The sequence below is a fragment of the Furipterus horrens genome, unplaced genomic scaffold (genome assembly GCF_987537825.1).
Source record: "Furipterus horrens unplaced genomic scaffold, mFurHor1.1.pri manual_scaffold_13, whole genome shotgun sequence".
Lineage (NCBI taxonomy): Eukaryota > Metazoa > Chordata > Mammalia > Chiroptera > Furipteridae > Furipterus > Furipterus horrens.
This window is the reverse complement of record NW_028327183.1, coordinates 20,843,199-21,419,914: the sequence shown is the minus strand read 5'-3', so window position 1 is coordinate 21,419,914 and position 576,716 is coordinate 20,843,199. Positions and strand designations below refer to the sequence as shown.

The 576,716-nt window shown below is 38.1% G+C and overlaps 2 protein-coding genes and 1 pseudogene across 2 annotated transcripts; 2 read left to right on the top strand and 1 right to left on the bottom strand.

The window, feature by feature from the left end:
• Positions 1–117,704: 117,704 nt before the first annotated feature.
• On the bottom strand, positions 117,705–353,993 carry CNTNAP4 (contactin associated protein family member 4). The gene is made up of 24 exons (XM_090261235.1): positions 353,727–353,993; positions 314,274–314,384; positions 280,132–280,325; positions 229,993–230,140; positions 214,664–214,867; positions 213,961–214,145; positions 213,045–213,188; positions 210,070–210,331; positions 201,629–201,778; positions 195,500–195,671; positions 189,714–189,820; positions 186,991–187,110; positions 178,580–178,777; positions 174,562–174,718; positions 170,153–170,280; positions 152,229–152,399; positions 151,299–151,517; positions 139,456–139,695; positions 137,380–137,604; positions 135,817–135,950; positions 134,959–135,046; positions 124,662–124,880; positions 124,250–124,321; positions 117,705–119,376 (listed from the first exon to the last, which is right to left on the bottom strand). Exons 1-24 carry the CDS (start codon positions 353,809–353,811, stop codon positions 119,183–119,185), a joined length of 3,927 nt encoding a protein of 1,308 aa, XP_090117361.1. The 5' UTR covers positions 353,812–353,993; the 3' UTR covers positions 117,705–119,182.
• Positions 353,994–494,276: 140,283 nt separating this feature from the next.
• On the top strand, positions 494,277–494,763 carry LOC149994246 (large ribosomal subunit protein uL6 pseudogene; annotated as a pseudogene).
• A 48,674-nt stretch (positions 494,764–543,437) lies between these two features.
• LOC149994245 (ubiquitin-like) lies at positions 543,438–543,687 on the top strand. The gene has a single exon (XM_090260153.1). The coding sequence runs from the start codon at positions 543,454–543,456 to the stop codon at positions 543,685–543,687; it is 234 nt and encodes a 77-aa protein (XP_090116279.1). The 5' UTR covers positions 543,438–543,453.
• Positions 543,688–576,716: the final 33,029 nt, after the last annotated feature.

Sequence of the window (576,716 nt, the reverse complement as noted above, 5' to 3'; positions counted from 1 at the left end):
GAAATGCACTGATACATTTTACATAAGTAAACACATCCATCTAAAGTATAGATTTTCATGAATTTTTAAAAATGTATACACTAATATAAGAGCCACATCTCAAGATATAGAACATTTCATCCGCTCAAGAAGTCCCTTTGTGACCCTTGCCAATCAAACCCATACCAAGCCTTGGGCAACCGCTGATCTGCTCTCTGTCAGGATAGATTAGATTTTTATTGTCTAGTGTTAAAAAGAGTCATATGTTTACATTTTAATTCACTCTTATTTGAGTTACACTCTATACATTTGCTAATCTCACTTGTTTTTTTAATAGCTTTTTATGTAGCATCCTTAGGAATTTTACATACACAATCATGCCATTTGTAATTAAAGAGAGATTTATCATTTCATTTCTGACAACATGCATTTTATTTCCTCATCTAGTCATATTTTTTGTGTTGTTAGACACTCCAGGACATCCAATAGAATTATAAGGGTGAATATCTTGTGCTGTTTCTGAAATTAGAGGAAAACGTCCCATCTTTCATCCTGAAGCCAGAGGTTACCTGTAGGTTATCTGACTATCACAGGGATTAGACCCTATGTAATCATGGAAGCTGGTTAGATGGTCTCTTTATGGCTGTTGTTTTTGTGTCTGATGATGTTGGCATTTGAAGCCAACAGGAACAGGGAAGATAGAAAATGGGGCGACCACAGACCGGGTGGAACCCATGTACATGAGCTGGGACCTGTGAGGATGGAGTGGAACCTGTGTAAGTTTGCATTGCCCTCAACCCTGATGATATGGGTGTCTTACAAGACTAGCTGGAGCCCTCTGACAGAGCTGAACTGGCATCTGGTCTAAGAGTCACAGAGACTGAAGGAGGATCCAGTGGAAGAGGAGCAATGGCAGGTGTGGCCTTGGTCCCATGAACAGACAAACCCAAATTCCCTCAAACACTGCTTGCACTGTGTCCTACAAATGTGGGTAAGTGGTGTTTTTATTGAGTTCAACATATTTTTTAATTTCTCTCGTGATTTCTTCTTTGGCCCATATGTTGTTGAGAAGTATCTTTCTATTATTAATTTCTAATTTAATTCCATTGTGGTCAGAGAGCACACATTGTATGGTTTCTTTCAAATTTGTTAAAGTGTGTTATGGGCCATCAAGTGGTCTATCTTGGCAAATGGGCCCTGTGAGCATTAGAAGAATGGGTAATCTGCTGCTGTTGGATGAACTAGTCTACAGACGACATTATATCCATTTGATCGATGGTGTGTTGAGTTCAACTATGTCCTTACTAATTTCCTGCCTGCTGGCTCTGTTTATTTCTGTTACAGGGGTATTGAAGTCTCCTCCTCTAACAGTAGATTAATCTATTTCTCCTTGCACTTCTATTAGTTCTTGCCTCATGGAGTTTGATGCTCTGTTGTAGGCACATACATATTAAGGATCGTTATGTCTTCTTGGAGAAGTGACTCCTTTATCACATCATGCCACCCTTCAGACCTGCTAACTCTCCTTGCTTTGAAGTCTGCTCTGCCTGAAATTAATAGAGCTACTCTTGCTTTCTTTTGGTTAGTGTTAGCATGATACATCTTTCTCCGTCCATTTACTTTAAATCTACATGTAATCTAACTTATATTTAATAGGTTTAAAGTGTGTTTCTTATAGAAAACATACAGCTTGGTCTTGTCTTTTGGTACACTTTGACAATCTCTGTCTTTTAATTAATGTGTTAGGACCCTTGACATTTGAAGAGATTATTGATATAGTTGCATAACTTCTATCATATTTTTTAGTGTTTTCTACTTGTTTTCCTTTTCTCTCTTCCTATTTTTAGCTACCACTCTTCTTTTTGTGATGTCAACTGAACATTTTATATAATTCCATTTTCTCAGCTCTACTTCATTTTTACTTTTTTAAAGGTTGACCTAGAGTTTCCAATATACACTTACCTAAATATAATTCCACTTTCAAGTAATACTATTGCACTTTACAAGTAGTGTGAGTACCTTATAATGCCAAAATAATCCTAATTCTTTCTCCCTGTCCTTTGTATTATTCTGTCACTTATTTCATTTATATATAATTTTACATAAGCAAATATATAAGCATGGGTAATACATTGTTATTGTTATAATTTTGAACAAATTATGTTAGACCAATTTGGAATAAGAAAATTTGCAGGCTAAAGGGACTAGCAAGAAGTATTCAAAGTGATGAAGAGCAAGGGCCTACCATCTAGATTACTCTATCCAGCAAAGCTATCATTTAGAATAGAAGGGCAGATAAAGTGCTTCCCACACAAGGTAAAGCTAAAGGAGTTCATTACCACTAAGCCATTATTATAGGAAATGTTAAAGGGGCTTAAGAAAAACAAGATAAAAACATGAACAATAAAATGGCAAAAATAAATATCTCTCAACAATTGAAATCTAAAAGAACAAACTAGGCAAATAACCAGAACAAGAACAGAATCATAGGTATGGGGATTATTTGGAGGGTTATCAGCTGGGAGGGGTAAGGTGCAGGGATTAAGAAGCATAACTGATAGGTACAAAATAGACAGGGAGAAGTTAAGAACAGTATAGGAAATAGAGAAGCCAAAGAACTTCTATGTGGGACACATGGACACGAACTAGAAGGGGCAAAGGGGAAAAATTGGGACAACTGTAATAGCATAATCAATAAAATATATTTTAAAAAAAGAAAATTTAAAGTTTTTACTTTGCCTTTACGTACCCCTTCTCTGGTGCCCCTCTGTTTATGCAGATCTGAGTTTCTGAACTAAATATATCATTTTAGTTCTTTCTGAAGCACTTTTTAACATTTCTTGCTGAGCAGGTCTACTGGCAAAAAAAAAAAAAAATATTGCTCCATATTTGTTTGTCTGAGGAAGTATTTCTCCTTCACCTCAGAGTATAGAACACTAGGCTGGTGAGTTTCTTCTCTCAACACTTTAAATTATTTCACTCCCCTCTCCTCTTACTTGCATGGTTTCTGAGGAAAGTTGGATATAATTCTTACCTTTGATCCTCTCTCGGTAAGATGCTTTTATCCTCTGGGTTTTAAAAGGAATTTTCTTTGTCTTTGATTTTCTGAAATTTGGATATGATGTGCCCTGGAATAGGGTTTTTTGAAAACATTTATTCTTGGTGTTCCCTGCACTTCCTTAGCATAGAACTTAACATTTCTTTAAAATTCCTGGTCTGATAGTTCCGGCATCCCTGACATAGCTGAGTTTGGCGCTGGTGCTCTCTTCCAACAGTGGTTCTTTTGTTTGTTTGTTTTTGTATTCATTTTTTGCCTTTCAGTAGTCCCTGAAATTTTGGCTTCTTATCTGGAGATGATGTACTGGGTAAACGGAACCCAGCACTGGTTCCAGTATCACTTTCTGCTCTTGTAAGTTGTGATTCTCTAGATTTACCTGCCCATGTCTCCAAGAATGGCACAGCAGTTTGCCCTGTGACCTCACATATCTTGACAGATCCAAGATGAGCTGTTGCCTTTTTGGTCTGTTCATTTTATTTTTTAATTTATTGTTAGAATGTAGTAATGATGTGTAAGCTTCTTTGAGGTAGGTATAGAATCAAAACTCTTTATTACAGACATTAAAAAATAATTCAGAACCCATAAATACAGAACAAAAGTACAGAGCCCATACTATAACAAGGAAATATGTTTTCAAAGTCTTTGGGATTAAAAAGAAAAACAAAAGTTTTTTCCTGTAAAATGCCATTTTATATTAATTTTGGAGAGCAATTTAGTTCTACATTTTCTTCAGATCTCCCATTCAAGACAAACTGCAGGGGTTTTTTTTTCCATCATAAAATAAAGGTCCATTATGATGTTGACCCCCACAAGGCCATAAAGTTCTGTTAAGATGGATATTGATATTAAGGTGAATATTGATGTTGGTCTGAGGGAATGGATACATGTAGCCTTTTAAAATAAATGTTTCTTTCTACTATGACCATCATAATGGCCCTAACTATAAATATCTTCAAAATATAACTAGTGAATCTGGGTTGTTGGGATTAATATTGACAAAAAGTTCACAATGGCCCTAACTACAAATATTCTCAAAACATAATTAATAAATCTGAGCTGTTGGGATAAATATTGAATTTGTTTACACCTATTAGGATATTTAAGATTTTATTTATTTATTTAAGAGAGAGGGGAAAGAGAGGGAGAGAAACATCAATCTGTGGTTGCCTCTTACACAACCCCCAACTGAGAATGTGACCCGTAACCCAGGCACGTGCTCTGACCAGGAATCAAACTGGCAGCTTTTTAGTCCCCAGGCCAGCGTTCAATCCACTGAACCACACCAACCAGGGCAACAAGAATATTTCTTGACTTGTTAAACTTTTCAACTGAAAAACGATTGCATCTAGAAATTAAAATACTGAAATTTAAATTACTCTTAAAGACTATGCAATGAAATATATGACCATTATTTCCATGAGAGTATATTAGAATGCCTTTTTTTCTTAGCTATTGATAACAAAATAAAAACAATTCTCAAAATATTATTTTAGTCAATAGGGCAACCATCAAGAATATAAGAGAGCTCACTTCAAGCACAGTCGGGAAACTAGGAGATTAGTTAGTCAAGAAATAAATGTCTAAATAAGATTGCTAAATTATGTATAAGACTGGCTGTCTAAAGGCCAATAAATTAAGTTATCAATACTTTCTGGTTAACCTCTGACTTTATTGAGCTGTAAACTACTTGCACATTTATCACTTGTGGATTATTAGTCAAATATGCTGTGACCACAATGTTACACCTCCCAGAGCATCAGGTAAGAGTCCAGCAGAATATTTTATAAAAGGCTCTAATATAATAGCACCAGCAATCTTTCCTTTGTCTCTTTCTAGCTGCAGCTCCACAGGACACCTTGTTCTCTATACCAGGATGCCTTTCGGGTTCCAGAGGAATGGAGTGGTAACTCCCATCCCTGCACATCCTCAGAGGAGGCTTATTTACAATATACCACCCAGACACACCGGGCCCAGCATACTAACAGGGTTCCTTAGGTAAGAAATCAGTATACAGCAGCCCCCAAAGACCCTCATTTATCTTCCAGCTAGTAAACTCCATCAGAATGCTTAGAGGAGGATAGGACTGCCTGCACTGTCCCCGAGGGGGTGCAACCATTGCAGACCCACAGTTAACCCTTTCTTACCCACATGTACCACAAATAGTGCTTCCATCAATTGTCTAGCATTTGGTGGTGGCGGTGGTAAATCCTACTTTTTTAAATGGGAAAAATCATAACTTTCATACAAATATAAAAAGAATGCATGCTGTAGATTTTATGTAATTAATTAATTGGCAAGCCAGCAAAAGGCCCCATTGGTTCAGGAGAATTCAAAGAGGCCATCAGGACTGCTGAAATACATTTACAAGCAAATGCTAAACTGGTCAACATTTACAGGACAATAAACAGTTGCTTCCACAAGATTAGATTTGCTAGCATTTCTATGGAAAAATAATTTACAGTATTCTATGTTTCCTGCCACCATAAAGTAGACAAAGACCATAAATTGGAAAACCTGGCTGGGTGAACCAGACAAAAACCCAGTAATCTTTTGTGTGGATGAATGTCCACTTCAGAATGTTTCATAATTTTTCCTGACAGTGGACACTTTTATCAGGTAAATATTTAAAAGTAGATTTGCTGGATATGGGGTATTTCTATGTTCAGGTTTAATGGCTATTGACAGACATTTGTTTATCAAGTGATTGTGCCAATTTACACAGTCATCGGCCGTGTAGAATGTTTTTTATGCTCTTGAAAATTACGAAGTTCTGAACCTCAGTTCAGATCTGTAAACAGTCTCGTTTGTAGTTCTCATGAACCCTAAACTTTCAGAGCTATAGTTTATGGTACAGTGAGGAATATGTCTGTTCTCTGTCTCCGGTTCCAGGCACAGAACTTCAAAACCATTAGAACTTCTTGAGTGACCAGAGTGTCTTTCTTATGCTAATGAGATAAGTCAGGGCAGGCCCCTGGATAGCTTCAGGATGAGCACCGGTCCCCAAGAAGATCAACCATGTGATTAGATGGTTGGAACTTTGGGTCAGCCTGACCTTTGGGGAGAGGAGGGCGCCTGGAGATTTAGTTCAGTCACATGTCCTGTGATTTCATAAGTCATGCCTACAAAGTGAAGCCCCAGTAAAAACTTTGGACATAGAATCAGTAAAGTTTCTGGTTTGCGAACACACTGACCCACTGAGGCTGGTGTTTGTAGTTGCTATATACCAAGTATGTGTAACTTATTTGTTGAACCAATGAAATGCACTGATTTCACCCAAGTCTGAATCTAGCTCTCAAGTAAATCATTTTAGAAGTATAAATTCTATAAGCATGGGCCAGTCATGTGGGCCTTCATGCTTCTGTCCATGTGGACAAATTCTAGGAAGTCAAGACTGAACGATGGGAACATTATTGTGTGTAGAAAGACTATATATCATCATAGGAAATGACATTTCTCCAGAACAATAATTTTCAGTTCAAAGTAAGTCAAGACAAATGGACCATCTAACTTGTGGTCCAGACAGTGTATACTGGCCTCCCTAATAGGATTCAGAGGAGAGTGAGCGAACAGCACCTTAAAATGTGATTTGTACTGATATTTCATGATCTCCAACATGAGGAGAGTTCCAGTCTATAATTCACAAATGCTTAATTTGTGAGGCTTCAATTCAACAGAAAAAATATTTAAATATTCATCTCTAGGGCATTAGATTAGGCCAAGAGGAAGACAAAATGTTTTTTTTAATTGATATTAGGCATCCACCAATAAACATTCACAAACAACACAGTGTCTTTCAATATCAGAAAAATACTTTAGGCTTCGTTTCCCAGAATTATATAATTTTGAAAAAAAAAAGAATTAAGATTATGTTGGACTGTGGCTACCTGGCTAAGGTATTTTGGTTTTACTCTTTGTTCACATTGGGGAGTTGAGAAGTTTTGATCAAAGGAGTGAGGAGAAGAAAGTGGTGCCACACAGAAATGGCTCCCCACTAACCAGGTGACACGAGGAGGCTGAGCACAAAGAGACACAAGTGACAGTCCCTATGTGGTTATCAGACTTTCTCTAGGTTCATCACTTTGCTGACAACTTTGTGTTTTATTTATATTTTTTATTTATTTTATTGGGGTGGGGTTTTTTTTTAACTTCTAAGATATTTACTTCTTCCATGCAGAGACTGCTTTTAATTTTTCCTCTTTAAAAATGAACTCTTGCTCATTTTCAGGCAGGTACACAATTTCTGAATGACTCAATAGATCTGAACATATCATGAACACCTTATTATTTGAGAATTCTGGACAATTATTAGTAAGTTCAATATCAAATTTAGGAAAGAGGACCCTCTTCATATTGTCAAAGCCAAAAACACACCAAAGTTGAACAGACTCTTGCCATAGAGGGAAGAGACCACAACTCACCCAGTCTGAGCCCAGGTCCCTTGAGGCAAAGGGCAGGTAAGTTTTTAAGTGCTGGAGTGAGAGGGAGAACAGGCTGTCTGTGTTTGGTAACTGAGGTTACCCAACGCAGAAGGAAACTTTCTCCTGTCTTTGTGACAGGAGGTGCTTTGCAACAAAGAGCAAAGCACACGTCAAAATTAGGCTCTTTTTCACAGAAGCCTGGGAGTGGAGGGAGGCTGTCTTCCTTGGTGCTTACACCCAAAGTGATGGGATATAAAACTGGCAAGAGGCTTAGTGATGGGATATAAAACTGGCAAGAGGCTTTTTAAAAGATTTGTATCTCAAAGGAGCACAAAAGAAATGTACAATTACAAGTTTTCTAATATAAACGTTCTGTCTAGATAAGGGAGGTCAGATGCCTAGAGCCAGGAAGAATCCTGTGCAAAGCTTGTAAAGATGAGAGGAATATTAAAGCCATCTGAGTAAATGTATTTAAGCTTCTTAAAAATACCAAAGCAATTATATAAAGGGGTAGTATATTAGAGTTGTAAAGAAAGACAAAACCAGTAGGATGTATGTGTATCCCAGAATATATATGTGCATATATATGTGTGTGTATATGAAAAATATACATACATATGTGTGCATGTATACCTGTATATAAGGGAGGGAGGAGTTTGTTGCTGCTTGAATTGAAGGCAGAATCCACTTTTGCTTGGGAACCACATTGCAGAGTGGGTAATGGAGGATAATCTGTTTTCCTCAAATTCCACTGATTTAAATGTTAATCTTGCCTTAAAAATACCTTCATGTAGCAGCAGCTAGACTGATGTTTAACTAAATGTATGTACCATGGCCTAGCCATGTTGACACATAAAGTTAATCCTCACAGGCAGTGGGCCCGGCCCACAGAAACTCTTTGAAGGGATGTATGGGATTCTGACAATGCCTCTCTGAAGAGTAAGTGTCTCTGAGAAATGTCCTTACTACTTTTATTGAATAAAGCAGTTACCTAATGGCAAAAAAATTCAGCTAACTTGACATAGACTAGGTTCTTGTGAATTTTTATGGTTTTGGAGAAGCAGAAACAATCATAATTTTTCTTTTCTGGATAATGAAGCTTGCTTTGAAATATATGAATATCAGAAAAGTGCCCTGAGGCAAAGAAGATGCAGCTTCTTAAGGAAAGGATCCAATTTGGGAAGCAGGAACTGTGCTCTGCACGGCAGTACAGGTAAGACGCCTCTGACCTTCTGATGATAAGACTACATTATTTCTGTGACTGCAGGGGACCCAGCGTGCAATCTGAGAAAGAAAGAGATCTGCAATTTACATTTTGACTGTGATGTGGCAAAAAAAAAAAACAGGAGATGTGGAAATATAGCTTTCCTTAGAGTTAGGCTAACACACCTACCACCCATGATAAGAATTAGATGTCGTTCGCCTTAGAAATGATAACTTCCGACACTGTGGTGCTCGGTGCTTTGGGAGAGTAGGAGGGAGAGTAAAATGGAAGGATGCACTCAAGCACTAAATAGAGATGTTAAGAAAAGCTTGCAGCAGATGAAGTTATTATTCACCAGATGTGTTACTTGCTATCTCTCAGATCACTGGATACACCTTAAAATGCAAATTGCTCCCTTCTAGATATTGGCAGTTTTTCTCTATTCAGAGGACTGAAGATAATTTTGGCTCTCTCTCCACCCAGGGCCCTGTTTTTCAACTTCCAAAGTCCTGTAGAGGTAAAATTCTTTTAATCTGTCCCTTCGGGTTCCCCCTCCTCTTCGAGTCTTGTTTATCCCATACCGTTCAGCTCTAAAGAGTCTCCTAATGAAAGACAGCGCCTAACACTAAGGAAATGAAAGCCATCTGAGGCACAGATTTGTGGCAACATGTTTGCTAGCTCTTTAATTGCTTCTCAAAAATCTGCAATCTGGGTAACACTGAATCACTACACTAGTTTTCAGAGTCCATGCGCACTGATGGTCCTTTTTATGACTCCACCCCTTTCTTATTTGTTACTGAAGGGTAGCAGAATATGCCCCCTGAAATACCTCACTTTGGCAAAAGGATTATTTTTGAGCTGGAGGCAATGGAGAAGAAGCCCATCCCATACAAGGCTAGCCCTCTGCCTTCCACCTATTTGCCTAAAAGCAGGACGTAAACTAGAAACGTGTCCCCTCTCCTTTCTGTACCAGAAAGGATAAGAGGTTAATCACCTGAGACCACTCTATAAATTCAGATCCCAGTCGGCCCAGGGAAATCTATGTAACAAGCGTCACTCATGACCCCCGATCTCCCATTAGTTTCCCCATATGTTAACCTTCCCACGGTTTGCTGCCCTAGCGACCCCCAGTTGTTTCCTGTTTCCTTTGCCTCGTCACTTTCCTAGAAAGTCACTGTTCCTTCATTGAGACGCTATCAAAGCCCACGTTCTAAACACCCCTTTACTTATCACTGAGTTCTCCCTGTGTAAGAGGGATGCACATGTTAACAAAATTGTTTTTCTCTTGGTGCTCTGGCATTGCAGGGCCCCAGCTGGAGAACCTAAGTGGGTAGAAGGGAAAAATGGTTTTTTCCTCCTCTACAGTACTCGAGCTTGCTTTCATAAACATTGCGTTCTTACTTCCCCCCAACCCACTTAGAATGCTATTTTAGGTTCTTTTACTTTTAAAAAATGCCTAGATTATCATATTTCTGGATTCTAAAATCCTAATGGTATTATACTCTATAAATTTAATAACATTCCCAGAAAATATGCTAAAAATAAATTGTAGGGTCAAACCTGATCTTAGGGTCCTAAAACTGAAAGTAATTTATACATCTATGCATAAGATCAAACTATAAAGTAAAGCAAGTTAATGATTTTTTAGAAGGGGGGGCCTGGTGGGGAAGGTAGACTTCAAAGGAGCCAGTGCTGAATGATTTCTTGAACTGGGTCTGAGGCACCTGGGTTTTCTTTTTATTAATCTTATACTTTGCAGTCATGCTAACAATATTTATATAGCCATATGACATGTATTTTGTAACTGTATACATATATGTGTATATATGATATGCCCCCCATATATATATATATATTGTGTACAGATATCAATTTGCAATGGCTGATTTCAGATTTCCTTCAATCAGGGGTTATTCCTCTCCCTTCAAATTACTCTCTTTAGTCACCGATAGCTATTGAACTGCTGTTGAAATACACTTTCTCCAATGGAATTTAGTTGGGCATAAACACTTTTGACAATATCATGTAATGTTACTTCTCCAAGATCAACCTACTTAGAAACCTTTCTTTTAATTCTAACGGTGTAAAAGGAAGAATGCTCCCTGACAGCAGCACTTGCCTAGGAGACAGGAAAATGAAAACTGTTTCACTGAAATAAGGCTAACCAGCTAGCACCATTAAAGAATCATCAACTTTGACTGGCTCAAGCTATGCTAGAAAGACTGGCATGGGACCTCTTTAAAGACTCTTTCTTGACCAAGGAGCAATATGGTTGGTTTTATCTAATAGCGAACAGACCTGTGGATGGCTCCCCCTTTCCCAGAGGAGTAGCTAACAGTCCTTAATCGAAATGCCCACCATGAAATTCCCTTCCCAATATTCGAAACCCATGACTTTCCTCTCATATAAACTCAATGAAACTCTCCACTGGTTTGTTCTTGAAGCTGGCAAATAAATAAAACCAGCTTTAAAAATTGCCTTGTTTCGTCTTGTACTGCCTCAGGTTGATTTTGTACTATTTTTGATACCAATATTCAGGATGTTGATTTAACTTACAATTTATTTAGATTAGAAAGTACACTTAGGAGAATGAAACTGAAGTTATCTTTAGTCAATATTTTATCTAATATTAACTTCTGATTATGAAATTATTATCAATATGTTTTTTCATAATTTCTTAGGGCCCTTGTTCTATGTCTGAGATTTTATGTAAATACAAATTAGAAGCTAAATTTGCTTCCTTTTTTCTGCTTTTCTTTTTTGTTCTCTGACTATGACACCAGTGGTTTGAAGATGAGGTTTGTTTTTGTTTTGTTTGCTGTTGTAGTTCGAGCTTTATAGAACATTTTTGCCAAAACTTTTGTTTCATCCTCCACTGCTTAAGAGTACAAATCATGAATGTATCCAACTGAGCTCAATTATAGCAAACAGAGCTTGGGGAGTGCTTTTCCATCTACCTCCCTCCCCAAGAAAGGAAATAAATTGGAAGAGTGTCTCATAGATTTACAGTGGGCTTTGTGTGGGCCGGGGAGAATGTGGTAAGGCAAGAATTTAAGTTATATTTTCTTAGCAAACTGGTAATCCGTTCTCAACTGAATTGGTTAAACACTACAACCATCATTGTTTCCATTTCATTTAATGCCCATAAAAATGAAATTCACTTGAATTCAATGGCTGTAAGCTCAGAACATTTACAGTGTATTTGTGCTAGACTATAAGACTGATCTTTTCCCTTTTTTAATTCGCCTTTTGTTAAAGAAAGTAAAAAAGATGGTACAGATTCCATCACAAATTATTTTCAAATTTCTTTCCACTACAAGCTCACATACTAACTTTATACAGCTATCATTGATTCTATATATGGTTCTATTAACAAGCATTTTTTTCCATTACCATGTATTTTATAATGATATTTAACAGATTCATAGTACTACATCAAGTCAACTAAGCAGAATTTCTTCAACCATTCTTTCTTTCTCTGTAGTAGATGTTTAAGCTGTTCCTACTTAAATTATTAAAATTAACCTGTAGTTTCAAAGTGACACAATAGGATTTTTCTCCATTGTTACTTGTTTTAGAAAAAATAAATCTGATATGGTGGCAGTTGTGGGTCAAATGCTATATACTTTTTTAATGGCTTATTATGAATGTGTTCTTGTTACATGAGTAAGTGTAATTTGAAGACATCTCATCTTTTTCCACAAATAATTTCAGGGACTGTTTCCTAAGATATTATGCAATCACACAGTATTTCTATCAAAATCAGCATACTCAGTACTGATACAATACTATTAGGTATGCCACAGTTCATATTCAGATTTTACCAACTGTCCCAATATCACCCTTTATAACAATTTGTTTTGGTCTGAGACCAACCCAGAATCACATTTGATTGTTATGCACTTTTATTCTCCTTTAATATGAAACAATTTTTAGCCTTTTTTTGTCATTCATCACATTAGATTCTTGATGAAAAAAGGCCAATTATTTTGTAGAATATTCTTCAACTTATATTTGCCTGATGTTTTCTCATGATTATACCCAAGTTATGCATTTTGAGCGGGAGCACCATGGACTAGATGCTGCATTCTTCCCACCGTGTCATTACAAAAGACACAAGTGGCACTCTGTCCATCATTAGTGATGCTAAGTTGCTCACTTCATTAGGTGGTGTATACCAGGTTTCTTCCCTATAGAGTTAGTTTTTTTTCCCTTTTACTTTATTTTTCCTTTTGTGATTAATAAGTAATTTAAGGGAGATACTTTGAGATTATGTAAATACTCCTTTCTTCATTAAAATTTTATCCACTATATTTAGCATCTGTTAATGATACTTGCCAGAATCACTGATTACCATGATGGTTGCAGAAAAGTGATTTTATAATAATCCATTTCTATATTTATCAATCTGCTGTATACACAGAGTTGACCCCCCCCCCACTCACTTATTTATATCAGTACAGGCTCATATTTGTTTATCTAATTCTGTGAATTTTTTGTTACTATCATCATTTTGATGCTCAAATTGTTCCAGGTTTTCCCAGTGGGAGCCCCCTTCAAACTGGTTCTTGACATACCCCCATAATATTTTAAACACTGATTTATTTTTTGGCACAACAAATGTTCCAGGCTTATCTCGTCCTTTCCCTATTCCAACCCTGAAATCGACCATTTCTACAAGAATCCCTGATTCCTAGTGGGAGGTGGTATATAGAAACTGAGGTCTGGGTGCTCTGTGAGAACATGGCTGGGCCCTTGATAAGAAGAGTGAAAATCTGTGTTACTTGAGCACAACCCACTTCCTCCCACATTCCCCCAGTAAGCAGAAGCACTACTCTGGATGGCACAGCTGAAAATACAAGGTTCCCTGTCCCCGCACCCCCAGTTCACAGGCTGAGATTACAGCTTGTTGCAAAAAGGTAAGACTCTTGACATTTCTGTTTTCCTTCAGCTCCTGGCTACAGTAGCTCTTCTCCTGGAAGGTGTGGCTGAGAGGACCAGGCTCCCTCCCTCAACATAGGATGCATGCTGGATTCCACATATAGCAGGCCAACAGAGCTGGGCCCTGTCTTTGCCCCAGCTTGCCCTTAAGTTGGGAGTAGCATTCTAGAGAGAGAAGCCGAGTTGATTAGGTTATATTAGCCACCCAGCACCTGCTTTTAGAGCAAGGTGTCACACAGGGACACGGGACCACTGTCCTGACCCCCAGCTTGTATACAGCATCACAGAAGCTCTGCCAGGACAGAAAGGAAGACTCTACAGATGACACACTCTGCTGTTCTGCCCGAGATGGACTTTATTTGGAAAAGAATGAGGAGAGATCCCTACTTAAAGAGATTGAAGAAACCACCGAGATTTTAGTAAAGAGTATTTAAGAGGGAGCACAGAGCTCCATGACAATGGTAGCAGAAAGCAAAATGACACAGCACTTGAGGTTGACCAACAGAATCAAGGAAAGACATGGCCAATAAGAGACATCAGTCAGCACCCGGTTCCAGAAGGCTGTGCTCAAGTGTAGATGGTACCCTTGCAGGAGAGGCTAGAACACACTGTGACACAGACATAAACACAGTCCCCCAGCCACACAGGATCCATCAGCAAAGAACAGAAGCCTCACCATCATGTGGAGATGAAGCACAAACACTGACCAAACCCTGGCTGAACCATGAGCCACTCTGAGCTGGAGGCATCCCTTAGGAAGCTGGGCTTGAAAATAAAATCACAAGCATCCCTGAGTGTTTGGAATACCGTGTGCATGCCTGAGACTGTGCCCTTCTGGGAGTGACTGGAGAGGGACTGAGGGCTACTGATGCATGACGGAACATGGGCAACAACCTGAACTCTAAGCCGTCCACACAGAAAATGCTAAAGGCTGAAGTCTACAGGGTCAAGAGAACTTAGGCATAAGCTTTGAGCCAAAGGTGGCTCCTGCTGACATAGGGGTAATGCCTAGGCAAAACCCAACACTTCTCAGACTAAAATATCAACATTAAAAAGAAAACCTCAGCATAAATAGACATTAGACATATAGGTCATTTTTAGATGTCATAAATATGTTGAAACAAAATCATAGTTAAAGAACTAAGGGGAGATAGAATGAGGTCTCATTAAATAGAAAACAACCATGAGAACATAGTTACTAAAAAGAAGGAAATGGAAACTCTGGCATCGCAGAGAGTAATAACTGGCAAACCGACTAGAGGAAAGACAGGGCCGAGGGAATGAGGAGATGAGCCTCAGACAGGAAGAAAATAGGGGCAAAAGACACACCCGATGAAGAACTGTGGTCTGAAATATACAAAGAACTCTTAAAACTCAACCATTAGAAAATAAAACAATCTGATTCCAAAATAAGCCAATGACATTGACAGACATCTCACTGAGAAAGACATACAGATGGCAAATAGCATATGAAAAGATTTCCTGTATCCTGTGTCATCCGGAAATGCAGAGGAACCTATTATAAGGCCCCAAACCCAGAACACTGGCCACAGCAGTTGCTGGTGAGCATGTGGAGCAAGGAACTCGCCTCCACCGCGGATGAGAATGCAAAGTGGTCTAGACAATTTGGGAGTCAGTGTGGCAGCTTCTTACAAAACCAAACAGACTCTTACAATATGACCCAGCAATCACACTCCTTGATATTTATCCAAAAGAGTTGGAAACCTATCTCCACACAAAAAGCTGCACATGGATGTTTATAGCAGCTTTATCTATAATTGCCAAAACTTGAAAGCAACCGAGATGTTCTTCCATAGGCAACAGATAAATAAATGGTACATTCAGACAACTGAATATTATCCAATGCTAAAATAATGCTAAAAATAAAGCTGTGAAAAAGACATGAAAGCACCTTAGAGGCATATTACTAAGTGAAAGAAGCCAATCTGAAAAGGCTGCATGCCGTATGATTCCCAACTACATGGCATTCTAGAAAAGGCAAAAAGCTATAGAGACAGTGAAAAGATTAGTGGTTTCCTGGCATTTGGGGAGGAAGGAGTGAATAGGCAGAGCCGGAGGATTTTTATCTGTATGTTAGAATGTTGGATACATGTCATTACACAGTTATCCAAATTCATGGAACGAACAACACCAAGAGTGAAACCCTATTGAAAACTATGGACTTTGCGTGATTATGATGTGTCATTACAGGTTCATCAATTGCAACAAACACACCACTCTGGTGGAGGGTGTTGATAATGGGGAAAGCTATGCATATTTTGGGGCATGGGCTTTAGGAAAGTCTCTACATCATCTTCTCAATTTTGATGTGACCTAAAAATGCTCTTGAAAGACATTTAACACTGTATTAGAGGATCTAGCCTGCCAAGACAATTAGGCGAGAAAAACAAATAAAATTTATACAGAGTGAAAAAAAGATAGGTCCATTCAAAGATGGCATGATTGTTTATATACAAAAATCTAAAGAATAACTAAAAATGCTATTGAACATATAAACTACAAGAAGGTAGCAGGATGCTAGAATAATACTTTAAAAATCAATTGTACTTCTATACACTAGCAACAAACAATCCAAAATGAATTAAAAACAAAAACAAAAATACGTTCACCCAGGCTACTACAGGAAATTGCAATATCCAATATGAATAGCCCCTAGGCTTGGATGTAGCAAAATACTTGTTTAAATATGGATTTTGTTGTTAAGATGATGCAAATGTCTGAAAAAGCAGTGTCTTCTATGTGAGAAATTCTGGGTAACAGCTGAAGGAAATCGATTTGTTGCCAGAAGGAATCACACAAGTTTGAAGGAAAATTAACAAAGGAAATATTTACAACAAAGACAACTTGTTTTGGAGTAAGAAAACCCAATAAATTATGCATGTAGAAAATTGTTTGAAGTTTCTTTGGAATCTATAATCAAAGAAATGTTTTAAAAGGAATATGCTGCATATGTGGCCAAATCGGTTTGGGATTTACAAGAAATATCTAAAAAGCACAGCTTTTTTTTTTTTAACTTGTCAAAAGATAACATTTGATTGTACTAACACATGGACGCACACACACACACTCAACCTAGAACATTCATAAGGTGTCTGTTTGATCCGTTTAGATGTTTTAACGATGAGGAAAAAGCTATGCCCTCGATTTGATCCTTGCTGCATACACTCAGCTGTCCTTTATTGAACAAAGACCTTCAGAATTTTTATCTTTCACCAGTTGGTAATAAAAAGCGGTGGCCTCTTCCAACTCAACTTGTCCTGAAAGGTCTCCATGCTCTTTGGCCTCCCAATTTATTTTGGACCACAGTTTTACCAAAATGTTCATCATAGAATTAGATGAATAGCCCCTATTAGAGCCTTCAAAATCAGTTTACTTCTAGTATGCCTCTTAACTATGATGTTAATGCTACATATATTAGTTTTCACTAAGGCAAGTCCTTTCTTCTAGATATCATTATTTATAACTGTCAAGATGGGTCAGGCCTGGTAATAAATAACCCTGAATCTCCATGGCTTTACTTTTTTCACATCATAGGTGGCTCAGCACATCTCAGTCACAGGGATACAGGCTGATGGGATGGCCATCTTTCTAAATATTACCAAAGGGAGGAAGCTCCGGCGGGTATCAGAGCAAAATTAAATTCTCTGATCCAGGGACAGAAGTCACTTCTGGTTACAGGTCATCACGAGTCACGTGTCCTCAGTCAACCATAAGGGTTTCAGGAAATGTGCTCTGAAGGCAAAGAGCCAGTATTAAGGGGTGATTTATTAAGTTATGGGGGATTTATGCCCATCAAAAGTCATCAGGATTTCATAAAGTGGTTAAATTGGAAAAGCAATTTTTAAATCAAAGAGTATCAGGCAAAATGCATGCCGATATACACAGAATGAGAATAATGCTGGACTGAATGTGTAAAAACTAGTGTGAAACAAGTGATGTAATACAGGGCAAAATACATTTCAATTTCAATTTAAATGTACTATTTCTCCTAGTCCCTCTTCTGGAGCAATCACAGTATGATAATGCCCTCATGACATTTAGCAAAACTCTTTCACCTCTCAAGATTTATCATACCATTTTCCTTTCATTTAACTGAAATACTTGCTATTTCAAGTTTGCAATGTCTACCACACATAGAATTAGCCAATAGTATAGTTAAAAAGGGATGTTAAAATCATATAGTAGCATAATCCTAAACATTATTGCTTTTATTAACTTAGCCTCAGACTGCAGAAAACAAAAATCAGCAGAATTACAAGCCACTCAGCTACCAAATGGTAGTGCTGGGGTTAAATATCAGGCACATACAATACAGTACACAGAAGATGTGTTGTAGAATTGTACACCTGAAACATATATAATTTGTTAGCCAATGGCACTTTAATAAATTCGATAAAAATTTTTTTAAAAAATTCATGCAGTCCTGTATCAGCATCAATGATTTTAGTTATATTTGCCATTTCTTTTGATGCAGTAAAAGTCAAGAGCAATGATAAATTAATCATTAATCAAAGTCTAATTAAAAAAACATTTTTGGAAAAGATGTCCATTCACTATACCAAATAAAAATCAAATTGGAAATGAAGTTTTAAAATATTATCTTTTAAAAGAGCATGGTATTAATAAGAGAGCTAGCCAAAGGAAGGAAATAAGAATGCTGGGCTCGAATGGAGACCTGGTTTATGTAAGGGGTGGCGGTACAGATCACTGGGAACTGGTGGGTTTTCATTAAATGCTAATGGAAAAATAGAATTCCATAGGGAAAATAAACCTCCCTTGCTCATATCACATGCAAAGTCAAGCCCAAATATTCAAAATATTTCAATGAGTAAAGCTAATCTAAAATATGTAGGAAATGTATAGCTAATCATCTTCAGAGTAAAGACTTTCTTAAAGCACAAGAATAAAGGAAACACTGCTGTATCTGTGCAGTAAATCATAAACAGATTCAAAACACAAGACACAGACAAGGAGTGTCTTTATAGTGTATTCAAGGAGCCAGTACAAAGAAATCCTAAAAATCAATAATGCACAAAATATGTCTGAGCAATTCACCTGAAAAGCAATAAACACATGCAAAGAAAATGTTCAACCTCACTGGTAATAAGGAAAAATGCAAATTGAAGCCAATATTTCAGTCTTACATAGAATAAACTGTAGTATATTTTGAGGAAATTGACATAAGAGAGAATCAACAGATTGTATTATTAATGGCTACTGTGACAAGGAGAAAGAAATACATATTCTGTTTTGATATTTATTTGTAGGCTCTTTTGGGGGGGCTTCCTTCACTACATCAGTTTTTACTATAAATAGCTCAGGGACAGACAGCGAAGGGGATATAATCAAAGCATGCCAGAAAATAATGTGTGCAGCCACCTAAAAGGAATTTAGAGGCTTGTAGCATCATTGAGCTGACAACCTGCAGAAAACACACACCTACACAGACATGGAGCCTGAAGGAAAGACACTCTTGGCATATAATTTAACAGGGTGCTAATTAGATGAACACCAACAAGAAACATGCCAAGATGATACATCTGCCAAATTTTAAAATGCTGAATGGATATAAAAAAGGCTAAATATTCTCATTTGAAGTCAAGATGTTTGGTTTTATGTTTCTGTATAACCCCACCACCCTCAAACACTGGGGCAGGACACAATCATTTATTGTCATAATTATGTGGGTTGAATGGGCTCAGCTAGACAGTTCACACTTGGGGTCTCATATCTAGTTGCCATCAGAGGGTGGCTGGAACTGGTGTCTCTAATGTCAGGCACCTCAGTGAAGGTGGCTGGGACATCTGAGGAATGACCAGGAGTCCTTACATGGCCTGGTTTTCCCCAGATCAACACTAATATGCAACCTTCTAGCTTCCTGTGACTAGCCTTCAAAATCCCAGCACACCAATTCCATTGCATTCTATTGGTCAAGCAGGTCACTAAGGACAGCCTGAATTCAAGAGGACTGGGGATATGGGTGGATTGGGCACCATATCTTGATGTGAGAAGCAGCATGTGGGCACAGGGAGGGAGAAATGGCAAGTGGCTTATCTTTGGAGACTATTCATCACACAAAATACCCAACATTCTTTCACTTCCCAGAGCGTATTACTAACATGATCCTGATGGGTCCATTATTCAGGTGTCAGCACTACCTGGGAATGTACCAGGTCTTCAAGCTTTTACCCTGAGGCATGTGTGGGCACCGCCCAGCACCAACGGAAATCTCAGTCATGAATGCCACCATGATAACAGGGCCATGTTATTCTTCTGTTCCTAAAATAACTCCTTCTATGGCATATTTAGTCACCTGGCCTTTTCAGATTGTTTGCAAAACTGAATGGCAATCAAGTCAAGTCTAAGAAACTTGCTGTCAAAATGGCAGAGGAGGTAAATGCTGTGCTCATCTCCTTGGATGATCAAATCCAAATGACAACTAAATTACAGAACAACCATCGTTGAGATACACCTGAAGACTAGCTGAACAGAAGTCCTAAAACTAAGAAGGAGGAGGGGCAGAGAGGTGGAACGGGCAGGCCCCATACCTACAGTATGGCAATTAAAAATTGGGAGCAATATCTTCACTGCAGAGATCCCAGCTCCATACCAGACTCCCCAGCCTGGGGCACCAGTGCTGGGAAGAGGAGTCCCCATAACATCTGGCTGTGAAAACAAATAGGGATTGCATCAGAATAAGACAGAGGGTTATTGCTGCCCCAGGCCTTCCTCTAGAGGGGACTGAGCATAGACTTGATTGCTCATAAACTCACTCACTCTCGCCTCCAATGCAGGGGCAGCAGATCAACAAGTGCCAGGGAAACACAGAAGGACTGCTCTTGACTAGCTGGAGGGGCAGGGGTCAGGGCAGGGCTCCCCAGGGACAGAAGTGCAAGCAGGCACCATTGCTCCTTGCCCTTTGTCCACCCAGCTGGCAGATGCAGGCAGGGGCCACATCTGTGCTCTCCATTAATTTGACTAACAACGTTCCCCCAGCTAACTTGACGTCCAGCCCCAGCTGCTTCCAGAAGCTTTTCTGTACAAGCAACCTGCCTCGACTTGTGCTGAGGACTTTCCTAAATCCTTTCAAAGGTCCACAAGCTCCAAACAAGCAATAACTGCTTTGTACCACTTACTAAGAGGCCCAAGCCTAATACAAGTGGCCAGTTTCAACCCGCATTATAACTCCCATCAGATGGCCCCAAGCTTGGCATAAGCTACAGCCAGTGTTGGCTTGGAATGTAGCTTTAAGGAAGTGGCCACAAACCCAGCACAAGTGGCACTGGCCTCAGCTCACATCATGGTGCCCACCAAAGGGTGCCAAGCCTGGCACCATTGGAAGCTGACTTCAGCTCACAACATAGCCTCTAAGTGGCAACCAACCACAGATCACTTTGCAGCTCCCACCAGCCCCAAGCTGGACACAAATGGCAGCTGGCCTTAGTCTACACCAAGTCCCCTCCCGAGAGGCTTAACAACCAACATACCCAGCGGCCAGCTTCAGACCACACCAGAGCATTGCCCAACCAGCTCCACAAATGACACACCAAAGGGCAGACTCAGCTAGCCCCAGTCCCTGATAAAGTGATGCCCACTCTGTGGTATAAGCCCCTGCACAACAGCTTCTCCGCTGTAATTGTGGCCAGCCATCTAAGCCAGCCAGCCTGAGGGTTTATCACACCCACTGATGTGCCCACAGCTACCAAGGCTCAACTACAACAGGAGGGCACACAACCCACAAAAGACACTCCTGGAGCACCCAGCCCTGGTGAACAGGGAGAATGAGCCATGGGGCTTCACAGAGCACCTACCACAAAAGAACACTCTGCCAAGACTGATAGCAGATCTACCTAACACATAGAAACACAGGGAGGCTGCCAAATGCGAAGACGAAGAAACATGTCCCAAATGAAAGAACAGGACAAAACTCCAGAAAAAGGACTAAATAAAATGAAGCCAAACAAGCTACTAGATATAGTGTTGAAAACACTGGCTACAAAAATACTGAGTGAACTTAGGGGAAGGGTAGATGAACTCAGTGAGAACTTCCACAAAGATATAGAAAACATAAGAAAAGAACCAGCCAGAAATGAAGAATAAAATATCTGAAATAAAGAATATATTATAGGGTATAAACATCAAACTGGATAAAGCAGAGGGCTGAATTGGAGTTCTGGAAGACAAGTTGGTGGAAAATATCCAAGTAGCAAAGCAAAAAGAGAAAACAATTTTTAAAAATGAGGACAGTTTTAGGGACCTCTGGGACAACCTCAAGCATAATAGCATTCACATCATAGTAGTACCAGAAGGAGAACAGAGAGAGCAAGAAATTGAAAACCTATCTGAAGAAATGATGACTGAATATATACACCTAAAAATATACAGAAAATATTGGTGGACATAAAGGGAAGATCTACAGTAATACAGTCACAGTAGGGAATTTAACACCCCATTAACATCAATGGACATATTGTCCCATCAGAAAATCAACAAGAAAACAGTGGCCTTAAAAGACACATTAGACCAGAATGACTTAATTGATATTTATAGGATATGTTCAAATAAAGCAGAAATATATACATTCTTCTCAAGTGCACATGGAACATTTTTCATGATAGACCGCATGTTAGACCACAAAAGTCTCAATAAATTTAAGAAGATTGAAATCATATCAAGCACCTTCTCTGATCACAATGGTTTGAAATTAGAAATCAGTTACAAGAAAAAAACTGAAAAACACAAATGTGGAAGCTAAATAACATGCTACTAAACAAGGACTGGGTTAAAAAGATCAAGGAAGAACTCAAAAGATACCTTGAGAGAAATTTAAAAAAAACAGACACACACACATACACCACAATTGATGGGACACACCAAAGTAGGAAAATTTTTAGAAATTTAGGGTAGCCTCAAGAAGAAAAAAATCAAGTAAACAATATAAATTTACACCTATAGGAACTAGGGGGGGAAAGGAACAAAGTCCAAAGTGAGTAGGAGGAAGTAAACAATAAAGAACAGAGCAGAAATAACAGAATAGAAACTAAAAGAAAAGATGGATAGAACCCAGAGCCAGTTCTTTAAAAGCTAAAAAAAGATTGATAAACCTTTAACCAGATACATCAAGAAAAGGAGAACACAAATAAATAAAATTAGAAAAAAAAGAGAAACAACAATGGACCGCAGAAATACAAAGGATTATAAGAAAATGCTATGAACAGTTATATGCCAACAAATTGAACAACCAGAAGAAATGAATAGATTCCTAGAAATACACAATTCTCCAGAACTGAATCAGAAAGAAACAGAAAATCTCAACAGACCAATAACTACTACCAAATCAGTAATGAAAAACTCCCAACTAACAAAAGCCCTGAACCAGATAGCTTCACAGGTGAATTTTATGAGATACTCAAAGGGAAATTAACACCTATCTTTCTCAAACCATTAAAAAAAAAGTTGAAGAGAGGAAAGGCTCCCATGCTGACTTTACAAGGCCAGCATTTCCCTGATACCAGAATCAGAAAAAGACACTACAAAAAATATGATGGGCCAGTATAGTTAATGAACATTGATGCAAAAATCCTTAAGAAAATATTAGCAAACCAAATAAGCAATACATTAAAATATCATACACAATTGTCAAGTGGGATTTATTCCCAGGATGCAAGGTTATTTCAACATCTGTAAATTAATTAATGCAATATACCACATAGAAAAAATGAAGGATAAAAATCATATGATGCAGAAAAATCAATAGACGCAGAAAAAGCGTTTTACATAATCCAATACCCATTTATGATAAAATCTCTCAGCAGACTAGGGATAAGGGAAACATACCTCAACATAAGAAAGGCCATATATGGAAAACCCACAGCTAACATCACATTCAAGGGTGAAAAGCTGAAAGCTTTTTTTTTTTTTTTTTAAATCAGGAACATGACAAAGATGTGTCCGTTTTCCATCTTTATCCAACATAGCATTGGAAGTCCTAGCCACAGCAATCACAGAAGAAAAAGAAAAGGCATCTGATTGGAAAGAAATGAGTAAAACATTCATTATTTGCAGATGACATGAATTCAGTAAAGTAAAACACAAGATTAATATTCCAAAATTAGTTGTATTTTATACATCATTAATAAATTATCAGAAAGAGAAATTTAGAAAACATTCTGACTAGCAATTGCATCAAAAAGAATAAAATGCCTGAGAGTAAATTTAACCAAGGAGGTAAAAGACCTATACTTGGAAAACTAAGACATTGTAGAAAGAAACTGGAGAAGATACGAGTAAATGAAAGAACATACCAAGTTCACTGATAGGAAGAATTAACTTTATTAAAATATCCATGCTACTTAAAGCAATATACAGATTCAAGGCAACCCTTATCAAAATACCAATGGCATTTTTCACAAAACTAGAACAAAGAGTCCTGAAATTAGATGGAACCACAAAATACCTCAAATAGCTTGAGCAATCTTGAGAAAGAAGAATAGCTGGAGGTATCATGCTTCCTAATATGAAACTATACTACAAGGCCATAGTATTCAACAATAGCATGATAATGGCATAAAAACAGACACATAGATCAATGGAACAGAATAGAAAGTCCAGAAATAAACCCATGCCTATATGGTCGATTAACCTATAACAAAGGAGGTGAGACTATACAATGGAGTAAGACAGTCCCTTCAATAAATGGTGCTGGGAAAACTGTACAGATACATGCAAAAGAATGAAACTGGATCGCTTTCTTACACCATATACAAGAGTAAACAAACTCAAAATGGATTAAATGGATTAAAGACTTAAATACAAGATCCCAAACCATAAAACTCCTAGAAGAAAACATAAGCAGTAAACTTTTTAAGTGGCTCTCAGTAATATACTTTTTTTGTTATGTTTCTTCAGGCAAGTGAAACAAAAAATAAAATGGGACTTCATCAAACTAAAAAGTTTTTGCACAGCAAAGGAAACCATCAACAAAATGAAAAGACAGCCTACTGAATGGAAGAAAATATTTGCCAATGATACATCTAATAAGGGGCTAATATCCAAAATACATAACACCAAAAAAACCCAATCTAAATAACAAATAGAGGATTGGAATAGACATTTCTGCAAAGAAGACATACAGATGGCCATTGGACACATGAAAAATGCAAATTAGAACCACAATGAGTTATCACCTCACACCTGTCAGAATGGCTGCCATCAATAAATCAACCAACAAGTGTTGGTGAGAATGTGGAGAAAAGGGAATTCTTGTGCATGACTGGTGGGATTGTAAACTGGCATAATCACTACAGAAAACAGTAAAGAAGTTCCTCAAAAAATTAAAAATAGATCTACCACGTGATCCAGCAATTCTACTTATGGGTGTTTATTTGAAGAAATTTGCAATAATTTGTAAATACATATGCACCCCTATGATCACTGTGGCATTATTTACAACAGCTAAACTATGGAAGCAATGTAAGTGTCTATCAAGAACAGTGAATATAGGACTTCCAGCCAAGATGGAGACGTAGACAGACATGCTGCATCTCCCTCCACAACTAAGAAGGAATACAACTACCTCGAAACTAGAAACAACCAGAAGTTCCAGAAAAATCAAACTGCATGGAAGTCCAGCAAACAAAGATATAAAGAAGAAATACTCATCCAGACAGGTGTGTGTGGGGGGGGGTGGAGCCAGGGCAGAGAGGACTCAGTGTGGTGGCAGCAGCAGGCTGGCAGAAAGCACAGTCACATGTTTTAAAAAGTCAGGAGGGACACCTGGGGAGCGTTCCCAGCTCTTCACCGGACCTCGTAGCTCACGGTCCCAGCACCAGGAAAAACCAAGCCTCATTGCTTCTGACTGTGCAGACCAGTGGGGATTGGGATGAAGGCAAAAATTGCCAGTCTCTCAGCAGAGTCCACTTGTTTAAAGGGTGCCCATGATCCTAGAATATCCACAGATCCACCCACTCTGGGACACAAGGATCAGGGCAGCAGCTAGAGGGGTGCCAGTCCAGTGCAGAAGTGGGAGAGGTGCCTGGGAAAGGGGTGAGTGCTGAGCAGGTGGCGTTGTTCCCTCTCGGACCCCTCCCCCACATACAGCACCACAACTTCATGAAACAGATCACCCTGTACTGATGAATTCCTAAGGCTCCGCCCCTTACAACATAACAGGAGCGACAGCTCTACCTGGGACTCGGAGTCAAACAAACACAGGAGCCTGTCAGAATGAGGAGACAGAGAAGTATGGCCCAAAAGGGGGGATGGATCAAGGTTCCAATGGGAGAACTAAGTGACGAGGAGATAGCCAACCTAACAGACACAGAATTCAAAACACTGGTGATAAAGATGCTCACAGGTTTGACAGATATGCTTGAGTATGGCAAATGCATAAGAGAAGAAGTGAAGGCTATACTAAGTGAAATGAAGGAAAATCCACACAAAACCAATGGTGAAAAGAAGAAAACTGGTCTTCAAATCAATGATTTGGAACATAAGGAAGAGAAAAACAGTCATCCAGTGCAGAATGAGAAAGCAAGAATTTTAAAAAATGAGAAAAGCTTCCCAAATTTTGTGAAGGAGATGGACATACAGGTCCAGGAAGCACGGAGGGTCCCAGGCGAGCTGGACCCAGAGAGGATCACACCAGGACACATCATGATTGAGATGCCAAAGGTGAAAGATAAAGACAGAGTCCTGGGGGCAGCAAGAGAGAGGCAGAGAGTTGCCTTCAGGGGGGTGCCTATAGGACTATCAGCTGATTTCTCAGAGGACACTTTGCAGGCAGGAAGGGACTGGCAAGCAGTATTCAATGTGATGAAAGGCAACCTGCAACCAGGACTAGTCTATCCAGCAAGGCTATCATTTAGAATGGAAGGGCAGACGAAGTGCTTCCCAGACAAGGTGAAGTTAAAGGAGTTCATCATCACCAAGCCATTATTATATGAAATGTCAAAGGGACTTAAGAAAAATAAGATCAAAACTATGAACACTAACATGACAACAAACTCACAACTATCAACAACTGAATCTAAAAAATACAAACAAAATCCAACTAAGCAAACCAGAATAGGAACAGAATCATAGGTATGGGGATCATTTGGAGGATTATCAGCTGGGAGTGGGGAGAGGGAGAAATGGGGAAATGGTGCCAGGATTAAGAAGTGTAATTGGTAGGTACAAAATAGACAGGGGGAAGTTAAGAATAATATAGGAAAGGGTGAAACCAAAGAACTTATATGCACGATCCATGAACATGAACTAAGGGGGTGGGATTGCTGGAGGGAAAGGGGGTACTGGGCAGAGGGGAACAAAGGGGGAAAAAATTGAAACTACTGTAACAACATAATAAAATATACTTAAAAAAAACCTTAAAAAAATAAAAAGAACAGTGACTATAGAGGAAGCAGTGCAACAACATGGATGGACCTTTAGGGTATTATGCTAAGTGAAATAAGTCAGACAGAAAAACATAAATACCATATGATTTCACATACAAGTGGAAACTAAAAAACAAAATAAGTGAACAAACAAAACAAACTAATAGATACAGAGGACAAATTGTTGCCAGCTGAGAAGGAGGGTTGAAGGAATGGGTGAAAAAGGCACAAAATACCAGTTCTAAAAACAGCCATGGGGATGTAAAGTACAGCATAGGGAACATAGTAAATAATACAGGAGTGGGCAAATTTAGGTTTCTGGTTGTAAATAATAATACAAGTACAAATATGAGTTTTATGTATTCACAACGGTAAACCTTTTGCCCACCCCGTATTGTAAAAACTATGTATGGTGTCACATGGCTACTAGACTTATTGTGGTGATCACTTTGTAAGTAGTATAATGTCTAATCACTATGCTGTACTCCTGAAACAAATATAAGTCAATTGTATTTAAAAAATTAACATAAAAGGGAAAAGAGGAAATAAAGTCTAAGAAATCAACTCAATTCTGTGGAATCAAATTGTATAAATTGTCTTGTAAAAATAGTAGATGTTTGAAGAAATTTTATTTTGGGTATTATTCCACTTGTGTATCCTGAGCTTTCCTTAAAAGTAAAGTAAAATATTGGTTTATTTCACTGAAAAGCAATTAATGGGTCAGCGCATATGTGTTTTCTTCTTTAAAATTTTTCTTCTTCTTTACATTGCTTTCCAAGTGAATAGCTAACTATATGCCCAGTAAAATAGTATGTGTTATTAGCTCTCATTATCAATAATCACTTTTTAATTGACTTTTGGATTTATTATACTACGTAAATTTTCACTTAAAATACTCAAAGCAAGTTCTTCCTCAAAATCTCTCTCAGAATTTTTCTTTGTTTGAATAAAAACTATTTTATACTTTACTAGTCACTAGATATAGTCATATGTTATTTATTTTTATATTTTTGGTTAAAGTAAGACTTCTTAACATGAGATCTACTCTATCAAATTTTTAAGTGCACAATAGTATAGTGTTAACTCTAGGCATAATGTGGTACAGCAGATGTTTTATTCACCTTGTATGACTGAAACTTTATACTCATTGAACAGTAGCTCCCCATTTCTCTCTCCTTCCAGACCCTGACAACCCCGTTCTACTGTTTCTATGAGTTTGACTATTTTAGATGCCTCATGTAAGTGCCATGCAAAATCCCAACAGTGCATATGTCTGTTGGCCATTTGTATGTCTACTTTGGAGAAATGTCTATTTCAGTTTCTTTGTACATTTTTAATTGGGTTAAGATAATATATTGATTTATTTTGCTGTTGAGCTGTAGAAGGTCGTTATATGTTTTGGAGATGAATGTCTATCAGATATATGGTTTGCAAATATTTTCTCCAATTCTGTAGGTTGCTTTTTCATGGTTGATTGTTTCCTTTGCTGTGCAGAGGATATTTGGTTTGATGTAGTCCCATTTGTCTATCTTTGGTTTTGCTGCTTGTGGTTTTGGGGTCATGTCGAAGTAACCATTACCTAGGTCAATGTCACAAAGCTCTTCCCCTATGATTTCACCTAGGAGTTTTAGTTTCATGTCCTTTGTTTTAATCTTTAATCCATTTAAGTTGATTTTCCCATAAAGTATAAAGTAAGAGTTGAATATCTTCTTTTGTGTATGAATATCCAGTTTTCCCAACATCATCTGTTGAAGATACCTCAGAAAGGCAGACATTTTCATTTTTATAAATCACAATTTCAATATTTTTGCAGATACATTCTTTTTCTCATGAAATTTAGCTTTTACACCTCTATCTTCCAGTTCTGACTTCTGATACTGGAAAATTCTGAGCTCAAAATACTTTATTTTAACATTAATTTCTTTTTGCTGTCAATCAAGGATCTCTTTCCACATTATAAAAGACTATTCTTTACTGAGTGGTTAAAATCTAGCTCTGTTCTCTAATCCTTCCCTCTTTTATCTAAAGCTTTGTATCCCAAAGGCTAAAACAATATCCAAAGTGTCAAAGTGAGATACTTTGCTGTAACCCTGGCATAAAAGACAATCCAAATGATCACATTAGTATGTTCATGTATTTATATAATCAAAACTCTTTCACCAAATATGTTAATGAATTAAAAATAATAAAATAAATCTTATTTCTCAAGCTTTCAGCTGTATTCTGTCACGTGTAACCTGAACACTTTTTCCCTGGCCTCAGTGGTGAATGCTTTTCCCCAATGATTGCAAGAACGAAACACTCCCGTGCACAGTGGACAGGAGCTCCTGCTGCTCTACAGTCTTACACTTCTTCTGCCCAAATTTTAAGCATGTTATTCTAGTATATATAATAAATGGAAATTCTCAGCTTTAATGTGGGTGAATGTATTAATTATTTCCTTATGACCTGCAATTGTATATTGGAAAAATGTCTATTTTTTAAAAATACAGGGAAAATTCATATTGAGAGTATCAAGAATTTTACACTGTTGATTTTTCAAGTGTCTTTAATTTTTATGCCACTTTAAAGAAATGCATTTTATATATAATAGATATATATTATATTAATATATTTTGTTACTTATAACACTATACAAAGTCTATTATCTACAGATCTTGTCAAATAACAGAGCATTTGATCTCTCCATGCCCTCCATTTCAGAAAATCATAGAACAATTTATATGTGAACTATCTTGAAAAGTGCAAAGATAATTCTGCAACATCATGGTAAAAAAAATAATTTCCCTTTCCATTACAATAGTTGCAAGTGTTTGGTTTCTTTTATTTTATTTTACTTTTTAAATAAGAAAGTGCGGCAATTTTCCTTTTAAAAATTTGCATTTAGGGAATGTCTTGTTCTGAAGGGTGATGGCAGTCGCCATAGAAACAACTATAATTACAAGAGATAAATGTATCAGGGAGGAAAATGTTTATCTTAAAATCTGATCTACTTTTTCCTTGTTGTTGTGGGAAGGAGTCATTTCTTAGCAGCGAGTTTTCTATCTCATGAGTACACAGAGGCTTATTGACCTTCTTCTGGGTTTTTTACTCCCAAGAGGCATTTCTTTCAGGCATCTTGAGGCTTAATTTAAGTCAGCATCCTGCATCCTAAACTTGTTGCTGGATACTGTGATGTCTTCTCACAATCGATTGATTTTAGAAATTATGTGCTGGAACAGAACAGTCTATTGTTTGTGTTTGAGGGGGAAAAACACCCATATTTCCCAAGGCAAGTAATTATCTTCAATAATATTTATCCTTGGTGTATTCAAAGTTAACAGAAAAGCACATGAGTGGAAGCAGAGAGACGTGTAAATACTTATTTTCCTCTGTCTGAAATTTTACTTATTCTTCTGACAAAATGATGTTTCTTTCTTGGTTTATTTCATTTAAAATATAAACATCTTCATGTTCCTAACTTTTTATAACTCTATATCCATGACCCTTCATAAATATCTCAACAGTTGTGTGCAATGCTTAAAAATATATATACCTTATAAATGTATATTATTTTAAATGTTTATATTTACTTATATATAATTTATTAATGTATTACATGTTTACTTATAAAATTAAATCTACATTTACATTCTAAATGTACATATCTTTTAAAGTTAACAATTTATCCTAGTGTCTTCCAAAAATAAATTTATGGCAATGTTCAAAATATATGGAGTAGGATGAAATTAAAATCAGGTAAAGTAAACGCGATTACACCGAACCCAGGATAAAATCTGCTTTGCATAAGGCTGTTAAACTGACTCCGTTTTCTGCGTCAGTCAGTGCGAGAGGGAGGCACACTCACCCTCCTGCTTTCGGGCGGGCCCCGAAGAGTCTACCAGAGTCGTGCTCAGAGGAAACACGCTGTACCCACTTGTACTGAAAAGAACTTCCCCACGAGCATCACAAACACTCTGCACAAAGCACTTAACCTTTTCAGCAACATTTTATACTAAATCACATAGGTTTCACATTGTATATCATGTCATCCCTCAACATTGCAATGACAAGGATGGAAAATTATGTTTTAGGAGAAGCGTTCCATGATGGTCTCTGAGGGCTGGGTTCTTGGTTCGATCCTACTCTGGAACAATATAAGGACGAAATTTAGAGCGCCCAGGGAGACAGACAGATTAAAACGCTTCGAGTCTAAATGTGTCATTTCACTCAACCATAAGCTTTGATAATTTTCAATGAATCAAGTTATGCTCGCTGACAATTATCGGAGTGTAGGTGTTCTGTTACCCTTTTTAAGTACACTCTAGCAGCCGGCCACAAGTAGAATTTCATTCTTTGTTAGATGTTGAAAAAGCCACAGGATATTTATAAATTAGCCTTCTACCTGCCCACAGGCACAGCCTACGAGTGTTTCAAGTGAGCACACACACACGCTGAAGACTGAAGCCTCAGGACTCCATGGTATAAAGCATAGCCTTGCAGAAGGTTAGAGCAAATATACAAAGGCCATAAATCTCTGAATAAGGATCCAAACAGTAGCAAAGTTTGGAAATAAATATCCTACTATATCCAAGATGAACTGTAAGGCAAATATATCCTGAGGCTGTAGCTCTTGGACTTCTGGATTTCAAAAATCATTTAAAAATACACAATATGTGCACACACACATTACATGCTTTCTCACATGCATATAAACACAGTAGTCAAATACTCACTAGTTTTTATTGCAAATTAAAACCAGAGGTGGTGAGTGAGCATGCGAACATACATGTATGTTCACACACACACACACACACACACACACACACACACACACACACACAAATCTTATACTGGCTCCCGCTGTCATTTAAAAATATGAAGGTAATTTTAACAAATCAGAAAGCCAAATAAATTTATTACCGGAGAATAATTCTGTCTCTAACAAGAACTCTGCTTTGTGAAATTATCTTTTTTATTCTAAGATTGATTTAACTGATTTGTCACAGACTAACACAAGGGTTTGGACCCACATGAAGGAAACTATCTTAGGTAACTGAATGAGTGAGTTTGCTGGATGGGGTTCAGTCATTTTCAGGCTCTAGAGATGAAACAGATTTCATGTTAGTCGCTAACTTTGGTCTGATAAACAACAAATAAATCTTATTTCTTTTGAGGGGTAGACATTAAACAGATAATCCCACAAATGACATCAAAACTTCACTTTCATCAAGTTATGAATGAAGAGCTCCAGGTGTAATGAGAATTTGTAACAATAATCTCTCATCAGCTCGGCCACCTCCTGCAGCCTCACAGACCAGCAGCATAGTGGCAGGAAGGAGCTCCGCTATGATTCTGCCATAGCTACTTGATGCTGATCTGATATGCATTCAACAATTCAACGTATTTTTTGAAGACCTAGTATGTTCCTGGGGCTTTCTTAGGTTCCAAATGATTTTGATATTTAATGACAAACAGATTATCAAATGGCATAGTTATTATTTGGTTCAGTCTTTCCTAACCTCCAGGCTATGAATCTTTTTTTCCTCATTAAATGTCTTAGAGAACACATTCCAATTATATCCAACAGAAATGGCATGACATGGCTTCATCAAAATGAGAGAGTTGCTAGGAAACCTTTAAATTCTAAGCTCAAAATGATCCTGTTTCTTTTCTAGCAGAAAGGCCTCAAATTACGCTCTTTCACTTCCTATTAGCTTTGATGTATATTTACCTCTATTTTTATCATACTCTGAACTTATTTTGGTTATGTCCATCAAGACATGGGAAGTTTTAAAAAGAAGGGAGGTTAGATTCTCATATTAATTTGTCATCCCAAAAAGAAATTCTGCAAAAAAATAAACAAAAATATTCAAATTTAAAAATTATATGTAATGCCAGATTTTAATACCTTAAAATTTAAAGAGGCGGGTCCAAGATAAGTAGATGCTGAGCTGGCCCCCTCACAAGAACTCATGCAATGGATACTTATATTTAGAGAAAAACCTCAGAGATAACTATGAGGCAATTGAATAGCTTCTGCACAATAAAGAAGAGAGAAGGACCACATAGAGAATCTGGTCAGGAAACCACCATAGCCCTGCCAGAGCTGAGGGAACAATCCAGACAGAAGGAACTGGGAAGCACCATTGTTGACATAACTTCCTCTGAATGTGGACAGTGGGCAGGATCCCCACCCAGGTTCTCTGGCAGACTTCCAGGGTGCTGTAGCATTCCCAACCACCTGTCCTAGAGCTAGACCCAGGAGAAAGAGGAGGGCACCATAGCATACACGCAAAGGGCCTTGGCCCCTGAAGATCATTCCCATAGGGGCAGCAGGTTCACAGGGCTGCATACAAAATGACCCCCCAACGTAGAGTGTGCAGAGCTAGCAAAATGCTGTGGCATCTGCCTGTAGAACAACCTTATGCAGAGAAAGTGTAGAGACAGGGAGACACTACTGTGCGCTTACATGGGGCTTCCACAACTGCAGAATGTGGAGCTAGCAAAACAATGTAATACGACAGGCAGGACAGCCCTATCCAGAGAAAGTGTGGAGACAGTGGGGCACTGCTGCTTACACATGGGGATGTCTCACCCAAAGAAAGTGCAAAGCTAGCAAAACGTTGTGGTACCCACACGCAGGGATAGTGAAGTACTGCTGTGCACACGCATGCGCACAGTGCTGCCCCACCTGGTAAATATCTACACACCCAAGTATATAAAGCCAATGTTAATGGACACAGAGGCAAAAATTAATGGCAATACTATAATAGTTGAGGACTTTAGTACTCAACTCAATGGCTAGATCATCCAGACAGAAAGTTAATAAGGAAATAATGGCTTTAAATGCCACATTGGACCAGTTTAACTTAATAGACATTTTTAGAGCATTTCACACAAAAACTGCAGGTGACACTTATTTTTTCAAGGGCACATAGAACATCTTTCAAGACAGATCACATACTAGGCAACAAAACAAGTCTCAATAAATTCAAGAAGACTGAAATTATTAACACACCAGGCATATTCTTCTGAGTACAATGGCATGAAACCAGACATTTAGAGGAAAAAAACAAATAAACACAAATATGTGGAGATTAAACAAATATGCTTCTAAACAACCAATGTATCCAACAGAAAACCAAAAATTACCCAGAGACAAATGAAAATGAAAACATAACCTTACAAAATTTATGGGATGCAGCAAATGCAGTTGTAAGGGGAAAGTTTATAGCTCTATAGGCCTGCCTCAAGAAGCAGGAAAAACCCCAAATAAACAATCTAAATTTATACCTAAATTAACTAGAGAAAAAGGAACAAATAAAATACAAAGTAAGTACAAGGAAAAAAATAATAGATTAGAATGGAATTTTTTTAAGAGTAGAAAAGATTAATGAAACTAAGAGCTGGTTCTTTGAAAGGATAAATGAAATTAATAAGCCTCTAGCAAGACTCATCAAGCAGAAAAGAGAGAACACAAATAAATAAAATCAGAAATGACAGAGGAGAGATTACAATCAACACCACAGAAATACAATACAAAGATTCATTAAAGAATACTATGAACAATTCGTCGGCAGCCGTCCGTCTCGAGAGACAATGGTGTAGCTTCTTAAGAGTCTGTCTGCACCGCCGAGAATGGCTGTGCAGTCCGACTCGGGAGTGACACGGTATCTGTCTCCTCCCATGTTGAATCGACATCTTGCGATGACGCTGGAGTGTCCTCTCCAGTGAAGCTGAAGCTACAGAGCCTGGGCAGGGTGATATGGAGGGTCTGCTGTTGCCCATGCAGCAGACCCCCCCTCTCTTCGCAGCTGAAGGGTCCAAGGGAAAGACGGAGTCAATACAGCTTGGCTTCAGGTGCGCCGCAGGAGTTGCCGGTGTTGACTACAACGTCAAACCGCCTTAGGGACTCCGGCTCCGGATTTTCTGTCGGGGTTTACTCCCTTAGCCTTTCCCCTGAAGAGGTATGCCACAAGGCAGCGGAGGTTTTTTGGAGTCAGAGTTTTCCTTCTCTGATGTGCCCTGACTGGAAGATCGAACCAGCGACACTTAGCTCGCAGGCCGACGCTCAATCCACTGAGCCAAACCAGCCAGGGGGTATGAACAATTATATGCCAACAAGTCAACAATCTAGGAAAAAATTCTAGAAATATACAACTTTTTAAGACTAAACCAGGAGGAAATGGAAAGTCTGAAAAAATGAATTACTAGCAATGATATTGAAGCAATAATCAAAAATACTCCCAACAAACAAAAAGCCCAGGGCCAGATAACTTCAGAGATGAACTCTACCAAACATTTAAAGAAGACTTAGTACCTATCCTCCCAAACTATTCCAAAAAATTGAAGAGGAAGGAATACTTCCAAACTTATTCTATGAGGCCAGCATTACGCTGTTACCAAAACCAGACAAAAACACTACAAATAAAGAGAATTAACAGGACAATATCCCTAATGAACACAGATATCAAAATTCTCAACAACATGCTAGCAAGTTGAATTCAACAGCATATTAAAGGATTATACACCACAGGCACACAAGGGTAGTTCAACATCTGCAAAACAGTTCATGTGATTCATTACATCAACAAACTTAAAGATAAAGTTTATGTGATTTTTTTTATCAATAGATGCAAAAAAAGCATTTGACAAAATTCAACATCCATTTATGATAAAAACTCTCAACAAAGGACACAGAGAGGGAACTTACCTCAAATTGCTAATGGCTATAAGTGACAAACCCACAGCTAACATCATCCTCAGTGGTGAAAAACTGAAAGCTTTTCCTTTAAGATCAGGAACAAGATAAAGATGCTCACTTTGACTATTCTTATTCAATATAATATACCAATTCCTAGCCACAGCAACCAGAGAAGAGAAAGAAATAAAAGTCATCAAAATTGAAAGGGAGAAGTAAAACTCACTATTTTCAGATGGCATGATACTACATGCAGAAAACGTTAAGGAATCTACTATAAAACAAGAGAATAAAATAATTCGGTAAAATACAAGATACAAAATTTATATATAGAAATCTATTGCATTTTTATACACTAATAACAAATAATCAGAAGGGAAAATTATGGAAACAATTCCATTTAAAATTGCATCAAAAAAGATAAAATACCTAGTAATAAATTGAACCAAGGTGGTAAATACTTTTACTCAGGAAACTAAGACATTGAGGAAAGAAACTGGAGAAGACACAAATAAATGGAAGTCTATACAATGCTCAAGGATTAGAAGGATTAATATTGTTAAAATGTCCGTACTATCTGAAGTAATCTATAGATTCAATGCAATTCCTGTCGAAATCTCAATGACGTTCTTCTCAGAACTAGAACAAATAATCCTAAAATTTATGTAGAGCCATAAAAGACCACAAATAGCCAAAGCAACCTTGAGATAGAAGAACAAAGTTGGAGGTTTTCAAATTATACTATAAAACTACAATGGAACTGGCACAAAAACAGACACACAGCTCAATGGATCAGAACAGAGTACCCAGAAATTAACACTCCCTATAAGGTCAACTAATCTGTGACAAGGAAGTAAGAATATACAATGGAGTAACAACTGTCTCTTCAACAAGTATTACTGGGGAAAATGGACAGATATATGCAAAAAAAAAAAAGGGGGGGGGAGGAAGGAAGGAAAGAAGGAAGGAAGGAAGGAACTGGACCACTATTTTATACCATATATTAAAAATAAATTCAAAATGGGTTAAGACTTAAATTTAAGACCTGAAACTATAAAACTTCTCAAAGAAAACATAGGTAGTCAGCTATTTGCCATCAGCTCAAGTAACTTCTTTTTTTATATGTTCCCCTTTCCCCTCAGTCAAGGGAAACAAAAGGAAAAATGAACAAATGGGGCTTCATCAAACTAAAAATCTTCTGCATAGCAAAGGAAACCATCAACAAAATAAAAAGGACCCACTGAATCGGAGAATATATTCACAAATGATATATCTGATAGAGTTGATATACAAAATATATAAGAAACAAATACAATTCCGTAATAAATAATCTGATCAAAAAATGGACAGAGGACATGAAAAGACATTTCTCCAAAGAAGACATTCAGATGGCCAACAGAGCAAAAAGATGCTTAACATCATTATTCATTAGGAAAATGCAAGTTACAATCACAATGAGATACAACCTCTCATCAGTCAGAATGGCTATTATCAGTAAGTCAACAAATACCATATGTTAATGAGGACACGGAGAAAAGAGAAGGCCTGTGCTCTGTTGGCGGGATGGCAAATTATGCAGCCACTGTGGAAAAGCATATGAAGATTCCTCAAAAAACTAAAACTAGATATACAACCCAGCAATTCCACTTCTGGGTATTTATCCAGTGAAAACAAAAACCCAATTCAAAAAGATATATGCAACTTTATGTCCATTACAGTATTATTTAAAACAGCCAAGACATGGAAGCAACCTAGGTGCCCATTAATAGATAAATGGATAAAGATGATTTTATACACACACACACACACAGGTGTATATATATATATATATATATATATATATATATATATATATAATATATATATATACACATCATATGCTAGGAATATTATGCAGCAATAAAGAATGAAGTCTTGCCATTTGTGACAACATAGATGGACTTAGAGAGTGTTATGTGAAGTGAAATAAGTCAGGCAGAGAAAGACAAATACCATGTGGTTTCACTTATATGTGGAATCTAAAAAAGAAAGAAAGAAAAAATAAATGAACAAGCAAAACAAAACAAAACAAAAGACTCATAAAAACAGAACTCAAAGAGATGATTACCAGGGGGTGGGGTAGGGGCAAAAAGTGAATGAAAATATGACCAATAATATTTTAACAAGTTTGCACAGTGACAGGTAATCACTAGAATTAGTGGAGTAATTACATTTTAAGGTATAAAATGTCAAATAACTATATTGTACACATGAAATTAATATAATATTGTGTATCAACTGTACTTAAATTTTAATAAATTAAAAGTAAAGAGAACTTCATGAAAGTTTAAATATAGAAATAATATATTGGAAGGTAAATTTAATGGTCTATTTCTCTATCTCTCACTTTATATGAGATATACTTTAATAAAGAGGATGTTACATTGTGTTTGAGGGATTTGTTCTTTCGTTTTTGAGGAGACTGCTATTGTTGAGTTATTCCATATAGAACTGATGAATAATAAAATGTAGAAGTATCCAGTATGTCAAAATATGGTTGTGTTTTTTTCCAGATATTCTTGTCACTTGGATGTTTCTTTGCTTACTTCCTGGAACAAATGGATATTTTAGGCTTAAATTGATTGCCACCTGCTCACAATGCAACATGTTGTATTTTTCAATAGCTAAGCCTATGGTAGCTATGCTTTTATAAATATAAATTTTATTTGTTGAGTAAATTGTGCTTGTTGATAGTTGGAAATTGGCACAGAGAAGTGATTCAGGAAAAGATTACAGTTCTATTTCATAAAGAGAAATAGCATGTAAGATTGAATAAAAGCTTTCCTTCTTCATGTTTTATCTCTGGTGCTTTCACCCCTCTGGAAATGGGGCACACAGCAAATGGAAGATCTTGTTCCTATAACTAAATATTATTTGAAGATAAAAAATACTACCAGCAACATGGAACTTTCCTGAAGTGTACCTGAAACTTGATACATTTTTGTGATAACATAGTGGGCTACAAAAATTGTCAAACCGTGCTTATGAAATAGAACTCATTGTGTAATTATAAACTTCAAGTCCTTTCAATGAACATAAGTTCCCATTAGGATTCAGCTGAAATTGTTCTTAAACCCTAGCTACCCTTTCTTCCCAATTATCCCTACATACTTTTCACCATTGTGAAATTTTCTTCCCCATTTTTAGTCTCAGTCTGTGCTTTCTCCCAAGCTCCCAGCCCAAAGCCATCCCTTAGAAGAGCCTAATATACTTTGGTCACTACAGATCTGGAAGGTTTAATTTAATGATCATATCCAGGTCATCTTCAATGGCCTAAGCATTTGAGGCCAACTTCAGTAATAACCTAGACGCTTTGTGTTCTTATGCCATCTCCCTTCTTTTTAACTTCTTCTTGACCTAGAAAGCAGTGCTGTTTTCTTATTGACCTAGAAAGCTCTTTGCTATTTATGTCAAGCCATCATCTGCCAAGTGAATGAGTTCATCTTCAAAGTTGAATGAAAAATAACTATCAAAATAAGCAGAGGGGAAATAAGCAGGTGGGGAAAGTCAGAATGCCTATTCTTTGCCCTGATACTTTTACTGAGTCTCTGTGTTAGTTATTTACTGCTACAGAACAACCTACCACAAATGTAATGCACAGGCCAACACATATTCATTATTTTACAGTTTTTTGTGCATCAGGAATCTGGACACATTTCAACTGGACCCTTTGCTTTAGGGTTTCTCTCAAACCTGGCAATCAAGTGGCCAGACAGGGCTCTGGTCTCATCTGAACTCTTGACTGGGACAGAATCATCTCCTGAGCTCATTTACGTGGATGCTAACAGGATTCTGTTCCCTTTGGGGTATTGGATTAGGGGCCTCAGTTTCTAGGTGGCTATGAGCTAGAAGTTGTCCTTGTCTCCCCAACATGGTAACTTGCTTTATCAAAGCCAGCAACAGAAAGCATCTGCTACTAAGATGGGAGTGAATTATCATATAACCCATTCATAGATGCGATAACCCATCACCTTTGCCATATTCTATTGGTTAGGAACAAAATTCTAGGCAAGCTCACACTCACAGGGGGAGGACTACACAATGACTTGTGTCTAAAGGCAGGGAGCCCTGCGGGGGTCATCTTTGAAGCTGCACCTACTGTAGCATCAACATAGGAAAAAAAGTTAAAGACTTCCATGTTCACTAGCAGCTTATGGAAGCTTTGTCCATGGGCAAGGGGCTGTTTTCACACAGAATAACATCTGTTTCTGTAGCGAGAGCAAGGACAGTCTGGACCTTACTCAACACTACAGGTGTTTATCTGTTTGGACAGCATTAGAGAGCTGGCTGCTGGCAGCCCCGTCTTCCCAAATTGGCCTGGCGGAGGCAAAAATTAGATTTCAGGGAGAATCTTTCCACAGAATGGCCTTTTAGCTATTATGTGAAAGGGTAACTATGCACCTGTAATTTATTCCTCCTTCCTCGGGGATCCCTGAAGAAGTTTGACCCTGACCAGAATTCTTTGCAATATCAACTGATTGAATAGACCAGTGGAAAGATAAATGAGGGTCCTGAAAGGGTCTGCCAAGCACTGATTACTGATTCAGAAATGACTTTAGCCTTGTATCCTGGCCCATCTAGATTGTTTATATTAAATTATCCAAAAATCACGGGCTGAAGTTGTGCTATGAGTCTGGAATTCCAGAGCTCAGCAGCTTCCCTCCGTCACTTGTCACATGTGCACTCTAACCTCCAAAGCCAAACAAGCCCCCCAGTGTGGGAAAGAACCCTCAGGAAGCTGTACATGCAGGTCTGGAGCCTCCTAAATGATACGAATGTTGTCGCTCCTGTCTCACATCCACTGATAATTATGCATTAATCCTGGTACTGGGCGAGTCCAAACCATCCTTCTGAAGCTGTAGGAATGATCAAAGTGAAGGTAACTCCAAATGACCCTTGGAGCAGTGTGTCTACTTGTATGTTAAACAGTTTCATTGAGACATAATAGGCATACAAAAACTGTGCATATTTAAAGTCCTGGCAATTTAAGTATATGCCCCAGAAACCATCACTACAATCAAGATAATGGATACACCTAATGTGACACTGTTGACCCAAACCATAATAGATGCTATGATGTAGGATGCCCCCAAATTTGGAATCCTTATGTTATGTTGCTACCTAGGGGTTAAGAAAATACTCAAGAGACAATAAGCTCAGTTATTATGCAGAACATTAAATGGTGGCAGAAATGTTTATATTATCCAAAAGAAAACTGAGACTAGGGAGGGAAAATATAAAGGAAGAAAGAAAGAAGTATCAATTGACTTAGTATACTGGAACTGTTTCATTGCTATTGAAAAATGGGATGGAAAGGGAAGAAAGGATAGGATCATTAGTAGGGTGTTATGGTATAATCTCACGACTTCCGAATCATAAAACCAACTTCATCTCTGGTCAAGACACTCACAAACCTTAAGAAGCCCCTTCAAATTCCCTGCACATCACCTAACATCAATGACACAAATCCAGTTACTGTAACAATCATGATCTGGAATGAAAGATATATAAAGAGTGGCTGAATTCGTTCCTTCAAGTTAAAACCAAAACTTTATATTTTTTTTTAATTAATTAAGGGCTTATGATCTGCTCACCCAAACCTCAGAAGGGGACTCCAAGGAGCTAGAAAATAGTGCTGGTGGTGTCGCCTCTGGGCAATAACTAAGCCATGTGGAATGATTAGCTCTAGGTGCCCAGTGTACCATAATCTCCAGCAGGGTGGGGGGTGGGTGGAGGTGGTAAAGGGGGTACCTTAGAAGGCTTAGGGCTGAAACCTGGAAGGTATCAAGACACTGTGATAGATCGTCGGCAGCCGTCCGTCTCGAGAGAAGATGGTGTAGCTTCTTAAGAGTCTATCTGCACCGCCGAGAATGGCTGTGCAGTCCGACTCGGGAGTGACACGGTATCTGTCTCCTCCCGTGTTGAATCGACATCTTGCGATGACGCTGGAGTGTCCTCTCCAGTGAAGCTGAAGCTACAGAGCCTGGGCAGGGTGATATGGAGGGTCTGCTGTTGCCCATGCAGCAGACCCCCCCTCTCTTCGCAGCTGAAGGGTCCAAGGGAAAGACGGAGTCAATACAGCTTGGCTTCAGGTGCGCCGCAGGAGTTGCCGGTGTTGACTACAACGTCAAACCGCCTTAGGGACTCCGGCTCCGGATTTTCTGTCGGGGTTTACTCCCTTAGCCTTTCCCCTGAAGAGGTATGCCGCAAGGCAGCGGAGGTTTTTTGGAGTCAGAGTTTTCCTTCTCTGATGTGCCGTGACTGGAAGATCGAACCAGCGACACTTAGCTCGCAGGCCGACGCTCAATCCACTGAGCCAAACCAGCCAGGGTAGCTGTGATAGATAATGCCTATATAAAGGTTAAAGCCTAATTTAGAAAACATGAGGAGAGAAAGTGTTCTCTGGGTGTGTCCCCTTTACTGAAATGCACAATCGGGATGGATGCCACGTGCGGACAGAGGACGATTTCTCTGCGTTCTTAAACTGCCCGCGTTCCACGTCCACCCTCCACTTGGTTTCAATTGGAGTGCTAAGTGAGAATCTCTGCAATTCCCAAGCCCTGCTCTGTAGAAAATATTAAACCATATAGAATTCTAGGAGTACAAGAGGAGATTAATACTTTAATTAGCATTAATGGTTGAAGTAGGGCTATTGATCTCTATTAATTCTCTTTTAGAGCAGCCCTTTCAAGCCAAAAGGCAGAGCAGATGATTTACAGATGCTGACAGTGGACTACTGGGAATTGAGCGAGGTAGACCTACCACTAGCCTCAGGTGTGCTATAGCTATGGTTTAAAAAAAAACCCAAAACCTTCACAAGGGCAATGGCCAAAGGAGAATAGTATGCAGTACTATTTAGCTCATGCCTTCTATTCCTATTCCTATTTCAGAAGCCAGTCAAGGAGAACTTCTGTTCACGTGGAAGTATCTCCCGATTATATTAACAGAGCTCACACAACGGCATGTAAAGTCATCAGTACACTGTCACAATCCAGTGTGACTGCACTTGGTCTTCATAACCACTAAGAGTAAGTTGGTATCATCGATGACACAGAATTGCCTCCTCAGAGGAAGGAGCCCGTGGAATTTAGAGACTGTGACTGTCCATCTGCCAATGGAGTGCCGCAGATAAACCCCATTACAATTCAAGACCTGCCCCAGTCACTGAAACTTGGGGAAATCATGTCAGATAGAACCACAAGAGGCTGTCCTCAGAGTACTGAAATAATTTATGATCTGATCTTGACCCCGCCACTAACCAGCCCAGAGACTGGAGAAACGGTTTGAGTTATGGCAAAATCACATCTCCCGTTTGGGGATATTGTTAGTCCCAGTCACAAAGTTGCCAGAAAGAAATCAGAGACCAAATCGTACCCTGACAGAAATAAGCAAATGAAAGATTTATAAAGGGCTGTCAATCAGGCAGTGCCTCTTGGGCCTCATGACCCCAGTGAACAAATGACTGTGAAGTGTCAGCAACAGGAACACACCGACTAGAGCCTTTGGCAGAAATCAATACAGCTGCTCAGTGGAGACGGCAGGGATTTTGGACTTGAAAGTGGTCTGATGCAGCCCTTTAGAAATATAACTGTAGGCTTGTTTTGGGGTGTGCGTAGAAATTGCTCCTACCATAGGAAAACCTCAGACCATCCCGAAACCAGCAAACGCATTGTGACCTGGTATGATCGTTGGTCAGAGAAACATGGCAATGGAGGATGCATCGCAAAGGAGCTCACTGGTAAAATGGAAATGGTGTATACTCGAGAGGACTCGTTAGCTGAGGGTTCAAAAGAAGTTCAAAGCATTTATGTACAGATTTCTTCCTTGAATTCGAAGCCAATCATAAAACCCCCCAGGTCCTCTCCACCATGACGGCTGAGTTGTCTGAATCCAAAGTATCCCTTCACTTTGCAAAATGGCTGCTAAGTTTACTGATCACATTTCCTAAACTGAAAGTCACGAAGCTGTTTGGCAACCGGTTCTTGTGTGTTCTACATACGATAAATACTGGCTGGGAGGAGGAAAAATGCTGAAGTGGCATCTTGAGCATCTTTACGTTTATGCTGAAAAAGATTTGCTAAGCCAAGTGGAAACACTAGAGGGAGCTATCTTTCAGGAGACTGCAATAGCTGGCAATCAATTTAGAGAGGTGGTAAAGCTATCTGAGAATAGACAGGCTGTATTATTAAACTCATCAAACATCAATCTTGGCAGCAACTCTGGGAAAGAGCATCTGCCTTTACTCAAGGGACATTTTAATAATAATGAAATCAGATGTATTTTAAGAGACCATGGTGCTAGTGGCAAAATGTCACTAAGGCTGTGCAGTTCAATAAGGTACAGCAAGCCACATATGACTATGGAGCACTTGAAATGTGGCTAGTCCTGGACTCCTGGTCAGGATGGAGGCATAGGTAGACACGCTTGCCTCCTAATGCAAATATAGAAAGAATTACACCTAGATTTCAAAAACAAATAACCAGAACCATCAGAAAACTGAGCTATATGGGAGTCCGACAACCAACAATTTAAAGAAGCCACATTCATCCAGACGGGTAGGAGGGGCAGAGTCGCAGAGATGGAACAGAGAGGCGGTGTGGCACAGAGAGGCAGCAGTGGCAGCAGCACGAGGACAGTCCCACATTTACATGTGGTGAATAAACATTGGGAGGGATATGCTGAGAGTGAGTGATTCCAGCCCCAGGCCGGACCACACAGCCCAGGGTTCCAGCAATAGGAAGATAAACCCCCATTACCTGTGGCTGGAAAACCCAGTGGGGGTTAGGGCGGTGGAAGAAACTGCTGGATTTTCACCACTTAAAGGGCCCACATGGTCTTAGAATGTATGTATAACCCAAGGAAACAATGAGAAGGGCACAAATTATATATGGGAAGTGGGTGAAGTGACTGGAAATGGGGCAAGCGCTGGGCAAATTGTCAGGAAGCCATACAGCAACATTGTCCCCTCTTCAAGTCCCCACCACACACAGAGCCACAAAGTAGTAAAGCTTGTGGCCCCACCCGGGCAATTACCTAAGCCTCTGCCCCACACAATTTACAGATTTTTTTCCTACATGGGGCATGCTACTAAGACAAGGAGTCAAAGCAGCTCTACCTAATACACAGAAAGAAACACAGGGAGGGAGAGGCAACCAAATTGAGGAGGCAAAGAAATATGCCCCAAATGAAAGAACAGGTCAAAACCACAGAAAAAAAATAAATGAAATGGAGATAGCCCACCTATCAGATGCAGAGTTCAAAACACTGGTGATCAGGACATTCAAAGAACTTCTTGAGTATGGTAAAAAAAATAAAGAAATGAAGGTTACACAAAGTGAAATGAAGAAAAATATGCAGAAAACCAATGGTGAAGGAAAGGAACCCAGGATTCAAATCAAAGATTTGGAACAAAAGGAAGAAACAAACATTCAACCAGACAAAAAGAAGAAACAAGAATGCAAAAAAAAAAAAAAAAAAAAAAAAAAAAAAAACACGAGGAGAGGCTTAGGAACCTCTGGGACAACTTTAAATGTGTCAACATCTGAATCATAGGTGTGCCAAAAGGAGAAGAGGAAGAGCAACAAATTGAAAACTTATTTGACAAAATAACAAAAGAAAACTTTCCTAATTTGGTGAATAAAATCCAGGAAGCACTGAGTCTCAAACAAGTTAGACCCAAAGAGGACCACACCAAGACACATCATAATTAAAAAGCCAAAGGTTTAAACTAAAGAGAGAATCTTAAAAGAAGCAAGAGAAAAGTTGAGTTACCTACAAAGGAGTTCCCATAAGACTATCAGCTGAGTTCTCAAAAGAAACTTTGCAGGCAAGAAGGGGCTGGCAAGAAGTATTCAAAGCAATGAAAAGCAAGGACCTACAACCTAGATTACTCTGTCCAGCAAATCTATCATTTACAATGGAAGGGCAAATAAAGTGCTTCCTAGACAAGGTAAAACTAAAGGAGTTCCTTGTTACCAAACCATTATTACATGAAATGTTAAAGGGACTTATTTAAGAAGAAGAAGATCAAAACTATAAACATTCAAATGACAACAAACTCAGAACTATCAACAACTGAATCTAAAACACAAAAACAAAAGCAAACTAAGCAAACACCAGGACAGGAACAGAATCACAGGTATGGAAATCATTTGGAGGGTTATCAGCTGGGATGGAGAAGGGGGAGCATGGGGGAAAAGGTGCAGGGATTAAGAGGCACAATTGGTAGGTACAAAAGAGACAGGGATGATAGAATAATATAGGAAAGGTAGAAGCCAAAATACTTACAGGCACAACTCAGGGACATGAACTAAGGGAGGGATTGCTGGAGGGAAAAGGGGTATTGGGCAGAGGGGAGCAAAGGTGGAAAAATTGGGACAACTATAACAACATAATCAATAAAATATACTTATAAAAAGAAATGTGGCTAGTCCAAATAAGGTGTGTCAGACATGTAAAATATGTGTGGGATTTCAAAGACAGCATTTATGAAGAATGTAAAATACTTCATTAATAATGCTATATTGATTATACAGTGAATCAATATTTTGGATATATTTGGCTAAATACAGTATATTGTTAAATTTCACTACAACTGTTTTTTACTTTTTTAGTGTACCTCTAGAAAATTTTAAATTATATATGTGGTGTGCTTTTTACTTTTCCTGAACCGTACTCTTCCAGACTGCTATTGTAAATAACTTTTTGATTTATGGAGTTCAGCTGGGCTGAGTAATTATAGGCGCACATGTACATAGAATAGAATTCCAGGAAGACAAAAACATATAAACTGATAAACCCCCAGACTTGGCTACTTCTCTGTGCTAACTTGTTCTACACATGCCCAGCTCTTATCACTAAAAAACCACAAATATTTTGTAATCTGTAAAAGGGGACTTGGAGAGGTCTGTCAGGTGCAGGGCCTCCTAGATAGGGATGTGGAGTATGCATTGTAGTGTGCTTGCCTGTGTCTTTTGTTAATTATGAATAAATCTTCACACTAGGGAAGACATGTTTCCAGTGAATCAAGCTGACAATTTGGGCTTTGTGGTTTCACAAGGGTTGCAACAATATTTGTTGTTTTTACCATGTTTTTTCAATAAGATCTGCAAGACATTGTTAATGTCAGGCCTTTGAAGACAGCCTTATTAAGCCACCTGAAATCATGCCTCTTCTGCAATATTTGAACTATCTACAGCACCATGAAATAGGACCCTGGAAAGATCAACTTTTAATTCACATTTTTTGTCTGCAGTCACCCTTCAGCACATGACCAAAAAATCCCTGATGACCTTTGATCATAACTCCTGCATTTAGAAGCCTAATTCTCCACATAAGGGAACCATTTCCCTTTTTTAAAAAGGGGGTCAATTTTTTATCAAACAAATTTCAGTAAATCAACAAACAACAAGTGTTTGGGGGGATGTGGTAAAAAAGGGAATACTTGTGAACTGTTGGTAGGATTGTAAATTGGTGCAGCCACTATGGAAAAGAACGTGGAGGTTCCTCAAAAAATTAAAAATAAAACTACCATATGATCCAGCAATTCTACTTATGGGTATTTATATGAAGAAATTCAAAACACTTATTTTAAAAGATGTATGCACCCCTATGTTCATTACAGCATTATTTACAATAGTCAAGATATGAAAAAAAATTGTCCACTGATAGGTGAATGGAGAAAGAAGTGGTACAATGGAATATTACTCAGTCATAAAAAATAAAATTTTGCCATTTGCAACAAAATGGATGGATCCAGAGGGACCCCCCACCCAAAGAAAATGGAATTATCTTCTGGAGGGTGGGCCTCTTGTAGCAAAGGCTTCTCCCACTAGGTGAGTATTCTAGGAACCCATCTGAATCAGTGTGCCAGCTGGTGTTGTTGTGAGAACTTGCACTCGGCTTCAGTGAATTTTTTCAACACATTTGCCCATTTCATGATGAGTCATTTATAAGTACACTTGCCCACACCACACTGATTTAGACCAAAAATAGCATGACCTCCATCCCTACCCTCCCTATTTACCCAATCTTGCCCCAAGTGACTTTTTGGTTTCCCCAGATGAAAAGATTTCTCAAAGGGAAACATTTTGCCAATGTGGAAGAGGTGAAACAGAAAACAGCAGAAGCACTAAAAGGTATCAAAATCAATGAGTTCAAAAACTGTTTTGAACAGTGGAAAAAATGTCTCAATAGGTGTATTGCATCAAGTGGAAGGTACTTTGAAGGTGACTAAAGTTTAAACATGTAAGAATAAATGCACAATTTTTATAAATAAATTTGGGGGGGCACCCTTGTATTTCAGACAGAGAAAGACAAATACCATACAGTTTCACTTACATATGGAATCTAAAAACAAACAAACAAACTCATAGATACAGAGAACAAACTGATGGTTGCCAGATGAAAGCAGGGTTGGAGAGCTGGCTGAAAAGGTGATAGGGATTAAGAAGTACAAATAGGCAGTTACAAAAACAGTCATGGGAGTGTAAAGTACAACATAAGGAATACAGTCAATAATATAGTAATAAATACATGTGGTGTCAGATGGGTACTAGACTTCTATGTATGGGATGATCACTTCATAAGTAACAAATGTCTGATCAGTATGCTGTTCTCCTGAAACTAACATAATACTATATGTCAGCTGTAACTGAAAAAGAAAAACAAAAAAATTAAGAAAAAAGATTTCAGTTCTCTGTAAAATGATCTTTATGTTAAATGCCATCCCAACAAAGACCCAATAGGCTTTTTAATAGAAATTGATGAGCTAATTCTAAAATTTATATGGATATTCAAAACTCCTCAAAAGCTAAAAGCACTTGAAAAGTAAGAACATGGTGGGAGGACTCTCATTACCTAATTTCAAAACTACACTAATTAAGAAGGTATGGTATTGGTATGCAGATAGAAAAGATCAATGAAAGAAAGTGGTAAGTATGAACCAGTTTATTCATTAAAGGTAAGATCTCTTTTCCTCTGTTATTCCAGGATGGGGAAGGAGTTGTTTTCTCTATCCAACCCCTTGCCATACTTCCTGCTTCCCTTTCTATCCTTATTTTCAACAAAGTTTGCAAGATAAATCAATAGGGGAAAGAGTTTATTTTCAACAATGTTAGCATAAATAGATATCCATACTTGAAAAAAAAAAAAAAAAACTTTGTCCCTTACTGGATATACACAAAAGTAAATCAAGATGGATATAATGGAATACCTAAAAGGTAAAAATATAAACTTCTACAATAAAACAGAATATCCTCATAATATTCATGAACATGGTGAATTCTCAAATAGAACAACAAGCACATGTCATTAAAATATGTTTGAAAGAGATGAATAAACAAATGAATCATAAAAAATTAAATTTCATCAGAATTTTAAATCTTCAATAGGACAATAAGAAAGTATACAATTGGGCTTGTCTCAAGAATGGATAAATAATCCCAACAACCCAATAATAAAGCAAACAATCTAACTTTAGAATGTGCAAAATATTTGAAATCATTTCAAAGAAAGACTTATAAATGATTAATAAACACATGAAAATATCTATATTATTAGTTGTCAAAAAATGCATATTACAAAAATCTAGCATAGCTGAGATTTAGAAGGTTGGCAATAGTGTTTGCAGGCATGTGGAATAATTGGAAATCTTGTACATTTCTTCTGGGGGTATAAAATTGGTAACAACTTTGGAAAACAGTTTAGCAGTTCCTTATATATGTGCTTACTATGTGCCTCAGCAGTTTTACCTCTGTGAATTCACCCAAGAAAAAACTTATACCCACACAAAGACTTCTACATAAGTATTTACAACAATTGTATTGATAATAGATCAAAACTGGAAATACTCTAAATGTCCTTCAACTGGTAAATGGATAAACAAATACTACTATATCCATGCAATAGAATACTATTTGGCAGCAATTTTCAACCTTTTTCAACTCATGGCACTCAAACTAACTGCTAAAACGTTGCAGCACACGAAAAAATATACTTTTTGCCAATCTGACAAAAAGATGCAATTTTGATTCATTCACACCGGACAGCTATTGTTGTGTTGGTCATTGTCATTTTTTTTTTTAAATTTGACAGTCTAAGAGAAAATAGGTCAGTGCGCCCGATTAAATGGTCAGGAATTGCATGTCTTAAAAATTCTTATAGCACATGGGTTGAAAATCGCTGCCATTTGGCAACAAAAGGAAAGTACTACTTATACTCACCATAATGTGACTCACTCTCACAAGTGTTATACTGGATAATAGAAAGCACACACACCAAAAAAAAAATCATGTTTTATGATTCTGTTTATATAAAACATAGAACAAGATAAACTAACCCACAGTAACAGCGGGAAGGGAACCAGGAGGTGAGGGTGACTTTTACTGGGCACAAAAGAAGACTTTGGAGTGACAGAAATGTCCTATATTTTTATTAGGATGATGAGTATATGAGTATACTTGTTTGTCCAAACTCATCTGTATGTTTAAAATTAGTGCACTTCATTTTGTGTAAATTATACATCAAATAACTTAGTTTAAAAATGTGGATGAAAAGGGTACAGCCCCTACATCAAAGGCCTGGACAGAGAAAACAACTCCTTCCATCCTGGAGACACCAAGAGAAAACAAATCTTAACCTTTGGCGCATAAACTGGTTCATACCTACCAATTGTTGGTAATCGTCAAGAAGAATCTGAGGAAAAGCTGCATTTCTGATAATCAAGCAAGTTTATTTGTGTGCTTAGAGATTTGAAAACTTGCTAAAGACTAATGTATCAGAAGGAACAGCTTCTAAGATGTCCTATATTGAGAATTTTTAATGTCACAGACTTTTTCTTTTCTCTCATTTATTAAGTAGTATGTTTACACATAGGAAACATTTGCAAACTGGGGAGAAATATTGTTACTACTGCATTTCCATTTGTACCTGGTATTGCCCAGGTCCAGTTAATTGGCATTCTGAGGTGAGGCTTCCTGTCCTTTTCCCCTAATTATGCCAAGTTATTTCATGCCTCAGTTCTTTCCACTCATGTTGCTTTCCGGGCCTGAGATTTTGTTCCCTCATCTCTGCTTGGCTGGTTCCTACTCATTCTTCCAGACCCAATTTAAAAATTGCTTCTACAGAATCACCATTCTGTTTCAATGAGGTGTTCTTTATTAAAGTTACTCATTGCACCACATTCTACTCCTTAAAAACATTTTAAACATTTGGATCCCATGTATTTACAAAAAATAATTTTTGCCCACTATCTGTTCTCTTTATATGCTAAGTCCTATGACCCCATTTCTATTTTAGCGCATACCAATGCTGTGGATTATTGCAATTGTTCATTGCTTTTGGATCCCAGACATGAGGAGAGTCAAAGTTTTCATACAAAAAGAATATACCATTTTGTATACGCTTTTCCTAAATTTCTTTATAATGTGGCTTAATCTAGAAGTAAACTGGGAAGATTTTGAAGGGACTCTAATATTGTCCAACTTTATATCTCTTGTTCTTAAAGAGTGCTGAGAAAAACAATAGCACCAACAGACCATCAAACAAACAAAAACAAAACACCAAAAAACTAATCTTTTATCTTTGGAGGATAATAAAATAAGTCATTTTTCAAATGGTAAATAAAGGGAAAGAATCAAGCATTTGTGCTGCCTTATCTATATGAACTATACTGTTAGTTTGGATACCAAGTTAGTTATTAATAAAAGAAGAGAGCAAATGGAATCAGAAATTAAACATAATAAACTGGAGAACTGAATCAGAATTTAAGCCTGATCTACTAGGAAGCAGCAGGCAGCTGTAGCATTCACAGGCTCCCAAGGGACAGACACATCCTCTGCCAAGGGACTCAATCCCAAGTAGACAGGAAAAATCGGCTTTCCAATCTCCCCAGGGCACAACTAGGCTGGTAGCAGGATTACGAGGGGAGGGATAAAAAGCAGGGGAAATTCCTTTGCTTGGGAAGTGCGTAGTAGAAACCGGGATGGCGCAGGGTGAGGGAAGCACATGCTCAGTGGAAACTCTATGACAAGGCAAAACTCTGAGGCATGCACAGCTGGAGCCAAACTGGTGACACAAAGGGGAAGAGCCCAGCCTGTGAAAATCTCGGAGAAGAATCAAATCAGATAAGGGCACAAACCCCCCAGAAGATCCAGAAAAGGGACTTGCTGGGAGGAGGGCTCAGTAAAAGCTCAGGAAAAGCCAGGAATTTGGTTGGATAGTTTGAAACAAAGATTGCTTGTTCCCCAAAACCAAGAAAATACATGAAGGATTGATTATCAAGGATCTTGGAATAGTTGGTGTCAGAGCCTGCCTGCCTTCTATATCCCCGAGGACGTATTATTTCCTTTCACACCAGGAAATCTTGCCACTACACTTCAACTTCTCCCACATGTGTGCCTTTTGAAATCCTTTTCATGTGACACCTCGAGGACTCATTTTCATCAGCAACAATACCACTGGGTAGTCTAGGAGTAGATCATGGAAAATGTCTCTTTATAAAAAATATCCTAGTAAATCACTTAAAAAGAAGTTCTGACCATTAAAATACAGCCATTTTATAGAAAATTAATTAAAAATTAAAAATGAATCTAATTGTTGAGCACCAATGGCTCCTCACATAACCGAAAGAGAGACAACTAAGCATCGTGTTCCTTCTAAATAAAGAATATACATAACAACCACTTAGTCTTTCCAAAGGTATGAAACATGGGTCTGCTGAAGCCTTAGATCCTGTAGCAAAATTTCCAAGGAATACAGAGGAACATGTTGAGCCACATCATGAGAACATAAAAAATAAGGTCCATATTTTGGAAAATTTTGCAGGACAAGTGTCCTGGAATCTTCAACAGATGAGTTTATTTTAAATGGACAAGAATAAGTTATAAGACATGGGCAAATCCTCTCTACCAGAAATACTAAAAGGAGTCCTTCAGGCTGAAATGAAAGGAGGCTAGAGAGTGATTTAAATTCAAGTGAAGAAATAAAGAATCCAAGCCCTGGCTGCTGTGGCTCAGTGGATTGAGCGTCGGCCTGTGAGCCAAATGTCACTGGTTCGATTTCCAGTCAGGGCACATGACTAGGTTGCACATCGGGTCCCCAGTTGGGGGCACAAGTGAGAGGCAACCACACAGTGATATTTCTCTCCCTCTCTTTCTCCTTTCCCCTCTCTCTAAAAATAAATAAATAAACAAAGCAACAAACAAATAAATACTTTAAAAAAAAAAAAAGAAATAAAGAATCCAGGAAATGGTATCCTAAGGCCTCAACCCTTCTCATGATTAAGAAAAAAACAAACTATCAGCAAACTTGCAATGGAAAGGAACATGATAAAGGGCAGCTACAAAAAGCTCAAAGCTAAAATTATTCTTAATAATAAATGCTGAAAGCTTTATCCCTAATATCAGAAGCAAGACAAGGATGTCTACTATCACTACTTCTATTCCACACTATGCTATAGGATTAGCTATGCTGTTTAGACATGAAAAAAGAGGTGATCAGATTTGAAAGTAAGAATTAAATTGTATTTAAAGATGACATGATCTTTTGTGTAGAAATTCCTAAGAATTCCATTAAAAACAAAAAAGAGTGGAGCTAATAAATGAGTTCAGTATTCTTGAAGGATATAAAATCACTATATAAAAGTTGTACAGGATAGGACAAAAGTAGATTTATAGTTGTGAGTACACAAAATACAGAGTATATTCTTGTTTTTTGTTTATTAATTATCAAATTATTTTCCACACAAACAACTGTAAACCTACTTTTGCCTCACTCTGTATTTCTATAGTGTGGCAATAAACAATATAAACATGAATTTAAGAAATAAGTTCCATTTTCAATAGCATACACAGAGAAACATGTGAATTCATTTAACCAAAAGTACAAGATGTATCGTCGTCGGCAGCCGTCCGTCTCGAGAGACGATGGCGTAGCTTCTCGAGAGTCTATCTGCACCACCGAGAATGGCTGTGCAGTCCGATTCGGGAGTGACAATCCCTGCCGCACTTGGTACAGGTGAAGGCAGATGGCCGTTGTTGCTGCTGCTGACGCTGCTTCCGCCTCGATCTTTTCTGGACCGCCTCCTCGTTGCGCACAGCCTCTGCGCGTGACGTACCTTGCCTGACCGCGAGCCTCCAGGCTAGGCGGTCGTCTGCTTGAACTTCCCATGTGTTGAGATTGATGGAGCATTGTGTCATGTCCTTTTTGCAGATGTCTTTGAACCACAGTTTTGGGCACCCTGTCATCCTCTTGCCTTCTGCTAGCTCGCCGTAGAGGAGGTCTTTGGGGATACGGCCTGCATCCATTCTTTTGACATGGCCGAGCCACCTGAGGCTAAGAACTGCATGCAAACTGCTCATATTGGCTCGCTTCAGCACCTCGGTGTTGGGGACCTTATCCTGCCAGGCGACATGCAGGACGCGTCGCAGGCACCTCATGTGGAAGCTGTTGAGTTTCCTTTCGTGCCTTGCGTAGGTGGTCCACGTCTCGCTGCCATAGAGGAGAGTGCTGAGTACGCAGGCTTGGTAGATGCGCAGTCTGGTTTTCTCAGTGAGGCTGGAATTGTTCCACGCTCGCCGGTTCAGTCTGGCCATAACTGTGGCTGCCCTGGCGATTCTCCGGTTGACCTCCAAGTCGACTGACAGAGAGCTCGAGATGGTGGACCCGAGGTAAGTGAAGTCGTTGACAACCTCCAGGGTGTATCCGTCGATGGTGATGCATGGGGGAGTCCCCGTGCCTTGAGCCATAACATTCGTCTTCGTCAGGCTGATGGCTAGTCCGAACTCCTTGCATGCGTGGGAAAGGCAAGTGACTAGCTGCTGGAGTCCCTCTTCGGAGTGTGATGTCAAAGCTGCGTCGTCGGCGAAGAGCATCTCACGGATGAGCACCTCTTTGACTTTGTCTTGGCTCGTAGACGGGCCAGGTTGTAGAGCTTGCCATCGGATCTGGTGTGAATGAAGACACCCTCGCTGCAGTCCTTAAAGGCGTATTGGAGGAGCATGGAGAAGAAGATTCCGAACAGCGTAGGCGCGAGGACGCAGCCCTGCTTTACTCCGCTGCTGACTGGGAAGGCCTCAGAGGTTGCGCCGTTGTAGGACACCGTGCTGTGCATGTTGTCGTGAAAGGACATGACCACAGCAAGCAGATGTGGTGGACAGCCAATCTTCCGTAGCAAGCTGAAGAGTCCGCTTCGACTGACCAGATCAAACGCCTTCGTGAGGTCAATAAAGGCGAGGTAGAGTGGTTTATGCTGCTCGTGACACTTCTCCTGCAGCTGGCGTAGGGAGAAGATGTATATACTACAAAGTATAAAACATTGTTGAAAGAAATTTAAAAATACATATATAAATGTGAAGACATCCCATGTTTCTGGATTAGAATATTGTTAAAATGACAATAGCCCCCCAAATAATCTATATTTTCAATACAACCACTATCAAAATTTCAGCTTTTTGTGTAAAATAAGGTAATCCTAAAATTTAAATGGCAATGCGAGAGACTCAGAATCACCAAAATAATCTTGAAACTGAAGAAAGAAGTTGAAAGAATCACAGTTCCCAATTCAAATCTTACTACAAAGCTACAGTAATCAAGACTCTGGGTGCAGACATAAGATAGACACTTAGATCAATGGAATAGGATTGAAGAGTCCCTAAAATACAGTCACATATTATAGTCAATTGTTTTGAACAAAGATACCAAGAAACTTCAACTGGGAAAGAGTAATTCTTCCAACAAATGGTAGTAGAGAAACTAGATATCAATACAAAAAAGTGATTTGTAGTCTCTACCTCATACATATGTAAAAAATAACTCACAATGGCTAAATAACCTAACTAAGTGCAAAACTATACACCTCTTTGGAGAAAACATAGTTGTAAATTTTGGTCACCTTGGTTTAGGTAGTGATTCCCTAGATGTGACAGCAAATCCACAGCAATCAAAGAAGAAATAGACCAATTGACATCCTCGACATCAAAAACACTGTGTTTTAAAGGATACGATCAAGGAAGTGAAAAGGAAACCCATGAAATAGGATAATAAAAAAATAGACAAAGGGTTTCAATAGAATTATTTACATATTGTCAATGAACCTGTGGAAAGATCCTCAAAATCATTAGTCACTAGTGAAATACAAATTCAAACCTCAATGACTTACCACTTTACTATGGCTATAATTTAAAAAATGACAGAAAATAAAAAATATTGGCAAGAATATAGAGAAACTGAAATTTGTCTATGTTGCTAGTAAGAATCTAAAATGTGGCATTTCTGCTTTGGAAAACAGTTTGGTAATTTTTAGCAAGTCAAACAGAGTTGCCATATGACTCAGCAATTCTCCTTGCAGGTATATACCCAAGAGAATTGAAAATATAGGAAAACAAATTTCATAGCAGCATTGTTTATAACAGCCAAAAGCAAGTGGAAAAATCTGATGAATGGATACATAAAACTTGGTATATCCATAAAATAAAATATTAGCCAAAAAAAGGAGTAAAGTATCAATTCATGAGACAGCATGGATGAACCTTGAAAACATGCTGAGTGAAAGAAGCCAGATTCAAAGGCCACAAATTGCATGATTCCATTTATATGAAATGCCCAAAATGTATAAATCCATTAAGACAAAAAGTAGATTACTGGTTGCCAGTATCTGGGGGGCAGAGAACAGGAGTGACCATTGATAGGTATGGCATTTCCTTTGGGGGTGATGAAAATGTTCCAGAATTAGTAGTGATGGTTGACAGATTTATAAGTGTACTTAAAAACCACTGAATTGTGTAAAGGGTGACTTCTATGGTGTGTGAATTATATGTGTCAATAAAAAAAAAACAATCATAATAAAATCACCTTAATATTTGTAACTTAAAACTCATAAATATGCATTTATTCCTAATGTTTAGAAAGAGAAATAAGTTCTTTCTGTGAATATAGTCCAATGACTATTCTTCTGTGTAATTCTCTCATAATTCACACCCATAATGCATCTTTTCTGAGTCCTAGTTTTAGGTTATTTTAAACTGAGTGAGAAATTTAAAGACATTTGGGGGATCATTCTGAGGGCAGAATCAGTCTAAATATTTTCCCAGCCTTTTACAGTTACCTCATCAACACCCAATCTGGCAGCTCTTTGAAAGCTACTCTTCTTTACTGAGACTTTCTAAAGACTTTATTTAAATTGGACCACCAACTTTCTCTCCTTTTCCCTTACATTTCAGCAGATATTTTGGTATGTAGCTAAAACATGTAATAAAAGTAACAAGTACAAGTGGCAAAGGCAGTTCTGAAAGAAGTATAACATTCTTGACAGGCTTGTAAGTCAGCTGGTCCACGTGGAAGGGTGAGGATAGATGCAAGGAAGAGGGCCTCAGGCACAAAATCTATGGCACACGCAGTTTGTTCCAAGACATTGGAAGTTAGCTAAAGTAATTTCTACTCTACTTAATCCTGGTACTCCCAGATATATGGGAAGGTCATCACACACACCTAGAATAGCAAGAGCAATACAGCAGAGCTTTGGTGACATAAATGAAGAAACATGACAGTGTTTATATACCTATGCATAAATCTGTGCCCTTGAGAGCATTCTTTAAAAAAAAATATCCTCACCCAAGGATATGTTCATTGACCTAAGAGAGAAGAAGGGAGGGAGGAAGGGGGGAGAAAGAGAGAGAGAGAGCTAGAGAGAAAGAAAGATTGATGTGAGAGAAACATCAATCAGTTGCCTCCCACAGCGCCCCAACCAGGGGTTGAACCCACAAACTTTTGGTGTATGGAACAATGCTCCAAATAACTGAGCAACCCAGCCAGGGTGAGGGTGTTCTTCAGTCCAGTTTCTAGTACTTTTACTGCAAAGAGATAGTGATCAATGAAATTTGGTGACTGTAAGCATCTGCTCCTACTAGTGCCACCTCTGTACTCAGTATGAATTTCTAACTACTGACTTGGGGCAGTTTCCATACCTAGGGTTCAAATCCTGTCATTTCTACTTTTGAGTGCATGTGAAGTGGTTTTGCTCATCTTTAAAATGGCTATAATGACAGATGTGTTAGGCAGAGAACTGAAAGATGTCTACACCTAATCTCCTTATGAACGAGTTACCTCACCTTGCAAAAGGGACTTTGTAGATGAAAGTACAGTTAAGAACTCTGAGACTGGAAGATTATCCTGGATTTTTTTTTTAATAGGCCCAATCTAATTACCTGGTTCCTAAAAGCAGAACAACAGGCAGATGAATGTGTGAAAGAGACACAACATGAGAAGCACCTAACCAACTCTAGCTGGTACGAAAGAAGGAGGAAGGGTCCATGAGCCAAGAATGTAGGCAGCTTCCAGGAAATGAGATCAACCCCGGCCAATAGCCAGCAAGGAAATGGGGACCTCAGTCCTCCAGAGGTGAACACAGCCCTGCCAAAACTTTGATGGTAGCCCGGTAAAACCTGTACTGGACCTCTGATCTACAGAGCTGTCAAATGATAAGTTGATATTGTTTCAAGCCACTAACTTTTTGCTAAATTTGTTGTGGTGGCAATAGAAAACTAATACAATGGACTCACCCTCATAGAATTGTGATCAATTGAAAGTTAGATAACCTATGTAAAAGCTGGTTTCTACAGGGCCTGTCGCTATGTTGTTAATAGTTTACCATTGCTGGCGTTGTTCCCCTATCATCACAGCACCTACAAAACTCAATGAATTTTTAGGTATCTATATTTACAAATGGACTGTGTCCCCCTTGGTGGCAACAGTCATCTTAATTTACCCTGGAATACTCACTGCTAGCAAGATGCCTCCCAACTGGTAGGTGCTTAAATTCTTGTACGTGTGTGTGATTCTTTTTTTTTTTTTTTTTTAAGAATAAAAGTGCAAGACTACCTTTTCGGCCTCTTTGGATTCTGAGCTCAAGAGGTATCAGAACACCTGACAGTACAGCCACCTCTACCTCACTAAAGTCAAACTGAGGGAAAAGGAGGAATACAAAATGAAAGTAAACTATCAGTTGTACCTGGGCCTCAGGCAGCTGAGCACGCGGCCCGTAGTGACAGGAATAGAGGGCAGACACCAGACTCAGGTACCCTGCAACACTCGCTAGCCGGATTATGACATGACTGTTTTGTTAGACGTGAATTTTATGAGTGACAAAACATGTGTGGAACCAAAATATATATCTGCATTCACTGCTGATGCAGTTATGGCATTAGAAATATTAGGAGTTATTATTCCCCTCATCCAGCTCAAAAACGCTTAATAGAAAAGATGAACAGCCAACACTAAGAACAGTTCCGTGATCTCCTCCATAAATTTCTTGCCAGTCAGTATTCAAATCATTCTAAATTGATGCCTGTTTGTGTTAGTGCGTACACAGAATACTCATCAGGGATTATACAAAAACTATCGGAATAGAAAGAGGCTTCAAGAAGTTGAATTACTAGAAACCCTTTTACTAACACATTTTTCCCTCTAAGCTTCTCATTTCTTTGCTCACAATGACACAATCTGCGCTGCTTTGGAAAGTGATATATTTTCTATGAGTTGACTAGGTTTGGGTAATTACTTAGTTGACGTTTACAAACAAAATTTGATATTTTGAAAAGAAACACTGAAGATGGGCGACGACAAGAAAGATGTGCTTGCAAGATAGCATCGCTTCACGTTAGGTGTTGCTTTACCTGTAAGTGCTTGAGAGTAGTCGGCAAAACAATCTAGGAGCTCATGGCAACTGTGTTCATCTCGGGTGGCCCCCAAGGCCCCCACCTTCTGTACTCGTGCTTTTGCTCTTATATAATCTCCACCCCTTGAGGACAGGCCGGACGTGTGACTTCCTTTTAACCTGTAGAATACACCGAGGTGCCAGGCTATGTGTGATTATATGACTTAAGATGATAAGAGTGATCTTGCGTGGAGACATTTTCTCCTTTGCCACCTTTAAAGAAGCCAGCTGCCATGCTGTGAGCTGGCCTATGGAGGAGACCACACAACACGCACCTGAGGGTGGCCTCTGTCCACCAGCCAGCAAAAGACTGAAACCCTCAATCTGGATTCTTCCAGCAATCACATGAGCTGAAATGGGCGCCTTCCTGATATGAGCCTCAGTGAGACGGACATCCTGGCTGACAGATCAGGGCCACTTTGTCAGCCACTGAACTGGAGGCCAACCAAGCCTTTGCTGGACTCATACAGAAGAATGTGAGATAATATACGGATGTTGTTTTAAGTGATAGCTAATATGTGAGTTTTTAAAACCGACCTTTTAACTGGGAAGGCCGGGAAAAGTTTCCTAATATAAAAGGTAGTCTCATATCTTCATTCAATACTCACTTGTAAGCAATGGCATCTGCTAACTCATCATGACCCCTGCACACATGGACTCCTGGCTGACACATGGAAGCTTCCTCTCCAGGAGGCTTCAAGACTGCATCTGAACGGTCAGTTTTGTACTCAACTAAAGTGTCCACATTATTTAACATCCTCTAAAGAGTTCTCTTCCTTTCTTTTTTCTGATCTCAGCTGTATCTAATCACCAAACCAGACAAGTCCACCTTGCAAATACTTCTCAAACTCTTCTAGTTCCCTTCATCCCTATTCCCAAGCCCTGGTTCAGGCATCAGCGCCCCCCACATCCCCATTACCTCTTGACTGAATCGACTTCCTTCTGGCCTCACCACCACCTCACTGGGCTGCTCCCCTCCCCTCATCCTCATGTCTACCTGAGCTTGAGTGGTATTTCCTATACAAACACATGATTATGTCAGCTAGATCCTTTAAATCCTTTCCAAAGGCTTTGAACAAAGGCTTAACTCTTCAGTATAACTCATGCCCCACTTTTTGTCACATGCCTAGCTGATCAAGCACATTTTGCTTTTCTAAGAGAGGGAGTGTGTGAGTCTTATGTTATTCTCAGCATCCTGCATGTTTGATTCAAGCTTGAAACAAATTTTGAGTTAGTAGTAGTTGAAATAATACATGAAGCAATAAATAGTATTTTTGTAAGAGTTTAGATTTCATAGTACATATTCTCATAACACAGAGAGAAACAGAGGGCACATGCATATAACCAAACTCTTCAAAATGTATTTGTTAAAAAATGCAATTTTTATATATTAAGTATACCTCAATAAAAATTAACAAATTTAAAAAGATCTTAAATTTTTTAAATAGAATGTGCTTCTCTAAAAAATATCTCATATACATTTTGTGCATTTATTCCCTGAAATGGATAACTCTTCTTATTAAACCTGTTTTGCAACATCTAATAGGCACCTGTGTTTACACATGCTCATAACCAGGTGTTTACACAGATGCATGTATTTCTCCTTACATCGATCACTGGGAAGGAAACAGCACACATAGTGCCAGGGCAGTAACTACCAAAGAGTCAGAGAATGATGGTAAGTGACTGTCCTCTGTAGTACTGTGTACTATGCAGTTTGGACTAAGATTTAGCTTTCCAGTGGTCATAGACAATTCACAAAGCACCTGTTTTAGAAATACATAACCGAGTAAATGCATATCTCCAAGCATTAGCTACATAGCTGCCATTTTAACAGAAAGCCTTTGGCCAACACAACAGAAATAAACTGGTGAGTGAACTTGCTCACTGGGTTTCTTTCCAGCTATAATTTCTAATCCCCACAGTCTACACTCTCTTTGGAGCTTTGGCCCCAGGTAATACATTTGTAGACACTGCACGAAGATATGAACACAAACGGCTTTTTGGCCATTTCCATACATTGAACGATTGAATTGTATCAATGAATTATATCCTAACATTTTGCTCAGACTTTTCCCCACCTTTTCACCACTCTGAATGCCACACAAAGAAATGAAATGAAACAAACAAACAAAAGTTACTGGTTTGCACAAGGGTAATAAGAGTTTCCAGTTAATTTAAAATGAGGCTCATTCACAGGCTGGCAGAGGAGAGAATCCACATTCCTATCAGCTGTGGGTGTTCATTTACAATACCAGGCTCTGCAGCAACTTTGCACTTTTAGTCCGAGGAGCCTTGAAAGGCCATTGAGTGATTCTCTCCTTTAGCCAATCATCAGTCCCTTAAAGCATGAAAATTAAGAGTGAAAGAAAGTGGGTTGTTATTGCCATTGGTGGCTCTAGAGCTGCTATCCATTATGGTGTCCTGGCTGCGTATGGCATCTGAGGACACAAAATGTGGCTGATCCTTGTTAAGATGAGCTATAAATGCAAAATGCACGCTGAATTTTCAACACTTAATATGACTTTAAAAGAAAATCAAGTATCCCATTAATAAATTTTATTTGATTATTACATATTGAAATAACATTTTTTATATCTTGGATTCTACAATAAAGTCAGTCTCACTTGTTTCTTTTTCCTTTAAGTGTGGTTACCAGAAACTTTAAAATTATATATGTGGCTCACATTACACTTCCATTGGTCAGAGGTGCTCTATGTAGTAGTATTTTTCAGTAGCAAAAAGGGAGGATTTTAGTGCCTGTCTCCACCCTTTCTTACTTTCCTCACATGGGCAGAGAATCCATCTCCTCTCTACTTCATAACCCCTCATATACCAGCCATGGCTACTGAAGGGATGGTGAACCTTTAAATGTTTCCTAGTTCTCTTTAAATATGATTTTTAGCTCTTGCTTTTGCTCTGACTCCCCTGTTATTTATCCTACAAAATATACATTGTAGCTAATAATTGTTAAGGTCCATTTCCTGATAGTTAATTTGCAGGTGCATAAGTTCATTTCACTATAGTATTTCATCATTACATTATTCTTACCAGTAAAGCTTCTTAGTTGCAAGTGACAAAAAAAACTGGATTATTTAAGTAATTGGAAGGACAGCTGACAGCTGTGCATGGAAGGCTGGAGAATAAGGCTTAGTCAACTAGAAGAAACAGACAGAAAGGACAGGCAGTGAGGAACGCAATCAAGGCCACTCCTCAGACTCTGACACCTCCTCCAGTGAATGATTAATGATGGCGATGTTTCCACTGTCCCTGTAACTTATGTCCCTCCTTCAAATCCCATGTGGGAGCATTTGATTGATGGAGCCCAGCAATCCATGCGCATGCCCTTCCCACTGCAAGAGGCTTAAGCTGACCTCTTGCGTGTTGGAAGGCAGGTGGCTGCCCACCACCAGGACTCAAGGATGGAGCTCACCACAAATTGCAGAAGGGTGTTCAGATCCTAGGTGATATTTTTAATGACATATATCCTTACAAATGCCTCCAGAAATATCACTTTACAGTATAAAACAGCAGATAGTGATTTTTAACATGAGGGTTAACTCAGAAATTTGAAATTTTATATTAGTAGTGAAAATGGATGCTAGTATATTAAACATAGCATGGTTTTAAAATACATCAGCTTACAAAAACAAACTTTGTGATTTAAATTTAACAGAAATGTCCTGTGCTTTCCAAAATTAAACTGGCCCTCTCAATGTGCCTCTAATGAGGATTAAATCTTAATTTCAGAACCTTTCGATCTTTCCAATCTACAGACATTTATTGACCTATTAGCCTGCATTCAGTCTCTAAGAATGAAAGACAAAAGAATAGCTGATAATTGCATATAGACATTTCCATTAGAGGGGACCATGTAGGTCTTTTTCCAGTTGTTAATGGTCTGTTGATACTCTGAGAGTATCAACTCATTATATTCCTGACTTCATACAGAGCTATGCCTATAATTAGTTATTCATAGCTTAGGGTACTCATTTAATTGAAATTATCAATTTTTTAAAAATCCCTTTCCTTTACTTAAAAATATATACCTAAAAAAGCAATCCATGCATATGTTAAAAAATAAATCGTGCCCAAGGGCTTATCAGGAAAAGCAAAACTCTTCGAACTTGTAATTTGTTACCCTCCATGCCACCCATTTTAACCATCTTTTGGGTTCAGTCATCCTGGAGTTTATCCTGTAACTTTAAATAAATTATTCATTCTGCAACTTCAAAAATCTATTATCTAGACCCAAGGCACTGAATGACAACAGTCCCACTTTGTGTTTCACAGCCTATTGATTCCGTATCGTCACAAACAACTGTAATTGGTAGAGACAAAGTAAAAGTAATTAGATGAATCGCTAGGGAAGATTAAAAAGCACTGAATCAGAGGTTTTCTCATGATTATTTTCTAGTGTGATTTGGCCTTACTCTCTTATGCAAGGGAAAAATTCGGGCTGAATTGTTTGGACGCCTGAGCACTCACGATCGGAGCCTTCTGAGAGACGGGGCAGCCCCACCCTCCCTTGCAGGCAGAGAGGAGGCCTGAGCGCAGGCGTGGCGGGGGCCCTTGGCCACCCACCCCTGCGCAACCGGTGGAGCAAGAGCTCCTGCCACCTTGCCTTAGGTCTGTTGACAGCTCAGCAGGCAGAACACAGATGGTATTTGCAGCTCGGTTGTTTTCCCCCAGAAAACTTGAGCCAAGAGAATCATACTAAGGAAGCAGAATAGTTATTTCTGGCATTCATTCATCTATCTGAGGCTTTCATGCCGTAAACTGGAACAATCTGAATGGCAGGACATTCCAAGTATCACGGAGTGGATGGCAGAAGTGAAACCAGGGGAGGAGTCGCCGATTATGTGGTTAGTGGAACTGCTCTAACTCCCGCCGCTGTGTGTTGGTGTGCGTGTGCGCCTGTGTATTTTATTGGCACACGCACAGATGCTGTTGATAAGTCAATATCAACAGTCTCCTAAAGTTCAGTGGCTTTTTGTGACGGTATTTTGAAAAACACCTAGATCCATAAGACTTCCACATTTTAGACTAGCTATTTAGTAATTTAGGTGGTAAAGTTCAGATAATGATAAAAATTCTGCCTTCCAACACAAAACCCGATTTCTCACAGCATGTCCTATCTTAATAAATGGTAACGGCATCCTTTCGGTGGCTTTGGTCAAAAACGTGGAACTACCCCAGCACGAGTTTGCACGGCAAGTTTGTGCTCGCGCGCCCCTGCTCTGGGAAGCTGTGAAATCACCAGTAAGTCCCCAGCCGCGGGAGCCGAGGTCTGTCCTGTGCCCGCCCTGTTTTACGGAACAAAGAAGAGTTTTTGATTTCCAGTCTGCCGTTAGGATGAAGTGACACTTCCGAGCTCCTTACATGCGAAACCGAACATCCGAAGTCCCCTTAGACCAGGATAAATTTCACACAACGTCTTTCCGTTGGACTTAAGTCCCAAAGCACGTGTGGCACTACACCTTGTTGTCAGTCCTGTGCCCCGTGACATTATTTGGCCACTCGAGCCAGAAGAGCTCCTCCCGTACGATTCTTCATTCATCCATTCATTTGATGAAAGCATTGTGCTTCTCCTAAAGGCCAAATGCTATTCTAAATTCTGGGTAGAAAACATGAATGAAACATGATTTCTGTTTCCTAACCACACACAAGTTGAGGTAGAGTTCAGGGAAAACGTTTCACAATGTAACCGACACCACCATCCCAGGGACCGTCCTCTGACACGGTACAGTGGGGTGGCAGGGGCATGCTGCATAGTTTTACTTAAAAAGGGAAAAGCTGATGGTGGTGAATACAGTGCACCTCCAATATATTCACGGGTGTTGTTTATAAAGTAAATGTGGTACCTCCAGACATCTATCTTTGGGTTTATCACACAGCGTGACACACTAACGCCAGAGAGTAGAGAGTAGACTTTCTGGGTGCTCACTGTGATTATTTTGTGACCATCTTCAGTGCTGTCTATTCACACTACAGTAAATAAGTTCTTGATCAATTTTGGTTGGATCTTTGGCTAAAGCCAGAGTTCCTAAATTCTAGTACATGTTTGACAGAAGCCTTAGCTGGTCATTTTTTTCTTTTTAAATGGATATTACAACATTGAAAAATTTATATAATTATTCTGATGTGCTGCTTATGTTGGCATATCATGTAGGCTTGAGGAAAATTAGTTTGTGGCATAAAACAATGCTTTTAAAAGTCTGAAACCTTTCTTAATAAATAAAAATGATTTTAAATATTCATAAAATCCCACTACAAATTCAAAATTTTATAAAAGGTGTAATTTTTTTAGTAAATAAACATATAATAAACATTGTTTACAACAGATCAGTATCAAAGTCCAAGTTAAGAAAGAATGTATCCCAGACATAATTACCACCAAACACAACTCAGATTATTCCTTCCACTGGACTTTACTCATGCCTGCCTGCTTTCATTCATTCCTTTAATCATTCAACAAACTCTCTGGTAGCAACCTCTGTGGGTCAGCCATTACAAAGTGCCCTAAGCCCTTAAAGATCTGTTTAATCAATATTTGTTGAATCAACATTGGATAAGTGGAAAAACAAAACGCAGTAAGTACCTTCACTCTGGCTCCTCGGGTGCAGAGGAGAACACACACAAGGGCCATGTTTTTCACACAGACCTCACTGAGGGCCACAAGGTGTCGGGAGAGGCTGTAGTTTAGGCAGTCACAGAAAAGTATTGTAATAAACTGTCTCCCAGATGAGACATGAAGGATGCATATTGAGACAAAGTTCATTACTGGTCTGGTTTCTGATGGATAACTGGGACACTAGGCATTTACTCTTCCCTGAATTAATGGGAGATGTGAGGTAAGAGGGGCTGTAGGAGTGGCCGTTAATTACTTTCCTAGTGCTGTGATTGAAAACACTTAGCCCGTGGGTGGGCTGTCCCTGTGTCACCCACTGTCTGGGGTGACATTAGGGAGCATAAGTGATTAGGAGATTACTCAGGGAGACTTTAAGCCACATCTTGGGTTAATTCAACCCTGTAGCTCTATCCAGACACTTGGAAGTTGGTTCTGAAGCTCTTCAAGATGATGGAGGCTGGAGAGTAAGTTCTCTTGGGTTTGGGTCACCTGTCTGTCTGTTCAGTGTCTGGTATCTCTTTCAACTTAATCATTCCTATTAGCATTCCAATGGATTTAATCTTTTCTAACTTAAAAAGAAATCCTTTAACCCCACACACCACCAGTTACCATCCTATCCTCCACCTCCCTTTACTGGTAATTTCTTAAGAGTAATTAACATACAGTAGCCTCCATTTCCCCAGTGTTCATATCTGACTCCAATCTGGCTGCCAAATTCAGACACCCATTTTGAAAGACCCGATGGGCATTTTTAAGTCCTTATTCTATTTACCAGACCTCTCACCAGTATCTGACCAGTTACTTGCATCCTTCAACTCTTCTCATCTCTTGGCATTGTTTTTGTTTTTTTAATCCTCACTTGAGGATATGCTTATTGATTTGAGAGAGAGAGAGGCATGAATGTGAGAGAAACATTAATCAGTTGTGTACCATATGCACCCTGACCAGTGATCAAAGCTGCAACCTAGGTATGTACCCTTCCTGGGAATTAGACTTGCAACCTTTTGGTGCACAGGATGATGCTCCAACCAACTGAGTCACCTGACCAGGGCTCTCTTGGCTTTTATGACAACACCCTAAATATTGTTCTCCTATAACTCTGAACTACTTCTCTCTCTTTCAAGTCTCCCTTGAATTTCTTTCAAGAATCTAAGATCTTTTCTTTTCACTCTCTATTTCATTCCTAGATGATCATGACCATTTCCATGGTTTTCAATACTACCCATGTATCAGTAATTTACAATGGGCATTTCCAGTCCTGATGAACTCTCCAAGGTCATTTGGCCAAATGCCTATCTCATATGGGTATCTCACAGATGGTCACTGTAACATTCCCAGGACTTACACCTTGATAGTCTTCATATTCTAATATTGATTTCAAAAATAGAAAAAATTCCCACTCACCTATTTGCACAGGTTTTTAAAAAACAGGTTTGAGTTCCATTTTTTATTTTTGTTTTTTGAGCAATGTGTTGGTAATAGTTTCACAAATATATAACTATCTCCAAACTCATCAAGTTTGATACATTAAATATGTACAGCAGGATTAAGCAAAGAAAACAACTCACAGATGTAGACAACAGTATGACAATTACAAAAAGGAAAGGGTGGGGGGTAGAAGGTAAAGGCAGATAAATGGTGACGGAAGGGGACTTGAGTTGGGGTGGTGAGCGCTCACTACAATATACAGATGGTGTTATAGAATTGGATACCTGGAACCTATTTACTTTTATTTACTAATGTCACCCCAATAAATTCAATAAAATAAAAAAACAGGTACAGCTTTTTGTATGTCAGCCATTCCTCAATAGAGTCATTTAAAAACGAGAGGGGAAAAAAAATAAAAAAAACAGAGTCAATCTTCACAATTCCCTCACTCGCCTCAACTCCCGCACCCAGCTAATCAGAAAAACCTCGTCATTGCCATCAACAGTGCTTTTTACTCACTGGATTCCCTCCTCTCTAATGCCATGTTCTTAATCCTGGCTGTCTTCATCTGTCACCGCTGCTCTGACCAGTGACACTGTGCCTCCTTCCAGTTCATTTCCCATACACCGCATAGATCCAGGTTTAATATGTGAATCAGGTAGACCGTTCAGCTGCTTAAAAACCCCATTAGGGACATCCTATTCCATCAGTGATAGAATGACGGTATCTTTCATGTATATTCATATGATGCGGTACCACAGAGCCACAAGAGAAAATCATTTCACATCATATATAACAACATGGATAGATCTCAGAAACATAATGTGGGGTGAAACAAACTGAAAACAAAAGAGCCCTCACTTTCTGATTCCATTCATACAATGTTAATGAAAGAAGTAAAACTGATCAATGGTGGTAGAAGTCAGAACAGAGGTTACACGTGGACGAGTAATCACGGTGAAGAATTAGACTGGTAATGCTCTATGGCAGCTACCTGCATGTCTCCACTTTGTGGAAATTCATTGAATTGTAGAGTAATGAGTCGTGCATTTTTCTTCATGTATATTATGCCTCAACGTAAAGCTTACGAGTGTTTCAATTTTTTTTTTTTTTTTTTTTTTTGAGTTACTAACCACTCTGAGTATGATAAAAACCAAGAAATTTTCTGCTGGGTAATTATTGTGTATTTAGAAAAATCCCTAATTATACATTCATCTGACATACCAGATTGATTTCAGAAAGCCTCGGCTAATACAAAAAGTATGCATTCTGAATAAATACTATCTTCTTGTTAAAAAAGTAAGCATCAGGCCTATGATTAAATAATGTTAATACAACTGTAATTAAGGAAAGAAATTCAAAAACATAAACAAAGTCTAGAAATATAACATTACGGGAACAGAAACCCTTGTGTTTGAATGAGAAAAGCGGGCAGATGAGCTGTAAGAATCGGTGCTTCACAAATCAGGTTTAAAAATCAATCCCCGCCCCCCTTAAATGTGAGGTGACTTTGCAAGTGGGAGGGGTATTTTTATCTCCTGTAGTTAAGATCTAAAAGAGTTATCACACTGAGTTCAGCTTTAGAACTCTAGAGTTAGTTATACACATACTTTTTCTTTTCTTTTTTTTTTTTTTTAGTTTTGTGGGGCATTTTTTGTTTGTTTTTGTTTTTTTGAGAAATACAATAACATGCATTCACAAGTAAAAATTATCAAAGCCAGTAAATAGGACATAGTCTCTTTGTAATAACACACAATAAATTGATTTTGAATTTACAAGACAAAAACTTTCAGAACAAATGCCATTGCTTGAAGCCTCTCAATCACAAAATATAAGGTGAAATAGAAAAGAGAAATAACAAGTGAACAAGTAATGTAAATCATAGCATTAATTATGTTCTTCCAATATGAGTTATGTTTACCTGGGCAAGACTGGAACACTGAAGACTAGACATTTGAATGTGAGGTGAATATTATTATTATGATTAGGCAGTTCATTTAAAGTTTATGGATCATTCACTACCGTTGAAAAGTCAGTTTTCCTAAATCATTAAAAGTCTCATATATTAAATTTAGGGGTAATATTATAACTCTATATACTATAGATGTTTTCTTCTGTGTTATTATTGGAATAAAAGATGCTAAATTTCTATATTAATGTAGCTTCCCTCTTGTCCTTTTATCACTTTTCATAAATATTTATGACAAGTTTAGCAGAAAATCTGAATTTTTACTAATTCTTTATACAGATTTCTCTACAGGGATGCAAACATATTTACACGCAGTTTTTAATAGGCAATATTTTATAATATTTCAATGTTCTCAGTGGGGGAAAAATTCTTGAAAACAAATAAAAGTTTCATTACCAGTCTAAAAACAACTCCATTTTTCTGTTCTCAAATGATTAACTCCATTTCACAGCATCTGATCAACATCAGGCTGGATGACATTGTCTGTGTGAGGAACGGGGCTGGACAGGGAGTCAAGCAGATGGATGCTGAAGTAAGTCATGACTGCAGAGCACGACCCCTTCAGATTTCAATTCATGACTCACTTCATGTGCAGAGCTGAATTTACATGAAAATTAAATTCATAAACTCAGCCACAGCTTTGATCAGGAATTTTGTGGTTGCTATTGTTCTTTCTGAATTGTTGTAAAAGTCATGGCAGATGGTAATGTTTCTTGAAATGCCTGTTGATATTCACGTCCTTTTTTCTCCCACCATAGCACAGTACTAGAAAATCTTTAGTCCCTTCATAGGATTGAGCTGTCTAAAGAGCTTGAGTGGTCCTTAGACTTAAGTTCCTCATTTCATGTATGAAAAAAGTACACCTACAATCTAAAATGAGCCTCTGTCCTCCAACTCCCAGTCCCGTGACCTTTCCCCCAGAAAGTGAGTGCCAGAGTCTGGGGAACATTGATGGTACTTATAATGAATAGCCAAAAGAGCATATTGATTGAGAGATGGAGTTTGGAAACCAATGAACATACATATATGATTGTTAAGTGGATTGCATAAGTGAATTATAAATATCACAATGCCTGATGCATGCCAGTTAAGATACATTTTTCAAATTTCAAATAAATGTTCTATGCATGTCAGTGAAATATCCCATACGTGCACCAGGAGATGGACATAAGCATCAAACTCACCTTACCATGGGCGGTTGCTTAATTACAGGTGAGGGCACAAGCCTGAGGGTACAATGCCCCGCTCAGCATCTCCTGAGACTAGTGCGGCTCTTATCCACATGCACGGAAATGTAATTTCAATTTAAGCTACACAAAAAGTTCTAATCCAAGGATTGCAAGTGTGTTCAGTTCAATAACCCAGTCTCTAAAACTACCCTGATTCTTACAATTTCCATTTTCCTGAAGCATTAAAAGACATTTTTTTAAATGCGACATTATACTTTCTACTTGGAAGCCTTTTGCCCATATCTGAACAGTATCATCATGAAATTATACAAATATTCTTACCTTTAGGTCTGCTTTTTCCTGATCTAAGATGTAACCTGTAGATAGATTTAAAAATAACAATCACCACAAGAAAGAGAAAACAGATACCTGTTATTTGGAACTTTAACCATACACCATGTTGTGATCTGATATCTCAATAACCATTAATAAATTTCTAGGCTAGGACCCAAGATTCTATTTAGCAATATAATTTTAAAAGTATCTCTTTTGCATTCAACACGTAGGCAACATGCCAAGAAAATAAACAAAAATTATCTTGATTTGTTTGCCAGCTGGTGCTTTGGACTGAATGGCCAACTACCAAAGAACCGCCATCCTTCAGTCACATGGGAAAATAGAATTAATTTCTTCCTCAGCAAACATATTTCTGTTAAAAAATTATCCTAAGGGGAAAAAGAAATTGTCATGGTAAAACTCAAATGTTGTCTCACCCAGCATCCATCTGCAAACTCTGAGAGAGACAAATATAAAACTGCTGGCAGCAGGGATTTGGGTTTAATATAGCTATTGACATATGACTGTTAATCACCTTTCCTTGTTGAAATTGTTTCAGTAGACTTAGCATCCAGTTCTCAGTGTAAATAATTTGCTTTTATTTGCTAACCCTATTTTTTAAATTGGAAAATCTTCTTTATGTAGTAGTTGTGTTATATATATGCATATAACATACAGCTATTTTATGACTGATATGTAATGTTATAGACATCTAAACTATATATTGTAAAATAACTTGAAAACCCACAGTGAATAGTTTCCTTTATGCAATTTTAATGAATAATTTGTGGTGACTTTATTACATTATTTATTAGTGTCAAAGATATTTAGAAACACACGAGACTTGTTTTTGAAAATGAGATCTGAAACTAGATTGATGCAGGTGACATACTAAATTTTAGTTATATCCACACGCAAAAAAAAAAATTAAAGTGTTGAGCAAATTCTCTGGCTACCCTTAGCTACCCAATCATCATTTCAAGTATTTAGCTCAAGTTTTTTTCTGGAAGATGTGCCAATTTGGAACTTCTCGTCCCTTCCTAAGCTCCACAGCTCAATCTGAAGTTTGGAAAGGAGCAGACACATAGCAACTTCCACACCAGCAGCTACTTTAGGTTAAAATCTCGTGGGATGGCTTGAATAATTTTCAAACACACTAGAAACTACACCAGTGTATAGTGTCTGCAACATCCTTACATGGACCCCTTGTGATTTGTTTAGAACGTCCACCTAACTCTTAATTACTTGCAGCTCCAAAAGTCCCACTTCATAATAATAATTCTGGGGGAAAAAAATCTGGGTGAATATTTAGTTTATAAGGGAAAAAGTGATCAGATTTTGGAATGTCTAATGAGAAAAGAGAAAGCTTGTGTATATAGGCTAATTTCATATTTAGGTTTCTTTCATAGTTGGTTATTACTTAATCATCTTTACATTGTAGGAACCTGGCTGAAAGCAGCTATCAGTCAGTGCTTTATTAAACTTTTATTTTACCCATGTAACTGGATAGTTTGGATGAACATAATGTAAGTGGATATGTTATTAACACTGATTATAATGGAATCTGACAAGTTATGCTGACCTATGGAAATAAAATCATAAAACTTCCATTTGATACAAAAGAAAGTGAAACCCTAATTTGAAGAAATGCTCCATTTGCATGTACAGGCAGCTCTATGATTTATGACAGGGAGAGTGCTCATCTAAAATAGAAAGTTGACTCTCCAGGAGTTATTATATAGTGGAAATGAAATTTCCTAACCTATTTAGATGAACCAGGCTGTGCATTATCTTTCATTCTGATATCTCACTGCCTTCATTTCAATAACTACTGCTGCTATTCTCTGCTTACTGAGGGGAGAAGGAGATAAAAATATGTTATTCCACGAGAATGGGAAAATATCTCACATTTATTATATCCAGATAAAAATCTGCTTGCAGAAAAGTAATTTAAAAATACGTTTAATGATTCTATTTCTGAATAATTTTATATTTGGTTGCAATAGATAGTGGTAACACAATGCTTTGACTCTTTTCCTTTTTATTGGTGATATTTGCATACATGGTAATGGAGGGAAAATAAAGAAAAAGGGGATTTTGAAAGTTAGGTGATGAGAATCAAATGTCATGAAGGTTTATGAAGTTTCATGTAACTTCTTTCTCTATTAATCAGTTTCTCTAAATTGCTGAATAATTTACTATGACTTTTTGGAATTCTCATGATGGCCAACTACTTCACATACAAATATCTCATAATTTTCTTGTTTTTTTCTAAATCGTCATTTTTAGAAATTTCATTTACCTATTGTAAATAAGTATTTCATTTTGCCAAATAAGAAAACTTCGAAAATGGTATCTTCAGTTATTCTTTCTAATAAAAATCGAACCAAGTTTTGATTAATGTTTAAATTTTGATTTCCAAGTTCCTGTGGAGATTGGAAAATGAAAAATCACTTACACGGTATAACTTTCCATCTTAGCCAAAAAGTCTCCCTAATATAAATCATAGAGCTGCATGTACATGCAGATGGAGCATTTCTTCAAATTAGGGTTTCAATTCTTTTCACATTATAGCACGAGTCCATGCATGACATGCAGAGAGAGTTTTATTTTTATCAAGAACTTCCAAATGTGACAGGCAGCGGAACACCAAGGAGATGCCGGGTGTGAATGGTGTGTGTTACAGGAATGTGTCAGTCAGCTGAGTGCACATGGCTGTCAGGTTTCAAGGTTGGAAGGGAATGTGAACCTCACGTAGTGCGACCATATGGCCTGACGCTTGAAGCATCTGCAGAGAGGGGCTGACTCTGCAGCTCGGCCCAGGGCTCTTAATCCTGGCACCGCCCTTTGCTGGCTGCCAGCATGGGGCCAGTTGCTTAACCTGTTAGTACCTCATGTTCCTCACATATGGAATGGGAGTGATAGTTAATAGAACCTCTCTCTAGCATCCTTATAAGGACTAGGTGAGGGACTCCCCATTAAACACGTGAATTGTGCTGGTACCCATCCACCCTGCCTCATTTCCATCTGCGTAACCTCAAAGGAGCCTGCTACTTGGGACCAGTATAGATTGTTGATGCTTTTCTTCTGTGGAGCTCAAATGCATCTCTTTATAGAGATAATTCTCACTGTCCTAACCTTATTCCCTGGCAATTATGTAACATAAGGCTTAATACCAACTTCTTGTGGATTATCTTTAAGTATGTGAATTCAGCATGGGCTCTGAATTCAGACAGATTGGGTAAGAACTCATGAATGTACAGGAGTTAATAACTTTAACTCTCTAAATTCTCTAACACTGTTTTCTCATGGCTAAAAAAAAGACAGATAGGTATGGTAAAAGTGCCAACTTCTTGGAGATGTTGTAGAGTCAAATGGACATAAGGGTTTAGAGTTTAATTAATGGTGATAATGTTGATAATGATGATGACAGTGACTGCACGAGAGAAGACATTAATCCCCATACTAGGTTAGCTACAAGGTTCAAATGGACAAACTTTGTTTGGAGCTTCTTTGTATATCACTGAAGGCCATGGTTCTTACATGTCTGTGATTATCCTTGTGCTGATGGTCCCCAAATGGTTTCTGCAGTGGATATATTTTTTGTTGTTGTTGTTTTTGTTTTAGTTCTGACAATGAAAACATCTTGGTGATGTGCTTCACCTATTTCATTGGTGAAAATATGTCTTTGAGAGGTTGTACATCTTATCAATATCTGAAATGTTTCCTGATGTAGAAATACTATAGCTGATTCATCTAGAATTCTGAGCAGAGACCTTTATTTTCTTTAGTTGCAATTGCTTATTAGCTCTCATGTTATATCCCTCTCTTTTATTTACTTTTCATGTTGAAAAAAAGACATCCTTTGGTATAAACTCCTTCCAACAGAAGAGCACTTCTCTCCATTTTAAGCAGGGTTTTTTTTCATGTTATAGTTAACCAATTTTCCCCAAAATACTTATATCATGTGTTTTCTCAGCAATACTAAGGATGTTGATAAAATAAAGCATCACATTATCTCTCACTGAGAGAATTCTGATAGCCTTATAACTACATTTGTGTTTCCACCACTTATCTCTTAAAATCTGCAAACAACAGTCAGTCATCTATCTGCAACGGAAATGTTTTCTTCATGAATTAAAATCTACAGCCTAACAGCATCTGCAGAATGAGCTGTCTCTTCAAGGCATCCAGCCCTCTACTACCTAAGCATTCATTTTCTCACCAAATTCATTTTTTTTAGTTAAATTGCTTTCATCTTACACGTCATCTATCCAGTTCGGGGACTTTACCCACTTATTCCATGCTTCTGTGTGGCTCCCTCTGATCAAACCGGATGCTCTGGCTACACGGACATGCTGCCACCCCCGACTCCGCGTCTCACTCCACTTCCTTAGACACACACACACAGCTGTGATCTTGAAAACTCTTCCTTGTCCTTTGATTCACAGCTCAAACATTGTCTCCTCTTTGAAGTACTTTTCAGTTCTCTCTTATTTCTCCTGCACGGACTCCATCACTGTGCTCTCTGTATAGCACAGTGGGCGGGGATGACTGGAGTACCTCCCCTTAAAATGGAACTTGGAACAACTTTCCAAATCCAATGCATCAGTATATGACTCAAAGAATTGTTTGGGGGAATAAATTACAATGCTTAGAATAGTATTTGGCATTTGGTAAATATTCAATTAGTGTCAGTTATTAAATATTTTTAAAATTATGGGTCAGTATTCATAGATAGAAATAAAAATTAAAACTAAATATTAAACCAGTTAAGATTCTAAGCATTTAACTTCTTGTTCAAAAATTAAAAACAGAGATAAAGTCATTTTATTCCAATCTTATTCTCATTTTCTTTCTTTTTTTAATAAAGATTTTATTTATTTGTTTTCAGAGAAAGGGGAAGGGAGGGGGGAGAGAGAGGGAGAGAAACACTGATGTATGAGAAAATAAGTCAGTTGGTTGCCTCTCACACGCGTCCAACCAAGGACCTGGCCCACAACCCAGGAATGTGCCCTGACTGGGAATCAAACTGGTGACCTTCTGGTTCACAGGCCAGTGCTCCATTCACTGAGCCACACCAGCCAGAGCTCTTATTTTCAATGATAAAAGGACAAATGACAAGTTGTGCATTATTAGAACAATATTAAACATTTAATAAGCATTCAGTTAGTAACAATTATTAAATATTTTTAAATAATGGGATAGATAGCCATCTACTTATTAAAATAAAAGAGAATCTGGCAAGAAGTACTCAAAGTGATAAAAAGCAAGGGCCTACAATCAAGAGTACTCTATCCAGCAAAGCTATCATATAGAATGGAAGGGCAGAGAAAGTGCTTCCCAGACAAGATAAAGCTAAAAGGATTCATTATCACCAAGCTTTTATTATATGAAATGATAAAGGGACTTACAAGAAAAAGATCAAAACTATGAACACTAAAATGACAACAAACTCACAACTATCAACAACTGAATCTAAAAAACAAAAACAAGCTAAGCAAAAAACTAGAAAGAGAACAGAACCATAGGTATGGCAATCATTTGGGGGATTATCAGCTGGGAGGCGGAAGGAAGGGAATGGAGAAAAATATGCAGGGATTAAGAAGCATAATTGCTAGGAACAAAATAGACAAGGGAACATTAAGAATAGTAGAGTAAAATGGAGAAACCAAAAAACTTATATACAGGACCCATGGACATGAACTAAGGGGTGGGGGGGGGGAGTTGCTGGAGGGAAGGGGGAGTACCAAGTGGAGCTAGGTGGGCAAAGTAGACAAAATTGGGACTTCAATAGCATAATCAAGTGATAAAATATACTTTAAAAAATGAGAGAATGTTCAGGAGTTAAAGAATCAATTTTAAAAATTTTCAGAGGAAAAGTACAAGTGATGATACCTGGATTCTGCTCTTTTTATCCTAACCCTCAGAGTGCTTAACATTTGGGTCTTTAGTTATAATGTAGTGTGGTTTTTAAATGAATGAAATTATGTTTTTTAAAAAATTTTTAATCCTCACCCGAGTATATGTTTATTGATTTTTGAGAGAAGGAGAGAGAGGAACACTAATCTGTTTCCTCCCGCAACTGGGAGTATTGAACCCCCCCACATTTTGACATATAGGACAACGCTCCAACCAACTGAGCTGCCTGGCCAGGACTATTTTTCTTAACTTTAGACTGTTTATTTTTAAAGCAATATTGCACTTAATTTGTTTAAACATTTGTTCATAACTGAAAATTTCTTAGTTTCACTTATTTTCCACCTAAAGTAAAAATAAATGTAAAGCTTTGTACTAACTATATTGTACATATAAATATTTCATTTAAAAATTCACTGAGCATAAGTAACATTTGCCTTATTATTCCTAGGGCATAACAAAGGTCTGTGTTGGGAGAAAAACTTTTTGGTGGTAGGATAGACCTGTTTGTACAGTTTACATTTCCTATCACTTGTATACATCAGTGTTCGATAAGATAATTTCACTCAAAAATATAGGATGTAATTTATTTTTAGATGTGCTTTTCTTATGTACCTATCACCTATCTGCCCTTCTATTTGTATACATGATTTTAAAAGTGACCAGAATGAGTGTTGCCAAATGTAAGCAGTGATTATTTTTGGACAGCGAGATTTAGGGAAACACTTGTTTTTTATTTGTGTACAGTGCCCCCCCCCCCATGTACGGGGCACCCATGCTAAGACCTCCAGTGGATGCCTGAAACTGCCAATAGTACTGCCCCTATAATATTGCTTCTTCTATACAGACATCCTTCTCGTGGAAAGGAAGCCCTTTACAGCTTCTCCTTGGCACATCTGACTTGCCAGCATCACTACTCTTGCACTTTGGGACCATTATTAAGTAAAATAAGGGTGACTTGAACATAGTACTGCGATACTGTGCAGTAGATTTGATAACTGAGGCAAATACCAAGTGACTAATGGGCAGGGGGCATAGATAGCCTGAGACACCGGACAAAGGGGTGATTCACGTTGCAGGCAGACCAAGGGGACAGTGGGAGATTCTATTACACTACTCAAAATGGCGTGCGGTTTACACTTATGAATTTGTTAGTTCTGGGATTTTCCACCTAATGTTTTCAGACTGTGGCTGACTGCTGGTAACTAAAACCACAGAAAGGGAAACCACAGATGGGTGGGACCACTGTATTTTTTTGTTGTTGCTTGAATTGTATTCATTTATCCATCAAAAATAATAGTAAACAATATTCTTTAAGTGCAATATAAAACTTTTAAGGTTTTTCCAAACGTTTGTTGGAAAATAAGTATCTAAAAACTACCAATAAGGTGAAATAGTAAAGATCTTCTAATTATTCATCAAATATTTCTGAAGACCATAGATTGAAGTTAGCAACTTTATACAATATTTAGAATCCATATATCTATTTGGCAGATATTATTAAAAACCCAGATGGCCTTAGAAAAAAGAATGTTCCATATTTTTAATGCTCTTATACTCTCCCTAACATAAAATTGAATCAAGAAATAAATATATTCATTATACATTGAAAGCATTTTTGTAATAGATAATTGTAAAGATCTTATGGAAATAGCTGTGTAGTCAAATGTAAAAGGAACTGCTGTGTTTGCATGTCTAAAAAATAACTGTACCACCAAGCTCAGGCCTTCTTTATACTTTGCCATAGGCAAAAACAATTATGGTAACTCTTTTTATAGGTGCTTACAGTAGAAAATACATTGTAAAGAATGAAGTAAATTAGCTAAACACTCCAAAGGCAAAGAATGTTTGGGTGATGCTGAGTGGCTCTGCTCTGGCTGTCACTTCAAAAACAGGGAAGAGATACCATTATTTTAGTTTTTAATAGCAGGTTAACATTTGGCTCATGTGAGCTTGCAGACAGAAAAATATCAGCTTCATCTCATCTAAGTGCATCTGACTTTAGGCAAGGACAAGAGGATCGATTCTCCTTATGACGGTGGAATGCTAAATCAGCTCCTCTAAACTGGCTTGCTGAGATAGAAAACCGTAACTATCCCCTTGCTGGCAGGTGAGCGTCCACTCCAGGCACCCTTGCTACGGGTTCCTGCCCTTCCTGCATGTCTTCCTTGGAGGCTGGATGACAGCTGGTCTCCTCACACATCACAGGATGCAAAACCTGGGCTTCCCCTTCTCATTCAACAAGTAATCAACCCACCAAAATAACATAAGCAAAGATGAAAACAAAAAAACGACGATAATAATTTCAAATATTCAACAACCTATAGAAAACTGTAGGATTTGATTTCCCCAGATAATAATTCTTTCCTCTTTTTACTTTATCCTAAATGTGTAAATCCCAGTCTAGAATTATTTGATTCAACACAGTTGGCAGATTTTTAAAAAAGTAAAACAGAGAAATCTAATATATTTTAAATGCTCCAAGTAATCCACTTGGTAGTTTCCTTAAGTGTTTAGTATATATGCAAATATATGTATGTAAGCATATATATATATATATATATACATATATGTATATAATGTGTGCATGTGTGTATTCAGTACCAGAAGTAGTAAAACATCATACTCTCAGGTTTCTCAAATAAGTGAGGTCAAGTCACATTCTACCTGTAAATCCCTGGGCACAATACATATCCCCCCTAAAACTGAGTTTTTCTGCCTTCATTAGAACATAATAAATAACCATAATAAATAATAAAAATACCAGTCGCACTATGCTTATGAGGCCTGAACAGGATAATAATGCATGTTGGTTTCTAAACAAAGCCCCTGGAAATATGCATGTGAGAGAAGTGGTCATATGAGCTGAATTTCTGCAATACATTTTAGACACCAAAACGCCCAGGGGTTTCTAAGTTTAAAGTTTTTTGTCTAAGCTTAAGAAAGAACACGATAAAAGAAAGGGAGGTCAACATATTCCATGTCTCCTTTGGATGCTAAAGATCAAATGAGAGCTGGTGCTCTTTACAAGAAGACAGTACCACGGAGATTCTCCTTCACGACATCTGGGCACCCGCGAGCTTCCTCCTGGGGGCCATCTGCACCACAGAGGCAGCTTGTGGGGACCGCGTCCTCAGCACCAGCTCCCGCAAGCGCCCCAAACCGGCCCGGCTGCAACAGCTCTGAGTGCCTCTTGTGCCCAAAGTCTCTGGGGCCCCCACATTTTCCCCCAAAGTGTATGGCTTTTTGGAGAATCGGCAGCTCCCTACTGGCCTGTCCATAGCACTTCCCAGGGGCAGTGAACCACAACCAGCGTCTCTCCTGAGCGGAGGCAGAACTTCTAGGCTAGGGTTTGTTCAAGAAATGCCCGGAGGCAAGCCTGGCCATGCTCCTTAGAGTCCCTTTAGGAAACCTACCTGGTGCATTGCAGTGAAACACCTTGCTGTCCCTGCCCCCGTTCTTCAGTGCCTTATGGTAGGGTGCAGGCTCACTGTCAAGCTATACAGGCCCACCCCCATTTCACCGCCGTTTACACCGTTACCTTCACGGCAGATGAAAGGGACAATTTGCATTTACCTGATCATAGCTAGGTCAGCATCCAATTGCAGAACCACCTCTTACCCTCCAACTGGCTCCCACGTTCACACAGACCCTTTGGTTCCCCAAAGATACATTTAGAGTAGAAATTGAGATTTATAAAAATGAAAAAGAGACCTGTAACCACCTAACTCAAGCAAATACCTATAAATGTCAAGGTCTTGGTTTTCTAACACCCAAAGCAGTAGCAAAGCAGGAAAAGAAATCTCTTTAAAGAGATTAAGCGGAAAAATGTTAGATTTAGGAGGAGTAGCAGTAACATTCATAGATTGATCAGATAGATGCTTTGTAGGAGCTGAATTAGACCTCTACTCTTGCATTCTTTTAAGATTTGCTTAATGCTAATATAAATAAGAACAGTTCATAGTTACAGGCTATGTTTTACTATTTCTAGTAAAATTTTTAGAATGAAGGAGCCATTATTACTTGCCTAATGTGTCAATCTATTCTCTTCATTTCCCCACACACAAAAGTAGCCTTTGCCAAATTATTAGTGATGTTTATGGTCACAATTAACTGTAATTTTGGCCATGGAACTCAGAGGAAAATGAGCAGTCCCTAAAAGGCAGCCTCAAAGACCATAAAGAGACATAACACAATATGTATTGAGTGTATTCAGACTCCTAGTGTGCATTTTAAGGTTCATATTGTGGTCACCATTAAAGTACAATTCTAGAGGCATTCACTTTTAAATAAAGTTTAAAAGCAGAAGGTGTGCCGGAGCCAGCTTGTACCAGCTCATAAGAAAGTCAGTTCTGTAGATTTCTATTCAAGTCTTCATTCAGAGACATCAAATTGGGCACTTGAAATGGACCGTGATGGGAGTATTTACACCATGGAAATTGGCAAAAGCTACAGGTCAACACCGGATTTTTTCCTGTTTTCTTCTATTTTCTTCTCTCTCTCTCTCTCTCTCTCTCTCTCTCTCTCTCTCTCTCTCCATATATATAAATAACACATATATGTATACAAGGGTAGACCAAAAAAAATGGAATTTATAAAAACTGTATTTATTCTTACATGTTTAAACTTTAGTCACCTTCAAAGTACTCTGAATTTGGTGTAATACACATATCGAGACCTTTTCTTCCACAGAAAAACATTTCTCTTTGAGGACTTTTCAGCCAGGGAAACAAAAAATTTGCTTGGGGTGAGATCTGGTGAATAGGGAGGGTAGGGCATGGGGGTCATGCTGTTTTTAGTCAAAAACTGCTGAACACTCAGCGTGCAGTGGGCAGGTGCACTTGTAAATCACCCATCATGAAATGGGCAAACACAGTGAGTCTTCAAAAAATTCACTAAAGCAAACACAGCTTTCACAACAATGCCTGCTGGTGCACTGATGCAGATGGACTTCTAAGACGCTCACCTAGTGGAGGAAGCCTGTACTCCTAGGGGCCCACTCTCGGGAAGATAATTCTGTTTTGTTTTGTTTTTTGTCCCCCCTCCCACTCTGTATATATGTGCACTTTTTTTTTAAATCTGTTTACCAAAACAGCAAATTTAAGTAAATTTTAAATGTACTTAAAGCAGCATTATTCCCAGAAAGATATTTTTGGATAAAAAAATTCACTAAATAAATGGAAGTGTTACTTGAATAAAACAATGCTCATTCCTTCATTTCTTTCACACTTTATTCACTATCTTATCACCTATGACCTACACTCCCTGAAAATTGTATTTTCTTTCAATGTCACCTCTAAAATTTCCTCTTGTTTACCATATTTTATCCTTTTATAATTTTTCTAAAATATTCATTTTTTTCTTACAGTATTTACTTCTTGCTTTTATTAACAACTACCCATAATCGATATGTACTTTAGATATAAGATTCCCATAGGAGTTGGAAACCAGCTTTCCCATTAAAAGCCTAAGCGTAGAAATTTAGCACATTGTGAATAAGAAAACTGCTGGTGCTGGTAAGAGTGAGAAAGGGGAAGAACTGAGGAATAACAACCACAGCAATAACAATATGCTGCGCTACCTACCCTATGCCAGATGTTGATCCCAAAACTTGTCATTAACCTTTTAAATCAATCCTGTTAGCATAACTTTATATGATTGGAATTATTCATTTAAAATAGGCTTGTAACGTCTGACAATGTCACAGTGAATGTGTGGCCAAGGAGGTGAACCCAATTTACTTATGCTTCATCCGTTATTCAGATCATTTCTGACCTGACTGAGATGTGTTAATGCTCAAACTGAGGAGGTTCAAGGGCATCTCAGCACACTGCAACAGGTAAGAAGGAAGGATACGTAAATAGCGAAAGGGTGGTAGACTGCTTTTAATTTAAAATATGACAAAGTATATCCTAAACTAACTGGAGAACAGAAATGAAACAGGTGCAGGCATTTATATAAAAAGAAACACTCTCTGATCTGAATCCTGGATGCTATTTCACAGTTCACCATGCCTTTGTTAAACTTTCCAACAAAAATGACTCAATTGTCAATCTAATTAAAAATTGGGTTTAGTACTGAGCTTGGGAGCAGGATATAGATACCCCTCAGGAGAGGCAGTCAACGGCCAATTAGAAATTTGGACCCCTGTGATAATTCATTTATTTGGAATTTTATTTTACATACCAGTGTCCGTGGTTCAGTAACTGTTGGTCAGACCCAAGAAAATGATCAACCCACACAGCTGTTAGAACTGATGGGGATGGAAAAGCTCTAAGCCAGGACCTAGACCAGGCTACATTCCCTTTCCATCTTAAATTAAGATCATATCCTCCACATGGCAACTTCCCAAGGCTGGGTTATATATTCCAGGATGTCTGGACTTCCTGAGTCCTAGTATTTATCACACTATTGCTTGTCTCTCTTAAGTTCTAAGACCCAGAAAGGTAAAAGATATCTGTCTTGCATAATATATACCTAGTACTGTGTCCCACAGAGAAGGAAAACTCTGACTCCAAAAAACCTCCGCTGCCTTGCGGCATACCTCTTCAGGGGAAAGGCTAAGGGAGTAAACCCCGACAGAAAATCCGGAGCCGGAGTCCCTAAGGCGGTTTGACGTTGTAGTCAACACCGGCAACTCCTGCGGCGCACCTGAAGCCAAGCTGTATTGACTCCGTCTTTCCCTTGGACCCTTCAGCTGCGAAGAGAGGGGGGGTCTGCTGCATGGGCAACAGCAGACCCTCCATATCACCCTGCCCAGGCTCTGTAGCTTCAGCTTCACTGGAGAGGACACTCCAGCGTCATCGCAAGATGTCGATTCAACACGGGAGGAGACAGATACCGTGTCACTCCCGAGTCGGACTGCACAGCCATTCTCGGCGGTGCAGATAGACTCTTAAGAAGCTACACCATCGTCTCTCGAGACGGACGGCTGCCGACGACTGTGTCCCAGTGAACCAGTTTTGAATAAGTGGGTGAATATTCAAATGGACGAGGATCCTGGTGGTCACAAAGGTACTATCTATCCTGTGCAAAACCCAGTCTGGTCAGTCACCTAAGCCTCTTTATACTTTGAATTTCAATACCACCCACTAACCACAAAATTTTGTTTGCGGTTGGTTTAAATAACAAATAGATTATTTCAAAAATAAGTTAATTTTAGCCTTGCCATTTATAAATTGATAGATTCTCGATACAGTTTCAGCAAGATCGCAGAGATCAAATGTTAGAACAGAATTAGAGGTTTTAGAAAAAGCACTTTCCTTAATTCCATTCTATTCTTTCTGACCCAACTAACTTTATTATAATTGCCTGGCTTCTAACAAGAGATGCCTCAGGCAGCATTGTTGGCTCACAAAAATGCTGCAGTATTACTTCCACAGAAAGGCAGTACCATTATTAGGGTATAAAAATAATCACTGATATTGGCCTTTTTGATTATATGAGTCAAGCAAAAAACAATAAATAAATGTAATTGCTAGTATGTAAAAAATCCTGCTAATGTAACAACATCTTACTGCAGACTTGTACTTAACTTAAATCATCAATTTGATGATGAAAACGATGGAGCAGTTGGTTAGGTGGTGTATAGAAGTAAAGAGTTCTACGTTAGGTGGTGTATAGAAGTAAAGAGTTCTACGTTAGGAGAAATTATATAACTGAAAAATTTGGCACCAGATAATTTGAGTTGGATTATATAACCCTCAAAGAAAACTCACGAGGCCAGTAATTATAATCAGTAAACTTGACATAGATAAAAATTCTCTGCTGTGAATCAAATTTGTTGTCTGTCTACACAGGAAAGGTCTTAATGAAAATAGTTTCTGTAAGATACAATTAAAAAGAAAAAAAACTAATTTCACACCACAAATTCCATCACATTGATTGAATAAATTCAATCATATTGATTACCAATCAATAAAATAAATTATATTAATGAAGGTAGATCTAGAAAACATTTATTTTGAAAAATTCTGTCAATAAGGGTATAAATTTAATTATGATTATATTTATAAATATAGATGCAAAATTCTGGAAGTGATTATTTCCTGCAGAGATGAATAATTGTATTCCTGTTCTTAGGAATTCCTGTTCATGTTTCATTTTAGCTGATGATGGCAATTATTCTTATCTATTCTGATCTGCATCTATTCTGATCTGTAGCAATGTAAAGTAGGCATATATACTTGCCCAATACGTTCTGGGCTATCTGAAGCTATTAGTGAATACTGGTATCCCAACATATTACATAATTTATGGGGTAATTGTTTAAATTCAAAGCCAATTATTTTATTGAAAGATTTTTTAGTAACATATGGTTTTTCCACTTTAATGGAAGTAATAGTTTTTGATAGCATCTTTCTTTAGTAGATTAATGATAGCATGAAAGATAAGTTGTCCTTGAGGAATAACTCAGATTTGTTGATATAAGCACTCAATGACTCAATCCATATGTCTAATATTTCAAAACATCTTCAAAGTTGATTTTGTAAATTTGCTTAGAGAACCACGTGTTCTTAGCTCTCTTTGGGGACTCTTAGAAGCCATTTGGCTCTGCAATGTGCTCCTTAAAACCTGACTTACTATAGACTGTCAGTGATATTTTCAACTGCACAAATCACTTTGGTGTGAATTATAAATCCTGAGTGTAATGCTATATAACTTCTATCAAAAAAGTGTTTTGAAATAGCTAAATTCTAACTCATTTTACAATTGAGTATAGAAATTTGCCTCAGATTACTTAAATTTTTAATGACTGAATCAATACTGGAATTAAACTATAGTGATCTTAGACATGAACTCATTTCAAGAAAAATAATTACTTATTCTAATTTTGTAACTTGTCTTTCAATTTTTAATACACATGCCAGTAATTGCTAACTGATTTCTAGGTTAGTCTTGGTAATCCCAGTCTTCTGTCAATCATAGCCCACCTGCAGCCCATGGCACTGCAGAATTCAGAATTGAGGTCAACCTTGCAAGTGCAAAATGTATTTCCAGAAAGAGAGAGAAATCATTGAGTATTTAATGCACCCACCATACCATTACTATTTGCATCTTGAAAAAAATTGGTGGATCCTCTTTTTCTTGTTTCCTTTTCTCAAAGCATCCAAAGAAAGAATTTTATCTGTATCAAAGCTTCTCAGAATGAGGCAGGCCAACTACATCAGGCTGTAGATTCAGACAGTACATCGTAAATAATTTTAATACACCTGCCTTCCCAAGTCTTCCAATTTGTTCTTCACTATGTATTTTCACTTCACTTACTTGGAGACTTTTGATCTAGGTTCCACGGTGCCATCAGAGGAAACTGTTAGGATCAGCTACAAGTGTCTTAACTAAAATGTTGACTTGAATTATATGAGAAAGTGTTCACATCAATGAACTCTTGTCACGTGCAGTTATATTGCACATACACGTGTGCACCTACACACAATCAGTCTGAAACCCTTAAAAATTATTCTTGTCCATGCGCCCCTGGCTCTGGTTGACACGTTATCAGCAATGTCCCAAATCTGCTTTGCTGTGTTGGCTCCCCTCTCCCACTCCTGGCCACGAGTAGGGCTTCTATCTCATCATTCAGGAGACATTGACAACTGACACTAGTCATTGACTTGGAGGCAATGAGGGGCATTGAGGGCAGAAAAAGTTTTATCCTGAAAGGCACCTGCTTTCAGTAAGACCTTCACCTGGTCTCTAGGCAACAGAAAGCTCATCTCTTTAGCAAGGAGGAACTCAGGGAACTCTGAAGATAAAAATGTCTTGTGTTCATTCTCCCACATATCCCCAGACAAGTCTGAGGGACTAATTTTTTTTCCCCCTATCAGGGCCCTGATTTTGACATAGGAAATCTACTGGGTTGCACATTTAGCTTTGTTTGTAGCTTTGCTAACTTATGATTGGAGTCTAAGCCTGATTTTCAGCACAGTTGTACTTTGAGGCTATAGAAAGCTGCATTTGAGGCCGCCTGGCTTTCAGAACATGGCAGTTGACTGCCCTGATATCACCACATCCCTCTGTAAGTTTTGTCAGAAGCTGTTCTCCTCCATTCCCCTGTTGTATAGCAAGACTTCCTCAGTCTCCCAGGACATTGCTGGGAGCTAGTACCCCCCTTCCAAGTAAACCCAGCACTGCATGCTAGGGTTACTACCACCCCACTTAACAACCCCAGCATGGTTGCTGCTACTTTCAGATGAGCAATGAAAATCTTAAACCCCATCTTGAGGATCTGCATTTTATAAACATTTCTAGTACAAATTGTCTTTGCCTAGGCACTTTAGAAAACAGAGTCTGAGGACAGGATTTGGGTGGCACATGCCCAGAGAAGGGTGGCAGGGGCAGGGAATACCGTGAATCAAAAAAAGATGGTCTGCAACCAGTTCGTCCTGATGCACAGAGCAACACAGCAGCTCCCGGGAGTGGTCCCTTGGCACTTGGGAACTCACCCAAAGTGTTAGGAGGAGGATTCTCATTTTAGGGAAGAGAAGAGGGGAGAATTTATCTTTTTGGCTGCCCCCTGTCCCATTTCCTGTTGATTAAGCTTTCCCTTTTGGAGACCTAATGCCCTGCAGACCCCTTGACAGCCCTACGGAAACCCACGTCTCACACCCTCAAGTGTGATGATTCACCCAATTTCAAAAGTCCAACACAGGTGAGCGGACAACCAAGAAAGACAAAGGTGGCATTGGTGGGAATTTGAGAGGCAGATAAAAAGGTTTTGTTCCAAACCAGTTTGCATTCACTCACTAATCCATCCACGCCTCCCGTAACAGATCCCACCATGCAATGTGGGACCTCCAATTTGTCCATGAGAAAAATATGAATAGAGATATGATTCATGGCCATAGGACTGTGGAATTTGGTTGGAGAGAAAGCATAAGGGGTTAAAAGAATTTAAAAGGCTTGCAGTTCGAGAGCCAAGATGGTAGAGGTGTAAGTTGAAACTACACTAACCTCCCCCCCAGGACCAATCTGGAAGTACAATTTAATTATGGAGAAATCACCTGGAATAACCAACTGACCACTAGTTGGAGAGAAGCCTAATAACCATGAACAGACAGAAAAGGCCGCTTCATGACACCATGACTGGTAGCAAGTGTGGAGACACAAGAGGGCTGGCTGGGCTCCCATGGGTGGCAGCTGAAGGGACAGAGAAACATCTCAGCAGCTGGGGGTTCCCCCTGAGAAGGGTGGGGTCTAAATCCCCAACTGGGCTTCCCAGCCTGCAACAACAGAGCCAAGAGTAAAACAGCATCCAGCTCTGAAAAACAAAAAGCTAAGGGTTTTTTGCCAGTACAACAGCTGGAGACAGAGAGAGATACTTAAAGGGGCCATGCACAAAAATACATTGGCACTCACTTACCCTGGGCTCCAGAAGAAGGAGGGAAGAGGGGACTAGAGATGCATAAGAGGAGTTTGGGGGAAGTGGCTTTGAGGAGAGAGCTGAGGGAGCAGTTTATAGGGTCCTGGTACTGACTTATGCCCATACTGCAGGGACCACTCCCCTGCAAGTGGTCTGAGCCTGAGGGGAAGCAATAGCCACACCTGCAGGAATTAATCTGTCCTGTCCTGCAGTGCTTAAGCTTGACAGCTGATAAAGATTGAATAGATCAACAACTGAAAGAGACAAAGACAGCGGATCCCTGGTAGTATCGAACAGGCTGCCTAGGCCCAGACTGAGACACGATCTGATGTCACCAGGGGCAGATCAAGAAAGTAGAGAGAGTATACCTCAACAATAGTATACAAGACATGGTGGGAGGAGTGACTCTCAGTCAGCTAGCCAAAGGGAAAGACCCACCAAAGAGCAACCCCCCAACAACCCAAACCCAAGTACAACCAGAAAGCCCATATAAATGACAAAAGGGACATCCCAAGAGCATCAAGTTCAGGAGATCAAGGAGACTGCAACCCTGAATCCTACAGAAGATCATACCACAAAGACAGGGAGTCAAAGCAGATCAATCCAAGAAGCAGAAACAAACAAGAAGAGTCGCCTAAAATGGGTAGACACGGAAACCTCACATCTAAAAGAAAGGAGAAATTCCTTAAGGGTCCTAAATTAAATAGAGGCAAGCAAACTATCAGACATTGTATTCAAAACAGTGGTTATAAGGAAGCCTATTAGCTCAGTGAGCTCAAAGATGACAAAGAACTCCAGCGGAACTACAAAGAACTCTAGGAAAGTGACAAGGAACTTACTGAGAACTACACCAGCATTAGAAAGGACATAGAAACTATCAATAAGAGCCAGGGGGAAATGAAGAATAGAATTTATGAGTTGAAGAACACAGTAGAAGGAAATAAAAGCAGGCTAGATGAAGCAGAGAACCAGATCAGCGAGCTGGAGGACAATGCAGAAAAAAATTCCCAGACAATGCAAAAAAACAAAAAAAGACAGAAAAAGAATGAAGAGGTTTTAAGAGAGCTTCAAGACAAGAAATATAATAATATCCGTATCATAGGGATGTCAGGAGGAGGAGGAGAAGGGGAGCATGGGATAGAAAAGCTGTTTCAAAAAGTAATGACAGAAAACTTCCCTAACTTGATAAGAGAAAAAGTCACTCAAGTCCAGGAAGCAGAGAAGGTCCCAATGAAGATGAATCCAAACAGGCCCACTCCAAGACACATCATAATTAAAACAACAAAATTCAAAGACAAAGAGAATCCTCAAAGCAGCAAGAGAGAAATAGCTAATAACATACAAGGGAGCCCCAATAAAGCTGTCAGCTGATTTCTCAACAGAAACACTACAAACCAAGAGGAAATGGCAAAAAATATTTCAAGCAATGAAAAACAAGGACCTACAACCAAGACTACTCTATCCAGCAAGGCTCTCATTTAAATGAAGGTGAAATAAGGAGTTTCCCAGACAAAAGAATGCTAAAAGAATACATCTCCATCAAACCAGCATTGCAAGAGAGGCTAAAGGGACTGCTTTAAGAAGATGAAGAAAGAGAAAGGGAAAGAGAGAGGAACACAGGTAAAAAGGGGGAAACTTGGAATGAATAAGTACCTATCAATAATAATCTTAAATATAAATAGATTAAATGCACCAATCAAAAGACAGTAGCTGAATGGATTAGGAAGCATGACCCATATATATGCTGTCTACAAGAGACCCACCTCAGAACAAAAGATCTACACAGAAAGTGAAGAAATGGAAAAAAAAAAAAAATTCGAGCAAATGGACATGAAAAAAAAAAAAAAAAGCTAGGGTAGCAATACTTATATCAGACAAAACAGATTTCACAGAAAAGGCCATAAAAAGAGACAAAGAAGGAAATTTCATAATACTTAAGGGAAAAATCCATCAAGAAGATATAACCCTTGTAAACATATATGCACCCAACATAGGAGCACCCAAATATATAAGGAAAATCTTGGAGGACTGCAAGAAGAATATTGACAGCAAAACATTCATAGTAGGGTACTTTAGTGCCCCATTGTCTACAATGGATAGATCTTCCAAGCAAAGATTCAACAAAGATAATCTGGCACTGAACAACACTCTAGATCAATGGACTTAATTGATATATAACAGAACCTTTCACCCCAAAGAAACAAAATATACATTCTTTTCAAATGCACAAGGAACACTTTCAAAGATAGACCACATGGTAGGACACAAAACAAGCCTCAACAAATTCAAGAAATTTTAAATGATGTGAAGCATCTTCTCAGATCAGAATGGCTTGAAACTGGAAGCCAAACTCAAGGAAAAAACTCAAAAACATTCAAACTTGTGGAGAGTGAATAACATACTATTAAATAATGAATCAGTTAACAATGACATCAAGGAAGAAATCAAAAAGATTCTGGAAATAAATGATTAACAGAACAGCCCAAAACCTATGGGACACAGCAAAGGCATCCTGAGAGGGAAGTTCATAGCAGTATAGGCCTACTTAAAAAGGACAGAAGAATCTCAAACAACCTAACCCTACAGCTACAGGAACTAGAGTAACAACAACAAACAAAGCCCAGAGCAAGTACAAGGAAAGAAATAATCAAGATCAGAGCAGAATTAAATGACAGAGACTAAACAAACAATTCAAAGGATCAATAAAACCAGGAGCTGGTTCTTTGAAAAGATAAACAAAAGTGACAAGCTTTTAACCAGACTCACCAAGAAAGAAAAAAAATAAATAACCCAAATCAATAAAATCAAAAATGAAAGAAATCACAACTGATACCACAGAAATACAAAGGATTGTAAGAAATTACTATGAACAACTACATGACAAGAAATTTGACAACCTGAGTGAAATTGACAAATTTCTGGAAACATATAAGCTTCCAAAACTAAATCAAGAAGAAGAAGAAAGCCTAACTAGACCAATAACAGCTAGTGAAATTGAAGCAGTCATCAAAAAACTCCCAGCAAATTAAAGCCCTGGACTGGATGGCTTTACAGGTGAATTTTACCAAACATTCAGGAAAGAATTAACTCCTATCCTTCTCAAACTGTTCCAAAAAATCCAAGAAGAGGGAAGACTCCTAAACTCTTTCTATGAAGTCAGAATTCCCCTAATTCCAAAACCAGGTCAAGACACAACAAAGAAAGAACATAGATGCTAAAATCCTTAACAAAATATTGGCAAACCGGATCCAGCAACACATTAAAAAGATCATACACCGCGATCAAGTGGGATTCATCCCAGGGATGCAAGAATGGTTTAATATTTGCAAATCAATAAATGTAATACACCACATAAACAAAATGAAAGATAAAAATTACATGATCATATCCATAGATGCTGGAAAAGCATTTGATAAAGTACAACACCCGTTTATGATGAAAACATTCAGCAAAGTGGGAATAGAGGGAGCACATCTCAACATAATAAAGGCCATATGCGAGAAACCTGAAGCCAACATCATACTCAATGGGCAAAAACTAAAAGCCTTTCCCCTTAAGATCAGCAACAAGACAAGGATGTTCACTCTCTCCACTTCTAGTCAACATAGCTTTAGAAGTTCTAAACACAGCAATCAGACAAGAAATAAAATGCATCCAAATTAGAAAAGAGGAAGTAAAACTGCCCTTATTTGCAGATGACATGATAGTGTACATAGAAAACCCTATAGACACAACCAAAAAACTACTCAACCTAGTATGTAAATTTGGCACAATAGCAGGGTACAAGTCAATATTCAGAAGTCAAAGGCATTTATGTACACCAACAATAAAATATCAGAGACATCAATTAAAAAATAAATCCCATTTACTATAGCAACAAGAAAAATAAGTTACTAGGAATAAAATTAACCAAGAAGGTAAAAGACCTGTATTCAGAAAACTACAAAACACTGAAGAAAGAAATTAAGGAAGATACAAATAAATGGAAGCATATACCATGCTCATGGATGGGAAGAATCAACAACATTAAAATGTCTATGTTACTTAAAGCAATTTATAGATTGAATGCAATCCCTATTAAAGTACCAATGACACAGTTCACAGACCTAGAACAAATACTTCAAAAATTTATATGGAACCAAAAAGACCCTGAATAGCCACAACAATCTTGAGAAAGAAGAACAAAGCGGGAAAAATCACAATACCTGATATCAAACTATAATACAAGGCCACTGTAATAAGAACACTCTGGCACTGGCATAAGAATAAACATATAGATCAATGGAACAGAACAGAGAGCCCAGAAATAAACCCAGGTCTCTATGGTCAATTAATATTTGACAAAGGGGGAAGGAACATAGAGTGGAGTGAAAAGAGCCTCTTCTACAAATGGTGTTGGGAGAACTGGACAGGGACATGCAAAAAACTGAAACTAGACCGCCAACTTACACCACACACCAAAATAAACTCAAGATGGATAAAAGATGTAAGTGTAACCTGTGACACCATAAAAGGCCTAGAGGAAAACATAGGCAGGAAAATTTCAGATATCCCACCTAGCAATAATTTTGCCAATATATCTCGTAGGGCAATGGAAATAAAGGAAAGAATAAACACGTAGAACTACATCAAACTAAAAAGTTTCTGCTCAGCAAAAGAAAACATCAGTAAGATGAAAAGGAAACCAGCCATATGATACCTCAGACAAGGGTTTGATCTCCAAAATACATAAAGAACTTTTACAACTCAACACCAAGAAGACAGACAATCCAATTAAAAAATAGGCAAAGGACCTGAAAAGACACTTCTCCAAGGAGGCCATACAGAAGGCCCATAGGCATATGAATGAATGCTCAACATCACTAGCCATCAGAGAGATGCAAATTAAAACCACAATAAGATACCACCTCACACTGGTCAGAATGGCATCATCAACAAATTAACAAACAAGTGCTGGCAATGATGTGGAGAAAAGGGAACCCTACTGCACTGTTGGTGAGAATGCGGACTGGTGAAGCCACTATGGAAAACAGTATGAATTTCCTCAAAAAAATAATAATGGAACTGCCTTTTGATCCAGTGATTCCATTGCTAGGATTATTCCCAAAGAATCCTGAAACACCAATTCAAAAGAACCTAGGCACCCCTATGTTTATAGAAGTGCTATTTACAATAGCCAAGTATTGGAAACAGCCTAAGTGCCTATCAGTGGGTGAATGGATTAAAAAACTGTGGTACTTTACACAATAGAGTACTATGCAGCAGAAAGATGGAAGGAACTCCTATCTTTTGCAATAGCATGGATGGAACTGGATTGTTTTAGGCTTAGTGAAATAAGCCAGGTGGTGTAAAACAAATAGCACATGATCTGACCTAATACAGAAACCTAACGAACAACACAAACAAATGAGCAAAATAGAACCAGAGGCATGGAAACAGGGAACAGACTGATAATGACCAAGGGGAGGGGGAATGGGGGAAAGGGAGGAAAGAAGAGGAAGGGTCTAGTCAAGGAACTAGTATAAATGACCCATGGACATGGACAACTGGGTGGGGACTGACTGCGAGAGAGGGGGGAGGTGGGGGGCAGGGGAGAGCAATGCAGGGAAAATGGGACAGCTGTAATAGGAAAACAATTTACAAGTTAATTTAATAAAAAAGGCTTACAATTCTAAGTGACTCATAAGAGTACAGAGATAGAGTAAAGGAGTGATAAAAAGGAATTCATTTATTAGGAAAAACTTTCCAGAAAACTTAACATGTTTCAGTCTACATTTTTTTTAAAGAAACACTTACAAATATGGCTTCTTGTATGTCTTGGTCCCTTCCATCATGTTATGTATATGGCTCAGTTACCTCTCATATTGCATTGGCACGACCAGTCATAGTCTAGCCAGTTAATTCAGCAGAGTCCAGATATCCCAGCATGACTACACATCTACAAGAGGGTTGACATAACTGGACAAATCTAACTCATTTATTGATACCTTAAATAACATGGCTGTCACTCACTAATCTAAGAGTCTTAAGGATAGTCAAAGGTATCAATGAATGTTGTTATTAATAAATTTTTAATAAGAATAAAGGGGGAAAGGTGGGTAATGTGTAGAAATAATCAGGCCAAAGGAAACATTATCCTCACAATTTATATAACTGAAATTTTCAATTCCCATTTAAATCACACTTTTATAAAAAGATTTTATTTATTATTTCTCAGAGAGAGGAGAAGGGAGGGAGAAAGAGAGGAAGAGAAACATCAATGTATGGCTGCCTCTCACATGCCCCCAGCTGGGGCCCTGACTGGAGACCAGGCACGTGCCCTGACTGGGATAGAACCAGGTACCCTTTGGTTGGCAGGCCAGTGCTCAGTCCACTGAGCCACACCAGCCAGGGTTCAAATTACACTTCTAACCCAGTAGCAACTGACATTAAACACAATTTATAGAAATTTAATTAAAATACCATAATGCTATTAATCAACAAATTGCTTTCCAAGTATTAAGTGCATGAAGATGATTCCTTTCCTAAAGCAGATGCATCATGGATGATGCAAAGATGCTATCTTACATTGCTTCTTTTAAATGTTCTCAACAAAATGGGCTTTATTAATGTTCTGAATGTACAATATGTGAAACCTACAGGTCATACTCAGATAAAGATCACACACTAATGAAAGATACTTATTACGAATACAATAAAACAATTTAAAATCATTTTGAGTAGCAAATATATTGTGCTTCAATTTTTTATGTCTACTCTACACAGATACACATATTTTACCTCCCTGTAAATATGTTACAAGTGAGGAATCTTGGCTGTGTTTAATAATGATAACTTGATCATGGGATAGGTTTTCTGGGGTCCTTTAATTTCCTTTCTTTTTGAAAAGCTAATTAAAGTCAATAGAAAAAAATCATATATCAATTTAACACTATATGAGTTAAATAATATGGCCTCAAAGATTATGTCTGTGTTTTCTGCATAGGAGCTCATGCCAGTTAGGCTAAAACGTAATAAACATGATACATGGTATTGTTTAAGATTCCACCGACATTTAAGCTCTTTTTTCTCTCAACTGATTTTCAAACTGTTCTTGGTCTGACATTTGCCACTCTGTGCAATGATAATTTAAGGACTAATTAGGGACAATTTAGTTAATGGAAATAGCTAGGTCTTCTCTAAGGTAGATGATTTTTAGCTTTACTTATACTTATTATAAATCTTCATTGGCGAGTTATGTGTACAGGACATTTATTTCTATCTCCACTCATTTTCTGCAAATTTTTCAATTTTGATAAGTAACCCTCCCACATAGTTTTGATAAATTTAATTTCAACATTTTAATCAAGGTCTTTGTTGTTGAAAAACACCGAATCAATGACAAAACCCTTCAGCAAATTCATCTAGGGTGTGGGTTCTTGACCGTGCTGGCTCTACGCATCCTCTTAACAGTCTGGAGAAGTTTGTGAACTCTACCTCAGAATAAAATTGATCTACCATATGTATATGATAGATCATTATATGTATATTACATTATATATATATATATATATAATGTAAAATGTGTGTTTGTTACATTAAATAACTAGCTTTCATGGTAGGCTAATAACTGTAAGCATAGACTGTGTTTTGATATTTCCATAACTGTTAATGTGACATGAAAATATCTGATTTCTATTGGTGCAAATCAAATACTACTGTGCTTAGTTGCCCACAATCACAACTAGAGGAAAGGCTAGATGATTTTAATTAACTCAGCTAATCCAATTTGATTGTCTTCATGACAATCCATAAGTATATTTTGAGATTTTAGTAAAATGTCTCCTGATATTAAGTGTCTGGTAGTGTTGATTTGATTTCTAATATTCCACAGGAATTTCTAAAGAACAAAAGACATTCAATTTCATCTATTTTCATGTGCCTGCATCCTGTGGAGGAGTTGCTACCTTTCAAAACACTCCAATTTTTTAGCGGTAAAGTCCTTAGGAAGAACGTGTGAGATAAAATCACTTCTGCTTTGTGCACACTGAAGGAAGCATGGTACTCAGAGAACTGGATAAACACTTCATAAAACACACAGATACAATGCTTCTATGACAAAATGAATATATACTTCCACATTAACTTAAGTGTAACCACAAAATTATAGGCGTAGCTAATATCATTGTGTACATTTTAATAAATACAAGTCAAACTGATAGTGCTATTTGTCTTTAAAATAAACATTATCTTTATAGTCTCAGTTTCTTAAGTTTTCTCAGCATTGGCCCCAAAGTACTTAATCATAAAAATTATTTAATTTACATTAAAAAAATCACCATCCAACCAGCTAGTATATCAGTGTTATCCAGCCTTTAAATCATTGAGACATATTTCATTTGAACATTCATCCATCAAATTAGCTTCATATGTCAACTCAAAGAGCATTAATTTAAACTTTCACATGGACAGCACATTCTATAAAACCCTCGCTACCACGGTGGTTTCAAAGCTCTTATTTTTACATAAAACTGAAAAGCTAATTTAAATGGATACTGGAGAAGCTTAGTTTTATTGACTATGTGGGATATTTAATGCATACTACTTTAGCCTAATCTAAAACGAATAAAAGCAAAGAAAATGCTCTAGTTGTCATGTAAGCCACATTGCTCATAACACTTTTAATTTCCTGACATACATAGTTTTAGATTGAATAATCCAATTTATGAAAACAAGAAGCATACTAAATCTTCAAGTGCATGTGTATGTTTGCATGAGTGTACAGGTTTGTGTTCATATGTGCGCACGAGTGCCCACATTGTCTAGACATGTATGTTGAAAAATATGTGAATTCAAATGTGTGTGTTTATTAGTGAATGTATGCATGAAAGTGAGTGCGTACAGATGTTCTGGGGTGGGAACGTGTGCTGTCTGGGGGATGGGGCATGTGTGAGGAAGGCATTAGCAGGGGACACGTGAGTGCCAGAGGGGCATCGGGGTGTTGACAAGGGGACTTGGGTGGGCAATGTGTGTGGGGATTGGGGCGCATGAGGACTGGGTTTGGATGGGTGGGTGTTGTACACACGGGGCTTGCCGCGGCCTCAGCAGTGACTGTTCTAGCTGAGAAAAACATGGGATAAAGGCACAGGAGAGAGACTGGGATGCAGGGTGGGCACCAAAGACAGTTTCGACTGTTTCAAAGTATCACCTGAGCCTGGTCCTTCCACTACTCCTCAATTAATTTACATACTCTCATTTAGCTCCAGCACTAACAAGCCTTCCTCTGCTTAAAATCACGAAACCTTAAAGGTTCAAGTGATTCTTAAGGTAATTTACTACGAATCCTGACTTGGCACTAGAACGTTGTTCAGGAAAGTTTTACTTATTACTCAGACACAGTCGATGCTGGTATTGTTACCACGTGGTCTTGGTCTGCTACCACTGATGACTGCATTTGTGGGAACAAAAATAACTGGATCTCAGAAAACAAAAAACAAACAAACAAAAACGAACTCTGGCAGCTAATCTGCCACAGGAGCAAGCACAAGAAACAGGAGAATAACCTTCATATCTGAGACGGTCCTACTGGGCAGGAGACTAGGCAAAGACTGCCCGTAATTAGGGCCCTGTGGGTTTTTCAAGGGACAGAATCAAATCAACCCCAACAGCTCCTTTCACTTCAGTTCCTTGCTTTTCTCCGCTGACTTCCTTATGTTTTGAACTCTCGAATCTTGACTCTAACTTGCCAGTCCGGTTAATATTTGGACCTCTGGTCTCTGGGTGGTGAGCCAAACCCCAATTAATCACAATACAATCGCTCTAAAGGCAAGTTCAGGAATCTTTTCACCATGCTCCATTTTTTGAGTATTTTTTGTTTCTAAACACTTTTTATATACAAGTGACTCATTACCACAAGACAGTTTTATGGCTCAGCAACGTATGTCCTTAAAAGAAACAAGAGAGAGCGGTCCCGCACTCAAAGCTCCGAACTCTTCTTTTTCATTGATCCGCCTTCCTAGGTGATCCGAGCTAGGATCATGACTTCAAATATCACCCCCTGATTCATGACACCAAATATCGCATCCAGTTCCAGACTCTTTGAACTCCAGCCGCACATACCCTCAAACTCACTCTCTAATATCTCCAATGGGAACATCAAACTCAGGCTCTCCCTGTCTAAAGGGAAACAAAAGAAGCTTGAATACGCACTCACCTGCCTCTCACCCTTTTATGGTCACTCCAGCAACAGCATGTTTTATTTTTTTATCCTCCTAGGAATATTTTATGCATGCACCAGGACACAGAGACACACATACACAGACACACATGTACACACACACAGTGTGGCAGCCAGCCTCTAAGATGGCCCAGTGATCACATCTTCTGTATTCAAAGCCTTTTGTGATCCCTACCCTCAACCATCTTGCTGCTAAGAAACGGAAGATACCACGTCTGTGATTACATCACACAAGATTATAACCTGGGTTTTGCTAGCAGCCCCTCTTGCTTGGAGGAAAGGTAATAACATGGCAAAAGCCATATCCATGGGCCATGCTTTTCCCACTTTGCCCAGGAGTCCTCTGGGAACCTTGTCAAAATGTAAATCCTGACTCAACAGGTATTATGGGGCTAAACTGTGACCCCTCAAACTTCATATGTTGAAGTCCTAAGCCCGAATGTGATTGTATTTGCAGACAGGGTCTTGAAAGGGGTGATTAAGGCGAAATGAGGTCATTGAGTGGGGCCCTAATGCAGTGTGACCAGTTTCCTTACAGGAAGGGGGCACAGACAGACACAGGGAAAGGATGGCTTTCGAAGAAACAAACCTCCCTGACACCTCGATCTTGGACTTTGAGCCTCCAGAACTGGGAGCCAACAAATTTCTGTTGCTTACGAGAAAGAAAAGCAACATGTCACATCTGCAGGGCTGGCAGCCTGCAGCCCACATTTCCTGGCAGCATCCAACCCAGGGCAAAGCCTAGCTTTCCTGAAACCTCAGAATCATCCAACAGAACACGAGTTCTAAAAGCCCTCTCTACCTCATCGTTAGTGAGACACCCCGTTTCCCCCCAGCATGCGTTTCCCTTTGCTGAGATGAGCGATACCTCCAGCTGTGTTTCACTGAAGGACAGGTCTTTGGTTGGACGGCACTGGCAATAAGAGAGCTGCTTATTTATTATGGTGCCTTGTAAGATCTGAGAAGGCAAGAACTTCTTGGCGGCATGTGCTCACTGTCATAGCCCCCCTACCTAAAACAGAGCCTGGCATGGGCTTCGTGTTCAATACATTTTCGTGGAGTCATTGAAAGTTCTCCTCCTCCAATACCATGGCTTGTGTAATAATCAGGAACAAGCAGAGCCTGGAGGTCCTCCGTAAAGGCCCTACCATCTCTTATAAGTTCCCTTCCTGACTTCAGATTATTCAACTCAGAAGTGGAGAACCCAGGGTGGGTTATCTTCTCAGGTATAAATCTACCGCAGGGCCACAGAAATCAGGTAAAATAAATCAGACAGAGAAAGACAAATACTGTATGATTTTACCTATATGTGGACTCTAAAAATTAAACACAACAAAGAAACAAACTAATAAATACAGAGAACTGATGGTTGCCAGAGGGGTTGAGGGTGGGGGATGGGAGGAAAAGGTGAAGGAGAATAAGAGGTACAAACCTCAAGTTATAAAATACATAAGTCGTGGGCATGTAATGTGCAGCACTGGGAATATAGTCATAATATTGTAATAACTTTGCACAGTGACAGATGGTGACTAGATTTATTATGGTGATCACATTGTAAGGTATATAAATGTAGAATCACTACACTGTACATCTGAGACTAATATAATATCGTATGTCAACTATAACGAAAAATTTATCATTAATAGACATTTGAAACAAAAATATAAATGGAAGGCAATGGTATTTTTAGAAACAAATAATTGGACCTATGGGCAAAACAGGTACAATTAACTTCCTAGTAAAGCAAATACAGTTGTGGAGTCCACCATCAATCATGGCCTCCTTTCAGGGAGGAACTACAAGGCTGTAATTATTTTGGGGCTACAAGTTTCAAACAGTTTCTACTGCCAATATTGGCAACTGGGGTAATAGATGACTTCATGATTTTCAAGGACTTGGAAGCATCAATATTGCTTCTTCCTTAGTCTACTCTATTTATGATGAAGTCCCAAGCTTTCCTCCTCAAGATCTTAATTTAGGCATCAACCCTACTATCTTTAGAGAGCTTCATTAATTTCATTATTGCAAGGCATTTATTTACATCCCGTCAAGGTCTGTATAATTCTAGCTGACGTTCCTTAAGCTTATCTGTTTGTTTTGTTTTTAAGCTAAGTCACTCTATAGGAAATAGAAATAAGTCACTTTTGGCAAGTCACAGTAATGTCTTCAAAATAAAAGTCAGACTAGCAAAGGAGAGATCTCGTTAAGAAAAACAGCAGGCCGAAGGGGGGTTACATGGGCGCAAGAAGCGACTTTGCTTTGGACGGTGAGCGCACGATGCAGTGAGCAGATGATGTTTTGTTGAGCTGTACACTTAAAACCTGTATTGTTTTGTGAACCAATGTCACCCCCATAAATTCAAATAAAAAAAGGAGAAAATAAAAACAGCGGTGACAATGGCGAGGTAATGGCACACCCAAGGGCCCAATTTAAGTAACACTGCTCTAGCTCCTTTCCACTTAGTCGGTCCTCCGGATCCCACTGCCATTACTACACCACACTGTCCTTTATTTTTGTACACGGCACCGCGAGTGTCAGAAAACAGTGGTACAACTAATTACAGCCACCAAGGGCACTTCTAACTTATTTGCATTTTTCTGGATACTGAAACCCAACTAGCTGACCAAAAGACTTGAAAAGCTACTGAATGGCATTTCCTAGAAGCCCATTTATTTCCCATCTCAGTTGGGGCCTCAGTGGACCACTGATACTCTTCCGGAGAAATCATTTTTAAAAAACTGTGTTGCCTCCTTGTATTTTTGCACATTGAGCCTGAAAGGCGGCGTGTACGCACCCCCATCTGAAACATCCGCCCGCCTGGATGTGGATGGAACTTCTGGGTTATCTTATGGGGTTTTATCTCTCGCTTGCACGGCAGTAACTGCGCGCACGCGGACGTCCTGGCCCCGCACTGCAGGCTGTAAGTGGGAGCTGCCAGGCTGGAGAGCTTTTAGCTCCGCCATTGTTGTCTTGGCTCACACCACAAAGCCAGACCATCTGTCAAGGAAGTGCTGCCAAGAGGGGCTATTTATCTGCCTCCTCTGTCAATTACAGAGGACTTAGCAAGTTGGCCCCCTGCCAGCAGCTCCAGAAGCAACCTTTAGAGAGATGACTGCTGAGCAAATGACTGAAATAATACAGTTTCAATCTCCCTTCTCATTTATCCAATTTCTCCACATCTGCACATAATGAAAAGGGGAACTGACTCAACACCCCGCTCCCCCCCTCCCCGCGCAATCCCCACCTTCGTTCGTGTCTCTCTTTCCCTTTCCATCACTTTCTTCCCATCAAAATCCCAGCCACCCTTCAGAGACCAGCTGAAATTACAGCCACAAGGGGACCCACAATGCCACTGCCACCTTGTGTGCCCTCCGTTGCCTTTGGCCTAACACATTAAGCATTTATCACATGTTATGTCATTATTGCCACACCTGAAAGGTTATGCATAGCAACATACCAGGAATGCAAAATAAGTCTGTAATGCACTATTTTTCTAGCAAGTGTCTAGTATGATATCCACTCAGAAGCAAGAAACTAGAATAAAGAAGCAAATCTCTGAAAACCTTAAGGTTAGCAGGAAGTCTTGTGGGCAGCATTTAGAAATTTTCCCACCAGCCGAGCATCAGAGACAAAGTGGGACGTGGGAGTTGAAGTCTAACAGCTCAAACAGCCCCATTTCAGTGCAGTAGGGACATTTCCAATGAGCAATAGGGGATGGCGCGGCCATGCTTCCGAAGAAATGATTTCAACTAAAATGCATACACGCGGGTGGGCAAAAGTAGGTTTACAGTTGTGAGTACGTGACCCAGTTTATTCTTGTATCATCCGTTATCTGTATTACAACTGTAAACCTCCTTTTGCCAACCCCTGTATGTAAAAAAAACTGAATTGTCCATTTTCTTACAAACAAAAACGGGGAAAAAAATAAAATTTAAATAAAAAGCCTCACAAAGTGGTCCTGTTTTAATGTACGCTAGTAGACACAGAGTGAGTTACATTTTATGTTTTTCTCTGGGATGTGAACTGTTCCCTTTGGTTGCAAAATTTGGCCATACATTTGGTAGAATGTTTTTGGCGAAAGGAAAAATTTTGAAGAAAAATGGAGAATCAGAGACATCAGATTGGTTTTACTATCTTAGAAGAACAGCTTTCCAAATGTCCCCTACGCGTAATTATTGACTGACAATTTGTAGCATCTCCCTGGAGTGAGGTGAATGACTTTTAAAAAGCATCTGAGAGGACGCGAATCAACCTGTAGAGGTCAAGGTTGTCAGAAACTGTCATGGCCACCACGGAGTCAAACTGGCCCATAGCCTGGGTGCTCTGAATGGTGGCCATGCAACAAAGCTGATGTCGTCAGCCCTGCCCATGGTCAAGGGCTTCCACAAAGGATAGTGTATGTGGTCACTGAGAACAGGGATGTCTGGGCACGCGCACAGGCGTGAGTCCCTTAAAACATTGGATCTCAGATTTGGCTGCATGTTGGCTTATTTCAAGGAGGGTTTTTTGTTTGTATGTTTGTTTTAATGCATGAGTTCCACCTCAGGGATTCTGATCTGACTGGTCAAGTTTTAAGAGATCCCCCAAAGTTTGAGAACCACCACCATAGAAAAGTATTCAAAGCATAGCATTAGAGGCAGTTTGAACAAAAAGATCCTGAAAGCTGATACAGAATATAGCATAAATCAGGAACCCCAGGATATCAAAGTTGTGTGGAAAATCGAGGTAAAAGATATAGAGTTGGCAAAGGCGTTTCACTATGGAAGTCAGATTATTAAAAGAGGGGGTTAAAATACCATCCAGAGGGATGGTCAAGCATGGAGAAAATGCAGAAAGTGTCCAAGACCTGTGGCCAGGAGCTAAGGACCAGAATGGTAGTCATCCAGGATTGTGCAGAGATACAAGAAAGGACAACTGTGAGGCAGACCAGCACCAGTTCCACGTTGGTGAGGACAAAGGGTCATGGGTTTATCGGACTTTACAAGCATAAATTGTAGTGCCTAAGTTTATCAGCAGATACACCAATAGCATCACTAATGTCATTTGGTATTTCTTAGCTAATTACTTGTTAGCTTATAAAGTCCTAAGTTAAATAATTCTTTTAGATATGTTAAGCCAGATATATATATATATATATATCTTATATATGGCCAACCTTTGGGAAGTCAAAAAAAATATTCATTTAAGAACTTCTGCACTGCTTATGCCCATATGGGAAACATTTCACAAACAGCAGGAAACTTTGCTGCAGTTTCAGACCACAGGGACAAAAGTCACTTCCCATTAAGGACTGTTTTATGCGTTTCACTCTAGGGAAACTTTAAAATCTGCATTTTTACCTATGAATTTTTCATGCTTCACATTTTTCACACAAGAGAATGAACATTTGTAAAGATGTTCCGTATTGCTCAACATAAACTTCTAACTACAACTGAGGGAACTCTATAATCGAGACTTGGGCTTAGTTCTGGCAGGAGAGAATTTAAACACCATTTATCAAAGAAAAAGAAGTTTAAGCATCGATAATAACCAAGGCTTTCGCCCAACTTGACCATAACATGCACTTTGCTGAGGAAGCTCACCGAATTGTCTCTGAAACGCAGAGATGTATGGCAGGAGCAAACGAGGCTCCAGCAGGAAGTCCACACCCACTCCCAAATTTATCCCAGCCAGGACTTCCCAAGATCTAAGGATTTTTAGCCCTTCAAATAGTTCAGCACATTCAGTTTAAATCACCTCCCCCTCCCCCACCCCAGACTGTACCTGAGCAACTCGACAGCCACACACCTGCTCCTCCTCTGAGCTTGTCAGCTGGGACCAGAGTTTCAAGGCCCCCATGTCCCTCAAGGAGAAACAATCTGAAGTCTCACAAAAGACTTATTCCAATAAAACTCTCTATCTTTGAGTGTTGGCATAAATTTGATATTTTTGCGTTACTGTGATCATTCTGATACTGCTTTGTGTTATTGTGATAATTATTTGATATTCTTCCCCACTGGTTGTTCAAAAGACAGCCACTCGTGGGTGTGCACACACTCAGTTTAAAACCTCACTATTCCAAGTGTGGCCCGTGGTCCAGCAACACTGCCATCCCCGGGAGCCTGTGAGAAAGGCAGACACTCAGGGCAAAGCCCAGACGTGAGTCAGAACGGGCTTTAACAAGCTCCCTGGCGATTTGTGTGCAGGTTCAAATTGACAGTCACAAACGGCTCTAGGTAGCTTGCCCTTCAGATGTCTCTGAATCCGCAGCCATTTGCATTTCAAATATTTAAAGTTTTTGTGTTCTTTCTTATCTTAACATCACAAATAGTGATCTGCGGGAAAACACTCACTACAGGCAAAGCCAATAAACAAATTAATGAATGATTTTCAGCTGTTCTATTCCTTCTTAGCTGTTTTTCTCACACTCTCCTAGAGCTTAAACCATGATTCTTAGGCAAATTTTCTCCCTTCTTACATCTCCACTCTTACTCTCAATAACCAGCTTTACACTTAAAACAAGCTTACTGGAAACTTTCATCATGACAGACCTATATCATTTTAAACCAAATGGTCTAAAATTTAATTACTTTCTGCCTTCAAGATGCTTTGGTTTTAGTATAATTACAAGAGGTTTCTGTGTGATTCTAATGATAGACCACCTTGATAAATTCTGATTATATTCAATATTGCTTCCCTCCTTTTAAATTAGGCCTCTAACTTTTTGAAATGAGCCTCCACGTGCATTTACTTTTCATCTCAGAGTATTTCTTTGCAATGGTATTTGAAATGCTAAGGTTGGGGGAAGTTTTTTGGGGGGGAGGGGGTCCCTTGTGTAGGCAATAAAATAAGTATTTTGCTACTACGTCACTGAGAGCATGTTCATATCCCCAGGTAAAAAGTATTTTTTTACATTCGCAGTATTGTTACTTGTATTTAATTCCCAGAAATTTGTATTTTCCCAGGGAAATCTGATACAGTCATAGCTCAGAAGATACTCAACTGAACATTAGACCACTCAGCACTAAGGCATTGGCTCATAAACTTCAAAGGAGTTACATTATGCTTGAAGTGAAAGCTGATTGCAACATTATCTTTTACTCAAGTTTGAAAATAGATGGAAACAAGAGTGAAAAAATGGTGCACCAAAAAATTTATTATTTCAATCCTAGGTAAATCATATGAACCCATGGTTTCTGTCCACACCACAAGTCAGGAAGGAATATAACCAGTTATTTTTTAGAAAAGTTAAGTTGAAAATTGCCATGGATTAAAAAACAATATTGACAGTCATGTTTTAGCTTTTTCTTAGGTGATGTCGCTGCTGTAAGATGGGTACTTATTTTGAAAACACACATTCAAAGTTAATTCCTCTTCCTGAAATCAATACTGAGATGACTTGCTTGTCAATAAATGCAACACGGAATCGGAGAGTTCAAATGCAAAGGTTTCTGGCTTGCTGAGAAAGAGAACTCACACTTACCACACTTCCCCGCAGTGATTCTGCTTCTCCGCCTTCCTGGAAGCTGCTCACCTAGAGTCTGCCGCCTCCACTGGCTGCGGCTTCTTATAAACACGCCCACTTCCACGGCCAGCAACCCGTCCCTCGTGCCTCCTCTAGACAACAAGCAAAACCTGACAACTGCTCTCCAGTCACCAACTCGAGATGTTAATTAAAAGTGGAAATTCCTGTTGCTCACGCTTACTCAGAATCACTTGACTTGGAGGTCTGGGAATACGCAGCCGAGATTACTTATTCCACTAAATTTTGAGAACTGCATCAAATATACACAGAGAATGTTGATCGAAGTCACAGAAACCCCAAGCATTTGCCCGTGTTCCTATCGCATCGTGGGAAGAAATTTGGAAACAACTTTGGAGATGCTTCAAATTTATGCTTTAATTGTAGCAAAACAACAAATGTTCTCCCATTTATGTTAAATAATGCATAGAAATTATTATTACTGATGAGTCAGTTGTTTGGATTAAGGTAAAATGCATAATAAAAGACATTAACACGTACACAGCACTAAGTGTATGCCAAACTTAGACATCCTGCCTGCACTTAGACAAATAACACTGAAAGTGACTTGTTAGGATTTATAAGATGTATCTTCCAGAGGCTGTGATGAGAAGATTTGGAGTCTGTGTTGTTAAATAGAGCTAATTTGAAGGAAAGAGGCACTCTGAAAACTTAGCAAGCCAAATGAGTCTACAAAGCTATTTACAATGTTTCCTTTTGCCATCTCACTTGGAAAATCATCTGCCTTTAGAATTTCCAGCAAAATAGACTTTAAAAATGTCTTTTACAATTCAGACAAGTGCTGTCAAGGGAAACATACACAGAGTACCTAAAACACACATAAGCACACACTCAACACACAGAGTACACAGGCACATATGCATGTGTGTATACATATACTTAAGAGATGTATATATGTTGTATACATACATAGATTTGGTGTTTGACATAAATATGATTAAAATATCTGAAGGAAAATTTTTGGTCCCTTAAAATATTGAGTTCACAAAAAACATTGCCCCCTGGGAAGCTCTCTAGGACCACAGCCGCCTGCAGTAACTGCGGCCGGGAAAGCAGACCGACTGAAGAGTCCCTGCTGTGCTGGACACAGGCCCACAGCCCACAGCCAGACTCCATGAGGAGATAGAAACCTTTGTGTCAAAAAAAGGATGTTCTTAAAAGGTGATCCAAAAGCTTCAGAGCTTTAGTGTCTGCAGAAGGAAATCGGGATGATATCTGTGTGTCATTTAGAGCAAAACAATTAGCATCAACAAAAGGACAAAGTGCTGGAAGAGAGTGACAAAGACTCCCCTTATCCCAACTTGAGCAGTTTCCTCGATCCCTCTTCTCCACGAGGACTCGACCTTGTCCTGTGAAAAGCTGAACTCACCCCCCCTCTGAGTGCCTGCCTGAAAAACCTGGGGGCCAAAATCAGCTGCTGTTTGCTCCAGCCAATGCCCGAGGCTACAAGGACAGTGCCTAACTTCGATAATTACCAGCAAGCGGATGGAGCTGAACCAATGGCATTTATAATTTATAACAAACCACTTGTCATTTTTCACCTCCCTGACACTGCTGAGCCCCCCCCCCCCGGCTCATCTCCTTCCCTGCTCCCTCATTCTCCCTTTAAAATGCCCAGTCACCTCTGGACAAGTCCAAGTTGAGTCTAATTCATGCTGGACTGTGCCTTATTGCAATAGTTATTACTAATTAAAATCTGTCCTTTCCATCTTAACGAGTGACTGGCTTTTTATTTTTGGCAATAGCGATATGGACTATTTAAAACAGCCAAGTCGAAAGAGAAGTCACAGGTTTCCTCCTAAAATAGAGGCGAGGGAAAGGGAAGTCAGACTTAAATTGAACTGAGCCGTGCTTAAAACTGTTGAGGTCTAGAAACATGTTTTACATGGAAAAATATGGTTACTTATGCTTGCTCCATTAGGTATTTTTCTCCTAGAAATATAAAATTAAGTCTTTGTGGTTAGTTAAATATCAACACTTTAATTTCTTTAACAAAAACTCAACTGACTTGATCATATGACACTGCGCCCGTCCATAAACCTCACCTGGGGACCATCACCAAGGACGTCAAATATGAAACAATTTAAGCAACAAAGCAAATAGAGTAGTGGATGATGGACTAAAAGAAATATGGATGTGTCCATACTTACATAAATAAATAACTAAACAAATGCTTCAATAGTGGAGAAGGGCAGCCCTTCCTTACAGACAAATTCAAATGAGTAAGTGTGGAAGGAATGAGGGAGCACAGACACACCTGTTGGCACACACCACAGGAATCGCTGTCGGCGGCATGCTCCACTAACGAATGCTGAAATCAGTGGGTGACAATTTAAGGAGAAATGGGATTTCGGCCAAGGCTAAAAGTGACTTTACAAAGGGCAGTGACAAACGTGACATTAACCAAGAATTCAAGGTCCATATCACAAGCAATAAGACACAGTGACATCATGTACCCAATGACATCACGCACCGAGAACGACACGATGTCATTTCTGTGGTATTCTTGCCCCCAACTGCGTAAGCTCCATTTAATCATGAGAAACCATCAGGCAAACCCAAATTGAGTGCCATGCTACAAAATGGTCAGTTATTTTAAAATACCGGAAGTGTCAAGGTCATGAAAAACAAGGAGACTAAGGTATTGTTACAGATGGAAGGACATTAAAGAGACCAGCAACTAAATACAGTCAGAAATCCTGGGCTGGATTCTGGAACAACACAGGATATTAGGGGGAAATGAGGAATTTACATAAAATCTGCAGGTTAGTGTCCAATGTCAATTTCCTGCTTTTCATAGTGAAATATAATTACATAAGCTGTTAACACAAGGGAGGCTGAGCGAAGGACAGACATGGATTCTTTGTACCAGTTTTACCATTTTTCTGTAAGTCTTATAATTATTTCAAATTAAAAAAATTTAAGTAGAGGCACAGCATTTTCATGTGGCCCCCTCCTTTTTTGTGCTATTTGCAAATTAAACCTAAAACACCAGCGTGGTTCTTTATTTCTTTCCTGGAATGCATTTGAGTTTATTCTTCTGAAACTTTCTACTAGTGTTTGAGTGGACACATCCTCCCATATAAACAGCCCGGTCTGGTGATGAGTTAAAGTCCAGCTTGAGTTCTAGTAAAATTCATTTACTATAAATGTAGTCACACCCTTGAAACATTACGATAAGTAAAAGGCAATTACTGATATATATAGCATACAAAATGAAATGTTAATTGCCTGTAATTGTTATTGCTGGTGAATTGATATTGAACAAGGGTGACATTTTTAGCACTTATGTATATAATATGACTCATTTAAAACACATTTCAGTACCTCAAAAATAAAATTTAGGGAATTGAGTAATTGGCTTTCATTAAGGTTTTCTTTAATTGGATACTTTCTAAATAGGTTTATTAGTGCTCTCAAAGTGGATCTATAGAGCAACGTATAAAAAATGTAGCATTTACCATGTAATGGACATTGTATTCACGGTTATTACTATCCAGAGAAGTTGGGCATGTGATAGATAAGCTGCATTTTGCTTAATGTTTGCTTTGAGATATTTTATTGTTCTAAATAGGTAGTATATGTCCATTTAAAAAGAAAAACAATAGTCAGTGGACTGCATAAGAAACGACTGGAGGAGTGTCTATGTTTCTACATAGTTTTAATCAAGTAAGTGAAAGCAATCACGCTCGATCATCCCGCATGCCAAAGCCACTTCATGTGGAGCCGCGCTGACTCCCGCTCAGCACCAGCAGGCTGCTGCCTTCCGGTCAGGAGCCCAGGCACAGGAGAACTGAAGCATTGGGCCACTAAACGCCAGTCTGTCTCCCTCTCTCTGTCTCTCTGTCTCTCTCTCTCTCTGTCTCTTCCCTGTCCCTCTTTCTGGCCCTCTCTCTCTCTACCTAATCCACATGGATCTCAAGTGAAAGAACTTTCAAACCAAACAGAACTGTATTAGAACACATAATCCGCCCAACCAACCCAACAAATTATGCAAGGTTATTGCAATATTGAAAATCCCCATTTTTCCCAAGTCAAACACACTATCTAATCTATTATGCTCAAACTGAACCCCTTTTCTTTTAAAAGAATTTAAATATGCATCACAGTGAGCACGTATTTTATCATTGTGAGCACATATGAGATGCATCTTACATAAACGCAACATAAGAAAGTTTTACATCAGACAACTGTTGAGAAACTACCTCTTTAAAAAATCTTTATTGTGTTGTTTCCCATTACCATTTGGTCCCCTTACACCCCCTCCCCCCAGCAGTCACCACACTGCTGTCCGTGTCCATGAGTCCTTTTTCCTTTTTGCTCAATCCCTGCACCCCCCCCCCACTTTAGCTGTCATCCTGCTCTAGAGAACAAACTGAACTAACAAGGAAATGGGGACAGACTCATAGACGGAGAGCAGGAGAAACTCGCTTTCAGTTGTGTACAATGGCCTGAAGGACCCTGAACAGACAGAAGTAAATGACTGATGGTGGCAGCACTTTGTTTTATAAAACACAGAAAAGCGGAGTGGAGGCTAATGTGTTTTATTAGGAGCAAATAAGAGATTCAAGGATTAGATCATGTAAAGAACTGTGGCTGGAGAACAAGGTTTTCGGCGCACACATTTGCCTTTTATTTTGTTTGCTTGCTTATTTATAAGACAGTGTATGGACCCCGAGTCTAGTAATGGCGCAGCGTTACACAAGGTGCTGATGAAAGAGGTTTGATTAAGCAGTACAGTGGCGTGGGGGAAGCTTATTCTCTTCTGCTAATAACCGAAGTGGCATTTAGACATTCCTAGTGGTCCTAGTTCTGGGGAGAAAGATCATTATTTAGCTTTGCTGCAGTCTTCCTGTCTTGAGGCTGGGTTTAGGATATATTTAAGGGATGAGCACACATATACTCGTGATGAATCAAATAGGGAGTGTGATGAAAGGGGACTCCTGGTTTGAGTTCAACTTTTGGCAACTCTGTGGACAGTGCAGCTATTCCACAAAATAGGAAACACTGGAAAGGCGGGCAGCGCCAGTTAGATCGACACATTGTTGGAACGAGGCTTGGAGCGTGAAAGATGAGGTTAATCTTCCTATTAACCCAGTGGTGAGTCCATAGAATGTACCAGAGAGAGGATATCAAAATCTGCCACCTAGTACCCTGCAAGGACTCCAGGAAATTTCACTGTCAAGCCCTGGACTCGTGCTGGCAAGGACTTGGGAGCTAGAGCCTATTCTGTCTCTGCGGTTAAGGCGCCCACTGAGGAATATCTACGCTGTCATTCACCTTGGGGCAGAAAAACCCAGCAGGGAGCTGAGCTTCCGCTTGCACTGTGCTCTTTATGTTTTGTGTGTGTGGGAAGGCAACTGTACCACCTTGGGCGAGAGGACAGTAGGGAAGATGAAGCAGAATAACTCAGGGCACGAGCGTGATTGGTGGACTGTAGGAACTGTGAGAATTGATACTCAATTCAATTCAGTTTTTCGGATTTGTAATTCTTTCACATTATTGCCAACGTGTCTATAATTTTTTTTCTTAAACCTTACAGGCCAGGCTTCCCTGTGTTTGGTGAATCAAGAGAAAAATTCGAGTTGCACCCAGAAGCAGCTGGTCACGAAATACAGAGTTAACCTCCTTAGCTGAAACCAGCCCCTAGCTGGGTCACTAGAGTCATGGTCTGATGTGGGCAGCTGGCTGCAGTAACCTGTGAGGACCAGCACGGGCTTGCGGCATAGACGCTGTTCCCTCAGGGCCTCCAGAAGGTCTTGGCAGGGAGGAGGAGTATACACTTCAGGGATTCAACTTCCTGCAGTCCTGAGGCAGGAGCTGAAACCACTCTCACTCGGGCATTAAAGGACAGGATGGGGTGTGCAGGCTGAAGGAATGGGGGCGAGGCCTGCATTGGTTTCTGGGAGCCAGTGGGAGTTTCGCACCTTCCCCTCCCCACTCCTTCAACGGAAAAGCATTCACATGGCAAAAAGTAGCTGCCTATGCACTTAATATTAGGGTTCTCAGTTGAAATGTTTGGTCAATATTTTAGTTTCTGCATATTTTTTAATATGATAAAATGTGGTGCTTTTGTTATATTTGACTTATTTCCTTTCATATAACTACAATCCGATTTCAGAAGATGCCATCCTACAATGACTTATTTGATGCTATAAAGTTCTGCTAAGAAAACTTGACCAAATAGCTTAAACAAATGAAAAAATTATTGCAGAGTCTCAATCACATAGTCACTTGTGACCACCTTCTTTTAACATGTATTTTGGAAGAATAGGTCATTTCACTGCTCAATTAAAAAAATTAATTGGTTTGTTTTGAAAATAGAGTAACATGAATCATCATTAACAGCTTATTTTCAAAGAAAACATGAATTCATTTGGAGAACATAATTTATGAGAAAATTTCTCATATGAACAGCTTGGAAGCAGATGCATTAGTTCAATGGGCATAGAGTCATGTCTAGTACCAGCACATGGAATGAAGAAATTATTTTATTAAGAGCAGACCCAAATTAGTCTGGCACGATGCAAAGAATTATAAGAACTGCTCTTGCTACTTTATAGCTTGATAAAATTAGTATTAATAATTTAACAACTTTTCAAAAAATAATGGTTAGAGCTCCTAATTGTCAGAAGGGCAATTTGAAGTCACTTGAGCAAGTCAACTTATGGGAATTTCCAATCCTTCCTCTCAGGCGGAGGGTTAGCAAGAAGCCCCGGCCATGGGAGAAGCCCAGGCTCCGCTCTGGATAGATTCACTGACCATTTGCATTTCCTCCAAATAAGAAAAGTGAGACCAATTTTATGTAAAGAAATGAACCAGATATTATATTCCTAACACAGAAAATATGAGAACAGGCCTTTAGTTCACAAGCATTTCACACACAGAAGCTTAAAGAGGCACCTTAACACAGGTTTCTCTACAGAAAAGTTCAAACAAAAAGGATCTAGAGTGAAGGATATCAGGCCAGCTGGATGAAGAAAATAACAGTAAATGGGGTGTGATAGGCAGACTAACGCCCCCCTCAAAGCTGTCCACTCCCTAGTTCCTGCACCCTGTGAATATATTCCCTTACACAGCAAAGAGGAATTAGTTTGCAGAAACCTGAATTCAGTTGCTGAGCCAGATGTTGGTACTTTTGCTAGAGGAACACATTCTCAGGTGTATACTATGTGGATGTTGATCTGAAAACTGTGTCCTTTTCCAAACCTATCAGAGAGGATATTTAGAAACAATTTGTAGTAACTTGGAATGGACAACAACCTCGCCCCAAGGCTATGTTAACACCCCCCCTCTCTAAAATGGTATAGTCTGAAGAGACCTGGATCATCACAACACCACACTCGTCCACTATACTGGCCGCCCAATCGGACAATTATTAGGGGTCTAGTGCTTTAGGGCTGAGGTCAGAAAACAGTGGCCTATGTATGAATCAACCCGGCCTGCTACCTATTTTGTACATCGTTCTGTTGGAATGCAGTCCCAATCAGGGCAGCACAGAATGACAGCGGTGAGCAGAAACCTTCCTCTTAATGAGCAGCACTTCTGGATGGTGCCACTGCTCATTCACTTTGTGTACAATAAATGGCCCAAGGTTCTAACGCATACAGACTTAGAGGCAGTGATCTGGCCAATGTGCCAGGACCTGGAAGGAGATTTGGAAGCCTGAGGGAGAAGCATGTGGATGGGGGCATGAATTGTGAAGATCTTTGCCCACCGGGAAGCATATGCTGCCATGGAATCATCAGTCAACAACCAAGCAGACAGAATGACTTAGCCCATTGGTATCACCTAGTCTCAATCCCTGGCGACTCAAGAGCCGGTACAGTGGGTGTGTGAACAGAGTGGCCTTGGAGGCGGGAATGGAAACAGTGCATCACTGAGCAGCATGAGCTGCCCCTCATCAAGGCTGAGGGAGCTACTGCCACTCCTGAGTGTTCAAATGGTCCGCAGCGGAGACCGGTGCTCCTTCTCCAAAATGGTTCCCCTCTACGAGGACACCAAATTTGTGGCTAGTTGACTGCATCAGATCTTTTTAACCCTGAAAGGGACAGGGACTACTTTTGATTAGAACCACTACTTATTTCAGGTAAGGGTTGACTTTACTGCCCGCAAGGTGCCCACCCACACCAACTTATGAGGGTCCACAGAGGCCCTGTGGCTGTACGGTATGGAAGGACCAGCATGTCTCCCAGTATACACGCCTCCCACACACCCTTTGCTGAAATGTGACCCTGTGGCTGATGCAGTGTTGGGCGGGGAGCCATGCCAGGGGTAATTTTCTCTCATAGGTAATAATAGAGCTGTTGTTATACCATGGAGACACGAAGACTATGTTGAGCATATATTTACTCTTTTCTCCAGTTTTAATGGTAAATGCAAATGTATAGTAGCTATAGCCTGCGGTCATGGTAGACAAGCGTTCAAACTCCTTGCAGAGCTGTCAGCTGGAGCTGTGCGAGCCTGTATGGGCTGTGGAGGAGGGAGGATGAGTCCCAATGGCAGCCAAGAGACCACCTGCAGGGGCAGAGTCTCTGGCTCATTCCATCCTCTTTCCTTGTGCAAGTCTCCCCTTGGAAATGAGGCCTAGCAGATTCCTGAAGGAGCTTCTCCCAGAGCCTCTATGAAGCAGGTGGATCTGAGCAGCACAGGCCTGGATCCTCGGGGAGGCTGCACTGTGCCACCCAGACCACTGTTTCAGGACCCAATGATTTCTTTTCCCCACATGCAGAGGAGGTTTGTCCGCCCTCTTCAGGAACTGCCTAAACTGAAGAGAGCTCTCTGTCCAAGTTCATGCCCATTTCTTCAGGCAAGCAATGTTCATTGTCTGGTTGACACAGAGTATAAATGCGCAGCCTTGTCATGTCAACTCAGGACACCTTTGCAAGGGGCCCTATCAACAGGGTTTGCTGAGCCTGGTGACAGCAGCGCAGCCTACCTTCTCCAGCTGCCCACCCTGCATCGCCGCTTCCCCCACAGACACTGGCCTCTACAGCACTCCTGAGTGAATTTCTTCCGTGATAATCTCTGCCACAGGGTTTGCTTCCAGGGAACCCAGCCTGCAGGGGATGTAATTAAGAAACAAGGAGATAGCTAAAAAGATACAGCTAAGAGAGCTCAACATGATGGGTAGCAGGGTGGGGCGGAGATGGTGATGGAGAGCTGTTTTTCCTTGGAAGATGTCTCCTACTATTTAAATTTTAAAATGCATTGCATTTTAATACAAATTTAAATAAATGTTATAAATAGAAGGACAAAAAAATGATTGCATTGGAGAAACCATTATAATCATGGGTCAGATTGTTTCCATCCCACTTTATTTTCATTTGCAAGCCTTCAAAGCCAGGCTCCAGGGAAGCTATTGATTCACCAAAAGTCCAACTTTCTTACCACATTACATGCAAACTGTTTCACATTCCCTTTCGCCTCATTTCGTATTCTTTCTTCCAGGCATGCATGTTCTCACTCACATGCAACTCCCACACACAGCTGGCTTCTGAACATTTTCTTCCCTGTGACTGCTCCCCACCTTCCAAACTTCGGGAAAACAGAGGACAATCAGCACATATTGAACACAGCTGGCAGATTCACATTTACTTGGGACATGAGGGGAGAGTCAAACAATTACCCGGCCACATTTTGATACGAAATGTGTCCTTTTTCTTTTCTTATAAGAAACATATTTGATGACTCAATTAGTCAGATCTAACTCATATGGCATATTTCACAGACTATATAAAAGTGCTCCAGTGAAAAGTCTTTCCCCTAGAAACAAGGACAGTAAACGTAATATTTTTTAAAGAAAATCATAATGTCAATGACCCATCAAATAAAAGTTTGTGTTCATTTTCAGAGGATATGGAAAAGATCTAGAACTATAGGTCATTCTGCATAAAGAGGATATCAAGAGCCTTCAAATTTTCTGCACTACTAAATAGTTGTCAAAGCTCCAGGTCTTGGGGACACTAAGATCAGCAAAATGTGGAGGGAAAAGTACAGTGTAGCCACAGCTTCACCACTTACATGCTGCCTCATGTCCCCCTGGGGCATCGCCTCATATATCTGCATCTTGGCCATTTCATCTGCAAAACTGGCTGTCCACTCTAAATAATACATCAGTGCTCTCCAGTTGCATGACGGACTTTGTTCCAAGTTTGTTATAGATGAAGGACAATGCCATCTAATGGAAGATAACTTTAAATAATTGATTTCTGTTTGGTTGGTTGTCTGCTGGTGCTTTTTCTTGTCTTTAATTTACCATCTAAAAAATTGATTAAATGTGCTTTAAAGAGCACCACTTGGGAAAGGATTGAAAAAAGATAGAGCAATGTCCTAGAGTGGACAAAGGCTATTTCAGCAGCATTGTTTCTACAAAATTAAGATGTCATTTCCCATGGATGACCCCCATTTCACATGCCACACCAACTCCACTCTGTTTGCATATTGCACATTTGAATTTAATAAAGACTTGGAAAATTCAGTCTTCTCAAAAAGAGAATATTAATTATGTGCCATTTTCATTTGAAATCACAAATAAAGAATTTTTTAAACTTCTTTATTACAGAAAGTTGCACGAGACAGGATTAGGCTCAAGTAGGTTTACAGTTTTTCAAATGGAAAATAAGAGAATCATTAATAAATAAGAATACAGGAATAAACTCTGTGTTTCGCATACTCACCTCTGTGAACCTACTTTTGCCCCACCCTGGATTTTTTCCACATAATCTTGTGCATATATGTAGCACTCAGGGGCCAAAACCTCTGCAGAAGTAAAAGGACACCCCCCCAATTTAAATACATAATAACCTTTCAGTGAAGGAACAATTGCTAACAGTCAAATCATCGTTCTCTAGAAAAACTTAAACGTCTAGTTTAATTTCCTTTACTTGTTACAATCAGTAAACATTTTTCTATTTTTTTTTCATTTCTGAATCCATTTAAAGGAAAAAATACATCATAAATACTGCTTTTAACAATCCATAATAATCACAGGATGTACCAATAGGTTTCAAAAAACACACATATCAGTAAAGAAGGCATACCTCTACACATCTCCTTACTGCTTTGAGAAAAACAAAACAAAACCCAGTATGATACCCTCATTTTAAACTTTCATACAGTGTTTCTTAAAATATATTGTGCATTTTAATTCAAAACAGCATTTTATTAAAAAAAAAGAAGAAACAAAGATTACAAATCAGGAAACAAGAGTCATGGCATGTGATATATCGGTGCACTTGGATGCCATAATGTTGCAGCTTCTAGCAGCGCAGAGCAGAGTAAGTAGCATGAGGCTTCACCATCTAAAACCCTATCTACATTCCAGCTCCCAACCGGGTTAATGCTGCTACTAAATAAGATAAACATCTATAAAAGATTCAGGCTCTTAGGATGTTTGTTTTCTGCTTTGCGTCAAATAAAATCTACCCTTTCTGTGTTCAGTCCTTCACTAGTCACCACCACATCTTTCAATTAAAAAAGCGAAAGTCTGCCATTTGTTAACACTGGTCCTTCATGAACGTCTATGTTAATTCATACTCTCAAGATTTAGTGAGGCATTTACAGAAACATCAAAATGGACACAGTGCCATGAGGAAAGACAGGCAGATTTTGTTGGAGAGTTAAGAAGGAAAAAATTATCCTTAACTTTCATATTTCCAAGTTATTTGGGTATGGAAAAACTAAGGAATCCATTTTTTCTTTTCTTTTTTTTTTTTTTTAGCAAGCATCTAGAAAGTTTGGTTATAAATAGCAAAGTGTCTTTATTATTTAATTGACTTGTGGAATTCAAAGATAGTTACATGCAAGTATTTTGTTTACATGGCCTCAAAATTAATTATCATACCAGTTTCATAAGGTTATTGAAATTTGTTAATCTGGTATGTATATATCCCCGAATCAGACGTTTGGTACTTTTTGATAAATGTACCCCATCATCATAAATGAGAAGTAGCTAGAGAGGCACACTCTGTATATATTATATAATATGTCGTCAACCTTGAAGAATGAGCAGCCTTTAATCACTCCACAGGTTTGTAGAAAGTGGACATAGTTTCAGTTTATATTTCAAAAAGTATGCCCTGGAGGTCAGTGCAGAGCAAACGTAGTTGTGAAGGGGTACAGGCTTTAGAATGGGGACTGGAGCTCTACACTTTAAAATGTCTCTTTTTTTTAATACATAAGGCCATGCTCCATGGAATAAAGTGAGCAGAGAGCAAAGAAAAGTCAGGGATAAACTTCAGAAAAATGGTATCAACCTATAAAGGAAATAACATTTGGGGAAAATATTCTTGGAAGTATATTTCATTTGTGATATCACAGTTGTAAATAAAAGAAATATTTTGCAGTGTTAAGAATTGTGTTTTTATATCAACAAATTTAGTTGCAAACATTTCACAATCCTTGGGAAATGGACAATGTCCAAGGTCTTAACTGCCGCCACTACCAAACAATAGCAAATTAAACAGAAAAAAATGCTAAAGGCCAGACATCACACAATGATGACCAAAGCACTTTCTGAGTGTTTTTACATATTAATTCTAGGTTCAGAGCTGAATTCTGACACTCAAAACCCAATGTATTCAAAATCATTAAGAACAGTCAAATAGAAAAAGAGCAATACAAACAAGCCAATGACAACAAAACGTCTTTCAAGACTATTGATAAATTGTATTGAATGTAATACAGAGAAAGGCAAAGGGGTTTGTTGATGTGCTTTGGGCCACTAAGATGCAAACACCAGCCAAACAGGATCTTAGAAGCATTTCCAGGTCTATGAATAACACCAGGGGAACACTAAAGCAAACACAGCATATTGTTTTCAAATAAAGCAAGGCCATTATAGTCCAGTTTTGTTATTTAACTCTAACAAAGCTTATGGATGACCTGGTTGAGCGACCAGGGCTACAGTTTTAAAAACCGTAGTCATCAAAGTCAGTTAAACTTCTGTTTTCCATCATATCAGAACAGCTGGAAATCGACAGCAATATCTAATTCTCTGTTACACAGAATGACTGCTCTAGGGAACGTGTCACCGGATGGGGCCTCCTGGAGCCACCTCGAGTCTGGAAATGGCAAGATGGCAGTGCTGCAAATCCGCTGCCTGTACTTCCAATGCAAGAATATTTCTTTTTTGTCCATTTAGAGCCCCTGGCTATTAAAACGCACCGTCGTTAATTGTAAGTTAGATCATAGGTGCCAATCAGAAGAAGAACTCTTTCTGATTTTCATTGACCGCATTTTGTCTATTAAGCTCGCTTTTCAAAACAGCCTCAGCACTGTCTACATTCTCTGACCTTTTTGCCTCATTTCTTTTGTATAACCTTTTCTGCTGGTAAATGCGAATCGCTATGGCAGTGATACACAGCAAGATAAAGATCACAACGGCTATCAAACCTAGTGAGAGAGGAGAAAAGAAACACAGAGTCAGAATTTTTGTCTGAATAGAAACTGGGCTGATTTCATTGTTAATAAGTCATAGCAAAATTGTTTTCTACTGAAATTAAGCATCCAATTTCATAAACTGGGAACATAAAAATTTTAGGCATTTCAAGGTCAAGTGGTATTGTAATATTTTGAGTTTACTTCTGAGTTCCATTAACCTTTAAGGGTCACCTCCAGTTATTCTGAATGCATATTATCCTGGATTTATTTAGTGCATTTATATTTAACACAAATGGTCTCTAAGACCATGTGGTCACTTCACACTAATACACAGACAAGTTTTAATTATTTTGAAATTATAAATAGTAACAGTGCAAAACAATTAAATGTGTTTTTATACTTAAATATGTAAACATTTTGATGATGTTGACTTTCAATAATTTGTCATCTGCTTGATAGCAGGAACAGGTTATACATATGAATAATTCCTGGCTAATGAAATATATTGATGTCCATATATGGGCATATTTAGATTATTTCTATATGAGGAATATTGATTTTTTGAAACATATAATCGTAATTAAAAATGCATATACCACAATTGTTAACTATGCCAATGGTTATCATCCTTGGCATTACATTAGGTCAGTGGTCTTCCAAGTGCGATCTGTGAATGTATGGTGCTCCCTGGGACACTTTGAGGGGTCCATAGGGTCAAACTATTTTTATGATCCTTCTAAGATGGCTTTTTCATTGTACTGACATATTCCCTGGTAATGCAAAATGAGATTGGGAAAAATTCCTGTTTCTTTAGCATGAATTCAGACAAGCCTACCAAAGGTGAGTGGTCACTGAATTCATAGAAGCTTTGCACTGCTAGGCAATCACGGGGGGAAAGAGCCAGATCCATTGAAGAGTGTCTCTGATGAAGCACTAAAAATTACTTACTTTATTAAATCTTGACCTTCAGCTATAAGTCTTTTTAACATCTGGGGTGATGAAATAAAAATTTTTCATAAAGTAAAAATTACTCATTTTATTAAATCTTGACCTTTGGCTATAAGTCTTTTTAACATTTGGGGTGACAAAATGAAAATTTTTCATAAAGCACTTCTGGTGCATCCCCAAGTATGATGGTTGTCTCTAGGAAAAGTGTGGTGTGAACATGTGAGTTGTGAGCCAAATTAGTTGTGTTTTGCTTCACAGAACACTATTTTTATTGAAACAATGACTGACAAACAAACTATGGTTGTTTTGACTTGGACACCTGGCAGATATTTTCTCCAAAATGAGTGAAATTTCACTGTAGAATGAAGTCTGTCCCTTGAAGAACAACTGACAATATAGAGGGATGGGCGAAAGTGGGTTTAGAGTTGTGAGTACATGGAACATAGTTTATTCTTGTATTATTATTTATTATTTTGTATTTTTGCATATGAATAACTGTAACCCTACTTTTGCCTGTAGGCGGCACTACAGTAGTGGCTGGTTTGGCTCAGTGGATTGAGCGTCGGCCTGCGAGCTAAGTGTCGCTGGTTCGATCTTCCAGTCAGGGCACATCAGAGAAGGAAAACTCTGACTCCAAAAAACCTCCGCTGCCTTGCGGCATACCTCTTCAGGGGAAAGGCTAAGGGAGTAAACCCCGACAGAAAATCCGGAGCCGGAGTCCCTAAGGCGGTTTGACGTTGTAGTCAACACCGGCAACTCCTGCGGCGCACCTGAAGCCAAGCTGTATTGACTCCGTCTTTCCCTTGGACCCTTCAGCTGCGAAGAGAGGGGGGGTCTGCTGCATGGGCAACAGCAGACCCTCCATATCACCCTGCCCAGGCTCTGTAGCTTCAGCATCATCGCAAGATGTCGATTCAACACGGGAGGAGACAGATACCGTGTCACTCCCGAGTCGGACTGCACAGCCATTCTCGGCGGTGCAGATAGACTCTTAAGAAGCTACACCATCGTCTCTCGAGACGGACGGCTGCCGACGATGACGACTTTTGCCTGTAAATCTTGCCAATGAAAAGGCAGGCTTTCACATTAAAGATAGAAATTGGGGAACTGTTGTCTGTCACCATGAGTTTGAGAGTTTCCTAATACTTAGAATTTTCTGATGAAGTCACTAGAGTTCTTGACTATGTTTTTTTCTTTTTTTCAGACAAAAATAGATACAATAAAAACAGCAATGTGGATCAACTCTCCTGTTGTAAAATTAGGAGTCTTCATTTTAATTTAAATTACTGCAAGTGTTTACGACTCTAATGGAGTCCAACCAAGTCAAACCTATAAAGTGTCTCACCACTCACAGAGGATTCTTGAGAGCACATGGTTTGAATGGCAGATTCACTATAGCTAATCATATTGCCAATGGCTAAGTCAACTGTTGCCTAAGTCAGTCTTATCTGAGAAGGATAGCAACATCGATAAATCTAATATAAATGCAGTAACCAAATTCTGCACGTCAAATCTGAAGAATTTACTAATGGATATGGTTATCTTTGTTATTGTTAGCCATACTGATAAATAATATTTCTGATCAGAATATCCATTTGTTGTTTTATTTTGACTCTAATTTTAGAAAAGCAATAGCTGAGTTGCTATAGATATCTCTATTGTCTGGGTATAGGCCTCTTGTTTAAGAAAAATATTCTGAATAATGTCAATGTGAAAAACTGATGAAGATGTTATAGAGAGTAGGCTACTGTAATTATAAAATAAACATGAACATCAATTGGCCCAGAGAGGACATCCAGACAGTCAAAATCATGGATGGACTCAGGAACTAGTTTGCTGCATGTGTTGTGATTTTTATCCTTTAATTTGGGGAAGATGTTGTGTCAGAATTTGTTGTGTCCAAGAAAACCCTTGATTTAATCTTTTATACAAATAAAACAAAAGACATTCTAAATAAAACACAGCCAACCACTGCTATGGCTTTGCCATCTGAAACTCTGTATGAATGTGTTTTTATGAGGAAATCATGGAGCTTCCTCTTGTCTAAATCTGACCATCCATATTTGTGTAGTGTGGCCAGAAATGGGTATCTGGGTCACCAGTTTTTAAATGTCTTATTAGACCAATTTTTCATCTTATATTATTCAGTGTTTGTAATTGAAGAGAAGATCATCTGAAATATAGAACACTAGGGAATTAACCAATTTGGAAAATTCTTAAATGGATTAATTATTGTTACACCGTGGGTGCAATTTATGAATAACTAGACAGCGGGTGAAGAATCTAGCACAGGCTCCCAGATGGAGAAATGCCCTAGAGGATGATATTTTGCAATTTAGCAGGTAAATTGCATATGCGCCCAGACAAGGCCTTCCGAGCTTAGAGGACCATGACCAGCTGCTCTGCTTCTGAAGCTGAGTCCCTGCAATGGTCAAGAGCAGACACCAGATCCAGACCCATAGACCCTGGCCAGTCCCTGAGCTGCAAGCTTCCCATATGGTCCTTCTCTGCACCATGCATTTGAATCAAATAAGAATTTCACAGGCAACCTGTAATTCTTTTCATTCTAAAATAACACAGAATGACTTATCAACACACCTCTTCTTAACTCTAAATCTTGCCAATGATTTAGGCCCAAAGCTACAATATTCTAAAGAGTATTTTGTTCTAACATTGGCTTGACTACACAATCACTCTCTTTATCTCTTCCTGTGTCTATATCTCCCTATATCTGTAGTCATTAAATTATGAGACTGAGGCAATTTGTTTGACTTGGAAACCTGTTTTAAAATGTTGAGATTGGAATGCTATAGCTTTAAATGAATTTTTTTACCATACAATGTATTACTAATATATTAACGTATTTCTTTTAGACATGCAGTTTTTAACAACTCTTCTAACAGGGTGTTTGTTTTTTGCTTCTGACATGATTAACTGGGGATCCTAGTTCAGGCATCTAATTTATACACCATGGATTTGATAAAAAGAAAAGCAACAGAAATAGCGATGGGATGTTAATATTCTCACAAAGTTCTGACCAATACTGTAATGTCTAAATAAAATCTAACTACCTGAAGAAGTTGCTGTCTAGATGAGGAAGGGTATAAAAAAAATAAAACCATACAAAGTCTACATAAGTTCCCCAAGTAAATGAGTAATCACGTTATCTGGTAATGTAATAAAATAACTGTTTACTTTTTATATCCATATTATGCACAGAGCATTGAGAAAAGATGAGTTACTGAGCATTTCAATAATCTGATTAATAACATTCTTAAAGTCACTAATGTGGAAGAGAAATGTTTATTTTGGGGATTAATATTGAATAAGTTATGTCTTAGAGAATATACTATTTCATTGCCAGAAGTATATACTTAAAGATTTTTGTTAATTCTGCAATTTAGAATAACTATGAACCATTTTCATTCCACTTATTTTATACAAATGCACCTAAACAATCATATTTTTTGATGGTAGCATCTAAACCATGGTAATGTCTGTTTTCTAATCATTAAAGCAACAGACATGCTTCTAATGTTACTCTCAGGTTTTCCCAACTTTTTACACAAACCCTTATAGAAGCAGTGATATCTCCAAGAAGCCATCAGAAATGATACTTCTTCAAATATATTCAGAATTACCTAGGGAATGCACGTGGTCATTTTTAAGCCCAATTATATTCATTAATACACAGTTTAGCAACTATTGTGGTACTTCACTAACATTATCAATTATTTTATATTGAAAATCTCCAAGGAGGCTAGGAGTTTAGGAATACTTTGTAAGACAATCCAGTACAAGTAATAAACACCCCACGGACCTCGGATTCAGTGCCTAGCACTTGGGGTTCTTCATAAATAGTTTCTCTAATGCTGACAATTCACCATTACTAATAATGATACTAAGAACCAAAGAGCTCGTTCATGCTTCCCATTACCTCCAATTACTGCAGAGTCACTTCTGGTAGCATTAGCTAGGGGTTCTTTGTCATCTCTTGTTCCAGAATGATCTGCAGTTAAAGAATTAAAAAAAAAAAAAAAAAGGAAGACGTGATATAGGCAAGTACAAATAAGACATTTTTAAAAATTCATAAACATTTTAAACCAGAACAGAATGTAGGTCAATGTGGGATCTCTGTTATTTTAAATTTAAGAAATGTCAGCTGTAATGTCCCACATGCACAGGAAAGTGAGAATCTAGATGAGAAATGGCAACAAGAACTGAAAGTTAAAACAACACCAATTTTAAGAAACCATCCTGGGGCGGTAGCATAACAGTGACATTGCAGGATTTAAAATCCAATGGACAAGCTGTGTTTGTGACCCAGTAAAGGAAGACCCATATGCCACCTGCAAATGAGTGTGTCCTTTCCCTTGAGGTGGCATCGGTGCCAGCCTGGGCCACACAGCTGGACTCTGTCACATGTCCCGAGACAGTGATGAGGGCTGGGTGGCTGGGGTTCAGAGCGGCCTTCAGAGGGGCCACGTGGCTAAGCTGGACAGCGGAGAGACAGCCCAGGAAGCCCTGTGCACCAGCCAGCGCCGTCTCCTGGTCAACATCACTGTGCTCTGCAAATACAAAGAAACAGCAGAATTAGCAGTGCAAGTGCAAACAGGAAGGACACAATGGGGTGTCTGTGTCTAGTAATGCAATAGCTGTGTGTGTGTGTACACACACAGTGACTAAATTCCTTTCCCCTTTGTCTTCCTTTTAAAAGACAGATCCATTTAGTCTTTCCATAATAATTGGTGAGACTTTCCAGGTTAATAAAGGCAATAATTTAAATACAGCTAATTAAATGTAATATGCAGACACTGACCATCTTTGCATTTTGGTTTCTCTTTTTAAAAAATAATAGAATAGAAATTAAGTATTTATTGAGTGTTTATGTGCTAGGCACTAAGGGATTTGCACGCTTGTGCATAAACCTTACAGTCGCCACAAGTATCTGATTCCAGTCATATAAGATGCAACACTTAGGTTCAGAATTTCAGTGATTTGCCTGAGATTATACCGTCGGCATTATGACTAGACTCCAAGCCTGTTGGACTTCCACCCACAAGCTTCTTTTATTTATGAACCACTTTCTGATTGACAGATTCTTTCCTTTGCTCTGCTCATATCTTATGCAGTGCCTTTTATTTCTTTTATTATTATTAATTTTTGGCTTGAGAGCAGCTATTATTGAAGTCACTCGGGGCAGTTCAGCCCTAATTGAACCTGTCTTGTCATATCAAGGTTTCTGAAGGACACTTCCTTTTTTCTCCATTTCCATTCACATTTTATACCTAATAATAAAAATACTGATGAAATGCTTAGTATCATGAGTATTGGTCAGTATAAAAAGAAATCGGGAAGTTAGAGAGATGACATCAGTTTCCTGCCGTGGCGGGTGAGTTGGCACTCAGCCCCAGTCACTGGGCCTCTGGGGGCCACGTTCTCACCAGCAGGCCACCAGCCTTGCACAACTGAGAGATGGTCAGTCTGCTGCTCACAGCAGGCTAGACCGCAAGCTCCCTGAACACGTAGGGGGCCCTAACCCCCAGCACCAAATGTCACACAGGAGACATTTCCCCAGTGTGGATAAACTAAAGGACTTAGTCCCACCACACAGCACTCACTCATTTGAACAGATATACATTCAAACATATATATTTTTAGAAAGACAACATTCTTGCCTGGGAGTGTTTTTGTTTTTACTTTACCAAGAAATGAGAAGAAAATATTTTAATAACAACATAACCAGAAGAGTGTTTTGTTTTTCTCATTTCTTCTACAAGGTTAAAATCTTAAATAAAATTTCTATAGACTTAAAAAAAAAAAACTTACCTTATGAGCCAAAAAAATGTAAATAGATAAGATTCATTTCTCTGCTAAAAATCTGATCTGAGGTGACTTTTCAACACTATGCCTTCAAATTGAAAACACTTGACCAATTATAAATTATTGTATAAAAATTTTAAACTATAAAAGTTAAAATGGACAGTTAGTTAGTGAATATTTATTGTTTGAGAGCTAAAGACACAGGGAAAAAATTCTCTGCAATTCGAGCATCTTGCATTCCAGTAGAGGAGACAGAAAATAAACATAGGAAAAAGGAACTAATGAAAATCTTGAAGCGTGATAATGCTATCAAGAAATAAATTAGAAAATGTGATGGGATGTATCTGAAACAGAACTTTATCTTGATAAATGAGGTAATTTTGTGTGTGCGTACTTTAAGGATGAGTCTTCCCACATTCCTACTCTCTTAGTAGTCTGTAGCTATTATCCAGCAGCCTCTGGGTCTTCTGCTTTTTTTCCTCAAAATTTGCAAGATTCTCTGTGGTTCAGAAATTTTTATCAGATTGTTGCTCGGTGTGTATTTTCCCTCACCTATTCTGTGTAGGTCTCGGTGGGCCCTTTTAACCTGCAGACACGAGTTTTTTCTTTAGCCTGGAAAATTTCATAGATCGTGTGCACAACTATTGTTTCACCTCAGCCCTTTTATCTGTCTGGACTGAGGATTATTCATACTGGGGCTTTTCTGCATATTCTCTAAGTGTTTTTACTTTGCCTCCTGATTTCTATCTTTTAGGATTTATTTTTATATGGGTCAAGAGTTTCATTCACTTTATGTTCCAGGTGATAAAGTCAAGCATCAACAAAGATCATTCTTCCCTGTTGAGTTCTTGAGTCTGGAAAATCAAAAAATTAAACTTTTTAGTTCCTCAAGGTCTTTTTGTTGCTTTACTAGATTTTCCTTCAAGCTCTTACTAAGTTTCATTCAGAATGCCATCTGTCTCCTTGAGTAACTTCATGTTGATAGGGAAGGATTCTGGTTGCTTTGCTTTTTCTCCCATTTTTTAACTGAATCTTCTTCAGTATGGGTTGTTTTTCTATATGCTAGCTGAACCTCAGTCACTGACTTCCTTAGGTGGCTGACCTAAGGTAGACAAGGTACCTGTCCATGTCAGTGGAACTGCAGGATGAAGTACCCACCCAGCTGCGGAAGAGAGAGGAATTGGCCTAGATTTCAAGTCATCCTCAGTAGGGTTCAGGAAGTCCTCAAATTTCAGGTCATTCCCTTTTTGGCAAAGAGGGAAGATGGATACACTGATGTTTTCAATGCTGACTTTTCCCCAATGGGAGCCAGACATCTATGCAAGCCAAGCATTTCCAGTGGGAGGTGGGAATCCACACAATTCAGGGTCTCTCCTGACCCCAAGACTTGTGGGCCAAGCCCCAGACTGTCTCCCAGCCAGAGCGCAGTCAGCCCCATTACACCTTCTCACTGGCAACCTCTAGGTTCCCCACTGCCTGCTGGGCTGAACCAGCAACTCCTTGTTTTGGAAGAGTCGGTGGGATAGAATTGGGAGTGAAGGGAAACTACAGAACTATGCAGCCATCTCCCAGGAATTAAGTTCAAACAAAATTAACAGCTATATTAAATGGCTCATAGCAAAGTTGGCCTGACAGATACACAGCATCAGATATATGCACTGACAATCATGCTAATAAAGCCAATGAGCAAAAATATACATCTTTCCTGTTATCTGACACCTGAAATGCCAACATCATGTAAGGGTTAGACAGGGGAGGTGGAGGAGCTGAAGATAAATGTCTCCTGCTTTACACAAATCCTGATATGACAACCATGTTTTGGACGTTTCTGGTTATAAAAATACTTATCTGACTTAGGCTTCTGGGTAGTCTTGCCTATTAAAAAATTAGCCTCAATTGTATTTTCCAACAAAGGGATTAACTTCTGCTTTATTAAAGAAGAAATCTTTTAACAAAAGATCTACCGAAAAAAAAAAAAAATAGAATACCAAATAATTAAAATTTGAACGAAGTACTTTTTTATTACAGTTTCTGGAAAGGATATGAAATTAAGGGGAAGAACAATTACAAGGAATGATTCATGAAATTTCTTGTGGTTCTCATACCCCCCCCCAAAAAAACCCAAAAGCCAACAACAAAAACAAACCAAAAAGACAAAATAAAACAAAAATAAATAAAACTCAGAAAACAAATCTTAAGCAGTTTGATCGTATCTCTAAAAAGGAGCCATCTTTTTAAAGGATCTCAACATCTCTCATCCGTAAAGATGAAGATAAACGGTGAAAGGACTCAGCGGAGAGGCAGGGCTAAAGCCCGCAGGGCACGTTCACCATTACATGCAATTACAACGAGGACGCCGCAGCGGCCAAAAACAGCGGTAAAGGAAAGCGGCGAAGCAGGCAGCCAGTTCAATGTGGATAAAGCAGCAGCGTTTCCTAAAAGGTGTTCGCTTGCCCACCAAACCGGCCACCCTGAGATCTAACCTTGAAAGCCTGCTTAATACAAAAGCAATCTGTGTAGATGATTTAGGCACTGAGAGATCTCAGGTAACCTGTACTTCTCCTGTGCTGTCAGAGTAACCTGTCTCATCCTGTCACGTGACATGACCTTTACAAAATCAGTGCCCTGTAGTAATCTAGTCCAACTCTCCTTTGGCTTCCTTTGGCTTTGAAGCAGGTGTTTCATGAAGTATGTTTGAGACTGAAGTTTGTTCTGAAAGCTCTTCTGAGAAGATTAAGTAGGCATCCTCTGTCCCCTGACCACACACTTTATTTACATCTGGCCTAAGTCTCCACTGCAGAAACCTGAGTTGCTTCCTGACTCCGCGGCCTCAGATGGGATAAATGACCCTTATGGGTCATTACCTCTCAATAGACCAACAGTGCTGCTCAGAATGAGTAAAAACCATCCAGGCTTTTAGAAATCTCTTCTAACCTAAAACACAATCCACGAACAGAACTCATAAGTTCATTTTACAATGAATTTCGGATATAAAGAGGGAATGTAACGCAGCCTATAAATATGGAAGAACATGAACCAAGTTGATTGGACACAGCCTGGTTCTTCCCACCATCACCATGATGTATCAACAGATTTTTGTTGGCGGTGTTCTTGCACCATTACCTACCTGTAATAAAGAGTCACTGTAAACTCCAGTCCGCCTTCGAACAGTGAGTTTTCAGTCATTTTACAATAGGTTAAATTATGTCATTATTCAAAATATGGGCACATTCTCCACGAGAAATTTTATGCAATTTCAAGATTATGTAATGATCTTAATTGAGATTTTTTTTTCCATGTGGCGGAACTGCAATCCAATAAAAGCTTAAAGATTAGCAACACAACTTCATACCTTCAAATTTCCTTTGATTAATTACCTTTTAGAGAGAGCTCTTTTTATGTAATTTTCAAGTAAATAGTTCTCTTAAAGGAGCTCATTGAGGAACCATTAACTTTGGCACTGGTGCTTAATACATTCTGCATAATGCACTTAACAAGGAAATGACATCAGGATGCCTGCCTTTTCAGAAGGAGACCCACAAAGAAAGGAACTGCTTTTCCTTTGTCCTCCAATACTCATTTTTAAAATGAGGATGGACTGTAGGAACAATTTTTCACTCCAATCATCCGCAATGAGCATAACTAGCAGATATCAAGCAAGGAGAGTAATTTTTATGTAACTATCAAATTGTGCTATGATGACATGGAAACCATCTTTAACCCTTTGTTACAATTAAAAGACAACACAAGCAGAATCCAATTTCACTGTTCGTATTCTGACAAGTCCTACAGGTCATTAGACTGGCCTGTCCAGTATCTCTTCACCATGGCTCTGCCTCTTCCCACCCCTAAGGTCCTGAACCCACACTCCTGCCAATTTCTCTCTCTCTCTCTCTCTCTCTCTCTCTCCCACCCATCAATGGCTGTTCTTCAATAAATTTACTCACACACAAGCGTGAGCCCCTGATCAGGGCTTTATTTTTCACTTAATCCTGGTCGGCAGCCGTCAGTCTCGAGAGACGATGGTGTAGCTTCTTAAGAGTCTATCTGCACCGCCGAGAATGGCTGTGCAGTCCGACTCAGGAGTGACACGGTATCTGTCTCCTCCCGTGTTGAATCGACATCTTGCGATGACGCTGGACTGTCCTCTCCGGTGGAGCTGAAGCTACAGAGCCTGGGCAGGGTGATATGGAGAGTCTGCTGTTGCCCATGCAGCAGACCCCCCCTCTCTTCGCAGCTGAAGGGTCCAAGGGAAAGACGGAGTCAATACAGCTTGGCTTCGGGTGCGCCGCAGGAGTTGCCGGTGTTGACTACAACGTCAAACCGCCTTAGGGACTCCGGCACCGGATTTTCTGTCGGGGTTTACTCCCTTAGCCTTTCCCCTGAAGGGGTATGCCGCAAGGTAGCGGAGGTTTTTTGGAGTCAGAGTTTTCCTTCTCTGATGTGCCCTGACTGGAAGATCGAACCAGCGACACTTAGCTCGCAGGCCGACGCTCAATCCACTGAGCCAAACCAGCCAGGGGTACAGGTACATTTTAAAACATGTTAGTAATTTTAAAAAAATAAACAATCACTTTCTCCTACTTATTTTCAAGATCATTCTAGTTTTAGCATTGTATAAGGGTTTCTAGATTTGGCAGCTGATAAATACATAGTCTGGGATTTGTGACTTTGCTTTTATCATTCGGTGTTTTTTGAAGCGTAAGTAGAGCTCTATGTCTTATGATGTCTGACTGTGACGGGGGTGAAGTCATTGTCAAAGGAGCACACTAGTCCTTCCCACCTTGTGATGATGAGACTGACATAATCCCAATGTCTGCCTTATCATTCACTCTATAATTAAAATCAGATAGCATGATTCAGCATCATGAATGGTCTTTGGCTTTGAGACATTACACTTCTGACCTATGCTCATGTATTATGATGAGGATAAACAGTGTTTGTAAGCTTCTAGGTTGAGCTGGTTCAGAATAATACAGCTAACTCTCTGCAAATGTCTGAAGTCACACCATCCACTGAAGAAGTCTATGACATTTTAATTGTTAAAATATTCAAAAATCAACTTGATGAACATACATGGTTTTAAGTAGTTTCTTGCAAGAATGAAGTCACACTATATATTGAAGACATTCTATGACATTTTAAATCTTAAAATACTAAAAAATCAACCTGGTGAATGAAAAAATAAAGATTTTCAATAGTTTTCTTACTTTTCTTGCTCTAAACTCTACTTCCCTTCTAAACCTTGCTTTTAAAATAACCAGTCCATTATCTTACAAGGCATTTCACAATACATTTACAAAGTCACAGTGCCCTGCGGTTATCAAAGTCACCTTTTGTCCTCACCTCTCAGCTCTGAAGCAATTTTTACATAAAGGGTTTCTGACACACTGGAGATTGTTCTTAAAGCTCTTCAGTGCAGGCTGAGTAGATGTGCTTTCCCTGCTGACTCGTCGTCGGCAGCCGTCCTTCTCGAGAGACGATGGTGTAGCTTCTTAAGAGTCTATCTGCACCGCCGAGAATGGCTGTGCAGTCCGACTCGGGAGTGACACGGTATCTGTCTCCTCCTGTGTTGAATCGACATCTTGCGATGACGCTGGAGTGTCCTCTCCAGTGAAGCTGAAGCTACAGAGCCTGGGCAGGGTGATATGGAGGGTCTGCTGTTGCCCATGCAGCAGACCCCCCCTCTCTTCGCAGCTGAAGGGTCCAAGGGAAAGACGGAGTCAATACAGCTTGGCTTCAGGTGCGCCGCAGGAGTTGCCGGTGTTGACTACAACGTCAAACCGCCTTAGGGACTCCGGCTCCGGATTTTCTGTCGGGGTTTACTCCCTTAGCCTTTCCCCTGAAGAGGTATGCCGCAAGGCAGCGGAGGTTTTTTGGAGTCAGAGTTTTCCTTCTCTGATGTGCCCTGACTGGAAGATCGAACCAGCGACACTTAGCTCGCAGGCCGACGCTCAATCCACTGAGCTGACTACACACTTTATTTACTTCTGGCCCGAATCTCTACCATGGCGTCTGAGTACTTCCTGGCTCTGTGGCCTCAGAAGAGAGCAACGATCACCATCGGTCATCACCTTTGATACAGGAACGCTACTAATTGGAATGAGAAATAAATGACCTCTAGCTTTTACTTAAAATAAATCATAAAACTATTCTAACATATAGAATTTTCTGGACACAAAATTCAGAGCTTAATTTTACAGTGAATTATGAATATGAAAAAGAAAATTTAATATACTCTACTCATGGCAGGAAGATCTGGTTGACTAAACCCTTGATTTTTTTCCATGATGGCTCCCAACTTAATACAGCATTATTGCCAAAGTTAGTGAGTCCTTAAGTACTTTAAGTGTAATAGAGATTTATAGATGGTTTCCATGTCTTCATAGTAGAGTTTGATATTGTTTCTTGAAATTTACCCTCCTTTCTCAGTATCTGCTACTAATGTTAACATTGACAGTAACCCAAAATCCCATAGTTCTTCTTAGATTTAAGAAATGAGTACCAGAGAAAGTGAGAGTGGGAAGGGTTTTCCTTTGTTTCTGGGTTTCCATCTGAAATGGCAGTGGATGGTCATATCCTGGATTCTCTGGTTGAAACTGGAGGCAAATTACAACTCCAAAATAAGCAAATGGTTAATGTTTACATTCTGCTCCTTTAAAAGAAATATTCAGAAATTATAAAATGATACGAGTATTTGAATTTATTTTAATTAGGAGAGTGATCTGGGACTACTTTATCTGAAGCAACACAGGATACATTATACTCAATTAGGCACAGAGCAACGTTTTGTCTGAGTATTGTCTGTATGCCCACTAACCATAAGCTCTGTGAGGGAAGGGGCAACGTCAACCTTGCTGAGGGACATTCTCTGCATTACACAATGGGTGATCGCAAACTCTGTGTTAAATGAATCAATGAGCCAAATAGGCTTACAAAAATGAAAACCATATTTGATAAGCAGCAGTCAATAAGAATGTGCCTTGCAGACCTCCAACTAGAGGAGAGAGCTGACCAAGGGCCCCAGCTGCCAGGCTCTGAAATGCATCATCATACCTGAGCCAAGGCCATGTTCCCCAAGGGCTGCTCCCGGCCAGTGGCCGGCCACAGTGGAGATTCTAAGGCAGGCCATTCTTGGAAAACCTGGGACTCTTCTGATGGCTGGCTGACTCAACGGATCCCCAAAGGGTGTGCAACTTCTCTAAGACTGCACAGAAGTCCAGGACATTGCTCTCTAGCTCTCTAGCTTTCCCTCTCCCTCCTTCATTTAGAGGCAGAATTGCAAGACCATCTGACGGCAAGGCGGTCTTCGCCAGTTCCCTCCCTATTTTCTTTCTCACAAGCACTCCCTTAATGAAATCGTCACGTAGTTAATTTTGTCCTGCCCGTTGCTTCTTGGAGGACCTGGACTAACATAATAAGAAACTTCAAAATTAACAGTTCCATTTTAGCATCTATTTTACTATAAATTAATATACTACATTAAAATATAGTAATGTACTACATAGCATTTTATTGTAATGTCATATACCACACTAAATGTGACCATAAATTGTTACTCTTCTTTGAATTACAAATGATTTGAACTCAGCATTAGTCTCCGGTCAAGTTCCACACCTTAGCCACATGTCAAGTAAGTTCTTTCTTACACTTTTAGGAGAATGAGTAGCAGTTCATTGCTGAATCTGGACTTTAATCTTATTTTTCAGGATGAGCAATATGCATTTGAATAACATGCTATTCTTGAATAAAAGCATTAACATCTTTAATTCCATACTAATCTCCTCTATTTACTTACAAAAAAGGGAAATACATATTCATACAATGGATGTTATTATTATCCTTCTTGTTTAAGACAATCCTTCTCATAGAATGTAGATCAGTTTCCCAATTGTTTTATAACATATTTAACATATTTCTACTCGCAAAAAATATTTTCATCAGTAATGCTGGCATGAAATTTAAAGACATTATTTCTTCAAAAATATGATTTTATCAACATTATGCACAATTGTTAGAATTTTCTATCTTGTATTTTACATTTTTACATAATGCTTCATCTCAGACCTTGCTACACTGAGAATTTATATTTATTTGATTTTTTATTATTGTAGTTGAATTTATATAATTTACACTATGAAACACACTTGGAATATTTCAGTTAAGCTTCCAAATACCTCAATAGTACTCTGCAAATATTTTTTAGATCCACTATGGCACACTGGAAGAATATTGTGATTCACGACATTTCCCTCGTTTGGAGAATAAGAGCATACAATTCTACTGCTCATTGTAGAAAGTCTATAAATATTTATAAACTTAACTATTAACCTTCTCAAGGGCCAATATTTTGATCATTCACCCATGGGTTTAATCGAACATTCTCAAGATTGTAAGATTACGTACCAGGAATGTAAGGAATGACTGATTAATCAAGGTGCAAATCATGGAAAAGGTAAAAAATTACATCAGTTTACTATCTTGGACAAAATAGTCAGGTGACCTGTTATTTCTACCTGTATTATTTGATATTTTTGAAGTGTGAGAACAGTATCATGTTTCATTATGCAAGAGTGGCATTATAAAGGAGAGTGCCTGCTCACCCTGCAGGAAGTCCCTACTCATGATGACATACACCTCTGAGAAAGGACAGTTGCTGCCGTATCACTCACTTCATAACTAAAATAAGGCCAGAGATTTCTTTTGGCATGAGGAATTTGCAGGTGGTGTCTGTGCGTGTGCATGTGTGTGTGTTTGGAATATGACTCTTCTGATCCATGTGTAAGCATCGTTATCAGAGGAGAGCTTGTTTCTCTTACTTACCTAAAATCCTGCCCAGTACAAGAGACTTGACTGCACTGAATTCTGTACCTGATGACAGGTGGACTTGTCTCCTTGCATTCTCATCAATCTATGAAATTGTTTCATGAGATGCAAAAATCCAGATGGATGCCATTTTATTGAGGACAGGAAGCAAAGGAAGACAAAACAATATATAAAATAGGCAACTGTTAGTATAACCCCAAAGATTTAGGGAAAAAACATATAAAGAGCCATTTATAAAGTTGAATATTATTTTCTAAACTATTTCCATACTACCCTCAGACAGCACTGCACCCCACTTTCTATACCCTTAATCACTTAGTTTTTCTCCACTGTAAAAGAAAGACAAAATTGGTGAAGCCAACATTTTTTCACTTTAGTTATTCAGCTAAGAAATGTTCCTTTAGCAGAGGGCTGAAACATTAGTGCTTTTCTTCAAAACTGGTAGAGTGAATAATTCCACTTTCTCTGCTGTAACTCACATTTTTTATATACTATTCTGATATTGCAATAACTAATTCCTGTGCTAGAATTATGGCTGTGTTTAGAGCCATCTGAAGTAAAGTGGTTTCATTAGAGCAGTAGTACACTTGGCAACTAGATAGCACTTTCCTCCTGAGCAATAAAGCACATGGGGAAAATCTGTATATTTAGGTATCAAATATTAATAATATCTTGGACAGAGTCTTATCCCTTATTAAACTCTGATCACAGGTGACGGTCTGTGTATGATCTGCTCACAAGTAGCACTGAAAGGATGTCTTTGTTTATTCCATTCATCATCACATTTCTGCAGCAGGCCCTTCATATGGGGAGTCCTAATTGAAACCATTTCTCCTCTTGGATTTACTATGTTACCTCTACAAAGACCACTCCTTCTTCTCTGTTAATCTTGATGTGGTGAAGTTGCCCATCAGCCATGTTTTTGAAATCAAAGGAAACAACATCAGGTTCTTGGTATCTATTTAGCTTGTACCTGATCTGCAAACTTCCTAAAGTAGGCGGGGGAGGGGAGGAAGTTATATTTTCAGTTAAACTTGTATTTTAATAATTACTTATAAAAATTAAGAGTACCTTTTTTGTTACTGAGTAATTTCTGGGGAAAATGTGCAATAGTTTATTTGGATGTATCCTTTCATCATAATTCTTAGATGCTAGTTTCTATGAGAAATTGCACTATTTTCAAAATCAAGACCAAGTATGTTGCTAATAAGTAGTCTTTTTCATGCAAATATTTAATTTTTCCCCAAAAAAATCAATATGCAATTAAGAAAACACAAATATCTGTACTATCTCCTAACTTAAAAAAATAAATAAGACTTGGTATATTATAAAATGCCAAACTATTGTGGAATGTTGTAATAGCATTCAATTTCTATAATCTCATCTGCTTAAAAAAATATATCTACCACTCCTGAGATGTAATTAATTAATAAAATTATTATAAGTAAATGTACTTTACTGAGGATAAGAAATATTTGGTCTAGTGGTAATGATCATAAACTTCAGGATAAAATTATGGTAAAATGAATGGTTTTAAGCCAAACTTACTATTAGAATTAATAGTACTCAATTGCCTGTAAATATGTCAGTTAATTTACTTCACAGAACAACGCCTAATATAACAAAGGAAATGTCCTAACATATAAACTTTAAGCTCAAAACGTATACAGTGAGGGTAAATATACTATTGAACAAGATTATCCTTCTTCTGGCATTCAGTGTCCTTGGTCTGTATTTGATTTGGTTGAAATGATAGGTTCACACATTTGTAAGTGTTTATTTTCTTCATGCAGAGAAGATATTTATAAAATTGTTATCTTTAATCAGGACAGAGTGGAGAGAAAAAAAGCAGGCAATAGTCTTCCATGACAAGGTTTCTAGAGCACACACACGTCCTAATCCACACACCATTACCCTGCATCGATGTACCGGTGTTTCCCATTACTATTTTATCGCCTTCAATTAGAGTCAACAGATTACTTTGTAGACATTTTCTTATACAGAATACTAGTTTGTTAACATTCCTTCAAAATTTTGTACTTTGATTTGAAGAAAATATTTGTTATGTACATAGCAGCACCTTATTTCTTGAACCACAAAACTGATACTGATATTCATGTGGGATGCTGAAGAGCATCTAACAATAATAAAATATAACAATATTTTATATAAATAAAAATTCACATGAGATATGTATAATTATCAAAATTGCCGAGAGGTGAAGACACCTTAATTAGTTTAATCCCTTTAGATTAAACTTGTAGGATAGTACTGAAAAACACAATCGAATATAGCAAAGCAGGCACGTTTTTTTCTTCCTGAGTGTAGTCTGAGAAGCAAGAACACGAGAATGATCCATATTATTACTGATGTAATGCCCTAACTCAATTTTCTCTCTCTCATCTAAAAAGCACTCACCATTTTTGGCAATGATAACTGAAAGATATTCTTGATAAAAGGAGCTCACATAAAGCAGTAAGCTTGGTGCCCGTGTCGTTCGGAAGCTAAATGTGATCATTTCTCGGCTCAGCTTCATATCACCATGAAATGAAGCAGCGTGGGAGCTGGAATTTTTACTTAAGGAATAATTTTCTTGAAAATGGTAAGTCACAGATGAGCCAGACCCAAAATATGCAGCAATCTCTGAAATGATATACACATTTTATGTTAAAAAATTAAGTTTCAAGAATCTTGTTTCAGTTATTAACTGATACTTTTAATTAAAAATAACAAATGATATAAATATTACAAATATCCTCAAACCAGAATTAAATACACTATAAATTAATAGAGCTTCCACCATGGTCACTGAAATGGCTTTATTTTTGAATTATATGTAATTAATTTGCTAATTAATCTTATAATTGAAACCTTACTGCTCTCTTGAGTTTAAACATAAACCAGCTTCTTGACTTTCATCGCCCTTACCATCCATTTTCTTATTTAAATTTTAAGTCTCATCTATCTTTTTGTACCTAGCATACACTAGTCTTCCAGTATTAGGAAGAAAGGAAGTTTGAGGAATCCTATTACTTTCCAGCATCTAAAGACTTTCTCATATTTATTGTGCACTACAAAAAAATGTACCATTAATAGAAGAGAGGAGAAATGGGCATTTGTGTAGCAGTGATCAGCATAAGGAACTATCCAGCCTCTTTTAAATCATTTTACAAAAGCAGAGTATTCTACTTATATGAGATTAATATCCCAAATTCACACACACACACACACGTGTGCACACACACCCCTCAAATATAGTTGTATAAAATGAAAAGGACAGTGGGAAGGATAGTCAGTTTTGGATCCAGAAGCCTGAGTCTTTCCATTCCTATGCAGGGCCAGGTGTTGAATACGAGTTGCAGATGATGCTTACAGGTAATGTAGCAATGTTTCCACTCCCTTGGCACTTCAGGAGGTTTTCATTTTATGCTTTTTATTATTATATACTTTCTAGATTCAATATAATATGTGGATACAGAATAACATTCCTGGTTGCACTTAACAAGATAAGCCAGAAATTATTTGAATTCAGAAAACGAAGACATGTTCTTGTGACCACAGAGTCTTAATTCTAACTTTAAATGTGAAAAGTCTCCTAAGATAGTAGCAGCAGTGTGTGATTTATGACTACAGGTTGACTTGAAATTATAACTTATTCCTGGTAAAGAGTAGGTGACTTGCAGAGTGCATTTTGACAACTTTTCATTAAAGAATCCCAAATGCTCTCTTTGCAAATTGGAGGTGGCTTCAATTTGGAGCCAATTTTTGTTAGCCTCCTTTCAGAAAAGGTTCACTAACCCAGAAACACTTAAATAAAGCAATTGAATTAAATTGGATGAGAGTGTTCTATGAGAAACTATGAAAGTATAACAAATGTTTGTATATTCAGAGACGTCTGTCCAAAACACTTAATACAACACTCAATTCTCTTTTCTTCTGTGATGTAGACCAGTGAACAAGAACAGCTGAAAAATATTCCACTGTTTTACTTCATAACCAGATATTTGACATATAGAGCAAAATGCCCATATTTTGTTACACATCAATAATTTAAAAGGTGTTTATATTCCTGGAAAAATATGTCTGGATAAAGCAAACAAACAAATAATACTTCCTAGATTTTCCTGCATTGTTGACTATCTTCATCAAAAATAACAATAATTCCTTTAATGATTTTAAAACAGAGAATTGCCCCAAGGAGCAGGTTGTTGACAACCATATTAAGAGCATCAATATTAGATAGAAAAAATCAGTTTGACTAGCTAACACTTTACAACATCTACAGGCAACTACTAGAGGATTTATCCTCAATAGAGACTTTTTAACAACTGGGCAATCCTAAGTAAGGAAGCGTGATTACACAAAAAAAGTAATTTGCAAAAAAAAAAAAAAAGAGAGAGAGAGAAATGGAGATATTTTTGTTTCAAACAGCAACACAGACAACAACTACTAGAGGCTTATTTGTGGCAGACTGGTTTTCCATGACGTCCTTACCATTGGAGCAGAATGGCCCCGTGTATGCAGATAAGGTGCAGTCACACGAGAACCCACTGGGCTTTTCTCTGCATCTCCCTCCGTTGCGACACAATTTCCCGTAGCTGCTGCAATGCCCCCTACAACCTGGCTCCACTCCAGGAGTCACCTTGGCTCTTTCTTCCAGGTCCAGGGCCAGTCCATTCAACTGCAGAGACCGGATACATCCCAGAAAGCCTCTCTGTCTGGTGGCCGTCCCACCTAGAAGGGAAATACTGCAAATGCAAACATGTTCCTAGGTTTTTAATTCAGGATTTAAAGACCAAACAAAACTGAGGCCTCACAGAGAAGAGCAAAAACTGTGGCCTTTCAGAAAATGGCAAAAATTTGGAGAGCAAAAATAATATTTGGGAAGCACAATTTGTGATCAAACACTGAAAGACTTGAAAAAGATAAAACACTAGTTCACTTTTTTTCTAAAAGATGATTTGTTACATATTCATTTTCTTTAAAAAATAAATATATATTTATTTATTAAACTTGATTGGGGAGGGTTTTTTTAATTAGTTGCTTTATTTCAAAGAACAAAATAAAGGCTATTTTGATTCAAAATATCAGTGAGATGTATTAATGTTCTTATGCAGAAAGAATTTTTTTTTGCAATTTTAAATAAGAATAGATTTGTGGGTAAGTGTGGCTTATCTTTCATATTGAAAAATGATCCTGGTGCTGGTACAGTTTTAATTCAGTGGGAATTATAACGAAATCCTTGATTTCTTCAAACTTGGCTGTGCCTTGACATGGTCTTTTGGCTGGGTTGGGTTTTTCGGGGTCTTTTTGGTTAAATTTTTCTACATGTTGGTCTGGCATTCATTGTTTTAAGCTTGGAAAGATTCTCAACAAAATTGGGAAGAGGGCTGATGAAGAAACACAGTGGTATAGCATTTATTGAATACATAGCAATATGTACTTACCAAGTCACCCTTGGATAGGCTTAAAATGTTTGGATAGGCTCAGACCCCGTTATCCTAAGGCAGAAGCTCTCAAACTGTATATAATATGAGCATTCATGGAAGGACTTCATAAATACACAGATTCAGGAAGTCCCTCCAAGCAATGCTTATTTCGTGGGCCAGGAATAGAGCTGTGAATCTAAATTCTCAACAGTCCTCAGAGGTAAATCCTATTCAGACAATCACTGGACCACCACACTTAAAGCACTATCTGAATAGGAAGGTAAGCTGTAGGTGGACTTTCACATCAATTTGTGTCCAGAAATACCATAAACTAATGCTCAGAGTTTGAAGTGGCAAAAGAGCACCCTAAACTAAATTAATTTGGGCAATTCTACCCAGAGGCACTACACGGCCATGGGACCTTTAAAAACGAGCTTGTCATTGAGCAGAGACTACTGCCTCATCACCGGGACCGCTTCCCTGCCCTGCTTGGGTTCCACACATGCTCATGCCCTCCTGTCCCGGCTCATCCAGCTAGCTCTTAACCTAGCCTTCATTACTTAAAATGACCTGAGCCTCAGAGATTAAACAGGTTCTTTTAATTTCATAAACAAATCTTAGCCAGGAAGACTCTATATAAATACTTGTCACCACCTACCAGGCTTTCCATCTTACCAACTCATTTTGTCTGCTTCATTGTCCCTCCGTTGGAGAGCACGTTCAGTCAGGGCTGCTTTCACCGCCCAGCCCCAGCACACAGAACAGTGCCTGACCCATAACAGGTGGGCGATAACTATTTATAACTAATTAATTAGCAATTGACATTAATAATAACTCATTGTTAGCACTCAATTTATTACTAAGAATTAATTAGTGCAGTTGTTAATTAAACTAGATTATACCTTAGTACTGGGAGATGCGGGTTTGGTGCTTCAAGGTTTGAAGAGAGAAACACCTTCAGCCGCAGAGGGATGTTTGGGTCCCTGAGACTGCGAATAGGGATAAAACTCAATGAATGTATCACATAATAAAGCAATTCTTCATTTTTGGATAAGGAAATACCATGAAGAGCAAAGTAAAAGAACTTCTGAGAATTCTGGACTCATGGCACTAAATGCTCATTAAAATTCAGATTCATAGACATAATGGTCTCTATTCAAACGACTATTTAAATTTCTGTATTCTAATGGTTTCAATTGACATAATTTGTGCCTCCCCATTGAAGAATATAGAAGTTTTTTATTTCTAAATCCAGATGCAGTATGGTGTGCGGCTGGATGTATTCCAATTCCAGTGAAGGTGGGCGTGGCTGGGAAAAAGAGCTGATTTCATCCCAGTGTCTCCGAATAGCTGGCAATTTTCCTGTTTCATTTCGCCTACACTGACTCGATCTCCTGCCATCCTTGTAGTCTGTCTTTGGCCTTATTCTCAGGACTCTTATTTTTCACTCCCATATCAAAGCTGTTACCGACCTTAGCTTCAGACCTCCCTCTTCTCCCATTGGCTAACTCAACTCAATAAGAATGCCTAGGGCTCAGAGTTGATCCTTTGACAGATATTTCTGGCCTCCTTGCTGGAGTTTTCTTTCCTGAGGAAGGCAGCCTGCAGAGTTGGCTCTAGTTTTAGCCCAGGAACTCTTTGGAGGAGGACCAGATCCTGTGAAGTCTGGATTAGAGGTATACTCCTGGTATATTTCCGTTACTTCATGTTATAGTACTTTCAATCATGGTATGTAGTTTATAGTATATAGTAATGTGAAGTCACGGTCTGTTAGCCATTTGTTACTCTGAATCATCCAGTCTCTCTGATTTAAGTGTTTATCTAAATAACTCAGAGTCCAACAACTAAATACAATCTATTTTCAACTGTTCCAACTTGTTTATTCTTGGTTGTTTAATTTTGTTTTGGTTCACATGATGCAACACTAAAGGCACAGAGAAATCCAAGGTTGAACCCATGGGCATAGCTGAGTGATTTTAGAACACATTTAGTTAAAGGCAAAGGTAGGACCAGAAGCTACAGGTGGCCTTTTCTTACAAGCAAGCCTCTGTTCTCGCCACACAAAATATGGTCAAAGGAGATCTTCTTCCACCCCTCAGGTCATTTTCAATTTGAATGGCATTTCAGTTATGCAAGTTTTATTTAGAAGCTCTACCAGGCACTGTGTCAGACACCAGAGTTACAGAGTTGTATGCAAATGATCTTGCTCTCAAAGAGCTCCCAGTCTGGTTTAGATTTAGACAAGTGAACAAATAATTACCCCACGATGCTACAGGAAATAGATACCAGGTGGAGAAAAAAGTCAGAGGACAGGGATATTAACAGGAAAAAGCATATGTTTATATGTGTGAAATACATGCTTAAATAGTATTTGTAAGAGAAGAAAATCAACACTCAGCGCTGTAAACAGGACTTCTTAATTCTGTACTATTAAAGAATTAATGTTTACCCAAACAGCTTTAAACTACCTTTTTAAATGATAAAAAAAAGTAATGTCTAATGAAATACATGTATGTGTCATACAGGTATTGGGGATTTTTGCTTTACTGTTAAGTTTCAAGTTAATAACATTTGATTTTGAGATGTAACTATTCTGGGAAACATGGGTATTACAAATAGGATTTGGTTTAAAAGCTTAATTAAAGATTCCAATGTCTTTTCAGGGTTAGCGTTTGTCCAATTAAAATGAGCTGCAGTTTGATTAATTGATTCTGGATATTTCTGCTGAGCTGTTATGTTTGGAACTGTCTTCCAATTAATTTTCTATCAATTTACCTGCCAAACTGTAGCAGATATAATGAATTCCACAACTTCCCAAACACTGAGTATTTCGTGAGACAAATGCCTAACCTTTCTATGTGAACGAATACAACTGAGTTTGTTCCCATACAAAACAGTGCTGGGGTGCTGCACCTAAGAAAGTGTGCTAGGTGCTGAGCAGAGACGGAGCAAGCTCAGTCCTTTTATCATGTTCATTACTTGCAGGAAGTTACTCTAAGTGACAGATGCTATTGTCACAGACAACAAGCTGGCGCCTTCCTATGCCAATTTTCCACGACTTTTTTTCCATGGCTTCTTGTGACAGGGAGACCTTTAATTTTTAATGGCAAATTATTTATGTGCTGTGCTTGGCTATATTGAGGATTAGTTGGAAACAGCTGCATAATCCGCTCAGGAGCCCTAGAGAAAGGAAGGAAGAAGTCAAGACCTCCACAGTTCTCTTTAAAATTCAACGTTACGAAAGCTTGCCCGGCAGGGGCTCCATGACAGGTGCTCTCCCTGAGCATGGCTCTACGGCAGAGAAAGCAGTTGAAGACCCTGAGCACTGGTCAGCTTGGGCAGCAAAGTGACAGGGCTTGCAGGCTGGATCCAGGACCGAGTCAGGGGGCTGAAGGAGAACAGTGTCTTCTGTGTAGCGTGCATTGGGTCATTAGTCCTGTCCTGCCCAGCCATCCCGGGGCAAGACAGCCTCGCAGAGATGACGGTGTTAGTTGGTGCAGAGGGCTGGGAGACTGGAAGCCCAGCATAACTGCTATGGAAGAGTCTGCACTGAGCAGAGCCCTGGGAGGGCCGGGAAGAGGAAAACTTCTCGTGTTCAGGGAACCATTATGGTTGAAAGAGGCAGCTGGTACAAGCCACACTGTCATAGGAGAATCCTCAGTCACTTTTTCCTGAGTCAAAGTCAGTGGTAAGAACATGTCCTGGTGGTAGCAGCAGCAGGAAAAAGTGGGTCTATTTAGACTTCTCACACATCAGAGCTACAGCGACTTTTTTTTGAACATACTAAGCAAGGCCTATTTTAAAGAAATGAACTATTGGTGGCATTAGTCATATTCTCTGATCTCAGAAGATCCCATCTGAATCTTATTTTAGTCAACAATCACTCCGCTTTGCTCAGCAGACAGGAAAAAGTACATTGAGAGCTTCTGAAGCTAAACATGAAAAAGACATCTGACGGAAGGGAGAAGATAATTGAAATAAATGATGTCATTACATTAAAGAGGAATGTGACTTTAATGCACTGCACTTTGGTACTAGGGCACCATATTCACTACAAAAGAAAATTAGTCTGAAATAAAAATCATTCAAACATAAAGTTATTTGGCATTCTTTTCCTGTAACCATATTAGCCTATCAAAGAAAAAAAAAACTGAACATAAAAAGAAAAATCTAGGATATATATTGTAATTAAGAACTTCTGTTCATCAAAGACAGCATTAATAATATGAAAATACAATCCACAGAGATAAAGAAAAGATATTTGTAATACATTTATCTGAAAAGGAATTATCCAAAATATATAAAGAACTTTTTAAGACAACCCTGTAGAAAATGGATAACAGATCTGAACAGCCACTTTATAGTGAGGGTATCCAAGTAGTTGACAGAGATTCATCAGTATCTCCTAATGCTTAACGTACCCATATCCTATGACCCAGAATTCCATTCATAGGTATCCATCCAATAGAAATACCAGCATATGTTCACTGAAAGACCAGTACAAGGACAAATTGATAACATCCAACTTTGAAAGTGTACAAACGCCCATCACAATAAATAAATATTATCTTTGTACTGCTACTGCCAGTTTCCCAAAAGATCCCCAGGTGATACTTACGTGTAATTAAGATTGAGAACCAACCTTCAAAGAGTTCAACATTAACCTTTGTGAATGGCATTTAGAAATTGGCTTGCTCTAGGTACTCAATAAATATTTGTAAATTTGATGCAATCCAAGCGCAGTACAAATGACTTGTGAGTCTATGTCAGGAGCACTTCTCCCTCAGGTCCTAGACACAGTATTGCAGTGGAGTTTGCCCCATTTAAGAACCTGTCAGTAAAACAATTTAGATGGCAAACAAAAATTGCAGAGCTGGTTGAATGAAAATCAATTCAAGGCTAATTTAAGAAGCTTCTAAGAAAAATGCTGAGTTTACAAACCAAAATAGAAAATGACCACTGTCACATTTCAGCTTTAAAAATGATTGATTCTTTTCTCTCCATCATTTCTGTGGCTGGAGAATGTTTGTGGGCGTATGATAACTGAAGCAGCAACTCTGGACATTGAGTCCTCACTGTCAACAAGGTCAAGGGCATATGTATAATACACCAATTAGCATCAGGTCATTTAACTTAGTTTTTAAGGTAATGAATAGCACCTCTGAATAGGACTATTGAATATGTGTCATAAACCACACACCTACAAAGTGAAAGAATGTGAAAAGGCTGGAACAGACCCACTGTCATAACTAAGAGCAAGGACGGATAAAGAAGGCCTGCAAATACAAGGAGGACCAGCGTTTTCATTATGAAAAGCAACGGATGGGGGAGATTATTTGGGGAAGAGGAGGAGATGTTCATTTCATTGGTACTCTTTGTTTCTAATCTATCACATGACATTAATGGTAACTCTTCTCATTTTTTAGGCAAGATTTTTTGTTCATTATTTTATTACTCCTTCACTTTGCCTGACATCCTGCAATAGAGATTAGTGCAAGTCAGTTGTTCTAATATATGGAAACACAAGGACTGTTAAAAACTCTTCTGTTTTATAATTTCTTGCCATAGGCTAACACTAGTTGGATCTTTGAATGTATTTGTAATTTCTTCATTCCTAGTTGAATCACCATATATAATTGTTGCCCAGCTGAATTACATTTTCAATCATGCTTTCTATTTATATTTAATGATTTTACTCAGAAGCTAAAGCATTGGTCTTGCCAATGTTCACTCTGAGAGGTGAACACATTTTAAAACTGATCTTTAGGGGAGGGAGTGGGGCAATCAGTGGAGAAAGTGCACTAGATTCCTTCATGTTATCCCATTGCAGTAGTCACTTCTGAGAGACTGTGAAGTTTTCATCTAAAAAAAAAAGTAATGTCAATAAACATCATCGACACAGGCCTGGCCATGGTAGAGCAGTGAGATGGAGAATAGAATTTAAACCAAAATTAACATATATTCAAGGAGCCAGTGCTTTATATGTACGTAAATAGTGTTGATGATGGTATCTCAAACAAACGTTTCTACATTATCAAAATTTCTAGTATTTCCTATTTTATTTGGTATTTGAAATATTTCATAATAGTTTTTATCTTTTACACTAAATTTGTTTACAAACAAGAAGAAGCATTTTGGTAATAGGTACTAAATATGAGAATGATAAAAATTTACCTTAGACTTACTAACATTAAATTCATCTTTCAATTTTGTCCTGAATTTATAAAGATTGTGTTTCCATGTAATTTAAAACATTATTACTATTATCATTATCCTCATCATCAGCATCTAGAATTAAGACATATTTCTTAGGAGAAAAAAAAGTTATACTGAAAACTGTAGACTTACTCTTTGCAATTACATTTACTCACTCATTTGTCCCAAAACCCAAATACAAATGATAGCTGTTATGCAAATACTGACTAGCTGTAATTATTTTTAAGATGGATGGGTGAACAACAAATTAAACTCTTGAAATTATAAATAACACACATGATATTACCCTTAAAATTATAACCATAAAACAAATTACATTGGAATAAAGCAGAGGTTCCCAGTCACACAACAAGTCATTGGCTCTGAGAGCAAACTTAAGGCTCATATATTTGAAGTTATTAATATGTGGGGAAACAGTTTTCAAGATAAGTTCCCTTCTATATCTGACATGCTAGTACAGAACATATGAACAAAGGAGCCCTGATTTCCTAGTGAGAGTGTGATTATGGGATGGGAAAAAAAAGGAGGGAGGATACATTTTCTGGGCTGTGAAGATCTTTCACAGCCTGACAGAAGTGTGGTTTGTAGTATACGGGGTCAGTCCTGCAAAAGTCCAGCCATTGTTAATATAACAAGAATGACTTGCATGACATCAATGTAACCTGGCAGCCAAGGAGAGTGGACTAGAAGATAAATGCATGAACAGTGATGACTTCACTGTACTAGTCAGTGGGGGAGGGGGTAGATGCCATTGAGTGAACATGTGTATTGTGCGGCCATCACATTCAAAATGAGCAAGTAGAGCAATGAATCTGCATTAAATTTTGCGTTAAGCTTGAACATTCCTCCATGGAAACTATTCAGATATTCAGAAGACCACAGCTATGGGCAACTGGTGATTGGCAGCGTCATCATGACAATACACCAGCTCATGCATCACACCTCATGCAGAATTTTTTGGCAAAACATCAAATCACCCAGATGACTCAGCCCGCTACAGCCTAGATTTGGCACCCTGTGACTTCTGGCTTTTCCCAAAACTAAAATCACCTTTGAAAGGGAAGAGATTTCAGACCATTGGTGAAATTCAGAAAAATACAACGGGGCAGCTGATGGCAATTAGGAGAACTGTGTGACGTCCCAAGGTGCCTGCTTTGAAAGGAGCTGAAGCATCACTGTTCTACGTACAATATTTCTTGTATCTTCTTCAAAAAAAGTCTCTATTTTTCATAGGACCTGTCTGTATACTTCCTGGACAGACCTCATATAATCTAGGTTGTGGGGCCAGGGACAGTTTTAATAATGCCACACATAAGGATAAAGGAAGAAACAAAGAAAAGCTAACTTCAAGTGAATGAAAAACTCAGAAATGATGTAAGAAATCCAGAGACCTACCAAGCAGCGTCTTGTCCCCACGTTGATTTGCTGGGGTAAGTTGTGAACAATAACAGCAATAATCACGTCATCAGCAAGCTATGTGCAGTGACACTGAAAATGTCCCAACTCTCTGTGCCCATCTCCACTTCAGCCTCTGCACCATTGTCCCTCAGAATCTGCTCCTGCCCTATTCCTCCCACACATATTCCTCACATCAGCAAGAGAGAATGTGGAAAGTGTAAATTAGATCATGTCACTCCTCTGATCCCTTAGAATAAAATCCAAATTCCTCACCAATGCTCACTATTAACTCTGCCACGTTGGGACTACTCTTCCCTTCATGCTGACTCTCTCCTCCAGCCACACTGATTTTCTCCTTGCTCCTTGACCACCTAAAGCTCATTCCCACCGCTTCGAGCATGCTCTCTCCCCCTGGAATTCTCTTCCTTCAGATATTCACAGGGTTCCTTTTTCTGCTGTATCTGGCGTCTGTTCAAATGTGAGATCCTCAGAGAGAACTCTCCTTACATTCTGCTCTGCTCCTTATAGTATTTCTCATTATCTGAAACTGCATATACACATAGCAACATACATATATATGTGTGTGTGTGTTCATATATAGTTTCAGTTTGTCTTATATTTTACTCTTTCATTGGCTATCTCTTGTCTCCTGCACTGAAATACACTCTCAAGAAGGCAGAGAACTACCTTTTGGTCTTAGTGAGACAGTAAATTAGCTATAATTATTACTGACTTGTTTTTTACTAGTTTTCATCCACTTTGCACTAATTTGGAGTAACCTTTTAAGTTATAATTTAAATTCCATTGAATCTTCCTGCAAATAAAGTTTTTCATCTAGGAAGTTTTTAAAATTCTAATTTGTTTGACAGTAATTTTGTAAATTAATCTTTTGTCTAATAATTATTATTTTATTAACTTGGTTGAGGCCCTTTCTAAGAAAATAGTCCACTGTTGTGGAGGAGGGAGGTATAAACAAGACCCTCATGTGACCTCTTGACAGCCAATGATCTGCCTCTACTTATGGCTGCTAGCCTTTTTTTTTTTTTTTAACAATCCTTGTTTTTCTTAATAGCATCACATTCACCATTTCAATTTACTCAATTACTTGTAAGAAGAGAAAAGGGAATTGTATAAATAGATTTTTATTAATAGTAGATGTATAACATCTGAGCTTTCTCTTTCTGCCTTTTTAAAAAATTTTTTTCAGTGACTTAGACTTAAACAAAGATTTCAGTTTTTAAAACTTTCAAGTAACACAGTCATCCTGGGATTTAACATATATGGGAATGTCAAAAGCCTACCAAATGCCTCCATAAAGATAAAATCTCTGAGATCCTTATTAAAATTATAATACATGACTGATGGCAAAAGGCTCAACTCTGTTCTACCCAGCTTTCTGATATCATAATAGTCCTTCTATCCATTACACCTACCTGAAATCAAATTAAGGCCAGGATTCCTATCAGATACAATATATAGTGACTCCATTTCTATGAAGTTAAAATTCATACCAAGGATAAAAGTTCATGTGCAGGCAAACTGCAGCAGATTTCACTGAAAGATTCAAGGACTGTTTTAGCCTTTTCAATTTCTAAGAATAGTAAGGCTATTTCCTAGATCCTGACAGATTTTAAATTGCCATACCTTTGGCTGTGGCCATCTCTCATTTTTTGTAATTCAAGAAATATCTATGTCAACTTCTTGGCTGAGCTTCTAGCATGTTATTAAAAGAAAACTCATGTATTTCTTCTCCTGTATTCTTTATTATTTCCATACCCCTGACTACATCAGTCATGTGGTCACCAGATCATGATCAGATTGTCCATTACAGGGCCTTACTCACAGAAGCTGTTCATTAAATATTTAGTAAGTGAAAGAAAGAATAAGTGATACAGATCATGGGTACATATATCTGACTCAAAAATATCACAGCATTGTCCAGGTGGCTCAGTTGGCTGGAGCATCATTGCGCATAACAAAATTTTATGGTTTCAATTCCCAGTCAGGGCACATATCTAGGTTGTGGGTTCCATCCCTGGTTGGGGTGCATGCAAGAGGAAGCTGATGTTTCTTTCTCACATAGATGTTTCTCTCCCTGCCCCACCATTCCTCTCTCTCTAAAATTAATAAATTTATCTTCAGGTGAGAATTATATATATTTGAAGACTCTCTACACACACACACACACACACACACACACACACACATATATATGTATCACAAATAAGCTTCATCCTTTGCATTGCATTGAAAGAGTTAATAAATCAAGATTGTTAACCAATAGATGATATAATGGGGATCTCATCAATTATGTTCAAAAGCATAATTCTTAAAAATGCTTGAAATATAATTTCTGATCATTTATAATTTACCCTGATTTATGGTGTTACTGTGTCCTTACATATATCAAGATACAGAAAAACCGATCAAGTAAGAGAAAATCTCTTGAACTTTATAGTCAGTAAGTTCTGTAAAGTAATTAGCAAAGATGCAAAATAAAGCCAATACAACCAGAAGGATTCCACTAGCAGGTCTATAAAGACCCAGCAAATGTATTCAGGAAATACAGGAACAACATTTGACTATAAATACGAAGAAAGTGATCAGGAGAGAGCCAAACAAATGGACAAAATCAGCAGCAGAACCGGTGCAACTGGCCAAGCATGGATTTTACACCCTTTGCCCCTGCTTTTCTTTTTTCCATTTCTAGCCTGTTTTTTGACTAAAAGTCAGTAGCTGGCAGTGCCTGGAATTACAAGGAGGATTCTTTGACTCCCCTGGAAACAGAGGTAACCATCACCAATATCATATGAAAAGCACTAAGGTTAAAACCAGTCATGGAGCCCTGCCAGGGTAGCTCAGTTGGTTGGAGTGTCGTCCTGATACCACCAGAGTTGTGGGTTCGATCCCCAGTGTGGGCACACACAGGGATCAGTTGAAAAAGAAAACAAGTACCAAGTCCTAGAACAAATCACAAGATCTGCAATATTAAGAATTCGGGTTTAGGAATTAAACACAAATTTGAGTATTATTTACTAGGTGGATTTCTGAAGGCAAGTCACTTAACCCCCCCTTAAGGTCAGTTATCTCACTTATAAAGTCCAGATAATACCCATTTCACAGGTTGGTTACAAGGAAGAGATCAAGCACCCGGGACACAGTCTGGAACACAGGTTCTCAGTAAACAGCGGTTTGCTGCTGTCATAACCATTATTTTCACAGCTGGTATTATTTTACTTTGGCTCATCTCTGCCCTCACAGTTAATTGACAAACTGCCCAGAAACCGCACTTACCCACAAAGAGCTGACTGTTCAGCTGCAAAAGGACATGCCCATCAGCGGGAGCAGGTTGTGTCTTTGGGGAGAGCTGATCCACTTGAACGGAAGCCTCTTTCATGTTCCTTTCAACCCTAACATGGTGCCACCGGTTGTCGTTGAAGTGAGTGGGTGACTGCACCGAGATTTCAGAAGGCCCGTTCCCCACATCGAACGAAAAAGTCACGACTGCCGGAGCTGGAAATATGGGATGTGACGATTAGTGAGGTCAGTCCCTGTGGTGGAGAGCTGAGTCTTCAGCTCCCTTAGGAACAGCACCCAGAGCACAGCAAGTGCTAAGTATAATGATTTGAATATCATGGGAGGACCCAAGGATATTGGTAAAGAGTCGCTGTGGACTAAGGCAGTAAAATACATTTGTACTTTTGGGAAAAAAACAAATTTTAAGAAATTCATCCTTAAACTTAATTTTTTATATGGATCAAAAGTAAAGCTATTTAGCCAGGGCAAGAAAACTAAGTAGCATTTTGTTTTTAAAAAACTAACTTTATGGTGATTCGAAGTTTATATAAATTTTAAAGCATTCAATATATATTTGATATTAAGATACTTGTAAAAGTCTAAAGAGTATATCAAAATAACATGGCTGGTCAATTTAATTAAGTAATTTTGTAATTAATTGAGAATTTAGTTTAAAAACAATTAATTATTTGAATTTAGAATGAATCTTAAATTGGTTCTAGAGAATACAACAATTTCCCCAATTATCATAGGGTAAATATTAAATTATGTTCTTACAGAAAGACTAACTTAATTTCATGGAATTTTTTCAAAGGGACACAATGAAAAGATTCAGCTGAGAAAGTATAAACATAGTACTTTCAAAATTAGTCAAAGAACTTGCTACTAAATAGAATCCCATAGACTTCTCTGGAAAAGGAGACTTACCACGTAGCTCTATCCGTATGAAGTCGCTAATCCCCAGGTTCTCCAAAAACACCCCTGATGAAGCCGTGGTCTTAAAAAAGAAAGACACATCTGCACTGAGTTCTCCATGGAAAGTAGGAAAATGAAGATACGAAGCCTCTGTATTGAAGGAAGCTGAATTCCAAAATGGCCCTGGTTAAAAAAACAAAGGAATATATCAAAAAGCAAGAAAAATTCATAACATAAAATGAATGACATATTTTCCATTTTTAGCATTTTAACTATTAAAAATGCTATTAATTCACACAAACCTACTTTTCTTTTTTCTTAATTATGTAGCATACAAGGTGTGAGCACATTTGAGATTTTATGAGGATGGATATCTTGGATTCCTTCCAACACAGGAGCAGAACGATCACTACAGAAATGGTCTGAATATTATGTTTGATACAAGAAAAACATCCTTGGCATAAGTACTATCCTCTGCCAAAGTGATACAGAACAAACCTGCCAAACACTAATTAGTAGACTTAATTTTTTTTATAACTTGAAATTTTAAACACCTATATTACTCTGAATGACAAAAACACTAAAGAAGCTTCAAGTGGTTTTTGTTCTGACACTTCTAACATACACACTTCAGGGTTACACTTTCAACTAACTTTTCATTAGTGGGCCTTGTAATTTTCTAAACCGAGACTAGCATTCAAAATATCCTCGTTTAATTAAAAATCAAGACATTACTTACTTTATGCTATACTGATATTCTCATGAAAATGTTCTTTTAATTCAAAATTATCTTTTACTAGAGAAACAAGATGGCGGAGGAGTAAGTGGAAGCTACACTAACTTCCTCCTAGAACTAGTCTGGATTTACAATGTAATTTTGGAGAAATCATCTGGAATAACGAACCGAACACCAGCTGGAGAGAAGTCTTATAACCACGGAGAGACAGAAAAGGCCGCTACATCACAACGTGACCGGTAGGGAGTGCGGAGACGTGGAAGGGCTGGCTGGGCTCCCACGGGTGGCAGCTGAAGGGGCTGAGAAACAGCTCAGCAGCCAGGGATTCCCCCTGAGAAGGGCAGGGTCTAAACCCCCAGCTGGGCTTCCTAGCCTACAGCGACAGAGTGGAAAGTAAAATAGTATCAGCTGTGAAAAGCGAAAAGCCACAGGCTTTCTTGCTAGCCGGAGAGAAACAGCAGGAGAAAAAGAGCTCTTAAGTGGATCACATACGAAAATATTTTGGCCACCACTTACCCTGGGCTCAAGCAGAGGGAAGGCAGAGAGGACTGGAGACACTTGGGGAGAATTTGGCACGGTGGCTTTGAGGGGAGAACTGGAGGAGCAGCTGACTGGGTCCCAGTGCTGACTCATCCCCAGTACTGCGGGTAGACCATTACCCTCCAAGTGGCGTCAGCCTGAGGGGAAGCAAAAGCCCTGCCTACAGGAATTAAGCTGCCACACCCACAGTCCTTAAGCCTGACAGCTAATCACAGATTGAATAGATTAACAATCAAAGAAGACAGACAACAGCAGTAGATCCCTGGAAGTCTCCAACAGGCTGCCTAGGGCCAGACTGGTACATGATCTGACGCCACCAGAGGCAGATCCAGGAAGTGCAGATCATTCCAAGAAGCACCAACAAACAATAGGAGTCAAAAAAATGGGGAGACAGAGAAACAACCTCCCATCAAAAGGAAAGGTAGAATCCCCAGAAAGAGTGCTAAATGAAATAGAGGGGAGCGAACTATCAGATATGGAATTCAAAACATGGATTATGGAGAAGCTGAATGAGCTCAGCGGAAACTTCAAAGAACTCCAGAAAAACTACAAGGAACTCACAGAAAATTACGTGAGCATGAAAAAGGACATAGAAGCTATCAATAAGAGCCAGGAGGAAATGAAAAATACGATCTCTGAATTGAAGAACACAGTAGAAGGAATTAAAAGCAGGCTAGAGGAAGCAGAAGATCGGATCAGCGAGCTGGAGGACAACCTACACAAAAACTCCCAGACAATGCAACAAAATGAAAAAAGACTGAACAAGACTGAAGAGGTTCTAAGACAGCTGCAGGACAACATGAAACGTAATAATATCCGTATCATAGGAATTCCAGAAGGAGAAGAAGAAGAGCAAGGGATAGAAAACCTCTTTGAAAAACTAATGACAGAAAACTTTCCTAACATGACGAGAGAAAGAGTCACGCAAGTCCAGGAAGCACAGAGGGTCCCAATGAAGATGAACCCCAACAGGCCCACTTCAAGACACATCATAATTAAAATGCCAACATTCAAAGACAAAGAGAGAATCCTAAAAGCAGCAAGAGAGAAACAACTAATAACATACAAGGGAGCTCCAATAAGGCTATCATCAGATTTCTCAGCAGAAACACTACAAGCCAGAAGGGAATGGCAAAAAATATTCCAAGCAATGAAAAACAAAGGCCTACAACCAAGAATACTCTACCCAGCAAGGCTTTCATTCAAAATGGAAGGTGAAATAAGGAGTTTCCAAGACAAAAGAAGGCTAAAAGAATACATCTCCACCAAACCAGCATTGCAAGAGATGCTAAAGGGTCTGCTTTAAGAAGATGAAGAAACAGAGAGACAGAGAGGAACACGAGTACAAAGGGGGAAAATGACAATGAATAAGTACTGAAAGAGAGAAGGAACTTCTACCATTTGCAACAACATGATTGGAACTAGAGAGAATTATGCTTAGCGAAATAAGCCAGGCAACAAAAGAAAATTACCTTATGCTGTCACCTGTTACAGGAAACTAATGAACAACACAAACAAATGAGCAAAATTGAACCAGAGGTATGTAAACAAGGAATAAACTAACAGTAACAAAGGGGGAGATGGGAGGGAGAGAAGGGGTAAGAAGGGGAAGGGTCTAGTCAAAGAACATGTATGAATGACCCATGGACATGGACAACTGGGTGGGGACTGACTGTGGGGGGGGGCAGGGTGCAGGGAAGCAAGAGGGGGAAAAAAAGTGAGACAACTGTAGTGGAAAAACAAACAAACAGAAAATTTTTTAGTGGGGGGGGAATAAAAATATAAAGAATAGAAATGCAAGTTCAGTGAATATTAGAAGGACAAGGATTTTCCTTCCGATAAGACAGTCCTACAGATTTAGAGACTTGTATGTGGGTTATGTTACATAAATTAACATGTGTTTTCTGTTTTCAAAGGGCATAAGCCTACGATCTCACTACCTGAGTGATTGTCTGTACGCATAGGCCTCACTTAATCCTGTCTGCATTGCTGCCTCCTGAGACTCAATGGTTTGGCTGAACTAAGTGGCTGGGTTGGTGAAGAACGGGGTGGTCTGTGGGCTTCACTTTAAAACTGGTTTCTCTTTTCTATCCTAATGGCTTGGACAGAAAAAGCCCAGAGGCCTGAGATGGGGGAAACCTAAAATATTTCCCTCAGTCCAAAATAAGTATAATGGGCAAAAGGGTTTTGGACAGGTGAGATGTACCTGGCACACCTTCCTCCAAAGAAGCCCTTCTTTTCCCTAATGTGGGACATTGAAAAATTAATACCTGTCTTTTGTCATCTAGTGGTTACGGATTAAATGATGTCCTTTAACCCTGTTGCCCCCAGAATACAACAAGGATGCCAGCCTGTCAAACCAAGCATGCCGTTGTCCAGAGACAGCCAACCAACCTGGAGTCTGCACGATCCTTCCCCTTGTGGGAAGGCCACCCTCCCCTCCACATCCCCACTCTTATTAGGGATTTCTTGACCCACGGGTAGGTAGGACGACGACCATGTCCAGCTTGAAGCAGCTAGAGGAGCTCGAGACCTTCATCCATTGTCCTTTATAAGATTGTAAAGGGTCTTAAGTCTGAGAGGGAGGAATTGTTATTTTTTATTGTTAAAATATTTAACTAATTAATTAATTAATTTTAAAAAAAGAAGAAGAAGAATATATGAAAGGGTGAGGTGGGAGAGCTTGTATGTACGACCCATGGGCATGGACTTGGAGAGGGGATTGTTGGGGAAGGGGGGTGCTGGGCGGAGGGGAGCAAAGGGGAAAAAAAAATTGGAACTATTGTAACAATATAATCAATAAAATATACTTAAAAAAAAAATTATCTTTTACTTTGTTTCTCATAGTGAATTAGATAAAAAGTACAAAAGCGTTCTCAAAAAGTTTTAAAATGTTCAAAATAAAAAGAACGTGTAAAAGGTTGGGGTATAAATTAAGAGAGCTGAAATAAAAATGTGGACTATGTATGTCTTATCTTAACTTTCCAAATCATTTTTTGTTATATCTACAACTTTCCTTTTGAACAAATATTGTGGGTCTGTGTGGAAAGCATGGAAATATATATATATATTTATACATAAATGCAGCAGCGTAAAGTGACAGGAATGAAATCCACCTGGATGTGGGTGGCTTATGAGACTCATTACCAGAGAAACGAACTATGCACTGCTGCTTATGCCAGCAAACTCCTGACGCTCCAAGTATAAATATCCATCTTGAGTTTTAGGCAGCTGCCTCCTCTACGTGCCCACAATACTGGATAAATTTCTATCTAAATCAGCTTCCTGGAAGAAGGACTACAGCAGTCTGACTTACCTACAGTTTCAGTTACCCATGATCAATGGTGGCCCGAAAATATTATATGGAAAATTCCGTAACTAAACAATTCTGAAGTTTTAAACTGTGCCATTTTGCGTAGTGTGATAAAATCCCGCACCATCCCGCTCTGCCCCCCCCGATGTGACTTGTTCCTTTGTCCAGCACAGCCACTCTGTGTGTGCCAGCCATCCCTAGTCGCTCAGCTGTATCAGTTATCAGAGAGAGAAAAATAGACTACATTCCAAAGACTGTTATTACAGTGTATCATTATAATTATTCTGTTAATATTGTTGTTAATCTATTATTGTGCCGAATTTATAAATTAAGCTTTATCATAGGTATGTGTGTATAGGAAAATACATAGTATATATACGGTTTGGTACTGTTGTGGTTTCTGGCACCCACTGGGGGGTCTTTGAACATATCTCCCAAATGTAAGTGGGGGGACCACCATATCGATCCTCTCAAGTTAGAAAAAAGTAACTGCAGGAAAACATAGTTATTATGTTTGCAAAGAACAGATACCTAACTAGAGTTAAAAATCACAAATTTGACTCAGCTTCTATTTGTTCCTTCAATTTTATTTTCTGTAAGTTCTGAACTGAATAGCAGTGCCCATATCCAGTCATGCATTGCTTAATGATGGGGGTACAATCCGGGAAAGGCATCGGTAGGCAGTTCTGTCCTTGTGGAAACATCACTTAAACCAATCTAGGTGCTGCGGCCTATGGTACAGGCTATTGCTCTTAGGCTACACACCTGTACAGCATGTTACTGTAGTAAATACTGCAAGCAACTGTAACATATGGTAAGCACTTGTGTATCTAAACATATATAAACATAGTAAAAGAACAGTAAAAATCAGCGTAAAAGATAAAAGTGGCACACCCGCCTAGGGCACTTCCATAAATGGGACTTGCAGGACTGGAAGTTGCCCTGGGTGAGTCAGCGAGTGAGCGGGGAGGGAACGTGAAGGCCGAGGATGTGACTGTGCACTGCTGGGGGCTTTATAAACACTGTCCCACAAGCCCTCCCCCTGCTTCCACTGGACACAGTCAGAACATCGGGGCTGCCCCTGCTGCCATGAACAGGACTGGAACCTGGCTGGGTCAGGCCCAGGTCACCGTCACACAGACTGTGAGGAGGGAGTGAAAGGTGGCCTGAGGGTGAGTAGGAATAAGAAATCAAGATGGAGAGATAAAGGACCAAAGGAGATTGTCATGGCAACACGGTTTTGGCTACTGCACGTTGGATGAGGAACAGTGTCTACCAGGGGAAAGGGGGGTGGATGGGGGCAGTAAAGGATAGAGGGGGTCAAATATATGGTGACAGAAGATTTCACTCTGGGTGGTGGGAACACAATGCAACACACAGCTGATGTGTCACAGAGGATGAATAGTACACTTGAACTTATATAATCTTATTAACCATTGTCACCCCAACAAATTTAATTAAAAAGAAAAAAAAGAGGGCCATTTAATGTGGAGAGAGTACAGAACTGAGGACTCACTATTTTGAGGTTGGAAATTTGTTTTGGGCTCCACTGACCCTGTCAGGCACAAAGGGCTTTCTCTGGCATTGAATTGATGGAAGAAATAGAACTTGCTACGCTTTACATCATTACAACCTGAGGACATTTCCGAAGCACAGAAACAGGCAGGCTCCACACCACCACAGAAAGCTCTCACTCAGGTGGCAGTGGCACTTAATTCTTGTCAGGGCAGCTCCTGTGGACCTGTGTCCTTGTACAGGGTCTTGGGTCCTCAACAAAGAGTTTACAGCCATGCACTCTGAAGACCTTCACGCCAGACCTGGGAGGGCTGTAGCGCCCTGTGAACAGGTAGCGCTAGGGGACAGGCTCCTCTGTGCTGAAACGGGTCAGGGGCTGACAGGGTGGATGTAATCTGCGCACTCAGAACTGAGGTGCAGTGAGAGAGAGGGAATCTGCTATCAAGTCCCACCGATGATGCTCCTGTCAGAGAAAAAATTCCTCCTGAACCACATATCGTTCCGTTTCTTACAGGAAATTCAGCTCCATTATAATTTTATGGGACCACTGTCATATATGTGATCTATCATTGACATTATGTGGTTTGTGACTGAATTTTTTATGTGGTTTTTTAAATTATTTATTTATTTGTTTGTTTGTTTGTTTTCTTTTTAGAGAGAGGGGAAAGGAGAAATAGAGGGAGAGAAACATCACTGTGTGGTTGCCTCTCACTCGCGCCCCCAACTGGGGACCTGACGTGCAACCTAGTCATGTGCCCTGCCTGGGAATCAAACCAGTGACACTTGGCATGCAGGCCGACACTCAATCCATTGAGTTTATTTTTGTTTTTCTTGTGGACTTGATTCAAAAGTCAATTCTCAGATCACATGTGGACAATTTTAGAGTTGAATTTATTCAACTGATAATATACTTTGAGGGCTTTTTTCCCCCTATAGCCAAATGAAACTGCATATTATTTGAATATGTTGAGCCTAGTCCTTATTTTCATTTTACAGCTATTTCTAATCTTAAAGATTTTGATCTTCAGGAAAAGCTGCAAGAAAATGCAAAATATCATGTGAAAGACAACAACAATTTTGTGTTCTTAGAAGTTCTTACCTGATGTTTTTAGAAATTAAATGCCTTTCTGTTTTACAATGTTATATTATGAAAATTAAAATAAAGCTGTAACTTTAAATTATGTAATATTACTAAGTCTTACTTATTTGGTCTGATTAGAAAGAGAAACACTCAAAATTTCTTAACGGACTAAATTAAATAATACCAGCATAAGACATAATGTTTCATTTCTTTCATTTGTTTCATTTTTATATCACAGCTAACCTAATAAAGCACCCTATAGGAGGCTTCAGGGAGCTGGTGGGAAGAGAGGAACAATTCTTTGAATTGCTGTGATCTTTACAATGAAAACTTTTATAGTAATGAAAACAATTTATTACCTTTGGTAGCTTAAACACTCACACACATAATAGTACCTATTTTATCTAGTTAACAAACCTTATTTTACAGATTCATAATAGGTAAAAAAAGGAGTAAGAATATTTTATTGGAAGAAGAAATTGCTGCTAACTCAAAATAATTATAAAGAAAGCAAAGGCCAATATTTCTAAGATCAAATAATGCTCTGACATCTCAGCTCTTTACAGACTGGTCTAAGAAGCACCCAGAGGATCTTGTCTGCCTCAGAGAAAGGAGTAGCAAGGGGGAGGCAAAGCGGAGTCCAGCAGGCAGGCCCAGCAGGAAGCTGCAGGTTTTTGAAGAGAGGATTTCTTAGCTAAGGTGATTTTAAAATAAAATCCCTAAACTGTACCAGTAAGCAGGTTTGAAAGCAATCATTTACTGTATGAATGCTTGTCAGGAGAGTAAGAACCCTGTGTACTATCCCAACAAAAACAAATCATCATGTATTATTCTAAGAAATTAATGACTAATAATTAATAAAATAATTAATATGTTTTAAATTAAATTCAATATAGGGTACTAGATATTTGAAAAGATGCCTTCATAAATACCATCCTTTATCTTTCCAGAATTAAAAAACAATTGTAATGGATAGCAGGCTCCATACAGTCATTTACCTAGAAGAGGAAGATGTACTAAGTATTTAATTACATACATAAAGTAAAAACAGTTCATTTAGGAAAACTGACAGAGCAGACTGTTAAGATTACAAGTAATCTTTAAAATATTTGTTTCACTAAAGTTTTAGTCATAGTATTAATAGATTATCCTTTTACAAATAACTTATAAAAACGGAAAGGTTAGTGGTTCCCTCTCTGGGAGAGGGGCTACGGATGGCAGGGCAAAGGAGTGCGGATCTTTGGGGGGTAAGGAAATGTTCTAAAATGGATTCTAACAGTTGTACAGTGATGTGAATACACTGAAAGCCATTGAGTAGTTCACTTTAGATGGCTGAATTGTATTGTATGTGAGTTACATCTCAATAAGGCTGTTTGAAATAAAAGAATAATATTTGAAAAATATACTGTTTTTTAAGAAAACGTTTTACTTTTCAGATCAAAATGTATATGCTCACCCTAACTTTCTTTTCTTTTTTAAAGCACAAAAAAATGTCAAATAAAAATGTGTACATATTTAATGACTACAACTCAATCAGTTTGGTACCACTAACTTTCTTAAAAGTGAATAAAATAAAATAAAATACAGAAATGGCAAGTCAAGGGATAACTTACTAGTCAAACGAGTCTTTCTGAATGCTGAAGAATCATTTTAAAAGCTGGAATACAGATTTCTTTAACGAAAATTTTAATTTTGAGGTGATTGCACCTTTTCATGCAGTTATAAGAATTAACAAAGGAAGATCCTGTGCTCCCTTCGCTAGTTTTCCCCAACAGCAGTGTCTTGTAAAAAAACTCCAGTACAGAATTGCAACCAGATGCTGGTGCTGATCCAGGGAAGAGGAAGGACACTTGAATCCCCTCAAGTGCCCCTCAGGCTTGCCTTTCACAGCCACACCTCTTCCCTCTGCTCCTTCCCCCTCTTTAACTGGACAACCCCTCAGTTCTCCTCCTCACTCAAGAATGTGCTACAAATAAAAACATACAATAGGTAGCCTTTTGAGACTGCCTTTTATTCTTCCCACTCAAAATTACTCTCCGAAGATTCACCCCGGTAGCTCATTCTTTTCCATGCTGAGTGGATTTCCAGGGCGAGGAGGAACCGTTCACCTAACCACGCTCCTGCTGAAAGACATAGGGGTTGTTTTCAGTCTTCAGCTGTTACACGAAAGCTGCTATGAACATTACGAACATCCAGATCCAGGTTTCTGTGTGAATAGAAGTTTTCAGTTCTCTGGAATAAATGCAGAGAAGCACACTCGTTGGGCCACACGAGAGTGGCATGTTTGTTTGTTTGTTTGCTTGATTTTGTTTATTTACAGAACTGCCCCACTCTTCCAGAGTGGCAGCATCATTTTACATTCCCACCAGCAATGTATGAGGGGTCCAGCTTCTCTACAGCCTGGCCAGAATTCTGTGCTGTCATTGTTTCCATTCTATCTTAAATTTTAGCCCTCTTTACATTTTTAATATGCCCAGTGGTTAATGATTTAGAGTATCTTTTTATATGCTTAACTGCCATCTGTATTCCCTATTTGATAAAATCTCTCTTGATGTCTTTTGCCCACTGTATGCCTGGCTTGCAGATGGCCACCTTCTCACTGTGTCTCCACATGGCCTGTCCCATGTACACAGTGGGGGAGAGGGGAGAGAGAGGGAGAGAGAGTAAGTGCTAGCTCTCTAGTGTCTGTCCCAGTTCTTATAAGAACACAAATCTATTCTAATCAGAATCTAAGTGAGGTCATAAGGGGTTCCCTTATTTAATTTAAATTACTTCCTTGAAGATCCTACAACCTAATAGAGTCACATCGAGGGGTTAGAGCTCTAACATGAATTTGGGGTGGGGGAATGAAGAAACAATTCATAGTCATGTAAAAATATTCATATTTTAATTGAATTGCTTCCCTTTCGCTGTTGACTTTTGAGGGTCCTCTGTCAATTCTCAGCTCTCATTCTACTTTTTTTATAAACAACAATTAACATGGTCAGTTGCTCTCCCCTCCTTGAAATACTTTCTTCACATTCTCAGTTTTCTTTCTTCCTCTTCACCTACTTCATCCTATCAATGCTTGAGTGGTCCAAGGTCCTGTCATTATACTTGTCCATCCACAAGAACTCCCACTGGAACATCTCATGGTTTAAATACGCTGATGACTTAAAATATATATATCTGAAGCCTAGAACTATCAAGCTAATAATTCCACCTCTCTATCTGAATGTCCAATGGTACCCCCACTTTATTATGTTCAAAAATGGCCTCTTTTTATTTCTCTGCAACTCCTTGACCCCAGCAGCCATCTTCTAACTCTCAAAGAATCCCAGTTCTACTAAGGACCTCTGTGCCATTCTTGACTCTTCCTTTTCAAATCCACATCAATCCATCAGCAAATTTTATTGCTTCTTCTGAACTATACTCATATGATCATGGTGGCCCATGGCCCAAGCCATCATAACCTACCAGCTGGGTTGGTGATATGGCCTCATAAACAGTCCCCTTGCTGCAGCCACATCCTGCTCAATCTCATTAAAGCCTAAGTTAGATCGCATCACCCTTCTTCTCAAACTCTCTAATGTTTCCCAATCTCATTCACATTGAAAAGTAAAGAATTTTCAGAAAAGTCCTCCATGATCTGACTACCAGTTTCCATTCTGATGTCTACAATTTTCTTTGCTTGCTCTGCTCCAGACATATTGGCCGTATTGCTGTCCCATGAGCACACCAGTTACAGTCCCATTTCTGTGTGGTTTCCCTCTGTCTAAGGGTACCCTTTTACAGACATATATGTCTTGCTCCCTTATTTCCTTTAGACTTTTACTCATATGCCACCTTCTTAGTGAGCAGTTAATAACCATTCCATTTAAAATTTCCAATCCAACCCCATTCCTGCCTCAACTATGTTGTCCTCACAACACTTACTTGCATGTATCATACCACATATTTTACTCACTTGTTTTTTGTTTATCCTTCAAGAAAACTCAAGCTCCAAGACTGCAGATATTTTTGTCTAGTTTACTTGCTTCCCCCCGTCTCTCTCTCTCTCTCTCACTGTCTCTCCTTGTGAAGAAGGAACACTACAATGTATGGGCTTCATAAATATTTGTTAAATGAAATTATAAGATTTCCTTTGTCAAAGTAGCAATCAGAAAGCTTAGAGTAATTGCTTCCAGTTTGGTAGCATCACATGCATCTCAGTAAATACACACAAATCATTTGGTAAATGAGTAGGAAGAGGAGAGATAGAAAAGAGAGGAACAGAATATGAGGAGGATAGAATTAAAAAGTGGAGAAACTTTAGGAAAATTAAGAAAGCCCAAGGAAAGAAAACAAATTATTTTGAAAAGTGAAAAAATATTCCAGACATCTAGTCAAGATGGAGGTGTAGGTAGACATGCTTTGCCTCCTCACTTAACCATAAAAAGATTAAACCAGATCTCAAAAACAAATAACTAGAACTGTCAGAAAATCAAGCTATATGGAAGTATGACAAGCAAGGATATAAAGAGGCCACATTCGTCCAGACAGGTAGGAGGGGTGGAGTGGCAGAGACAGGGTGGAGAGGCCATGTGGCTCAGACAGGTGGCAGTGGTGGCATGGATGTTCCCACATTCATGTGTGGTGGATAAATATTGAGAGGGATACCCTGGGAGCAAGTGTTCCCAGCCACAGGCCCATCAAACCCAGGAGAGCTTGCAAAATTATATTATATGACTATTCAATAAAATGGAATTGATCTTTACTCTATTTCATGGCATATGTGTAGTCTGCCAAATGGAACAGAACTGTCAAACAGAAGAGAAATTAAACAAATCACTAGTCAGTATCTTTTTTCCTGTCTAAGAGAATAACTTCTGCAAAGTTATTTATTGCCTACATGCACCTTTGATTATTTAATGCATTCTGGGAAGCTGTGATTTCTCAAACAGCTGAATGAGTCAATGCAGACAAAACGAAGAAAATAATTTCAACAAGAATTTCTTAAAACAATCAACGAACAATCTTCTCTAATTATGTAGGTTTAGGGGATGCCCTGATCAGATATAAAATTTCAACACAATAAATTAACTGAGAAGAAATACAGTTAATAAAATAGGTTGAAAAATTCAAATGCCAAAGAAATAAAATATAGTACCTTGAGATTAATGAGCTAAGAGCGGAAATGTAGATCATGCCTGCAACAACTCTTTCCAACAGCTTATAAAATGTATGTATATATTTTAGCACATCATGTCCTATTTCAGGATGAATTAATACCAATGCACAACACTCATATGCATCCTTGTTAAGTTACTGACCTTTAAGTTTAATTATTACTAAAGTTATTCAGTGAAAAAGAGCAAGTAACCCACAAGGTGGAAAAATCAGTTCAGCCCAGAACTTTCCACAGCAACATTCTATACAAGAAGATAAAATGCACTGTCCACAGATTTCTGAGAGGAAGAAAATGAATCCAGCCTCACTTTTTTTAAGTGTTAAAACAATAGGCAGACATTCTCAAATGTGAAAGAACTCTGAGAGTAAAGCACACACAAGCCCTTTTGGTGAAAAATAAAGCCTCCTTCATAATGAAACGCAGTCAACCAAAGGATATCTAGAAAAGCAGTGGAAGACAAGATGACTACATCTCGCAGTGCAGAGAGAAGAGACAGTATGTACAGACTGGTGGAAGTCACAAAGCGTGACCCAAAACTGTTACACCAGTTTCTAAAGTGACTAAACGGAGTATTGCCTCCTAATGCAGAAATTCCACCCCTAGATACATATGCGAGAGAAGTAAAGACACATGTTCACAAACAAACTTACACACAGATGTTGAAAATATCAACTACCTGACAATGCAAACCAAGAAGAAATAAATGAAAATAAAAATAATTCAAGAATAGAGAGGGTCTGGTGAAAAGACTAGTGGTTAGTGTTAAAAAGTTAACAACTATACAAATAATAGCAAAACTAGCAAGAATTGGAATGTGGGGAACAAAAAGAAGAGGAGAGGGCAAATGAGTGCTAATTTTCCCAGTTTACAGAATAGATCAACACTGTCTAAAATTTAAAAATTAGTTTACTATCAAACTTGGTGACTTTATAACCTTTTAAATATTTCATAATTTTTAAAGGTTTGAGGGATCATTCAAGTTGAATATATATTTATCAGATATATAAATATATAAAGCAATTCTTTTAGCTTTATGTAAGTTTCTTCTTTCTTCCTCAATTTCAATACAGTTTTATAAATTTATTTTAAATCTCTTTTTTTTTTCTCTCTAGGGCAGTGGTTCTGAACCTGGAGCAATTCTGCACCCCCAGAGTCATCTGGAAATTGGAGAAGACATACTTGCTTGTCACAATGAGCAGAATGGTGCTATCGGCATCAAGCGGGTAGAGGCCAGGACTATTGATAAATGCCCTCTAATGTACAGGACAACCCCCAACCCCAACAAGGAATTATCCAGCCCTGATGTCAAGGCAGGGACACCCTGCGCTAGAGCTATCTACCAATGTCTGCAATAATTCTCATTGGTATTAAGCAGTGTTCCTGAGTTGTATGACTCGGTGATTATCATGCTCTTTTCTTTCAGATTCTGTATGTCTTAAATTTTTATAATATTTATAATATCAATTAAATCATTAATGTTTAACATTTAAAACAATGAATAAAGCACATGTATATAAAATTGTCAGGAAAGAATATTATTGTAGTCCTGAAAATTATTAGGATCTTAGTCTCGAAATAAGAGACATTTTTTGAAAGTGTTAGAAAGAACTCCTTTGTCCCCTCACATTTGTTAAATTTCTTAAATGTAAGTGATTACTAATTCAAGTCTTTTCTAAATAACAAAGCAAAATAGGCCACAAAACATATTTTTCTCCAAGAAAAAAAGTATTTCTGATTTATAAAGGCGCTATATTATTTTAAAAAAGCAAAAAGTACTAACTTTAACTAAAATTCTGTGCTTATTTGAAAGCACTTTCACCCCCACAAGTTCAAGGGTACTGATGAGAAATGGCTCAGCTAGAACTAGCTGCTGTTTGTATGTGATTTTTTAATCAGAGTAAGTCTTGCGATATAACCAATTCTTTCATTGAAAGTATATGTTTGCATATCATTTAATTGCTTATACAATCAAAATCTTATTTCTGTCTCTCACAAATAATTCACAAACTATAGATTTCTTGAGCTGTATGTGATAGATCATTCTCCTTCTTTAATAAACTGCTATTTATTGATTAACCTTCATGTAACAGGTAATGTACTAGGTACCAGAAACTCAAAATAAATGAACAATGGACTTGCTCTTGAGAGGCTCGAAAATAATGAAAAGCCAGTATGAGAAATATGGTCAACCTTCTTTGAAAGTGTGGGATTGAGTGTTGTAGAGACCCCTAGAGGGCTTCATGGAAGAAGGGTTGCAATCTGAGTGGCCGTCTTCAGCAGGAGGACTGGGGGGCTTTCGCAGATGAAGGAAAGCAAGTGAAGAGAAATTAAGCCAAATGCTACCAGTGGTCCATGAGTTTGCTCTGCACTGTGGGACCTGCTGAGGCATGGGACAATCCCTGTAGATGTCTTCCTGATGGATGTTCAAAAACACTTAACCCTTCTTAGCATTTGGGGAGAGTACTGAAGATACTCCAACTACAGCTGGCATTCTGTCCAGGTCGTTTTTAGGCATGCTGAAACTGAGGAATAGCTGGGTACCTCAAAAATGAAGATGTCCCCACTGCTCCTGGGAAAGTGAGTAAAAAGTACAGAAGCCCTCCTAGTTATAACCTATAATTTATACATTAAATTATTTATAAGTTATTTCCATATTCATAAGCAGATTAATTCATTAAGGACAATATGTACTAAGTTTTATGTCAGCAGCATGACTTTAAAGGCAGCTTTATCGTTCACATCTGTTGTACTTTAGGCAAAACACTGAATGATATTAACAATGACTTCTGACAGCAAACAATAATGGCAGCAGTAACATGGAAATTCAGAACCACCTACATTTTTCTTTTAATGAGAGGACTTGGAAAAGAACAATATTGATCAATTAGGGTAAGCTCATGTTCTGGTACTAATAAGTCTCATACTCATTTTTGTTTGCTTGTCCTGCCTTCTCAAAGCTTCTGTCTTATTTCCTAGAAGAAGAGGCTTGATACAAAATTTTCAACATCTCTAGTTGGTGTGATAAAACCAAAACAGCATTCTTTTCCAATCTAAAATTTCCTCATTTCAATGACATGTCCTAGCATTCCCCTTGTCCTGGAGAAGAGCACTAGCAGCTTTACTGAATCAGAAAGCGGGAGACTATCCGCAGACCCTTTCCGCCTCAGCTTCCCTCCAAACCACGGGTGTATCTCTCTCATTTAGCCCCCTTTAAGCCCCAAGCCAACCATTGCTTAGTTCAAGCCCTCATCATATTTCGTTGTCTTACATCAAAGGTTATTTTGCCCTGTCCAGTGTGGCTCAGTTGGTTGGGCATCATCTCATAAACCGAAAGCTGCAGGTTCAATTCCCAGTCAGGCCACATGCCTAGGTTGTGGGTTCTGTCCCCAGTAGGGCAGCCGACTAGAGGCAACCAATCACTGTTTTTCTCCCTCTCTTTCTCCCTCACTTCCTCCTCTCTAAAATCAATAAGTGTGTCCTTGGGTGAGGATTTAAAAAAAAAAAGGTTATTTTGTTGATCTTTAGGTTGATAACTGGCCTTCATGCTTTCATTTGGATCATGAAAATTAAGCTATTTCTCCCCCTTAAATTATTCAATGATGGGGGAGAGAAATGGGGCAAAAATGGGACAACTGTAATTGAAAAACCAAAAAATAAAAATAAATAAATAAATAATTCGATGTTCCGGTCCTAATGTCTTGTGAGTAACGTCCACAGACCCTCCTCTGCTTATGAGGCGCACAGTGCACAGTCCCAGCTCTAGCAGCCCCAAAGATCTACAGTCTGCCTTCTTGGGAAGAAAAACAAATGCACCTAGAGCATTTCATCTTCAGGGGGGATACTTCCCATACAGAATAAAGGGGGCATCTGTTTTTCCGCAGCCATTGCTCTTCTTACTGAGAAAAGTAGAGCCCTTTATAAAGAAACAGTCCTATGACCTCATGTGAGGATGAGTCTCAACGCTAAAACAGATGTAGGAGACAAGAAGGCCAAGGAAAGCTCTCAACTACTGTTTTATTAATGTCAGAGGCTAATGAGCAGGTCTCCAAATACTGCAACTATTTGTAAATTCTTATTCCTAATGTTGTTATCCTCGCGCTGTATCTCCATAGTCACAAACACTTAATGCTCTAGTTTCCCAAGCTCAGCACTACTGACATTCTGGACGAGATAATTTTGTTGCCGAGGGCTTCCCTGTGCCCTCTGAGATATTTAGCAGCATTTCTGGCCTCTTCCTCCAGATGTCATAGTATTCAACCCCCCCTACAACGACAACAGCCCAAAATGTCTCCAGATATCGCCAGTGTCCACTGAGGGGGGTAATCACCTTGGATGGAGAATCACCACGTGCTTAAGTTCATGGCAGGAAGTTTTCTAGAAAGAACCCCTAAGGGATTGAGTTGGTGTCAACCTCAGTCAAAGCAGACCAATTCCCCAGGGACTGTGGCCAATGAAAATAAGGAGGATGGAGGAATCCGGCCTGGGCTCCCAAAGGGTTAAGATCAGAGCCAGTGATAAAAAGTGCATGTGACATATAAAACAATTTCTCTAGAGTCACACGAAGTTCTTGCTCTGCTCTGGATGCACCTGAGTTTACAGCCTCATCTCTTGGCACATATTTTTCCTCTCTATGAAATATTCTATGTCATCTTCATGTGATTATGTAAGGCCTACCAGCAGAATAGGAAGCTTAGATGATAAAGATTAGGGATGGTAGGTACAAAGGCAGACAGTTTTCTTTTTTTTTTTTACAACGTATGTATAAATGTTTATAGCTCAGTATCATCTTTGCTTTTTAACTAAGCAACTTTGGCTATGTATCCCCATAAATCCACTGAATTTTCAGAGCATCTCTTCCTCTGTTGAGCCCCAGAATTAAATTTTATTGTAGTGTATGCTTTTAAAGTAAATAAATGTTTCTCCTATTTCCATTTAAGTGTTGTAAAAACTAAAAATATAAATAATTAGTGCATCAGTCTCTATACACCTGATTTCAGAGAGCTTATGAATGGATACATATGCTCATTTCATTTCCTGCTAAAAATATAGATTTTCTGTGCAACTGCATCTGAATTTTAAAACTCTGGTTTAAAGTGTTAATACATTGAATATGCACAATAGCATGTCCCACTGTGTTAGAATAAGCACACACACACACACGTGCGCGCACAGAGAAAAAAATGAGATTAAAAGTTGAAATGTGTTTGATTATACTGACATTTGATTCTATGTCTAATTGCACCCCAACCCCCACCAACAGGAAACTAACCTACATTGTTAACCATTCTGTATAGCACTGAGGCTTTCCTGTATAGATAATAGTACACAGAAATTTAGGAATGCTGGAGTATGTCTATGAACCGATCATCAAGATGCTTAGTGGTTTCTTTCTCTTGGATCTTAAGGTTTGCCATCCCAACATTTATTACAGGGCTTTCTGCTTTATAGAGGTATTTTATTTGTTGACTGACAAGACTATATCAGACATTACTTACGAGTTTTTGCAATAAAGGTCTGATCGTTTTATGAGTGAAACATGATTCTTAAGTGACATCACTTTCCTCAGATATGCTAACAATACGTTGCTGCCGCTGCCACTTACTGTCTCCTCGGCAGAGTAGAGGCCCCAGTTTATACGCTGCTTCTGAATGCGGCCGGCCTGTGTCTGTGATCACTATCTTGGTTACTGGCAGATGTTCTTTATAAGAAAGGAATCCAGTGTCATTGGTCCTAAAAAACATTAACAACAAAGTTCTTCAAATTATTCTGATTAACATAATTATCAAATAAACAATAGGTCTTATTGCATTTCAAAGCCAAAATGTTCTGAGCTAAATTTGCACACACAAGAGTAAGAATCAAATTGCTCATCTGAGCATATAAAAATATGGCAACATTTTAATTTCTCCTGCAGACAGAATATAGTTGGTGATTTTTAAATTCAGCTGGTCATTTTCTACCTTAAAATGAAATGGTTAACCTATTAACACTTAATATAATGATTGCTACTTTGTTTTTAGATCTACCATTTTGATATGTCTTTCTTACTTTTTTTCCCCACATGATTTCTTATGTTTATGTCTCCCCTTTCTTGTCTCCTCTTGGTATACACCATATTTTTGTATTTTATTTTATTTTTTTAATACTTTTTAGCTATATGTTTCACTGTATTTTAATATTGGCTTTATTGATTACAAAATGCATTCTTAATTTATCACAGTCTATGTAGATTTTATGTTGTATTATTTAATATAAAACATCATCAGCTAAATACAGGATAATTTCTTTAACACTCCCCCCCATACACACGTATACCTGTTCTTTGTGCTATTGTTGCAATATATTTAAAACCAGATGTTATAAACTTTATAATTCAACGGTGGGTTATAATTTATTTTTTATTAAGAGAACAAGTTGTATTTACTGACATATTCACAATTTCCAGTTTCTTTATTCCTTCCTAAATTTCTGAGTTTTTATCTGGGGTTATTTCTCTTAGTCTGAAGAATATCTGTTAACGTTTTTTATGGTGCAGCTCTGTTTGCAACAAATTCTTTCAGCACTTGTTTAATATGAAAATAACTTCATTTTACCTTCATTTTGAAATATATTTTGTTTAAAATCGAATTCTAGGTTGTCTCTGAATCTTCTTTCAGCACATTAAAGAGCATTCCGTGGCCTTCTGTGAGAGGTCAGCCCTCACTGGTATCTTTGCCACCCCTTCCATAAGGAAGGTGTTCCACCAGATCCGGCCAACCTGGCTTCTTTCCAAACATTTATCTTTATCATTAGTTTTTTTTTTTTTTTTAAGCCATTTGAACAATAAGCCAAGGTGTACTTTTCTCTGTTTTTATTCTACTTGCTATCCTCAGAATATCTGGAATCTGTATACTGAAGTTGTATTAGTTATCTATTATAACAAATTACCCCCAAATCCTAGTGACTTAAAAAAAAGCACCATTTATGATCTATTGGCACATCCCAGTCAGGACTCCAGGCACAGCTTAAAGGGCCCCTTTGGCTCAGGGTCTCTCCCAAGGCTACAGTCACAGCTCTGGTGAGGATCAAAGTCCTCTCAGTGCTTGCCTGGGGAGGGAGCAGCTGGCTGCCAAGCGCTCTCAAGTGGTTGTTGGCAGTACTCTTTGTCAGCTGCTGAACTGCTATTCAATGGCCCTTGGCTGAAGTCCACTCTTGATTCTCCGCCACATGTGCCTCTCCCCAGGACAGATCACAACATGACAGTTTGCTTTACCAGAACAAGAAAGCTAGATGAGCCAAAGAAAAAGGTGCATGCAAGTCAGAAGTCACAGTCCTTTGTAATCTAATTTGGGAAGCGATGTCTCACCACCGTTACTGTATTCCATTCATTAGAAGCAAGTCACAAGGTCCAGGCAACCCTCAAGGAGAGTAAATTACACATGACATGAATGACAGGCAGTGTGGAGCACCATCGGGAGCTACCTTGGAGGCCGGCTACCACAGATGTTTATTAAACAAAATTTTTAAAATTTTAGCCACTGTTTCATCAAATATATTTTTGCCTGATTTTATTTCCAATACTTTTGGGACTCCAATTTCTTGCCCATTAACTTACTGATATTCTTCCAAACATCACAAAGGTGCTAATTTTTGTTCTTCAGATTTAATAACTTCTATTGATCTGCCTGAGGTTCATTGAAGATTTCTTCTGCAGTCTCCTGAGTTGAAGTCCATCCAGTGAATTTTTCACTTCAGATGTACTTTCTTATTCTAAAATTTGTATTTGCTCCTTTGATATAGTTTTCATTTGTCTGCTTAGCTTACCCTCTGTTCACTTGCAATTATTTTTATTCTAAGATTTTGGTCATGTTTATCATAGTTGCTTTGAAGTTTTTGCCTGGTAATCAAATGTGTCCCAGGGTCTGTTTCTAATAACTGCCTTTAGTTTCTATACTTTTGATCAAAGTTTTTGTTTTTAATATACAGTAATGGTTACCTTATTCTGGACATGATGGGTGATACTATAGAGACTCTGGATTCTATTACCATTATGAAGGCTTTTTGTTTTCACAGGCAGTTAAATCCCAAACTTATTATAACAAATTGTGGACACTTGGTTTTAACACTTCTTTAGGGTGGGTCTATGTCAGTTTTGCTCTTAATTTTAAATCATAGTCTTTGCTGCAAAGACACAGACCTTCTGTTATTTCTATGGAAAGCTGAGGGATTCACAAAGCTCACCTCAATTAGAGAGATTTAAACTCCAGATGCTGTGTCTCCTCTGGTGATAGCTACTGAAATTTCTGAGTAGCTTGTTCAGTTTTTCTAGCTGTATTTCTCTGCTTGGTTCCAAGAAATCTCTGTGCATGTGCAGCAGTTCGGGGATCAGCCGAGGACTTGAGGGGAGTTCATATGACAGACTCCCTCAGGAGGTTTTCTCCTTCCTGAGATTTCCATTCTCCCTTCAATATCCAGCCATTCTAGCAGCCCCAAATTCTGCTCTATCTCTAGTGCCACCCCCAATCTAGTCTTCTCTTTGAGTTTCAGCCACCATACATCATGTGGTCTGATTAGTTCCCCCCAAGAAAAGGCATATAAACATATATCCCACCCAGCTGGGTTTCCATCTTCCAATGGTCAAAGGTTCCCAACCCTAGCAGTTTCTACTTATATTTAGTTATTCTCTACTTATTTTAAGTAGTTGTTTTTAAAAATGTGTTTTCCAGGATTATAAATGTTCTCATGGGAATGTTATTTATTTCTATGCAAGCAATGAGCAGAAGTTAATATAAAAAGTTTCAAAATCGTATATTTGAAAATTAGTTTTCATTAATAATAATAGGTTACGGAAGTATTAAAGAGTTACTGGTAATTGGGTTAGTTTTTTCTTCTCTTAAGCATTTCTATGAATATTTTATTCACATTTTAATATACAATATTACTGTGTAGGTGTTTTTTGTAAAGGCAGTGAGAGGAAAAGAGAGTATAAATTTTTAAAAACCAGGGTTTGAATAAATAAAGACAATATTCCTCATATCAAACATGACATAATAAAAGTACAATCATGACACCATATAGATGCTTTCTTCTCTGGTATTCCAAAAGAATCTGTTTTTTGATATTATATAATCTTGATGTTTGCCAAATAAATCAATGAAATATCATATAATTCAAAATGTGAGCTTAATTAACAATGAACTGATACCTGGAATTCATGTACATTCTGTAACCAAATCAATCATATTTATAGCCCAATTGACTATTAAAAATTTTTAAATAATTCTTATATGCAGATCCAGGTGCATAGTAATATAACATGCATATATGGTATGTTAAAATGTGAAATGAAAATTTAAAAATATTTTTACTTTGCAAATAAAATCAATGCATTACTCCAACTCTAGCAAAAATTATAATAAATGTATTTTTAAGTTTTCAAAGGAAAACACATACTTAAGACTTTTCCTCTATTTAGAGAATACTTGAAGCTCAATTTTCAAATCCCTAAAATGTTACAGATTCCCTCTTTCAAAATATGATACCTAACAGAGCATTAGTTCTTTGTGGCATGGTCCATCTTTAAATAAAAAAGCTACATGTTCATATAATTATGGGAAATTCTAAGGTTACATTTTTAAAGGCTTTAGAGGCAGCTTATTAAGAAAATGTGCTTTAGCAATTACTTGCTGTAAATATATTTGAGAATAATAGAATGCTTAATTACACTTCATTGCAAAGAGAATAATAATTGGCTTACAATGAAGAGGAAACATGGAACAAATGCCTCTTTCACAATATTACAAAAATAAAATGTACATGACTAAACAGTCCATTAAAAAAATGAAATAAAAAGACATTGATCTTAACATTTGGGATATAGACTGATTGTAACACATTTCATCAAAACACACCTTCATTTAATTTTCTTCACTGTACTAACTTGTTCAGTATCTACCTAGCTCTGCATATGTTGGGTGATTTGTTAAAAAAATGACAACTTTATTTTGCAAAAGGAAATCATATGAAAATCACCATTCGTTCCGGTCAGCATCGCAGTTGCAGTAATATTGAGAATCAACACAGTTCCCCTCTAGTCCACAAGCACATTTTTGAGGATCAGGCAAAGAACCTCCCCAATACGTCTGTGTTTCATTGGTTCTTCCAACCCACCAGCTCAGAGGGGTTCCATCTAAAAGACAAACACGAGAAATGTGAGGTGCTTTATACCCCGCTGCCTTCCATCCCAGTATAAGTCCTTTCCTTTCCACATCATTAAAAAGACTAAAAGGAGAAAGAGAAAGGACGATGCGGTGCAGTGACAGTCAAAACATTGTAATTGATGGCATTTTCTTAAGAAAGCTTTTTAAAAAAATATTTTATTATGTAAACTTAAATGCTTGGTATATTTTTCTTTAAGTAGAAAAAGACACCAGCAATTCCTATTTAATTCAGGCATGATAGTAAAAATGTACTGAGAGCAGTTCACATATGCAATTTCTTTGAAAATAATTTTTCAAACAAGTTAACATAAAAATATAAACCAAAGTAATTAACATATCACATATAATATTGATTTGAGATCATAAAATACCAATTGAAACATAGAATGTTATATAAAGTCAGTGACTTATCTCAATGTATGTATTGGCTAAAATACAGTAGCTGTCTATTAAACATTAGACTATGGCACTTCTTTGTCATGATTTAAGATTTATTTGGAAATAGGTATTTTTTCTTTTATTTAGTGGCTTGGCTATTTATTTGGAGACTACAGAATAACACTGAAAGATCTTGATGCCTGAAGCAAATACTACAATCAGAAACAGAGTTTCCCTTAACCAAACACATTGCTTTCTGTGATGAATGTTCAGCTACCAGCTCCTTCTCAAAGCTAAAACTAAACATGCTGTGAAGGAACTAGAGAAAATAAGAGACAGAAGAGTTAGGCAGGATTTTCAGAAAAGAAAGTAAGGCATGAGGGCAGTCTGTCTTTGAGAGAGAGAGAGAGACTGTAGTCATTGGAGACTCAGGGCATAAAAATGTGAGGTCAAATCAGTCAGCTATTCAAAGGTGCTTCATCATTTTTCTGTTGACTTTCAAATCTTTTAAGTTATTAGCCACACTAAAAATCTGGGACTTTTACTAAATTCTGCCTTACTTACAAATACCAATGCTCATTATAACTCACTGTTACATAGGCCCTCTACTAATGCTGGCACCTTCTCTCCCGGCATTACTATGCGTATGAGATCAGCCATGCCAAAAACAAAAACAAAAGAAAAAGAAGGTGCTATCAAAGACCTGTGTTATGTATAAAGACATTAATATTAAGAATCTTCATTTTTAAAACTGTATAATTAAGTCATCAATAGAAGGTGAAACCTATTTGAAATGTTTACCAGACATACTTAAATATACTGCTCAAACATCGTCTTCGTAAGGAGAAAATGAATCATCATTCCTAAAGCGTGAATAATATTTTTACCTCTAATTGTCCTATCTTCCCTATAAAGTAGAAATCACTGAACCAAATACCTTTGGTTCCATCCAAGACCTTTTAAAAATGGCCTAAAAATTTTAATTATAAAAAAGAATTAAGAAAATAATAAGAAATTTTAAAAGTTAAAAATTAAAACTATAAAATACCATCATCATGGTAGAACATTCCACTTTCCAGAGTTAAAATCCCAAGTGACCTGTGGCTTCACACTGATCGTCCTTTTAATGAGCCAAGTCAGCAGAGCCACGGTTTGCTGAAAACACATTTCCCACACAGTCCACTTCCTTCATCCACAACGATGGCATCATTATTACTTAACTCTGCCACAGCGTCCAGATCTGCAATTGTGCGTTTGACCTGCTTGACACCATCTTCCTGCTCTTCCAGGCCCATTTCTTAATTTGACCTCAAAATCCAAAGTATTCTCTCTTGCTTTAGTTTTTCCACCTCAAATCGATTCAACGTGAATTCTAGGATTGTGGACCTGGGAAAATCTATGTATTTGAACGTATCAGCCTCCCCTGTTCCAGTGTTCTAGGGTTCACTACTTTTTTTGCTGGAGGTTCTCAGGCCTGGCTGAAACCCTGGCCATGAAGGTGGGTGTTCCTTCAACTCTATGTCCTCCCCTTGACTTTGGGTGGTAGTTGCTCCCTAACCCGTTGGGGATTTTGTTTTCTGGTTCTTTTAGAGTTTGACTCATTTGTGACTTTAATGATTGTCTTTCCTGTAGTCTTTCTTTTTTAGTTAAGTCACTTAACTCATTTTGTTCCACAACAGTCATTTACCTCTCTACAAGTGCGGTTCTCATTCTCTTAGAATATACTTCCATATTTGCTTATCTATATTTTAGATACCGAGATCAATATTTAGCAATAAGGAAGAATAAGTTACACATTAAACCGGTATGTTCACTGTAACTATGATGTACTGGAGAGCTGGGGACAGGAGGAAGTCACTTCATGCACTTGGTACGTGTTATGCACCCAATCATCACCACACCCCTGTGAGGTTGGTACCACATGACCCCATTTCAGAGAAGAGAAAACAAACATTGAGAAAGGTTCCTCTACCCAAGATCTATACCTAATCGATGAGAGACCTGAAACTTGAGCTTAGCTCTCTCCCCACCTCTGGACCCTGTGTTCTTGGCACTGCAGCTATCTGATGGCAAGTCCCAGATGGCACTGAGGTTTCAGGGGGATAAGATTTCAGCAGAGACTAGCAAGATGGAGTAAAAGACTGAATAACGTTTCTTAAAAAGAGGAAGAGGAGGGAAGAAAAGGAGGAGGAAGAGGTGGAAATCAGGCATGGGGGGAAAATACCTACTTCTACTAAGTGGGTGGAGAGTAGATAAGAGAGGTGCTTAACTGGAAACAAAAGGTTCAATGTCATACCAAGAGTTCAAAATTTTTCAGCATGATCCGTATGACACATGATAATCACACACGAAACACATTTAATCTATAGTTCTTGTCATTCTATCTGGAACTCCAACCTCTCTTATGACAATTGGAGTTAACATCAACCGAGCAGCTTCATTGTGCTGGTGTCTTAGAATTGTCTCTAACTTCTAAAGAATAATACACCTGCTAGACTATTTCTGCTAGAAAACAGCATTGGTAAGTGGCATGGAGGCTGCATAAGCAGGTCGGTCTGGAATATGCAGCCCTGGTGTCCAGACAGAAGAGTCTGCATTGGACAGACAGGAGACGGGAAGGCATTGAAGCTTTCTCAATAGAAAAGTGTTATGGTGGCAGCAGTGTTCCTTAAAAGTTAATTTTTTTCATTCAGATTAGGATTTTGGATTATACACCGGATGATTAGAAGGCATGGGAAGGTGCAAGCTGGGGGGCCAGTTGAAATCTCTTGCAGTAACTTTAAGAATTAGGTCAAGGAGAACTAGAATAAGGCAGAACTGGTAGGGCCTGCGATATTCTCACATAATGAGAGGTTCTAAAGGGAACAAACACAAAGCCAAAAACAGAATTTAGGAACAGACTGGTTATTAAAAGTAGAGTACAATAAAGGGTTAAGATGGTTTTCTGATTCCCGCCTGAGCTACTAAACAAACTGGGTTTCTAGCAGCCTATTTTAATTTTCAATTATAGCCAGAGGCTCACTGTCAACAACCCATGAAAAAGAGTCACACAGAATAGTCATTTTCAGAAAAACTAAGTCACATTTTTATTAGCTCTTTTCCGCGATAAAACAAACTGTTTGTGTCGCTTGCCCTTTATAACGGTAAACACCGTGAATTCACCGAGTATCAGAACGAAGCCCTTTTCTGAACAGTCATCAGATTAAGGCCAGGAAGGGACTCCGAATGCAATCAAGGCTTTGAACAAAGCTCAGTGTAAACTGACCTTGTTCTTTTCTTCAGGCAACAACACCTCTGTGATTTCCAGTCTGTGACACATTTACTGAATATACAGGGAGATACACCCTCCGCGGTCATATGCCACCGCCCTGGCAGAATCCAAGTCGTCAGGAGCTAGCTAAGTAAAGCCACCGTGCAATGTGTGCAGCAGACGGAGGACGCGGTTACCTTACCTTGCTTATTTACAAGCCGTGACTTCTTGCAATAGTAGGTCAGCTCCTGTTCACAGTGCTCCGCACGGTGTATTGTGGCCTGGAGTTGCTCCAGGCTGGCCACATACTCGAAAAACCCAGCGTAGGGGTTCTCCGGATTAGTATTTCTCACTCTTGTTAACTCAGAGCCATTGTGCTGTATGATGGTCCATGCAGTTTCTTGGATGCAGAAATGGGGGAAGAAAGAGAGGAGACCATCACTAGTCTGCAAAAGTTAAAATAAATAAAGAAAATCAAAATCACCTTTCATCTGAGTCAAACTTTTCTAGTCATAAACCTCACTGAGAGGTAGAATCAACATAAATGGACTCTTATATTTGATAAAAAATACATGTATAAATGTTTTTTGAATTAAAGTGATTCTATTCCCTGAAATTTATATGACTGCCATGCATTTGCTATGATTTTATTTTACTTTTTCATATAATTAGCCAGACAATATTTATGGTGAAAAATATTAAGAAAACTGATTAAATTTTTGTGGTATATTTCATTTAATCAAAACTCATGTTCTACTTTTTAAAGATATACCATCATACATCATTATTTTATTTTCCTTCAGGAAAAGAAATACTACCTATTATAATTATAAAACATGGTGGAGTGTTTGTATGAAACACCCTAAATTCAGAGATGTTACAATGCAAAAAAACAAAAAAGGGCATCTCAGAATTTGTAAAATATTTTGAATTATAGATTGTAAGCAATGACTTTTGTAGTCTAAGAAGTCATTCATGTTACCTATAAAATAAAAGGCAAAATTGTATGGATGGTCTATATCTCTTTTCAGACAACATTCAATTATGTGTCTTTTCCTTTTAAATCAAATTTGATTTACTCATTTTGGTATCATGTGATCTGCGTCATTATGCCATGCAACAGGAAGTTACTCTTTAGAACTGAACCCATCTTATTCAGCACCAACTCAGCTAACACAAAAAATACTAGAGTTATCACTATTAACACTTGAAAATGTCTGCAATCATTTCTCTCATGTAGATTACCAGAAGTATTTAGATGAAATAAAAATCCTGCATTGTTTATAACAGAAGATAGGCATAATGTTTCTATCCTTCAACTTTTCCAGCAAGACTTCATATTATATGTACTGTGATATATGCAGGCACAAGAACAGATTAATCAGAAGTTCTGACTTAATAGGTAAGAAACCGATTGGAAGCTGTCAAAACCCGAGTATATATGTGTTGTTATGTCACATAACTCTCTGTACTTCAGAGAAATATTCCAAATTAGAGAAAAACAGTAGGTAGAATTCACCACCACCACCCTTCTTTGCTAATATATTCACATGGTTCAACACTCAAACCAAGATACGGGAAGTTTCACTCCCAGCCCTCTCCGCATCAGCAGAAGTTTGAACAGCATGCCGGCCAAATAAATGAGATCAGAAACAAATGTGGCAGCCTTACGGCCTCTATGGGTGGATCGTTATTTCATCTGAAACAATCATTTTTATTTCTGCCTTGCATTTCAGCTCACTATAGGGCTTTATCAGTAAAATATTTTCCTTGTGAAGGACATGATATAATATATTAGCTAATAAAGTTAATGATGTGTGGCCAGCCAGCAATACAATGCCTTCAGGAGATCTGAGTGGCAGATCTGGCATAGATCTGTGGCCTTAAGAAAGTCAGGGGAAATCTGAGCTTCCATTTCCAAATTTGGAAAATTCGGTCATAGACTATAATAAGCAATAGAGTAGGTCTAATGTTCTGCAATTTGACAAAACTCAACGTTGACTGTTAGAAGTTTAAGATCGTTAACAAGGCAAATCTGTTCACCTAGTCTCTGTTGGACTCTGCTTTTACTATTCAGCAAAATGATGCATCTTGTCTTGTGGTAAATCAAAGGCATGCATGAAGAAGCTCAACTTGGCCTTGGCGGCTGCCAAGAGAGCAGGACAATAAACCTGCCAGAAACCTTGGTCTCTGTGCCCTTTGGCTCACACTAAGAAGGACTTCACTATAGTTTAGTATCCACTGGATCACAATGAACACATGATTCAACAGGTCTTTTAAGTTGCTGCAAGAAATTCCAGGCCACAGTGCATGAAAGCCGTTAAAGGGCAGCTCGTATCAATATTTCCTTTTGAAATTCTAAAATTCCAACATTATGATCGTTCCTGCAAGAGATTTCATTTTCTAATAGAAAGTGCTACAAAGTAGGAAGTGAACCAGATGCCAAGCTTATCAGACAATCTAGGTTTCAGGGGCAAGGCCGAGACGATGGAATCACCGCCATGGATTCCAAGCGATGGAAATGGGAGCCCAGTAGCCATGTTCCACATCTTACTTGCTTGACTAACAGGGGAATCTCTCACCACTGCTAATTTACAGTCTCTTTGCTGTTCTTTGAGAAACGAGGGTGCTAACTGCTGTTTCTACAAACCCCCATTTAGAGATGACAACTGTAAAAGACATAGACTTCATCGCAATTTGCAATTCAGTCTTTTGTGACTTATTTTGCTGGTCTTCCCCACGCAGCTCTAAACTCTAAGAGAAGAGTGACAGTTTCCGATTTGCTCAGCACAGTGCCTCCAGCACATAGCATGGGGGCTGGCACAACGTGCAGAAGAGGACGTTAAGGAAAGAAGGAAATAAACAAATGATGAATAAAAACAATGCATTGTCCAGACTAGAACACAACCTTCTAGATGATCTGATGCTGATTCTACGGTGGCTCTGAGACTTCCATTGCCTTTTAGCAGTTTCATAACTCTAAACTGCAGATAACTGAGAATCGCAAAATAATGTTAAATCTGAAGTTGGGAAGGGTATGAGATGTTATTATCCTACTTGCAAGCTATCTGGCCCTGCGTACAGACTATATGTATATTTACATATCTATATACGTGGACCTAGACCTTGGCAATAAAGACACAGATATATGCTAACAGAAGCAGGAGACCTCTGGGTGAGGGACAGTTCGCTCCTGGACTCTTAGCAGCAACCACTCCCGACACCCCAGTTTTCCACAGGCCCATACAATGAGTGCCAGATGCCCCTGCATGTGCTGGGGTTGCACCACAAGAGAGGAACCCCAAAATTATGAGATGTGGAGCTTGTAGAGATGGCTGGCACCTCTTCTCCCCTCTGTAAAATGAGAAAGGAGACCGGGCACAAGCCCTTAATTTCACGCTTAGAATGTAAGCGAATGCTGCTTGGGAAGATAAGCCTTTAAATCTCTCCTGAGAAATTCACTACCTCTTACTTCCAAGACATGCTAACATTTAATTATCCTTTAACGCACATTTCTTAGGAAGCAAGTTTCCTTGCAACACGTAATTCTTGTCTATAGACAAGGAAATTCTACCTGGCAGAGGATCAATTGACTCCCCTCCTCGCTTTGGAAGGAGCCAGCTTTGTCTCCCTTTGCACCTTCATCTCGCCATTCCTCATACGTGTGTGTGTCTGTTTGAGTCCCCTTTGAACAGGTTGTAACATCTTACCAGCCTCCTCATTGGTAATGTGTTAAACAAAATCTTCAAAATGTGTTCTTGCGCTTTTATTTTTGTGTCTGTGTAAGAGCCATCATTTTACTTTTCAGAAAATTATCTTTTACCTAATGCAAAGAGAATTGTTGTGGTAAGGAGACACAGGGGAATGAGTAAGAAGAGACAGCTGAAATAGGCAGAAAATCTATTATCTTTAATAAATACACTGAGAAAAAACTGAAAGGCAGTTTGGGTCTACTGGTGTCTCTCCCTGAGGCTATTTCCAATAATATAAATTGTATGTAGAGCAACTGAATAATTAAGAACTTGATATATCTTAGACTGACGGCTATTTTTAGCGTGATAACAGTGTAGAGGGGAAAACATGCTGCTTAAGCAACACAGCTGAAGAGCCCATGCACTTGCATGCTTAATGGCTGAGGGCGAGAGATGCGACCCGGCCTGTAAAAGCAGGTAGGAAGCGCCGCGACAAGGAAAGCCAGCGAGATGAAAGAAAAGCCTTCCGGAGCAAAACGCTGTAAGAAGGCTGCATTGGAATAATGGTAGTTCATTATTAACTCTCATAGCTATTAAGAAGGCCTTTATGATTGAAATCCTTGAAGTAAAAATAATTTTATTTTAAGTCTTCGACCCTCCAGCCTTCTCACTGAATGGGCTCAGAAGCCCGTATCTCTGAATCACTCAGGGAGCTTGTTAATGGAGTAGAGCCCCAGACCTTGGTCTCTAAACTTACTGACTCAGTGAAATGAAAACCAGAAGTCTTGGTAGCAGTGCAGAGGGTAAGAGTGACTTTAAGCCACCAAATCATCATTTTCACAAAAGTTTGAAAGCCACTGCTCCAGCTCTCATCGTTCTTCCCCTCTGAAACAACCATCTTTATGCAATGTTTGATAGTGAGAAACTTCTTGAATATAAAACTATGTCATTATAGAAAAAGCAGTGGATTTAGTGGAGCAAATGATGACATTTCAATGATGACAGACACTTGCATTCATATTATCCTAATTATTTTAAAATTACAATTAGAATGCTTTGTTTGGAAAGAATTTTCTATTTTTAACCTAATTTAGGAGAATGTCAATCCAAAAGAGATTTTCTTTGTTTTTTAGGTTGTAATGGTTCAAGGTATTTAAAATCATATGAGGTCACAAGAAGAAGTGAGTGACCAGAGGAGGACCCTCACCCAACTATTCCATCACCATGATCTTGGACTCTCCAGTCTCCCAAACTGTGAGAAATAAATTTACATTGTTTACAAGCTACGCAGTCTGGTGCTTTGTTATGGCGACCAGAATGGGCCAAGAAAGGCAGCGTCCTCCATGGCCATTAAGTGAACCCACCTGTGTTACACGAAAAAATCTCCAGACACGTTCCATAGTAATTTCTCCCCAAATCTGTTTTCCCAGGTTTTACCTCCATCTGAAGTTTTTAGTTTATTTTGTATTGTATTTTTCCCATTACCTTTTGTCCGCCTTATGCCCTCTTCCACCCCCCCCTCCCCCCAGCAATCACCACACTGCTGTCCGTGTCCAGGAGTCCTTTTTCTTTTTGGCTTGATCTTTCCACACACACCCCACCGCTGTCATCTGCTCTCTGTCTATGAGTCCGTCTCTATTTTGTTTGTTAGTTCAGTTTGTTCATTAGGCTCCACATATGGGTGAAATCATATGGCATTTGTCTTTCTCTGACTGGCTTATTTCACTCAGCGTGATGTTCTCTGGGTCCATCCGTGCTGTCACAAAGGGTAAAATGTTCTTTTTTATGGCCTAGTAGTGTTCCATTGTATAAATGATAGATGTTTTATCCGCTCATCTACTGATGGACACTTGGGCTGCTTCCAAATTTTGCCTGCTTTACATAATGCTGCAATGAACATAGGCATGTATATATTCTTTCAAAATAGTATTTCAGGTCTCTTCAGATAAATTCCCAGAAGTAAAATCGCTGGATCCTAAGGCAGTTCCATTTTTAGTTTTTTGAGAAAACTCCATGCTGTTTTCCTCAGTGGCTGCACCAGTCTGCATTCCCACCAACAGTGCAGAAGAGTTCCCCTTTCTGCATATCCTCACCAGCACTTGTTGTTTGTTGATATATTGATGATGGCCATTCTGATGGGTATGAGGTGGTATCTCACTGTGGTTTTAATCTGCATTTCTCTGATGATTAGTGATGTTGAGCATCTTTTCATATGTCTATTGGCCATCTGTGTGCCCTTTTTGGAGAAGTGTCTATTCAGGTCCTTGGCCCATTTTTTTAATTGGATTGTTTGTGTGTGTGTGTGAGTGTGTTGAGTTAGTATTATACATTAACACAAAGGAATTGTGGCTCCCATATTCAACTGCCTTCTCAGTAGCTCATCTAAATGTGTAACAGACATTTCAAATGCAAAACATGTAAAACTGATCTTCCCCTTAAACCTTTCTGATCACATCTCAAATAATAGTAACTCCACCATTTGTCTAGTTGGCCAAGACAAAAACGTGGTGTTATTTTTGGTTCCTTTTGTTTTCTCAGACTTCCCATGTATTCGAAGAGAAAATCACACCTCCTTCCTCATCTGCATTGCTATTACCCGGCACAAGCCACCATCATCTGCTCTCACCTTGATTCCTGCATTTAACTAATCTCCAAACAGGTTCCCTAACCCTTTTAACTGATTGATTGGTTGACTGATAGGTTTTGACCTACACAGATAAAAACAGATATATAAGGATGGGCAAAAGTAGGTTTATAGTTTCTTGTATGAAAAATAATGTGATAATTAATAAATAATAATATAAAAAGGAACTGTTTCATGTACTCATGACTGTAAACCTACTTTTGCCTATCCCTGTATAGATTTTATACTCTGTGTGTGTACCCATGGTATATATATATATATATATATATATGGTTTCCTAGCTTCCTTCTACCCCTTCCCCTGAATACTGAATAGGCATTTCCCAACACAGGAGTAATCATGATCCTATTAAAGGAAATCAGATTGCATCCACCATTGTTTAAAACTCTCCAATGTCTTCTCATTTCATTCAGACATCTCATTCAAAGTAAAACCGAAGACCTTTCAACATTGTCTTTTTGACCCCACGATGCTTCCCCTGCTGCCCCAACCCTACTTGATTCTCCTACTAACTCCTCAGCTACTCGCCACACGCCAGCCACGCTGAACCTGCTGCTGGTTTCTGAACACACCCGGTAAGACCACCCCTCCCAGGGCTTAGCAGTTCTCTTTCCTCTGCCTGGGAGGCCTTTCCCCAGATAGTCACTGCCTGATTTTAAGTAGTAAATTCACCTTTCCAACACCCTCAATTTAATATTTCCTTTTTCTGATTTCCACACAGAGTACAACCAATGGAAACTTTCTGAAGTGATGGAACAGGTGGCTATAGAGCAGTTAAAATGTGGCCAGTGAGACTAAGGAACTGACATTTAGTGTAATCTTATTATAATGAATGTAAATTTCAAAAATTTATTTCAATTCATTCAGTTTTATTAATTTTAATTAACCTTGAATCTAAATAGGCACTTGTTTACTAATGGCTACCATATTGGACAGTACACTTTATCTAGATTCCATTTCTTTGCATTTGATCATGAAGGAATCAAGATCCCTTTCTACTTTTATATACAACTTTTCTCAGTGCCACTGGCTGTAAAAGAATCTTGATTCCTCCTATTTTGATTCATTGACCTGTTTATCCTTGTGCCAATCACACACTGCTTTACTTAGCCTGTCTGGCAGAGTTGAGTCCTTCAACTTCAGTCTTGAAGATAAATTTGATTCTTGTTTCTGCAAATCTGCTTATAAATTTTAGAAGCTGCTTGCTTGTTTTTACCTAAACAATTACACCAACCAGCAAACACCCTGCTGGAATTTTAATTTAGGTTTGCACTGAATCAATGACTACTTGGGAAAAATTGATATTTATACCATATTGAGTTTTCTAATCCATGAAATTTTTATATATGTCTCCATTTATTTTGGATTTCAGTTTTATCTCAAGATCATTTTATACTTATCTATATAGAAGCCTTGCACATCTTTCATTAGATTTATTACCATATATTTAAGATTTTTGATGCTCTTAAAAATAAAATCTAAAATTTCATTTCTAATTGCTTATTGCCGATGTACAGAAATCAATTTTTATGTTAATTGATATCCAGTAATCATCCTAAATTTTAGTAGTTCATCTGTAGATTGTTTAGAATATTCTCAATACATAACCTGGTCATCTGCAAATAATGACAATCTTAGTTCTTTTTTTCCAGTCCTTATATCTTTCATTCATTTCTCTTGCTCTATTTTACTTATTAGGACGACCACTCCAACAGGGAACAGCATCATAATGGCAGGCATCCTTGTGTTAACGCTGGTAAGAGAATAAAACTTTCAATATTTTACCATACATTGCATTATATGCTGTAGAGTTTTTGGTGGCTCCTCTTTAACAGATTAAGGAAATTTTCTTCTACTTATAATTTACTGATTTTTTTTTAAGTTTTCATTTTTATCACAGATGTTGAATGTAATCAAATATACTTTCCATGACTATTAATTCCTATTTCACTATATGTAAATCAAGAAGAAGCTTCATGTTTACAAAGACTTTTACATGCATCAATCTCAAAGAATAAAGTCTCCTTTTTGTTTTGAGACTTAATGAGATACACTTATTATTAGATGTTCTACACACACAACACATACATATAAAATAATGACAACATTTTAAATCATTATCATTAAACTATTTTTAAGGATTTATGTTAGTTCTACTGAACAACATATAATTTAATCAAATTGCAAACTAGGTCAACTTTCTACTTGTTCCATTTTAATTTTATGTTTAAAGCATTCTTGCAAATATTACCATTAAATGAAAGTTGATTAACTCACCAGTCATATTGCAATATAGGAGAAACGGTTCTAGGGGACCACTTCCATCTGAATCGATGTAGTAAAACCCTGAAGTATTTTCTCTGTGCTTATAGGCTTCACATGACTGCTCATAGATAGCTGTAAAAAAATGGATCATAATAAATGGAATAGTATAAAATGAATTTTTTAAGTTTTAGTTTGGACACAAAATACTCCATGTTTTAAAATTTAATATGTATATTACTGACAAGAAGGTAAAACATACTTTAAAACAAAACTCTATTCTTTTTTAAAAAATTTGATATGTGCCCTGGCTCAATGGATTGAGCATCAGCCTGCGAGCCAAGTGTTGCTGGTTCGATTCCCAGTCAGGGCACATGACTAGGTTGCACGTCACGTCCCCAGTTGGGGGCGCATGAGAGGCAACCATACAGTGATGTTTCTCTCCCTCTCTTTCTCCTGTCCCCTCTCTCTAAAATAAATAAATAAACAACAAATAAATAAATTATTTTTTAAAAATGATGAGGCTTTAAAAAAGAATTAATATGGATGAAAGCAGGTTAGATAGAAAAAAGAAAGAATGAGGCTGTATTTTATGCTATTATATTTTTATTACTAAAGGAATATGAGAATATGCAGCCAAAATGAAACTTCAGTTTATTTTTACATTAGGTAGAACAACAAAAGAGAAGGTAGTTGTTTTAAATGTTAAGAGGCTTATAAATAAAATTTTGGGCATCCATCCTAAAGGACCTTTCAGCATCCATACTAACCTAACATCTGAAGCACAACAGTATAATCTCCTTCAATAATCTGCTGATAGCAAATAATTACACAATAGAAAAGTTTTAAATAATGTTGTAAGTATTCTCCTTTCTCACATAAGATTATCTATAAATAAAATCCTTTTTTGTAAAAGAAATATGATTTATAAAGCTCCTCATCAATAATTTAAAAGGTAATTTACAAAGGAAACTTTCTATAATGGCCTGTAATGAGAATTCAGGATAATTAAAATTCAAAACAGAAGAAATATTTATATGAAATATGCTCCCAGGAGGGCTCAATGTGTTTTGATCCATAATTGGATATTTTTCATTATACGGTTATATATTTTCCATGCATAAGTTTTTATATTAACACCTATACATGATGCACAATCTCCCTGAATACTTGGACAAATGTACTGATAATTTCCATCAAGCTTCTTAATTCTGTGAAATGAGAAGTAAATCATCCCTGAATGTCCTTTCCTCGTTTATTCTAAATTTTTGAAAATTATGTTAATGAGTTTTAGACAATATGAAATAATGTAACTGATTTGCTCTATGTTATAAAATTTCAGATTATGCAAAATTACTTCTCCATTCCTCCACAGTCTGATGGTTTTATTTTTTCCTATTATATATTACACAGGTGAAAATATAAGCATGGGTTGCTTTCCAGTCACTTCTGTACTTTGTGCAGTGAAGAGGGGATGTAAAAATGGTTAATTTATATTCATCTATATGCACATACTTATGTTCACAAATTCCTTGAAAGATGCTGGCAGTATCTACACGTAACTTTGGAGTGAAGGTGAGTATTAGAAAGGTCACAGAATTGGAGAAGGGTCATTGAGAGTACACTTTTGCTTCATGTGTGTTGCTTGACATTTTATAACATGCCTTTAACATATTTTTTTAAATAAGATCTTTTCAAAAGACCCTGTCCATGCCCCTCCCTTTACTCATGCTAAAGGTGGTGATAGCTTCACAATAACTAGTAAATAACTTGTCATCCTGGCCCCATTTTTCAGAATGGTTATTGGCAAAAACCCTTCAGCTTCATTTAGACTACCTGCTCCAGAATCTAATAAATTAACTCAATGATTAGGTCAAATTGTGGGCCACAGATGACAATATCTTATTTGTTCATTACCTATTTTTTTCAGTTATTGATAACAATTAAAGACAAACAGTCAATCAAAATACATTCAATTAGCTTTCTGTTTTGAGTTAGTTACTATCATAAGATGATGACAATTCAAATATACTGTCCCTCCACTCACTGGGTGACCTGGGTCAAGTATCTTGGTCATTGGTTACAGTGAGATGTGCTTCAAAAACAGCAAATATTCTTCATGATCTTAGGAGGCAATACATTATGTTGATACCTCAGGAACAACTCAGGCTGCAGCCCTGACCAAGACCCCTGAGAGTCCCCTTGTGGAGCCCCGATGGCTGGAAGCCCAGGGTTCCAATCTCAAGTCTGGCCAGAGTACAAAGTAGCGCACAGTGAGACCAGGAGGGGTGGAGCTGATGACTATAAATAGCACTTTGGGGGATCTTATCATATGTACCGAACAACTGGACAACTGAACGGCATGAGTCTTACAACACACACCAACACTGCATCAGAACAAACGTGTGCTTTATAATACAGGACGGGAGCCCTGGCTGCGGTCCTAGGCTCTGGAGCATAATTGCAGGTGTTCACGTCCTCGCTGTGACTCATCTATTGAATAAGCCTCAGGCAAGGGCATTAATTTCTCTGATTAGGGATAAAAATCGTACCCACCTACTGGGGTGGTGATCAGAATTAGGTGGACAACTAGAAATGAACCGGATGCTAAAATTCAGGAGTGGACATTCTAACACATGGTTGGACATGCACGGCCATGTGCTCACACAGCACTGACAAGGAACAGGGAACAAGGAAATGAGAAGAGAGGCAGGAAGCAGCAGGGGTGCTCAGCTTACAGTTGTGGCAGGTGGCTCCCCTGTACCCCGTGCTGGCACAGTTGCAGCGAAAGGTGTTCCAGGACTGGGAGCAGTCCCCACCGTGCTCACAATAGTTGGGCAAACACCTGAAAGAAGGCGCAGACACCATTACCATGTTTCACTTTGAGATGTAAAATATTGATCAGCTGTCCACAGGCATGGAAAAACAGAACGTCAACCACAACATAAAGAGTAAATTTAACATGACTAATGGTTATTCAGTCTGTCATTAAAGCACTTTAATCACAGAACTAAACCTTAGATCAATAAATTCATCAGATTTCAACCAATTCTCGGGTAGTTGTGGCTGCTTAAATTTCAACGTGTCTTACTCTTTCAGGGCCCTTCCTTTGCCCCAAGTAATACAACACTAATTCAATATGTTGCCAGAAATATAAATAGCTTACACAAAATAACAACATACAATCATATCGATTTACTACACTGAATATGTAAAGGAAGAAAAAGTAAAGAAAGAACGAGAGAAGGAGTGGGAAAAAGGGACCTCGTTATTCACTTGGTGTATACATGCAGGACCGTGTAAGGTGCATGATACACACACGGTCTCCAGGCACAGTGTGGGGGCGCCCCAGCATACTAAGCTGAGCTCACAGGGGCTCCCAGAATATTTAAATTTTCAAGAGGAACACAGGCATGTTTAACATCTGTCAAACACTGTGTGACTTTCTAGCTCATATTAGCTCAATTTCAACACTAGATACTAATACAGTCCTTTTAATGATGCTCTATCTTTAAGAAGCTGAACTTCTAGTAGTCGATAAAAAACAAGAACCACATGAAATTGTTGTTGATCAGAAAACGAGAGTGGCAGTGTCTGAGCTAATACCAAGCTTTGAAAAGCGGTACAGTACCCGACAGTAAATATGTGCAATTATTATACTAAGTAACTGATTTTTTGTTTTTCTTTTTTAAATAAACCAGTCTTTGATATTTAGCTACATGTTTACTGTTTTTAATTTTTTTTTTAAGATTTTTATTTATTGATTTTTAGAGAGCGGGGAAGGGAGGGAGAAAGAGAGGGAGAGAAATCTCAGTGTGTGGTTGCCTCTCATGCACCCCCAACTGGGGACCCAGCCCACAACCAGGCCTGTGTCCTGACTGGGAATCAAACCTGTGACCCTTTGGTTCACAGGCCAGTGCTCAATCCACTGAGCCACACCAGCCAGGGCCTAAGTAACTGTTTTTAATTAAAAATAAAAATATTAAAATATATATATAACATTTTCAGAGAGTTACTAAATTGTTAGGACATAAATACATATGATGTTGTTTGGACCTAAACCACTTTTTAAGTGAAAGTAGTAGGTATACCTTTGGCTTGGGACACAGTGAAAAAATTTACTGAATGACAAGCCATGTCTTCAGTATTATAGAGGACAGAATAACATCATGATCTTCCGATCATTTGTCAGTAGGGAAATAACCACTCTGTGGGCATAAGGGACTAGGAATGAGAGCAGGTTTAAGGAGCTCCTCAGAAAATGGAGAGGGAGTCGGGGGACTGGAGGGCGACAGGGGCCAGGCCGGAGGGAAGGTGGCACAAGCCGGGGCCCGGGTCAGAGGAGTGGGCTGGGGGAGCAGCATGATGCAGGGCTGAAGGCCGCGAGCTGGGGAAGCCGGAGGCCGGTGCTGGGCCTGCTGAGGTTGCCAGGGTGGGTGCCGTGACCCGCAGCCTCACACTTGTCAGGAGCCTCTGTGGCTCAGGTGTCATGGACACCAGGGACATACCACACCCTCTGCCTTACCGCAGTCAAGAGAGGGAAGGAGATGACAGGGCTGAGATGGTGACCCTCCTCAATCAGCAGATATTCTTAAGAGGTTGATGTCAAAAGACAGACCTAATCCTTTTGTTTAATAAGTACTTTAGTGAAGCAACTTAGTATTTATGCCCTAACAACTGTCGCCCCTGCCCCAGCCCCACTTGGGTTCCTGCCAAGCCGTGGGGACATGGACATGGGGACACAGACGGCAGTTTCCCTTTGCAGTCCTCACTCACGCCTGAGACACCCGCACCCGGATTCCCTGGGCTTAGGGCCCCTTCCCCTGCATTTCCAGAGAACAAGGGGGCGGCTTGCAAATGTGTGTGTGTGTGTAAATGAGTGTGACTGTGAATAAGGAAGATGTGTGTGTGTGACAAGTGTGAAAATGACCTTATGAGTCTGTGAATGTGTAGAGATGGTATGTTGAGTGTACTTGCCTACGGTGTGTGAGTATATGTGTTAATGTGTGAGAGGTACGTGAATGTGTGTACAAGGTGTGTGCGTGCATAAGGACTGGTAGAAAGCTTTTGGATATGTGTCTGGTGAGCACATGAGTATGCACTTGTGTTGAGAGACTATATATGTGTGAGTGTGAGCATGTGTGTAAATGTATGTACACCATTATGTGCAGGTTTAATCTAACTTACTTAGTTAGAGTAAAAAAGAACCACATTGTTTTAGTGCCTGTCAAATTTAAAAATATATGTTAATGTTCCTGTTTGTTCTTCATTGCGATTTATTAAACCATTAAATTTTGTGTTTATTATACAGTGGTTAAATATTAACCACAATAAATGTTCCTGCGCACCAAGGGGACTTTCCTGAAACCAGAGGGCTGGCAGCAGACGCTGGGCTCTGCCTCGTAGCTGGGCCGCCTAGCCAGCCTCTCTGTGCACGCTCCCATGTTTCTAACAAATAACTACAACTAAGAACAGGTTCTAAGGCTTTTTGTGAGGATGAACTTAAATACATATTAATTAATTAAAAGTTAAAGAACCTAGTCACTGCACAGTCACACTCATAAAGTCACTCACATATCCAAAGTCTCCTTACACCCCTGCACAAATACCACACAACCATGCAGTGCTCACACGTTAGCCCCCACACAGGCACACACACTCACACACAGCCACACCATGCTTACACACTCACACACCTGTAAGGCCGTTCCTTGTACACGTGCATCTTCTTTACACACAGACATTCCCACACACAAGCTTAAGTACTAATTCAGGGAGAGTGTAAAGTTATTTTAAACATACAAATTAATAAAATCATTAAGATTGACTTGTGAATTGAATAAAATTCCCACAGACATATAATGCTCTTTCAAGTGATTGTAGATGCTTTTGTGATAAATGAATATATATAATATAAACTATTTCTGGAATAGAAATCGCTTTTTTATCCTGAATTTTGTTTTTTATTTGTTGTGTGTGAGTATGTATGTGAAGGTAACTGTAAAATGTTTGTATAACAATGAATGACTTATGAGGAGGATATGGGAGATTTTATTGACTTCTTTACACTTCCTTGTATTTTGCAATTCTAAAAAATTCATGTCTTACATTTCATTATTTCCAAACATGAACAAGTGCTCTTTTAAAATATGTGCATTTATTCTTATTTATCATCTCAACTGCTCCTCAGAGATACTAGTAGACTTAGAATCTAGCTAACTGCTTGAAAGATATTGGAAAATATTTTTGACACTCTGCCAAACCACTTCTGTTTTTCTCCCATATTCCTTTCCAGTTTCTCCTTTTCCTATCTCAATAAAACTTCTAAAATAAAAAAATAAAATGAAAAACAATAAATAAATACTAATTCATGTTAGGTGCTTAGCACAGAGCTAGCACACAGATTTATTTTTAAAAGGCTCTATTTAATAATGCTTTGGAAGCTGTGTCAATAGGTATAGCTTATAAGACCAAAATAAATGAATAGTCGGTCCTTTGTATCCACTGGTCCTGCATCCACGGATTCAACAACCGGGGATGGAAAAAATCGAGGGGGGAGAAGAAGTTACCTCGTTGCTGGTGTGTACTACGCAATTAGGCCTATGACAGTTGCAGCTATAGGGAGCACGCACAGATTTTTTCTTGCCGTTATTTCCAAAATTATACAGTATAACAACTATTTACATAGCATTTACATTGTATTAGCTATTTACATAATCCAGAGATGACTTAAAGCATAGGGGAGGGTGTGCGTGGGTCATGTACAAACACTACGCCATTCTATAAGCACCCACGGATTCCGGTTCTCTGCAGAGTATTGGACCTAATCCTCCCAAAGATACCAAAGGATGAGTACATATATTTTTTCTTATGAGTATAAGAGAGTGATACCTTTGGAAATTTAAAAGGCATACAAATGTAAAACTTGCTCTCTTTCTAAGATTGCTTGGGTCACTGTGAGACATTTTTTCTTTAAAAAACAATGTGTAGTCAAGACTCCTGCATAATTTGCTCACTATTTCTGAAGTCTTTTTAAGGTGTGATATTGAAACCACAAATTCTCCAGCTGTGCTGCACTTACTCTATCTTACAAGTGTGTACCTCTGGAAAGCAGGCACCAGGGATTCGAGCGTCGATAGCAGCGCCGAAGCAACCACATAGGAGAAGTGCGGATCTGCTTGTACCCAAAGACTTTTCTGCCATCTGAGCCGGTCAACATGACTATGTTCATGGGTGGATGACCGAATGTCCCCACTGGTCCCTGATGGCTGTTACCCATCAGAGGTAGGGGCTCCCGGCCTTTGTGAGTGAGCCCCACGTTAGGAAGCAGATCCATGGAGCCTTGCTATATGCCCTCCTCAAAACGGGGATTAAGGTTCCAGAGCTGGTATAGTTGTAACTATGGAAAAACTCACTGTAATTCAATGCCCAAATCAAGCCATTGAGGTTTATTATCTAAATTCTCCCTTTACACACCCTCACTCATTATAGAAAGAATTGTTTTATCTGCAAGTGGGGTTAAATAAATAAATGTGTATTCATAGAAAAGATGTCCTTCTAAGTCATTGTTAACTAAGATTATAATTATTTTATTGACATAACAATGCCTATTAGTGTTTAAAATAGACCAACAAACATTGACAGAGTAAAAGGTCTATCAGAGAGAAATAGATGAGTGTTTGTGTTGATAAAATGTTTCATACAAATAAAAAGTTATCTTTAAAACCCAGAATTTATGAATTTATTCAAAATACACAGCACTATTACAGGGCAGGGGCTAAGTTTGTCACAGGGTATAGTTCTTTAAAATCTGACTGAAAAATTATTTGGATAAAGCTCACCATGCCTAAAAATACTTCTAAATTACTATCAATTATCGTTCTAAAAGTTGCTTGTCCTCTGCAATTAACTCCTAAACCTTGCACTAGCATGTCCTGTACTAGAGTTCCTACCTAAACTATGGGAGCAGCCTTAACCTTGATCAACACCACAGCTCCAAACTTTTCCTCAGGACAGGTTCCTTTCATATTCCCTGCAGAGAAGATAGTAATGGGTTCTTAAAGGTACACAGTCGGAGCATGGCGACCAGTTAAATTTCTGTGCCTCTGATAACATTATTCAGGTGTCAGGGAGCAAAGACAGTTTGATAACTGACCAAATAGGTCTCTGATTTCTTGGAACCTGATGGTCAATGTTAGGGTATCCTAAGCTATTGAGTTTAGTGATATACTTTTGATCCATTGATATCCACCTAAGATTATAGCCGCATCAATGTTATCTTTTATGAACTGGTAGCATGTGTCCACATAAACAGCATGGTAACATGTTTGCTACCTAAATTTTATCACTGCAAATATGAAATATAAAAGTAAAGGTATATTTTTCTTATTTCTAATGTGAATATAATAATTCATTTCCCATGCAAATGATGATGGTAGGAAGCAGGAGAGAAAATGTGTTTGTTTTATATGTAAATTTTGATCTGCCACCAAACATATGACAACAGTCAGGAGATGGTCCTTACCTGTCTGTGATTCCACAGGAGTCTATCTGAAGGTCACTGAAGTTCCCCAAGGTCCCCTGCTGAACGGAAATCAGATCTACTGCTTTGTTACTAATAGAAATGTGTCTCATACATCCCTGAAATCCACCAAGGGGATTTGTACATTTGGAGCCAAAGCTGTTGTCAGGACAACCTGATAAAACAAAGCAGAGTAAAACCAGGATATATCATAATGAGTAAGAATTCAGTATCATAACATACTTCATTTAAAATAATAAAATAGGGATTTGATTATTTTATTAAATTAATAGAGGGAGAAAAAAGCCCATTGCAATTATAATTAGTTCGCTCTAAATTACAAATTTCAATTTATACAAAGTATTTCTTCTCCTTACAGGATTCATAGGAAATTTCTGCTGTTATAATAACTATGTGCAAGGATACTGACTTGATTTAAATTTTAAAATTATGCATATATTAGCCCAGAACCCTAAACATGTTAGTTAGTCAGCAGTATTTAAATTACATACAATGTAAATACAGGAAGTTAAGTCTTTTGGGACACAAAAAGAATAGAAAGGATGAAAATGTGCACTACAGATAAGAAAAGATAAATAAATCAATAAAGGTGAAATACTTTTGTATTTAAAGCTACCTATTTGGAAAAGAAGTTATATTGACTTGAAATAAAATTACCAATTATAATATTTTATTTAATTAAATGCATCACTTTAATATACATGAGCCATATATATATATATATATATGCATTTTAATGAATCATAATGACTTAATGTGAAAACATTCCATTGTTTAATTTTGTTTATATTTTGCCTCATAAAAGAATGTTCTTTTATATTGATTTTTTCTAACATGTATCTAAGACCTGGTACTAATTATTTAAATAATAAAGAACTATAATATTGACCATTATTGTCTGGGATTTAATGATGTTCTAAGTGTTTCTCTATCCAAGTGAAATAAATAATTTTATGGAGTATGAACAAATATATTATACTTATGCATTTTTCATTAATCTTTCTTTGCTGTAATGATTGTCAACCACTATTACAATTTCAAAAAATTAGACATGAACTAGCAACTTCCTAATTCTGTACAATTCATGCTAGTTTCTACCTGGGAATCTGCAGTATAATTAAATATTTTGACTGAGGATATTTACTTTTATTGCTTTGTTTTCCTAACAAAATGCATTTACATGGCAATTCAAGGCCAAATTCATATTCAACACTGTTATCAGACACTTGAAATGTCAAATTTTAACCAATGGAGACAGTGGAGTTTCAAATTTAATTTATCAAGCAAAGGTAATAAAAGCTCTTTGAGTATCAATTTATAAAACACAGCACTATACACATCCTCAGTGTTTAAATTACTTCTGTGGTATAGAATATGGTGACCATATCTCTATGTGTTTTCTAGATGACTTATTAACCAATTAAGAATGTTAAAATAAAAATAGAAAGGATAATAGTTTAATAATATACGGGGCAACTACAATATACCAGGAATATAAACAGCTCTGCTAATCTCCTTTACTCCAGATGGTGTTTCCTGACACATTTCAAAGCATTTCAAAATAAAATGAATTGTGCAACATGCCTGTCAGAAACAAAACCAAGAAAACTTGTAGTCATAAGTAAAGATCATGGGACTTTACAGAAAGCAACACCCTCCTGCCGCGAGGCATTTCATATTCCTAGCCCCATACTTAATAGCAAAGAGACGCTAAGAACAAAGCGGGGTCCAAGGCAGGTTAGTCTCATTAGTCCGTGATAACAGGCATCCACAAGTTAATATAATGCATTCACAGAGAGAATTTCAGCACTGAACCCATTTGAAAGGGAAGTTCTAAAATATGAAGATTTCTGGGAAATACTGAGTGCTGAATTAATGGATGGATCCATTACTAGAGGCAGTCAGCATGTTAAACACCTACAAGGATGACAGGTAAATTACCACTGTGTGTCACTGGGCCGGAGTGAGATGTCGGTTAGACTTCAGGGTGATGCAGCCAGTCCAGTGGACGGACAAAGCTTGACCTGCACAAGCAGGAGTGTGTGAATTTTACACAGTCTGGTAACTAGCTCGTGCCATGGGGCGTGTTAGAGAAGAGCACCGAGACTGCACAGGGGAATCTGCAGCAGGTAATCCGGAGGACCAAGATTTAAAATTTGTAATTTATAAATGCTTACAAGCTGACCACGATGCAGTCTGGCTTTGCGAAAAGCATAAATTTGAGGGGAGGCTAAAAAGAGGTAAAAAATGATGGACAAACAGTAGAATTTGGCGTGGTATACGCCGAGCACTGCCGGCTCAGGAGCAGCCCACTCTCCCAACATGACTGCCGCTCCCAAGGCTGACGCAGAACGGAGACGCACCCCAGGGGGTTGGAACACACCACTCCTTCACAGCGGGGCAGCGCGGCCAGGTTAGACTGACCATTTGCTGGTAACTGGAAACTTGCTGTAGAATGCAAGGAGAAGCGAGGGAGAACTGATGGGAAGTGTCTCAGAACATGGGGTAGTTATTTACTTGATGATAACCTGGCTGAAGAATAAACAACCCGAGAAAAGCCTTCCACCAAGGTAAAGCAACCTGATAATAAAGGGGACTCTCATGTAAGACCAGAAGGTTTTCTAGGGTGACCATCTGTCACAGTTGCTCTGAGGGAGGGGTGTTCCCAGGATTCTGAGCTTTCAGTGCTGGAACTGGAGAGAGTTGGCCACCCCACACCCCATTGCCAGTCCCACGCAGGCCATCAGGGCCCCTGTGGCAGTCCTGCACTTTAGGGAACCTTAGTCTAGCCTCATCCAGCCTTGCTTTTGCTCATGGCCCCAAGAGGCCTCACAAAGTAAGGTGATGTGCCCATTCAGACTCTTCTCCCCACTATCCAGTCCACTCCCAGAATCCAGAATTCCCAGCCCACCCGCCCTAAGCGGGTGTCCAGGGCAATGGATCACCTCTACCAGGTCCTGAAGGCACCGTCTGGGAGGAGGAGGCAGGGCAGCAAAAGGCCTCCTGCTTTCTTCTGGACCCTTGCTCCCAGCCCTGGAAAGATGAGGGAGCGCTGGCACTTGCAGGCCACATATTTAGTGACATACCCTGGTACTGAAGGGCACCGACTGGGAAGATGATTGAATAAACAGAGATACCTAAGTAAACTGAAGACTGGTTTTCTTTTTTAAAGTGCTGAAGTTGGAAATTTACTACAGAAGCTTCCACAATACACTGTTCAAAAACTTAGAGACACCTTAATAAATGTCAAATCATACAGAGGGAAAAATAAATAAATCCAAAATTCAAGACAGTGTTCACCTGGGGAGATGAAGGGATATGACCCTGAAAGGACAAATGGGTGTTGGTGATACTATCTTTCTTAAGATATGAAAGGAATGTGTAGATGTGTACTTTCAAAAAAATAAGTAGAATTCTTTAAATTGTATATATCATGTTAGATGTGAACAATGGAGGAAACTGGGTGTGGGCATATGAAAAGTCTCTATATGTCTTTGCAATGTTTTGGTAAATCTAAAACTATTCACAAATTCAAAATTTATTTAAATATAATGGTGTGTATCATATGAATCATAATAAGAGCAATCAATATTACAGAGTACATGTGATCTATTTCACTATAAAATGTGTATGAATAAAAGCAATCAAAATTTCTACAAAAAAAAATAGGTAGGCATCGTTAAATCTGAACAAGAACATAAAATACTTGAAGAATCATGATTCTTTTTTCATGATTTACACTTTTTTACAGCCTTTTTTTGTGTGTGTCACTTGACAATATGCTTGTTCTTTCCCCTTATCTCTGTTAGTGCTTCTAAATCTTTTCCTTTGAAGTAAAAGCTCTTGGTTAAGTTGGTCTATATATCTTACATCTCTTAAAGGAATGTGTTCCTATGAATTACCGTACAGTCAATCATACATTCCATCAGGTTTTATAAACAACTTGGTTCATAAATGGTCGAATCTGCCATGGCCAGGTAGCTCCGTTAGTTAAGAGTGTCATCTCAATATGCCAAGGTTGCGGGTTTGATCCCCAGTCAGGGGATCAAATGAATGCATAAATAAGTGGAACAACAAATCAATATTTTTCTCTCCCTTTCCCCCTTTCTTCCTCCCTCTCTCTCTAAAATCAGTAAGTAAAAAAATTTAAAAGAAAGGTAGAAACCTTACTCAAGGAAGAAATTCCATTTTGTTTTATTTATTTATTTATTTATTTATTTATTTATTTATTTTTAATTAATTTATTTTTAGAGCGAGGATAAAGAAGAAAGAGAGGGAGAGAAACATCACTGTGTGGTTGCCTCTCACTCGCGCCCCCAACTGAGGACCAGACGTGCAACCTAGCCATGTGCCCTGACTGGGAATCGAACCAGCGACACTTGGCTCGCAGGCTGATGCTCAATCCACTGAGCCACAGCAGCCAGGGGCAGAAATTCCCTTTTTTAAGAGTTTTGGCACTAGGCTGTCTTTCACAGTAATAGTTTATGTAGCGGTTTTGTTTGTTTGGTTGTTCTTAATATCAGATGAATAATTCACAATCTGTGTGCTGTAAACTCTTAGAAAGGAATTTGTATTACTTTCTCCCTTTTATTGACTGTATTAAAGTAATACTGGTTAACAAAATTATATGGGTTTCAGGTGCACGGTTTCTACAACACATCATCTGTACACTGTGTTATGTGTTCACCATCACCATTTATGAGGGGAGTGGAAGGGTTGAGCAAAAAAAAAAAAAGAGAGAGAGAGATAAAAACTCACAGACATGAACAATAGTGTGGTGATTGCTGGCGGGTGGGGGGGGTGGCGGGAAAGGGAGGTGGAGAAGGGTTTAGGGGGTATAACTGAATAATAAAAATTGGGCTTTCCACCAAAGTCAAAAGTGACTCTAGGTAGAAGTAACTATTAAAATTTAACATAACAATACACCCTGACTGGTATGGCTCAGTTAGTTGAGTGTCCTCCCATAAAGCAAAAGGTCACCAGTTCAATTCCCAGTCAGGGCACATGCCTGAGTAATGGGTGCAGTTCACTGTCAAGGCATGTATGAAAGGCAACCCATAGAAGTTTCTCTTTATCTCTTTCTCCCTCCCTCTCCCTCTCTAAAAATAATTAAATAAAATCTTTAAAAATAAAATTAAATAGCCCTAGGTGGTGTGGCTCAGTGGACTGAGTGCCAGCCTGTGAACCAAAGGGTCACCAGTTTGATTCCCGGTCAGGGCACATGCCCGGGTTGCGGGCCGGGTCCCAAGTTGGGGGCTAGCATGAGGCAACCACACATTGATGTTTCTCTCCCTCCCTTTCTCCCTCTCCTCCCCTCTCTCTAAAAATAAGTACATAAGATATTTTTTAAAAATAAAATGAAATAACAATAAGAAATGCCTCAAGTCATGTTTAGAAATAAGTCTTACTACTAGTAGTTTTACAATTTCACTTTTCTAATGGCAAATAACATTTTATTTTAATTTTCAGTGCTAAAGATTCTTTCCCATTTCTAAGGTTTCCTTTCCAAGCCTTCAGTTCAATCAAACATACACTGGACAAGTAAATGCTTCATTTGTTTTTGTTCTCTAAGAGAAATGGCCTGGCATTGATGGTTGATGCCCAAATTTTATCAAACGTAACAGTTATTACATTATTACTTAGCAATGAGAAGCGGTTTCTATGGCTAATTAAGTTCAATTATTTTGTCCATCGGCATCATACTGCCTTCTATACTGGGCAGCTGGAAAGCAATAAAGATGCTCTAGAAATGCCAAGAGGTGAAATCAGGAAAATACTGTGATAAAACCAGCCCATTAAATCAGAAAAAAAAGACATATAAGGACCATTTAACATTAGGAAAATATAACAAAGTTTGAAAGTAAGAAATGAAGAGGTTGGCCTAATTTCAATTAATCTTATTGTAGAAACTGTAAATATAAGTTCACGTCAAAGAAATGCATTTTAGGTTATAATTTGTCATCTTGCTCCATTCAACATTTCCATGTTCAGAGAAAGAGAGATATTATTCCATAGTACTGATGTAGGTAACACATGATGACATCCCCAGGACACAGGGGATGGACCACAAATACGGTTCAACTGCCCAGATGGCCTCACCTATTCTCTTACCTCCAAAATAATAGGTGCCACCTGAATAAATCTGCTCGGGCCCCAGGGAGGTAGCAGCAGAGGCCGCCTGGCCATCCACCACCACACGCAGGTGGTTCCTTCTGGCAGACAAGGAGGCGGAATGCCACTGTCCATCATTTAATCCGACACCTGGGGGAGATAAAATCAGTCAAAGGAGTTATGTTTCAACAGTGAACAGTAGAAACACTTGGTGAGACAGCAACACGCACACCACTCATTCAAGTCCAACACATCTATCAATAAAGAGAAACAGAAAGGAAGAAAGGAAAGGGAGGTGAGTGGGAAATCAGCATCCTCTGTGGGGAACATGTGCATTCCTAGTTCCTTTTCTTAGGGCTTCAGTAAAGAGAACAAAATTTCCAAATTTAGACAATCCGAAATGGTTAAAATCTTTCCATTATTTGGCATGGACCAATTTTCAGCTTCCATCATGTCTCATAATTTAGCTTTTAAAGGGAAGGGTTTGGGAAGAGCACAGATAAAATGCTTTATCTGCTTTTGAACACTTTTATGTAATCATCTTTTATAATATTATAGAATATTGAGCAAAGTATATCAAGTCAATCATTACAAGATATTTGAAGAGACTGTAACGAATATTGGAAGTTCACTAGCATAATGAAAAGTTAAAAAAAAATAAAGCAGTGTGCAAAACCATATTTACACAGTTAATCCTCATAATTTGCAGATTCCATCTTTGCAAATTCACCTACTTGCTATAATTTATATAAAATCCCCAAATCAACACCTGGAGCACTTTCAGAGTCATTCACAGACAAGCACAGAGCAGGGACTGATACACAGATTTACAGCCGAGGTCAAACAAGGCGATGCTTCAAGTTTCAGCTCTCCTACGTAAACATGTTCTCTCACATTTTTGTGTTTTTGTTGGTGATTTTAAAAGGCTCCCCAGCAAAGTGATGAAATGCTGTCCAGTGTTCCTAAGTATACAAAGGCTATAACGTGCCTTCACGTCACATGTGTGTTAAACCAGCTTCATTCAGGCATAAGTTATGGCTGTCAGCTGTGTCCTCAGTGTTAATCCATCAACTATATATATATAACAAGGTGTATTTAAACAAGATCACCCATAAAACAGATTATGTATGATTGGTTGACAAAAATTTTATGACCAGAGGCCCTAGGAGCAATGGTTCAGTATTTGTTAATCTGGTGTTCACGTCAACTTTATAGTACATAACTATTGCAAATAATAAGAATCGACTCTCTATAAACCATGCTAATTATACTCCTAATTTTTGTATGAATAAAGGAAACGGCTGAAAAAAATATACTACCAAAATAGAAAGTAATTTTTGCATGAAGTTGAATTGTGGTTGTTCTTATTCATTTTTTTTCTGTATTTTCCAAGTTTATATAAATCATAAATTGTTTTAACTAAAAATCAAGGTTTTCTTATCGCCTCTAAAAAGCAATCTCTGGTCTCTCATAAAGCAGTGCCCATGTCATGAATCTATGAGATGGTGTAGACTTTCCCTCTTAGAAGGAAGTAAGTCTACGCGGGCTCTGTGGGTGAAGATGCAGAGGTGGGTGGAATTCAGGGCCCTTCTGCTGTGGATTGACCAGTAAGCTTCACGTCCACTAAATATTCAACTCTGTATGAGTCTGCAGGTCAAATTAGTAAGCAGAAATATGAGTACTCTATTAAACCCAAAGGTCATGGGTCACTCTTCTGATATTATGTGCAATTTCTTTATTTCCCCAGCTATATTCGACCATAAGCTTTCAGAGAGAAAATGCATAGAAGCTCCCTCGGTGATTAAGCTCTTTGGCCTGGACTCATTTACTATATATAACACAAATCCCATTCTGGGCATCAAAGCTCATTTTTACATTACATCCATTAAGCAAAAAGAGTTCCAAAGACCCAGCTTGGGTTTCGTTTGTAAAAGATAAGGGAAAAGACCTGAAAACTGAAAAACGAAGAATGCAAGTTAGATACTTTTAGACATATTTTCTAAGAGTAGACTCTGAAATGGACGGCTAAATAGAATTACATAATCCCTGATGGTATGAGACTGGACTAAAATAAATCAAATGGCCCAGATTTGCCATCCAGTGCTTCCTCTACGAGGACACATTTAGAATGAAAATCCCTGGGCTGAGTTCTGCGTCACAGGCACGCTACCCTGTCCCTGCCCCACCGCCTGTCTACTATCATCTTTTCTCAAAGCATCAATGTTCCCGTACACCCGCCTTTACTCCTGTTCCTTCACTTGAGGCGTTCCATTGGTCCAGGGCGGCGCTTCTCAGACTACCTGTGCTGATGAACGTCTTCTTTTCCAGTCTACTGCAGATAGATAGTTTTACGAAATTCACTCAAAGAGAACTAACTAAAAATTAAACAAAGAAGACATAATAAAAGGCAGGTCCACTGACTATGTGTTTAGATGGCGCAGCAATACCTTACTGCTACAGCGGTTTCTAAGAGCTCCGTCCTGGTAACAAGTATGCGCTGAAGCAGTTTACTCCAGGGACCGCACTCTGGGTAGCAGCGCTCCCAGGCGACTGCTGGGTTAGGCACACAGCAGGGTTAAGTCCGAAGCTGGGGAACTTCTTTTGTCCACATGGAAGCCAATTTAATTTAAGAACAAAAAATTGCTAGGATAGCCTACTCTGTTATTTGACACAGTTAAATGTACTCGGCTAGCAGGTTAAAAAGTCATGCTGGGTTTGCAGGGAATCCGTCAGAAAGCTGTTCTCAAGCCTCCCTGGTGAAAGACGTCACTCACTTATTACCTGCCAATGGATGTATTACTGAAATTAAATAAGGGGATTGTTTAATTCATTTCGCCTAACTCTACATAATGGAAAGGATCGCTTTTAAATCAGATTCTATTTTTTTAAATATATGCTCCTTCTGATTTTTAGGTGGGATGAGAAGTGAACCCTTTTCAAAAGCTCACAAAAGAAGGAAAGGAGAAGAAGGAATTACAGAATCTACATCTTTTTTCTTGTTAGGTAACTAAATGTTAATTCTAGTACACTGTTCTTGCCCCTGATAGTTTTTGAGTTTGCAGGAGGGAGAATGTTGTTGGTATTAATAATACAATAATAATAATGACAGTTTTATTTTTATTGAACTATTATTCATAACAGGTACTGTGTGCTTTATATGCATTGTGTCATCTAGACTTCAACCCTGCTATTATTTTCTCATTTAAATATGGAGAAAATGAGACTCCAGGAAGATAAACAAGTCACCCAATACCCCTGTTCCTCTGCCTGCAGGACCAGTGGTCTCTTTAGCTTTTTGCTCACGTTAAACAATTAACTGAGAAAGAGAAAGGCACCTGCCAACAGCTAGGAACTGGCTGCCACCCTCAGTGAGGCCTTGGCGGTGTGAGCAGGTGACCGGGAACCCAGAGCTGGGCCTCGGTTCCTCCTGTTGGACATAACCTCAGAATGTCAATATCAGACAAAGTCACTGTATGACTACAATAAAATGGGACCCCCAAAAATCTACTTTGTAATCTTGTCTAAGCACAGACAAAAGCAAGGTTACTGTGAAAGCCACAAAAATACCAAACTTCCTCTCCCGGATAATATGAATGACCACTGATTGAATTTTGTAGACATTTCATTCCTCTATCCTTGTAGATAAATTTTACAAAGATACCTACTCATGCAATCACCCTCACCTCCTGGCAACTTTTAACCTAGAGCAATTCTCTACTTCCTTGAACCCCCTCCCAAATCAGCTAGCACAATCCCAAACCCAATGGTTTCCCAGGGTATGTGTTCCTACTGCCATAAGCAATAAACCCAACTTGTCTGATTATAGGTGTGATACTGTGGTCTTTGGGTGAAAAGCACTGACAACTCCAAATGGAGTAACTGAAGAATGGAATAATAAATTGAAGTGAGTATTTTAGGTAGTCAGAGAATAGGATTACTTACTGGAAATCTCTCCCTCTTTCTCTCTCTCTCTTCCTTTCTCTCCTCCCCTCTTTTCCTCCTCTTCTCCTTTCCCTTCCCCTCTGCCTTCTTCTTTTCTTTCTTACCTCCTTCATATCACCTCCCTGCCCTCTCTCTCTCCCCCAACACCTCTCTCTCTTCCTCACCTTTTCAGGCCAAAACCATGTATGTGAATGCACAAAATACAGTGGGAAGCAAAAGATTTATAGCTGTTCTTCGTACATAATCTTCTGGTAGCACTCCTAAATTGCTATAGAAATATCGACAGCTTGGCCACCATCACTCTCTCAAAAGGCTATAATAGACACCCAGGGAGTATGGTGTATAAGGAAAAAGAAGCCTACTGTATAGGGTAGGTTCTTTGCAAAGGTGCGAAAGGCAATTACACCCAGGCCATTACTCAAGGAACAACTGACGTGTTTTGCCTGTTTCCAAATGTCTTCCAGTGCTGTGCAACAGCGCCAGCCATTCCTGTATCCAAAGGAAAAGGTCAACAGCAATACAGTCATTGGAGGGGATTTTAACTTCCCACTGTTGCCAACAGATAGATTTTTCAGACAAAAAATCAACAAGAAAACAACTACCTGAAACAACACACTAGATTAAATGGATTTAATTGACATTTATAGAACATTTCATGCCAAAGCAACAGAATATACATTCCTCTCAAGTAAACAGGGATCATTCTCAAAGATAGCCCACATGGTAGGACACAAACTAAGTCATAACAAATTCAAGAAAACTGAAATCATATTAAGCATTTTCTTGGATCACAATGGCCTGAAACTAGAAATCAACCTGAAGACAAAAACTCAAAAACATTCTAATACATGGAGGCTAAATCACGTGATATTAAATAATGACTGGGTTAACAGTAAGATCAAGAAAGAAATCAAAACATACCTGGAAACAGATGAAAACATACAACAACCCAAAACCTATGGGACACAGCAAAAGCAGTCCTGAAAGGGAAGTTCATGGCATTACAGGCCTAGCTAAAAAGGATAAAAGAATCTCAAATAAACAGCCTAACCCTACACCTGAAAGAACTAGAAAAACAAACAAAGCCCAGGGTGAGTAGAAGGAAGGAAATAATCAAGACTAGAGCAGAAATAAATGACGTAGAAACTAAAAAAGCAATTCAAAAGATTTATGAATCCAGGAGATGGTTCTTTCAAAAGAAAATTGATGAACCTTTAACCAGACTCATCAAGAAAAAAGAGAGAGGACTCAAATAAAGAAAATCAGGAATGAAAGAGGAGAAATAACAACTGATAGCACAGAAATACAAAGGATTATAAGAAATTACCATGAACAACTTATGCAAAAAATTAGACAACCTGGGTGAAATGAATGAATTTCTAGAAACATAAAATCTTCTAAAAATGAATCAGGAAGAAGCAGAAAACCTGAATAGGCTGATAACAACTAGTGAAATTGAAATAGTAAACAAAAAACTCCCAGCAAACAAAAGTCATGGACCAGATGGCTTCATAGGTGAATTTTACCAATCATTCAAGGAAGAAGTAATACCTACTCTTCTCAAACTATTCCAAAAAACTCAAGAAGAGGGAAGACTTCAAAACTCTTTTTACAAGGCCCCTACCATCCTAATTCCAAAACCAGGTAAAGACACAACAGAAAAAGAAAATTATAGACCAATATCCGTGATGAACATACATGCTGAAATCCTCAACCAAATATTAACAAGCCAGATCCAGAAATATATTAAAAGACTCTACACCATGATCAAGTGGGATTTATTCCAGGGATGCAAGGTTGGTACAATATTCTCAAATCAATGAATGTGATACATCACATAAACAAAATGAAAGACAAAAGTCACATGGTCTTATCAATAGATGTAGAAAAAGCATCTGATAAAATCCAGCACCCATTTATGATAAAAGCACTCAACAAAGTGGGAATAGAGGGAGCATACCTCAACAGAATAAAGGCCATATACAAAAAAAGTACTGCCAACATCATACTCAAGGGTCAAAAACTTAAAATGTTTTCCTTAAGACCAGGAACAAGACAAGGGTGTCTACTTTCACCATGCTTATTCAACATAGTACTGGAAGTCCTAGTTACAGTGATCAAACAAGAAGAAATGAAAGACATCCAAATTGGAAAGGAAGAAGTAACACTGTCATTATTCACAGACAACATGATATTCTACTTAGAAAACCCTATAGGCTCCACCTAAAAACTACTTGACCTAATAAATGAATTTAGCAAAGTAGCAAGATACAAAGTCAATATTCAGAAACTGATATCTATAAATGTGACAAAGACTGAAAATATTTTGTGTCATGGGAGACTTTTTAGTATTGTTGATGTGTTTTATGATTTGGACTAATATTATAGCTTTCATATTTCAAAAGTGATGTAGGCTGACAGCCTATTTTCAAAGAATTCCAAATGACAATTTGCAAAACTGTACATCAATTAAAAATGTAGTCTGAAAATTCAAACACTTGCACAATTCACTTATTACTGAACACAATTTAATTTTTATTCCAATGTATAAGATAAAACTTCTGAGTTTTTGAAGCATAAAAAAATTAGTAATTTATGTCTCCAGTAGCTGAGAAAAATCAAGTCATCCTTTTATAATGGAAAAATTTAGTGTGATGTGATTCTAACCCACCAAAAGTAACTGATTCTCTTTAAAGACTCATTATAATACATCCTGACAACTAATTTAATTATTGAAAATTGTACATGTGAAACATAGGTGGAAAGTCCTTCCATGCGAGAGAGAACAAACTAACCACTCACCCGACTGCCATTTAAATAGTCTACTTTCAAACACAACACTTAAACTAGCAAATTTATATTATACATTTTTATAATTTATAAAGATTAATATTTTTAAAGAAACTGGAAAAATAGAGGAGGGAGAGTTGGAAAGCAAAGGCCTAACTTGTGTTATCTGAAGTATAATAATTTTTATATTGGCCATCATATTCAGTCTCGGCTCATTATTAGCTCCGGAAACAATCTTAATGAGTCATATGATGTAACAGATTATACTATACATGGATTTAAACATCAATTTAGAGATTTTTAAGTCATTCGGAGTATTCTTTATAGACTTACACCTGCTAATTTATTAAATATACATGCCTGTAAAGTGTTTAGAAATGAACTAGCTTCATGGGGCTTACTACAGTAATATTGCTCTGACGCAGTCTTTAAAATGCTGAAAATTAGTCTATGAATAGAATCACTTCTGAACATGTCAAATAAATCACAATAAACTACATATTAATGACAGGCTTACATTTTTAGACCCTCATTTCAGGGACCCAACTAATTATTAATATAACAGTTATTTATTTCCTTTGTCGAGCCTGCAAATCTACCACATTTTGAGCATTACATTAAAAAGTCACAGCGTAGTACCTCTCAAAAATTATAATTAATATTGAACTTGCAGCTCCCACATTTAAACTGCAGTGATAGATGAACAACAAAATATAAATATAAAGATTACACATTTTTGTATCAGTTTGCATACTTGTCTTTCTCATATTTAGTTTCTGGCTATATTTTAATGTTTTCTCCTCTCCCAGTCATAGCCTATTAATTTTGGACATAGTTAATATAGAGGAGTAGTACAATGGCATCTTTAAATTGTTTTTAAAGATCATGTATTAAATTGATGTAGCAATTTACCCCAATGTGACCTCCAGTTGCTTGGCTTAAATGTTATTCCATATATATGAAAATGTGATGGAGATCCCTTGTCAAAAACCATATAATTTTAATGAAGAGACAAAAATATCCTTCACCCAAAGCACTGACCTAAATTAGACATTAATTTTTCAGACACTCATATAGTCTCCTTAATTATATTACTTCGAATCATTAAAATGATACTGTATTGCCTAGAAGTAGAGAGAATTCCTTTTGGTGCTCAAATGAGGAACTTTGCACAAATCTTTTCATCCTCTCTGTACAGAATACATCAGCAAGTGAAGTTACTTTGACTTAGTATTTGGGTTTTACAACATTAATGCAGAGACATACATATAGATCCAGGAAAGACTGTCCTATTTCTCTCACAGACCAGGGAAGACTACCAGCTGTGTTAGACACAGCCTAGTTTTCCACTGAAGACACCCAGTCAACTTCTGGGTCCATTTTAATGTCTTTCACTTTTTTCGCCCAAACACATTTCCTCAGCATATGTTGATTTATCTGGAATGGGCAACAGGGTCACAGAAGGAAACTTCCATCCCCTCATACATATCATTTGGGTTAATAAGAACTGCTAGTGTGGAGCCATATTTAAAAGGAAATTAAAATCAAGTTCCTCTGAGGAAGAGTACTGATAATCTTATTAACTCAAGTATTCATTTATTAAACAAATATTAATTTTGGGCTCTGCATAAAATTTTATGGAGAAGGGACGGAGGGATAATGAAATCTTTCAAAAGTATGTGCCTTCCCCACGGGAATGCACTTATTACCTGCAGTGATGTCACTGGATAATTTTCCTGGATGGTAGAGATTCAGCTTAAGTTTTCCATCACTGAGAAAAAGAAGGAGACCCTCTGAAACCAGTGGAAGTTCACGGAATAGCAGAAGCCCTGCAGTATTCCAGGTTCGAAACTGAAAAGCAGCAGAAACCTCTTCCTCGCCGGAAGGGCCTGGCAGCGCTAAGTAACTCCTGGGGCTGAGAAAAGTCACAGGCACAGACTGTGGTTGTGAACAAGAAAACGACACATTTCCCTGAGAATAAAGTCAAAAGAAAAAAGCTTTAAGAATGAGTCACATCACATTAGCAATAGAAATTGAAATATTCACAAAGAGTATTGATCAATCTCAAATTATCTTTGATTTAAAACAACAAATGACTATCACCATGAAAACTCAACCTCTTTCCATACAGCTTTAAAGGTTATTCAAATCCAGTGATTATGATCAGGCAACTCTTTCTCTTCCCATCTCCAGACTTCCACAAAGACATCTAACTCAATGTAACTGAATCCAATAGAAGTTCATTTAAGCCAACTTCTTGATTTCTGTCTTTTGCTTGGCTTTCCCTTTTCATTCATTTCATCTCTATACTGCCTTTGGCTTCTAATCTATCCCATAAGGTAAGCAATATTAATGAGCTATTGTTCTTCCTTCCATATTTTATCATATTTTTCTCGTTCCCATTAAAACATATGTATATAGTTTTAATTATATGCTCAATTATCTGTACATGCACACACTTAAATGTATGCCGATGAATACATATACCTACACACTGGACATTATTTGGTTTACAAAAATAGGAGCCATCTACTGTACCACGACTTTGTCACTAGACTATACCTTGCGGAAATCCTTTTGAGTTCTCTGACATAAGGCTAATTCCTTCTTTTTACTGATTGCATAAAATTCAATCATGTGAATGTTCCAAGTTTTACTGAATTGTTTTCCTGTAAATGTGCATGCGCTTCGTCTCCAGGCTTTGCCTCGCCCAACAATGCTGTCAGAAATAACCGTGAAGAAGGTTCGAAATACGGAACTACAGGTACCTATGTTTTAATAAGTACCTCCAGCTTCTTTTTCTAAAAGAAAAAGTTAAAAGCTCCACACTTCACCAGTAATAAGTGAAGATATCCTTTTCCCCACATTCATGGCAGGAACAGATATTGCAGACCTTCGGAATTTGTACAAATCCAATGACAACAGTGCCAAAGTAACGTATCATTCTTGTTTCCCTTTCATTTACCTAAGAGCGGATCTGAGCGTTTTTCATGAACTCGCTGACCTTTCAGACTTGCTCTCCTCAGAATGGTAGGAGATCCCCTGCCTATTTTGCTTTTTTCTTTACTTCTGTAGATTTTATATTGGACACTACAATGTACAATGTACTACTTACATTCCCTTTTTAACTGTTTTTGTCTTTTTCTTATTATTATGCCTCTGTCATTGGATTCATATGTATTATTTTCCATTTAATGGTTTTAAAATAGATCTTCAAGATACATTAGATTATATAAATTTTTATTAAAAGTCTATGAAAAATTATTTTGCTATTAGAGTAAAAAATATACATATTTAAGGATTTTTAACGACTTTATTTAGAAAGATTGGAGCATATTCCTTAACATGCTTCAGAAATGATGATAAATATTTTTATTTTTCCTGAAAATAATCTTTAATAAACTTCCCAAATACAGATTTGAAAAGTCAATAAAATCAACTTTATTTAGAAGGCTCCACATTGGAATTAAACCATCCGGTCTTGGTTAAACAAAGTTTTTGGTTATATTCTGATGCTGTTTAAGAGTGAATTTGCTTTCATTGTGGGTATCTGGTCCCAGTGAATGAAATAATGAAAGGTGAAAAGGACACTACACTAACTTGTAATGCAAAGGCAATTATAAAATGAACAGACCTAGAAAACACGAAAACATTTACCAGCTGCAGCTCGGTCTCGTGCTTCATTTTGACAGCTGTCCGCTACCCTGCAAGCAGCCAACTCTCTTGCCAATGAAAAATGGGCGTTAGCTGGATGAGCAGTTTCTAAAAACTCATGTTGCCAGAGACACACACACACACACACACACATACACACCTACCTATAATATTTTATTTTCCTTTTAAATCACTTTCTGAATTAAAAAAATAACTTTTAAAGTTTTGTTGGATGTTATACTCATGTAAGTACTATCAATTCACACAGAGAATTAGGAATAAAGTATTTTGTAAACAATAAATATTCCTATGATGTGCTTTGGGATTTGCACATACAACATGAGCTTAATTTTACATTATTAAATTTTAAACAATTAAAGAAACATATTCGAATGGATACGTGTGTACACTTCTTGACTACCAAGCTGGTTAAATTGAAAACCACATTATCAGACTCCCCTTGCCTGGCTCTGGTTAAAAGTCAGCCAAAAGGGGAGCTCATGTGATATTTGAGTTAGAAGTGAAACGCTGGCCATTCTCCTCCCAGCTCTTGTGTGAGTGACCGGGCACAGTGAAGGGTGACCCCAGCGGCTGGTGCCAGCTCACCCCAGCTCTCCGTCACGACCCTGCTTCCTGACATCTGGCCTCCACCTTCCAGCTCCTCTGACAGTTAAGCTCCAGTCCTAAAACAGATCCCTTGTTCATAACACTCGTAGTGGCGCTGCTTTCCCAACTGAATCCTGATCGATAAATAGTTACCTTTAAATTCTGCTGCATTTCCACAGAATTAAACTAGAATGCCGCCTGATCACCACTGCTATCGGGACAGATTGGCAGATGCAGTGTCGTTAACAGCCTATTAGTTTCTTTCATTTGTTACGAATGACCACGGCAAAATACAAGTTTCCATGGATGTTATCTGATTTCAAGAACGTGGGATGCTCACTTGGAGAGTTTGTCAGGGAATATCCTAATAAGGAAATTACAGAGGGAAAGAAAACAGTCTTCCTTCAAATGAAGACTCTCTTACCATAGCGATGACCTGTGGCTTTTGTCGCTTGGCCAAATCAATGATATCCACTCCATTATAATAGAGATTTTCTAAACACCCATTAAAATTCTTATGCGGGAATGACAGTGATTTCCCAGGTGCTGAAATCCCTCCAAAGCTGATCTTAGAAAGAAAAATGGCATCAATAATATTGTTTAGTGATTTTCTGATAATCTGCTTAAATAATTATGATTAGCAACTATAGCTGTAATCATCACATAGATCAGTTTTCACCCTACACTGCCATACTGTTAATTTCAAATGGAGATATTCTTAAAAATTAAGATACAGATTTTAAAACAAATTCATACAAATTTATATGCATTTGGTTTTCATTTCCATTAGAGTTTAATAAGTCTTACAAGTTGCTAATCACACCTAGATTTGATATTTATTGGTTGATGAATAAAAACATTTTTTCTTTTCATGGTAAACTTTGATATGTTTAATAATGTAACATCACAATTGTATTTTATACATTTCTAGCACACACTGATATTTATTCGTTTGCATTGATTGTTAATGAATTAATCTATTCTTTGCTATATCCTCTCAATAAATCTGCACCGTTAAAGGGTGCCCTATAACAAAAACATCATGCAACACAATTTATATTCACTTGTGGTAATGAGATCTCTTCTTGGAGATTTTTTACATGTGACGCTCTGTGTTTACATATTTCAGGTAAAAAAATAAATTAACATTGTAAGAAAAATTAAGCCTCAGGAGAATATGCCCAAATCTGCTACTGTGAGTCACGTCATGCAGGAGAAACACTTCACCAGGACTGTAATTCACTCTGAAAGTGAGGTCCTCGATAATGTTATTATCTTTTGCTGGGGGAAACCCCATATACATCACAAAACCTGAATCAGCGGAAACATAACCATCACACCTCATAATCGAGCTCCAGGTAACTGAATGCTCCCTGGGCGTGGAAGCGATGCCTGTGCTCATCCACGGTGAAGTTGACTTGTCTGCCCGAGAGCTGGATGAGCACCGAGTGCCAGTGCTCATCATCCAGCAGGCTGCCCAGGGTGAGATTGATCAGGGTGTGAGGAGAGGGAAGTTTGGTGTCACCTTAGAAGAGAAAAAAGAATAGCACCATTATTCCCAGTCTAACAAAAAGTTTTCCTTTTGTGAGCCAGTATCTTTCATAATCATTACAATCACCTTCCATGCATTCTATTCCAAACACTAGTATAGATTTACCTGGTTTGAATATAATATCCTCTCAACCTCGCTGTAATTTCTTCCACTGTTAATTTTTTATTAATATTACTCATCACATGCTCATTTTCAATATAAATTTTATCTTTGCTACAACCTCATTATTTTTATTACCTTCATATTTTTCAATGACCCATCTCCTTCATTACCTTACGAACCAGCTATGGAGGTCTACTGGCACTATGTAAAAACAACAATTTGCAAAATATGAACCATTTTAAATGAAAGTACAACATCGGTGTGCATATATTATATATATGCCCTGAATCTGAAAATGAAGCACTTTGTGTATAAGGTATAAGTGCATAAAGTTACTGAAGTGATTTCTAAATGACCATATTTTCAAGCATTTCACCAAATAGTTTTACCTGAATCAATAAGTAAAAACAGTTTTCCTCTTTTTAATTCCAGTGTGATGTGATCTCCATTTTGCCCTTCCCTGTGGAGTAGAATCCCATCACTCTGCATGGTTTTAAATTTCAAAGAAATAATATCCTTTATTGGGTTCAGGGATTTTTGATCAAATCTGTAGAGGAGATAACTTCTTCCATCAAGATCAATTACCTCTGATCCTAGAGGCAAAAATATTAAAAGTTGTTCTAGAATAAATATGCTTTTCATTTAGCATTTGAATATCTAGATATAAAGAAAGCATCATACATACATACATATGTATATAGTTTAGCTCTGAGCCGGTCATAATAAAGGAAAATAAGAACACCACATGTCTAATTCCCTCATGATACCTGGTATTAATTCCATTTTAGTCTTTACTAACCTTTTAACAAAATTCATTTAAAAATGTAGTTCTAATTTTCTCTTATATTATTAAAGGTTGTTCTTTTTCATGCCATAAAAAAAAGAAATCCAGAAAAATTGTTATAATCAATATCCATAAAATCACTTTAAATACTCTACAATCACTATTTTTAATGGTGTTCTTCAAATGTTGAAGTTAAATAATTTTTTTAGCTCTTGAAAAAGTGGTTTCAATATCTCAAGATTCTTTCATACATGCCATATATAAAGGAGTTCCACATACAAACACACATACATCAGACTCATCAAATGCCACTTCAAATAAATATGAAACTGACCTTTGTGCTTTGTTTTATTATTTTTTGTGGTTAAGTAATAGTATTTAAGAGCAATGCTATTGTCTTCCCAAGGGCATCGTTGAAAAGACATTCACTTAATGATATTATAAGGGCTGTTCTATTGCATTTGTGTCATAACTGTGACATTGACATGTTTTTTCAGCTTTCTGACAATGTCTTATCTACTCATTGTCAAGATCACTTTTATTCAGCTCATCTGAAAAAAGATGTCATGTTATACCAGTAGCATAACAGTTCATCTGTCAAAATCAGCTGCACCCTGAACAAGAAACACAAAAAAGAATTGATAATAAAAAGCCTAGCAGCGTTTTCTACATTTCACAAAGATTTTTTTAAAGACAATTACCCTTGAGAACACATTTATGCAATAAATGAAGAGGTTAAAAAAAAACAATTAAATATAAAGCTATTTTTCAACTTGTTAGTTGACTTCTCCCAGTCAAAGAAATGATATTACAGTTTACTTGTCTTGTTTCCTTTGGAAAAAAATACTAGAATTACTTATATATACAAATATACATTTCATTCAGATTATCCATAATATTTAATGTGAATCATTTGTATTCCTCACCCCCAAATTTTTCAACTACTTTATACACCTATCTTTTGAAATTTCAGAGGCTTGATTTTTCCACATCTTGCTAATGTGCTTATAAAGAATTCACCAAGTGCACATGAATAAACATTGCGTTCTGTGGAAAGAATAATGTTAACCAAATAGTTACTCCTTGTTATAAAGCTGAATAAATGTGCATGGTAAAAACATAATGCTATGTCAAATACAAATAATGTGTCCTATGATTATTAGATTATAATAAATTAAGAAGGATTCAAGTAAGACAGACTTTAAATGTAGACACATTTGGAGCAATGCAGTTATCTCTGAGTCAATGTATTGCTTAAAAGCAACCATCATAATAATGATTTTATTTTAGATAAAGTCTATTTTTTGAATTAGCTACCAAGAGAATTTTTTTTCCAGGAAAGGTTTAGTCTGTGTTGGTTTAGCCTATTGTTTCTTTTCTTTTTATTTTTTTTATCCTCTTCGCTATTGTTACTATTACACTATGGTGATCTGTACCAACCTTTCATGGCACCTAAAGCTTTTGTGAATATTCCCATCAGTAAAATGGAATAATAAAAACCATATCAGACAATTGATGTCTAAAGCAGTGGTTTATTGTTTCGTGTCTTAAACTGAAGCCACTTGCCATTTTCTCTCACTCTTACCTATTTTCTTCTTTCTTCACAGGTATAACACTAAGCTGATGTATTCATTCAACAAATATCTATTTAGTTCATCATATTTGAGGCACTCTGATGGATGCTTAGATAAAAAGAGGGATCAACACAAACATGGCCCATCCCTTATGGGACCTATGTTCAGTGAAGATGGACAATAATTACCAAATAAACAAATGAGGTCATAAATGATTACAGACTAGAACAGGCATTCTGACCAAGGTTAAAAGAAGACTGGGCTCACTTTAATCAAGGCAGTTGGGGAAACTCAGTTATCAGGTCTAGAAACCTAGCACTAAAGCAGGTCATAATCAATAATTTCCTGTTCTCCATGGTTTTTATGTCCAATTCTTATCCTCATAAATGAGAATTATTTTTAGAACATTTCTTTCTAAGAGGCCTGGACATTCTCCCAACACATTCTCTCCCTCACTGTTGTGAAAGGAAGCTCTGAGGATTGCTGGGAACTACAGGGACACTCAGTACTTTAGCTCTCAGAAGGAGGAAGTAGGGTGAGGGGGGGTGGCCTTGAAAAAATGGGCCTGAAAGCCAAGAAGTAGCGAAATAGGGGTATCAACAAACTGGCTTCAATAACATCACAGATTCACATGCACATGAACAACACCACCCTTCAGGGGAAAAAAAAGGTAAACATAACTCAGAAATTGAGTACCTTGTCCATACAGGATTACATACATGCAACACATCAAGGCTGGTCCGGAAAAAGTCCAGCCATTGTTAATATAATGACAATAGTTTGCACAACATCGATGTAACCTGGCAGCTAAGGAGAGTGGACTGGAATGCACATGCGTGAACAATGATGACTTCACTGTACTAGTCAGTGGGGGCGGTAGACACAATTGAGTGAGCATGTGTACTGTGTGGCCATTGCATTCAAAATGACTGAGCGAGCAGAGCAATGAATGTGCATCAAATTTTGTGTTAAGCTTGAACAGTCCTCCATGGAAACTATTTGGATGATTTAGAAGGTGGCAGCTATAAGCAACCAGAGATTGGCAGTTTCATCACAACAATGCACCCATTCATGCATCACATGTTGTGTAGAGCATTTTGGCAAAACATCAAATCACCCAGGTAACTCAGCCCCCCTACAGCCCAGATTGGACGCCCTGTGACTTCTGGCTTTTCCCAAAACTAAAATCACCTTTGAAAGAGAAGAGATTTCAGAGCATTGATGAGATTCAGGAAAATATGATGGAGCATCTGATTGTGATTGGGAGAACTGTGTGAGGTCCCAAGGTGCCTACTTTGAAGGGGACTGAGGTGTCATTGTCCTATGTATAATGTTTCTTGTATCTTGTTTTTTCTTCAATCAATGTCTCTATTTTTCATAGTACATGGCTGGATACCTTCTGGACAGACCTCGTGTGTGTCCACACACAAGGATTCTTATAAAAGAAAAATATCCAGATGATTCTTAACAGTACTACTTTTGATAAAATGGCTCTAATATAAGTCACTGTTATGTCAAAGGCATACAACTTCAGACAATAATCATAAAACACTAAGTTATGACACATAAATTCAAGGATATACAAATCTGAAACTATCTGAAAGAAAATCTTTTGAGAGAGAGAATTTGAAATCAGTGTATCATCATCAGCATCTAACACTCCAAGGATGTTGGTGGGAGAGGCAGATATAGAGTCTCTCTTGAAAGTGTTCTTACCACTGTTAAGAAAAATTAAAGAAACTGGAAAATAAATCAAAGGCAGAACGTCACATCCTTAAATGTCATAATGAACATTTTCTAAGAGGGCCCTGCCTAAATATTATTTAATTCTAAAATTAATAAATGTCTGATTTTACTGTTTATTACTGATTAGGAGCACAATCTGTTAAGTAACATGTTAATTTACTACAGATATTTTTCCCAGTAGAGATTCAAATGACTTCTGTCTCATAGAAAATACATCCCAAAAGGTTTTGGTTTTTTATTGCCTTGATGAACATTAACCATTTGTGTGCCTAACCTAGTACCAGTAACCCACCATTCTTTCTGGGATTACTCCATGCACTAGTCTTGTGAATTTTCTTTGGGCCAGCTTTATCATCCTTCTGATTCCTTCATTAATGAATCAAATACACCTTTGATAAGTATTTATTCTATACTTGCATGAGAGTCATGTTTTTACACTTTTGATAATGTTACTTTTAATGCTACTAACTTAAAAAGTACACTTGACGTCCCCATCATTGGGGAAGAAACATTTCAAGTCTTAGCCATCACTGGTAACAGTGAATTTATTTTCACTATTCCGCTAAGATTTTGAGGTTTTGAACTCTTAATAGAGCACTGACCATGTAAAATATTCTCGCAAAAGAAAAAGCTCTGATGAGTTTTAACAATATTTCTTTACATTAAATCTAACCTATAGGACATCTGAGTATATACCATTAATAAAGTTAATTCAACTCAATAATTATTTACTTAGATAGAAACACTATATTAAGTATCCAAAATAATCTTATATTTAAATTAATAGTCAATAATACAAAAGTGTTTGTCAAACACTTTTGGGAAAAGAATCTTTTGTACATAGTTTAATTGTATAAATAGGTAAAGTAGAAGTATTAGAAAACTGACTTGTAGGAAAATATGGAAATCAGACGTGAACAAAATTTGTATAACAGTAAAAGACCTATAGTCCAAAGATGTAGGAGGAGACATGTTACCTAATTAAAAGAAAAATTATTTTTCTAATGGCAAATTTGCTCATTAGTATGCTTAATAACTGAGGTTGTATTTTTAATGGCTGGATTATGGTCCATATTAATAACACAGCCCTGTCACACCCGGGCTCACCATGTGGAGGGCATGACCTCTAATTTTCCAGTAACAAGCTGCAAATTATTCTGCCACAGTCACATCTCTTTTTCAGACTCTGATCCTTTCACCTCTCTCATAGGACCTCTGTGATGGCACTGGGTCCACATGGATCATCCAGGATCATCTCCCCATATCAAAATCCTTACTTTAATCACATCTGCAATGTGCCCGTGACATATAATGTAACATATCCACAGGTGATAGGGCATTATTTTCTCACCTCTTTGCCCGTTTTCTCATCTGTAACATGGAAATGGCCATAGTATACTCTTCATAGGATTGCTGAATGAATGTAGAGCAGCATAAATTTTGGAAGAGTTGCTGGCACATAATTAGAATTCAATGAATGTTAGCTACCACTAATGATAATGCTATTATTTATTATTAGAATATGGGGCAAGGAAAGAGGTACTGAAAAGAATAGTTTAATAAACACATTGGGTGTACTTACTTTTTAAAAGTGACCTCTTTAAAAAATAATGAGTTTCTGAAGTGCACAAGTAATGCTCAATTATCAATGTCACTGCCAGGTTGTACAGCAAGAATGATTTTGAACCATCTGCAGGTTCTGTGGCTTTTTCTCTGCCTGTCAGCGAATGCCTGAGCTGACTCACCATGGCAATTGTCGGTGACCTGAATCCTCCTCAGTGAATACCTCCATCTCAAATCTTCTCATTTATAGCAGGAATCAAGGAAAGAAGAAACTCACAAAGATCATGGGGCCCCACTCTCATATCAAATTCTCCCTGTGACCCAAGGAAAAAGGCACAGTCTGCTTTACTTGCCTGATTCAGAAATACAATCATGTGTGGAATGCAGGGTTTTCCAATAGAAAATAGTCAAATTTCAGGGAGTTGTGTCAGAAGGGGTATTGCTGATGTGCATTCTGTGCTTCTGCCTGCAGCACGTATGTATAGAGAGGTCTCTGTGAACCCAGGGGAAAATATAGCAATGCATAAAAACAAAGCACTTGTTCTTCCCATGAGGAGCTGTGCTTCTGCAGCAGCAGTGGGTCCCAAGTGATTCCTAACACGTACAGGAGGAGCTGATCACTCAGCCTCAGAGAAGAACGTCATCTAAATTGCAGAAAGGCTTTACCTCCATGAGCAGCACGTTTCCCAACTCTGCATATTTCACATCTTCCGCTCCTCACCCCGGCATCCTACCTCTGCTCCAGAAGTTTGAAGCTTCTCAAATGATGAGTTTATCATTTGAAAAAACAATGCTTTCCCCACCCTCCAAGTGAATTACTAAGAAAGTCATATCGAAGAGCATGGTTTCTTAAATTGAGGTCCATGGTCCCACGGTGTTAGAATCAACCGAGGAGAATCTCTTTGGGGGGTCTCCAAAAACATTCAACATCCTGGGCTCTGCCTGAGCCATACCCAGGCATACAGGTTCCTGGGTGACCCTGGGGCAGATGACAGCATGACCGTTATCTGACAAGAAGAACAAGAGGGTGACAGAAACCTATTCTCTGAAAATGAACAAGCTCGTTGCATACTGAACTGTACCATGGAAAAGAAATATGTTTTCTTTACTATACTGTAAGCAATACTTGCAGAAAATTGTGGAGGTGGTAGTGACTTGTCCCTGAAAGATGCTTCAGAGAGAAATTGATTCTGTGAATTAAACTATGAATCATCACATTACTGATGAGGTCAGTTGACTAACACACTTAAAAGGAAAAAAAGGAATAGAAAATGAGTAATCCAGAAAACAAATTCTTGAATAATAGACAATTGACTTTATTAGAAGGTCATGAAAGACAGAAAAAAACACGAGGGTCTTCTATTAATTCTTCAGAAATCACCTCAAAAACAGAAATGGAAAAAGAGTGCTACCGTTGCAGAGAGCTATGAACCAAACTCTTCTTGCTTAAAGATGAAATCAGCCTTAAACACTGACCATACCATTTATTTGAAAATTACTACCTATGAGTTACTGAACAGAGGTCCAATTTTGACTTCTAAGAAACATAAATCAGACTAAGTCACCGTTAAACTATTATACAGTGAAATAATAAAGCAACAGCATGATGTATAGGCACTTGAGATCTGCATTACTGAACCGGGTTTTAAAGAGATGGAGGAAAGAAACCAAGCACTGGAGAAATCGACAGGAAATAGGTTGTACTATTTTTGCATAGTAGCATTAAAAAACACAGAATGATTTAAGGGACTCTTAAGTTTAAGACAACTAAAATTAATTCAATAAAAAGGAAGAAGACACAGGACCAAATGCTGCATATAACCACAGGGAAAAGGTGACTTTACTATCGTGGCTGTAAATAGCCCAAGTTCAGGTCAGTGACAACACTCCAGGAGGTCACAGGTACAAACATGATCACTGCCCCTTAAACATCAGTCGAAATTAGCCTTTTAAATAGATTTGACATTGGTAACGTCTACTGTGCCAAGGACAATAGAGTGTGTCACTGGAGGATGCAAGTTGTATTTCTGTTTCTTATAATTTTTATAATAAATATTACAGAAGTTGCGTGCTTAGTCTCAATTTCCTTATGGAATATGCGGAGAATAATTCCAACCTCTCATACCACACACACATACATATACATACACACACACACACACACACACACACACAGCTGTGGGTATCATAAGGAAGTATCAAAAGGCCTTAACAATTATTAAGATTTGTATTATCATTTAACAATAACAAGCATTTGAAATCTCATATGTTCACCTCAGAGGTATTTCTCCTTTAATCAATTGCTACTGTATAATAAATTTGTGATTTTTATATATTTATTAATTTTATGGCTTATGTTGTGGCTAATCAGATGTTCTTAACTCATCCATTTAACAAATAGTACTATACCATGTCCTACAGTAGGAGCTGGTGTTGCAAGAGCGCACGCATTCTATCTTCATGGATCCTCCAGTCTGAAGGGAAAGAACACCAGGCAGTTCATCCCCTGCACGTAGATATATAATTACAAGTTTTAAGTGGAGCATGAAGGAAAAGGACAGGGTTGTACGAGAGGTTTGAACAGAGAGATCTAAATTAGGTTGCTGATTAGGGATGACATCTGAGGAAGTGCTATTTAAGCTGAGTAGATGACCGCCTGGGCAAATGTCTAGGGTCAGGAAAGGAGGGCAGGTGGGAAGAGGGAGAAGGTGTGGAGAGCCGACAGGGTGGGAGAGACTGGGGAGGGGGGGCTAGTTCTGGCAGGCAGAGAATGGAAGGGGCCCTCAGGGAGTTAAATTGTTGGCATATCACCCTGACCTAGTGAAAAGGTGGCTCCAAGCTTTGCTGGGAGAGGCCTTTTTTGGTTCATCCTTTGCCCTAGGGCACAACACCTGGCCTTCAAGTGTGGTCTTTACTCCTAAGGCAATGCTTTTCTGGTTTTTTTCAGTTAAAGGCCCAAGGAATTTAACAAGTTCCTCTACAGTGGCAGCAGTTAAGTTCCAGAAGTGGTCTTTCCAGCACTACAAAGATGCTGAGATCTTTAGGACTTTAATCCCCCACTTCCTGCTCTCCTTGGGTTCTTGGGGTCTCATCTGGGGCATATGCAATTCAGGAACCGGCCAAGGATTTAAGGGAACTTTGTATGCAGTTGAGTCTCTCCCGCTCTGACTCCCTCCTTTTTGTATTCCAGTCTCAATTTCTAGGCACTCTGGCAACCTTGAATTCTGACCTCTGTCTCCTCAGCCTAGTAAAAGCATTATGATGTCCTGCAAACTGGAATGTGTTTTTAGGACAAAGTCAGTTAAATGTGTATCTCCTGGAGTTTGCTTTCCTTATTTCAAAAATCAAGTCTTCTCAAGTTTTTGCTGGTTTTAAGTAGAATTTCAAAGCCCCAAAGCAGTTTTTAAAATATGTATTTTATTCAGGAATTATAATCACTATTGGCAGCAAGATAGTCCAATAACAGCTACTCTGCTACGACTGGTACTAAAAAGCAAATTGTCCTTTTATGAACTTTTCTAATCATTGACTTGGTCTATTAATATTTAAGCTTATAAAGTGGGCTTATACTAATTCTATTATCCATTCTTTATTTATTACCTGGAATATATCTTAACAGAGAAATTCCCTCTAGTCTCCTACGTGGTTACATTGATGTATAGATTAGATGGGAAAAGCAGAATAAATGTTGATGTTTTCCTTTCATTTATTAGTTTTCAAAATAATGAGCTGGCTCCTTAATATCTCTCAGAAGTGACCAATGAGATCTTCTTAGTATTATGATGAACCCACTCACTTAAATATTTTGAATATGTTTCAGAACTGCAGGTACTATCCTTATTAATGCTAAAATATTTCCATCTTTGGTCAGTGGGAGCCTCCTCAGTTGGCTCTTTTGACATAATTCTGATGGGTTTTTTATAGCTTCCTTATTTCCTGGTATTATAATAGTTAACCTTATTTTAATTTTAACATAACTTCACTCATCATTAAATTAAAATCTTCAGTCTATAAACTTTGCAAAAATGAGAATTTACCCTCTTGATTTTAGGCTGACCAGAATCTATCTTTGTCGTAAATTTTGACATAAAATGGAATTGCTCAGCTACAGTATTAGCTGATAAACAGTCTGAGAGCAAGGACTATATTTAATTCACGTGGGTCAAGATTTTGGCAATTAACTTGTGGAAGTAGCTTAAAGAACAGGTATTGAATTCAATTATAACTGTTCATTACAGTGAATCTAACAAATTCATTCTTTTCATTTTTTCCCCAAACCAAATATGTGGTATGAGAGATTAGCATCCTGAAAAGACAAGACAGTTACCTAGCCCTACCAGGGTTTTTCTCAGGAGAATATTTGTACCTCTCATGTCAGTTTCTCATATTTCTTATTAACATGCTGTCTAAACTGAAATCTAACTGATGTAAGTAGTCCCAACTTTCAATATTTTCACATTTTTAAATGCATATTTTTACTTTAAAAAGGTGAATACAAGTTTTGCAATTACTGACTTGTGCCATTTATTAAATAGGACCCATGATTTTTCTCTTAAAATCTGCATTGAAGCAATATACACAATTTAACACCTCTATCCATTTCTTCTCTTCCAATCTTCTCACTCAGTTCTCCCTGTGTTCTGCGCCTGAGCTTGACCAGGCTGAATACACCACTCAGGTGATGGGAAAACCCTTCCTGAGGCTCCCCTTGCCCCCTCCTTTCAGTCCTCCATTAGCACAGAAGACTAACAACAAAAAAGGACCATCCAACTACCCTAGAGTGTAAGGTGAGCGCGATGGGACTGGGAGCAGGCCGGCTGATCCATGAGCGGTGGAAACGCCCTCTGACCTGCTTGGGTACCACCGAGAAGCTGTCAGAAACAGTGAATCCTATGCTGAGAAAAGGTGATGAGTGGAAGGATTATCTAGGTGGAAGAAGGAAAGCTGGATGCATGGCAATTGCCTGAACCATAGTCCAAACATCCTAAGTCTACAAAAATCATAAAGTCTTGGCATGTGAGAGAAATGAAAGTTAGTTCACTATGGCTGGACAGCTGGATGTTCTTATTCTGCAGAGGATGAGGAGGGGAAGACCATGGATTGCAAAAATAAGGATGTTTACATAAGAACTAGAGAAAAGAAACTTAAAATGTCCTCAGGGCAGTTGTCTCAGCAATTAATCCCTGATTAAGAAACATTATCTCCTGTGGCTTAATTGCCACTTCGGAAGGACACCTCAGACTCACTGTCGCCCAGTTATTTTCCTTTCCCTGCCTTTGCTTACTTTCCTTTGGGACATTTAGTAGGGCAGTGTTTCTTTATCATCAAACATTTTCTTTCTTCCACACGTTATTTCCTCACCGCCGTCTCTTGTCTAGGTCTGTAAACATGTTCAGAACTGCTGTGGCGAAGACATCTGAAATGTACGTTTTCCCTTTGAACCCAGAAAATTTAGCTCCTACTTCTCTCATTACTCAGGAAATAACTTCACGTTGACTGACATAAAAGTAAAACATCCTCTTTGATATGGATTTTCCATTCACTTGATGCTCCTTAATAAGAAGTTACTACTTTAACTCATTGGGATAGAGGGTAATAAAAGTACCTGTGGTTCTCACAATAGCCACTTTCCCTGCGATGTTCACAGGCCCAGCTTCTCCCTTAACTTCGGCAAACACATGTATTAAGCACATGGTATAAAAATGCACACTACTTGAGAAAGTGTATAAAGAACCTGTTTTAATTATGATAGAAAAGCATTTCTGATTTTCAAAGACATGAGTCGTTGTTCAAACCCAGAACTTCATACTTTTATTATTAACAGTAACACAAAAAGTAGAAATGTTGTGACTTAATAACAAAAAATGACATTTAAATAGATTGCAATTATACATCTTCAATCCAGAGGGCTTAGAGTTCCAACCGTCCAATTTCACAGGCACTTGAATTCAACTGCATCAACAAAGGAATTAATTCTCTATCCTGTGCCCATTCGGAACTCGTTTTTCTCCTGTGCCCCCTCCCAGTAAATAGCAGCACCTTCCAGATAGTTCTTAAAATCTGAAAAGTCAGTGCCCCTCAATACAATCACTAAGCTCTCCTGATTTGATACCCTCCGCATATTTTGAGTCTTATGCAAGTCAAGAGAACCTTCTCTCCTGAATCCTGGCCTTCTCTTTTGTCCCTTCACAAGTGAGTTCAGAAGTCTCCTAACTGAACTGCTGCCTCCAGTCTGCACCCCTCATTTCAGCCTGCATGACCATTCTCACACACAGATGATCCCCCAAGCAATCCTTGTTCCTATGCTTGACTGGGAGACACTCCTCCGCCTATTTGGACTATCCTCCCAGCCTCCCATGTGAAATGTCTACATCTTAGTTTCAAAATCTACTGCTATAATTTTTCCTACATTAATCTCAATTTATCAATCACTTATTCCTAGCACACCCTCTACACTCATGCTACAATAATTTGCATTGAGTTTGTATAATTTTTATAACAGTGCCCCTTCTGACCTAAGGGTCAAACACGCCATATTAGTTACCGTAAATGGTTCTGCTTCTACACAGATTCACGCACACACACCTACATTCCACCTGTCTCTCTCTCTCTCCTCTTTCTCTCAATCGGTGAGCAAGGTGACAGCCAGCCCCGCAGGGCCATCACAGGCCCACTGTGGCAACTATTCTTCATGGTGGTCTTATGGGTTATCTTGCCATGCATACATCACTTTTTTGGCTTTTATGGTACAGTCAGTACTATAAACTTTATGTTTTGAGTTTTATAACTCTGTAACAGCTTAGATAACATTGTGTTTGTACTTGGCATGTAGAGTAAAAGGGTTGTGTTAATAAACCTAGCGTTAGAAAGCAAAAAAATAGTACATAAAATAATTCCTATCCCAATACCTAGTGGAATTCTCTTTCAACGAGTGTCAAAAAATACTTAAAAGGTGAATGCATGTATGATTTATCTAGTTGTGAAGAGCACTGGCTTTGGAAAGTGATGGATCTGATTTTAAATCCTAGATCTAACACAGGCTGTGCAATCCTGGACAAGCTTCTTTATTTCTCTAAGGTTCACTTTCCCACGCGTCTAGAGTCAAGACACACAGGCGGCGCACTGCATGCAGCCCTCCAGGACTTCCTCATGCTCCTAAGAGGTCCACTTAATTGCCAGCATGGACCCACCAGACCCAGGAGAGTGATGCTGCCCACCTCCCAACCCCACTTTCCTTTTTATAGGGATCGCAGGAGAATGGCCTTGTACCTCCTGGGAGAATCCAGGCTGGCCCGAGATTGGGCTGTGTCAGACAAAACCTTGCGGCTGTGCCCCCGTGCTGAGAGCGCCTGCAGCTCCTCCTTGAGGAAAGAGGAAGCCAGCGGTTCCACTATGTCTGCCCCAAGTGACCCCGAGCAAGGCACAGGCCTCCCTCCACCGACAGTTCCGCTTGTCCGCTCTTCTCCTGCATAAAATGGTGACGCTCATGCTCCAGTTCACTATGTTGTTAGGAGTAAATCAGAAAATGCCCAGAAAGGATAGTATCTGCCACATAATAAGTGTTTAATAAAGGATGTTTATATGGTACCATGTTTCAGTACATTGATACTCCATAAGGCTGATGCTATCAAGGGTGACTAGGTTGTAATAGAGGAATTAAAGTCAATTTGATCAAATACAATCCCATAAAGCACTCTCATCCAACCCATTCTGTGGGCATTTTAGGTAATCTATGAGAGTATTTTCCCATTAAGTTTATTACTTTTTTTCTCCTTTACCCAAAATTATACAGCAATCATTTTACATTGAATCCTATCCAATCATTTTACCATATGTGTTTATGTTTGCATTCAGGTCATGTTGGCTCCCAGTATTGCTACTGCAACTGTGGGTCAATGAAAAAAGAAGGCTAACTAAAGACTGGGGCATTGTGCTCACCCCAGGAAACAACAAATGAAGTCCGAGTGAAAAGAATGTTCCCCAGGGGTTCACATCAATAAAAGTAGGGGGAGATTTGAGTTCCCATTAGGCTCATGGCAACAGAGAACTCAAAGGAACCTGACCCTCAGCAGTTACTTCCACAGAAACAGTATGAGTGGCTGGAGAAAAACAGCATCGATAATGACAAATTTACATCCTAGATTGAATATGTACTAAGTGTGTACTACTGTGAAAATTCCTTAGCATTTCTAAGACTATTCGATGGGTGATTTGGGTGGATTAAATTAGAATGTCTCTAAAAACTGTATCTGACGTGAGTAAGCACTCCATCACCATTAGCTATTATTATACATGATAAATAAATATTCTGCAAGGTGGACGCTCTGAATAAGGAGAGAAAGTAACTATAAATATGAAGCATTTTGAAGTTTGTTGTGCAAATTGTCCATCATGCTCAACACTGTGATCCAAAGACAAGTAAGACAAACTGGAGTCTGTGCTCCAAAACTGAAATTCGGGGTGGGATTATTTTTAGGGGTGATTTTATTTAAGTGTGATAATTGTGAAGAGAGGAACTAACACGTAACAGGAGGGGCAAAGCTGAATTGTTGCAGCCAAGAAAACCAGCGGGCAGTTGGGCAGATGGTGGGAAGCAAGCTGCCCATGTCTCATCACTGTGACTCAGCAGCTGGAGGGACATGAGCATGACCTTGGGTTCTGGTCTGGCAGGCTCAGCTGCACACCAGCTCTGCCCTTCCTATCTGTGTAGCCTGAGCAGGCCATCCTCTCTAGGCATGCATCTCCCTATTTGCAAAGTGGGGGGATGGAGTAGCTATCTTATGATACTTATCTGGACTCTTTTGTATAATAATTAACTGCTTAATATAGCGAAGATACATAATAAGCACTCAAGAAAAATTTGCTATTTTTAGAATGATAAAAATTAATATTATTCATATTAGTACTATTGTTATTTATATTATTACTCTTGATATCAATACTGTGATTACTATCCTATAGGCCCTGGCAGAGAGAGAATGCTTGCTGGAGGCAGTGACACCAGAAATGTCACTGAAAATGCAGGGACCCATGAAATCTGTACAACAGGGTTCTCTGTCTGACACAGTTTAGCTGCAACAAGTTGTTTGCCATCTGTATGACATGCCTTCCTTGCACGTATTTAAATAAAGTGATCCAGAACCTAACTTAACTAACATCACAACGTGACAAAATATGTGTGAAGAAAGCTTTAGTGGCTAAAATAAGATAGGTTTACTGGAGGAATAACAGTGCAGGGGAACTGAACCACCCCGGACTCTTCTCCGATGCTTCCGTGTACTAGTCATGAAATACTGGGCAGATTACTGACTCTCTCCAAACCTCAGACTGTTCATCTGGTGATTGTAGATCATACTTACAAACTCACTGTTCTAGGAGAAAAGAGCATCTAACAGGACAGTGAGGCTTGAAGTGGACTATCAATAACACTTAGGTCCCTGCCCCACAGAAAGATACAATAAAAGTGCTTCATTAAGAGGAGACTAAGTGAAATCTGTGATTTCTACTTTTGCATGTGAAAGTATTTCAAACACAAATTAGATTTTGTCAGAGGTCTTTACCTTTTCTATGAATTTACGTCGAGAGCACAGCATAAGGGAGTTGCATGGTACATTATTTTTAGGCTAGAGGAGAAAAAAAACATCCTTTGGCCTCCTAAAGATCACTGGTTATACTAAACAGAACACTGTCTCTTTTAGGAAATACAGGGTACCCAAATGAAACAGCCAATATATTCCAGTGGGAGAGAAGCTCTAATATTTGAAAGTGAGGATCTAGTCACTAATATTAAGTTTGGATAAATAAATTCACATACATCTACAAACATGTCTTCTGTACTTACCTATCTCTATATGGATTTATCTATCCACAAAATGCTTCCATTTCTGATTTAAAACATAAAAGCTGTCTTGGCACACAAAAAGCTTTCCACAAAAACCATTCCATTTTATCTCTCTTTACATATCTGTAAAGTCAATTTCTGCATGGAGTGTGGCTTTTAAATCATCTCTTTTGATATCTATTTCAATGTGTTAGATAAACAATCACTTACTATATGAACATCCAAACACCTCAATCCGCATCCCAATTCTGCCCTTGGGGTTCCACTCTAAAGGGATGAAGCGCAGAAATCTGGCTTTGATGGATGGCTGGAGTCGGTAGTACACAACACTGTCTGCATTGGTATTTCCTGAAAAACCCTAGAAGAAAGGGAAAGAAGGAAATCACTGTACCCAAAGCATATTCATTTCACCTCGTCACCTTGAATGTCAGTGAGCGATGTCTGATTTGCTTTCTTACTATAGCGACGGGTAACTTCTTCGAGAGAATCGGATTAACAGTGTGCTGCCATGTCTCCCTATCCCCATGTCTCCCTGTTCACAGCACGTGCTCTTGCCTACCCTTTTCTTTACACTCAGGGTAGTTTAAACTCCACCATCCCCATTAAGCCAGCTTTTCACTATGAAACCTTCAATACAGTTTCTTTCTATAAAGTGCAGATTAAAGTTAAAACATTGTAAATAGCACAAAAACTTCAAAAAACCTTCCAGAATTCAAAAACCATGATCAGCAAAGCTGCTCACATCATTGATGAATGAGTAAGGTTATGACACGTCTCTGTTGGTTCACTTTCTCATCTTACTCATCATTAATATAAACAAATGTATCACCCAGCATTCAAGTCAGAACTACACTCTAATATCAGGTTGTTAAACTTCACTACACTGCTGCATAAGCACATTAAAAATTGTTAAGGGAAACTGGAAGCAATAATAATTTGGAACGACCTGTAATTAGACTTACAGACTCTAGAATTTGAAAACTAGGAAGACCTTGAGAATGATGCTAAATTAGCATAGTCAACTTGCAGTGGGGAAATTAAAGGTCAGACAGGTAGGGAAATAAACAAACAAGCAACTCTGGCATTTGGTAAAACTATTACATAGTAATATTAGGAGCTCTGTTCTCTCCACAATATAAGGATGCACCTACCTAACACACAGCTCACCTGCAACACCCACATACTGCAGCACCTAACATCTAAGCAAGTGTTGTTTTCTCCTATGGGATACACTGTAAAGATTCATATAGGAAAAAGTGAGGATGAAGAGAACTTGTTCTCAAAAATTTATATATTTGTTTCACTTCCTCCTCCTGCTCCTTCTTTTATTTAACTTTAACAATCAGCATATGTAGAAACAAAATAAGGAATGATGGCACTACCTTTTTCAGGCTCAATTGTATCCTCTTACCAAAACTGGATCAACAAATAAGGTCACCTCACGTTGATTACATGGGCAAGGGCAAATGCATTAGAAATACCAATACCCAGGGAGTTTCTTCATTTGCCTACTTTTCTTTCTACTTCACTAGAAAGTACCCCTTTATCAGCATTTACAAAAATATTTTCTAATACCTAAAAAAACAACAGGTTGGGTGTTTCACAGTCAAATTAATTTGATTGATTTGATCCCCCTCATCAATCAATTCTCTACATCCTACCCTCCCACCAATACCCCCATATACCCAATTCTCAGGCTCACACACCACAGACAGTTCTGTGATCGTACCCCCAAAGCATATCAAAAATGGGGACATCTTATTTTAGCTATGACCACATGCATTATCTCACCAGAACAATGTCAATGGCCTCTTCCTCACCTTTTTATTCTTCTGTTCCCTCTCCCCATCCCTGTCCCCATCCCAAATCTCTTCTACTCTGAGCAGTCAGTAAGATTTTTTTTATCCTTACCCAAGGACATGCTTATTGATTTTAGAGCGAGGGGAAGAGGGAAAGAGGGAAAGAAACATCTATGTGAGAAACATCAATAGGCTGTCTTTCATGTGCACCCCAACTGGGGATCGAACCCACAACCCAGGCATGTGCCCTGACTGGGAACAGACCCTGAGACCTTCCAGTCCATAGGATGACACTCCGACCAAGGGAGTCACACCAGCCAGGGCTCAGTAGGATTTTTAAAGGTAAATTAAATCATGCCGCACACCCCCACTGCTTCTGTTACCACTTGGAACAAAATCCAAACTCCTTATCAAGCCTACACAGTCTTAGGCAAAATCCTCCCTTCTGTTTGAGCTACATTGACCTCTTTGAAGAAGCCAAGCTCGGTCCACCTTAGAGCTGTTCATTCCTCTCTGAAGATTCTTCCCTCAAGATCTTTGCATGGCCAGTTGTCCCTGTCAGTTCAGGCCTTGGTCAAAATATTACCACCCAGGGTAGGCCCTTTCTGATTCCAGCTTCTAGAGTAGTGTATCTAATAGGCCTGCATCTGAGCTTGCTGTTTTATTTTCTTTATATTCTCATTACTTGGGCTCTTCTTTTGTTTGATTATTATTTATTGTTTATTTTATCACACTAGAAGTCAAAACTCCATTAAAGCAGGGACCCTGACAGGCTTCCATCCACAGCACCTAGGACACAGCTTGGCTCAAGATGATTCTCAATAAGGTATTTGTTGTGTGTGTACATTTGAAAAAGGCTGGGGTTAAAAACAAAAGAAAGTTCAGCAGATTTCTCAATTACAGGACCTCTGAGGGCACATCAAATGCAAATGTGCACTTTATCTCCCATAACGAGGATCGTTATCCAAGGTGTTTCAAACATAGCAGGTCCACGTTTGTAGTTATTACTTCTCATTACACAAATAGGAGGGTTTTGCTCAATCCCACCAACATTTGGACTCTGATAACCAGACCCTTCTAGAAAGTTCCATTCTATCTCACTTGATAAATTTCATATCCTGGACAGTGGTGTGTGTGTGTGTGTGTGTGTGTGTGTGTGTGTGTGTGTGTGTGTGTGTGTGTATTTACTGGCTCTCTAAATCAGGATAATGTGCATTTAGGGTTGAGAAAATGGTCTATAGACATTCAATCCTAATCAGACCCTCTTATGCTCTGATTCTATTTTCCTGGGTGCCACTCGCAGGCTAATACTACCCCTAATTATGATTTCTTTCAATGAACAGCTGGATGATGAATTAGCTCCAAAAGAGCTCACATTTTTTCAAAATTAATGTAACTTCCTAGATTTAGATAGATGCCACTATGATGATAACAGCATCTTATGGGATTAGGAGAAAAGACGCATAGTGACAGCGGCAATAGAATGGGAGGTCTACAAATAACAGCCTTTCACATTTCCCTGATAGATTTTGAGTTATTTGAATATAGAGAACATAAAGAAGAAATATAAGATACTTAGTTTGTATATGTAATAAAAATATCTTGGCACATTCAAAATTTTAAGAGTTTTTACTTACAAAGGTTGAAGGAAATTGTGAGGCGGGGGCTATGGGGTTTTTAGTTAGCATGTTTCAGTCGTATGTAAATTTTTATTTAGTTGTTTGCTTATTTACTTATTTTTTACAGAGAGGGGAAGGAAGGGAGACAGAGAGGAAAGGAAACATCAATGTGCAAGAGAGACATCAATAGGTTGCCTCTCGCATGCTCTCAACTGGGGGCCTGGCCTGCAACCCAGGCATGTGCCCTGACCAGGAATCCAACCAGTGACTTTGTGGCTCACAGGCCAGCGTTCAACACACTCAGCTACAGCAGCCAGGGCCATATCTACATTGTTTAATGAGCATGTATTACTTTCTAATACTTAGTAAGACATAGACATAGAAAGTATATACAGTGACAGAGCAGATAGAAACATTATTTAGTAGTGCTCTGGGTACCTTAAATAAACTTTCTAAGATAAATGTCATTGGGAAACTGTGCGCCGTTACTATTAATTAGATACAGGGGTTGGCAAAAGTAGGTTTATAGTTATAACAGAAATAAATAATACAATAATTAATAAGTAATACAAGAATAAACTCTGTTTTGTGTACTCACAACTGTAAACCTACTTTCACCCACCCGTGTATATTTAACTGAACATTATTTGTATTGTTCTGCTCCATGTGTTGAAGTTTTCTCAATAAATTATATAAGATAACAAAAATTCTGCTGTGGAATCAAATATTGAATGGGCATTTTTTCAGAATGTCTGTGAACGAGGCATGGGATTTATGTTCTGTTACCCTATGAATGGAAAGTCCTGTGCATATTATCAGGTTTCAAATGTGTGTCCTTTGCTTAGGAGACGTTCCTCAAAGCTATAAAGATTTTTCATGCCCTCACAATTCATAAAGGAAACCATGGGTTTAAATATCTGTGAAAAAAATTATTATGTGAATGCTCATGTCTTACCTTGTATGTCAGAATTACCTGAGGTGCTGTTCAGAAATGCAGACTTCCAGATCCCCCACCTCCTGCACTCAAGTTGCACTTTTGAAAATTCTTCTGATTTGTGGGTAAACCAAGCTGTCTTTCCCTCCCTGTATTACCTTAAAACTTTTTTGGAGAGGGAAAAGATTTTAGAAGAAGAGTTCACTAGGGCTAACTTGGAAAGAGAGAAATAAGTAGTAACTCTTTTGTGCCACTGATCTAAATGTCTTCAAAGCAAAGTTTGTGTCTCAGCATCAGACAGCAGAAATGTATTTTTTAGCTTTTATATTTTTATATTTGCTTCAACCCTACGAAGTAGTCATTTTCTACCTACTTTGAAACTGAGGGTAATGGAAATTACAGAGGTTAAGTGCCGAAAGCCACACAGCTAGAACATGGCAGAGTAAGGATTTAATTCCAGGCTTTTTTTCTTCTTCCAAAGTCCATAATTTAGCTAAGCCATCAAAAGGTCTCATTCTAACAGAATATGAAAGCGAACAACTCACCCTAGAGGAAATTTGATATTTTATTTGAGACTTTCTCATTTTTCTCATAATTTATATTTAAAATATTTGACACACTTGAGAGTAATGCAACTTAAGTTACTGCTGAACTGGAACACAGCTCTACCAGTTGACTTTTATAGACAAAAGGATTTGTTCTATTAAACTTTACATTTTCTCAAAATTATTGGAGTAAAATGAAAATGAAAGGCAAATGTTCAATAATCAATAGGACTTTGCATATAAATGATAACCTCCTAAGAGATACAGAATGTAAAGGAATATGCCATTACATCATCAAATATATGAAATATCTACAAGTAAAATTAAGGCAATATGTCTTATGTGATAAAAATCTAAAAGCCTTAATTGCATTTTTCTTTTCTTTCAGAACTGATGATTTTCACACTCAATGAGGTGTTCATAGATGATCTGGAAATGTATTGATAATTTATGGAGTTAATGAATTAAAGTTTTTCACAGGATCTTAAGTATTCCCATAATGATTCTAAAGTTTATGAAGAGGTGTGATAGCATTAATTTCTTTTTCAAATATTAATTGAGCAACTCATCAAGGAAAACCAAGACACACAAAGAGAAATGCCCACAGGGCAGCTCACAGGGGATCCGAAGTACTGCTGTAATAGACCAGAAACATGGGGCCCGTTATGTGTGGTTATGTAGCAGACACTGTACTTACGTAAAACTTGGTTCAGCTCCCACCAAGACAAATAGCAACACTAGTAGCAATTCTACACAACAAACAAGCAAGCATGAAAATGCCCTGGCCGCTCTTATTATGAGAATTACTTAAATATTTGACTTACACATGACCTATTTCCAATTACAACTCACTTTGACACTGTCAGCTGACAGGAGACACTAAATATACCATAACAACATGCTGTCTAATGGAAATCAGATCTTTGTGATGTTAGTTATTAATATTAACCAAGTATGCTTCCCAAGAGACTGTTTGGTCTAAAAAAGTGCAAAGGAAAAGCAAAGAAAAATAAGAACTACTGAAAAGTGGAAAACTTTCTGACATACACACAGATAAGAATAACTTCTAAACATATGTTGAACAAGACATTGGAACTATATCTACAAAAGTTGATTCTATCTTTTGAGTGTGAATATAATTCACTTACTGTAATAGAGAAATAGCAATGAGAGTCTGGAAATCAAGTTAGAAAGTTGTTTTGTTCTGTGTATATAATAAATCTCAATTTTCAAAATGAGTATAGAATTTTATTAATATAAAATAAGTTTCTACCATCCTGCAGAAAATATTCAATATCTTTAAAATATTTATTTGAAGGGATACATTATTAACAATATTTCAGTGAGGTCCCACATGTCAGCCATTATGTTATATCTGTGGAGACAACAGGGTTGTAAAATAAACCGTTTAGGCTCTTTCACCATAGAAGGGTTTGAACTCTCAAGACAGAAAGATCAAATGGCAAGAGAGAAAAAGCACATGTAAAATACAGCCTGCCCTCTAGTCCATAACTATTGTTGAGCCCCAGCAATAAATTGTTTTATGGGAGATATATGAACAGGCCATTAAGCTTAAATTTATACTAGGATAATATATGTACAATTCCGGGGAAGACTAAAATTTTATTGAGATGGAAAGTAACTTTTAACTAAAAAATTCATCATGTTATGGTAGTGGCAGACTACTAAATTCTGAACAACCCTCCTGCTAGACAGGTTGTACAAAATGAAAAATAGGAAATAAAGCACTAAGAGACAATAAAACACTAAATGTCCAGGGTCTGGGAGACAAAAACCCGAAGAGGGGAGTCTACCTTTGAGGCCCTTTTATCTTCACAGGTGACTCAAGGATTCCTGAAAGGGAAAGAATGAGACACGGAGACCCTCAGCAGACCTTCTGACAACTTCCCAGAGTCAGGGGCAAAACTTCAGTCTTAAATCCATGAAGGAGAGAATACCCTGTAAGCTCCCCCAGGTTTTGCGTCAGAACTTTGAGGGCCTACAGGTTAGGATGAATGCTAAGTCAGAGAGAGATGGCTCCTCACAGGCATGCAGAAGTTCAGCCTCCAGTCTTCAGGGAGGTCTAGTGCTCCTTGCTGTCTAAAGGAGCAAATGTAGTTACACTCTGTAGAAAGAAAACTGTCTAGATTCCAAATTATCTGTACAGTTTTTTCATATATAATATCCTTTACCCAATAGAAAATAATAAAACGGCAGCAAAAGCTGTCCTTAAAGGAACTTTATAGTCTTTAATACACACACACACACACACACACACACACACACACACACACACCTGAATATGGTGACACAAGACTATCCGAAGCATCAGAGTGGAGATCTGTGCACCTACAGCAGAAGCCACTGGCATCATAAGCTGACAGGAACACTTACATGGTCATTTTGAAGAATTCATGGAGGCTGAGTGTGGACGAGCATGAGAAGGAGAAACTCCCAAGGACCAGAGTCTTACAGGGCCCTGCGCTTCTGTGGGCCTTACCTCCAGGCACCCTTTCATGTTCTCTGTGGAGATCAGGACGAATGTCCTCCTGGCTCTGGCAGGAAGGGGGCAAGTAATCATTGTGAAATATGCCAACATGTCATAACAAAGGCCTCTTGTCCAAGGACAAAGTATTTGCCAGAGCCTTATTCCAATTAAAGAAGGACATTCCTCCTACTCTAGCTTCCCTAGTCTCCCTGTCATACGTAAAGGAAAAAGTATATCAGCAGGAGTCAGGTCAACAGGATATAAATTGGAAACTCAGAAGTTAGGAAAAGAAGTAAGGGGCCAGGGGAAACAGGGAACTACACCATCAGAGAAAAACTAGTGAAGGTCAGTTTCAAGACAAAGCCTCACTACAGACACTGACATTTAATTGAAATATAATAGAATGCTCTCATTCCCTCAAATCATACCACCACACCAACAAGACTCCTATAGAACAACTGAAAGAATTGCAAAACCCAGACGGTCTGTGAAGAGGTTCTAAAGTCAAAAGGAAAGGCTAAAGCAAGGGTATTATATGAATTGGAAGCTTGTAGCACCTACAGCATCCATAGAAAACAACAAATACAACACAATTCCTACTATATCAACATAAATCCTTACATGAAAGACATATTTACCTCACTTCCCATTACTAAATACATGTCCAGATTTCAACAACAAAATTGTAAGGTATGCCAAAAGGCAAGAGAAAACACAGTCTGCAGAGACAAAACAATCACTAGAACCAGACTCCCATATGTCACAGATGTAAGGATGATCAGAGTTATGAATTTAAAACAACTGTGATTAATATGCTAAGGGCTCTAATGGGAAAAGTGGACAACATGCAGGAACAGATGGGCAATACAAACAGAGAGATGAAGAATCTAAGAAAGAACCATGGGGACTACCAGAAATCAAACACACTGTGGCAGAAGTAAAGAATGTCTTTGATGGGTAAATCAATTGATTCAATACAGCAAGAAAAGAATCAGTGACGTTGAAAATAAGAAAAGACAAACTTTCCAAAGTATAATGCAAAGAGAAAAAAAGCAGAAGGGAGTACCCAAGAACGGGGGATAATGGCAAACATTGCAACATGTGCATAAGTAGAATACCAGAGAGTAAAGAAAGAGAGATGGGGACAAAAGAAATATTTGAGTTAATAATGGTCAATGACTCCCCCAAATTAATGACAGACACCAAACTAGGTCAAAGAATAACAAGCAGGCAAGAAAGCAAAATGAAAACTATACTGAATAACAACATTTTTCAAACTTCAGAAAAACCAGAGATAAAGAGAACATTTTGATAGAAGCCAGAGAAAAATAACTAACCTACAGAGAAACAAAGGTAAAAATTACATTGGACATCTCAACAGAAAACATGTAAGTAAGAAGTGAGAGGAGTGAAATAGTTTAAATGTTGAAAAAAGTAAAAATAAACTAGAATTCTATAGCCAGAGAAGTTATCCTTTAAAAGTGAAGAAGAAATAAAAACCTTTTCAGACAAAAACCGACAAAATTTATTGCTAGAAAGCCACTCTGCAAGGAATATTTTCAAGACCTTCTGGCATAATGAAAAATGATAGAGGTCAGATACTTGGTTCTGACCAAGAAAGGAAGAGTGTTTGAGAAAAAAAATAAAAGAAGGTAAGATAAAATAAGAGAAGATAAGATAAAAATAACTTATTTTTCTTATTCTAAGTTATAAGATAAATGCTTGAAGAAAAAATAGTAAGCATATATTGGGCAATTTTAATATATTAATAAATTAACAATAGCAATGTCTCAAATATACTTTAAATATAAAACTAAGATAAATTAAAAGGTAAAGAGATAGATATACCATGCTAAAATCCAGACACAGTAAAATTAAAACCACCAGATCAAGAAAATAGTAATTCATAAGAGTTTATTGTGAATAGAACAGTTCAAGAACTGGGAGCTTTCAACCCAAAATTGATATAAAGCCCAAAAAGCATGATGTTACAGAGTGGCTTATAAAGTGAAAACGAGGAAGCTGTTTAACCTTCAAGATGATTGGTTATTACAACAGGGTTTATCAGATGATAGGGGATTGGTTGAAAGCAATTATGTTATACCATTTTTAGAAGGAGACTTAAGTTTCTTTTGTGATTATCAAGGCATTTATAAAAAAACAAATCAAGTTTCTCTTATGTTTGTGAAATAAGCTAGATTTAATTTTGCTTATGTGGCTTAAATGGTTTTGTCTGCTCAGAGAATTTTCAAGCTTGGTTTTCATTTTGTATTTTACTTTAACATTAACTTTGCTCTAAAGAAAGCTGGAGCAATTATATTAATCACAGACAAAGAAGACTGCAAAACAAAGAACATCATCAGAGATAAACAGCCACCACTACATGACAAAGCAATCCATTTTCCAAGATGGTATAGCAATCCTCCATGTAGGGGTTCCTAATAACAGAGTCAAAATAGACAAGGCAAATACTAATAGAACTACAAGGAGAAACAGACAAATCATTATTATAGTTGGAGTAACTGATATACCAAGGAAATATAAAAACAGTAAGAACATAGGAGACTTGTAGATCTCTATTAACCAACTGGGTCTAACTGACATTTTAGACCATTCCATCTGAGAACAGCTCCATACAAGCTCATAGGAAACACTCACCAAGACAGAATGCATTATGAACTCTAAAATGTACTCTAAGAAACTTAAAAGAATATAAATCATACAAAGTATTCTCTTAAATCAAAATTAAGCCAGAAACCAGTAACAGAAAGATAGCTAGAAAGTCCTCAAATATTTGGAAATGACCCAAGAGTTAAAACAGAAGTCTCAAGTGAAAATCTTAAAATTTGATCTAAATAAAAATAAAAAATACAATTTGTCAAAATTCATGGAATACATCAGCATTTCTAGCATTAAATGCATATATTAGAAAAACAAAATCTAAATAAATAATCTGTGACCATGTTAAACTAGAGAATGTAGAGCAAGTCCAAAATAAGCAGAAGAAAAGAAATAATAAATATTAAAGCACGAATTAGTAAAATTAAAAACAGAAAAATTTAGAAAAAAAGAAAAGACCAAAAGCTGGTTCTTTGAAAAGTCTGCTAAATTGATAAATTTCTAGTCATGTATCCAAGGAAAAATAAGAAAGAGAAAACCCAAACTGTCAATATCACAAGTGGAAGAGAAGTCACTGCTATTGAGCACAGGGACATCAAAAGAAAAAAAGGCAGATTAATGAGCTAAGGATGGATGGTAAGACATTATGGGAAAGAGTACAGTAAATTAAAACCAGGAATGAAACAGGAAGTAAATGATAAAAATAAGGCTTTGAAAGTACAGTAAAATTAATGATACCTAAGCTAGGCTGACTAAAGAGAAAATAAAAAGAAGACACAAATAACTGCTATTAGGAATGCAAAAAAAAGGACCTTATTATGATACTACACACATTAGAATAATAATAAGATATTCTGAGTAATTTTATGCCAATAATACTGAAAATTAAGTCAACAAATTCCTAACAGCAACTTTCCAAAAGAGATGAGAAATGAGAAAATCTGAGTTGCCTGTATCTGTTGGTGAAATTAAATCCATAATTAAAATAACATTCCCATGCAGAAAATTCCAGACCCTGGTGTCTTCCCTATTGAATTCTTCTAAATATTTATGGACAAAATACAATCTTATAAATAAGCACCTTCAAAACGTAGCAAAACAGAATGCTCCCCAACTTGTTTTTTGAGGCCAGTAAACTTTGAAATCAATATCTGATAAAAAACTTCCAACAAGAAAAATAAAAACTAATCTTATTTGTAAACATAGCACCAACAATCCTTTGAAAAAGGTGCAAAATTATTCTAGAATACAGAAATATAAAATCAATCATAGCTGAATCATGTTTATTACAGAAGTAGTATATATAGATGACTTAATATTTAAAAATAATTTAATGTAATTAACTGAAAAAATATGGTTTTCTAAACAGATGCAGAAAGAGCATTTGATTTTATTTAACATCTAAACATGATTAAAACTTTTAGCCAAGAAGGAAAAATTCTAAATCTGTAAAGAATATCTACATAAATCTTATAATAAGCATCATAAGAGGAGATGCTGAGACCCCTTCATTCAACATGTAATGAATAACCTCATTAGTGCAATAAGAAAAATATTTAGCAGGTAATAAAGATTGGAAAGGAAGAAATAAAATTATTATTCATAAGTTGCATAATTCCATATAGAGAAAAATTTGTACTCTATACAGTGAGTTTAGCAAATTTGCTAGATAAAAATTTATATATAAATATTAGAAGAGCCAAAATCCAAAACACTACCAACACTAAATACTGATGAGGATGTGGAGCAACAAGAACTCTCATACACTGTTAGTAGAAATATAAAGGGACAAGAATCACCAACATACTCTTAAAGAAAAACAGAGTTGGAGGAGTTTATTTGCTGGTTATCAAGTCTTATAATATTATAAGAAAAAAGAAAATGTCATATTGGCAGACAGTTACTCAAACAGACAACCAGAGCATAACAGAGAATCCAGAAACAGATTCAACATATATGAAGAGTGAATTTTTGACAACATTTGCAATACAGAGCAGGGGGAAAAACCCTCTTTTAAATGCATGGTGAATGGACTGGAAAATAAACAAAATAGAAGGTTAATCACTACCTTAAATCATATGCAGAAACAAATCCCAGTAAGATTGCAAAGTTAAAGATATATTTATTTTACGGGCCAGCAATTCCATTGTGAGAATGTACTCGACAAGAAAGCAGGCACTGTGTTCCACAAGGCAGATATATGATTGTTTTGAACTATTATTTAGAATAGTCCCAAAATACAACTCACATGTCCATTTGTAGTATGGATAAATGCATTCAGACATATTTATATGATGAAATGTTGTAAAGCAATGAAAATGAGTCAATTATACCTACACACAACGACATGAATGTGTTTTACAATCATAATGTTAACCAAGGAGGCCAGGTGTAAAAAGTATATATTGCATTGATTTCTTTAGTATGTAATTCCAAACAGGCAATAGAAATGATGATAGTGATTACTTTCGAAGAGGGAGGCAGTAATGACCAGGAAGAGGGCGTGAAAGGAGCTGTTTGAGATACTGTAATATTATTGGCCTAAGCAAAATTTATGTAGGCGAATTTACATTTTGATAATTCAATGAGTTGTGTAGAAATATGCCTTTCATATTTTTCTGGATGTGTGTACTTCAACATAAAAAGTTAAATGAAAATAATCATACTAAATATGGAAAAGAAATAAGTCCTTAACACTTTTGAAAACAGGGCAGTGAAGATAAGATTTAAATTTGCAAGTATTTATCCAAAAGCAAAAAGAGAAGATTTTGAAGAATACCTCATTAAAATTATATTTTTCACTTTTGTGCTTTTTAATAGATCATTAAGAACACCATAGAAATACCTTTCAACTTTGGATTTTAGATATCATATAATTTATCACTCATTATGCCATAAAGAGCTCCATTAACATCTTTCCTTTTCATCATTAAGATTACAAAGAATAATGGCATTCTTATGACCATTACCATTAAAATAACTATTGTTCAATGATGAAAGAAAACTGAGTTCTCTATTAGAGATATTATAAAATTTAAAGTAAATTATTTGTCTCTTACCTCTACATTCTATTAATGTTTTTATAGTTTTTCTAATGTACTGATTAGCCTTCAGAGTGCTTCAAAATGCTGTTTATTTATTAAATGAATTGCTAATCATTTTCCCAAGTAGAAACTTAAATGTGTTTTAAAAAGAGACTAAAAAAATATCAACCAACCTCTCTAGCAGAATAAAATCAAATATCAACTTTATTATACTTCATCTGAAAAACTGAAATGTTTAAAAAGTGTGGATAGAGTTCAGTCAGCCCTTACTGTTTCTCATGGTTTTAGAGTTAATGACTCTCATTTAGGGATCTGCCATTTGTTATTTAACATACATTAAATACACTATGCTATTAATGAATATTGTATGTACATTAATGTATATTGTAATGTACATTGTATAGAACATTAAATACTATATACCTTACTTAACTGGTGAGCACTGTGTCTTCATTTAGATCATAACCTAAACTTTCATAGCTCGCCACTCAGAGAAGCTACGTGACTTCTGAGATGTGCCTAAATGTGATCCCGGTCTCAGCAGACAGAAGATTAATGGCCTCTGAAGTATCCTACTTAAAATTGGTGCCAATTTAAAATTTTACCAAGTATTTTTAGAATGCATAGACAAAAATACAATGCGGTATTATTTTGGGCTGTTTGACCTTCATATTCTTTATAATTTGGTCACACAATTAAAGTTTTATTACACAGAAAGTCAAAAGAGGTACTACTTTATTTAGCGATAATGTAATCAGGGAGCAAAACATGTGCAGACTTTCTTACCCTATTCTTCACCAAAGAGACTGACTCATCTGTCCTCTGGGAGCAGAGAGTGAATAAAAATGCATGCAGCAGACACTGGGTTAGAGCGACTGGCGCAAAAGTGTTTTTATTTTAATCAATAATAACACCTGTCTACTTGCACTGCCTTTTGAAATACTGCCAGATGCAAAAAAACAACAACAAAAGTAACCAGTGAATGGCTCACATACCCATGGGTATCTTGATGTAGATGATGAAGCAAAGAGTAGAGAAAACATAAATGCTTTAATGCATGTGCTCCATTTTTAATGCTAGAATGCCTGAGATTTGGGAAATACTTCCTCTCCTCAATACACAAAACACAAACTCATTTATTCCATGTTCAAAGATCTCTTTTATCTTTGTAGACAAATTTTTCAAGCCCCAATAATCATTATTTTAACAACAAGGAAAAGATTAATAATGCCTTAATCCTCTCTTAATAAAGAGAAATTAAGAATGTATACCCAAACTTTGACCTGGGGACTTAGGTTCACCCTGAAAAAGAAGTCTTACCATGGTTCTTAATAGGGATAGGGATCTATCACTTAATAGCTGGAGAAACTTCAATGAGATATTTTCCCAAACCTCACTTTCTTCATCTATGAATCGAGGCTAGAAATAATTATTTCTGAAGTTTGGAGTATGAATTAAGTACAATAAAGACATGAACACTTCCCTGGCTCATGATAGATAAGCCTCAACAAGTGTGCTGTGCTTGCTGTAAGGTATAGTTAGTGAGGGTGTCCTGTGTCACTGACAGCTAATTAGTCTGACTCAATCGCATATCAGAGTCTCCCGGCTAAACAGTTGAAAGAGAAACAGTAACTCCTCTAAATGTCCTTCTATCAAAGTGACAATCCTATTTAGGAGGTAAAGCCAAATACTTATTGGTTGATGATATTTTTAATCTCCAGACAGAGAATATCAAGAAAATACCAGAAAAGTTACATAAGCAATATTTTTTAATTTCTTGAATGCAGAGCTTTATTTCTTTTTTAACTAGTTTGTGTTTGAATATAAATTTTGGAAATTATACTTCAGTAATGTAATTATGGCACCATGCAGCAATAAGAAATTCCTAAATACCCATATTATTTCTGTTTCAATGCAACTGAGAATAGTTAATGAACATTTGAAAAATATTTCAAAACTCTAAACACAGATAATGTTTATAGATATCTGTACAAATCCTTGAAGTCAGTTTCTAAAGCACTGCATGATTTTAATTATACTGTATAGGTATTCACATTCTGCTTACTTGAATTTTAATAAACTACAAGATTTGTAATTTAGAGAGTAACCATAAGCATTTCCTTAAGGAACCAGACAGATTAATGCCTCGTAGCTCTCTATAAATAATGAAACTAAAATGAATGACTTTGAGGGCAATCGTTACTAGAATTCCAGCAACGCACTATTGGAACTTATGATTTCCCACTTAAATAATATTTACCTTCTGTCAATTTTCAATGTAGAGTCCATTGTTCTATTCATTCAAAATTTCTCCTGAGTTCTTCCAGAATAAACTGCACCACCAGTTCTTAAACCACAAATGTAACAATGATGAATAAAAGAACGACAGGCACGGCGACCTGTTGTGGCTCTGTTCTCTCAGGTAGGAAAAGCGTGACTCTAGAAATAAGAATGGGGGCACCTGCTGTGAACATGTATGCCCGCCAGCAGTTCTCCAGGGACTCGGGTCCCGACTGGGGAAGAGAGAGCAGACGAGGCAATACTGGACAGAGCACGTGTGCAGGAACAGCACCGGCGTCACAAAAACTGTCCTCAGTACAAATCTTTACTTCTTATTAGACTGAGGGCTTTGAAAAGTTATCTCTTTATTTGTACACTGAGAATAATCAAATGGATTTTCCAGTTCACCGTTGGAAATTTGATGATGTAAATAAGTAATTGTTAAATTTTTTTGGTTCCATTTTAAGAAAGGCTTTTCTGCTTCAGAGATTTACACTAAAATAGTTAAGGATAAGAGAGCAGGATGTTTGTGATTTGCCTCAAAATACTACAGTAGGAGAGAGTATATGGGGCGGGTGGACAGGCAGGACTGGCTGGGGTGATGGCTGGGGGACACGGACGAGGGCCTTCCTTTGCTCTTTTCCTTGCTTATGTGAGCGGGGTAAGTGCAGGCGGCGATTGCCGCGATGGGTAAATGAATGAGTGCGTGTGGGAGCCTTTCTTTTATAGCATTTGTCTACTTACATGGTTAGAAAATTTCCTGTGGGAAGGCCCGAAACTTGCTATAGTGTATCTAGTCAACTTAAAATCCCTCGGTGCACCACAAAACCCTGTTTTCTGTAGTAATAAAAATTATGTTTGATAAAATTTTCAGTTTTATAAATTATATTGCTTAGCTATGTAAGAAAAAAAGTGTAATCTGGGGACCAGTTACGAGCTATCCATTATGTTTCCAAAAAAAATTTGTTTAGAAATTAATGATATTGAAAGTTCCAGTTCTCCATTTTATTTCGCTCAGCAATTATACTGGTCAGAACTAAGGGACCCCAGGGAAAGAGCAAACACAATACTCCTGTGGCTTCACAGGGGTTTCCAGAATAATGTAATCTAACATTACCTTTGACAGTGAGGACTGAGTGCTCATAGAGAATGCTTTTATCATTCATCATAAATTCTTTACCATAATGTCATGATCATTATCTCTCAACTACTCAAAATGCAAGTGTTTATATAAAGTACTCTGCAATTCTTGCATGAAATCTTAAATTTTTAATATGCCTATTCACTGTGCTAAGCAATTCCACATATTCATTTAATGCTCACGGAAATCTTGACAGAGCCTTATATAAAGATACCACATTTTGAGCTTCTTAAGAATGATTAATCAAGCTTTTCAAACACCCACCTGCACTGAAAGATTTTCATTCAGCCCCTAAGTTAAACTTACTTTGAGCTGTTTCACTTAAGAAGTAATGAATGATGTATTAAGGAAATGTACTGCAGGTGGGACCCCTGAACAGGTTCTTCCAAAGGTCAGATCTAAGGCATATTCTTAAACACACGGCCTTGCTGGGCTCCTCCATCCCTCACACAGTAATAATAGCCAGCCTGGCCAGATCACAGTGCAGTTTGATGATAACGCTACTAGAAGTGTTTACTCTCTATAGGGCTGTACAAATAATGTATTATTAAGAACCTTGGCTTACCATAAGATATGTGAGCACATCTAAATCCATTTGATTAAAATAATTTGTAATTTATGCTATACATTTTTAAAGATACTGAATTATTTTCAAGTTCAGAGCACTAAAATGTAATTACCTTGGCACATGGCACTTGATGGAATATTATGAATCAATTAAAATGGTGATTTTTGCAGAGTATGGAAAAATTAGCATGCTCCCTTCATCACTTAGGTGTGATACAGGATTGTATGATCAGCATACTTGTAAGTTAACTCAAAGTTAAGCATAATAAGAAAACAATAAGCACAATACATCCATGTTTTAATAGCTTTTTTAAAGTGATAAACTTATGAATTTCTTTTTATAACTTCTTCTATGTTGCAATTTTTAATGATGTGATTATATGGAAAAGCAAAATATATTATTCTTCTCCCATCTACCGTTAGCCTCTTCCCTTTACCAAAATTCCCCTGTCTGGACATGACCGATGCGTGGCTTTCCTGGATTGCCCCTCACCGTGCCTCTGGTGACCTCAGGAGAACATCCCCAGACTGAATTCTGATTATTGGCAACTGTCTAATAACCCAATGCCCTAGATGCGTTCTAAATTTGTCTTTTGATAAATTTTATTTTTAATCAAATCCAAGAATAACAACCAACACAGATAACTCCTCCGGAGAGCTTACTACTTTGAGGACCTAGTGTGAATAACGTCCCATGCATTAACTCATTTCATGACCTGTCTGTGAGAGAGATATTCATTTTCCCCTCATTTTGCAGATGAGAGAACTGAAACTTAGAGAGGAAAAGTGACATCCAAGGTGACATACTTAGCAAGTTAAGAGAGGGAAAAAAAACAGATATATGAATAGATGCTCAACATTATTATTTTAAAAAATAAATACCACTTTGTGCTTTAAAGGCTGGCAAAAGTCAGCTGGATAACTAACACCACGTGTGGGCAGGGATGTGGGGATACAGGAACCAGCATGTTTGCTGGTGGGAGCGTAGGCTGGTATAGCTGTTCTTGAGAGCACCCTTGCACTGTGCAGTGCAATCTCTGGTCAATCATCAATACCCAAATACCCTATTACCTAGTGATTCTGTTTGTAGTGATATATCCAAAAATGGCTCTCACGTGAGATGCACAAGGGGCATGTACGCCATGCTCTTTGCAGCATGGTGGCTGCGAGCTGAAAGCAATCTGAGCGGCTGAGAGCGCGAGAAGGAAGGCGAGGCAGGAGCACAGCGCACGGTGTTACCCAGTCTGTGCCACATAAGTCTCAGGTTTTTCTCCAGCATAAAATCTCCGCCCGCCACGTGCTCTCTCTCCCCACACCTCTCTCCCCTCCCGCTCTTCCTCACTCTCTCTCCTTCTCCCATCATATATTCATGTGTTCATTTATTCATTTATGTATTTATAATGCTTGTGATTACAACCATGAAATTGTATTCATGAAATGACAGGATTTATGAACTGACCGTAACACTAGTATTTTGTAATGCAGGCCTTATTATTTTTGGTTATTTACTGCAACTCTTGAGTATGTAGCAGTTATTACATATTCTATCCTAAGAGATGCACCATAATTAAAGCAAACCTGTGCCCTCCACATCTGCTGTGCGCTCTGTGCACATTCCAAAGCTCCTTTCCCCTTTATCGCATGCCCAGCCCTACTCTCCTTGGAAAGGAGGTCCAGTAGTCACTGCCTCTGCCTGCTCCATTTCCATTGGTATTTAAATCTCCTTCCCCACAATTCTCCCGAGAGTAGTAGCTCAGTGATCACCAGCATTCTGCTGTCACATGTAACAACTTTTCTCAGATCTCACTGTTCGTTTATTAGTTTCCCACCATCCCTGTCCTCAACATCATCCATGGCGTCTCTGCCTGGAAGCTGCTCCCCACCCTGGTCTCCCAGCTTCAATGCCATCTACTGCCTTCCCTCATGCCCACGCAGGGCTTTGCTGTTCCTTCTCCTGTAGCCCCTGCACCTCCACCACACGTTTACTAAAACAGAAGCTGGATTGTAAAGTCCTATTTCCATGTGTCATTGTGATATCCTCTGAAAAAGGGAAAGTCTCTTATCCATGATTGATTCTCCTGGATGTATCTCATTGCCTGAGGCACAACACTAAATAAGTATTTGCTGAATGAATGAATGAATGATTATTTGGTGCTAAAGCTCAGTAAAAGCTCATGCTTACTACATACATCACTCCCAGCTTGGGATAATCTTCCCGGGTCAAAAACATTCCATGATAAATTCAGCGTGCCCTTCTGAAGCCTGCTGTGCAGCCCAGCCAGCCGTCTACCCCTGACCTTCACATGCTCCCCGCCTGTGCTGTGTCTCCAGCTCTGCCGCTCCTTGTACTCTCCTTCTCCCTGCCTCTGCTCACCGCGGACCTGGAACGGCTCCCAGATCCACCTACCCAGGACACCTCCTTCTGAAAGTCTCACAGCTTACACCCCAAATGCCCACCAGCCTTCCCAGTTTCCCTCAGCCACTTGTGTCTCTGCTTTCCTGGAAACTTCTCATTGTTCCCTGTGTGTTTACTTCTTGACCTAGTTCTATTTTTATAATATATAGCTTCGCTTGTTCACTGTGTGTCCAAACTACCAGGCTTGTGGGAGATGTGGAGGTTTTATGTGTAAATGAGGACGGATGATAACTCCTATCCTTGCAAGGGAGTTTTGAAGAAGAGTGAGTGACTTGTGTGCAGACCAGTAGTGCTGACTGATGCAACAGCAGGCATGAGGGGAAGGACAGAGAGCGATGAAAGCAGCCCTGGTTGCTGTTAGCTGTGAGCCAGGCTGGTGTCTGACTCTTCACCAGAAACAATGTCACAGGACACCGACATCCCACAAGGTCAGTCTGTGACTGTGATAGAGAGAGACAAACATCAGACCCCTGTGTTACCCTGTCTGAATGCACATCAAAATGAAGATAATGTCTAAACCACAAAAGTGACAGTATGTCCACTGCTCCTTCTTTAGCAACTACAGCTTTAGCTCTGTCCCATCCCTCTACCTGCTCTATAAAAAGGGGGACACTCAAATACCATGCACTTTTCCCCTGCTATAACGCGTAGTAAGCACAACGTTGTCTGACTGTAGTTCCGTTGCTGGTGGTGTTCGGCTGGTGGACAGCAATGGCAGCTATTCTTAAAGTCAGTCTGTTGGCTATTATCTGTTGAATTGAACAGCTAGCTACCAACTGAGTTTCAAAAGATGTGAAGTCATCATCCATTTTGCTCTTTCAGATATATAAATGCCTAAGAAGTTGGCAATCAAAGTATAAAGAAGCAAAATTGGTAAATGAATTCCACATCACAAAGTCATTTAAAATATGTCTTATTTTAAGATCATTCCTTATTTATGAATCAGATCATTTCACCTTAACTATGTTCAGATTGATGAAAAACCCAGAGATCTTTTCAGGCGGCCACAGTGTTGTTAGTGCTCGTTACTAATTCGTGACGAAAAAAGAACTGCCAAAAGGTTCTCCTTGTACATTTATTATTACTGAAGTTACATTCAAAACATAACTTCTCTTCAGATGAAATAATTTATCACACTGCATTTTGATAGCCTTTAGCCTGAAATAGGAATAGGAGCAGTTAAAAAATATTAATAATGTCAAGTTTCTTGGTCCCCTCCAAGAACCTGACTTGAGCAATTCCAGAAGGTCATGCTCTCCCTAAAGCCTGACTCTAGTGCTTTCCAACAGCCCCCCATTAATGATCATTCCTCCAGGAGAGCCTTGTGTTGCCATCAGAAGAAAACCCTTCAAATATACAACGTCTGTCAAAGAGGGATGTTTGGGGGCTCTGGTCACTGATTTCCCTAGTTGTTCTACTGATTAGCATAAGTTTATTCATCATGTTATCTAGCCATCACTTTGGGGAAAGGTAGCTGTGGCCCTCAGTAAAGAGGCCGACAGCCTGCTAGTACTAATTGGAAGAGAAGGCATAAAAGGATGAGTTCAACTTTGGGAACTTTCCAGGGTGGGAAGATATAAATGAGGCATCACTCCTCACAGCAGTTGAATCCCTTATACACACCTTCTAGGTTTTACACATTCCTTCACTGACATTGCCTAGGGCTTCTTTGATAATGATAATGTTTTAATTGAACTAAATAAATATTTAAGTAGATTCTAAGAGTGTCTAAATTTAATTTCAATAAAACCATTTTATTTCTAAGTATAATTTAAACTTAAAATAGTGAAAACTTTTATTATAAAATTAGTTTAAATATGTTGTGACAGAATTGGGCAAAAAGGAGAGGGGAAGAAAAAAAGACTCCCACAATCTGGTCACCCTAAAAACAAGCAGAAAGTTGGGTCATTTCCTCTTGCCATGTGTTTATAGTCCTATCTTTTAAATCATGTTATAACTGTAACTGAACACCAGTAAATATAACATTGTTCATGCTTATTATAGCTACTTAGCATTTGGAAGGCATATTTGCTCTATTTGCACTTTTCAAACACTCTAAGGTGCATATGTGTGTGGATACTTACAACCTTTTCTGATTTCAATGACAGTACAGGACATGGCATCTGTGATTTACACAATAAACTCCATTTAAATAGACACTATTTAAATAACTTGCTCAAGGTCAACTTGCAAAATAAGTAAACATTCCTGACCAATTCTATTCTACCACTAAGATCAGAGCCTCTCATGATGAATGTCAAGTAATAAGATGAATTTTAAAAGGTACATATTTTCTCATGAGCTTTCAGATGTTGCAGAAGCCAGAGCTGGCCGTAATAAACAGACATAACTTTTCTCCCTGCTCCATTAGATTCTTTTCTTTGGCATGTCTGCCCATCCCCATTAAAAAGTATACCCAGAGGAAAAACAATCAAGGGAAATATTAGACACACTAAAGTGCTCACAGCCTCATCCAGTTTGTTTTTGATAGGGAAAAATGAAATAAGTCATTTGTATTGACTATATTTTTCTCTGACCTCATTTAAGCCCCTAATGCTTATGTTATTTTATAGCTACATGGTAGAGCCAAGAGTTCCCTGAAGAGGCATCAAGGAGTGCTAGATTTTAGCTGGATCTCACACCACAAAAGGCTATAATCTCTTCTTAGGGAGGCTGACTAGGGACACAGCTCAACATGAAGATGGTCTGTCTGCAACATCCCACCTGGCTCTCCCCATGTGCCCTCCACTCCCCTGGGGAGCCTCTCACTGTTGCCCAAACGCACCATTCTCTGTCCCATTCCCACTGCCATAACTTGCATGTGCTTCTCCTCTGCCAAGAAAGCCCCAGTCCCGAGGTTGGGAGGAACTGTAAGCACAACTAATGGACATAATCTAAAAGGGGGGGACACTGGAGGGAGGGGGCCACCGGGTGGAGGGGAGCAGAGGGAAGGGAAAGTGGCACAAATGTAATATTTTAATCAATAAAACACATTAAATCTAAAAAAAAAAAAAGAAAGCCCCAGTCCCCTTATTCTCGCCTGACCCTCCTGAGACCCTCACTGAAGCCTTGCCTGACACCGCCCCTACCCCAAGGCAGCCAGGGCACTCTCTGTGCTGCATCACAATGCTCCCGGTTGTTCTCAGACCTCTCAGCCCACTAGGTTGTGATCACTTTGTGGTCCAAACTCTGTCTCGTTCAACAGTACCCATCTAGCAGCATATAACAGGTGCCCAGTTACATGCCGACTGAATGGATATACGAGGTCTGTCCAGAAGGTAACCAGCCATGATATGAAAAACAGACATTTATTGAAGAAGAAACAGGAAACATTGTAGATAGGACAAGGACACCTCAGTCCCCTTCAAAGTAGGCACCTTGGGATGGCACACAGTTCTCTCAGTCGCCATCAGATGCCCTGCTGTATTTTCCTGAGTCTCATCAATGGGCTGAAACCTCTCCCTTTTAAAGGTGATTTTAATTTTGGGAAAAGCCAGAAGATGCAGGGCGCCCAATCTGGGCTGTAGGGGTACTGAGTCACCTTGGTGATTTGATGTTTCACCAAAAAACTCTGCACAAGATGTGATGCATGAGCAGGCACATTGTCCTGGTAAAGCTGCCAATCACAGCTGCCCATAGCTGCGGCCTTCTGAGTCACTGGAATAGGTCCCCCAGAGGAATGTTCAAGCTTAATATAAAATATGATGCAGATTTGTTGCTGTGCTTGCTCAGTCATTTTGAATGCGACAGCCACACAATACACATGCTCATTCAATGGCATCTACCGCCCCCACTAACTCATACAGTGAAGTCATCATTGTTCACACTTGCACATTCCAGTCCACTCTCCTCGGCTGTCAAGTTACATCAAAGTCACACAAACCATTCTCGAGTTATATTAACAATGGCTGGACTTTTTTCAAACAAACCTTGTATGATCATGTATGATAGCCTACAATGGGGCTTACTATCATTGTCACTGGGACAAATAGGTGTGTGAAATAAGGAATATAGTATAATGTGGGGTTGGTTTGGTGATACCCCCACCCCACGTTGTGTGATATGATTAATACCTCTGAGCTTTATTGATCAATTCATCACATTTCCTATTTGGGCTTACTCTGGAGTTTCGCTGGGGATATTAAAATTGATTAATTGTTGAGACTAACCATAGCAATAGTAAAGTGCCAGTTTATAGGTTCTTTTTCATCCCTAATGGGAAATATTGTGAGGTAGTTGGTGAAGAGAGTGACTTTGGTCCGGAACCTTTGAGTGTCAGGAACACAAGAATAAAGAAGAGCTTATTCTCAGAATGAGACGATCATGGTTGTTAAAGTCACTTCACAGACTTAGCGAGATTAATATCTCTGTGATAAAACTGATAAGGCTATTATGCTAAGATGCCATTTCCCAGGCTTGGCAAGAAGTGGAGGTGGTCAGACGCAGCCGGGTAGGACGCCTACGCTGGGCTGGGTGCTTCCGCGTCCCTCCGCGAGCACCGCAGCTGCAGCGACCTGCCCCGCTGCTCCCGCACACAGTCCTCGCCGCGCTGCGGTGCTCAGGAGCGTCCGTGCAAAAGGAATGAATCTGTGCCCCGGTACCCATACACCTGTGCAAGCTTTAAAAATTCAAATTCCATGTCCATTTGTTATTTCAAATAAGAGTACTCCCCTAAGGATTCCACACTCAGGAAAAAAAAATTAGTTTCTCTTTGTGTTTGACTGAGGCACATTTCCCGAATGACAATATGTGACAGAGCAGAGCTGGCAGTATTCGCTAGAAAATAAATCTCTGCTCTATGTACTCACCAAGAGAAGATATTTTTTCCCCATTTCCTCGAGGATGTGTTCCTATTATTTTGAGGAGTCTTATAGAGCCTTATTTTTTAAAAAAAGAATGTGCAATGTGACTTTCTCTACCCTTCTTTCTCTAGTATCTATCTTTTATTAGGATTCATTATAGTAGCTATCTTTTTGGGTTTTTGACTTTTTAATTATATTTTATTGATTATGCATTACAGTTGTCCCTATTTTTCCCCTTAGCCCCTCCACTCAGCAACCCCCCACTCCCATGTGTGGGTTCTTTAAGAAGAACTGCTTGGGGCTCCAGCAGTTTCTTCCACTGACTCAATCCCCACTGGTTTTTTGCAGCCAGAAGTTGTGGGGGCTTATCTGCCTGGCACTGGAACCCTGGGTTGGGGGGCTTCGTGTGGGGCTGGACTCCTCACTCCTGGTATAGCCCTTCTGAATTTTTTCCCACCATACGTGGATGTGAAACCAACCTGTTCCTCATCTCCACTCTAGATGGAAGTGGTTTATTTAATCCTGTAGTTGTTGGACTTCCATTTAGCTTGATTTCTGATGGTTCTGAGTGATGGTTGTTCTATAATTTAGTTGTAATTCTGATGCAAGGAGGCAAGTCGTGTTTACCTATGCCGCCATCTTGACCAGAAGTCCATAGGTACTTAATCTCCTGGTTTGGGAACTTTGATTTCAGAGGTATATTGGTTTGCCCTTTGGATGAGTTATGTTTAGGAACATTTCCTTAAAACAACTCTCCATTTAAAATATATTAGGATCTGTTTCTAATGCCAATTGTATTGAATAACTCGACACACCTTGTTATTGACTGACATGGGAAACACAAGCTAAGTTCTGTGGCACAGTGCTATTCAAACTTTAATGTGCACATGAATTTCCCGGTGCTCCTGTTAGATGTGGACTCTGACTCGGTAGGCCTGGAGTGGTGCCTGAGAGTCTGCATTTCTAATGAGCTCCCCTCTGGACGGGCCTGATGCTGCTGCTCCGGGAACCACACTTTGAGGAGAGCTGTGCTTCTCAAGCTTGGTGGGCAGGACACATAGTGGGCTTATTACAACACAATTCTAGGACCACATTCCCAGAGGCTCTGATTGGGTAAGTCAGGTGAGAGTTCACATTCTGTAATTCTAACAAGCTCCAAAGTGTTGCTGATGCTACTCATTAGGAAGTCAGACTTTGAATATCATACAAGGTAATCTAGTTGAGTTATAGAATGCCAGCCTGACCTTTAATAGGCCAAGCACACAGTCTCGGAATAACAGGACATTTTAGACAAATAAGAATTAATGTGCTAACTCTGGCTGGTGTGGCACAGTGGATTGAGCATCAGCCTGTGAACCAAGTGTCGCTGGTTCGATTCCCAGTCAGGGCACATGACTAGGTTGCACGTCAGGTCCCCAGTTGGGGACAAGTGAGAGGTAACCACACAGTGATGTTTCTCTCCCTCTCTTTCTCCTTTCCCCTCTCTCTAAAAATAAAATAAATAAACAAACAAACAAATTTTTTTTTAATTCTAAAAAGAAAAAAAAAGAATTAATGTGCTTTAGAAGTCCATATCAGGAGACAAGAGCAGTTAACAGGAACTAAAAGAAATACCAGACTCTATGCTTTCCAAACTTCAGGAAGTTTCAACCCAGAAGTGGTCGAAAGAGTTCACTTTAGCTAAGCAAGCCAAGGAAGAACAAGGACGAAATAAAAGTTGAGAAGAGGCAGACTTGTGGTCAATTATGCACATGAGATAACTTTCAGTATCTTAAGTTTTCTCTTTTATTTTGTGTTCATTTTACCTTGTGGAAATTGACTGATATGTTTATGAAAACCCTAGAACGAGATTAATGTCGCCTTCATTTGTTTTAATATATAGCCCACTTAGTCAATAGTCGACTAGATGTACATTTCTAAACGCTGCAGAACCACTTCATCACTGACCCAAATTAGAAGGAACAGTGTTCTGCTGTGTACAGGGAAGTATTTATTTCCGTTTTAATTTTTATAGCAATGTTTGAAAAACGCTGACTTTCTAGGAGAGTGAATTCTTGGCAGCACCCAATGCTCCTGCTTTTCTAAGGATGGATGGAATGAACAGCAATGCTCTAATGAACTCTCCGGGTAAATGTCTCATTACATTCCTGACGCCACAAGCTGCTGACGGAGCTAAACCCACAGGGTGGGCACTGCTGAAGCAACTGCTGCCCGCCCCCACCTGAGGGTGACTTTCACGTATCCCCTCACTACAGTGACCGAGAACAAAACTCAAGACCGTTCCCTTTGGGCCACAACAGACTGGTGAGCACCTTTTAACGGCTAATATTTACATGGTTGGAGTTTCACAAAAATTAATGTTTTTTAAATGAAACCTTTCCACTAGCCTAGAACAGAAGGAAGGAGGAGGCTAAGTTTCCATTATAGCCACAATGGCATCCTCAACAGTAACAGCAGCTTCTCACTCACTGAGCGCACTCCTGAGGCTCCACATTAGGCAGCAGAAATCAGTGCTCTTTGTCATCCTATTTCATTCTCGTGACAACAAAATCTTCTTTATCTAAACCTCTATTAAATTATATTGGCTGACAATATTCAATCAAGATTTTGTCCATGTTCAATGGTTTTTAAAACAACATTAATTTTCATTACTTCTTTGCTAGGTTATTTCATGATCATTGATTCTGAAGTTTCAGAGGGCAATTTCTTTTCTTTTTTCTTTTCTTTTTTTTCTTGAGTACTATGAAGTTGATCTTACCATATTTTATCACAAAGCCTAATTATAAAAATTTTAGAAGTAAAGAGGTATTAGAGCATGGTTTATAAATATATAAAGAAGTGATTTATCTCACAATCAAAAATGACAAAATAGTGAGATAAAATTAATTATTTTAACTCTAAAGGAAGATACACTATTGGTTCCAAAAGGCTTACAAAACCAATCAATCAATTTTATGAATGACAGCTAAGTTATATAGTGAGATTTGAAAACTAGGAATGAGCTTCTCTCAAAATATCAGTTCCAGTCCTCAGCAGGATGCCTGACATTGATACCCAAATATCCACTGTTGTGTGTCTCGATGGCTTTTCAAATTTGTGATATCACATTAGACTATAAGTACTATTTGATGAGTATGTTAATTTTCCATGGCACAGTTCTATACCAAATTACCAAAAATTTAGTGGCTTAAAATAACACAAATGTATTATCTTACAGTTTTGTAGGGCAAAAATCTGACACAGGTCTCAGTGGGCTAAAATCAAGATGTCAGCAGGGTGCATTTGTTTTTGGAGGCTATAGGGGACAATCTATGTGCCTGCCTTTTCCAGCTTCTATAAGCTGCCTTCATCCCAGGTTGATGGCCTCTGGCTCCATCTGCAAAGCCAGCAGGGTGAGTCCTTTTCCCAGTGTGAAAATATACCCTCCCTCCACAGCCACCTCTCCCTCTGAATTCCCCCTTCTGCTTCGTTCCCTTTCTTTTAAGGACCCTTATAATTACATTGGGCTGACCTGTATAACCCTAGGTAATCTTTCTGTCCTAAAATCAGCTGATTAGCAACCTTAATTCCACCTGCAATCTTATATCTCCTTTGTCACATAAGGTAGCAAGCCGTCACAGGTTCTGAGATTAAGGACATGAATATCTTTGGAAGGCTATTCTGCTTACCATAGTAGAATGCATATGTCTAATGACACATATTCATTTCTTTTGTTAAAATATTTCCTGAGCACCTATTATGTTTCCAGCACCAAGTAAGGCTCTGGAAAACTAATATAAACAGTGCACACTTGATCTTTACCTTTGAAAGCTTACATTTTAGATTTTAGTTTTATTAACTCCTAAGAGCAGACATAGATTGAATTGTTATTGTTTTTTTCAAATGTGCACCATTGAAAAGGTCAAAGACAGTTCCAGAGAATAAAAAAGGTACTCATTTCAAGATTTTGCCTGAGGCTAGTTCTGTAAACAGTTTATAAAAGTTGGAGCAAGAATATACCAGAGTTAGTGACCCATATCATACTTTTTAGGCAAATAGAAAACTAGTCAAGTCTCCTTATTTGCAGATTCTGTATTTGTAAATTTGTCTACTTATTAAAATGTATTTGTAACCCCCAAATCAATAATTATGGTGCTGTGTGGCTACTTGGACAGGAACAGAGCGATGAGAAATTGGAGTGGCCTTTGGTGTGTGTTTCCAAGGGCACTGAAACAGGCAATGATCTGCTTTCTGTGAGCAACGGACCTGTCCATGTTCTATTAGTGTCACATCATCACATTTTTGTACTTTTGTTGGTGATCTTAATATTTAAAAAGGACTCCTACACATCAGTGCTGAAGGCTGTCTAGTAGTCTTAATAAGTGTGAGAAGGCTGTGAAGAGTCTTATGAAGAAAATATGTTAGATTCTAAGTTTCATTCAGGGATGAGTTATACTGCTGTTGGCCATGAGTTTAATATTAACGAATCAACAATATATTAAATAAGGTGTCTTTAAACAGAAGTATACATAAAACAGGTTATATATTGACTAGTTGATGAAAATGTGACCAGAGGTTTGCAGTGCTTCAGTACTCGCTAACTCAGTATTCACAGATACTTCATAAACCATAACTATCATGAATAAAAAGAATTAACTATATTTATTGTATAACTCTTACTGTTTTAAGTAAACTGAAAAAGTCCAAAGAAAGCATCAAGGCAAATCAGCAAAATGTATACATCATAAAAAATGACCTTTAAAGAGTTGAATGGATAAAAAAGCTGTGGTACATTTACACAATGGAATACTACCCAGCCGTGAAAAAAAGAAGAAAATCTCACTCTTTGCCACTGCATGGCTGAACCTGGAGGGTATTATGCTAAGTGAAATAAGCCAGTCAGAGAAAGACAAGTACCATATGACTTCCCTTAAATATAGACTCTAATGAACAAAATAAACTAAAACAAAAAAAAATAGGAATAGGCTCATAGATATAGAGAACAGACTGACAGGTGTCAGAGGTGAGGGGCTTGGGTAAAAAAGGTGAAAGGATTCAGGAAAAAAAAAAAAAAACCCTCACAGACACAGACGACAGCATGGTGATTACCTGACAGGAAGGCGGAGGCGAGGGCAGGTAGAAGAAGGTAAAGGGGGGAGATAAATGGTGATGGAAGGAGACTTGACTGGGGGTGGTGAACACACAATACAACATACAGATGATGTACTATAGAATTGTACACCGAAAACCTATAAAATTTTATCAACCAATGCCATCTCAATAAATTAAATTTAAAAATTAAAGTATTTATAATTATGCTCCTAACATATAAGCTGTTTCATACTTGAGAATTTGTACATGTCAAGTGTCAGAATAACTTACATGTATATGTTCACTATATTTGTGCCTTAGACTATTTTTCTTTAAAAATATTGTAGCTCATTGAAGAGTGACTACAAATGAAATCGATTAAAAAAATTTTAATACACTTTAAATGTAGCTCATGTATTGAAATACATGTTTCCCTGTGGTTCCCATTTCCAATTCTACCTTGTATTAGTTATATTAGGGCGATTAAAAACAACAGAACTATAAATATAGGTGCCTAATAATTATAAGAGGACATCTTGTAGGAAATGTCAGGCATTCATGTGCGCTTCTGAAATTAATTTTAAATCATACATGAATATAGACTAGATGATTTCAGGTCATTATAAAGCTTTGCTAACATGACCACTTCTAATCACCTCCCATGAGCGTTCCTGTGAAAGGAGTGAAGGCATCTACCCCATTGTCAAGATCCATACAAGAGGTTTATCTCCTCACCAGCTCCTCTCGGCCTCACACTCTCCAAGTGTTGCGAAAGTACAAAGCAAGTCGGTGGCAGTCAAAGCTATGTGGCGCATGGGCTCAGGCATCGCTTACATTGAGGTGGGGAGGTGAAGAAGGAAGAAAAGATATGGCCACCCCCCTCTTACTTCCCTTCTTTTCTTATCTCTTTTTCTTCTGTGTAAGAGCTTTCTTTCCTTTTCTCTATTTCTTGATAGCAGCAAGCTTCATCCCCTCCCACCCCCCTCCCTGCCTGAATACACTCCTTTATCAGAACTGGCCTCACTTGGGTCTGGACCTCCTCCTTTCATCCCTGATGGATGCAACCAAACTCACATTAATCTCAATATTTTATTCAACTTAGTCCTAATGGTGTTCATAATTGTGAGCCTTATTGCAAGTAAAATTATATTGTATAAGACAGGAAATTTTAGCTACTAAAAATTTAAAGAGGAGAAAGCGATTATCTGGTATTAAAAATTTTATTATGGGCATTTTCAAAAATGTACCCAAGTAGGAAAAATAGGACAATAAAAGTCACACATATTCAACTTCAAAGACTGCTCACCTATGTGGCCAATCTTATTTCATCTATACCTATGTCCCTTCCCAGTTCATCACCTTTCATACTAGGTTATTTTAAATTGTTTCAGATGTCATTATTTCATGCATAAATATCTCAAAACAGACCCTTAAGGGATAAGAATTCCTTTTGAAACAAAAACACAATTAATTTGAACACCTGAAATGTTGACAATAGCTCTGTGATTTCATCAACATCCTGTGATGATTGCTGATGATTGCGTATCTATTGAAAGTGTACGTGCCTGTGTGCGTGGACATACATGCAATATTGTTCCAATCAGGATACCAAAAATTTCAGAGCATTACATTTGGTTATTTCTCTTACATCTCTTTTTACCAATGGATCACTTTCTTTTTCTTTTCTCTCAATTTGTTTGTTGGAAAAGGCTGGCCATTTATCATAGTCTCCCATAGTTTTGCTGACTGCTTCTCTATCATGTCATGTAACATGTCCTTCTGTTCTCATAGTGCTTATAAATTTGTAGTTAGAGTTTGAGGCTTGATTTGACTTAGTTTTGACTTTTTAGCAACACCGATGTTCTCTAAGTACATTATTTCACTGGAGGTTATAAAATGGCAATATTCTAATTCCATCATCCCCTCCTCAATATATATTTTTTTAATTTAGAATACTTCTGTAAAGAGAAACTTCCTCTCATCAAATATTTGGTTAGTCTGAGATGCAGTTTAACAGAAAAAGTAGAAAAATACTTGATTTTTACCTCTAGGAACCAGTGTGCAAAATGAATTAATTCCCTAGCATCTTTCAATAATGGCGATAAGGATCTTTTTGCATTATTATAAATTCATGAACGTTTAACTCATTTGGTGTTTTAATCCCTTTCTGGCATTATGCTTATCAATGTCCCAACTGGTGCACTTTGGCCAGTGAAATCCTTCTTCAGTTGGCTCCTGAGTCTTTTTGGCAAGATTCTAGTAGTCTTTGATAAAATCCCATTTTGCTGGCATACAATATTCCAGAGTTGTACATTTCATGACCCAGGTTTGGATTCAGTCATTTCCCACAAGGAATCCTAGTTCCTTTTAGAGTAAAATGGTATTTGGGGTCCACAATCTAGGTGCTGAGGTAGATCGTTGTTTTAGACTGGTCACAGGCACAACTAGGGAACCTTCCTTAAGAGAAGATATAGCTGAAGTTCATACTGATAAATCCAATTCAAATTGATTGCAGGATATTTACTTAACCTCTTCACATTTTAGATTTCTCTTTTCTCTTATACTGAAATTATAGTTTCTAATAATATTAATACAGCCACTTAACTGTTTTACCAGAACAACTTTTAGAGTCCTGCAGTAAAATTTGGAGCCTTTTCTAGCCTAATTTCTCAGGTATCACTGGCTGCCTGCGTTCTCCGACCACTAGCATGACACCAGAATTACTACTATGGCTTCTCATGAGAGAACTGTACATCTCTCAGAGTCTCTGCTGGGAAAAGAGCTCAAGGGGGAGGGATGGGGAGCCTACTCTGTCTGGATGCTACTGGGTTTTGGAGAATGACAACTTAGAATAAAAGATTCCTTTCATTAAAATGGTGAGATTTTAAAAGTCAGCCCATCTAATAAAATGCATTTTAGGGAAGACAGTGAGCAAGTATTGAGAACTTGCTGAGGAAGTTTTAGGAAAAAGTATCTATGGGTAAAAGATAATAGGCAACAAAGAAAAGAGATTGCAAGGGGTGGGGAAGACCTTGGGAAAGTTGCAGCACACTTTTACCAAGGAGAATAACAGAAGACAAGGTCTGAGGCGGTCAGTAATTAATAATAATATAATAATTACTATCACAGCAAACATCTAACTTAAAAGAAAGTAACCAAGTTCATGATGAGTCATCATTTTTTCTCAGCATTTCTAAAGGTGCACATATTGATGCCTGTGGTGTGAAAGAAGCATCCTGTGTATGTATGACTTCCTGAGCACACACTGGCTCCGTCCTTGGGAGCTGCTGCATCATCAGAAACTTTAAATATTTATGGGTGGTTCAAGTGTGTGTTGTTCTGTTCCAAGCATTGTCTAGTGGTAAGAATACAGCTCTTCAGTTTTATAGAAGTAGTATCTTAAATAAGCAATTGATGTGTGTTTTCAAGAAAAATACAACCCCCTACTCACATTCAGTTTCAAATTCATCTCTTAGTCATCTTGTTACTCTGTGCTTGAGTCTATTCACATTGCTGTAAACATTTTAAAAATGGAGAAATATTACAAAATAGAGAATGCACCTGTCATTTCCCTTTAAAATGGAGCAACACTGATTTCAAAGTAATCTTACAATCTGGAGAAAAGCATGAAACTTGAATTTTAATGTTCTTTTCATCAGTGAAACCCAGACCAATTATGCGATACACAGAGGTCTGGAACTGACCAGCATATGCAAATCCTAGGCCTGTATACTCATGCCAGAAAGAGTAGGATCCCCTCAGCAATCAGGTACCTGTCACATCTAAACCCCACCTGGTTTCCATATTAAATGCCACAAACCCTCTAGATATTATATCTGATTCAAATTAAAGTGAATTACAGTACATGTCATCTAGTCCTAAATACATAGTTATTTCAAACACATTTTCCAGAATAATATGATGGACCTAGAATGCCTTGAGATATGCAGTAAACCTGAATTTCAGTCAAAAGAATATTTATCTCAAAAAATATGCAAAATATTCACTACATAATTCTGACTTCCTACATCAAGCATTTGCTGTAGAAACTTTCAATGTCATTAAACTAGACAGACAAATATATTCATAGTCAAGGGCTTCACACCCTGAGGTCATCAAGATGTATACAGCATTATATAAATGTTAAGCATATCGTTTTAAATCTGAACTTAAGCATAGAGAAATCCTTCACAAATCATTAACCCAGGTGCAGAACAAGAAGCCAGAATATTACACATCCATGAATTTAGAGAAAGATGAGGACCACTGTCCTGGTCAGAACCAGCTAAGATCAGTCAGTAATGATGGAAACTGATGTGTGCACATAACTACTAAATCAGAAGTAGAATATAGGAAGTTGCTCAAAAGAAAATGTCATAGCTTGATTAATTTCCACTTCCATTGGGGGAAAAAAACATGATTAATAGATGCATCTCATATGAATGATAAAACAGCATCTGAGTGATTAGGGTGTGACCTCTGGCTGCAATCTACAAGGTAGAATGGCAATAATAAGACAAAATCACGAAGAATGGCATATTTTGAAATTGACTCATCTGAAATCAGGGAGGGAAAAAGACAGAAAGAAAAAACAATCCCCAATCCAAAGAGAGTTTAAATGAGAAAATAAATTTTACCACTTAAATTTTTAATGGAAAATTATAAGTAAAATGCAAACTAGGACTTCCAGTCAAGATGGAGGCATAGGTGAACACACTTCACCTCCTCACACAACCATCTGAAGGATCACAACTAACCTCAAAACAAAAATACTCAGAACTGCCAGAAAATTGAACTGTATGGAAGTCCAACATCCAAGGATTTAAAGAAGCCATATTCATCCAGATGGGTAGAAGGGGTGGAGATGGTGAGCCAGGGCATAGAGGACGCAGTGTGGCAGTGGTAAGGTAGCAGTGGCTGGGGGAAGGGAAGAAGGGTGGTCCCACATTCATGTGTGGTGGATAAAAATCGGGAGAGACACCTGGGAAGCAATCCCAGTCCCAGGCCCAACTGCGCAGCCCAGAGTTCCAGTGCTGGTGTAGCTATAAAAACCAGTGGGTGGCAGGGAATGGGGTGGTGGAAGAAACTGCTGGTCTCTCCGGAGAGTCTTTTTAAAGAGCCCACATGGTCCTAGAATGTATGCAAACCCACCCACTCTGGGAACCACCACCAGGAAAATAGCTAGAAGGACTCCAGTTACCTACAGGAAGGGGGTAAAGTAACTGGAAATGGAGCAAGTGCTGAGCAAGCCTCCATCATCCAGACAGTGGCATTGTCCCCTCTCTGACCCTTCCTCCACATACAGAGCCACAAAGTAGTGACATGGGTTGCCTAAGGCTTTGCCCCATACAACTTAACAGGTGCGTTAAGACGGGGAGTAAAAGCAGCTCTACCTAACACAGAGAAACAAAAACAGGGAGGCTGCCAAATCGAAGAGACAAAGAAACATGGTCCAAATGAAAGAATAGAACAAAACCAAAAAAAAAGAACTAAACAAAATGGAGACAGCCAACCTATCAGATACAGAGTTCAAAACCTGGTGATAAGGACACTCAGAGAACTTACAGGGTATAGCAAAAGCATAAGAGAAAAAATTAAGGCTACACTAAGTGAAATAAAGAAAAATTCACAGGGAACCAACAGTGAAGGGAAGGAAGCCAGGGTTCAAATCAATGATTTGTAACATAAGGAAGAAATAAACATTCAACTGCGACAGAATAAAGAAACAAGAACTCAAAAAAAAAAAAAAAAAGAGGAGAGAATTAGAAGACTCTGGGACATCTCCAGAAGTCGTTGTCGGCAGCCGTCCGTCTCGAGAGACGATGGTGTAGCTTCTTAAGAGTCTATCTGCACCGCCGAGAATGGCTGTGCAGTCCGACTCGGGAGTGACACGGTATCTGTCTCCTCCCGTGTTGAATCGACATCTTGCGATGACGCTGGAGTGTCCTCTCCAGTGAAGCTGAAGCTACAGAGCCTGGGCAGGGTGATATGGAGGGTCTGCTGTTGCCCATGCAGCAGACCCCCCCTCTCTTCACAGCTGAAGGGTCCAAGGGAAAGACGGAGTCAATACAGCTTGGGTTCAGGTGCGCCGCAGGAGTTGCCGGTGTTGACTACAACGTCAAACCGCCTTAGGGACTCTCCAGAAGTACCAACATCCGAATCATAGAGATGTAAGAAGGAAAAGAGAAAGAGCAAGAAATTGAAAGCTTATTTGAAAAAATAATGAAAGAAAACTTCCCTAATTTAAGGAAATAGGCATATAAGTCCAGGAAGCATAGAGTCCCAAACAAGTTGGACCCAAAGAAGATCACACCAAGACACATCATAATTAAAATGCCTCAAGATAAAGAAAGAATCTTAAAAGCAGCAAGAGAAAATAAGACAGTTACCTACAAAGGAGTTCCTGTAAGCTGATTTCTCATAAGAAACTTTGCAGGCAAGAAGTATTCAAAGTGATGAAAAGCAAGGACCTACAACCAAGATTACTCTATCCAGCAAAGCTATCATTTAGAATGGAAGGACAGATAAAGTGCTTCCCAGACAAGGCAAAGCTAAGGAATTCATCATCACCAAGCCCTTATTATATGAAATGATAAAGGGACTTATTTAAGAAAAAGAAGATGATCAAAACTCTGAACATTAAAATGACAAGAAACTCACAACCATCAACAACAGAATATAAAAAACAAAAACAAACTAAGCAAATAACTAGAACAGGAATAGAACCATAGATGTGGAGATCATTTGGAGGGTTGTCAGCAGGGAGGCAGAAGGAGGAGAATGGGGGAAAAGGTACAGAGATTAAAAAGCATGATTGGTAGATACAAAATAGACACAGGGAAGTTAAGGATAGTATATGAAATGGAGAAGCCAAAGAACTTATATGAACAACCCATGGACATGAATTAAGTGGGGGGTGACTGCTGGAGGGAAGACGGGTACCAGGCAGAGGGAAGGAAGGAGGGTACCAGGCAGAGGGAGGCCAAGGGAGAAAAATTGGGACAACTGTAATAGTACAGTCAATAAAATATACTTAAATAAATAAATGTAGTCTTTTAAGAAAGGAGGAGGAGGAGAAGGAGAAAAGGGAGGGAGGAAGGAAGGAAGGAAGGAAGGAAGGAAGGAAGGAAGGAAGGAAGGAAGGAAGGAAGGAAGGTAGGAAGGAAGGAAGGAAGGAAAGAAAACTAGTAGAGGAAAAATAACTCTAGAATGTGGTAAGGAGAAGTAAGGTGTTAAGAGTTCCTGTTATTTTCATTCTCTCTCAAGATATCTGAACTTTCCTGGGATGCCTTCCACAATCACTTCCAAGAATTATGATCCTCTTGCATTCTTTACTCCTGTTCCCACATCTTTCTGTGAATTGGAGTGATTCGTAAGAACCAGAAAGTAGAGCTCAGATTTAATTAGACCTTCCAGTAGCCGAGGAATAGTGCAGAATGAAAGGCATGCATCTGTGCAACAGTTAATTTTATGTGTCAACTTGACTGAGCTTAGGGATGCCCAAATAGCTGGTAAAACAGTATTTCTGGATGTGTCAGTGAGGTTGCTTCCAGAAGGAATCAGCATGCCCCATGAAATCCAAATTAGCACTTTGGGACCTAAAATGAAGTTTGCTCACATTTCCCAAATGCTATATTTCCATGGAGTCAGTATGTATTTTTTATGTTTTCTATCGATCCATATAATTTTTCTTTCTTCCTCAGGAAAATACACCAATGAAATAAAAAAAGAGAGAAAACACATTTATTCCTCTTGTTTAATGAATGTTAGACAGTTAAAGCAAATTCTTCCCCTCTCAGCCTGGGTCCTCTCCCAACCTGCAGGGCACTCCCTCCTACTGGTGTCTGCTCAGCAACTTTCTGCTTCAATATCCTTTGCATGACCCATAAAGCACCTTGCCCACACCTTGGTCCTTAATCATTTCCTGCACCATCTCTGAAATTGTAAATGCTTATATTCTACTCTTTGATCCTAGATCACTAGATCTTTCCAGCTATCCTCTCTCCCAGCCTCCCACTCTTACTTGCTTTTCAGCCTCAGTATCTCCACTCTTCCTTATCTCTTCCATCTAAGTGATTGTTAATTTTATATGTCCATTTGGCAAGGTCACGGTACCTAGACATTTGGTCAAATGTTACTCTAAATGTTTCTGTGAAGGTGTTTTATTAGATAAGATTGACATTTAAATCAGTATACTTTTAAATAAAGCAGATTATTCTTCATAATGTAGGTGGACCTCATCCAATCATTGAAGGCCATGGTAGAAAAGACTGACCTCATAAGAAGAAAAGGAAATTCTGCCAACAAACTGCTTTGGACTCGAACTGAAACTCTTCCCTGGGTCTCCAGCCTTCCAGCCTATCCTGCAGATTTTGAACTTGCCAAATCACCCCAATCACATGAGCTAATTCTTTAAAATAAATCTGTGTGCCTCCTGTTGGTTCCATTACTCTGGAGAGCTCTGACCAATACAATCTTCCTTCAGCGCCCCTTTGATGTCACTCACTTCCATGGCGCTAGCTCTGCGGTACTTTCCTTCCTGTGCTCTTGCCAGCACTTACCTGCCCTTATCCTCATGTCCTCTCCCGCCACAGTATCCCTATAGATTGCACACCTGGGTCAAACTAAGAATCCATGCCCTCTGCTCCTGCACATGGGCAGCTGCCCACAGCTGGAGGAAACCAAACAACAGTGCACACAGGTGGCCTCTCAGTGCTATGCTGAGATTATTTTCCTAGTTGGCTCCATTCTCTCTCTTTGTTCTCAGTAAGTACGGGACCTTTTGCACACCAAGGGCCCTTTCTACAGACCGAAATGCAAGTTTAAGCCTATCTTTACTCCTTTTTCCCCCATTTTTCATAAGAAGATATGCTCCTCTTCAAAGTCAAGTGTGATCTGGATCTTCTTGCTCTATCACCTACTATGGAATCACTTTCACATTCCACCTCTGGACCTCCGAGGACTTAACCACTCAAGTTATAATCCTACTCAAGTCCCTCCATTTCCAAATCCTCTTCTTGTCTATGCATCACTCATCACCATTCCATTCCTCCTCCCTACACAGCCAAACTGCTGGGAAAGGTATTTGCTATTTCCTCTTCCCTCCTCCTCATGTTTCCTTTCCAAACACCACTGCATGCAGTCAGCCATTTACTCTCACCTGTTTCACCTGTTGGCTGAATTGTTGACAACCTCAGATCTACTGTTAATTTTGCATGAAGTATTTTTTCTTGCCTTTAATTATGCAAAGTTTCTTTCCTTCTTTCCTTCCTCCCTTCCTCCCTCAGGGGGACAGATTTTTAAAGAGATCATAAATATCACGGTGAGCTTAATTAATTCACATGTTTATTCTGATCTAAGAACAGAAAAAGTTATTTCCAAAGTGGCATAGTAAAAAGAAAAATTCTTAATCTTTTGTTATTTCAGGTGTAAAGATGGAAATGCTATTACCATAATAGCTTTGTAGCTCTTGGGACAACTTCCTACAACTTTCCACAAACTTGCTAAAATAAATACAAATTTTTCCCTTAAAATGATATTCCCCAGGCCACCCCCAACTCATGATAACTCTGACATATTGTAATAAAGCCATTGCTCCCTGAGGATCTCTTTTCACTGCTCCAGCAATTTTTCTCTTCTCTCTCTCGTATTGAAAAAGAACCCTATTATTAAGTACTTAAAATGTTCAAGGCTCCAAAAGGAAGACAAGCTTTCAGTATGAGAGATTAATAATAACAATAAGAAACAGAGAACAGAAGACAGGAGTTCAAAGTCAAATAAAAATTTCATTTGCAGAATACAAATCAAACACAATTTCTTTTGAACTGCATCTCTCTGATTTATAGACGCAGCTCTGTAGACTATTTCCCAGTATTTTTGCTCTGTGTTTTCTTTCCTCCTTTCATACTTGTGACTACTTCTGGACAAATTCCCTCCCACTTGAAATGTTTCTATAGCATGGCTCTCCTATATAACCCAAAGGATTATTCTTTGTGAACACTTCTGAAAAGAGTAAGATGCAAATAACAATACACATATACTCAGAAATTTAAGACAATGCCAACTTAGAGGCATGAGTCCTAGAGGCAACTGAGAATACAAATGAATAAAGCCATATGATTCAAGTCCTGGTTGTTATGACTATGAGTTTTTCCTTTACAATTTATATAAAATATCAGATGCATGCCTTCATCTCAGCACATATACAGACATCTGCATTGTAAACCACAACACACATCACCAGATTACTGCATCTTGGATTTAAAGTAAGTAATCATAAAATTGTTTCCTTTTACTATTATGGGACTATTAATATCTATTCCAAACCACGTTAGCCGAAAAGCATTACAATCTCCTAGGAATTCACAGCCTTAATTAAGAAATGATTACACTTTTTAATAGAGACAGTATATGTACTATGCATTTTAGCCAGTGTCATTTGGGCATTTATTTATGTCAACTATACAATTTGAACTAAAGGAAAACATATAAGTAGAGTGAAAGAGAATGAAAAACATATGAATGAGTTTAAAATTCAGTTGATTAAAGTTATTTATAATAAACCATGTTATTTATAATAAACCATGTAAAGTAACCCAGAAAGACTTCCTGGATGTAAGAGGATCACAGAAGTCATTGGAAATAAGACCCCAGATGTAAGTTAGGGAATACTGGAAAAGTGATGGGGCAGGAGGCCTGGAGAACAAGTGGTCGAAGGCCCTGAGTTGGAAGCGACGCATTGACTATTTGGCAAGCCCACCTCGGGTAAACGAAGAGCCTGGCCCAGAAGAAAACTGTGCAAGTAGAAGGAACCTTGGTGAATATCCTAAGAGCAGCAGTTAAGGACCTGAGTTTGGAGCTGTGGTACACAACAAAGCTGTCAATAAAATGTGCCAGGTTTAGAGCTGGACAGAGCCATCAGGGCTGCAAGCCAAGCAAAACATTTCAATAAATTATAGCAGCGTGCTGTTTTGGTACAACAAATGCGTGTAATAGCACCCTCGCAGAAGCAAGCACAGATGTGTATGAATCCACACATACCCTCTTCTACCTGGTCCTCCGTGGTGAGCCTTGGCATTCGCCTGCAGAATGTTTGATGAGGAATAAAGCTATCTTCCCACACAGAAAGCAAATCTATACTTTGAATTACAGTACATATTTTCATAAACAACAAAGGATTGAATCCACAATTCATTAAGGACAGCATCATACTACTCCCTTAGAGTAGTTTGTGTGTAAAAAATAAAATGACCCTAAACCAATGATTTCATTTTTGCCATGAATTCCTTTCTTTAGGTATACTGATATAGTTTTTACTAGCTTTGCATACTCACCAATATTAGCAGAAGGAAACAGAGCTAAATGTAAAATTTTATAAATGTGGCACTAGTTAACATAAACTTGGGTGGGGAAGATTTACTATTTTAAATCTTAATTTCTTCAGTATCAAAATATTATTGATCTACTTTCTTCATGAGTTGGAGGGGAAGCACGCAATTTTACAGCTGAAAGGGAATGAGAGATCACTAAGCACCTGGATTTATTCTTCATTCTGTAAAAGGAGGAGGATGAGGAGGGGGAGAAGGAGGAAAGGGGGAGGAGGGGATGACGGAGAGAAGAGGGGGAGGAGGGAGTAGAGGAGGGGGAGGAGAAGCAGCTGCTCAGAGGTGGTTTGTCCTTAGCAACATACCTTCTTAGGCCTGTACTGGCCGTTTCCTTACTTCACTTAGAACCATGTATCTTTGTTTCCCTGCTCGGTTCTGAGCCATGGGAGGGCTGTGAATGCGGCAGTTGGGCTCGCTTGTGTGTTTGCAAGCTTCCAGCTGGGCACTAAAGAGAGATGGGTGGGTGAAAGGAAGGGAGGAGCAAGGATATTTCTCCCTCTTGCCCTGCCTCAGGCAGCTGCTTGGTAGTGGCTGTCTTTTACAAGGCTCCAGCTCCCATATTCCTCTCATGGGCAGCCCCTGCCATCGTTCTAGAACTAACTGAACAATGTCAGCCTCTTAGCTCTGGAAGTACAGCACCACCTTCTCAGTATCCCTCCAGCTCTTGGAGTTCTAGTGCCTTCTTGCTGTTGCTCAGCTCTGAGTTGCCTCGCCCCCTCACACTGGACTGATCGCCTGCAACCAATTTCCTACCATGACTTACCAGTTTCAGATGCCCAGAGTAATTTCTGCTTCTCTGACTGGGCACTGACTCAGAGATCAACTTAGTATCAGAACTAAGATGTTTTTTTGTTCTGTCATAGCATGATCAAAGATCACCCACCATTGTAGAGATATAAATATATTTTTGAACTGCTGATAAATATTAAAATAATATATAATGCTTCATATTTATAACTCCCACAGATTTTCTATCATCAATAAGTGATACATGATAATGTCATATAACAAGTAGGAAATATCCATTACCTATTTTTCTTAAAAATTCAGTAATTGGACTATTTCCTCTCCATTCTCCTGTTATCCCTTGTTTCTTACCCCATTTGAAACCTCATAGAAACCTAACATTTACCTGTGCTTCTGTTAAATAAACATATATTCCATCGATTGTCCATCTCTTCCTCTTCACTCCTTATGATTCATTCTTTAGTATCAAATGACAGCTCACTGTAAATTCACTCCAGAAATGGCCAGTATATTCTCATATCGTCTGTTTTTGATGGCCATAAATCATGCTATTGTGTAAAGGTGCAGTACCATAATTTACTTAAGCAAATGAGCTACTGCTGGTGAGTTGGATCAATGTTATTTTGCTGTTACAGGCAATGAATATCCTTGCATGCTTCTTTTTGCACAGTGCAAGTGAACTTGCAGGATAAATCCCTGGAGGTGTCTGAGTTGCTTTGGTGTACATCATCTTTTTGGACAGACTTCAAGCATTAACCAATATTGTGTTGGACGCCCTTCCTTAAAGAGGTTGCACCTGTGTGTTTTCCCACCAGCAGAGTTGGAGAGTGCCTCCCTCCATGCCCTATGGCAATGTTTTCCTGTCTTGAATCATCTGATTTCTCCTTCAACATGCTAATTTCATAACACATGATACTTGAACATACAGCACAGGGGATACTTTCAGACTAGACTTTTTGAGATCAAAACCATGCCATGTGGCCTTGGGAAAATAACCTCACCATCCCTTAAATACAAACTGCTCATCATCATAGTCCCTAACTCATTAGGCTATGAAGATTAATTAAATAAATATACAGAATGCATGTAGAATAGTGCTTGGCATATAATAAGTATTTAATAAGTGTTCATTCTTCTTGTTTTTAAAGTACTTTTCTTTAAAATTCATTTTTAGCTTCCTCTTGTATTAAACAGTAGTATCCATAAAGCCATGGTTTTGATGCAGTCATTAAAAATTTTTTAAAGCACTGCATTTAATGCAAATTTATTAAAAATAAAGCCATTATTTTGTTACATACAGCAACTTGGAAAATTATGTGTTTACACTATCATTCGAACATTCACATTTTTTTCCATGTTTTAGGAAGTATTATCTAACATTTGTTTTAATTTGCATTTCTTCAATATTGAACGAGGTTGAACACAATTTTACATATTTACATATCATGTTTTCCTTTCTATGAATTACCTGTATATATTTTGCCTCTTTCTTTTAACAAAATAAAGCTCTATTTTTATTAATAATTTTTAAAAAGTTTTGTATATGTACTAACAGAATTTTTTGTCATGATGGATATGCTCTAGAACTGCACTAACACAGAAACAACTAGCTTAATATAGCTATTGAGCTCTTAAAATGGGGATAGTATGATGAGAAACTAATTTTCTTTCACTTTAATCAATAAAATTTTAAATTTTAATAGCTTTATATAGCTAGTGGCTACTGTACTAAAAGCACAACTTCAAATTCTAAAGAAATTAGGTCTTTTTCATTAGAAGGATAGTTAGCAGCATCTGGTTTATAGATTTTTTTTTTTTTTTTTTTTTTTTTTTTTTGCCTAGCTTAAATCTTAAGCCAAATCCTCCTTGCGACATATACTCAAGTAATGTATACTGGATCTAAGATGAAATGCCATCCAGAGGATTATGTTTGTACTGAACTAAGGATCTGTACTTGATTGTCAAGTCTGTTTATTGAATAAGCCAATGGCGCCACACTTTGAATCAGCTGGGACCATATTTTTTAATCCCAAATATTATTTAATTGGCATGGATGCTGGGCATCAGAACGTGCAGTAAAATTTGGGGACCACAGGCATAAGCTGTAACCAGTGAGTAACCTGGAATTGACAAGACATAGGTGCACTAGAGAACAGGGTTGGCAGGTGTCTCCAAGGAGCTACATCATTAGCAAGGTATAAAGGCTGGAAGACCCTTGGGACTGATGGCTTTGCTCATCTGCGGTGGTCATATCCATTCAGCCTGTCCTTTGTGTCCATGTTGATCCCAACTCAAGCTATTGGCATATTTAGAAGCTGTTCAGCATAACTGAGTCTCCATCGATGTTGCTGTACATGCTGCGCAGTTTCCTGCCCTTTATCCCTTTTTAATTCTAAGTAAACTTGCAGGTGAATGAATATTCAGTCACAGTCACTCTACATGCCAATCTTAACCTAAGACCACTGCTGGTGAATCAAAGTGGGCGTTGCTACCACATAGACTAAAAATATTTTTCAATTTATACTTCTTTTAATGTTGTTATGCTATTTTTCCATGAAACTTTCTCAACATTATCTAATTGTTCATTTTTTCCTCTATGGCATCTGGGTCTGATTCTCTTGCTTGGAAAGACATGCCCCTTCCAATATTATGTTTATCTAAACATTGTACTGTATTTTCTTTTTATATTTTTTGGGTCTGTATTGGTTTTAAGTATGATTCATCTGAAATCTATTTTGATATAAAAATGCTATTTATTTTTCTAGAGGCTATAGCTTACCAAGTTCCATATTGACTAATTTACATTCCCTCATGCATTTTCAATGCTGTATCTATCTTAGGCAAATCCTTAAATGTATTTAGACTTAGTAATGGATTTTTTATTTTGTTCTTTCCACTATGTTTTAATGCACCAATATTATGTTTTGATTAATACAGATTTATAAGATTTTCCTAACATGTAGATTATCCTTACCACTGTTATTTTTGCTAACCTACCTATTTTTTCATGTTCACTGTTTATATGGGAAATTCAGAATGATTCTATTTTTATGGGTTATTTTAGGTAGAATGAGTAGCTTTATATTACTGTTTCCTATTTCAAAACAGATGTGTCCTTGCATTTAATCAGGTCTTCTTCTATGTCCTTAAATAATATTCTAAATACTATTTTCATGTATCTTGTACATTTTCTTTTAAGTTTCTTCCTTGATATTTATTCAGTCTTGGTTCTATTATAAGTGGAGTATGTATTCCTTTTATATTATTGTCTACCTAGTCATTTATATGTAGGAAGATAAATTACTGATTTCAAAATTCATCTTTATATTATGCATATTATTGAATTATCTTCTTTAAAAAATAGTAAGAGTCTCTTAGATTTTTAAGAACTATATGGTATCAATGCCAAGTCTTATCTCCTCTTTTCTAGCTTTATACTTGTATATTTTTCTGTCCTTTCTCTAACTGAAATATGTTACATAAGTTTGGAAATTAAAATGTAAAACCAGGAAAGAGAGCCTAATGCATTTACTTTCTAGAAGACCTAGTTGCCTAAGTCTTAAAGAACAATAAAGAAACATTTCAAAAGAACAGAATTGTATCCAAGAGAGGACTCCAAATGTAACTGCTGGGACTGGGGACTGAGAAAAGCGAAAAAATAAGACACCTGTGACATCACATCACAGCAATGACAAGAAGAATAGAGAAAAGGGGATGATGTTGTTGTCACTGAACTGTCACATGGCAGAATGTGAGACATAAGTTGTAAAATGTTTTTAAACAATGTTATTCTCTGGTTGATGATTTGAGAATGATCTTGATCTGAGTGTGCAATCTGAAGAGGACACCAAATCAAACCTCTGACTAACTCTACTTGCTGTCTTCAAATAATTTTAATTTGCTTGCTTAGAGACAGATCAATTTGAAGAATGTGTGGCAATATTACTATTTATCTTATATTGCTATAATGTGTACCTACAGTTCACAGGCACTCATATATTTTTGTATATTACATATCGATATAAAGTTCCAATATATGTGTTCAAAGAAGTTTAAGAGAAGGAACTGACATAACTTGTTATAGAAATGGGCACCTATGCAGGAAGGGAAAAGAAACCACACTACTTGACAGAGAAGGTGCCTAGCAAACTAACTGTTCTGATTCGTGATTGACACTAAATTAAAAACCCAAATGCAGCTACCTTTAACCTCATAGCACTAGCTTAATCATTTTCATTTTCAAAAGAATAGAGAACTCATACTTAAACAGTTATAAAAACAGGAGATTCCCTGAGGATACAGACTAATAATGTACACTTTAAATAAAAATGTCTTTTTGGCATTAGAGTAGAGGTACAATTGAGAGGCAGAATCAGCTTAAGGCATTCTCTAGGCCTTTGTCCAAGTACGGAGGCAAGTACTGCAATGGATTAAGCTCGATGATTTGACATGTTGACATATGTGGCATTAGCACCCTTGTACTCGATATCACCACAAATAATTTTGGTAATCTTAGGTCACTCAGGAAAGGGCTAGGAAATCTGCAGCTCAGACAGTGGGAGACCACCATGCTCCCAGCATGCCTCCCACTTGTATTTCTGCCTCCTCTGGTTTCCTATTAAAATACTCCAGCTGCTTACTTATTTGACTGGAGAAACATATATGTTAAAATCTTTGCAGGGAATGTTTCTGCCCTGTCTGGCTTACAGAGTCAACAACTCAATCATTGATGCTTCTATCCAATTGATACATCACTGGGGCTTCGTATCTTTCATCAGCCAAACCCAGAACCATGACATTAGACATTTCTAATTTTAAAAAATAATTGTACTAACTTTAGAAATATGCTGAAGAGTTGTTTTTTGTTTGAAAAATCAGGTATAATTGAATTCAATCTAAAAAAGGAAACTATTCTTGTGCATAACATTCATATTTCCTTAAGTAATGTGTAAAGTTGGTACCACCCCATTCCTTTGTCCTTACAGTCTGCCATGTAAAAGAATCTTGGGCCCGTGTCAGAGAGAATTTGGATAATTTGGCTACAAAGTGTAAAGTTCTTGCACATGCTGATCTACTTAAAATACTTCCTACGATGTTAGTTTCATGAAATCTCAGCAATTGTTCTTAAATGAGTGAAAATTATACCTTACATTTACTTTTTCAATCATTTACAATAAACTGACTTTAAAAAGTCTTTTGATTATAGATGTTGAGGAAGTTTATTTTGTCTTCAATTTCAGAGCAACACTTTGATGGCTTGCATTTTCTAATTTGGGGGAAAATATTTATATGCCATCTAGTAAAGTACTTGATACAAATCACATTGATGAGCCCTAGACTATAAATTTTATTCTAAAGAAATATTTTAATGTGTTACTTTTCAATATTATATATCTATGAAGTTAACAGGTCTACTAAATATGTACATGATGACCTGTATCATAATAAATAAAATATTCTGCCCTATTTTTTTTAAATACTTATTAGAAGCAGCAGGCTGTTTTACTAATTCTTTCAGGTATACAGAAGTCTTTGTTTTCTCTAGTGCTTGAAATGGGATCAAATGAGGGGACAATGAGGCATCCTCACTGCAGCATTTCAATCCATGTTGATGAGTTTTACTTCATTTGTTTCTAAATTTATAATAATTGTCTTTTTTCCCCTTTCCATCACATACTTACATAATGCCTGATACATTTCCTAACTCTCTTTCATAGACTTATTTGTATCATCTGGAACAGAATGTGAAGCTCTTGAAGAAAATTGTCATGTTGTGTTTAATTTGTATTGATCCCATATGTAGAAAAAATGGGCAAAACAATGTCGAAAAAAGAAAAGTTAGGAAATACATATTTGTAAAATGCAACCAAAGGCTACATTCCTTACTCTGTGCATCAATTAAAACTGTCCTTTTGTGAGGGGGGCGGGGTCCAAATTGAAGTGATCTGTGCTATTTCAGGTGAAAATGCCACCAAGTTTCAGTTTTCCTGCTTTGGCAAACTGCAGATTTACACAAAGAGCGAGCTTCCCTCTGAGCGGGGCCTGAGCGACTGGAGTGGAGCAGAACTTGCTGCCTACCTGGGATAAGAGCATGATTATATGTGTATATGTGTCAGTCACCAAGGTCTGAGTATCTGGGGTTGTTTTATCTACACCATAACCTCACCTATTTTATGTGTGGTCACTGTACCCAATGCAGCAAGTCTTACTTATGATATTGACATTCCAAGTTACCCATAAGCTTTCTTTATCATACCCAGAAGTACTGTCCAGACCTCACACTTGACAGTCCCTTATGAACAGTAGTCTCACTGGTTATTACACAGGAAACTGAGTATCTCCAATGCCCATGTTTTATTCATACATTTCTAGCTTCATGGAATAGCTTCCTTAATCCTTCCATAATCTAAGTCATAATTTTTCTTTCAATAGTGATGTAAGCCCTGCTCTTTTGACAGATCGTCTACAGTGATCTCCATATTCTGTCAATTGCCAAATCTCCAGGAGTCTGTACCACATATTTGCATGCTTCTCTGAATCATTCTTTGATTTGTTCTGATGTGCTTTATCTTTCCTGACATTAACATGAGCTCTTCTCATACCTCCCAGAATTCTGCACAAAGTTAAGCACACTTTAAGAAATCAATGTATTTAAATCTACTCATTCATTTATTTTGTTTTTTCACTAATTCACTCTTGTGCCATAATGGGTGTTAAATATTGGAAATGCAAAGATGAGAAAGATAAACTTTCTCTCATAAAAAAAAGTTCATGATTTATAAGGAATAGAGAAAGGTACTAGCCTAACTCTAAGTATATTTAACTGGTACAACATAAATGTGCTAAAAAGAAAAGTCACTTTTAGTTACTGTGTTCATAAAAGTATCCTATAAGAAAGTACATTTCATTTATTCATTCATTCACTCATTCATTCTTTTATTCATTCATTCAACAAACATTTAGTATTTGCCTGCAACATGCCAAGTACAGCTCACACTCAAGAGGTAAAGACAGTAAATATACCAACAAATCATAGCACAGTCTAAAAAATAATATCACCTTGACAGGTAATTGTGACAGACGCCATCTGTCTTTGCATTGATTGGTTTGGATTAGTTAAGGATATTATTCATGCCACTACAATATTCCCTCACTTATCGCGGGTATTACGTTCTAGACCCCCCACCCCCGCGAAGTAGGAACCTTACATTTATTCTACACTCCTAAACCTACGTAACTTTAACAACATACGTATACAGTACCACAAAATCCCGTGATATAGTGAAAAATCCACGATAAATAATTAAATATAATATTTTTTAAAATTTCATGATACAGTGAGGTCACGATAAGTGAACCGTGATATAGAGAGGGACTACTTACTGTACTTCATCCTAAGCACCTCATCTTTAACAGGAGTAATCAAAAAAGGCAAATGGCACCATCTAAGTTTGGCTATCCCTAAGCTTGAGAAATGGGAAAACAATTTTTATGGTTGGCCTATCATTTTTTAAAATGTCAAAACATACATTTTACTTAACACAGCTCAATATTAGCATGAATTAGCCACTCCTTATCTAGCTTAAAATCCAATGCTCAATTTAGAAAAAGAGTAAAAGACAATCCAAACTCCTAGTTAAAATAAATACCTCATTAAGTTTTCATTGTTATTGGTTCAGAATTACTGTTTATTTTATCCCTAGTCTGACTGGTTTTCACAGAATTTAGTCAACCACAATATCCAATTATTCTTGCTCTTATATACACAACTCCAAACTGCTTTTGGGTTTTAAGGCAGGTTTTCCTTAAAATGCTAATAGGCAACTTCTTCCAGCCCAATTGCTGTCCCCTCTAGAGAAAGAACAGGCTACTTCTCAATTCAATTTACATCAAGAAAATGCGACGAACAGCCACCAAGTGTTCAGAGATACAAAGGTGAATAAATCATTGTCCATTTGTTCAGTGAGTTTATAATGTATAAGGAAGTTCTATGAAGTTTCAAAAAAGAGGCAGTTGACTGATCAAAGAAAATTATCATTATGTACCCAAAAAGGCTCCCAAATTATCTGTATGCTAAGAATGATGCTTCATTAAGCTACTCATTTTCTCTGGTTCTGGCAGCTCAGCCAGGGGGGAAAATGGTTCTTTGATTGCTGTAGGTGGTTCCTGGCCCACATAACATCCAAATCAACACTACACTAACAAAGAGGTCCTTTCTTCACCACCAAGCAAACCTCTTTTAGCTTCCTTTTCCACCAGGCGTTTATATACAGTGAGCCACAAGCACCTTCCACTTTATTACAGATGGCCTCCCTGTCCGTCTCTCTCTTACGGAACTGTGCCCGTCCACGGTATACAGCATTTTACATGACTGCACACTTCAAAAACACTGCAGAATGGTTTATATATAAATCCTATGCACGTATATATAATATATATAAATACTCCAAGTATTATATATAAAAACCTCCATATACTAGATGGGGCGGGGGGGGGGGGAATTCAGAAATCTCAATCATCAGAGGAAATAAAAGGAATAAATTATTTTGCCCAACCTTTTTGAAAAATGAAAAACTACTAAATTATTGAATAAAACAAAATTTGTTAAACCTGTTATGTCTACTTCTTAGACTTTCAACACTATTGAATGGGCTAATAAGATTTTTTTCAATATCTGAGGACTCTGTGAAATAAATTTACCTTTAGTAATTTCACAAATTATATCATGAAATATATCAGAAAATAAATAGTAACATATTTTCTCTTGCAAAATATTTCCTAAGTGATTCTAAAGATTCTGTTTCTTGACTTAGGTTAAGAGATTTGTCAACAGCATGCAGGAGTGACTATACTTCCTTCCCTGAGGGACTGTGTATTCTGTTAAAGAAACATACCCAGATGCTGTCCTCTTGTCGATACTGTTTCCAGTTCCTGCCACTATCACTGAACATCAGGAGGTAGCTGGTCACCCAGTTGGAGCTCCCATATCCCCCTTGGGTGGCCACGGCGGTGATCTCCATTCTCTCTCCAAGGTCAATCTGCAACCACTGGTATCTGTTTGACACAAGTGGAGACCAGCCACCAGCTCCTTTTGTGAAAATAGAAACAGGAAAATATCGGCAAAAAAAATTAGTTTAAAATCTGTGTTAGTGGAAAATAAATGCCAGTAAGACTTTATTACTCTATGGAACTTAAGAAGTCATATTTCCAAAATATAAAACTCATAACTGTAGAGGGGAAAAAACAATAATTTAGTATGAATAAATGGAGTCTACATTCATTATATTCATTTCTAGGTGTTAGAACCTCCTGACACTGGGAAGAACTAAGGGTCTCACTAAATGTTTATAAAGTGCTTAATTCACCAGGTAGACACTTGTGTCAGCACTTGAAAATAGCATGTTTACTGCTCACTATGCTTTACTGGGTAATGATTTGGCCTTCAATCTCTTTACTCAGACCCATCTTTAAGGGAATACCTTCATATTACGGTGGAACTAGAAAACTACGTCTGATGATGTAGACTCCTTAGAGTAAGAGGTACACCATTAAGCCTGAAGATACAAAGATGGTCAAGGAATTGTCCCTACCTTCACTGTGTTTATAGTCTTATAGGAGAAACGGACATTGAAAAGCATGTTTGAAACACCACATGAGACATTTTAATGGTGGGGCATGTGCAGGGAAAAATAATAGCACAATAAATGATGGTATTTCCTTTGGAAACTGGCCTGCAACAGTGTGTGAGAGACCCTCAGATTTTCAGAAATTTTGCCAGCCAGTTGTTAAACACAGCAATCTTTGCACCTGGCCATGGTGGGAGTATTTAAATCATGGAAACTGGCCATTTCAATTAGCTCCTGCCCCCTCCCCAGCCAGTTTACCAATGCACCACTGGTTCTCTCCACCTGGGGAGAGAGAGGATGGTGGTGGGGACGGTGGCAGAGGAGAGAATCATGGAAAAGATCACAGAGGAAGTTGTGCTTGAGCACTGGGCAGTGAAAAATAGGAGTTTGTTGTATATTCAAGAAAGAATCTGTGGAGCAAAATTTATCGCTTTGTTTTATCCAATGCACATCAGAAAATTACAAACGTGACTACTGTATGTCTTAAGATGTCCCATTTTTCCAATTTAAATAACACTACTTTACTTGGGGAATTTACTTATCTTAAGTAATACTGACATTGCTGATTGTGTAAGTAATATATAATCACTGTCAATGTCATGAGATAGGGTTTGACACATTTTTGAATCCATAATTATCTGATATTCAATATTATTAAAATGTAACATCTATTACATAACACCCCAACAAGAATATTAATACATGTTTACTTCCCCCATTATTTTTCTATCCATCTTGAGGCTCTGATAAGGTTTGACATTTTAGGTAGAGATTACCATTAATTTAAATACAGTTTCCATTCAAGCATTATTCTTGACATCTGTGCCACTTTATATAACCTGGAGCACAAGCTCTAGTACAAAGAAATGCCCAATAAATGTTTGCTCTTGGGGTAGAGCACACGCCACTATGATATCTAAAGGGACAAATGTATGTTAACTATTTTATAAGATTTTAAAATTCTTTTTTTAAAGATTTTATTTATTTCTTTTTAAAGAGAGGGGGACAGAGGGGGAGACGAACAGCCATTGGTTGCCTCTCTTATGCACCCTGACCAGGGACCAAACCTGCAACCCAGGCATGTGCCCTGACCAGGAGTTGAACCAGCAACTGAGCCACTCTGGTCAGGGCTAAAAATTCTTTTGATGGCAGACATAACACAATGACATTCTGATCAACGCAAGGCAGCACCTTCTGTTATAGCGCCAAAGAAGGGAAGGCTGCCAGGCAGGGCCATGCAGGCAGATGCACCATGGAACGGGTGACAAGTTGAAGCTGTTGGGGACAGGATGGCTAATGCACGGCAAGTGGGGTGGGGTGGGGTGGGTTAGGTAGGTTTTGTGGACTCCTGTGGATTGGCTACTGTGAAGGGGCTCCAGAGCACAGGGTTGTCCCTAGGTGTCTAGTACCCGACTCCAGGGTGATTAGTGTTGGGGCACACACACGATGCAAACGGGTGGATGCGTGAGTATTTTCCCCCACCATTCTACTTAATCTTACTCTTCTGCCTTGGGCCTAGTAGAAGTTTGGAAGCGGAAAGACTTCTGGGACCTGAAGTTACCCAAACATCCTTGGTCCTTTTCCTGAGGCAGCTGCCTATCTCTCTGTATCGTTATCATTTTTTTCACATGGAGAAGTTGGAAAAGAATGAAGCACGTGATCCCAGCCCACCATCATCCTAACCTGACATTTCTATTATACATTTAGAAGATTATCCATATCAACTTATACCTCAGAGAAAATGCTGATTATTTTGCTTCTCGCTCTTTCTACTTAATTTTAATGGTCTAACATTAATAATGAGAGTACATTTTTAAGTTCAGAACTTCATAATATTTCTCTGGCATTTTGACCCTTCTTTATAGGCCAGTATTTTAAAAGGGAACACATGAGAGAAGCACAAGGAGGAAAAAGGATCGAGCGAGTCCAGTGAGCTGAAATTGGACCATCATTTCTCATCAGGAGAATGAGGAACCTCTCGCTGACTGCTCCCTCTTCCCAGCACCATTCACTGTTACAGCTGCACTGGCCAAATTGAAACATTTGCAATTAATTGACCTTGAACATTTCAATTTCTCACCTGTAGCGAGAAGGTACTACTGATATGCAAATTAAGCTATATCATTAAGGAGGTGCACCAATAAAATATTGGAAATTCAGATGCTCCCAGGCTTTACGAAGTGATAAGCCGGCCACAGGGAATCCAGAGATCCCCACCCAGATTTAAGCTGTGTGGCTCAGCAGATGCACGTGGTATAAGTGTGTGATGGAGTGGTGTGCTCATTCTAATTTTTAAAACAAATGTCAAATAGCAATATGGAAAATGCACAGATAGAGATAGAGAACTTGGCATAATTGGTAGTACCAGCCTATCATCACGTAGGGACATGAGGGACATGAGATGAAAATTCAACCGCAGCTGATGTTAGACTGCTCCAGCCGTATGGCCACTGCCAAACCACCTAGCCTTCTGGAGACATACAGGGGAGACACACACACGGAGACACACACACAAACACACACACAAAAATGGAATTATCTTCTGGAGGGTGGGCCCCTTGTAGTACAGGGTTCCCCCACTAGGTGAGTGTTCTAGGAACCCATTTGTAGCAGTGCACCAGCTGGCATTATTGTGAGAGGCTGCGTTTGGCTTCAGTGAATTTTTTTTAAGACCCTCAATGCACTTGCCCATTCATGATGGGTGATTTACGAGTGCTCCTGCCCACACCACGCTGAGTGTTGAGCAGTTTTTGAGCAAAAACAACATGATCCTGTGCCCCACCCTCCATATTCACCCAGTCTTGCCCCAAATGGCTTTTGTTTCTCCAATAAAAAAAGTCCTCAAAGGGAAATGTTTTGCCAATGTGGAAGAGGTGAAACAAAAACTGGCAGAAGCACTAAAAGGCATCAAGAGTTCAAAAACTGTTTCGAGCAGTGGGAAAAACATCTCATTAGGTGTATTGCATCAAATGTAGAGTACTTTGAAGGTGACTGAAGTTTAAACAAGTAAGAATAAACACACAATATTTTTATAAATAAATTCCAGGTTTTGGGGGGAATCCCCCCTCATACTATTATCATAGTTACATTTTAATGGAGGAAATTATTGCTAACTCCAGTAAACTGTAAACTCTGAATTGTTATAAAATGAAATACAATAAAGTATTTGTTATTTTATTCATTAACTAAATCTTTCAGCTGCTGATCAAGCATTATTCATCTGTAATGATGCTCTTAACACACCAATATATTCAACATCACAGCAGACTAATATCTATGAGACCAAAAACCGTATTTTCATAACCCCATCTATTCCTTGGTTACAGACACGGGTCCCACAAAGCAAAGAGTCCCTCCATTCATTTCTTCCCTTCCTCGTAGACTCCCTTTCCCTACTCCACCATCCTTCTTCTCTTGTGTTGGCCTCTCTACTGAGATTTGACATAATAAAGTGCCATCAATCTTTTCAAACAGTAACATTTCCTGAATCTTCACATAACAGCCTAAAAACTCACATTTAAATATAAAAACCCTCCCCATTGGTGAGACTTTTAAATAAGTATTGCAGTAAAGCTATGAGAATTAAATTTTGAAAGACATATTAAGTGTCTATTGACTTCTCTCACACACAGCAAGCATGTGAGTATATGGTACTTGTTACTTTTTCACTAGTAAAAACAATTATTATTGCTCCTGACTCCAAACAGAGTTTTGATCACAGTAAAATTGAGCTTTGAAAAAGCTTAGTTACTAAATGACCACAAAACAAGGTATCTCTTCTATCTGTTGCCAACTACTTTTAAACATCAGATTCCTAAGGAATTTGCTTCTTTAATATATGTTGCTATGAACTGTCAGGAAAGAAAAGCTAACTGAAAATTATCCAGTGCCTATTGTATGCTAAGTACTCTATTAGAAAATTTATGTACCATATTAAACAATTATTTAAATTATAGTGAGATGAAATGTTTTAACATCTCTTCAAATAAAACTTTTAAAAAAATGATTTATAGAAGCTAAACAAATTTTTCCAATATTCTGAAAATCAAATTTTCTTAATATTATACAAATTATTTTAATATAAATAATAAATTACTTTTACAACAATTTAAATCTGTGTAAGGATCTCATTTTTAAAATCACATCCTTTTCAATTCTTTACCCCTGAAATAACTGTACAACTGTAGACCCTGTAGTGGTCTGTTTTACCCCAAGACTATATTCGAATAATTTACTCAGGGTTGTTTGACTATAAATAACTGGCTGGAGGAATTACATTTGAGACCTATATATCTAATCTGCCAGATACCACCAATATTTAGTTCTGGTCATGGAGAAACATCTCACAATTTCGGGGACATAAAAAGAAAAATCAAAGAAAAAATACTCTTGGTTAAAGCCTTAAAATATAGAAAAGAATCACTTCTATATCACCTACTAATATTAAGAATGGCATGACTTCCATTCCTCTTGGTCACCAGTGAAGGTGATAAGTTACTGAGGTTGTCACTTTGCATGGATAGGAACTATACAGAAAAGGGGAGTCATTTTTCTTCCTTAGGATTTAAAGGTTAAAAGGACACAGATGTCCCAAGGACAAAAAAACACAAGTGAACATGGCTGAATGACAATTCTAGCCACCATTAGGGCATCTACGTTTCTAGAAAATACTTGGCTTCGTTAAAATTTTCATAGAAAAGTTTTCGTCTAAGATACATTTTCACACATGTAATTTCATCTAGATTTCCCCAAGAGTCTAAGGTCGCCCAGATCATTTTGATCTTGACATTAAATTACAATAATATAAGGAAACAGAAAGAACGTTGCGCCAATATTTGTTTGGCTCCCTGAAGTGGTCTGCTGTGTCCCTGGGCCACCGCTGAGAATCCGTTAACTGCTTTGTATTTTTACTCGGATAGTTCTTTTAGCTGGAAGAAACCACGACTCTGCTGATGCTGGGAGCGTTGCTGGTTTTCCGCAGGTACGTTCCCAAGTCTTAGCATTGCCTCCCCCATCACAGTGCTTGTTACACAAATGGGCAGGGGCCAGAGCCTCGCCAGTGGGCCAATTCCAAGGTTTTGTCCGGACAACTGGAGAAGAAACCCTCTTTTCTGCTGTGTATGCTGAGAACATGGGATTTAGGCATGAAGCTGTAGGAGCTATTATGGTGGAAAGCCTGCCTGAGCGAAGCCGAGACAGAGGAAAGCAGAGCCGCGGGGAAGTGAGACCAGGTTCAGACAGGCATGGTCAGCACCCCGAGCCCGCGATGTCGGCTGAGCACCTCTGTGCCTTCCTCGTATGAGTCCAGTTGGGCTGAAGCTCCGCAGGGTCCCTGCGTCACCGATTCTCCTCACTCTCCTCCTTCATATATTCTTCTCTTTAAAGAATCATTCTCATCAACATATAAGCATGCTATTATTTTTCCCATTTTAAAAGGAAAAAAAAGCTTCTCTTGACCCCACCCGACATCTTTTTCTGCTTTTTATATTAATAGTATTTGAGTAGGATGCCCACACTCACTCTTCACAATTTTTCTCATTTCTTTCTCCCTTAGGCCAACTCCAATTAGACTCTCACTTCATACCTCTCATCTGCTCTTGTCAAAGAACGTCCTGTTCCTAAGTCATATGGTCAGAGGTCAGTCTTCCAGTCAGAAACATCGGATACTTTTGACTACTGCCAATGCCTGGGTCTACTATGTGCACTTAGCTTACACACACACACACACACACACACACACACACAATCTCATTCTCTTCATTTTCTGCCTACCTTATTGGTTGCTTCTTCTCAGGCTCCATGTGGTTCTCCCCTTTAACTTTTATCATCTCCTAAGGTTGAAATGCCCCAGGGCTCAGTCCTTCACCCTGCTTCTCCTCTGTCTTCATCCACCCCTTGGTGACCTCTCCTAGCTTCATGAATTTAATTTTTTTTATTCTTTGCAACAGCATGAATGGACCAGGAGAACCCAATGCTAAGGGAAATAAGCCAGCCAGGGAAGGACAAATACTATATGATTTCACTCACATGTGGAATCTAATGAACAAACCGAACTAACAAGCAAAATAGGGACAGACTCATAGATAGAGAGCAGACTGACAGTTCTGGATTGGGGGACATGAGGGTGGGGATGGAGGGATCGAGTGAAAAAGAAAAAGGACTCATGGACACAGAAAACAGTGCCGTGATTGGGGAGGATGGAGGTGGGAGAGTGTATAAAGGGCATAAATGGTAATGAAAAAAATACAATAAAAAATAAACTATTAAAAATAAAATTAATTAATTTTAAAAATAAAAATAAACATTATCTACATGCCAGTCACTCCCTAATTTATGTCTCCACAGACACCTCTTCCCCGAACGCCAGACTTATACATTCAACTCCCTACTTGATACCTTTAACATTTTCCAAACTAAACTCCCATTCTTCTCCCAAATCCTACTCCAGTCACACCCTGGCCCAACCCAGGCAATTCCATTCTTCCAGTTTCTCAGGACAAAAGAGAAAAAGTGGAGCTGTGCTTGGCTGCTCTCTTTCCCTCCACCACACTACCAAACCGACCAAAAATGTTGCTGGTACACTCACCTCTCTGGAACCAGACTATTTCTCCCTCTTCACAGGTGCTCCTTCGCTGCTCAGCCACATTATTCCAGCCTGCATTCTCACAAGAGCCTCCTAACAAGTCTTCCTGCTTCCACCGTAGCTCAGTAAGTCTCCCCAACAAGTGCAATATCATCTCTGTGCTCACAACACTGCAAACGCTCTCAATTTTACCCTTAGTGAGAGACACTGTCATTACTACACAGCCCAGAGAGTCCTATGTGATCCGCCCCCTCCCAGCACTCCCTCCCCGCCTGACCTCCTGTGCTCTTCATCCCAGCTTGCCCACCTCCGTCAACAATAGCCTCCTTGAGGTTCTTTGAGCAAACTCCAGCCATTCTCCCATGTCCCACCTCATGCTTAAGTTGCTCTTCTCCGAGACACAATGGGCTACCATCTTTGCCACCTTCATGTCTGTGACCATATCTGATACCTCTCGCAGGGGTTTATATCTCCTGACCTCCACTGTTTAAATTCCTCCCACCCAACAATCCTCCTCCCATTCATGTTACTACAAACCACTTTTTAATTGGGGCCAGAAATTTATTTATTATATTTATAGTTTATCCTTTATCATATTAGAATATAGGCTCCATGAGGTCAGGATTCTTTGCCTGTTTTTTTTACTGATAGCTCCTGTATGTCCATCACATGGTCGGACACACAGTAGGTGATTAATAAATATTAACCTAATAAAGAAATGAAATAAATGTGTAGCCACATGGGTATACGACTATGTAAATTCATACACCAAAATAGTGGCAAAGCTGGAACTGGAGCCAAACTAAATAAAAGCACAGGACACTTTTCCTTGTGGTGCAGTCTTTTCAATGAGGTTCCCGGACAGAAAGCTTAAGCACTTGGGTAATGCACACAAGCATGCGCATGCACACAAGCACACACGCATGTGCGCGCACACACACACACTACCAACTACTTCAAAGTTACACCACTTAATAAGTTGTAAACTATATTTCATAGATGTATTTATTGCTTTGTTTTTGGATTTTTTGATGCAATGAAAAGAAAGAGATATGCTTTTCACTTTATTTCCCCAGAAAGGCTCTAAATTAATAATACCTCACTCAATTCTTGTAGGTTTTAGTTCTTTGCTGGTGATCAATTTTCCCTCACGGCAAACTGGCACACTGACTCTCAGCCCTGCTTCTTATATTGCCAGATCAAACATTTCTGAAATATTTAATAATTCAGTGCATCGAAAAGTAAATATTTGCATCCTTTTCTTTTTCAGGCATTTTGATTTGTATATTTGATTTGCAATTCCTGTGACAGCCAAATTTCTTTTGGAAAGCTGGAACAAAATTACAAAACACCAAATTCTGTGCCTTCATTATTTTTCTTTTCACCAGAGTAAATTTTCTTTCATTCAAATGCATAGTTTTGGAAAAAATGACTTTTAGCACATGATGTCTACAAATTCAGATGATAATTAGGACCTGCCGATGTTTTGCTTTCTAAGCCCATTATAATACTTTTCTAAAAGTTTCAATTTAGATCTATTACAGTGAGGCAGGTCATTTCAGTAAATGACATCATGCATCAGAACGAGCGAATTGACAATATCCCAGACAGTGAAAAATCATTTTTTGCTCCATACGTTTTTTTTTTTAATCTTTCCCAGCCAGACAGAGATGATAAGCAGTCATGAGTCAAATGTCCTCATATCACTTCCTTTGGGTCAACAAACCAAAGTCACTCTCTTCTACACAACAGACATTTGTCACACATAATGATTGGAAAAGCCAGAATTATTAGAGCATAGATCAAAAAGGTAAAAAAGTGCAAAACCAATCCCAAGCATGTGATTGATTAAACTACTTAATAGTTTCCCAATTTGTAAAAATGCTAAAACATATTAACATAGCATTATGTTCCCAATTAATGAGATAGGCTCACCTCTAGGCTTAGATATTTGTCAAATTCAGTCTTGAATACACGTACTTTATGTAATTCCATGATTTATTCCTTTTTAAGTGTGATTTCATTGTGAAATGTTTATTTTGCAGGCAGTGGGAAAAATTATTAGTGGCACTCATGACCAAGACAACCTTAATGTCCCCCTTAGCATGACTAAATTTTAGACAGGTTTCTTCCTGACTACAGGTCTCTGACCTCCCTTTTATAGAGCATTTAATTTAGAAAACTTACAATTGTAAATTATTTCTCTGCCCCTTCAGATGGAAATCTTCATAAAGCAACTTTCCAGTTTTACAATTGAAGGATGTCTTTCCCAAAGACCTGAGAGTCATCCCTTGAAAATGAAATCATCAGGAAAATAGAGCCCCAATCTCCCAGTCTCTGTGGGAGGGTAGGGGCCTAACTTCGATAAGCACCAATTAGCAAACATAAATGGTCTAATCACATTAACCAGCCTCCCCGCTGATGTTCTCCAGTACTTTTCCACTCGCTCAGGTCAGGCCTTAAAATCTCCACTTTTTGTTTCAACAGAACTGAGTTCAATCTCTCCTACTGCCATAGTCTGACCCCCTTTGCTATAGTCTTAAATTAATCTTTCCTGTGTTTTTAACTCAATCCAGTGAATTTTTTTCTTTGTCAGCAGATAATTTCATTACAATAATCTGTTTTTCATTTTCTACCTAAGGAATCATGTTCTCCAGAAACCATTCTACATTCACAGAAGATAAAGAACAATGGCTAGAAGTGAATGAGGGTATGACTAGAAGCTAATCAGAAGAATTAGGTAGCGAAAGCACAAATGTGACTACACCTCTGCTCTACCTATTAACCAAAAGAATGTCACAGCCAGCTTCAGAGAACCTGAATAGCAACAAGAAGTGCCATGTGACTTAGCCGGCAAAGGGTAATGGTCTATACCAAGAGAGCAATCAACGGGATAGACTGGCCACTAAATTTGGCAACGCATGTCAACAAACATTCAAGGTTAGGACCAACCCGACCACACTCAGCAGATGTTATTGACCTGGGACACAGGATCCAACCAAGGGGCTTGTGGTGGACAAGAGCACAACGACCAATACATACTAGGGGAGCCCCCCACCCAACTGTGCCATGGCATCATCTGCGTCCGTCCTATGTCAACTGCCATTTTGGAAAAGAGTAGAGGATAGATTCGTAAATCAGAGAGTCCGAGAACTGACCTGGAAGATACTGACACAACCAAAGGAGGCTACTCTACCAGCAGAGGTGAGGGGGCTTGAAGTGATCTGATCTGTGGACACATATAGGAAACAGCCTCTGGAATGCAGAACAAATATGTTCTCCCTCACCGTAAAACAACACTCACAGCTGCTGAAGTTTTGGCAATACTGTGATTCATCAACTACTAATGTAACCTACAGGCTCAGAGATTTGAAACTGGCCTGAGAAAATGATTAATTGTTTGCATGCCTAACATCCCAAACACTGCTGATTAATGCATTTTATATAAGTTATGATTTTATAAAACTATATGAGGATTCTCAAGAACAAGGTTATTTGCATGTATATATATGTTCAGGTAGCCAACCAAAATCAACACATCTGATTAAAAAAATATTCTGCCACATGTGGAGTATTGATAGGGCCGTGTTAGCACCTCTACAGCAGAATCACTCAACATTCACAATGATTTTTGGTACAACCTGAAAAAATACACACACACACACACACAAAAAAAAAATCTACTGGCGTTAGTAGATACAGTGTTCTACAATAGCATAATGGGAGTAGGATACAAATAGAATTTAGTGTGTGAAGCCAGCAGGGACAATATTATCCTGTGCACACACTCAATTCTGAAAATGCTTTGACTGCAGACCCTTTTGCTACACAAACAAATTCCCTCCTCTAACATCCGGGCACCCTGGCCAGATGGAGCTGTCTCCTGGCCTATGTACAGACATAGAGGAGCACAGAAACGGTATGATTTTATTAAAAATACGAGGAAAATATGCTCTTAGGTGACTTACATCAAAATTATAATGCATTACCATTAATTTTACCAGTGACTGACATCCCTTTAAATTTTTTTAATTATCAGTTATTATGTGTGTTTAAAATGACTTCTTTACCTTGGTATATAAAACAAATCAAGTTTCAACATATTTGACCTCGGGATATTATATTATGCTAAAATACTGTAGAGTACAAACAGATGCAAATATAACAAACCACTACTGGGTGATTTTTCTAATCAAGACACTTATTTATTACTCTGATTTTACCTATGGTTACAAACATAATTTTGCCATTGCGTCTCCTAAACAGAGTTATACATACCTTCTAAAATTATATACCACTAATTATTTTGTATTAGAAAGAGTAGGCAAATAAAAATCATCTTATTTTAAGGGAGCATGACTGAGCCTGTCAGGATGTGGAAAGGTAGGAAGTGCAAGCGGAAGAGAAAAAAAAAAACACATCATTTTGCTCTGTTTATCTCCATCCTATTTCTATTTGTAATGTATAATGGAAAGTTCTGAATTGTCCTTTTTGATAAAAAGAAAGTCTCACAAAGCAACCTCATTTCCACTCAAACCAATGAGGCCTTTCATACAATTGTCAGACCACCTATCATAGTCCATGGTTCTCAGTGTATATTGATCCATTGAGTCATAATAAAGTAGTGCTTCCAGCTGGGAATGAGAGTTAATGCAAACATTTTCTGGATCAGAAAAGACGGACCAAAAAAATAGGTCTGCTTCTGCCCAGCCAATTTCAAATTGCTTCTGGCAAGACTGAGAATCTCATCCACACCCCTGCATTTTCCCACACCCTCTGTTACCGCAGAGAAGAATGTGGCAACCGAGAAATAGCATCAGAGCAGAAGCAGCTCAATGCATGTTTATGACAATTGCTGCAGTAATTGCAAAAAGCAAAATCTTTGCTACACAAAATGAAAAATCAATGACCAGCATGGATTATTGTGTTGCAATTGTTATTGCTCTACTGTATTCTTTTCCTAACAATAAACAGAAAATTAAGGTCAGTTTATTGTTGCTGTCTGGCATGGAACTCTGGAGTTCAGAATTTTGCATTTTAATTTTGAAAATGAGCACAAAAATTTTTTAAACTTTAACTCAATAAAAATAAACAAATAAAGGGGTGGAAAGAACATTTTGGAGGTGATGAATAAGTGTATGGTCTTAACTACAGTGATGGTTTCATCACTCATCAAGGTGTACACATTAACAATGGACCAGTTCCAGTATACCAATCGCTGGGGGGAGAAATTTCCCCTCTACCACATTTGAGTTCTTATGGGGAGACTAAAATTATAATTAACAAGACTAACAGGTGAAAAACCAATTTCATATGTGCATATTGGAGATCATAAATGATGCTCCCAGAAATGAAATAAGCAGTCAGCCTTTTATACTTTGTGACAAAGAAACAATAAATATGTGAAGAATTGACAGGACGAAGCAACTTAGATTTGGGTGCTCATTAGTGAGAAATCAAAGCAACGTTGGGGCTCGGGCAATAAATTAGTAAAAATATAACACATGTTTCTCAGCCTTGTATTTCCTAGCCGGTGATAAGGATGTGGCTCTCATTAGCCTCCAGGTGCAGGGAGGGCACCTTTCCCAAGGAAGATTTATCTCCTGCTTTCAGGAGGACAGAAAGTCAGAGAGGCCAGAGCGTGCTTCTTGCACTGGCTGTCTCTTAAGTAACTTTAATTCAAAATAATCAATATGCCATTGTGGGATATTTGGGGGAGCCCCTCCCTGGGCCCCGATACAGTCATACTTCAATAAAGTGATTTTCTTTAAATTAGCAGTTTGTAATTTTAGGAAATATGAAGGTAGTATTTTCAGTCATCCGAGCTCAACAGTCAAACATAAATGTCAAGAACTTTATAGTTTTATTTAAAGGCACCAATTTTTCCTTCAACAGATGCATAACTGAGTAGAAGAACCTTATGTTACGTTATACACCCTTCATAAAATTTCTAAAGTCTATCATCTTTGAAAAATTATATGCAAGCCTGGATACAAACTTCCTAGCATTTTATGCTCCTTTATATAAAAATAAGAGGGAATCATACGACGACATGGACATTATATGGAACTCCTGGAAGATCTAAAAGTAGAGTTTTCAGACTGGAGTCATGATTTTCATGATTCTTGAGAGATGATGCTTTCAAAAGAAAAAGCTTTTTGCTTTGCCATGCTGACATCCTGTATCTTTAGAATATTCATCTAGCTCAATAAATGAACTGAGGGGAAAAAAAATCAGGACTGTTTCTAGATCAGAAGCCATGATCGAAATCTGCCCTTTAAGAGCAAGCTTCTCCTGTAGCTCCGTGTAACACTGCAAATTCTCATTTGTTTGTTTTTCTCAGCTTCTCTGGCCAGCCTGTTTTGACATCTTTCATAGAATGCCATTTCTCTACTTGTGTTTAAAAGCTAACATGACTCTTCTCTTCTTTTACTTTACATTCTCAGCAGACTGCGTGTCTCATGCCTGTGGCTGCAATGATTAATTTTTTTTTTTGTTTTTGGATGATGAAGCCCGAATCTTTATTTTTAGCTCTGACTTTCCTTTGAAATTTGTATCCCAAATCCTGAACGCTTCCTATATATCTATTCACGGATGGCCTATAAATATAGCAAACTCAATATTCCAAAAATGAATATCCTACCTCCTGCCAAAACCAGATGGCCACATCACGTCACATCTTCAAGCCACTCAGACTAAAATCCTGGGATCATTTCTAATCATTCATTTTCAGTAATAAAAATAGAAAGTTCTATATAGAAACTGCTAAATCTGGTCCATGTTGCCTCCAAAGTGATTTTTACAGTCTCTGTAGCCTTTTCACTCTCTGTACCTCAGTTTAAGCCCATCATTTCAACCACTCAGTTAAAAACTTATTTTCTGTGTTTACTTGTAAGTTGCTGGAGATATCATTTTGAACTGAGCAAATGAAAGAATGAAGAACTGGCCAGACCCGTTGACCTTGTAAGTAACCCTTCAGACCTTAGGTGGTGGGAGGGCAAGGAAGAGGCAGAGGGCAAAGTCAAGGATGAAAACTTGGAAAACTTCCTGGATGTGGTGCTGACAGTAAGGAGTGATGAGTGGAAGGGGAATTCGAAAGATGTAAAGTTGAAGAAACAAGAATCCCAAGGAGTACAGAAGATGCTGTGGAGTGATTCACTTTAGAACAGAGAGCAGCTCCTCCTCCATGATGAGAATGAAACAAGGCCAGTGGGATTTGAATTAGTTCATGGGGTTTGGAGAGGAAGACAGGGTATCGTGTTCCTGCCTGAAGGCCTGCCCTTCCTAGAAATCTTCAGGATGTGCCTCTTAAATAACCCATCCGTTTTTGCCATTGTTTCCAGAGTTGTTTTGGTAATAGCAGGTTGAATATTTTTTCTCCTGGTAACAAAAGCCACCTTTTTTGGCACAGCATTTAACACAACTTCAACTTGGCATTGGAGCTTCAGAAAACAGTACAATTTGCCATGAAGTCTATCATCATTCTCCGCAATTTCATTTGAACTATATGTACATACTCTGATGTCTCTCACCCAACCAGGACTTTCCTCCACCTCTCAGCTGCAGCTCAGATACCACTTGTCCTACCATCTGGTTTGTTACATATAAGAACTTCGTAATATAAAGAAACTGAGTTTATTTATGTTATTAAATTGATAACTAAGAATCAAATTCCAAATTAGAATACTATTGTCACATTTGAAGCCAACCTTGTAAGAATCTGGGTGAGCAGGTCAGACATAAAAGCGAGACTTGCTGTCAGGTGAACTCTCACTGTTCTAATACAGCCTCACTCAGAGCAACTGCTATACTGTAAATTAGACAGATTATGAGATGACTTCAGAAGGTCAAGGGCAGTAAGAGTTTATTTAGCTGTCTAGTAACAAAGTAAAGTGACAGACTTTTTAATGAGCAAAGTCAAAATTTCAAAGGATCTTAAACTCTCTTTTCGCCATTTCTTTTATTAGAAACATTCTGATTAATTCCCATCAATCTTTTTCTTAGTATCTGAAATGTACCTTGAATTCCAATGAGCAAGTAAATATTGGTTGAATATTGATTTAATAGTGTCTTACCTAATTAAATAACTTAAAGTTTAAGTTATTCTGGTTTGTGTGCAGATTACAAAGTAGTCCAATTTTATATTTTGGAAAAAAATCTCCTCACATCTTTTCAAAGTAGAAAAAAGGCCAAAATGAGATGTTAAAAACTGAATCAAAAAGGGGCTATGACATTTCAGGACATTTCCAATTCTTAATAAAAATTATGGAAGCATAAGAAACTAGGTTATATCACTTTCTTTAAAATCCCTAAATTTCATCCCTCATAAAAAATTATAAAATTTAATCTCCCTAGCCCCATTGATTGGTCATTATTTTCAGCACTAAATCACACACAAACTTTTCAAACAGAGAAAGCTACTGGGTTCAAGGAAGTACCAATATCATTCTGATCATCATCATTTATACCTACAACGTACGTTCTAAAAACGCGAACCAAAATGTCATCAGTGTACCCATCAGCACATAATCAAAAGAAATCGTAAGAATGACTCTGGATCCGCCGCCATGAATAGAAATCACCTATGTATTCTACAATGTACTAAGTGCTTCACTGTCCTAACTCATTCGATTCTCACAATAAGCCTATGGGGTGGAAACTATATTTCTTTGCTCATTTTAGACGTGAACAGACGAGGGCAACGGAAAGTAAAGTCACTTGTGAAAGGCCACAGGACTGTAACAAAATCAGGCAAAACCCTAAACACAACCTGACTCCAGGGCCCGTTCTGCTTAATGTGGGACGCAGCTCCCCCTCGCCGGAGTGCACCTTCCTGGAAGAACGTGATGACACAGGAGCCCGTGAGACACACCACCTGCGGAGCTGAAACAGAACTGCACGCAAGACATTTAGGATGCTGGCAGCACTGCTGGCTGAGTGATCAGGCAAACAAATAGTTCACGCAGATTCTAGGGAGGACTGAGAAAGGTCAAAATAAAGGGTTGGAGCCTTCCAAGCAGGCCAGCAAATGCAAGGCACATTTTTCAGAATGGCAGTAATTGGGCTGAGGGGAGCGAGAGGGCAGTGGTCATTAAGGCAAGACAGGAGAGGGGAGCCAGACTGTAGAAAGCCTTTCCTTCAAAGCGAAACAAACAACTGTCCAACTTCTAGCGTCTGAGGACCACTTAGTGTGTGTTTTGTGTTTGGCACACACGTGGATCACAAATTCTGGGTAAGCTGATTTTTTTTAAAATAATTTATTTGTTTGTTTGTTTGTTTAATTTTATTTATTTTTAGAGAGAGGGGAAAGGAGAAAGAGAGGGAGAGAAACATCACTGTGTGGTTGCCTCTCACTCGCCCCCCCAACTGGGGACCTGAAGTGCAACCTAGTCATGTGCCCTGACTGGGAATCGAACCCGCGACACTTGACTCGCAGGCTGACGCTCAATCCACTGAGCCACAGCAGCCAAGGCTTGGGTAAGCTGATTTTAAAAAGAGACCCTTCTCAATTTAAAACATACACAATAAACAATAGTTTTTGATCACTAATAATAAGTGTGATTATCGATACTGATTGACAAGAAGATAGCATTTGCAATCTCTTACCCACCTTGATGATGGACAGTTTGAGCTATATGGGCAGCTTCCACAGCCAGTTGGTTTAACTTCTCACATTTCATACTAACTAAATAAAAAAATTTTAACTCACATCTGTGTCACTGAGTGAAACAGAAGATGTGCATTGTGAAAACAGAAAATAACGTACTTATAGATTGTTTTTTTTTTAAAGCATCAAACGATCAAGCCCTGGGAACGTGAGAAAGAATTATGGTTCAAATAGTTATATTTTACATTTCTAAACAATCTAAATACCATTAAGTAACTCTCTTCACATTTTTTCAAAATAGGAAAAAGGCAGAAATGAGATACTAAAGATTTTGCATGAGAGTCCAATTTTTAAAAGAAATTAAAATATCTTTTTCCCAACTTCATTATATTTTGGCTCATAAGAGATAAGTTCAGGGAAGTGGTATGCTGGTAAGATTTTAATAAGTTGTTCTCTGGGGGGAAAGTCGCTGTGATAGCATTTGTCAATTCCTGTGGTGTAAACGCTCCCTCCTTGGCAGATTTCAAGCCCCCGACCGGACAGTTCTGAGTTGGGAAGAGCTGCTCACAGAGGGTTCTCACAAGTCAGCAGGTTATTAACTGTATCTCAGATAAGCTACTTTAGCAAAGCAGCTGGACTCATATTGCGGTGATGAATTTCTCAGTTACATCCTCAGGTATGAAAAATGCATTTTTTTTTCCTAACTCAATCTAATTTTCTCTCTTAGCTCCTATTCTGTCTGATGTAGAAAATCAATCTAATCATTTCAGAGGAACTCAGTCCAGTTCGTGGATTGCTCAGGCAATTCAGGATTATATGCCTGTCCCCTTCAGCTTCAGAACGCTTGCAGGGACCTCCCTCCCTTCCTGCTGACCATGGACGTAGTCCTGGCGCAGTGCAGAGGGGGACCCCTTCTTGGCCGTCTACATGGGTGGTGAAGGACCCTGACATTCAAGGAGCTTCCACTCTGCTCCGTGGTCACCTGTTGCAGGTGAGCAAGGGTGTGCTTTGTCACAGCATTCGGTTGTTCTTCCTCACACCCAGGCAGGGTCCTTTGCCCACACCCACGCCTAACTCCCAAACCTCTGCATGCCTTCCTGGTGCGCAAAGTAGCTCTTGGTTCTCCTCACATGCCAACTGGGGCTCATGGGAGGTTTTTGTCACACCACCATTCTGCATTGCTGCAACAGGATGATTTGGTGACTTCTCTTGCGGGTGGGGACAGACTCTTCCCCAAACACCTGTTCTAAACACGCCTCTCACATCCAGATCACAGAATGACAATAAAGGGTTCTGTCACGCTTCCTGCTGTGGACCTAGTTTGAGGACAGGACTTCGGGGAAAATGAGTCCTCACACATGCTCGCTCATGTCTCACCCTCTTCCTTCCTTTCAAATCATTTACATTTCAGACCTAAAAGGTACCCTCTTTGTTCCCAAGCTGTGTAGTGACCCCTCTCCCTGAAGCTCTGGGTGGTGTGTGCCTGTCTGAGCGAGGAGAAGAGACGAAGGACAAGTGGGAAGGCCGTGCCCATTTCTAATCCTCACATTATCCCACATACGGAAATAGCCTCGCAAGGATTGTTATGTTCATTAAAAATGCCTCTATTTCACCATGATCAGGAGTTTATGTACTAACCTTTTCCAACATCGACCAGCATATTTTGCTGTAGAAGAGCAGTCTACTGCCCTTTTTTTTGTACACTTCCCAATGACCTCAGTTTGGACAAGAATGTGACATTCAGACATGTTGCTGACTGCCAGCTCTCCTCTATGAACAAAGCTTCTGCTGTCCATCCAGTGCTGCCTCAGTCCACACACACAGCACTTTCCAGTCCACAAAATCGTACATCGAATGACCCAGAATATAAGGAAGAGTTTTCTCCTACAGTATGGTTCACCAAAACAGACCACTGGAAGTCTGGTGAGTATTTTGCTCCTCTATAAGCAAGAACAGAATTAAAACTGAGAAATCAAAGCAGTTCTCCCATTGAAGATAACAGGAGTCCACTAGCATTCTCACGATATTAACTCCTTCCCACCCAGAGCCACTGAAAGCTAGCTCGCGATCATGTCTTTTCTAAGAGAGGAATTTCGCAAACAGCACGCTCTCCTTAGCTCCCCATGTAGTAATGAGACGTGGTTTTGATATTAGGAGTGCAACCCCGATGCACATGTAGTTCTTTTCCTTTACAGAAAAGGTTCGTAACACTCACACTAGGAATCACTGGTTTAGTTCCTTTTTATAATTTGTAACTATTGATATTCTCTGTTGAGACATCATTCTTCTGGTTTCCTTTAGGTTTCTGAGCACATTTTACAGAACTGATTTAAAATCTTTGTTTAGTAGGCCCAATGTCTTTGCTTTGTCTAGCCAGCACTTATTTAGATGCTCATGTGAAATCACCACATTCAAATATTCACATGTCCCGGTTCACATGTTTTAGTCTTCATACTAAAATCATAGTCACTCCTTATGTTTATGACATGTTCTAAAGTTCTATTTCTCTTTCGTGCTTATGCATCAATGATGCATCAACCTTTATTTTTTTTTACTCGTCGGCATCGTCGGCAGCCGTCCGTCTCGAGAGACGATGGTGTAGCTTCTTAAGAGTCTATCTGCACCGCCGAGAATGGCTGTGCAGTCCGACTCGGGAGTGACACGGTATCTGTCTCCTCCCGTGTTGAATCGACATCTTGCGATGACGCTGGAGTGTCCTCTCCAGTGAAGCTGAAGCTACAGAGCCTGGGCAGGGTGATATGGAGGATCTGCTGTTGCCCATGCAGCAGACCCCCCCTCTCTTCGCAGCTGAAGGGTCCAAGGGAAAGACGGAGTCAATACAGCTTGGGTTCAGGTGCGCCGCAGGAGTTGCCGGTGTTGACTACAACGTCAAACCGCCTTAGGGACTCCGGCTCCGGATTTTCTGTCGGGGTTTACTCCCTTAGCCTTTCCCCTGAAGAGGTATGCCGCAAGGCAGCGGAGGTTTTTTGGAGTCAGAGTTTTCCTTCTCTGATGTGCCCTGACTGGAAGATCGAACCAGCGACACTTAGCTCGCAGGCCGACGCTCAATCCACTGAGCCAAACCAGCCAGGGCTAATTTTTTACTAGTCACAGAATTAATACCATGTATGCAGTACTAAGAGGAAAAGAACAAGTCTAATAAATATCAGTGATAGCAAAGATGGGTCGTACTCTGTTAGTGAATGGTAGACAATTCATAAGTTATCTTACAGTTTACTTTCTGAAAGTTCATGTTTTTTTAATTCCTTTTTTCCCTGATGTTAACAAATTATCTCCTCAACCACTACAGAGCATTAGCCGGACTGAGGAAGCTTATTCAGAAACACCCACACATGCCATGGAGACGGGGATGAAAGTCTTAAGCGGGCAGAATACAAGGTCACAACAGCAGTTTACATTTCTTTTTATTACAGTACAGTTGACATATGATATTATATTAGTTTCAGATGTACAACTAAAATTTACTCTTCTTGAGGAAAGCCTCAAAACTGTATGACCAATTATGGGTACATTAAAATAACACTGTTTAGAAACCAAAGACCTGCATTGAGGTGGTAGCAATGGAAACAAAACAAACAAAAAAGGAGTATAAGAGAGACTGCAAGCCATGAATGCACAGAATTCATCATCTTCAGGAGGATGACACAGGAGAGAAATAAAAGGTGATTTATTAACTTTAAGGCACGGTGATTAAGAGAACCACAAGGAAACAGAAAAGAATAATAATTACAAGTAGAAGCTGGTTTGGAGGTGATGACATCGTGAAGGCAGCTGGGCAAGTCCAGCAGACAGCTGATACAGAGAAGCGGGGTTGTCAGACGTGTCCCTCCTCCAGCACACGTGTAAGTAGGAGGTGTCTGCAGAGGCCTGCTCTTGAGGCCCTGGCGGTGGACCGGCTCATTCAGGGAGGGCATGTACAGTGCTAAGGTCAAGGATGAGGCTTTGGAAAAACATTCTCATTTTGGCACAGAGTCTCTGACCTTGTTTTCCATTTTTATACAGTCAGGTATTTTTAGATAGTCTATTAAGTCAGTTATATTTTATTTGGCCCATTACAGAGTCAATTTTATGTGTCCCTTTTATTTTCTATTGTTCATATTTATTATATGTCAAATTCGTATTTATTATATGTCAAATTCTAAAAGGATCAAAAAAGATAAGAGAAGAATAATAAATAATGCTCAAAAGACTTAAATGTGGTTTTAGACTATCTTTCTACCTAAGTTATTAGAAATTTAAGGCCTTGACACTTCCCACTGAGGGAGAAAATCTGATATAAAGTCCTATTTGAGAAGAAACACAGAGATGTCATTATAAAATTGTGTAATTTTTCTATATCTTTTTCTCATGAAATCACATCTACAGGGCAGCCTTCTAAAAGGTTAAAGTTAGAAATCAAATATAACTCATGGAAAAAGATTTTAAATTACAGAACTATTAAATAGATAATATGTATATGAAGAGACATTAGCAAGATGGAAGAATAAGCGGTCTCGAGTTCATAGCCCCTCAACAACAATAATTTGGCAGCCATCCGTGGACAAATGTCCCCTGTGGGAGCAATGGGATGCAACCTCAGGTCAGAAGCTGTCCTGCCCTCACAGGGACCCACAAGGAGACACTCAAGCCAGTGCCCCTGGAGGCAGGTCCATCCATTTTGGTCCAAGCTGTGGTCCCAGTCACTCATGGCTGCCAGCAGGGCACAGTCCTGCCAGGATACAAGCCAGTTCCTACTCAGAGGTAGGCCCTCCAGCCTTGCTCTGACTGTGGACATTAAAGTGGCCCTGGTAACCCAGCTCTAGCCTCTCTCAGCTGAAGTCCAGAAGTAGGCCTGCCCACCTGGGGACATAGAGGGAGACACACCCACTGTGCCTACTTTGATCAGATATAGACCCTGACCTGGCTCCAGTTCCTCTCAGCCACAGTCCGAGAGTTGTCCTGCCCTTGCAGGGACCTGGCATGAGTCAAGTTCCTCCAGGCCCCTGAAGGCAGGCTTGTGACCTTGGTTTGACTCTACACCTTGAAGCAGCCCTGTGATCCCTCTCTGGCCCCACTATGCTTTAGGCTGGGAACTGACTGTCAGCACACCCAGGGACCTGACAGGAGGTGCAGCACCCACACCAGATGCAGGCCTGCAGAACTTGGCCTCAGCTGAAGCAACCTTGTAATGGGTTCTAGCTCCTCTCAGACACAGTCTGGGACCAATCTTGCCTTCCCAGGGACCTGCCCAGTGATGCTCCTTCATATGCAGAGACAACAATGCACGGATACACAGAGCACAAAAATCAGGCACACACAACCCCACCAAAGGACACTAATAAACTTCCAGTCACCAATCGCCAAGAAGTGAGGGTCTACCAGTTGCCTAACAAAGAATTCAAAATAATCATCTTAAAGAAGCTCAGTGAAATACAAGGGGACACAGACAAACAAAATCAGGAAAAAATAATGTATGAATAAGGTAAGCAGTTAAACACTTCTGAGAAGCTGTATGAGATGCATCTCAGAACTTTCTACCTCAGGGATAAAAGGGCAAGACTTCACCCATCAGTTTCCCCCTCTATGAGTCAAGGTTAGCCTCACCGGCAGGCAATATGCCCCAAACCCACCACAGAATTTACGATGCCCATGGATTCCCCAGAGCAGATCACCCCTCGGCCTCAGGGGAGCCACAGGTAAGCGGTACAGCCCAAGATGAGGCTCCTGTTACACCTGTGGGAAGCTGGACGTGGTCCTTACCACACCAGCTAGAGAAAGAGGTGGGGCTGGGAGGATGTGTCACTCAGAAAGTGTCTGATAGATTACAACACATCTTTGATTATAGTGCTCTCTCATATGAGTGAATACCGCTAGCTATCTGCTCACTTTTGCTCTCTCCTCTCCTGAGGAAGATGCTCAGGATACTTAAGCAGAGTGTCAGAGAGGAAAGCTCCAAGACCCTGCTTTTACCGTCTCTGTGGTTACCAACCCACCACACTGTCAGCACACAGGGACACTGCCGCCCAGAGGGTGCGTTCTCATTCCCATCTGAGTCCCTTCACACGTGTATGCTAATATTTTGTTTAGAGTAGTTCGCATTTATATTCATGAGAGAAAATGGCTTTTAATTTTCCTTTCTTGTTTGTTCTTGACAGGGTTTGGCATCAAGGTTATGCTGGCCTCATAGAATGAGTTGGGGAGTATTTTGACTCTTTCTCTGTCCTCTGGAAGAAGATATGTAAGAATAGAGTTTTATCTTCCTTTAAAGTGGTCGGAAGAATTCACATATGAAGGCAGTTCAGCCTGGAGTTGGAGCATGTGAATTATGGATTTACTCTCTTTAACAGACAGAGAAATATTTAAATTTTCTGTTTTATTTCTTGGGTTTAATTTTGTAGAGCATGTTTTTCAAATAATTTTTTAATTCATTTAAATTTTCACAAGTATTAGGAAGTTTGTTAAAATATCCTCATATTTTTGTCTTATTACCTAATAAGCTGCAGCTTACAATTGTGACCTACACAGTATTTTGTTATCATTGAGTTAAAATGTTCTCTAATTTCCATTGAGATTTCTTTTTGAGAAGTATATTAATTAAATTTCACATCTTTCTGGGTTTTTTAAATATTTTTAATTATTGGTATCTAGCTTAATTGTACCCAGGCATTTACTGCATAGGTTTTAAACCCTTTGAGATTTATTGAAATACTGTTTATGACCCAGAATAAATTTAAGTAAATATTCTAGGTACACTGGGTAAGAATGTGTATTCTGGAGTTGTTGGAGACAGAGTTTTATATTGCACTACATTGAAATATAAATTACATAGTTTGTCAAGTTTATCAACTTTGCTGTTTAAATCTTCTGTATTTCCACTGGTCTTTTTGCTTAGTTCTTCAAGTTATAGAGAGAGCTAAATCTTAAAAACCCCTCGCAATGTTTTGTGTTTCAATTATATTGCCCATTTCTCCTACAGTTTCTGTCCACTTTCTATATATAATTTGAAGCTCTGTTATCTGGGGTAGAAAATGTCAGGCTCACTACATGGTATTTCCTTTCTCTCCAGAAGCACTGCCCCTGAAGACCTGGCTACCTTGGTTTCTCTCAGGTACCTTTAAGCCATTCACACCTTCTAGTTGGTTTACTAGTTTATAGAAATGCAGGTAACTGTTATGACCTGAATGTCCGTTTCTCTCTCAAATTCACATGTTGAAGCTGTAACTCCCAATGTGACAATGTTTGGTACTTTTGGAGGTAATAAAGTTTAGACGAGGTCTTGAGAGTGAAGCCCTGGTGATGGGATCAGTGCCCTTAGAAGGAGAGGAAGACAGAGAGAGAGAGACCCCCCCACACACATGCCTGCTCCACAGGAGGCCACAGTGGGAGGGCAGCTGCCTGTAAGCCAGAAAGGGAGTTCTCATCAGGAAGCGACTGGCTGGCACCTGGAGCCTGACTGCCCCACCTCCAGAACTGGGAGAGATAAGTATCTGTTGTTTAAGCCACCCAGTTGATGGTATTTTGTTACAGCAGCCCAAGCTAAGATACTAACTTTTCTCAATCATACAGCCAACCACCTTGCTAAACTCAGGTCCTTGACCATGACATAGGACAAAGTCTTAGGCAAAAATTTATCATCCAGAGTTTCCTGGGGCATCAGGTTGTGGGGAGGACTTCACCTGAAATGGTTTGGTTTCTTCTACTTCATCCTGCTTCTCCCTCTCCCTCCCCGTTTTCCCCTGGGAGTGCTCCCCTAACAGACCACTGGGATCTCAGTCATCAGCCCATGGGTGCTTCCTGGAGAAGCCAACCTAAGACGCTACCTGATTACTTAACTCACTATTTATTTTCACTGTAGCTACATGTGAAATTTTCCTATTCAACAATGTCAAAAACATCAAAGATACACCAAAAAATGTAAGTTATGTATCACTGATAATTTTTAATTTTATGAATACATTTTAATTGATCAAATTTTATTCACTGTAGCAATTTCAGTGAATAAAATATTTATAGTTTGAATTCCTAGATTTTATAAGAGTTAAAGATATTTCCTTAGCCAGGAGCATTCTGTGTCTTCTAGTTTAAGATAACTTCGAAGGATAATCTGCCTCAAGGTATTCTCCTTACCTTCACTCACGCGCATGCTTGGAAAATTTCCCTTATTAGAGTTACAAAGAAAAGACATTGCCTATAGAATATTACAAATGAAAAGAGTGCATTGACATAGAATTTAGAAATCCTCAAGTTCAACCCCATACTTTTTATAGGAAAGGGGGAATAAGGAGAGGAACTGTCATTTCCACAAGGTCACCCACAATTTATTTTTATAATCCAGTTCTCATGATTCCAAAACCAGCATTTTTTTTAATCGCTGTAAATTACTTAGGATTGGCTACCTGGTATCATCATCAGGTAGATTCAGAGCTAAAGAAAGTGTGCTACAGGGCAGACACGGGTGATGAAGGGTAAGTAGGAGGGTCTACCCCGTTTAGAAGAGGGTGGGACATATCCATAAGGAAGGGGGCCCAGAAGGGAGGGCAATGTCCAGAGTAAGGAGAGAGCTGAATGGCCTGGCGGGCAATCGTCTCTGTGTTAAATCAAATGAGTTGACATAAGTGATTCCATATTAATCCCACAAGTGGCAGCAAACTCTCCTCTGCTTTAATGAATAGGGGATAGAAGCGTATTGAGAAATAAGATGCAAATCGTCACTGACTTTTACATCACCTTCTCAAGGCCAGTACAAAATATAATCTAGAAGCACAAGTGACACACCACTGACCATAAAATTGATCTGCAACTTCATTCTCCGCACCTTTACCAAAACGCTAGTAAGGTTTTTTTTTAACTTCACAAACCAATTTCCAATTACTAAAAAAGTGAAAACATTTTCAATAAAACCATCAGCCCACCCTAGTTCACAGACCTTGACTAAGGATATATGAGAACATTTCTTCTTTCCTTCCAGCTAAAAATGAACACATAAAATATAACTATAAATCTTTGACCCTACTTTGTGTTATAATTAACCAGGAATAAATCGACTTTTCCTACCGGAGTTATGCGGAAGCCTGAGTTCCCTAAGATTACCTTTGTACAAATTAGTTTATATATTTAGTCTTGTGAGGTTCGCTAAAATGGGGCTAATTGGCGGGTCATGCTTTGAAACTGTTTAACACTCTCTTGGGGCTGCGCTTTTGCAGTTCTTGTGACCACACCACAGTGCTGTGATCATTTTCAGTAAGGCCAATAGCATTTCAGTACTTTCCTCGGGCTGCCAATAGAAAATGAGGGAGTTGATGCAGAGAGGTTATATGTTTTCCCCGTCCCTAAGTGAGTAAGAAGTAGCAGGGATTTAAACCCAGGAAGGCTGAATTGATCCCAGATATGCCTAATACCAAAGTGTTTGCTCTTCACCTTAAATTTTATGATCCATGGGAGACAAAGGAGAGAAGCAGAGCAGGTTAGCTGAAGTTCAAGTGTGCTGGGGCAGTGTGTGTTCTGGGACTATAGGGCTGACTCTCAGGAATCTGACTATGCACGGACTTAGTCGGATTTAAGAGTGCTCGTCTCAATTTTAAGAACTGTGCATCTCCTAATCCCAGAGATCAGTTAGGCCACAGGAAAGAAAAATCAGGCAGAGCTAATAAGTCCTGTGCCACAGCCTGAATCAGCATAGAGGGGTGGGACCCTTGCAATTCAAGTACTTATTGAGGTGCAAGGGTTTACTTAACACATCAGTCCCTGGGTTTGGCCGGGAAGCAGTTGATTTAGAAGCCAAAAAACGGCTTGCTTCTCTAACAAACGGTACAAGCTCAGGCACTGAGGCCGGCCTGCCCCATGTCGGCCCTGGGGACCTATCAGGCACTACAGACCCAGCCACTGTGCCAGTGAGACTACACTTTACTTAGGTTTGAGTTCTTTTCAGTCCTGTACAAAATTCATCTCTTCTTTCTTTCTGCATAAAGAAAGTATTGATCCAAAAAATCATCAAAACTAGGAGCTGGTTCTTTGAAAAAATAAACAAAATTGACAAGCCTCTAGCCAGGCTCATTAAGAAAAAAAGAGAGAAGACCCAAATAAATAAAATCAGAAATGAAAGAGGAGAAATCATGACTGATACCTCAGAAATACAAACAATTATAAGAAATTACTACAAACAACTATATGGCAAGAAATTTGACAACCTAGTAGAAATGGACAGATTTCTAGAAACATAAAACCTTCCAAAACTGAATCAAGAAGAAGTAGAAAGTCTCAACAGACCAATAACAAAGAAGGAAATTGAAACAGTAATCAAAAATCTCCCTCCACACAAAAGCCCTGGACCGGATGGCTTCACAGGAGAATTTTACAAAACATTCAGGGAAGAACTAACTCCTACCCTCCTCAAACTATTCCAAAAAATCCAAGAAGAGGGAAAAATCCCAAACTCTTCCTATGAAGCCAGTATTACCCTAATCCCAAAACCAGGTCAAGACACAGCAAAGAAAGAAAACTACAGGTCAATATCACTGATGAACATAGATGCTAAAATCCTCAATAAAATTTTGGCAAACAGGATCCAACAATACATCAAAAAGATCATACACCATGATCAAGTGGGATTCATCCCAGGGATGCAAGGATGGTTTAATATTTGCAAATCAATAAATATAATACATCACCTAAACAAAATGAAAGACAAAAATCACATGATCATATCTATAGATGCAGAAAAAGCATTTGATAAAAGTACAACACCCATTTATGTTGAAAACACTCAGCAAAATGGGAATAGAGGGAGCATACCTTAACATAATTAAGGCTGTATATGAGAAGCCTGAAGCCAACATCATACTCAATGGACAAAAACTGAAAGCATTCCCCCTGAAATCAGGAACTAGACAAGGTTGTCCACTCTCCCCACTTCTATTCAACATAGCATTGGAAGTCCTAGCCACAGCAATCAGACAAGACAAAGAAATAAAAGGCATCCAAATTGGGAAAGAAGAAGTAAAACTATCACTATTTGCAGACGACATGATAGTATACCTAGAAAACCCTATAAAATCCACTAAAAAACTACTTGATATAATAAGTGAATTTGGCAAAATAGTAGGGTACAAAATAAATATACAGAAATCTAAGGCATTTCTGTACACCAACAATAAAATATCAGAGACAGAGGCAAAAAAGAAAATACCATTTACTATAGCAACAAGAAAAATAAAGTACCTAGGAATAAACTTAACCAAAGAGATAAAAGACCTGTACACTGAAAATTATGCAACGTTGAAGAAAGAAATTAAGGAAGATACAAATAAATGGGGGCAAATACCATGTTCTTGGATGGGAAGAATCAGCATCATCAAAATGGCCATACTACCCAAAGCAATTTACAAATTCAATGCAATCCCTATTAAAATACCAATGACATATTTCACTGACCTACAACAAATCCTCCAAAAATTCATATGGAACCAAAAAAGACCCCGAATAGCAAAAGCAATCTTGAAACAGAAGAACACAGCAGGAGGAATCACGATACCAGACATCAAACAATACTATAAAGCCACTGTGATCAAAACAGTCTGGTACTGGCATAAGAACAGACATATAGATCAGTGGAACAGAATTGAAAGCCCAGAAATAAACCCAGGCCTCTATGGTCCACTAATCTTTGATAAAGGAGGAAGGAACATAAAATGGAGTGAGAAGAGCCTCTTTAACAAATGGTGCTGGGAGAACTGGACAGGGACGTGCAAAAAAATGAAACTAGACCACCAACTTACACCACACACGAGAATAAACTCAAGAGGGATTAAAGACTTAAATGTAAGCCATGATACCATAAAAGTCCTAGAGGAAAACATAGACAGGAAAATTTCAGATATCACACGTAACAATATCTTCATGGATACATCTCCTAAGGCAAGAGAAACAAAGGAAAAAATAAACAAATGGGACTACATCATACTAAAAAGTTTCTGCTCATCAAAAGAAAACATCAGCAAGATGAAAAGGAAACCAACCATATGGGAAAACATATTTGCCAATGATATCACAGACAGGGGACTGATCTCTAAAATATATAAAGAGCTTATACAACTCAACATCGAGAAAACAAACAACCCAATTAAAAAATGGGCAAAGGACCTGAACAAACACTTCTCCGAAGGGGACATACAGAAGGCACATGAAAAAATGCTGAACATCATTGGCCATCAGAGAGATGCAAGTAAAAACCACAATGAGATACCACCTTACACCTGTCAGAATGGCCATCATCAACAAATCAACAAACAGCAAATGCTGGCGAGGATGTGGAGAAACGGGAACCCTACTGCACTGTGGGTGGGAATGCAGACTGGTGCAGCCACTATGGAAAACAGTATGGAATTACCTCAAAAAACTAAAAATGGAACTGCCATTTGAACCAGTGATTCCACTGCTAGGATTATACCCAAAAAATCCTAAAACCCTAATTCAAAAAAACTTATGCACCCCTATGTTCATAGCAGCTCTGTTTACAATAGCTAAGTGCTGGAAACAACCTAAGCGCCCATCTGTAGATGAGTGGATCAAAAAACTGTGGTACATTTACACAATGGAATACTATGTAGCAGAAAGAAAGAAGGAACTCCTGCCATTTGCAACAACATGGATGGAACTAGAGAGAATTATGCTTAGTGAAATAAGCCAGGCAAAGAAAGCAAAATACCATATGATATCACCCAATACAGGAAACTAAAGAGCAACACAAACAAACGAACTAAATAGGCAAAGACTAGAATAGTAGTCAATAGTGGGGAGGGGAGAGGGAGAGAAGGGGGATAAGTAAGGGAAGGGTCTAGTCAAGGAACGTGTATGAATGACTCATGGACATGGACAATGGGGAGGGATATAATTGTGGGAGAAGGGATGGGCTGGGAGGGAGGAGCAATGGGGGAAAAATGGGACAACTGTAATTGAATAACCAAAAAATAAAATTAAAAAAAAGAGAAATGATAAGGAAAAAAAAAGAAATTGTTGGTTACTAAATATATTAATGTTATTATCTTTTCAATGTAAAAATTATAAAAGATTTTGTGCGGGAAACATTTACCTCATCTGTCCTCTTAAGCACTGACATGCATCACACATACCTTGGGAATTTACCTTTGGGATTTTAATTTAAGTGTAATACTGGTTATGAGAACAAGCGCAATGATTTAAGGCAGTAAGAATTGCAAAATAATCCTTCATCGAATGTTATAATTACTCTCATTAGAAGTACATACAAGAATGAGAGTTCTCTCTGTTAATTAACTGAATGTGCTAATTTCACTACAGATAGATGCTTGATTTCAACAGTAGATCCTGTATACCTTGGAAAGCATTGTTTTATAAGCATTTAGAGTAGAAGGGCTTAGCTGTGATTTTTAAAAAAAGAAAATGGGAAAATACAGACAAATATTCAACTTTTTAGCTACACAGGACATATTTTGATCTTTCCCAATAAATGAGAGAAAACGGGTATAACTCAGAGATAATACAAGTTTGGTTTCAGGCCACCACAATAAAGTAAGTGTCTCAATAAAGCAAGTCATCATCTTTTGGCTGGTAGAGGGTCTTGCCTTCAGTTTGTAAGAAACGTAAATCTGTGAAGTATAATGAAGTGAAGTACATCTGTATTTGTCAGTTATGTACATGTACATATACTAGTATATGTTTATATTCACACATACAAATATTTTATTTTTGCTGTGTATAATAATCTCATTTACTACTTTATCATTTTACTTGCATACACAAGTACAACAGTTTGCAATAACCCATTTCAAAGGTTGTCAAGAACAACAAAATAAGAACTTTCACTGGGATTACATCACAACCTCAGGAACAGTTCTACATCCACGGCTTCTTTAAATTCTGTCCTAAGAACACACCTAGACTATCAAACAGTGTGCTAGACCCTGTCTGAACTCTTCATCGACAAGAGTAAAACTTAGAGTTACCCATTATAATTTAAACGATCCAGAAACTGCAACAATGGAAATACTATAGAAAGGCAGAGGGAGATTTAATTTCATTATAGAGCCAAGATTAGAGGTGATTGTTTTTTTGTGTTGTTCACAGTTAGGTTTGGATTATAGTTCTCAGAGCTATGAAATCTGCCAGGTTCAAACTGAGATGCATCTTCCCAGTGCAAAGTATGAAAAGAAATTATTCACTCAGTGGCACTTGCACTAGTTTCCCCAGGCTGCTGTAACAAAGTATGACTAAGTGGGCAGCTTAAAAGAACAGAGTATTTTCCCTTACAGTTTTGGAGGCTACAAGTCCAAAATCAAGGAAGGTGTCAGCAGGTTCACGCTCTTTCAGTAGGCTTGAGAGAGGAAGCCTTCCTCGCTTCTTTCTTGCTTCTGGTAGCTGCTGGCAATACATGACTTTTCTTGGTCTGTAATTACAACATTCCAGTTTCCGATTCTGTCTTCCCCCCAGCTTTCCATCTGTCTTTCTGTCTGTGAATGTTGCGAGACCTCATTCTCCTGATAAGGCCTTATTTGGAGCCCATTCTAACCCAATATAACCTTAACTTATATCTGCAAAGACCCTTATGTCCAAATAAGACCACATTCATTGGTACCAAGTTTAGGATTTGAATGCATCCTTTGGAGGACACAAGTCAACCCACAATGGCACTCAAATGAAAAATTTAAATTAATATCCTTCAAAAAAGATTAACTTTTCTTCTTCCCTGCTGGCAGAAATGGAAACATCAGCCTTTCCCTGATCTCCTTCCCCCATTAGAAGGCCTGGTCCTTTTCACAGTTCGTATCTCACGGATGGAAAGCCGTGGCTTGTGGAACTTGATTTCTCACTTCTTCCCTGTCGATCTTTAGCCCCAAGTTTTCCAGAATCCACAGAAAAATGGTCACCCTATCTGTGTTTCTAGAACACTGGGGCCTTTATTTGCTGATTTACTTTATTTATACATCACCGGCTGGTAGCCTGATCTAAATACTGCAAGGAATGTTGCCATACTGTATATCCTTCAATAAATCACTCAAAATCTGACATTCCTTTGTGAAGGCGTCATGTAATTAAGAGGGGAAAAAAGAAAAACTAAATGAAAAAGAAAAATGTAATCAAGTAGGTTGACAACCAGCAAAAGATAATTAAAATGATCCTGTTTTGTTTCTGTTTCATTAACATGCAAATGAGATTCATGAAGTTTGATACTGTGTTTCACCAGGAGCCATAGAAATGAATTAAGAATGAAAATGAGTCCCACTGATGGAGGTTTCTGATGAGTATATGAATTAATGAAAAAATATAATTTTACCCAATTCATAACTTATATATACTTTTTGTGATTTATTGAACCTCAATGAATGAAATAAAGGGAAATAATTTAAATTTTGTATCTCTTTCCAAAGGCCAAATCCTATGAAAGCTTTTACTACTCAAATAGAGTGACGGCAAATGTTAAACTCTGCTTTCCTTTAATAAGGAGTACAGGATGGACCTCCTTCTTCCAGCAGTGCTGTGATGGCAGCTCTCCTACTGAGGGGACTGTGGGTACACGACCAGGACTGGCCCTGAGAGGGTTTAGGAGAGCCCACTTGCCTGTGGTCAATAAGGGATTCAGAATTGAACAGAGGGAGCTATACTGCAATGTGACCAATAAGTCTCACTACAGGGCAAATGAAAGTATCAGACAAGCATTATTGACAAATAGATTCAAGGCCCTCCCCAGTTTCCCATTTGATACAAGGATCTCAGTGATTACACTCCATTGATACTCTCAAACTCAGAAACACACGTCATGTCAATTATACGCAATAAAAAAGAAACACATATAAGTAATGATCACAAAAAATATGAGATAAAATTTTTAAATAAACTTAAATTTACAATCATGCTAAATTGTTAGATATTTATAGTGTGTACCAGACAGCAAAACACACACAGACATACACACACATGCACACATGACCTGTTATGTCCAATGTTCAATGTACTCAAACATTAAGCAATAGAACCAAGGATAACATCAAGGAATAAAATTAGAAGAAGTGGCTGACATATGGAATGCTAGGAGGGCATAATAAATGAGAAAATCACAGTTCTAATAGTATACAATGTCAGTATCTATTGCTTTATGGCTGTTAAAAAATGTTTTCTGTTTTAGCATTGCCATAGAGTACATGAACAGATGGTTTTTGTCTTAGCATATTATGAAAAGGGACCACAATAATATTCTGTCCCTAAGTGCACAGAGGATTGAAATACTCCCTTATTTCTACAGCGAGTTGCCATTTAATTATCTGCACTTTCCTTTAAAGTATTCAAGCACTCAAACACAACCTAAGAATCAACAATATGAACTGAGTATTCCTAAAGGGGCATGAAAGCTGATTAAGCTCCCATTCCTCAACAGGAGAGCAAACCACCTGATCCACACTGAGAATGCAACAAACTGAGAGCTTATTATTTTTAGATAACTAGCAACTTTTTAAATTACTTTTGCAAACTTCCTTGCTTATCTTGAAACAGAGGGCCAGTGAAATGTTCATGGCTACACTATTCATAATGATTGTATATAGATGTTCCTTGACTTACAATAGGATTACCTCCCACTAAATCCATAATAAGTTGAAAACAAGTCAAAAATGCATTTAATACACTCAGCCTACTGAACACCATAACTTTGCCTAGCCTGCTTTAAACATGCTCAGAACGCAATATCTGAAAACACTGGAATCACGGTACACTGTAGAGTATTGGTTGTTCAACTCATGATCGATCGTGACTGGGAACTACATCTCACCGCTGCTGCCCAGCATCACAAAGGAAGGTACCACATATCACTAGCCTAGGAAATGATCAATGCGTATTGCTTTCACACATCGTAAAGTCAAAAAATCCTAAGTCAAACCATTATAAATCAGGGACCATCTGTATTGTTGTAAAAAAAGTTTATTTTAGAAGATACATAAAAACGCTTGCCAGATTGAAGGAATTCAGTTCTTTGGGTGCTGAAATGATCACACAGAATTTTAAAATGGGATGCATCCCTCTGCCACTCAAGAACCAATCCTACATGTCATGTACATCCAGTGAGTTTCCGCCATTTGCTTATTTAGAAATTTACTTCCATTTACAGGCTATCACTTTTAATGATTTTATTAAAAGAGAATGGAAAATTAATGAAATTCATCATGAACCAATTAGGGTGAAAAAAAGCAGACTTACCATCTCTTCGATTTAGCCTTGCAAATCCAGGACCGTGGCTGCTAGAGAGCTCGGATGAACTGCTGAATGATGCCTGAGACAGAGCAGACACCAGAGGCTCATCACAATCATCTGCCAGGAGGAAAAAAATCCATTCGGATTAGTACAGTACTGACGGCTCTCCTGGCTTCAAGAGATAGAAGAAACAAACAAACAAAACAAGAGAAACTAGGATCTCTCACAGTATGCCCACTGCTTATAGGCAGTCTTCTCCTGTAGGTCTACTAAGTTCAATGACAAAGGGAAAACAATTTAAAATAAGAGAATATGAAAAAGGAGAAGGCAAGGTTCATATAAGTGACAAAATAATGTATCATCAAGTAAAAACGTTTTACTTAAACAAGAAATAAAAATACTTAATCAATATAAAATTTATAAATAAACTTATTTATAAATAAGGAAAAATTTATAAATTTAACTATATGAAAATTAAGAACTATAGTGGCCAAAACTTATGTAAAGATAAATATATCAACACACTGAAATACTTGCAAAACAGTATACAATTTTTCCCTGCACAACTAAGAAGAAATACGACTAAAAACTAGGGACAACCAGAAGTTCCAGAAAATAGAGCTGCATGGAAGTCCAACAAACAAATATATAAAGAAGAAGTACTCATCCAGACAGGTAGGAGGGGCAGAGAGGACATGGTGTGGTGGTAGCAGCAGTGACAGCCACAGTAGCAGTGGCAGGCCAGCGGAAAGCACAGTCACACGTTTTAAAAAGTCTGGAGGGACACCTGGGGAGTGCTCCCAGAACCAGACCAGACTGCACAGCTCATGGTTCCAGCACCAAGGAAAATCAAGCATCATTGCTTCTGACTGTGCAAACCAGTGGGGTTGAGGTGGAGGAAGAAATTGCCAGTCTCTCAGCAGAGTCTGCTTCTTTAAAGGGCCCCCATGGTCCTAGAATGTCTCCAGACCCACCTACTCTGGAAACAACGGCCAGGGCAACAGCTAGAGTGGTGTCAATCTCATATGGAAGTGGGAGAAGTGCCTGGAGAAGGGGCGAGTGCTGGGCAGGCAGCATTGTTCCCTCTCAGACCCCCTCCCCTACATATAGCGCCACAACGTGGTGAAACAGGTCGCCCTGTACTGATGAATACCTAAGGCTCCACCCCTTACAATGTAACAAGTGTGACAGCTCTGTCTAAGACACAGAGGCAAACAAACACAGAAGCCTGCCAAGATGAGGAGACAGAAGTATGGCCCAAAAGAGGAAACAGATCAAGGTTTCTGTGGGAGAACTAAGCAACGAGGAGATAGCCAACCTAACAGATGAATAGTTCAAAACACTGGTGATAAAGATGCTCACAGGCTTGACAGATATACTTAAGTATAGCAAACACATAAGGCAAGAAGTGAAGGCTATATGCTAAATGAAACGAAGGAAAATCCACACAAAACCAATGGTGCAGGGAAGGAAACTGGGGTTCAAATCAATGATTTGGAACATAAGGAAGAAAAAAGTCAACAAGTACAGAATGAGGACATGAGCATTAAAAAAACTGAGGAGAGGCTTAGGAACCTCTGGGACAACTTTAAACGTGCCAACATCCGAATCATAGGGATGCCAGTAGGAGAAGAGGAAGAGCAAGAAATTGAAATCTTATGTGAAAAAATAATGAAGGAAAACTTCTCAAATTTGGTGAAGAAAATGGACATACAAGTCCAGGAAGCACAGAGTGTCCCAAACAAGCTGGACCCAAAGAGAATAACAGCAAGACACATCATAATTAAAGTGCCAAAGGTTAAAGATAAAGAGAGAATCTTAAAAGCAGCAAGAGAAAAGCAGAGAGTTATCTACAAAGGGGTGCCTATAAGACTTTCAGCTGATTTCTCAAAAGAAACTTTGCAGACAAGAAGGGACTGGCAAGAAGTATTCAATGTGATGAAAAGCAAGGACCTACAACCAAGGTTACTCTATCCAGCAAAGCTATCATTTAGAATGGAAGGGCAGATGAAGTGCTTCCAAGACAAGGTAAAGCTAAAGGAGTTTATCATCACCAAGCCATTATTATATGAAAAGTCAAAGGGACTTATTTAAGAAAAAGATCAAAACTATGAACATTAAAATGACAACAAACTCACAACTATCAACAACTGAATCTAAAAAATAAAAACAAAATCCAACTAAGCAAACCAGAATAGGAACAGAATCATAGGTACGGGGATCATTGGAGGGTTATCAGCTGGGAGGGGGAGGGGGAGAAATGGGGAAATGGTGCAGGAATTAAGAAGCATAATTGGTTGGTACAAACAGACAGGGTGTAGTTAAGAATAATACAGGAAAGGGTGAAGCCAAAGCACTTATACGTATGACCCATGGACATGAACTAAGGGGGCTGGGATTGCGAGAGGGAAGGGAGGTACTGGGCAGAGGGGTGAAAAGGGGAAAAAATATTAGAACAACTGTAACAACATAATCAATAAAGTATATTTTAAAAAAACAGTATACAGTTTGTATTCCAAAATAAGGAAAATAAAACAAAATAAAGAAAAACAATCTTTAAAGCAGTTAGAAAACACATGATAAAAAATGGCCAAAAAAAGAAAGAGAGAGAGAGAAAATATGATAGCAAAAGCCAAGAGCAGAGGGTTTACCAAACAGATCCAATATAAACTGCTGTTCAAACTCATAGGTAAAAAGAAGTGTAAATCAAGACTACAATTAGTACTATTTTAGAGATGGTAGATTAGGGAGGTTTCAGAAATCTAACAACACCAAATCATCCAGTCAGTGCAGGTCAAGAAAAGCTCCAATGCACTACTAATGGAACTGCAAATGTGAGCAGCTATTTTTTTTTTAATTTTGTCCATTTGAACCCTCTGCACTCCATGTTCCACAAATTCCACTGACATGTCCCCCTGGGAGAGTGTCCCTAAGATGAGTCACTGCTCTCAAGACACTTTGACTTCTTACTCAAAGATGCAATACAAGTACTAGTATTTTCTGTATTCCATGAAAAGAAAAAGGTTGGGAAGCACTGACCTAGTAAAACGCTTGCATTTGTCCATCAGGAAACATGCAATTTCTAGCAACAATGCTCATCATAGCAAAAAAATTATTAATCCAAAAATCCAAATACCAAATAAAATATCAATAAATCATAGTTCTTTTCATAATGGAACAATAAACAACAGTAAAAAGGGACACACCAACACACACACACACACACACACAAAATGTTGGCTCTTAGAAATAATTTTTAGTGAAAAAAATCAAATTATAGACCATATAACATGTTTCATAGTCTTGAGAATTGTAAAAACAATAAATAGTGTGTTGTTTGAGGGTATATGTGATCTAAAAAGAACCAAGAAGGAGACCTGACTTGGGGTGGTGAACACAATAATATATAAAGATGATGTATCATAGAACTGTACACTTGAAACCTATAATTTTATTAACTAATATCACCCAAAATAATTCAATAAAAATTTTAAATTTTTTAAAATAAGAAAATGAAAAGCACAAAATTTAGCATAGTGGTTAATTCTTAAAGAAGGCAATCGTCGGCAGCCGTCCGTCTCGAGAGACGATGGTGTAGCTTCTTAAGAGTCTATCTGCACCGCCGAGAATGGCTGTGCAGTCCGACTCGGGAGTGACACGGTATCTGTCTCCTCCCGTGTTGAATCGACATCTTGCGATGATGCTGGAGTGTCCTCTCCAGTGAAGCTGAAGCTACAGAGCCTGGGCAGGGTGATATGGAGGGTCTGCTGTTGCCCATGCAAAAGAAGGCAATAGATAATATGTATCTATCAAAATGTACATAAAAATATACAGAAAATTATATACTATATCCATTATCTATCTTTTTATGTGTATCACATATAAAACTTAAAAATAAGGCATGAAGAGAGAGAAAAATATAAAAATAGTCTCATATTGACCATGATATCCAAACATGTTTATTTGATTTCCACTAATTCTTCATTCCATGAAATGTTTGCCTTTTATTTTAAAATACAATTAAGTTGTTGCCATTGTTGCTCTAATCAGAAAAATATTTCTCTCATATTTATTATGTAACACATATTGGTAATTAAAACTCCTACAGGGTTACTGTCCCAATTTTTAATGAATAATAAGCAATTTAATTTAAATTAATCTAAAAATTATTAGATCATTCTCAAATTTTATGAAGTTTATTCTGCTTGAACACAGTAGTTTTTAACAATCTCTAGCAGTTTCACTGCTTAAATATTCAAACTACAATATTTTTCTGCAGTCCTGCTATTTGAAATGTGTGTTTTTCTTTAAAGCTAAATGTCTAAAGTATAAATTGATAAGTAAAAATTTACCAACTTAACATTTTAATGCCTTTCACCAGGATTTGCTAAGATAGCATTTTATTTTTTAAGATGGTCTCATTTTCACTTAAAGTTCACTTTTTCTTCTTTCGCACCTTAAATTTTTTAAACTAACTCTTAAGACAGATTTGATAACTGGCCCACAGTTCTTAACATGTCTATTGATTGGATTAAATGCTGACACTGTCAACCTAATTGTAATTCAGGTATTAAGGAGTATAGACATTAAAAGACATACAATCCATGGAATGCTGAAGAGGTTGTCATTATGTGCCATCACATAAGTTTGGTCCCCAAACTTTTTGGCACCATCCATGGACTGGTTTCACGGAAAACAGATGGGAGGCAGAGCTCAGGTGGCCTTTGCTTGCTTGCGGCCCGAGGATGGGGGCCCCTGCTTCAGTACACTATGGAAACTATGACCTGTGTGTTTGCATGTACAAACTAGTGCATTATCTATGGGTGGGGGGAGGGTTGTGCATGTGTGTGTCTACCAGAAGTACAGTCATTCTTGAATTATTACCAGTATTCAGGTGAGAGTGAGACAAAAAAAAGCAGAAGTGTATTTAACTGAAATTCACAATTACGCAGAAATAAATATTTTGGATGTAAAATTCCTCTGGTGTAAGCGGTCACTCTAGAAGGCATATAGTTATTGCTCATTTGTTTTGACACTATAAACTAAGATTCAATACTGTTCTATTTTTAGTTAAAAATGGAATTACAATAAGAGAAGGGGGCTTATTCCATTGATGGGGAGAGGAACGCATGATACAGGAAATGTACCGGGGGCTGATCAGGGGCTCCTGATGTTTGGCAGAGTTCTAGTTGTTGGCCAAGAGTGGTGTTACCTGACATTATTATTCTTTAACATGAGCATATACACTTCCGCACAATCTGTTGTATGTTTATTTAGCAACAAAATATTTTTAAATTATTCTTATATAAAGCAACGCACTCTAGCATACAATGAGTGAGTGTTCTGGGCTAAGAACAACCATTTCACACACAGTATCTTTACCACTCCTCTTTGAGGTACTAATATTTGTATGTTACAGATGAGGTAACTGAGGCGCAGACTTTAGTTAATTTGCTTGTCTCATTGTCACGGGACCGTGATATTTACAAACTGTACTGGAGTCTAGAATCCATTATGTGAGGACAGCATGACCACACGATTATTTCTTTGGGTTTGGAGTATAGAAACATCATCAGACACCAGAATAACATGAATAAAATATCTATCAAGAATTTGTATACTCCAACTCCAGGTTTGCCAGGCTATTTGTTTATTACTAATTTGATCTTCAATAGTCTTGACACAAGCAAGGGGGGTCGCAGACAGCAATAATGATTCTGGCATAAGTAAAAAGGATATTTCCCTCTAGACATTAATGAAATGAAATTCTCAAGTGTCAGGCTCCTGTGAATTTTATTCCAGAAAATTCATTTTCTCTGGTTGCACCAGTAAATGCAGCAAAATGCAGGTTTTGGTCAGCACAGCTGAGGACCACAACCGGGGTGATTTTGCCCCCCAGGGAAATTGAGTAATTTCTGGAGACACTTTTGTCATCACAACTTGGAAGTACTACTGAAATCTAGGGGTTGGAGATCAGGGATGCTGCTAAACATTTACAGTGCTTCGGGCAGCACTCCACAACAAAAAATTATCCAGCTCCAAATGTCAATAGTGCAGCAGTTGAGAAACCCTATTCTGCATGCTGGTAAAAACAACCCAGGGAGCTAGTCTCCTGAACTAATCTCTCAGCTAGAACTCTCAGCTTCCACTGAAGTTACAATAATCATTAGCTCTAATTTACAGCTTTTCAGAGTGCATCTAATCATTATTCAGAGTGTATAAAAAATAAGCATTTAAGAAGAGCTTTCAAATCTGAAATAACATTATTTCAGCTCAAAACATAATTATATTGTTTTTTAATTAAATACTATATCAGATCATTGTCACTTCACCAGGAACATATATATGTGTATATATATATATATATATATATATATATATGTAATAGTATACATACATTGCATTATATATATTTGTATATATACAGTATTTGTATCCATATTAAAATTATACAGGTAATACATATATACATGCTATACATATGTATTATAATATGCATTTATTAAAATATACACATGTAATATATTATAATGCATATATGTACATATATAATGTGTATATATGCTGGCCCTGTATAAGTGCTATGTTGGAAATCAAATCATAAGTGTAAATGATGGCATACACTTATCGTATGGTATCTTTATATAAATGTTTGAACATGTTTCTACGTGTATGCATATAAATGCATTATTAATAATACATGATTACGTGTATACATACACATAAAATATGAATGCATTTCACATACATGTGAAATAGATATACATTATATCCTATAATTTACACATAATATTGTATAAATGTAGGTGTTTATATGCATAAATATTCGTGTTTACATGTTATATATACATTGATACACAGGTATTAATATGTGTAACATATTATATACTATTAATACATACTATGCACGTATTATAAAACATACTACTACATATACTGTGTTACATATACAACATATATGAAGTATTCCATGTTACATATGTAGATATATAATGTACCTTTGCGCCCATCCCTACAAGTCTCCAGAACACTGTCCACTACAGAAGCTGCCAAGCAGGGGGAACCTGGGCCATATGCGAAGTGGAGAGGTTGGTCCTGACCCTTTCACCCCCCTGCAGCCGGGACGGGAACAGCCTGCTCACCTGTCTCCTGATTCGTGTATGTCACCTGCACAAGCCTGCGGCCTGCTCTGGTTCTGGTTCGGCAAAGGCCCTATCTCCCAGCTGCTCTCCACCATCTTTTGCTACTGGAAGGAAGATTTCTAAATTTCAGGAGCAGGATGTAAATTCTTTGCTGCCCTCTCCAACTTTTAGGATGGGCATCTGGGAGGCTGAGGGCTTCCTCTCTACCAGTGTTGCTTCCTGTACCCCCACCACCTCCACCTGGGAAAGACCCGGGTGTCTACCCCCAGCAAGAGAGCTCTGGCCTGCATCCCGCTTCCCGGAGACGGATTTGGGGGGCCATGGACGACTTCCCCGCAGGCTTCCGGCTGCCGCTAAGCGGGCGGGGACTCGGCTGCACTCGCGGCCCACCGCTCACCCAGCTGCGCTGCTGCGCCAACTCACGGTGAACCAGGTGGAGCTTGATAACCCTTACGAGCAAAAGGAACTTTGGGAGGAAAAAGGGCACATTCTAAGAGCACAGGAAAGCACGAAGATTCCAGCACTAGTGAAACTTAAAAATACAGCCATCAAGGGGCTAGGCTTGTACAATTCAAAATGGCAGCAAGAAATGTTTGATTAATCAATGATTTTTTTCTATTAGAGAAAGAAATAAACATCACTCTTACTACTCTGTGCTTTTCCAAAATCATATTATATTTTAGTCAGTGTTTTTATAGTGACATTAGAATTTTCACATTAACCTTGATATAAAGTTGGAAATGTGAAACAATAGTTTTTAGTCTTTTTTGTAAAAAAAAAAAAAAGAAAAAAAAATTCAGTACACTGATTACATATGGAGAGTTTCATTGAATTGTTAGACTATTTATATTCTTAGGGGAATAATCACCTAATATGTGCTGAGACATTTTCACACACACAGACCTTACAGCTTTCAGGTCAGTATCTCAGAAAACTCAGCATTTACTCTTCACATAAGAGAAAAACCATTGTCATTAAAAGACTAATAAATTAGAACTCTGCAGAAATGTGTATGTGAAAAATTTCAATAGCCTTTATAAATAAAAATGCAAGCTATATTGAAAGTATTTTAATATAGCTCAATCAAAAGTAATTTAATTTTATTTTACAAAGGGCTTTAATGCATGATTCTCAATTAAGTAAAAGCAGTTCAGTTTTTAATAAAAGTAATTCAATTTTCTTAATCTCTGTGTAATACTACCTGCACTAAAATAATGGTTATAAACTATTGGCTGCTTACATTCTCAGTGCTGTAGTATATTAACTCATTTGATCCTGACAAATACTCTATACTATTTAATACCATTAACTCCATTGGACAATCAAAAAGAGATACATGGTTAAATAATTTACTCAAGGACGTAGAGCTCCTAGTCTGAGCCAGTACATTGTTGAAACAAGCAGTAGGCATCTAAAATAAACTTGACAAAAAAAAAAAAAACAGGGCTGATTTTCAGTAGCATTCAGCTTAGTTGCCAATGAGTAAAAACAACCTCTGTTTTTCAGGAGACCTACCAAAATCAGTTGCATGTCTGCTAATGAATCATGTTTCTCACAGAAATATTCATTGGGGAAGTACAGGACAGGATAGGATACATAACAAACATGCTTAAAATCTTTAAAAAGTCCATACACTAGGGGCAGGGGTAGAGCCATTGACAGGGAGCTTTGAAAATGTTAGAATTTCAGTCTACTCAGAAAACAAATAAAGTTTATTTAGACCTAATCCAAACATTCCATTGACAGATTCAAGATCAAGGAAGGACATTCCCTTCAAAAAATCTATTTCTTCGAACAAAATGCTTTATTCCAATCTGTATTATTAAAATTGTCATCCAGTTGAAATTGGAAATCATCAACTAAGAAAGTATAGAATTATACTAACAAATATCAAAAATATTGTGTACAAGGTAAAACTTTACCCAAAAGTTAGACACCAATGATATTCTCTAACCATAAATCCAGTCTGGGTTATTTCTACAAATTATGCAGGGCTAGTTTCAGGATTCTAGGAGTCTTATCTCCCTGCCCAGGCATGACACAGATGGTCCCCGATGCACCTCTGACTCCTGCCCAATGAGAGACTGAATATACGAAAAGGGAACAGCCAGACTACGTACCAGAATAGAACTCTGGCTCATAACAGACAACCACCAGCTCAGGAAGCCAACCCACTGTCTAGTAGCAAGCCAGGGAGCCAGACAATAATCCCTGCAGCAATTGGCTCAAAACAGCCAGGACTCGGGTAATAACTTAAGAGCTTCCCTAATTTGTACCCCTGCTTTCAACTATGTATTCAGTAGAGATTTTGAGGTCAGTGGAAGCCAAATTTGCACACCTAATTAATCACATAGGATGCCCTGTTTCTAGTTAGCTTGTCTACAGCTTCCCTCTGTCTACCCCCTCCAGTCAGGGCATGCCTGAAGCCTTCCCTTTTTCCCACTGTAAAGTTTTCCCTCGCCCATGCCTATGTTTGAATCTCAGCCATATACAATTGATGGTGGCTGAATCCCCTGCTATAGAAAAATCTAAATAAATAGCATTTATTTCTATTATAATGAGCTCTTTGCAACTCTGTGGGCTCATCCTCACAATTGATTCAGCACATCAAAGGAAGTCCCTCCTACTCACAAGAACCTATGGAAGACTCAAGTATGTTTGAAAAGTAGCAGCATCTTTCTGATTAAAAAAAAAAAAAAAATTCTATGGATCAGCTCCAGGTTGTTACTTCTGTGGAATGTGCATTTTTTGTAATTCATCCTAGCTACCTAGGAGAATCCCAACCAGGAGATTTAAAACTTGCCCCTTTCCAGGTCTTCAGATTTCGTCTATGGTGTAATTTAGCCAGGATTAGGCTAGTTTGGAAATCACTAAAACAGTCCTGCAAATTAATTTCTCACCAGCACTCCTTTCACAAGTGTCTTGATGCCTGTCGTACTGTTTCATGAGGCTTTTTAAAGATCAGAGAAATGGTTATGGCACCACACCCCACCCCATTGTCCCCATGTAGCTGTGTCAGCTGACAGCGTGGAGGTGGCTGCTGCAGCGACATTCTGGTGAGAGAAAAAAGGATGCATTTTAAGGACTAGTGATGATACAACTGGGCTTGATTGAAGTATAAATTTTCATAAGAGCAGGTGACAAAATATGGGCCTTTCCTGGTTTTATCTCTCATCATTTCATAAAATGGCATTTCAGCTCAATTAAATACCATTGAGTACATACAGACTACTGCTAAATTCTTCACCTTCTTGGAGTATTAATTTGAGCTTGACATAAAAATTAACATTCACTTGAGGATACTAGCTTTAGACATATTAAATAAGACAAACATGAGCTTCTAACTTTGTCAATCAGGGGCTCAAATCTAAAAAATGACATATTGCTGCAACTTAAAACAAGTAAATATTTATCAGTATCTTCTTCTAGAGCTGAGCTAAAAGGCAAGGATAATTTTCTAGTTGTCAAGTAATTCTCTTTGACAACAGCCTATAAGCTTCTATTCCTTTTCTCCTATATAAGACATTGGTGAATTATATGCATAATGGTTAATATTCTGTGATGTTAATGGGATAAGCTTTCACTTGGAGGCAAACACTAGCTTATGTGTCCCAAGTTTGAACAGCTTTCCCAATTAATCTTCACAATTAATGGATTAATGGGAAAGCAGTTAACTTTTAATGACAGCACCGCCAGAGGCAGATTGATTTTAGAGGTTTAATAGCAACTATTTAAAGTCCAGATATTAGGACAAGAAGACCTACAAGTTCACCAAATAAAATCAACCAAAGGTGAAGGGGTGGAAGGAACAATTAAAAAGTTAAGAGAGTATCCCAGCTCCAGGAACCTGCAGACATCACAGACCATTCCTGACAGATAAAATGGCATGTGACAGCATGATGAGCCGATTTAAGACTTGTACATATATCTTGAATGACTTCCTTTTATAACCAATTCTACATTTCAGAACAGACTTTTGATTAAAAAGAACTTGAAGATAGAAACTTTAAATAATTATAAAACTCCATAATTCAAATAACAGATTGTAGAATGTAAGATGTTTTAATACAATGGTATAAAGTGTACTCCCACAAAATTAGGATTTTTGTGGAATGGAAGTAGGGAGAGTTTTAGAACATTAATAGGTATATAGGAAAGTTGGATAACAGAAAGCATGCTTTGAATTAATAAAGATGAAGCCCAGACTAAAGAAGATGCTCTTGTAAGGTTAAAAATTGATAGTCACAAAAAAATGATGATAAATACAAATTAAGATAATGACCACCAAACATGGGGTCTATGCCATTGATAATCTAAACACATAATAGCATATAGTTAAGCAAGAAAAAAAGATGAAAGACATAGAAAATATCAAGTACAAATGAATCCAATGAGTTCTGCCTACATTTGCTCAAACAGATTATTGAATGTCTACATTTTCAGTTCATGCATAAGCATTCACAGAATTCCTCCCTCCATTTATTGAAAACAACACAAATTGACTTTTAGTCTCTAATAGAAGAGCTAAAGTCAAATGGAAATGGAGGCATGTCTTTAAAATAAAATAGGTTTAAATGTATAGCACGAATAATGTTTCTCTTCTTTTTTCTTCTTTTTTAATAGGTTTGTGTAAAAACTCTTGAGTGATTACTACAGACAACTACTTGTTTTTCACAGCCCAAGAATAGGGGCAGAGGAAGTCAATGGCTGCTGTATTAGTTTGCTATTGCTGCTGTAACAAATTACTGTAAACTTAATATCTTAGAGCAACACAAATGTATTATTTCCTTATAGTTCTGGATGTCAGAAGGCCAAAACTACTTTCACTGGGCTAAATTCAAGGTGTCAGCAAGGCAAAGTTCCCTCTGGAAGACCCAGGGGACAAACTGCTTCCTTCCTTTTTCCATCTTCTTGAGGCTGACTGGACTCCACAGGACCTCTGGCCTCTGCTTCCATCTCATATCTCCTTCCCTGACTTTCCTGCAACCCTCTTTACCTTATAAGGATTTTTGTGACTTCATTGGGCCCACCTGGATAATCCTGGAAAATCTCCTCATCTCAAAAACCATAATCTAATCACATCTGGCTGGTTTGGCTCAGTGGATTGAGCGTCGGCCTGCGAGCTAAGTGTCGCTGGTTCGATCTTCCAGTCAGGGCACATCAGAGAAGGAAAACTCTTGACTCCAAAAAACCTCCGCTGCCTTGCGGCATACCTCTTCAGGGGAAAGGCTAAGGGAGTAAACCCCGACAGAAAATCCAGAGCCGGAGTCCCTAAGGCGGTTTGACATTGTAGTCAACACCGGCAACTCCTGCGGCGCACCTGAAGCCAAGCTGTATTGACTCCGTCTTTCCCTTGGACCCTTCAGCTGCGAAGAGAGGGGGGGTCTGCTGCATGGGCAACAGCAGACCCTCCATATCACCCTGCCCAGGCTCTGTAGCTTCAGCTTCGCTGGAGAGGACACTCCAGCGTCATCGCAAGATGTCGATTCAACACGGGAGGAGACAGATACCGTGTCACTCCCGAGTCGGACTGCACAGCCATTCTCGGCGGTGCAGATAGACTCTTAAGAAGCTACACCATCGTCTCTCGAGACGGACGGCTGCCGACGACGACGACGACGAATCACATCTGAAAAGTCCCTTTTGCCCTGTAAGGTGACATATTCAACATTCCAGAGATTTGAATGTGGGAATCCATGGGAGGCCATCACTCTGCCTACCACAGTGACCAATTTGTAGGTGTGGAATCAAGAAATAAATTTTTTTTCAGATTCTGTGGCTCAAAATATTGCCAGTTTTTTGAGTAAGTCATTGAGTTAAATATGGAATCCACATTATAACTATAATTTGAGATACACATGACTGTATCATTCCCAGCATCACTTGGAAGATTATCCCAAAGATTGAGATATTATATCTCAAATTATAATCATGCATGTGGATTCCATTTTTAACCCAGTGACTTACTCAAAACAGTGGGCAATATTTTAAGCCAAAAAATCTGAAAAAAATGTCACTTCTTGGTTCCAAACCTACAGGTTGGTAACTGTGGTCAGTAGAGTAATGGCCTGCCGTGGATGTCTACATCCTAATCCCCTGAAAGCAACAAGTGAACAGAAAAACAAATAAACAAACAAAAACTCATAGAGACAACAGTATGGTGGTTACCAGAGGGAGAGCAGTGGGGAGTCATTAGTAAAAGTGAAACGGGGTCAAATATATGGTGACTGAAGATGATTTGACTTTTGGGTTGTGGGCACACAATGCAATATGAAGATCGTGTATCATGAAAATGTACACTTGATACTGATATAATCTTCTTAACCAATGTCACCCCAATAATTTAATAGAAGGAAAGAAAAAATAAATTTTAAAAAATTATCGCAATCCTCTCCTCAATGCATAAAGCTGGGACATGTCCTTCTCTCCATTTGACCACCCACTTCTTCTCTAAGACTCGGGCATAGCTCCCATCCTCTATGATTCACCTCCAAAGAGTCACCACACCTCCCATCCCTCTGGAAGGTCCCACCTTGAGCTGAGCAGGCTTCTACAACAGAACCTCTCAGGTGGTCTGAGTCTCTACTTGTTGGGATGAAAGTGTCTGGAGCATCAGCATCATGTGTTACCTGACACCTCACATAGAAGACAGCACATAGCATAGCATAGTAATTATGACTGTAGCCTCAGAGCCACCCTCCAGGGGCTCAAATTCTGCCTCTGTCAACTGCTAAATGATCTTCAGAACTTCATTTAAATGGCCTTCCCTCATCTCTAAATAAGAATAGTGATTATACTAAGATAAGCAGGGCTTTCTGAAAATTCAATGAATTAGCATATAAAGAATACCAGTACCTGGAGTATAGTAAAGACTATGTAAGTGTCTGTAATTGCAAACTTAAGTATCTATTATTAGAAATTCAAATAAATCAAGACTTGGAAATGAATAAAATTTAACTGGATATCTCTTACAAAATCTTATTATAAGAATAATACCTTGAGAAGGAGAAAAAAAGAGAGGGCAGCATTTAACACGTGTAAGCACATTGTTATCCATCCCTCTAAAAAATTCATACAGAATTATTAACCTAAAAAAGGAAGTAAAATGTCCTTGTGATGCATTTTTTTCCTATTAAGGAATAATTTTTAATGTTCCAAAAGCCCATATTTTTCTTTATCTCTCTTGGGCTTTAGAATTGTTTCATTTACTCCTAAAAAACAGAATTCAAGACAGCAGAAACTGAGCAGCCGCAGCTCATAAGGAAAGTGGAGAGGAATTAAGAGAACATAGCGCATCTCCTCATTCGGACACCTTGGTGATGTAGTTAGAGCATTCGTGCTACGTCCAGCTGAGTCACATGTACATGAAGTCACAGCAACAATGACCTCCTAAGTGTGTGCTCTTTCCATTAACCAATATTTTCAACATGAAATTGCCATGTTTTAGACTTTTGATTCCTGGAGGGAAAATTGGGTAAGCCTCAATTCAATGCCTATTCTAGTCCAATCAGATGATATTTCGACATTTGTGAACAAATTAATCCATTTTATTACTAAATTATTTTAAGAGTTGTTACTGGTATTTCAAAATATCACACTTAAAGATGAGAGCTGAAATTTCTCATAGTGGTAGGGGATTTTTCTGCAGATAAATGCATTTTAGTAGGTTAAGTCTATAAAGCTATTTTAACGAAGTTATTTCTAACCAGGGGTGGGGAATGAAGCCAACTAGCAATAATGAGATTGTTTGAGTAACAACATGAAATTAAATGAAGGATAGCTCCATTTCATTGCTTAAGAGTATTGTGTTGGATTTTGTGATTAAGCAAGAGACAAGCTTTGCTGACCTGGGGGACAGAGGGACAGTGTATTTCCACCTTGTTTCTAGCAACTTAGTTAAAAGCTGGCCGAGCAAGGGTGAATTAATTCCACAGGCCAGTGCCCGTTCTGATGTCTGAACCCTCCTTCTTTCCAACAAGGCCACACCTGCACCAGAGCACCGCCACTGCTTCAAAGTCACTTAGCGGTTTCCAGCTTCTGACTTCCTTCAATATAGGTAACACCACGGCACAGGCCCCACAGCCAGTGTGTGAGCCCCTCAGGAGGCAGAATTCTAAGATGCCCCCAAGGGTCCATCCCCCTGCAGACACCTTGTAGAACGCCCTCCCATTGAGTGCATGTAAAGCCTGTGAATATGATGCAGTATCACCCCTAGGATTGTAACACTACATGGACAAAGGGATTTTCCAGATGTAGTTAATTAATTAAGATTCCTGATTTAGTTGACTTTTAGTTACACGAAAGGGAGATCATCCTGGGTACTCATGACCTAATCAGAGGAGCCCTTCAAAAAGTCTTAAAGGTCAAAGACACAAAGAAGTCAGAGAAGACATGAAGCATAAGCAAAATTGCTCCCTCTGGCCTTAAGGAGCAAACTGCCATGTTACAGAGAGGACCATCTGGCAAGAAATGGTGGGTGGCCTCTAGGAACTGTGAAGAGCCACAGATTTACAGCAAGCAAGAAGTTGAGGGCCTGCGCTGCAAGGAACTAAACTGCTAACAAGCATGCGAGTTCTCTCAAAGCCTGAGATGAGACAGTGTGATGCACCTAATGCTTTTTTTTAAACTATGGTAACACTCCCAACATCCTAGTAATCTTCCTTTGTAACTAAACCAAATCCTGGTAAGTCATTTACTTCCAGGTCTTTCAGTGTACATGCGTTAACAAATACTTGCAAATACTACTATGTTAGTTGTTAATGTTATCTTAGTCGTGTGCACCATGTCTTGAATTAGATCATAAATTATTTAAAAATAGAAGACCCATGTCTCACTTGCTTTGCATATTCCACCATAATCCACTTTTAATCTCAAAACACAATTTTTAACGTCTTTGACTATTTTGTTTTTTTATTTTAAACTTAAAATAATTAGCTTAAAAAAATCCTTAGAACTTTTAAAAAGGTATTCAGTCCTTTTACTTATTTATTTATTTATTTATTTATTTATTTATTGAGAGAGAAAATGGTGGGAGAAAGAGAGGGACAGAAACCTCAATATGTAAGAGAGACATCAATCAGTTGCCTCTCACACACCCCCAGCTGGGGGCCTGGCCTGCAACCCAGGCATGTTCCCTGACTGGGAATCGAACCGGTAAGCTTTTGGTTTGCAGGCTGGTGCTCAATCCACTGAGCCAGTCAGGGCAGAACTTTTACTATAATAATAGTATTACAAGTGGACATATGTCATTTTTGCTTTTCAAGACTACCATGGTTAAAAACTGATAATTCCCATTTTTAAAGACAAAATTCAACAGTCTCATTCAAAATGTATGTTTTTTAATGCTAACTTTCTGTATAATTCTATTCACATTTAACTAAATTAGAAAAAATGTTAGATGAAGATGGCAGCATAAACACAGCTCACCTTCCCGCACAACTGCATCAATATTACAACTAAAATATAGAACAGCCATCACTCAGAACTATCAGAAATTGAGTGAAATGGAAGTCAGACAATTACAGAATTCAAGAAACCATGTCCATCCAGGCTGTTAGGAGGGGCACAGATGCAGAATGGGCTGGTCCCATATCTAAATGTGGTGGGTAAAAATTCAGAAGGGACATCTCAAGAGTGAAAAGTCCCAGCCCCACACCAGGCTCCCAGCCCAGGGTTCAGAGCCCAGAATATAAGTCCCCATAACTTCACTGCAAAAACCAATAGGGATTGAGTTGATAGAAGAAACTTCTGGAGTCCCATGCAGTTTCTCTTAAAGAACCCACACACAGACTTACTCAGACTCACTCCCTCTGAGCTCCAGCACTGGGGTAACAGCTTGAAAGGCACCAGTGGCATACGGGGAAAATCTGAAGTGTCTGGCATCAAGGCAAGAGCTGGGGAAAAGAAAGACGTGCAAAGGCGATTTTCCCTTTTATGAACCCTCCCCCCATAGAGCCACATGGCCAGCAGGTGAGTGCCATATCTAAGACTCCATCGACACCTGGCTAACACTGGTTTGCCCCACCCTGGAGACCCCTTGAGACTCCATCCCACCCAACTTACAGCTATTAACAGCGGCTTTTCCATATGAATGGCTGATCTTCGCTCATGCTCTGCAACTTCCTAAATCCTTTCAAACAAGCAATAGCTGGACTCAGTGGGCCCTTAGCTCCTGTACTTCTTGATAAGTGGCCCCAGAAACGGCAGTATCAGCAGCCAGCTAGATTCACAGCTTGGCATCGACTGAAAGTATCCAAGCCCAGCACAAGCAGCAGCCACTGCAGATTTCTCTGGCAGCGTAGCCCCGAGCAAAACACAGGTGGGGGATGACCTTGGCCTGCACCATCTGGGAAACCCCAGGGCCTGCACACCCAATGGACAGCTAGCTACAGACCATGTCAGAGCACTGCTACCTTGTCCCTGCACAGCTAATCCTCTATGGAGGGCAGAGGGTATACTCAGGCCACACAGAAGGTGTACCCCGAGTACACAGCTTGGGGAACAGAGGAGGCTGTGCCACTGGACCCTGAAGGACACCTACTACATTGGGCCATGATACCAAGAAAGGGAGTCACAGCAGCTCTACCTAACACACAGAAACACATAGAGGCTACCAAAATGAAGAGACAAGGAAACATGGCCCAAATGAAAGAACAGATCAAAACTCCAGAAAAAGAGCTAAACGAAATGGAGATAAGCAATCTACAAGATGCAGAGTCCAAAACACTGGTTATAAGGTTGTTCAAGAAACTTAGAGAAGACCTCAACAGCATAAAAGCAACCCAATGGGAAACAAAGGATACATTAGTTGAAATAAAGAACAATTTACAGGGAAAAGGTAGTAGAGTGGATGAAGCCGAGAATCAAATCAATGATTTAAAACATAAGGAAGCAAAATACAACCAATCAGGACAACAAGAAGAAAAACGAATACAAAAAAGTTAGGATAGTGTAAGCAGCCTTTGGGACAACTTCAAGCAGTCCAGCATTTGCATCATAGGGGTGCCAGAAGGAAAGAAAGAGCAAGAAATTGGAATCTATTTGAAAAAATAATGAAAGAAAATGTTCCTAATTTGGTTAAGGAAATTGACATATAAGTCCAGGAAGCACAGAGAGTCCCAAACAAGATGGACACAAAGAGGCCCACTCCAAGACACATCATAATTAAAATGCCAATGGTTAAATATAAAGAAAGAATCTTAAAAGCAGCAAGAGAAAAGCAGTTAGTTATACAGAGGGGAATTCCCATAAGACTGTCAGCTGATTTCTCAAAATAAATTTTGCAGGCTAGAAGGGATTGGCAAGAAATATTCAAAGTTATGAAAAGCCGGGACCTACGGCCAAGATTGCTTTACCCAGCAAAGATATCATTCAGTATCAAAGGGCAGATAAAGAGCTTCCCAGACAAGGAAAAACTAAAAGAGTTCATCATCACCAAACCATTATTATATGAAATGTTAAAGAGACTTATTTAAGAAAAAGAAAATGAAAACTATGAATAATAAAATGGCCAAAAAATATCTATCTATCTATCTATCAACAACTGAATCTAAAACACAAACTAAGCAAACAAGAAGAATGGAGACAGAATCATGGATACAGAGAACATTTTGATGACTTCCAGATGGAAGGGGAGTGTGGAGGATGGATGAAGAGGTGAGGGGATTACGAAGTACAAATAGGTAGTTACAGGGGAGCCATGGCGGTGTAACACACAGTACATATAGGAAATGGAGTAGACAAAGAACCTACACATTACCAATGGATGTGAACAATGGTGTGGGGATTTCCTGAGGGAGTGGGGGGTGCTGGGTGGAGGGGGGCAAAGGGGGAAAAATTGGAACAACTGTAATAGAATAATCAATAAAACATAATTTTTTAAAAAGAACGTTGGATAGTTTTTACTTGTTTTGATTCTACAAATTATCATTTTCATGTTGGTTCCCATCACTAAGGTACTTCCCTGACATATGTCACAGCACCAAATCTACTACAAATTGACTTCACATTTATTAACTAAGGCAGCAATTTTCAACTGGTATGCAGCAAGAGACACAGTGGTGTGCCACAAGGATTTTTTAAATATGCAATACCTGACTATTTAGTCAGAGGCACTGATGTTATTTTCTCTTAGATTGTCAAATATAAAAACCACAACAGCCAACATAATGATAACTGTCCAGTATGAATGCATCAAAATTATACCTATTTTGTTTGTCAGATAGGCAAAAAAGTATATTTTTTGGTGTGCCGCAGAATTTTAGTAACTAGTTTAGATGTACCATGAAATTTTTTTTAAAAAAGGTTGAAAATCACTGAACTGAGGCATTAATAGGGTGAACTGATCCATGCCAATGAACCAAAGATATCTTAACGGAGCCCTTGAGGGAAAATGCAACAGTTATAGGTACATGTATTGTATGCTATGTCCCAGCCAGGTTAAATTCTTACAACAACCCTGTAAAAAAAGATACTCTCTCCATTTTCCAGACATGAAATTGAAGGTCAGAGAAGTTAACTTTCTTTCTGAAGGCTTTGGGCTTATTTTTTTGTATTCAACAACTTTACTTTTTATTTATTTATTTATTTATTTATTTATTTATTGTGTCTGGCTGCTTCTTCTTCTTTTTTAATTGTTGTTCTATTACAAGTGTCCCATTTTCCCCTACCTCGCACCCCTTCTCCCACAGTCATTTCCCACCCTGATGTCCATGGGTCATCTATACTAGTTCCTTGACTAGGCCCTTCCCCTTCTTTCCCCCATTCTCTCCCTCCCCATTCCCCTCTGGTCACTGTCAGTCTGTTCCTTGTTTCCATGCCTCCGGTTCTATTTTGCTCATTTTCAACATCTTTACTTTTAATGACTGCATTATGGTACCAGCACAACTCTCTTGTGTCACTGCCTGAACTTTTAAAGAGTTATCTGAGCAAGCACATTGAGCACACTCTCTTAAGTGCACATGATGTGGCCCAGGCAAGGCTCTCTCTACAATAGACAACAACAGCGTGCAGGGCTGGGCGCAAGTAGGTTTACGGCTGTAACACAAATAAGGGATACAATAATGACACAAAAGTAAACTCTTTTTCACACTCACGACTCTAAACCTACTTCTGCCCATCCCTGTATATTCTCTGTGGTGATATTTCTTTAAATGTGTGTCAATGATATCCCAGACATCACCTGCAAAAAAAAAGTTGGCTTATTTAACTTTTTGAAGAAAAGACATTGTAATAGATAACATTAAAAACCTCTACCGGGTTCTAGAAAACTATGAGTCACCATCAGGAAAGAGGAATTAGTACAGTAAAAACTCCATTTGAACCTCATTTCTGCCTGCCTGCCCCTTCCCAGTCTACCCACATATTTTTGAAGATTCAACCAACAGTAGACCAAAAGAATTTCTTAATCCCAGAAAATTCCAAAAAGCAAAACTTGCATTTGCGACATGCCCAAGCACTATGCTGAATCCACATGATGACGTGATGCATCAGCATGCCCTCCTATAGCCTATAAGCAAATAATACCTCATTCTATATGAAGGACTTGAGCATTCTCAAATTTTTGTATCCTTGGGGGTTCTGGAACCAATCCTGCATGCTTACTGAGGGATGACTGTATTTCAATTAATTTGGGGGAAGCTTAAATGATAGATTGGAGTCAAGATTTTCCTGTAAAATTAACTCATTCCTCAGTACTAAAGATTTCATTTCCATTGTAAACTGACTCATAATATGCACATATGGAAGAATAGGTCCTGTTTTATTTTTTAGAGCTGCAACATAATAAATTAAATAGATTAGTGTACTTGAATAAAAATAATCATCTTCTATTATAGTTCATTCAATACCTCAAGTTCTTTGCAATATAGATAATTTAATTGGTAGGGTGCATTCTTACCTAATAGAATTTTAAATATATGTTTGCTGGTTTTAAGTAATATTTCAATTAAATAATAATGTAGTACATATTTACATTAGCCAAAGTATGGAAACAATACACATGCCCATCAATAAATGAATGTATTAAAAAAATGTAGCACATATATACAATGGAATATTAGCTGGCCATAAAAATCCATGAAATCTTACCCTTTGTGACAGCATGGAGAAATCTAGAGGATATTGTGCTAAGTGAAGTAAGTCAGACAGAGAAAGACAAATACCATATGACTTCACTTATATTAGAACCTAAAGAGGAAAATGAACAAAGTAGAAACAGACTCATAGATACAGAGAACAGACTGATGTTTGCCAGAGGGGAGGGGGGTTGGGAAGCTGTGTGAAAAAAGTGAAAAGAGTAAAAAGTAAAATTGGTAAGTCACAAAATAGTCACAGGGATGTAAAGTACAGCATAGGAAACACAGTCAATAATACTGTAATAACCAAGTATGGTGCCAGATAGGGACTTGCTATATAGGGGGGACCACTTTATAAAGTATTTGACTGTCTAACCATTTTGCTGTATTGCTGAAACATAAATGGCCAGGAAGAGTTAGCTAAATAGTATCATCAATTAAAATAGTTTTCCAAAGACCAGTTATTGGTTTTCTCATACTTGAAATTCTGATGTTCAATACACCAAAGCACTTTTTTAAAAAAGAGCTTTCCTTCTTATTTTTCATAAATCCTCTGAGTTCATTTATAAATTAGTAAGTTGTATCTCTGTCATTTTTTCTAAATAGGGTTATTTATGAGGCTCATCTTCTCCTAAAGGAAGAGTGGTCCCATGTTGTTTGTGAGTCCATCTAGGCAGTAACTGTTCAGAGAAAGGGACACATTCCTAAGACAGGTCTAAATCATACAGCTTAAACTTGAACTTGGAGGATCTTTTGGAGTAAACAGTTTTCAGAAGGAAAACTACATGCTGAGCTCCTCTACAAGGAGTACGTACAGACACGTGTGCTGGCGCGGCAGGCATGAGCACATTTTCATGCTTATTTCTTAACAACTTTGAGTGAAACCCTTCCAGGTTTTTCTTCATAGCTGCATATGTCCAGAGGTGTATTTTAAAAATGTAACAGTTTTCATTGGAGAGTAACCGAAAGCCTCAAATCTTTTCTGCCACAGATTATAAATCCCACAAGACTGTGTAACACTGCAGAACACACTGGAGAATTAAAGCTCTCTGGGGGGGCAATTGCCTCAGCTCTTCTCAGTGCTTAGAGGTATTGAATATGGTCAATAATTTAATAGCATTCACCTATGGCTTCTGAATCCTTATACAGCAAAAGAAAAGGACTCCAAATGATGCTGGCATTTCCAAAACTGGTACATTTAATACCATCATAATGAACTATATCATTTCCCATTCTCTTCTCTTTTATATATATATATCTCTCTCTCCCTCTCTTTCTCTCTCCCTTCCTCCCTTATGGTTTGAGAGCAGAGTCTATGCATTCTCTTTATACACCTGTTTTCTATTCATATTTCAACATGGCAGTCATTTGGTAGATGTTTAATTAAACACAACTTAAAGAGCCCATCGTAAAATTTTAATTAACCGTTGCTTTTCCATGTCATCTAGGTCCTCTTTTTACACATCAAGTGACTGAAACTTCAATCTAGGCCGTATTTGTCCCAAAGCATCTAAACAATCCAACTATTGAAATTTGGCCTTCAATCATAAGGTGCAAGTATTGAATCTTTACTATTTGAGCCAACTGGGTGGAATGAAGGTAGATACTTGAGCAAGAGACAGGAAAACCATAATAGTATCAGCTATGTGGAAGGAGAACACTCATAAAACCTTTAATTCAGGATATCTTCTTGTCCCGCCAAAAAGAAGAGATGTCATTAAACTGCGACAACATCAAGGCCCAAAGTATTCTGTATAAGCCTTATTTCAGAAAGACTCTACTCAATATATCTGTGTGCCATGAATCTCTGTAAAACATTGCATTGTATGTGTCACATACAACCTCAAAAACCTTTAACAATGATCCTTTGTAGAGAAGGAAGAGACAAACAAGAGATAAACAAAAGTAAAGGCCACCAACTGGATTGATCTCTTCTTGCTGCCGTGCCATTCTGCCCTCAAGCAGTCCTGACATCCTGTCAGTCTTGCACGTTCAGGTGGAAAAAGCCTGCTGCCTGCTTGTGATCACCACTGTCCCTCTCTCGCAGCTCTTATTACTTCTTATATGAATTAACTCAACAGCTAAATATCTGATTCCTATGCCCCCAGGTTAGATTCCATACCTCTCCCTCGTCATTCCCACCCTTCATTTTGCCAAGAGTTATAACTTTACAAAGTGAAAATCTAATTAGTGTCATACATGTGTGTCCATAACACAACATTAAGAGGACCCTTTCAGGATTCTAGGTAAAAAATGTAGTCCTGAGCGCTGTATACAGGATTCCTCATGACCTGGCCACTTCAGGGCTACTTCTTTAGCTTTAGCTGCTGCCCCATCTCCCCTCTGGCCAGTCCACCTGGACTACCTGGGGTGCACGCGAGGCCTCCATGCCTCTGCAGGAATCCTTCTAACCAGAATGTGCCACCCCCTTCTCTCCCTTCCTGGCTCTCCCATTTACCTCTCCAGAAATAGCTTCCTCTGATGCTCTGCCTATCACCACCCCGAACGCCTTATGTTTCACTCTCTCGTCGCCCCTGTCACACTGTGCTGTGCTCTGCTACAGAACCAGACGCTGAGCTCTAAGCCGGAGTGGGCTGGTTACAAATTCACCAAAGTACGGATTGAGAAGAGTGCCTGGGCCAACGGTGCCAACCTTGAAAGCACCCTGAACAGTACTGGACTTTGTTTTAAAGAAAAGCACAACCTCAAGTATAAAATATTATCACGAAGACATTATGGATTTGGAAGTCAAAACTTCCATTCTCAATTGTTAACAGGAAGTTACTGACTCCGACCATTAGAGCATTTCAAAACCACTGGTGCTGCAAACGTGTAATGATAGTAGCACAGTGTAGAGGCTCACTAAATACTTGTTGAGTGATTAAATGAATAAAATGAACAGAGTAAGGTAAAACCCCAAAAGGCCTCAGAAATTACAAGGGTAAGGAACACTTTAATAGACTTGAACAATTGCCCAACCCAGTGAAGAGTAATTGTATGAAATAAAATACATCCTGGGAAAGTAAACATTATCTCACCAAACACGTTTATAATATACTTAGCTATTCTTTCTTTCTTTCTCTAAAACATCAATACCTACTGAAAAATAAGCAGGGTCCCCAAGTGTGCAATTACAGGGTTCATTTAACATGGAACTTATTCACCTTCTATAATTCATAGGGATAAATATCCAAACTATCAAATCACAGTCAGTGAAAAACATAAAAACTCGTATCAACTCTAGTAATATTACTGGTCATTTATTGTTTTTTTTAAAAGAAATGAGAGGAAATACATACGTTACCAAATAAATCAGAATGGCATTACATCAGAAATCTAGATTAAGTATGTGTATTATAGTCTGCTTTTTATTAGAGTTACTTTAAGAAATATCTTTTTGTCTTCCCCGTTTGGTTTTGGATCCCTGAATGGCAGGGATTTATGATTTTACTCCACTACCCTGACTAGAACAAGAAATCCTCATGTAGCTGTTTTAGAGATTGAATGGCCAGATGCTCACTGAGGAAATAAGCAGAACCCTAACATGTTAACTGGGCAGACAGAGCGGGACTTCCTCTGTTTGCAGCTCTTACTTTTAGAAGAATGTGTGGCTTAAGAAATGTCTGTTAAACATAAGGAACAAAAACTGATCACAACTCTCACTTCAAACCACTGGGTTGAAAACATTACATTCTGTTTGAAGCATCAGTTTTACCTGTTAATAAAAAAGTTTCATTCTAAAAGATGCAATAAATATCAATTCTAGGATTAGCCATTTGCTTGTAGTATTTCACCTGGTGTTTTGCCTAGCATATGAAGTGTGTGATTAAATACATTTATTTTTACCAATATCCAATTAGTTACAAGCAAATAGCTATAAAACTGTGATGGTATACTTTGTGAAATATTGCCTTAAGTGAAGAATTACAGAAGTCCACCTAAAAAATGTATTATTCAAATGAAGAAATTAATTTTAGAACCAATTTATTAATGCCCTACAAAATCACTTTCTTGCAATATTTTTTCCTTGTGTAACCAGGAAGATAGGGAGGAGACTAGAAAGCAGCTCATCGACACTATTATATCAAAGAAAACATTATTGAAATTATAATATGGTTGCTTTGTTTGGAAGAACAGATATTTAAAGGTGTAGTGTATTGCTTGTGTATAAAAAGGAGGAAATATTAAGAGCCTCAGACATAACTGTAAAGACAGCTAAGCTAGAACAATAGGAGTCAACAGTCAAAGAAAGAATAAGGCACAAAGTGCCCTAAATGTCTCTGATATTTTTCTTTTTTAAATAAGAGATTGGGATTAATATCTGATATTAAAGTCACATCAGATATCTCCAGAATCGTATCTACACACTTGGAGACTCACTCAAGTCATACTGGTGCTGGTTTACCAATGGAAACAGAGTTCTCATTCAACATCGTAAATCTGAAGTGTTTTCTTTTTCATTGTGATCTTCATAAAATATAGATTGCTTTCCCTGATTACAGAAGAAATAAAAGTATTGAGAAATACTAATCTGTTTTCCTGAAATGTTGAGATTTTTCTCAAAAATATAAGAGAAATTATAAATTTTTTTAAAGGAAGACAAAACTCTAAGGTGCAAGAAGGAAATCAAAATCTAAGGGAGGAGTGATATAGCAGCTAAGAGATTCTTCCCATAAATAGTGACTCTTGCATTCTGGAGAAGACCCTGGGCTCACGCTTACAACCCAAACCTGCATTTGCCCATCAGAGGCTCCTGAGAGGGACACCTGTCGAGATGATTGATGCTTCTGTGAAAGGCTGCAGAGATGAGACGGCTGTGTGTATAAGTGACAGGACCAATTGATGAGTGAGCAGGTTTCCTGGAGGGTGACAGATGCACTTCTGAGATCTGTCAGACATGGCAATCTCTACCTACGTCCTCTGATTCATGTTCGAACATGTGATACTGCTAGGAGAGACACAGAACCAGCTTTAAGGGTTATAACTTCTTGAGCCAAAAAAAAAAAAAAAAGGTGTAAGACAGCTATGGCTTTAAATTTCTCCTTCCAAAAAAATTTGTATTTTTGCCAAAGTGGGATAAAGACATTGAACACTTCATGACTGACATTTGTAAATGGTTAAAGATACTCTGATCTTCGAGAATTACAGACTCTTAAGACAGCCATATACAACTGGAAGCAGACATTGGTAGACTAAGAGAATCTAAAAATAAATCAATGAACAACCAATTGGTTCAAAATAGAGGAATGTTTAAATAAGAGCACATCCACCTCATAGGTTACTATGAACCATTAGAGAAGACAAACACAAAGACTATTGAGCCACAAGAGCGCCGCAGCGGAGAGGATGAGAAAGCACGCGCTAAGAAATGGCTGGGCGGGAACAGATGCCGTGTGAGGATGGAGTGAAATAATGTTTGGCAAACATCTGTCCCAATTCCCGAGATGAGGAGGGCGGTCTGCAAATTTAGAATTAGACAAATTTGAAATTGAATTTAAAGACGTCATTAGAATGATGATTGCTTGTTTTATTTATGTTTTGTTTGTTTGTTTGGGGCTACTCATATAAGGTATCACAGAAAGGAAACAGAGAATCTGTGTGCGATGAGATCTAGAGACTAGAAGTGGAAAAGTGCCAGAGGAAACAAGCTGCAAAATCAACTTTGGGGAAGGGGACATGAGAAACACACAGAGCAAATTACCACACAACCGGAGCTTGGGAACATAAAGGAGAAGGTAATTTGAAAGGGGATAAAATAATATTTGTGATGGCTGCTGTGGGAGTGTAGGTGATAAATAAAGAGGCGATTTTAATAAAAGGCAGTAAATTATCATCCTGTGTATCTCTAAGACTTGTTGGAAGGGGAACACAGCCTCGAATAATGCACTCAAAGGAAATGGCTTGCTTCAAAGATAAAAACTGTTGGGAAATTGTGGAGAGGTATTTTTGTTTTATATCATTAAGGTGCACACCTGGAAGGGATCTCAGACACTCTCAGGAAGAGGCAGCTAGACAGCATCAGGTGACAATAAAAGGAAAGAAAGAGCAGGGACAGGTTAGTGGCCACCCCCTGTGGCAACAAGGCAGTGGGAGCTAATGGATGGAAGCACCACCTGGGATCCCAGCAACACCATTGAAGAGGAATTCAAAGACAGCTTCACTCACTTTGTAAGTTTCAGTCAGGAAAAGCAATATACCTGCTGTTAAACTTTCAAAGATTCTCCCAAACACCAAGAGAAAAGTCTCTTCATTCAGGCAATTGCCGACAAGGACATTTGTGATGGACTGAATTGTGTGTCCCCCACCCAACTCCCATATTGAAACTTTAACCTCTAATGTTACTATATCTGGAGACAGAGCCGTTAAGGAGACAATGAAGGCTAAGTGAGATCATAAGGGCGGGGCCCCAACTGCTATAGTACCAGTATCCTCACAAGAAGAAGATATACCACAGCTGTCCCGCTCACTGATCACACACACAGAGAAAAGGCCACATGAGAACACAGCAAGACAAGAAGAGAGGCTGCACCAGACACCCACCCTCCCGGCCCCCTCATCTTTGACTTCCAGTCTCCAGGACTTTGAGAAAATGCATCTCTGCTGTTTAGCCAGTTTGTGGTATTTTGTTATGGCAGCTCTGGAAATGGTTGACTCTGAGAAAAAAATTGGGTCAAGTGACTAGGTCTTTGGATACCAAGGAGCAAGGCAGGGATGAGGGGGCGCGGGTCAGAGTGCATTCAGAGGCGGAATATTTTATAGTTACATACACTGAGAGATGCTTAACACTTCACTCAGAGTAGTAAGGAAGAGCTTGTTGATAAAATACAAGTGACAGAATCCTTGGAATAAAGCAAGGATATTACCTTAGAATTTATCATACCAAAGAGGGAGCCCTGAGAACAGGCATGTGTGGCTTCTAATACTGAGAGGAGGTGCTTTTAAAGGACCTTTTAAAGGTGCTTTTAGAGGAGACGATGAGTATGTTGCATTTCAAAGCGCAATGGATTTGGCCTTGAAGCCTGGTCCCAGTCTCAGCTCTATTCTTCCTTATTCAGTGGCTTTGGAAGGACCTCCTAATTTTCAGTTTCCTAGTTTGTAAAACAGTGATAATAGCATCTGCCCCACAGACCTGCGAGGTGCGCTCCGCCACCTTAGAGTCCACAGAGCCCAATGCAAAAGGAACAGTTGCCATTATTAATGATAATGCATGTTAACATGTGTGGAAACTATGAACTATAAAATCACAAACATATACAATGAGGAGGAAGAAACAGGGGATGAATCTACATACGGTGATAAAGTGTTACGGGAAATAATAAAAAACGAATATGAGTGCAATAAAAAGAGGAAAATAAAAGCATAGAACTCATCAGTGCTCGTAAAGAATTGCTAAAGACATTTGTAGGCAAAAGAAGGCAAGGAAGCTACAGGTACACTCTTTCTAAAGCTAATGAGGATGCGAAAAAATATATGGAAAACTAATTTTAATTTTCTTCTACCCTCTGTAAAGGAGAAAGGTCTGCAAACAGGAAAATGTAAAATAAAGGCCAACATAAAGGAAATAGGTCCAAGAGAGATGAATGAGGTGAAAATTTCATCCTGGAAGGTGGAGAGGACTTTGCAATACAACTTTCCAAATGGAAAGAGATGACTGGGGAGGTGCTGCTGAGGTGGAGGGGGCACAGGCCACCCTCCCAACTTGACGCTCTTGATGGACCATTCCTTTGTCCACTGAGAGTCCTCCGTCCAAAGGATTTGATACAGTGGCCTATCAAATTGTATTATCTATAAATAAAAGGGAGACAGGGAAGGAAAGAGCGAGATAGCAAGAAACAATAATAGTAAGATGGCCATGATAACATGCATCTTAATGGATTATGACAGACTGGAATGAAGTATTAAACCTAAATAAATGAAATGTAATAAGATAAATATGAAACCAAATAAAGTTTTAAAAACAGCAAAAATAAATGGTCCTCTAAATAAAAATGACTTGTTCATTATTAAAATAGCTTACAATACTCCAATTTATCCAGCCTCTTTTTTCTTCTGTGTGTGTGTGTTTCAACTGAAACAAAAAGCCGTCTATCCGTGTGTTCTTTCCAGATTTACTGAATAACCCCCCTACTCCAGGCCCTGCGCCAGGTGTTGCAGATACAGAACTGGTTACGATAATACCATTGCCCTTCAGAGATGTGTACAGTTTGGTAAAGGAGGCTTTTTTTTCAATCAGTTTTTTACTCTATGTCAGGGCAGAAGCAGGCAGACACTCGAGGAGCTATGGAGTTTCCGCTAAGAGATTGGTAAGAGCTGGGGTGGTCCAATCCCCAAGTAAGACTTCATAGAGAAAGGAGGTTAGGCTTGCTCTGTGTAGAAGTTTTCCAAGAGGATTTAGAAATAAGTGATTGAGGGCAATTCAGGCAAAGGAAACAGAAGATATAAAGGCCAGATGACAGAGGCGAGAGGACGTGGGGCTGGGCGTGGGACTGAGAGGAAAACCAAGCAGTTAAGACAGACACACGTGGGGAGAACAGCAAATGCAGAGTAAGAAGGTATTTTGTTTGCTGAGCTAATGTCTGGACTTAATGTTGACAACGCCTAACAATGAAATATCTGCACAGCAAGACTTGATTTCTCTTTCGATAAAAATCTTAAAACTGATTATATCAATGCATTATAGAAAACTTACCTAAAAGTACAATAATACGTGTAGTATTTTAAAATAATGTATGATATGGAATCAAAAGGCACAGGAATCCCAGGAAGAAGGGAGGGAGGAGGAGCACTGCTGCCTCTCCAGTAGTTATCAGCCAAATCGGTCTTGGCAATCGCCGAGATGACAGATGCCACAGCCAGGCCAGCCTCACAACCAGTAAAATGAGAGGAGAATGATCATGGAAGGCCGGTTTTGCTAACTCAGAGAACTGCCAGCATCTTCTCCAGAGAATGGTTCTTTTCATGCTAATCTATTTCATGTTGCAATTATAGAGAGACTAGGAAATAAACCATTCCATAGGCTTTCAAGAAAGGAATGTGGTCATTTACAAGGCCACACCAGTCAATGAACGGCTCAGGTTTCTATGCCAAGCACGGCATATTATTGTAATCACCATTTTATTCTTAGTACCTACAACTCCAGAACCATATTTTTATTAGCCTACATTTTTTTATTTCTCTAGTAGATGTGTTTGCCTATGAAATATTTTATCATGTTCCATTTTGTGATTAGGTCCACTAGGATGCTATGATTTTGAGAAACTGAAAAGTTATCATCAGTGTTTGCTCTTTACTTTCTTAAATGGATTCTAGTTCTTTTCCCAAATTATATCTCTCTTTTGTTTGTGTTAGGAAAGGCTACAAGTGTTATGATACTTGAGGTTGGGTTATGACATTTTACAGGCATATGAAGTTTCCTTCACAGGACTGTAATACAGGCTCTATGTTAAAGTACAACAGCTCAAATAAGCACAGAAATCATACACACAACGGAACAAAAGAGCCTAATTGAGCAGCTTTAGAACCTTGCACAGAATTCCCTCACCACCACTTAAGATAGAATTGCTTTTATTTTAGCAATGTTCTTTTAATTAAATCCTAAACATCTAAAACATGGCAAATGCAAATATGTATTATAAATCCTTAATTATGAGGATTGCTAAGCATCCATGCAACTTTCTGCCTTGGAGATAGATTCTTTTTGTTTAAAGTCAGCCAAAATTCAGAGGTAGGTGTGAAAGGTGTGAAAACGTTCATCTTTGCTTATAATGCCCTTCTCCTGGGACCAGCGTCACTTTATGGCATTGTCTTCTTGAGTTAAATTAGGCTTCAATTTATCTAGTGGTTTTAAAGCCAAAGCCTGTCATGTCATTTTCTGCTTTCATTGCCAGGTTCAGGGAGAGCAGCACCCTGGGAATTAATAGGAATTGAGTTAACTGTTGGGGACCCTGAGGTCTTTATCATACCCTAGAAAATAAAGCTCTTTGGGGTCAAAAAGGGCAACACTGTCCCTCTGTCGATGATGAGTTTAAACTGGATCTCAAAAGGCCTCTTGCTATTTTTTAAGCCCACATACTGTTTTAAAACCATACTGAAGACTATTCTGGCACGGTGGCAAATAAGAAATAATTGTATTCTACATTCCACCACAACTTAGTTAAAAATGTGTCACCTATGGGCAATGGTTCCCATTTCTCTACCAATATGGACCATTGTACAATTCCCACCCACATACGCATGTCCTGTAAGCATGCGCACTCATACACACACGCGCAAACACACACACGCACACGCACACGCACACTGACAATTTCTTCTCAGCAACTCATTCCCCTCACAGGTCATTTTCAATTTAGTTCCTTCTTCTTGGTTATCTGCTGATTAACATATTTTCAAGGACAAACATATTAAGAACTTATAAAACTAAAGACAAGTCTTGAAGACCTAAATATGTATTCAATCTTTTAGAGGAAAGCTATTAGCCAAGAGGGAATCAAAATTTTCAAGAAATCTCTCCATTGGCTCTGGTATCACACAGGTAATTAGTTTATACTGACAGGAAAACATGAAGCTCTCAGTTTTGGGCCACAGGTCCCAATGTCTGTTCAATGTCATCCAGGTAGCTACCAACTCCAAGACTTGGGACCAATCCCAAGTTGCGTTTATCAGTCCCCTTACTCAAAGGACATTTAAAAATATTTCTGTATAGGTTATACAACTGCAGAGTAAGTCAAGTAAAGAAGTACAGGTTATAGTTTGTCTAAAAACTATACGATAAATGTAATTTAGGAAGGCAGGTGAATTTATATATTTATATGCTGTTTCTAAACTAATATCAATCCGTGACCTCACATGTAAGTATCATAACTGACAGTGGGGAAAAAAAGTGGTTTCAGAAACAAATATGTCTTTTATAATTTAGAAGTGCATAATATCTCATTCTAGAACACTGCTAAGTAATGAAGAGGCACTTAGTTTTTTAAAAAAATTAATGCTTGAGGCCAAATGATACATATCATACCATTTTTTTCCCCTTTGTGATCTAAAAACCTTAGGGGTAAATTTCATCACTTCTCTATTAAATACTTATGGCATTAAAATTTTTATAGTTACTAATTTTAAAATACTTAAGATGTCAAATGTTTTCAGGCTTCACTCACTTTTCCAATTATTACATTGGAATGACTCATTAACTATAACATAAACAGGCTCATTTTTACCTCCTGTTATGCTATTTCTCCAGTTTTATTACCAGAGTACCATTTTTCCATGAACTGTAATGAAAACTCATTGGGAGAAAAAAAAATTACACATACTCTTCCTCTTCCAAATACCAATCTTCCTGAAGTGATAATGGTAATTTGTATGGATTTTGCATGTGCATTCTTTTCCATTACATAATACCGTAGAGTTTCAGGTACTATGCATGTGAATACCGTAGCCAAAGACATTTTGGAAAAAGTTGTATCTTCCAAAGTCAATTGGGACACAAAAATATCTTCACGTGTGCCATAATAGATCAGATCTGGTCCTTACCAACAGAGAGTCACCAGAACGCTGCAGTAATCAGCATTGAAAAGGGTAAATTCGTAGACTATAAACAAGGAACTATAATTCTAGAAGTCAAATAAATACATATCTGCCTAATTGAGGCACACTGACAGACAATTACAGCCTTAGTACTCATGGAAAAATTTAAATGTTGAAATCTCAGACATCAAAGTTTCCCCAAAAAGGTAAGATAACCCTACGGTCAATGACGTCTTTGTTATTTAGAAATGTAATTTATTGTAAGAGAGCTGTGAGTAAACTATATCATTTCTTAAGAAAATTTAAACCTTCTTAAAAAAACTCAAAGTTTTAATTACAACGTGAATCTTAATGGTAAGTGATTTCATTTAAGTGTACTCAGTTAACTGAGGCTTTTTGATGAGTTTTTTTTTCCTTTAAAAAGGACTTCCCAGTGATTGTCAGCAATGTTTCTTAAAGCACCCTATTTTTTAGTTTGGGGCATTTATTTCTCTTTTTGAGACGTTTTTAAGTGACCGAAATCAAACTGATCTTAACATTTGCTGCTACAATTCAAGACCTGTTTTTAAAGATGCATTTGTTAAAGAGTATTTCTGCAAGTTTCTAACTGAGATACCAATAAGAGCAATCATCTAAATATTCTACGAGAATTCACCCCACTACCAGCAACAACACAGATCATTTCGCCTCATGAATGCAGTTAATTCACAAAACATCTTCTATTTTAAGCACATATTCTGTGATAGGTTCACCCTTCCCTATCATACTAGTTAACTTGGAAAATTGCAATGATTCTAGATAAATACTAAGCAAGTTATTGACACTACAATTTCTGAATCAACAAAAATATTTTTTTTAAAAACTAAGCAATTATTGAAACACTGGAAAAATTCAGTTAAAGCCTACATTATTTGAGATTTCACCAGAAATATTCCCCCACCAATCTGAATATGCATTTCTGGGATTTATGTAACAAGTTGGATAAATCCTTATTATTCTTCTTACTGTTTTCAGGGGCTAAGCCATTCTGTAAACTTCTAGTCATTAAGGAGAAAAGAAAAGATTCTTAGAAAGGGCAGTGAAGGACTCCTTCGATAACCTGACTAACTGGCAACCTAAAGGTTGGCTGACGCATTAGCTGACAACATCAAGGCTGCAATATCGATCTATCAGAGATAAAAAGGATTCAAATTCTAAATATAGCATCAGATTGTGAAAAATAGGTATTTGTAAAGCAAGACTGATACTCTATTGTAAAAATATTAGAATCATGTAACGTGTTACTATCTCTTATCATCTATTCAGAATGAGTAGTCATGAACCCCATCACAATTCTTGACACTTGAGAGGAAGTCACATTTCTGTAAACTCTATGAGAATCCTAGATTGTCTTTGATTTTTTTTTAAGATATAAATCTGTATTACAGATGAAACATTATAAACAATATTATTAAAATAAGTTATTTTAACATGGCCATTTATCTGGGAAAAAACATGCTATAATGGAATTTCAATGGAAGGAGTTTTTTAAATATTATATCTCATTATAGTTTTTAACTTAAACTTTTTCAAAACACTGTAAAGAGTGTAATGTAAATAAAATGAGGCAAATCATCAGTTCTTATAGAAGAAAAATAAATACAATTCCGAATGGACAAGGCATTGACATAAAAATTAATTACCTTGGCATGCGTAGGTGAAAGGCACCTACTTAATTACTAAGAATTCTCAGTGGGCAGTGCTTAAATGAAAATCTAATTTCAAATTATTCTAGAAAGTTTGCCAATTTCAGAATTCCCAGGAAGCTGCCACAGAAAAAGTCATGGGGGCAAGCACGTTCTTCCAGCAAGATAGTTTCCCTCCCACATTTGGTGATTCCAAACACAAGTTTCTGATGAGTATGCAGTGGAATATTTTATACTCATGAAAATATAAAATATCAACAGAATTCTTAGTCAAATTACTTATAGAGTCTATTGAACTTCTTATGGGATTACTTGAGATTGAAAGTGCCCCTTTAGCAACCAAAACTGCTGAAACTTTACAAATAGTCATAAATAATTCATACTCACTACAATAAGATTTTTGAACAATGAAATCTGTAAGAGGAAATTTGTGAAGAAGATACTAACTGGGAAGTTTCTTCTGTTATAGTTCCTGGCAACAGTAGTGATTACTTTCTCTTCCAGAACCCTACAAGTATGTATCTGTGTGCTAATATTTACAACTATATTTTATCATAGCAGTATAACTAATACACTATCCATGCCTCATCATTATATCATATTGTATATTATTTAAATCAGTGTCAACAAACTTTTTCTACAAAGGACCAGTAAGTAAAGAATAATATGTAGGTCCTTATGTAACAAGAGAAAAATCAATTTTAAGAGAAATGTTTTGCCATATAGCTCTATTAATGAGAAGAATGGATAAGTGAAATTTGAGTTTTACAAAATTGTTTTGTGCCATAAAGACTTTTCCTTTTAATTTTTTTTCAAACATCTAAAAATGTAAAACCCATTCTTCACTCACAGGCCATACAAAAGAGGCAGTGGGTCAGCTTTGTCCCATCGGTCACGTTTTACCAACCTCTGAGCTACATATTACATTATCTTACAACTGCTGTTCTATTAATATGTTTTCACTCAAGAGGTAAATTAATTCAATTTTGATATAGAGATTGGCTCCCATTAAGGAATCGTATATGTGATACAAATTGCAAAATTAATTTTAGAAGATGTCAAATGTTTGTTACTTAGAGCAACCTCTAGATAGCGTCTGAAAGTCATATATTTGACCCTGTGTTAGCTATGGGCTGTTATTCCCACAGTGGGAGGCTGTTCCTATAAAAAATGATGAGGCTGAATGCAATCAGGAGTAGGAAGAATGTACCAAATTGATGAAAATCAGTATTGCTGTTAGAAAAGTGAGCCAACGTGCGTGCTCTCCTCTATGTCTGATGGCCAGCTATTTGTGCATTGCATCATACAGTTATATTTCATCAGTACTTTATGATTATATGGTAGGTGTTTTCTGCTATGGAGAGGAATTTGGGGGAGAAGGATAAATGAAGCAGCTTCTAGAAAGAATTACAAGGTTGAGTTTTAATAATTTGAACATCTGTTCAGTTGCATTCAGGTTACATTACAGAGTCCAGAGGAGTAATCCCTCTGCTCAAGCAATCACCTTTATCTATTGCTGATTTTAACATATTCCTTAGTGCTCCTTCAGGGTAGGTACCAGACATAGACTTTATTTTGATTAGAGAAAAGAAAGAATGCAGAGAGAAGTTAACTTCTAACTAAGTTATTCATAAGCTACCTGGTGAAAAGTAACTATTCTCAGAGTAAGGCTCAGTATACCTGAGGCCAAAGAGCCTCCATCACATAATCTGCAAGAGTAAAAATGAAAGCAAACTCTTAGTTGCCTTACTACTTATACCTGTGCTTTTTTGTGTGTGTGTGATGAGTCAACCCAACATTTTAATGGTCAGAAAGAAAATGTGGGTTCATTAGAGTGATTATAAAATAAAGAGATGACTCCCTTCTCAGCTCATGTCTCTTAGTAGCAAATGAAGGCACCAACAGCCTGTGCAATGTCTCAAAGACCAAGCCCTTCTACAGGAATCTGTCTCTAACTTTTCATGAAAGGGACCCCTTACTATAATAAGAAACTCATCTTGATCAAAGCAAAGAGCAAAGACCTGGACTGGTTCACTGCTTTTGTAATGTCACATAGGGCACTAGTAGGCAAAGAACATGGTCCATTCAACATATTTTATCTTTAGACAGATAAAGAGTAAGCAGAGACACCAAAAATGTGTGAGCACATGGGTCGGTGGTTTATACATATTTATATACATATATACACATAAATATGTACAGGGTGGGGCAAATATAGATTTACAGTTGTTTATATGGAAAATAATACAATAATTAATAAATAATAATAAAAGGATAAATTGTTTTGTGTACTCACAACTGTAAACCTACTTTTGCCCACCACTGTATATATACATGAACATGTATGTGTATATGTGTGTGTGTTTGCACAGAATCCTTCTAATCTATAGTTTCCCTGTTGATTAATTAGATCAACTAACCTCCAAATTAAACTGCACCTAATTCCTGAGCTATGTCTGGTTTACAGAGTCCTGTCCCATGAAAGCTTTTACACTGCAGCCTCGGGCTGACTGAGTGGATAACAGATTTGCTCTGGTGAATCAGATGTAAATAAAGGGAGAAGATCTTATTCACCTGAAAAACTGACCTTTAATTATCTTTATCTATATCCAGTTATCCCTGCTTTAATATTGGTATTCAAGATTGATTCGTGCTTTAATATAAAGTCTTGTCCAGAATAATTATTGGAGTTACTGTGTAACACCTTTAAAAATGCTCATGCTAGCTGATGGTCACCTGTCCATACACTAAACCCCAATCTCGCTAGTAAACATCCTTCCAGAAAGGATAAAAACATATGAAGTACCTTGGTAATAAGTAACTTTGCATCCTTCCAAAAAAGGCTTACTAAGGCTTAAAACTAAAATAAAAATTGAGAAATAATTTTTTCTTTATTTTCTTTTTTTTTTTATTTATTTTATTTTGGTTTTTCAATTACAGTTGTCCCCTTTTCAATTTTTTCTTTTATATACATTGCTGCAAATCATACTGCCAAAGTGATATTAAGAAGAAATTACTAAATGTAACTTTAATTATGTTTAAGTCACTTCACTGCATTTTTGACACTTTAAGAACTGTCAACTCACATATGGCAATCAAGAACTCCAACTTTCATATCTAAATTCTCCTAATAATTTGAAATTGTACAGGTTCCTCGGGTTTATCAAATGTTTGGGAGGATATTAAAATACTTCCTGAACAAACCAAGATTGACAGAATACAGGGCCAGGATTGAATTTTTAAGTGTCAGAGACAGACTCAGCCAGAGTTAAGCATCCATGAATATCTGCTCTCCTTAGATCTCAGCAACTTGTCTTTCCTGTACTAAGAAGATACATTTCAAAAGAAAGCTATTTAATGTTGATCTGCCTTTTATTGGACATCAAGAAAACAAACAAATGTAAACAGCTTGTAGTCCAATCAATCACATCAATATGCTATAAACCCAAATGCTGACGGTGTATGGGAAAGACATGGCTGTGTCTAGGCCAGATGTAAGCTCTGCTTTTCTTAAGGGAAGGATGCTTCAAGTGATGTGCATTACATTGTGAGAGTGACCTCTAGTGCCTCCCTTTTTTGTTGAACTTCAGTAGTTGGAGGATGAATTATTTATGCCTTTCTTACAAAACTTTGTGTGTGTGTGCTAGTGTTGTTATTGTTTGACTGATGCCATGTTTGTCACATGCTACCACCACAGCATTCCAAGAATTTGACTAGGTAAAAATAGGCACGTTTTACTGGCTCATAGGATTCTTATACGCCGAAACTAAAACTGAATCTGAAACACAGTGCCGCATCCAGTGAAGTTCTCTTCTTTCAGAATGATACACACACTATGCCATTAAATGAGTTGATAATGAAGGCAAACACAAAATCACAGTAGCCATGTAGTATAAATGGACATTTGACTTGTACCAGGAAGGTCGTTTCCAATGTTCTTCCCACATGACAGCACTTCAGTGCTCACAAGGGATGTATTGTGGCAACACCTTATTACTGGCTTATTTGTAACCACCACCACCACCACCCCCAAACTAAACCAGCTTACTTGGCAGCTATATAAATTCCTCAACAGGCCTCATACCCCTTTCTTGAAAAGCAAATGAGCTTTCCCTTTAAAATCCAGGAAAGGGATAAAAAGTTGTATTTTCAGAGCTTGTTTATCATTCATCAAAAAGGGAAAATTCTTCCATTTAGACATTTTTAGCCACGTATAACTTTTAAAACTTTTTCTGTCTCTACTAAAAAGTGGATATAGGGAGTTCTGCCAGATAATTTTGAATATTTAAGATCTTTATAAATCTTCCCTGAATCAATTAACTCAGAACCAGAATATTCAATCACCAATTTATGAAGTTAAGAATCCAATCACTAAAGAATAATATTTTTGAAAAATCACCAGGATGTTTTTTCCTTTAGCAGAATGTAGGAATCAAGCCCCCTCTTTCAAGCATGCTCAAGTCCTCTTCTTTAGCAGAGAGGGCACAGTTCTTAACGCTGAGGTTCACCTCCACCAGTTCTGCTCCTGAATTCTGCAGTATATTTCAGTTATGAGCCTGGTATCGTTTTAAAGATGTAGCCAGCTATCAGTCTGCCAAATTGCCAACTTCAGAAATCTAAGCTAATGCAACATAATATAAAGTCTGCTAGTTGTTTTCTTGTTAGACATAATTCCAATAATTCAGTAATTCTAAAAAAGGAAGAAGTGAAGACATTCGCAGGCTATTCCCTGGTTAAGATGTTAATTTAATGTTTTACTAGAACTTGAGATTTCTCAATGAACATTCAAAGACAAGAGGATAACGTTCTGCTCACAGACAAAAAGAGAAATGACACTTTGCATGTTTTGACCAGACCAAGAGGAAAGACAGGTGTAAACCCAGTCATATTTGCAAAAGGTTTAAATGATGCTTCATTTAGAGCAATATGCTTTGCAGCAATTTCAGTCGCAAATAATAATCATCAAAACAACAAAATTAAAGTTTTGCAGACAGCCTCCCTGCAAGTGTACATCATTTGCTGTGTACTTACAGGAATTCCCAGCTATGACCCCGTTCCAGTTTTGAGTAGATAACAGAAGTAGCATCTTGAGGACAGCTCCGGTGACAGACCCCATGTTCACATTTATTGGGTTCCCTCAAAATGTCTTGAGTGGCTCTCCGACCGCTCTAGCCCTGTTCTCGGTCCCTCTCCCAGCTCTGTCTGCAGCACCTCTGGGTCTCTCAGCCTCACTCCCTCCTTCCCTCTTTTCTCCAATCCTCTCTCCTCCCTCTTCTCTCCTCCCTCCTCTCTCTTCCTCTTTCCCTCTCTCTCTCTCTCTCTCTCTTTCTCTCTCACGCGCGCGCAAGTGCGCGCGCGCGCGATCACACACACCACAGCCCTGGTTCTCGCTAAAAAGCACACAGCATCTTTCCTAACAAGCATCCACGCCGCCGAGGCCACGCCCACTCTTCGCAGCAGCGGTCCCACAAATTGACAGCAGCATCCCTCCTCCAAATCCACAGCAGCGCTCAGAGCAGCACCCTGAGCTGCTGATGAAAGCTGGACCTGGAGGGCGGCCTGCGGCTCCTGGGCCTCCTCGGGGCTCCCTCCTCTATTCCCCAATAATCCTTAACCCCTTTCTCCCCTCTAGAGATGTGGGTGGGGGAAGGGGCGAGGTAGCAGAGTTTCCCAATTTTCTGGAGGTCTTGTCCTTGGCAGAGCCAGGCAACTTATAGAGCTAATTGATGAATATCCAGGAGGGCATCCAGGTAAAATTGCATTATGTTTCAAAATAAAAGCATTAAAAAAAGACAGAAATAACTAAGCAGCATTGGTATATTGTAGCTAAAACTGTCCTCAGGGAACATACTTGCTGTTGTTTCTATTTGTATAAAACTATCCTCTTTAGCGATGGTGCCAGGATTTTATGATGAAAATTCCTCATAAGGAAATAGACGTTTCTGTTTGGCAGATATTTTAAATCATCCAGTAATAGTCTGCAAGAAATTAACATTTCTTATTTCGGTGCATCAGGAGTACAAATCTGCAAATTAAATGCTGTGGATACATTTATTCTGATTAATGCTTTATGTTGTGAACTCACAGTTGCCTTCTACAATCAAATTATTTAATAACAAATCCCAAACAGCCCAAAATGAAAAATGATGGGATACTGAAGAAAGAAAACCACACACACAAACACATACTCACACCCAACCTAAACAATATACAGTTGTAAATGAAATGATCCAATGGAGAAAACCTGAATTCAGAAGATCAAAGACTACAGAAAAATTACTCTTCTAATAGCTGTTTCATAGATACTGCTATTTTTTGAATAAAATATTTAAATACTGGAGTTAATATCACATAACGATAAGTGTATCACATGCTGTCATGGGGGAAAACTAATCTCTTTAAAATAAATGTCAAGATGTTTAACTGAAAATGTGCTAGGTTTTATAAGAGTAGAAATACTACCATCTCAAACACTTCTTGGTGATTACAAATGAGAGGAAACATAAGCCTTTAAGCAACAGCAGCCTTGCTATGGAATGAATGAAATAAGGGGGAAAACGACAAAAGCATCCTCCTGCATAACCATAAGAGCTAAACTAATGTGTTTAGCTCTTCCCAACAAACAAAGCAGAAGAGATATTTTTGCTTTTCTGATTTTACAGATGAACAAATGAGAAAAGACAATTTAATGACTAGAAGAGATCATAGTTAGTAAAGTGCTGACTCCGGTTTTACTGCTCTCACACTAAGACTTACTGCTACCCCACCCCCTGTCCAGATCACAGTACACTTCCTTCCTGACCCCTGTCAGTGGCAGTGAAAACCTGAGGCCCTGGGGAAAAAACAGCAGTGGAAAAGAAGGACCATTCTTAAGTGTTTACTGTGTATTCCTAGACAACATCCTTGATTTTGTTATTTACAAACAAGGTATGTTAATCAAAAACAGATATAAATTGACGATTTCTATTAATTATTGAAGCGAATCACATTTTATTGAACACATACTATATGACACTTGCTATCTAATTAAAATAATGGTAATCCTTGAGGGAAATGCCATTGTGCCTATTTAACAGACAAAGAAACTAAACCTCTGTGAAATCAAGCAGGATGTCTAAAGTGCCCCAGTGAGTCAGAGAGGGAAAGCTGGGCTTAGCATTCTGTTCTAAAAAGCTCTAAAATCATTACGTGATGCCCTGGCTGGTGTGGTTCAGTGGACTGAGTGCCAGCCTGCAAACCAAAGGGTCAGTGGTTCAATTCCCAGTTAGGGCACATGCCTAAGTTGTGGGCCAGGTCTCCAGCTGGGGTGGTGTGAGAGGCAACCACACACTGACGTTTCTCTCCCTCTCTTTCTCCCTCCCTTCCCCTCTCTAAAAATAAATAAGTAAAATCTACAAATAAATAAATAAATAAAATCATTACTTAAATTGACCTCACACTGAGGAACAGGATCTCAGGCTCTCTGAAAGAAAAAACGTCGTCTTCCTAGTAAAGTGTTATACTTAATTGTTCCTATAAAACAAATGAGAGAAAAAATTTTAAAGAATCAGTACACATACCAAAAATGAAAAACAATTGAACCTTTCACGCCAATAATAAGTTCTTTAGGACCAAGCATAAATTTTCGTGGCAGCCAGCAATAATGGATGTTTCCGTTTCGCTTGGCTATCATAACAGAATGAGTTGGAGTCTGACACTGAAAAGAAGACCTGAGTATTTCAGGCCACTGCAACACCTGTACCTGCCTGATGGCCACAGAGGGGACAGAGCTGCATGGACCAAGTGAAGCAGTGGGAAGAGGCTGGACAATGTAAACAGAAGTCTAGATAGAAATTCAGCTTTCATCATGGTTCCCATTAAGGGCCTTAGTTACTCTGGTGTTTTGGTGTTTGATTTCCTTTTCTTAAGAAAGTTAAGATAATAATAACAAAAAGCCACTGTGACATAATGTGTGACAACGCCCTCATGAGGACCTAGCACTTAGTGGGTCCTCAATTGCTTACCAGCCTTAGATCTCTGCATTCTAACTATAGAGAGCAGTGGTACGAGCAGGCAGTGCTGGAATCAGGCATCCCAGGTTCAATGTCTGCTCCAGTTCCAGCACCAAACAGTGGCACTCTTTGGGCAAGCTGTCCGATTCTGAGTTTCCTCATCTGCACCAAGGATAAGTAGAGTATCAGCTTCATGGCTGACTGAGACAATGCCTGTAAACTGAAAGCCCCTAGAATCACACATTCACTGTTGTTTTTGTGATCGTTATATTACTTGCAGCTCACTTTGCACAGATTAGAAATCTGGTGCGCAGAAGAACTACAACTTGCCAGAAGTACATGGCCAAATGGTGGCAGAACAGGGTCGGGCATTAAGACCTACTGACTTGGGCTTCTTTTCTCCCTTCCCATCAGAGTGGTGCTTAAGGTCAGAAAAAAATGTCTGAATGGGAAAAATCAGAAAAATGTAGAGGCCTAATTTTGTACACTACTGTACTGCTGATTCAGACACCATGAATCACTTCTCCCCGTGTATGCATTTGTGATTATATTTTCCACCAATTAAGATAAAAACAACTGCTGATGCTTAGGGCTTGGCATATGCATATTATGGGCCAGACTGTGTCTGAGGAATCATTATAAATCAAATCAAAATGTTAGAATTTGTAAAATAAGACTTTCAATTTTCTGTTGGTACAACTTGCCGGAGAACTGTGTGTCCTACCACAGTGGTACACAGAGGCTCCTGGACTGTAGTTTAGGTTGGAAAAGGCCCATCAGGCCATAGTGGAAGGAAGTCACATCAAAAGACTAGAAAAAGATTAAAATGCAACTCCTTTATTCACATAACAATTGTTTAATCTGATGCCTGAATCTCTGATCTAGTGTCTGGATTTCTTACAAAGGCAGCCAGTCAAGGTAATTTAAAGTCTCCCAAAAAGGAGGGTCTACAGGCTTCCTCTTCTAGTCTTTTGCTAATTGTCACCACTCAAAATTAATTCTTTTTAAAATTAAAATATATTTGATGTGTGACTGTCATTTATAAGAAGTACATATTTGGTCTCCCTCCCTCTGCAGTTCCTGGCTCACTACCTGAGGTATTTTCTGTAGTGATATCAAGTTTCTTTTGTTATGTTAATAGGGTTGTTTTTGGAAAGCCCTTAGGTAACCTGGTAGGGTGGAGGCTTGTTGTCAGGAGAACCAACCACCTGATTAGACTATTGTAACTTTAAGTCCTCCCCACCTCTAATTCCTCTAAAGCACCCCCATCCCCCACCATTCTACACCTCTCCAAGCTCCAGGGAGGAAGAGGGGCTGAAGATTGCCAATGGCCAGCAGTTTACTCAATCATGACTGTAATAAAGCCTCCGTAAAAACCCAAAAGGACTGGGTTGGAAGAGCTTTTGGGCTGGTGAAGACTTGGAAATCTGGGGAGAGAGGTGCCCCTGGAGAGGACATAGAAGCTTTGTGTCCTTTTCAGGCAGGGAAATCAGAATAGGAAACAAAGGCCACAACAAGCTCTATTCCTCCCTTTTTCCATCTTAGCTGGAACATCGCAGACATGACCTTCACTGACCACCTATTCCCCTGCTTTCCCCTCCCCAATTTCTTATAATTTAAGAGGATCAAAGAAATCGCTATCTGGAGAGGAAGGACAAGGACAAGCCACGTCAGCAGCCGCTCCACCAGCATCAGAAGCCAAGGACCACCCTATCCCCTCACCTTGCCCAGATTTAATAAAAACCTTCTACCCAGACCCCACTGGCCCATCTGATTCTCCAAGGTCACCCACTCTCACTTCTTGAGTGCATACTACCGCTTTAATAAATTTCCTGTGCTTTGCTAAATCTTTCTGCCATGCTCTTGAATTCTTCCTTGTTCTGTGACAAGAACCTGGATCAGGTTTGAGGCCACCCTTGGCCTCGCCAGGTGCCGCCCGGCATCACTTTCACTACACCTTGCCGTATGTATCACTTCCATCTTGCTGTTCTGAGTTACATGCTTTTATAATAAATTGGGGACCTAGGAAGTAAAATGTTTCTCTGAGTTCTGCTCTAGCAAATTAATAGTACCTGGGGAGGGGTTTGTGGGAACCTTTAATTTATAGCCGGTCAGTGAGAAGCACTAACAACCTGGGCTTTGCACTGGTGTCTGAAGTGGAGGGAAGCAGTTTTGTAGAACTGGCCCTTAGCCTGCAGAAAGTGATGCTACCTCCCTGTAGATAGCATTAGAATTAAAAAGAATTCTCAGACACCTTGCTGGTGTCTGGGAATTAATTGCTTGTTAGTGTGGAGAACACCCACACCCACACATTAAAATTGGTCTCAGAGCACCTATTTATGAGACAATAACATTTTTTGCCAAAAGCCCCTTCCAAATATACTTATATTGAATTAAGATGTTTCCTGTACTGTAACAAGTAAACAGACAAAAATATTCATTGTTGTCATTAAACTTCATCAAGTTAATATTTTATTAATAATATTTACTTTTATTTTGTAATACATTTTCAGTTAGGGGACTTGATATTCTGCAACCTTAATGCACTTTTCATAAACAATTTTTTTTATTAACCTAAGTGCTACTATTTGTTTTCTCTTCTAATCAGTATGTTCCAAATAGCATAAGTGATGACTTTTATAACACAACATGCAGTTTTGCAGATCTGCGAATATCCAAATCTCTACCAATGCACTTTTCTATTCAACTGACACAACCCTTCCATAATAAAGGTTTTATTGGAAAGTGGATCCAAGATGGCAGCAGAGCAGGTGGATGTTACGCTCACCTCCTCCAAACTGGACTTAAAACTAAAATAAATATAGAGCAAAACCCAGGCTGGTGTGGCTCAGTGGATTGAGCACCAGCCTATGAACCAAAGGGTCACTGGTTCAATTCCCAGTCAGGACATATGCCTGGATTGCGGGCCAGGTCCCCAGTTGGGGAAGCACAAGAGGCAGCCACACATTGATGTTTCTCTCCCTCCTTTTGTCCCTCCCTTCCCCTCTCTCTAAAAATAAGTAAATAAAATCTTTAGAAAGAAAGAAAGAAAGAAAGAAAGAAAGAAAGAAAGAAAGAAAGAAAGAAAGAAAGAAAGAAAGAAAATATAAAGCAAGCAACCTGAATAACCAACTGAAGACTAGCTGAAGAAAAGTCTTATAACCAAGGATTTACAGAAGAAGCCACATCAACAATGGTAGGAAGGGTAGAGATGCAAAAGCAGCGGCTGGCATTCCAAAGGAATCTCTCAGCTTCAAAGGCTCCCCCTGAAGAGCATGCAGTCTCAACCACAGGCCTTGTTCACCAGCCCAGAGCACCAGAGCCAGGAAGAGGCACCCACATAACATAAAATCAGTGGGGATTCTGCCCACCAGAAAGACACAGGAGTCTGCTAGAGACACTGATGCCCTGTTAAAGGCCCAATGTGCAAAATCTCCTTGGCAGCAACTCACCCTGGATTCCGGCTGATGGAGGGTGCAGTGGGCTAGAGTCAAGTGAGGAGAGACTGGGGTTTGTGGCTCTGGGGAGAGAGCTGAAGGGCCAGCAGCCAGGATCCCTGTGCTGAGTCCCTCTGCCATGCCGCAGATGCCATATTTCTTAGGTAAAGCAATAGCCCCACCCTCTGGCCTCCCAGTAACACCACCCTGCAGAGCTTGCATCCTGCTGAGAAGTGAGCTGCCTAGGCCAGAGTGTAGAGGCCTAGGCAGACTCAGTAGGTGTCAGTGACTGAGCTGTGTGGCTATGGGATGGGGGCCATCCCCCACACTTTCCCGTGAAGCTGACTGCAGCATCCCCCCGACAGGAGAAACACTAGCCCCACTCTCCAGATTCCCAACAGCCTCGCCTTCCCGAACCCTCATGGGTCCGCCCTGCCAAGGAGGCAGACTCTGAGACAGACTGAGTTGTGTGGCTCTCGGAGGAGGGCCATCTTTCCCCCACACGCCCAACTGATGCAGACCTGCCCATTCACACAGCCAAATCGTGTTCTGTTTGGGCCTAATAAACTCTGCTGGCCTCACCCTGATGACTCTCTGAGATCCCACCCCACCACAAAGGTGTGTGAGCACCCGGCGGATGGCGGCTACATGTGGTATACCCTGAGAAATTTGCTCCGTGGCCTTAGACTTGAAGATATAGAGAACAGATTGATAAATGTCAGACAGAAGGGATGTGGTGGGACTAGGTGAGAAAGGTGAAGGGATTAAGCAAAAAAAACTCATGTACAACAGTATGATAATTGTCAGAGGGAAACAGGGGAGGAAGGAGAGGGTAAAAAGGGGATAAATGGTGATGGAGGGAGACTTGCCTTGGGTGGTGAGCACAATACAATATACAGATGATGTATTATAGAACTGTACACCTGAACCTATATAATTTTATTAACCAATGTCACCCCAATAAGTTCAGTAAAAATAAGATAGATAAATAAATAAAGCAAGAGATTCCATAATTAAGTGAGCAAAAGATGAGAACAGATGATTCACTTGAAAAGAAAAAGAGTTGGACAACCTTGGTAATCAAAAATATGCAAATTAAACAAGATGTCATTTTTCTATCAAAATAATCAAAGTCAGGAGTGCTGGCCCTGTAAGACTATAAATTAATATAATACTTTGAAAAGCCATTTGATAATATTATCAAGAGCCTTAATTTTTTCATTTCTTTTGATCACATAATTTTATCTTTAGAAATCTATAGTAAGGCAATTGTGGTGGACACAGAAAAAAATCTGAATTTACAATTATCATGCCCATTTGCAGCATTATAATAGCAAAAACTAGGGAACATTTTCTTCTAAGAAGAGAATGCTAAAGCAAATTACAACTTGTTAATATACTAAATAATGTAACCATTTAAATGATATTTATCAAAGGTTTACAATAATTAGATGCTTAAAATCATATGAAATATAAAAGCAGAAAGCAAAATTATATATACTATTTGATCAAATTTTATAGGAAGAAAAATGCATATATAAAAGTTTGGAGAAATAACAGTAGAATGTTAACAGACATTGTCTTGGAGCAATGGTATAATACTTTTCTCTTTTTTAAATAAGAATTTAAAAGTATAGAAAAGTATTCTATATTTCTACAATAAGTACATCCTAATGAGAAATCTTCACTTTTTTATTTTAAAAAACAGATTATTAGTTTAAAAGTGGATTATATGGTGAAGACTACAACCACTTAAAAGTGGATTTGCTTATGGACAGATATTAGGGAAAACACAAAAATATGAACAGTTGTTGCATTCAGACCTGAGGACAAGAGTGATCTAATTTCTGTCAAGGTCTCACAACATTGTTTTGTGATCCCTGCCCGCTATACACGCACAAAAAGAGATCATGTTGGGGTTGAGATAAAGATGACGGGCTGTTTCCTCTGCTCCATAGAGATGGGTCCTAAGGCAAGAACCAAGTCATGGCCCTGGAAATCATGAACAGTAAATGCTCAGGAATGGAAAGTCAAGCAGGTCTTCCCTCAAGACTGAATTAAGGTTGGTTCAGGCAGTTGGGAATTTCATTTCTGATCACACTCCCAAACTTTAAAAGCATAGGCCTTGTGACTATCAAAACCTACTACTGCATTGACAGGACCCTCAACAAGCCAAATCAACATATATGAACACATTTCTGTGCATAAACACAAGCGTTCTCAGATAACAAGGTCAAATGGATTTGTCCACAGCAAGGACATGACCATCTTAGAAAGTGCTGGCTTTCTACCTTTGTACAGCTGAACAGTAGCAGCTACTTTCAATTTACAGATAATTATAGCATAATATAAAATGATTTCTTGCCCTTAAAAAAAAGTTTTCTATGCTTCACCTATTTAACTCTGCCCTACTCTTCCTCCAACCCCCTGGTAGCCACTGATCTTTTTACTGTCCCTATAGTTTTGCCTTTTCGAGAATTTTATATAATTGGAATCATACATGATGCAGCCTTCTCAGTCTGGCTTCTTTCACTTAGCAATATGCATTTATGAGTCATCCCATAGTTTTCATGACCTAATAGCTCTTTGCTTTTTATTGCTAAATGACACTGCATTGTATGGGTATGCCATTTTTTGTTTATCCATTCACTATTGAAACACTTCTTGGTTGCTTCCAGTCTGGGCAATTATTAAAGCTACTATAAACATTCATCAGCAGTGTGTGTGTGAATTCAAGTTTTCACCTCATTTGTGTAAATAGTGAGGAGTGTTGTTGCTATATCATTGGTGAAGATTATGCTGAACTTTGTAAGAAATTGCCAAATTGTTTTCCAAAGTGGCTGTACCACTTTGTGTTCCCATCAGCACTGAATGAGAGTCCCTGCTGCTCCGCATCCTTGTCAGCCATTTTATTTTCAGTGTTCTGAATTTTAGCCATTCTAATAAGTTAGGTGTATTTCATTATTTTTCTAATTTATAATTCCCCAGTGACAAATAATCTTGAGCATCTTTTTATATGCTTATTTGCCATATGTATATATTCTTTGGTGAGGTGTCTGTTCAGATATTTTGCCCATTTTTTAAATTGAGTACTTAATTTTTTTACTGTTGCGTTTAAGAGTTTTTGTACACTTTGAATACAATTCATAAATCAGATATGTTTTACATATCTTTTCCCCCTATTTGTGGCTTATTTATTGTCTTAACAGTGTCTTTCTAATTTTAATAAAATATGTATTTTCATTTTTACCTTTCATGGATTTTATTTTTGATGTTGTATCTATAAACTTGTCACCAAACTAAAGGTTAAGATTTTCTCCAAAGTTTTCTTCTTGTTTTATATTTTTGCATCTGATTTATATTGAGTTCATTTTGTGTGAAAGAGTGTCTAAAAAGACTGTCCTCTTTCCATTTAATTGCCTTTACTCCTTTTAAAAGATTATTTGACTGTGTGGGCCTATTTCTGGGTGCTCTCTGCTGTTCCATTTACCTATTATTCTACTAATAGAATGCTGTCTTGGTTACCGTAGCTTTATAGTAAGTCTTGAAGTTGGATAGTGTCATTTTTTGACTTTGTTCTTATTTAGTATTGTGTTGGCCATTTTAGATTTTTTTTGTCTTTCTGCATAAACTTTAAAATCAGTTTGCTGATATCTCCAAACAAAAATGCCTGAAACTTTTTTGGAATTGTGTTACATCTATAGATCAACATGAAAAGAAATTACATCTTAACTATATTTAGTCTCCTAATCCATGAATATGAGCACATGGGAGCTATAGGTCAGTTTTCATCAAATTTGGAAAATTTCGGTCACTACTTTTTCAAAATTTTTTGCTCCCCACCTTCTTCAGGGATTCCACTTACATGTATGTATATTAGGCCACTACAAGTTGTCCTGCAATTCATACATGCTCTCTTCATTTATAATTTTTATCTCTTTTATTTTGAATAGCTATATTTCTATGTCTTCAAGTTCACTAATCTCTTGTTTTGCCTATTTAATATGCTGTTACATCCAGAGTATTTTCCATCTCAGGCACTGTAACTTTTAACTCAAGAACTTCAATCTGTATCCATTTTATTCCTTCTGTGACTCTACTTAACCTTTGAGTATATGGAATACAATTATGTTGTTTTAATGTCCTTATTTATTCATTCTAGCACCTGCTAGATTATAATACTATTAAATTATTATTATTTTCTTCATTATGGGCTGTATTCCCTGCTTCTTTGCATGCCTGGTAATCTTTAATTGAATTCCAGACATTGTGTGAATTTTAATGTTGGTTACTGGACAATTTTGTATTTCTATAAATCTTCTTAGCTCTAATCTGGGATGCAGTTAGGTTACTTAGAAGTAATTTGATCCATTCAGGTTTTGCTTTTATGAGTTTTAGGTGGGTCTGGAGAAATCCTTACCCTCGGGCTAATTACACTCCACTCCTAGGGCAAGACCTCTCTGAGTGTTCTATAAAATGCTCTGTAAGTGGTGAACTTTTCTTGACTGGCTGGTAGGCATAGGAATTATTCCATACCTGTGAGAGTGCCAAACCCTCTTCCCTCTCATACACTTCAATGGTCTCAGATACTTTCTTCACACACAAATTCTGATTAGTATCCTGCTGAATACTCAAGAAGAACCGTCCAGAGATGTCTGAGGTTCTCTTTCTGTGTAATTCTTTCTTCCCCTGTGTATTCTAACTGCTTTGATCTTCCCAAACTCACAGCTCCATCTCCTCAACTCAGGGAATCCACCAGACTCTGTGCAGGTTTCTGCTCCCTGCACCACGGCCTGGAAACATTCTGCAGGCAATACGCAGCGGCAACCTTAGAGCTCACTTTGTTTGTTTCTTAGCTTTCAGAGACTATTATCCTTTGCCACCTGCCATACAGTTATTACATATATTTTGTTGGTTTATTTGGTTATTCCAATTAAGATAATAAATCTGATTTCTTTACTCTACACTGGGTAGAAGTATAAAAAATAGTATAACCTACTTTTGTTATACATAAGACAACCAAGCTATATTATAAAGAATCTCCTAAATTATGTTCCAGACCAAAAGTCAGTTAACTATCCATGAGGAATTCAGAAGTTAGAGGAGGAAAAAAGTGTTTTTTAAAAAAAAAACCTAAAAACAGCTCTTTACTAAACAATTTGCTTGAATGTTTAAGATGAGTACTATATGGATGTTCTCATGTCTAATTTAATATCATATGGTGTAATAAAACCAATATTAATTGATATATCGGTTTCCTTATATGAGTATTCTTGATTTAACGTCTTCTTAGATATAGACCCCAAATCAGAGTTAACTTTACACATACAATAGGTACACAAAATTAAAGTGAGATTTCAGGAGCTGGAAAATAAATCCTTGATTCCATCAAATTATTTTAACTATACTTAGCATAAGATAAAACACTCAATTCCTGAAACAGATACCATGATGCTTAAAATTCAAGTCCACTAAAAAGATGTTGTGTCTTTGGTCATTGCCATCTAAACTTCTACCCCTTTCCTAGGACTTGGTCACAATTTAGGTGAAGGCAAAGGTTACTGGATTTAAGGAAGTTGGACAGAAAAGAAAAGGAAAGAAAAAACAAAGGGTAGAGTGTGGTGCAGAAAGAGGGAGGAGGAAGAAAAGGATAATTGAGCAACAAAGATGGATCTGCTTCCTGTATAGGTTTTTCTCCTACAAGATTCAAAATTTTATTCCTCTTACAGAAAAAGCTTATCCCAGTAGAAAGGCATAGCATTAGGAAATGTCATACTTAGGTCTGTGATATCTTCATAGGAACTGCTTTAAGCATAAGGGAACACAGTTACTGGAGAAAACAAAGAATTTTCAGATAAAGACTTTTTGACAATTTTTTATATCTACCAGCATTTATGTTTTAGAACTCTAGACTGTCTCATGGAACGTTTCCATTTCTCAGAATAATGAAGCAGAAACAATGTTGGCCTCAGGCAGGTCCAGGAAAATCAACCCACCACCTAGATCTTCAGATCTACAGCACACAGCGGGTTTCATGCCTGCAGCTGATCTGCCTTAAAGTGCCTTAAGGGAGCAATTCTCCAATTCTCAGGTACAAAACTACTGTACTAGGAGAGTAAGGATTGCTGGGGTTAATATTCTACAAGTAAAACTGGTTGTTCGACTTTTGCAAACACAGGAACGGTGCCACCTTTACAGTAGCAGAAAAAAAGAAAGGGCAGTTACAGGGTTCACTTGCTTTCTGAAAGAGGCGAGCTCACTTTCTGTTTACTGTCTGAATGGACATATGAAGTCGTTTCACTTTGACATGCTGTTCAATATGGTCACCACAGGCCATGTTAATAACATTAGAGTCAGTTGCTCTGTCACACTAGCCAAACATCAAGTGCTCAACAGTATACGTCGCTAGGGGCTGCCATGTTGGACTATGCAGATACAGGACATTTCCATCAAAGCAGAAAGTTATACTGGACAGTGCTGCTCTAGATTTTTGCAAAGACTGTCTAAAGGTCTTAATTTATGCCAATATTTCAGTACCTAATTTTCCCATTAAAAAGCTTTTATAAGCAATTTTCCTTCCAATCTTACTGAAAATATGTGCATTGAAATATCAGGTTGTAAAGTTTCAAAAGAGGAGAAGAAGTTTCTATGCCCTCTATGTGAACTCAGCTGCCTGAAATAACTGTGCAGACTGCTCACAGACAATATTTTGGTGATGTATGTTTAATACTCCTACCAAGGTGATAAATATAATTGGAAGATTACATGCAGAGTAACTAAAGTATACAGTAAATAGTCCTCTAATATAAATTAGGGTGCATATTCTGGTTCAGATTTTAAAATAAAGTAGCTTGGATGTGAGGAAAGTAAAAAATATTTCACTGAAAAAAAAAAAAGACCTAAAATTCAGAGAGTGCTGAATCCCAACTGAATGGAATGTTGAAGGGAATGAGTCCAAGTGTTTTGATGTCTACTACTTTCACCTGTTTGAGCAAGTTACCAAATCTCTCTAACCTTTGATATTTATATCTTGGGAATATTATATGAGAATAATCAATGCAAAGTTTCCGGTTCTCATCATATAATAAGAGATTAATAAGTGGGTCCCATTATTATTAATATAAAAGTAAATCCAAGAAACCACATTAAGTTGTGAACATTAAATATGTACAGCTTTATGCATGTCAATTATACCTCAATAAAGTAGTTTTAAAAATAAACCCAAGAAACTGTTTTAAAAATGCTTTCAAAAAAAACCTAATAATTTTAAATATATTTAATGTCATTAAGTGTTTAGCCCAAACTAAAAGTTTAATATACTCACCTTAGACTTTAAAACATATATCATAGATACAAAACTTGCCAGAGAGCAGTGTGGTTGAATGTTAGTTTTGACCCCTCTGATTCCCTGTAGTTATCCATTGTATATTCATCAGATGATGTCACCCCAAATCCATTCTTGTCCTGAAAAAATTAATTATTGAAGTCCACTAATTCATCTTTTCTTTATTGCAAAAAAATATCCTCAAAATGAGGTGAGTCTTCCTTTTTAAGTTACAAAGTCCTTGCGGAATTCTTTCACTTCATTGAATTCCCTGGTTGAATTAAGAAAGGTAAAATTTTCTTGCATAAGAACATCCATTTATATGCATGCCATTGAATACTGATCCATTGTCAGGTTAGGATTATTAATTTTCTTATGTAGTTATGCTTTTCCATAACTTTGTGTTTCTTACAAGTTGTGAAACACAAGTTATGATATATGTGTTGTGTATAGCACATGCGTTGATGCCTTATATATAGATTATATCTATGTATATATAACATATATAGCTATATCTATATGTGTAATTCTATATAGTTATATAATAACAATTATTTCAAGGACATCAACTGACTCATTTGCAAGAAAATTTCAGTGTCACAGGGTCTTCCTCAAAAAGAGGGGGATTTTTAATATAAATTATAAAGTTGGACATTCTTGAAATGACCATACCTTTAACGATACTGTTAATTTTGTTAAACACAAAAGGAAATTTTAAGAATTGCTCATAAAATCCATCCCATTCCTCTTGCCCTTTTAGTTTCTTTCAGAAATTGGGGTTTACGACAATGACAAAGATTTATTCACTCATAAATATTGTTTACTGTTTTCTATGGGAAAGGTCTTTATCTTAAAAAGGTAACAATTATGAAAATATTACAACTTCTCACTAGTTATTAAAGTAATCTAAAACTGAAGCAAGTATTGTGTTTCAGTCAAACCCCACCCGTAAAATATAGCAGCTGAAGACAATAATGATTTGTTATTTCTCATATTTCTGGATGGCAGTTGGACTAGGAACTCTAAGGCGGCCTCTGTCACGTACTTGGTGATTGGGTGTGAGGTGGAGCGTTCCATTCTCCCCAGCATTGGCTTCCTCACATGGGGTTCCTGAGCGGTGATCAGAGGATGAGGACATGAACTGCAAGGTCTTTTGAACCCTAACTTCTGGAGAGCACACTATATCACTTCCAACACATTCTAGTCACCAAAGTGCAAGTCAAGCTCAGATTTAAGGAGGCGGAGAAAGAGATTCCACTTCGTTATTGGGGGTAGTGGCAATGTCACATTGCAAAGAGAGGTACATACTGGGATGGAGAGAATGTATAGCCACTCAATAATCTAACTCATGCTGAGTCCGCTTGTTCTTTATCTTTGCATTATTTTTCTGACAAAACTGTGTGACAGCATGGTAAGACATCGTCTGCATCTGTCTGATTTCAACAACATAAACAAAAAAGGAAAATTTTGCAAAAATATTTGTCATCTTCATCAATTTTTCCAAGGGCCTTTCTTAATCTTCTGATACTCAAATCATTATCGTTTGAAGTTTGAAACAAATTTGCATTTAACTTACTAAGTATATATAATGTTAACATCTTATACTCAACCATGAACTAACTTACAAATGACCTAACAATGACTGAGGAGGGAGTCTATGCAAGCGTTAAGTGGAAATGATAATTGAGAGGGACCTGATTATATAAAAATGTATTGACTGTGTGGCTACTAAGAGTGTTGTGTCCCTACGAAGTCTTAAATTGCAGACCGAAATTATGTCTACTTAGTAAAGACACTCTCTCATCCAAAGTTTTATTTTTTTTCTCCTTGTTTTGTATTAAACATTGCACTAGTTCCAGATGTGAATAAACAGAGCCAAGTCTATGCGTTTTCAAACACAGGGTGTTTAATACACAATTTTTTTACGTGGGTATTGGAAGGGCTGTGGAAACAGAAGGAAAGAGAATCCAAAGATTCGTTAACTGCAGGAAAACACTGCCCCTCCTGCGTTGGAGAGGCAAAGGCATAAATGATCCTTCCGGGAGCACTGGGCCCGCGGGATCCACCGCGGGAGGGGGCGCCCCAGCACCTTGCAGAGCCCGCCTGCCCTCCCAGCACTGCACCCCTGCTGCAGCCGCCTCCACGCCCGCATCTCCCTGCTCTCTTGCCCGGGAAGTCCGAGAATCAGCAGCTAGCTTCTTCCCATTTTTACCTTGCATCATCCGGACCCAACAGGAACTAGAGATTATAGTATAACCACAGAACCAGCACAAAATGGTCCTATCCTGTTTCTAAGAAGACCCAGAACCCAAGTTTACGAATGAATAACACTTGTGAAACACCACCCACGAGAAACATGTAGGAACCCTTAACTGCTACCATTCAGAACCTCACCCCACATTCGGAGTCAGGGAGACAGTCTCCCTGCTAGTCCGCCCCACAATAAAAGCTTTTTCATCTCTCAAAACCTGCTGCCTTAGTATTGGCTTCTATGCGCATCGAGTGGGGAGCCCTTGCTCACCACCAATAGGAGTTTGGGAAATGGAGGCTGCAGGTTCCCAGCCCCTACAACACAGGGAAGAACGGGGAGAGGTCAGAGTGGGGGTCAGGCCAAAATGGCAAATGACCCAGCACAGTGAGACGTAGTGCCTACCTCCGCAGTGCAATGGTGGCCACGGATGTAAGTGATTCGGAAGCGAGTTCTGTTGCAATGAGCACTGTGAGGAGATAAAAATGAGGTAAGACCCAGACTAATTGTAGGAAAGGAGCCTAATACATTGGGGGGTCAGAGGAGGTCAGACATAAACTGGAATTTAAATGATAGGAGTCTAAGTCACTCTCTAGGCAGGAGAATGGATTTATAGGTAGAGGAAATGATGTTTTGGGGGTTTTGTTGTTTGGTTTTTAGGTGAGCCTACTATGTAAATTTGAAAGATAGTTGTTTCTTGGGTTGAATAGCATTCAAAGTGCTCACTTTTTACTAGTAGAAATAGGAAGTATATTGACAAGAAATTGAAGTTAGATTTGAGTTTCTTCAAAAGTGGCATCTCTTTTCAAATACATCAAAAAAAAAACATTTTAAAACATTTCCAAGAAAAACTAAATACATTTTCTATGTTGTCATGCCAGTTTTATTTCTTTATATTGAGAGATCACTGATTTACTTCTCTGTCCTCACTAACTTTCAAGACGTTTACCTGAAGCAACAAAGGAATTGGCTCAGTGGGGAGCAGCTGCTAAATTCCAGAGAAAGCATTTTGTAGAAGTGTAGTCAACGTGCTAGAGCGACCGCTCAGCTGAGGAATATGCTAGGACACTTGGCATTCACTTTTAAAAGCATTATTCTGTCCAATGTGAGGGAAATTCTTCAGGCCAGGGATCAGGGCTAGAAACCACCAAGGGATTTAGACTCCAGGAGGAATGACCTTGAGACCAGCCTTGGCTATCAACACTGTAACCTTGGAAACTTTCCCTGTAAAATAAGAAGATCTGAATAGATGATCTTAAATGCACCTTTCAGCTCAGATAAGGCAAAATGGTAGGAAAATGCATTCAAAGGTGTTTAAGTCAAACAAAGTGTGAGAGAAAAGGCATTGTTACAGAGTAGGGGTGTCCAAAAATCCCCAGAGCCTGCGGGTTGGGGGATGGGGAAAAGGAAACAGCTTTTAAGATGCCTTCACATGCCTGTGGCTAGTGGCTAGTGTCTTTGTTACGCAAATGGCTTTGGTTTTTCCAAGGCCCCAAGAAAATGGGAGGGGTCTGGACCATAGAATGGTACAGGAAGAGCACACAGCCTGTGTAAGGTGCTGTGAATGGTAAGAACTGGTTACCACACCCACTGCATCAGAGGACACAGTCAGGGGTTTGAAAATAGGTGGCAGACATCTTAGCGAAGTTCTCCATGTGGTTTTGAGAAGGGAGGGTCTCCATACGGCTTTGAAAGGGCAAAGGGAGAACCATGCGCGATCCAGTGCAACAAGGCACATGTTTTCCTGGACTGTTATACAAAGGCTGATGACATCGCACCCCAGATCCTGGAGGAGACAGCTGACAGATAAGGGATGGGGAACTTCTGGGCATGTTTTTGGCTTCTAGCTTTTTGGGGAGCAGGGGAAGTGCTGGGTCCCGTGGGAGAACGGGGCTCTGACCTGAAGTGCACACTGCCCTCCCCAGGTTGGAATACTGTACAGAAAGAACCTGTTTTCCTGAACACTAGTTGTTGGGTTTTACACCCAGGCGCCACGTGAAAGAACCCCCTTTTGCTCGGTAACAGCATTACAAAACTTGCTTTCAGTTTATTGGGAATATCTGAAATGTCAGAGCTGCCCTCACATTTTTATTTATTTCATTATTTTCAAATGAGGCTGAAAAAAATATTAGGGGAGACAAAGTTTGTATAAATTAGACTTATGGGCTTTAGAGAATTGAAGTGCCAAATAGTTGCCAGAAATGTACATCTTGGGTAATTTTAGAACTTTGGTGCGAAGCTGTCTTAAAGAACTACTCTTTTCTATTCCCCTGTTTTTTGTGGTAGGTGGGTATGGTGGAAAGGTACTGGGTTTAAATCACACCGACTGTTTTCAGTCTCTGCGCCATTGTACCTCTATGATACTAGATAAATAAACTAAAAATAAAAGGCCAAGTGAAAGGAAACGAGCATTTATTTGAGATTCTAAAAAGAAGAGCTATTTGGGAAGCACTGACTGAGGCAGAAAGCCAGATAATGTGCCAGTTATGAGGTGAAAACAAGGGGTATTTATGAGAAACGGAAGGGGAACAATTACATGAATAAAAGAAACAAATTGCTGTATGGCTGCCAATAAACTAACATAGCGATGCCAATTCTAAAGACTATCTTTAATTTTCTGTCTGGTAGTCATAATATCTGCTGTCTTGTTACCTTTACTAACAGTTGTTTGGGATACAGTGCTGCTTTGGGGCCAGCCCAAAGGTTATTCTGCCCAGTGTCAACATTCCAGAAATTCAGGTAAGGCCTGCAAGGCAGTTCCTCTGGGATGGCGGCTCTGACTCCATTTTAAAGTGTCGCCACTTATATCACTTTTTACACAAATAAATTAACTTCTCTGATCTCTAATTTCATTTTTATCAGCTACATGAAATAGGATTAATCATAATCCTTGGTTTATAGTTCCCTATCACCACGAGTTCACTCATGACACTCTAATTTAATTTTTAGTCTATTTCGTAATTTTTAAAAAATAATGAATATAAGATCATTAGTATAAGGAATACCCATGAAGTTGCCCTAGTTTTACTTGTTTCCGAATATGTTTTAAAAAAAAGTCATATTGCATGTCATTTTGCTTTTTATTTTTCATTCAATAGGATGTTACTAAGAATAATCTATGTCTACCTGTTGCCCTCGGATAGTGTAGTTCATTCATTTTCATTGTGTGAATAAACTACAATTTGTTAAAAATTAATTAGGTCATCTCTGGATTTTTTAAATTACAAACATTGCTGCTATGATTTATCTTCTTTATGTCTCCTGGTACAAGATATAAAATTTTTACTAGCTACATAACTAGGATGAAATTTCTGGGTGAATAAGTGTTCAAATTTATAAGCTAATGTAAAACTAGCTTAAATTGGCTGTCCATAATGAATAATAATTTCTATTGATCCACATCCTCTCACACACTGGGTCTTTTCCCTGTTCTTATTTTCCACCAGTTGAATGATAACAACACAGTAGGTCATTCTGCATGTTTTCTGATTATAGTGAATTTAAATTTTTCTCTATTTATTTGAACATCCATGCTTCCTTTTTGTGGAAATGCAAGTTCATGTTTCTATCCATAGTTTTATTGGCACCATCTACAGATTTTCTATCTTATTTTGCTGGTCAATTTAAAGACTCCTAGACCAGTGGTACACTGTATTAAAGACATGGTTTTTAAAATCTTCATCTCTAAATAGGAAAAGTTTCCCCTCATTATCCATGTTCTTGTTCAGATTCAGACATGCCTTGTCTTTTAGGAGCACTAAACTCCATATATATATTAGAATCAGCTTGTCAAATTTTATGGAAAACTCTTCTAGATTTTTACTGAAGTCTCAAGTCTATAAATCAATTTAGAAAGCATAGACATCCTCAGAAAATGTGTTTCCATTATGAGGATGGGATATATATCCATTTATTAAAGTTTTGTCTGATGTATTTCAGCAAAGTTTTAGAAACATCATGCACAGGGCTTACAAAACTTTTGTTAGATTTATTCTTAATCCACTATAATTTTAGTTGTAAATTATGTATTTTAAACATACACATACACATATGTGTGTGTTCTAATTGTTGATGGTGCATTAAAAACTGTTCACTTTTGTGTATTGATCCTGGATCCCACCCCATTGCTGAACTTCTTATATGAACCATGACCTCTCCATTTGTAAAATACCAAGGTACACTGTTTTTATGCAGCCCCATGAGGGATCATTACTGACAACACACATTTTAACAAGTGTGTCTAAATATTACTTCTCATCACTTTGTTTGTTAGAAAGAGAGTAAATAAAAGAGAGGGACAAAGGGAAGATGATGATAGAGAATAAACTCTAATGTTATTTTTTGTTATATTTTTGCACAGTAAGTTGCATAATGATTGTGCTCTTTGGGTTAGTGAAATACAAGTATATAATTGCATAACATTTTAAAGCCAGGGGAAAAGCAAGGGGCATATTCAAGAACCATAGTGTCATTATAATGGTTTCATTATTGTTAAATATGTTGTATACAGAAATAACATAAGATAGTTTGAATTTACTTTTTATACAGAAAAAAAATGTGTTATTTTATAATTTGACTACACTTATACATAGTGAAAATAAAATTTCTTGCTACATCTTAGGCCCATAAGATTTAAGATTTTCTTCCTTCCTTCCTTCCTTTCTTCCTCCCTCCCTCGGTCCCTCCCTCCCCTCTCCTTCCCTCCCTCCCTTTTTCCAATTATTCCCTTTTTCCTTCCTTTCTTATCTTTTCCCTCATTCCCTCCCTCCCTCCTCTTCCTTCTTTGTATCCTCTTATCTATGATGAATTTAAGACTTTGAATCCTGAATTAAAGTTGAGGAATAATGTGTACATGGCTTTAGACATTGGCATGGAACACTTACTAGTTACTCACTTTCACTCTGTGTGTTAAAACAGTAACTTACAATTATATCACCTTGGATGAGTGTGTTCACCTTTCATCAATTCATATGCATGAGTGTTATATAGTCAAACTTATTTTTAAATGTTATTTATTTGTCTGTTTGTCTATTTATTTATTTATTTATTTATTTATTGGAGAGAGAGGGAGGGAGGGGAGAGCTAAAGCAAGAGTGAGAGAGCGAGAGAGAGAGAGAGACATCAATTTGTTGTCCCACTTATTTATGCACTCATTGGTTGCTTCTTGTATGTGCCCTGACTGGAGATGGAAACCGCAACCCTGGCATATAGAGACAATGGTCTAATCTACTGATCTATCTGGCCAGGGTCCAGACTTTTAATATCAGCTTGCAATGTATTTCATTGAGATTTTGAAATTTTAAATGTTGCTTATATTATTAAGATCCAGTGTCCCAAAATACTCCTTATGACTCACTGTGTTTGCAAGTCAAACATTTAGGAAACTTTTTCAACATACATGCATGAAGTCCAGGCTTAGTACTCTCTCAGCTATGGAAGAACACAATAAAGGACTTTAACAGCCTCTCATTTGGATAGCTTTGCTTCAGTAGACTTAGAATGACTCCTATATTTGAAATTATTCCTACGTATGCCTGAAAGGTAAATCTTCATATCAAAGAAGCTTACTTCATCTTTTATGGGTTATAAATGGTCAGATGAGGTAACTTAAAGGTGAGCCAGTGAAAATTTTAACTCACTAAATTTATTTTTCACAAATTGACTTTTTTCTATCATCATCCATTTTCAATCTCTGTCCTCAAATGAGAGTTATTTCTTAGAGGCAAATAATAACAATTCTTAGTCAACAAAACCTCACACAAACAAAATAAAAAGTGTATTGTTTATAGTAAGGAAATTCTATCAGACTTCTTTTAACAAAAATAATTCTACCACTTGAAAAATATATAAAATAGAAAAGCACATTTATAGCTAAATGTTTTTCCTTCTACTACTAAATTTTTATTCCATCTTTCAGAGTTAATGATTTTTAAGAATCCACGTCTAGGTACAATCAATAAAGGACAACTCTTTCATATGCATAAACATCTATTTTTAAAAACCTAATATATGGTTTTGGTACCACATACAACTTCTTTTTTTTTTTTTTCCTTTTTTAAAAAAATTGTTCTATTACAGTTGTCCCATTTTTTCCCCCTTTGCTCTCCCCTGCCCCACCCACCTCCCCCCTCTCCCACAGTCAGTCCCCACCCTGTTGCCCATGTCCATGGGTCATTTATACTAATTTCTTGACTAAACCCTTCTCCTTCTTTCCCCCCATCATCTTCTCCCCTTCCCTCTGATCACTGTCAGTCTGACCCCTGTTTCCATGCCTCTGCTTCTCTTTCACTCATTTGTTTTGTTCATTGGGTTCCCGTATTAGGTGAGATCATATGGTATTTGTCTTTCACCACCTGGTTTATTTCACTAAGCATAATACTCTCCAGTTCCAACACAATCCCTATTAAAATATCAATGACATATTTCACAGACCTAGAACAAATACTTCAAAAATTTGTATGAAACCAAAAACAACCTTGAGTAGCCTCAGCAATCTTGAGACAGAAGAACAAAGTAGGAGGAATCACAATACCTGATATCAAAATATATTACAAGGCTACAGTAATCAAAACAGTGTGATACTGGCATAGAATAGACATATAGATCAATGGAACAGAATAGAGAGCCCAGAAATAAACACAGTTCTCTATGGTCAACTAATATTTGACAAAAGGGGAAGGAACATAAAATGGAGTGAGAAGAGCCTCGTCAACAAATGGTGCTGGGAGAACTGGACAGGGACATGCAAAAAAATGAAACTAGATCACCAACTTACACCACACACGAGAATAAACTCAAGATGGATCAAAGACTCAAATGTAAGCCATGACACCATAAAAGTCCTAGAGGAAAACATAGGCAGCAAAAGTTCAGATATCGCCAATATATTTCCTAGGACAAGGGAAATAAAGGAAAGAATAAAGAAATGGGACTAAATCAAACTAAAAAGTTTCTGCTCAGCTAAAGGAAACATCAGCAAAACCACATACAATTTCTAAAATTCATCTTTTCTCTCCTCCTTTGCCTTCTCTCAAATTAGTAAAATGTAAATAATCATACTGCTTATGGTCAGTGAAATCAAAGAACAGTTCTTCAAGAAGAAAAGTTGTGACATGATGGCTCTTTCATCTTACAAGATATTTTATATCTTAAAGAAATACCATGAATTATGCAGTACTCCAAACAGGAATTACAAGTTAAAAGTATTGCTGATTTAGAAGATACTATTGGATACAGAGACTGCCTTAATGATCATCATTTTCAAGTGGATGATAATAAAGCTTGTTGCCACAGATAAAGTATCAAGATTTAAGTTCTCATAAAGGTAGAATTAAATTAGTTACTTTATTCTCTACATGAACAGCAACAACAAAAATATAGCATTTGGTGCCCCTTTCCCATCTACTCAAGAGAGAAGTTTTTTGTGACTAACTGTACCTGGTAGGCAGTTTAATTCAGATAAACCTTAAAGGAAAGAGCCCGAAAAAAGCCCATATTGCCCTTCATATAATTATTTTTATATATTAGTTCAAGAAGTATGTGCTATATCAAGCTTATTGTCTTAAAAGTATTTCCAATATAAGTTATGAGTCTCTAACAAATAATTGGATTGCCTGCAGATGAGCTCAAGAGGTGTGATTTCCTTGTCATGGGTACATTTAAAGGGTATTGGTTATTCCTTTTCTGGGAGTTTATAGAAATGTTTGTAGACCTGATCTAAACTGGACCAAACAGTCCTTAAATCCTCACTCAGAGCCAAGTTTCTAGAGTCTTCTGATCTGAATAAAAGTTTATCTTAACAAGTATATACATTCTTGATTACTTTCGGAGAAAATGATGAGAAATTATCTTAAAGGAAATAACATTGGTTACTCTGGGGTGAAAGTTAAAATGAAGTTAATTTATTTTACATTGTTCTTAGTTTTATCTGATCTCACTTTAATTTAAAATTAACTTAATCTATTTGGACATACGGCGCTCAATGAAATAGAAACAATCACCTAAGCCATCTGTAAATGCAAGATTTGCCAAATCCCAACGCATGATTTTCTTTCAAGATGCCTGACCTTTCTGAAAAGTGTTCACCAAGAGAAGTTCTGGCCAACGTAAAGCCCACTTCCAACAGTGTTGCCTGACATCGCAAACATCAATTAAAAGCATTATGTAGTCTCGTCACATCCAGTGTTCTCACTGCTAATTTTTAAGAACACACTATGACAATACAGCAGTCCCTCTCTGTATAGCGGTTCACTTATCATGGCCTCGCTGTATTGAAGGATTTTTAAAAATATTATATTTAATTATTTATCACGGATTTTTCGCTATATCGTGGGATTTTGCGGTACTGTGTATGTATGTTGTTAAAGTTACGTAGGTTTAAGAGTGTAGAATAAATGTAAGGTTCCTACTTCGCGGGGGTCGGGGGTCTAGAACTTAAATACTCATGATAAGTGAGGGAATACTGTATAACAACTCAGGGATACTTAATTTCTTTTAAAAAAACCAGAAGTGAATAAATATTTAGTAGCTGTAATCTTTTAAATAACTTTTTACATTCATTACATTAATAAAAGTACTTAATGAAAAAGTGAAATTTCACTAAAGTTTTTTTATTTTTATTTTTTTTTGAGAAAATCATTTGGTGATTTATTTTTTTTTTTTTAATATATTTTATTGATTATGCTGTTACAGTAGTTCCAATTTTTTCCCCTTTACTCCCCTCCACCCAGTATCTCCCTCCCCCAGCATCCCCCCCCAAGTCCATAACCATGGTTCGTAAAAAATAGAAATTTCACTAAAGTTTATAATAAACAATAGCAGTCTCCTACTTCAAGCATCTCCTCTATTTATAAAATAAACCGTGTTACCTAGGTCAAGTCATTGATATATTTCTGTTCCCCTTTCTCCATTTATAAAATGGAGACATTGAAAAGTCCCTACCTCACAGAGGTTTTGGTAGCAGATATGTACAAATAGCATGCACAGTGCCTGAAACATAAGCGCAAAGTAAGTGTTAGTCGTTAATATTACTCTCTAGCTCCAACACAATCCCTGTTCATTCTTGTGGCAGCCCCCACACTCCTCGCCCTGGCATTTACCTCCATGTTTTAAAGAGTGACATTTTTGTACATTATGTATTTGTTTTTGACTCTGCTAGGCAATAATTGTGTACATCCTCACCATCTTGCAATGCCTCTTAAATTATCTACATAAAGTTGAGATTTCATAGCTTCCGGTAAAATCGAGTCTCATCATGTTTACATTTTCATGACATCAGGAACTTCAGACACAAGTAATAGTGAAGTCAACAACAGTGATTGAAACAGAGAGGTTCTATTTTTGTATAACAAGAATTTTGGTGGTAGATGGTAGCTGTTCTTCCCTGCTATCCTCAATATTTTGCTTTGTATTCTTACAGTTGTCAAATCACAGCAAACAAGGGCCGACTCAGCCTCAGGCAACAGGACCACTTCACAAGCAGAAAGCAGGGGCTGGTCAGGGTCACAAAAGTCTTTCATCTCTTGTGTAATGCTTTTATTAGGAAGAGAAATAACTCTATAATTAGTCACCCAATACAATTTCTCCTGCATCTCATTAACCAACACTGAATCCTATGGCAACTTCTAACTCCAATGCAGACTGGGGCAAGTAGGATCTTACCCCCCAAAAAATGGCATTGCCTTAATTGGTTCAGACCAAAGTGTCCCAAACTTCCTTAGCTCACAGTGCCACTGGCGTTTCTGTGATTATTTTCCCAGTGCTCCTCAGTAAAAGAAATACCAAGTAACCCCCCTTTAAGTAGCTGAGACCAAACAAGGTATTATGTATTTATATCCTTAACATCTTACTGGCCATTTGAGTAATACTGTACATATCAACTGTCGAAATAATAATTTTAATAAAAAGAAGTGTGTGCCAATTGGGCATTGTTCAACTTCTCAAATTTTAAAGTCAGATTAGACACCAACTCCCTCATTTTCTTTTCCAGATTGATTTCCATGCAGTACTGAAATCACTGCAAATCTGCTTCACAAAGATATGACATCCTGGAAAGGACAGTAGTTGGAATGAAAGGTGAAACCAGAAACTGTCTTGAACTCACTCAAGAAACTGAACTCCTGTCACCTGGAAGAGGGCTGAACCCCTGTATGTGCTGAGTGGAGGAAGATTTCCTTCGGTACAAGTGCTCTGTTAACAGAATTTCAGCCATTTTTTTTCTCTGTCCACCTCAGTGCTTGACCCCCACCTGCAGGAGTGCTGGAATCCCTTGAACGCTGAGCTCTGAGTTCCTCTGGGCTGATTGATGGTTTGCCTGCTCATCCACATAAGGTTCTGGGTTCAGAATCACTTGCTTTCTATTGTAAATCAGTTACCATTCCTCAGTTGCCTTCTGATTCCCAATAAAGCTATTGATATATTTAGTCAATAGCGGACTCTCAGAACTCTTTGTTTTCCACATGTGCTGATTATTTTTATCTATGCAGTGGAGTTTGAGAAAGAAAGAAAAGAGGGTGGTCAATGCAACATTTTCAACTAGAAATCCAGGGTGAATCTTGCACATTACTTAACCTTGGCAAGATGAGTGATACAAATAGAGAATTCCAGATGTTACCCCATATGAAAAATGTGCTATTATTACATAATATGGTCATCCATCATCTATACCAAAGTCTGAGAGCTGTATATTTTGAACATCACAAAACTCCCTTTGATGCCCAGGTACCTAATATTTCAGGATGTTTTAATGTTCACCTAGTCACCCACCCCTCTACATCAACACTGGCCTAATCAGTGCAGAAATATTGTCTAAAACAAGCTGTCTCCTATTTCAAATACCCATTTTCCCTTTCACAGTGAGTCAGTGGGTATAGAAGATGGTAAGTTTTAAACCAGATATTAATTCCAAGTAATTGGCATTGGCCAATAGATTTGAATTTGGGTTTTACCAGCCTCCAATTTAGCAAAGATTTTGCATTATAAAAAATAGCCTTTTAAAGATGTCTGTATAGTATTGTATCTTATTGTCTATTTTCTATTCCTGGATAACATTTTTGAAGACAAAATTATGTTCTTATTCTTATTAAGGAATAAGATATGTCATGCTAGAGAAGAAAAGAATATATATACACAGATTTATAGATTAAATGTTACCAGATTCAAAATTTTTCCTACATCATTCTCCTACTCAGTCCCCTAAAAGACTATGAATAGTTGTTTCTTTGAAATTTTTGATGCCAGGAATCTTCACATTTGTAAACACATAACCAGGTCTCACTATTGAGCCTGGATTCAAAGTTAGTAGTTACACCTTATCTATTTTAGATGAAAGTGTACAGAAACAAAGAGTTGTTTTCCTTTTATCTTTACACAGAAACTGTGTAAAGTTTAGTTATAAAGGAATAAAATGCCTTAAATATATCTGTTTCTTTGTATCCAGTAAGAGGTTATGCTAGTAGGTAGGTTATGAAGACCCACCTATGCACTTGGTCATCAGCATATTTGAAAAATATACTTTCTGGTATTTTAGCAACTCCAAAAAAATGTGAATTATTAGTATTTAAAATGAGAAATTGTTTTCAGATATGAGAAGGTGGGAGAAAAGATGAATGGATTTTATTTTTATTGGAGAAGTCAGCCACTGGATCTTAATCTTAAAGCTTTCTTTCAAATTATTTGTTTTCTTCAGATAGCAGTTCATATTTAAAAATAAGTTTTGGATTGGGTAGGTTTGAGAAAGTCATGCATAGGTTTTTAAACTCAAGACATTCATACACACACACACACACACACACACACAGTTTTGCACATTTTCCCAAGGAAAGTAGGACTGACATGTGTGAAAAAGTACTTGGTACTTTACTTAGTTGCCTCCATATCCTATGTAATATTTTTGTTTCCAATGCATATTAGCACCTTCCATACTGATTCACTTCTTGCTTGATCTTGGAAACTTTTAAAGGCATAAACCATGATTTTCCTTAGTAAATAAAACTGCCACATCTGTAATAAACCCTTGAGAAATATAGGCAAAAATATTTTTCAAAATAAGGTATATGGGTTTCAACAAAGGAAACTGATACTGGTCGCCAAAAGGAAGAAGGAAATATAGCAGAGGAAGATAAGGCCAATTCATGGAAATCTCAAGGTCTTGGATTAGAAATTGCACAGAAGCTAAGGCAGCCCTGAGGAGCCAAGAGCTAGGACCAGCTGTCTCCGTCTTTGACTCACCAGCACGTGGCCTGAGTGGGGAGCAAGTAAACAGCGACTCTCAGATGCACACCCACACGCTGGTTGCCAGGGAGTCAAGAAGACAGGAAGCCCTCTGCTTCGCACCAGTCAACCCACTGGGAAATATACCCAAACCAGAATGGAGGTCAATTCTGAGCAGTCAAAACATAAATGTGATTGCCCAACAACCTCACCCATAACTTACCCCATATTACATTTTCAATCAAGAATGTTCTCCTGAATATAATGGAATATAATTTTAAAAACAAAATTGAGTATATCTGTCCTCCAAAGAAAGCAAGGTCTCATCAGTCCAGGATCACCGGGTTATGTCTATCTCGCCTATAAAATCATTAGGTCTGATGTCATTTTCTGTCGTTAGGATGATACTAAAGTGCACAAGTTAATTAAACTTTCCATAAAGAATGATTCATGTATCTTAGGTTTCCTCTCTTTTCAATAACTGTTTACAGAAACCAAGATTTCTTAGTTTATCTCTATTTAAAATATCTCAATTTTTAATTTCAAAAAACCCAGTAGTGATGTAAGTACCATCTTCCATTAAGTTGTTTTCGATATGTCTTCTTGTAAAAATCCCATTTTGTTACTTTTTTGCAAATGAGAAAATTAGTGCTTACAATCTTATTTGCATTGCCTTTTAAATAGACTCTTCAGCAAAAGTAAACATAGTTCTTTTTAAGTTTAGTTCTAAAAATAGGTGCTATGCTTTATATCATTCCTAAATTTTGACTAGGCAGTTTATTTATGGAAAGATGGGTTCCATTTTCTTATTCCTTATTGCCCTTTCAAACTGTACCATTCTTTGAGGGCATCAGTTTACAAACCCTCAACATTTAGAAAATAATGAGTTGGACGAGATGCACTATTTAAAAAAAAAAACCTTTTATGAATTCTCCAGAAATTCCCCAGCCTAGAAGATACCAAATTCATAGCACCATAGTTACAGTTCCTTACAACACAAATAATCTTCAAAGAATTATTTACAGAGAAAATAATCAGGATTTTAAAACTCTTTAAAACTTAAAAGTCCATAGATTATATGAGAATTTATATATAATAAACATAAATATTGTTTAATAAGATTTTATTTATTTCACTGAAAGCCCTTAGATTAATCTAAAGTTTATTTAAAATCTGTTCTCATGAGTAGAACTTAAATAGTCCCAATCATACAGATTTTAATTTTGAATGTCTACCCAATTCATTTTTATATGTATATTTCAGCAGACTTATGTGTAAAATAAAAATAAGAGTTCTTATAAGGATTGAAGAAAATAATGCACATGAAGATATTAACATACACAGTTTTAATAATAATAATAGTGGTAATGATCACAGCACTTTTATTACACTTACTGTCTTGAGGAATAAATATGCTCTTCTTTGAGACATTTTAATCTGAAAAACTGACATACACCATGGCTTTCATAATGGCCTCTAGTATGGATGATTTTCGATTTTAACAGCACGTGTTCAAAACTGTGCTAATACACAACCACAAAGGTATTCTTAAAGTTATGCCAAATTGACTGATATGCTTCTTGTTTATACATAGCAAGCAGAGCAAGCACTTTATGAGTTTGAACATATGGGGAAAATTTAGCAAATGAACTTTTTATCTTAAAAGTTAATAGAGTCTCCACATGTAGCGATACATTAGTGAAGCTATTATCTGGGAAAGATTAAGAATAAAGACAAATAAATGGAACTTGTGGGGGAAGGCGAGAGTTCTTATCAGAAAATGAGCATAGTGACAAGCTGCGGGGCTGAGGCAAAGGACTCAAGCAGCATCTCGTGTGAGGCTCCTCATTTTCGATCTAGTCCAGTGTTTCTCAAAACATCAACATGATTCATCACAATCACCTGTTAAAACACAGATAGTGGGGCTGCCACCCCAAGATTCTGACTGGGAGGTTTCAGTGGGGCCTCAGATGCTGCCTTTCTAACAAGTTCCCAGATGCTGCTGCTGCAGCTGGTCTGAGAACCCCACTTTGAGAACCTTTGGTATTGCTTCATTCTCCTGCTTGATAAGAAATGTAAAATATGTTTTGATGAGTAATATATATGACTGATACTGGTCATGTTTTCTCAGATTTTTCCAACTTTTATAAACAGCAAGCTATTAAAGTTTAATTATTACATATATTACAAGATTTAAATTATCCCATACCCTGAGAATTGCATTTATATACAAGGTCTGTCCAGAAGGTACCCAGCCATGTAATATGAAAAATAGAGACGTTTATTGAAGAAGATACAAGATACAAGAAACATTGTACACAGGACAATGATGCCTCAGTCCCTTTCAAACTAGGCACCTTGGGACCTCACACAGTTCACCCAGTCGCCATCAGCTGCCCTGTCATATTTTCCTGAATCTCAATGACGGCCTGAAATCTCTTCCCTTTCAAAAGTGACTTTAGTTTTGGGAAAAGCTAAAAGTCACAGGGCACCCACTCTGCGCTGCAGCGGGGCTGAGTCACCTGGCTGATTTGATGTTTTGCAAAAAAACTCTGCACAAAACAGGATGCATGAGCACATGCAGTGTCGTGATGAAGCTGCCAGTCACCAGTCACCCATACTGCGGCCTTCTGAGTCATCCAAATATGATAGTTTCCACGGAGGAATGTTCAAGCTTAACGCTAAATCTGATGCAGATTCCTTGCTCTGCTCGCTCAGTCATTTTGAATGTGACAGCTGCACAGTACACATGCTCACTGAACAGTGTCTACTGCCCCCACTAACTAGTACAGAGGAGTCATCATTGTTCATGCATGTGCATTCCAGTCCACTCTCCTTGGCTGCCAGGTTACATTGATGTCTCCCAAACTATTCTCATTATATTAACAATAGCTGGACTTTTTCTGGACAGACCTCGTATAGCTCTATCCAATAGTGAATTTTAAAACATTTAAACATAATTTAGATGCCATAAGTACTTTTGGCCCCAGCCAAAGAGAACATCACTATATTGATACAAATTAAATAGCAATGAGACGTTATTTTTCCATTCGAGAAAGGCAAAAACTAAAATGCTTTATAATATCCTACACCCGGATGATAAAAGTTGAAGGTGAAGCCACCTTGAAAAGGTGATTCCTGGTTTTATCTAGGTGGTGAGATTTGGAGACATTATTATAGTTTCTTGGATTAAAATACAACTATAAAATGTTACATAAGTAGAAAAAAATACATGGCAATATTTTAAAAATTAGTCTTACTTTAGTACAAATTATGGATATAAGAAACAGATTTAACATTTAACTTGTTTCTTTTGTGAATTCAAAAGAGGGTGAGGAGATTGGTCAAGGAGTATATATGAAGGACCCATGGACATGAACAACAGGGTAGGGGTTGACTATGGAAGTGGAGGGTGGGCTGGGTGGAAGGAGGGGCACAGGGGGAAATACTTGAGAGAACTGTAAAACATAACAATGCAATGTAAAAATTTAAAAATAATGCAAAAAATGCTTTATCCTATAGTTAAATGTATTGACTTTGTAAACAGTGTATTTCATAAATTAATGGTGGCTGACGGTAAAGTAGCACATCAGGAGGAATGGCCCACGTGGGCAGTAGAACCCCGAGAAAGGGACTTCAGTTCTGGAGTGGAGGAATCATGATGCTCTCCACTTGGGATGTGTGACTCATACGTCATTCCTAGACACCTTCTCCTTACAGAAGTATCCATTAGCTGATTACAGTATTCCCTCACTTATCACGGGTATTACGTTCTAGACCCCCCCCCCCACGAAGTAGGAACCTTACATTTATTCTACATTCTTAAACCTACGTAACTTTAACAACATGCATATACAGTACCGCAAAATCCCGCCATATAGCGAAAAAGCTGCGATAATTAAATATAGTATTTTTTTATATCCCACGATAGTGAGGCCGCGATAAGTGAACTGTGATATAGAGAGGGACTACTGTAACTTCTCCAGCCATCTCCACATGTCTGCAATCATCCTGACCACACGGGTTGATAGCATTGCTTCTGAGCTAGCTGATGTTGCTATAGTCTCATAGTTTTAAGGAATTATATACCAAGGAGGCACGAGCCAAGTAAAGTATATATCGTACTTAACAGGGTGCACTGAACAAAAGGTCCTGCCAGATTTTTGGTCATTCTCTTTATGTCCTTGAACAAATATCCTTTATGCACAGAAGTTCTTCCATAGCATCATGAAATAGTCTTTCCTAAATGGCATCAGAGATTATACAAATATGCATATATGTATCAAAATATATTTGGAGGTAAAAGAATTTTAAAAACTATGACAAAAAATTAATATCAGGATCTCCATTGCGATACTTCCTGCAATGTATCAAAGGAATTAACATTTTCTGATAGTCCACTTTCTTAATATTTATATCATATAAAAATATTAGGTGGACTAACATATTTCACACTAAAGAGGCAAGGCTGGGAAACAGTAAAGAAATTAATCCACATTGAGCACAAAGTTAACTTGTTTTGCAAGCCTCTGGGAACCACTTAACAGAAATTGCATAATCTTGCATAATAGATCAACTGAATATGCTAGAAGTTTGCTGATTTAGCATTTAATTCTTGCACAGCAATTATTGGGAAAAGAGGTTCCATCAGAAAATAAAATGAACATTGCTACAGTATTTAGATTTTTAAAAATCTCTGGTGAGAAGATAATTTGATGGAGATAATAGACAAAATGTGTGTATTGTGTATGCAGAAGTGTGTTGTGTGTACAAATGTGTTGTAAGCACATGCACACACAAACACACACACACCCTCCAGTGATATAATAAAGCCTTATTCTTTAACCGAAAAATATATTCCTTTTCAGAACTCCCGATGACTCAACTCTGATGTTTTCAGGAGGAGAAAACAGACCGACAGATGAAATGCATGGCTATTTCTTTCTCCTCAGTCCTAAACTTGTGCAAATTGTTTTTTGACTTTTCTGTTTCCTATTGTCACAAAACAGGTATCCTCCTGTGGTAAAATCTTGGTATCTGTGAGCTATCCTTCCCCAACTCTGGTATGTCTTCTAAATTGTTAATTTTCCCATAATTTTACTAAAAATATCTTTTTTCCTATAGTAAAAATCAATTTTCAGTATAAAAATAGAATATAAGAACATCCGGATCTCTCCTTTTGAGAAACGATTGTTTCTTGTTCTTAAGTTTTAATGACTTCAGTGCAGGTCCTTCCCTCTCTCCACAAGGAGTCTTGAGTTATCTTCCTGAAATTCAGACAGATGAGGAATTTCAGCACCTCGGAACCTACAGGTGATCCCTCTTTCACCGCAGTTATTTAAACCCCTTATCAAGAACACAGCCGGAGGGCACAGCCTGATGCAACTTGCCAGCGCAGCCTCTATGCACACTACAGAGTTCCAGAGATCTTTTCCCATCCCGCAGCCTCCCTGCAGTTCCTGGGCTACCTATTGTCTGCATTCCCTTTGCAGCCCGCAGGGACCGATCTCCTTCATCATCAGCCCTGAGACCCTCTGTTACAGTGCGGCCTTTCTTCTCTGACGATGTTGACGCGAGCCAGCCTGGAGCTTCAGGATCACGGAGCTTCCTGGAGGAGCACACTCCCTCACTGCACAACCTGGTCCGGAACTCTTCAGTTTACTACTGGGAGAAACGCTGAGTATGAGGAACGGACTTTATTGATGATTTAAGGAAGTCTAGAAGAAATTACAATGTAGCAAAGGAAACGCGATCATTTTCAGGAAGAGAAAAAATAAGCAAGCATTTCTCAATGTGTCTCCAGAAATGACCCCTGTTGCTAATTCCAATCATTTATCTCCGTGTTATTTAATGCTCTGCTTCCACTTAGAGTAAAACCGTGTTTTGAAAGCCCCACAGACCTCTTTAGGAAAATCCAATTCCTACCAACTGAGGTAGATGTAATCCCAATATCTAGCCCCATTCCGACCCCCAACCAGGATAGCCTGACAGACACAACAGTCCAGCAGCAGATATGACTTCAAAAATCACACCACACTTGGACTTGGGAAGGACAATGCAGGGTTTGCCTCCGCTCTCCAAGTCCTATAGGATGGTTCAGAGCAAGCTCCCCACACTACATCAGTCTCTTTCAGTTTTTTGCACATGAGAGGGGAAGACATGACTTTATTTTCCCTGCACTATCCCCAGTCTTTTCTTGTAGGCTACTCTGGACAGAACACACACACACACACACACGCACTTGCCTCATGCCTTCATTCAACAGACGTCTTTGAAACCTCCTGTGTTTCAGCCACTGTAATCAGAAAGGTTTTCAATGGTAAAGCAGATTTGGAGTTTACAGTCACATGAGGCGGGACAAGTCATGTCAAACATAAATCTAACTGCACAGTGTCATCAGCAGAGCAAAGGGAAATTGTAAAACATTCTTTACATTGTCCAATTAGGGGACCCAACCCAGTCTTGGGGTCAGAGAAGGTGCCCCAGAGGAAGCGACTCAATTATTATCTGAACCATAAATATTGATTAGGTGAAAGAGGAAAATGTGTGACCAAAGAAAGCATCTCTTAAGGCTTAAAATTACTTCAAAGTGCCCTAGGTCATGTAAGACTGACTCCAGGCAAATCCATCACTCCTACAAAATATAATTCCTATAACAGACTCCGTGCCTGTGCATCAGCTAAGTCATATTCATTCATGGAGGGCTGTATTCTCTAAGTACAAATCTGACTAGATTTGTAAGTAAATATATACATTTATCTTATATTTGAAAAGCTCCTTCAACGTTTTAACACCAGCCAATGCTAAAGTTATCTTTGGAACCATTTCCTTTGCTTACACAAGGCCCGATGGCAGTTCATCTTATGGCAAATAATAGACTGATAATATACATTTTCTTCAACATTCTGAAATTGCTGAGAAAGAGCCTATCTATATATATACAGTGATAATTGATGGTTAAAATACCGGTTGGAGTTTGAACTCATTGAACAATTTTAGCTTCAAAAAAGAGAACAAGTTAAAATTGTTCTAAGCTTGTATTGCTTCTAAAGATTCTTTTTTATATACATACACTATGATTTCTGAATGGGCTCTGGTGATATTTTTACATTCGTAATGTGCCTCTCTTCTGAATAGTCAAAATACAGTCATTATATTTTTAACCTATTAATTCAGTAATGCTTGATTGAATGCATATGTAAAAATGAAAAATTCAAAAAGTAATACAAATAGTACAGATGGCAATTACATTAAAAAATAAATATATATATATATATTTGACCCCCAATTCCTAAACTCAGCAGCAGAGGTTTCATGCTATAAAAGTTCTTTATTTATTTTTTTTTATTTTGTCCTTAACAATATATCTTGCATCTCTTCCCAAATAAGCACGGGAGAATGCCACAGAGAGCCACCCCAGAGTATTCCACCCTACAGCCGCACTTAACTGGATCTAAGCAGGTCTATGTTGATGACCATTTAGGTCTTTCTCTTCTGGTTTTCATCACAGACACCATAGCACGAGATGTAAACACTGCTGTAAAGCGCACAAGCACTTCCGCAAATATAGAACTCTAGTGTATGTAGCAGACACACTAATATTCTCCAAATATTTAATTTTTTCCCCAATATGATTAGGCAATACCATGTGACTACCTGTCCAATGAAATGGCCAGTACAAAGGCGCAATGTGATCCTCCTGGTTTTTCCTGCCCAGCCATGGTGACCAGGAGTCGGAGTGTTCCAGATAGTGGAGTTTCCGTCTGACTCGTCACGTGAACCAGAACCTTCCTCAACAACTCAATCCTCACTTGCACTGGACTTCCCGCAGGAGTGAGAAATAACTTACTAAATATCAAGAAAAGTTTTCATCTTTCTCATGACATGTTCCATGGGATTTGGGTATTTAGTAGCCTATAAATATAATTGCACCTCTATATCTCATGTTTATGAGCCATCATATAAATTATCTCCACTTATCTTGCTGATGAGGACAATTTTTGTTCAGAAATTTAAAATCAAAAGACGTGTTGTCATAGTATTTTTACCAAATAAAACTGTTATTTAAAATCTTGTATGTGTATATGTATGTATGTGTGTGTACATGTATGTATATATTTCAACTATAGTTTTTATTATAATGCATTAGGTTTTATTTTTAATTTTGTGTATATATTATTTATCTTGCTTATTCTAGTCTCCCTTCCTCTTTCTTCCAGCCTGTGGGTTGATACTTGAACCTGACACAGTCTTTTTCATCTCACCTGAAGTCATGAGATTGTCTGTCTCCATGAGTTACTGAGGTCACCTGTACCTTGATTTCAGCTACCTAGTCCAACACTCTATTGAAATTCTGTGAGCACCAGCACTGATTTAAATTATATGAATGCTGTTGACGTGTGGCATATGTGTGATTATACGTAACATATATATTATAAGGTGTCCTGTATTTTTGCCATAAGCATCTTTGCCACAAGTATTTTCGGCACATAGCAAAGAAGAATACCTTGCTTCTCTGGAGAATTGTCCCTACCACAGACCTTGCCTTCAGAACTCACATCACAATTGTTAATTTCATATTTGCTTCCATAATTATATCTAAGCTTCAAGAGGGCAGGAACCTATTTGCTTTGCTTCTTGAGTTCAGCCCAATCCCTTGGAATAACATCTGGCTCATTCAATTTGTTCAACAAGCATTTAAAGCAAGTTTGCAAAAAAACTTGAAGCATAAATCATAATTGAGAAATCATTAATGTGCCTTCTTATTTTCCTTAATACCGCTTGAACTAAAGTTGTATTTTACATATTTTGGGAAGTATTTAGCTGTTATGATTTTTATGTAATTATGTGCACCTGTACACCTTGATAACAATCCAATAGATATGTGTGGTTTTCATGGGACAACTCTGCCCTCCTCCCCAGGGGACATTAGCAATAAACATCAGGGGATGGTTTTTCTGGTCACACCCCAGGCATAGAGGCTACTGGCTTCTAGTGTGTAGAGGCCAGCAATACTGCTAAGCATCCCACAGTGCTCAGGACAGCACCCCCACACCCCCACACCCCCAAAGGAGAATGATGCAGCCAAATAGTAATAGTACGAAGACTGAGAAATCCTGACTTAAACTTATGACCTTTAAATTTTTAATATAGGAATAGTGTAATGCTTTTTTTTTCTAAGTTAATATGTGATATATGTCATTATTCAAAACAAGTAATGCATTGGTTCCTTTTGTTGGAACGGAAGTGTTTAGTTTCATCAAGACGTTGCAGTCATCCTTGAAAAGAGAGGAAAGAGAAGTAAGTGTATTTATAGCGTAACTCTCTAAACTAGCTCCTTACATTGTCATCTTGATAGGCCAAAGTAAGTCTACACGGTGTGCAGGACATGGAGAACCCCGTGCCCAGAGCTGCAGGATCAGCTGGTATAAGACGGTGAATGCAAACTAACGCCTAATTCTAAAGTCCACTGTAAAATCCGCCTTTATAAAGCCTTGTTCTCAGCGTGTTTATATAAAGGCTTACTCATCTTGTGCATTAGCAGCAAGTATAATTCCCCTGTGTGCCCAGAATGGACAATGTGAAAGATAAAGTTGTGTTTTCCCCTGCCCAGGGGAGATGCTCATCCTTATAAAGCTCTAAGCGACTCGATTAGCCTTTTACAAGGGAAGAAAGTAAGCTGCTCTATGAGTGCCTCAAGCGGCAACTCTTTAAAAACACATTTACCTAAAACACTTTGAACACTGAGTTTTACCATTCCTCCATAGCCTTGGAGAATTTAATAATTTATAGGTCTGCACATTGACCATAGAAATATTTTGTCATTGATGTTTCCATTAAATTGTATTTGCTTGAAGTCAGCATGGGGTTGAAATTCTTTCCAGCAAATACTCTGATTTCTTGCACTCATTTATCAAGGATGCTTATTGACAAGTTTATGCGAATAGAAACCTGCCTGTTGACATCATTTTTACAAGAAAGAAACAATCATAAGATTGAATAAGTCTTTGTGAAGATAAAAAAAAAACTTGCACATCAATAAAATATATATTTCTCACCATTTCCCTCTCTTTTACACAGAAAATTTTCTACTCAACTTATCCTTGCATTCACATAAGCATCTTTAGAGAAGCAAGAATTCACTTCCCATCTGGTAACTTGCTCCAGCCCTTTGATTGAGGGCTAATGACTAGGGTGGAGGGGGTAGAGGAGGGAAGTCTGCATTTTCTCAAACTCTCTGAACTCAGAGCAGTGCTTGCTTAATGGTCTTATATAAATCTTCCTCCTTTCGCAAGTGAAATAATAGGAATGTGACGATAAACAAGACAGTGGGTTTTCAGCTGCTGCTTGATCAGAATATAGGACATTAGATGGATATTTATGGAGCTTTACTGTGTGTTTAATTATGAATTCCATGGGGTGGGGGGTGGAGGGGTAAATACAGAAAGGAGCATGGTTTAGTGTGAGGATTACGATGATACATCATAAATGATAAATGATAAGTAACCGAGTGCTACAGGGAGGAAGTGCCATTTCAGCTGGTATGTGAACAAGAGAGGTAGGCAGAAATGGAAGAGGGTAATGGTCCTTTTGATAAGGACCAAAATGAAGGAGAGAAATTGTCCAGGTCCTGGGCAGGAGGGAAAGTCTTACTCTGAAGCCTCCCTGACCAATAGAAATATAGTATACCACATATATAATTTTAAATTTCCCAGTAGTCATATTATGAGAAATAATATAAAACAAGCAAAACTCACTTTGATATTTAATCCAATATATCCAAAATATAATTTTAACAAGCAAAAATATATATATATTATAAGATATTTTACTTTATTTTTTATCCTGAGACTCAATGGTTTGGCTGAACTAAGTGGCTGGGTTGGTGAAGAATGGAGTGGTCTGTGGGCTTCACTTTAAAACTGGTTTCTCTTTTCTATCCTAATGGCTTGAACAAAAAGAGCCCAGAGATCTGAGAGGGGGGAAACATAAAATATTTCCCTCAGCCCAAACTAAGTATAATGGGCAAAAGGGTTTTGGACAGGAGAGATGTGCCTGGGACACATTCCTCCAAAGAAGCCTCCTTTTTCCCCCCTAATGTGGGACATTGAAAAATTAATCCCTGCCTTTCATCATCTAGGGGTTATGGAGTGAATGATGTCTTTTAACCCTTTTGCCAAATCTGTTGCCCCCAGAATACAACAAGGATGCCAGTCTGTTAACCAAGCACGCCGTTGTCCGGGGACAGCCAACTGATCTGGAGTCTGCATGATCCTTCCCCATGTGGAAAGGCCACCCTCCCCTCCACACTCCCACTCTTATTAGGGATTTCTGGACCCAAGGGTAGGTAGGATGATGACCATGTCCAGCTTGAAGCAGCTAGAGGGGCTTGAGACCTTCGCCCATTGTCCTTTATAAGATTATAAAGGGTCTTAATATCTGAGAGGGAGGGATTGTTATTTTTTATTATTAAAATAATTAATTAATCATTTATTTATTTAAAAAAGAAGAAGAATATATGAAAGGGTGAAGCGGGAGAGCTTGTATGTATGAACCATGGGCATGAATTTGGGGGGGCATTGCTGGGGGAGGGGGGTGCTGGGTGGAGGGTAGCAAAGGGGAAAAATTGGAACTATTGTAGCAATATAATCAATAAAATATACTTAAAAAAAGAAATAAAAATAAAGAATAATATAGGAAAGGGTGGAGGTGAAAAATTATATGCATGACCCATGGACATGAACTAAGGGAGGGCGTTGCTGGTGGGAAGGGAAGTACTGGGTGGAGGGGGGTCAAAGGGAAAAAAATTGTGATAACTGTAACAGCATAATTAATAAAATTACTTAAAACCATTAGAAATTTTTTTCAGAAATTCAAATGTATATTTGACAATGACAGCACTTCTCAATTCGGACTGGTCACATTTCAAGTGCCCAACAGTCCCGTGTGTCTACTAGCTGCCGTATCAGACAGTGCAGCTCTAGGGTTGTAAACAAAGCTCCCCAGGCTATGGAGAGCCAGGAGCAAGCTGAACCATGTAGAGGAATGACATGTGTTTCTCCCGTTGTGGCCTCTTTCTGCACTGGACTGTGCAGAATGGGAAAGGGATGCATGACTGCTTTGTTTATTCTTCTGGACTGTGTGTACACTTGCTCAGCTTGCAGTGACAAAGTGCTGGATAATACACTGTGTCACCCTCTCTTCTGTGACTGCAGTTATCTTTAGGTAATCGAGGCCTGAGCATTCCTGAAGCCAGTGGAGAGAGGCCCTGGGAAGGGCTGTGTGTTAGCTGTTTCAGTGTCTGGCACAGGAGAACTCGAGTGAACTTTGGCTCAATAAATGATGACAGAGATCTATGAGTAGAAAATGGAATTCAGAACAAAGACAGGAGATTAAAGACCGGTGTGAAATATTTACACTCATACATTTGTTTGAATGTTACATCATTTGGATTCAAATATAAAATGTGCAACTGATACACTGTGAATATAAGCACTGATATTTGAAAATAAATAAACATTCAACCAAGATCGTCTTAATGTTCCCTTCAGTTTCTTCATGACTATCGGCCCTGATTTTCTTATACTTACAAGCTATACTTCAGAAAATTTGCAATTGTGAATTCTTTCTCTGACCCTTTGAAATGTGTGTTAATCTTCTCCCTGCCTTCTGCTGGTTTTATGACCCAGGAAATGTTTTCTCAAACCATCTTTTTGAAAGTAAACATCTAAGGTGCAGTCTCTGTGGGAAACAAGAGTCTAACTTTGATGGGCACCAATTAGCAAACACAGTGGCCTCATCACAGAGAAAAACATTTGCAAACTCAGGTATAATTTGATGTGCTCAACACATCCCATTGATCAACCTCACCTTAATGTCCTGCAATAGTTTTCTTCTAACTCCCCCACCACTTTAAGCCCCTTCCCCCTTCTGTTTCAAAGGAGCTCAGCTCTCTGTCTCTCTCTCCTATTGCAATAGCCTAAAAAACGTCTTCCTTCCCGGTTTAACTTTGTCTAATTCAATTTCTGCCTTGACACAATTTGTTAATGTATAATTTTCATAATTCCAAAAATAATATAGGACATAAGGCTAAATAATAAACATGAGATGTTAGATAAAAAGAAAGAGAAAAAAAACAAAGATAAGAGCTTACATTGGAGCATGCCAAACGACCTTGGAAAGTCTAGAAGAGCTGGCCAAGAGGAAAAAATAATCAGGTAGGATTCGCTGGAAAAAGATGAGGCAGGAGTTTATGAGCTAACCTCGGTCAACAGTATTTATGTAGGGAAAAGTGAATTTACAAATTTTCCCTTGAAGTATATACCCACATCTATGAATTAAGATGGTCCAGGCATATCCCTCGTTTTTATCTGTCTAGATACGATGTTTTCCCATTTTTCATGGATCCCCCTAATCATATACAATGTTCTGTCATCTTATAAGTGACTTCCTCATTATTTCCCTTTTAATCAAAATACTTTGTGTTCTTGGCTTTCCTGGCTCTTCGTGAACTTTGACCTGGACTCTGGAGGTTAACCTTTGGGTACCCAGGACCTCTCCTTACATCCTGATCCATAGGCCAGGGTCCATCCTCAGCTTTATTCTCTGAATTGTCCTAACTGTCCAGGGAACTTACTCTTTTTCTAGGTATATGCTAACACAGACGGATATAAGGGTATCTCTTAAAATCTAAAATATAGATCACTCACAGGATTCACAATACTATTTCAGATGAACAGATCATTAGCCTGTGTAGTGTGGCATTTAGAAATGTTTTATAGTCAAACATCTGATCAGAACAGTTATGAGTAGCGTTCACATAAATCCTTTAGCAAATTATATCTATAAATGCAAATAAAAACATCTTGGAAGCATATTTTCCATCATTAATCATAAATATGTTGCTCCTCACAGTTTTGAATTCAGCAAAGCAAGCAGAGTTTTATATAACAACAGATCTTAAAGCACTGTTAGGTGAAATAAAGATATGTAAATTAAGGTATTTAGCCTAGCCAAACAATGAAGTCATTGGAACTAGCAACAGTATAAACTACCATCATTATAAACTAATCTTTTCTAAGTCTCCAGCATAGAAACAAAAGATTTCTTATACTAACCAACAATTACAAGTTGTATATTTCAAAAAAAATCAGCATATATAAGGAAAGCTGTGTAATTGGATGTCCATTTTCTTTTCTGAAAAGTTGACTTATTACCTCTTACATGCCCTAATGTTCAAATAGATACTAAAGTTTGTAAAGTCAAGAATCTCCAAATGGGGAGTTAATGGATTCTAGAAATTATGGATAGGATGGTATTTTTAAAACCTTTTTACAGCACTTTCATGTTTGTTTATTTTTTTATGCAGTGAGTTCAGAACTTTTCAGTTTGGGCAAATATAACCTAGAATTCTGTGAATCCCAAGAATAATGGACACAGTCTGGCATTTTATGAAAGTAGAGACGCATTCTCTAGCTTTGTTAAAAAACAAATGCCTCTTCTCTGTAACTTAACATTGGGTTTTTGTTTAGAAAACAAGAAACAGATGACAAAAGAACATGGGACTTTTTCTTTAGTGTATTCCAATCCTAAGCATGAATGTAAGTTTTAAATAAACACCACATATTATTGAAATACATTTTATGTCTATATTTTACTACTCTCAATGAAATAATTTCCATGTGATTGTGGTTATTTTTCCTGTTCTAAATAAGTCCTTTTTCTATTAAACTATCAGATTTAAATGCAAAGTTATAAGACAGGTAAGAGTATCTACTAAGCGAACTGTTATGTTCTTAACTTATTATTTCTAAAATAACCCATCAAATCATGCAAACTAATAAAAAGAATGAACAGAAAGACAAGTATGTACTAGAAAATAGTTTAAGGAGTTTCTTTGAGTTTTAAGTCAAATTATTTTAAATGTGGTGAATAAATCTAGGTGAAAAAATAGATGCCCTGGCTGGTGTGGCTCAGTGGATTGAGCACCAACCTGTGAACCAAAGGGTTGTTAGTTTGATTCCCAGCAGGGCACATGCCTGGGTTGCGGGTCAGGTCCCCCGTTGGAGGCGCTCAAGAGGCAACCACATATTGATGTTTCTCTCCCTTTCTTTCTCCCTCCCTTCCCCTCACTCTAAACATAAATAAATAAAACTTTTCAATAAATAGATTATGAAGAGAAATGCAAATCAGAATAATAAAAATAGAACTCAATATGAGAGAAGGCATTACTGGTGCTCTGAGACAAATATACTTTCTGAATTGGCCTCAAATCCTATGTGACTTTTTGCTTAGATTTGTCTTTTTATTTCTTCAAGAATTTAATATCCTGGTGCATTAGTTTCTTTCCAAATTGAGAATAATCTGAAGAGAATTGGAAGCATAAGACAGAGCACATTGATTATTTTTTACTATCTGCACATATGCTGATTTACTGTATTGATTTATAGAAAAAATAGTTAAGTTATTGCAAAGCAGAGATTGGTTTATGAAGCACTAGAAAAAGGCCCAAGCAAATGCTCAGAGCCATTGCATTATTGACTTACTGGTCTGTCTTCATAAACAGTGTAACCACCCTCTGTTGAGAATGTTGCTTGTTTACCTAATTTCCCTGTTTTCTCCTTTAAGTCTTTCAAATGTTCAAGTCATAGAATAATTTGAATCCCTATTGATTGCCATCTCTTAGAGCTCTATCCCAAGGCCTGCTGGAAGCTGTTTCTATACATTTTTACTTTATTATGTTTCAGTAACAAAAGAGAGGTGACCTTGAAAGGTGAGGTGTGCTTTACTCTTCCTGAGGTTAAAAAAAAAATCATAGACTTCATTTCACATCAATGTCAGATGTATTTTTTATTTCAATTAGGAATTAAAAATGTGATACAGGTTGTATTGGTTAAAGCTATAATCAAAATTCTTACTGTGATCAGGTTCTCAATGATCAGAATATTTTTCACACAGATGGACTTTGACTGGACCCAGCATTCAGCACTCTTTTTGCAAAGCTTTAATCACCCTTCTCACTGCTGGTCGTGCATGTACCCTTTGAAAGAATTCTAACTCAGCATGCCTTCAAAGTTAAACTCCTACCATCATCCCGGAATAAAATGCTAGTTGAAACTCTGGATTAAGTGAATTATAATGACAACTCAGATAGACCAGCCCAACTATCCATTCAAATTCCATGTGAAGCAATTCTTATTCATCCTGCAATATATTGGTCCCCAGTTCTCTTCTGGGTCCTGAATGGGCAGATATGCCTTGCCTCTTGAGTGTCTATTATATAACATAACAATTTTTAAATACATCTATGCCTCCTAGACTTGATTAAACATTGGCACAGTGAAACTATTTTATCAGTGTTAAAATATATGGATATTGCCACTGTGTGCTTAAACACTAGACTATTTCATCAACTAAAAGGTGAAATGTTTGTTTTCACAGGATTAAATGCAACAACATATTCACAATCCTTGAAATGCATTAAGTATTTAATACATGGCAGCTATTATTACTTTTGCTAAAATGTTAAATTAAGAAAGTTTAAAATGTTTAAATTTTATATTGAACTATAGTCTATATGCAGAAAAGTGCTCATATAATCAGTTGGTAATCCAATAAATTCTTGAAGGCTACAATTTGAACACCAAAGTTCAATATTTCCAAGTAAAAGTTTTCTGTCTCATGTGACATGTTTTCTAAGTCTTTTTATCTTCATGTAGTGTAAAACCTGAGAAATGTTCACACAATCCAATAGGATACAAAGGTCCTACAATACAAACTTGAGGGTAGAGTTTCATTACCTACACATTGATCTGAGCCTTTGCTCACAAAGCAATATAAATATGACCATTTTTCTTACCTAGGATTACCTATTAAAAAATTTTTTCCTTGTGTTGTGGGAGGGGTAGGAAGAGAATAGAGTATAAAGAGTGTAATTAACTTTTATTGTATCTGCTAAGAGCCAGGCACTGTGGGAAATTGTCACATCGTTTTTCCACTGTAGGGATACTGTATCCTTACAACATCTCAATGAAAAAAAATACTTATTTCTACAGCTAAGGACACAGATTTACAGACAGATGGGGTATCTTGCCCAATACGTCACCTTGTAAGCTGCCGCTGACAATGACATTATATGTCCATGAACAAATAATCCAATTCCAATAGCTCCTTTCCAGAGACTACTGCTAATGAGTTTCACTATTACAAATATTATTTCTCACATCAGTCATAGACTTTTTTAAACATTGTTTCTTAGTTCAGCTGGACAGAAGTCTCTCTCATCTACAGGCCAATAGGACATTTCACCAAAGCCACACACTGTCTTTTTTTTACGCTCAACCTCTTATGTTCATCTTTAACACTATTAGTCAGTGTCAGAGAAAGTGAACCAGAGAGAAATTTAAAACTATCAGCTAAAGCAAGTCAGAATATAAAACTGATTGATGACCCTAAGTGTGTTTCTATTGGGAAAATTAGAATTCTGGCTTCCTCTTATTCCATTCTTGGATGACTAATTACCCACTGAATACTTCTACTTAGAAGTTCACATTTGTTTTTTGTTGTTTTTTTTTTTTCATCCTACATATCTTGCATTTATGATTTTTCTTCCTCTTTCATGTTTCCCCAATCATGAAAATCCTGGAGAAAACATTTGACTTAATCTTTCTTCATTCCCCTTCATTCAAAAGGTCAATAAGTTCTACGGATTCTTTATTAGAATTGTCTCACCTCTCTCTCTTTCTGTTTCTCACTGGACAGAGCATCTCAAGTGCTCATTAATTCCTTCATCAACCTCACACCTCCCAGTTCCCTACGGCTAGTCTGCCTTAAGTTACTTCATTAATGACCCTGTTGCCTTGTCCTCCTCCTGCTTGCTTAACCTCTCGAGGAAGTGCCTTCCTGGTTCCTGGGTACTATAGTCTCACCCAGGCCATGCAAGTGCTCCATAATCTCACCCTAAGTCTCGTCTCGAAGGCACATGTATCTAATTCTTACCTCTGCTTGTCATGCCTCTCCCCACACATACCCTCCACACTCGTTCCCTTTATATGATCCTACTGTGTGGAGAGGCCACAACATGATATTCTAAGCAGCTTTATTCAACACTGTGCTAAACTAAGATAATAGGTATGTGGAAATTAAATAGATGAGTGAACTATATTAATATTTATTAAATAGGATTCAGGATTTTCCCCCTTTCCTAGAAAAATCAAATGATATAATTAACTAATATAAGTTATTTGTATTCCCTCTTTTAAAACAACTATACTTGCATGACAACCCATTTACCTTCCATTATCCAGAGGTTATTAACGACTTTTCAACATGAATGATAAAGCAGTTGTTTTAATATTGGTCCTGATTTTTCATTTTTTAAAAAACTTATCCTCCCCTCAACCTTTTGTTATATGTATGAAGTTCATCATTTTGTTATCAACAAGCTGGCTTTTGTCCTTTTCTTTTCTTTGTAGTATTCGTTCCTTATCCTTATTGGTTTCTTTATTAGTGCTGCATCCTGGTGTCACAGAGTTGCCTGACATACTGCAGATGCTCAGTTAAAATTTTCCAAATGAGTAAATAGGTCTTGTCTCCATTTTTATTATGACACTTGTTTTTTTTCAAGGAATTATAATTGGCCAACCACCAAACATACTGCCTTAAAATGATGAGCTTGCTATCGCTAAAAGGAATTATGTAAATGCTTGGTGATCAACCAAGAAAGAGGTTATTATAGAATTCCTCTATTGAGAATCAGTGTGTACCAAATGATTTCTTAATTCACCTCCAAAAGTGATTCTATAGTTTTGTCTGCAGAAAGGGAATTGGCCTCACTAACATTCAGACATGGACCAACGAATGGAGGATTCATTCTTTGTCTTTATTTCTATTTCTTGAGATATGTTTTGATGCCATGTGCCATGTATTTGTTTCCTGTGGTTGCTGTCGAAAATTGCCACACATTTAGGGGTTTAAAACAACAGAAATGTATTCTCCCTCAGTTCTGGAAGCCACACATGTGAAGTCGGTGTCGCTAAATCAAAATCAAGTTGTCAGCAGGGCCTTGCTCCCTCCGGAGGCTCCAGGGGAGAATCCGTTCCTGCAGTTCTCGGTGGCAGCCAGCATTCCTTCACTTGCGGTCACTGCCTCTGCAGTCACATTGCCTTCTCTGCTGGGTGCCTTCCTTCTTCCTCTACTGTCCGTAACAAATCTTCTTCTGTCTCTCTCTCTTATAAGAACACTGTGGTTGCATTAGGGCTCACACCTTATCACAAGATTTTTAACTTAATTATGTCTGAAAAGACCCTTTTCCCCCTATAAAGTAGCATGTACAGATTCTGAGGATTAGACTTTGATATCTTTGGATGACCATTAATGAGCCTCCTATAGGCATACAGGTGGCTATTGCAAGCCATTATGTTTTTAACTGTTACTTCAGCTAAATATAAATTTTTGGTCAGCAATCACTATGTAGCAGCAATTAAGTGATAACCAAGAGGCAGTATTAAGAGTAAGACTCTCTCAAGTTCTTTTGTACCAAAGAAGAAAGAGTTTTAGAAAATATTTTGCTTATAAAATTTTAGTGCTGTTGAAAATGGTGATTTAAAATAAAACTGTTTAAAAAGTAAAATGACTACAGGCATCCTCTGTGGAGAGCAATTTATTGATGGGAAGTTTTAGTTCAAGTACTTCTAAAGAAAGAATATAAGAAGATCTACGTGAAGATTACTCATATGTAAAAACTTCACAATTTGAGGTTAAAAATAAAAGAATGAGGGAGAAAAAAGCACATTTTATAAGAACCTGTACAGCAGGGAGGGGGACAACTTTCACCTCTGGAACAGGAAGTCATGGAAATACATTACTAAATAAATTCTCCTAATTGACTATGAGCAAGAATGAGAAATTCTCATTACACTTTTAGTTAATCTTTTTGGAAAATATAATATTGTTAAAAGTAAACTGTCAACCATTTTTAAAGAAGTTCAGGGTCCCAGATTCTCTTATTCTTTGTAGCTTTTTAACCCCCTCTTCTACCAGTCTCCCGTGAGATCTCCAGCCTTTTCAGTTTGGGGTTTTTTTCCTACAAAACTTGGAAATATTTCAAGAACTTCTTTTGGTAGTAATTCAGTGCTTTCCTGGATGATATTGACTGAAATAATATGCTTCAAAAAGGCATGAAAATTTAAAGAACTATTTTAAACTTCAAAACTGTTTCCATTTTTATTTTCGTTTGGCAGTTTAAAGTGCTTTTGTTTTATAAGAATTCTTTACCTACCATCAACTAATATCATAAAAAGTAAGCATTTGCTTACACAGAATCTTAAGCCTGGGATAATGGCAGAGAACTATTGACACAGCACATCTAAAACAACCAATGTCCTGTTAATATTTAGATAAATTACATTAACTCTAATTTTAATAAAAGGATAGATAACACTGCTTATTGAAACTATACACATCATTAATCTTGATTGGCTACAATAATAAACATTATACAAACACTATCATCCATATATGAAAGGGTTTAAACTGTTGAAAATGTCACTGTACACATGAGTCTCTGATATTGTCTCTTAATTTTGCTTTTCTGGCGTTAGAAATGTAATCCTCAGTTCCTGTGTTTTCCCTGTCGTCTATCCCTATTCCGTCTGCCACCTCCCACCCCATTCAAAAGTTTCACTCCCAAGTTGGGAAGCAGTGCTGTTGTTCTAAGTACAGTCAATGTCTTCATTATTGAACAAACACTTCCTAATTATTCATACAGTCATGCATACTTTATTCCCTAATTATTCATATAGTCATGCATACTTTATTCCCTTCATTCTTTCATTTATTCAGCAAATATCAATTAAAGATGATTCAGGCTTTGGACTTGATGCTGAGGACATATAGACAAATAAGACAGAACTACTGGCCCCAGGAAGCTCATAACCAGTGGCTGAGGCAGAACCATGAACATGAGGTCTCCCAGCCTGAGCACCACTGACCTGTGGGAACAGATCTTTCTTTGTTGTGGAAGGCTGCTTTGTGTATTGTAGGGTGCTGAGCAACATCCCTGACCTAGAGCCACTGGATGACAGTAGCAGAGCCCCAGCTGCAGCAACCAAAATATTTCCAGACATTGCCAAATGTCCCCTTTGGAGTCAGAGTGTCCCTGGCTGAGAAGCACAGTTATAAACCAAAGTGCCAGATTCAGTAATACCACATGGCCTAAGGTTAGATGATGAGAACAGATAAGGGAAAGCTATTAGAAAAGGTGGGATTTGAGCCATATCTTAAAGGATCAATTAGCCAGTTTTATATTTTTCCAGAAAGTTCCACGCAAAGAAAATATCATACACAAAGGTACAGGGGTAAGATTCTGCATGATTAATTTGCAGGTAGGCTAAGGGAATGACAAAACATGGGTATTTTGAGAGCTGTAATTTAAAAACAGCAAATGGCAATGGGTGAGGCTGAAGTCGTAGGGAAAGGTCAGATTTTGGGTGACACTAGGGACATGTCAGAGCAACGGACTCTCTCTTATAAAAAATGAGCAGTTGTTGCAGAATGAGAGGGAGAATGGGATTTGTAGAGATGCCTTTTGAATCTGCGTTAGAGGATAAGATAAAGTCATGCCTGTGTGTTGTATGTCTCCTCCTTTTCTAAATACAATGCACAGCAGAATAATCATACATGTTCAACAAATATTTGTTGAATGAATTAATACTATAACAATAACAACATTAAGCGTTGGCATTTATTGTATTCTCACTGTGTGTAGTACTTACTCCCCTAAACGTTTACGTGAATGGTGGAGCTGGGTGCGTGCCTGTGATGGGAAGAGTCCTGGCAGCAAGGAGTTGGTTAGGATGTACTGAATCATTACACATTTTAGAAATAATTGGTAGGTAAGAGAACACTAGCAAATGCTAAGGCCAAGGGATACAAAGTGATATCCATCCATCTGGTTGGTGTCAAAACTCATGCAAGACCTCATCCTAGTTTATTATCCAGTGCTCTTTTTAACACTGCCCTGACATTCTTGAACCATAATTCCTCTCTGTAAAGCTCCATATGCTTAACTTCTAAGCAAATATCAATAACTACCTTGTCGTCCTTACTTAAATTCCATGAAGAGTACCTGTGGAAGGTACTTAGAAATATAAATGATTATTAAGACCCAGAGTTAAGATGTACATGGAAATATATGTTCCTCACCAATGTGGGATACATTTATATCCCAGCAATTCCTTCCTAAGGGTATCCCAATATCCTGCATAAATTAGTTTACTGATTGGCTTTTCGCATATAAATGGAATTGAGATCTCATCCAAGTAAATACAGAGTGCACTTGAGTACATGAAAAAGCAAATGTTCGCTATCAAGTATTTTAGACATTTGAATTATCTTTTTCTTTTCCTCTCCAGAACAATGCACATATCTAAAAGTAACATATGTGAAGGTTTTGTAAAGTTTTTGAAAATGCACAGATCTTTATGCATGACAAAAATTAAGAGCTCACTCTGTAGAGTTTTAAAAGAGTTTAATGCACATGGCATTTAGAAGTGGGTCAAACATGCACAGATTTTATGACAAAAATTTTCAAGCTAGTAGTAACTAGGTTGTGACCAGGGATTTAGTCCTTTGTCTGCTTACATATTTCATGTCTGTTCTTCAGATGAGAACTTTAATGATGGAAGTGCACAGTCCATGAGCCAATGATGTCCCTCTCCAATATCACTCTATTTTGATGGTTCATTTAATTTCTCCAATTTACAAAGAATATTTGGCATCTTATTTCTATATTATAGGCTGTATATCCTCACATCAAACATGGTGCCATGTGATCTTAACGAGAAACATCCCCAGTGCCTTTCTTTAAATCACTGATCTCTACTTTAAAATAATTCATGCTCCCTGCAGAACAGTACCAGGGAATTTTGAGCTGTTTTTTTTTTTGCTTTGTTTTGTTTTGCTTTGTTTTACTCTATTGACAAGTATCTGAATGACAGCATGATAGCTTATTGAGTGGTTATCTCATATAGTGCTCTATAGTGCTATATATACAGTGCTATAGTCTGACCAATCATTTCTGCAGAATAAATCAGTTTTGCTTCTCATCCCTTCTCTACCACTATATCTGATTAGTTCCAACATTCTCAATACCAAAGGTAATCATTTTAACAAAAGAAGAAGTTTGTGTTTCAGAGTAAGTTCCATTGTTTATGTTACTGAGTATGAACAGAAAGTTCTCCCAGTGGCGATATTTTTGCACATCCCAAGTTCCATATATGCAAATTCTTATGAGCCTGGAATCTCCGTGGGCATATGCATGAAATATAGCCATCTATGTAATTCTATTAATATTTTTGTTATTAAAATTTATTAGTCTTACTTCTTTGTTCAGCTATTAATTTATATAGAGTAAAATACAAATTTTCAGAGTAGTCATCACTAATGTTCTGCCTTGACAATATAAAAATTTTCAGTAAAGCATTCATAGAATATCTGATTTAAAGAAAGAACAAACAACTTCCTTTTGAACCCTACAACATGAAATTATCAAAAGTATATTCCCTCGCAACTCAAAGATCCAATATATAATATAATTTCATTAGGCTTTAATTAAATAAATATTATATTATGTGCACAATAAATGACAATCTGGGCATAGTCTGGCAAACCAGTCTTTTGAATTGCAGCTCATTGTTTATTTAGAGACCTCCTACTACAAATTATGACTGCGACACGGACCATGCCCTCGTGGCAAGCAAGGTGCGCATAACGTCGAAGAGGTTGCACCACTCCAAGATGAAGGGTCGCCCACGCATCAACACCAGTTGTGCCAGCAACCCAGTTAAGACCCAGCAATTCATCAACAGGATGGAAGATGCACTCGGCGAGGGAATGGCGGAAGACGACATTATCGAATCCAATTGGTCACGTCTCCGCGACGCCATATACAACTCCGCCATTATTGCTTACGGGAAGAAAGAGCGGAAGAACGCTGACTGGTACGAGGCTCACTGGGAAGAAATGGAACCTGTGATCGAGGCTAAGAGGAAGGCCCTACTGGCTTACAAGGTCACGCCCACTCCCAGTACACTTCAAGCTCTACGGGCTGCCAGGAACAAAGTCCAGAAGACCGCCCGCTACTGTGCCAACACCTATTGGCTAAACCTGTGCAGAAGCATTCAGGAAGCCGCCGATATAGGCAACGCACAAGGAATGTATGAGGGTATCAAGAAGGCAACAGGCCCAATCCCCTCCAAGATCGCCCCCCTTAAGTCCAAGACAGGTGAGGTCATCACTGACCAGGAACAGCAAATGCGGCGGTGGACCGAGCACTACCTCGAGCTGTATGCAACGAGGAACACCGTAATGGACACTGCTCTTAACGCCATCCCAGACCTACCAGTCATGGAGGAGCTAGACACCCCACCTACTGCGGCAGAGTTCAGCAAAGCCATCGACCGCCTCGCTTGCGGGAAAGCACCAGGAAGCGACGGAATCCCTCCAGAAATCCTAAAGAGCGGGAAACCAGTCTTGCTACAGCCGCTCCACCATCTACTCTGTCTCTGCTGGAAGGAGGGTTACATCCCCCAGGATATGAGAGATGCCAACATTATCACCATGTACAAGAACAAAGGAGACCGCAGCGACTGCAACAACTACCAGGGCATCTCTCTCCTCAGCGTCGTTGGCAAAGTATTCGCCCGGGTCGCTCTTGCCCGCCTGCAGACCCTTGCTTCCCACGTCTACCCAGAGTCCCAGTGTGGCTTCAGAGCTGGCCGATCAACAGTGGACATGATCTTCTCCCTACGCCAGCTGCAGGAGAAGTGTCACGAGCAGCATAAACCACTCTACCTCGCCTTTATTGACCTCACGAAGGCGTTTGATCTGGTCAGTCGAAGCGGACTCTTCAGCTTGCTACAGAAGATTGGCTGTCCACCACATCTGCTTGCTGTGGTCATGTCCTTTCACGACAACATGCACAGCACGGTGTCCTACAACGGCGCAACCTCTGAGGCCTTCCCAGTCAGCAGCGGAGTAAAGCAGGGCTGCGTCCTCGCGCCTACGCTGTTCGGAATCTTCTTCTCCATGCTCCTCCAATACGCCTTTAAGGACTGCAGCGAGGGTGTCTTCATTCACACCAGATCCGATGGCAAGCTCTACAACCTGGCCCGTCTACGAGCCAAGACCAAAGTCAAAGAGGTGCTCATCCGTGAGCCGACGACGCAGCCTTGACATCACACTCCGAAGAGGGACTCCAGCAGCTAGTCACTTGCCTTTCCCACACATGCAAGGAGTTCGGACTAGCCATCAGCCTGACAAAGACGAACGTTATGGCTCAAGGCACGGGGACTCCCCCATGCATCACCATCGACGGATACACCCTGGAGGTTGTCAACGACTTCACTTACCTCGGGTCCACCATCTCGAGCTCTCTGTCAGTCGACTTGGAGGTCAATCGGAGAATCGCCAGGGCAGCCACAGTTATGGCCAAACTGAACCGGCGAGCGTGGGACAATTCCAGCCTCACTGAGAAAACCAGACTGCGCATCTACCAAGCCTGCGTACTCAGCACTCTCCTCTATGGCAGCGAGACGTGGACCACCTACGCAAGGCACGAAAGGAAACTCAACAGCTTCCACATGCGGTGACTGCGACGCGTCCTGCATGTCGCCTGGCAGGATAAGGTCCCCAACACCGAGGTGCTGAAGCGAGCCAACGTGAGCAGTTTGCATGCAGTTCTTAGCGAGAGACGCCTCAGGTGGCTCGGCCATGTCAAAAGAATGGATGCAGGCCGTATTCCCAAAGACCTCCTCTACGGCGAGCTAGCAGAAGGCAAGAGGATGACAGGGCGCCCAAAACTGCGGTTCAAAGACATCTGCAAAAAGGACATGACACGATGCTCCATCAATCTCAACACATGGGAAGTTCAAGCAGACGACCGCCTAGCCTGGAGGCTCGCGGTCAGACAAGGTACGTCACGCGCGGAGGCTGCGCGCAACGAGGAGGCGGTCCAGAAAAGATCCAGGCGGAAGCAGCGTCAGCAGCAGCAACAACAGCCATCTGCCTTCACCTGTAACAAGTGCGGCAGGGATTGTCACTCCCGAGTCGGACTGCACAGCCATTCTCGGCGGTGCAGATAGACTCTCAAGAAGCTACGCCATCGTCTCTCGAGACGGACGGCTGCTGACGACGACGACGACGACTACAAATTATATTAATCACGTCTTTTACTTTCTGTATTTCCTGATACTTTGGCAGGTCTGGCCTTGCTGAGGTAGCTAGAGACTGTCCCTCCCAGAGTTAACCTTCCTAGAGACAGCAACCAACTCCAGAAGTGTCTTTCATATGCAAACCAACCAGAGCAAAGCCCACACCTCCATGACTGCCTGGTCAGGATCTCACCGCGGGGGGTGGGGGAGTGCCGGTGGTGCTTGCACCATGTAGCCCAACCCTGACCCCCTACCCCAGCACCAGGCACCAGACAACTAGGGTTAGCCGCCCCACCCATTCCTCCCCCCATAAACCACAAGGAAGGCTCTCGTGGGGATCCCCCCAGCTCCCTCTGCGGCTGACTGATGCGGGCGCTGCCCAGTGTGGCCCTGTGTGGTATCCCGTGCCCCTCCTCCTGGGAACTGTGGGTAACAGACTCTATTCAGTGGTAATTGTCTCCTGATCTGTTGGCCTCATTTTAGCTTAAGAGTAATAAAACCTACATTTAAAAAAAAAAAAAAACAATTAAATTTGACATTAACTTTTTTTCCCCTAGGACAAGATGTGCCTTTTCATAGGACAAATTCAAGCTCTTAGTTCAGGGGCAAAAAAGTTCAATTTTATATTTCAGATCATTTGAAATACATATACCTGAGATATATTATATACAGACTGTAAAGGAGGAAAGAGGAAGGACATCTCTAAAATCAGAGAAGGAAAACTCTGACTCCAAAAAACCTCCACTGCCTTGCAGCATACCTCTTCAGGGGAAAGGCTAAGGGAGTAAACCCCGACAGAAAATCCGGAGCCGGAGTCCCTAAGGCGGTCTGACATTGTAGTCAACACCGGCAACTCCTGCGGCGCACCTGAAGCCAAGCTGTATTGACTTTGTCTTTCCCTTGGACCCTTCAGCTGCGAAGAGAGGGGGGGTCTGCTGCATGGGCAACAGCAGACCCTCCATATAACCCTGCCCAGGCTCTGTAGCTTCAGTTTCACTTGAGAGGACACTCCAGCGTCATCGCAAGATGTCGACTCAACACAGGAGGAGACAGATACCGGTTATAAGCTCATCCGATTGGCGAAGGAAACGAGCGCCAGGGGTCTCCTCTGACGGTGGGAGAGGTCATCGCACCTCACTGGACAGCTACCGTCTCGCCATGGCTCGCCTGCCCCACTGGGTGCGTGGGGATCAGAGAGGCGCCTCTCGAAAAGTGGGCCACAAAACACCCGCACCAGTTAATTCCAAGCAAACAACAAGAAAGAAGCCTCCGGCTCTTCGCCTCGCTAGCTGGAACATCAGGACCATGTGCCCCGGACTTACTGCAGACCTTCCGTGGATCAAGGGTGCCAGGAAACCGCTGTCATCGATAGGGAACTGGCACGACTAAACATCGACATTGCGGCTCTACAGGAGACCCGGTTGGCCGACAATGGAACTATCAGAGAAACCAACTACACCTTCTACTGGCAAGGGAAGTCTCCGGACCAACCAAGACAGCATGGTGTTGGGTTCGCTGTGAAGAACACGCTTGTTAACTCCATAGAGCCACCCACAGGAGGCACAGAGAGATTACTTACCCTCCGATTGTCAACAACTTTTGGCCCAGTCAGCATTCTTAGCGTGTATGCCCCAACCCTCTGCGCCGCCACCGAAGAGAAAGAACAGTTCTACCATGCACTGGACGAAGCGTTATCCAAGATTCCCAGAAGTAACGCTCTCTATCTCCTTGGAGACTTCAACGCAAGAGTAGGAGCCGACCACATGGCCTGGCCCACCTGCCTTGGAAACTTTGGGAGAGGAAAGATCAATGAGAATGGTCAGCGACTGCTTGAGCTTTTGTGTCACCACGGCCTGTGCGTGACAAACACATTCTTCAAGTGCAAAGAGATCCACCAGGTGTCATGGAGGCACCCCCGCTCCCGCCATTGGCACCAGCTTGACCTCGTCATCACCAGAAGAACGGATATTGGCAGCACCCTCCTCACCCGCAGCTACCACAGTGCAGACTGCGACACGGACCATGCCCTCGTGGTAAGCAAGGTGCGCATAATGCCGAAGAGGTTGCACCACTCCAAGATGAAGGGTCGCCCACGCATCACCAGTTGTGCCAGCAACCCAGTTAAGACCCAGCAATTCATCAACAAGATGGAAGATGCACTCGGCGAGGGAGTGGCGGCAGATGACATTATCGAATCCAATTGGCCACGTCTCCGCGACGCCATATACAACTCCGCCATTATTGCTTATGGGAAGAAAGAGCGGAAGAACGCTGACTGGTACGAGGCTCACTGGGAAGAAATGGAACCCGTGATCGAGGCTAAGAGGAAGGCCCTACTGGCTTACAAGGTCACGCCCACTCCCAGTACACTTCAAGCTCTACGGGCTGCCAGGAACAAAGTCCAGAAGACCGCCCGCCACTGTGCCAACACCTATTGGCTAAGCCTGTGCAGAAGCATTCAGGAAGCCGCCGATATAGGCAACGCACGAGGAATGTATGAGGGTATCAAGAAGGCAACAGGCCCAATCCCCTCCAAGATCGCCCCCCTTAAGTCCAAGACAGGTGAGGTCATCACTGACCAGGAACAGCAAATGCGGCGGTGGACCGAGCACTACCTCGAGCTGTACGCAATGAAGAACACCGTAACAGACACTGCTCTTAACGCCATCCCAGACCTACCAGTCATGGAGGAGCTAGACACCCCACCTACTGCGGCAGAGCTCAGCAAAGCCATCGACTGCCTCGCTTGCGGGAAAGCACCAGGAAGCGACGGAATCCCTCCAGAAATCCTAAAGAGCGGGAAACCAGTCCTGCTACAGCCGCTCCACCATCTACTCTGTCTCTGCTGGAAGGAGGGTTACATCCCCCAGGATATGAGAGACGCCAACATTATCACCATGTACAAGAACAAAGGAGACCGCAGCGACTGCAACAACTACCAGGGCATCTCTCTCCTCAGCGTCGTTGGCAAAGTATTCGCCCGGGTCGCTCTTGCCCGCCTGCAGACCCTTGCTTCCCGCGTCTACCCAGAGTCCCAGTGTGGCTTCAGAGCTGGCCGATCAACAGTGGACATGATCTTCTCCCTACGCCAGCTGCAGGAGAAGTGTCACGAGCAGCATAAACCACTCTACCTCGCCTTTATCGACCTCACGAAGGCGTTTGATCTGGTCAGTCGAAGCGGACTCTTCAGCTTGCTACGGAAGATTGGCTGTCCACCACATCTGCTTGCTGTGGTCATGTCCTTTCACGACAACATGCACAGCACGGTGTCCTACAACGGCGCAACCTCTGAGGCCTTCCCAGTCAGCAGCGGAGTAAAGCAGGGCTGCGTCCTCGCGCCTATGCTGTTCGGAATCTTCTTCTCCATGCTCCTCCAATACGCCTTTAAGGACTGCAGCGAGGGTGTCTTCATTCACACCAGATCCGATGGCAAGCTCTACAACCTGGCCCGTCTACGAGCCAAGACCAAAGTCAAAGAGGTGCTCATCCGTGAGATGCTCTTCGCCGATGACGCAGCTTTGACATCACACTCCGAAGAGGGACTCCAGCAGCTAGTCACTTGCCTTTCCCACACATGCAAGGAGTTCGGACTAGCCATCAGCCTGACGAAGACGAATGTTATGGCTCAAGGCACGGGGACTCCCCCATGCATCACCATCGACGGATACACCCTGGAGGTTGTCAACGACTTCACTTACCTCGGGTCCACCATCTCGAGCTCTCTGTCAGTCGACTTGGAGGTCAACCGGAGAATCGCCAGGGCAGCCACAGTTATGGCCAGACTGAACCGGCGAGCGTGGAACAATTCCAGCCTCACTGAGAAAACCAGACTGCGCATCTACCAAGCCTGCGTACTCAGCACTCTCCTCTATGGCAGCGAGACGTGGACCACCTACGCAAGGCACGAAAGGATACTCAACAGCTTCCACATGAGGTGCCTGCGACGCGTCCTGCATGTCGCCTGGCAGGATAAGGTCCCCAACACCGAGGTGCTGAAGCGAGCCAATATGAGCAGTTTGCATGCAGTTCTTAGCGAGAGACGCCTCAGGTGGCTCGGCCATGTCAAAAGAATGGATGCAGGCCGTATCCCCAAAGACCTCCTCTACGGCGAGCTAGCAGAAGGCAAGAGGATGACAGGGCGCCCAAAACTGCGGTTCAAAGACATCTGCAAAAAGGACATGACACAATGCTTCATCAATCTCAACACATGGGAAGTTCAAGCAGACGACCGCCTAGCCTGGAGGCTCGCGGTCAGGCAAGGTACGTCACGCGCGGAGGCTGCGCGCAACGAGGAGGCGGTCCAGAAAAGATCCAGGCGGAAGCAGCGTCAGCAGCAGCAACAACAGCCATCTGCCTTCACCTGTACCAAGTGCGGCAGGGATTGTCACTCCCGAATTGGACTGCACAGCCATTCTCGGCGGTGCAGATAGACTCTCAGGAAGCTACGCCATCGTCTCTCGAGACGGACGGCTGCCGACGACGACGATTATATACAGAGTGGGGCAAAAGTAGGTTTACAATTGCAAATATGTGAAACAGTTTATTATTGGATTACTATTTATTAATTATTGTATTATTTTCCATATGAACAACTGTGGATTTTGTTTCTACAGTATCTTAGTTTTTTCTTCACCATATTTTCTTTTGTCCTATAACCTATTTTAAAATTATTTTTATGTCTTCTTTAAGGACTGCATTTAGGGAGATTTTGATTATGTAAATTAGCTTTGTGACCTCTCCTTCTTCCCTGGGAATGTTTTTATGGGGTATAGTCTTTTTCTTCCTATATTTCAATTCCCCTCTCCTTTAGGACGGTGGGTGACTGTGCTCAGATCTCACGCTGGCTTTTTTCTGACTGGTTCTCACCAGATCGTCTCTCATCCACACCTCTCCTGGAGACGTCCTTAGCAGATCTGGGTGTGCTCCATGAAACACACTCATCAAAACTGTTGTTCCTTCTGTCTCCGGGGTTCATCTCCCTATAGTATCTATGATGCCTGCATTCTCACAACTGACGTCACTATATTCACTTTTGAGCTGGCGACTGTTGCTTCCCTTCCCACCTGCCTCAGGTCAAGCATCCCCCTGAGACTGTAAAGCTAGGCTGAAAATGTGCCATAGCAGTGTTTCCTTCATCATCCTCCCCTTGGCCATGCCCAGATGTTGCCCGTTCATATTTCTGCATTCCATCTCTGACCTAAACAAAGAATTCTGGCTTCAGTCACAGGCGATCCGGAGAATCTTTAACCTCCCTGATATCTAAAAAGGAATGTTTTGGTTCCTCCTACCATCATCACTTGTCTCTCATATTTTACAATATTCAATAAATCCTCTTCCCCGTGTTTGGATGCAGTCATTTCCTTGCTTCCATTAAAGGAGGAAATTCCCTATTTTATGTTTTCTTTAACCATATCTTTTTTTTATTATGATGAATATGTAAAAATAATTACAGCAAGATTCGTTTTCAATAAGTATAGTTAATATTGCTAAGTGAATGACTTATCCTAAAAGCTGATACATACATGACCTAGAATAACAAAAGTAGGGTTTTTTTTAATCTCATTTGATTTTTACAATAAGCTTGTGAATCAGTAAAATCAGGAGTAATTACCTATATAGTATCAATAATAAACTAAGCCTAAAAGCAAATATGTAACTTGCTCTAGAGAGGATTAAAATACTAATAATTCATATTTTAGTGCCATTTCTTCTAAATATCGCTGCTTCTTAGAATTTAGAATATGCACTATATGCAGGAGGGGATTTGTTATGAACAGATACTTGACTTCTAAGGGAAATAAAAGAGCAGAATCATTGCATCTTAATTAGGATTCTCCTGGAGAAAAGTGACAGAATCCCAATTCAAACCAGCTGAAAATAGATGTAGTAGGCTGAATAATGCCTCTCCAAGGATGTACATATCTAAATCCCTAGGACCTGTCAAGATGTTATCTTACATGGCAAAGGGGACTTTGAAGATGTGATTAAGTTAAGGAGCCAGACATGGGGAAATTATCCTGGATTAAATGGGTGGGCTCCATACATCACAAGGATCCTTAAAAAGAGAATGCAGGAGGGTTAGAGTCTGGGAAGGGGATGTGACATTGGAAACAGAGAGACAGAGATCTGAAGATGCTCTGAGGAAGGAGGGAGTGGCCATGAGCCAAGGATGCAGGCAGCCTCCAGACATGGGAAAAGGCGGGGAAACGGATTCTCCCTCAGACCTTCCAGAGTGAATGCAGCTCTGTTGAAATTTAAGTCACTTAAGACTAATTTCAGACTGCGACCTCCAGAACTGTAAGATAATAAATTCGTGTGGTTTTAAGCCACTCTGGCCCTGCTCTCAGGGACCATGGCTCTGGCTAAATTCTGATCATACATGAAAGGAACTGAGCTCCATCATTTCTGCCTTTTACATCTTGTTAAAATGGCACAAGAGCCAAGGTGGGCCTTAGGATGGGATTAATTCCAGATGGCCATTTTCCAAAATGGGTTTTCCTCATAATACAACTTCCTTTAGTTGATTTGTGGTATTTTATGTCCTTAGTCTGTAAGCCCAAACCTCGAACCTGGATCCAGATGTTTCTGTCTCTCAGAAACAGCTGTGCCTGTTCCCTTGTCCCTCACTCAGCACAATGGGCAGGTATGAATACAGGCGCTCTTGTCCCAGCCTTCATCTAGTATTGGCCTTTACAAAATGGGCAACGCTTTCTCTTGCCAGAAAATCAGTCCAGATCAGGGGCTTTGTCAGAGGAGCCCAGGGACCAGGCTTTGGTAAAAAGTTGTCTTATCTTAAGAGCTGTATATAATCTTATTTCTTTTGCTTAGCTGAATTTTTCTCCCCTTGCTTTAGTCTCATTAGTGAGCATTTGTCTTGAAGAAAAATAAAATTATTAAATTCTATATGTTTCAATTAAAGATTGAACCACTTCTAAAACTATTTTGCCTTATCTTATTAATTTTCATAATAATATCTTTAACTTGTTATTCAATTCTAAGGCTCAGAGAGAATCAAATTTTACTGGACATTGCTTTTGCTTGAAATATAGGGTTTCTTTCCTTCCTTCCTTCCTTCCTTCCTTCCTTCCTTCCTTCCTTCCTTCTTTCTTTCCTTTCTTTCTTTCTTTTTTGGATTTGTGATAAAGCAATGCCAGTAAGAATGGCTGGGCACGTTTATAACCACAGTGCACTCACATCTCCTTAGCAGCCAATGTCATAGTAACTTGCTTTGTGTCTGTTTTTATCAATCAACTTCATAGATGAGTCTGTTAGGGGAATTTGCAAGAATGACACAATGGAGTGTAGCCAAAGGTAACTTATTTAGAGGAAACTTAGGTTAAAATCACATAGGATATTTTTCTGTCCCTTTCAAGCAATACTATCAAGTCATGAGGAAATGTTTAGAAATAATGAGAAATTGCTCTGGCAAATGACAGGAACTTCCAAAGAAGATAAACTGTAACATACCTAAAACATTTTGGGATTGTTCTTTATATATCTTCAAGAGATTCTCATAAAATTTCATGATGAGTTGCAAGTTTTATAATATTAGATAGACATGCTATTTATATTGAATATGTTCGTCTCACTTCTTAAAACTTAAAACTGTTAAAATTGATGTGGTTTTTTAGAGTTAGTACACATTTGGCTGTCCTATTTTATATCTTAATCTCTTTTTCTTGTGTTGTATATGGGGATCAATTTCAGATCATTTAAAGAAATAAAGATGAAATTATTTTGCAGTCATTAAGAATCTATGCTAATGACATCAACACTTTTCTTAATTATCAAAATGCTTCTTTAATCTTTGAATACATTTGTCTTGCATAGTCTTGAATGGAAGACAGTAAAATTAAAAAAAGGAATAATTCCAGTAAAATGAAAAACAGTGAAGAGTGTGTGTGCTGTGTGTGTGTTCTCTCATGCATGCAGTGCCCAGATAATCACAAAACATATGTTTTAGTTCTGCTGGCCCATGCATGTTCTTTGACTGTTCACACATTTGACCAAAGTGTTTAAAAATGGAGAATATACTGCAAATGAGAACATCACCAAGTGTGAAATGATCAGATGCTATTTTTATTTCATCGATGCATTCCACCCACCACTGTATGCTGTGGATATAGAACACTCGGGCCCATTTTATGATCTGTGACAAAATGTGATAGAGGTTCTGGCCATCCGCCAGGTAAATGCCTCCCAAAGAGCATCAACAAGGACAGGTTTCTGGATTTCATGCAATTAATCATTTCATTCCCAACCGAAGACAATAACCTATTAATGTCCCTTCACTTTGGGGCTAACAAAATTATTTCATTAAATCCAGAAAGGTTATGAAAACATATTCTCAAGTGCACCGCTTTTTGAAAAACAACGTCTGGGGTTTTTTAAGCTAATGAGGCTCTTGCCTCAACACTTACCTAGAAAACACGTTTTGGACCAGAGAGCTTCCTGTGACGGCCCTCACTGTAGGAAACATCTCTCATCCTCAGAATCATTTCCTGGCACCATCGTTGACCTGGGAGTCCAAGAAAAAGGTGGATTCCTCAGTTCAAAAACATCACTGTATGAGAAAACACATTTTTGGCTGTGCCTATGTGTTTTGTGTGTCAACCGTGCACAGCACACAAAAATGATGCATGGTTTTGAATTTAGGATTTGGATCTCGGGAATTTTACCGATTGCCCCATGAAGGACTCTCTGAGTCCCCATCACTTCTGTCCTATGACACAGACTTCCCCTAGCCAGGGAACAAAAGAGAGACAAGTTGGACGTAACCACATGGGTCACAACAGAACATCGTTGCATCTTCTTGGTTGATGTAACAAAATAGAAAAAGATTTAAAAGGGGATACATTTAGAGAAAGAACAGACTGAAGCATTTTGCATCCAGGCAAATTATGCTTTGTTTTCACAGGACTCTCTAGAGCCTACCCACTACAAAAGAAGAAAGTAGCATTTCCTGAAAATAAGCATTGCTTCTGAGATTCTTCTGGTGCATTATAGTACAAAATGCTCCAGCCACTTTTCCAGGCCATTCATTCTCTTATTGAGTTCTCGGAAGTTATCTGCAAGGAAAGAGCACAGAAAACAGCCTAGTTCCTTCTCCTAGGTGTGGCCTTCTTCCCTGCTCAGAAAGCTGAACTATTTACATTCCTATGAGCCTTCACACAAGGAAGACATATGTGCTCTGTGTACTCGTCGTCGGCAGCCGTCCGTCTCGAGAGACGATGGTGTAGCTTCTTAAGAGTCTATCTGCACCGCCGAGAATGGCTGTGCAGTCCGACTCGGGAGTGACACGGTATCTGTCTCCTCCCGTGTTGAATCAACATCTTGCGATGACGCTGGAGTGTCCTCTCCAGTGAAGCTGAAGCTACAGAGCCTGGGCAGGATGATATGGAGGGTCTGCTGTTGCCCATGCAGCAGACCCCCCCTCTCTTCGCAGCTGAAGGATCCAAGGGAAAGACGGAGTCAATACAGCTTGGCTTCAGGTGCGCCGCAGGAGTTGCCGGTGTTGACTACAACGTCAAACCGCCTTAGGGACTCCGGCTCCGGATTTTCTGTCGGGGTTTACTCCCTTAGCCTTTCCCCTGAAGAGGTATGCCGCAAGGCAGCGGAGGTTTTTTGGAGTCAGAGTTTTCCTTCTGTGTACTATTAATGCATCAAAGGAAGAGTTGATAGAAATGGAAAAAGAGAAAATGCACACCTAAACCCATGAAGACAGATGGATTTCCCAAGCAGTACACTGTTACCAAGGCAGATATCTTAAGAAGGGAAGTAGAAGTTAGGGAACCCCACCCCAGGTAGAGAGGAGGGAAAAGTCACAGCGCCCCCTTGTGGAATTTCAACTCTATGCAGCACACTGTCCTATGCACCTTGTATGTGTTACTTCTAGCTTCCTAACAGTCCATGTGCTTAGATCATTTTTTGAATCCCCAGTTTACAGGTGAGGAAAGTGAAGAACAGAGTGTTACGTAACTTATAGAGGGTCACAGAGCTACTAGATGGTGGAGGCCAGATCTGACTGGAGGCAACCTGACCCTGAAGCTCCAAATTTTAACCTGTACACTACCCTCTCTCCACTTCTGCAGTACAAGAGATGGCATTGGGTTTTGCTATCATGACGTAGGAAATGGAAGCTTCTTTTTATATACAAGAAATTTAGGCTGAGGCTAGGAAGGAAAGTCTTCCTATGTCTATGTCCTAGTTAAATGTGCCATAACTGGGCACCAGATCAAAGAAAAACTAGAAGTTCTCTTGAGGAATTATTTAATGCCACTTTCACTCAGCAAGAAACACTGGTAAATATTAAACAGGGGGCACTGATTTCACTCTGTGGGATCTGGGCACAATTCCCAGTAGCATATGTTTTTCACATTTGGAGCCCTAAAATATTTCCTTCAAAACAGTGACTGAACTATAATCCAATGTGGGTGTTCCATAAATAATATGACACTGAATGATTTAATTTGGGGGAAAAATGATTTTTGAGATTCTACAATGAATAGGACATTTGATTAGGTACTGAGACAGGTTGACTTTTAGGAATGACAGATGTTCATGAAGTAAATACAAGACAAAGTAAATTTTAAAAGGAAAATAATTTTAATTTTTTACATTTGGGGCATTATGTACAGTGGTTTTAAAATGCTTGTTGATACCTTTCAATAATATTAAAATTGAAATCTAGAACATATGTTTTCACTTATATTTTTAAAGGGGAAATTATTTCAATCTACATAAAACTGCTTTTAGCATGTCAAATACCTCCTGGAAAATATCACCTATATCACTTCTCAGCATCTAAACATTCCTATTTAAGCAGACTCCGAAATTACATTGAGTCTTCATGTTTACCATATTTTTTCACAAAAGTTAATTTACCTTTGATTTCTCCAATGACATTATATTTTCCTTAAAGGCAGTGCCTAGATCCAAAAAAAGGCAGGTATTCAATAATGATTTAATAATTAGACTAATGGGAACCCATCTCTCTGAATAATGCTATGTCACAAATACTCTACATAAATTCACAAAATTCTGCCAAGGATGTTCAGACTAAATGAAGGACAGCTCTTCCAAATTCCTCATGCAGTGTCATATAATTAAATTTATTTTAGTGCTATCTAAATATGCTCTTCTATATGTATAACTGAGAGACTGCTCCAATAAAGAAAGTAGAGTAGTATATCTCCATTGGTAGTCATATCATACTTACAGGTAAAATATCAGCTATAGTTTTTACAGAAATGCTATTCAACATAGTAACAATAACTCTCATATTTTCAAGGAGTTCATGATGACTGTGGGCACTGTACCAGTTCTCTATATATCCCAAAACATAATTGTTTTAAATAAGAACTATTCATGATTACAGTTTATATGTTTGGGATGACTGTGGGTCATCTTATGTAGAGTGGCCTTGGCTGGGAGGTTCTGTGGATCTTGGCTCTCTAGTTCTTGTGTCTCTGGCTCAGGGGTGTGAATGTGCTGTCAGCCGGACAGCTCTGTTCTTGTGTCTCTCTTCTTCCTGGGACCTGTGCCTTCGCCTGGGCATATTCTTTTCATGGAGGTATCAGAGGCACAGCAAAGCAAGCAGAAATATACAAGGCCTACTCTCTATGCCTTCCCAGGTTTGGACAGGCACAGTCACTTCCAGCTGCTTCTTTTGGTTGCATGGCAGAATCCAGAGTCAAGGAGTGTGAAAAGAATGATAGATCTAAGTCTCTATCCATGAGTATATCAATAGAGAGATACAGTATGCAGAAGAAACTGCAAAGCCTCTTGAGCAATGATGTGTGAATACTGGGAAAAGTGAGGAAGTGGACCAATGATTCTGATATTTCTCACTCTGGACACTATGCCCTATCAAAATGCATGCTCACTTCTATGCTATTTCTAAAACAGCAAATGAACAGCAACAACAAAAAGAAAGTAATCCTCCTTTCAACTGAATGGGGGACCTCAGCAGATTTTAGGGAGTCTTAAGTCTTTAAATGGGAGCATATATTTAAATTTTTTTCATTTCTGCTACTGAACAAATCAAAGAGCCATCCACATCAAATTTTATTCAAAGAACATGACTTCAAATTCCTTATATCTCTTTAAATGAATGTAAGATATATTTTGTAAAAGAAAAATTTTAAACACAAAAGACCTAATTAAAGAGTCTGTCATTATTAGATTTTGGGGGGTGGGAATCAATTGCTTGAATTTTATTGGAAGAAAATACAAGAGTTTGATTACACCTTAATTTAGAATACAAATGAAAAATTTTGTAGTAACATAGGTTTGATTATTTAAAAGCTAAATATGTCCTAAAACTCAGTCTACACATAATCTATCTACCTACCCTTAAAAAAAAAATTCAGCAGCAAAAGCCATAACAAAAGACAGCCAAATAAACATGACCTAATGTAGTATTGCTTTTACATATGTATTCAGCTGATTATTTTTAACCTCTGCTTGTCTATAGTAGCTTAGTGTTCTTAATGACTTATTTTAGCTAAAATTTCCTAAGGCAGCATTAATAAAAATAAGTGTGAGTGGCTATGGTCTGTACTATTGGAGGTGCCTTCAAGGTCCTATATCAGATAACATCTCTCCAAGTCCAGGACTTTGGGCTTGAACAGACCAGGCTAGTCCAAATGAGGATGGACACATTATGGTCTGCAGAGGTCCCAGAGGTGATATGAAAATATTTAAGACCAGACCTCTTAAAGGGCCCCAGCATGTCAGAGACTGAACTCCTAATTCTGACTGGTCATGCCCTGGCAACTAATGTCATAAAAGTACACTGAAGTTATTCTTTTAATGACTACATTTGTAAATTATACATATATACGCATTATTACTAAAAATTGTATTGAGAGTCTGTTTTGTGGCAAACTTGATGTTTCGTATTGGGAATATAGAATGAATCATGTATGATCCCTGTTTTCTAGTTTGAGAGAGGACTGAAGTAGTGATCTTTTGAAACATAAAACATAATTCTGAGGCCATTTTTCTAATACTATTTTATATCCTCTTCAATTGCAGGGACTAGTTTTGCCTGTGCTTCTTCACGAAAGCATTTTGCAGGAAGCAATTGCCGTGTGCGCCAGACACGCACTAGGCAGCGCTTCTAGCCTTCAGCTGCCTTCTATTTCAGCTGCCGTTGGGCAGCCAGCTCTGCGTGAGCTCCGGCCGGCACCTCTGCTTCTGGGTGGGCCTTTCTCGTTAACCAGCCAGGAGAAGCACCAGGACGCACGTGTCCATACGTACTCTCGTACATCACCAGGAATGCAAGACCTCACAGGGTGAACCTTTGAACAATCAGAGGTGGGATCCAATCTACGAATTCTTCCTCCTCAACCCTAAAGGTGTTTGCAAGGTAATTTATTCAGCTTCTTGGCGGCTCGTTACCATGGATCTGGGAACCGGCCACACTCAGCAAACTTGGTAGCTCCGGCATGAAAACACATCTACACCCGAGTCTCCCTCCTTCTTTGCTTTGCTCTCTCGTTGCTCACTGGCGTGTCCCTTGGTAATCGCACATACTCCTCTGCCCCCTCTGTTCCACGCTCTGCTCTCTGGGGAACCCAGAATAGTACACAATAAAAGAGCAAACTGTCATGGGTCTTGCAAAAAAACAGGATGAGTAAGAAGCGGAAGAAAATAAGCAAGAAAGGAAATTCTCTTTTGAGAGACGAACTACAAGGAAAGAGAAACAGTCCAGCTGAAGAAGTTGAAAGGAACTAGTTTAATCACTCCGAGCAGTGATAAGACTCTGAAGAGTCAGTCATGTTAGTTTGGCATTTCCTCTGTTGTAAATCTAGTTTATCGAAAAGCTCTGGAAAAAACAAAACTCATTAGAGAGTTAAGGCAATGATTCTCCTCCAAAATGTCTACTGTTCACTTTTATGACTGCGGTGACTGCCAGCAGTCCTGAGGGCGCCGCATCGCTCCGATAGCAAACGGGTGGATCAGCGTCTCTCCCCAGAGATAAATGAGGCAACAATGTGGTGAAAAGCTCTTGGTTTCCGGAGGTGAACAGTTGGATCTTTAATTACAAAGGACTAAAATCCATTCCAGCACAACGGGGCGTGTGTTTAATTTGCAGAAAGAGAGAAATAGCCGTGTGTGAGTGTGTGTGTGTGTGTGTGTGTGTGTGTGTGTGTGTGTGTGCACGCGCGCGCGTGCATGTGTGTGACTTAAATGACCTTAATGCAAAAACCCAACAGTCCCCACTTCTAAAGGGTGACTACAGTCTCTGCTCTGAACACACAGATGGGTCGGGGAGGACGAGGAACAGCTTCCCCTCAAAACTGAATCTCACTGCTGTCTACCTGCTTTCCTATTCTGATTTCAGCTTTATGGTTCAGTGAAGTACTCAACCCTTTGGCTTGTTCACAGAAAGAGAGCTACATTAGAGAACAAGTGGGTATTTTATTGTATGGGACTTGTGGTTTTAACTTTGCTTTCTTTTAGAAATATGCTACATCTCTGTTTTGTTTTGTTTTTTGAGAGCAATATGCTTTTATCTCGTTCAAGTGGTTTGCGGAGTCCCCCTCCTTATTAGCGACACAAAGAATGCTCTGAAAGCATCTTACTCTCTTTACTCCAGCTCTGAAGATGTCTCTGCAGAAAGTAACTTGTATGAAAGCCTTTGCCTCAGCAAGGCCTTCCCCTTCAGCTGAACAAACACTAACAGGCTCTTCATGAGCTCCCTGTTCAACACCGCCGCCATTCTGAAGGAACCCCAAAATGGCATTTGGCTTTGTGAGCTCATTGCAAGGTAGGAACAATCATTTCTAACTCTTGCTGTTTCCTTCCACAGGGGAAGTGGAGAAACACCAATTAATTTAACAATCAGCCCTGTGCCAACTCCTCGTTCACTTTTGCCCAGGAAAAGGAGTGAAAAAACTTAATAATAAGGGTGCCAAAGGCTTGACCCCTGCCACCCTCCTCCTCCTGGGTACAGACTACTCAGGGAGAATGCCCATCCTGCGCTATTAGAGCTCACCGGAGTTTCATTTCAACTTGATCCAAGAAGCACCCCATACCCTCTCTAATTTTCTTTGTCTGCAAAGGGTTCTCCGTAGAATTACTTCTCTTCTCTTTCAGGGAAATTCTGATCTCAAATATGCTCAAATTTATTTCAATGACAAATTTAAAAACTACTTTTAAATGAGGATTCCAAAACATATTTCTTGTTAAAAATCTTTAAAGAAATTATTAAATTTGCCTTCTTTGTTCAGAATTTATAACTCTAAACAAAAGAAAGTATTTAAACTCCAAATTGCCAAAGTCCACAGAATTTACAGGTGCGCTTCTAAAAAGGAGAAAGAATACATAAAAACCATAGAGAACTGATCATGGCAGCTTTATCTGGGATAGTCAAAGACTGAAAACAAACTACATGTATCTTAGTAAAATAATGGTGAAATAAGTTGTGGTACATCTTTTATCCTTGTTTGGAGTTACAATGACATATAGAAAGGTGGAATTCTTTCTTTACCCTATTAAACTGAACTTTCATTCACATTTGAAAGACAGAGTTATCTCTACTTTCTCATGACACTACCTAGAAACATGCACTTGTCTTTTATTTTCAGAAATGCTAAATGGCAGAGGTAAGTCATTTTAAGTCTACAGTTTATCTCATGTAACCACCTACAAGACTGCTGAGGCCTGTGAAGCACGTTATTTTAATTACAAGAGTGTGAGCTGATTTTAAGAAAATTTATTTCAATTTTGAGTGCCCCAAATCCTGTTTCTGAAACTCAAGTAAAAGCAGACTTTTATGCTCAATAGCCCACCCAAGATGATGCACTGATTCTTTAATATTCAAAATGATCATTCAATTAGAGATGACTACTTCTTTTATCTAGTTGTGGCAACTATCCCTAATTAACTAAAGAGAGCTGCAGAACTAACCCCAAGTCAATTATCATGATTTATGTACTTTGATTACTTTATGGAAACAGATACTCTGCTAACAGCACTGACTCTGATCTAATTTCAAATAATAAGATACAAACAAGAGATAATCTAGACAACATTCTAAACAGATAAATAGACCTATTACAAGTTTAGGAATAAGACCCAAAATTCTAATCTTAGTGGGGCAGTTTAGGTAATCAACATTTTTTAAAGACTACTTAATTCTACTTTCTATTTAATTCTAATTAAAATTATTTTTTCCTGGAAATCAAATATTAATAAACAATAACAGAAAGAATGAGAAAAAGAGCCACATATACATGTCATTTGGGGATGTGGAAAAAGAAAACATGTATTATTTGCTCACCAGTACTGAGTCATTCTAGATAATAGTCTCAATTTTGTGATGAAACATTCCCTACCCTTCTTTTCTGTTTCAATTGCTAAATTCCTTCTGTGTTTAATGTTTGTGTCACTGGAATTGTTATTGCTCCAACCTGCAGCATTAATTTTCTCCAGTGTGGATCTTGGGGTTTCCATTTTATTCATCTTTGTCAGTTTCCTTTTAGTTGATGAATATTTTGCCTACTGGTCAATCCAGGTGGAACATCCCCCCTAAGACCCAACACATCCCTTTGTCAATTGACAGATGGATCTGTAACTCTCATTTCAAACACTGTGGTTTACAAAATCTGATGAATCTTGGAGTAGACACAGATAAATATCTCAAAATCACAGACTAATTGGTTTCATCTCACCTTTAATTTTGACATAAATATGTATTTCAACCTTGGTTGCTTGTGACAAATTTAACCAAGAATGCTAGAGATCTATGTGTCCATCCAATATGGCAGTCACATGGGGTTATTGAGGGCTTGAAATGTGGCTAGTCCAAATTAATATGTAACTCTGGTATAAAATACATGGTAGATTTCAGAGACTTAGCATAACAAAATGCCTAACAACTCATTAACATTAATTTCTTTTATTCATTATAATCTGAAATAATGATAACCATAAAATCTCTGCTGCTTGAATACGTACTTGAACGAGCTCTAGTCCACCTTTACCCACTTAAAACCCTCTCCCACTTAAGCACATGCTCCACTCTTGCCCACTGGAGTTATTGCCAGTATTCTTCACCATTTGCCTAGATTCCTAGATTCCTGGGTCTCTTAAAATGGCCAGCCAACAGTGTGAGCCTTGCTTAAAACCAAACTCACCAAATATTTAAGAGTAAATGACACTTTCAAAGGCACAGAATTTATATCTCTTCCAGAAATAATTTTCTTAGCTTAAAAACCATCCAGCAATACAGCTCCCCAGCCAGTTGAAAACATATTTCTCCATATTTCCAAATATAACTATAGAACATTGAAAGGTTTTAAATTAAAATTGAATTTAGTCATAGATTGCAATTGTAGACAAAGCAATTTGTATTTTCCTTTTGTATTTATCTCAGTAAAATAGATAGGAGTTTAATGGTAGAATTTCTATTATTCACACGTTTATTTTTCCTTAAATTTTAAGAGGTATTACATAATATTTGATACATAAAAAGAATACATGACCTAGATGCAGAAATTATAAAGCATAATAATAATTCATGATCCTACCACACAATACAAGAAACAGAATATTAGCGATGCCATTACATCAACTGTGTTACCTTTCCTTACCCTATTCCCTGACTCCACAAGAGATCACCAATATCCATAATTTTGCCAATATTTTTGTCATGGATTTTTGCATCTATGTTCATGAGGGATATTAGTCTTTAATTTCATTTTTTGTATGTGTTTGTTTGGTTTTGGTATCAAGGTTTTGGTGATTTCATATAAGAAACTGAGAAATGTTTCCTTCTTTTCTATTTTCTGAAAAAATTTATATAAATTAGTATTAATTCTTCCTCATATGTCTAATAGAATTCTTCAATGAAATCATAAGTGACTACAATAGTCTCTGAGGAAGATTTTAGATAAATCATTCAATTTTTTTATTAAATATAGGGATATTTTAATTTTTTGTCAGTTTGGGCAAGTTATTTTTTTCAATGTAGTTATTCATTTCACTGAGTTGCATTTACTGGCAGAAACTTGTCCATACAGTCCTTTGTTAGCCTTTTAATATCTGTAGAATCAGTACTAGTGTCATTCTTTCATTTTTGATATTGGTAATTTTTTCTTAAATCAGTCTTGCTGGAGTTTCAATTTTCTTTTTTATTCTTTTTTAATCCTGACCTGAGGACATGTTTCCATTGATTTTAGAAAGAGAGAAAGGGAGAAAAACAGAAAGAAACATGGATGTGAGGGAGAAGCATTAGCTGGTCACCTCCTGTACATGCCCCAACCGGCAATCAAACCTGAAACCTAATTACATTTAGCGAAACATAAGCCAGGCAACGAAAGACAGATACGGGAAACTAATGACCAACACAAACAAATGAGCAAAACTGAACCAGAGGCATGTAAACAAGGGGCAGACTAACAGTGACAAGGGGGGGGAGGGAGAGAAGAGGGGTAAGGCGGGGAAGGGTCTAGTCAAAGAACATTGTATAAATGACCCACGGACATGGACAAGTGGGTGGGGACTGACTGTGGGAGAAGGAGTGGGCAAGGTGGGGGGAAGCAATGGGGAAAAAAAATGGGACAACTGTAATAGAAAAACAAACAAAAATTTTAGTGGGAAAAAAATAAAAAATAAAAGCAAAAAATATATTTTACAAAAATTAAATTTTTTTAAAAAACCTGAAACCTAGGCATGTGCTCTGACCAGGAATCAAACTGGCAACCTTTCAGTGCATGGGACAATGCTCCAACCAACTGAGTCACACAACCAGAGCAGCTCGAGCTTCAAATTTTATTAGTCATTTTAAAGAATAACTTTTGACTTTGTTGATTTTCTCTATGTGCTTATCTAGTCCGTTGTGTTTCTTCCAGCTTAATTTGAACTTAGATTCTTTATGTAGAAACTGAGATTACTGATTTTAGACCACTTAAAAACATAACTATTATGTTATAATTTTTCCTGCAAACCCTGCTTTAGGTTCATCATACAAAATAGGATATTGTCCTATGTCACATAAATTTTGTCTTAATCTTTTGGTGAGAAATTATACTAATTGTTGAATGAAATACTTCCACTAGAGGATCATCGATCTGCAATAACAGAGCTCTTAACTGTTTTGTTTTGTTTGGTGAAAGTTGGGGCCAAGCAAAATTAATTCTAAGATTTTCCATTCATGTATGGAAAAGCTTTAAGAACTTCATGGAAAGAAAAAGCATGAAATCATGTAAATATACTCTTTTTCAAGACATCATAAAATAGACTTGATATCAAATTCCCTATTTTCCTTTTGTTTTAGGGTTTCACTTATAATTTTATTACATGCATATGTTTTCTGTAAAACATTTTTAGAAATCATATATTAAAAGAGCTGTCATTTTGAAAAATTCTACGTACAATGTTTCCAAATAACAGAATTTTTAACTTCGGAGTGTTCCCTAAAGAAAAAGAGTCTATGAATCCTTAGTACATATTCTTTCCTTATGGAAAAGAGACTTTAACTGATATTGATTTGTTTTTTTTACTTTCAGACATTCATGGTGTGATGCATAATCATACATTCTCAATCTGAAAAACATAAACTAAAATTCTGCCTGTACCCATATAGTATTGTTTTTTATAGTTTCTCTCTTTCAGTGTTTATGCTGTGATCTCTATTTCAGCTGAAATCAAAATCCATTAACAGTTTACTATTTATACTATTTTCTTACTTATACATTGCTAAAATTTATAGCACAGCTAAAATTTCTTTATTAGCCTGACCCTTGAGCCTATCTATAAAAGATACAAATAATAAAGAAAAGGAGAGTACTGACATGCATTAGCTCCTATTCTCCTCTCGGTGCCATATATAGTACTTTTTATATACTGATTCAAAAGCACATAAAATTATTAGTTTTACTGTTTTTCTAATAATGAGATTGAGACTCAGAGTTGAAATAGGACTTGCTTAAGGAGATATAGTTAATAAATGGCAGGACTGGAAATGCTTAATCAAGTTTAATATTGTTTATCAATAGTTCATTTTCCCAATCTTTATAAAAACCCTTCTTTCCTAAAACATTTTCTCTGTTTTGTGTATCCTTACCAACTAAGACAAGTTAGTGATTTTCATTTTGAGGTTCTGCAACAAAAACTGTTGCTGCTTAAATATATTAATTTTAAATGTAAATAATCTAAACTCTCTACACTAGAAACAAATATTTATACTCTCTTCCCTCTAATTGCCCATTCTCGATTCCAAAACTTCAGTTCATCTTTGCCAAATTCCCCCATTTCTTTTCTTGCTCGCTCCTCACGTAAGGATTGAAAGATCACTGGTAATTAGTCAGGAACCCACAACAGAAGCCGCAAGCGAGCCAGTGCTCTGCACCCCGCCCATGCCCATCCACCATTTGCCCCCAGCCCTGAGAGTGGAACTTATCGTCTGGCTAGAGAACTGATGTGGGCTTGTGGAACTAGGGAAATGACTCAAATTTTAACTAATTAAAAACTTTAAAAGAAGAAAGATTAAATGAACACAACTAATCAGGCAAGTAGGGAAATCACTAGAGATATTGGGTAGGATTACTTCTTAATATACATTGACCTTTGACTGGGTTCTATGAAATTTATCCATGAATTTAATTCTTATAACAAACATATAATAGATACTAATATTACCATCTTATAAAAAATAAAGAACACGAACAGAGAATTTTTCATTCATTTCAAGTGGCCTAGCAATTTCATACAGAAGTTAAATGGTGGAGACAGACCCATTCAGGTCAAGGTGTTTACTCATACACCATGTGGCAATTCATTACTTAACTTCTATGAAAATAAACTTGAAAACTTTGATGAAATGGATGGTTACCTAGGAAATATAATTATAAATATAATATTTAATAATATCTTGAAACCACAATGGACCCCATCAAAAATATATACTCTAAACAAATTAGTAAATATATAATAAATGGGAAAAGCTACCAAATCACTCCCTACTTAAGAGAAAAAAAGGCCAAAAAAAACCAACAGATAATTTCATGCATTCTGTAACTTGTATAGGTCATTTAATAAAATCTGAATCTCCTAAATACTGAAAGCAAAGAATATCCAGATGATGATTGAGGTAAGGAAAATTTAAAATAAGTCTGAAATTAAACTATACTTAAGTAAATGTGATAAATAATGTTAGACTAAATAATGATAAAATAGGATAATAGGTAAATTCTGTCTCTCATTTATTTCTTCATTAACAAAGTAACTATGGTTTACTTATTATACAATACATGGATTAGTCAGGGGAATGCCCTCTAGCTCACGTCACAGTTCGATGGGCAATGGCTGGCTATGCCCTCCCCTTCCATATGGTTTCTCAGAAATCCAGTATTCTTTCATGTTGTGTTCACCTTAAAGGACTTGGGCAGTAGAGACAGGAGAAAGGAAGAGTCTGCATGGGATCACACAACCGATCTCAGGGCCCAGGCCTAGAAAATGCACCCATTACCCTCTGCTACATCCCACTGTCCAGAACTAGTCCCATGACCCCAGTCTCCCTGCAAGGGAGACTGGGACACGTTGCTCTTCCCACATGTCTAGAAACAGGAATTGTGATTGGAAAATATCTTGTCAGTTTCCGCCACAGTCTGCATTTGTCATATCCAAATACCCGCTTGACTCCCTCACAAATGCTGCAAACACTCATGTTCTCTCCAAACAAAGTTACCAAAAAGTCATCCAGTCCTTGGCTTCAGCTCCTTTCCGGGTGATGCATGGTCTTTTCCTGCTTTTAAAACAGCCAGTCCTTCCCTGAGTTCATAGTTTCCTAGTAAGACTTTGACGATATGCATTACTAAGGTTTTTCTTTTTCCAAGACCTTTTCCTAGAGCTCATTAGGAACATGGTCTGCCTTCCAAGTATTCCCCAGAACCAATGATTTTTAGCTAACAACTTTTTGGTACCATGCCATTCTCTGACTAAGTGATGTTACAAGAAATAAAAGTAAAAGAAAAATCATGATGTTCTTGGTATTAATGGATAAGGGTGCTGTTGATGGTGAGTCACTATATAACACAATGATCTCTTCGTGATGAATCTCTTCCCAGTGGCAGTATTAATACTCGTGTTTTCTTTATCACCTAGTTGTTTTTGCCATAAAGACAGTGTGAATCATTTCTATCCTTGCCTTCGCTACTATATAAAATCAGGTTAAGTTTGTGGTAAACTTTCTAAAATGTAAATTTAAAACTTAGACATAGAATATACACATAGCTTCAGAGAATGAATTTAGCAATTAACCTCCCTAGCTAGTTTCAACTTTTTTTTATACCTATATTTTTCCATTGTTCCCTGTTTTTAAAATAGGTATTTGTTTAGCTGTATATTTGATTAGTTTTATATCCTCTTAGCACCAAGGACGGAATACAAAAGTAAGCAAGCAAATACAGGAAAATCAAAAATAAAAGTTCACTGTATCTATGAGTCTATTTTGTTGGTTAGTTTTTGTTCATTAGATGCCACATGTAAGTGAAATCATATGGTCCTTGTCTTTCTCTGACTGGCTTATTTCACTTAGCAGACTGACTGACAGCTGTCAGAGAGAAGGAGGATTAGGGGGCTGGGTAAACAGGTAAAGGGATTAAGAAAAAAAAAAAAAAAAAAGCCACCTCATAGACACAGGCAACAGTATGGGGATTCCCAGAGGGAAAGCAGAGTAGGGCAAGGTAGAAGAGGGTAGAGGGGGGATAAATGGTGAAGGAAAGAGACTTGAATTGGGGTGATGAACACACAATACAATGTATAGATGATGTGTTATAAAACCGTACACCTGAGACCTACATAATTTTATTAACCAACATCACCCCAATAATATTTTTTAATGTAAAGAAAAAAAATTAAAGTTTATTCAAGATTGTAGAATCTCCTGGTTTTGAGCCTCTTTCTCCTGAAATGCATCAGTTATAGAATATGAGGAAGTATGGAGGGTAAAGGCTCTGAAACCTTGATTGGTTTTTAAAGTAATGTAGATCTGTAATCTGGGGTAATATTCTTCTTTAAAAAATTGACCCGTGGTACAGAAGATGCCAGTTATGTTGTTTGTAATCTGCTGATGATCGACAAGGGAAGCCAATAGGTCTCTCACTTCCTTTAGAACAGCTGCTCACATACAGATTAATGGTCCATATATTCCAGTGTGTCTTGTTGCTGACCAGCTGATAAGGCACATAATTGTCCTTAACAATTGGGTATAATTTATTCCTGCCTTAGATGGCTATTACCTTCAGCAATTAAAGCATAGTGACTGATGAACCCTGTTATGTTATCTTAGCAGTTTAGCTGAATCTGCCATTCCTATTCATAGTATACAGCATGTGTATACATTGCCAAAAAATTGCATACCAGCTCAATATGGCTCAGAAAATATTCTTCTATTCTCATAGAATTCTAGCAAATATCATAAAATAAATGTGCACCCATTTTGATGGAGTACCTTTTCACTCTAGAATTCGTCGGCAGCCGTCCGTCTCGAGAGACGATGGTGTAGCTTCTTCAGAGTCTATCTGCACCGCCAAGAATGGCTGTGCAGTCCGACTCGGGAGTGACATGGTATCTGTCTCCTCCCGTGTTGAATCGACATCTTGCGATGACGCTGAAGCTACAGAGCCTGGGCAGGGTAATATGGAGGGTCTGCTGTTGCCCATGCAGCAGACCCCCCCCTCTCTTCGCAGCTGAAGGGTCCAAGGGAAAGACGGAGTCGATACAGCTTGGGTTCAGGTGCGCCGCAGGAGTTGCCGGTGTTGACTACAACGTCAAACCGCCTTAGGGACTCCGGCTCCGGATTTTCTGTCGGGGTTTACTCCCTTAGCCTTTCCCCTGAAGAGGTATGCCGCAAGGCAGCGGAGGTTTTTTGGAGTCAGAGTTTTCCTTCTCTGATGTACCCTGACTGGAAGATCGAACCAGCGACACTTAGCTCGCAGGCCGACGCTCAATCCACTGAGCTAAACCAGCCAGGGCAAACTCTAGAATTAAGGCAACTTTATATATCACTTTTTTTTAGAATGTACATTTTTAATGGTAGGAAGTTGCAAATCCGCATGCACTTGATATGCAAGTTCAACAGCATAAGAGAGTTGTGTCCAGAGAAGCACAACAATGTGGAGCATACACTGTACCATCTGGAAGTGTGCCAATGCACCATGTAACCTGGATTGTCATTCTGTTACACCAGGGAACAATGGCAATCTTCTTCCAAGGGGAATAATGAAATGTTCCTGTTGGATGTGTTATTTCCTCTTCTTGAAAAATTAGGCAGGCAGGGGTAGAGGGATGGTTGCAAAGAAAAGATATGGTTTGTGAGAGATGTTAAACTGACCTCCTCCACAAAAAAAAGGCTGTGAGTTCTCTGGATGACTCATGATGCAGACTGCATCTTCAGGTCCTGCCTCTCCACCTTGTGGATGACTTCTAAAGCATTCCAAAGAGCTAACCTGTCTCTTAGGTCTCAGAAAACCACCAAGATTATATTTTAGTCATATATGTTAATGCTTAGCTATTGTTCTTAACTTCTTGCAGGAATTCATTCCATAAATAAAATACAGTTCAGGGGAAAGAAATCCAAGTTTTAAATGCAACATCTTTCTTATTTTCTACCCCTCTTACCATTGGCAATGGACAATTAAAGAAAAAAGCAATTTTCACCATTTCAATAAACAGACATCTTTTCTTAATCATAGTAATTATTTAACTTGTAACACTGAAGGGAACTCCAGGAAGTTGTTTAATTGAGCGTTCTATTAATAGTGATCCTTCTTTGAATCATAAGGCAAAGATGGTAAGTGGTCTATACTATATTACAAGATCTTCTGATTTCATTACCTTAAAAATAACCTACTCTAGTTTATAACTATTCTTGAGAAATTTTTCCATTATTTAACCAGCAGTACTCCTGTAAAAATGTAAGAGTAATAGCATATTAACATCACACTACTAATTACATATATAACTCAATCATATGTATCGTCGGCAGCCGTCCGTCTCGAGAGACGATGGCGTAGCTTCTTGACAGTCTATCTGCACCGCCGAGAATGGCTGTGCAGTCCGATTTGGGAGTGACAATCCCTGCTGCACTTGGTACAGGTGAAGGCAGATGGCCGTTGTTGCTGCTGTTGACGCTGCTTCCGCCTCGATCTTTTCTGGGCCGCCTCCTCGTTGCGCGCAGCCTCTGCGCGTGACGTACCTTGTCTGACCGCGAGCCTCCAGGCTAGGCGGTCGTCTGCTTGAACTTCCCATGTGTTGAGATTGATGGAGCATTGTGTCATGTCCTTTTTGCAGATGTCTTTGAACCGCAGTTTTGGGTGCCCTGTCATCCTCTGGCCTTCTGCTAGCTCGCCGTAGAGGAGGTCTTTGGGGATACGGCCTGCATCCATTCTTTTGACATGGCCGAGCCACCTGAGGCGTCTCTTGCTAAGAACTGCATGCAAACTGCTCATATTGGCTCGCTTCAGCACCTCGGTGTTGGGGACCTTATCCTGCCAAGCGACATGCAGGACGCGTCGCAGGCACCTCATGTGGAAGCTGTTGAGTTTCCTTTCGTGCCTTGCGTAGGTGGTCCACGTCTCGCTGCCATAGAGGAGAGTGCTGAGTACGCAGGCTTGGTAGATGCGCAGTCTGGTTTTCTCAGTGAGGCTGGAATTGTCCCACGCTCGCCGGTTCAGTCTGGCCATAACTGTGGCTGCCCTGGCGATTCTCCGGTTGACCTCCAAGTCGACTGACAGAGAGCTCGAGATGGTGGACCCGAGGTAAGTGAAGTCGTTGACAACCTCCAGGGTGTATCCGTCGATGGTGATGCATGGGGGAGTCCCCGTGCCTTGAGCCATAACATTCGTCTTCGTCAGGCTGATGGCTAGTCCGAACTCCTTGCATGCATGGGAAAGGCAAGTGACTAACTGCTGGAGTCCCTCTTCGGAGTGTGATGTCAAAGCTGCATCGTCGGCGAAGAGCATCTCACGGATGAGCACCTCTTTGACTTTGGTCTTGGCTCGTAGACGGGCCAGGTTGTAGAGCTTGCCATCGGGTCTGGTGTGAATGAAGACACCCTCGCTGCAGTCCTTAAAGGCGTATTGGAGGAGCATGGAGAAGAAGATTCCGAACAGCGTAGGCGCGAGGACGCAGCCCTGCTTTACTCCGCTGCTGACTGGGAAGGCCTCAGAGGTTGCGCCGTTGTAGGACACCGTGCTGTGCATGTTGTCGTGAAAGGACATGACCACAGCAAGCAGATGTGGTGGACAGCCAATCTTCCGTAGCAAGCTGAAGAGACCGCTTCGACTGACCAGATCAAACGCCTTCGTGAGGTCAATAAAGGCGAGGTAGAGTGGTTTATGCTGCTCGTGACACTTCTCCTGCAGCTGGCGTAGGGAGAAGATCATGTCCACTGTTGATCGGCCAGCTCTGAAGCCACACTGGGACTCTGGGTAGACGCGGGAAGCAAGGGTCTGCAGGCGGGCAAGAGCGACCCGGGCGAATACTTTGCCGACGACGCTGAGGAGAGAGATGCCCCGGAAGTTGTTGCAGTCGCTGCGGTCTCCTTTGTTCTTGTACATGGTGATAATGTTGGCGTCTCTCATATCCTGGGGGATGTAACCCTCCTTCCAGCAGAGACAGAGTAGATGGTGGAGCGGCTGTAGCAGGACTGGTTTCCCGCTCTTTAGGATTTCTGGAGGGATTCCGTCGCTTCCTGGTGCTTTCCCGCAAGCGAGGCGGTCGATGGCTTTGCCGAGCTCTGCCGCAGTAGGTGGGGTGTCTAGCTCCTCCATGACTGGTAGGTCTGGGATGGCGTTAAGAGCAGTGTCTGTTACGGTGTTCTTCGTTGCGTACAGCTCGAGGTAGTGCTCGGTCCACCGCCGCATTTGCTGTTCCTGGTCAGTGATGACCTCACCTGTCTTGGACTTAAGGGGGGCGATCTTGGAGGGGATTGGGCCTGTTTCCTTCTTGATACCCTCATACATTCCTCGTGCGTTGCCTATATCGGCGGCTTCCTGAATGCTTCTGCACAGGTTTAGCCAATAGGTGTTGGCACAGTGGCGGGCCGTCTTCTGGACTTTGTTCCTGGCAGCCCGTAGAGCTTGAAGTGTACTGGGAGTGGGCGTGACCTTGTAAGCCAGTAGGGCCTTCCTCTTAGCCTCGATCGCGGGTTCCATTTCTTCCCAGTGAGCCTCGTACCAGTCAGCGTTCTTCCGCTCTTTCTTCCCGTAAGCAATAATGGCGGAGTTGTATATGGCGTCGCGGAGACGTGGCCAATTGGATTCGATAATGTCATCTGCCGCCACTCCCTCGCTGAGTGCATCTTCCATCTTGTTGATGAATTGCTGGGTCTTAACTGGGTTGCTGGCACAACTGGTGTTGATGCGTGGGCGACCCTTCATCTTGGAGTGGTGCAACCTCTTCGGCATTATGCGCACCTTGCTTACCACGAGGGCATGGTCCGTGTCGCAGTCTGCACTGTGGTAGCTGCGGGTGAGGAGGGTGCTGCCAATATCCGTTCTTCTGGTGATGACGAGGTCAAGCTGGTGCCAATGGCGGGAGCGGGGGTGCCTCCATGACACCTGGTGGATCTCTTTGCACTTGAAGAATGTGTTTGTCACGCACAGGCCGTGGTGACACAAAAGCTCAAGCAGTCGCTTACCATTCTCATTGATCTTTCCTCTCCCAAAGTTTCCAAGGCAGGTGGGTCAGGCCACGTGGTCGGCTCCTACTCTTGCGTTGAAGTCTCCAAGGAGATAGAGAGCGTTACTTCTGGGAATCTTGGATAACGCTTCGTCCAGTGCATGGTAGAACTGTTCTTTCTCTTCGGTGGTGGCGCAGAGGGTTGGGGCATACGCGCTAAGAATGCTGACTGGGCCGAAAGTTGTTGACAATCGGAGGGTAAGTAATCTCTCTGTGCCTCCTGTGGGTGGCTCTATGGAGTTAACAAGCGTGTTCTTCACAGCGAACCCAACACCGTGCTGTCTTGGTTGGTCCGGAGACTTCCCTTGCCAGTAGAAGGTGTAGTTGGTTTCTCTGATAGTTCCATTGTCAGCCAACCGGGTCTCCTGTAGAGCCGCAATGTCGATGTTTAGTCGTGCCAGTTCCCTATCGATGACAGCGGTTTTCCTGGCACCCTTGATCCACGGAAGGTCTGCAGTAAGTCCGGGGCACATGGTCCTGATGTTCCAGCTAGCGAGGAGAAGAGCCGGAGGCTTTCTTTCTTTCTTTCTTCCAAGCAAACAACAAGAAAGAAGAAAGAAAGAATCATATGTATAGATACACACATATATATAATGTGCATGTATATATACACACATATATATGACTAATAGTCTGATGTGGATATATGGAGAGAGAAAAGCAACAGTCTTCTTAGTAGTCATTAATGCTCTAAAATAACTTTTCCAGTTTATTTTTCCTTTTCTTGTTTAGTTTTTTTAAACATCTTTATTGAAGTTTCATTTAAATGCCATTAACTGTCACCACTTTTGAGTGTACAATTCAATTGTTTCTCCTTAATTTACAGAGTTGTGCACCCATCACCACAATTCAGATTTAGAACATTTCCATCACCCCAAATCTATATCGATTTGCCTTTTCTAGACATTTCATACAAGTGGGATTACCCAATTATCCTTTTTTAATGTTATAAGTTATTACAATGTTTTGAGGTTCATTCATGTTTTAGTATGTATCAATAGGCAGTTCACTTTTATGACTAAGTAATATCCCACTAGATAAATAGATAGATAGGTATAGAGACATATAATTCTGCTTATCCATTCATCAGCCCATGGAAATTTTGCATGTTCCCACCATTTGTCTATTATGAATAATGCTGCTATGAACATCCACAAACAATTCTTAGTGAACAGACATTTTCATTTCTGTTGGGTAAATACCTAGGATGGAATTGCGAGGTTATATGATAGATTTATATTTAACTTTCTTTAAAAAAAAAAAAAGCTGCCATACTATTTTCCAAAGTAGCTGTATCATTTTACATTTCCACCAGTAATGTTTGAGATTTCCATTTTTCTCCACATGCTTGCCAATTCTTGTACTATTATCTTTTTTGATATAGCTATTCATATGGGTATGAAACATTATTCCATTGTGATTTTAATTTTCAATTTCCTAATGGCTAATGATGTTGAACATCTTTTCATGTGTTTATAAGCCTTTTGTATATGTTCTTTGGTGAAATGTCTATTCAGGTATTTTGCCCATTTTAACATTTATTGAAATGTTATTTACATAAGCTATAGTTCATCCATTAAAAGTATACAACTCAATGATTTTGAATATACTTACAGAGCTCTGCAATCACTGCAACAATCCAATTCAAAAACATTTCATCATCCCAAAAAGCTTGTATCCAGATGGAACAGAATGACATTGTCAGAGAAGATGGGGACGGGGGCGGGGGGGGATGAAAGAAGGTGAAGGGGTTGGCCAAAGAACATATATGCATGACCCACAGACACAAACAACAGTGTGGTGATGGCCAGAGGGAAGGAGGAGCGGGGGCTGGGTTGAGGTGGGCAGAGGGTGGGGGTGGGTGGGAAATGGGAACTTCTAATAGTGTCAGTAATAAAAATAAGGTCTAAAAAAAAAGCTCGTATCCATTAACAGTCACTGCCCATTACCTTTCTCCAATTTTTAAATTGAGTTGCTTTTTTGATTGTTGAGTTGTAAGAGTGCTTTAGATATTCTTGATACAAATTATTTACCATATATAATTCGTAAATATTTTATCCCAGTCTGTTTGTCTTTTTATTTCTTACAGATGTCTTTTGATGCACAATATTTTTTAATTTTGAAGTCTGATTTAGTCATTTATTACTCTACGGATTGTGCTTTCAGTATCACACCTGAGAACTCTTTGCCTAATACAAGGTCACAAAGATTATTAAAATGCTTGGCCTTATGGAAAAACTATTATGCTGTTCTTGTGGAGAAAATTGAATCTCATAGAGTTAACTAACTTCCTTAGGGTTTATATATTAATAACTGAGCTGGTACATTTACCCTTCCATTTTTAGAAATGCATTAATAGGGGACTCTTACCTGAAACTTGCTTTAATAAATATATATTAAATGTTGAATATTTAAAATGAAGCCTTAGAATCTAAACTTGTTATCTACATAGCAGCATCAGATGGAAGGCAAGTAGTACATACAATTAGTTCATCTTCAAAACAAAGGGATATTTTTCTGTAAACCTTTGCAGTAAAGTGAGTGAATACCAATATAACTAATAATAAGGGGGAAAGAACTTAATTTATTTTTTATTTTTACCCTCGGCAGAGGACATTTTTTTTTTATTGCTTTTAGAGAGAGAGAAAGGGGAAGAGAGAAACATCGATGCAAGAGAGAAGCATCCGTTGGTTTCCTCCCATACACACCTGGACCACAGATCAAACGGGGGTCTGAACGCTCTGCCTAGCTACATGTCAACTGGAAATCAAACCCACAACCCTTCGGTTATGGGACAGCTCCAAGCAACTTAGCCACAGCAGCGAGGGTGCACTTAATTGTTTTTTAAGAAATAGAAATCAACTAGGACGTTTATAGATTTTGTAATATTAGCACATTAGCTTCTTTTGAATTAACATTTTTTGCATTGTGTTATAATTTTGAAAATATTAGAAAAACTTTTAACAACAATTGAACAATAGAAATCACATAAAATTGGTTATGTTGCACATGGGAAAAAAGATGATAAATTCTCTGTCACTCATTTTCCTTTCTAGCCTCTGAAGTAGGTGGTAATAGTTTCTTCTCTTCATAATTGTAGAGAAAGTAAAGTAAAAATAGAAAACATAGCAACAAAAAGCATAGTCAAAATGCTTCTAATGGTCTCTTTTACATTTTTAAAGAAATGTTATTCTATTAATGATTTTTCATTGTGTCATAGTGGTTTTGCATTAGTATATTTTTCTGGATGTATTCTGTAACACTGTAATTTACTGAGCTTTTATGGTGATAAATCAGCCACTTTGAGCATTTGATAATGATAGGATAGTAAAAAATAACAAGGACATCATACATTCATATATTTATCATAAATTTCTGTCATTTTGAGAATAGCCAGAACATGTACACTCAGGATATGATTCTTCATACCCTCTGGCACTTTGATTTTATAACTTTCAGCAACCATCTGTGCCCTTACGTATGCTCACACATTTTTTTCATCACTCTTCACAGCTCAGCACCCTTACCTATCAAAACTAAGAATTATGATCTGAGTGAGTGAGATCCACAAAGCAATTTATATTGTTCTACCAAACTGTCTTGGGAGAATTTTAGATCCAACGAATATTATCCTATCGAAGGCTATGATATTTGGCATTAGGAAGCAAGGATTTTAGCCCCATCAACACTAGTTATTTTGAATGGACCTTTGAGAAAAGCATTCCCAGTTTCAGTTTTCTCAACCGGGAAATGAAAATGAAGGAGGTAGGCTTATTCTTCCCAGTAATGTTATGTGCTTGTATAAAATTATACATAGTAGGCTTCTAAGCTCCAGGTTGAATTGAAATCACTCCTGAGATGCAGGCATATAGGGCACGGGGAGTATAGAGTTTAGAGCCTACAGTGGACACGGTAGAGGAGACAATGAAATACAACTCCAAACACATGGCCTTTGAGTGGACAAAGAAGAAAGCTAGGAGCAGCTGAGGAATGGGCCAGGAGAAGGCAGAAGGGAGGACAGAGACCCACTCTTGCAGAGACAGCCTCAGGGCTCAGAGTTGTGTGCGCATGACACCGCCTACATGTCTTTGAGGTTTTCATAGCCCCTTTCAAACAATCTTCTTTGTGAGTTTCAGCAGGTATTTTTTATGGCAGCTATCACTTTATTATTTTGTGTACGTCACCATGAAAACTTCACTTTTTTAACTGATCAGTTGTTTATAAAGCATCCCTTCAACTAATGCTGCAGCTTAGTTACTGAGTTTTGGTAATGTGTGGTCAAACCTTTCTTGATCCTGACTGGTCTTTTATGTTTGTCATCCAACTAGCTGCATGTCAGTCTGTAACACATACTGATAACAAAACTGATTACAGGAATGATTTCTGCATGTTAAATTTTACTTAAACATGACAAACAACAGAAAACAGTATGTCACTATGCATAAGAGCAGGGGACTTTACAATCAATTCCTGGTTTATATTCTGGCTATATGACCCTTGGCAATAATGATAGTCATTAAGCAATAGGTTTGTGATCAAAATTAAATAAGATGATGCTTATAAAGTACTTGGTAGAGTATCTGATATATGGGAGCATTAAAAATTGCTAGCTATTGTTTTAAATTTTCTGAGTAAACCCTACCTAAGATCTAGTTCAACTGATTTCTCTAATTCCTCAAAACAATGCACTTCAGTAAAAATAAGGGAATACACATGCATATGATTCACAGTTTACACAAATGACACCTATGTTAACTAAGGAGAAACATGTACATGTTAACCCACTGGATGTTCTATCTTGTTGCATTATGCTTGTTTACCTCGAACACACTATACTCTAAGTGGACACCTCGTGCTGCTCTGATGACAAATACTAATCCTTCCATTTCTTCTCCCATTCTATCTTCTCCAACTTTTCAGCAAACTTTGCTCCACCAATTGTGCCTTCTCCTGTGCATATCCAAATGGATTGCATTCCTTCAGCATTTAGATCTTCTCAAGCATTCCCCAAATAAAAAAAAAAATAATGCCTTGCTTCCCCACAAAGCCGACTTCCCGACTCACTTTCACCAGGTTCCCTGAAAGGTGTCCCCATCAGTGCTGCACCATGCTGAGCAGCGAGGGGTGTGGCCTCAGCAAGGCCGGAGCGCTGAAGTACCAGAGTCCATTACACTGTATTCATGCAGAACTGTAAAATTAGATCATGTGTAAAATAACTGTTCCAATTTCAGAATTCATACAAATTTTGGTTGTTTTGAAAATACAATCATATTTAGAATAACTTCTATGGAAGTGGGCTCCGTTGCCTTTATGCTCACAGGCACTAAAGGTCTTCATCTGATTTGGGCTCAGTTCTCCCCTTATTTCCTCTCCTTTCGTTCACCTGCCACATCCCTGAAATACAGCTTCACCAAAATAAGTCCTCCCTCCAAAATAAATTCACTGAAACTGCTTTTGTCAATATCACCAACACCTGCCTTATCACTAATTCAGGGACCATCATCCTTCCTTCATTTAACTAAAATCTCTTCAGAAAATGGCAGGGTTGACCCCTGTCCTCTGAAATCATCTATTGCCTTGACCCAGCACTAAGTTTTTCAGCTGTACTGAAATTCTCTCTGGTCCTTAAAGACAGATACTCAGTCTTACCTCCTCTCCTTGGACTTTCAGCACAGTGTTGCCAATACACATCACAGTACCTGTCACGTGGTAGATGGCAGGTACCCAAAGAAGGTGGATGAACTCACTGTTGAAAGCCTGAATCTGATTATCCGTGACACTGCAGCTTTTATTATTACCCTGTTAGGCTCCCATGTCTTCACTGATGTTCTACCATAGCTCATCTCCCTCCATACCCCCTCACTTGATCTTTGCTATTTTCTGATTTTCTTCTCTTGATTCTATGCCTCAACATATTTTTTAAAGTCAAAAATTATATAGACATATAAAAATCAATTTTGTATCTATACACTAGCAATAGCCAATCTGAAAGAAAGTTTAAAAAATCCCATTTAAAATAGCATCCAAAAAAATTAAATACTTAGGAATAAAGTTAATCAAGGAGGAGAAAACATTGCTGAAAGGAATTAAAGAAGTCACATATAAACGAAAAGATATCACATGTTTGCAGATTGGTAGACTTACTGTTGTTAAAATGCAATCTACAGATTAAACTCAATCTCTACTAAAATCCCAATGAAATTTTTTTCAGAAGGAGGAAAAAAACAATTCTAAAATTCATATGGAACCACAAAGACCTCAAATTTCCCAAAAACTCTTGAGAAAGAAGAAAGAACAAAACTGAATGCTTCACAATTTTGATTTCAGAATCTATTACAAAGCTACAGTATCAAAACAGTATGTTTCTGACACAAAGGAAGACATACAGACCAATGGAACAAAATAGAGGGCCCAGAAATAAACCACATGCATACAATCAACTTATCTTTGACAAGGATGTCAGGAACACACAATTGGGAAAGGATATTCACATCAATAGATTATATAAGGAAAATTGGATGTCCACATGCAAAAGAATGAAATTTGACAAAAGTCAACTCAAAACAAATCAAAGAATTAAACCTAAGAACTGAAATTAGACATTCCAGACCACATCAAACTAAAAAGCTTCTGTACAGCAATGGAAACGTTCAGTGGAGTTGAAAAGTAATCTAGAGAGTGGGAGAAAATATTTGCAAACCATGTATCTGATAGGGTTCAATCCTAAAACTACAAGGTGTGGCAGAAGTAGGTTTATAGTTGTGAGTGCATGAAATGCAATTTATTCTTGTATTATTATTTATTAATTATTGCATTATTTTTCATACAAACAACTGTAAGCTTACTTTTGCCCCACGCTGTATACAAGGACCTCCTACTATTCAACAGCAAAAACACAAAACACTATTATCAACTTTGCTGCATATTTAAAGCAAAAATCACGTTAAAGATGAATAAAAGGAAAAGAAAGCATGCCAGAATAACATGCTTAAGTTTCATTTTTGGATATGAGAAATACATGACTCATTTTTACAACTAAAATTAAGTTTTTAATAGAACTGCTATAAAATGAGAATAATATAAAGTTAAAGGAAAAACAATTAGTTGTAGCAGAACCTATTCCTGCTTTATTAAATCTGGGATTTAGGCAATAATTAGCAATGATAGGAAAGTGTATATGAGCATGGTACTAAGCTCCCCACACCCCATTAGTTTCAGTGTTGAATAATCTAAGGAAACATAATGTGATTTCTCAAAATTTATCAAGTGGCCATCATCTGCTACAAAAGCACTAAGGGTTTTGTTAGTTCTGTTATAATAGGAAATTGAAGTGTCTTGCATCACCATCCTTTAGGACCATGGCTTTCTACCATGTAAGTGGAAGAGCTAGAAATCAGAACTTTGAAAGATCAGCTCCAATCTTCTTTCCCATTTCAGTAGCTCCTCCTTTCCACACAAACCCTTTTCTCGGTGCCTACTTCTATTGCCAACTATATCGCTAACTCTGCCTTAGTTCCTGCTGATCCCATTTCCTTAATTTCTTCCACTTGACTTCTGACTCATCCAAATTCTCCTCATTCTTCAACCAATATTAGTTTCCAGTATTTTATGTAACTTTTCCATTAGTCTATGAAAAAAGTCTTCCCTAGTAGCCTAGCTTGTGCTTTTTAAAAAAATACTGTTTAGTTCCTGTTTTCTGTTCCTATTATTCAAATTGTGATCAAATCCTGTAGTGTATAAACATTCCTCAGGAGTTCTTTAAAAGCTGGTATGTGCCACATGCCTGATTTTAATTTTCCCTTGCACCCTGTAAATTATACTTAAGCAAAAAAGGATATTTGTTGAAAAATAAAGACAATGAGCAAGTGAATGAGTGAATAATAAGTTGAAGCTGTTATGTTGACTTTTCTTCGAAGACATCAAATTAATATTTACTTTTATTTCTATTACCCATGAAAAGAATAATTATTGGAGAATGTAAGTGAAGCAATTATAGAAGAAAAAGAGGAAGAAGAAGATAGACAACAATTTTGCATAAATTTTAGAAAGTGATTATAAGGAAAATGCCACCCCTTGGCAAAATAGGAGTAACATATAAATGCAAATAAATAGGGGGTCCAAAAAATCACATTTCCAATTATATATCTCTGTTTCCTATAATCTGAAACGTAAGCAATCTTTACAGTGCATATATTAAAACATTTTTTCACATCAGCTAGGGCAGTGAATTTAGCATCTGATGCATAGTAAGTGGTCAGTACATAATGCCAAATGTCATTCAAGTTCAGTAGCTTCACAATTCCACAGTTGCAAAGGAGTAAAGTGAAAGGACTCAGCTTCCATTCAAAATATACCTTAATATGGACTTACAGTCAAGATGGAGGTATAGGTAGACATGCTTGACCTCCTCGCACAACTATAGAAAGAATTACAACCAGATCTCAAAAACAAATAACAACCAGAACCATCAGAAAATCAAGCTATATGGAAGTCCGACAACCAAGGATTTAAAGAAGCCACATTCATCCAGATGGGTAGTAGAGGCAGAGTCGTGGAGACAGGGCAGATAGGTGGTGTGACTCAGACAGACGCTGATGGCAGTGGAACACAGAGTCTCACATACACTTGTGGTGGATAAAAAAGGGGAGGGATGCCTGGGAGTGAGCTATCCCAGCCCCAGGCCACTCTACACAGCCCAAGTTTCCAGCACTGGGAAGATAAACCCCCATTACCTTTGGCTGTAAAAACCACTGGGGGTGGTGCAGCATAAGAAACTGCTGGATTTTCACCACTTACAGGCCCCACATGGGGCAGCAGAAGAAACTGCTGGATTTTTGTTGCTTAAAGGGTCCACATGGTCTTAGAATGTACGCAAACTCCAGGGCAGCAACAGGAAGGGTGCCAGTCACATACAGGAAGTGGGTGAAGTGACTAGAAACATGGTGAGTGTGGAGCAAATTGCCAGAAGCCAGGCAGTGGCACTGTCTCCTCTCCAGGTTCCTCACCACAAAGAGAGCCACAAAGTGGTGAAACAGGTGGCCCTGTCCCACACAATTTAGAGGTGCCTTTGCTACAAAGGCCATGCTACTAAGACAGGGCATAAAAGCAGCTCTAACTAATACACAGAAACAAACACAAGGAGGCTGCCAAATTGAGGAGGCAAAGAAACATGGCCCAAATGAAAGAACAGAACAATACCCTAGAAAAACAACTAAACAAAATGGAGATAGCCAAACTATCAGATGCAGAGTTCAAAACATTAGTGATAAGGATGCTCAGAAAACTCATAGAATAAGGCAAAAAAAATAAAGGGAGAAATGAAGGTTACACAAAGTGAAATAAAGAAAAATATACAGGGAACCAACAGTGAAGGGAAAGAAGCTGGGATCCAAATCAATGATCTGGAACATAAGGAAGAAATAAACATTCAACCAGATCAGAAAGAAGAAACAAGAATGCAAAAAAAAAAAAAAACAGAGAGAGGCTTAGGAACCTCTGGGACAACTTTAAACATACCAATATCTGAATCATAGGGGTGCCAGAAGGAGAGGAAGAGCAAGAAATTGAAAACTATTTGAAAAAATAACACTGGGGAACACGATTTTTGTTGAGTTAGATCTGACACTTGTTTTTGACTAACTTTTGGCATCTGAATCCAAAAATGATCCCAGTTTTTCCCTACACACATCAATTTTTTAAGGTACAGGATGCCCTCCCTTTGTCCTCCAAATCACACAAAATGTACAAAGGAAAATAAAGACAAAATTACCTGAATATACTGTTTATTTAGAGTTATTTTATTTATATGAAGGCTACATATTGTTACTATAAGTCAAATTATGTACAAGTAGTAAAGTTCTGCTACCAAACATACATATTAAGGTATTTTATCTCTTTAAATGACAGGCTAGGAAATGCCAAAATGAGATACTTGAAACAGTCTCCTTCAGTTGGCAAAGCTTTAACAAATTGCTTCATGAGACCCAGTTTTATGTGCAGAAGTAAGAATATAATGTTCTTTCTGTCAACAAGTGGCTCATATAGAACGTTTGGATCACCAGGTTTGAGGTCAGAACTTGGAGGCCAATTCAACGCCACCCAATGCTTCTCACAAGCTCTGCTGTCCCACATACACAGAAAACGGGGATATGTGGTGTATCTGCGTTGCTGACCAAGAAGGAAGCAGACCGTTTTAAGGACAACACAGATGATCCAGTTGTGCTTGTGATATTGGGACAGATCAGTGACTCTCTTTATGTCTTCATATTCTTCATGAAAACAAACCGAATGGCCAATTGGGACTGCACCAAATAAATTGCCATTGTGGAGGACACACTTCAAGCTCCGCTTGAGCTATCGATGAACAGTCGCCATTCAGTTGCGTTATAGATTGGAGTTCCCAGTTCCTCCATTAAACCATGTATGTTAAGGCAATACACAAAGCCACCGTCACTTCAAAAGTACTGCAGAAATGCACTTTCTCTTGATCAAAAGTAGGATACCTTCGCTCCTTTTTCAAGCAAGTTTTTCTCATGCAGTCTTCATGCTAGGAGCCTGAAGCCTTTTTGGATAGTCCAAATCTCGTGCCAAATCATTTAACTCATGCTGATCAAATCCTTTACAAACTGAGTCATCTTCAATTTCAAAATCTTCATCGTTGCTGTCACTTAGTTCTTCACCATACTCCTGTTTTTTGAAAGAGGGTAGTTCAATGAAAACTGGCACTGGGGTTTCAGCTGAATGAGGCACTGGGTGTATAGCTGATGATAGACTAGGACACACTGTTTTACATTTATTCTTCTTGTTATATCCTGATGTTTTCACTATACAAAAGTAACAGTCACTTGAATGATCTCTGGGCTCTCGCCAAACCATAGGAATACCAAATGGCAATTTATCACGTGTTCCCTTCATCCACACCCGTAAACTCTCGACACACTGCTTGCACACCTTGTGAGGGGCCCAAGACTTATCTTGATCACCAAGTTTTACTTTAAAATATGCAAAATAGGCTTGCCTGACAAATGTGCTGATGTTTGTCCTTTGACTGGAAATGGTGAAACTGCCACAAATATAAGAAAATGAATCAGGGTTGTTTAGGCACTTATGACAAGAAGTAGCAGAGGCAGACATGATCTTAAGGAAAGGAAATAAGTAGGTATGTAAATTAAAAAATAAATTCTGCTAACTCCTTGTATACAGACAAGAACTCAGATTACACTTTGGAATATAATTCACTATATAGAGCGGCACACAACCTCTCACCTGTCTTGTGTGTAACTGAATAGCTTAGACAAGTATGAACTTGTTGCTGGTCTCCAAGGTCAGCCCCTACCCCTCCCCACTTGAGGGAGGTTTGCTCACAACCAATAGGAGAGCACTAGTGTTTCCCTGAATCCAGGCTCTATCCAGCCTAGAGTGGTCACATTAACATAAGCTATACAGAAAAAACTTGACATGATAGAGGAAAACTAACTGCAGTTTTGAAATCAGCATGCTTATTTAAGTCTAAAACCACTGAAAAATTAAACTCAACAGGAATTATGTTAAAAAGTGTTCCACTGTGTAATGGGAAAACTTCCCTAATTTGGCAAAGGAAATAGACATACAAGTCCAGGAAGCACAGAGTCCCAAACATGCTAGACTGAAAGAGGACCACACCAAGACACATCATAATTAAAAAGCCAAAGGCTAAAGATAAAGAGAAAATCTTAAAAGCAACAGAGAAAAGCAGACAGTTACCTACAAAGGAGTTCCCATAAGTCTATTAGCTGATTTCTCAAAGGAAATTTTTCAGGCAAGAAGTATTCAGAGTGATAAAAAGCAAAGACATACAACCAAGATTATTCTATCTAGCAAAGCTATCATTTAGAATGGCAGGGCACATAAAGTGCTTCCCAGACAAAGTAAACCTAAAAGAGTTCATCATCACCAAGTCACTATTACATGAAATGTTAAATGGACTTATTTAAGAAATAGAAGATTAAAACTATGAACATTAAAATGACAACAAATTCACAACTATCAACAACTGAATCTAAAAGACAAAAATAAACTAAGCCAACAAGCAGAACAGAAACAGAATCATAGGTACGGAAATCATTTGGAGGGTTATCAGCTGGGAGGGGAAAGGAGGAGAAATGGGGAAATGGGTGCAGGGATTAATATGCATAATTGGTAGGAACAAAATAACAAGGAGATGTTAAGAATAATATAGGAAAGGGAGAAGCCAATGAACTTACATGCAGGACCTATGGACATGAACTAAGGGGGGGATTGCGTGAGGAAAGGGGGGGTACTGGGGGGGAAATAGGGTGAAAATTGGGACAACTGTAACAACATAATCAATAACGTATACTTAAAAATATACCCTTAATATTACCATTATATTGAATATAATAGAACTACAATTATATCATTTTAAAAGAAGTTATTTCTCCATCAAATTTTACAATGGCCTTTGGCATAGCACAGTGAAATTTTACCTAAAAATAAAACCTCAGTTAACTGAAAAGCTCAGATTAACTGACAATTTTCATACTTCAGAATTTCCCTATATATTTTCCTCCAATGACCTTTCTGAAGACAGATCCTAAAATGATAGTCAATTAAATTTATATCCCAAGGCACACTATACATTTGTCAGGACAAAAACGAGTGCACTGTGAAGTTCATGAAATCAGCTCCTGGTACCCAGGAGGAGAGGTAGAGAACAGGTGGCCAGCTAGTTCCTGGTGCTTAAGCTGACATTGACATGATGATGCTCAGATCTGCATGAGGATGAAAGATGAAAAAAGGCCCTCAAAGCTCCCTAATATCATTCATTTAATTATACCAATTTATTTCAGTATCAGTACCCTCAAGCAAAATATGGCCTCATTTCTAGTCATGAAGTTTACAAGTTCACATGTATATATATGCTCTCCTTGCTAATTTAAGTAAGGTACAGCAAATACTCGTTACCTCTTTGATGCAGGCAAATGTAACACAGGATGGAGGATCTCAGGGTTCATTTTCTTTTGGATTATGACACCATGTTCTTACCATTAGCTAGTTCAAATTTCCCTTTAAAGAGGACTGGTTTGTTTCTTTTTTTCCCTCCCAAATGAGTAAATACATATAAAACTTAAAATTTCCAGTTTATTTTGATCCTTTTATCTTGAGTGATGACTAATGATGTCCTCTGTTATGTAAATTAGGTGATGGCTGGACTTCCTCATCATTTTCAGCTACATGAGAACCATAAAATTATATCCTTCAAAGAAGCGTTGTGTGTGCATTCTTTTGGGGGACTGTTGTCAGGGGAAAGGTTGTTTTGACATAGTCCTTATATATCAATATATTTAAGTAACTTTCTAATGAAAGACCCATGTTCCTTATGGTCACCAACACCCTATGTTTACACTAGGAGAGTCCCACATGTGAATTCTTAAGGTAGCAGATCAGCTCCAGACACAAATGGAACTGAAAACCATTTTCCTCTAGACCTGAAAAGATATTTCTCAAAAGCGTATGCTTACTCTATTCTTATTTCCTGTACTAAACAAACACTCATTAGTAATTCTGTATCATAAAGGTTTTTAAAAGCATTCTCATTGGCAGTAGAAAAGCATTTTGAGAAATAAATTACCTTTAGAAACTTAAATTTCTCCTTTTCTACTTTTTAAAAATTTCTCCCACATTTATGTTCAAAATATATGCCTCTTTTCCATTAACATTAAATATTTATCATGATATGAAAACATGACAGTGCATTAGAATGTCTAAGTTAAATTTTAAAACCATTAGAAAAAGCAAAAAGATTGTGGCTGCTCTTTTATGTAAGTAAAGATAGAAGAAAGCTCTTTAAAATTTACTAAACTGTTTCAAACATACAGCAATAGAGAGGAAGTTCAGATTCAGCGTGAGGCCATGAGATAATAATTGAGAGTTGTGTGAACTTTTCCTTCAATAATATCTTGACCCACTTACAGAAACTTACCTGCTAGCAACAGTACAAATTTCTCTGCAAGTCGCCATCTCAACTGAGCAAAAATATGACAAACAAATCAAGATCATCAAAAAAATATAAAAGGTGATTTCTGGGATTTAATCCAAAGTGAATATAAAAACACTTGTTCAAGTGGGAACAAATTCAAGCCTCTTTTGTATTCTTTTGTTCTCAGACACTTACGTTCTCAAACAAGATATTTATTTGACATCTCATTATGGAGCATCCACTGTTTACAAAGTACTATGAAATAAATTTTAAAAAGATTTAGCCACAGTCTTCTTGGAGTTTCTCTTGGGGAGATAAAGACTTTGATAGTGACACCACAGTGTCAACTGTCATACTGTTATAACAAAGATGGTACTTAATATAGAAATGAGGAAGACTGAGCTGGTTAGAACAGGAGAATTTTTTTAAAAAAATCTGTAAAGAAACAAGTGTTACCTTGGGAGTGTTCAGTGTTGATAGATGGCTATGGAGAAAGATGGACAGGGAAAAGGCTTTTCCAAACAGAGAGAACTGTTTTATAAAAAGTAAGGTAGAATTAGGGACAGGAGACTTTGATTCTGAGGGTGTGTTTGAAGATGTTGAGCAGGAGAGTGGGACCATCAGACATTTTTTTTGGAAAGATAATGTTGCCACCAGTTTACAGTTATGATTTCCTAATTGAAATGTGCACACTCTAGACAGAGATGGATAGGGTCCAAGGTAATCAATTGTAGCTGATTGATTTCAACTTCATATCTATCATTTCAAATGTGTTATTTTATAATGAGCATAATAGTTCAGTACAATAAAACAGGTACGTAAATTACATATTTATATGTATTTGTATGGTGCATACACCTGCTTTTGACTCCTCAATTTTTCCCAAATACTTCAAACCTGATACTAAAAAGAGTATCAACACCCAGCAACAGCCCCATCTTAGTCGAGGCTGAGATGAGAGATAACTGATATACAGGATGGCTGGGAGAGAAATAGATAGGATCAGGCTGAGTTAGAGAAATGCTACTATTAATCTGAAGCTTTTATTACTTTGAAGAAGTAGAACTAGAAGATATGGTCAATAACTATATGTAATTAAACAGGTGGAGACCCTGAGATGATTTCAATGGCTTAGACATGAATCAAATTGATATGCTATGAGCCAACAAGCAAAATTCAAAACTGTAAGGAAATCAAGGGGGCAAAATGAATCACTGAATCAAGACTCTCAAAAAACAAATAACACATATATTCCCTTTAGTCTCTTCATCATGGTAACTTGAAGAACAGAGCAAATTTAATTAGCTGTCTGAGCAATATTATGTTTCCATCCAAGTACCAGGTTATTCTGCTCAGGTAACCCAGCTAGGTGAAGATTGATAACTCTGACTGCAATATATACTTCCAATGGCTTTAACTTGTTCTCATTATAGTTAATACATATAGCAGGTGAGCAGTAGTTTTCTACTAGTAAATGGAATAATACCAGTATGTACCACATATTTACTGTGAGAATTACATGAATTAACACACAGAAAACACAGATGAATCCACATTATTCAGACTCAATACATAATAGCAACTGGAATTAATAATTATTTACATTCAAATTATCCATGTTAAAATCCCGATTGCTCCATTTATAGTTGTTTTACCTAAGATAAACTGAATCTTTTCTAAAGCTCAATATTATCCCTGCAAAATGAACACAAAACTATTATTTAAAACTCGCAAATAAGGCAAAAGTATGACCTTGCATCATTTTATTGTCACGCTGCAGCACTGTTGAATGGGTTTCACAAAACAATGACCATTTATTTATTGTAAAGGGAAATGTGCCTTTGTTTTACTTTGTATTTATTATATATTGGAATCCAGATTATAGGAAGCTTCATATTAACTTGTAGATTTTTGTATGTTAGAGCTGCCAATGATTCTTGTTTAGTAGAAAGATAGCCACCAAAATTTAAGGTCATATTGCCTGTAAGACACTACCAGTTCTGTACTATTAGCTCTTGAACTTACACCAATTTTTTTTTCTGTGTTTATATACTATCTCTTCAGTTCTTTTTAACCAGCTTTAACATTTTGCTTTTCCCTTTATTACTGGAATAAACATTTACAAGTACTTACTATATATTCATGTGAGAGCTATTTTAAAACATTTTTAGAGAATATTCTTTTAAAAGAGCTAGTATTTATTGAGTACTAATTGTTATGTGCAATTATTAATGCATTAGTTTCTAAAAACAATATGAGATGGGAAATCATATAATCTATATCTTACAGATAAGGAAACTTGTGTGATCAGCCAGTCATTAAGTAAATGTCAAACTTAGTGTATCTTGCCCTGTGATTTACTATTTTTCAATTACTTCAGTCTTTTGATAAAAGGAATTTAGGACATAATGATACAGAGCTAAATCATCCTTTTACCCACCAATACTCCATGGTTATCAGATAAAGGAGAATATATGGTACATTTATTCATTGAGATTCCTATTTTATGAGTTATTATTTTTCTCCCTGGATGTGTTGTTTCTTTATTTTGTGCCTTAATTCAGGTTAAACACTTCATCACTTAGGTTTCAATTTTGAAATTACCTCAGGATCCAGATTTCCTAGATACAAAATTTTTTCAAATCACATAAAAGAACTCACAAAATTCTATAACTTTTACCTCTATGAAAATGGTAGCCGATATACAACAGCAGGATATTTCACATCTGACTTTTTTGCTATTGAAGTTTCTGACCGAACTCCCATTTTCCCCAACCTGAGGTGTGCCCTGAACCAGTCACCTCTAACCTCATTAGGAGAGGGTATCAGTACTATGGTCATTGTGGGTTTCAGTCACTTAGAAGTTGAAGTAAAAATACATAAATATATATATACATGCACTGTAAGTGGATGTATATTTTATATTTATAATGTTTCCATGGCCTGCTACTCTTAACTTTTTATACCTTATGCTTCAAACATAATTTCAAATTAACATTAATGTAGCAATGAATAAAAGTTTAAATTTAAATATTTCTTTCCTTAATCCCAATTGATTGGAATCTCCCACCAAGATGAGCACATATCACATAACTTGATATTACCCCCAAGATTATATTCTCAAAAGAGAGATCTGATGGACTCACTTTCCTCTTCAAAATATTCACAAACACATTATGTCAGAGACATAATCTGAATCTTTTGCCTCCTTGATTTGAGTAGTATAGGTCGCTCTATTAGTAATGCTTCCTGTACACCCACCTCTTTTCATATGCCTGTAATAAGTCTTAAACACCCACGGAATACTAAATGTTCCAGAGTACCAGTTTTTCTGCACTAGCTTCTCTCATCCCGTTTCAAACCTTCTCTCATCTTTACATTCTTATAATCACTTTTATATCCCTGCTTTAGCACTTTGACAGCTTACCTCGTGTTCCAGGCAGAATAGGCCTCCCCTCCCCCCACAAAAAAGACATCCACTGTGAATAAATCCCCTTACGTGGCAAAATGAACTTTCCAGATGTGACTAAGGATCTTGAGATAGGGAGACTATCCTGTATTATCTAGGTGTGCCCAATGTGGTCACAGAGGTCATTTGACGGGGGGGGGTGATGGTGAGAGAATGAGATGTGATGACAAAATCAGAAACAGAGACTTAAAGATGTGATGCTGCTGACTCTGGAGATGGAGAAAGGGGCCATGAGCCAAGGAACACAGGAAAACTCTAGAAGCTAAAAATACCAAGGCAATAGATTTTCCCCTAGAGCTTTTGGAGGGAACACATCCTGCCAACCCATTTTATACTTCAGAATTCCAGAACTTAAGATAATAAATGTGTTCTTTAAGCCACTAAGTTGTGGTAATTTTTTACAGCAGCAATAGGAAACTGATATCTTTTATATTGAAAGGATAATAACAGGCTTCCCCTCCATATAGAAAACTCCAAGATGACTGACTATAGCTTAGTCTGCTTTGTTTCCCACAGCCTTCTTTGAAAATAATTAGATGCTCAATTAATATTTATAGAAGAGATGGCTCTTTGAGAGTAAAATAGTTTAATTAGTCCTGACTTAAGCAGAATCTTTATCCTCAATTTGGTTAGTCTAAAGGGATACCAGTTATTATCTTTAATGATTCTTACTGGTTTTTTAAATACTTTTTGTTAGACTGAAATGATGATTGCCAAATTTATCTCAGTTCTGGGTAGTATGTGAGATTATTTATGGGCCATGGCATTTAGATACCAACCAGAAAAAACTCCATATGCCTTCCTATATGTATTTTTCAGGAAATAAAACTGAGATATATTTCCACAGTAAATCTAAATGTCTTCTATATTATCAGGCTAAAACAGTTATGTACATTATATATTACATCATTGTTTGAAGTACATTAGTGCTTTTGGAAACAGCTGCCTCCAATCTCTATTCTCTTAAAAACAGCAACCACAGTCTGCTTTTTTCATGGCTTTAAAATGTATGTTAACTTAGAAATTCTGATCCACACTAATGTTTGTGTACCATAATATAGACTATTAATGGGAAACATAAAGGGGGAAAAGTCTTTACAAAATAGGGCAGAAGGGGAAACTTACGTTTCTCAGAGTGTTTTGGTTTCAAAATTCCCTTTGGCAATGAATATGTTTTTGTAAAAGCCTCATGAAGTGAAATTACTATTAAATGTGTGTATATAGCAGATGATGTGAGAACACAATATAGCCATTGATTTGGAGAAACTTTTCTACATGAGAAAAGTTTTGACCTTTTTATATAGGGCTGACTTCTATGACTTCTCATTAAGGTCTGCCCTAGTGTGAACAGAACATTGGTGTGAACACGTAGCATGAGCTACATACACCAAATCTAAGGATTCCTCTGACTTCAAAACCAGCTTAATGGGAAATACTGGGAGCACTTTTTTTCTCTCTGAAGAATGTGATCTCTATCATCCTGGTTCTAAACCCTGTCTAGTTGACAGAGCAGTAACAATGAAAAACCCGTTCTGATAGCAAAGTGTACTTTTTTAAAGACTTTATTTATTTATTTTTAAGGAGGAGGGCAAGGAGGTAGAAAGAGAGGGAGAGAAACATCAATGTGTGATTGGTTGCCTCTTGCACATGCCCTGACTAGGGACTAGCCCACAACCTAGGCATGTGCCCTGACTGGGAATCGAACCAGCAACCATTTGCTTTGTGAGACAATGCCCAACCAACTGAGACACACTGGTCTGGGCACAAAGTGCATTTTTAACACCACGCAAGATAAAAGAATGGAAATGTACAGAGAGATGATGAAAATGATGATGATGAAGGAGGAGGAGAAAAACAGTTACTACTCCTTCACTCATTTTGGCATGGTAAATACAAAAGAGAATTTGATTCACTGAAAGGATGAACTTCCCAGAAGCAGGAAGAAGTTTTCCTGTGTTACAGCCCAAGAACAAATTAGCAAGGTGTCACTAACACTGTACTGCTTTTTGCCTACAATAAAGAGGCAATGAGCATTTCTTTAATGGCTTTTCCTTACCTGAACCAGCAGGGAGAAGACATATACATGAATACTTGGGCACTTAATGTCTAGAAATGGGGTTAAATGCATTTGACTTTCTCAAGCCTGAAGAAAACAAAGACATTAGAAAAATAAAACATGATGTTGGGAGGTTGGTGGCATCTTGACCCTTTGTCCTTTTGCAGAGCTGAGCAGCACAACCTCAGTGTCTGTGTGAGCAAGAAGGTCCCCTCTTGGCCCTCCTGCTTGTGACACAGAGCGTGGTGCATTTGTTTTGTGTTTCACAAGTTCACGATTTATCTTATGGTGCATATTTAACAGACAGCATTCAAGGGCTTTGTACATAAAAAAGCTGCCTTGGAAAAATGCTAGAACAAAACTCTGAGCCATGAAAATGGCCCATTGATTTGATCAGATGGTTTCACAGAACCAACCAGAGCATGAAGAGATCTGTTTTCTATAGAATATATATATCCTAGTTGATTACATCATTCACTATAAAATGTAAACATTTATTTTTAAATATTAAAGTGTATATATGTGTAGACACACACACACACACACACACACACACACACACACACACACACACACACACACACACACACACACACACCCCTATATTCATTGCAGCATTATTCACAGTGGGCAAGACATGAAAACAACCAAAGTATCCTTCAGTAGATGACTGGAGAAGGAAGATGTGGTACATCTACACAATAAAATACTACTCAGCCGTAAGAAAAGGTGAAATACTACCATTTACAACACAGATGGATCTTGAGAATATCGTGCTAAGCAAAGTAAGTCAAACAGAAAAAGTTAAGAACCCTATGATTTCACTCATATGTAGGAGATGAACCTGAAAGCAACAAATGGACAAACAAGACAAACAAACAAAAACCCACAGTCACAGACAACAGTAGCGTGGTTACCAGAGAGCAGGGGTGGTGGAGAGTAGAACTGGTCAAATATATGGTGACAGGAATTTGATTTTGGGTGGTGAGCACAGAATGCAATATACAGATGACGTATCATTGAATTATACACTTGAAACCTATACAATTTTATTAACCAATGTCACTCCCAATAAATCTAATTTTAAGAAAATTAAATTAGAATACTTTTAGAGATTTTAAAATCACCAAGATTGTATAGCAGTTGGGGACAGAGGGGAAGAATAAAAGAATATGCAAGAATTCAGTGGAAAGAGTGAGAAGGCAACCCAGTAAGCAAAACGATGCAGCTGAGCTTGTGCTAATGAAGTACATTTGCAAATCAGGTTTTTAGTGGTCTAGCCAAAGGGACTTTCAAAATGGCAAAACTGGTGTTTTAATGGCCTAACCTCAGGATTGAATAAAGGAAGTATGATACAACATCTAAATGCACATCAGACTAATGAATACATAGGAACTCAATATGTAATTCTAAATAAATGAAGTGACAATGAATGAATACATGTAGTTTACATTTCAAACCATTTGGACAATTTATTATGATATTTGTAGACATTATTTTGTAGATTACTAGTTTCCAAAATATTTGAATTTTTTAGAGTATTTGCTGTCATAGGGGAATAGGAGACTAGGATATTTAAGGACAATATTATTTCACATAAGCCTGCCATCTCATAAACAGACCCACTTAAAATTCCTGTTTTCCAAAGTAGAACTTGATATTATTTGTTCAGGGGAGGCATCATTACAAACATAACAAGTAAGTCTTTTGTAAATTTTAACTTATTTCCCTTCCTAATTTTTTTCAAGACTAGTTAAACTATTATTTACTTTTGTATATAATTAGGCCAAAAAATATTTTTAAAAAGTAGGGTCATATTCCTGATGAGTTTATTCATTATGTTTGTGTGTAATTCTGAGATATAAATAGATGTCTTGTTGACATATAACCATTGTATTATGAATAATATCTATCAATAGAGAGCTATGTGCACTTCATGGATACTAAACTTTATCCATCTGAGTTCTTTCTGCCTGAAGTCATGTAACACCTGTTTGAAAATTAACAATTATCCCAATATTATGATTAAGAAGTTAAGCCTTCTTTGGAAATGTTTTAGAATGAGCTGTCCCCTTTTAGTTTGTTTTGCCTAATCACATCTTTAATTGTACTTAATATTTTTAAATTTCAAGAAATTTCCTGATTGATAGTTTATAGTTAAAATCTGCTTTATTTTCTTTTCAGCCATACTGACATTATCTAATTTCAAAAGTCGTGGGGAACATTATAGAAAAAAAAGAAAGAAAGTTACCTGTATTAGTTGCCTACTGCTAGATAACACATTACCACAAAATTAGCAGTTAAACACAGATGCATTTATTATCTCACAGTTTCTGTGGGTCACCTTGGCTGGGTATTCTGCCCTCAGCATTTCACAAATCTGAATTCAGGTACAGATTATGCTGCGTTCTCTCTGGAAGCTAGAATGAGAAAGAATCTACTTCCATTCTCACATAGATTATACACGGAACTCCCTCATAACTATGGAACTGAAGACCCGAATTGACTGGCTGTTACCTGGAGGCTGCCCTCATCTTCTAGAAGCTGCCTCTGGTTCCTAGAGGCCACACCCCATTCCTAGATGCTGTTCACAATTGTTTGCCTTGTGGACTTTGTCAACCTGGTGGTGTGTTTTATCAGCCAGCAGATAGAGCCTGTAGAGCAAGTTTGCTAGCAAGGTGGCATCTTAGAGAATGTAATGCAATCACGGGAGGGGGATCCCATGTGTGACATCACATCCATCATCTTTTTCATATTCTGTTGCTTAGAAGTGAGTCACAGGTCCTATTCACGTGCAAGGGGAGGGGATCACATAGGAACATGAACACTGGAGAGGATTATGGGAAGCCACCTTCGAGTATGTCTGCCAAGGTCTCGCTCTAAAAAAAAAATTTCTTTTCAGTGGAGTCTGATTTTCCTCAGTTAATAACCAGTTGATTCATCTTTTCTAACTAAAAACAACTTATTTTTTAAAGGGAAATTAAATATATAGACTTTTTAAACCTTTGAAAATATTTTGAAAGAAAGTTACTACATTACCCTGTGGGAGAGAGAATGTATATGCATCAATACAAAGAAGAAACATTGAGAAAATTTTACCTGCTTATAAACTTATATAAACATTTTGATATATAGACATATTTAAATAAAAACGTGAAAGCATTTATGTGTTTGTTGATTGTTTTAGGTTCAAAATACATTGTTTACCATATCTGCTGACATTTCCTATTTACAAAGGTAAAGTCACTATCCAAATTAATAGTAGTAATTAGCAGATTGGGTTTCTCACCACAGGTATATGTCAGACTTATTGAGTTACAAATGAGAATTTTAGAATTGAAGCAGTAGGTAGTATATTCTCTGAGAACAGAATGGTTATTTAACATAATTTTATAAAGAATGAGATTTCCATATTGGTTCCTACTTAAAGATAGATTATATGAATAAATTCTTCATATTTTGTTTTACTTAGTATTAACTAGGCTGTGAGGAGTACTTCTGAAAAGTTTTTATTTGGTAATTTTGCTTGATTTCTATTCTGTTGATATATTTATGTTTATGAATTGAACTCCAGTGAATTTAGGTGAAAAGTCTCTTAATAATTAATTATAGTTTCATATCCATAAACTCACATCATTTAACCTAAAAGATAGCTTTGATATTTAATTTAACAATAAGGTTTGAATTATATTAATTGATGGAAGAGTAGGTGAATAAAATCAACTCTTTATTATTTGATTTACTATACTGATAAGATTACCCCTATAGGGTCTTGCAAAATTATAATATCTTGCAGAAATTAATTAGCTTTAGTGATTCCCAATATAATGGAAATAGTAATTATTAACTAATACGGTTACTTGGTTCATAAAGAAATATCCAAATATACCTTTTTCTGGGGAAACATCAAAATTTTGCCTACTTCATTTCTGCCCCTCACCCTCTAAAACATATATAAATGAGTTCACAGGAATTAGGGATTTAAGAATCCAGATTACTGTAACATCTTATTTTGAAATAATTTTAAATGCCAGTGAATATGTAAGAATATTATACAGAGTGTTTATCACATCAGCTAATATTTTATATTTACAAAGGCAAACCGTCATCCAAATTAATAGTAGTAGGTGTCATAGATACATATACGTATATATATTTTATGTGCATATGTATGTATATATAATGTGTATATATCTATATATTTTTATATATACATGGTATTCAATTAAATGTGAGTTGCAGATAAACAACTATTTATTTAGAATGTCATGCAATATTTGGAACACACTCATACTTACCCTAAAGATAATTTTTGTTTATTTAAAATTCCAATTTAACCAGGTGTGCTAAACTTTACAAGACACCCTGTCTACCCTTCAGCCGTACTCACTAATTGTTAATACTAACCACATCATGCTCCTTTACCTGCAAATACTGCTATGTTTATTTTCTAAAAACAGAGATATTTTCTTACACAGTCGCAGAAAATTGCACAAATCGTGAACTTTAACATTAAATTAATACTATTGATTAATATGCACTGCACATTCTGATTTCAGTTTGTCACAATACTGCAATTTAGGTAACAGCCGAGGGTCCCTTTCAGGATCATAAATTGCGTTTATTTGTCATGATATCTTATTCACCTGTAATTATTTTATTTACTTTTTTTATTTTATTGCTGTTCAATTACAGTTGTCCCAGTTTTTCTCCATTCCTCCCCCCTGGTTCCCTTACCCCATCCCCACTCCCACAGTCAATTTTCACCCCGTTGTCCATGCCCATGGGTCCTTTATATTTGTTTCTTGACTAGACCCTTCCTCTTCTTGACCCCGTTATGCCCCTCCTCCATTCCCTCTGGTCGCTGTCACTTTGCTCCTTATTTTCACGTCTCTGTTCTAGTTTGCTCATTTGTCTGTTTTGTTCATTAGGTTCCTGTATTAAGTGAGATCATATGGTATTTGTCTTTTGCTGCCTGGCTTATTTCACTTAGTGTAACACTCTCCAGTCCCACCCATGTTGTCACAAAGGATAGGGGTTCCTTCTTTCTTTCTGGTGCCTAGTATTCCATTGTGTAAATGTACCACAGTGTTTTGATCCGCTCATTTACTGATGGGCACTTAGGCTGTTTCCAGCACTTGGCTACCATAAATAATGCGGCTATGAACATTGGGGTGCATAGGTTCTTTTGAATTGGTGTTTTAGGATTCTTAGGGTATTAATCCCAGCAGTGGAATCATCAACAAAAAGCTTCTGCACAGCTAAGGAAAACATCAGCAAAATAAAAAGGGAACCAACTGTATGGGAAAACATATTTGCCAATGATACCTCAGACAAAGGTTTGATCTCCAAATATATAAAGAACTCATACGACTCAACACCAGGAAGACAGACAATCCAATTAAAAAATGGGCAAAGGACCTGAACAGACACTTCTCCAAGATGGACATATAAGAGGGCCCATAGACATATGAAAGGATGCTCAACATCACTAGCCATCAGAGAGATGCAAATTAAAACCACAATGAGATACCACCTCACACTGGTCAGAATGGCCATCATCAATAAATCAACAAACAACAAGTGCTGGTGAAGATGTGGAGAAACGGGAACCCTACTGCCCTGTTGGTGGGAATGCAGACTGGTGCAGCCACTATGGAAAACAGTATGGAATTTCCTCAAAAACTAAAAATGGAACTGCCTATTCACCTGTAATCTGAAACATTCCTCAGCCTTTTTTTATCTTTCATGACACTGTCATATTTGGAGGAATCTAGACCAGTTATTTTGTACAATGTCCCTCAACTTGGATTGTTTTATGGTTACTTGTAATGTAATTAAGGTTATGCATTCGTAACTGGAATAGCACAGAAGTGAGGCTGTCCTACTAAGTGCAACATATCATGAATTAAATGATGTTGGTTTCTCTACACTGGTTAACTTTGACCACTTGCTTAGGGTGTTGTGTTTCAGGTTTCTCACCTGTTGTAAAGTGATCATCTTTCTTTTTGGAATTTAATGAGCACTCTTCGTGGAGATATTTTGAAACCACGTAAATATTCTGTTTCTCATCTAATCTTCATCCAATAGTTTTAGCCTCAGTTGAGCTCTATTGTCTGAATAAATTATAACTATGATGTTTAAAACCTGATAATTTTTTGACACAATTATTCCTTCTGCATTTATTACATAGCATTCTACAGTAAGGAAGAATCTTTTTTTACTTATCTATGCTTGAATTTATGTATACACTTGTGTCTATAATGCTACATACCCATATTTACTATTTAACCTCCTATAACATTTATCAATAAGCAACACCATTCTCTTTCCTTTGTGACATTTTGTTCTAAATTATATCTTATGCACTAACACAATTTATTCCTTATGATCCTTTGGTTCATACTGATGGGGAATAGTGCATTAAACTTTATTATGGAATTATTTTATCTTTTTCTAAATGTCCCCTCCGTTTTAAAGCACAGTTTATTATAAAGTTCATCTGCTGCTCATACCATATATAAAATTTCCATATGCATTTGGGTCTATATCTTGACTTTCTATTCTATTGCACAATTTTATTTGTCTATCCATGCACCGATAACAAACTATTCGAGTTATAGAGAATTTATAGTAACATGTAGTATTGTTTATCCCCTCATAGTTTTTAATTATTTTCATTGCTATACTTACAGTTCCTTTTTTTATGAAGTTTAGTGCTCATTAATCTAACTCTATGAAAAATAATTGCTGTTATTTTTCTTTTTGGCAGTTACTGAGTTAACATTTAGAAAATAACTTGGATAGTACCGACATCTTTATAATGTTAAGTTACCCTATCTTAAGAACAGGGAATGTGTTTCCATTTGTTTAAGTCTACTTTTGTGTCCTTCAGAAATATTTCCAACTTTTCCTCAACTTGTCCTCTAACAGACTCAATTCATTTTTGTGTTAATTATATATCCTAACAATGTACTGGTTTTTTTTTAATTAGTTTCATCATTGACTCTTTAGATTGTTCAGAGTTTTGCATATATATATTCATGACAGCTGCAGGAAAAAAAGGATAGTTTTAATTCTTCTTTATCTACTTTACCTATTCTTGTGCCTCTAAGTTATTTTCATCAATTCCATTGATTAATATTTGCATTAAAGCGCTGCCTAGTAACAGAGATTATGGGCATAGTTGCCTTGTTCTTAGTGGAAATATGTTTTTTTTTTTTCATTATACAAGATAATATTAACTTCAGAAGAAATGTGGTGTGCACATGTGTATGTGCATATATATACACATGATATATAAATGTGTATACATACATATAAAATAATAGTGCGCACATGTGTGTGAGTAAAAGTGTGGAAAGTTTTCTTAGGATAGAGTTTTAAATACTACTTTTGTTGCATTCTTTTGTTTTATTCTTCAGGAACTAAAATAGTAAGAATGTTATTTCTTGCTTTTTTATTTTCCATTTCCACTGTTTTCCATTTTATCTTTTTAACTTCTTTTTAAAAATCTCACTCTTATTCTTTTGGTTGCTTCCCTGCCTTTCTTCAATGCTCATAACTAAATTTAATTTCAGTCAATTGTTCCTTGGACATCTTATAATTTATTACCTCCTTCCTACTTCACTTTGTCTTTTTCTTCCATTTCTTTGCTCAGTTAACTCTTTAAACAAAGATTTATTGTTTTTCATTTCTATTCTTAGTTTTTGAACTTATGAATGAAGGTGGTTTTTCATAATGCTAAATGCTTCTATGAATATATGGACCTCTAATCCCATTTTAACTGTTAGTGCATACAGTTTACTTCTGTTTTGTGATTATTTTTTTCAGGTAGAATTTTTGTCAATGATAGATGTTGACTTCTTATTTTCCTTGTTCATTTTTGCTGCACTGAGGCATTTTTACAAAATTTCTAGTTTAATGGTCTTCTCCTTTGTCATTGTTGCAGCAGCCAGTTACTTAGGGCATGTTTATCTTTGTTTTGGTGGCTTTAGTAAAATCAAATAAAAATTTAATTTCCCAATACATGTTAACAATGCTTAGTGTTACTTCATTTGAAGTTAATCTAAACATAATATATATTCTGAATTAGCAATGCTTTTAGATTAAAATTTTAATAATTGAATATTAATACAAACTATATGTAATGAAATAGTAAAAACTGCTCTTCCATTATTTGTATCAAAAAGAAATTAATGTAATAGAAAATAAAACTCTCTGTTCATTTCATGTTTAAATTAATATCTATTTAAAATTTTATAGATAAGTTCACAGAGCCTGTGAAGGAACTCAAATTGGAATATGAGCCAAAATATAATTTTCAGAGGATAATGTCAAGTTCCTCCAACAACAACAACAAAGGTCTTTCTCTTTATCCTGACGTACCCTAACAGGAACCTGATGCCATACTCAGCAGGGTAAGGAGGCGCTCCGTACAAAGATGTGGGGAAGTGTGAAGCGCAACCCACAGAACGTGGTGCAGTACTCGGAGGCCTGCCGCATAAGAAAGCTGTGCCACTTCTCCTACGGGGGACTAGCTGTATGAAACCTCAAGAGCTGCTAAATAGAGAGTGGCAGTCGGCAGGCACTGTGGCCAATCGAAGGGTACAATCAAACCCAGTGAGTTGGTAAGAATGGAGCCGGGTTATAAGTACACTCCTCCATTTTCTGCCCTTTAATGCACTCAATTTGCAGAAAAATTTTGACTATTTATTATGTGTGGCCTTGTATTTAGTTGATATATTGTTATTGCTGGTTAGTTTATCTTATCTTAAGTTTAATAATTATCAATATTTTATTTTTCCCTTAAAATATCCATCCACATCACTTTCTTATTGTTTTTACTGTTTTTTCTCAAAATTTGCATGATATATGATATATATATCTCAACTATTGTTCAGTCATAAATGTAAATGTTTTTCTTAGTTTGTAATTTTAGATTTAATTTTCACATTGTCTTTGATGTACAGAAGGTATACAGTATTCCCTCACTTGTTGCAGGTATTACGTTCTAGATCCCCGCATGATAGGTGAAAATCCGCGAAGTAGGAACCTTACATTTATTTTAGTATTTATATATATTTTAAGGCTTTATAAACCCTTCCCATACACTTATAAACTGTTCCCAGTCCCTTATTAACCTTTCCCACTCCCTTATTAACACTTTCCACACTTCTATAAACACTACTTATGTTCTACACTCCTAAACCTACGTAACTTTAACAACATATGTATACAGTACCACAAAATGCTGCAATATAGTGAAAAATCTGCGATTAATAATTAAATATAATATTTTTTTAAATCCCGCGATACAGTGAGGCCACGATAAGAGAACCATGATGTAGAGAGTGACTACTATAATATATTTTGTGGGGCTAAGTATATTAACACTTAGTATTTCTTTTGGATATTTTTAAGTATTATAAATATCTTCCTTATCTATTTATTAGCCTAATATATTTGTAGAAATTTTATGATATCTACAATTTAAGTATAAATGTAAGTGTAACTTTTTAATTAGCTCAGAATACTTTACATTGGCAGTCCGAAAAAAATTCTAAGATATGTGTGATTGTGTGTGCTTAACTATATAACTAATTACCCCAATGATTTTTTGAATAACTTATTCCTGTTCATTTTATTATATGCATTATACCAGAGTCTCTTTAAAGGCTAAGCAAATTGTTCCATTGATCTGTTTATGCCAGCATCACACCGTTTTAATTATTGTAGATGTATCATTTTTGGCTTCTGCTAATGAAAGTCGGTCTGAAGTCTGTTTCTTCTCACCAATGCTCATCTTTTACACTGAATCTTTCATTCCATTCCATAATATTTTACCAATAAGAGAAGGTAAACCCAACAGAAATCCTGTGTTGAGAAATTGGAGTACAGAATAAGAAAACAACAATCTGCAGAACACTTTATGCAACCTCAGAAGTGCACCATACCCAACTGGCCATATAAATCCCTCCTCAAGTTGCACTTATGTAAAGTGAGAAGGTGGTCAAGTCACCTGTAAACCTCAAGGAATTGTCATTCATAAAGGTAAAGTGGCTTTATACCTGTCAGTAAATGTATGTGAATAATTGTTTAGTTTGATTTCTATATGTTTCTACTCTATGTAATAGTGTTGAATTGAGAGTTAAAGGCAACCTAAATCAGGGAGAAAAATTATTACCCAGCTTCAGCTCTGATTCACATTAAAGCAAGAGTTATTTCTACAGTTTTAAAAATAAGTGCCAAAATGTCCAGAAGCAAAGCCTGCTTTCAGTGATGAGCATGTTTTCCTATCGCCCCTTGGGGCACTGGGCTCATGAATGCATGATGTTCGTCAGCTCTCATTCTCTGAGCCACCTGCTAACTTGCTGTGAGCAACAGACTTGATGATGATATTTTTGTTCCTTCACCCCCTAAATTACCTTCATGCCCAAAATATTCTAATTGGTATTCTGTTCCTCAAAGCATCCACAGTTTATTTTCATAAGGAAATGAAAATGAATGGGGTTCTTGGTCTGAGCTCTCACAGGTAGATAAGTTTTGTGACAAGCTCACTGGCCCCCGCTTCTGCGTTGACTCCTGCATTAAGGCTCACAAAACCCAATTTAATTTGATTAACCATCCTTCTGACAAGTTGCTAGCAGTCTCCACCTTCACCACCACCACCCCCCACACACATTTGAGATATTTTTTATAGTCTGTTATGAATAAATTTGACAATCTACAGGACATGATTTGTCCTTCTAATAGTATTGACAAAAACAACAGGATGGAAAGATGAAAGTGGTTGGCATGAGGAATGGGGGAAAGACAGAAATGAAAAGGAATGTTTAAGAATGTAGAGAGCCACATGCAGTCAGCACAGGTCAGCCTGGCAGTGCCTGCCGCAGGGGCCCTGGTTCACACGCTGATTGAGTGAGCTAGAAGAGCCTCATTTAAACCAAGTGGGAAATTATAGTTACCAAATCGACAATTACGTCTTTCGCATATATATCTTTCATTGCTATGTTTCCGTCATTGCATGGCTTGCTTCTGGCCTGAGGACTCTTTCAATTCTTGATTTCATTAGTGTAAAAATATGCCCTCTGAACACTCACTAATGTAACTTCCAGGCAGAAAAATCAACTGTGTGAACCAACCAGAGCATTTTCAGCAGTCCATGAGCTGCTGTGCCATGAACTGGCTGTGCAGACTGCTAATGCTTTGCTGGGATTTCTTTCAACATTAAAACTATTTGATACATCAGCTTTGAAGTGATGTGGCACATCTATACTCTAGAATAGGAAGATTCTAAGGTCTTCCCTTCTGAACAACCAAGTGGCCACATGAGGCTTACATTCCATAAGGACACAGCTTCTACACCAGCTCTGATAGTCTCCTCATCCTGAGCTGGTCCTCCTGGTATACACCAGGACATACTGTGTTATTTGTAACATGCTGAGGTTCCTGCCCCCTTGCTTCCTTGCCTCTTCCATGCTGCTCATTAAAGTATTTTGTGATCCACAATGAATCTGATTTGTTCAATGACTCATTTACCCAAATGTTTATGAGCATCAGTTACAGAGAAATCTTGGTGACAGGTGGTACAATTTAAAGTAAAAACAACAGTTATTTCCTGGCCTTTTCTGAGCTAAATATCCTGCAAGGGAGACAGGTACATTAAATAAGAAATTACAGTAATGGTTGATGAGTACTGTGATAGAATTTGAAGGGGCTATAAGAACATGTAGCAAGATCACCTAATCTAGTCAAGTAGGACCAGATAATGAATTTAATAAGTACTTGTTGGGCACCATTAAATTAGTAAGATGATATTTATGCTGGTGTCTGAAAGATAATTTGGACAAAGTTCAGTAAGAAGGTGACAGTTTAGGGGCAGGTATGCAGATCAAGAAAGCAGAGAGAGGAACAAGCATGGGAGAAGACCAAAAGCTAAAGCAAGCAAGGTGTTTTGAGGAATCAAAATAAGGTCAGGACAGATGTCACAGGGTATGTGCCCAGTAGAGTGCTCAGGGTGGGGCTGGAAGGGAAGGCCATTAAAGGTCTTCCAGGCCAAGTTAAAGAACCTGAAATGTATCTTTATGTAACCTGATACTTACAGTGCTCACAAGGTGCCTACTAAAGAAGAGAAGACTTACTTTTGTAATATTAAAAGTCCTCAAATGTATATATTTCTTAGTACTGCAAGAAGGCATCATGTAAAAATGCATGGCACACAGAAGGTATGCAACATTTTTAATGGTTCTGAAACTAAATGACTTTGTCAGGAATTATATAAGTTCTTCCATTTGTAATACATATGTATAAATGTCTTTATTTATCATCCTAGCAAATAATGTTGTTTATCTTTAAAAACAGTTCTTTAACCTCTGGCAAAAGCTGAATTTCAAAAAAAAAAAAAAACTTAAAGGCACTGAAATAGATAGTTGTATATTTCCATTACGCTGAAATATAATTATGAGCACCTTGAATGGGAGCACTATAAATAAAAATAACTCATCAGGTTGCTTTTATAACATGAGCAATGCAGAGTAATTAGAACAAGAAATTAAATTCTCTAAAATTAAAAATGCAATTTTACACATCAGATTTAGCAATGACTTTTCAAGAAACTGATAGATATCACAGTTTTGAAACAGCTTAGTTTGATCAAATTGTAAACGATGACTAGTGTGCTTGTTTATTTCAAAGATTGTCTTGCATTAGCAAATCACAATTTAAATTCCAAGTAAATTTAAATTAAATAATCCAAACATTTAAAAATATGTGTGTGTCTGACAAAGAGCTTTATAGAAGTGATTCTCATTAAAAACATCTCATAGTATGATTTGTATTATAAAATAGTCTTCATAGTTACAAAAATGCAGGTTTTTGCTGATGACAAAGTATTAATGTTATTCTACTTGAAAAACATTTTTCTTAAACAATTATAAAATGTGAAATACATACAGAGCATTTTTCTATCTGTACATGTAGAACACTATACAAAGACAATTATTTATATATAATATAGAGGGAATTATAAATTGTAATTACCCATGAGAAAATCAACATTGCTTATAGTGTTTCAGGTGGTCTATTAAATATTTTCTTACAGATTTTTTAGCATGTGTCAATAATTAGCCCATATTAGTTTCTACATATGAAGGAAAACTTCATTGATTTAGCCTCTTCTCCAAGTCTCAATGTATCCTGAAAAACACACGTTATTTTTATTTCAGTATTTTTAGGGAGAGCTCAAAAACTACTGGAAAGGTTGGTTTTTGAAAATACATATACAAGGTCTGTCCAGAAAAACTCCAGCCATTGTTAATATAATGAGAATGGTTTGCGAAACATTGCTGTTACTTGCAGCCAAGGAGAATGGACTGGAATGCGCATGTGTGAACAATGACTTCACTATACTAGTCACTGGGTCAGTGGACGCCATTGAGTGAGCATGTATACTGTCTGGCCATCACAATCAAAATGACTGAGCAAGCAGAGCAACGAATCTGCATCAAATTTTGCATTAAGTTTCAACATTCCTCCACAGAAATTATCTTGATTATTCAGAAGGCTTTCCAGGATGATGCAATGAGTGCAGTGCAAATAAAAGTGTGGTACACATGCTTCAAAGATGGTCAAGAATCTGTTGAAAGTGACCAACATTTTGGAAGGCCTTCAAGTTTGTGCCTATTAGGTCACTAGTTTTTACATTACAGTTGATTTTAAATCTTGTATTTGTCTTCACCCTTCTCTTAGTCCATTTTACCTCTTTTTTCCTCTTATTTTCATTTTGAATTGTATTTTCTCTCTTGCTACGACTTGTTTCTATTCTACACTCTTACTACTTCTCCCCACTCCAACCTCTCAAAACCATTTTTCTTATCATTAGTCATCTCACACTCTTTTTCCCATTCTTAAAATACCCTTATTGTCAATCCACCTTTATCAATCTTTGCTCATTGGTGTGGATATGGTGGTTGTTGTTGCATTTCTTCAATACTCTATCTAGATCTTTACTATTTTTGTATTTCAAATCTCAAATTTTACCAGTCTCCTCTCCTACTCCATTTTCCTTCCTCCTGCACTTTTTTTTCATTTAAAATTTAAATTTTCCCTTAGTCTGGTGTTCATGTCTCACTCTTAGCATTCCTTCTCCCTCTATCCTCTCAAAATCACTTCTCTTTCCTCTAGACATCTCTTAAGCTTTTCTTTCTTTTCCCCCTCTTGTTCCCATCTCATCTACATCAGTCTTTGCTCATTTGTTGTTGATAGTGCTGTGGTGGATCTTTTTCTCCAATTTGGTTCCTTTTTTCTTTCTCTCTCTCACTATATTTTTTAAATTTATGTTTAAACCTAATCCTATATACTTCCCTTCTCTAAATCCATTCTGCCTTCTTCCATACCTTTTTTTTATTTATGATGTAAATTTTACTTTCTTTCTCACTTTCCCTAGTCTCTATTCCTGGCTTTTATTATTGCTTATCCCTCTACCCTCTCAAAATCATATTTCTTCCAGTTATTAATCTCATATTCATTTTTTCTATCTTATAATCTCTTTATACTTTAATTAATATTGGCTCATTTGCTGTTGATACTGCGATTGTTGGTGGGGGATATTTTTACAGGTGTGATTTTGCTTCCTGGGCTCTTTGGTTTTGCTCTGACAGCACCTGTTCAACAGCACACAAGATGTAGCAGGCAGAGTGACTCTCAGTCAGTCAGTCAGAGGGAAGGACCCACCAAAGAATGAGCCAAAAAGAACCAAAACCCAATTACAACCAGAGAGCCACATAAATGGCATAAAGGGCAACCCAAGAATCAAGTTCAAGAGATCAAGGAGACTGCACCACTGAATCCCACAGGACTCCTACCACAGAAGGTCACACCATGAAGACAGGGAGTCAAAGCAAATCCATGTAAGAAGCAAAAACAAACAAGAAGAGTCCCCTAAAATGGGAAGAAAAAGAAACAACCCCCAATCAAAAAGAAAGGAGGGGACTTCCGGCCAAGATGGAGGCTTAGACGGACATGCTAGGTCTCCCTCTACAACTAGAGAGGAATACAACTACTTCAAAACAAAGGATAACTAGAAATTCCAGAAAATAAAACTACACGGGAGTCCAACATATGAAGTTATAAACCAGCGGTGCCATTTGGGCAGGTAAGAGTTAAAGAGGGCAGTGCTGTTTGTGGTCGCACCCAGCGGCGGGCAGCGAGGAATCCCGGCTACGCAAGCCCCTGGCGGTGCGCGACTCCGGCGCTGGGGAGAGCGGCCGCCGCATCGCCTTGAACAATCCATCTTGGACCCCCGCCCCCAAAGAAAGCACCACAGGGCTGCGAAATAGGTCGCGGACAGGCAGGCGCCGGTCGCTGGGTCATTACGAGTACACAGGCACTGCCCCGGACAGCCGGCCCAAGAAAACAAAACGCATCTGTCAAAATGAGGCAGACAACTATAGAAATCCCGGTGACACAACTCACCAGACAGCAGATAGAGAACCTGACAGATGAACAGATAAGAAACCTGTCAGAGGCTCAGTTCTGGGCCATTGTTATCAGGTGGCTTACAGAATTCACAAAAGAGCAGGAAAAAGATAAGAAAGAAGCGAAAAAATTTCATAACGAAAGGAACAAAACTGCATACAAGATAGAAGGTGAGAAAAAATCCAGAGTTCATTTCAACAAACTGGAATATGGAGAAGGAACAAGCAGTCAACCAATGCAGCGAGAGGAAATGGGAAGCAACAATGAGAGGATCAGAAACCTCTGGGACAGCTATAAAAGGCCCAACATAAGAATCATTGGTTTGCCAGAGAGTGAGGAAGATGAACTAGAACTTGAAAAATTGAGTGAAAATATAATAAAGGAGAACTTCCCAGACTTGGGGAAGGAAATAGACTTGCAGGTCCAGGAAGCAGGGAGAGTTCCCAAGAGACTGGACCCAGGGAGAACCACTCCAAGACACATTATAATCAAAATGTCAAAAATTAAAGATAAAGAGAGAATCTTAAAAGCAGCAAGAGAGAAGAAAAGAATTATGTACAAAGGGGTCCCAATTAGACTATCAGCTGACTTCTCAAGGGAGACCCTACAAGCAAGAAGGGACTGGCAAGAAATATTCAAAGTAATGAAAATCCAAAACCTACAACCACGAATACTCTATCCAGCGAAATTGTCATTCAGAATAGAAGGACAGAGAAAGTGTTTCCAGGACAAAATAAAACTGAAAGAGTTCATTAGATCCAAACCACTGTTATATGAGATGTTAAAGGGACTGGTTTAAAAAAACAGAAGCTAGGGAGATGAAACAAAGGCAAACTAAATAGGCAACGAGAGTGGAAAAGGAACTGTGGGTACGGGAAGCATATTGGGGGGAGGTCAACAGGGAGGGGGAGTGGGGAAAGGGAGGGAGATGATATAGGAATTGGGGATCAAGGTAGGAGGGAATGGAATAGACGGAGAGAGGTTGGGAGGAACTGTATGCACAACTAATGGACATAATCTAAAAGGGGGGGACAACTGGAGGGAGGGGGGCCACCGGGTGGAGGGGAGCAGAGGGAAGGGAAATTGGCACAAATGTAATATTTTAATCAATAAAACACATTAAATCTGAAAAAAAAAAAAGCAAAAAAAAAAAAAAAGAAAGAAAGGAGGAATCCCCAGAAAGAGTGCTAAACAAAATAGAGGCAAGCAAACTCTCAGACACTGAATTCAAAATAATGGTTATAAGGATGTTCAATGAGCTCAGTGAGAACTATAAAAAATTCCAGGGAAGCTACAAGGAACTTACTACCAACTACACCAGCATGAAAAAGAACAAAGAAACCATCAATAGAGTTAAGATATGAAGAATACAATATCTGAAATGAAGAACACAGTAGAAGGAATTAAAAGCAGGCTAGATGAAGCAGAGCATTTACAACAAGCTGGAGGACAAGGTAGAAAAAAATTCCCAGACAGCGCAACAAAACAAAAACAAAAAGACTCAATAATAGGGCTTAATATAGCTTCAGGAATACATGAAACATAATAATATCTGTATAATAGGGAAACCAGAAGGAGAGGAAGAGGGGCAAGAGATAGAAAATCTGCTTGAAAAAGCAATGACAGATAACTTCCCTAACTTGATGTGAGAAAAAATCACACAAGTCCAGGAAGTAGAGAGGGTCCCAATTAAGAAAAATTCAAAGAGACCCATTCCAAGACACATCATAATTAAAAAGGCAAAATTCAAAGACAAAGAGAGAATCTTAAAGGCAGCAAGAGAGAAACAGCTAATAACATACATGGTAACTCCAATAAGGCTTATCAGCTGATTTATCAACAGAATACTACAAGCCAGAAGGGAATGGCAAAAAATATTCCAAGCAATGAAAAGCAAAAACCTGCAACCAAGACTACTCTACCCAAAAAGGCTCTCATTTAAAATGGATGGAGAAATAAGGAGTTTCACAAACAAATAAACAAAGGCTAAAAGAATACATCTCCACCAAACCAGCACTGCAAGAGAGGCTAAAGGGACTGATTTAAGAAGATGAAGATTAAAAAGGAGACAGAGAGACATTGTGGGGGCGGGGACTCAGGTACAAAGGGGGAAAATGGCAATGAATAAGGACTTATCAATAATAACCTTAAATGTAAATGGATTACATGCTCCAACCAAAAGACATAGTGCTGCTGAATGGATAAGAAAACATGTCCCACATATATGCCATCCAGGAGAGACCTACCTCAGAACAAAAGACCTACACAGACTGAAAGTGAAGGGATGGAGAAAAATATTCCAAGCAAATGGATATGAAAAAAAAAAAAACTGGGGTAGCAATACTTATATTGGATGAAATAGTTTTTTTTTTTTTTTAAAGGGCCATAAAAAGAGATAAAAAAGGACACTAGATAATACTTAGGGAATAATCCATCAAGAAGATATAACCCTTGTAAACATATATGCACCCAACATAAAGCCACCCAAATATGTAAGAAAAATCCTGGAGTACTTCTGAAAAGATATCAACAACAATATACTCACAGTAGGGGATTTTAATACCCCATTGTCAACAATGGATAGATCTTCCAAACAAAGAAACAACAAGGATATTGTGGCACTGAACAACACTCTAGAACAAATGGACTTAATTGATATATACTGAACCCTTCAGAGAAAAGATGAAAAATATATATTCTTTTCAAATGCACGTGAAACATTTTGAAAGACAGACCACATGGACACAAAACAAGCCTCAAAAAATTCAAGAAAATTGAAATCATATCAAGCATCTTCTAGGATCACAATGGCTTAAAACTAGAAACCAACCTCAAGGAAAAAACTCAAAAACATTCAAATTCGTGGAGAATGAATAACATGTTATTAAATAATAAATGGGTTAACAATGACATCAGGGAAGAAATCAAAAAGTTCCTGGAAACAAATGAAAATGGACACACAACAGTCCAAAACCTATGGGACACAGAGAAGGCCGTTCTCAGAAGGAAGTTCAAAGCAATACAGGCCTACCTAAAAGGATAGGAGAATCTCAAATAAACAACCTAACCCTACATCTACAAGAGCTAGAGGAACAATAACAAAGCCCAGAGCACGTCGAAGGAAGTAAATCATCAAGATTAGAGCAGAATTAAATGACATACAGACTAAAAGAACAACTCAAAGGATCAATAAAACCAGGAGCTGGTTCTTTGAAAAGATAAACAAAATTGACAAGCCTTTAACCAGATTCATCAAGAAAAAAAGAGAGAGGACCCAAATAAATAAAATCAGAAACAAAAGAGGAGAAATTACAACCGATACCACAGAAACACAAAGGATTGTCAGAAAATTACTATGAACAACTATATGCTAAGAAATTTGACAACCTTGGTGAAATGGACAAATTTTTGGAAACATATAATCTTCCAAACTAAACCAAGAAGAAGCAGAAAGCCTGAATATGTTGATAACAACTAGTGAAACTGAAGGAGTAATAAATAATTTTTTTTTTAAAGCAGCACACAAAAGCCCTGGACAAGACGGCTTCACAGGCTAATCCTACCAAACATTCAGGGAAGAGCTAATTCCTATCCTTCTCATATTATTCCAAAAAATTCAAGAAGAGGGAAGACTCCCAAACTCTAGGAAGTCAGTATCACCGTAATTCCAAACCAGCTAAAGACACAACAAAGAAAGAAAAGTACAGGCCAATATCATTGATGAACATAGATATTAAAATCCTTAACATATTATTGACAAACTGGATCTAGCAATACATTAAAAAGATCATAAACCATGATCAATTGGGATTCATCCCAAGGCAGGGATGCAAGGATGGTAAAATATCTGCAAATCAATAAATGTAATACACCACACAAACAAAATGAATGACACAAATCACATGATCATATAAATAGATGATGGAAAAGCATTTGAGAAAATACAGCACCCATTTGTGACAAAAAACACTCAGCAAAGTGAGAGTAGAGAAAGTATGCCTCAACATAATAAAGAACATATATGAGAAACCTTAACCAACATCATACTCAATGGGCAAAAACTAAAAGCTTTCCCCCTAAGATCAGGAACAAGACAAAGGTGTCTGCTTTCACCACTTTTATTCAACATAGTATGGGAAGTTCTAGCCACAGTGATCTGACAGGAAAAAGAAGTAAGAGGCATACAAATTGGAAAGGAGAAAGTAAAACTGTCATTATTTGCAGATAACTTGATGGTGTACATAGAAAACCCTATAGGCTCCACCAAAAAATGACTCAGCCTAATAAGTGAATTTGGGAAAATAATGGGATACAAAGTTCAATATTCAGAAATCAATTTTGTATACCAACAATAAAATACCAGAAACATAAACTAGGAAAAAATATCATTTACTGTTGCAACCAGAAAAATAAAGTACCTAGGAATAAACTTAACCAAGGATGTAAAGGACTGTACCCAGAAAACTACAGAACAATGAAGAAAGAAATTAAGGAAGATACAAATAAATGGAAGCATATACCTTGTTCATGGATTGGAAGAATCAATATCATTAAAATGTCCACACTATCCAAAGTAATTTATAGATTCAGTGAAATCCCTATTAAAATACCAATGACAAATTTCACAGATTTAGAACAAATATTTCAAACATTTATATGGAACCAAAAATGACCCTGAATAGCCTCAGCAATCTTGAGAAAGAAGAACAAAGTAGGAGGAATCACAATACCTATATCAAACTATATTACAAGGACACTGTAATCAAAACAATCTGGTACTAGCATAAGAACAGACACATAAATCAATGGAACATAATAGAGAGCCCAGAAATAAACCCAAGTCTCTGCAGTAATTAATATTTGACAAAGGAGGCAGGAGCATAAAAGGAGTAAAAATAGCCTCTTCAACAAATGGTGTTGGGAGAACTGGAATGGTACATGCAAAAATAAAATAAAACTAGACCACCAACCTACACCATATACCAGAATAAACTCAAAATGGTTAAAAGACTTAAACATAAGCCATGACACCATAAAAGTCCTAGAAAAAAACATAGGCAATAAAATTTCAGATATTCCACACAGCAATATTTTGTTGATATATCTCCTAATAAAGGAAAGAATAAACAAATGGGACTACATCAAATTAAAAAGCTTCTACATGGCTAAAGAAAACATCATCAAAATGAAAAGGGAACCAACTGTATGGGAAAAGATATTTACCAATGATACTTCAGACAAAGGTTTGATCTCCAAAATATAAAAAACTAATACAACTCAACACCAGGAAGACAGACAATCCAATTAAAAATGGTCTAAGGACCAAACGGACACTTCTCCAAGGACATACAGAGGGCCCATAGACATATGAAAAGATGCTCAACATCACTAGCCATCAGAGAGATGCAATTAAAACCACAATGAGATACCGCCTCACACGGGTCAGAATGGCCATCATCAACAAATCAACAAACAACAAGTGCCGGCGAGGATGTGGCGAAAAGGGAACCCTCGTGCACCGTTGGTGGGAATGCAGACTGGTGCAGCCACTGTGGAAAACAATATGAATTTCCTCAAAAAACTAAAAATGGAGCTGCCTTTTCATCCTGCAATTCCACTGCTAGGATTATACTCTAAGAATCCCGAAACACCAGTTCAAAAGAACCTTTGCACCCACCCCTATGTTCATAGCAGCATTATTTACCATAGCCAAGTGCTGGTAACAACCTAGGTGCCCATCAGTAAATGAGTGGATAAAAGAACTGTGGTACATTTACACAATGAAATGCTACACAGCAGAAACAAAGAAGGAAACTCCTACCTTTCACAACAGCAGAAATGGAATTGGAGAATATTATGCTAAGTGAAATAAGCCAGGCAACAAAAGACAAATACCATATGGTCTCACCAATAAGAGGAACCTCATGAACAAAAGAAACAAATGAGCAAAATAGAACCAGAGGCATAGACACAAGGACCAGACTAACAGTGACCAGGGGGTGAGGGGTGGAAGAGAAGGGGGAAAAGAAGGGGAAAGGTCCAGTAAGTAACTAATATAAATGGCTCATGGACATGGACAATACAGAGGGGACTGACTGGGGGGCCGGGGGGCGTGGAGTGGAGAGCAATGGGGGGAAATCGGGACAACTGTAATAGAACAACAATTTTAAAAGAAATTATAAAAAAGAACAACAATAAAAAAAACAGTCACAGGGATGTAAAGTACAGCAGAGGGAATACAGTCAATAATATTGTAATAATTGTGTATGGTACCAGGTGGTATTAAACTCATTGGGGGGAAATCATTTCATAAGGTATATGAATGTCTAATTACTATGCCATACATTTTAAACTAATACAATATTTTATGTCAACTGTAATTCAAAAATGAATTTTAAAAATACTTTTAAAAAGTCCTACTGTGCAAGAGAGCAATATTTCTACCAAAGAATACAGTCAGGTGTTGATAGAGTTGAACAATGAGGCAACTCTATAGCCATTTTGAGGTCCTCGTGTGCTGGGAGAATGAGAAGAGAAGGATATCAAGGAGACTTATTTTATTAGCAAAGGGGAATAGAGTTGCTTCTATGCACTGGTGGGAAGGAGTAAGCACAATAAAACTGTACATGGGATCCAGAGAATTAAATGGGATGCCTCTATGTACCCCCTTGTCCAGTAGTCCCGGTCAATGACAAACTGAGATTACTCCATGACTAGCAGGAACACCAATGATTCAGAGAATTTTGTTTTGTTTTGTTTCAGGAATGAAGGTTTTGTCCTCTCAGGAAAAGAATGCCATTAAGTGGTAACAGACAGTAAGTGAAACTCAGAAAAGGTGGGAGAAAATTTAAGTTCCTATTACTGATACTGTCTTTGTGATGAGCTATATAAATGGGGACAGTACCAAAAAATGTTAACTTCCCCCCCTTTTCTATCACAGCACCTTATATTAATAGGAATGATGTAGCAATTTTAAATTTACAGATGGTAACATGTTGTAATTGATGTTTCCTCAAGATGTTACATTATTTAATCAGATATGTGTGAATTCACTGTTGAGTGCACAAATTTTCCACCCATATGAAAATCAAGAGTAGATGTAAAAGACAGAAGTGACAGATTATACTACACACCTTCTATTAATCTGTCCAACAGTGGGGACTAGCTAGAGATGAGAGGCAGGAGAGGCAGGAGAAGAGGAGGTCAGTGGCTTTCTTCTATGGATTCCTCCCTGTTGGTCATCTTCAGCTGGCCCTCCACCAAAGACCAAACTCCTTTCCATGGAGCTACTATCCCTGGGTCTCCTCAAGCAGAGGGGAGGTAAAAAGCCCCATCACTGTTGCTAGGTCTGATTTTCCGAAACACTGCCCACCTCTTTGTAATCTTCATTAACTTTTCTCAATTTCCCTGTTTGTTTTTTAATTGAAAAAGTTAGCTAAAGGTAAAAGCAGGAAATAGTTATATACTTTTAACATACTATTTTAACCTTTCTACCTTTAAATCAACAGGAAAAAATTGTAAATGATTTCCTATATCAAGTCTTTCCAATGCATTCAATGTGATTTGTATAGAAACAACTCTATAGTTTTGTATGAACTTATTTTATCTGGCATAATATATAACTAAAATACACAAAATAACATGTCCCACTAGCCCACTTGTTTTAAAACAAAATCCACGGACCAAGATAAGCATACAACTCTACTGGTAGGAGGGAAAATAGACAATGCAGCCTACCAGACACAATGGTTTACCAACCTACGGGAATCAATGAAAACACTTCTCTGAGGAATGGTGAACATCAGTGAAGCCAGCATTGCAGTTAAACAGAGGCTGGTGGTGCCTCCGTGGAAGGGGATGAGAGTGCCTGTGAAGAGTGTGCAGTGTGATCCGAACGGGCCAGGACAGAATCACAAGGAACACCAGCATATGATATGTGCCATGAGGAGGAGCTGAGAAAGAAGACTAAGGAAGCAAGGTCTGCAATATTGGATACTTACCAGGAATTACATAAAAGGGCATCTTTCATAATCTAGCACCGTTAATTCACAAGCCTTTCTTGGCTTCTCAGGGAACATGGTGTTTTGGAATGAGCACAGGGTTGTAAATTAAAGGGCTGTGGCTGTGAATTCTGCCGCTGGTTCTGATTATGTCACAATGACTGTCTCTGAGCCTCATTTACTTTAACTGTAAATGTGAATAATTATTACTCAGACAGCAACCATGAGGACTGTGTAAGTCATCCTCCACAAAATTATTATTTGTTAAGTGCTCGATAAGTGCGCATTTTCTTCTTTCCTCTTTAGTATGTTATCTCTAGGATATATTGTAATGTGGTTGAATACTGGGAAGAAATTCCAAGCCATCCTTTCACAACATACATATGAATTGCTGGCTCTTCTTCGCTTTGTTCCCAATCAGGGCCACTTACTGACAATTTTTCTACAACTGAGGGAAAATGTTCTGCTTCACAGCCCAGAATATATGCTCTTTGATTTCCTGATTTTACTGATTTTATTTCATACTTCTTTAGTCATATTTGTCAGTGGAGATGCTTTTCTGTGCCATGCCATTTCAATAGTTTATTTGAGCCCCTGTAGAACTGTGTAATCTAACAGCCCTGGTTAAAACCTAGTTCTCTTCAGCAGGACACCATCCTGTGAGGGGGTCATAGAAGTGTCCATAAAAGTACCTGCTATAAGAAATAGCACTTCTTCCAAGGGTGCAGTGGATGAACTGTTCTCTGGTTAATACTGTATGCCATGAAAATAAGTTAAAATATGGAAATAATGTATTAATAAATGGATAAAACTAATGTAATCCTATATGTGATCTAATAGTTAATTTTAGGCACAACACATACATAAATTATGGAAGGAAGATATAAAATGGCGGTTTTCTTTCTCTGTCTTATATATCATTATAAACCTAAGAATCTAAGCCCATCCTACTCATGATTTGCTCAGTTTCATTGGTCCACCCATCTGACCCACAGGATTCAAACTGTCAAATCAGACCAGCTTTATAGACAGCAGTGTGGCAAAAGGCTGTCTAAATTTAAAATTCAGAAGTTTAGCTACTGAAATGTACAAGGATAGAGTTTCTATATTTGATTATTATTGTCCTTAAAGAAAAACAGGTAATTAGTGCATGATGATGATTTTTTATTATGACAGATCCTGAGATTTATCAGACTTCAACCTTTTTTGAAATTTATATTCATTAACAATTCATGTTCAGATGCTTACTTCTGATGTAATGAATGGGATTAATAAGCTCCATGACCACTAGCCACTCAATAATGATCATTAGAGCTTTATGATGACATTGAAAAGAAATAGAGTATATCATTTGAAGAATAATATTTTAAATGGCATTTTGAAATTATTTTCAAAATATTAATAACATTTCATCGATCAAATATTTTCAAGTTTGTCTTTTAAGTTATACTGATTTTTTTAATCTAAAAATAAAATTGAGTGTGTTCATGTGTGTGTATGTGTGCAAAATCTTGTTATTACAAGTTTTTTTTAAATTGAGACACCGAGATGATTAAAGAATTAATAAATGTGTGCATGAGAAAATTTTCTAATTTAAATTTAAGTAATTTCATGTCTCACTAGCAATTCCTTTATGAGCACAGATTTCATGCTTTGTGGTTATTTAATCTCACCATAACTATGAGACTAAATAGATTCATTCTTGACAAGCATCTGGGGCTGGACATCAGTTTGGGGACCAGAAACACTGTAGAGTTTTCCACCATGCATGTATTTTTGCTTCCACCAAATCAACCAGAATTCTAAGCAAAGATCATTTTTTCAAAGAATTACTTAATGACCCTCCAAAAAAACTTCTAAACAAATGCACTAAATAATTAAACGAAAAGTACAACAACTTACAGGTATATGTGCTGATAAGAATTTCGTTTGGGACCTGGGAGAATCCTTACTCAGACTAGTTGGGTCAGCATTCTTACACTCTGCTGGAATCTTGGCTGACTCCATATGCCGTTTACACAAGAGCTTGTTCTTGTACTTTAGTTTTCATTAATTTGAAACTGTCTCTTTTCTGCAACTCTCCTTTCCTACATTTTCTGCATGCCCTCCTGTGTTTTTCTTGCTGCTTTGCTCAGCTCCTGAAACCTACTGTGAATAATTTATTTCAGGGACACTGCATGCACCAACTGGTTTTCTTTGCTGATGTTTCTCCAACACAAAATTCACCATTTGGGTTTTTTGTTTGTTTTTACTCCTTACCCAAAGGCATGTTTTTATTGATTTTTAGAGCAAGAGGAAAGGAGAGAGAGAAACATCGATGTGACAGAAAAACATCTATCGGTTGGCTCCCGTGTGCATCCTGATCAAGGATCAAACCTGCAATGTGGCTATGTGCTCTGACTGAGAATCAAACCTGCAGCCTGTTGGTGTACAGGATGATGCTCCAGCCAACTTAGCCACCCAGCCAGGGCCACCATTTGTTTTTCTAAAAGCAGTCAAATTGAAGCCTGTGTACTTCGTGAAAGCCCAGTCATCTGTACTTTGTCCCTGGCCAATAGCCTTTCTGCATGGTGAGAAGAAACCATTTTCTTCAGAATGTTATGGTTTACAGCAGAAAGTCATGAGTAGGATTGCCTCTCCTCTCCTACTCTCAAAGGAAAATAACCTTCAAAAAAACCTTCTTTCTATGGCACATTCATTTTCCACACTGAAGTGGGATGTCAGAAATTACAGTAGCTTGGCATAGTTGCTGCCTTGGGCCTTTTAAGAGTTCGCTCCTGAAACAGGTATTTGAACGTCACCAAGATATTTGACAAAATTTTTCATTTGAGCTGACAAAATGGTGAAATGTGGACTCAATACTCTTTAATGACTTTGCATTTTAATTTATCTACCATTTTTCTAAAGCTACTGGATTGATTTCTACCATGAGTGACATTTGCATTTTGTGACAGAACTCTGCCCAGTGCTGTTCTGTTCAGCATTTTTACCAAATTCTTGAATAAGGTCACAGAAAGAATACTTACAATCAAGAAAACACAAGGAAAAAAATCTTAAAATTTATGTTATGAAGTGAGTCTACTAAAATAATTTTTTGAGATAGGTTTATGTAAACAATTACAGCTCACAGGCGTACATTTATTTCTCCACTTTTGTTGATTTCCAAAATTTTACATAACTTATAAAGACCAGTTCTTGTTGCTAACAATTGTTGAGCAAAGAACTATGTTACTCAAGGAGTATGCATTGAGAATCACCTATAGCTCTGAAATCAGACTGCTTGAGTATGGATTATGGACTCCATTCTCACTAGCTGTGTGATTTTTTAAAGTTATTGAACCTCTCTGTGCCTTGAGTGATAATGGTAGTATCTATCTTATACGGTTCCTGGAAGAAATAAATAGCATAATGAATGCAAATCATTTGAGCAATGCCTGCCAGATGGTATGTGCTCAGTAAGTCCCAGGGATTACTATTATCTTCTCTAAATAGATTTGCAAATGGGATATGTCTTCTTCTATATTCAGGCTAAATTTTATCTTCAATAAGAGTGATGTAGTAAGATAAATCCTCAGTTACCTTAAACTCATTTTAAATTTTTATTTGACTGTTGATTTATGTATTCACACAGTAGTAAAGAATTGGGAGAGTTCCTTAAATGAGACAGCCCACACTTCAGCACTGTGAAAAGAAATGAGCAGTTCAAAAGAAAATTAGATTAAATCCTTAAATTAAATTCCAGATTAAAAAAAAAGATCCTAGTAGAAAATGTACCAGTATGGCTTGCTATTAAGGTCTAATATTTTCCCAACTGTGTAGTAATGGGGGGTGGGGGAAACGTCCCTTAGGCATCCTCATGGAAAGATTTGGATAAATAGCGTAAATAGACAGTGTGTGAGGCCACCTCAGAAACATCAAAATTGCCTCCAACTTAATTCTACTCATTCAAAGAAAGAAATTACTTTATTCCTAAGTTAATATGAGGTTCCTTTGTAATTCAATAATTGGCAGACAATATTATTTGGCTTGATATGCAATAATCCTAAATGTGCTTTGAGGGTTATTAAATTGGTGGGATCATCAAGGCCACGGAGAATAAGAAGATACAATTGTTTCATTTTTCTTATGCTTTCCTCTATGACTTGAGTTTTCAGATTTTATTTACAGAGTGGCTTTTGTATTGAAGAGATAATAAAAAATGCTTATTTTACCAGAGAAGACTGTGAAGCAAAGTTAATACAGTAAAATAAAAAAGTGAACCAGAGTAAGATATTTTATTCCCGTTTCATCCACTTCTTATCCCCCCTATACAAGAGGAGAAAAAAGGATATTTACCTTGAATATTGGAGAGTTTGACGTGTTCTTATCTAAACACATCTTCAAGAGAACACTTTTCTAAGGTTTATTTTGCCTTTCTAGGAGGCTGCTTCACCAACCACTCAGCTCACATGAAATAGCTCGTCTTGAAAGCACAAGCTGGACTGCTAAACAATTCTATCAAAGGTATATGGAGGACATTAAAATTACAAAGACTATTGAATACAAATACGTTACATAGGTACAAAGTAAGAACAATATTTCAGAAGCATGAATTTATCTCTGATCCTAAAGAGAACAAAATGAAACCCAAGAAGAGTTCTTTAACATGAGAATCATACATGCAGCCCTACAAAAAAATATATACATATGCACATACTACCTTTCATCAAGTCATCTTAAGCATAATGCCTTAAGCATTATGCACTGTAACTACTCCACCACTGTCGATTCCTCTACATTACTGCAGTTCTCTGTAGATCACTTGCTAAAGCTACTTGTTAGCCTTGCTCTGGGGCCAAGGAACCCAGGAGGAATGTAGTGAACCAGTACTGGCAAAGAATTAGAAGTTTGAATCAACTGAGCTTACATCTTCAATGGGTTAAATATTCTCCACAAAAGGAAGAAACTAGAATACGGGTGTCAGAGACACTGCTTTTCTCAGGGTAATACTTTCAGGCAGGACCGAGTCCATCTTTACACCCACTGACAGCACACTGACACAATGACCTTGTGCTGCTCTCCACCGCACCTCCATCTTCTTCCCTGTCTCTCGCCTCCTGTGACAGGAGACTTGACTCCCTACTTGTTTCCCTTTCTGCTTATCCCAGCCCCAGCCTATTTCCCCGCTGGGACCTCCTTGGCAGCAGTCCATATCTCCTTTGCTGACTCTTCTCTTACTGAGCCTTTAGTCTCAGATTATCTGTGGCTTCTTCTAGGGAGCTCCCTAGACCAGTCCCTGTTGCTTCATGGTGCTTCTCAATGCTACATTAATCCCCCATATGCATGTCTATGGTTGTACTTGCCAGACTCCATTAAAGGCCTCAGATTCCATGTTGGTTTCTCCCCCAGTGCTGTGAGCTCCTGAGGGCAATGGTGGTCTCCTACTTTTTTTTTTTTTTTTTTTTTTGTCTATTGGCCTGAGCTTAATGTTTGCCCTATAATAAATGTTCAGTAAATATCCGAATCCATAAATAGATAAACAAATGAGCAAATATTGACTTTAAGGTTCCTGATGATACGATCCTAAAATTCATCATCAATGAGATTAACTTTAGTAAACACACATATTTTTGCACCTCAAATATATACTATTTCTATCCCTTTACTATTATTACTAATTAATCAACTTTACACACTGATCTTCTTTTGGAGTGGTTTACTGCACACATCATGTCGTTTTGTTTACAGAGTCTCAAAGAAAGATGCTATGAACAAGGTCATACATCCCTTCTCTGAGCGTATTTGATAAATCTCAGTGTTCTCAGAACAGAGATATTATAAAACATCAGTGGAGGTGGAATGATGGATCTGAATTAAGGGCAAAATCAATTTCTACTCAGCTAGATAGCAAATTTCAACAACATGTACTGTTATGTCAACTTAGCTGCCATTAGGAAAAAAATAGTGATTTTCAAAGTTTAGTATTATTGCTGAAAAATATTCAATGTTTTTTATTTAACCCAGTATGGAAACTTAGACAAAGTAATCCCATTTATCTCAACACCTTTATTAAATGGGCTGCTTTATAAAACGGTAGTGTGGATTACATTTAAAAAGATGGGAGACGCTTCCTCATTACTGAGATCCTTACTAGGACAAAATATTGGTAACTTACTAAAAATTCTACTGGGGCTCATTTTCAAGGAGCCTCAATTATTTTACCACTTGAAAATATAATGAATAATGTAAAAGAAGAGATGAGATCAAATAAATATGGATTATAGTCATAAGATTAAATTCCACCTTCAAATATCTCCTTTTTTCCTTACCTATGTCCTATAAAAGTTGTTCTCTCAGGCAATAAAGAAAGAGATCAATTTGGTCAATGTAGGCATCAGAGTGTAGATATTTTTATACAAAAAATGTGTTGATGCCTTAGTCATCTGAACAATGGCCTCAAATATCATATTTTTTTCTGTTTGCTGAGACATTTGAACAAAATTTGTATATCTCACATTGAACTTGTGGGTCATTTGTATCCAGGCCACTGCAGAACCTGAACAGGTATCAGGAGAACATTTCATTATCAAAAAGAAGAGGATCCGATAGAGTGCTATGATCAGCATGACTCAAAGAAAAGTTTGTTTCCTACTTACAAGGAGACTTATATTTATAATTACTGAGATTTTTTCTCCAACTCAGTCATTTAAAGGATACTGTCTTATCATATTTTCCTAATCATTTCAAGACTGCTGTCTTGTCAGTAATATGGGCTTTTAAGGATTTCTTGTTTGAGCCAAATAAATATATTACTTTGTAGCAATGAACATAAGATCATGATTTTATGTCTTCTCATATTCTATAAAAAGAAGACAGACCTTAGAGGAAAAGAAATGAAAAAGAAGGGATTGACTGGGTATAAAATTCACAGTGACTGCATGCATGGTGATTTGAACATGGTCATTAAATATGATCGTGGCATAATTTGTTTCTTAATGAAGTAACAGAGGAACGCACTGCTAAAAGAATATTGGGCAAGATGAGAGAGGGAATGTTATTTAAGTCATCCTCGTAATCAATCAGACAGAGCTTCTCTACACATGACAGAATTCCTTCTCTGTAACAGAATCAAAAACAAAATTACCAAAATAATATTATGAACTTTTTTGGCCAGTTACAAAAAAAAAAAAAAATGACTGATTTGTTTAATTTCAGCAAAACACCCACTCTTAAAGTTTGTATTCCTCTTTTGTAAATAGGTAGAGCTGTAGCCTATAACTCACCAAACCAATTGGAATGAATCACAAACTGCACATATATCATTAAAGATAAAAAAGTTTTGTATCTCAGTAAATAATAGAAAAGCTGCATCATCTATACAGTTATACTGGCAAGCTTTAGCACAGTTCTATGGGTAATGAATTTCCTTTGATTTGGTTAAAAACAAAAATCTAGAATTGTATATAAAAACGACATTTTCTTTTTAATTGTATAGAAGCTCTTGTGAAATATGATTCAGTCTACTTTTTAAAAAACCTTATGGTTGAAGTGGTTTTATTAAAAAGAGTTTTAAAAAATAGAAAATTTCAAAAAATAAAAATTATTCTAAAGTCTCAATATCCAGGTACTATTACTGCCATCAGAAATATGCATAACAATGCTAAGTACGTTTTTAAAATGGTATCACAGTAATGCCCCACAACAAAAACTTGCAGCTAGCTTTTTTCCACTTATATAATGCCCCTATTTTAAAATCAATACAAATAGGTCCACCTGCTTTTTTTTCATTGCTAGAGTGAGATCCATAGTAATTTATTTAAATACTGTCCTCTTAATGGCACTTTCGATCAGCCCGATATATTATTACCACTAACAATGTTACAATAGGTATCTTTCTATATGCTCACGTTGTATATGCATTTTAAATTTTGTGAAAGTAATCCACATTTTGTCATCACTAAGAACTTTAACTACTCTAATCTTCGCAAATTTGATAAGCAAAATCAATGCCATGGTTTTCATCTACATTTATTGTCAGGGACATCAAATGATCTTTTAAGATAATGTTAGGATTCCTCTGCCAAATTATCTATTGGTCTGGCCATCATTTGCTTATTTTTAAGTACCTTAGATTTATGTATTATATATCATTTATGGAGTGCATGAGAGCCTATGAGGGAAAGTACTGATATGGGCTGAATGTATGTCTCTCCACAAAATTCATATATTGAAGCCTTAACTCCCAGTGTGACTGCATCTGGAGTAAAGTCATTAAGGTTAAATGAGGTCATAAGGGTGGGCTCCTGATTCAATACCACCAATGTCCAATTAAGAAGAGACATAAGAGAGGTCACTCCATCAATCTCAGCACACGTGGATCAAGGGGAGGCCGTGGGAGGACACAGCAAGAAGGCGGCTGTCCGCAAGCCAGAAAGAGATCCCTCACTGAAGAACCAAATTAACCAGGACCTTAGTGCTGGATTTCTAGCCTCCAGAACTGCGGGAAAATAAGTTTCTATTGTCTAAGCCACCTGGTCTATCATATTTTGACCAGTATTTGATATTCTGGATCATAATTCAATGAAAATTGGTGAGCGTATTAGCTTTCTGGGCTACATAACATACTGCCACAAGCAGCAGTTTAACACTATCCTCCTATATAATATCTCTCATGGTTTCCATAGGTCCGAAGTTCAGTCACAGCCTATCTGGGTTCTTCGCTTCAGGATCTCACCAGAATGGAGAAGGACACGCTTCCAAACACTCTCTGGTTGTTGGCATATTCATCTTCTTGTAGTTATAAAACTGAGGGGTTTTTTTCCTTTCTGTCAACCAACAGTCATTCACAGGTGCTACAGGCCACCCATGGTTCCTTGTTACGTGGCCCTCTCCATAGGACCGCTCACTGTATGGCATCTTGTCTTCAAAACAGTGATAGGGAGAAACAGTTTCTCATTTCAAGGAGAGAGAAGTTCTTGCTTTAAGGGTTTCAATTTTTTTTTTTTTAAGTCCTCATCCAGGGACACTTTTTCATTGCTTTTAAGTAGGAAGGAAAGGAGAGAGGAAGGGAGACAGAGAAACACTGATGTGAGAAAAATCGATGAGCTGCCTCCTAGGATGCATACAAGCTTGGACCAGGACCCGCAACCTAGGTGTGTGCCCTGACCGGAAATTGAACTTGCAACCCTTCAGTTATGGGACAACACTCCAACCAAGTAGGCTACACCAGCCAGAGCAAGAGGTTTCATTTGATTAAGCCAGATCCACCCAGGAACATCCCTCTTCTGATTAACTAGAAATCAACTGATTTGACACCTTAATTGCATCTGTAACAATCCCTTCACATTTTCCATATTCTCATGGCCAGAAGCAAGACACAAGTCCCACTCAGACTCAAAGGGAGAATTACACAGGGTCCGGACACAGGAGGGGGGAGCAGGGATCATGGAGTATGTCTTAAAGTCTATTATTACTAATTAATCAGCTTGACACATTGTTATTCTTTTGGAGTGATTGTGCTCTGTGGTACAGTTTGATGAGCTATTGAGCATTTTGTGTTTTCCTTTCATTTTAAAATCAATTTCTTTTTTCACTAACTTTTGACAATCTGTGTCATGGAACTTTAGGAACAGAGGAGATGGTCGTCATCCAGGAGCTATGGGAGAAGAACGGGAAGGGTATAGCAACAGGAAATGAGAGGCAATTGGAGAATGCCAGAGTTATGCATGCAGTGGTGAGTAAGAGTTAGGGTGAGCAATGACTTTATGAAAGAAAAGGAAATGAGTTTTCGCTCTCTCTTGTACCATATCCAGTCTGTCTTACTATGTGAGAAAATTACACGTTTTTCTCAATTTTACTTTTCCTCTCTCTCAATAAGGCCCCCAGTTTTTCTTGCCGATGATAGTATCATCACAGTGCCTCATCTTCATCCTTCATGTCTCAGCTGAAATAAGACATTGTACTCTCTGACAACAATTTGTTTCTTCCTGCTGTATAGTTTGAAGACTGAGCCTCACGTGTAGACATCAGAGAATAGCTGAGTCTCCCAGTCCCTTGAGATCAGTGCAAGTCCCTGATACTACGCCTTGGGGTAGCAGAGAACCTTCTCCAATATCTGCACAGACATTAAAGTGCTTCACTCCTAAGTCCCTTCTGCATGAAGTCTCCATTGAGCTTTTCCGGATTCTGTCTCCTTTCACATCACCCTCTGCAAGTCTCTCTTCGCATGCCATTCTGAGATTACTGAACTCAATGGTGGTTTTAAAGGGAGACAACATTTTCAAGGTGGAGACAAAGGGTGGGCTTACATGACAGGAATTTACACAATTTGATTTTAAACACGAAGACCCTATTAAGATGTTTGCTAGCTTCCCTTCATCTCACCTCCCTCCCTGGCCAGCCCTCACACAACGTCATCTCACTGGGTCTCTTCTGGTCTCTCATTTACATCTTTCGCCCATTTCCAATGAGAAAGAAAAAGATAAAAGCATCAAAAAGTTATCTGATTTCCCCATACTGAATAGCTCTTAACAGTGATTTCACCTTCCAGCTCACTTTGTCTATTAGTATATTTCCCTTAAAATATTTCCTCCCCCAAATGGAAATCTCATGCTGTAGTCAAAATAATATAAGTTACACATTGATGGCATATTTACACTCTTCCTACACCAGAGCTCCCGGAGGATGCTTACGCCATTTGTCTTATTCATCTTAGGAACACCCAACCCCAGCCTTGTGTCCAGCAAGCCTTCCATATGTATGTGCAGTTGCATTGATCACAAGAAAGATATACTGGAACTTAGCAAGGTCATACAGTAAATACTGCAGGAGCATAACCTGGGTTCCTTGCCAATTTTCAGGAACTTATATTTCCTTCAATGTTTGCAGAACTTCAGGAACATAGAATGTCAAAAAAAAGTAGCATAAAATACATCGTATTATACCACACACCACACTCCCAAACCTACCAGCTCTAATACACCCCCTTGTATATGACATGTCACTTCTCAGAACACACCATGTATGCACCACATTGTCATGAACACCACATCCCATAGCATGCACATACACACATACACCTCTATCATCCTAGCACATCAAACTCTACCACAGAGCACAACACACACTATATTACACATACCCCCTTCACATCTACTACCCCCAACAGGCCACATTACACCATGGCATGTTTACCATCACAGTATACCACACCAATCCCTCCCACACCTAACATGCAAACACAAATTATTTGAATGCTATACATTTGGTGCTAGCTTAATCCTGAGTGAAACCAGGGAATGCTAGCATTCAAGGGTATCTCATATATTAGTGTTTTATGGCATTCAAATATTGACCTATATAAAATTTATTATGGACTTCAGGGAGAGATACTTATATCCATACTTATAAAATACAAATAGTTATAAGGAAAACCGGAGTTATGTAAGTAAACCAGAAAACTGGGATGGGAAAGGGAAAAATAAAATTGAATCCTGATAGTTTGTGGGTGGTCAGGCCTTTAAGATAATATATTGGTTTGTCCGCCACTTTTCTCAGACCAGTAGCATTTATCATAATATAAGTATTACTTTGCTTATCTTGTTTTTTAACCTAATTGATGAAGGTAGGATCAAATCTTTTGTTTTTGTTTGCTCACAATTTTCCCAGCACCTGGCACACAGTAGGCATTCAAATGATTTTATTGAATCATGGTTTTGAAGAGGGATATTGGCTTGTTATTATAAAAATTATAAAAACATAATTTCAAGATACATCTATTCTAAGTCTAAAAAATTAAATAATATCGTTAGGGGATTTTTCAAGCCATTGCTCCCTCATTCATTTTCATCCCCTTTCAAATTTATGGGAAGTTTTAGGGCATTTAATTTTAAACAGTTAACAAATTTCAAGTTAAATAAAAGTAGATTTCCCTGTGATTTAAAAGTGGATAGATTTCTAATCAATTATGCATATAGTTCACTGGACTTGTCCTTCAAAGCACAAAATTTCTAATGGTGTTTAAAGTTGGGAAAACCATGAACAGTCCTTCCACCATATGCTATCGTTTTCTTTAATTACAGTCCTACTTGGTTTCTTAATGAAGTAAAAATAAAATCCAATATATAAATGTTATGACATTTAGGAATATCTAATTCATGTTCTCATCCTGTGATTGATTTTCCTTAATGAAGAATTAGAGTGGGTTAAGGCCTATAAAACCAAATATATTCTAAGCCCTTCAACACATCAGTTTCCAAATAATTGTATTTTCTTTTTTTTCAAAGCCATTCAAGTACAGCATTTTATAGCTCCTGTGAGGCCATCATCTTGAGCACAGGTATCTTCATGAAAATGCAATCAATGTAATTTATCATGCACTTGAATTTGAAGAAGACCAGTTCAAACTGCACATTAACTCTGAAGGCAATCACACTGATTCTTATTTATTGTGCACATAGTTTTCTGTCACCTCATTGTGTTCATCTTTATCTTATGAGTTAGCTAATGGAAAATGAGACAAGAAATGTTATAAATAAAAATACCTTTACTAATTGTAAGATTTGAAACTTATATTGCTTAATATTAAATAGTGATTGTAATTATTTTAATTTGAGCAATCATATATTAGAATATAGGTTTGAAGTTATATATGTTTAAGAACATTTTAATACAAAGTTATAGTTTGAGAGGTTTTTTAAATTTTTTAAAATTTTATTGTTGTTCAATTACAGTTGTCCCAATTTTTCCCCTGTTGTTCTCTTTAATTCTCAAACTGAAAGTGAGGTAGTTTTGTTTTTGTGTTGTTACTCTTGATTTAACCTTTCAAAATATCCTTGGGAATGGTGAATGTAACTATAATCAGTATATGTTTTTCCTCTATGTATTATGCTGTAATAGACACATCAGCAGGAGTAGCAGACAGAATTCTACAATTACTCTCTATGACCCACACCTTTGTACAGCCCTGTCCTATTGAGTGTGGAAGGTACTGAAGAATATGACAGAATATGATTAAGTTGTGTTATATGTCACAGTTGACTTTTAAAAAGGGCGATGATCCTCCCTGGGTCTGACCTAATCAGATGAGTTCTAAAAATAGACTGGGCTATGCCTAGAGAAAGAGATTTAAAAAGTGAGGGAAATTCAACTTGAGAGTCTTCGTTGCTGGCTTTAAAGATGAAGAGGACCACATGAAAAATTATCTCAAAATGTATCAAAGCCTAAATAAAAGCTAAAACTGCAAAATTTAAAAATAATATATAGGAGAAAATATCTATAATCTGGGTTATGCAAAATCTTCTTGGATACAACACCAATAACACAATACATAAATTTAAAAAGTGGATAAATTGAAGTTTGTCAAAATTAAAAACATTTATATTTTAAAACATCATTAAGAAAATTCAAAGATAAGCATCAAACTAGTAGAAATTATTGAAAATCAAATATCTCATAAAGGACTTGTATCAAAAACTATAAAGAATTTTTAAAACTAAAAATAAGAAAGCAGATTAATTAAAATGAACAAAAGTGTTGAATTGACATTTTACCAAAAAAAAGAAAGTATCATTTATCATTAGGGAAAGGTAAATTAATAACACAATGTGATATCACTTCACACCCACTAGAATGGCTACAGTTAAAACACATTTTTTAAGAGAATAGATTTTAGAAAGAATTGGGGGGAAAAGGAATTCTCACTTATTTCTGGTAGGAATTAAAATAACTTTGCCACTTTGAAAAACAGTTTGGGAGACATGCTTCTCCCCCCTCTACAACCATAGTTTTGAACTACCTCAAAATTAAAAACAACCAGAACTACCAGAAAAACAAACTACATGGGACTACCAACAGACAAATGTATAAAGAAGTAATACTCATCTAGACAGTGTCACAAAGAGGTGAAACAGATCACCCAGTACTGACAAATACCTAAGGCTCCACCCCTTACAACATAACAGGTGCAACAGCTCTACCTAAGACACAAAGGCAAACACAGGAGCCTGTCAAGTTGAGGAGACAGAGAAGTATGGCCTAAAAGAGGGAGCAGATCAAAGTTCCAGTGGGAGAACTAAGTGACGAAGAGATAGCCAATCAGATGAAGAGTTCAAAATCACTGGTGATAGTGATGCTCACAGACTTGACAGACATGCTTGAGTACAGCAAACACATAAAGGAAGAAGTGAAGGCTATGTTAAGTGAAATGAAGGGAAATCCACATGAAAACACTGGTGAAGAGAAGGAAGCCGGGGTTCAAATCAACAATCTGGAATATAAGGAAGAAATAAACAGTCAACCAGTACAGAATAAGGAAAGAAGGATTGAAAAAAATGAGGAGAGATTTAGGAACCTCTGGGACAACTTTAAATATACCAGCATCTGAACCATAGCAGTGCCAGAAGGAGAAAAGGAAGAGTAAGAAAATGAAAACTTACGTGAAAAAATAATGAAGGAAAACTTCCCTAATTTGGCAAAGGAAATATACATAAGTCCAGGAAGCACAGAGAGTCCCAAACAAGCTAGACCCAAAGAGGACCACACCAAGACACATCATAATTAACATGCTAAAGGTTAAGTTAAAAAGAGAACCTTAAATGCAGCAAGAGAAAAGAAGAGAGTTACCTACAAAGGGACTCCTGTAAGACTATCACAAAAGAGTATATATTATATGTTTCCATTTATTTTGCCCTGGCTGGTTTGGCTCAGTGGATTGAGCGTCGGCCTGCGAGCTAAGTGTCGCTGGTTCGATCTTCCAGTCAGGGCACATCAGAGAAGGAAAACTCTGACTCCAAAAAACCTCCGCTGCCTTGCGGCATACCTCTTCAGGGGAAAGGCTAAGGGAGTAAACCCCGACAGAAAATCCGGAGCCGGAGTCCCTAAGGCGGTTTGACGTTGTAGTCAACACCGGCAACTCCTGCGGCGCACCTGAAGCCAAGCTGTATTGACTCCGTCTTTCCCTTGGACCCTTCAGCTGCGAAGAGAGGGGGGGTCTGCTGCATGGGCAACAGCAGACCCTCCATATCACCCTGCCCAGGCTCTGTAGCTTCAGCTTCACTGGAGAGGACACTCCAGCGTCATCGCAAGATGTTGATTCAACACGGGAGGAGACAGATACTGTGTCACTCCCGAGTTGGACTGCACAGCCATTCTCGGCGGTGCAGATAGACTCTTAAGAAGCTACACCATCGTCTCTCGAGACGGACGGCTGCCGATACGATTTACAGGAAATGTCTAAAAAGGAAAATCTATCAAGACAGAAAGCAGATTCTTGTTTGTCTGTGGTTGGGAGTAGGAACTGAGATTGATTCCAAATGGCATGAGGAGTCTTTTTGGGGAGACAGAAAGGTGAGGTTGTGTTGCTATTTTTAAAACTTGTAAATTTATTTTAAAGTATTGTACACTTAAAATGGGTATAATTTATAGTATGTGTTTATGGTATGTAAATACCTCATAATGCTGTTTTTAACACAATTCCACAGGTGCTCTTTGCCACATCTACTGCAAGGATGAAGACCATTCTCAGCAATCAGGCTGTCAACAGCCCATAAAATGTCAACATCACTCTGAAGGGACACACAGTTATTGTTAAGGACCCCAGAGTCACCCTGAGGAGTGACTTCAATCATATCAGTGTAGAATTCAGTCTCCTTGGAAAGAAAAAGAAGAGGCTCCGGGTTGACAAATGGTAGGGAAATAGAAAGGAATTGGCCACCGTTCACACTATCTGCAGTCATGTACAGAAACGAACAAGGGTGCTCCACTGGGCTTTCATTACAAGACAAAATCTGTGCATGCTTACACCCCCACCAACATCGTTATTCAGGAGAATGATCCTCTTGTTGAAATCAAAATTTTCTTGGGCAAAAAACACATCCTCAGGGTTCAGATGAGGTCAGATATTGCTTGTTCAATATCTCAAGCCCAGAAAGATGCATTGATTTTTTTTAAGGAAATGATACCAAATTTGTATCAAATTCAGCCACTTTGACTTAGCAAGTCACAACAGTTAAAAACAAGATTACCAGAAAATTTTGGGATGGTATGTATGTTTTTGAAAAAGGAACAGTTCAGCAGGCTGATGAAGAAGATCTAAATTGTCCAGCTACAAAAACAGCAACATGCTAAATGATTCACCATACTTATATGCAGTATTTTAAGGATGCAATAAAAGCCATCTATTGAAAAAATCACACAGGTATTGTTACACAGGTAGTAAATTGCAAATGTAGGCATTCCTGTCTTCACAGCCAAAGCTACATTATACAGCTTCCCTAAATATACCAAGGTCCATGAGGTCTATTTTTGGCCTTAAGGTTCTCTAGATTGCTTTCCTTCATCTGAAGCATTTTGTATTTCTGCCGGTTGTCACAACAACAAAGCCGGGTTATGTCAAGGAAAGCATCCTGCACTTGTTGTTATTGGTGTTAATACTAGTATACATAGAGGTAAGGTGCACATGCTTAAAGACTGATTTCTGACTAATATCTAAAGGTGGGAGATCAACTGGATACTGAATCAGACCTACAGTGAAACTCCCATTATTAACATAGGCAGAGCCAATAATGAGAAACACTGGCAATGAAAGAAGTTGGCTGAAATAAGGTCAATGATCAAAATCCAACATGGTTTTTGCAAACACACTTACATGACTATTAGAAGTATTTCTTTTTCCTGAGGGATACTAATAAACATTGCCAGTCTTTTATCAATATTAATTATATAATTAGATAATTAGATATAAATATTAATTAGACATACATTAGAGAATTTGTTAGAAGTTTCACTTTGCCTTGGACTTAACTAAGCAACCTCTGACTATCCTGGTTTTAGTTTATGCTAAAAATACAAATTAGGTCTGATTGAACAACACTAAATTGAAAAGCATTGTTGATAGCTTTCAAATTCACATTTAGCCTTCTTAATATGTCCCTAGAGCAAATTCCCTTCAGGGCATATTAAATTTATATAACATTTATATAATGGCTTATGAATTGCTAACAACAAATATTAGTATTGGAGAAGAAAACTGGACATAGTACTGTAATCATGGTACATGAGACACCTTTCTCTTAATTTCAGAAACTAGTATAATTTTTTGTTGATTCAAAGGGTAATGAAATTACTCAAATGTTTATAAAGCAACTGCCTGTGCTAACCTGAATACCTGTTCTTCAAAAATAGAAATTTTTATAGGGCATATGGTTTTAAGTCTTTTCATTTTATTATTTTCCTTTAAATCAACTCATAATCAAGAAACAATAAACAAAAAAATCATGTTAATACTTGATACTGAAACATTAAATTAAATTAGAATTACTATATGTCAGTCAGAGTAGAATTAAAATGTAAATTAGTATGGTTAAAGGTAGGAAAATTTTCGTTTCCTATATCAAAATAAGGTTATTTTGAAATTAAAATGGTAAACATTTAGCAGTGTATACTTATACCAAAAACCTGATAATCTTGATATAAAACATGATATAGAACTTTTTTAAAATTTAGCATATATCATATGATTGTAAAATGTAGAAAAGAGGAATAGATATTAGAAGAGGAATACACATTGAAAGATGACAATAAAACATCTGCAGTCTAGAACTAGGACTTTGTTTCAAAAATAATTTCTCTTGATGAGTACCTAAATGTTGTATTACCTGTAACAAGGATTTTACCTATTTTTATCTTCTATGTCTGAAGTGACTTATTTTTCAGACATTCTTATTTTTAATTTCTTTATATGGATCTGAATTAGATGTGTCAAGGTACTATATATGAAAGATTGGACTATTGATTAAATATCTTCTTACCCACCCCCCCATTTGATCTGGTTCTTGTCACAGGCAAATAGTAAAATTATTTTGACTCCATATCTCACATTTGGTCTCCTGATAACATGCAATGGTTAACCCAATAGGTTTCATTTTAACAACAGGAAGAATTCCTTTCTGTATGGCAAGAATCTTTAATTTGTGTGCAGATAAATCATGGAAGACTATATTGGAGACATTTGGCAGATACTGGTCATAAATCCCTCATATGGTTCTATTGGCCTTACAACTAAAGTGTTCTTAAGACATACATTCATATAAATATACAACCTCAGTATAGCTCTTGACCTAAATGATTGCTACATGGCAAAGACACAGGTATAATCCTGTCTTGTGCATTCAGCGTAACTGATGCTCTTGCTGCTCTGAATTGCAGTTACTACATCCATAAAATGGAGAGGCTAAATGATATTCAAAGTTTCCTTCAGCTCCAAGTTTTAATATTCAATTGAATATTAAATTCAATATCATTCCATTTTAAGGACAGTCAGAAAATTAAGTGAACATAAAGTCAGATGTGAATAACAATGGTGGGTAGATGGATTGGTGAAAACTTGCATGGGTCACAGACCACCTACCTATATCTCACAGTTTTAACCACAAGGACTCTAAAATTACATGTTTATACATTTGTTTAATAATTAATTTTTTAGAAATCCTGCGATGCATAAAAGAGATATAAGAACTGGGTCTTGACCAGCCTTACCCCTTTGAATAAATAGAAAAACTGAGAATAAATAGAAAAACTGAGAATTGAGAATAGAAAAACTGAAAAAAATTGAGAATAAATAGAAAAAAATTACAAATGTATGTGTGAAGCCATCGAAGAATTGAGAATAAAAAATTAGGCGGTGGAAGTCCAGCATAAGAAATTCAGTGAGATGAAGCCAGTATTAAGGGCTATATACATGTACCATAGTAATTTATGCTGATCTTATAAGTAGCTGAGAATCTGGGGAAAAGATCAGCAAGGCTTTTGACAGATTTACACATTTAGAAATATAAAAACATAGAATTAAGGAGACTCCAAGTAGATGGAGCCCTGGTAAACCACAAAGGGTATGATTTGAAAACCAAAAGACCATAGCATAAGAGAAGGATAATCTTGGGACATATCCACCTTCACAGGACCAGTGATTGCTAATGACCCTATCTTCCATCCAAAGCAAACTTAAAATCTCTCTGGAGAAAGTTCATCTTTATAGAGCTCAAATTATTTTTGAAAATTTGTTATTTACAATACACAGCACTGAATTTTTTTAAAAGTAACTGCCTGCAGATGATACAAAATGACAAAATCAAGAAAATAACAGAGAATACAAATAAACCTACACAAGATTCAGGAAATAGATTATCATGAATTTTTTAAAACTCCATAATATACTGTATTTATGGAGATAAAAGTCAAATAAAAAACTTTGACATACAACAGTCAACTACACAAATAAAAATTTTAAATGGAAAATTATCAATTATTGAAACTGAAAACAATGAATGTGTTCAACAGCATATTATACATAGCTAAAGAGAAAAATCAATAACTGAATATAATGACCAAACTAAATAAAAGAGGGGAAAAGAGAAAAAAGTAGGGTGTAAGTTATTTATGGGATGAAAGAGCTTATGTGTTATTGGGGAACTAAAGTTAAGACTAGAGAGAAGAAAGCAGAAAAAGAACAGCTGAGAATTTTCCAAAACTTACAAAAGGTATCAAACTACAAATTCAAGAAGCTGAAGGGAAGAAAAAGACAGATTTTTAAAAATTATTATAGGAAGATCATATTTTTGAAAACTTTGTGAAGTTTTCTGAAAATGAAAATTTTGAAAACCACATTTTAAAAAATGTTTTAAAATTATCTAAGGTAAAAACATGCAGTAACTTCAAAGACCCGAGAATAATTCAGGAAACAGATTTCTCAACAGAAATTATGGACTCAAGGAAACATGAAAAGGAACCTCCAAAATGACATATTTTATTAAAGACACCTAAAAGGTATTCTATACTAAGTGAAAATGTAACATATTGGGTGAATTTAAATGAATGTTGATTATAAAACTGTAATGATAATGCATTGTGAAGTTTAAAATATTTAATACAGAAAATTATAATGCCTGAGAACAACAACAGATTTAGTTAATGTATTCTAAAAATTTTGTTTTCTCTGGAAAGAACAGAAAAAATTTCATATATGTTAACTTTTATATGTTGGCCATGCATGTGGCACAAATATACACATCTTTAGGAAATTCACTGAAATAATTTTCAAGGACTGCATAATTTGTAAAATCATACTGTGGAAAAGGCATAAAAGAGTATATATTTTAACTTCTGGTATAAAAGAAGAGAAAAAGAAATGACAAACAAGTAGAGAAAAAACAAATAGTAATTTTAACTCAAAAATTCAAATTATAATAATATAATATATATGGATTGTCACACTGAATAAGATAAAAAAACTTAATTACATGCCATTTGAAAGAGATAAACTTTAAATGTAAGGACACCAAAAGTAAAAGGATAGAAGTTTATATCATAAATACACTACAGAAAGACAGAAAATGTTTTTGCATAACTTAAAGAGGAGCACTTTGTGTTGGTAAAAGGTTTAGTTCACAAGAAAGATGTAATAATTCTAAATTTGCATGCAAATAATAAAGTACAATATAAATCACAACATAATTGATAGAACTAAAAGAAAAAATAGAAAACCGTCCATAATGTGTGATATTTTAATTGATCCTAGTGTCTAATTAAAGAAGCAAATAAAAATTGACGATGATAAAGACTATTCTGAGGCAGATCCAAGATGGCAGCAGAGTAGGTGAATGTTACACTCACCTCCTCTCAGGACCAAACTTGAATTAGAACTAAAATATAGAGCAAACAACCTGAAAAACTAACTAAAAACTAACTGAAAAGAAGTCTCATAACCAAGGACTTACAGATGAAACTACATCAAGACTGGTAGGAAGGGCAGATTTGTGAAAATGCTGACCCCACTCCCATGGGTGGTGGCTGAGATTCCATGGAGAAATCTCAGTTGCAAAGGTTCCCCCTGAGAAGCATGGGGTCTCAACACCCAGTGGGGCTCCCAAGCATAGCATATCAGAGCCAAAAGGAGGCACTCACATAAAATCTGGGTGAAAATAAGTAGAGATTTTGTCACCAGAAAGAGATAAATGTCTGCTAAACACAGACACCCTCTTAAAGGACCAACACACAAAATTTTGTTCACAGCCACGCACCTTGGGCCCTAGCAGAGAGTGAGTGGGGTTTGTGGTTCTGGGGAGAGACGTGAAGGGAGAGTTACCAGGATCCCTGTGCTGAGTCCTTCACCCACACTGCAGATGCCATATTTCTTGGGTGGCGTACTCCTCTCCACATGGCATCAGTCTGGGAGAAAGCAAGAGCCCCTCCCTCTGGAGTCCCTGTTGCCCTGCCTTGCACAGCTTTGGCCCTACTGTGGGGGCAACTGCCTGGGCTGGGATGTAACAGCCTGAGCTGACACACAGGCTGTCAGGGACTACGTTGTGTGACTTCATATTGGGAGCCACCCCCCCACTTTCCCATGAACCTCACTGGCACAGTTGAGGGAGAACTGATAGACCAGTCTCTCGGCTCCTGGACTGCCTGCCCTCCTGACTCCTGATGGCTCTGATCTGCCGAGGTCAGGGCAGAATCCAAGAAAGACTGAGTGGTGTGGCTCTGGGGTGGAGGCCAATCTATCCTCCTTCTCCCCAAAATGAGATGTACCTCCCCCTCAGAAAAGATCCACTGGCCCCAACCACCTGACTCCCGGCAGCACTACCCTGCTTATTTCCAGCTCCTCCCAGGAAACACTGGGTCAGACCAAGTTGTGTACCTCTAGTACAGGGGCCATTCTTCCCTCACAAGCCCAACTGGTACAGAGCCCTCCCTTCACAAAGCCTTACCCTGGTCCATTTGAGCCAGATAAATTCTGCTGTCCACACCCTGATGTCCACACCCTGACACCCACCCCACATGTGTGCAAGCACTCCGAAAGGGGCAGCTAGGCTTGGTATACTCTGTGGCATTTGCTGAGTGGCTTCAGACTGAGCACTGCCACCCAGTTTAAACCTGTATCAGTCTGGTGAACACCACTCGCCCCTACCTGGTGGCTCACTGAGAACCTACCTCATGCAACTCAAGTACCGCTAGAGGCTCCTTCTAAGCTTAACATGTATCCAATAGACAGAGGCAGGCAGAGGCAGGTGGAGGTAATCTCAGGGTGCCCTGGGACTTTTGCTGACCTGCCTTGTGTACAGTGCTAGTAAAAGCTGGGCTTGGTACATACCTTGGTCCTTTCTATGCACACCCAGGCCCAGCAAAAGCAGTCACAGACTGTGGATCGTTTTTTAGCTCCAAACAAATTGCCAAGAGCCAGTAACAGGGAGAGTCTGACAATGTCCTGCTCAGAGCCACTCACAAGAGGCCCCAGAACAAATACACCCAGTGACAAGCTTCAGACAACATCAGAGCAGAATCCAATTAGCTTCACAAGTGGCATATCCAAGTGGAGATTTCAACAGGCACCACACCCTTCTTCAGTGAATTCTACTTCATGCGTTCAGCACCTGCATAGCAGCTTATATACTGCACTTGGGGCTGATCCTCACAATCAGCTACCTAGAGGGTCAACCCATGACCCCAGACATGGATATGCCAATAGAAATCAAGACCCAGTTACAACAGGAGGGCCCACATAACCACACAAGAGACATTCCTTGAACACCCAGCTCAGAGGATCAAGGAGATTGCACCACCGGGTTCCACAGGACACCTACTACATAAGGCCATCCTAACAACACTGGAAGTCACAGAAGATCTACCTAGTACATAGAAACAAACACAAAAAAGCAGCCCAAATGGGGAAACAAACAAACTGGCCCCAAATGAAAGAACAGGAGAAATCTCCAGAAAACTGCTAAATGAAATGGAAGCAAGCAATTTCTCAGATATAGAGTTCAAACAAATAAATGGTTATCAGGACACTCAAGAATGAAAGAACACCTGGCTGCTGTGGCTCAGTGGATTGAGTGTCGGCCTGCAAACCAAGTGTCGCTGGTCCTATTCCCAGTCAGGGCACATGACTAGGTTGCACGTCAGGTCCCCAGCTGGGGGAGTGAGTGAGAGGCAACCACACAGTGATGTTTCTCTCCCTCTCTTTCTCCTTTCCCTTCTCTCTAAAAATAAACAAACAAACAAATAAATAAATAATTTTAAAAAGAAAGAATGAAAGAGGAAAAATCTCCAGGGAAAAGCTAAGTGAAATGGAGGCAAGCAATTTCTCAGATATATAGAGTTCAAATAAATAGTTATAGGATACTCAAGAATCTTAGTGAGGACTACAATATAAAAAAGGACATAGAAACCATAAAAAAGAACTAGTCATAAGTGAATAATAAAATAGCTGAAATGAAAAATACACTAGAAGAAATAAACAGTAGTTTGAATGAAGCAGAGGATTGAATCAGTGATTTAGAAGACAAGGTATCAGAAAACACCCAATTAGAGCAGGAAAAAAAATTTTTTTAATGAAGCTAGTTTAAGGCACTTTTGGGACAACGTTAAGCATAACAATATCTGCATCATAGGAGTACCAGAAGGAGAAGAGAGTACACAAGGAATTGAGAACCTACTTGAAGAAATAATGACTGAAAACTTCCCTAACCTGGTAAAGGAAAAATACACACAAGTTCAGGAAGTGCAGAGTTGCAAACAAGATGAACCCAAAGAGGACCACATGAAGACACATCATAATTAAAATGGCAAGGGTTAAAGACAAGGAGAGAATCTTAAGAGCTGCAAGAGAAAGACAGTTACCTATAAGGAAACTCCCATAAGGCTGTCAAGCTGACTTCTCAACAGAAACATATCAGGCCAGAAACATTTGGCATGAAATATTCAAAGTGGTGAAAAGCAAAAACCTACAACTAAGACGACATAATTCAGCAAGGCTATCATTTAAAATTGAAAGAGAGATAAAGAGATTCCCAGACAAGAAAAAGCTAAAAGAGTTTGTTACCACCAAAGCAGCATTACCAGGAATGTTAAAGGGTTTTCTCAAAAAAAGATGAAGAAAAAGGAGTAAGAGAAGGACAAAAAGAAGAACAAGGAGGAGAAGGAGAAAGAGAAGAAGGAGAATAAAAACAAGAAGAAAGGAATATAGTTTTAAAAAATAAAATGGCAATAAATGCATACCTATGAACAATCACTTTAAATGTAAATGGCTTAAATGCTCCGGCCAAAGACATAGGGTAGTTGAATGGAGAAGGAAACAAGACCCACATATATGCTGTCTACAAGAGACCCACTTCAGACTGAAAGATACACACAGACTAAAAGTAAAGGGATGGAAATAGATATTTCTAGCAAATGGAAATAAAAAAAAAAAAAAGGCCAAGGTAGTAATACTTACACCTGACAAAATAGACTTTAAAACAAATGCTATAGTAAGAGACAAAGAAGGACACTGTAGAATGATAAAGGGAGCAATCCAACAAGAAAATACAACCCTTGTTAACATTTATACACACAACATGGGAGCACCTAAATACATAAAGCATATCTTGATGGACATAAAGAAATAGCAATACAGGGAGATCCAAGATGGCGGAGGAGTAAGTGGAAGCTACACTAACCTCCTCCCAGGACCAGTCTGGATTTACAACTTAATTTTGGAGAAATCATCTGGAATAACCAACGGAACACTAGCTGGAAAGAAGTCTTATAACCACGGAGAGACAGAAAAGGCCGCTACATCACAACGTGACCGGTAGGGAGTGCGGAGACGCGGAAGGGCTGGCTGGGCTCACATGGGTGGCTGCTGAAGGGACTGAGAAACAGCTCAGCAGCCGGGGATTCCCCCTGAGAAGGGCAGGGTCTAAACCCCCAGCTGGGCTTCCCAGCCTACAGCGACAGAGTGGAAAGTAAAATAGTATCAGCTGTGAAAAGCGAAAAGCCACAGGCTTTCTTGCTAGCCGGAGAGAAACAGCAGGAGAAAAAGAGCTCTTAAGTGGATCACATACGAAAATATTTTGGCCACCACTTACCCTGGGCTCAAGCAGAGGGAAGGCAGAGAGGACTGGAGACACTTGGGGAGAATTTGGCATGGTGGCTTTGAGGGGAGAACTGGAGGAGCAGCTGACTGGGTCCCAGTGCTGACTCATCCCCAGTACTGCGGGTAGACCATTCCCCTCCAAGTGGCGTCAGCCTGAGGGGAAGCAAAAGCCCTGCCTACAGGAATTAAGCTACCACACCCACAGTTCTTAAGCCTGACAGCTAATCACAGATTGAATAGATTAACAATCAAAGAAGACAGACAACAGCAGTAGATCCCTGGAAGTCTCCAACAGGCTGCCTAGGGCCAGACTGGTACATGATCTGACACCACCAGAGGCAGATCCAGGAAGTGCAGATCATTCCAAGAAGCACCAACAAACAATAGGAGTCAAAAAAATGGGGAGACAGAGAAACAACCTCCCATCAAAAGGAAAGGTAGAATCCCCAGAAAGAGTGCTAAATGAAATAGAGGGGAGCGAACTATCAGATATGGAATTCAAAACATGGATTATGGAGAAGCTGAATGAGCTCAGCAGAAACTTCAAAGAACTCCAGAAAAACTACAAGGAACTCACAGAAAATTACGTGAGCATGAAAAAGGACATAGAAGCTATCAATAAGAGCCAGGAGGAAATGAAAAATACGATCTCTGAATTGAAGAACACAGTAGAAGGAATTAAAAGCAGGCTAGAGGAAGCAGAAGATCGGATCAGCGAGCTGGAGGACAACCTACACAAAAACTCCCAGACAATGCAACAAAATGAAAAAAGACTGAACAAGACTGAAGAAGTTCTAAGACAGCTGCAGGACAACATGAAACGTAATAATATCCGTATCATAGGAATTCCAGAAGGAGAAGAAGAAGAGCAAGGGATAGAAAACCTCTTTGAAAAACTAATGACAGAAAACTTTCCTAACATGACGAGAGAAAGAGTCACGCAAGTCCAGGAAGCACAGAGGGTCCCAATGAAGATGAACCCCAACAGGCCCACCTCAAGACACATCATAATTAAAATGGCAACATTCAAAGACAAAGAGAGGATCCTAAAAGCAGCAAGAGAAAAACAACTAATAACATACAAGGGTACTCCAATAAGGCTATCATCAGATTTCTCAGCAGAAACACTACAAGCCAGAAGGGAATGGCAAAAAGTATTCCAAGCAATGAAAAACAAAGGCCTACAACCTAGAATACTATACCCAGCAAAGCTCTCATTCAAAATGGAGGGTGAAATAAGGAGCTTCCAAGACAAAAGAAGGCTAAAAGAATACATCTCCACCAAACCAGCAATGCAAGAGATGCTAAAAGGTCTGCTCTAAGAAGATAAAGAAACAGAGAGAGACAGAGAAGAACACGAGTACAAAGGGGAAAAATGACAATGAATAAGTACTTATCGGTAATAACCTTAAATGTAAATGGATTAAATGCTCCAATTAAAAGACATAGGGTAGCTGAATGGATTAGAAAGAATGACCCACATATAGGCTGTCTACAAGACACAATGGAGTTCTATGTAGCAGAAAGAAAGAAGGAACTTCTACCATTTGCAACAACATGGATGGAACTAGAGAGAATTATGCTTAGCGAAATAAGCCAGGCAACGAAAGAAAAATACGTTATGCTGTCACCTATTACAGGAAACTAATGAACAACACAAACAAATGAGCAAAATTGAACCAGAGGTATGTAAACAAGGAGTAGACTAACAGTAACAAGGGGGGAGGGGGGAGGGAGAAAAGGGGGTAAGAAGGGGAAGTGTAAAATCAAAGAACATGTATAAATGACCCACAGACATGGGCAACTGAGTGGGGACTGAATGTGGGGGAAGGGAGGGGCAGGATACAGGGAAGCAAGAGGGGGAAAAAAAAAAAAAAAAGAGAGACAACTGTAATGGAAAAACAAACAAAAAAATTTTTTTTAGTGGGGGAAAATGAAAATATGAAGAATGGAAATGCCAGTTCAGTGAATATTAGAACAAAGATTTTCCTTCATGTTGTATATTTTTCTCCCTATTTGATCTCTCCAGAGTTTGGCATTCTAAACAAGTAAGTAATGACTTAAGTTTCTTTGCATAGACCTAATAAGACCAGTTGTTAATAGAGGTTCCTTTTTCTGAACAAGCCTTTGACTGGAATGTCAAGCCTAAAGGAGACATGCTTGGGCTCATGTTGTTACGAAAAAGCCCTAAGGAACTGGGAATGACTTTCAAAGGTAATAAAAGCCCGCGAAATAAAAGGCCTGCTGCCATGGTTGGTTGTGCGGTCCACAGCAATCTCTCCAGGGAAGGAACGAAGGTTGTTTTCCTGAAAGATGGCTAGAAGGGACCTTAAGGCACAATGGAAAACCAGAAAGACTTGGAAAGGACAGGTGTGTACAGGCAAGGATGAATGCCAGGTATGTGGCCCAGCTTCTGTGCACTGAAGAGCAGACTGAGGGCCACCCTAAATGTTCCTTGGGTAAGTTCCAGCAAAACAGAACTAAAGATCATAAGTGATCATTTGCTGCTCTTGTTATGCTTATGCAAATGAACAGGATAAATTAAAAATGGACTTAATGTAGTCCCTTTAAAGACAAGGAGAGTAATCTTAGGGAGAAAAATCAGTATTCAAGGAAAATCACAATGATCAGTGGCAGACTGTAAAGTAGGGCAGCTAACCGTCTTAAAAGTTTCTTCTCATTTAAAAAATGGTTTCACTTGAAAATTAAACCATATCTGTGATATCACCAAAGAGATTCAAGTTGCAGGCAAGTAGAATGTCAAGTGCCTTGCAACTGTATGTCTTCCCAATAAGACAGTCTTACAGATTTAGAGACTTTTTTGTTGGTTATGTTACATAAATTAACATGTGTTTTCTGTTTTCAAAGGGCATAAGCCTATGACCGCATTACCTGAGTGATTGTCTGTACGCATAAGCCTCACTTAATCCTCTCTGCAGCGCTGCCTCCGGAGACTCAACAGTTTGGCTGAACTAAATGGCTGAGTTGGTGAAGAATGGGGTGGTCTGTGGGCTTCACTTTAAAACTGAATTCTCTTTTCTATCCTAATGGCTTGGACAGAAAGGGCCCAGAGGTCTGAGAGGGGGGAAACATAAACTATTTCCCTCAGCCCAAACTAAATAAAATGGGCAAAAGGGTTTTGGACAGGAGAGATGTGCCTAGCACACCTTCCTCCAAAGAAGCCCTTTTTTTTTTTTTTTTTTTTTTTTTTCTCCTAATGTGGAACATTGAAAAATTAATCCCTGCCTTTTGCCACCTAGTAGTTATGGATTGAATGATGCTTTTTAACCCTTTTTGCCAAATCTGTTGCCCCCAGAACACAACAAGGATGCCAGCCTGCTAAACCAAGCACGCCGTTGTCCGGAGACAGCCAACTGACCTGGAGTCTGCATGATCCTTCCCCATGTGGGAAGGCCACCCTCCCCTCCACACCCCCACTCTTATTAGGGATTTCTGGACCCAAGGGTAGGTAGGACGACGACCATGTCCAGCTTGAAGCAGCTAGAGGAGCTTGAGACCTTCGCCCATTGTCCTTTACAAGATTACAAAGGGTCTTAATATCTGAGAGGGAGGGATAGTTATTTTTTACGAACCATGGGTATGGACTTGGGGGGGGATGCTGGGGGAGGGAGATACTGGGTGGAGGGGAGTAAAGGGGAAAAAATTGGAACTACTGTAACAGCATAATCAATAAAATATATTTAAAAAAAAAAAAAAAAAAAGAAATAGCAATACAGTCATAGTAGGAGATTTTAACAACACATTGAAATCAATGGATAAATCTTCCAGACAGAAAATCAACAAGGAAAAAGCAGTTTTTAATGACACACTACATCAGATGGATTTAAGTGGTATCTTCAGATTATTTTACCCCAAAGCATCAGAATATATTTTCTTTTCAAGTATTCATGGAAGATTTTCTAGGATAGCCCACATGTTAGGACACAAAACAAGTCTCAATAAATTTTAAAAGATTGAAATCATATTAAGCATCTTCTCTGACCACCATGGTATGAAACCAGAAATTAATCACAAGAAAAAAAACTGAAAAATACAAAGATAGGGAAGCTAAATAACATGTTACTAAACAATGAATGAATTAACAATGGGTTAAAGATAGTCTATTCAATGAATGGTGTTGGGAAAATTGGACAGATACATGCAAAAAAATCAAACTAGACCACCTTCTTACACAATAAACAAGAATAACCTCAAAATGGATTAAAGACTTAAATATTAGACTCAAACCCATAAAAACCCTAGAAGAAAACATAGCCAATAAAATCTCAAACATTTATCATAGCAATACTTCTTCTGATATATCTTCTCAGGCAACAGAAACAAAAGAAATAATAAACAAATGGGCCTACATCAAAAAAGTTTTTGCATAGTAAAGAAAACCATCAACATAATGAAAAAAACAACCCATTGAATGGGAGAACATATTTGCCAATGATACATCTGATAAGGATTTATAAAGAACTTATAAAACTCAACAGCAAAAAAAAAAAAAAATCTATTAAAAAAATGGGCAAAGGACCAGAAAAGACACTTCTCTAAAGAGGACATACAGATGGTCAACAGACATATGAAAAGATGTTCAATGTCACTAATCATCAGATAAATGCAAATTAAAACCACAATGAGCTGTCACCTCACACCTGTCAGAATGGTTATGATTAATCAATCAACAAACAATTGTTGGTGAGCATATGGAGAAAAAGGAACCTTCATGCACTATTGGTAGGAATGAAGACTGGTGCATCTACTGTGGAAAGCAGTATAAAGGTTCTTCAAAAAATTTTAAATAGAACTGCTTGTACTCCTGGGAATATATTTGAAGAAAACCAAAACACTAATTTGAAAGAATATATGCTTCCTATGTTCATTGCAGTGTTATTTACAATAGCCAAGATTTGAAAGGAGCCCAAGTACCCATCAGTAGCTGAGTGGATAAAAAATTTGTGGTACATGCCCTGACTGGTGTGGCTCAGTGAGTTGGGCATCGTCCTGCAAAGCAAAAGGTCACTGGTCCAATTCTGCATCAGGGCACATGCCTGGGTTGTGGGCCAGGCCCCCACTTGGGGGCATGTGAGAGGCAACCGATAGATGTTTCTCTTGCACATTGATGTGTCTGTCTTTCCCTCCCTTCCCCTCTCTCTAAAAACAAATAAATAAAATCTTTTTTTAATGTTGTGCTACATATATACAATGAAATACTACTCAGCTGTAAAAAGAAAAAAAATGGAAATCTTACTTTTGCAAAAGCCTGAGTATACCTAGAGAGTAGTATGCTAAGTGAAATAAGCCAGTCATAGAAAGACAATTACCATATGATTTCACTTACTTGTGGAATATAATATACAAAATAAACTAATAAACAATTTGTAGTATATGCCACAAATTGTTTATTAGAAACAGACTCATAGATACTGAGATCAGACAACTGTCAGAGTGGAGGGGGGTTGGTGGTCTGGGTATAAAAGGTGAAAGGATTAAGCAAAAGAAAAAAAAAAACACACACACACATGACAGTATGGTAACTGCCAAAGAGAAAGGGAGGCAAGGGAAGGTAGCAATGGGTAAAGGGGCATAAATGGCAGTGGGAATAGACTTGTCTTTGGGTGGGGAACACACAATACAGTATGCAGATGATGTATTATAGAGTTGTACACATACAACGTGTATGGTTTTATTAACCAATGTCACCCCAATAAATTCAATTTTAAAAAGTATAGATGGATTTTTTTTTAAGAAGCAGGTAAATAAGATTTTCAACTGAATTATAACTAATTACAAACCAGGGTGAGTAAAGAACATAGGCATGCAAGAATGACACAAGAACTCTTCATTGGAGCATTCCACCATGGATGAGGTGGGCTGCTCTACCTTTCAGCAGTCCATTGATATATTCTATATCAACTTCACAACTATTGTGCAGCTCCGAAACATTTCATAACTGTCATTTTTGTCTTCAGAATACAGAAACCCCCAAATTCCTGTCTCGAAGTCTACATACAGTATTCCCTCACTTATCATGGGTATTACATTCCAGACCCCCCCGCAAAGTAGGAACCTTACATTTACTCTACACTCTTAAGCCTACATAACTTTAGCAACATACATATACAGTACCGCAAAATCCTGCCATATAGCAAAAAGTCCGCGATAATAATTAAATATAATATTTTTAAATATCCCACAATACAGTGAGGTCGCAATAAGTGAACCATGATATAGAGAGGGATTGCTGTATAATTAAATTATTATAATTTTATTATTATGATTTTTTAATTATAAATTCACATTATTATTAAATTATAATTAAAAACAATGAAATATGAGGGCGAGATGATATCATTTTCTTCCAAGGAAAATAATTGAATGCTCTGGAAAGACTCTATAAAGGAACATAATGTAAAATGTTTTTGAATTAGAAATGAATGGCAGTTCAGGACTAGTTTAGGAACATAAATAGAAAAAAATTTTCCTTGAATACACAAATCTCTTTAATATCTTACTTTTCCTGGAAAAAAAAAGGAGAGAGAGAGCAATCAGGGGAGGGAGGAGGCAAAAGAGAATTGTTGTTTAATAGGAATAGTCTTTCAGATTTGCAAAATGAAAAGTTCTGGAAATATGTTTCACAACAATGTGAGTATACTCAATACTATTGAGCTATGTAATTTTCAAAAAGTCAAACTAGATATCACAGATAATAGAATTACAGGCATATTTTCCTTAAAACTAAAATTAATTGAACACTTCCCTTTAAAAAAGGAATTGTTTCTATATGAAAAGATTTACAATTAAATAATGTATATGCACGTGGTTTTGAGCGAACATTAAACATCAGGTTCACATGAGTGATTGTTTTGATAATTTTCCTCCTTAACCAATAAGCTTGTGGCGAATGTTATTGTACATAAGACACTTGTGGTTGTTAAATCTGAGAACGCTGTCTTTCTAAACTTTGGTGTTGGAGTTTTTAACTTGTGTTTCTTGCATGGAGTCCTACAGGGCTGAGTTCCTACAGCTGATGTGGGGCTGTCAGTGGGAGGAGGAGGGAGTCGGGGGGCTGGAGAGAAGGTGCATCTGGGGCAGTGTTGGGGGTGGGGGAGGCAGACAGCTAGACTCCAGGACACCAAATCCAGGACTTCAGTTCCTCTTCAGCCAGATAAACTCTGGTTTCGTCTGCTATATGTTAGGTTCTAGGTGAGAGTTCAATTAGAAAATAGATTCCATGTGTTTAAAAACGCTGGAGAATCATGGTTTTAAATAGCGAAAGACAGTGAGAAGGAATACCGTGTACTTATTATGTGTCAGGAACTATGCTAGACCTTTTTAAAGCATAAATATTGTTTTGTTTCATCTTCACAGCAAATTTAAGAAGTTATTATGATTGAATTTTACTGAGGAAAAAATATACCTCAAATACATTAATTCAGCAAAACCACACTGTTTATAAAAAAAAGTCAGGCATTTGACAAGCCAGTTTCCATGCCAATCTACTTAGCTTTATAACTTTTTCCTATGTTACCCTTTTCTAACTACAATTTGATATAGTTTACCAATTTTCTTCACTAATCAACTCCTCATCATCAGTTCTGGGGAATATCACACATATTTTTCAAGTTCCTTTTTTTTTTACTTTACCTAGCAGTTCCCTTGTCTCATGGATGTCAGGAACGTGTTTGTGCCACACAGTAACATATACACGCATGAATATGTTTTCTTGGAACACCATATGTCATTAACAATTTGTTTCTGAGAAGCATTTAGCACTATACTATGTCTGAAAGAAGTAGAAACCTAAATATGACTTTAAATAAATACGAAAATGTGAAAGCAATAGTCTGAGACAGGTGTTACAATGTGCCAACAGCAATATTTTAATGAACTGCCCAAAGACATTCATTTGGATTTAGAACATTACATTTCACTTCCAAGTCTTGGACTCATATAATAAAAATAATTAATATAAAGAAAAGCATTGAGTGATCTGTGTTCTAGCATCTTGACACCCCCATGAAAGGTGCAGGCCAGGAAGGGCTCAGACCATGCACAGGTCACTGCAGCTGGGTCACCTTTGGTTCTGAAACAAGTCATCTTGAACGAGAAAGCTCACAGCAAACTCAGGAAAAAGCACCTGTGTTGCTAGCTGGGAAATCTATTTTTAGATAAAGGAAATGCAAGGATTCATTTCACTAAAAGAAATTTACATAAACACAACATTTTTTTTTCTCTGTAATTTAGCTACTTTCTGAGTAAGGAAAAGTTGATGACTTTCCCTTGACTACATGAAGATAAAAGGTCAAGTGCAAAAGAGCACTGCTGAGGTCCCTGATACAAGTTCCATGATATTTAGCTTTTTGATTTACTTCAGGATTTATAGCCATGCATGCAGTTTTATCATACAAAGTCTTACACAAATTAACCTCTTGAAAATAAATTATTCAGAGACATAACCCTTATAATTTGATAAGCTTATGATTTCTGTTTCTTTTGCCCGAGTGATAGAATTATGATTCTGCTTCAGTTCATCTCTACAATTCTATTATCTGGTAACTCTCCACTCTTGAAAAAAAATTGAAATACCTGAAATATTAAGGACACACTGCAATGAAAAACAGTCTCACATGAACCTTAAATTTCTTTTTCTGTATTGCTGTGCAATGAAGGACAGGCTTTTTCCTTGTTCTAGTATTTGTTGAATAGTGATAGTGATCTGTGATCTTCTCATTACAATGATTAGACAAAGGGAAGGGGAAAGGGCAATCTCAAATCAATTTTACATTAAAGCAAAGAATTTTGAAAGTATTGCTTTCCCTTGCAATCTCATATAGGCACCAACAAAAGCACCATTTGTGGGGAGTGGGGTTGTTTTAAGAAAAGTAAATCGCTTTTTCAAAGGCTGTTTATTGCTTTAAATGTTTTTTTAAAAGCTTTTTAAGAGACAGCTTTTTTTCTTCTCCTTTAGGCATCAACAGGGGATAATTGCCTTAGCATGCTTTTAAATAATCCTGTTTAAGACACACAGGAGCATGGAAGCCCTTGCTTGGCAAACTCTTTACCTAACTGGATTGTGTGGGGGTGGATCTGGGGTCAGCCACGGAATCTCTCAACAAATAAGGATGATGTTTTTTAAATTGTCATATAATAAAGTTGACTTTTTTGGTGTACACATCTATGAACTTTAACACATGTATGGATCCATGTAGCTACCATGACGATCAAGATTCAGAATAATTCTATTACCCCAGAAAAACTCCGTCTATCCCCTTTCCCATTAAGTCCTGGAAACCAGGAATACATTAATCGGTACACTTTTGTTGTTTTGAGAATGTCATACAGTCTGCAACACATTTTGCCTGTGACTAGGAAAATGACTGGCTGAAGAGCTAAAGGCGGACTATGGCTTTTTCTGCACAGAAGATGAATGGAGGCAAGGAAATCAGCTGTGAAATACACAATTCTTGAGATATCTGTGGCAGTAGCTCTAGTAGTTTGTAATCCCAGAAGGATATACTGGGACTTAGGCAAATCTGAATGGCTTTGGTCCTTCTACAGAGGAACATTCACATTCTGGAATGGCTATGTGTTGTAATGTCAGGACTAGAAGCACCAACCCATTTTCTTTTGAATAACCATTGCATTCATAAGTAGTGTAAACTCAGATATTTTTGTCACCCTGAAGTGAACTGAGCCCTCTTTCACCTGCAGCAAACCAGAACGTGTCATAGAGCCACATGGGTATGAAAGAACAAACTCAAGCAGCTTTATTCCCATCTCATTTAAAGAAAATTGACCCTCAGGCTCATTAATTTTACACTTTAAAAAATTTTAGGAAATAATATAAGTCTAAATTAGCCAAAAGTATTCAACTATTTTTTAACATAATTCAAGAGCTGTTTGGGTTAGTTCCATAGTATTTTCTGATTTGAAAGTGAAAACATTTTGGATTCTATTTGAGACATGCTTTCCCCAACCCCCCACCCCAAAATTTAATAGTATGCTGATTCAAACCAGACTATATGAATTTTAGCATTGTAAAATGTTATGCATTTCTTGTTTTAGATTGTGCTAGGGTAAGCAGATGTTCAATAATTTGAACTCTGTTTAAAATCTTCCTACCTGCTGAGTTTAATTTCAGAAGCAAGCAACATTCTTGATGATAGACAAAATGTTATTTGTTCTTTTATCCTTGCACCACGATGCACTAATTTTCATCATTCCCAGCTCTGTTTATGGCAGGTGATTTTTATAATAGATAAAATCTTATTGTAACCTTAGAAGAAATGGATACATTTTGCTCCTGTGTCTGGTAAATAAAATATTATAAAATCATTTGATATATACAGAGAGTACATACTGATGCCTGATTTTCAGTTGAAAATAAAAACCAACAGATTTTCTACTGTATTCAATAAATGCTAAGACCTTGGGAAAAGTGTTTATTCACCTGCTTTACAGGCTTTAAAATATCAAATAAAATAATTTTATATTACTTTTATGTAGTTAAATACCAGTGTGTCCCAATTTCTGTGCTGAGATTGTTGAAGTAATCTCTATGTACACATTCATTTAACAATGAGTAAAGACCAGTTTCCTTTTCCTTATTTTGTTCACTTCAATGTCTGCATTACTCAGTTGGTTGAGTTCTCCGTTACTACATTGAATAAAGTGCTGAAAGCAGACTTCCTTGTTTTATTCTCTTTCCCCAGATAAAATCATTCATTATTTGAACATCAATGATTATTTGGGATTTTGCAGAGTCTGTATATTAAAGACTTCCCCTTGATTTATAGTATGCTAAATATTCTAAACATAATAAGTATGGAATTCATCTACTGAGGTACTAATTGGACATTTTCCACTTATTCTGTTAAATGTTTGAATTATATTTATTAATTTAAGAATGTCAAATCAAATTTTCATTCTGGAATAAACCTTACTTGTTCATGATATAATGTGCTGTTTATAATCCCTGGATTTAATTTACAAATAATTTATTTAGAATTTTGCATTCATGTTCATGAAATATACTTGTTTATACTTTTCCTTTCTTGAAATATTCTTGTCAGATTTTGGTACCAAGGATATACTAAATTCATGAAATAATTTAGGAAGAATTTTTTCCTTTTCTCTTTAATGGAATAATTGTCATACAATTTGTAATATTTCTTCATTGCATGTTTTCAAAAACTCACAAGTGAAACTATGAAGGACTAAAACTTTTTGCTATAGATTTTTACTTAGGGTTTTAATGTCTCTAATCATTATTGTATATTCATATTTCTTTCTGTTCTGGTTTTAGTTTTGCACATTGTATTTTTCCAGAAAAATTATGGAAAATATATTTTGGTTGAATTCTAAAATGTATTGCCATAAAATTATTCACGATATTCTTTCATGCAGTTAAAGGCATTTCCATAATTAGTGATGAACTGTGTTTTAATAAACTTTAAAGAAAGCTAATGTAATATTTATGGTAAATAAAGAAAAAAATCAAGTTTTTTCTATATAAACTACATCCTTGAGTAACCAAATAGTTGACAAAGGAGATTTTCTTTTTTTAGAAACATTTCAATTAATATTTGAAAAGCAAATAATAGAGTGTCATTGTTTTGCATATGGCTGTTAATATCAGGGAAAGAGAGAGGGGGGAGGGAGAGGTACAGAAAGGAAGAAAGAGAGGGAGAGAGAAAGGAGATAAATTAGGTACCTTCTGATGGAAGTATACAAGACCCATAAATTAATTTTGCCCAAAAATTCTAAATTCAATTTGATCATACATGTAGATCTAATTTCCAATTTATAGGAACACAGACAATGGAGGAACATGTTAAATATCACCAGAAAGATACACTATTCAAAATCAAAACTCTGGAAAATTCTACAGACTAAATGACTGATTCCTTCCATAAGTAAGTTGCATGGAAAGAGACATAGAGACAGAACTGGTAGATTAAAAGATACTTAAAGATATTCAAACAATGTGATATTTGAGTCTCATTTGGATCTTGATACATACAGCTAAGAATGATACAGTTGTGGATACTGACAAACTAATTTTTAAGTTGAGGGGGAAAGGCAAAAGACCCAAAATAGCCAACACAATATTGAAGGACAACAAACTTGGAAGACTGACACTAACTGACTTCAAAACTTAACTATAAAACTAGAGTAGTCAAAACAGTGTGGTACTGGGGACAGAATAAGCAAAGAGATCAACGGAGCAGAATAGAGAGCCCTAAATAGACCCACATAAATAAAGTCAAATGATCTTGGACAAGAAAAAACAAAAAGGAATACAATGGAGAAAAGTCAGTCTTTTCAACAAGTGGTTCTGGACTAACTGGATGTCCAAACACAAAAAAATAAAATAAAATAACACCTCGCCATGACTGGTGTGGCTCAGTTGGTTGGACATCATCCTGCAAAGCAAAGAGTCACAGGTTCAATTCATTCCCATTCAGGGCACATACGAGAGGCAACCAATCGATGTTTCTCTCTCACATAAATGTTTCTCTTCCTCTCTTTCTCCCTCTCTTCCCCTCTCTATAAAAATAATTGTTTTTAAAAACTTCTCTAATCTAGACACAGATCTTTCACCTTTCACAAAAAATAATTTAAAATGAGTCATGGACATAAAATGTAAAATGCAAGACTATAAAACTCCTGGAAGATAACATGAAAGAAAATCTAGATGACCTAGGGTATAAAGATGACTTTTTAGCATAATCTATAAAAAAATAATTGGTCAGCCCAACTTCATTAAAATCAAAAATGTCAAGAGAATAAGAAGACAAGCCACAGACTGGGAGAAAATATTTGCAAAACACATCAAACAAAAGACTGTTGTTCAATATATAAAAAGAACTCCTAAAATGTAACAATAAGAAAATAAACAACTTTTTTGAAAATTAGCACAAAAGCAAAAACTTTCAACACCATATGGCATCAGAGAAATGCAAATTAAAACAAGAATGACATACCACTATACATCTACTAGAATGGCCAAAATTCCAAACACTGAAAACATCAAATGCTTGCGGATGTGAGCAACACGAGCTCTCTCACCCATTTCTGGTGGGAATTCAGCCATTGGGGAAGACAATTTACCAATTTCTTACAAAACTAAACATAATCTTACCATACAACCAACAACCGTGTTCCTTGAACTGTTCACATGTTCATATGAATTGAAAACTTATGTCCACACAAAACTTATGTCCTGCACATGGATGTTTATAGCTGTTTTATTTATAATTGCCAAAACTTAGAAGAATAAAGATGTCTTTTAATAGCTAGATGTATAAATAAACTGATACATCCAGACAATGTACTAAACACTAACAAGACACTAAGAAGAAATGAACTACCAAACCGTGTAAAGATATGAGGAAACTTAAATCCATATTACTGACAGAAGGCAATTTGAAAAGGCTATACACTATATAATTCCAACTATATGAAATTTGGGAAAAGGTAAAACTATGGAGAGATTTTAAAAATCAGTGGTTTCCACAGGTTTGGGTGGGGAATGATAAATATAGGTAAAGCACAGAGAATTTTTAGGTAGTAAAAATGTGGTTTGATACTATGATAGTTGATATATGTCATTATACATTTGTCCAACCCATAGAAGATACAATGGCCAAGAGTGACCCTAATGTGAACTATGGACTTGTGGTGATGATGTGTCAATGTATCAAGAGTACCACTCTGACTTCCTCTTGAATCTGGGAAGTAGAAGGCTTGGAGGACATTCGTATCATCTTGCCAATGCCCAGGGCCAGTCTTGTATGTAAATTCCCTTAATAAGATACTGTAAAGATGGAGTTGGCAGCCTCTTTCTTTGGTCTCTCAGCCCCAGGAAATTTTACATAACACTGGTTCAAGGTGATGATAGTTGGGGAGGCTGGTGTGGGCGCATGGGTATACAGGAATTTACTGTACTTTGTGCTCATCTTGGCTATGAACCTAAAACTGCTCTTAAAAAAAAATAAGAAAGTCTACATGTAATTTAACTGAACAATTTCACCCCATTAAATTCAATACAATAAATAAGTAAACAAAGTCTATTTAAAAGGAAAAGATGATACATCTGGGGATATTAGAATATTTACTGCATTTTTCATGACAGACAGAATTACTGTTAATTATTTTACATCTGGTAATGCTGTTTGTGGTTGCTTTTAAAACCTAATAACAATTCTTTAATTGAGAAATGTAATATTTCTCTGGCTTTTAGCTGCACTGTAAAATGCTCTGAAATATTTCCTTTAATATCTATTTATCTGAATGTAATTTACTTGTGTAGTTCCCAGAGCATATTTATGCATGAGTAGATAAGGACATGCATATCTATATATGTCAGTATTTGATTGAGGTGGGTGCTTCATTCATTTTTTAACAAGATGAAAAAGGTACTACTCATAATGTGTGACACAAGCAAGGTGGTGAAAACGGTGGAAAATACAGATGTAAGTAGCATACTTTCATTGATTAATAATTGTCTCCAGTTGTTTTTAAATATATATTATTTTCCTGAAGATTCTTTTTGCACTTCACATGTTTCAGGCATCATCATTTTTATGGAAGATAAATACTTGTCATATTTCAGTTCTCTGCTGAAATGGGCATTAAAACAGTGTATGTTCATCCTTTGATGAGTACCTATCCATAATCTAGGAAGAATAAGTTGAGCTGCTTCCATTTCTTCATAAGTATCTGAAAATTGTGATATGTAACTATGAAGTGTCATACACCGTCAAATACAATTACTCTTTTTTTATTATTGTTTTAGCTGTTACAGTTGCTCCCGCTTTTCTCCCCTGACCTTTCTTCGCACAGCCCCACACTTGCCCCCATCCAAGAAATCCCCGCATTGTTTTCCACGTCCTCAGGTTGTGCATAAATGTTCTCTGGTCAATCCCTCCACCATCTTTCATCACATTTCCCCCCCACACACTCCTTTCTGACAGCTGTCAGTCTATTCTGTGTATCTAAGCTTCTGTTACTTCCTTGTTCATCCGTTTATTGTGTTCATCGGATTCCACATATAAGTGAGATCATGTAGCATTTTTCTTTCACTGACTGGCTTAATTCGCTCAGCATAAATTCCTCCAGATCCATCTATGCTGTTGCAAAATGTAAGAGTTTCTTCTTTTTTACTGCTGCATAGTATTCCATTATGTAAGTGTATCACATATTTTATATCCACTCATCCACTAACAGGCACTTAGGCTGTTTCCAAATTTGGGCTGTTATAAATAGCGCTGCTCTAAACATAGGGTTGTATATATATATATATATATATATATATATATATACACAATATATATATTGTGTGTGGGTTGTATATATATATATATATATACATACAATATATATATTGTGTGTGTGTGTGTGTGTGTGTATATATATATATATATATATATATATATATATATATATATATATTGTATTCGTGTTTTGGGATCTTTGGGGTATATTCCCAGAAGAGAATTGCTGTGTGAAAAGGGAGATCCATATTTAATTTTTTAAGGATACTCCATACCGTTTTCCATAGTGGCTGCACCAGTCTGCATTACTACCAACAGTGCACTGGAGTTCCCTTTTCTCTACATCCTCAGCAGCACTTGCTGTCTGTTGATTTATTGATGGTAGCCATCCTGATAGGTGTAAGGTCATACCTCATTGAGGTTTTAATTTACATTTCTCTGATGACGAATGATGTTGAGCATTTTTTCATATGTCTACAGGCCCTCTGTATGTCTTCTTTGGAGAAGTGTCTATTCAGGTCTTCTGCTCCTATTTCTTAATTGGGTTGTTTGTCTTCCTAGCATTGAGTTGTATTAGTTCTTCATGCATACTATGTTTATGGGTTGGAAGAATTAACATCATTAAAATGGCCATTCTACCCAAAGCAATCTATACATTCAATGCAATACATATTAAAATACCAATGGCATGCTTCACAGAACTAGAACAAATACTCCAAAATTTATATGGAACCAAAAAAGACCCCAAATAGCTTCAGCAAACTTGCAAAAGAAGAACAAAGCTGGAAGTATCACAACTCCTGATATCAAACTATACTATAAGGCCACTGTAATAAAAACAGCCTGGTACTGGCACAAGAACAAACAAAGATCAATGGAAAAGAACAGAGAGCCCAGGAATAAACCCACACCTGTAATGAGCAATTGATATCTGACAAAGGTGACAAGAACATACAATGGAGCAACAACAGTCTCTTCAATAAATGGTGTTGAGAAAATTAGACTGGTACAGGCAAAGAATAAAACTAGACCACAAACTCATACCATACACAAAAATAAACTTCAAATGGATAAAAGACTTAAATGTAAATCATGAAACCATAAAAATCCTAGAAAAAACAGAAGCAAAATCTCAGATATTCAATGTAGAAATATTTTTAATGATATATCGCCTAAGGCACTAGAAACAAAGCAGAAAATAAACAAATGGGACTACATCAAATTTAAAAGCTTTTGTACAGCTAGAGAAACTATCAGCAAGACAAATAGGGTACCCACTGTATGGGAGAACATTTTCACCAATGATACATCTGACAAGGGTTTAATCTCCAAAATATATAGAGAGCTAATACAACTCAATGCCAGGAAGACAAACAACCCAATTATAATTGCTCTTTAGAATTCAAATGTATAAAGAAAACTTTGTTTTTTGCATTCGAAGGAGTTCAATGTCTCCTTCTCTTCTCTGGCTATGAGGGACACCATACAAGGTCCTAGAATATTCACCTGACAGATGCCATTGCTCTGTCTGCTTCAGTTAATGTCCAGCCCCAAACAATAATTCATTGTTGAATTCTTGCTCAGATATTTCTTTTTTATATCTGAAAGTAATATGCTTTTTTTTTAATGTTTATTAAAAACTAAGGTCAGGATGGGGCTCTGCAATTTGATGCAGCTGTCATTTGCTGCTATAACCATAAAACATGAAAATCCCCTGGCTGATGTTCAGTTGTGACAGCACCTAATTTTGAAAAACAAGGACACTGGACTTTAACTTTTAAGCAGGCTTCAGTGTTGTAGGCCCTAATACACTTGTGATAAAAAACCTCTTTTATCACATTAAGGCTTCCTAACCTCAATCAGTAGGTGAGAGAAAACCAAAGCGTAGTGTTTGTGTCAATCCATTTCTTTGTTCATACAACATCAAGAGAGTATGAGGAACTGAAATAATAGCCAATTCAAACTACAGTTTTAACATTATGGCTGAGTTCCTTTCTCCCAATCTAATAGTTCTAATGTCTAGTTTGCAATTAAGATAATAAAAACCTTACCCCGGCCGGTATGGCTCAGTTGGATGAAGCATCATCTTATAACTGAAAGGTTTCAGGTTTGATTCCCAGTCAGGGCACATATCTAGCTTGTGGGTTTGACTCCTGGGCCAGGCACAGGCGTGTGCGACCCCTGGTCTGGATGCAGACGATCCCAAGTCCAGGTGCCAATCCCAGTCTGGGTACGTATAGAAGGCAACCTCAATGCTTCTCTTTCCCAAGGACGTTTCTTTCTCCCTCCCTCTCTTGCTTTCCCTCTAAAAAGCAGTGAAAACATGTGTTCAGGTGAGGATTTTTTTTAAAGATAATAAAAACCATCAACAAACTGGTGGGATATAAAGAGCATCCAACAAGTGATGGTGAAGCTGTGGAGAAAAGAAAACCCCCTTGTACACTGTTGGTGGAAATGCAGGTTGGTTCAGCCACTGTGGTAAACAGTATGGAGGTTCCTCAAAATATTAAAAATGGAACTGCCTTATGGCCCCATGATTCTACTTTTGGGTATATTTCCAAAGAAACCCCAAACACTAATTCAAAATAATATACACATCCCTATGTTTATTGTAACATTATTTACCAATAGCCAAGCTATGGAAGCAGCCCACGTGCCCATCAATAGATGAGTGAATAAAAAAGCTGTGGTACACATATATGATGGAACATTACTCAGCCATGAAAAAGAATGGAATCTTACCATTTGCAACAGCATGGATGGACCTAGAAGGTATTACACTAAGGAAGTAAGTCAGTCAGAGAAAAGCAAATATCATATGATTTCACATGTGTGTAGAATCTAAAAAGCAATATAAATGAACAAACCAAAGAGAAACAGACTCATAGATACAGAGAACAAGCTGACGGTTTCCAGAGGGAAGGAGGTTTGGGGGACTGGAAGAAAAAGGTGAAGGGGTTGAGAAGTACAAATTGGTAGTTACAAAAGAGTCATGGGAATGTAAAGTACAGCATAGAAAATATAGCCAATAATATTATAATAACTATGTATGGTGACAGGTGGGTACTGGAAATATCAGGGGAAATACTTTGTAAAGTATATAATTGTCTACCATTATATTATACACCTGAAACTAATTCAAAATAATAATGAATATAAATTGTATTCGAAATTTTTTTAATTTAAAAAATGTAAAATTAATTAATTTTTTAAAAATAAAATGAAATAAAATTTCAAAACTAGGGAACTTTCTCCATTAAGTAAACATAAAACTGTGTTACTGAAACTCCAAAGAAGGAAATGTAATTTGAGAAAATGACTGGGCTCTATAGCAAATGTTACTTACATACTCAAATTCATACAAATAATATTCATTGGTTTTCCAATAGTTTTAACAATTTCTCACCTAAATTTTTTGGTCTTTGCTCCTGCTTACCACTTTTTATTGCACCTAAGTCTCAAGTCTATCATTTTACATGCCATTATGAGGCAATTTAAAATTATTTGTCCTTGGGGTTCCCATCCTGAAAGACACTTCCCCCAGATTACCACATCAGGCTCCTTCTCATCATTCATATTGCAGCCTAACTATCACCTTTCAAAAGCATGTCATTCCACCTAACGCAGTTCCCTTTCTTTAGAAGATTTTATTTATTTATTTTTAGAGAGAGGGGAAGGGAGGGAGAAAAAGAGGGAGAGAAACAGCAATGTGCAGTTGCCTCTCAAACAGCCCCAACTGGGGACCTGGCCCACAACCCAGGCATGTGCCCTGACCAAGAATCAAGCCAGTGACCCTTTGGTTCGCAGGCCAGCACTCAGTCCACTGAGCCACAGCAGCCAGAGCTTAATGTAGTTCTCCTTTATCACTACAGCTATCTTTGTTTTAGTACTCTATTTTATTTACTTAAAAGCACTGATAAGTTTCACATATGATTTTATCTATTTATTGCATATGTACTTTATGTCTATCAACACAAAATGTGAGTTTCAGTAGAGCAAGAGCCCAGTCAATCTAGTGCACCTCTGACAGGCAATATATGTAAAGTAAATATTTGTTAAATAAATAAAATAATGTATAAACATAGTACAGAAGACTTAATGAAGGTCACAAAGCAGAATGTAAGTTTGTTAACTTTGCCAAAAAAAGAAAAAGCTTCAAGTTACAGTTGATGGTTCTTGAAGAGAATGAGAAAACTACAGGGCCCATAACAACGTGTCTTAAAATGGCATCAGGGAGGCAGAACTTCTGGAACAGTGGTATAAAGAGCCCAGCAATATCTACCCAAAGAGCAATGCTGCTGCAACTGGGCAAAACCGACCAAAACAACCATTTCAGTGCTCTGGAGATCAACAAGAGACATACAAAAAAAAGGGAGAACAGTGGATTCCAGGAAAAACTACCAAACCCAAGGCAAGGACAGCGGGAGTTTATGTAGTTTTTAGCTTGGGGTCTGGGCTGCTTTCACTGGCCCCGCTCCTTGCCCCACCAGCTTGCTAAGTGGGAACAGCCGTTTCCCTGCCAGAGGGCAATGGCTTCATTTGCATCAGGGCGCACAAAAATTCCAACTCCTGGACACTGTCCAAAACAGTAGCAATCCTGGTGGCAGGAAAACAGGGAGACTAAAATCTCAACCAGCATGAAGTTGCAATTCTCATTGAGAGGCAGTGGACTGCCAGATTAGCCAAAAATTTAACAGGAATCTTGGGATGAGACAGTATTAGTTGTCCCTGATAAGCTCCCGCATATCTCTAGCCACCTGGAAGCCATGTGTCAAACTGCAAGACACTCGGGATAAACTAGAGAGGGGCCTACCTATCCAAATACCGCTATTTGGATCATGAGGGAGGGTCAGAGAAAAACACATGGGAACCAACAGCAAGTAAAAAGCCGGGGCTGACTTACAGTGTCGAAATTTTAGCTGTGTTCCTACAGCCAACCGATACCGTATGTAAACAAATGACTGTGCCCGTGTTCCAGTCAAATTCTGTTTCCAGAAACAGGTGGTTGAGTGGGCCCGATTTGGCCCACAGGCCATTGTTTGCTGATCCTAGCTCCAAAAGATGTAAGCTAACCCACTGTGACATAAAGCAGATCACTAGTCATGGTAATGAAAGGGGAATTATAGAAGAGCATAAGGAAACTTTGGGGGATCATAGAAATAGTTATTATACTGATTGGGTTCATTGTTTCACAGGTGCAAACATGCATTAAAATATAATAAATTGTGAACTTTAAATATGTGTAGTTAATTATATGTCAATTATACCCAAATAAAATTATTAAAAATCAATTAATACCTTTTGCCACATTAACAAAATTAATTAGAACTATATGACCATATCAATAAATGCATAAAAACTGTTTTTTTTCAAATTTGACACTTCTTCATGATATATGACACCCAACAAAATGCTTCTGATATAGTATATTCAGTAATGATTATGAGAGGCAAGAGCGTAATGGGAAAGTATAATGGAAAAACACCAGCTTTTGGACTTCCGGCCAAGATGGAAGCTTAGACGGACACGCTAGGTCTCCCTCTACAACTAGAGAGGAATACAACTACTTCAAAACAAAGGATAACTAGAAATTCCAGAAAATAAAACTACACGGAAGCCCAACATATGAAGTTATAAACCAGCGGTGCCATTTGGGCAGGTAAGAGTTAAAGAGGGCAGTGCTGTTTGCGGTCGCACCTGAGACAGCGGCGGGGCGGCGAAAAATCCCGGCGGCAGTCAAGCCCCTGGCAGTGCGTGACCCCGGCGCTGGGGAGAGCGGCCACCGCATCGCCTTGAACAGTGAGGCCCAGGGGGGCGGGAGGACGGATCCCGGTCTCCTAGCTGAATAACTGTGTGAATCCATCTTGGACCCCCGCCCCCAAAGAAAGCACCACAGGGCTGCGAAATAGGTCGCAGACAGGCGCCGGTCGCTGATTTGTGACACGTACGCAGGCACTGCCCCCTGCCCCCTATAGCCAGCCCAAGAAAACAAAACGCATCTGTCAAAATGAGGCAGACAACTATAGAAATCCCGGTGACACAACTCACCAGGCAACAGATAGAGAACCTGACAGATGAACAGATAAGAAACCTGTCAGAGGCTCAGTTCTGGGCCATTGTTATCAGGTGGCTTACAGAATTCACAAAAGAGCAGGAAAAAGATAAGAAAGAAGCGAAAAACATTCATAACGAAAGGAACAAAACCACATACGAGACAGATGGTGAGGAAAAAAAATCCAGAGTTCATTTCAACAAACTGGAATATGGAGAAGGAACAAGCAGTCAACCAATGCAGCGAGAGGAAATGGGAAGCAACAATGAGAGGATCAGAAACCTCTGGGACAGCTATAAAAGGCCCAACATAAGAATCATTGGTTTGCCAGAGAGCGAGGAAGATGAACTAGAACTTGAAAAATTGAGTGAAAATATAATAAAGGAGAACTTCCCAGACTTGGGGAAGGGAATAGACTTGCAGGTCCAGGAAGCACAGAGAGTTCCCAAGAGACTGGACCCAGGGAGAACCACTCCAAGACACATTATAATCAAAATGTCAAAAATTAAAGATAAAGAGAGAATCTTAAAAGCAGCAAGAGAGAAGAAAAGAATTATGTACAAAGGGGTCCCAATTAGACTATCAGCTGACTTCTCAAGGGAAACCCTACACGCAAGAAGAGACTGGCAAGAAATATTCAAAGTAATGAAAATCCAAAACCTACAACCACGAATACTCTATCCAGCGAAATTGTCATTCAGAATAGAAGGACAGAGAAAGTGTTTCCAGGACAAAATAAAACTGAAAGAGTTCATTAGATCCAAACCACTGTTATATGAGATGTTAAAGGGACTGGTTTTAAAAAACAGAAGCTAGGGAGATGAAACAAAGGCAAACTAAATAGGCAACGAGAGTGGAAAAGGAACTGTGGGTACGGGAAGCATATTGGGGGGAGGTCAACAGGGAGGGGGAATGGGGAAAGGGAGGGAGATGATATAGGAATTGGGGATCAAGGTAGGAGGGAATGGAATAGACGGAGAGAGGTTGGGAGGAACTGTATGCACAACTAATGGACATAATCTAAAAGGGGGGGACAACTGGAGGGAGGGGGGCCACCGGGTGGAGGGGAGCAGAGGGAAGGGAAATTGGCACAAATGTAATATTTTAATCAATAAAACACATTAAAAAAAAAAAGAAAAAAAAAAAAAGAAAAACACCAGCTTTTGAAACAGAAAGGCTATTGTTCAAGTCCAAACTAAGCTATTTACTAACTGTATAAATTAGTGCCAGTAATAGTTACCTCAGTGGCCTGTATTATAACCATTGGATAATTTATGTAAAGTATATTGTAGAACTACTGATTTTCAGTGTGTAACCATTACTATTGCTATGGTTTTCTAAATTTAATATTTTAAAATCCATATAGATCCTAGCATGCTGTGTCCAGCAGACTCATTGATAGTTGATAATAATGAGTTAGCTGTATTGCGATACTATTTATTACATCAATTTTCAATCATACCCTGAAGTAAAAAATAGATCATTAATTTTCATGTACTTGAAACAGCTTCCACAGTAATCAAACAGTTCTGTCATTCTTTATCAACTATTCTCCCTTTTCTTGGCTGGCATATGTCAAAATAAATTCCAGACATCATAGAATTTTACCTTTAAATGGTTAAATGTGTCTGAGACATATTTTTTTAATTGAAGACTTAAATGTTAGAACCTTGTATTAGTTTGCTAGAGCAGTCGCAACAAAGCACCATAGACTAGGCAGCTTAAACAACAGAAATTTTCTCACAGTTCTGGAGGCTATGTGTCCAAGCTCAAAGTGTTGGCCCGGCTGGCTTCTTCTGAGGCCTGTCTGCTTGGCCAAATTGATGGCCATCTTCCCCGTGTGATCACCAGTCTTCCCTCTAGGTGTGTCTGTGTCCTGATTTCCTTTTTTCACAAGGACATGAGTCATAATGGACTTAGGCCTTCCATTATGACCTCATTTTACCTTAATGACCTCTTTAAAGGCCCTATCTCCAAATACAGTCCTGTTCTGAGGTACTGGGGATTAGGACTTCAACCTACAAATTTTGGGAGGACACAATTCAGCACATAACAGACCTATACAATGAGAGAGAATTATGATGGACGTGGAAATGCATAGCTCCAATCTCCCTTTACAACTCTCCTGCAATGAACTACACCATCTGATGGTGTTCTCCAGCTGCTGCCCTTTTTGAGATGTGTTGCAGTGTTTACACCAAAACCACATTCTTTGTGTTGCTCCCAACCAGTGACTGGGCACAGTGGGGAAACTAGGGCCAGCCAATTTTGACCTAGGAGCTCCGGTATAGGGCAATAATTGCTCTGAGTCTCTTCAATGTCTTAATTGAGATTTTCTCAGAGCTCTACCACAGTGTGAGGCTCCTTCTACCCCTTCTCTTTTTCTTTCCTTCCTTTCTTCCTTCCTTCTTTCATTTCTTGTTCTCTATCTCCCTCCCTTCCTTTCGTCCTTCCCTTTTCTTTTCTCACTAGTGTAAGGCCTTCAGCATGGTCTGAAACCTCTCCCTATCTACTGCTGCTCTCTCTCCCCTTTTTACTGTCTAGGTATTTCCCCCAATAAAGCTTGTACATATCTAATTCTATCTTGATGTCTGCTACTTGGACACAATAAGCATACTAACAGTACATGTTGAACTCTGTAAGAAAGCAATTAAGTAAATGATTGTCAATGTTGGGAATCACATTTTTCACTGTTGAATGGGATATTTCAGATAAACAAGAGCAAGAGGTGGTCTACATGATAATGGATTATAGCTGGAGACACCAATATGAACTCATGTTTATCTTAGTGTACAGACAGGTACATATAAAATATTTATAAATGTGCATATACATGCGTTAATATACACATATATAGTTTCTTGCTTTGTCAGCTACAAAGGCCCAGACAAACGATACTTCAGTAGTAATAAGCAGACCTATCATTTAGACCTTCATTTCAAATGCTATTCTTCAACAAAAGGAGCCAGGGCTCCTGGAAGAAGTGGTTGATCCCAATATCTACAGGATGATATTGGAGCATCTTGTGGTGTTAGAGAATAAGGAAGTACTAAACAAATCAATAAAACAAAAAATACCCACACACACAATAATGGGGGTATATCAAAGGGACATTAGACCCAATATAAATGGTTCCCAGTGACCAAAGCTGGAATACTTTGATCCCAAAAAATGTTATATTGGATTATAATGCAAAGTAAAAAATACAACTGACAACTACAACTTCAGCCAGATGATCAAAGTGAGCATTAAGAGTGATAAGTCATGTTGATAGTACGTATACTGATATGCTGTAGTGAAAATAATACTTTATCTCTCTGTGACTGTGCTTTCAAAAACTCATAACCCCAGTCTAATCTTAGAAAAACACAAGATCAATCCCAAAAGAGGGACATTCTATAAAACACCTGACTCAAAATTGTCAAGCTCATCGAAGGAAAGTCTAAGTAATTGTCATAGCCAGGGGGATACTAAGGAAACATAAGAACTAAATGTAAAGTGGTGTCCAGGATGGTACCATGGTACAGAAAAAGAACATTATGTAAAAACTAAGGAAATCTAAGTAAAATATGGGCTTTAAATAGTATATTAATATTGGTCCACACCATTTTAAGATTTTAATAATATGGGAAACAAGGTACAAAATATGTGGAAACTTTAGAGCATTTCACAATTTTTCTGTAAATCTAAAGTTGTTCCAAAATAAAAAGTTAAAATAAAAAAATCTATAAGAAAAAATGCCAAGTGGATTATGATTGCAATAACTAATATTTATTTAGCACTTTCAAGGCTACAAAGCACTCTCTACTGCATTAACTTGTTGAATGATAAATCCATTACCTTCCAGGATTTTATGATGGGATCATGTTATGAAGCCTGTCTAAAAAGCACATGAATAAAACATGTAACTGTCATTATTTCAATAAAATCATGTTCTGCTCAGAAAAAGATGAATCATAAAGGACCTGAAGTTACCAGCACAGCTTTTAATTTCTGGCAAATTTCACATCTTTGCTCAGTGTGTCAAACCTGTTCAGGGCATAGTGGGCTTCTATTTTGCAGATCTCCAGTGATTTTTAACAGCAGTTGTGAATACTTAATGAAATTCATCATGCATTTGCAACAAATTGCTCACCTTTCCCAACCCCAGAGAGAAATGTGGAAGGAGAAAAAAGAAGTTGGTGATGAATTGAATCCCTCCTCACCAGAGCAGGAGGGGATAATTGACAGGACAGGTGTCTGCCAGAGACCCAGCCAGCAGCACTCCGGTGTTTCAGAGCTGCCGCTCTCCATATGCATCCCAGGATCGCTCTCCCTGCCATGTCACTTCACTCCTTCCCTTTCCTTTGCTCACGTGTCACTTTCCCTTTTCCTCTTCACTGCATTAGGCCAAGTGGGAAAACTCAGGAAAAGCTCCAAATCCTACTGATGCGTAGGACTGGTGGCTAACTGTAAATCAGAGGATTAAAATACACATCTCTGATCTCACAAATACCCTAAAGCACTGATTCGCTTTTACTAAACTTCTCATTTCTTTATTTCATTTTCCTTTGAACGTATAAGAATCAGGGAGGAACTAAATACAGGTGCAATAATAATGTATGGGGTGACCATCCACCCAAAATGCAAATAAGCATTTTGATGGGTTTGTGAGACAAATGATGGTATAGCTCTTGACTATAATTCATCATAAACCCATAATATGTAAAATGAAAATAAAATCCTCACACAAAATCCAATTACTCTTGATCATGAGAAAATAACAGAATTCTACGCGAAGAGGTTGAGTGAGTGAAGGATCCGACACATGCTAGTCGTGTGACCTGGGACTTGCAGGCTCACTGTCCTTACTTGTAAAATGGGAATGTTAACAGCAGCATCTCAAGGGATTATGAAATGTAAAGGCAATAATCTGTTTAGAGGACATTGTAAGCATTTAATGAATATTAGGGAAGAAAAAAATCTATTTGGGATGAGAGTAGCATATGCTACATTGACTGGCTTCCAGAACAACATTGTATAAAATAACAACTCATCTTGATCTCAGGATGGGACATGTTTTCTTTTCAGGTATTATTTTGAAATAAATATTAAATGTTTCAAAAAATCATGTTACTTGGTAGTCAAAAATGTAGGCATAGACATTTAGCATATCAAAAATATCTAGCCCTGAATCTGGAACATATTTTTGGAAAGACACACACTAGTGAAATATGTGTATGACTTAGAAGTTGAAATTATCAGTGTTCAGCCAATTCTTCGAAAGCAAATAATTTATTTTTAAATCCTTTTAAATCAACCACTTAGCAATAGTTTTAGCATGTAAACTTTCTATGTATTTTAAATAAATGAATGAATAATAAATATATTAGAAATCTACGTGTAATTTAGAGAGAACCACTAGTAAATATACATGGTATGTAAATAATATTAACTTTTACATTTCTTACATAAGAAAAAAAATTTAATTTATGCTGCCCATATCAAAACTCTTCCTTGGATACCCTCTGCTAGCTGCATTTGGATGGCCACCACATCACCATCATCAACACCAAGAAAAAATTTAAACGAGACCATTGTCATGTCTCAAAGCATTTGCTATGGATTCTACTTCAGAGTTCAGATTACTTCAAGTTGTGTGTGCCCATTAAGCACACACAATTCAATGATAGACAAGAACAACAATCAAAACTGCTGTAGATCTATTATTTTCTCAAGGAAATTTAAACTTTGGAAGAGCAAGAATATGAATATGGGATTAGGTATGATGTTTACAAAAAGTAACAAAGAAAACACAGACTTTAAGACAATAAGCTAGCTTCCCTTACTCTATTTGTACACATTAGCTATTAACCTAAAAGCTTTTTTGATGCTTAACCTCAGAGGAATAAGGCCATATTTTCATATCTGTTGGCTTCAGAGTGGCAACTCATAGAGGAAGGAAATGAATATTATATCAGCAACTCATATTCCTATATTTAATTGGCATATTGAGAAAATTTAGGCATCTTTTCTTTCATTTTTTGATTATAGGATAAAAATTATAAGATTATAACTTGTCCTTGTGATAAAACTATTGCTACCCTGATTTTCTCCAACATGCAAGTAGTTGTTACAACGGGACATTCTGTACATCAGCAAACAAGATTATTCTGATGCTGTGTTCAACTCCTTAATATAGAAACAATTAGGCAAAATTTGTCACTGTTCAGGGAACAATAAAACTTCATAGCATTCATAGAAGTCACACGAAGCATGACATTCACAACTCAGCTCACAGGCACACCTACCTGAATATATGGAACTAAAAACGATGTGAAAACTACAAAGAAACCAATTGGTTCATGGAGAAGCCTTCAACCAGTCAAGAAAATGAGAGCTGGAAAAGAGGTCACAATAGAAGTCACTGTAAAACAGCATTCCAAATTCCATGAGGATGTGGCTTTCTGACCTGCTACCAACAAAGACTGAAATGTTATTAATTTCCCCAACATTTTCATGTAAATTTAATTTTTATGAAATTGTTGACTTGTTAACCCTGGAGAATAGATCTCTCTATTAATCTACAGAATGAGTCTTAATGGTGAACTCTTCAAACAAGCATTTTCATTCCTTTAACCTTTCCTTCCATTCAAAACACTCCATTGTGCCCCTCTTGAATATATTTGCTGGATAGAAAATGAAGAGAAATATGAATGTTTTATACTTTTTCTCTTATCCCCCAGAAGAATAAGTGTATGATTCTTGAGAGTCAAATAATTACTCCCTGGACATGTTATGAAAATAATAGCAAATTTAAAAGTCTAATTTTTTCTCATAAAATAAAAGCAAAGAAACTACCCAAAGATGTAGAGGTTGGCAGAAAACAAAGAATCAAAGGTTATTGAAAGAGTTACAGTCTGAGAATGCCTTGAGCTTGGCTTGGTTATTTTTTACTTCTAGAAAATTTAATGCTATATTTATAAAATGTGCCTTGAGTTTTCAAAATGTTATGGAAGAAGGCAGTAATGCTTTTAGTTCTCATTAAAGTTTCTTTAATTCACATACAGACTTAGGAAAGAAACTGATTTCTGCTATCAGTTACGGAGGACCAACTCTTCTACTGAGAACAACTGTAATAGCTAGGTATATTTTTAAAGTCTGTTTGAAGACATCAAAGAGCTATCCAATCAGTAAGGATTTGAAGGGTCAAGGACCCAGGGAGAAAAGAAGAGCAGAGAAGTGAGCTTGACATTTAGAAGTACTTTAACCCAGAAGGCATTTTCTAATTCCCAAGCAGTGGCAGAAAAACCTAGCAAAAAGCAGTGGCTACAAATCTTAGTTTGGGTTTTTCCAGAAACAGACCCTGAAACAAAGACCATGGTGCAAGTACTTGGGAGATGCAAGGAAAATCAAGAGGGCGTGGGCAATGATGCAGGGAGGGGGAAGCAACAATTAAGGATACCCTACTAAGGCAGATACAGAGAACAGCTGTAACTTAACCCTGGATTAATCCTGGGAAATGTTGTAAGCACATACCTCAGACATATCCCATCCAAGATTTCATGGGGCTGGGGTTTTTATACATCCTTTCTCATCAGGTATTGGTTAAGAGATATTCCTGAGGGAGCTAATTAATTACATAGTACTTCTAGCTCTCTATGGGTATGGCAGAGTAGCCTTCCAGAGTAAGTCATGAAGCATGAAGATACAGACACTGGCAGCTTTCCATTATCTAGGATATGGTAAGCTTTGGGGTATCTAAAAAGGTACTGACAGTATCTGTTATAGTCCGCCCTTTGCAGTGCTCAAAACAACCCACACTCATTGCAGTTCATCCAAAAGTTGCAAATAACATTCACTATCTATGTCTTCCACCATTAGATCAAGAGTTCCCTTATTGGCCACTGCTTCTGATGACCTCAGATAAACTAGATCTTTATTCTTGAGGGCTCTGAGCCCATGGTTACCATGCTCGTAGTACGTCATGCTTTCTGCTACTATCCATTTCTAGTAAATTACTACGTATGAAAACAAAATGAATCTCCCTGCATTCATTATGTAGCAGCAACTCTATATCCTCTTGATAATGACCCATTAATATCAACAGTGTAATAACTTCTCAAATGCCTTCTATGCTCCTACATAAGAGCCCAGAATAACTAGGGCATAGCTTTAAGTTTAGCTTTTGTGGAAGTCTTGCTGTATAGCCTGGTAGAAGCATTTCTTTCCTGAGAACTGAAACACAAATTCCTCAAGTTGGTCCTTGGGAATATGGTAAAGGGGTCACTGATACACTTGGTCCTTAGACCCTATGGGTGCACATGTCACCTTCAGGGGGTCTGTGAAATCACTAATATTTTCATAATAATATTAAGATGCTATTTCCCTTTATCACTGTGTTGGCAGTTGCACAAGCGTGTTAGTGATTGGTGCTATTGCTTGATTAAATTTACTGTAGTTCCCCACAATTTTCCATAATCTATCTGGTAATTTCAGGACCCGGACTAGTTAATCAAACAGAAATATGATAAGGACCACCAACTCTGCACCTTTAAGTCTATAGCATGACACTATATCTATCATTTCTCTCAAGATGCATTGTGGCTTCTTATTTAGTCTCTTGGCCATAAGTTAACTAAAAAATATAAGAATTATGCCAAATTATAAGTACAGTAGTCCCTTGCTATATCGCATTCACTTATCATGGCCTCACTGTATCACGGGATTTTTTAAAATATTATAATTAGTTATTTATCACGGATTTTTTGTTATATCACAGGATTTTGCGGTACTGTATATGTATGTTGTTAAAGTTACATAGGTTTAAGAGTGTAGAATAAATGTAAGGTTCCTACCTCACGGGGGGGTCTGGAACGTAATACCCGCGATAAGTGAGGGAACACTGTATATGTATTCTTATTATATAATGAGGGACTGGGGAATTCACAAGAGCACATTGAGGAGCCAGTGGATTCACAGTGGGACATACTTGAGGCAGGAGTCCATGTATCACCTGACCCCACCTTATCCTCACTAGCAGAAGCACCATTCTGGCCTATTTTTGGTATCCTGGGGTTAGAGTAATCTCAGACCGTCAGATGAGGACTTGAGCACAGGTGGCTTATTTGGAGGTGAAAGAAACACTAACATGGAGGGAGCGATGCAGGGGAGGGGAGGCAAAAAAATAAAGGATACGTTTTTAAGCTAGCTAATCCCAGGTCCAGAGAAACTCAAGAGTCCAAAAATGATGCAAAATATATATTCCAGGATAATCCCACCCAGGGGTCATGGAAACCATTGAGAATTATACACCCATAACTTCCAGTCATTAGTTAAAGACTGCTTTTGGGGGGTTTTAATTCCTGAGTATTTTCAGCACCACCACATGAAGAGCTAGAGCAGTGTTGCAGAAAAATCCATCAAGCACATATATGCAGGTCTAGTAAGAGTCTGACAGACACAGGTAAAACTCTGACAACGTCAGCTACAAAATCCGAGGAAACTAGAAGAGATTTCCACATTTTCAGGGAACTAGGAAATTCAATATACACCAAGGCATAAATAAATCTTTAAGTCAGCTAGATAAGAGACACATTACCCTTAAAGGAACAAAAATAAGGTTGATATTTAACCTCTGAACAGAAACTGTGGAAGCCAGAAATCAATGGAATGGCATCATCAAAATGCTGAAAGAAAAGTATTCTGCCTAAATATCTATACTTAGGAGCAAACATTCTTCAAAACTGAAGCAAAATGAAGAGTTGCAAATAAACAAAACTGAGAGGATATGTCACTAGCAGAAAAATATTTTTAAGTGCTAAAAGTACTACATGTTCAGCCCTGACCAGTGTGGCTCAGTTGGTTGAGCATCATCCCGCAAAGTGAGCGGTTGCCCACTCAATTCCTGGTTAGGGCACATGCCTGCGTTGCGGGTTCAATCCCCAATCAAGGCATATACCAGAGGCAACCGATCTATGTTTCTCTCTCACATCAAGGTTTCTGTCCCTCTCTTCCTCCCTCCCTTCCTTTCTCTCTAAAACTAAGTTAATAAAATCTATTTTTTTAAAATGACTGTACGTTCAGAAACTATTAATAAGATGTTAAATAAATCTAAAACATATTGGTAATTCAATTGATTATAAAAGTACTAAATACTTCCTAAAAGAAAGTTTATAAGACTGGGTAAAATAAAAAGCCCAATAATAATATATGCCTTAAATATAATGCTAAAGAGGGGTTCACAGGAAAAGAATGAAAAAATGATCTATAATACAAATATTGCCCTACATTGTACATATAGCTACACCAATAGTAAAAAAAATTGATTTCAAGAGAAGATTATTGCAGAAAAAAATAAGATATTTCATTGTGATTATATAATCCATCCATCAGAAAGATTTATGCACCTCATAAAACAGTATATAAAACACATAAGCAAAGTAGTAGTTTTGCTCTCTGTAACAAATAAAATAAGAAGTCAATAATATCAGTAAGGATAGAGAAGTTTTGAAGAACAAATTTTAAATTTTTGATCCCATCAAAATATATAACACCATCCTCAACAACTGGAGGATACACACTTTTTCCTAAGATGATGTGGAGCACTTTTTAAAATTGATAATATACAAAGCCATAAAAGCAAGTCTCAACAAATATACGGGGATTGAAATAATTCCTTGTGTATCTCTGACCAAGTGGAGTTAAGTTAGAAACCAATACCAAACATAAACTAGAAAAATCCCCCAATATATAAGTCAAAGTTAATACTAAAATATAATTTTTAATCATTTGAATTGAAAAATATTTAATATAAATAATAGCAAATCTTCAAGGACACATTTAAAGAGTCAAGGATGGAAATATATAACATTGAAGGTTTATTTAGAAAAAAAATGAATGCTGATATTTCCTGATCTAAGTATCCATCTCAGTAAGTTACCCAATGAAAGTAAAAGAGAGGGAATAGCAAAAACTAGGTAAGACATTAATCAAATACAAAGAAAAGCACACATTGGAGAAAAAAATTTTAACTGAGGAGTCTGAAATTAATAGTTTAATAATGGAAAGACTTTTAAGAGAGACAGTGAGAGAAAATCCAATCAGGGGTGAAAAATATAAAAGATGTAAAAAGACAAGAAAAACTCTATATAAATTTAAGCAAAATGAACAGATTGCTAATGAAATACAATTTAGGTTAGCTGACACAACCAGAAATAAGCAATCTGAATATTCTTATACCTATTAAAAACTGCAATTCTAATGAAAACCCTTCAGAGAAAACTTCAGGCTGAGGTGATTTCATAATTGAATTCTCCAAAATACTTAAGAAAGAATTAATATCGATCTCGTTTAAAAAACTGCTATAGAGAATATAAAAAGAGGGAAATTGTCAACTTATAAGACCATAATAACTTTCAAACCAAAATCTGACAAGCACATAAACATGCTTATAAAATCCTATCTAAAATACTGGCAAAAATATAATCCAGAAAGAAATACATTTAATTAATTCTAGGAATACAAAAACATTTTTAACTTCTGAAAATAAATTTTGTAATTCATCACATTAATAGAATAGAGAATAAAAATATATGATCATCTTAATAGTTTCAAAGAAAGCATATCATAACATTTCACATGCTTTCATGATAAAACCTGTTATAATACTAAAAGAAATCTTCTTTAAGCTATCTAAAAAATACCTATCATCAAAAAGTTATATTCAATAGTGAATATTGAAAGATTTCTCTATAAAATTGAGGGGGTGCTAAAATGTCCATTATCACCATTTTTGTTCAACATTCTTCTTAGGGTCCAAGCAAGAGAAATAAAGCAAGTAGGTATAAATTTAACCAAGGATGTAAAAGACCTATACTCAGAAAACTAAAAAACACTGAAGAAAGTAATTAATGAAGATACAACTAAATGGAAGCATATACACTGTTTATGGATTGTAAGAATTAATATCATTAAAATGTCCATACTACCCAAAGCAATCTACAGATTCAATGCAATCCCTATTAAAATACCAATGGCATATTTCACAGAGCTAGAACCAATTTTCCAAAATTTTATATGGAACCAAAAAAGACCCTGAATAGCCTCAGAAATATTGACAAAGAAGAATAAAGTTGGAGAAATCACAATACCTGATATTAAACTACAGTACAAGGCCACTATAATCAAAACAGTCTGATATTGGCACAAGAAAAGATACATATATCAATGGAACAGAATCGAGAGTCCAGAAATAAACCCAGGTCTCTATGGTCAGTTAATATTCCACAAAGGGGGCACAAACATACAATGGAGTAAAAATAGCCTCTTAATAAATGATGTTGGGAGAACTCAACAGGGACATGCAAAAAAATGAAACTAGACCACCAACTTACACCATACACCTGAACAAACTCAAGATAGATAAAAGACTTAAATATAAGTCGTGATACCAAAGAAGTCCTAGCAGAAAACATAGGCTGTAAAATTTCAGGCATCCCATGTAACAATATTTTTGCCAATATATCTCCTAGGGCAAGGGAGATGAAGGCAAAAATAAACAAATGGGACCACATGAAATTAAAGTTTCTGCACCCATCATCAAAATGAAAAGGGAATCAACTGTATGGGAGAACATATTTCCAAATGATACATCAGACAAGGGTTTGATCTCCAAAATATATAAAGAACTCATGCAACTCAACACCAGGAAAACAAACAATCCAATTAAAAACTGGGCAGAGGATCTGAATAGACACTTTTCCAAGGAGGACATACAGAGGACCCATAGATATAGAAAAAAAATGCTCAACATCACTAGTCATCAGAGAAATGCAAATTAAAACCACAGTGAGATATCATCTCACAACTGTCAGAATGGCCATCATTAATAAATCTACAAACAAGTGCTGGCAAGGATGTAGAGAAAGGGGAACTCCAGTGCACCGTTGGTGGGAGTGCAGCCACTGTGGAAACAGTATGGAATTCCCAGTGATGCTGCTGCTGGGAATATATCCTAGGAATCCTGAAACACCAATTCAGAATAACATACACCACTATGTTCATAGCAGCGCTACTTATAATAGCTAAGTTTTGGAAACAGCCCAAGTGCCCATCAGTAGATGAATGGATTAAAAAACTGTGGTGCATTTACACAATGGAATACTGTGCAGCAGAGAGAAAGAAGTCCTACCTTTGGCGTCAGCATGGCTGGAACTGGAGACAGTTGCGTTAAGTAATATAAACCAGTCAGTGAAAGACAAATACCACACGACCTCCCTTATAACCAGAATCTAATGAACAAAATAAGCTAATGAGGAAAATAGAACCAGAGACATGGAAACATGCAACAGACTGATAGCTGTAGGAGGGGAGGAAGGAGAGGGAAATGGTGGAAGGAAGGGAAGGGGCTGTCAAAGAACATGTACGAGTGACTTGTGGACATGGACCATGGAGAGGGGACTGACTGTAGGCGAGAGGAGGGGGCTGGGTGGAGGCGACAGAGGGAAAAAAAAAAACAAATTGGGACAGAATAAACAATTAAAATGCAGAATAGGCATTGAACATTAAAAAAAAGAAACATGAGCTTTAAATTCACAGGCACACCATTTTCAAGTTACAGGAATTATGTCTTTCTCAGTTTTGAATTGATGCTTCATAGCTCATTAAAGTTATTTTGTTCAAAAATGAATTAAAATTACAATATTTCAAATAAAATTTTCTTTAAAATCAACATATTACATACATAAAACATATATATAAATCTGAAGACAATTTCACCACAACAAGTGATTATAGGAATATTACGGTGTAAAAGATTAATATAAGACAAATTTTATTTTCATTTAAAGGCTACAAAACAATGATAAAAATATTTACACAAAAATTTTAACAATATAATTTGCAACAGCATCAAAACATCAACTTTATGGGCATAAATATAATTAAGAATGTATAAAATTATTAAAATAAATGAAAATATAAGTAACAAGTGTATGACATGTTCATGGATGGGGGAATAATATAGTAACGATTTACTTTTTAATTGATCTATAGATTTCATGCACTTCAAATCAAAATCCAGCACATTTATTTTTTTAAACTGACAAGCTTTTTCTAAAATTTATATGAAAAACATAAGTGGCCAAGAAGAGCCAAGACAACCTGTAAAAAGCCCAAACAAAACTGGAGGACGTACATAACCAGGTATCAAAATTTATTATAAAGAGAGAATATATAAGAGAATGCTATATTGAGGCAAGCAAAGGCAAGTAGATGAATGAAATGGAACAATCATGATTCAGAATTTCACATAAACAAAGACTCCATTAGTGACATGTATCACCTGCAGGACATTTGGAAGAGAATGGACTTTTTCAATAAATTGAGTTTGGTCATTGCATATGTTCTTGGTCAATCCATATGGACAATCATTTAAGTGGACAAACTTCACATCATTAAAGAAAGTGAAGTGTTAAAGAATAAAGGGATATATATGACAAAACTTCTAGAACTTAACATAGAAGAACATTTTCATGGTGTCGCAAAAGGCAAGTTTTCTTTAAATAAAAATATTGATAAATTATGTTAAAATAAAGAAAGGATCTCATCAGAAGAGACTAGTAGGACAGTGAAGATGTATGCCACAAAGGAGGAAAATATGTTCACAATGATTTTAGTAAACAAGAGGCCCATATTCAGAATATATAAAGAATTTATATCAATCACTATGTAAAAGACAACCAACATAAATGAAGAAGAATCTTTTGCAACTTCTCAAAAAAGGATAACTCATTGTCAATAGCATATGAGAAAGTATTCAGTCTCCTAAATCACCAGAAAAATGTAAACTAATTTCAAAATGATTTATATTTGCTTATCATCAACATCAATGACTGAAATTAAAGACTGAAGACATCAAGCCCTAGCAAGGATGAGGAGAACCTGGAACTGCCATCATTTCTACATTGGAAAAGTGTTTGGTACTCTCTATTAAAGATGGACATGTATTGCCCTGACTGGTGTAGCTCAGTGGATCGAGCATCATCCCCCAAGCCAAAAGGCTGCCGGTTCAGTTCTCAGTCAGGGCACATGCCTGGGTTGCAGGCCAGGTCCCCTGTTGGGGGCATGCAGGAGTCTCACGCATTGATGTTTCTCTACCTCTCTTTCTTCTTCCCTTCCCCTCTCTCTAAAAAATAAATAAATAAAATCTTTTTTTTAAAGGTGGATATGTACATACCCTAACAACCCCTGGCCAACCATCACAAATCTAATTATAAACCCAACAAAATGCATACACAAATTGACTGAAAGGTTTGCATACCTACAATATAGTAGCCTTATTTGAATAACTGCAAACAAGAAACAACCCAAATGTCAATAAAGATTAGTGGAATTCATATAAATAAATAACTATTTCTAATGCAACAGAGTGGAACAACAGCCACACACATTCAACTTCGGGTGAAAGAAACCAAACACAAAATAATACATAGTCTATGATGCCATTCAGGCAAAACTAATCTACAGTGGAAAAAGTCTTCCTTTGGAGGAAATGGGCGGTAAAATGGTGGGGACACAGAAGGACATTTGTGAAAATTCTTCAAGGTCTATACTTATTATCTGTGCACTTTTCTGTATGCACATTGTAACTTGATAAAAATGACTTTTAAAAACAGATTAAAATAATAGGAATTATAATGTGGAAGGTAAAACATGTCAAAATTAACCACAAAAGAAAACAAAGAATTATTAGCATTAGGACTTCAGTACTAGAAACTAAATCTAATTTTTTGACTTGTTCTTTATTTAAATAAAGTTTTGGAAATTCTTTGAAAGATCAAATTATTATAAAATAAAATATTACATATTAAATGCAAAAGGAATAAATTGGAGTATTAATTCAATATAGCCACAGGGTATTCTGGATTAAATGAGAAAAATCTCAATTATAGAATTTTACTATTAAAAATAGAAAGTTTGCATGCTTGATGGACTGTATATTTGCATTAATGAACTTAGACTAGCTTGGCTTATCAACAACTGGAAGTACTAAAAGCTCCTCAAATAATTTTAACCCCAATTAAATGTCTTATCTTTTCCCCAGAGCTGCTTATGCCTCTTTGTTCCTAGTTACTATAAATGACAGCCTAGTCTCCCAATAACTTACATTTAAAACCTCAGTTCTATCCTGGACACTGCCCCACTCCTCACTCTTCTATTGATCCTTTTGCCTTATCAGCTTTCACATACATCACAGCTCTTACATTCCAGTGACCAGCCTCTCATTCAAACACACACTTACTCTTTACTAAAATATTGTAAATAGTCTTTTCACTTCTAACTTCTTGATGTCAGTCAGGGCTATGCAAGCTAGTAATCTTATACAGTAGTCTTTTTCAAAACCTTGAGTTCCTATTACCTAGAGAATAAATTCCAGTATCCTTAGTTTGACTTCTAAGGCCACCCAAAATCTAGTCCCAAACTAATTTCCAACAAGCATGTTATATTCCAGTAATGCAACAGTAATTACATTCACCTCACCTTTCTGCCTGTTTCTTTGATTGTACTACTCGCATTGTTGAGAATGACTTTTTTTCCATTTTTCCACAAGCTTAAATCCTCTACAACTTTTAAAAACTCAATTTGTCATGAAGGGTTTTGTTACTGAGCGAGGTCACGAAAACTGCATAGTAAGAACTTACGTGGTTTTTTAAATTCATCAGGTTTTGAAATTACCTAAGGAGCTTTTAAAATTAACCAGTACTGGGTCATATCTGCAGACTGACAGCACTGCTAGAGTTACTAAAGTCTATGAATATTAAAAGAAAGTCCTTTTGCAACAGCACGGGTGGACCTGGAAAGTATTACGCTGAGTGAAATAAGCCCGTCAGAAGAAGGCTCAGGGTGGCAGGGGGATGGAGGGAGCATCGCAGAGGGGACACTGCCACTGCCTGGCTGCTGGAGGTTTGCCCAGCACTCGCCCCATTTCCAGTCACTTCACCCCTTCCCATAGGTGACTGGCACTCTTCCAGCTGTTGCCCAGGTGGTGAATGCCAGAGAGGGTGGGTTTGCACTCTTCTAATTCCAGGTGGACCCTTTAAACGGACTCCCCTGAGAAACTGGCAGTTTTTTCCACCACCCAATCCCTACTGGTTTTTACAGCCAGAAGTGACAGAGCTTTAGCTCCCTGGCACTGGAACCCTGGGTTGTGCAGTATGGCCTGGGGCTGGGATCGCTCACTCCCAAGGTATCCCTTCCAATTTTTATGCACCACACGTGAATGTGAGACCGCCAGTTCTGATGCCACCACTGCCACCTCTCTGTGCCACACCACTTCTCCTCACCTCTCTGCCCCAACTCTGCCCCTCTGCCCCTCCTACCTGTCTGGATGAATGTGGCTTCTTTAAATCCTTTGTTGTCAGATTTCCATACAGTGTGATTTTCTGGCAGTTCTGGGTGTTGTTTTGAGGTTAGTTGTAATACTTTTTGTGGTTGTGCGAGGAGGCAAAGAATGTCTATCTATGCCTCCATCTTGACCAGAAGTCTGCAGTCTGCTTCTGATTCCATTGTGAAAGCTGCTACCAAGCTGACTAACCTATAGATAATATTTATAAACTCTGAAAAAATTACTAAAAAGTAAATCATAAAAGCAGTACAGTAAAGAGGCTGAGCAGATCCTGGAGAAGAGACATTTGGAAGATGGGAAGAGCACAGTTCCAAAAACATCGTAAAAAAGAAAAAGTCACCATGAAAATGGCAGAGAAAATATAGAAAGCATTCAGGAAAAAAAGCAAAAGCAAAACAAAACAAAATCTATTTTTCATATAGAAAACTCCGTTTTGAAGCCCACTGACATCTCATCAGGAACAACTGAGAGCAAAGAAAAGCTGGAGCATCTTTGAGGTGCTGGAACAAACAATAAAACTTATCAACAAAGAATTCCATATCTTGCAAGTCTTTTATTTATTTTTTTTTTCATAAATGTAGGTAGATCTCTAGTTCCCACCCAAAATGTAGAAAGCTGGTAAGAGTGCTGCTCCCATCCTAATGACCAGAAAAAGCAGGATAATGTACAAAATTATGTTTCTTGGACACATCAGAAAGCTGAGGCAACAGAACCACCTACTAGTACTCTGATATCAAAGAAAAGGCAGGGCGGGGGCACTGTTGTAATAGCGCAGCAGGAGGAAGATGACCCCTTCACACAAGAGGATAAAAAAATAATTCAGCTAAATTTTTAGTGAACTGTCAAAGTGCCAGTGTGAGTGAGTGTCACAGAACAGAAATCCTAAGAGTGGCGGGCATGGGACACTCGGCGCTCATCAGACTCTTCCCCATGAACTCACCAGGAACACAGGACTGAACAGGTGCATAAGAAATATATTAGTCAATTGCTTGCCGGCCCGGATCACTCGCGGTTCTTCTGTGCGCATCTGTACCACCGTCACTTGACAATGAAGATCTTCGTGAAGACCTTGACTGGCAAGACCATCACCCCAGAGGTCGAGCCCAGTGACACCATCGAGAATGTCAAGGCCAAGATCCAAGACAAGGAGGGCATCCCCCCTGACCAACAGAGGCTGCTCTTGACCGGGAAACAGCTGGAAGATGGGCGCACCCTGTCCTACTACAACACCCAGAAGGAGTCCACTCTGCACCTGGTCCTGCGCTTGAGGGGAGGTTTCTAAGTTTCCCCTTTTAAGCTTTCAACACAGTTAATTGCACTTTCTTTCAATAAAGTTGTTGCATTCAAAAAAGAAAGAAAGAAAGAAAGAAAGAAAGAAAGAAAGAAAGAAAGAAAGAAAGAAAGAAAGAAAGAAAGAAAGAAAGAAAGAAGAAGGAAAGAAAGAAAGAAAGAAAGAAAGAAGGAAAGAAAGAAAGGAAGAAATACGTCAAAGAGTGGGGGCAGGGGGAAGATTGGAAAACGCCTCCTTTGGTGTTGCAGACCAGGAGGGAAACAGCAGCCTCTGGAGCAAAACGCAAAGTATCACCTGGTGACTTCTCCTCTAAGCAATAAAAGGGTTAAGTCATAGGGGAAAGGGCAACAAATCTTATGCTCTTTCCATTTTCTGCCTGTGACTGGAGAGGATGGAGGAGAGGAAAAGGAAAGTCATCTCATTCCCTTTGGGAAAGAGCGGAAAAACATCCTGGACTGAATCCATTAGACGTTTCCCAACACAGGGAGCAGTGACAGGGTGGTTCAGAGAACCCCACCCCTGAGAACCAGAGACTGGGCCTGAGTAACCTAAGGCTGGACCAGGAAAACAGAGGTGGATTCCCTTGCCTCTCAAAACAGGCTAGCAGGCACAAGAATAGTCAAAAGCAATCTGCCGCTGAGAGAGAGGCAAAAACATGGAAACAGACAGTCTCTAAGGGTGTCTGATATATTTAGGTCATACTCTGAAGTGGTGTGATATCCATTATTTAGATAATTAATTAGATAAAATAATAATGCACATCAAACTCTTTCAGATAGATAGATAGATAGATTGATAGATAGATGGATAAGTAGATGACTGATAGACAAACAGACAGAGATCTGTACCTGAGAAAATCTCTTAAGAAATAAATTCAAAAAGCATAAACAATGAATACTTCAGGGAATGCATTTTGTGGAGAGGTGAGTAAGAAGCTTTAACTCATTATTTTATTCATCACAATCTTTGAATTATTATTTTATTAAAGCTCTATTTCAAATATATAAGCTAAAATTATTATATTGATGTTGGTAAAGATACAGAAAAGCTACTACTCTCAAGAATTACTGGTAAATTTTTAGGTTAATATAGCCTTTTTAGAAAACATTTTGATAATACACAACCAGGATGTCTGAAATGCCAATTTTCTCTCTTTTGGCATAAATTTTAACCACGGACCTATATCCTTAAAAATCTAAAGTAGGGAAACAGTTACATGTGAAAAAATATTTAACAAAGTACTCTGCTGAATTTTTTAAATTTACCTACAATTTTCAACTTAGAATAATTCAATTTTTAATGGTACTTCCACTTAATAGACATGATGCAATCACTAGAAATGACTGTTATAAAGACTATACAAAAACATGACCAATGAATCTAATATGATTATTAATTTCAAAGTGAAGATTAAAAGAGAAAATCCTGCAAAATTGTGTATAGGCAAAGGACCAAACCCAGTAAAGTTGTGTCCTGGAAAATTTGCCACCCTATGCTTCAGTATTCATATCTATAAAATGAATGTAGTAATACATATATCATAGATTTTTCACTAGAATTAAATGAGAAAATAATTTGAGTGCACACATTAGCTTAGTGCTCAATAAATATTACTTATTAGTATTATTATCATATAATATGCACATGATATTTTAAATAGACCAACATGGAGCTATAAATGACAGTGGAAGGAGTTAAAACTAATAAACATGTTCTTTGTTGGCATTTTTTCCTTTTCTGCATTTTCCAGTTTTTTCATAGTGTGGATTATTGTGCTTTCATAATCTAAAAAGTAATTATATTGAATAATGTGGTCATTTTTATAATTAAAAATTCTCTGCTTAGACAGACCCGTTCAATCTGGAACTATCCTCCATGTTTGAAGCTTTCCTTCAGTATTCCTTCAAATGCTTAACTTGGGAAGGAATAAAAATGTTTCCTACATTCTGCTTACACTTGAACTTTAGTTTCCTATAAAAGTGATTCTCTTAGATAAAATTCTCTTTTGCTGGAATAGTTAAAGCGAGAAAAAAACTCAAACTTCATTTGGGAAAAACAATGTTCCAAAAGTCTAGAAACTGACAGAAAGACTCCATCAAGTATAGCACTGGGCCATGATTCTCAGTGAGGGTCTGAGCTCATTTTGGAGCCAAAGACTCGTGAGCCACAAAACAAATCCCTGACACACATGTGATTGATGACATTGCCCTAGATCTAGGAAGTGTGACTTTATTCAAATATATCCCTGGACTGCTGACAACACCCAAATCTATACCATTCCAAATGAAGGCTTGAAGAAGCAATTTTCAGGTGAGCTGAAGAAGAAAATCATATATTTGCACCAAGGGAGGTAGCAAATTTATGAAAACAATATGGGTGAAATGACAATTTTTTGGGATGATTTTTGTACATCTGCATATGAACTCTCACTCAGCAGAATCTGTGAGGACAAAGTAAGAAGAGAAAAATAAAAGTTCAGTTGTTACTCATAAAGTGAAACTATTGTAAATAGTTAGAAATTTGGAACAGATGAATGTGTGTGTGTGTGCATGTGTGTGCGTGTGGTGTGTGTGTGTGTGTGTGTGTGTGTACAATTTCCCCTCAGGAAAAAATTATTTTGCTTTTGAGTTCAAAATTAACACTGAAGAAAGTGTTGCTAATCATATCTGATTGCAGCTTTGAAAAAAAGCACCTATAGCAAACCATAGGACTTCAGGCCAAGATGGAGGCATAAATAGACACACCGTGTCCCCCTCCACAACTAAGAAGGAACACAACTACCTCAAAACTAGATGCAACCAGAAGTTCCAGAAAATCAGACTGCACGGAAGTCCAGCAAACAAAGATATAAAAAAGAAATACTCATCCAGACAGGTAGGAGGGGCAGAGCCGGGGCAGAGAGAATGCAGTGTGGTGGCGGCAGCAGCGGTGGCAGCGGCAGGCCAGCAGAAAGCACAGTCGCATGTTTTAAAGTCAGGAGGGACACCTGAGGAGCATTCCCAGCTCCTCACCAGACCTAGCAGCTCAAGGTCCCAACACCAGGGAAGGTCAAGCCTCATTGCTTCTGACTGTGCAGACTAGCGGGGGTTGGGGTGGGGGCAGAAACTGCTGGTATCAACAGAGTCTGCTTATTTAAAGGGCCCCCACAGTCCTAGAATGTCCGCAGACCCACCCACTCTGGGAAAGATGGCCAGGGCAGCAGCTAGAGGGGCGCCGGTCCTGTGTGGAAGTGGGAAAGGTGCCGGAAAAGGGGCGAGTGCTGGGCAGGCGGCATTGTTCCCTCTCAAACCCCTCCCCCACATACAGCGCCACAACCTGGTGAAACAGGTTGCCCTGTACTGATGAGTCCCTAAGGCTCTGTCCCTTACAATGTAACAGGAGCGACAGCTCTACCTGAGACGTGGAGGCAAACAAACACAGGAGCCTGTTAGAATAAGGAGACAAAGAAGTATGGCCCAAAAGGGGAATGGATCAAGGTTCCAGTGGGAGAACTAAGTGGCGAGGAGATAGCCAACCTCACAGATGAGGAGATAGACAACCTGACAGACACAAAATTCAAAACACTGGTGATAAAGATGCTCACAGGCTTGACAGATATGCTTGAGTATGGCAAACGCATAAGAGAAGAGGTGAAGGCTATACTAAGTGAAACGAAGCAAAATCCACACAAAACCAATAGTGAGGGGAAGGAAATCAGGGTACAAATCAATGATTTGGGACATAAGGAAGAAAAAAAAACCAGTGCAGAATGAGGAAGCAAAAATTGAAAAAAATGAGGAAAACTTCCCAAATTTTGTGAAGGAGATGGACAAAGAGGTCTGGGAAGCACGGAGGGTCCCAGGCAAGCTGGGCCCAGAGGGGACACAGTAAGACACATCATGATTGAGATGCCAAAGGTGAAAGATAAAGACGGAGTCCTGGGGGCAGCAAGAGAGAGGCAGAGTGTTGCCTTGGGGGGGGGGGGCGTGCCTATAGGACTATCAGCTGATTTCTCAGAGGACACTTTGCAGGCAGGAGGGGACTGGCAAGCAGCATTCAATGTGATGAAAGGCAACCTGCAACCAGGACTAGTCTATCCAGCAAGGCTATCATTTAGAATGGAAGGGCAGATGAAGTGTTTCCCAGTTAAGGTGAAGCTAAAGGAGTTCATCATCACCAAGCCCTTATTATATGAAATGTCAAAGGGACTTACTTAAGAAAAAGAAGATCAAAACTATGAACACTAAAATGACAACAAACTCACAACTATCAACAACTGAATCTAAAAAATAGAAACAAAACCCAACTAAGCAAACCAGAATAGGAACAAAATCATAGGCATGGGGATCATTTGGAGGGTTATCAGCTGGGAGGGAGGAGGGGGAGAAATGGGGAAATGGTGCAGGGATTAAGAAGCATAATCAGTTGGTACAAAATAGACAGGGGAAGTTAAGAATAATATAGGAAAGGGTGAAACCAAAGAACTTATATGCACAACCCATGGACATGAACTAAGGGGGGTGGGATTGCTGGAGGGAAAGGGGGTACTGGGCAGAGGGAAACAAAGGGGAAAAATTGGAACTACTGTAACAACATAATTAATAAAATATACTTAAAAAAATACCATTCTATAGAAGTGCCACATACATTAAATCTTTTAATGATACTACATACGGCATTTCTTATGGGTGATTTTTTTTAAATCTTCATTTAATAGAGTATTTCTGTCCCAATATATTACATTATAATTTGTAAGAGATTTTCTAGGACTCTCAGTTTTCAAAAATCCATCCCATGGTTTGTAGAAATGATGATAAGGTGTTTCATTTCTTTTAATATTTAATTTTAAAAATATGGCCATCATATGTATGCTTCCTAATGGCAAGGTGAATAATTTCAGTGACAAGGCATCCATTTCACACCTACAAACTTGGAAAAGAATTCTTACAACTGTCCCAAAAAGAGGATCTTGGAATTACCACTTCAGAATTGAGTCTGGTTGTAATAAGGTAAATGATCACAGTAAGTCAGTAGAAAACTTGAAAATCAATAAAATGTTAAGAGAAAGAAAAACTTCCAAGAAGAAAAGTATTTCTCTGAAAACAGATGGAATAGGTTTTTGTTTTGTTTTGTTTTGCTTTAATGGCAATGAATATAGTGTAGATAGGGTTTTATAAGAGAATCTATAAAAGGAAAGCAAAATGCTAAACAAGGTAATTGCAAAATTTGTGAATTGTAACTGATATTTCCCAAATGGAAATAAGTTGTTGTAATTCCAAGAAAAGAAATACATGCACTTTGCTTTTTGAAAAACAATAAATCAGAGAAAACCATGCAAGTGAAAGTAAAAATTACACATAAAATGAATAATCCCACCAGTCACAGATAATCACTGCTAGCATTTTGTTTATATCCTTCCAATTATTTTTCCCAAAGTACGTACATATACTTTACATGACTGAATTCATAGTATTTTACAATCTGCTCTTTAACTTTAAAATATAGCACTTTGCTTTATAAATATATTGTAATCTATGTCATAATATCATCATCTTCTATTGGTGAACGCTTAAGCTCTCTCCAACTATTCACTACTGAAATATGTTATAATGAAATGTCTAGAAAATGCATGTTTTCATAATTACTATAAATTCCCAGTTATGATTCTAAAAAATAAAACAGACATTACTTCTCTAAGGAGGAGATTGCTGAAATTGCCTGTAGAAAAAAAAACTACAGAAAATAAAAACAAAGCAAAGCAGAGAACGTCAGCAGAACATTCCATCTCAACATTTCAGAGGGAGATGGTATTTCTACAGAAGAGAGGTGCAAAGAGATGCAAACAGAGGCCCATGTAATCCCCGCTTTACTGTAAAATACTTCCACAGTCAACACAGGTCTGGAGAAGATGTATCTGGAGGTAGTAAGGATTTCAAGAAAGAAGGTAGAAAAGATAAGTAAGTCTCTATAGTTATAAAGAAAAAGTTGATTAATTTATTTTTAACCTTTTGTGAAGCATAATTGATAAAATTTTGGACATATTTCATTTGTATATCTTGATGTATTTTGGTGTATGCATACACCCATAATTCCATCAACAAGGTACTAAACATATCCATCGCCTCTAAAAATTTCTCTCTTTTTTGGTGTGGGCTTTTTGTTTGTTTTGTTTTGTTTTGTTTTGTTGTGGTAACATACATGAAAGTGCACTACAGAACATGCTGAGACTTCCGGTCGAGATGGTGGCATAGGTAAATACAGTTTTCCTCATTGCACAACTGCATCAAAATTACAACTAAAATATAGAACAACCATCACTCAGAAATCAAGCTGAATGGAAGTCTGAGAACTACAGAATTAAAGAAACCACAACCATCCATCTAAGTAGAAGGGGTAAAGACATGGGACAGGCTGGTCCTGCATCCATGTGTGGTGGGTAAAAATTCAGGATGGATATCTAGGCAGCAAGGAGTCCCAGCCCCACACCAGGCCCCCAGCCCAGGGTTCCAGTGCCAGAAAAATAAGTCTCCACAACTTCTGGCTGCAAAAACCAGAGGAAATTGAGTCAGTAGAAGAAAATTCTGGAGTCCCAAGCAGTTCCCCTTGAAGAACCCACACATGGACTTGCTCAGATTCACTCCCTCTGAGCTCCAGCACTAGGTAAGGCACTGGTGACACAGAGAGAGGAACTGAAGTGTCTGGCATCAAAGTGGGAGCTGGGGGACAGCTTTCTCCCAGAAAGGCAGGCAGAGGCCATTGTCTTTTCTGAGTCCTCCCCCCACAGAGCCACAGAGTCAGCAGGCAGGTGCCATATCTGAGACTCCATCAGCCTGGTTAACACTGTTTGCCCTGCCCTGGGGATCCCCTGAGACTCCATCCCACCCAACTTACAGGCCCACCCAAGCTGCTCTTCCATATGAATGCCTGGTTGTGGCTCATGCTTCACAACTTCCTAAATCCTACCAAACAAGCAACAGCCAGCCTCAGTGAGCCCCAGGCCTGGCACTGCCAGCAGCCAGCCTAAATTCAGATTGGCTTCGCCTGGGAATCTTCAAGCCCAGCATAAATAGCAGCCATCTCAGATTGCTCAGACAGGGTGGCCCCAGGCAAAACACAGGTGGGGGCTGACCTTGGCCTACACCACCAGGAAACCCCAGGGCCAGCACACTCAGTAGACAGCTACAGACCACATCAGAGCACCACCACCCTGCCCCTGCACAGCTGATCCTCCACAGAGGGTGGAGGTTGATGGTAAGATGGACACAAAGAGGCCCACTCCAAGACACATCATAATTAAAATGCCAAAGATTAAAGATAAAGAGAGAATGTTAAATACAGCAAGAGAAAAGCAGTTAGTTGCCTACAAGGGTGTCCCCATAAGACTTCCCACTGATTTCTCAAAAAAACTGCAGGCTAGAAGGGACTGGCAAGAAATATTCAAAGTCATGAAAAGTGGGGTCCTACAGCCAAGATTGCTGTACCCAGCAAAGCTATCATTTAGAATTGAAGGGCAGAAAAAGAGCTTCCCACACAAGAAAAAACTAAAGGAGTTTATCATCACCAAACTGTTATTACATAAAATGTTAAAGGGACTTATTTAAGAAAAAATAAAAGATCAAAACTATGAACAATAAAATGGCAATACATACTTATCAACAATTGAATCCAAAAAGCAAACTAAGCAAACAAGACCAGAGACAGAATCATAGATATGGAGAGGGTTTTGATGGTTGCCAGATGCGAGGAGGCTGTGGGGGAATGGGTGAAGGGGTGAGGGGATTGAGAAGTACAAATAGGTAGTTACAGAACAGCCATGGGGATGTAGAGTACAGTATAGGAAAGGGAATAGCCAAAGAACCTACGCATGACCCACGGATATGAAAAATGGTGGGGGGATTGCCTGAGGGAGAAAGAGGTGCTGGGTGGAGGACAGCAAAGGGCGAAAAATTGTGACAACTGTAATAGCAAAATCAATAAAAATTTTTAAAATGAAGTGCACTATACTATATTGTAAATTATAGTCATTATGTTGTACAGCAGATCTATGGAAAGTATTCATCTTGCATAACTGAAAATTTACACTTCAGAAGCATTGCCCCCTCCCTCCTGCCCCTAACAACCACCATTCTATTCTCTACTTCTATGTGTTTGACTATTTTAGATGAAATACATAAGTAGAATCATGCAGTACGTATCCTTCTGTGACTGGTGTATTTCACTTAGCATAACGCCCTCCAGGTTCATCCATGTTGTTGCATATGGCAGGTTTGCTTTCTTTTTTAAGGCTAAATAATATTCCACATTTTATTTGTATGTATGTATGTATGTATGTACCACATTTTCTTTATCTATTCATCTGTTTATAGACATATGAGCTGTTTCTATATCTTGGCTATTGTGAATAACATTTAATTACCATGGAACTGCAAATATCTCTCTGAGATCCTAACTTGAACCCTTTTGGATATACACCCAGAAGTGGAATTGCTGGATCATTTGATAGTTTTATTTTTAATTTTATAAAACAGAATAAAAAATAAGGCTTCAAGGGTAACTAAAATGACAGTGCTCTTGAATGTGTAAATGAGACCATACTCCCAGGAGGATAAACCACATCACAGAAGAGGGAAACTAAAAAGTTAAAAAAGGAAAAATAAAAATTTCAAAGCAATGAATTCATGGAAAATTGATTTGCAGTGTATGAAGGATTACCTTTGCTTTATTTGGTGAGAAAGAAGATTAAAACCATAACTATGTAATCATATTCTGTGATAAAAAATCAGTCAATACCAAATGAACTTGGGTGAAGGAATCTTGGGAAGTGTTAATAGTAAATGTATCAAATTTTGCTTTTTTCTATATGGGATCCCTTAGGCACACAGAGCCTCTTTCTTAAAGAAGAATTAGGACTAAGGACAAACACACACACACACACATGCAAAAAAAAAAATCTTGCATCAGGAGCAAAGAATATATCAAATTTAGAAAGCCATGAAATCTTTTTTACACATATAAACACTCCTAGCCACTTTCCAAACTGATCAAAATAAAATGTCCTGTGCTCTCTCTGTGAACCTCATCAAAGAAAATATCCTCACAAGAAATCGTTGATACCATCAAGTTGAGAAAATATACAATGGAATTTAGTATAGAAAACCTTTAGGTGTCTGACCTAACATCTTTTACTGCATCTTTTTTACACAATCCTTAGAAGAATAAAAACTTCCCAAACAATGACAGTTCAGAACACATATCTGAATTGTCTATAGAGTGACAATTCTACCCATCACTCGAAAACAAAAAAGAGGTGGATACAAAAGCTCCGACGAGCAGTAATAGGACATAAATTGAAGCATACTCTACAAGAAGAGCTTCTGAAGTGCATCCCAGAGGTTTTGGAGAAACAATGCTTCAATTGTCCTTACGCCCAGAAATAATCTTATTGTAAGTGAAGTTTTTCCTGTGTCAGACAGCTCTTCACAAAAATGAAGTATTTTTCTTTTCGAGTACCTCCAAAACCAAGATAGTAAGATTTAGGCTGGGCTGCCAGAATGACTACAATAGACCTCACCAAGAAAGCATCAATTACAGTTTTCTTTCACCCAAATTCTGTATAACCCCAAATATGTTGTAAAGATTTTTTCTTAAGAGGCTTGCAAACAATTCCAACAATAACTGAACTTCCATTTTGCCAAATAAGCTTGGACTGTTATATTAAAACTATGCAGAAAATGGCCAGGTAGCTGGTAATAATCTGAAACCCTGGCAGGAGTTCAGTATTTTTTAAAACGATCAGTTTCATCTTCTTATTGCTTAATTTGTTACTATCATATTTGTCAGTGAAGAAAGTCCTGGTTCTTTTCTTTCTTTTTTTCTATTTCTTTTTATTTTATTTTTTTTATTTTTTATTTTTCCTTATGAGACATACAAAGAAAATGTATCCGTGAAATACAGACACCCATGGCAAGGAATTAAAACCATATATAACCAGATTGATGCCATGCTTACTTTGCCATCTTTTACTTGAACTAAAATATGTTTTTAAAAATCTGTAGTGGGGTAGGGAGGCCTTCTTGCCTTCATAGGGTAAAATGGATCTGATTATATTATGCTCAGAAAAATAGAAATGGCTCCATTTCAAGTCCCTTAAATAAACTTACTTCCAAAAATATTGATTATGAACTGATTTTCCATTAGGCAAATAGTAGCACACACACACACAAAAAAAAAAGACCTGTGGAGACATGAATTTAGTTCTTCAGTTAAGCCTTTCTTAAGAATGCTTCCATTTCACTGTCATTTAAGATTTGTAAAAGATATTCTGTAAAAAAAATTAACATTTAGCAAATTGATAGTCACCTCCATGACAAAAAGCTTCAAGTAATTTATTTGCAGGTTAGTTCTTATCATTACTAATTACTTCATCCTTTTCAACAATGTATTTGTTTCATATTGCTACTATAACCAATTACCACAAAATTAGTGGCTTAAAAAAATACAAGTTTATTATCTTACGGCAACAGTTTTCAACCTTTCTTTTTCATCTCATGGCACACATAAACTACTAAAATTCTGCAACACACCAAAGAGTGTATTATATTTTTTGCCAATCTGACCAAAAAATAGGTATAATTTTGATTCATTCACACCAGGTGGCTATTGTTGTGTTGGCTGCTGTCATTTTCTTATTTGACAATCTTAAGTGAAAAGAAGTCAGTGCCCCTGACTAAATAGTCAGGTATTGCATGTTTCAAAAATTCTTGTGGAACACTGGTGTGCCATGGCACACCAGTTGAAAATTGCTGTCCCATGGTTCTGGAGGTCATACATTTTTGAAGAATTTCATGGAGCTAAGATCAAGCCATCCACAGGGCTGTGTTCCTTTCTAGAGGATCTAGTGGAGAATTCCTTTCCTTACCTTTCTAAGCTTCTACAGGCCTCCTGCATTCCTTGGCTGGTGGTCCACTTCCTCCATCTTCAAAGCCAGCAACATCTAGCTGAGGTAGGTATAAGGACCTTGATAGATAGAGCCTGGGCAGAAGGGAATGAGACCAAGTTCATAGGAGAATTTTGTAAGGTCTGTTTTAGTCTCCATTCACCTCCACCCACTCCCATACACACGGAGCTTTGGAACGACCTTTGCCCAACATTGCTATCAGGCGTCCCAGTGTTATCAGAACACTATGAGAGAACACAGACCCTACAGGGTTGAGGCACTGATGAAAACACACGTAGGCTGTTGTGTTGCCATGTCCCATTGATCTTCCAATTCTCTAGTCCAAAATGTTAAACTCCAAACGTAAGGGACTCCTACCCTTCATCTTGAGGGTTCACCTGGGGAAGGGAGCTTTTAAAGTTAGGGAACCAGAGGACTTCCGGCCAAGATGGAGGCTTAGACGGACACGCTAGGTCTCCCTCTACAACTAGAGAGGAATACAACTACTTCAAAACAAAGGATAACTAGAAATTCCAGAAAATAAAACTACACGGAAGCCCAACATATGAAGTTATAAACCAGCGGTGCCATTTGGGCAGGTAAGAGTTAAAGAGGGCAGCGCTGTTTGCGGTCGCACCTGGGACAGCAGCGGGGCAGCGAAAAATCCCGGAGGCAGTCAAGCCCCTGCCTGTGCGCGACCCCAGCGCCGGGGAAAGCAGCCACCGCATCGCCTTGAACAGTGTGGCCCAGGGGGGCGGGAGGATGGATCCCGGTCTCCTAGCTGAATAACTGTGTGAATCCATCTTGGACCCCTGCCCCCACAGAAAGCACCACAGGGCTGCGAAATAGGTCGCAGACAGGCGCCGGTCGCTGACTTGTGACGCGTACACAGGCACTGCCCCCGACAGCCGGCCCAAGAAAACAAAACGCATCTGTCAAAATGAGGCAGACAACTATAGAAATCCTGGTGACACAACTCACCAGGCAGCAGATAGAGAACCTGACAGATGAACAGATAAGAAACCTGTCAGAGGCTCAGTTCTGGGCCATTGTTATCAGGTGGCTTACAGAATTCACAAAAGAGCAGGAAAAAGATAAGAAAGAAGCGAAAAACATTTATAACGAAAGGAACAAAACCGCATACGAGACAGATGGAGAGGGAAAAAAATCCAGAGTTCATTTCAACAAACTGGAATATGGAGAAGGAACAAGCAGTCAACCAATGCAGAGAGAGGAAATGGGAAGCAACAATGAGAGGATCAGAAACCTCTGGGACAGCTATAAAAGGCCCAACATAAGAATCATTGGTTTGCCAGAGAGTGAGGAAGATGAACTAGAACTTGAAAAATTGAGTGAAAATATAATAAAGGAGAACTTCCCAGACTTGGGGAAGGGAATAGACTTGCAGGTCCAGGAAGCAAGGAGAGTTCCCAAGAGACTGGACCCAGGGAGAACCACTCCAAGACACATTATAATCAAAATGTCAAAAATTAAAGATAGAGAATCTTAAAAGCAGCAAGAGAGAAGAAAAGAATTATGTACAAAGGGGTCCCAATTAGACTATCAGCTGACCTCTCAAGGGAGACCCTACAGTCAAGAAGGGACTGGCAAGAAATATTCAAAGTAATGAAAATCCAAAACCTACAACCACGAATACTCTATCCAGCGAAATTGTCATTCAGAATAGAAGGACAGAGAAAGTGTTTCCAGGACAAAATAAAACTGAAAGAGTTCATTAGATCCAAACCACTGTTATATGAGATGTTAAAGGGACTGGTTTAAAAAACAGAAGCTAGGGAGAAGAAACAAAGGCAAACTAAACAGGCAACGAGAGTGGAAAAGGAACTGTGGGTACGGGAAGCATATTGGGGGGAGGTCAACAGGGAGGGGGAGTGGGGAGAGGGAGGGAGATGATATAGGAATTGGGGATCATGGTAGGAGGGAATGGAATAGACGGAGAGAGGTTGGGAGGAACTGTATGCACAACTAATGGACATAATCTAAAAGGGGGGGACAACTGGAGAGAGGGGGGCCACCGGGTGGAGGGGAGCAGAGGGAAGGGAAATTGGCACAAATGTAATATTTTAATCAATAAAACACATTAAATTTGAAAAAATAAAATAAAATAAAATAAAATGTGAAGCATAAAGTTAGGGAACCACAGTTCTATGGTGCCTGCAGCTCTCTACCATGAAGCTCATTTTTTCTCTCTGTCCAAACACACTAGGAGAGTCACAGGCCAGTACCTGCCCCTGGCCCTTCCTACCAGGCAAGGTGGCTAATAATTGAGGAGAATATAGCAGCTTACAATAGGCCATAAAACTGGAAAAAAAGAAGAGCAATATGAACACAAGAAATAAAAAGTGAATACATATTCTCTATTGTTGAAACAAATGGGCCAAGAATTTAAAGTAAACCCAATAAATATCCTCAAAGACAAAATGAAAAAGGGTAGTAACATGAGAGAGGAATGAGAATACGAAGTCCCAAATAGAGGACAAATGGAGTTAAACTGTTATAAAATAATTGCATTCTTTTGGAAATATAAGAAGTACTAATTTAAAGTAAACTTTAACAAGTCAAGGATAAATACTGCAGTCAACTGAATAAGTACTAAAAATGAGAAAGAATTTGGGAATAACAAAAATACTTGATTAATCCAAAGATATGCAAGCAAGGGGAGAAAAAGAAACAGACAGAATGTGAAACCAGAGAAAAAGCAAGAGAGTAGATTTAGTAATAAGTAATTACAGTAATAATTATAACTAAATTAAATGTTAATAAAATAAACATTCTATAAAGGGCAAAGATTTTCAGATTGGGTAAAAATTTTTAACATCTACCACATGTTGTTGACAAGGTATGTTTAACAGGACCAAAAACTGTCTAAAATAAAGAAATGGGGAAAGCTATATCTTTAAGACCACTAACTAAAATAAAGTTCATATAAATATATTACTATCAAAGAAGAATTTTAAGCAAGACGTATCATTTAAATAAATAAAAAAGACATATTTTAGGGATAGAAATGTCGTAACAGAGTTTAATTGAACTCAGTCATAGTAAGTTTATTTTTAATACACTGTTAATTTCTAATATTCTCTTTAAAACTTGTAATATATATACATAGCCATATGAGAAATTAGGCTGTTGAATGGGGTTTTCTTCATATGTTTTTCATTTCTTTATGTTTGTTTTTGTCAATCGGTCAAGCTTCATAATGATATAAACAGGAGGGCTTGCAGGAGCCATCTCTAGAATAGTACTAAAAAGCACCAAGGTAATAAAAGCTAACATTAAGCTCCTTTGGTGTGCTTGGCATGGCAATGAATGTTACATGTACTATCTCATATTGAGGGAAATATTGCTGTTCGTGAGACTGAGTTGAGCTTCACACTCTATTCCGGACTAATGATTGCTTCATTATTAATCCATGATTCTAAAGGATCTACAGGCATACCTTTCTTGTTTTCCTTAGAAATATGCAGGTCATGTAAGAGTTATGAAATGTCAGCAAAACAGTAAAATGTGATGATTTTAATAATACTGATAAATATAAATATTTTCTGAGTTACCAATAAGCAGAATTATCAACGTAATAGGATATCTCATTGCCTTCATTGATGACCTTGAAAGGAAAAGACAGAACTATTTATCTGACCTGAAGGATTATTTCAAAGGATTTTACAGTATTAATTTTTTAAATTTCAAAATCTTTCTTTTGAAAAATATACATGAAACCAGAAGTCCTTAAATTTGCACACTCACCAGAATCCCCTGGTGGGCTGGTGAAAACAGATTTCTGGGCCCCTCCCAGGAGTTTTTGAATCAGTAGGTCTGGAGTCCAGCATGAAAATTTGCATTTCTTACAAATTTCTGGGTGACCCTGATGCTACTTGTCCCAGAACCAATCTTTGAAAGAGCCACCACTTTACACAAATGAATAGACCCATGTGGGAATTTTCTAATCCCCAGTATCTGAGTAATTTTTTGGTTTTTTTTTTTCTACTCTAAAACATTGAATTAGTTTAATGTGAATGAGATTTCTTCCACATGAAAAGTTAACAAACACTTGACTGGATATTTTCCATAAAACAGTTCTTGGAACCAATTTAGTTTCCAGAACCCCTCCATGTGGGGCGAAATCATGCCTGCCCAGGGACCTGCGGTGCTTAACTACAACGGTGCTCCACAATCCTCCTTCAAAGTTCTAGAGTCCCAGAAGGCGAATTTTATTGTGGTGTTTGCTCTTTCAAATCTGTGCACATCACTGCATTTCATGTTGCTCCTTATTTCCATGAGCACTGAGTCCCATTAAAGCAGAAAAACATTGCAAGTGAAACTACCCAAAGAAACCAAGAGTATCCATGAGACACTAAGACTTGTATTCTGCTTCTTCATCTGATGTTTAGTGTGTCTAACTTACAACAGGGAATGGATGTAAACAAAAATCTTACTAAGGGCAACAGTAAGTTGTAAAGGCAACCAAGAGGGACATAATATGGCCCAGTATCTTGAGTGAGCTTGGCATTCGGCACAGCAGAACAGAAAGAGATGATAGGACATTTGCTGTACAAGAAGTGCGCACAAGAACAGGTCAGAGAGAGCAAATAACGAGTCTTGCAGCTCACCAGGGAAAAATAATTAAAACTGTACTGACCAGGATGGATTAAATATGTTCCAAAGATCTGTTGTACAACATCGCACCTAGAGTCAACAATATTGTACCCTGAGCAACTTGTTAAGAGGGTATATCTCATGTTAGGTGCTCCTACAGACACGAAATAAAATTTAAATGTGTGTGCATGTAAAGATGAAACAGCAACATGAAACATCACAAATTCTGTTTCGTAGATGTAGTTGGCAGTGGCAGATGTAGCTGTTTCACTCGCACAAAGTTTGTGTTCTGTGAATATGACCGTGTGAGGAAGACAAGATGCCATGTGACTCAGATTGCTTTGGGAAGAATCTAAAAAAGGAGCAGGGCAGACCCTCTGCACATGTACCTGCTGTGACTGTGTTATTTAAGATCAAGTTGTCTTACTTCTCAGCATCTTTAAAGTGATGCAAACCCTTAAATATTATTTGTTACTGCTGTTTCCCCAATTCCACATGTTTTTTCAGGTACATGATCACATACGACTATTTAAAATGCACTTTGTAGGATTTTCTTGAAATAACCTAAATTAAGGTCAAATTGTGTGTATGTATGTTTGAGTGAAAGATGAGAAAATAAGTATAAAAAATAGTATAATAATTTTACTTGTTACTAAAAGTTATTTACATAAAGACAATACAATGTACCATTTGCAAAAGAATGGAAGATAAAAATTTTTCCCCTTGGCATTGCTAAAAGTTAATTAGAAAATTAGGTATTTTGACAATATTAAAACCATTAAAACCAAGAAAACTCTTGGTTTGGTTAAATTAATAGAGCAACTATCAATAATATGCTTCAGAAACTCTATTACATATACCTAAATATAGGTAAAATTCACAAGGAAAAATGTTTGAAACTGATTTACAAAAATAGTAATTTAACACAAAATTGAGACATTCTTTTTTGTAATTGTATCTGAACAATGTCTAAAAATTTTATGTTACCTCTAAACAATAGCAAGATTTCATCTGATTATGCCACGGTTTCTTGAAGTCCTTAGTGACAGAAAATACTTTTTCACTTACTGTCTTTTTGTCCGGCACAGGGTCCTCATGTTCCCCTTTACCCTATGCAAATTTTCAAACGGAAGTACAGAGAACATGTTCATCAGCCTTCATCTACCCCGCTGCAGTACATACTAACATACAGCCACTCTCAATTCATCAACTGGCCCACATATTTTAGTCAGAATATTTTAAAGCGAATCCCACACATCACAACATTTCAACGTAAGTACTTAAGCATGCTTCTCTAACCAACACAAATATTTTAAAGTAATCCCCATACTTTAAAAGTCAATTTATTATCATGAAAACTTTTTGTTTACTTGATTTATTTGAATAAAGATCTCTTGATGTCTACATATTGCATTAAGTTGTATGTCTTTTTAAGTCTCATTTATTTTATAACATTTCCCCTCATTTTATTTATTCCATTGGTATGTGCTATCAATTCCACTTTGTGCATTTGACTGATTCCTTCTTTATGGTGTATATGTTAACTTCCCTCTATCTCCTGTATTTCCTATAAACTGTCAGGCAGATCTTGGAGGATTTACGATAATCAAGCTCAATTATTTCAACAAATATACTCACATGTGGTGTTTTGTAATTCCTACTACTGCACATCATTGAGATCCCATGATATCTGGCTGTCCCATATTTAATGATATTAAGACTTCTCAAGGGATACAGATGATATTAACCTGATCCTCATTATAAAATTTCTAATTATGCTTTCTCCTAATGATTTTAGGATTCATTGGGATTGTCACCTAGACCCATTATTTCAACCAGAGTTACAAAATGTGACTTCAGAATTCTATCAGTCTTTCATGTATGTACTTATTAGTGAAATTCTTACGAAGAAAAGCTTTCCTTTCCCCAACTAGTTATGATATTTCATTTTAAGATTTTTTTTATTCTTCTAATTTGAAGAATATTTTCCTATTTATAGGAGTCACAAATATTTTCTTGTCCTATTTTTGGATGTGTAGCCATGATCTACTTGAGTGCCTGGGGAATTTTAAATAATGTCAATAATGAGCCAGATCATCCCAACGCATAAATTATCGTCAGGCTTACATCCCTTACTTTGGAAGCTTCATTAATTGCTTTAGCAGCATTAACTTTCAAAGGCCACCGGGGTCCCATTAAGTTAAGTTATCTTATGTTTCCATCTAAGTTGCCTATCCCCAGGGAGTAGTTTGTGTGCTAAGAGTACTTGGGTGACAAAGACAGAAAGCATCACTTTTAGCTGCAAGTTAAATCAGAAAGCGTAAGTTTTGCAAGAATAACCATAAAACCCATTCATTTTAAGTGCCACAAAATTTGACTGAAATACTCTTAATAGGCGAGCTGCACTCCTTTTAAAACTGTGGCCATTTTTTGGCAGCCTGATAAAGCACAAAGTTTAGGAGCCCAGGTTTGCTCCCAAGGAGTGGACTAGTTGATATCATGAGGAACACAGGAAACAACTCTGGAAATTCTGCAACTTGACTCTGGTGGCTGTCTTGAAAAATGCATGTCATTAAACTTGGAACAGTGGAGAAAGATAGTGCATACTTCAGTAAAATAACTGCTTGCAAAATATCTGACTTCCGGAGAAAAGAAATGAGCACTTTTAAACAACAGTAACAAAGATCTGAAGGCATGACAGTAAGTAAAATACATTCTGTGTAACAGAATACACCATTAGCTCCCACAACGCTATACCTCTGGCGGATTCGTGATATTTCTTCTGAAAATGTCTATCTACTTCTTCCTTCTCCAAAAAATATACTCTTTCCGGAGAAACAAGATGGCGGAGGAGTAAGTGGAAGCTACACTAACTTCCTCCTAGAACTAGTCTGGATTTACAATGTAATTTTGGAGAAATCATCTGGAATAACGAACCGAACACCAGCTGGAGAGAAGTCTTATAACCACGGAGAGACAGAAAAGGCCGCTACATCACAACGTGACCGGTAGGGAGTGCGGAGACGTGGAAGGGCTGGCTGGGCTCCCACGGGTGGCAGCTGAAGGGGCTGAGAAACAGCTCAGCAGCCGGGGATTCCCCCTGAGAAGGGCAGGGTCTAAACCCCCAGCTGGGCTTCCCAGCCTACAGCGACAGAGTGGAAAGTAAAATAGTATCAGCTGTGAAAAGCGAAAAGCCACAGGCTTTCTTGCTAGCCGGAGAGAAACAGCAGGAGAAAAAGAGCTCTTAAGTGGATCACATACGAAAATATTTTGGCCACCACTTACCCTGGGCTCAAGCAGAGGGAAGGCAGAGAGGACTGGAGATACTTGGGGAGAATTTGGCACGGTGGCTTTGAGGGGAGAACTGGAGGAGCAGCTGACTGGGTCCCAGTGCTGACTCATCCCCAGTACTGCGGGTAGACCATTCCCCTCCAAGTGGCGTCAGCCTGAGGGGAAGCAAAAGCCCTGCCTACAGGAATTAAGCTGCCACACCCACAGTCCTTAAGCCTGACAGCTAATCACAGATTGAATAGATTAACAATCAAAGAAGACAGACAATAGCAGTAGATCCCTGGAAGTCTCCAACAGGCTGCCTAGGGCCAGACTGGTACATGATCTGACGCCACCAGAGGCAGATCCAGGAAGTGCAGATCATTCCAAGAAGCACCAACAAACAATAGGAGTCAAAAAAATGGGGAGACAGAGAAACAACCTCCCATCAAAAGGAAAGGTAGAATCCCCAGAAAGAGTGCTAAATGAAATAGAGGGGAGCGAACTATCAGATATGGAATTCAAAACATGGATTATGGAGAAGCTGAATGAGCTCAGCGGAAACTTCAAAGAACTCCAGAAAAACTACAAGGAACTCACAGAAAATTACGTGAGCATGAAAAAGGACATAGAAGCTATCAATAAGAGCCAGGAGGAAATGAAAAATACGATCTCTGAATTGAAGAACACAGTAGAAGGAATTAAAAGCAGGCTAGAGGAAGCAGAAGATCGGATCAGCGAGCTGGAGGACAACCTACACAAAAACTCCCAGACAATGCAACAAAATGAAAAAAGACTGAACAAGACTGAAGAGGTTCTAAGACAGCTGCAGGACAACATGAAACGTAATAATATCCGTATCATAGGAATTCCAGAAGGAGAAGAAGAAGAGCAAGGGATAGAAAACCTCTTTGAAAAACTAATGACAGAAAACTTTCCTAACATGACGAGAGAAAGAGTCACGCAAGTCCAGGAAGCACAGAGGGTCCCAATGAAGATGAACCCCAACAGGCCCACTTCAAGACACATCATAATTAAAATGCCAACATTCAAAGACAAAGAGAGAATCCTAAAAGCAGCAAGAGAGAAACAACTAATAACATACAAGGGAGCTCCAATAAGGCTATCATCAGATTTCTCAGCAGAAACACTACAAGCCAGAAGGGAATGGCAAAAAATATTCCAAGCAATGAAAAACAAAGGCCTACAACCAAGAATACTCTACCCAGCAAGGCTTTCATTCAAAATGGAAGGTGAAATAAGGAGTTTCCAAGACAAAAGAAGGCTAAAAGAATACATCTCCACCAAACCAGCATTGCAAGAGATGCTAAAGGGTCTGCTTTAAGAAGATGAAGAAACAGAGAGACAGAGAGGAACACGAGTACAAAGGGGGAAAATGACAATGAATAAGTACTGAAAGAAAGAAGGAACTTCTACCATTTGCAACAACATGATTGGAACTAGAGAGAACTATGCTTAGCGAAATAAGCCAGGCAACAAAAGAAAATTACCTTATGCTGTCACCTGTTACAGGAAACTAATGAACAACACAAACAAATGAGCAAAATTGAACCAGAGGTATGTAAACAAGGAATAAACTAACAGTAACAAAGGGGGAGATGGGAGGGAGAGAAGGGGTAAGAAGGGGAAGGGTCTAGTCAAAGAACATGTATGAATGACCCATGGACATGGACAACTGGGTGGGGACTGACTGTGGGGGGGGGCAGGGTGCAGGGAAGCAAGAGGGGGAAAAAAAGTGAGACAACTGTAGTGGAAAAACAAACAAACAGAAAATTTTTTAGTGGGGGGGGAATAAAAATATAAAGAATAGAAATGCAAGTTCAGTGAATATTAGAAGGACAAGGATTTTCCTTCCGATAAGACAGTCCTACAGATTTAGAGACTTGTATGTGGGTTATGTTACATAAATTAACATGTGTTTTCTGTTTTCAAAGGGCATAAGCCTACAATCTCATTACCTGAGTGATTATCTGTATGCATAGGCCTCACTTAATCCTGTCTGCATTGCTGCCTCCTGAGACTCAATGGTTTGGCTGAACTAAGTGGCTGGGTTGGTGAAGAACGGGGTGGTCTGTGGGCTTCACTTTAAAACTGGTTTCTCTTTTCTATCCTAATGGCTTGGACAGAAAAAGCCCAGAGGCCTGAGATGGGGGAAACCTAAAATATTTCCCTCAGTCCAAAATAAGTATAATGGGCAAAAGGGTTTTGGACAGGTGAGATGTACCTGGCACACCTTCCTCCAAAGAAGCCCTTCTTTTCCCTAATGTGGGACATTGAAAAATTAATACCTGTCTTTTGTCATCTAGTGGTTACGGATTAAATGATGTCCTTTAACCCTGTTGCCCCCAGAATACAACAAGGATGCCAGCCTGTCAAACCAAGCATGCCGTTGTCCAGAGACAGCCAACCAACCTGGAGTCTGCACGATCCTTCCCCTTGTGGGAAGGCCACCCTCCCCTCCACATCCCCACTCTTATTAGGGATTTCTTGACCCACGGGTAGGTAGGACGACGACCATGTCCAGCTTGAAGCAGCTAGAGGAGCTCGAGACCTTCATCCATTGTCCTTTATAAGATTGTAAAGGGTCTTAAGTCTGAGAGGGAGGAATTGTTATTTTTTATTGTTAAAATATTTAACTAATTAATTAATTAATTTTAAAAAAAGAAGAAGAAGAATATATGAAAGGGTGAGGCGGGAGAGCTTGTATGTACGACCCATGGGCATGGACTTGGAGAGGGGATTGTTGGGGAAGGGGGGTGCTGGGCGGAGGGGAGCAAAGGGGAAAAAAAAATTGGAACTATTGTAACAATATAATCAATAAAATATACTTAAAAAAAATATATATATATACTCTTTCCAAACTCGCAGAATTTTTAACATCACATCACCTCAAATGCAATTCTTTTTTATTTTTTTTATTCATTAATCAGGATCCTCAAAAAAATAGTGAAGTTGCTTAAAACGGAGATAAAGAGAGGAGAAAAAGTCAGAGAGAAAAACATGAGCAGGTGCATTCAAAAAACAGAATCAGAGTAAGACAGAGAGTAAGAGAAACAAGAGGAATTCCTTTAAGGAATTAATGATTTTTTTTTTTTCCATCAAAAGGCAAGGAGAAAGGGTGAGCAGAACGGGAAAGTTGAAGTCTCTGGGCCTGTACAGAATCACAGAAAGAAAAACAGTCGACTCTGCAGATCCCCGCAAGGTCACGCACACGGAGTTTCCAGACACAGCATCTCCAGGAAACAAGAGCTTGTTTGAAAGTTTGCTCACAGAACAATTGGACGCTAAGATTTTCTCTCTCGTCCAGGATAGCCTGGTGCTTCTTTCCCTCTCCCCACAGTAATCCGAGATACATTCTCAGGAGAAAGTAAACATAAGAGGTTCCATGGAATGTTGTGGAGTTCATTCTAAAGTAAAAATATAGTGCTTTTCTGCTGTCCTTCTGAGCATCACGGTGTATACAATCGCAGCCCTAAGGAAAAGCAAATGATACTCCTTGACGATGGGATACATGGAAGGAGAGAGTATATTGTACCTACTTAATACTCAATTTGCTAGATGACTGCATTTGTTTTGGTCATTTGGAAGTAAAATGTGGAACTCTATCACACTCTTTTTTGATAAAGAACCCAAAACCACATTTTCCCTGCATTAATTCATTTTATTTTCTCCATTATCACTTTGATCCTCCTATTTAAGGAAGACTTTTCTTTTCCAGGATGGCATAAAGCTTTTACAGTTGTATTGCGTGATGAAAATAAAAATAAATGGTAAAATCTAAAGAGCAACAAAACATATTTATTATTAAACAACTACGAACGTGTCAGATTTCGACTGAGGAAGAGAGTGTTCCTTAGCCCAGTGACTAGGAATTTCACAAACGGGGCACCGAGCACACAAGGTTTGTCCTCACGTGCTGTCAGCTTCACATACCAGGGATTACAGAAGCAAAAATGTTTCCCATTAGTATGCAATTAAGATACCCAACTTCAGTTTACATTATGCAAATGCATGTCAAAGGCAGTGAGAGCAGGTTTTACAGAAGTATTAGGACTCTGAAGAGAGGACCATCAAGATATTAAACCAATATTTGCAAAATGTCATTGCTAGTAGAAAATCATGGGAATTTCAGCTCAAATGTAAAGACATGTGAAAATGGATTATTTGCAGACACCAATAGGCTGGTTCTTATTATGGGCTTGAGCAAGACACAGGGGGAAATTTACCTATGGCATCAGGGCACGGCCATTGCTGTGGTCTGAATGTGTCTTGCAAAATTCATATGTCGAAATCTTAGTGCCCTAATGCAACAGTTTTAGGAGGTGAGGCCGTTGGAAGGTGTTGGCTCAAGAGAACGGAGGCCTTATGAGCAGAATTAATGCTCTTACTAAAGAAACCCCACAAAGTTCCCCAGCCTTTTTTGGCATGTGAGAATACAATGAGAAGTCTGCTACCCCGAAGAGGGCCCTCACCTGATCATGCAGACACCCTGATCTTGGCCTTCTAGCCTCTGTAACTGTAAGAAATAAATTTGCTTTTTATAAGCTACCCAAACCGTGGTGTTTTGTTATAGCAGCCCATCAATCAAAGACAGTCATTATAAACGTTAGCATCATCATCTATCCCATCCCATCTAATCTTCAAGAAGGTATGACCTTGTGTAGGAAACAATAAAATCTTCTAACAAACGAATACCTGGAAAGGCTTCTGCTGACATATCCTTCTAAGGGGTGAGATTTTGGTTATTTTGACTCAGAGCAAAATGGAGTTGACACTGTGCAATGCAATAATGTTATCGAAATGACAATTATTACCAATTCTACATGCAGACTCCCTTCTATGTATGAGTTGTTTTGTTCGTGTTTATTTGGTTGTGCTTTCTTTTGAGGAGGTGGAGAGTTACCTGGAAATAGAAGAACTTTTTGTTTATCTACATTTGTTATTGAAGTTGAGGTTTTAAGGACAAAAGGTAACTATTATTTTAGAGATCTGTTCTAGTTGAATATAAACAACTTCCTCAAAACCATCACTTGCATATTTCCCTTGACAGTCCTCCCTCTCCCTCTCACCAACACAATTTGATCCATGTAACAGGAGCTGGCCTGACTTTCAAAACAAAGAGTCTCATTATAAAGCAATGCCTAATCCTAAACTTCCCTTTTGGGGGGATGATTCTGATAACTACTTCAGACCCTGCAGAGTGTGTGTTTGAGTGGGAGTGTCCTCCATTATGCTATTTTACTATTTGAAAAACCTAAACTTCCATGTCTGAATAATTCTAGGTTATTGTCACCTTGTCTTCTTATCTTCTCTGACTGTAAGCAATTCCCCCTCCATCTATATGGTTATCTTGAATGTATTTATAGAGTGACAATGTGTTTCCCCCTGAGCTTCCTTCTTTATACCTGATGATTGCCTTGCTGGAAGGAGGCAGATGGAAAGGAAACATGCATTCTTCACCCTTTAAAAAGTAAAGCAACTCAGATTTAAGATGTCACACTGTTTTATCGGGAAGTATAAAAAGAACTGTTTTACGGTGTCATTACAATGACACGGTGCAAGGGCTGGCTCTAAAAAATACCCCTGCCTTGGGACACCAAATAGTTTAAGGCAGAAACTATCAAATGATCTCAGGCTAAACTGTATGTCCATCAGTAGAGAACAGAATATTTTTCTCTAATGGAGCATCTTGTCTTCTTATGCATTTATTGAATATTGAAATTACCACTGTGGAAATTAAATACTGAAGGGAGATTCATGTGCCATTCAATAATCTAGTTAAGGACACATGTTCCAGACTGAGCAAAGTTTAATCTCAACAGATAGAGACAAAGACATAATTAGAAGACTTTATCTCTACCCTAAGTGTTTAGTTACCCCAAAATGTACAAAACTGATAAAATATGTTTACTTCTGTTTCACTTAATAATTATTCTCTTGGACTAAACAATCAAAAATACTGACAAAAACTCTTAGTTCTCAACAGTGTTTACCTAAAAAAAATTAGGGGTAGGGGTGAGTGGTTGTTTTCTTTAACACTGTTTGATTCACATATACAACTAGATTCTTAGAAACATCTTTTATACATATGTCTTTATATCCTTTATTTCATGCACCACCATGTGGTGAACACATTCTTTCCCTGAACTAACACAGTCCTAATTATTCACATATATAACTAGCATTCTAAAAGCAAAAGTACACACGTGGGACTACATCAAACTAAAAAGCTTCTGCACAACAAAAGAAAACAATCAACTGACTGAAAAGGCAACCTAGGGATTAGAAAAAAATATTTGCAAGCTGTATCTCTGATAAGGGATTAATATCCAACATATATAAAAAATTACTACTACAAAACAGCAAAAATAAATAAAAGCCAAATGTTTCAAACAGGCAAAGGGCTTGAATAGACAGTTCTCCAAAGAAGACATACAAATGGCCAACAGGTATATAAAAAGATATTCAATATCTTTTCTCATCATCAGAGAAATACAAATCAAAACCAGAATAAGACATCACTTCAGATCCGTTAAAATGGCTATTATAGAACATAAAAACAAAAATGAAAATTGTTGGCAAACATGGAGAAACTGGCACCCTTGTTGTGCACTGTTGGTGGGAATAGAAAATTGTGCAGCCACCGTGGAAAACAATACAAAGGGTCATCAAAAAATTAAAAGTAAAACTATCATATGGCCTGGTAATAATCTGAAAGAATTGAAATCAAGTATCTTGAAGAACTATCTTCACTCCTATGTTCATGGCAGCGATATCACAAGATTTGGAAACAACCAAATTATCAATGGATAAATGGATAAAGAAAATGGGGCAAATATATATAATACTATTCAGCCTTAAAAAAGAAGGAAATCATGCCATATGTGACAATCTAGATGAACCTGGAAGACATTATGATAAGTGAAATAAGCCAGTCCCAGAAGGATAAATGCTGCATGATTCCTCTTATATGAGGTATTGAAAACAGTCAGACTCATAAAAACAAGTAGAATGGTGTTTGGCAGATGCTAGGGGGAAAGGGAAATGGGAGTTGCTGTTCAATGGGTGTTCTTACCACCATAAAAAAGTTTAATTTTTAAAAGTTTCTAAGACTGCTAATTGTATATGTGAATAAGGACAGCCTTAGTTTCGTGAAAGAACGTATTCACCACACTGTGGTAAGTAGAGTAAGACATTTTCGGGGAACAAACTGCATAATTAAGATAGCTTTTTTAACAAAAAAAAATATATTTTTTTTACCATTAATAATCACAAAATGTGATTTTTTTATAATCTAAACTGCAACACTTACAAATTCTTCAATGGTTTCTATTGCACATAGAACAAAATTCATCTTTCTATTATGCCATGGTCTACATATTCTGCATTATGTGGGTTCAGCTTATTTCTCAGGTTCCTCTGCGGAACTCCACACCACCTCACCCATCCCAACTCTATTCTTGTTTTAGTTCCCTGCAGAACTCAGCTTTTCTCCCACCTCTAGCGATTTGCACATGCTGTTCCCTTTGCTTGGAGTGCTCCCCCCCCCCCCCCACTCTTGACTGATGTTAGCACGTTTCTCCACCTGAATTGTTCGTCAGAGCCCTTAATTCATTTATTCATAGATTTTAAACCTCACAATTATTTTATAGTTGCTTTTATGTCTGCCTATGACCCAGAAGTTAATCTGCACAGAACAGGAGCTCTGCCTCTGTGTTCCTAATTATTTCAATGCCACCTAGGACAGTATGCGTAGGCAGAGAAAATATGTCTAAAGAATAAGTGATTTTAGGGAAACTTATAAAAGGTGTGTTTTCTTCTTTCCCTTAGTATATAAACTCACAAGACAGTTTTAAAATTGTATGTTCTAATAAGTAGTCAGCCTCCGTCCATAAAAACCGATGACAACATCTTCTCCTTTTCCACAAAATAAAGGTGCAAACACCCTCTCACTCTCCCCTTCCCTCTTCCTTATCTTTCTTCTTCCTCTGCTTTGAGCCACAGGAAAATCTTAAAGTTGGTAAACAACCCCTTCCATGAGCATGTGGTAGGTACATTAACATATACACTTCTTCCCTTGTATGACATTTCTCACATTGTCTATCCCACAATAGCAGCTTTTTCTAATCCCAGATATTTGGATCATGATCCTTACAATGGGGACTAGATAAGAGTGTGAAGCAGGTTGTGCAAATCAATCCTCAATACAACAGCACAAAGGAGGGGTGTTTCCTTACTCATTTGATAGAGCCAAGAATTATCCCAAGGTATGTCAAGTCTGTAATTACAAATTTTATCTTTAGAATTCAGTCTTCTAAACTTCCAATGGCATTCTACTTCAGCAAACTCCTTCACTGGAGCAAAAGAATATTTTTATATTTATCTAAAAACATATACCCTAGCTTACAAACCCTATTCAAGATTATATCTTTCTGATTCTGAACTAGACACTTTAGTAGAATTCGTTTAATAACAAATGCTTAAGTACACAGCTAATACCCTAATAAATTTCCATAACAACATTTAAATTAGGTAAACCAAATTAATTTTTTTCCGCCAACACACACCCTGTCCTCTCTAACCATTTTTATCCCTGTGATGCATGCATTTAGGAATGCACGTTTTGTATTTTAATGCAATACTTCATATGTATTTTCAGCTTGCTTTTTTCATATTATATCTTGCAGAATGTCATATTTTGTAACTCTTGCTAGTCATAACGATATGGTTGTTTCTTAATTTCTCAAGTCTTACAGCTGGACATACGCAGGTTAATATAAGAAAGAGTGGTGATGTCATAAAGCACGCATGTTTACAATTTAATAAATGCTACCAAATGTCCCTCAATAGTGGCCATATACCAATTACTAACCCCACTAGCACTCAAAATATATGATAGATGCCTTTACTTATACTTAATATTAGCAATATTTCTTCAATTGTTCTATCTTATGGGGATAAAATTTAATTAATTTTTATGATAAAATATGTTACTGAAATCTATGTTTCTGCTTGTTGGACTTCAGTGTTTCATCTTTTGTGAATTGTCTTTTTCCTTATTGAAATTCTTCTTAAATATTTGAAATGTTTCCTTTTAGAAATCCTAGATGTAACTTCTGTCAACAGCGTAAAAATATTTTCCCTGTTATCACTTATATTTAACTCTGTTGGACTGCTTGTTTGTACATTGTTTACCTTAATAGAATCAAATTTCAAGTGGCTCTTATAAAGAAAACAGTCTATCAAATGCTATGTAAACATCTATTAGATTTTTTATTGGAACCACATTAAAATTATACATTATTTACAGAGACATAATATAGTTTTAAAAGATTAGTCTTCCAGTCAAAATGGCATATCCCTACATTACTTAGTATGTTTATATGTTCTTCAGCAATTTTTTAAAATCACAACAATGTTTATGTGACTGTACAATACCAAAATAATGCAACACATGAGTAAAGCAAGGTACAGAATGGTTAAATTTCCTTCTTCAAGAAGCAATGATTCTCATTTCTAGTAAAAACAGGATCTGAACACAGAGTAACAGGTTGGTCATTAGTTTAACAATTTTTCCCCAAAATTTTCTGATCATTCATAAAGTCTAGAACGACACCTAAAGGAAAACTTTACTTTCTAGTTCTTACCATTTGAAAGATGCTGTAGTGTCCTGTAAAATGGTAAATATACGGAGCAATGCCTATTTTAAAGGTTATTTCAAGAATGAAGCTGTAATGAGAATATTCTGGTTCAAGTCTCACTACACAAGACTAATAAATTCAAAATGATAAAAAATACTGTTATAAAAACCCTCTCAGGCTATTTTTAAAGTATAGATTTTCCCCTATATTTTCTGCATTTTTCAACAAGTCTCAAAAATAAAAGCAACTGTCTCAGACTAAATCACATTATTGTATATATTGCACTGAAGGGGATATTTGAATTACAATTATCCTAAAAAATCTCAGATTGCCCCGCAGTTCGGGAAAATATTCTGATGTACTTTGCTTTGGAATATCATGCAAAAAGACAAATCACAAATCACAATTGTAAGTTGTAGAGTAACATGTGCTTTTGCATTAAATTGAAGGCAATTTTTCATTTACAATTTTTTAAAAAGGAAACGTAGGAAAGGTATTTAGTATTACTTTCTAAGTTTGCAACACTCTATAAAATTCAAGGTATCTTAGTCTCCTTAAGAACAATACCAAACACAAAAATAAATTCAATCTTTAAAAAAAAAAAAAACAAAGAAGGAAATGCTGCCATATGCAATGACACGGATGAAGCTGGAGGACATTGGCTAAGTGAGCTAAGCCCGTCACAGAGGGACAGATGCTGCCGCTTCACAGGTGTAAAGTTTCAGTTATACAATGTAAATGAGTTCTGGAGACCTGCTGCTGTACAGCATTGTGCCTATACTCAGCAGTGCTGTGTCGTGCACTTAAAATTTTGTTGAGTGTCCTTACTACAATTTTTAAAGAAATAATTATTATAAACTAAAGGAATAATAATAACTTATTTATTAACCATTAGATCAGCACAAAGGTTAAATGGCAATAGCACATAGCTAATGAGAATAAGTCATCCTCAGACTTCGTTCGTTTAAATATGAGTTGCCAAAAATTGGGGGAAATAATCTATAAATGTGTATTAAAATTTTAAATATGCATAATTTTTAACTAACAATACTGTTTGGGGGACTCTGTGTTATTGTCATGAAAATACATCTATCTAAGATAAATGTATAAAAATAGTTTTTTTAAGAGTCTTGAAATTCATTGTGATTAGATTGTTGGCAATATTTTCATTTCTTTATCAAGCTCTGTGTCCAGTGACTAGAACAGAGACTGTTATCAGTTTCTCAAAAAACAGATAAACTGGGGGCCAATATAGACACCTGGAGAGAAAGTCTGGGTGCTGTTAGAAAGGACAGACACGGTTGCATAAACAAGCAACAAACATGCACCACGGCACCAATAGGCCCTTTCAAAACAATAAGAGCTGAGGGAGAGCTATGATTTACCACTCCCGCTGAGCCTGAGCCGGACAGGATCTTTTCAGTGGAGAGCTAAGAAATGCTTTCTCTCACTTTTATTATGCATCTCCTGTGCACCTGTGTATTTAACATTTTTAAACTTAATGTTTGAAAAACTTTATTCAGATATTATTATTACACCTTCCACTCAAATTATTACAGATTGAGAAACATAAGTTTAGAGATTGGGCCTAAGGTCTTAAGTTTTGTCAAGGGCAGACCTGAGATTTAGAAGTTGTGGTGCAGGTCGAGAGAGAGAGGGCTGCGGTGACGTTACTTCGTGAGTGCAGAATACTAGCACTGCTCATGGACACCAGGCGTTGACTGTGCCCTCTTCTACTTACAGGTTCCCTGAAAGACAAACTCACACAAAACACCACTTGGCACATGGCGTTTATTACATACCTAGACAGGGAGATGAATGAGAATATTCACTGAAAATATTTGAAGTCCCCTTCTTGGCCAAGCATCCACAAGCCTTCCTCTCTCCTTTTCCCCCATCTGAGCCCTGTTTCATCAGCTTCAGCTGGCTTCCTGTAAGCTTTCCTCTCTGAAAACCATATTTTTTAAGCATCATTCATGCAAAACGGTGCACATCTGTCTGTGAGACCTGGGTGTGGGTGAATCTCAGCCCTGGAAGCTCGTTCTCTGCTTCCAAGGATCCTTGCTGAAGCTACTTTGAACACAGGAACAGCTCTCCTTCAAGGAGCTCTCCTTCTAGCTGGCAAGAACATAAAACTGTCTCCTTAAGGTTGCTTTCATTCTATGCTCATGAAAGAGTAATTTTAAAAGAGACATTGTGACCTTAAAAAAAAAAGAGAGAGGGGAAACCTTGACTGTGAAGAAAGAGGGGTATAGCATTGTTGAAAGCCAATTTATGCTTCCAGAGCATAATAAAGATATAGAAATAAAACAAAACAAAGCATCCCAAAACTCCACAGGAGACAGAAAAGTTAAACCTGCCTCAAAGAGGCTATTAAAAGTGGTTCCTTATTTCACCTAGCATAAACTGTACTGTGAAATTATTTCATTTATTTCAGCTTTTTCCCACCAGACTACTTCAAGCATAATTTATAAAAAACATATTAAGTGCAAGACAATCCAATGTTTGAGTGAAACAACTAAATACCACAGTTCAGTATTATACTCAGCTCACTAGAGATAATTCCAAAATGAATGTTAAGGGTAGAAAGCACTCAGTAAATATTAGCTATTACTGTTATTCTGATTATTAGCATCACTCTTACTGTTCTTAGCCTTCATATTCTAAATTTAATACCATAACAGTGATTGATATCCAAGATTATAGACTAATAATACATAAGTATTATAATCATCCTGCAAGTGAAAGGTAATACAGTTCTGGGTATTTTGGAGACACTCCATAAACATTTGGTAAATAAATGTTTACAGACTTGATATGTTTCCTGAGAACAAAAAGAAAATTGACATTTGTCTTTATCTCAAATTATGAATTAATTTTAAATTAACAGGAATTAAGCATGTCTTGTGTGCTTTAGAGGTATTTCTAGACTTTCTATTCTTTTATTCATTTTATCGTTTATTCACACATTGTCCCATTACAAGTCCTTTTGGAAACTTGTTTTTCAGTCTACCACAGAAAGTACACCAAACTCTGCTTTCTTTAGTGTAGATCTCCTCTATTTCCCAGGGCATGTGAAGTCCTCTGAGAAACCCTTTTTGAAACTCCTGTCTGATTTAGATGTTTTTCTTCGTTGCTCTCACAGTATCTCCTGGATACAATGGTGTTGACATTTTCCAAACTATGGATTGGGACTAATTAGTGGGTTATGAAATCAATTTTGTGAATTATAACCAGAATTCAATTTTTAATGGAAATAGAATAGTGTAGAAAATGTCAGAGAATATCACATGTGCAAGAGTAAGTGTACTTGCGTGAAATTTTTGTTTAAATTGCATATGCCTATATATTTATATATGTATTATGATTGGGGCTTTAAGGTAAAATACATGTCTTGCTATATATATCATGATAAAAATAAAATTTTAAACACTGATGCATACATAGTAAGTTTTACTTTTCCCTAATGGTAAAGCTTCTTAAAGAAGCAGAGCTCTGGTTCCTATAACCAACAATGAATGACATCTGCCCTTAACTGAGTTCTGACTCTGTGTACCACGATACATGTTTTAATTTACCACACAGATCATTAGCACATAACCCAAAACTGGCCACATCCCTCCCAATCTCCACTTTCCCCCAAAGGAGGAAGAATAGTGCTATAGATTGGTCAGGTGCAAGGATATTTTTGCTACAGTCCTACTATATGGACCATTCACCATTGTGGGAAAATGGGAGATCACAATTTAGAATCCACACAGAGGTGGTCTCTTACAGTATTCTTCCTTCAGTTGACAGGAAGACTAAGTTTTTTCTTTTGGGTTTGAGGAACAGAATGATGGGAAGAGTGAAAAGAAGTGTAGATAAGAACTAGATCATCTAAAGTTTGATTTTACTCTGGTTGCAATGGGAAGATCTCAAATGGTTTTAAGTAGGAGAGTCATGGAAGGTAGGAATGTGTTTAGAAAACAACTTAGCTGGAAGCTAACTTGCAAGAGTATTTCAATACTGGCATAGTGGTCCAGGTGACTGATGATGATGATGGCTTACACTAGAGATATTATACAGAAGATGATAAAAGGTTGTCATATTTTAAAGGTGGAGATATATAAGCTTACTGTTGAATAATCCAGATGATTCATAAATGTCTATACCAAGTGGCAAGTGAATGGTGGTGCTATTTGCTGAGACAGGGGAGACATAAGGACTGAGAATGTCAGTTTGGAGGGGGTATGCAGTAGCTGACTGGGAGCCATATAAAGTATGGCATATCTAAATGGAGACTCTGTAACCTACAGATGGGTTTGGATGAGATAATCTACAAAAAGAAAGTATATGGAGAGAAACACTGAAGACAGATGACAGGTCTTCTCATTGCAGACTGGGTGGGTCAGAGCAGGAAATTAAGAAGGACCAGCCAGTGAGATAGAAAGAAAACTACTGAGTGATATTACAAAAGTCATTCAGATAGGGTTTTAAGAGAGAAGGTAAAATCAGCTATGCAGTACCCTGAACAGATACATTATAGTAAGAACTCAATATTGGCTACATATTTG

What these genes read in the sequence shown, in the direction of transcription:
- CNTNAP4 (XM_090261235.1), bottom strand. Translation starts at nt 353,811, where the DNA reads ATGGGGTCTGTCACCGGAGCTGTCCTCAAGATGCTACTTCTGTTATCT. An exon ending in GGGAGCCACCTGCCACAACT is followed by an intron (nt 187,111 to 189,713) that starts GTAAGCTGAGCA and finishes ATTTTTTTACAG; the next exon opens with CTATCTATGAGCAGTCATGT. An exon ending in TCTACTCTGCCGAGGAGACA is followed by an intron (nt 152,400 to 170,152) that starts GTAAGTGGCAGC and finishes TTTTTTAACCAG; the next exon opens with GGCCATTTTGGAATTCAGCT.
- LOC149994245 (XM_090260153.1), top strand. Translation starts at nt 543,454, where the DNA reads ATGAAGATCTTCGTGAAGACCTTGACTGGCAAGACCATCACCCCAGAG.